A 535223-nucleotide genomic window follows, 5' to 3' on the forward strand; every position below is an offset into this window, starting at 1 on the left:
GGCTTGAGTCCAGCGTTCCTGGGGTCTGTGGGCTGCTCTCAGCTGATTCAGTAGCAGCTGGGGTGGGGCAGGGGGGAGCACAGTGGAGCACCCAGGTCAGACAAGAGAGAGGGCTCACAGCCCAGCCCTGCAGGCTGGTATCAGAGCTCCACCAGCCCAGAGTAATGGGCCCGGCGAGTGAGGGGCTCAGAGTGGGGTGGCTACGCCGGCTAAGAGGCTATCCCACATGTGGGAGCCCAGGAAGCTGAGGGCAGGTCTGGTCACCCCTCGCCAGGCCCCAGCCATCTGGGAGGCGGGAAGGGAGGCAGAGGAGGGAGTGAGCAACTGGCCCACCAGACCCACCTAGCTGCACGGGACCCAGAGCCTACCAAGGGCTTAGTCCTGCCAGGACAGAGGAGGCAAAAGAGAAGAGGGTGCAGCTGACCGGGTGGGAACAAGAGCCTGCAGCAGGGGGAGTGGGGCGGGGGGCCAGGGTCAGGGACGAGCATGGCAGGGACACGAAGGCAGCACAAGAGAGAGAAGAGGCAGAAATCAGACAGGCAGACAGAGAGGCAGGGGAAGCCAGGCCAGTGCCTTGAAGGAGCTGGCACTCAAATAGGCCCCAGGGCTCAGGGCGGCGGGCACGGAGGCTGCCCCAGGAAGAAGTCAGAGCTAGATGGCAGCCTCCCCGGATTTTGCCTTTTTCGAGACCTTGCACCCTGCAGGGGTCACAGCTCATCCGTGTGTGCGTGTGCGTGTGCACATATGAGAGGACAGTGGGCTCCAGGCTGTCTAAACGGCTTTGGAATTCTGCTCCCAGAACAGATGGCCTCGGAGATAAATCTGCCCAGGAAACTTGACGGGAGTGAGGCTGTGGAGGTCGCCGTGGCAGGGCCTCTGCTTATCAGCAGCCACGGGAGCATGGCCTACAAATGTCAACACAGGCTCTGGAGAGGGTCGCCCCCTTGGCAGAACCCAGAGGAAACACCCTTGTCCAAACGTCCAGCCCCACAGCACTAAGAAGGGCTGCAGAGTTGGTGGGCACTGGTTGTCCCCAACCTGAGGCCCAGGGATAACAGCCTGACCACACAGGGAGAACCGCTCCCTCCCAAGACTCAGTCCCAGGACTCTGCGGCCCAGGACGTGCTGACACTGTGGTGGTTCCAGCCACACCCAGCACTGGAGTCCAGCAGCAAAGCCCGGGGGCAGCACCATGCTGGATACAAGGGGAAGAGCTTCCTGGGTTTAAAGGAGTAAAGACAGGTCTTGTCTGCCCCAGTCTCACAAAGAGTGCCCCAGGCTGAGGGCTGGGGGTGGTCGGGCCCTCCCAGACAGCTGGAGCCCCGGATGGAGCTCAGGGGACAGATCCTGGTGCCACCTCTCTGGTCACGCCACACGAATCCCACCGAGGGAGCCAGGCAGGACACCCCAACCAGTCACTTGACCCACAGGTCCAGCCCCTGAGAAGGGGCAGGGAAGGCATGGTGCACTCACACAGGGAGCCCCCCTGTAGGATTGGCATCCTGGGTCCTCTCTTGTATACATGGCTGAGGAGCGAGAGGGTCTGCAGTTCCAAGGGCAGAGTCAGGATTATAGCCCAGGACCATCCAGAGCCAAGCTCTGGATGCCAGTCTTCTTGTGCCATCTTCCCACTCCCACCACACACAAAAGCAGAGCCCTGAACCTAGCCCATCAATAGCTCTCACCTCTCCATGCCCCAACTCTGCCATCCATGAGTGCATGAACAGATGGGTGGATGGGTGGGTAGGAAAATAGGGGATAGTTGGGTGGGTGGGTAGACAGATGGGGGATAGGAGATGAATGGAATGGTGGGTAGATGGTTGGGTGGGTAGGTGGATGGATGGATGGAAGGATGGATGGATGGATGGATGGATAGATGGATGGATGAATGGATAGATGGGTGGATGGATGGATGGATGGATGGGTGGATGGATGGGTGGATGGATGGATGGGTGGGTGGATGATGGGTGGATGGATGATGGATGGATGGATGATGGATGGGTGGATGGATGGATGGGTGGATGGGTGGATGGATGATGGATGGATGAATGGATAGATGGGTGGATGGATGGATGGATGGATGGGTGGATGGATGGGTGGATGGATGGATGGGTGGGTGGATGATGGGTGGATGGATGATGGATGGATGGATGATGGATGGGTGGATGGATGGATGGGTGGATGGGTGGATGGATGATGGATGGATGAATGGATAGATGGGTGGATGGATGGATGGATGGATGGGTGGATGGATGGGTGGATGGATGGATGGGTGGGTGGATGATGGGTGGATGGATGATGGATGGATGGATGGGTGGATGGATGGATGGATGATGGATGGATGAATGGATAGATGGGTGGATGGATGGATGGATGGATGGATGATGGATGGGTGGATGGAAGGATGGATGGATGGATGGATGGATAGATGGATGGATGAATGGATAGATGGGTGGATGGATGGGTGGATGGATGGGTGGATGGATGGATGGGTGGGTGGATGATGGGTGGATGGATGATGGGTGGATGGATGATGGATGGATGATGGGTGGATGGATGATGGATGGATGGATGGATGGGTGGATGGATGATGGATGGATGGATGATGGATGATGGATGGGTGGATGGATGGATGGGTGGGTGGATGGATGGATGGATGGGTGGATGGATGGATGGGTGGATGATGGGTGGGTGGGTGGATGGCTGGATGGGTGGGTGGATGGATGGATGATGGATGGATGATGGATGATGGATGGGTGGATGGATGGGTGGATGGATGGATGAATGGGTGGGTGGATGATGGGTGGATGGATGGATGGATGGATGATGGATGATGGATGGGTGGATGGATGGATGGATGGATGGGTGGATGGATGGATGGATGGATGGGTGGATGATGGGTGGGTGGGTGGATGGCTGGATGGGTGGATGGATGGATGGATGGATGGATGATGGATGAGTGGATGGATATGTGTATCCAGTTGCTGGTGCAGATCAGTATATGTGGGAAGAACTACATCCAGGCTCAGACGCAGAGGATGTGGTTCACTAAGGGGCCACCAGTGTGACAATCCACAAGGCCCCTGGAGCCCAGAACCCTGTGTGCCCCTACCTACCTGACCTGCACACACCACACACACCTCCAGAGTTCTAGACACACCCAGGTAAGACAACCCAGTGCCCAACCAGAGGCCTGTGGTCAACACTGATCCCAACTCCACATACCAGGCATCTCTGTGTCTGGAAGGAAAGAGGGACAGGCCAGCAGAACATGGCCACCCCCAACCCCAGGAGCACAGGCCAGGGGCAGAAGATGTAGAAGTTGCTGGGAAAGGGCCCAGAGCTCGTTGGGAGGGGGTGACCATGAGCCTGGAACATCCCCAACCATCACTAAGGTGGTATCAGGCAGGTGGGACACCACAGAACCACAAGTCCTCGAGGCTGTGAGAAGACAGCGATGCCAAAGCCGTGTTACAAAAACCTAGGTGTGTGTCCACCATTCACATGTAAAACTCACCATTTCACGGTTGGCATATTCACTAGATTCTGATTGGGTTGATAATTACCAACACACAGCAACATCCCAGTCTGTCGATGGACCCGTAAGCACACCACCTGCCTGGCTGGGCGCCCTGCGTTTGGAGAGAGCTCCAGACAGCTTCACGCGAGAGCTTTGCAAGAGTGCAGCCTGGGCTGCTGGTCCTCCTGCAGCTGCAGGGAGCCCTGGACCCCATCCTCTGCAGCAGACACAGGGCTTCAGTTTACACAAGCCCTTTGCAGGCAGTGCCCTCGTCCAACCCCCACTACAGACAAGGAATTGAGGCTTGGGCAGTGGATAACATGACACAGCTCCAGAGGGACTTGACGGCACAGCAAGGGCACCCCAGAGGCCCCCGAACACCAGAGCCCACCTCCCCCACAGCTTGGGAGCCAGGCTGCAGCTCTGAGGAGGCGGTAAGGGAATAAAACCCACGTTCTGAGTGGCCATTGTCCCACCACCTGTGCTCCCGTGCTGCTAGCCCTCCCAGCATGGGCGGCTGGCTCCACCCCCAGCCCTCCAGCTGCACGGACAGGGACACCTGTATGCAAATCCCGCAGCCTGGGGGAGGGGCGACGGGACCAGCCGCGCACGGGGTTGTGGGAGAGGAGGGCAGCCTCAGGGGTCACCTTGTGGGTGACATCCACCTGCCTGGGGTGGCCAAAGGCCCCCACCCCAGGAGGGGTAAACAGGATGACGGGAGCAGGCTACAGCCCCCACCCTCGTGGCTGAGGAACAGGACAGGCAGATCCTGGGCTCTCAGCCGACCTTGAAGCTGCACATTCTCACGGCTATGAAATCTCCCTGGCGGCACCGTGATGGACCAGTCTGAGTTCACATCCAACAGTGGCAGGAGGAAGAGCTGTGACCACGGTCTGTCCTCCAACACATGCCCATCCACAGTTACCCCCACGAAGAGTCTCTGTGTCTCAGGTCAGACTGACCTGACCTGTTTTATGGGCTCAGAAAGACTACAGAGCTTCTCTGAGGTCCGTGGAACCCAGCCACGGTGGAGCCATGGCTCCGCTGCACCATCCTGCCTCAGCCGAGATGGACTTGGTGGAAGCTAGAAAATCACGCCAATGTCCCGGTGTTGCCCACGCAGCACAAGAGCGCGCGTCAGACTCTCCCGCGCACACTGTGTACAGACAGGGCTTGCGAGGCGAGGCCAGACAGACGCGGAGACCCGAGACCACGCCAAGCCCTGGGGTTGGGTTCAAGGTGGCCAAGACTCAGCTGGACACAGAGGGCACACCCTGCCCCGCCTGCCCCCTGTCGGTCTGCCCCCTCACCCTGACTCTGAGGCGACCCAGAAACATGGGGACTATCCTGCCACTTGCTTCTAAATCAAAGACCCAGACCCCACGTTAGGATCCAAGTGAACAGGCAGCCTGCCCCTTCCTGGCAAAGCCATTTTCCTTTGCGTGACTGAACACTTGTCATCATGTCTGCAAAAAGTGGAGCTCCCCCGGCGCCATGGAGAAGGCAAACGCCAAGAGAAAGCCGAGACACGTGGGGGGGCGGGGGGGGGGGTACCATGATGGGGCTCCTGGGTCAGAACCTCTGCTTCCATCTCCAACTTCACCCTGGAAGGACACGCTGCGAAGGAAGCTTCTGACAGGTGGCCAGGGTCTGGGCGGACAGAGGACCCAGGGCCGGGGCAGCACGGAAATCAAGTTCAGCCCCCGCCTCCTGTGGGGCGGGGGGGGGGGGGGCACATCCCTCTTCGGCTTGACTCCCAGGCCAAAGCCAATTCCGGCTCAACCTCAGCCGGGGCCCGTCACCCGCAGGACCTCAGGCCTCTGCACACACTCCCATCCCAGCAGCCACACCAGCCCCCTGCATGGGTGTCCCTGGGCTCGAAAAGTCTCGTTCTGACCAGCCCGAGCCCCCCCACCCCCACCCCGCTGTGCCACACTCCCCACAGCACAGAGTAAACCTGGAGGGTTTGTGTGTCACTGGCTCTCACCACAGGAGGGTCCCACCCCCAGCCCCAGCCGCTCCCAGCACCACCGCTGGGAGCTCCTTAAATATCTGTCAGAATAAACGAACAAAAGCCAAATGGCCCTGCCGGTCCGCTGAGCGCCCCGTCTTTCTCGGGCCCTCCAGCCCCTGCCCACGGAGACCCCTCCTTTCTCCCTCCTTCCGGGGCCAAGGCCCTGACCTCCCGCCGAGGCGCCGTGGCTCCCCCTCTGCGAGCCCTCAGTCCTGTCCCGAGGCGCCTCCCCAGCCCCGCTCCAAGAGGCCTCCCTGCCCCCGGTCAGCCGCCCTAGGCCCCGTGACCTTGGACGTGTGCATCAGCCGACCGTGCTCCGTGGCACTCCTCAGCCGCCAAGGGCAGGGCCCGCCGTCCTCCAGCGCCTCCTAGGGAAGGGCCCGTCCAACCTGTGGCCTCCTCGCCCCAAGCACAGTGCCCACAGGCTTCCCACACCAGGCCGTGAGTTTCCTGAAGGAATGGCTCTGAGGACGAGAATAAGAAAGGCCCAGAGCTCAGCCGGACTTGAACCCGCTGTGAGCCTAGAACAGGGGTGAGGAAACCACCACCAGACAGAGAAACTTTACAGCCCGAGACCAAGGGCTTGGGTACCGAGCTGTCCCAGCTCCAGGTCCTCTGTCTGCCCGGACGCTGGCCGCCTGTCAGAAGCTCGCGCCCCGCGACCATCCCCACCTGCCACTGTGGACCCCCACGCTCAGGCTCACCCCCGTCTCTGGAGCACTTCCTGCCTGGGGTGGCCGAAAAGACCACTGCTGCGTTAATATGTTGGAAACAGGAGCACTGCCCCTCCCCGGCCCTGGGCACGAGCAGCAGAGCAGGCCAGACTCCTGCCGCCAGCAGCTGGGTGGAAACGCCAGCCACCGCAGTAGCTGCAGGCAGGGGCTGCCCTGGTCCCCTGAGCAGGCGGCCCCGGGGGTGGCCTCACGGAGCCCACCCTGCAAGCGTGCAATTAATCATGGCCTCAGGGGCCGGGCGGCCCAGCCGAGAGCGGGCCAGCCAGACCTTCAAGGGTCAGCCGACTCTGCCCCCAAGCCGGGGTTCAGAAAGTTTCTCGGCGCCCTGGAGCCCTCCTAACCTACCCCGGGGCCCAGGCTGCCGCTTGCCTGAGCAGATGCACAGAGTCCCTCCTGCGTCCCGGGGCCCAGGAGCCAGGCCTCCTGCCTCCAAAGCTCACCTTGTCCCTCGGCACCAGGGTCCCGAAGCGAGAACCCAGGCCTCTCCTGTGAGTGCGTGCCCGCGTGCCCGTGTGGCTCATACAAGGGCACACGCCACTTATGTGTGCGTGTCTGTGTGGGGGTCGGAGTGTGCACTGCCATCTGCACATCTGTGCATCTGCGTGTGCACATACCACCCCCGCCCCCATGACAGGGGGTGGAGCTGGAGAAAGCACAGAAGCTGCAGGAGGGCCCCGTGGGGACCAGCCCCCATCAGCTGCCACCTAGTGGGTATGCACCCAGGCTCAGGCCAAGGTCTCTGGTGCCCACCACCCCCTCAACCCTGAGCCCATCACGTTGCCTACATCCCTCCCAGACTGCGAGGACTCCCTCAGGTGGGCCGTGTGCTTGTTCCCCAAGCAAGGACTCGGGCCTCGGCTCCCCCAGGCCTTGACATCTATTGGCCACAGCAGCACACTCTCCGATTGCCCATGAGAGGAAGCAGACTGCATCTCGAGGTCTCAGCTCAGGACCCCTCCTCCAGGGGCCCGCGACCCAGGCCTCGCCTCCCCAGAGGCAGGGCCCCTGCACGGTGGGGCTGTGTGCACAGGCGTGCCCCCACCCCGTGCCTCTCCCACTAGTCTGGGAGCCAGGGGAGGCAGGCGCCTCATCTGCTCTGCTCAGGGTGGGCGCCTGTCAGGGCCTGCTTGTCTCCCCCTGAACCCCGAGCAAGGCCGGGCCAGGGCCCCGGCGCCCAGCAGCCTGCCGCTGGCCTGCTTTCTGCAGAGGACACTCCAAAGTGTCCTTTCGCCTTTTGCCTCTTAGGTGGTTTTTCACATTTTTCCTGCAATGTGGGGCCATTATGTTGGAAACGGCTTCTTCAGGAAGTGAAAAACAGTAATGCCAAGGGCAAGCAGAGGGAGAGGACACCCTGGCTGCCGGGCATCTCCCGGAATCCCTCGCCTCCTGAGTGGGGGGCGGGGGCAGGAAGCAGCCCCTCACCACCAGGAGCAGGTGCAGCAGGTCAGAAAGGAGCTTCCCTATTTTGAGCCACTGGTGAGGGATGGTCCCAGGGCTTCTAGTGGGATTTCGCTGGGTTCTGAGATCTGCTCCTTGTGGCCCTCAGCACCCCTTTCTCAGGGAACCTCCCCAGGGTTCACTCATCAGCTCAGGGGCAGCTGGGGGGGACACACTGCATGTGCTCCAGGCCAGAGTGAAGGGTGTGGGGGGCACGGGTGTCAGAGTAACGACTGCGGGGTGGGGCGGGGCTGGTTCCCCGCCCCCCACCCCCGAGGTCCAACACCCCCGGGGTCCAGTCCAGGCCGCTTCAGCGGCCCACAGGACAGCACATCAGCCCCCTCCTCTCCTTGGCCAGAGAGCAGGTGGGGCCCAGCCCTCCCGCTGCCCACGCCCTCCCTGCACCCACCTCGAGGCAGCCACCACCCTCCAGGCCCCTCAGGACAAAGGGCAATCTCCCCCTGCCCTCAGGACCTCCGGACCTCAGCCGGCCCCCTCCCCTGAGCTCCGTCCCCTCGGAAAGGTTGTTGCCCCCCACCACGGTCCTGCTAAAGCCTCCCTGGGCGCTTCCAGGTCAGGTCAGGGTGCCCGGGAGCTCTCTCTGGGGCCCTGGCCCGCTCGTCCTGGAAGCCTTGATCACAGCTGGAACTGAACAAGGAATTGTGTCATCATTTGTGCAGCGTCCAACTCCTGGGGGGAGGAGGGGCACTGGGGGCCTGTCTCGCCCATGCCCGGCTCAGCCCCAGGCCAGGAGGACGTGGAGACTGCTGACCCCACACACATCTGAGGAGGCTGCACTGCTGGGGGGTCTCCCCGAAGGGGCTCCTAGAACAGGCTTTCTTTGAGAGGCCGGAGGAGTTGGGGGGGCTGGCCCGGAAGGCTTGGGGAGGGTGGGTGGGTCCCCACACAAAGGGCTCTGTCTGCAGAGTCAGACCCGCACCTGCTGCCGCCCCAGCCACACGCCTGGAGGAGAGGCCGTGCCTCCAACCAGGGTGTCTGCAGCACAGACGGCCACCTCCCCCCGCGGCTCTGGAGCTGGCCCAGAAGGCTATTGCCGCATGCCAGGCACAGGGCTGGGCACCCACCTGACTGATGTGCAGAGTGCAGAGGCCAGAGCCCTAAACAGAGGCTATCCTGCCAAGTGGTGCCAAGCTGGGGCCCTCAGAGGCCATGGAGTTGGGGCAGAGCCCGGGCACATTGCCCCTCCCCAGAAAACCGCTGTGGTCTCCTTCCCTATGGCTTGAGACCACAGAAGTGGGAGCAGCTGTGATGGGCAGAAATGTCACTGATTCAGTGCCCTCAGCACCCAGGGGGCAGAGGTGTAAGCCTCCTCCTCCTCCTCCCTGCCGGGGGAGGGGCCGGAGGGAGGGGGCCGGCCAAAGGGGCCCTGAACCTGCACCCACACCCTGGCTCAGGGGCTGAGCTTCTAACCAGCATCCTCGCTGGTCTCCTCTGCGGGCAACTCAGGCCCCAGTCCCATCCTGGGGAGGCGAAGTTTCTCCTCCTTGTCCCCCCACCCACCCCACTTCCGGTCTCTGGGCTACCCACCCTCCCCTCCCCAGACCCTCAGGAGAAGGTGAGGCCTGAGCTGGGTGTCTGGTGCAGCAGCTGCCAGGCTGGGGACAAAGGGGAGAGGAGGGCTCTCAGCCTGGCCTGCAGCAGCCCGGCCGCTGATTCTCCCTAATTGTTTTAAAGTTGTGCTAATTGAACTGATTGAAAACAGAGTCTGGGGGTGAAGGAAGGGAGGGTATTCCAGGGAAGTCGGTGGCCCATCCCCCAGGCCAGACCAAAGCCCCTCAGCTGCCCAGGGCCTCAGCCGGGGCAGCTCTTTGTCTCCTAACCGCCCCCCACCCGACTCGCCTGAGCCCTTGCTGGATGGGGAGCCGGGCTGGTGGCGCAGGGAGAGGAGGGGCCAGACTCAAACCCAGGGAGCGTCTGAGCCCGGGACTGGACAGGACAGGGCCCACAGTCTCCCTTACACGTGCGGAATCCATGGGCCGGTTTGAGTGCCCCCCAAGGCCCCAGGGATGCGCGGCCCAACCTCTGGTCCAGTGACACGGTTGCCAAGCTCCGCCTCCCACCAGCGCCAAGCCCCTGGGCCCCGGACCCCCAGACCCCACAGCCCGCTGTTCACCTCAGCGCTTTGACGTGGTTCTGACAGATCTGCTCCCCCATCCAACCAGGAGACTCAAAAAGCAGTTTGGCCCAGGCCATCCCCTGGGCCCCCAAAAAAGGGCTGGGAAGCACGTGGGAAGGGGAAAGCGGGCAGGAAGGATCCTGCTCAAAGCACAAACATCAGCATGGGCTCTTGTTTCCCCAGTGAGTGTGTGAGGCTCAAAGTCTACGGGGGATTCCCTTCCTCAGATTCTGCTCCGACACACACCCAACTGCCCAGCACACCCAGCTGCCCAGAACCGAGGCCAGGCCGGCCCAGCCCAGGCAGAGAAGCCCAGCAGCACCCCCGGCCCTGTGCAAGGTGCTGTCCCAGTCACAGCCACCAGGTGTCACTGTAGAGCACGGGACCTGCACAGTTCTGGGGACAGCTCCTTGTCCTGCGGCCCAGCAGCCTCGTCCCCAGACCAATGGAGGGCCGGGGGTCACAGCTGATCAGCTTACGCATGGCACAGAGCCAAAGCCTGGGGGCTCCTGCATGACCCCACCGTGTGCCACCGGTTGGTCTCCAGGTCCCGTGTGGGACCTGGTTTGCTCCCGCCCTCCCCCCACCCGCAGCCCCTGGGGGGAAAGGGTAGGGGAAGCCGGCACCAGCTTCAGTCTGGACACCCCCAGCCCTCTGAGTGGTTCTAATCATGTTGGATCTGGAAAATGAAGGAGTCCGTGGGATGGGAACGGTCCGGCCCCCTTTCCTCCCAAACCGAGCCTTGCAGTGTGGCTGGACCCCCACACGGAGGGGAAGGCACAGGAGGAGCTGCAGGCATCAAGCTGCAATGCCCCTGTCTGGAGGTGCCTAGGAGGGACCCCAGAAACCCCACCCAGGTCGCTCAGTGTTCAGAAAGCAAGCCTTGTCTGGAGCGGGCAGGGCCACGGTGTCCGCCTGCCGGCTGGGAGGCCTGTTTCACCCAGAGGTCCGACCAGCAGAGGCTTCACTTTGCTGTGGCAACAAACGGGCTCCCTCTGGGGCCGGCCTGCAGAGGGGACACGAGAAGGCTGGATCCAGAGCTCCTGAGGGGACCGGCCTCGAGAAGGCTGCTCCCAGCACCCAGGACACAGGAGGCGATCAGGGTTGGACGAACCAAGGAACGAGGGCATGAGCTGATGCGAGATCTGCCTCAGCCCCTGGAGCGCTCGGAACTGGCCCCGAAGGAGAGTGGGAACCTTGGGGACCCAGGTCTCAGTCTTACGCAATTCCTGATCTTGTAGGGAGACGGGTGGGGGAACCCAGACAAGCTGAGGGGCAGTGATGAGGGCAGGAGAGAGAGACGTGAGGCCCGCCTGCTCTGAGCTTCTGAAACCAGAGGAGGAGGAAGAGTCCAGGCGGGTCCGAGGACCCTCCCTCGGGGCCACCACAGTCGGGCCTGGCTCTGAGGAGCGGGGACAACAGGACAGAGCAGGCTCGGCGGGCCGGAGAAGGGGTGCCCCACCAGGAGGGCGGTGGGCACGGCCTGGGGGCTGGTGGGCCTGCCGGGCAGCTGCAAGGAAGCCATTTCCCCCAGGGGACTGGGCACTGAGCGAGGGTGTGGGGTAATGTCGATTGACCCCCAGCCCCGTGCCCGCTGCTCCCAGACCCCAAAGCCTGGGCGAAGAGGATCTGACCCCTGCCAGGGCCCCCCGCCTCTGCTCCGAGCAGCTGCAGTAATGCGGCCGTGGTCCCCCCGGGCCTGGCCCGCAGAGGTGTCCTTCCAGCTCCGGGGACCCGCTGGGCCCCAGCCCTCCCAACCTTCCCAGACGCCTTTGCCTTTCCTGCTCCTTAGCGCCTCCTCCACAAAACTCTGCCCGGAAGCCTCCAAGCCCTCCCTCTGCCCCCTCCACCCTCCCGGACTTCCCCCAGACGCTGCCTCCCCACCCACCCCGAACGCCTTGCTTTTTTGAATTTTAAGTATGAAAACGTTCAACGAGGCAGCTGATGGTAAACACGGGGCCTCCGCCGCCTCCCACAGGGAGCATCTCCGAGAGCGGTTTGTATCATCTCTCCGCTTGTTTTCGAAGTTCCACCACCTACAGACACATCCGAGAACAATGCGTAACATTCTCTGTAGACTTACACTGATGTGATCGCACGGAACAAAGCACTTTACAAGCTGCTTCCACGGCCCAGTGTTATTCCTGGGGTGTATCAGCGTCGATCCGGCTGGCATTTCACGGCATGAGCGAGCCACGCCTCTGTGCTGCTCTGCTGAGGGACACCCAGGGCCACTTTTTTGTCATGACAGATACGTTTCTAATGACCCTATCTCCTTGTTGCTAGGGGCCGCAGGGGACCCTGGACGCCAGACCGGGCCCCCGGGCTCGTGCTGGTGGCCCTTTGCCGCAGCATGAAGCTCACGCTCACCCACTCACTCGAGCTCGGAGCATCCAAGCATTTGGTGTTGCTGACCTCGTGTGCTACCCAGGGGACTAGTGAGTCTGGGGCTATGCAGACGGCCTCATGGATGGGCAGGAGGGACCCCACCCCCACCCCAGCTCAAGTTCCCAATTGGCTGTGAGGACCCAGAACTACAGGACAGTGAGGAGAGCAGAAGAGGCTCGTCCCGGACCTGGAATGTTCTCTACATCCAACTGCCCTCTCGCAGTCGCTGCCCTTGCTGCCCCACCCCCAGGAGGACTGCAAGGATCAGCTCAGCACAGGCAGGGCCAGCCCTCCCCCCGGGGCAAGGTGACAGCATGCAGGGTCCCCAGAGCTGCTCTCCTCCACACCCTCTGGAAAGTTCTCTCCGCACAGCCCTTGTTGCTGTGATCTGCGCAGTGGCCACTTTCCTGTTGATGGGTGAGCAATCCCCCACCTCGCAGGGAGTAACCCTTGCTGGTTGTGTGTGGTGCAGACTCTACATCCAGCTGGGGCTCCTCGCTTCAGTTATGACCTTTGCACCCTAACCCCTGAAGCTGCCCACACTCACTGCCCTGGCTCCCCACTTGGTCCCCGGCCCGCGGCACGGGATACCCAGTCTCCGCGCGGCACGCTGCTCCTGCTGCACGTGCTCTGTGTGTCTTTTAGAACTTGCCATCGCAGAGGGAAAGGGTGACATTGCCAAACTGGAAAGCAGGACGGACAAGCCCCTCCAGAGCCCTGTTTTCTCACTCCACCCGAGGCGTGTGCCCCCCTCTCTCCCCACAGGCGGGGTGCCTGGAGGAGCGTGGAGACAAGGGGCTGCCAGAGGCCTCAGAACTGAGTGTGCTTGGGACCCCCAGGGCAGGTCTCAGTGAGGGGAAGAGTCCCTGTCCCTGTCCCGCCCACCCAGCCCGTCCAGCCACACTCCCCGGCAGCCCGTGGTCCTCCCGCTGTGCCTTCCAGGCCTTGACACCTATTCTGGCCACGTCTGTCTCCCCCGACTTGGGCTCCGTGACTGCAGGCCCTGCGTCTACTTCCAAGTAAATACATTTATCCCCAGCCTCAAGTGGCCACCTGGCCCCCAAGTGCACCTGCCTTTCCCTCTGCACTGCCTCCTCTGTTGAGGTGACGTGGGAACAGCCTCAGGCATGGGGACAGCGGCTGTCCCGTCCACCCCAAGGGTCTGAGGAAGGCCCCGGCATCCATCCGGAGGGCCACCTGAGAGTGAGGGCGGAAAGGCGAACTGCCCCTTTAATTTCTTCCCAGGCAAAGCCTCCAGACAACAGAAACAACATTTTAATTTAAACTCTAATCCCACTTTCATTCACGGAGCAGCTCTGAGCAGGGATTTCATTAAAGGCTTTAATAGACTTTATAGGACTTGTCACATCCGGAAGGTGATGGAGCAAATGCATTTTCTCTGCTTCCAGAATCTCAGCAACAGCTCAGAACAGATTCACCGTGAAAACGCAGGGCGTCGGCCTCGTGCCCACAGGGTGGAAGGAGCCTCACTCAGCTAAAAGGGGCACCGCCGCCTGAGCACTGGGGCCACAGCCACAGCCACTGTGGAAATCAAAGGACAGTCAAGGTGCAGGGGGCACAGAGCATCTGTCTGGAAGGCGGCCGAGGGGGTCCCAGGTGGCAGTGGTGGGCAGCTGGAGCCAGCCCGACTCCTCGCCTGCAAGCCCCTGCCGTGGGGGACAGGGCTGCCCTCGGTGTCCACGGATCCCTTGGTTTGGGGCAGGGGAAAATTGAACTTTGAGTCCTTCTCGCAGGGTCCCGGCTACTCAGACGCAGGGGCAGCGGCCACTAAGCTCAGCCACATCAGGAGCAAAGACACGAACCGGGGGCCAGCTCAGAAAGCCCCGTTCAGACATCGCGGTGCTGCAACAACAGCCTGGAAACATCCTTGGGCAGGCCAAGCAGGGCGGTGGCCACAGGCCAGCCCCTCACCCACCTTCTGCCAGAGCTCCCCGTGTCACCTCATCTCCACATGCACCTGCTGGGCCCTCGAGGCTTTCCCCAAGTCCACGGTCACCACAGAACCACCCTCTGTCCTCAGGCGCCCCTCCCCAGCCAGGGCACTCTTGGCTGTGGGCGGGGCCTCCTGCAGGTCCAGGACCCCTCCCACAGGCACCCCAGGAAGCGCTCCTTTGGCCTGGCCACGAGCTGTGTGGATAGCCCCTCTGCACACCGGCTCCCACGTCGCCCCAGCTCTGCTCACTGCCGTCCTCGGTGGCCCAGGGCCCCCCGCCCCCACCAGCGTGCAGTCATCCGCAGCTCCTGCAGGACAACAGCCAAGCCCTTCCTTCTGGGTCTGCCCCGGAGCTGAACGCCCCCTCCCGCCCCCAGCCCTGCACGGTCCAGGCCCCGCCCACAACCCCCCCCTCCCGCCCCGCCAACTGGCCACTGAATTTCTAAGTCCGGGACAGTGTCTGGCCGATTATCCAAACGGTCATCCCAGGGAGACCATCGATGGCTCAGGACTCAGCTGCTAAACTGATGGCCTAGTGATGTTTTACACCGAATTCTGTGTCGAGGAGCCATCGCGACGTTCAGGCAAGAGCTGGACGCTCAGATGCCGAACGAAAGAACCAACAAATGAGTGGACCAGTGGGGGGGAAGCGGGCCCCTTTGGGAGGAGGCAGGACCCCTGCCCCCCACCCCCACCGACCCTGCCCTGTCCAGCTGCGCAGCCAGCCTCAGGCTCCCTCCCCAAAGAGCAGCTCACGGCTGGGCCCAGCCCCCAGTCGGCTCATTCCACACAGGCCCTTCACCACAGCCTCCAGAGCACCCCCCCCCCGGCCCCCAACCCCGCCCTGCTCCCTGGGGGCTTGTCCACGTCCCCTGGGGAGCTCCTCAAATTGCCCTGCGCAGATGTGTCCACCCCACCCCAGGGGACCTGCAAGGGCACCAGTGGGCCGCCTGCCTCTGGGCTGCTGGGAGAGATTGGCCAACAGGAGGCCCCACAGGAGCAGGGGGCTCACTTCTCCAGCCCCTCGCTGCAGCCCCCCCTTGCCCCCAGGTCCCAGCTGCTGTGGGGAGGCTTCCCAGCGCCCTCGGGCCTGAGGCTGAACCTGCCTTAGCCTCCGTGGTTTCCCACGGCTTAATCCCTTTATTCGGCTCCCCTCAGATTTCCCAGTTTCAGGATGACGTCCGTTTCCTCCTGGACCCAGTTGGCACAGATCCCTAACTTGGCTCTTATACCAAGTAAACTCTAAATGGGTCAAAGATGTAACTGTTCAGAAATAACCGTGAAAGCGCCAGAAGGAAGCATGAGCGCACACTATGAAGTCACAAAGCCCAAACCATATAAGACTGATTCCCTCGCGTGATCTAAAATGTGTGGAGTTCCTAAATGAATTAGAAAAAGAACAAAAAAGACCTAAAGTCAGCAGAAGGAAGGAAATTATAAAGATCAAAGAAGAAATCAATAAAATAGAGACTCAAAAAACGATAGAGAAAATTAATAAAACCAAGAGCCGGTTCTTTGAAAAGGTAAACAAAATGGACAAACCCCTGGCCAGACTCACTAAAAAGAGGAGCGAAAGAACCCAAATAACCAAAATTAGAAATGAAAAAGGAGAAATCCCAACGGATACAGCAGAAATACAAAAAACCATAAGAGATTACTATGAACAACTATACGGCAACACGTTTGACCATCTGGAAGAAATGGACAATTTTCTAGAATCTTACAGCCTGCCAAAACTGAATCAAGAAGAAACAGACCAGTCACTAGAAATGAAATTGAAGAGGTCAAAAAATCACTCCCTACAAATAAAAGTCCAGGACCAGATGGCTTCACAGGCGAATTCTATTAAACATATAAAGAGGAATTGGTGCCCATCCTCCTTAAACGCTTTCAAAAGGTTGAAGAAGAAGGAAGACTCCCAAAGACATTCTATGATGCCACCATCACCCTAACTCCAAAACTAGACAGAGATACCACTAAAATGTGTGGCGTTCCCGTCGTGGCGCAGCAGAAGTGAATCCGACTAGGAAGCATGAAGTTGCGGGTTCGATCCCTGGCCTCACTCAGTGGATGAAGGATCTGGCGTTGCCATGAGCTGTGGTGTAGGTTGCAGATGCGGCTCAGATCTGGCGTTGCTGTGGCTCTGGTGTAGGCCGGCAGCTACAGCTCCGATGAGAACCCTAGCCTGGGAACCTCCATATGCTGTGGGTGCGGCCCTAAAAAGACAAAAGACAAAAAATATACAAATAAATAAATAAATAAAATGCCTACATGGCAAAACTACTGTAAGCAAAGCAAAAGTCAAATAACAAAGGAGGGAACACATCGCAAGTATTTAGGGGAAAAGCCTTGCTATGTAAAGAGCCTGTCCAACCCAATAAAGAAAAACGTGTCAAGGCTGTAAACAGTTTACAGAACAAGGAGAAAATACGACTGTTAAAGAAGTTAAAAGTCGTTCAGCCTGACTCTTGGTAGGAGAAACGCAGTTTTGAACAGCAGCGTTTCTCTCAGATTGGCAAAGATCCAAACGTTTCCTAACTCGGGTATGTGTCGGGGGCGGGGGGGCAAAAGGCTTTACCCCCTGACATGAGCAAGTACAGGGCCAGCTCTGCCGGGGGTGAGCTGGCAGCAGGCAGGCCTTTCTCAGGTGAGGCTGCCTGGCACCTGCGGGAATCCTTCCTAAAGAATCCCTCCTTTCCCGAGCTGGGAAAGGCACAGGCTCAGGGTCGCCTTTGGCGCCATCATCCTCAGGAAAAGGCTGGAGGCCCCCCAGAGGTCCAGCAGCAGGGTAAGCAGCACTGTGGACACAGCAGCGGTGGAAATGTGCTGACCGTGACCCACACGATGGCCTGGAGGCCCACGTGCAACTCGGGGCAGGATCACAGCTCCTGGACGAGAGGCGGGGGACAGACAGGGGCTACTTGCGCCCTGTCCTCCTTGTCGTGCCTTTTCCTTCTGCGCTGATGCCCTACCCACCCCCAAATCTAAATATTTAAATACAACGTTAATGCCCAATCCTGTAGCTATTTCCAGAGGTGCTGACTCAGGGACCCTGAAGGGCTGGGGGGGCAGAAACCCGGACAGAGCTAGAGACTCTCACACTGAGTGAGGTAAATCGGAAAGAGACAGACAAGCGCCATGTGACATGACTTATATCTGGAATCGAGTAATCTAAACGCAGCTTTCCACAGAAAAGAAGCAAACTCACAGACTTGGAGAACAGACTTGTGGTGGTCGGGGGGGGGGATGGAAAAATGCAAATCAAAACTGCAATGCCGTTCACGCTGGTCCGAGTGGTCACCATTTCCAAGTCCACACATGGCCAATGCTGGAGAGGGTGTGGAAAAGAGGGACCCCTCCCGCACTGATGGTGGGAATGTAAGCTGGTACAGCCACTATGGAGAACAGTATGGAGGTGCCTCGGAAAACGAAATACAGAACCACCTTATGACCCAGCAGTCCCCCTCCTGGGCATCTATCCAGACAAAACCTTCCTTGAAAAAGACACATGCACCCCGCATGTTCACTGCAGCACCATTCACAACAGCCAAGACATGGAAACAACCTACATGTCCACCGACAGATGAGTGGATTAGGAAGATGTGGTACATGTCCACAAGGGAATACTACTCAGCCAGAAAAAAAGAACAAAATGATGCCATTTGCGGCAACATGGATGGAACTAGGGACTCTCATACTGAGTGAAGTACGTCAGAAAGAGAAAGACAAACACCGTATGATTTCACTTATATCTGTATCTAATATACAGCACAAATGAACCTTGCCACAGAAAAGAAACTTGGACAATAGACTTGTGGTGGCCAGGGGTGGGGAGGGACTGGGATAGACTGGGAGTTCTCAGTTAACAGACTCCGAATGCTGCATTTGGAGTGGAGGAGCAACGAGGCCCTGCTGCACAGCACAGGGACCTAGATCCCTCTGCTTGTTGTGGAAGATGACAGAGGATGACGTGAGAAAGAGAATGGGCGCACGTGGGTGTACGCGCACGTACAGGTGTGACTGCCCACGCTGTGTACAGCCGAAGTCGACACGGCACTCTAAATCCACTGCAATAAAAAGGGTTCCTGAGAAAATGAGGGGCTGCGGCAGGGCCTGACGGTGGCCCCTCTGCGAGTCTGGGAGCGACGTGGGAGACACTGCCCCCTCTGGTGGGTGAGGGACGAGGAGGGTCGGGGATGCAGGTGGATCCCAGAACCCCGTTAAAACACGGTTAGGGTCAGGCTCGCCCAGAGTCGGGTGTGCCAGGAGGGCCCAGGGGCACCCATGTCTGAACTGAACTGGCACTGTGTTTGTGTGTCAGTTAAAGAATTAAAACCCAGGGACCAGGCCCCTTCCAGACCTGCTGGGCGGTGGGATGCGTTCCGCAGTCAAAGGGCCCCGGACGCTGCTGAGGCGGATGGTCCCAGCCCTTTCGCCCACGGCCAGGGACCCCGGGAAGGACATGTGGCCCCTGGGTTCCACCAGCACAGAGCTCAGGCCCGGGCCGTGAGGGAGGGGCCAGGGCAGGCCTGGCTGGGAGGACGTGCCCCTGACCTGGGCCCTCCTGGGTGCCCAGCCTCCGGCCTCCTGCTCGGCCCAGAGCGCAGACCCAGCCAGAGGTCGGAGCAGCCGTGTGCAGACGTGGCCAGATGACCCCTCACTGCCCACTCGGAGAGACACGACTACCCAACAGGGTCTCCACTGCAGCCAGTGTGTCTACACTGCAGAGGGTCTTCCCTGAACTACCCCTAGTGCATCCACCCTGTGGTCTGTCTACACTGCAGTGCATCTATAAACACATCTGCAGCCAGGACCACCAGGAGCCACCTCCACTTGTGGCTGGATGACAGGGACAGCAATCCAGGACAAACGAACTAATGCCCCCGCTTCAAGGCCCAAGGGTCTTCCCGGAGCCCACCCCCACCCCAGCCCGGCCCCCTGCAGGAGCATCTGCAGAAGTCAGGCTGTCTGCATAGACGCACACCCTGCTCTCGCCCGGGAGTCAGAACCCAGGGAGCGACATGAAAGCTTTGACACGAGGGCCACGACCTGACTTCCAAAAAGCTATGCTTTAACATTTTCTAGCATGAGCTGTTTGGAGGGGTTTTGCTTTAAAAACCTCCCGCTGCCTCCACAAAGCCCCCACCGGCCACTGCGGTGGCCCAGGCCCTCGGAGGTCCTCCTTTCCCGCCAGCCTTGGCCCCCATGTGGCGCGCCCTCCCCCGCACACGCTGACTTTCTCGGGATCCCTCACTAAGGGCCGCAGAAATTCGTTCGCTCCCAGTCTGGACGGCAGAATTCCAGGATCAAGGAGCAGGCGAGGCCACTCTCTCCAGAGGCTCCAGCCGAGAACCTTCCTCGACCCGCCCAGCTCCTGGTGACCCCAGGTGTCGCCTGACTTACAGAACACATCACCCCCACCTCTGCATCTGTGGCCCCCTGGCATTCCTCCTGCGCCCAAATGGCCTTCTTCTAACAAGGACTCGACTGCAACTAGTCACGTGCGCAGATACCGGGGGTCAGGCCTTCAGCTTGTCTTTCTGGGGACACAATTCACCCCGCAGCAACCATCAACGAAGAAGCCGGCCACACGTGACCACGCCGTCCACACATATACACAGGCAACCCAGAACCGAGAAGTGAATTTGTAAGTACAAGCAAAACTGGCCAAGACCCAAAAAGCAATCAGCCATCGCAGTCCACTGGACACAGTTAATTTGCATTTCCATGAACAAGAAGCGTCTGCATTACTGTCAACTTTCCACCGCGGCAGAGCTCTAGGGCAGCGCAAAGAAACCGACGACACAAGTTCTGGAAGAAGGAGCCAACAGGACACCTGACGCATTTTTTCACACTTCAAATTCCTTTGCAATTTATCCCGACAAAATTTCTAACACATGTAAAAGCAGAGGGAAGACTCCCAGCCCCAGCCACGGGAGCAGCCTCGAACTCCGAGGTCAGCTCTGGGCGCCTTCGGTGTCTGCCCCACACCCACACCCGGGGGATCAGCCAGCAGCGAATCCGGAAGCCACCACAAGACGCCATTCAAAAGTGTCTCAGTGGAGTCCCTGTCGTGGCTCGGCAGAAACGCAACTGACTAGCATCCATGAGGATGTGGGTTCAATCTCTGGCCTCCCTCAGTGGCTTAAGGATCTGGCGTTGTCATGAGCTGTGGTGTAGGTCACAGACACGGCTTCGATCCCGTGTGGCTGTGACTGCAGTGCAGGCCGGCAGCTGCAGCTTCAATTCAATTCCTAGCCTGGGAACCTCCATATGCCATGGGTGAGGCCCTAAAAAGACAAAAAAAAAAAAAAGTGTCTCAGTGAATAGCTGGCAATAAGCAGCCAGAGAGAAATGCGGCCATCCTACCAGATTTTAGAAAAATCAGCCTGGTTGCCAAGCAGAGAAGAGACTAAAGGAAGCAACGAGAAGCAGGCAGGAGAAGGCCATCGCACCCACGGGCACCGCACAGACACGCACATACCCGCCCACCCTCGGGCTACCCCACTCGGATGACACCTTCCCACAGAAACGTCAGGTCCAGAGTTTCCATCATGGCTCAGCAGTAATGAACCCGACAAGCATCCATAAGGACACGGGTTCGATCCCTGGCCTTGTTCAGTGGACTAAGGATCCAGCATTGCCCCGAGATATGGCATAGGTCGCAGATGCGGCTCAGATCCCAAGTTGCTGTGGTGTAGGCTGGCAGCTGTAGCTCCCACTCGACTCCTAGCCCGGGAACTTCCATATGCCATAGATGCAGCCCCAAAAAGCAAAAACAAAACAAAACAAAAAATTAGAACGGTCGAGATCCCCGTAGCCGCTCAAGCTATGCAGGCCTGACCCTCATCCGGGAGTCAGAGCCCCGCTTCGCAGACGGAGACCCTGGCCCCTCGCCCGCTCTCCGGAGATGGAGGGTCTGCCCAGCGGAGCGGAAGCAGACTGAGGCTAGGCAGGGACCTGCTCCAGGCCTCCCAGGCGCTGAGCCCCCTCAGGCGCTCCCCATCAGCCCCCTCCATGCCACAGCCACAAGCTCAGCCCTCTCCCCACCCAGCTGGGGTCTCAGCGGCTTCACTTGCAACTGGCCACCTACTGCCAGCCTCAACCCTTCCATCCTTCTGTCCTGCAGCCAGAATGACTGTTTTGAATCAACGTGGCTATGTGGCTGCTCTGCCTAAAACCCTTTCCAGCCCCGCTGCCCACAGAGAGAGAGCCCTGTCTCCTCCCAGGTCAGCCCCGCCGCCCCCCAGACTCCCCCCAACTCCAGCCACCCTGGCGCAGGCAGTTACTCAGCAGCCTCGCCAGCGCCAATCACACTCCTCCAGCTCCCACCCCCCCAGCACGCTAGGAGCAGCTCGAACGCCACCTCTCAAGGTGGCCCAGCACAGGCAAGCCTCCAACCTGACCAAGATCAACTCCAGATGGAACTTCTCGCAGGTGGGTGGGGGGAGGGAGGGTCCGACCTGTCCCTGAATTCGCAGAGACATGCCACTCAAGGAAGCACTGTCGCCAAACCTGAGTTCCACCGTGGGGCCTCCTTTGGGTATGTCCAGGCTAGACCTTAGGAAGGGCGGTGAGGCTTCTGGGCTGGGTCACCCCTAGGCCACCCGTCCCGAACCTCTGCAGCAATGCTCAGAACTGGCCACTGGGAGTCAGGGTTGAGCCGCACTGCGAGAACACGGCCCAGCCTGGGAAATGAAGGGACCCTGCCCTCCACCCGGCCCTGGGGAAGGTGACTGCTGCCCTGTGGTTGGCCAGCGCTGATCCCCGGGGGCCTCCTGGCACAGGGGGGCTTTGAGGGGCTTCCTCACCACAGAGCTGAACACCTCGGGCCAGGGGCTGGCCTCCTGGCTTCCCCGCTCCCAGCACAGGCCTATGAAGTGGGATCAGAGAAGGTCTCTCGGCCTACAGCTCTCGCAGCCTGTCCCCTGTCCCACTCACAGCCGATGCAAGGCCAGTGTCCCCTCCAAGCCTCCACCTGAGCTGCCCGGGGCAGGTCCAGAGCAGAGTGGGCAGGTGCGGACAGGGCTCCTTCCAGCATCAAAGGCCCAGGGTGGGCCCACGCCGGCTTCTCCAGCTAACCCTCTCCACACTCTGAGGCAGGGAAATTAAGGTTCCCATTTGACAGGTAAGGAAACGGAGGCTCAGAGACGCGCACCTCGCCCCAGGTCACACAGCAAAGACAGGGCTGGCTCTAGGCCCACAGTGCTGTCCACCACCTGGAGGTGCGGACAGAGACCTCAGATGAGACCTGCCTCCGCGGCACGAGCCACCAGCCCTGCTCGAGCCCACACTCCTCCACGCAGGAAGGAGGCAGGGCTCTGAGTCTCCAGCTGCTTCAGCACCTGCCAGGCTCCCGAGGGGGCAGCATGGGGGTTGGCCATGGGCACCGCTGAGCGCCAAGTGTGCCTGTTGCTCCGGGGCTGCACGCACTTGCCAGGGAAGCCCCCTCAGGGCTTCCTGTTCTCACCTGCAAAATGGGGCCGCAGCAGCGCTGCCCCCATGTCACACGGTGTGGGGTCCACCAGTGCCTGGCACACAGCAAGCATCCGGGCCAACCAGCGGACACAAACCAAGGGAATCAGCAGACCTCTGCCCTGGGTGGAGCAGGGGACAGGGGTCGCCTTCTGGCCGAGCCCAGGCCTGGCCACACCAGGCAGCCTTCCTTGCAGGGGGCGCACCCTTTATCAGGCAGCCCCACTGACAGGTGGTTTGTCCAGGAACACCTGTTTCCTGGAATACAGGTGTTTGGTGCTAAGCCCAGGCAGTCAGGTCAGCTGGGACAGGTGGCCACCCTCCCTCCCATAAAGGGGACAGTGGAGGTCACAGGGTCACAGGTGTTGGGGCTCTTAAGAGGACACAAATGGACACCAGGAAACGTCCCTGAGTGAGACCTGTTGGGACAGGGTTGCCATGGTGACAGGAGCACCCACGTGTGGGCAGGGGTGGGGGAGGCGGCCCTTGCTGCTGACTCACCAGGGCTGGGCGCGGGGCCCACAGCCTCCTGGCAGCTCCTGGAGCTTTAGGAAGGACACCCGGGTCCTGGGCTCGAGACGCAGCTCTGAGGACACACTGACTGCACTGCAGGCCTTGGTCCAGCAAGGAGACAGAGAGGGAGCTGCAGGGCCTTTGGCACAAGAAGGTGGCCCTGACCAGGCGAGAGGCCACCATGCAGCTGGGTCCTTGCTGACCCCGCACATCTGCCACCTCCTCCACCCCCCATCCCCAGGCTGGCCGTGATCTCCAGATCCTGACCACCCCCTCAGGGGCCCTCCAGAGACTCCCTCGCCTGGCCTGGCCCCCGACCTCTTTGCCGTCGCCAAGCCCCCCAAGGAGGGAAACCCACGCACCTGTGCTGCTCCCCACACTCGGAGTTCTCTGCGGATGCCACGCTGTGATGGCCCACAGAAGCCAAAACGGTGCTTGGTGAGGCGCAGGAGCTGCCCTGTCTGGATTCTAACCTCTGTCCTCTCCAGGTACCAAATGACGCTGCCCACAGACACGGGGGGGCCCAGCAGGCCCCCACCCCCCCACGTCCCACCGCAGACCCACACCACAGAGGCCTGCTGCGCTCACAGCCTCCAGACCTTGAAAACCTAGTCTTGCTCCCCCACCAAGAGCTCCAGCCACCTGCCATCCCCGAGGGCGGGGGAAGGGCTGAGCCCCTGCGCGGTGGCGGGGACAGGGTGGTCCTGGGCCCCAGCCCAGGGCACCAGGGAGAGCCAGGCAGGGAGAAGCTGTGTCCCACAGGACACGTGACCAAAAGGGCCAGAGCGAATGGCTTTTAGGCCGGAGTTGCCACTCAACAGTCCCAGCCAGCTCAGCCCCTCACACAGAAGCCCCCAGCCCCGACTCTGGAGGCAGAGCCCCCACCCCACCTGAGCCAAGGGTTTGAGGCCAGGTAGAGCTGCAGGCCTCAGCGAGGCAGGGGGTCCCAGCCTCAACCCCCTCTCCTGACAGGCAGGGTCAGCATGATGACGAAAGGCCCCACTGCCCTGGACCCAGGCTCCGCCCGGGGCCTGGCGCACAGCGCCCGCATCACTGTCAGTGATCGCAGGGACCAGCGGAGCAAGTGTGAGCGAATAAGCAGTCCAAGGCAGCCCGCCCTTAGAAGGCCCTCCTTCAGGGCCCTACGCAGGGGAGGGGGATTGGAGAGAGTGGCCAGCACAGACTCAGAGCTCAGGAGGCCGCCTCCCTGGGGCTTCCGTCCCAGCCCTGCCCCTACTCTGCCCCCAGGCACGGCCGCTCCCACACAGCACCGCAGGGCTCTCTGAGGCTGGCAGACGCTAGGCCTGCCCCACAGCAGGACCCCAGAGAAGGCACGGCAGTGCCCCCAAGCAAGCCCCCTCCTGGGGTCTGAGCCTGGTGGGAGAGCCTCCGGCACACAGACCGGACAGAGCAGGGCTGTGTGCCGCTGCCACATGCGGGCAGGGAGGTGCACCAACCAGCTGAAGCGTGTCCATCAGCCTGCAGGTGAGCAAATCCATGGCAAGTAAACACGGCCTGTGTGGGCAGCACGCTGCAAACACGGGGCATGGAACGCGCACGTGCTCACCACACCTGGGACCACCAGACACCAGGCGGGCCCTGGGCCTCCCCATCGCAGGCCCTCAGCTGTCCCTGCCTTCCCCCGCCGAGGCCCAGTCTCTCCGTGACCAGCCCAGACAGCCCCCACCCCACCCCAGATGGGCCTAAAGCAGCAGACAAGACACAGCCACGCAGGCGAATCCACGCTGCAGTCCAGGCTCATGTCAGCGACGGGGAGCGAGGATGGGGCACAGAGATCCGTGCGCGGTACCAGCTGAGGGCTCAGGCAGGGCACCACTCTCTGAGCCTGGGCTTGGTACCAGGCAGCCCGGAAGGGGGACAGGAACAAGCAAGGCCAGAGGCCCCAGCCCAGCAGGACCCATCAGCCTGGCCCTGCCCACGGCCAGCTGGGTCTGTCCTCCCTGTCCCATGGACACAGAGCCCCCTCCAAGGTCCACACGTCTGGCCTCCAGGGCATCCCAGACCCTCTGGGCCCAGAAACCCACTGCGCTGTGTGGCCCTGAGGCCTTCAGGTCAAGCACGGCCCCCGCTAGGGTCCAGAGCCCCAGGCCTGTCTGAGGCACGACTCTGCCGGAGCTGACTGGGGCCTGTCCTGCATCCTTCAGCAGGAATTCACATACCGAGCAGGGGGCCAGGCTCACGGACACGTCCTTCCTGGATCCGTCTTTGGTCCCAGAGCTCTGTGCTGCACACACACTCCTGCCAGCCACGCCCGAGACCTCGCCCACGGGAGACACAGAGGCACCTGCTCCCTTCCCCCACGTCCCACCTGTGCCGAGTGACAGGGGGCCACCAGTGTGCACTGGGACCACCCACGAGACACATCCCCTCTCAGGACAGGACCACCACCTCATCAAAGCCGCCCCCCACCCCCCGACCCCGGCAGGCTTGTTCCTGGTTTCCAGTGCCTGGGCAGGAAGGAGGGGGCAGCGGCCTTACTCCCCCCACCCCAATCACCGGGGCTGGTAATTGCCTTAACAGCCCTGGGGTTGAGAAGGGCCACACCTGGGGGCCCAGGCCTCCTTGTGCTTCCTGCTTCTCAGCGTGTGTGGGGGGTGGCACATGGGCAGGACAGGCGAGGGAGCAACAGCCTCAAGCCCAGCCTCCCAGAGGCCTTGGACGCGGCTGATGCTACCCCTGGCCAGCGGGATTCCAAACGCCTCCTGACCTCCAACCTCCTGCCGGACAGACCCCTGGCTCGGCCCTCCTGCGAAGGCCCCTCCCCAGCCTCCTCGGGGCCTGCTCCGCCCACCCCACCCCCCACAGACCCTCCTCAAACTCTCCAGCCAGACCCTGTGTCCCGACAGCGTGAGCCAAGCCCCTGCCCCCACCATGGCCTCTGCCCCCCCCCACCCCACCCCACCCCCCCGACGCTTGCCAGGCCTCTCCTACCTCCCTGGATCGCAGCCTTCACAGCAGGACCACCTGCTGGTGGACAGGCCGACCTCTGCCTTCCTCCTCCAGGACCACTGCTCCTGCTCGCCTCCAGCCACGCCTGGGCTCAGGCGTCTTGATCTCGTTTACTCCCCACCAAAGAGGCAGCCTGCAGAGAGCAGGATCTGTCCCCTCCGTTCACGGCTCTGTCCGCAAACACTCACAGGGTAGGTCAATGACTCTGCGCACAGGGTTGGGCTGCAGGAGAGCCGACCGAGCAGAAGCCCCTGTGGGTCGCGTCCGGCTGCCCCAGGCCGCTCCCACTGGCCCCAAACCCGAGGTCCCCCTCCCAGCCTGGCACAGGGCAGGCAGGAACTGTCAGGCCCCCAAAGCCATGACCTGCCCCTGGAGACGGCTCGGTGCCCACCAGTGCTGAAAGAGAGGAGGCAGCTGGGCGCCAAGCAGCAGGGCAGGGGTCCTGAAAGGCTGCGTTTGCTAAGGCCCCTCCCAGCCATACACACGCAGAGGCCTCTCCCAGCTTCCCTGGAAATGAGCCCTAAAGCACCTGCCTCTTGTCAGCAGGCAGAGCTCCCAGCTACCACCTTAGAGGCCGCTGGGGCCCAGGCATTCTGGGCAGCACTCCTCCCTGCAGGCCTGTCCTCTGGGTCGAGAGGGGGCCAGTGGGAGGGCGACAGGCCTGGACGCGGGCCTGAGAGCAGAGCACAACCCCACCCCAGGCCTGCCTGGGTGGAGCCGAAATGCCAAAGCACACACGGGCACGCAAGTGAGCGTGGCAGCCCGCAGGTGTGTGCACGTGTCTGTGTAAGTGTGTGCATCTGTGCGTGTGACAACCCATCAGGGGCAGGCAGGGGGGGCTGCCACACCAGGTGAGGGACAGCCGCAAGGCCCAGCTTGCTCGTGGCTCACCCGGTCTCGGTTCGGCTCTCACTGCCCCAGCCACACTGGGCAGGGTCAGCCCGAACCCCTCCTCCTACCTGCCACAGAGGGTGGCGGGCAAAGGCTCACAGGCCACTAGGGTCTGCTTGTCCCCAGGCAAGCACGCAACAGGGCACAAGTACACACTCATGCTGTGCAGACTCACGCCAGCCCCTGGTGCCAGGAGAGCAGGTAGAGGCCTGGCCCTCCCTCCCGGTGCCGTCTCCCCCGCCTCGGCCTGAAAGTTCTTATGGGCTGGCCGCAAACAGCCGCCTGTCTCCACGGAACACACGATGCCTGACCCACGTGCAGACAAAGGCACGCTGCTCCGAGGCCCAGGGCGCAGAGGCTGGGGCGCCCCCCGCTGGGCCAGGAAAGAAGGGCTTCTGGGGGGTCCCCGGACATGCGGCCGGGCGTCAGCACCCACACCTGCCCCCCCCGCAGCCCCCTGAGTCCGCTGCCTTGGCACCCTTCTCTCACCCTCCACCCCATCTCACTTTAGGTGTGACAGCCTGGGCGGAGCAGAGATCAGGCTGGAGGAGCTTGGAGCCCCTGACCTGGCCAGGCGCCCAGGTATGAGGGGGACCCCAGACTCACGGTTTGCCTCAGAGGCAGGCAGGGCCATGGTGGGAAACCCCTGGAGGGGCCTCATGATTTTTTTTTTTTTTTTTTGCATTTAAGGGCCACACCCACAGCATATGGAGGTTCCCAGGCTAGGGGTTGAATCAGAGCTGTAGCCGCCAGTCTATGTCACAGCCATGCCAGATCCAAGCCACATCTACAACCTACACCACAGCTCATGGCAACGCCAGATCCCTGACCCACTTGGATCCTAGTCGGATTCGTTCCCACTGCGTCATGACGGGAACTCCAGGGCTCTTGTGATTCCGACACAACCTGCTCCCCCAGGGGCTTGAGGGGAAGACCCCCTAAAGAGCAAGAAGGGCATGAGGGCCCCCCATGCTCAGGGGGCTCCTGTCAGCCACGTGCTGGCTGGCGGTCAGAGCCCTGGGCCCTGCTGAGATGCTCAGGAAACGGGGTGCCCAGCACCCATCCCCCAGGGGGCCCACAACCAGGCCTGGAGAGGTCAGCCCTTCCCCCATCCATGCCATCTCCGAGGACAGCAGCTGAGTGACAGGAGGCCTGGGCCACTCCCGACAGGCCAGCACCAGGGCCGTGGTCAGCCATTCACTCCCCAGCACATGCACTGCCAACAGGCAGGCCCCACGGTCAAGGCCCCATATGCCAGCCCTGACCTCCCCTCTGGCACCCAGGAGCTGCGCCCTGACCCAGCAGCTCCCCCACCCACCAACACCCCCAAATCTCAGACTCAGCCCCAGATTCAGGAGCCTCTCCTCACACTCGCTGACCGCCAGGGTCTCAGCCTGGGCCTCCCATGACCAGTCCAGACCCTGCCCCACCCAGACCAGAGGGCTGCTCTCTCCCAGGCCCTCAGGTTTCGAAGCCCAGCGAGGAAAGCAGTGCCCAGCCGGGCACCTTCGCTCTGCTTCTCATGGAGAAGTTCCTCGTTCAAAGCTACAACACCCACGGTGTCCACGTTGGACAGTGAATGTTCCGAGGAAACCTGGCCACAGCACCCCCTCCCCTCCCCCCCACCAGAAACTTAGCCCGTGAGCCCATGCGCAGAGACCACTTGCAGGCAGGGGTTCTGGGGGGGTCCCACCAGGGGGCAGCCCACCGAAGGCTCGGCCCCAGGGGACGGCTGGAGCCCCTGGCCTCCCGGAGCCAGCAAGGCGCCCATGCCTTCCTCTGGGCCCAGAGGAGGGGAGGCTGGTGCCCTAAATGCAGCCTCGGGTGACTTCAGGGAGCTCAAGAAAGCACCCAGGCTCCCTCCTGGCCCAGGCCACGGGCCCAGAGGGACCACAACTGCAGTGAAGGAGGCAGGTCTGCGAGGGCAGGGGGCAGCCTCACCTCCCTCGCAGGCAGCTCGCAGACCCCCTGACCCGGAAGTCCACCTGAGGACCTGCCTGGGAAGGGAGCAGGGCACAGTCACCAGCCACAGAGTCGCCTGCAAGAGCACAGCCAGGGACAGCCCAGCCGTCCACGCCTGGGGTTAAATAAGCCAGGTGTGTCCTGCAGAGCAGCAGAAGCAGGACAGGGTCCAAGGCAGAGAGACACGTGGTTCTCATCGGCTGGGCAGGGTCCTCGGCGAGCGGCTGGGGACAGTGGGCACTTCGGGGAGGGACCAGGAGCTGCAGGAGAGTGGACTGCCTCTCCCTCCACCGCCTTCTACCACTCACGTGACCTTTCACGTGGACGTGATCCTCTTTCAGCAAAAGAGAAGCTGGGTTCTAAGGGGCCACAGGTTCTGCATCCACATGAAAGCAGACAGACCCCCGACTTCCACACCGCCAGGGACCCACAGAGACCCCCCTCAGACGCAAGCACAGAGCCCACCACGGAAACGCCACCCAGACAGCCGTGGTGCACACACGCGAGGTCAGGACACCCACGTTCACAAATGAGGGCGCCCACGGACAGAGCCCTGCACCGTCGGCCGGCCGCACACAGGCACACATGTGCACAGACACGTGCACACACGTGCGCACACACACGCCAGGCCGCCCGCTGGAGAGCCCGACCAGGCAACCCTGCGGGTGGCGGCGGCGCCTCCTCGGCTCACCCCCCTCCCCAACGAGGGCTCCGCGTCAGCAGCGGACCCGCCTCCCTCCCTCACACACACACAGCAGCGCTGCCACCCGACTGGAGGCCTTGCAGGGAGCCAGCTCTGCAGAGGCTGCCACGAGCAGGTCCTGAAAGGTGGCAGGGTGCGCCGGGACCCTGTTAGGGGCTTGTCGTGGGGGCCACACCTCTCCCTCCACGCCTGCCACTGCCCGAGCTGACCATCACCACATGCCCACCAAGATCACCAACTCCTGCCCACGTGTCTCCAGACAGGTCAGTGAGCAAAAGAGCAGGTGACCACGGGGGCGGTCTGCAGTGTGGCTGGGAGGGCGTGGCTCCAGGACGCCTGGATTCACAGGGGGGCAGGGATCGCTGGGAGGTGCCCTTGCAAAGGGACACCCTTGCCCTTACGTAGCTTGTGCTTTGGAGTGTGGGCAGCACAGGGGCTGGGCAGGAGCAGATCCAAGCTCCCCCTTCCCGGGGGTGAGGTCAGCAGCTATTCTCTGCAAGAGGAGGGGGACTCGGGGACGGAAACTGACCAGCCGAAAGTGCTGCTCAGGAGGCGTCTCCTCCAGGCTCTCTCTGGCCAGTGGGCAGCAGTGGAGGGAGAGAGGCCCCCTGTGCCCTTGACCCTGGCAAAGTGGCCGCACCCTCTGGTGGAGAACTTGAGGCAGCTGCTGTTCTCAGCTGACAGCCAGATCCCAACGTTTCTGGTTGTTTCCTTCTCAGAATCCAGCCCAAGGAGCTCTGACACACCTCCCACCTGCCCAGGGCACACGTCATCATCGGTGCCACCCCAGGATGGAGGCCGCCGGGCCAGAGCACCTGGACAGCAGAGGCTCCCCCTTCCCGGGCACAACAGGAGCCAGCCTCTCCTGGGACAATGGCACCAGACACAACGTCACCTTCCCGGAGCCACTGCCAGCCCTCTACGTGCTCCTGCCAGTGGTGTACTCCCTCATCTGTGCCGTGGGGCTGCTGGGCAACACGGCCGTCATCTGCGTGATCCTGAGGGCGCCCAAGCTGAAGACGGTGACCCACGTGTTCATCCTGAACCTGGCCGTCGCCGACGGGCTCTTCACGCTGGTGCTGCCCGCCAGCATCGCGGAGCACGTGCTGCAGCACTGGCCCTTCGGGGAGCTGCTCTGCAAGCTGGTGCTGGCCGTCGACCACGGCAACATCTTCTCCAGCGCCTACTTCCTGGCCGCCATGAGCCTGGACCGCTACCTGGTGGTGCTGGCCACGGCGCAGTCCCGCCGCGTGCCCTGGCGCACCCTCCGGGGGGCCAAGGTCGCCAGCCTATGCGTCTGGCTGGGTGTCGCTGTCGCAGTGCTGCCCTTCTTCACCTTCGCCGGCGTCTACAGCAACGAGCTGCAGGTCCTGAGCTGCGGGCTGAGCTTCCCGTGGCCGGAGCGCGCCTGGTTCCAGGCGAGCCGCATCTACACGCTGGTCCTGGGCTTCGCGGTGCCCATGTGCACCCTCTGTGTGCTCTACGCGGACTTGCTGCGAAGGCTGCGGGCCCTGCGGCTCCACTCCGGTGCCAAGGCCCTGGGCAAGGCCAGGCGGAAGGTGACCCTCCTGGTCCTGGCCGTGCTGGCCGTGGGCCTGCTCTGCTGGACGCCCTTCCACCTGGCCTCGGTCGTGGCCCTGACCACAGACCTGCCCCAGACGCCCCTCGTCATCGTCATCTCCTACGTTGTCACCAGCCTCAGCTACGCCAGCTCCTGCCTCAACCCCTTTCTGTATGCCTTCCTGGACAACGGCTTCCAGAAGAGCCTCCGCACTGCATGCAGGTGCCCGGGGGCATGAGCGCCCCACCCACCATGCCCTGTGCTGTCGGGAGGGAAAAGCACTGTCCCTTTCAAGGAATGTCCCCTCACTATTTTCTCCGGGCACAGAAATAAAGTCTCATGAAGGTTGGCCACCGAACCAGCAGAGATGGCCGTGGACCCAGCCATGACTCTGGCTCCTGGACAGGCCCTGCCCCACCCCACCCCCCCCACCCCACCCCACCCCCCCACCCCACCCCACCCCCACTTGCCTCCTCAGGCAGAAGGTCCTGGCGCGAGAGACAGCTGACCATATGCACCCAGAGGGACAGACAGCTTCCCCAGGCAGCTCCCTCTACCTTCTCCCTGCCAGCAGCCATCTGCAGGGACAGAGCTGAGCTGTGACCTCATCCGGGGGCCAGCTCTGCCTTCCACCGAGAGGGTCCCTCAGGCCCCTCCTGAGACAGAATTGGGAGGTGACAGAATGGGACACCTGGGGCAGCAAAGCCAGGTGTCGCCGTAAAAGCCAGAGAGGAACATCAAAGGCGACATGCTCTTGGCCTGAAATTCGAGCGGCATTTCACCAGAAGGCCTGCGCCCGAGGCCCCTCCTGGCTCCCGGAGTGGGAATCAGGCCCCCTTGAGCCCTCCTTGCCATTGCCTGTGGTCCCTCAGGTCCTGCTATAGGACCCCAGGGCCCTCCTGCCAGGACCTCTGGACCCCCACAGTCTAGAGGTGGCATCTGTTCCCCTTCCTCCCTGGGGTGTGGCCTGGGGCCTAGACTCAGCCAACAGGGGCTCCGTGCTGAACCTCGGCGGCGGGGTAGGGGGACTTCTGAGGTTCTGGCTGCTCAGAGACCATTTTCTGCCACATGGGGGGGGGAACAGGTCCCTGAACACCACATCCATGCCTGGACCCCAGCCTTGCCATTCCATGAGCCGACAGCCCGGCACCCAATAACCCTTCCAAGCTTGCAGGGCCCCAGGCTAGTTCCAATCCTTGTGACACGGCTTTGGCCAGTCTGTCCAGCTGGCAGGCAGGATCCACCTTTCACCACAAGGTGAGGTGGCCCCCGAGGTGCATGGCCACCTCCCCCCACGCCACTCTCCCCTCCTCTCTCCCGGCCTGAAACGACACAGATGCTACCTCCGTCCTGTCCTCTTCCGGATGTCATAGACAACACGGTGTCTGGAAGCCACTGCTGGATAACAAGTTTACTATCTCACAACCTGTGGATCAGAAACCTTCCATCAGCTCTCGGTTGGGTCTGGCTCAGGGTCTCTAGTGAGATTTCAGGCAGAACTTCAGCTGACGCCAGGTCACCTAAGGCTGGACTGGAGCTGGAGCTCACACAGCCCCTGGCTGGAGGCCTCCGTTCCTCCCCGCTAGCACCGTCCACCGGCTGCCTGGCGGCCTCTGGACATGGCAGCGGGTCCTGGGGGAGGGGGGGCAGCATCCGAGAGAGGGCGGGGGTCGGGAGGGGTGGGGGAAGCCTCTACACCTTTAGGCCTGTCTGGGACGCCATGCGCAGCTTCCTCTCCCTTGGAAATGAGTCCCCACCCCTCTGGCCATTTCTCGAAAACTAGCACGCAGCCTCTCCGGGGAAGAACTGGCTGTTCCCCACCGCGTCCTCACTGCGCTGCAGTCGCACCTCTCCAAACAGCAGCCCTAATTACCTTGTCAGCGCTCATCCCGTGCCCTGCGAGCTCCTTGAGACTCCCACACCCCCGCTAAGACCCCAGCGGAGCCAGAGCTGCAGCGAGGTGTGAATGCGCGAGGCGGAGACGCGACGCGGCTGCAAGGGGGTCGCCGCTGCGGGAACGCTGGCGGAGGGGCGCGGCGCCTGGGCAGGTCTCCCCCCGCCCTCCCCGGCCCCAGCAGAACGGAAGGCGCCAACCAAGTCTCCCCAGCGGACCCCACACTCTGTTTCCTGCGGCCCCCGCCGCATCCACAGCCCAGCAAGGAGAGCCCGTCTCGCGCGGCTAACACCATGCTGGGACGAAGGCGGATCAGGCCCAGCCGGGCAGTCCACGGACCCCCGCCCCGCCCGTGTATCCGATGGGAGGGAGGGTCCTCACGCTGGGCGCGCAAGACCTCAAGGCGGCGTCGGGGGCGAGCCGCGGGCCAGCCAAGATGGAGGGACAGGAGGGCCCTCACCCGGACCCTACCCAAGTGAGCTGCCGACCCCCGGGGGAAATGCCGCCCCCTCCCCGGAGACTTCCCGAGGTGGGGCGGGGAGCGGGGAGGGAACGAACCCGCGCTCTGGGTTCCGGCCCCCCAAGCTCCTGGCCCTTTGCCCGGGACCCAGCACCACCACCCAGCCCCGCCCCTGGTGGGGGTCTCCCGCCGGCCACAGCGCCCCTGGTGGGCAGAGTCCAGAGCGCCAGGTGGGCCCGCAGTTTCCCCGGGCAAGGCGATCGCGGCCGCTTCCCCCAACCCCGCCCCCGCCCCCGCCTGCCTGCACCACTGCGCAAGGGAGGTTCAGCGTCCCTTTTGCGCGGGCGAGAAAAACAAAGCTCATAGAAGCCAGGGGGCTGGACGAGCCCAGCGGGTGCGGCTGGGGCGGGGGCGCGGAGACGGGCGAGGCCGGAGGTAGGGGCGGAGGCGGGGCTATGGGCTGGGGGCGGGCCTGGAGGTGGGGACGGGGCGGGGCTGGAAGCAGGGGGCGGGGCAGAGGGGAGAAGCGAAGGGAGGTTGGGGTGCAGGTGGGGAGAGCTGGGGAGCTGGGGCCTGCCTTCCGAGGTTCCCCGCGGCTGCTGGCCTGCCCCTCACCCTGCTGGACAGGGAGGAGAGCAGACGCTTGCCGTGGGGGGCAGCCTGCTGAGCAGGACGCTCACGGCCTCCAGGACCCAGCTCGAGCTGCCTCCTGCCGCCAGGACCTGACCGGCGCCTAGTGCTGCCCACCCAACTACTACCTGCCACCAAGTGGCCCCTTCCTCCCAAACCTTTGCTCGAGGCTCGATTTTTGTGTTACCAGCAATTTGCTTGCCATGAAAGCTTATATAAAACCGGACATTGGTTCATCTGCCTGTGAGCTCGCCCTGCCGCCCCTGAGAAGCCCCTCTCTCTGACAGGGGTGCCTGCCTGAGGATCACCCAGGGTGGATTTGGGCCCACACAAGAGCCAGGAGGACAGGAGAGTCTCAGGGCCGCCAAAGGAGGCCGTTCTGTTCACCTGCCATCAACCTTCCCCTGGATCCGCACAGGGAAGGGGAAAGGGGCTAGAGTGGGGGGACGGGGCTGAGACTAAATGGGGTAAAGAAAACCCATGGCCCAAGCGTGAGGAAGCATCCTTCACAGGACCCGTCAGAACCTGGGAGGCAGGGGCAGGGGTGCCGTGCTGGACTGTTTGAAGAGAAACTAGGCTAAAGCAAAGGTGACCGTTCTCAGCAGATCGTGAACTAGCCAACCCCCCACAGTGCAGCCTCCCAGGGGGACGGCCTGCCAAGGACAGAGCCTAGCCAGGTGAGAGGCCCAGAGCCGGCAGGGGGGATGAGCCACCTACACCCACAGACTAACCCAGAGAAGTCACCCTAACAGTCCCCCTCAAAGAGCGAGAAGCACCAGGGGTGGGCAGAGCGCCCTGACCAGCGTGCAGGATTTATTGTGCCTCCAGATGACCCCTGGAGACAGGTTCGGGGCTGCTTACATGCAGGGGAGTTCACGCCCTTTGCATGCATGATACACAGAGATACATGTTACAAATTCACAAGTCTTCCAGCCTTGGCAGGAAAAGCCCGCGGGAGGCAGCACAGAGAGAGCCCGCACAGGGCCAGGGCTCCCCAGCAGGAGAGGCCAGTCCAGAGTCAGCAGCCCCTCTTCCTTGCAGGTGCCTAATGTCACCTGGCCAGGGTCTGCAGCTCAGCTTGCAGGTGGGGGCAGAATCCTGTTTCCACCATTGCAGGTATTTCAGCAGCTCGTGCTCAGGGAAAACATTTGCTGAGTCACTGGCCTGCAGCTTCCATTCACAGGCTGGGAGGGCGCTTCTCCAGGTGGCCACAGCAGGAAGGGACCCTCAGCCCAGGTCCCCATGGCCCAGAGGGTCCTTACAGCCCTGCTCAAGCAGGCCTGCCAAGGCCCACCCCTCATGCCAGGGCAAAACAGTCCTCTGGTTCGGCACCATTTAAGACAAGCCCTGGCTTGTGAATGAGCGTGGGGCCAGTCACTGGGGCGGCACTGTGCCCACTGCCATCCCTCCCAGGCCACCGGGACTCAAAGAGGGCGCAGAGTCCTGCCAGCCACACAGCCTCGGGCCTCTGGCGGAGGTCTGAAGGGAGGCGCATGCGGGTGAGCCTGAGGCGGCACAGCACGCAGCTGAGACCTGGCCCCCAGGGCTGCTTCACAAGGGACGGCGTGGCCTGCGGCAGCCATGCAACCCCCATGAACACACCACCTCTGGGCGAGAGGGCTCGTCGTGTCTGTGGAAGGAATGGGCTCGCTGAGAAGCCTCTGAAGGGAGCCCACTCAGAGCGAGTCCCTCTGCCCAGGGTGCCCGCTGGGCTCTCCAGGCAGCGCCAGCTCATCCAGCTCCCCGAGGAGACGCCAAAAGAGTCCATGCAGATGGCACGCAGTGTGACTGCCCAGGGGGCTGTACAGCCGCTGGCACACCTGCAGGTGCGTGCCCATCTCCACAGGAGCAGGGTGCAGCAGGAGAGGGGCCGGAAGAGTCCCCGAAGCCTGGGCACCGGTGGGGCTCTGGCGCGCACGTGCACTGGGGCGTCTTCGCACCCCCATCGCACACTGCGCTAGGGGGCAGCTTTAGTGTGACCAGGGCCTCGGGGGCAGCACGAACACTCTGACCTGTCCCATGATGTCACCAGACCCTTCGAAGCCACGGGCAGCCCGTGGAGGCCGGTGGTGCCCCGTTCGTTGCATGTCAGCCTAGAGAGCGGTGACCTGGGTGAGCTCCGTGTTGGGGGTCGATGGGCTCTGCGGGCTGACAGGCGCCATGGGCAGGTCCACGCCTAGTCATGCAGGCCGCGGCACCGTCTCGGAGGTCTTGCAGGCAAGAGCCACGTCCTTGGCGATGCTGCGCACACGGTCCGACACTTGCATCTCCCGGCGCCGGGTGGGCGCACAGCAGAACTTGCGGAAGCAGGCCTTGAAGTTCTCGTCCAGGAAGGCGTAGAGGATGGGGTTGAGGCAGCTGTTGACGTAGCCGAGGGCAGTGCAGAAACGCAGGACAGCCACCGCAGTCTCACTGCCCGGCTGAACGCCCAGCCCTTGGACCAGCACGAAGACCTGGACAGGTGTCCAGCAGCCCACAAACACGGCCACCACCACCAGCACCAGCCGCGTGATGCGCCGCAGGTTCCGGTCCTTCTCTCGGGAGCCTGAGAGCAGGCGGACGCCGCGCAGCCGCCGGACCATCAGGCTGTAGCACACGGAGATGATGAGCACGGGGATGACGAAGGAGAAGAGGAAGATGCAGACAGCAAACACGGGGCCCCAGTAGTCCTGCGGGGCAGGGATCTCCACCAGACACTCGATCTCTGCAGGGAGAGAAGGGGCCGGGGCGGTGGGCCGGTGGGCAGGTGGGCGGGGACGGGGCCCCCCAGAGCGGGGAGCCTGGGGCAGGGGAGGAGGGGGTCCCCCACTGACCTTCATCCTCAACCTGCGCCGAGCCCATGATGGCGACAGGAACGCCAACGATGGAGGCCAGGGCCCAGATGGCCACGTTGACCGCCTGGGCCTTGCTGGACGTCCGGACGTCAAGGGCCCGGATGGGATGGCAAATGGCCACGTAGCGGTCCACGCTCATGGCAGTCAGCGTGAAGGTGCTGGTGAACATGTTGTAGTAGTCGAGGGCAATGACCGCCTTGCACAGGGCGTTCCCGAACGGCCAGAAGCCCAGGAGGACATCCGTGCCCTGGAAGGGCAGCGTCAGCAGCACCGCAGTGTCCGCCAGGGCCAGGTTGAAGATGTAAATGTTGGTGGCCGTCTTCATCTTGGTGTGTCTGCGGAGAGACCAGAGCAGGGGAAGGCTTCGCCTGGCTGGACCTGGCGGCCAAGGCCAAGGGGCCCTTCTTGTTGGCCAGCACAAGGCGCACCCACGCTGACCCCATTAAAACGTAGGCTCCGGGGCCCCCGGCCCAACGACATGGAGCCTGAAGGCAAACACTGCAGCAACTTCTTCGCGTGCTCATGGCACACACAAACCATTCGCAGCCTAAAGACTGGTCACTTTGGACAAGACGGTGAGCGGGCAGAGCAGGTACCCGGCCCTGCGGAAAGCAGAGGCCGGACTCACAAGACAGAGAACCTATCCTCCTCCATTTCAAGTCTCCCCCAAGACCCTTCTCAGACTGGAAGGCTGGCCCGACCACTGCGAGAGATTTCCAGGGGCTCCGGCGTCCACAAGCCCCTGTCACGCCTGTCCTCACCATCGCCTCCAGTCACGACAGGGAATGGTGACAGGGATGAGCCGGACCCGAGTGTATGCAAGAACCTGGAATGGGGCTGGGGAAGCTGCAGGTGCTTAATAAACATTTGCTGAATGAAGGAAGAGTTGTGACGATGGCCATGGTGGCAGTGTTTGTGACGGCAGCACTGGTGGTAGGGTTAGTGATGGTCACGGCGACGGTGGAGGTGGAGGTGATGGGGGTGGCCATGGTGACAGCGGTCGTCATGGTGACGGCAATGGCAATGCCAGAGATGACAGTGTTCCATGTCAATTAACCTACCATGAAGGAATTTGAGGGTTAATTCTGCTTCTTAGAGAGGGATTAAGAATAAGCACAGGAGTTCCCGTTGGGGCTCAGTGGTTAACAAATCTGACTAGGAACCGTGAGGTTGCAGGTTTTCAATCCCTGGCCTCGCTCAGTGGGTTAAGGATCCGGCGTTGCCGTGAGCTGTGGTGTAGGTTGCAGACACGGCTTGGATCCCGCGTGGCTGTGGCTCTGGTGTAGGCCGGTGGCTCCAGCTCCGATTCGACCTCTAGCCTGGGAACCTCCATATGCCGTGGGTGCAGCCTAGAAAAGGCAAAAAGACAAGAAAAAAAAAAAAGAATAAGCACAAAGAACCATGACAATGATGACGGCAGATGCTTGTGCCAAACTTGGTTTTCGTCTCATTTAAGATTTCAAAATTGCTCCTTTGATACTCACTCTGTGCAGGAGGACACTCAGGGCAGAGGATCTAAGGGGCCTTCTTAAGGCCCTAGAGCTGGTAAGAAGCAGAGCAGCTCAAGAGAACCAGGACAGCAGAGTCACCTGGTAGCTCAGTGGGTTAAGGATCTGGCATTGTCACTGCTGTGGCTCAGATTTGATCCCTGGCCTGGGAACTACTGCATGCCACAGGTGAGGAGAAAGAAGCCGAGGGAAGAAAGAAAGGGAGGGAGAGGGAGAGGGAGGGAGGGGGAGGGAGGGAGGAAGCAAACTAGAGAAGCAGCCTCAAACAGGAGAAGAGATCTGCCAAAGATGCCCCTGATACAGGACGGCTACCCAGCCACACAGAGACCCTAATACTCGACGATAAGAAAGCACACCTGGTTAAAGACGGGCCAGAGACCTTAACAGAACTTTATCAAAGAAGATATAAAGGGAGTTCCCTTAGTGCCTCAGCAGTTAAGGAACCCAACTAGGATCCATGTGGATGCGGGTTTGGTCCTTGGCCTCGCTCAGAGAGTGAAGGATCCGGTGTTGCCGGGAGCTGAGGTGTAGGTCACAGACGTGGCTTGGATCCCACGTTGCTGTGGCTGCGGTGTAGGCAGGCCGGCAGCTGTAGCTCCGATTTGACCCCCAGCCTAGGAACTTCCAGATGCTGCAGGTGTGGCCCTAAAAGGAAAAAAAAAAAGATGCATGTATATATAGAGATAGATATAGATATAGACAGCAAATAAGCACCTTAAAAGATGCTCAGGTGGTCAATGTAATCAGATAAATGCACGTTAAACCAACGAGACACCACACGCACCCACGCGGACGACCAAAGTCGGGGCACCGACACTAAACGCTGGCGAAGACGTGGAGCTGCAGCGGCTCCTGCTCTTGGCTGGTGGCGGTGCACCATGGTACAGCCACTTTGGAAGACAGTTTGCCAGCTTCTCGCAAAGCAGACCCTTACCACACATCCCGCAGTCACTCACCCCTTGGCATTTCCCCGAAGGAGCTGAAAACTGATATCCACATAGAAACCTGCACATGGATGTTTCTAGCAGTTTTATGCGTAATTGCCAAAACCTGGAATCTCCTCCGAGATGTCCTCCAGCTGGTGGACGGATAAATACACCACGGTATATTCAGAAAACGGATGCTCTTGAGTGATAAGAGGCATGAGCCCTCCAGCCTTGGGAAGCCTCGGAGGAGCCTCGCATGAGCGTTACTGAGCGAAAGAAACCAAGACGAAAAGGCCACGCGCTGTTTGTCTCCAACATGCTGGAAAAGGCAAAACTGCAACAGGAAACAGGGCAGTGTTTGCCAGGGCTTGGGAGGTGGGGACCGGGCAGCCAGAACAAGGGGGTGGTGGGGCAGTGAAACTGGTGTTACCGTGCTGGGGGCTACATGTCAGTGTGCGTTTGCCACACAACGTGCAACGCAAGAGGGAGCCCTAGGGAAAAGCATGGATTGGGGGTGATTACGACCAGTCTACCCGGTTCTTCAGTTGTAAACACGGCTCTGATGGGGTGTTGGCAATGGCAGTGACCTGCAGGGAGGGCGGGCGGCGACTGCACCGGGTCCTCTGTATCTTCCCCTCAGTTTTGCTGTGAACCCAAAACTGTTCTTTTAGAAAAACCAGCTCTTGGAGTTCCCGTCACGGCATAGTGGTTAACGAATTTGACTAGGAACCGTGAGGTTGTGGGTTCGATCCCTGCCCTTGCTCAGTGGGTTAAGGATCCGGCGTTGCCGTGAGCTGTGGTGTAGGTTGCAGATGCGGCTCGGATCCCACGTTGCTGTGGCTCTGGCGTAGGCCGGTGGTTCCAGCTCCGATTCGACCCCTAGCCTGGGAACCTCCATATGCTGGGGGAGTGGCCCAAGAAATGGCAAAAAGCCAAAAAAAAAAAAAAAAGAAAGAAAAAAAAAGAAAAACCAGCTCTAAACAAGAGCAGGGCTCGGACCCAGGAGTTTCTGACTCGGAGGCGGCCCACCCCAGTCCAGTGGCTCAGAATCTACTGCACCGCCTCTCAGGCCGGGGCGGCCGCAGCAGTTCCTGTGCTGTGAGTGGCTCTCCCTGGGGACTACTTGTGGGCGAGATAGCCTCGGGGTCTGCTCTCCTCCACGCAGAGCAGAGTCACCGAGAAGCACTAACACGAGGCAGGGGCACAGCCCAACCCCAGCTGCTGCATTTCTCAGCCACAACACAGCCTCCAGCCACAAAGGGACACAAGAGTCCAGCACCCTGGGGTCAGCATAGGGGAAGGGGCAGCCGCTCGGCCCAGCCCCTTGTCTGAGCACACACAGCATACAGCAGCACATACACAAATACGGGCTTCTCATGACATGCACAAACACAGGTACACAGCCACAGATGCCTTGTACATGCACGCATGCACATGCAAAGCACACACATGTACACACACACATGTGCAGGAACGCGTTTGTACTCACACTGCACACATGTACGTGTTCGTGCTCACCTATTCGCATACATGCTCACATGTGCACAGATGTATACCTGTCTGTGCCTATTGTGTACCTGCACGCGCACACACGTACAGGTGCAATACACTCACAGATATAGGTACGACCCAGACTGCAACATTCACACGTATGGGCACAAACCTCCTTCGGGTGAGCACAAATACGTATGTGCTCACGTGCATGCACACACGTGCATGTCCCCACGCCCCCCCACACCATTCCCACCCTGTCCTCACATACGGTCCCCGCATGAGACATGCTGTCTCAGCTGTCCTAACACACTGTCCACACACTGTCCCCCTGGGATGCCCTGTGGCGGCTTGGCTGCCCCTCTTGACCCCACAAGCGCTCCCACCCTGAGCACTGGCCCTGCTGGAATGGGCCCAGCCGGCAACAAATCACACGGAGCCCTGGAGCCAGGGGGGAGGGGCTTCATGCGGCCGCCCAGGCCCCAGCCCCGAACTTGCTGCCGCGAGCTGCCTCTCGGGGTCGCTGTGGGGCCCGAGAGACTCACCCGGCAGCAGCGTGGCAGGGAGCCTGGCCCGGCCTCAGGCCGGGAATGTCACCTGTCAGGAGACAGAGCAGCACCTCCTCCTCCCCGCCCAGCCCCTCCCCTCTGCCCGCGCTGCAGCCGGGACCCTGGAGGGCTCAGCCTACCTGAGGATGACGTACATGACGAGGCAGTTGCCCAGCAGCCCCCCAACACACACCGCCAAGTAGAGCCCCACGATGGTGACCTTGAGCCCGAGGGGCAGGAAGGCGCCGTGGCTGGCGTTGAGCAGCAGGTGAGGGGGCAGCAGACTGTGATTGGGGCTCAGGAGGGAGAGGTTGCCCTGCAGGGGGCTGCCGTAGAGAACCTCCCAGAACGGGGCCGGGAAGAGGGACTCCATGCCGCCACCCTGCGCGCAAAGCCGAGGTCCCTGGAGGGCACAGGAAGACATAAGCGTGGCGCCCAACCCCCGCCCGGCCCAGACCGCGGGCGCCGCACACGCAGCCCCCAGACCGCGCCGCCACACAGGCACGTGCGCACACGCCTGAGCACAAGGAGACACGCAAACGTGTGTGCCCAGACAGGGACACACAAACACAGGGCACGTTTGGCTTGCAGGCCCCCACACGGGACGTGTGGATGCAGTTACACAGCATGACACGTGTCCACCCGCAAGGACCCACAGACACACAATTGCCCACGAGTGCACACGCACGCGCGCGCAGGCACACACACACACAGATGCCCAAAGCTGCCCTCGTGCCCACGCAGGCACAAAAGGGCTCGAGACACACCCAAAACACCTGGAACACAGGACACAGGGCTCCCTCCTGCCCCTCCCCAGCCCGGCCTGAGAGCTGCAGGCGCTGTGCCCACGGCTCCGCCTCACCTCAGTCGCCTTGGCGGGGGCTGGGACCCTGGAGACCCCGACCCTGGCCTGCAGGGCAGCGAGGGGCGGGAGCCCCTCTGCAGCCAGCACCGGGTCTGGATGGGTCTGTGGCTGGGCGGCCGCGCGGTGGCAGCTGCTCCTTCTCAGTAGACGCCGGACCAGACGCAGCAGCCTGGTGCCTGAGCTGGGGGAGGGGGAGGAGCTGCAGCTCCAGGGGGCGGGGCCGCGCAGGCTGGAGGAGGGGGCTGCAGGGAGGGGGGGCACGGGGCCCCAGGCTGGCGGGGACAGACACAGGGACCAGGGCACCCTCAGAGATGAGCAAGAGAGAGGCCCGCACCCACAGAGCCTGGATAGAGCCTGGCTGGGACACACAGACACAGGGACCGAGATGCACACGGGCAGAGAGACACGCGGACACACGCACACGAGGACATGCAGAGGCACACACACACACGGAACAGATCTGGAGAGAGGCGCGAGGCACACACAGAGACACAGCCTTGCGCAGATTCGGAGCCGCCTCTGCTGGCATTCTGTTCCCAGCGCCCCTCAGACCGGCTCCTCGCGAACAAGCAGGAGGCTCCAGGCGCCCTGTGTGCCTGTTGTGTGCCAAGTCCATCACCAGCATGAGCTCCTCCAGCGGCTACACCTGGCCCACTGCCATCAGCATGACCTTGTGCCAACAAGAGCATTAGGACTCAGAGGCGAATGCCACCTGTCACAGTGGCAGAGACAGGGTTCAAACCCACTTTTTTCTGTCACTTTGAGACACACCAAGGCTATCTCTGCTATATCTAGGTCCCAGAGCAACATCTGAGCATGGTTCCCTCACAGCCTGGGCCCCCAGCGCCCACGCAGCTGAACCCAGAGCTGCCTCCTTCCTGGCCCGGGGGGGGTCACACGCCATGTGGGTGATCCCAGAGCTGAACCGCAGCCCCACCCAGTCATGGGTCATTCTTCCTGCCCAGGCTCTGCCCACACAGCCCAGACCCTGCTCAGAGCATCTGTCTCCAAGGATGGGGACCTGGCTGCTAAGCAACCGGCAGCCTTGTTGCTAGGATACCTGGCGAATCAGAGGAGGACAGAGCAGGCAGCTACCCTAGGACTCAGCATCCCAAGCTGTCCCCCAGGACTTATCTCTGCATCTTCACTGCAGTCGACTCAGGAACACGTGGGAGACATGGGCGCATCCACGGGGGCGCTCAGGACACAGACTCACGTGGCTGCAAGCACACACAAAGGTGCTCCAACAGGCACACGGGTAACACACTGACACAGGTACATGCTCAGAAATGCACAGACCCTTGGAGGGACACGCGCAGGGGGCCGCACACACGCAAACCCACACTCCGGTAACAGGAGGGAACAGACAGACACACAGGTCAAGGCTACAGACGCCCAGGTCACACACGTGCACCGCATTCCCCAGGCAAAGCTCGGAGCCCCAACCCATTGACCTTGGGGGCCCAGCAGGGCAGGAACCCAGGGAGGTTCGACCTCCTGCAGCCTCTGCCAGCTGGGCTCCCCACGGTCTGAGCAGCCAGCCCCAGTCCCTCCGGCCTCCTGCCCGGGCCCATCCGCTCACTTACGGAGCTGAGCTTCCTGATGGCCTGCAGCTGCCTCCCAGCCCAGGCCCTGGTCTGGGGAAAGGGCTGGGCTAGGAGGCTGCTTTGAGGGGGCTGTGAGTTCTGGTCTGGACAGATTTCCTGCAAGGGCGCACAGGACGGAGCCAGCACAGAGGACAGCTGGGGCGGACACCTGGCCCCTCACAGGCCGGGGGACATGCCGGTGGTAGCCAGGCCAGGGATGGCAGCCACTCAGCCATGGACCCTGAGGGAAACGGCCCAGGCCTCTCCCGACCCCCTCACGGCCAGGGTAAGACACAGAGAGCGTGTGCATCACACGTGGGACAGCAGGGAGTCCGGTGGCCTTTGTGTCCACGCAAGACAACCTCAAACACACGCGTCCTACGCAGGCCAAAGAAACACGCAGGGCACGCGGGACAGCCCAAGACGCGCAGCCTACATGACAACAGCACAGAACACGTGTCCACAGATCACAGTGGAAGCCTGACCAGGGCTGCAGGGGGGTCACAGGCATTCAGGCAGGACCCAGGTCCCAGAGTGCCATTTACACCACAAACTGGCGTGACCGCCCCTCACTCCTGCACACTCAGGGACTCGGCCAGCCCTCAGCCTCGCGCAGGTGCCCTCGGCTCCCGCCCCGGCTCCGCACGCTTCACGACCCCTGAGCTGCGCGCAAGAATCAAAGCAGAACCACAGGCAGCCTCACCCTGAACAGTCGTCCCCGGGGAATTCAGTCACCAGGCCAGCTGCGCTATTAAAAAGCAAAAGGCTTTTACCACTTCTGGGCCTCTTCCCTAAATGTTACTTTTCCCCTGTGATTTCTTTTTTTTTTTTTTGTCTTTTGTCTTTGTTGTTGTTGTTGCTATTTCTTGGGCCGCTCCCACGGCATATGGAGGCTCCCAGGCGAGGGGTCCAATCGGAGCTGTAGCCACGGGCCTACGCCAGAGCCACAGCAACGCGGGATCCGAGCCGCGTCTGCAACCTACACCACAGCTCACGGCAACGCCGGATCATCAACCCACTGAGCAAGGGCAGGGACCGAACCCGCAACCTCATGGTTCCTAGTCGGATTCCTTAACCACTGCGCCACGACGGGAACTCCTCCCCTGTGATTTCTTAATATTTATACACAGCAAAGGACAACTGAGGGGCTGATTCTCAGTATAACAGTAAAATCGGCAGTCACTTAACAATGCTCATCAATTTTAGGCTGAAGTTTTATCTTCAGGCTTTGGAGCCACTCAGCACCCGCTTCGACAGCTCAGTATTTCCGTGAGCCCTTGGAAAACACGTGACTCCTGGACACAGAAAGAGCGGAAGACATGGCTTGATGTCCCTGTGCCGGGGGACCCTCCCTTCCCGGGGGCCACAGGTGTGGAGAAGCAGAAGGAAGCTATGCTCAGGAATGGGAACGTGTGGACACTGGGCCCTCCGGGAACTAGACAGGAGAGGCTGCCGAAGGGTTTCAATCCTGCAAAAGCAGAGGGAACGTTACACATCCTTCCTACAAGAGAGTGTGCCTGCTCCCCTGTAGCTCCCACTCCAGCAAGCCTCGCCCCCTGCTCTGGACCCGGGGAAGCTGAGAGGAGGCCACATCCCTGTCGCAGAGAACTCACTCACGAAGGAGCACAGAGCGAGGGCCAAAGGTAGCCTCTGCCCGGACTGCAGGCTTCCAGGAGATCTGCCTGGAGGAGGTGGCTGCTAAGTCAGCCTTCCTCAGCCCTCGTTGCTTCCTCTGGAGCCAAAGAGAACGTGGTGGTGCTGAAGGCCAGGCCCAGGTCACACCTTAGAGGCACGAGCTGGGCCAGAAGGGGCAGCATCCAGGGAACAGCTCCTGGAAAGGCTGAGAGGCTGGTTCGGAAGTGGCTGGCACGCAGGCTCCGGGGAAAGAGACGCACAGAGTCCCAGCTGCCCTCTCAGCAGGAGGCTGGAGCAAGCTTCCGAAAGCAACAGCAACAGTCGACAGCCTCCTTCCGAAAGGCCAGAACCTCATCTGAGACCCCACCCCCAAAGTCAGGGCAGTCCCTCCCCTCAGGGGCTCAAGTCCTGAAATCCCAAAAAGGCACCATCCTGGCCCCAGTGTCCACACTGGCCCCAGCATGTCCACGAATGAAAGGGGAAAGGGGGCATTCCCATCGTGGCTCAGGGGTAGCGAACCCGACCAGGAACCATGAGGACGCAGGTTCCATCCCTGGCCTTGCTCAATGGGTTAAGGATCCAGCATCGCCGTGAGCTGTGGTGTAGGCTGGCAGCTACAGCTCTGATTCGACCACTAGCCTGGGACCCTCCACAGGCTGCAGCTGTGGCTCTGAAAATAAAGCAAAAAAAAGAGAGAGAGAGAGGTGTGTACACTGCAAAGCAGCCAAAACATTCACTAGGGAGTCCCCATCGTGGCTCAGTGGAAACGAACCCAACTGGGAACTATGAGGTTTCAGTTCGATCCCTGGCCTTGCTCAGTGGGTTGAGAATCTGGCGTTGCCGTCAGCTGTGGTGTAGGTCACAGATGTGGCTCTGAGCCCACGTTGCTGTGGCTGTGGTGTAGGCCAGCAGCCACAGCTCCAATTTGACCCCTTGCCTGGGAACCTCCATACGCCATGGGTGCTCCCCTAAAAAAAAAAGGCAAAAAAACATCAACTAGTTATGGACTTATGCACTAATTTTGGCCCAACAAACTGTGGAATGAGTACATGAATTAATGAATCTAGAATAAAGTGATGAGTGCATGAAACAATGAAAGAATTAATAAAGTGAATCAGTTATAAACACTATGAAATTAACAAATGCACAAACAGATAACAGAAATCTAGGACCCAGGACCCAGAGATTTAGGGTTCATCAAAACCTGAGTCTGGGAGTTCCCATTGTGGCTCAGCGGGTTAAGAACCTGACATAGTGTCTGTGAGGGCACCAGTTCCATCCCTAGCCTTGCTCAGTGAGTTAAGGATCCAGCATTGCCCCGAGTTGCACTGTAGGTCACAGATGCGCCTCGGATCCAGTGTTGCTGGGGTTGTGGCGTAGACCTGCAGCTCTAGCTCCAATTCAACCCCTAGCCTGGGAGCTTGCATATACTGCAGACATGGCCATAAAAAGAAAAAAGAGGGAGTTCTCGTCGTGGCGCAGTGGTTAAGGAATCCGACTAGGAACCATGAGGTTGCGGGTTCGGTCCCTGCCCTTGCTCAGTGGGTTAACGATCCGGCGTTGCCGTGAGCTGTGGTGTAGGCTGCAGACGCGGCTCGGATCCCGCGTTGCTGTGGCTCTGGCGTAGGCCGGTGGCTACAGCTCGGATTCAGCCCCTAGCCTGGGAACCCCCATATGCCGCGGAGCGGCCCAAGAAATAGCAACAACAACAACAAAGACAAAAGACAAAAAAAAAAAAGAGGAGTTCCCGTTGTGGCGCAGCGGAAACGAATCCAACTAGGAACCTGGCCTCGCTCACTGGGTTAGGGATCTACCGCTGCGGTGAGCTGTGGTGTAGGTCACAGACGAGGCTCAAGTCCCGCGTTGCTGTGGCTGTGGTGCAGGCCAGCAGCTGCAGCTCTGATTCGACCCCTAGCCTGGGAACCTCCATATGCTGTGGGTGCGGCCCTAAAAAAAGAAAAGAGAAGAAAGAAAGAAAAAATAAACAAAACCCAAGCCTGGTCTTGCACCAGTCCTGGGACCCCAAACTTGCACTGGAAGTGGTGAAGGGTCCCCAGTTCTGCCCACTTCCCTCTCTGTGAACACCAGCTGCTGTGGAAGCCTCTTGGGCCACGCAGAGGGGACATGGGCTCAACCAAGAAGATCTCCTCTAAGCTGCTCCCCGACCCCAAAACGAGCCCGCAAGCACCCCTCCAGCCAGGAAGCTGGGCCCAAAGCCACCAGATCAGCGGGCTTGGGGCCCCCCCAGCAAGGAAAGAAAGCGCACCGGGGCTGGAAAACCTGGCGGTCATCTCCTCCACGGTCTGCCACAGGCCGAGAAGTCCGGCCGGGCAGCTGGCCCTGGACCCCTCCTTGCCCGGTCCTCCGCTTGCCCGGATCAGGGCTCCGCCCACGCGCCTCCCCGAGGGGTCGCCCCGCCCCTACCGGCCTGGGGGAGGAGCTGGCCTCCTGGTTGCCAAGCAACCTCGTCAACAAGCCCCAGAGAGCCGGGACTGAGTTGGAGGCTCAGAGGGGAAAAGAAGGCGAGAAGGCAGAAAGTAGTATGGGTGTGGGGACAGGGGGCCCCCCCGTCCTAAGGATGGGGTGGGGGAGGGAGCCGACGCCAGCTGACATGGGGTCTGTGGCTCTGCCTGTGTCCCAGAGTGGGCGGGGACCTGCTGTGGCCCGGGGTCTGGGGTGCCGCTGACAGGGTGCCAGGGTGTTCCTCTTCCCACCTCGAGGCCCTCCCTGCTCTGTCACCTCCTCCCTGGGCTCCACGCTCTCTTCCTCCACCCACACCCCACAGGCCACAGACTAGAGGCCACTGTCCCCTGCAGCCAGCCCCCTGTCCACTCAACTCTGGGCCTCCCGTGCACACACGTGAGACCTCCCACAGACACACAAACTGACCCACACAAGAACACGACCCCACACAAATCCCCCAGAGAAGCCTGAGTCATCTGCCCAAGGTAAAATGAAGCCCCCCCCATCTCCAGCCCCCAACCCGAGGACAGATGCCCCTGAGGCCAATGAAGACAGAGACTGAACACAACTAGGGTCCCAGCGTCATGGGGAAGTGTCCCCCAAGCCTCACCCAGCCCGGTCTCAAGTGGTCTGCTCCCCTAGATGGTGCCCTTGGTCATCTCAGGGGGTCTCAGCATATATTCAGTGGACAGAGCAACAGCCTGTGGGCACCAAGGGAATCTCCAGAAAGGGAGTGGAAATTTCGCAAAGTCCTAGCTGGCTGCAGGGGTCAGTAGGGAGGCTGAGCTGGCCAGGAGGTGGCCTAGGCTTGGCCAGAGGTGCAGAGGTCGCAGGTGCCGACCTCAGGCCGCAGGGAGCCCAGAGGGCCGGGAGCTGGAAGCCCGTGGTGGGACCAGGTCGAGCCGAAGGAGTGGGCGCAAAGACACCGCTCAGGTACCAACGGGAGGTCCCCTTCCCTCGGCAGAGCCCAGGATGCAGCCGCCCGCCAAGGAGGCCCGGCGCAGGGGCCCCGGGGAGCGAGCTGGAGAGGGGCGCGCCAAGGGGCCGCCGGTGGCGGCGGCGGCGGCGGCGCCCCTCAAGCCCGGCTGGGTCCTCACGCTGGAGGGGCTGGCGGCCTTGAGCCCCGCGCAGCGCCACAGCCACCTGCTCTTCGGAGACCTGCTGGAGGACGTGGGCGCGGCCGCCTCCGTCTTCCCGAGAGAGTCAGCGGAGCCGGGGTACCGCATGCCTGACCCGCGCGCGTGGACGCAGCCACTCGAGCCGCCGGGGCAGCGCCAGGACCGGCTCCTCGGCATCCTCAAGGCGGCCGAGGCCCGCGGCCGGGTCCGCGCCCTCCGGCTGCGCTACGCCCGCATGCGGGTGAGGCGCGGGGCGAGGGAGGAGCGGGGAGGCGGACGCGGGTGGGGGACCACCCAGCTGGGTGCTCTGCGGGCGAGGCGGGGCCCCCGGCCGCATAGGCTCCGAAGCAACTCCGCGCCCCGACCCCCCGGGACCCGCAGGCGGAGGAGATCTCGCTCCTCATCCTGCGGCAGAAGTCCGCGCGCGCCGCCATCCGGCTGGAGACGTTCCTGCCGCCGCAGCTGAAGCCCACCCGGATCCCGGACCCCCTGGACCGTCAAGAGGTGCCTGCGAGCCCGGGGAGGGGGGGGTGTGGGGGACGGGACGGGGAGAGGTCCCGCCCCGCAGAGCCGGCCCCAGCCCCTCTTCCCCTGCAGCGGAGGCGGGTGGAGACCATCCTGGAGGAGAAAGTCGACGGCAGCACCTTCCCGCGTTGACTGCGACCCCTATAGGTGCACGACCGCGCCGCACCGGCTACATAAAGGTCTCACCTTCCAAACACCGCCTCTCGTCTCTAGGGCCCCGGGGAGGGAAGAGCGGAGGGAACGGGAGGTCCTAATGCTGCCTCTCCCACATCCGACGTCACAGTCATCAGCGTAGACAGCAGGGCTCCTGCAACAAGATGGGAAAGTGCAAGTTGGCGGAGGTCACATGAACGGGGCAGGGGCACCTCTAATCCCTCAGACCCCGTGCTGCCCCCTCCTGGGGCCCCCAGCCGGGGTGTGACAGGAGGAAGAGCCTGGCTCCGCATCAGTCGCACCCCCCAGAAGTAAGGACAGCCTTAGGGAGAAACTGGTACCCAAGTAGGGTCCCAGGCTGGTGTTTCCCGCCGAGGGTCCGAGAGGAAGGTGACATTCTGGGCAGGAGAGTGACCGAGCAAGTGAAGCTGGCCCTGGGAGAATCAGCCATGCCTGGGAAGTTCTCCATGGGGGAAAGGCGATCCCCCCACACCCCCGTAGGCGGCCCCTGCTGCTCAGACAGAAAATCACCCTCTGGTTTTCCTTCGCACCCTGGCCGTTGGCCCCCCTTTACTGGGCCACATACACACACACACAGAGGATAGGAAGGACACCACCCCTGCCCCATTCTGACAAACCCACGTCCTACAAACCTGCTGGGCTCTGAAAAGCCTCCCAAGTTTCTGGACAGACTTCCCCTTCAGAATCTCTCCCCGACAAGGCTCTTTGCAGAGCCTGGGGTTTCTCTTGGAAGCGTCTCCCTCTTCCTCCCTCCCAACCCGGCGCGGGGGGGGCGGGGAAGGGGCTCAGATAGGGCCCTCCACCCACCAGGAGAAGTGGGGAGCAGAGCTGCCTCTACGAGCAGAGGACAAAGCTGGGTCCAGCAAGGAAGCATGCTGAGGGGCAGCCAGCGCCCCCCTAACCTGGCTCAGGACAGAGACCTGAGCCCTGTGTCCTCAGCAAGCCCGTCCCCCGCCTGCAGAGGACCCTTCACCTCTTCTGGGCTGTTGCGCCCTTGGCATCGATCTGAGCCCAGGGCTGTGTGTGGAGCTGGAGTCTGTGGAAGCTCCAGGAGCGAGGGGAGAGCTCTTTGTGGAGGAAGGAGGTTCGGGCAGGGAGGGAAGGAAACAAGAAATGGGGAGAGAGGGTGGCTTGGGTCGGGGACAGTGAGAGAGGGGAGGGGAGGCAGTCTCTCTGTCCACTTACCCCCTGACGTGCACAAGGCGACAGCCGGCTCTGGCTCCCCCGGTTGAGCTCCCGGCAGTCTGAACCCCAGCGCTGAGGGTTGTCCTGAGCGCAAGACAGTGTCCTCTGTCTAGTAAAAGCCCGTTTTATTCCATAATTTCTCTGCGCCTCCATTTCTTTCTCTTTAAAAAGGAGGTTCTAGGGAGTTTCCATCATGGCCCAGCGGAAATGAATCCGACTAGGAACCATGGGGTTGCGGGTTTGGTCCCTGGCCTCGCTCAGTGGGTTAAGGATCCATCATTGCCGTGAGCTGTGGTGTAGGTCAAAGACACAGCTCAGATCTGGCGGGGCTGTGGCCGTGGTGTAGGCCGGCGGCTACAGCTCCCATTCAACCCCTAGCCTGGGAACCTCCATATGCCGAGGGTGCGGCCCTAAGAAAAGCAGGGAAAAAAAAAAAAAAAAAAGAGGTTCTAATATCCTACTTGGCACACCTGGCCCCCACACTGCGAGTGCTCCATAAGAGAGAGGTCACTACAGCAGGCAAGAGGGTGGCCTCACAGCCTGCTCTGTACCAGGAATGAAGCCCCACAAAGGCGGCCTCGGTCTGCAGGGAAGTCCTGGGAAAGCGGCGGAAGGCATTTCTGCAGGGCCCGGAGGAGGCTTCCGCTCTGGGAAGGCAAAGCACGTAGGCCTCAGCCCAGTGTACCGGGGGCTGTGAGGGATCGGGCAGATCCTCAGGGCGGGGAGCTCACGCCCAAACCTGGGTCCGAAGGCCATCTCCAGCAGTACCTGCTGCAGAGCCTTGAATGAGCCCCTGCCGGGCCCACTTGGTTCTTGCCTCGGAATACGGCAGACTCTCCAGAGGGAGCACAGAGGACCCAGAGGGGCCGAGGCCGGGGGATGGAGAGACCCAAGTGGCCAGCAGACATGGGAGAGCAGCCAGAGGAAGGACCGTGTAGGGAGGACTGGGAAGGAGGGGGGCGGGCAGGGGGGTGCAGGGAGGGGCCCAAGATGCTAGAGGAGTGTGCTGACCCCACCCACGTCCAGCTGCCCCACGGGTCTCAGGAGGCGGGTGGCGATGCCACATGGGGCACCTGCGCCACAGAATCAGCGTAGCTATGTGACCTTGACTTAGCGCTGGCCCGACTTCGTAGTCCTACCGCCCAGGACTGTTATCCAGGCTGAATAAGAAGCAGCCACAGGAGTTCCCTTCGTGACACAGCAGAAACGAATCCGACTGGGAACCATGAGGTTGTGGGTTTGATCCCTGGCCTTGCTCAGTGGATTAAGGATCTGGCATTGCCATGAGCTGTAGTGTAGGTCACAGATGCACTCAGATCCCACGTTGCTGTGGCTCTGGCATAGGCTGGCAGCTACAGCTCCGATTCGTCCCCTAGCCTAGGAACCTCCATATGCCGCAGGAGCGGCCCTAGAAAAGGCAAAAAGACAAAAAAAAAAAAAAAGAAACAAAGAAAGAAAAGAAAAATGAAGAAGCAGCCACCTCAGGAGTTCCCGTTGTGGCTCAGCGGTAATGAACCCGACTAGTATCCATGAGGACACAGGTTCGCTCCCTGGCCTCACTCAGTGGGTTGCTGTCAGCTCTGGTGCACGTCCAAGACAAAGCTCAGATCTGGAGTTGCTGTGGCTGTGGTGTCGGCCAGCAGCTGCAGCTCTGATTCGACCCCTAGCCTGGGAACCTGTACATGCTGAAGGTGCCGCCCTAAAAAGACCAAAAAAAAGAAAAGCAGCCACCTCCCCTCTGGGCAGGCTTCTGGCCTCTGCCCTGGCCAGCCAGTCAGTGTGGCAGCCAGGAGGTTCCCTGGTCCCATCAGCCAGGCTCACAGCCTCAAGAGGCACCCAGCCTCCAGGACCCCGGCCCCGCACTCTCCTGCAGCTGGGTTTCGGGCCTCCCAGGCCCCTGCCCTGCTGTGCTTCGGGCTCCAGCTCGGTCCTCTGTTTAGCAGGATGCAGGACTCCTGCAGCTCTCTCCTGCGCCATGGCTCTCCTTAGCTCTCCTTACCTCTCACCCAGTCTGCGAGTCCACTTCTTGTCTACTCCAGGGCTGGTCTGTCCTGCTCACCACCGGGTCCCACTGCCTGACACGAAGGGGGCACCCAGAGACTTGACAGATGGATCAGCAGCACATCCGGGCTTCCCTTGAGACCCCCAAGTGCTCTGAAAAAACGTGAGCAGGTAAACTTGTGCAACTGGAACACAGCGTTTGCTCAGGCCCCCCCGGGCGCCAGGCTGAGGGCCTGCAGTGGGACAGGAGCTGCACTCGGTCGGAGTCCCCCTGGCCTCGGACCGTCTGCAGACCACTTCCAGAGTGGGGTCAGGGCCGCCCAGACACCAGCCTGAAGCATGCTGGGATAAGGAATTTAACTCCCAGCTGTACGGGGTCATAAAACAGGAGGGGAGTTGGCCCAAGAGAAGGGACAGACATTCGTGGCAAAGGGGAGGGTGTGGCTTTAAACTTCAGAACCTCCTGGGGCAACTGGAGGGATTGAAAGGGACTCCGCCAGGCCCCTCGGATCCCCCCGGGCAGAAGAACCGGTGCCCCCAGTCCCCACTGGCACCGCGACAGGGAACCCCCTTCCTTGGGAAGGGCCCCTCCAGCCCCGTGACAGTTCACAGGTGAGGACACCCAGTGTCAGAGGCGAGGGCCGGGCCTGAGTGACCGCCGGACGGGGCTTTTCGGCGGCCCCTGCCTTCCTCGAGCGGGGCAGGAGGCCTGGGGGGACCCCGGAGTCTCGTGGACGCCCCACAGCACCGGCAAAGCTGGACCCGCTCCGCTGAGCCGAGCTAGGGGCACGGCCACACCCCCAGCTACGCCGGAGGCCCCCTCATCAGCACCTCGTCTCCCCGGCCACCCCCAGCCACGGCGGGGGGGCGGGGGGGGGACGCCGCGCGCCGGGCGGGGGGGGGGGGCGCGGAGCCGGCGGAGCGCGGGGCGGGGCGGGGCGCGCCGGGCGGGGCGGGGCGGGCCGGCCCGGGCCGGGCGCCTCCCCGCGCGAGGAAGTCCCGGCCCCGCGCTTTGGGGAAGTGCGGCCGAGGCGCCTGCGCACTGCACCCTGCGCCCGCTCCCCGACGATCCGGCCGGACCTCGGAGCGCGCTGGCCGGCGGCTGCGGCGCGAGCGGCTCGGGAGCGCGGCGGGTGAGTGTGCGCGCGCGCGCGCGGCGCCGAGACCGCGGCCCTGCCCCTCCCGCCCGGGGCCCCCGGGGCCGTGCGGGGCGGGAGCCTGGGAAACCCGCGCCCGGATCAGCACCCCAAGGACTCCCGCCCCGGGGTCCACGTGGACCCTGGGCCGCGGAGAGACTGGGGCCGGTCCCCGCGCGTGGGGGAGGGGGCGTTGCAACCGGGTTCCCCTTTTTCTGCAGCTCAAAGCCTGGGGAAGTGATTGCTCAAAGGGGGGGGCCGGAAGAACCCAGGTTTCCGCGTCTCCCGCCTCCCCCCCTCTGCCCGGTGGGGAGGGGCCGAGGCGGGACACCCGGTTTGCCCCCGCCCCCACCCGGTTGGATCTGGCAGCCTCTCAACCCTGCGAGTCGCAGGGGAGGCGCTGCGCCCCCGGCCCGAGCCGATCGGGGGCTCCTGGAGCCAGCCTCCCTCCGGAACGCGCGGGAGGACCTCCTGCCGTCTGACTTGAGTCCTGCTGCTGCAGTGCACGCCCCTTCGGCAGCCAGGGTGGGGCCCAGAGCGAACCTGGCCCCTCCCGCCCCCACCTCGCCTTTGGGTCGCTGGTGAGTGGGGCGCGTGGCCCGTTCCTTGAGGTAGGGGTGGGGGCGTCAGAAGCTGGAGGAAGGGGCAGACTTCTCCAGGCCGGACCCTACCAGCAGAGAGGGAGAGAGAGAGAGGAGAGAGAGAGAGAGAGAGAGACAGAGAGAGAGAGAGAGACAGAGAGAGAGAGAGAGAGAGAGACAGAGAGAGAGAGAGAGAGAGAGAGGAGACAGAGAGACAGAGAGACAGAGAGAGAGAGAGAGAGAGAGACAGAGAGAGAGACAGAGAGAGACAGAGAGAGAGAGAGAGAGAGAGAGAGAGAGAGAGAAGTGAAGTGCGTTGCCCCACCATTGCAGAGGTGGGCCTGGGCAAGGGTCACCAAGGCCAGGATGACCCGGCCTGCCTCGGAGGAGCCTGGCTGGGACTTTCCCACGAGTCCAGTGCCAGGGGCTGCAGACAGGAAGGGCACCGAGGAGGATGAGACGAAGGTAATGGAGCCCCTCGGTCAACCCCCCTCCCAAAGGTTATGGCATTTTTTCTCGGGATTGTCACATTTTCTTATGCTTTTTTTGGACTGGGCGGGCTCGGGGACGTTCTTTTCCTTCTGTGGAGCAGAGCAGCAGCTGCTCCCAAGGGAGCTTCTGTCCCCAGAGGCCAGCCTCATTGCCTGTCCGGCTTCTCCCATCCCAGACTCAGGGGCGGAAGCCTGGAGGGGCTGCGGGAGGGGAAGGACTCCCCTCCCAAATGCCAGAATGAGGGGCAGGAACCCCAGGTCAGATGCTGTAGCCCCACCAGGGAAGAGAGCAGGTGCCCCAGGGGCACAGGTGGCCCCAGCCAGCCTTGAGGAGGGCTCTGGGAGCCAGGTCCCAGGCCTGCAACCCGGATGGAAGGGACTGCCTCCCTATCCTCTGGGCCCCCCCACGCTTGGCCAGGCCCTCCTCAGTTCAAGCGGAGTTGGAGAAGGCAGCCCAGAGGAGTGGAGTCTCCGGGTGCTGGGGGCAGGGGGGCCCTGCCCCCACTCACAGTGGGTGGGGGTTCAGAGGAGGAAGAGCGGCTCTGCCTGGGGAAGTCACAGCCCGTCTGGGGTACAGCTACCAGACCTCAGAGGTTGCCACACCCCTTCCTTTCCCTAGAAACTTGACCCCTGAAGGAAGGCATATGCCGTGGGGCCGCCGCTTCCCCGTCTGTTTGCTGGAAGCCTGTGGGACCCAGTTTGAGCCCCCCACCATGATCTCAGGGGAAGCCAGACAGGTGGGGAGGGGCCAGGGCCCCACGAGGTCCTACACCTCACCCCCAGACTGGGGTCAGGGCAGGGGCCTCTGCATGCCCAGGCTCTGGAGGCACGGGGACCCTAGGTCTTATCTCGGGCTGGCACCTCTGAGCACAGCACCCAGCCAGGGGCTGGGACCCAGATGCTGCCTGCCTGGTGACCCACTACAAGGCGTGTGCCAGAGGACCCCCCTCCTCCCCTGCCGTAGGAGACCCCAAGAGGCCAACAGGGACCAAACAGTCATTAAAAGGCCAGGAGCAGAGGGATGGTGGGGTCACCTGGGATGATGCTAATTAAATGAGAAAATAATGTGAAACCAAGCCATGAGCCTCTCGGCGGCCCATGGCGGCGGTGGCGCGGTTTCAGGAGGTCCTCGCGGCAGACGTGCAAGGGTGCGCCCGGGGCCTGTGGGCCCTCACCTGGGCGGAGGCGGGAGGTGTTCAAAGCTGCCTCCTGGACCCTGATTGGCCGCCCCGCTCATCGCCCGCGCGGGCTCGGCCTGCGGGCTCCTTGCGGGGGCTGCTCGCCTGGCTGGGATTTGAGCGCCCCTCGCGCCTGCATCGCGGCAGGTGCGCTCGGACGCTGAGCTGAAGGGACCCCCGCGGGAGCAGGACGCACCCTCTCTTTCCCCGCCCCCCCCCCCCCCCCCCCACTGCCCCTGCCTCCCGCCGGGCACACCCGCCCTGCGGTGAAGTCTCGGGCCCCGCAGCGGTTTCCGCAGCCCGGTGGGGGGAGGGGGAGGGAGGCCAGGAGACCCTGGGCGCGGTAAGGTGCCAGGCGATGGTAGGAGTGCCTGCCTGTCAGGGTGGTGTCTGGAACCCAGAAGGCTGCGGTCCCTGGCCACTGCTCCCGGCCCTACTCACCGGGGCCCTGTTGGACACCTCAGGAGTCCCGAGTCCCACTCTGCTCGGCTGCCCCCCACCCGCAGCAGGTGGGCATCTCCCAGGCCCCTGGGGCCAGTCTGCACGCCTGGTGCGCGGCAGCCCTCCCCCAGGGGAAATCTGGAATGGGGGCTCTAATGCCTGACCACCACCCCTATGCACCACGCCGGTAGCCCCAGACTCGGGGGCCCCCAGTCCCCTTGGGAGGGGCCAGGAGCCGGAAACCAAGAAAGAGGAACCCAGGCTTCCGGCTTCCCAGCCAGCGAGCAGATGGGGGTGTCCCAGAACCTACTGAGGAGGTCTTGTCTGGGGCCCTGCACCGCTCACCACCCTGGTGAAGACGTGGGGTGGGAGTCGGGGTCGGGGAGGCAGTGGCACAAGCCCCGTGGGGGCTCCGGGAAGGAGGGGCCCTCTGGACATGGAGGGGGGGGGCAGGCGCTGGTGTCAGGTTCTCCGTGAGAACCTGGGCCTCTCTCCTCAGACCCCCAGGCTGTGGTGAGTGAGGGTCCTGGAGCAGGCACCACGGAGCCCTGGCGACCTCTTCCACCCACCCATGCCCACCCCGCATGAGGCTGAGAAGCAGGTGGGCCCCCCCCAGCCCTGCCTCTGCCCCTCGGGACCAGGGGCATGACTACAAGTGGGGAGACCCTTGAAGACCTGGGAGGCCACAAGGTCACGCCCCTGGGACGAGCAGGGCCACCAGCGGGCAGTCAGGGGAAAAGTGTGTGGCTGCGGCGGGTTCTGGCCTGGAGGCTGAGGCAGCCCCATCTTCCCCCAGCACAGAGGGCCGGAGGAGGCGGACCAGCCCCCCTCGATGTCCAGTCATGAGGCGGCCCCCCCGGCTCCCCCCAGGCGCAACCCCTGCTGCTTGTGCTGGTGCTGCTGTTGCAGCTGCTCCTGGTACGTGGCCTGGGGACACCCAGTATGCCTGGGGGGAGGGGTGGGCTCGACAGACCTGGGACCAGGGTCCTGATGACCAGCAGCCAGGGCTCAGGCCCCTCTGTGCCTGTGACTTCCATGCCTGGTGTGCCTGAGGCTGTGTCCATGTGTAGAGACCTGGCCTGTGTGGGGTGTCTGTGGGTGTGCGTGTGCGAGTGTGAGAGAGAGCCAGCACGACAAAGCAAAAGCAGGAGTTCCCGTCGTGGTGCAGCGGAAGCGAATCTGACCAGGAACCATGAGGTTGCGGGTTTGATCCCCGGCCTCGCTCAGTGGGTTAAGGATCCAGCATTGCCGTGAGCTGTGGTATAAGTCGAAGACGCAGCTCGGATCTGGCGTGGCTGTGGTGGTGGTGAAAGCCGGCAGCTGTAGCTCCAATTAGATCCCTAGCCTGGGAACTTCCATATCTCGAGGGTGTGGCCTTAAAAAGATTAAAAAAAAAAAAAAAAAAGCGAAGGCAATTCCTATAGACTGCATCAGGTGCAAGGGCTTTGAGCAGAGGCCTGGCCCTGCGACAGGGCGGGGGGTGGGCGGACATGGAGCCAACTGGTTTCTAGGCACGTGGGGAAGCCAGGCGGGAGTTTTGGTGCCTTGCAGAGGCCTGGCCCTAGTCAGGCTTCCATCCCTCGGCTGTTGAGGGAACCCTAAAGGGCATCAGCCGACCGACAGCAACTGAGGCCTGAGCCCTGGACCCAGGCCTGAAACGAGTCGGCCTGGGGATGAGACATGAGGCCTTGGCTAGTTAGGACCCACTGGGAGTTGGGCTGCGGGGGCCAAGAGAGGACTTCTGGGTCCGGCAGGCGGGGGGAGGGTGGGAACCGAGTTCTGCCTGGACTTTTGGGTCTGAGATGTTGGTGCCATTTCAGAGGCCCTGGAGGGAGGCCCGGCTGGAGGTCTGGGTTAGGGAGCTACACCCTGTGGTGCCGGGAGCCAGGAGACGGAGGGGGTCCCCAGCAAGAGTCAGAGGCCGCAGCGGGGGGTGGAGGTCCCCAGTCCCGCTGCTGGCAGGGCCTCAGGCACAGGGACGGGACCGAGGGCTGTCCCATAGCGGATCTGTGTGTGTTCGTCATGTGTCGGTGTCACCACCGTGTGCTGAGCGTCCTGGCTCACACGTGGCCGCAGAGGGCCGAGCCACCTTCCTCTGCCATCAGGAATGAAGAGCGGCGGCGGGCATGGCGGGCCTCGCGGGAGAGCAGGCCGCAGCCCCTCCCCAGCTGCGAGGTCTGGTGAGTCTGGGGGCACCCGTTTCCGTGGGGGGGGGGAGGAACCGGGCCTAGGGGGCCCGGCTCTGACAGGGCTGGTGGCGGATGCCTGCAGTGCCACACCGAGCCCCGAAGAGGTGCAGAGCTGGGCACAGTCTTTCGACAAGCTGATGCGCAGCCCGGCCGGCCGCGGCGCCTTCCGGGCCTTCCTGCGCACGGAGTACAGCGAGGAGAACATGCTTTTCTGGCTGGCCTGCGAGGAGCTCAAGGCCGAGGCCGACCGGCACGCGGTGGACGAGAAGGCGCGGCTCATCTACGAGGACTACGTGTCCATCCTGTCCCCCAAGGAGGTGCGCCGCGCAGGGCGGGGGGGGGGGTGCAGGGCGCCTCCAGGCCCCTGACCGCGGTGCCCTGTCCCGCAGGTGAGCCTGGACTCCCGGGTGCGGGAGGGGATCAACAAGAAGATGCAGGAGCCGTCGGCGCACACCTTCGACGACGCGCAGCTGCAGATCTACACGCTCATGCACCGGGACTCCTACCCACGCTTCCTCACCTCCCCTGCCTACCGCGCCCTGCTGCTCCAGGGGGGCTCCCCGTCCTCCACCGAGGCCTAGGCTGCCTCCCGGGCGCCTCCCGCAGGCACAGACTCCTTTCACCAGAGGGCCCAGCACCCGCAGGCAGGAGCTCGGGCGCAGGGCGGCTCAGAAGCCCCCCTCTCCACCCAGGGGACCTCGTGCCCCAAGGTCCTGCCGAGAGGCAGGTGGCAGGGCCTCTGCCCCGGCGGCCTCTCCCGCCCCAGCCCAGCCGTGGCCTGCCCGCTGCTCCTGCGGGGCTCCCCGCTGGGAGAGGAGCCGCCCTCCCTGGAAGCAGCGCAGGCCTCCCTGAGCCCTCTTCCCGGGCAGCTGGGGGCCCCGAGAAACGCCTCCGGTGGAAAAGAGACCCTCTGTGCTGTCTGCTCGCCGTGTGAGAAGACCTGCACCCGGTGCCCACTGCACCGGCATCCGCCGGACCTCAGAGCCAGGCTCACGGCACAGGACCCGGTTTCTCTTTTATATGTTCCTTGAGTTTAAACCAGGAAACACGTCCTCACTGTGTGTTTTATCAAAAGAGAAAACATTTTCATATTTAACTCCACCCCAAAATAGAACCTTATGATTGAAGATATTTTTAGAGCAAAAGCTGCTCCTCTCTGTCCACGTGTAGGGTGAGGCCTCGTCCCAGACCCCCGGCAGGGAGCCGCCCAACCCCACCCCCCCAGAGCTGCTGGGCCCCGGAGACCCCAGGTCCTCTGTGTGCCCAAGGCCCCTCCCTGCCCTCACCCTGTGCCCGCCCGGCCCTGCCCCCCTGCAGACAGTCGCAGGGCCTCCAAGGGCCAGTGGGCTCTTCCCTGCAGTGCTGCCCTCCCCCCCGCCGCTGCTGCCCCGGGCCAAGCCTAAGTGTCACCTGGCGAAGGGAGGAGGGCAGTCCCCACAGGGGTGGCAGTCGGAGGGGCAGACCAGACGTGGGGGGAGTGGACCCAGCTCAAGCCCAAGCCTGCACATGGCCCACCAGGACCAAGGGCTAGGGACAAAACTGGCAAAAAGAAACATTTAATACTTTGGGGGGAGGGGGAGAAAGGTGCACTGTAGGCAGGGGTGGGGGTGCGTGCTGCCTCCCGAGGAAGGCCAGGTGGGCACAGGGCAGGTCTCCAGAGAAGCTGCATCTGTCGGCAGAAGATGGGGCAAGGGCGCTGGCCAGCGCTGGCCTCGGCCCAAGGCTGCAGGCGCACGTGCACAAAGCCTCAGCAGAACTGCAAGAAACAGGTCTGGCCATGTGGCCCTCGGGGCCCCCACAGGGCAGGAGGCTGGCTGGCGTGGCTGTCCCCTGGGTCGCACCACAGACCCTACAGGCTAGAGACGGCCCCCTCCAGAGTACAGGGCAAGGGGACACCTGGGCTCACCCACCTACCTTCCAGCGGTTTCCACACTCGTTGCAGACGACAAAAGTGGTCATAGGCTCGTCGGAGCTGCGGGTCTGCACCTGTGGGGAGGGTGCTGTGGGCGGGGCCAGCCCGGATCCCCCGGAAGCAGGTCTTCCCTGGAGTCACAAGCCGGGGAGGCCACCCCCGGGTGGCCCTCTGGGCGATCAGGGCCGAGCCCAGCAAGCCCAATTTCCTCTTGGGGTCCACATCAGCGCCTCCCGCCCCAGGTCGGAGCGTAGTCCAGCTGCCGCCACCCAGCACCCATCCTCCCGCCAAGCAGCAACAGAGCCGGGCCCAGAGCAAGCGGGACCTAGCACCCCAGACTGCCTCCTGGGGACCAGGGGTCCTCAGCAGGGGGTAGCCCCAAGTGTGACCACGCCTCCGGGCCCAGGTGGAGACCACCTGGCTGGGACCCCAGCTCCAGCACCGCTCACATGGCGTGCGTCCAGGCGAGGGTGGGCCAGCCCACGGCGCGGGGCAGGCACAGCTCGGAAGAGGGGCGGGGCCGGGAGCGGCTGGCGCTCACCTGCGTGTAGGTGCAGTTCTTCTTCCGGCACTTGCCGCAGGTGAACAGGTCCGTCTGCGTGCCGCCCGTGCGGGCCATCTGGTGCTCGCGGATGGCCTCCTTGGTCATGGCCTTGCGGATCTCCTTCAGCTCGTCGCTGGCCATCTCCTGGGGTGAGGGCGCGCGCTCAGCCGGGGCCTGGCAGGGGCGGCCCCCACGCCCCCGGGGGCTCACCTCTGACGTCATCACGGCGATCTGCTGGGGCGTGATGGCCCCGCACAGCACGCTGCGCCGCAGGCCGGGGTTCTTGGCGTCCTTGAGGTTGGAGAGGCGGCTCCGCACGCGGTTCTTGTACTTCATGTCCGTGTTCCCCACGGCCCGGAAGATGCGTGCGGCCGTTTAAGGACCCGTTCGGCACTGCTGCCGTGGCCTCCGCCCACTGCCCAAGCCAGCGAGGGCCTCTCGGGGGCCGTGTTGGAGGAGCCAGCGACAAGGGGTGGTCAACGCTGACACATCTCCGGCCGAGACCCAGCTGCAGGCTCAAGGCCCAGGACCCGCACCCCCCCGCCCCCCCGCAGGCAGTCGGACCCCAGCAAGTTGGGCCAGAGGGCCCTCGGGTCAAGGCGAGTGGTGGCCTCCAGGGAAGCTGGGCCCAGCTGGCCTTGTGGCTCCTTCAGAAACCCAGCCCTGAGCCCCCCCCCACAAAGGATATATTCCTCGATCTGGGCTGACAGGCGCTCGCAGTCTGCTCCGACGGCCGTGTGGTCATCTGCAAGAAGGAGCCCTGACCACCACCCACTGGCCCCACCCCGCCGCCTCGGCCTGCCCAGGATGCAGGCGCCCTGCTCCCCAAAGACCCCTGGGCCCTGCCCGAGGTCAGCAGCAACAAGCTGGGCTCAGGCCCCCGCGAGCAGGCGGGGCCCAGGCCACCGGGGAATCGAGGCCTGAGTCAGGAGCCAGGACCCCAGGCACTCACGGTCCGTCTGCAGGGCGGCGGTCAGCATCTCGCGACACTTGTTGCGCACCGCATCGCAGGTGACCGGCACCGGGGGAAACGTGGTGATCCTTGGGGTCGCCGGCACCCGAGGCAGCTCGGGCCTCTTGCGGCTGCAGAGAGACAGGCCCACTCGGGCCGCCAGCACCTCCCGTGAGACACCGGCCCCCAGAAAAGACAACGTCACAGCCACGAGGCCCCCAGGCCCCACCTGCTCCAGCCGGACGGCCCTGCCCCTCTGCGGTCTGGCCCAGCACATCCCTGGCGTCGGCTCAGCCGGCCAGAGGCAGCGCGGCTCCCAGAGCCGGGAGTGCTCCCAGCGGGGGTCCCCACCCCCAGGGGCCTGGAACACGGGGCCACGCTGCCCAGTGCAAACCGCCGGGTCAGGCAGAAGCAGACGGGGCTGGAGGCCGCCCCAAAGCAGGTACCGCTCTGCAGGCAGCCCCACCCAGCACCTCCCGCGGGCTGTCTGGGCATCCACCCAGCCCTCCCCTCACGCCCCTGCATCTCGTGACCCCGTGACCTCCACGGAAGTCAGTGGAAACAGGCGGCTTCCTGGAGAAAAACAACACGTGCAGGTGGGCGGATGAGCCACACTGTGAATCCAAAGCTCAGCTCTTCCTGGCCCCTGGCCCCTGCTGCCCAGTTGGGTCAAGGGCAAGGCAGCCTCTCAGCACAGTCCATCCCACGACCACCGTCCCTAGGGCAGTGGGCCCAGCGGCCAGGGGCAGCCCCGGGAGGGCGGAGCCAGCCCACAGGCACCAGAGCCCAGACCGGGGCCTAGGAGCCAGGGGATGTGATTAGTGGGTGCCCACAGGCCACTGAGGGTGTGGGTCGGCTCCCTGTACCTGGACAGACACAGCCTCCCTCAGACATTCACAGCTGAAAAGACCCAGAGAAGTCCCTGGAGGGAAAGTGTCCAGCAAGAGGCTGACCGGGGAGTTCCCATCGTGGCGCAGTGGTTAACGAATCCGACTAGGAACCATGAGGTTTCAGGTTCGATCCCTGCCCTTGCTCAGTGGGTTAACGATCCGGCGTTGCCATGAGCTGTGGTGTAGGTTGCAGACGCGGCTCGGATCCCGCGTGGCTGTGGCTCTGGCGTAGGCCCATGGCTACAGCTCTGATTTGACCCCTCGCCTGGGAACCTCCATATGCCGTGGGAGCGGCCCAAGAAACAGCAAAAAGACAAAAAAAAAAGAGGCTGACCGGGCTGGGCACAGCCCCCTGGGGAGGGGCCCTCCAAGGAGCTGAAAGGGCTGTGTCCTTATGGCCTCAGCCCCCCACCTGGAACTCAGGACACCTGGAACCTATAGCAACCTCATCTGCCAAGAAAGTGGGGCCATGGGGGAGGGGTGCACCCGCCTTCCAGATGTGCTACCTGGGATCCTTGGCCTCAGAGGCCTCCTTGGAGGACGTGGGCAGAGGCCCGCCCCTCCTCCGCTCCCTGGCTTTGGCGTCTGAAGCATCTGCAGGTGCCAGGAAAGAAGGGAGGGCTGGCCAGGAGAAGGCAGACCCGGAGGGCCAGGGAGGGGAGCAGACCACCACCCAGGCACAGCCCTGGCCAGACCCCTGGCCCCAGCCCGAGGACCCTGCCTCCAGCCCCAGCTTCCGGGGGCCCGCTCTCCCCAAGCCAAGAACAGTCCCCAAAAGGCTCCCAAACCACTTTCCCACACACGCCCCTACGCAGCAGGCCACCTGTGAGGCGCATGGGGGGGCCCCATCCTGGCAGAGGGGCTGCCGCTCGCCAAGTGATCCCTGAGCACAGAGACCCCCCCCGAGAGGTGGCCTCCACAGAGGCGTGTGAACTTGGACCAGAAGCGTCCCGCAGGCCACCAGGGGAAACGTGCTGGTCCAGCACGCAGCCCGACTGCCACACAGGACTAGAGGAAAGCCCAGGACGCGCAGCTGTTTCCCGGGGCTTCGGACCAAGCTGGGAGGGGCTCGGAAGGGAGGGGAAGCTCAGGGTCCAGGGTGGGCACTTCTGCACCCCAGGGCACCCCACTGTCCCCAGAAAGGGGCCACCCCTGGTTCCCTCTGAGTGGCTGTGGACCTTCTTCCTCCTTGCCCACTACCCTCTCCCCCAGGTGGGGACATTCCCCCGCGTGGCATCCCCCAGCTCCGCTGGGTCCCCCTTGAGGGCTCAGCACTGCCTCCTCCCTCAACGGCCCCCTTGCTCCGCGTGGAACCCTCCCCTCCCAGCCCTGAGCCGGAGCCTCCTGGACCAGGCCTGCCCCCCCACCCCCAACTCCCGGGGGCCGCAGCTCAGGGACAGCATAGCCAGCGCCCTGCCCAAGGCTGATCTTGGGGTGCCCCTCGCCCCAGCACTCAGCCCAGGCTGCCCGACCCGCACCCAGGAGCTTCTTCCAGGACTTGATGAGAGACTTGGCCAGTGTGACAACCTCCTCGTCCGAGCTTTGCTTCCGCAGGGCGTTGACAGACATGCCGACGCGGGTGGACTGCAAGGCAAGCGGCCGGCTGGGGGCGGGCAGACCTTCCCCAGCGACCCCAGCACCTCCCGCAGGGCAAGGCTGGGGACTCCGCCTGAGGATGACTGGGAGGGACAGCGTCAACGCTCGAACCGCCCCCCCCATCTCACTGAGCAACAGGAAAGGCAGGGACGGTCTCCTTAGGGACAGGCATTTGTGCCAAGGGCCAGGGCGGGGGCCCTACCTGCAGCAGGTGCAGCGTGACGGGCATGGTCTTCAGCTCCCGCAGCAGATCCACGGCTCCGTCCTGGAAGCAGAAGGGAAGACGCTGATAAACCACCTGGGGATCTCGGGAGGCAACCCCCCTCCTACCTACACGTGAGGATCAGGGGGACACAAGGCAGTGACAATCTGGACAGCCACCTGGAACCAAAGGCCCAGGGAAGACGGGCATGAGAAGGGAAGCGGCTCTGCCCCCCATCCAGCCCAAGGGCCAAGTGACTCCTGCTACCTACTCCCCAGGTGAAGGTGCAGCCCCAGGAGTGCTCACTCTCACTGGGTCCCAAGTCCCCTGCCTGCGTGGCCCAGGCAGTCTCTCCCCAGAGTTGAACGGCCAACCCAGGACTGCACACCCCCACCCACTCCTCACTCCCTCCAGCCACCAGCCCTCACCCAGACTGCTGCTGCCTTGTCTCTCGTCTGCCTGGCACCCCCACCCCACATCTGCTTCCTCAGAGCGGCTCTGCAGCCACACACACACACACACACTCGCGGGCCACACTGTTCCACGGCAGGCACAGCTGCCAGGGCTCCCCGGGGTGGGATGCAACCTGGCTGCCCCAGGACCTCTGCACCTGCTGCTCCCACTGCCTGCAACACACCTGCACCGCCGGCCCTCCAGAGTTTTGTTCCAATGACACCTTGGGGGAGGGCTTGCCCACTGAAGACAGTGGGCAGTCCCGCACAGCCCACCCCTCCCCACTCGGCTTTCCCCCACCGAAGCCTACCTAACCCACAGACCATCAGGCGTGCGTCTCTCTCACGACACGAAGGGAGGCAAAGACATCCGACCCGGCCACCCAAGGTGCGGAGAGCCTCAGATGTCCTGCAGCCTGGCCGTGGAAGGGGCTGAACTGGCCCCCTCCCTGCTCTGGATGGCATCTCTGCTCAGGCTACAACCCTCCCATCAGCCCCAGCAGGCCCCGTGCTAAGAACATCAGAGGAGACGAACGGTCGTCAGAGCCAAGGGCTCAGTGCCACTCAGCGCTCATCTCCCGTGAGGGAGCCTCGGGCAGCGGAACCCCAGCTCCCTGCGGCCTCCAGACCTGAGAGGCCACAGACGCAATTCCCGGTCATGACCCCCAGCTCCCCAAGGGGCCTCCAAGGCCCTGGGACCCACCGGGAGTCTCCACTGGCTCTCACTCCCCACGAACCCCCTTCCAGCCCACGCCTGCTCCACCGCCTCGCCCTCCCTGGGCTTCCATTCCTGCAGCTCTTCCTCTGGATGCCCTCCCCAGTCCCGCTTGGCCCACCCACCCTCCTGGGCTGCGGGACCTATCTCAGTCCCCACCTGGGGGGCATTTGCTTTGTCTCCTTTGGGAGAGAGAAGCTTTTTTCTCTGGAAACAGCTGTAGATGTTCCCACACCCTGCTCTGTGCCACCCACAGTCTCCCAGGGGTGTGAGCATCATGCCGGGATTGGGGCGGGGGTTGTGTGCTGCCGGCTGACGGACAAATGACAGTGTGGGAGCCAGCCCCAGCTGCAGCCCCAGGGTAGAACCCTGTCCGATGCAACCTTGCTTAGCCCAAAACGCCACCCTCTCAGGCCCACGGCAGAGCCTCTGCCCCGCCCCCGGAGCTCAGTCTGGGGAGAGGCAGGCCATGTTTACTGAGCCTCTCAGGGAGCCAGCAGGACACCTCTCTAGCCCCTAGAGGCAGGTACCACCCACCCAAGATGATTCCTGTGAGGGTTCAGGTGGCCAAGGTCCAAGGGGAACTGGAGACCCATCCGCCCGGCCCCTTTCAGAGGCCTGGGTGCAGCCTTCCCCAAAGACTCACTGGCCGAGGGACCACAGAGGCCCGGCCACACAGCCTGCACGGCTGGCCCAGGGTCCAGCGCCCAGGCACCCCCAGGCCAGGCCAGGGGCCTCCCAGGGCTCTCTCCGGGGGTGTCTACACATCGACCCGTTCCCAAGAGCTGCGGGCGAAGGAAGGGAGAGAATTTATTAGGGAAGCCTAGTTCTTGGAAGGCTGAACAGACAAGGAAGAAAATGGGCCTCCGCCAGGCAAGGCCTCCAGCCGGCTACTAAAATGAGATAGAGGGCGGTGGCCCCAGACAGGGCAGAGGTAGGGGAGGCACTTTTTCTCCAGAGGAAAAGGGGGTCGAAACACATACTACAATCTCTTGAAGGCCAGGAAAGGGATGTGGAGACCCGGGGAGGGACAGAGAGCTCTGAGTCGGCGGTGGGGCTCTGGGGGAGCTGGGGGGGTGGGGGGGCAGCGAGGATGCGCAGGTAGGGGAGGAGGAAGGAGAGAGGGCGGGGCGGCCGGTAAGAAAGGGCTGAATCAGCGGGGGCTTCCGCTAGGCCTGGAGGGGCGGGGCCGAGGAAGGTCTCCGCCGGCCAGCCTCCTGAGGGGGTCCGGAGTCAGGGGAACCCCAGGCCTGCGGGGTCTCAGCCTGGCGGTTGGGGTCTGAGTCCAGAGCGGGCAGCTCCCGGGACAAGGTCCAGGCCGGATCGCGGCCTCTGCCGTGGGTGCGAGATGAAGGGCAAGGCCAGCCCAGGGTGGGGGTCTCGGCCCCCTGCGGGGGTCTCCCCGCGTCCCGGGAGTCTCTGCCGGGCCGGGGTCTTGTCCTGACCCTCGGGGGCTGGCCGCGGCCCTGGCGGGGGCTCGGCAGTCTCGGCGGGAGCTCGGCGGGGCGGGGGCCCTGGGGTCCTGGCGGCCCGCGCCCCTCACCGCGCTCTTCTTGGTCACCATCTTGTCCAGCCTCCGGGCGATCCGCGCAATCTCCTCCTCCTTGCCCATCATCGCCTCGGGGGCAGCGCCCCCAGCGCCCGCCGCGCCAGCCTCAGCCTTCCGGCCCAGACCCCAGTCCCGGCCGCCGCAACCTCCCGCACCCGCCGCAGCAGACGCAGCCCCGCCGTGGGCGGGAGACCCCCCCCCCCCGTTCAAACTCCCGGCCCCCGCGGCGCCGCGCTGCATCCTGGGACACGTAGTTCCCCCGCCCGCCAGCCACGCGGGCGCTCTCCCCATCCCAGACCACAACTCCCAAGAAGCAGGCGGGCGCGCCTGGCATCTTAGGAAATGTAGTCCTGACGCGGGCCACCGCCCGAGGCCCGCGGGCCGGAGGACTCGCAGCCCCACAAGCCCCGGAGCGAGCCGGTTAGCCGGCGGAGGGCGCTGCGGCGGTGTGGCCTCCGGCCGCGCGTGGGGGCGGTAGCGCTCGCCGCCAGACTCTCCGCGCGGGGCCGCAAAGGCACGCCGGGGTCCGTCCCCTCTCTCCGCCTCCTCCACCTCCCGCTGTGCCTCGGCCGCCGCCGGAACGCTCTGTCCTGGACTGTGGCCTCGGGCCCGCGCGGGGCGCCTGGAGGTGGAGGGAGCAGTAGCCGGGTGCGGAGTCTGGAAGAGCCTAGGGGTGGGCTTAGGAAGGCACCCGGGGACTTGGAGAGGCTGCGTGGGCGGGGCCCCTCCCTCCAGAGTCAGCTTCCAGGTGCGAATCCCAGGCTCTCTGTCCCTCGGTCTCCCGGTCGGGAACGGGGGCGGTGGTAGTGCCTGCCTCACAGGGCCGCTGTTGGGATCAAGTAAGCTGATTCACGTCGTGCACCGAGAACAGGGCAAGGGACAGGAGCAATCAGATTGTCATCACCGTAGCTGCTGGAGGGCCCCAGGAAGGGCCAGACTGCACTCAGCTGGAGAGCGCAGGGATGGCCCTGCCCTGGGGAAGGCTGGGGAGAGGGCAGGGCCAGTATCCCCACCCGAGGTCGGCCCCTCCCCAGTGATGCATAGGCTGGGCGGTTTGCCGGAGGTGGCACAATTATGGGGCAGAGTAGAGGCTCAGGACGGGTATCTGTCTCCAGTGCTGTGGGCCCACAGTCACTGAAATTCAGGCCAGGAGTTCCCTCTGTGGCTCAGCAGTTAATGAACCTGACCAGGATCCCTGAAGATGTAAGTAAGATCCCTGACCTCGCTCAGTGGGTTAAGAATCCAGAGTTGCTGTGGCTGTAGTGTAGGCCAGCAGCTGTAGCTCTGATTCCACCCCTACCCTGGGAACTTCCATACGGCGCAGGTGTGGCCCTAAAAAGACCAAGAAAAGAAAGAAAGAAATTCAGGCCAAGCAACTGTGATTCCAGGTGGCAGAAGGGATGTCCAGACAACCTTGAGTGACCATGCCTTGGCCTTTCAGTGGCATTAATTGAACAAGACGAGCTTCCTGGCAGCCAGAGTGAAAAGAGAAACAGTCATGAGATTCCTTACTAATCATAAGGAAAAGGAACGGAGTTCCTCGTGGGCAGCAAGGGTTTGCCAGGACAGAGGCCCTGTGATGGGCGAACACAGCACCTCCTTTCCAGCTCCCACTCTGCCCCTCTCTGTAAGTGGCAGGCAGGCGGGGCGCATAGCCCTGAGTCCAGCCCACCAAGCTAGCCCTCATGGCCCAAATCCCCTGGTCTGAGTGTGTCTGCAGCCTCTGAGGTCTCGCCCCAAAGGGACACCGGGGAGGCTGGAGGCGCACACCCTTCATCAGCTCCCCTCAGGGGACCACTGGCCAGAGCAAGGTGCTCCCCGCAGGGCTCATACCTGTCCACGGAGGCTGCCCCCTCAGAGTTAAGCTAATTCAAGGACTGACAGGAGGATATGCCCCCTTGTGCTGAAGACCTCCAAGCACCGAGACGGGGCACCCTGGTGCTCGAGCTCAGCCACGGCTTCCGACAAAAGCGGGGAGGGTAAACCCACCCGGTCGGCACGGAGCAAAGCCCTCAGCCTCTTCCCTCTGGAACAGGCAGGAGTATGTCTGGGAAACCTCAAAATGGCTTCCGGTCCTAGGCTTGGAGTCAGGGAGGAGAGCATCAGGGCCGGCCTCCCAGAAGCATCGCCTGCTAGAGAAGGCTCCTCGCCACAGTCCAGCTTTGGGGAAGCACCAGTGGGGCAGGCTCTGTGCCATCAGCACAGCCCCCGGGGAGCAGGTCACGGCTAAGAAGCCAGCCTCCAGGCCAGTCCCCATCTGATTTCTCTGCAGGACAAAGTGCTGGGGGCGGGGCACGCAGACACCCTGGAAAACCAGCCTGAGGACCGCCCCCCCCCCCCCCCCCCCCCCCCCCCCCCGCCTAGACCGGGCAGACCAGCCCTGAGGGGTTAAAGGATCCGGCGTTTGCCACAGCTGCAGGGTAGGTCGCAGCTGTAGCTCAGATTCAGTCCCGGGCTCCAGGAACGTCCACATGCCACAGGTGCAGCCACAAAAGAAAAGAAAAAAAGAAGCCAGGTGGTCTGCCTGCGGGGCCCCTGGCAAGATGGGGGTCAGGGCCCCAGAGACAGCTCAGCACAAGCCTAGTGCGTCCCAGAGGCCCTCGACTGAGGCCCAGCAACGCTGCCGGCAAAGGGAGACCGGACACCATGGCCCTGGGGAGCAATGGCCAGGAGGTAGGGCCTGTGGGAGGGGGCCTGGCCCAACGCAGGGTGGCCATGGGGAAGAGGGAGTGGACAGGGGAGGCAGGGGGCTCCTGAGCTGGGGGCCACAGCCCTTCGCCCTGTGACAGGAGCCCTGAACCCTGACATGGTACAGGCCAGCATGGAGGCCACCATCACGGGGGGGTGGGGGGGGGGTGACCTGGCCTTGTGGCCTGAAGCACCCAAAATGGGCAGAGGCCTCTAGGTGGCAGGAGAGAACCACAGACGGTCTGCAGGCCAGGCGTCTGCCACCCTCCCCGCCCCCACCAAGGTCCACTGGTTCTGGCCATAACTGTGAGGCAGCCAGGGTGGGAGCGGGGCTAGTCCCAGAGAGTGACCCTCAGGTGTGGGGTCTCACAGCTGGAGGAGCACTGACTGAGCAGCCCCAAGCCCCCTCTCCACCCCTCATGAACTCCCCACCCCCTGAACCTTGCTCAGCACACTACGTGGCAAGCCCCCTCGTGGGCCCTACCCAAACCTGGGAGCTTCTTCCCCAAGGAACTTACCCCAACAAGCTGCCTGGACCCCTAGCCCCTCCTGTGCCCTCAGAAAGCCGTGCCTGGAGGGGACCCCAGCACCATACTTTGGGGCATTTAGCTGAGCCTGGCTGTACCATCACCGGGTGCTCACCAGGCCTGGGTCCCCCACGTCCTGTGCCACATCCCTGGCCTCCCAACACCTCAACTGGGTAATGAAGGCACACGCACCCTGATGGAGCCACAGAGGACCTCCACCCCCACCCCCGGCCCGGGAGAGACCAGGTCCGGCCCACTTCCCTCCGGCCCTGGGCTGAAGGCCTAATACAGAGAGACCCTCCTGGAACCAGCAGGGCCATCCCCCTAGGACCCCAGCCCAGGAGGAGGAGCAGGAGTGGGGCACAGGGAGGTGAGGGCCAGGTGGACCCAACAAGGAGGTGCCAGGCTGTTTAGACTGTGAGCCACGAGGAAGGGGGAGCTCCTGATGAGAGGTCAGAAGGAAGGGGGAATTGGCAAGAAGCAGGACGGGGCAGGCAGCAGCCTGGCCAACCTTCCCAGACACGCCACCTGCCTTCCACCGGGGGGGCCGCCCTCCGTTGCCATGCTGGTCTCGGGGAAGACTCTGGGCGAAGCCCCACTCCCGCCCCACACTCGGGCTGGGGTTGGACACCCCCCTGCAGCATCTTCCCCACTTGACCCCTTTATGGAGAGAGACTCACGAGTACCCCCCTCAGGAGCCCTGCTCTATAGGGAGCCTGGCCCCGACCTGGGGGCTCTGAGGGGGCAGACACAGCGCTGACAGGGGTCTGGGGATGACCCAGCAGCACCCCCAGGGTCCATCCCTCACAGGACCAGCACTGGCTGCACCTCTGGCCCAGAGGCCTGCCCCTCCCCCGTCCTCAGCCCACAGAAACATCGGAAGCTCAGGCCATTTCTTTTTCTATTTGTGTCCCCCCACTGGCCCGCCCAAAGCCGGCCGTGACCCCAGCAGGTCGAATCCGCGCTTCCCTTCTGGCTGGGTCAGGGGCCTTGGTGGGAAGGCCAGCACTGCCAGACTCACATGGAGCCCCCACCCCCACTTCCCATGGCCGCCGAGTGGGGGGCAGGGACAGCCTGCAGCCTGCCTCAGAAGCCCGCAGCCCTCCCCTGCCCCCCCCCCCGGGCACCCGTCTCTTTCTGCACCCTACTTTGTCAGACCCTGCAGCCCACCCCACTGAGGCCTCCCTCAGATCCCAGCCTCTGAGGTCAGGCAGGGTGGCGACAGGGGCTAAATCCGGCACAAGCGCCCTCATGCACCAGGGCACATCTCAGCTCTGCCACCGCAACGGCCCTCTCTCCGGGCCTCAGTCGCCCAGTCTGCGGAATGGGGAGAACTGCCTGCCCAGGACAGCAGCACTTGGAAAGTCCCCAGCCCGGCCCGCAGCCTTGGCCCAGGCCCGGCTCCCTCCCCCAGAGGCAGCACTTTGGGGGCAGCAGGAGGCAGCCCCCAGAGGCCAGTGGCAGCCCAGCGGCCTGCTCCAGGCTTCCTCGAACAATGTGCTTCCCCCACACAATTCCCAGAAACACCGCCCTCCCTGCCCTGCCGCCCGCCAGCCTGGCGGCCGCTCCGCCCTCTCCCTCCCCAGGGGCCCCAGGCAGGCAGGGTCAGGGGCTCCGGGGAAAGCAGGAGGTCTGACTCACGGGGGTCCCAGAGGCCGCGCCCGCCCCAGGGGGCTAGGCACACCGCCTACCGTCCTCAAGGAGAGAGACAAAGGAAACTCCCGGGACAGGCAGACTGGGGGCCCGAGGAGCCAGGCCTCGGGCGGTGACCGTGGCCAGGCCCCACTCCAGGAGCAGACCCCTGCCCTTCGCTCCTCCTGGTGAGCTGGCGAGTCTCTCCTTCCTGCCAAGTCCGCGCCATTGCAGCTGTGGAGAGCTGTCAGCTCACTCCTCTCTGCTGAAAACTCTCCCGAGTCGCCAGGTCTCTTTCAGATGAGAAGGCAAGAGCCTTGGAGTTCCCTGTTGCCCTGGCAGCTAAAGGATCCGGCGAGGTCACTACTGCGGCTCAGGTTCAGTCCCTGGCCCAGGAACTTCGGTCTGCCAAGGGTGTGGCCAGAAAGAAAGAAAGAAAGAAAGAAAGCAAGCAAGCACGCAAGACCCCACAGCCCCTCATCACTCCCGGCACACCTCCCTGCCCCAGGGCCTTGGCACATGCTGCTCCCGCTTCCCACATACGCCCTCATTTTTGTTCACGTTTGTCTCCTTCAGGGTTGGCCCAGAAGTCACCTCCTGAGGCGACAGGCAGTGGGCAGTCCTGACAGTCCTGTCTCCTCCACTGCACACATCAGAGCCTGACCCTCGGGTCCTGACGCGCACTCGGGGACCGTCTCTCTCCATCAGGACAGAAACGCCCCTGGCCAGGCCTGGGTCTGTTTCGTTCACGGCCAAACCCTGATCTCCTGGAACAGGGCCTGATCCACAGTGGCGTCAATGACCCGGGGAGGATGGATGGGTGCTCCCTGCTCCTGGGTAGATGGTCCCCAAGAACACAGGCCAGCCCCCCAGTCCATCTGGCAGCCCCAGCCGCTTGGGCCAGCAAAGCCATTGGTTACCAACCAGGGCAGCAGCAGAAAAGAAATACACAGCGGCAGCGCCTGCCAGGCCCGGGGGCCGGTGACCCGCAGCGGGCCCTGCTCCTTCTCTCCATGATTCCCAGGGCAAATCAGGACTGCCACCAGAGCTGGCAGGAGAGAGGGCGGGGAGAGGCCAGGCTAGCCCAGGGCAGGGGCCTGGGACATCCCAGTGTGTCAACACACAGCCCCCCAGGCAGGGCACATAGACAGCCCCTCTCTGCCCCACCAAGGGCCACCAAGGGGGACCAGGCACAACTCCTGTAGGACCAGGACACCCACAGACCCAGGGCTAGGGCACTGAGGTCTGAACAAAGCCAGCCTCGGCCGCGGCTCCCGCGGGCCCAGATGGAGTGGCGCAGGGGGTGGAGCCCAGGGCAGGAGCACTGGGCCTGGCCGGCCAGCCTGGCCGGACGACTAGACAGACAGAGTGTCTGGCGCCTGCTCAGCCAGGCTGGCCCTCGGCTCCCTCCACGCAGCTGCGGGCTTCCTTCCGGAGCTGGTGTTTCCTGGCTCCTCCCTGCCGTTGCTGTGGAAACCAGAGTGGCCTGGGCCCCCCCGCCTGGTTCCCACGGAGCCCCCGCTGAGCACCAAGCAGGCCCACACAGGACGCAGCAACACCAGAGGACACACGTGCCCCTGACGCCCCGGCTCCTGTCCAGCACCACAGACCCGCACCTGGAGCCAGCCTCTGCAAGACCCGGACACCTGGTCACCCACAAAAGTGACCCGACCTGACCCACCACAGCCTGACTGCTCCCTGTCACCAGGCCTTCTCACGCCCACGCCCTCAAGGCCCCGTGCTCTTGGTCCTGCTGGGCCCCGGCCCTCAGGGCAGCCCCGGCCCCGCACCACACCCCTCAGACCTGCAGCTGCACCCAGTGACCCCCTCCCACAGCACCCTGACACACACACACCCCCCCGCCCCCAGCGCTGCCCAGGCCTCGCAGGTCCACTGACAGACCCCAGCACTCTGAGAGCTCCAGCCTGGCGAGTGTGGGCGCCGCGCCAGCAGCTCGCTCGTACCCCTGTCTGCACTCTCCCAGGAGCGAGGCCCACAGCGCTTCCGCAGCACTGGGTTCTCTGCACACCAGGCCCAGGACTGAGGGCAGGAAGGTGCAGGGCAGGAAGGTGCGGGGCGGGGGCGGGGGGGGGGCACTGTTCCCAGGCTTGAGCCCAGGGGCCGCCTGGATGAGGCAGGCACATGTGTGTGCCCACTTGGCTCTAGGCTGTTGGGTGGCCCCCCTATAAGCCCCACCCCCAACCCCCAAGGACGAGCAGGAGGACTCTGGCCAGGCCTGGAGCCCTGGCCTCTAGGACCACAAGGACGAGTCCGAAGTGGGCATCCTGGCTCCAAAGCTGAGGCGTCAGGAGACCAGCGTCCGCTCCACCTGGACCAGCATCTAATGGGGACCCCACCCCCACCCTCTGGGAGCAGGAGCGTCCTGCCCCACAGGACTCAGTAATTGGTCCCAGCCCTGCTGCTCCTGCAGGAGTCCGGGCTGGGGGGTGTGGGGGGAGCCTGTGAGGTCTATGCCCCGGGCAGCGCCTGGGAGGTCCGCCACCCCCAGAGCCCAGCCAAGCCCCCACCCAGAGCCACGGGGAGAGGATTACCCAGCATCCTTTGCAGGCTTCACTGGGAACCTAGGCGTCGGGTCGGGCTGAGGGAGGGAGCGGGCGGAGGGCCAGGGAGGCAGAGTCCCCTGCAGCCCGGGGCCCGCCCCCACTCAGAGCCAGCTCAGCCTCTATTTCCACCTCGTCTGGGAGATGAGTGTGCGCGACCTCAGACCTGGACCAGGTCAGGCTGAAGCGGGAACCGTCCCCACTCTCGGAATCACCCCCACTTTGGATGGAGCAGGGGCCACAGCACAGTAGCCACAGGAGTCCTGGGGATGCCTCCCTTCATGGGTGTTGAGGGCCAGAACCTCGATTCTACTCCCCCGGGGGCGCCCCCTCCTCATGGCAGAGTCCAGCCTCGCCCCCACACCCGGGCAGACAGACAAACGCACACAGACCACACACTAATGCACCGACACACGCCTCTGATCTCAACTGGCCACACCCATGTCAGCCCTCCTACATCCCCGGGGAGTACCCCCAGCCCTGAGGCTCCAAGGTCAGGGCCACCCTGACTGCAGCCCCCACCCCACTGTTTTCCCATCGGGACAGCGGGCCAGAGCCATCACCCTCACCCCCACCAGGCAGCACCCAGGAACGGACAGCCTGACCCAGAGGAGGTGTGGGTTACCCCAGGAGGCTCTCCCCGCCACAGGACGGGACAGCAGGACACCAGGTGAGGCGGCCATCCTGGGGGGCGCGCCCCAGTGGTGAGGTAATTCTGGTCACTGTCCACCCCCATGCTCCCAGCAGCTTGAAAAACTCTGGGCTGCCAGGGGCTGCAGGGGGGCAGGCGGTGCCCCCAGGGAAACTGAAAATCCATCCCGAGGGAGCGACGGCCGGGCCGGCCGTGGGGGAGCCTGGCGTCCTTCCCAAGACTGGTGCTCATCCTCCCAGACCTGTGGCTGAGCCAGGCCCTGGCGACCCCAGACCACAGCCCACAGCTGGCTGCAGGCAGAGGTACCCTCTGCCCAGTGCTGGCCCCTTGGACCCACCCTTCCACCAAGAGTTCCCCTCACACCTCTCCCCCACCCGCCCCTTGGGGAGAGGACTGTGCTGCCGTCCACCCAGTGCCTCCCATTCTTGCCTGCTTCCCAGGAAAAGCCAGTCCCCCCCATACCCAAGAGGACCTACCTGACTGCGCCCAGTACACCAGCCTGGGCCTGGGAGATCTGGAACCCGGTCTGGACCGCCCAGCCCTATGTGTGACAGAACCTGACCTGGGGACAGGGCGAACACCCACAGCCCTCCAGTGGGGGGGGGGGGGGCGTCGCCTCTCCCCAGGTCAGCTTAGGAGCTGTAGGACCCATAGGGGACCTACCCCCCTCAGAAGCGCTGGCCGTGGTCTAGAGGGACTTAGGGGGACAGAGGATGGAGAGCTTATGGCCAGACCCAGGCTCACCAACACCTGTGGCCACGCACGGTGGAGCTCCCAACACTTGGGGTGCGGGGTGGTCCTACGTGCTAAGGGGGCCACAGAGCGCCCAGCTCCCAGGCTACGGACGAGTGTGCAAGAGGGAAAACTGATCCCCCAAGAGAAGCCCCCTCGGTGGGAAGGGACTGGGAAGCAGATTGCCCTGGGGGAGGCCCCTCAGTTTCTGGAGCCCTGACGCCCCTCCTGGTGGAGTCGGGGGACTGGAAGGAGGCTGAGAGCGCCTCTGCTAATCCTCCGGGGTCTGATGGCGGGGGTGGGGGACCCTTCCCGCACCTGCCCCAACCCTGAGTCCAGCCTCGCTTGGGCAGCGCTGGCCCACCATCTGGGTGACCTGCTCTGGACCCCTCGGCCCTGGCTCTGGTGTGGGTCCAAGGCAGCCACCCTGCCCGTGCTCAGCCGTGCCTCACCCAGTTCCCAGTCGTGTGGGAGTGGGATAGGGGACACGGAGACACCTTCTCCTTTAAGCCTATGAACAGGCCTGGGGTGGGAGAGGCCTGAAGCTCCCAGCCCTGCCGGCTCCACATGTTGGGGGAGGGCTTGGGGACCACGAAGCTGCCGGGTTCTCCAGAGCAGCTCCCCAAGACTCCGGCAGCTTTCCCAAGGCACCCTGCCCTTGAAGCTAGACTCGGTGGGGAAGGCAGCCTCCTCCAGTTACCGCCCGGGGGTCCGACTCCGTGGGTGGGGGGCAGCTCGTCTCTGAAAGTCTGACAGCCCCCGTGAGGATGCCCCCTGCCAAGCCTCAGGCCACATCAGCCGCCCTTTCCCACTCGGGGGGGTCTCTCCTTCAGAGAGGGCGCGGGGGGCGCTGCGCCGAGGAGGCCACGGCGGAATCTGGCGGGGCCGAGAAGAAAGGGAGCCCCCGGAGGAGGGGGCGGCCCAGACCCGCCCCGCCCCGTCCGCCCCGCCGCCTATTGGCCCCGCGCCGCTATATCTGAGCGCCCACCCGGCGCGAGGCCACCGCCGTCCCCGCCGCCACTACCGCCCGCCCGCCCGCCCGCCCGCCTTGCGCGACCAACCCCGAAGTGCCCGCCGCCCACCTCTGCGCTCCCGCGCTCCGTTCCGCCCAGGCCGCGCCCAGCTGGAATGCAGAGATCGCCGCCCGGCTACGGCGCACAGGACGACCCGCCAGCCCGCCGCGACTGTGCATGGGCCCCGGGCCCCGGGGCCGCCGCTGAGCCGCGCGGCCTCCCAGCCGCTCCCGCCGCCCTCGCTGCGCCCGCCGCGCCCGCCTCGCCGCGCAGCCCGCCGCGCAGCCCGCCGCGCAGCCCCGAGCCGGGGCGCTATGGCCTCAGCCCTGCTGGCCGCGGGGAGCGCCAGGCGGCCGACGAGTCGCGCATCCGGCGTCCCATGAACGCCTTCATGGTGTGGGCCAAGGACGAGCGCAAGCGGCTGGCGCAGCAGAACCCGGACCTGCACAACGCGGTGCTCAGCAAGATGCTGGGTGAGTGCGGGGGACAGGGACGGGCGGGGGCGGGGGCCGCACCCCGGGGCGCGCGCAGGGCTCGGCAGTCCGCGCGCCCGACGGCAGCCCGCGCCCCCGACGGCAGCCCGCTGACCCGCGCCCGCGGCCCGCAGGCAAGGCGTGGAAGGAGCTGAGCACGGCGGAGAAGCGACCCTTCGTGGAGGAGGCCGAACGGCTGCGCGTGCAGCACCTACGCGACCACCCCAACTACAAGTACCGGCCGCGCCGCAAGAAGCAGGCGCGCAAGGCCCGGCGGCTGGAGCCTGGCCTCTTGCTCCCGGGCCTGGCGCCGCCGCCGCCGCCGCCGCCGCCGCCCCCCGAGCCCTTCCCCGCGGCCACCGGCCCAGCCCGGGCCTTCCGCGAGCTGCCGCCGTTGGGCGCCGAGTTCGACGGTCTGGGGCTGCCCACGCCCGAGCGCTCGCCGCTGGACGGCCTGGAGCCCGGCGAGGCCGCCTTCTTTCCCCCGCCCACGGGGCCCGAGGACTGCGCGCTGCGGGCCTTCCGCGCTCCCTACGCCCCCGCCGAGCTGCCCCGGGAGCCCGGCGGCTGCTTCGGGGCGCCCCTGGCGGAGGCGCTCAGGACCGCGCCCGCCCCCGCCGCGCCGCTCTCCGGCCTCTACTACGGCGCCCTGGGCGCGCCCGGCCCGGGCCCGTACCCCGGCCCGCTGTCGCCGCCGCCCGAGGCCCCGCCGCTGGAGGGCGCCGAGCCGCTGGGGCCCTCGGCTGACCTGTGGGCCGACGTGGACCTCACCGAGTTCGACCAGTACCTCAACTGCGGCCGGACTCGACCCGACGCCGCAGGGCTCCCGTACCACGTGGCGCTGGCCAAGCTGGGCCCCCGCGCCATGTCCTGCCCGGAGGAGAGCAGCCTGATTGCCGCGCTGTCCGACGCCAGCTCCGCGGTCTACTACAGCGCGTGCATCTCGGGCTAGGTCGCCGGCCAGGCCTGAGGCGCCGCGCCGAGGCGGCCGCTCCCTGTAACAGTCCCCCCGTAGGAACCCGCCACGCTGGGGCGACGCCGGGGCGGCGCTGGGGCTTGGCCGCACGCCCAGGGCGCCCCCAGGGGTGGTTCCTGCACGTCCCCGGCTTTGCCAGGAGGCCCCGGCCTTGGACCGGTTGGCTGGCCCTGCCCGGGTTAAGTTTTGAAGCACCTAATCCTTTTTCTTGCAGCGTATTTTCTAGAACCAGGCTGTATGTTTCACTTGACCTTTTTTTGTATACATAAAACAATATATTTAATTTTTAAGGAAACTTCTAACCCTTTGCTCCCGAGGGGTTTCAGTGATCCACAGCATTGATGTAGCAAGGGCTTTTCAATACCGTTTGTATGCTGTACAGGCCAGGCCAGGAGCTGGGTCCTCCAGGGCCCAGCGAGGCCTCAATAAAGCGCCTCACCTTTCCTCTGAACCCCGTGTCTGTGGTTGTGGCGGAGGCGAGCAGTTCTGCCAGGGGCCCTGTACGGGCCTTCCCTGCAGATCTGCCCCAGAGACCCTGACTCCCCGCTTGGGCCCCACAGCAGGCACTCCACCCTTCCAGGGGCTATCCCAGACAGAGCAAGCGGGTGGGAGGTGGGAGCTGCGGGCCGTCCCCACCCTACCAGCCCTGCGTTCCCCTCCTGCCGCCCCACATCAGCTGGAGCCAATGGGGGTCAGACCACGCCCAGCGATCCCCCATCCCGCACCAGGCTTCGGCATTCTCATCTCCTTAGAACGCCCTTCAAGCCCAGGGACTGCCCAGATGCTGACGTGACATCCTTCAGCCTCCACCCATCATGCTCAAACTCATGTCCCCAGAGAGGGCAGCATCACGACAAACGCATGCTGCTCCCCAGGGTGACCTGCCCAGGAACCCAAGGTCAACGGCCTCGCATCTCAAGATCCAACTCTGGAGCCCACCACTCTCTTGCCATGCTGCCTCCTTGGTCCCCTGAGCTCCTTCCCAGCGCCCCTCGGTGGGTACAGGGCAAGTTCACAACCACCCTCTCTCTTCCTCCTGGGACGCTCACCCTTCTTGGGCCCGACAGGTCTTCCCAGGCAAGTGGAGGGGTCAGGTGTCCCCCACTCCACCCCCCCCACCTGGCCTGCCCCAGCTCCCCCCCATCCCCTTCCCCCCGCCCCCCGCCCCAAGGCGAATGGGGTCTGGCCAACCTCTGACAACCCTGACATGGCGCAGGCCCCTAGGATGTTGCTTCCGTGTAATGACATGCGCTGCTCTGTGCCGCAGTGAGCCTGAGTCTGACGACACGAGTGTGAGTGTGTGCGTGAGCCAGTGGCTGCACAGGCAGCTCCGAGCCCGGCTGTGATGCTGTGGCTGTGTGACTGTGAGATCATCCGAGAGGGTGTGTGTGACGCCCAGTGTGTCTGAGACAGTGCACGCGTGGAGGTGGTGAGAGCCCGGGTAAGCCTGCATGTGTGCAGAGGGGAACGGGGGTGGGGCTGTTTGCCTCTCAGACAGGGTGACGTCATCTCTCTCTTAACTGGCGTGAGCCCCACATCTCAGCTGGTGGCTGGGCAGCGACACCTGGGCCCCCTCTCCCCTTCTCATTGTGAGCAGGACCCAGAAACCTCAAAGGCAATAGGGCACAAAGACACACAAAGCGCCAGACAGAAGCCGAGGAGGGCAGGAGGTGGACCTGCAGAGAGGGACCCTGGGCAGGTAGACAGACAGACAGAAATGGCCCACAGGACAGCAAGGACAGTGTGCTGGCACCCAGGAGGGAGGCAGGGAATGAGGACCAAAGGGACAGGGTGGTCCAGCCACCTTCCTCATGGGGCGTGGGGGCTCGGAGGCACCGTTGCTGAGTCCTGGGCCCACCCGAAGGCTCTCACATCACCTGTGAGTGTGCACACCCAGCTCTCCCAGCCCCAACCCCTACTCTGGGCCTGCACCTGGTGGGGGGGGGGGACAGGTGACTCTCCCCTCTGGAGCCCCAGGTCAGCTGCGGCCAAGGTGTGCCCCCCCGCATGGGGACAGGCTGATGGGGACTCAGAGCAGCCAGCAGCCAGGAGACTCTGGCCAGGTGTGGCTCCTCCCATCCCCTCACCCCACCTCCTGGCCCAGCCTCTCTGGCGGCCTAGAGCCACGTGCACAGCCCCACGGAGGGCCCCTCCTGGGCCCAGGCAATGCCCCTCCCCAGAGACACCCATGAACACACACAGAGAAGGGCAGCAGACAAGGAGGCCCAGCGTCTGTGCCTCTCATGCGAATGGAGCGAGCTCCTAGTATCCTCTTCACCCCCCAGGAGTTGGGGGGTGGGGGCCGCAAGGTGCCCTGGGGTGGCACAGGCCCCACTGCCCAAGTAGGCTGAGCAGCTTGCTCCCCAGAAACCCCTCCCACAATGCCAGGGTGGGAGGCCGGGCGGAGGGGACCCCAATTTGTACCAAGTCCCTGCCGTTGGGGGCTGGGGGCATCCGGGAGCCGAACCAGGACACACACATGCAGCAGCTGCTTTCAGCAGGCTCCTCAGCGGGGCACCCTGCCTGGGGCACTCCCTGAGGGACCCGGCCCTGCTCTGCGGGGGGGGGGGGGGGGGGGTGGGGGGGGGGGGGGTGGGAGGGGTTGGGGGCTGGACTGGGCAGCCCTCCCAGGCAGGACCACAGCCCCAGGGACTGGGTGGCTCCAGCCCCGGGTCAGGCTTCCCACCCCTCCCCCTCCCGGCTCCACCCACCTGCCTCCCCTCGGGTCAAAGAAGGGAAGTCCCCACCCCCAGGCACCGCTGAGTCAGGCCCGCCAGGAACAGACCCAGGCGACCCAGCTCCTGGCGGGAAGTTCTAGCAGCCCTGCCTGGCATAAGCCACCGCTCCCACGCCCAGGACCCTGCCTCGCCCTGGAATGACCTGAGCTGAGGGGTAGAACCCTGCTCAGCAAACTGCCCAGAGGTGGGGGTTGGGGGAGGCGGGGGGGGGGGGAGATGATGCAGAGAGCAGGGAGGGGACCCCTCCCCTGTCCTCCCCGTAGTGGACATGGCCATCACTGGGCACACCCCCTCAGGAACGGCCCCACAAGCAGCCTCGCACCACGCAGGACCAAGGCTGTGCCCGCACGCCTGACAAGGCCGTGCTGGGTTGGACAAGGAGGGACCCAGCCAACCCCTCAACCGGCCAAACCCTGAGCAATCCAGCTCGCATCCCTCAACACCTACATGTGCTTCTCAGAGGCCAACCCAGTGATGTTCAAAATGCATTCACAGGGTCGTGCAACTGTGACCACTACATCTTCTTTCGGTTTTCTTTTTTTGCTTTTTAGGGCCGCGCCTGGGGCACATGGAGGTTCTCAGGCTAGGGGGCCCATCAGAGCTCCAGCTGCCGGCGTGCACCACAGCCCAGCCCCTGGAGATCCGAGCCTCATCTGCGACCTACACCGCAGCTCCCGGCAACGCCAGATCGTCCACCCACTGATCGGAGCCAGGCATTGAACCCGCACCCTCATGGCTCCTAGATCGGGTTTGTTTCCCCTGCGCCACGGCTGGACCTCCTGTGACCACTAATTTTAGTGCTCTTCCATCCCCCCCGAACGAAACGCGGCCCGTTAGCCGTCACTTCCCATTCCTCCCTCCTTGCTCCCAGCCCTGGGAACCACTCACCTACTTTCTGTCTCTGTGGATATGCCTGTTCTGGACACTCTGCACAAATGGAGCCACACTGTACGCGGCCTTTGGAGTCTGGCTTCTGTCACTGAGCACCATGCCCTCAAGGCTCATCCATGTTGGATGGTCACTTCACTCCTTTTTCTTTTTTCTTTCTTTCTTTCTTTCTTTCTTTTTTTTTTTTGTCTTTTTAGGGCCACACCTGCGGCATATGGAAGTTCCCAGGCTAGAGGTTGAAGCAGAGCTGCAGCCGCCGGCCTGCACCACAGCCACAGCCACGTGGGATCCGAGCCATGTCTGTGACCTCCACCACCGTTCACGGTTAACACCAGATCCTTAACCCACTGAGCGAGGCCAGGGATCCAACCCGCGTCCTCAGGGATGCCAGTCAGATTCTCATTCTCGTTTCCGCTGAGCCACGGCGGGAACTCCCTTCACTCCTTTTTAAGGCTCAATGATCTTCCATTGTATGGATGGACCAGATTTTATTTATTCATCAACCGATGGACAGGTTGTTTCCGCGGTTTGGCTACTGTAATTACGTCTGCTGTGAACACTCCTGTGCAAAGGTTTCTGTGGCTGTTTTTCATTAAAGTAACATAAACTTGTATCTCTAATGACCAAGGCTGAGCAAGAAGATTGAGTATCTTAAATCCACATGCTGGAGCAGCTAGCCCCCAAAGGCGGCGTCCAGAGCAGCCGACCTCCTATCCCAGCAGGGCCCCCCAAAACAAAACTCCATCTTCCACCCAGCCCCCCACCCCCACCCCGACTCCAGCCCCAGGCTGGGGAGGGGCCCCAAGGAGCAGGCTCCAGTCCAGGCCACGGAGGGTTCAGGCCAAGTGTGTGGGAGTTCCTGGCCCGGGACTGGGGAGGGGGAGGTATGGGAGCCCCGATGTTCCTTTCTCTTTGTGTTTCAGAGCCGGCCGTGCAGCTTCGCACCTCGTCTACCTCCGCAGAAGCCCCGGCCTCCCTCCGGGGGAGACCCGGCGGGGCTCTGGACCCTCTGTCTTGCTGCCAGGACCCCGCCCCTCCGCCCCACTCCCACGACCCCGCCCCGCTGCCCCACGACCCCGCCCGCGCGCGCGCGAAAACAGGAAGGGGCCCGCGGCGGCGGCGGCGGCGGCGGCGCTGGGAGGAAGCGCAGGAAGCGGCAGCGGGTGCGGCGCTTATCTCGGGTCGCAGGCGGACCCCTGGCCTCACGCCCCGCGCGCGGGGCCGGGCAGGGGCTGCGGGAGGCCAGGCCTGCTCACCTGGCGGGGGGCCCTGGCCGCCTCACCCCCAAGCCACAACCGCCGCAATTGGGCTGTGGTGGGAGGCGGCAGGACCTCACTGGGTCAAGCTGTGCCCCTCCAGTGCGGGGACCCAGGGGCTAGCGGCCACCGTCCGACCCCAGGGCGCCCCCAGCTCCCGCAGAAGGCACGCTGCCCTACCCTGCCCCCCATTTCCCCCCAAGCAAGGACTCACTTCACCCAGCAGGTGTGGGCTCCCTGCTGCTTCTTCCTGGCTTTAACTGGGGAAGGGGGGCGCAGGGTGACGGTTGTTTGTGTCTGTGTTTACAAAGCCAACTCTTTTCCTGGGGAGGGGGCAGGATGGGGACTGTCCCTGGGCGCCCACCAGAGTCCTGCAGGCCACTGGCAGAGACAATGGACTCCAGCACCTGGCACTCCCCGCTCCCTTGAGTGTTCGCTTCGCTTCCTGGAGTGGGGGCCCTCGTTTGTTTCTGCGTCACCCGCAGCTGGAACGGCGCCTCCCTGCACACCTGCAGGTCTGGGGGACCCTACACGCGGGCCCGCGGGCAAGGGCCAAGGGCCCGTCAGGTCTGGCGCAGGTGCTTCCTCCCTTCCTCTCAGTCCGAGTGAGCCTCACGCCCTCACAGCAGCCAGGGCCAGATGAAGGCCTGGCTCGCTCACGTCCTGTCCCACAGCCTTGGCCCCATGGCCACGGGAGGTGTGCTGTCTAGGGCCTGGCATGGCAGGCGTGCGTCTTCCCCACCACCTCCAACCACGTCCCGGGGCTCAGCCTGGCTGGAGTAGTGGCTGCTGGGGGAGGGGAATGGGAGGGGACCTGCGTGGGCCCAGGGCAGGGCCAAGGCAGCCTGGTCCACAGTCTTCAGGAGGGCCAGCGTTCTGCCCTGGTGGTCTGATGGCAGCCTGGGAAGGGGCAGAGGTGGGGGGTGGGGGGTGGGGGTGGGGTGGGCAGAGCGAGGAGCCCGTGGGCGGCAGTGGGAACACACAAGTGGCAACTTTGGAATTAACTTTTTGGTTTTTCGACTCCAGAAACTAGTTTAGTTTGCTTGCCGACCGTGCTCCAGATGTTCTTTCAAAGGCTCCCCGTCTGGGGAGGCCTTGGGACCCAGACTACCCTTCAAAGCCCGCCTGACCCCTCCCCTCGGCGCTGTACATGGGGGGGTCTCCCTGGACCGTGCCCTGCGGCCCCATCTGCCACCATGGCACAGCCCCCACCTCCATGGAAGCAGCTGAGAAGGCGCGTGTGGCAGAGGACACCCCACGTGTGTGCCCCAGAAAAGTGCTTTTCAGAGGAAGAACAGGCTCAAGCCACACCCCCGGGGCCTTGGCAGGGAGGGGCGAGCCCCTGGGAAAGGTGGGGCCTGCCTGCTCTCTGCCCTTACGCTCTGCCTTCAGTGGCCCCAGGGCTCCATCCCCACGGGTCTCTTTCCGTGCCCGTGCTCCAGCAGCGAACCTCTGAGCAGCTTGGTGGGCCCTGGCGCAGAGCCTGAAGAGCCGCACCTCAGATCTGAGCAGAGACAATGAGAGCAGAGGTGGCCCCAGCTCTCCCTCCAGGCTCTGTGTCTCTCAGCAGCTGCGTGTGGCTCTGCATCTCCCCAAACGGGGTCCCGCCCTGGACAAGTGAACTTTGTGTAGACGCCCGCCCTGCCCCACCCCGCATGAGCAAAGATGCTGTAGTGGGTTGAACGGCGGCTCGAGAGATATGTCCACCTCCCAGTGTGAACTTCTTGGTGCAAAGGGTGCCAGCAGATGTGATTAGGCCTTGAGGTGAGCTCATCCTGGGTTACCCAGTGGCCCTCAACCCCATGGCAAAGATCCCCAAAACACAGAGAGAGAGAGAGAGAAGGCCACATGAGGAAAGAGGCAGATATTGGAGCCATGTAGTCACAAGCAAAGAACACTAGGAGCCACCAGAAGCTTCAAGAAGCAAGAATGGATTCGCCCCTAGAGCCCCTGGAGGGAGCACAGCCCTATGAGACCCGCTTTCAGGTCAATGCTACTGACTCTGGACTCGTGGCCTTTGTGTTAAGCCACCTAGTTTGTGGTAATTTGTCCTAGCAGCTCTCGGAAACTAGTAACAGATGGCTTCCGAGCTGTGGGGCTCAGGCAGGTTCGCCAGAGAGAGCGAGCTGGGCCGGGGGTGGGGGGGCCGTGCACACTCACGCATTCCTGCTGCACACACACCTCTTCCTGCACCCCACTGTGTGCACACACAGACACACTTCCAGGGAGGCTCTGGCAGGACCTGGAGGAGGAGCAGTGGGCCCAGGGTGCAGGGGTATCTTGTTTGCTCCTGAGCTTGGGCGGAGGAGGGGTCGCCCCACCACCTGCCCACCCCGGCTGCAGGGGCTACTCTCCGCAGGTTCCCGGGCTGGGCTAGAGAAGCAGGGGCCTTGGTGGGGGCCCTGCCCCTACTGTGGACTCTTACCGAGCTTCTCCAGGCCCAGCTCAGCTACGCAGGCGTTGTGCTCCAACCACAGGGGCCTGCTCCCTCCTACCTGGACGCTGGGCCACCCCCGCCCCAGGCAGGAGCCCATGGGAAGTCCCAGATCCCGCCTCAGCTCAGACCCTGTGTGGCGACAGTGCACTCTAGCCCCAGCTGGAGCCTCCACACCGGCCGTCCTCACACAGCCCACGCGCCACACCCGGGAGCCCTCACAGATGCAGCACTCATAGATCGGTGGGGCACGCTCTGTGTGCACCTCGGGTGTCACAGCACTCAGTGTGGCCTCATGGCCTGGGAGCATACTGCTGAGGTCCCCACCCTGTGCTCTTATCCCAGCTCTTGCACTTCCTGCCAAGTCCTGTAACCTCCTGGGGCCTCGGTTTCCTAGTGTGTAAAACAGGGACAGGGGTTCCTGCTGCATAGACTGAACCGGTTCACACGCATAGGCAGGGCACGTCAGGGTTTGCTGTGCCCACTGACGGCTCCACCGCGAAGACCTGTCTACCTCTCCTGCTTGCGTCTGTTCTGCCAGGGTATCTGGGGCAAGGCCTGAAGCCCACCTGTCCAGGAGGGGTGTGATGACAGGTGTGCCCACCACTTGCCTTGGCCAGGTGCTCTGCTTGTCCCACTTCCCCAAATCCTCGCCCAGCTGTGATCAGGAGGGGCCGCCCACCTCCAGGCCAACACGGCTGGAGGTGGGGGACTCCAGGGATCAGCCCCCCATTCTGCCCAGCAAACGCAGGGTCTGTAGCCAGCCTGTCCCAGTTCCACAGAGGGAGCTGCTGCCACCCTTCCCAGGCTGCAGGAAATGGCCTGGCTCAGCTTGCAGCCAGGGCCATAGCTCGCTTCCCTTCAAGCCCGTTTCCTTTATCCGGTTGTTTTGCTCCGAATTCACAAAGCTCAGCCTTCCCCCCCCTCTCCATTTCCACCCTTCCCCCATTCCTGAGTGGAGCAGGACGGATACGCGGCTGCATTTTAGCGCCGACAGGAGTCCCTGACCGGCTCCCGCCCCGCCCCCCAAGCCGGCAGCGCGGACCGAGCGGGAGTCCGGTCCGGCGTCCCGAGCTGCCCCCTGCTGGCCGAGCCTGGGAGCACCGTCCTCGCCTCCCCTGCCCCCTCCACCACCACGTTTGTCAGTGGCCCCAGAGCCCCCTTCCCCCCGAGACGCGCAGACCCTGGGGGCGGAAGGCGCTGCACCAGCTGTTTATTGGGCCCTCGCTAGGGGCAGGGAGGGCGGGCCCCTTCGGGAGTGGCGAGCGGCGCGGGGCGGGAGCTCCCGTCTCCGGGCCCGGGGCCCGAGGCCCTGGGGGTGGGCGGCGCGGGCTCGCAGCAGGCGGACTCCTAGGAGTCCCGCGTGGCCCCGGCACGCAGCGCGAAGAGCTTCTCCCAGCAGGTGGCGACGGCGTCCAGGGCGCGCAGCAGGAGCCGCCTCCGGCCGCCCCGACGCCGGACAAGGCGCGTTTCGGACCGCCGGCTGGGCTGTCGGGACGTGTCGGTCAGGGAGTGTGCACGGACCCCACCCCGCCCCGCCCCGCCCCGCCCGCCCGCTCTTGTCCAACCCCCGAGGGAAGGGGGTCGCCGTCCGGTCAGCGGGCCCAACGGGAGTCCCCAGAACCTGGGGCCGTGGGAGTGAGTGGGCTGGGGATCCGGCCTCGCACGCGCTCAGGGACGCACACCTGCCGCAGCGTCCAGCAGTGGCGCCGCATCACCGCCTCGGTGCGCACGGCCACGGTCCACGCCGCTTTCTCCAGAGCCCCGCGGCGGCCCCCCGCGACAGCCCCACGTAGGGTCTGACCCAGGGCCACGATGGACAGTAGGATATTGTGCTCCTGGGGAGGGGAGGAGAAAGCGTGCTGGGGACGAGCCCTACAGGGAGCCCCCAAGGGAGGGTGGGGGGCCACGGGCTGGGGGCGGGGCGTCTCCATACCTTCTGGGCGCCGCAGGAGGCTCCCACCCGCCCCTGCCTTCCGGAGGCCGCAGCTCCAGTCAGGTTTTTCTGAATGAAATGGTGTCTGGAGCCCGACCCGGCCCCTTCGGCCCCTGGCCCCATCCACCTCACTGCGGCCTGCAAGTCCTCGAAGATGACGGCGCGGTAGTGGTGGAGCACGTCGGGGACGCTGCAGGCGCGGAGCCCGGCCCTGCCCGGCCCGGCCCCCAGCAGCGCCAGCAGGAGCGCCCAGAGCGCGGGCTTAGGGGGCCCCTGCAAGGGATAGCGCGTCAGTCCGTGGAGGGCGCCTCTGCCCCTGCAGCCCCGCAGGCTTGCCCACGGGGGGGTGGGGGGGTGGGCGGGGCCTCTCAGCTGCTTAAAAAGAGACGTCGTCGCTGGCGGTTCTGCAAAGGCTCCAGGCATGGGCCTGGCAGGCTTAGGGAAGGGCACACAGCAGGCCTGCAACCTGGACCGCACGAAGGTCTCGCAGAGATGGGTGAGGACGCAGGACTCCGCAGTCCCACGCACTGGATGCTCTAGCTGGCGCGGGTGTGAGGGCCCAAGTGCCCACAGGACTCAGCAGGGCTGACCTAGGTCTGGGCTACAGCAGGAAGTACCCTCTGCACAGCCTCGCCCCTGGCCATGCCAGGCCCCCACCACTACCCCCGGCACCTCTCACCTCCTGGGGCCACAGCAGTGGCTGCAGAGCTGTTTGCCCAGCCTTCCCCACAGCAGAGGGCAGAACCCATCTGCTCCCTCCACAGCCGGGCAGCTCCCGCCTCCTGTCGTCAACTGCTCAGCTCCAACCAGCTCTGAGAGCCATGGGAGCTGGGGTTCCCCTGCGCCCCCAACCCAACCAGGACAGGGGTGAGGGCTCAGGGCTCAAGGCCACACCCTTTGGGAAGGGGAGGGCTTGGGGAACGCCAAGGGGAAGGGAGGAAGGGGGGCACCTGACACCCCACCAGACATTCCATTCACAGGCCTCCCCCTCCCCCAGAATGGAGGGACCCGGCTCACAGGGAGAAGCCCACCCCCATCCAGAAGCCCAAACATCAGAGAAAGAGCAGCTTGTCCTCAGGCTCCCAGCCTCCAGGCTGGAGTCAGACAGCAACTGGAACATTAATCATGTGAACCCAGCGAGACCCGGGACTCAAGACAACAGACTCTGCTTCCCGGCCCTGGCAGAGAAGCCCGGCCTTGCAGGACTGGGCCTGGGAGTCCGCGGGGGGCTTCTTCTGCCTGAGGCGCCAAAGCGCTGGCCAGAAGAGCGATGCAATTAGCCGCGGCCCCTTCTGGAAACCCACCCCTCCCGGACACACTAGGCAGGACGGCCAGTTCAGTTACCCCTCCGCCTGCGGAGGCTCAGAGATCCCAGTGAGAACAAGAGCTGGTGGTGCTGGAGGTCCAAGTGGGGTAGGGCGACTGCCCGGGGGGGCCTGGGAAGGCCGGTCCAGCCTACGAGGGCCCGGTGGCCCCAGCACCAGACCGGTGACTCTGCCGACACTGCCAGGAAGGTCGGGCAGGAGCGCCCAGGGCCAGGCTGCGGCGACGGGAACCAAGGGGGATTTCCTGGTGGGGCACGGCGGGGCTGCTGAGCCACCCCTGGTCTGTGCACGCTCCCTGCCCCTTGGCCAGCGTCGGCCCCCCAGCCCGTGTCCCGCAGCCGCTCACCATGGGCCTCTCAGGGTCAGGCCCTCCCTCACTCCCGCCGGTGGGCCTCGGACATGCTCCTGGGATCCTCAGGTGGGGGCTGCGGCTGCCACTCCAGGTCCTGCTCCAGGCCTGGCCACCAGGGCTTCCCTGGACGGGCTGGAGCAGGAGGACGAGCGGCAGGCGGACCAGGCTTTTGAAGTTGGCTCCTCCGAGCAAAGGAGGGAGGGAGGACGAAGGAGGGAGGCCCCAGGATCCCAGCCCTGCGCCCTCCCTCTCCCCACCCCTATCCAATCGCTTCTTCAATTAACCTGACCCTGGAGCCCAGCCCCAGCGGGCTGTCTTCCCACCCAGCAGATCTTGGATTCAGCTGTCAGCTCCAAGGAGGACGGAGGACGGGGCAGGGCGCTTGGGGGGCCAGAGTGCAGCGCAGGGCCAGTTGGCGGGGAAGGGGAACCCGGAGAGGCAGGGGGCTGCCCGCGCCCTCCCCAGGGGCCCTCCTCAGTGGTCAGCAGGTGCTGCCTCTTCCAGGAACCCAGCGCCAGGTGAGCAGACTTAACCCTCCCGGCCCCCAGCTACCCCACACTCCGTCCGGGGGTCCTGTCCCAGCAGGTCTCAGGCCTGGGACTTCCCGGGCTCTCCACTGGCCCAGCACTCAGAGGTGCTGCTGCTCTCCTCCTGGGCAGAGGGGGTCTTTCGCTGGGGAGGTGACCTCGGCTAGACTTGAAGCAGGACTGAAAAGGGCAGATGAAAACCTACGGTCTGGCTTTCCCAGGGAGAGGAGACTTTCCTCACCACCCCCGGCACAGGGAAAGCCACCCGCAGGCAAAAAAACACAAAGACGACACTGGTAGGTGGACAATCCAGATGCTCTGGAACCTTCTAAGGGCCCTGAGGGAAGCCTCACCTGACCTAGGTCAAAGGAAGTGCCCCGGAGGAGCCACAACCCACCGAGGGCACAGAACGACCAGCTGCCCTGTGGCCACAGCCCTTCCTGGGCCCCGGCTTCCACCTGTACAGGGGCAGGCTGGCTTTCAAACTCTAATAAAGGTGTCGGGGCTCACTTTTCAGTGTTAGGGGCTGGACCCTTTCCACCTCCTCCAAAAGAGATCAGAAGAAACTCCGGAGTCTCAGTGAAATCACCCAGGAGCCGAACCTCCTGCAGAGCCCCCCGGGACCAGCCCCACTCGGGGTGAGGGGGATTTCTGGGGTGACAGACTACCTGTGAGCAGGGCCAGGCCAGGCACTGGCAGTTCCTGACCCCACAAAGGGATGGTCTCATCCCTGGGGCTGGCTGTGTCCCTGTGGCAATTAGAACACGGTGGTGGGGGAGGGGGGACGGACCCCACAGGTAGACAGGCCCAGGCGCTGACATGGAGGTGTGGCCACGGCCCGAGGGCTCAGCCACAGGTCAGGGACCACTGCCATCTCAAGGCACCCCCCTGGGAGCTTCTCTTCCTAGTCTGTGGAAACAACTGTCAGCTGCCCTTCTGGTCCCCCCCCCAACCCCGACCACGCTCACCTCTTGTCCTTGGCCCACAGCCTCTGGACACCCCGGGACCCTGGCCAGACGTCTACAGCCGCAACCAAGACCCCGACTTCCAAGGGAACTGGCTAGTTTCCCTCTGAACACACACGAAGGGACCCAGAACCCCAAGTCTTTATCCTCAGGGAGAAAACATGCCATCGCCCAGGGCACGAAAGCGTGTTCGGTCTAGAGAGGACGGTGACGAGTGCCGTGGGGTAAAATTCGCTGAGTGCAGATGAGCAAACATGAACTCACCTGCAGATGCGGAGCCCCTCTTGGCGGTGGTGCGCACACCAAGCCCCCCCACCCCCCATCCTTCAGGGCACCAGGCCTATCTGCGCTCCGGAAAGTCACCCCCCGCAGTCACCAGGACAGCCAGGCCCCAGCTGTGCCTACACGCGGCTCCTGCCCAGAAGGTGCCTTCCACGTGCTTCCAATGTGGGGCACAGGCTGTCGCAGGAGGCCTCCCTGAAAGCCAGCCCGTCCAGTGGGCCACCCCAGGGAGGGCCCGGAGCACACCTGCCAGCCGCTGACCCAGCAACTACCTAGAAAGCCTTTAATTCGAGAGCAGGACGGCGCGCCCCCAGCCCAGCCCCGGCGGCCCCCCCAGAGGGGGCAGAGCAGTCAGAAGGGGTTCCGGATGCGGGCTGCCACGAGCACGAGGATCTCCCCGATCTTCCGCTGCCAGTTAGCGATGTCCTTGGACGTGGCGCACCACAGCTCCCCGTGCCGGGGCTCGGCGTTCTCGCAGCGCCGCCTCACCTCCTCCCGCTGCTCCTGGAGGGAAGCAGGGGCGCCTGAGGCAGGGCCCCCCACCCCGGCCGCCCGGCCCCTGCTCGGCTCACGGCAGCCCCTCTGCCTGCGGAGCAGACCTGACGAGGAGCTTCCCCGGGGGTGAGCCCCACTGTCCACATCCCGCGAGGACCCAGGAGGGCCGGGCTCCAGGGGGGCGCCTGCCCCGCAGGACAGAATCACCGAGGCACAAGGACGACCCTCAGGCCTCAAGCTCCAGCCCCATTTCTAGCGTGACCTCGCGCCCCCGCCACAGGAACGCGTGAGAAAACACCGCCAGGCCGTTCCAGGTGGCGCAGACATCCACGCCGCAGGCTGGGCGGCTCTGGGGCTGGAGACAGAGCGGCCTCGGAGCCGTCCGGGCGGGGGGGGGCGGGGGGGGGCGGGCAGGCGCCTCACCTCCGTGCCGTGCTGCAGCTCGAACTTGTAGAAGAAGGCCCAGGCGTCCCCCAGGTCCGAGTCGATCTTCACCGTGCGGTGGAACCACTCCCTGGCCTTGGTGATCTTGCGTTCACTCCAGAACAGCCTGTCGGAAGCAGAGGGCAGGGCCCAGGCGGGCGTCCTCAGGGGGGTCCGAGGACAGCCTGGGGCCTTGGCCGGGGGGGGGGGGGGGGGAGGCCCCGCTGCTGCAGCAGTGCAAGGCTCAGCCCGCAGACCGCCAGCTTCTCTCCTGAGGCCTGGCTGCCTGGGGCTCCGCCAGGCCACTAAGAGGAACCACCCTTCCAGAAGCGCCTGACCAGGGAGCTCCCGCTGTGAGGCCATGGGGTAAGGAATCAACTGCAGCAGCTGGGGTCGCTGAGGAGGCACGGGTTTGATCCCCAGCCCAGGGCAGTGGGTTAAAGACTCTGGCGTTGCCACGGCTGCGTCAAAGGTCACAGCTACAGCAGGGATTCAGTCCCTGACCCTGGAATTTCCATATGCCGCGGGTGCAGCCATCTAAAAAAAAAAAAGGTCTGGAGTTCCCGTCGTGGCGCAGTGGTTAACAAATCCGACTAGGAACCATGAGGTTGCGGGTTCAGTCCCTGCCCTTGCTCAGTGGGTTAACGATCCGGCGTTGCCGTGAGCTGTGGTGTAGGTTGCAGACGCGGCTCGGATGCCACGTTGCTGTGGCTCTGGCGTAGGCCTGTGGCTACAGCTCCAATTCGACCCCTCGCCTGGGAACCTCCATATGCAGCGGGAGCGGCCCAAAGAAATACCAAAAAAGACAAAAAAAAAAAAAAGGTCTAACCAAAGTGTTTCTTTTGGTTGTTTTTGGCCACCCCAAAGCGCTTCTTAAAAATAAACAGGAGTTACCATTGTGGCTCAGCAGGTTAGGGACCCTACGTAGTCTCCCTAAGGATGCAGGTTCGATCCCTGGCCTTGCTCAGTGGGTTAAGGATATGGCCGGCTGCAAGCTGTGGTATAAGTCACAGATGCGGCTTGGATCCAGTGTTGCCATGGCTGTGGTGTAGGCCAGCAGCTGCAGCTCCGAATTGACCCCTACCTAGCCTGGGAACATTCATACGACACAGATGTGGCCTTAAAACGAAACACACACACACACACACACACACACGTTCCCTGAGAGCTCAGCAGGTTAAGGATCCTGAGCTGTCACTGCTGTGGTGCAGGATCAATCCCTGGCCTGGGAACTTCTGCATGCCGCAGGCACAGCCAAAAAACAAAAAAACCCAAAAAACCCCCACCACTCACACGGAGCAAGAACCTCAAACTCCTTTAAATTGTTCTCCTTTCAGCCAAGTACCAGGAAAGAAAGCCAACTCCACAAAACATCAGACCACGGCCCTGACTGGGGGAGTGAAGTGCAGTCTCCTCCGGCCCCGCGGTTCTCACCTCCTGGGATGTTTCGCCTCAGGGGGCAGCTCCAGCAGGAGCCCACAGCCAAAACAAAGAACCTGGGCCACAAGCAGACATGCCTGAAAACCAGACCCGGAGAGGAGCCCCGGGGTCCGAAGCCAGACCGGGAACCAGGGAGCCGTCCCCAAAGGCCAGCGAGGGTGGGAGGGCAGAGGGGGGGCTGCCCGCCTCCACCCAGCTCCCCCGCCAGAAGCACCAGCGCAAACCCTTCAGGCAGCTGTTTCAGGCTGGGCTCAGCTTCGAAAGGAATCACTCCAGGCTCTGATAGCCTGATTGTTTTTTAAGCCTTGCGGTATTCTTAATTGCTTGGTGTTAGATAAACTGTGATTTAAAGAGCACAAACCCAGATAGCAGCACACAGCACCAGCCTGGGAACAGCGGGAAGGAACCTGTTTACTTTACAAAGCCTTTTACGAGGTTTTATGGCAGCCCTATCGGAGTGTCACGCAGAAGTCACCGTGGGAGCCCTGGGAGGGCCCAAGCTGGGCCTCTGGGGCCTGCAGGAAGCCCCAGGCGCAGTGCCTCCCCTGCAGCCTGACGGAGGAGCCGGGCAGAACCTGAGCAGGGGGGCCCAGGCTGCCCAGGATCCCGTCAGGCAGGGACAGCACCTGGGAGCTCCCCGGCCCACACCCCCTCACGCGGGGGCGGGGGGGGGGGGGCCTCGATGACGATGATGACGCTTCCAGCCCTGACCACACCCACCCTCTGCCCTGCACTCAGGTTCTGCTCCTCTCAGGCCCCTGTCCTTCGAGAAGGGAACAGAGACCCTGTGAGGTTAGGAGGGTCTCAGGCCCTGCACACACTGGCCTCAAGCTCACCCAGTCCTACCAAGGCCCTGAGCTCCCTCTCTTTCCACACGTCTCGACGGGGCCTCTGACCCAGCACCCCACAGAGCCGCCTCCCCTGGCCCTGGAGGCCAGGCCCCCTGAGGACAGGTGGCTCCGGCAGAGTCGCCTCCATACCCCCGGGGACATGGGCTGGGCCTGGCCACAGGCCCTGGATTGTTCCTGGGCTGCAGGGGTCAAAGGGCCTGCCTCTTCACCCTAACTCGATGAAAGCAGTGTTCTTGCTTACAGCCCTCTGGACCAAGGGAGGCTTGCTTATAACTTCAGTTCTCTGAGGACCAGCGTCAGCAAGCCTGTGCCTGTCCTGCAACCCACGGGACCCACAGGAACAAACTGAGAAGCGGCAGAGACGGCAAGAGCAGACCCACGAGAGGGAACGAGGAGAAGCAAGGCAGGTCAGGGATGAGCAGGCAACCCAGGCCTATGCGGCCTCTGACCGGGGACGTGCTCCATGGTGGAGCTGCGGGGGCCAAGGACCCGGGAGCCCACCCTCTCCCAGGGACCAGGAGGCCCCGGCAAGGTGCTCAGAAGCACCGCAGGGACCCTACTCACTTGGCCACAGCCAGGAGCACGTGGGGGTCGTGCTCACACTTCTTCAGGGCATCCACACTCTTGGTCTTCCTCTGGGGTCTCGCTTCCAGGAAGATGGCTTCGGACCAGAGGACCCCTAAAATCCACAACCCACCCTGCTTTCAGAAACATGCCCATCCACACACAGGCTGCCCGAGGTCGGCCTTTGAACGTTCTAAGCCCAGTGTCCACAGCTGCGCCTCCCACCCCCCACCCCCCCACCGCAGCGGCCCAGGTGGCACAGACAGGACAACTTTCTGGGGGCAGGGGGGCCGGAAGTCCAAACACCTCTAAGGTTTCATTCCCACTGACTCCGTGACTTCGCAGCTAAGAATTCATGGTCACAAAACCATCAGAAGCGCTACCACAGACCCGCGCAGGGCCACAACCCAGGGGTGGCTATCAGACTACAAACAGACCCCCCCCCGGGGGGGGGCAGGGGGGGTCACACACCCAGACAGTTCAGTGAAGCCACTAAGGAACGTACATTCTTGAAGATTCAGTAACAGTGAAAAACTCTCACAGATTTAAAAAAGGAACAAGGAGTTCCCGTCGTGGCACAGTGGTTAATGAATCCGACTAGGAACGATGAGGTTGTGGGTTCGATTCCTGGCCTTGCTCAGTGGGTGAAGGATCCGGTGTTGCCGTGAGCTGTGGTGTAGGTTGCAGATGCGGCTTGGATCTGGCGTTGCTGTGACTGTGGTGCAGGCCGGCAGCTATAGCTCCGATTAGACCCTTAGCCTGGGAACCTCCATATGCTGTAGGTGCAGCCCTAGAAAAATCAAAAAGATAAAAAAAAAAAGAAAGGCACAAAACTAAACACACAGTATGACTGACTTTGTAAAAACATGAACAAGCTAAGAGCAGGAAGCGCCGAGTACTAGGCTTACAGGTGATTTCCGTGTCGCCTTTTTTGCTCCAAATCAGTTTATATACTGCACGTGCATTAACCTATCTGTGATGAAATAGTGAACATTAAATCCTAAACGGCAAAGAAACGGTGGTGGAACATGAGGCCAAACTTCCCACATTGAGACTTTCGTTCAATCACCTCAAAGACCGAGTTTACGGAAACTTCCGACGCAAAGACGGACGCAGAGCACAGACACCGCCTGCGGCGCCTGCGGCCCGCACCCCGGGAGCTCACCGGAGCTGGGGCACTCCTGCAGCGCCTTGGCCATCAGCGTGCTGGCGATGTTCTTCAGGCCCGCGCGGTACTCCAGCCTCACGGACTCCAGCCTGAGAGAGAAGCCGGCGGCGGCAGCGGGGGAGGGGGGGGGGGTGGTGGTCAAGCAGCAGCAGCCCGACCACAAGCCCAGAGGCAGTTCTGGAAGCTCCCGGGAAGCCACAGCAGCTGCGCTTCCCCGCTCTGCCAAGTGGGGCTCGTCCACCGGGGAAGGGAGACGAGACGCTGGGGTCCCCATGACCAAGCCCAGTGGCAGCTGCCCTGGAGGTGGGGACCTGGCACCCCCACCGAGGTGCAAGAACGAACAGGACACACGGGTGTGCTGACACCGAGGCCCGCCTCGGCCCCTGCGCACACGTTCCCAGGGACAGAGGGCCACCCTCACGGGCAGCCTCCTGTCGTCCCTCAAGGGGCAGAGTCGCCTCTTCCGTGGAGCCTGTTCCCGGTGTCATCCGCCCCCGATGCCCCCCCCCCCCGCCCCCCCGCCCCAGGGCACACGCTGCACCGTGTCCGCTCTCTTCGGGCCCGGCCGAGCCCACCTGAGGCAGGGCCGGGACTCCACAGGCGAGCGCCCACCACTGCCCCGCGAGGCCTGAGCAGGACACGCAGCACCGAGGCCTCGGGCAGCTCGCTGAGGGGCACGGGATGCTCACCACAGGCCGGGGTTCTTCGGGTTCTTCAAGCGGGACTTCTCCAAGATGGCCCGGGCTCGGGTCAGCTGCCCGATCTTCTCCTCCAGCCGGGAGAGCAAAAGCCACAGGGGTGTGGAGTGGGGACATTTCTTCAACTGCGGCCAACAGACACCAGAGGGACAGGGCTCAGCTGGTGTCTGCAGGGGCCGGGATCAGGGCTGCCTGTGCCCAGAGAGCCAGCCACCTCAGGCCCCGGGGGGCGCCCGCGCACGCGGGTGTGGACTCTGCAGCCTGGGCGCGACGTGGGCCACGGCCCGCCACTCGGCTGGTGCAGCGCGGCCGCGTGTGCAGGGCCTGAGCCCACCCCTCCTCCAGCTGGGGCTCCGCAAGGGCCGCCGTCCCCCGCCCCCGAGGGGAGGCGCTCTGTTGGCAGCCAGCCCGAGGCTCACCCCCTGGTTGTAGGCCTCCCGCGCCTTCTCCATGAGCTCCTCCTGCTCCTCAATCTGCCCCTTCATCATCCAGAGCTTGGGGAAGTCCTCGTAGTGCTTCAGCGCCTCCTCGCACAGCTCCTGGGCGGCCGCCAGGTTCCCCAGCACCCACTCCAGCTTCACAGACTTCATGAACACCTGGGGGGACGGCGTCAGGCAGCACCTCCCCGGGCGTGCCCGCGCACGGCTCACCCCGCGAGCTGTCGACCCGGCCGCACCGCACGCGCTGCTGTAAGCGGGCTCCTGCCCCTTGGAACGGGCCGGGCCACATACACGACTGCACTGCAAAGCCGAGCGCGCCCAGCGAGCTCCGCGTGCCTGCGGCCTCCGTCCCCCCTCCCGCCCCCGACGCGGGCGGCGGGGCAGCTCTGCTCACCCGGGCTGTGGGCGCGCTGCTCCGCGCCTTGGCCAGCAGCCGGCGGGCCCGCTCATACTCGTTGTTCTCGGATTCCAGCTTCACGGCCGCCAGCCAGATCTCCTCGCTGTTGGGGTTGGCCTGGGGGCGAGCACAGCAGTGTCGCAAAGGGAGCAGGGCGACTCTGCAGCGAAAGCAGAGCCAGCCTGGGGGCCGGACCAGGCCTCACTCTGCAGCAGGACCCTCTGATCCAAGCGCGTCCTGGGCCGCCAGACCACCAGGCAGCGCCCGGCCCCCGAACGCCGACCTGCCCACAAACGAGGCCGCGTGCCCACGGGGGACAGACGCAGCCTCCATGGCTGCCGGCAGGGCCATCTCCCCCAGGACCCGCCCCCGCTTGCGACCTGCCGGCGATCCACCCCACACCCCCGGTGTGAGGACGCGGGCCGGACGCCAGGACGCCCGGGGCTTTGGCATGGCGTGGAGGCCCCCAGGGTTGGGACCGAGCCATGTGCAACCCAGTCCCGCAGACACGTGGGCGGTGCCCTCAGCCTCCAGCAAGCACAGCCACCTGCTGGCCACACTCAGCCTGGCCGGGCCACAGGCCTGCCCAGCAGCCCCACAGGGACAGGTGAGGAGAGGAGAGCGCCTGGCGGGAGACAGGCAGCTGAGCACCTGCAGCACTGAGCGCCCTCAACAGGCAGCTGAGAGCAGGAGGTGCCGTCCAGGCCAGTCCCTTCCCTCGGCGTTCACTCAGGGACACGCCAACTTTACCACGTTAGCCTGGGTGACGACACATCGACATCTGCACAGCATGCTACGGTTTGTAAAAACCTGTGTTGCAAACCGCTGCCTGATACTGTGTTGTCATAAAGTATTAGGATATCACACGTGACGACAAAAATCAAGCCCTTAAAAAAAAACGTCCAACAAGCCTGGCCGGCTGCAGCAGTCTGAACGCAACTCCACCCGCTCTCGGGCCTGGCAGCAGCAGGAGGCCCTCGTGTGACCCCGAGGCACACGCCCTGTGCTCCGGGCATGGGGCACAGGCCTTCCTCCTGCAGGCGCTGGGCAATCTAACGTCACGCGGGAGAGTGGTGGTCCCTATGCCCTCCCGTGGGAAGTGTGCCCCAGCTGCTGCTCCACCCCGCCCGCCTCCCCGTGCTGTGTTCTGGAAGAGTGAGCCCGTGGTCACTGAGTGGCAGCAAATGGGAGGCAGGTCGTCCGACGCCTGGGCCCCATCTGCCTGCAGAGCTCCCTGACCACACATGGCCCCTCCGGGGTCAGCTCCTGTCCACGGGCAGGGGAAGGGCTTTGCAGAGGGCCCGGGACACCGGCGCCCTGGGGCCTCGGCCAGCCCCGCGAGGCACCCCTCACCCACCTGGAAGGCCAGAGCCAGAATGCTCCTTGCTGCAGGCACGTCCCCCGCGAGCCACTTGGACTTGGCACCCATGAGCCACAGCACCTCCGCCTTGGGGCAGTGGGCCACCGCCCTCTGCAGCAGGGCCTCCAGGGACTCCCTGCGAGACAGAGGGCTCGGTCACCAGCAGGGCACGCAGGCCGCCTGCAGCGGTCTGCAGGCACTGAAGAGACAGTTACTGCTTCAAAGTCCGGCGCTGTAAATGATTCACTAGATCTTTACGACGGGGAGAGTGTGGGGAAATCTCCTCTCTCCACAAAGGCTCTAAGCTCAACTACTGAAGAGGGCGCCACAAAGCAGCGCATTGTTCAGTCCGAGCCTGGCGGAGGGGCTTCTCAAGAGAGTCTTTCACAGCCGCGAGTCTGGGAGCGTGATAACTCCGCGGCCTGGGTGACGGGCCTTTTCATCTCTAACCGCAGATCGGCCAATAAAGATTACGACCCGAGTCTACTCTTTGGCATCAGAGAAACTGTCTTCTGGAAGGAAGTTATCTTAGGTCACTACTGAGCAAGAAGCCCTCCAGCTGGGGGTTCGGGGGGAAGCCCCCAGCCTCAGGTAGCTCCCCAGCCCTGGCACAGATGACCTCCTGGGGCCTCAGCAGCAAGACAGAGTGCAGGCTGACACCAGAGCCAAGGCCCCAGGTCCCGAGTGCTCAGCCTCTGAGCGGGCGAGACGCCAAGGGCGCCAGAGATGGGGAGGGGACTGTCCTGAGGCCACATCCCCCAGGAGCGGCCCTGCTACAGACTGGAACCTGTGCAGGGTGAAGCAGCAAGGTTATCTCAAAAGGTCCCCAAAGGAGTTAACCCCAAGACACACAGCAGCCGGTGGTGGGGGAGGGAACGGGGCTTCGGCAGCGGGTCTGCAAAGACACGCTCAAGACCAAGCCTGAGCAACGTCACAAAGAAATGGGCTCAGAACTCCCAGCTAAGCCCGGGTGGGATCAGCAAGGCCCGGGCACCGGGACGGCCGCAGAGGGCCCGGCAGAGGCTGCCCGCTAACTCCAGATGTTGCAACATCTAATTCAATCAGCAGTTACAGCCAACGAGGCAGACCCAAAAGGTGTTTTCAATTAAAGAATACGACTGAAGAAAATTGTCAAGGACCTCCGCAGAGCACAAAAAGCAGCGCAAGCCCAATCCAGCATGGCTTAAATGAAAAACACGCCTGGGCCCCGATGCCGCACCGCCCACACCGCCGAAGCCAGCGCTGGCACAAACGTGGGGCCTGAGGCTCCAGCCTCGCCCGCGGGACCCTCAGACCACCAGGCGTCCCTGGCTCAGCTGCCGGCACTTGGGAGGAGCCTTTAGTGCCCCGGCTGCTCAACAATGAAAGAAGAGCAACGCTGTCGCAGAAGGTGCCGTCGAGACAGCCCCGGCTGCAGTGTCCCAAGTGCCACAGGAACTTCTGCCCCTCGCCAGACGGCTGGACCTCGAATCGGGCCCTCGCCCACCCGTGGGGAGGTGGGGCCTAAACCCCGCACCCGGCACCCTGGCGTCTCGGGGGACGCTCAGGGCATCAGGCGTACCTGGTGCCGTGGTTCTTCTCAAAGTAGGCAGCTCGCAGCCACACGCTCTTCTTGCTGGGGAAGACCTGCAGCGCGTAGGCGTAGATGGCTCGGGCGCACTCCAGGGCGTTGTGGGCCACACACTATGTATGGCAGAGAGAGGAGGGCGTGAGGGGCCCGCCCCCGACCCGGGAGCAGGGCACCCGCCAGAAACCGTGTAGCGGGAAGGTCTCCAGAGGGAAAGCCCAGCAGGACGGGAGCACCAACAGCAAAACGCAAGCAGGAGGGGCTGCGACGAGGCTGCCTGCTGGCCGCAGGGGCACCAGCTGCCCCAGAGGCTGGCTCCCATTAAAAAGTAAGTGTCGGAGTTCCCGTCGTGGCGCAGTGGTTAACAAATCCGACTGGGAACCATGAGGTTGCGGGTTCGGTCCCTGCCCCTGCTCAGTGGGTTAACGATCCGGCGTTGCCGTGAGCTGTGGTGTATAGGTTGCAGACGAGGCTCGGATCCCGCGTTGCTGTGGCTCTGGCGTAGGCCGGTGGCTACAGCTCCGATTCGACCCCTAGCCTGGGAACCTCCATATGCCGCAGAAGCGGCCCAAAGAAATAGCAAAAAGACAAAGAGACAAAAAAAAAAGTAAGTGTCCTATGTGTTCTCCATTTAAAAAGTTACACTCACTGGAAATGTGTAAAACACTAAGGGAAACCAAAAACCCACCTACACCGGCAGACCTGCCACAAACACTCCCGGGCCTCTGGGCCTCTTCTCCGGCCTCGCGCGATGTTGGCCTCGCTGCGCATCAAGGCGACACAGGAAAGCCAGCTGCTGCCTGCAGCAGTGTCCCCTGGGGGTCAGGACCCCTGGACAATCACAGGAAAAGGCTGGCAGCTGTCCTTACTGAGCCTCCCGCAGGGCCGAGACCATGCCTGGCACAGACCTCACGCTGGCAGGTGCTGCCAGCGCTCCTGCACAGGAGGCGGCACAGCTCCAGGCGAGTAAGAAGCCGCCAGAAGCAGCAGAACGAGGCTCTGCACGTGTGAACACCCACACAGCCTGGACCAGAGCGAGTGTCCTGCAGGAGGGCTCCGAGCCACCCAGGGCCACCTCGCAGCCTGGCTGGGCCATTAGCAAGCCTCCTGATTGCAAGGACGTCCAGCTGGAAACAGGCAGGAAGCGGGGAAAAAGGGAGGCCTCCTCCTTCAGACCCGGGCCCCTGACTCAACCACCAGAGGCCGGGAACCCAGTGCAGGTGCGTCCTGACCAGGGGCTCCGGAAGCAGGCAGGACCCCACCTCAGCCACCCATGAGCCCCCGGTTCCCCCTGTGACTTCCGACAAAGGCCCTGGAGGGCAGTTACAAAAAGGCCCTGGGGCCTATGTGGCCCCATGGGATTAAGTGACAGCTGCCCAGGGTCCAGGGTGTGGGTGTGTGGGCCGGGCCCACCCCCAGGGGGAGCTCTGGAAGAACTCCACGTTTCTAAGCACAAAAGGGCCTCGGTTCTTCCTGCAGAAATACAAGCACAGAAGAGAGTGGTGCCTGCTCCAGGCTAAGTGAAGAGACACAGAAACCAGAGTTTCGAAGGGCTTCAGAGTTCTGTGCCCACAGCCCATCCCTGTGGGGTGGCGCCTGCCGTGGCCCCCAGTGCTGGCAACAGTGACGAGGAAGGTGGGATCAGAAGGGCTGAAAGAGTTCCCATTGTGGAGCAGTGCCAACGAGTCCAACTAGTATCCGTGAAGATGCGAGTTCAATCCCTGGCCCTGCTCAGGGGGCTGGGGAGCCACCGTTGTTCTGGCGGTGGTGTGGGCCAGCAGCTGCAGCTCTGATTTGACCCCTAGCCTGGGAACTTCTATAGGCCGAGAGTGCGGCCCTAAAAGATAAAAAGGGCGGGGGGCCTCAATGACTGGGAGTGGGGGCCCTTCCCCCTCTCACTGGAGAGGCTGGGAGCATCTTAGGTCTTTCTTACACTTTTCTGTCTAAAATGTCCCGTAACGAAAAGGCTTAAATCACGAGGGTAGGAATTCGGGCACACTCAGTGTGGTGGAGGCACCTGGGTCCCTCCCACGTGCTCACAGCCAGCTGCAGCCTGTGTCCCCAGACTGGAGGAGGGAGAGGAGAGCTCCCCACTGCTGCAGAACCCAACCGTCAACCCTACCTAGTGAAGCACTGAGAAAATCACCACCTGCCAGACGCCGCAGTAACACCTGAGACAGGCCACCGCTGTTGCTAACGGAGCTGCACACGTTACAGGAGTCGCAGTGTCATCCCCCCCCACCGAAATACCCGCTAGTTACAAGGACACAGGAGTCGTCCAGTGGAGGGACCAGGAGACAGCACCTGAGCTGGACAGAGCTGAATGTGCCCCTGCTCGTGGACATGTCGCAGAGACCAAGGAAGCTGTGCCCTCAAAAAAGGCAGACCAGGAGTTCCCGTCATGGTGCAGTGGAGACGATTCTGACTAGGAACCATGAGGTTGTGGGTTCCATCCCTGGCCTCGCTCAGTGAGTTATGGATCCGGCATTGCCACGAGCTGTGGTGTAGGTCGCAGACGTGGCTTGGAGCTGGCGTGGCGTGGCCGTGGCTGTGGTGTAGCCTGGCAGCTATAGCTCTGATTAGACCCCTAGCCTGGGAAGCTCCACATGCCGCAGGTGCGGCCCTGAAAAGGCTAAAAAAAAAAAAAAGAGAGAGAGAGAGAGACAGACCAAGAGAAACTAAGACCTCCCCGATCCCCCACCCAGGGCCCTCGGGGACCTAAGGCTGTAACAACCTCGGGCAGCTTCTCAAGGGGAACACAGGTGGGTGCTGCCTTTTGCCAAAGAGTGAGGTCTGAGTAAGGCCTGCAGCTGACTTCCCGGCTCCATCTCGGACCTGACTCTGAGAGCCGTGTCGCGTCCTCTGTTAGGGATGCACACACTGCAGTGTTGACCGGGAAAGGGCCATCATGTGTGCAAGGCGCTCGAGTGGCTTGGGGGAAGGACAGGGGCGGTGGCCACACTCCCAGCCCTGTCACACTCCTCAGCATCCTCAAAGAGGGACACAAAACTGAATTCGCAGCCCGGAGCCACGGGCGCCTGGCAGGGAGTATGCTACGCTCACGGGTGCCAGCACGAGCATGTGCGGAGAATAAAAAAGCAAATGTAGGAATTCCCGTCATGGCTCAGTGGTGAACGAACCTGACTAGGAACCACGAGGTTTCAGGTTCGATCTCTGGCCTCACTCAGTGGGTTAAGGATCTGGCATTGCCGTGAGTTGTGGTATAGGCTGGTGGCCACAGCTCCGATTAGACCTCTAGCCTAGGAACCTCCATATGCCTCAAGTGCAGCCCTAAACACACCAAAAAAAAAAAAAAAAAAGTAAATGTGGCGTTTCCACCGCGGATTCAGCGTTGTCTCGGGTCACTGCTGAGGCATGGGTTCGAGCCCTGGCCTGGCACGGTGGGTTAAAGGACCCTATGCTGCAGCTTTGGCAACACCGGATCCTGTAACCTGCTGTGCCAGGGATGGGACCCTCACCTCCGTAGCAACGCAAAAGCCACTGCAGTCAACTCCCCCACTGGCAGGATCTCCTGTTTACCGATTTGAGCCGTTCCTCTCTTCTCTGGAAGTGCTCCAAGGCAACAACCTCAAAGTGGGCAAAAGCTTCGTGTGCAAATGCTTTCTGAAGAGCAATTCACAGCAGAAATCAAGAGCGGTGGAGCGGTGACGAGCTAGGACAGCTGGGTTCCCTGTGGCCCTGGACCTGGCTTGGCTCTAGCTCCAGCTTTGCACACAAACTTGGGTTTGTACAAAACGACTCAACTTTACTGTTTTCGTTTGTTTGTTTTTTAGGGCCGCACCCGTGGCATATGGAAGTTCCCAGGCTAGGGGTCAAATCAGAGCTATAGCTGCCAGGCTACACCACGGCTCAAAGCAACGGTGGACCCTTAACTCACTGAGCGAGCTCAGGAACCCGCATCCTCACGGATACCAGTCGGGTTTGCTTGAGCCACGACAGGAACTCTTTACAACTGCAACTATGTTCAAACATCAGCAGATCACAAAGACTCCCCAACTGCAGCCTGTCCCGCGAGCAGACGCCAGGCCGTGTGGCCGACTCACACTGTCCGCATCTTCCATCCACGTGTGCTTCCGGTCCTCCTCCTCGATGCCGATGCCGATCACAGCACGCATGACCGCCTGGCAGGTGGCCACACTCCCAGCCTTGTCGCACTCCTCGGCATCCTGAAAGAGGGACACAAGACCGAACGTACAGCCCAGAGCCACAGGTGCCTGGCAGGATGCAATGTCCAATGCTGACACGGGCCCTGAAGGTTCTGATGCCCACACGGCCCTGGCAAAGCCCACCCTACTGCCTGGTCCACAGCTGCAGCCTCACCGCCACCCAGCAGACAAACCTCCACGAACACCTAAGCCACCCCACCAGCCCGCATGACACAAGCACCTATTGGGAACAAAGCTCTACCGCAGGCCACTCCAGGCTGGGAGGGCTCCCGTGCTAGGAAAGTTCCAAAGCGGCAGGGTCAAAGACAAGGTCATGCGCATGCGCACTGCTGGCCTGGGGCTCAGGACTCAAAGGGACGGAGCTGCGGGTGGAAGGGAGGGACCTGGGCTGAGACAGCAGCCTGGGGAGGGACCAGCCTCCGGGGCAGGGGGCGGGGGCAGGCTGACCGGCAGAAAACACTCGACTTCAGGAAAGCAAATCTAGGACGAGCAGAGAGAAGACAGCTGTGGCTCCAGATGCAACACAACGTGCTGCTGAAGCCTCGTGCGTCCAGAGGGGAAGGACCAGCGAGGGGTGACAGGAGGTCACCAAAACGCCTAGCACAGTCTCTAGGAATTTAGGGCAAACCTCAGGATGCGGGAAGGGAGGAGACCCAGCAGAGAGGGCAAAGGAAAGCCCAGCCAGAGGCGGAAAGCCAAGCAGGCAAGGACGTGAACCCGCGCTCATGCGGTCCCAGGCGCGGCCTGGCCTGCTCCCCGGCTCCTGAGGGCTCGAGTCTCGATGGACTGAGTTCCAGAAGAAACGGGAAGCAGGCAGGCCCGAAAGCAGAAGTTAAGTGACATTCAGCAGAGTCAGGCACACAGAAGGCGCTAAACAAATGGTGACCTGCTCAGGAGGCACCACCCCTGAAAGTCACGCACTCTCTGCAGGACATTCTGGAAAACCAAGTGCTAAACTTCAAACAAAGGTTAAACTGGGTTAAAACGGAGGCGTGCGGATCCCGCGCAGCCCACTCTGGGGCGAGCAAGCAATGGCAGAGAACGAGCTTATCGACCCGCCGAACGGCCGGCTCGGGCTGAGTTTCCCTGCCGCGGGCACAGCCTTAGTGATGGGTCTGCAGGAAGGTGGCCTGAGAGCCACCAGGGGACAGGATGGCCACTGCTGGCCCCCGAAATCACTCCCCTGACGGGACGGAAATGCAGGCTGGCGGAACAGGCGGACTTGCTATGGCCAAGCAAGTGGCCCAAAGGGGTGCTGGGGTGGGACCAGGGCAAGGGCACCTGCTCGGCTCTGCCCGAAGACACCTCCAGGAGCTGCAGCTGCCAGCCACACCCGCCCTCCCCAAGGGCCGGAAACCCAGCTGGCAGGACACAACATGGGTGACCCAGGGCAGTGAGGACTGGGACACGGCACCATCCGCGGGTCCCCCACGCTGGCCGGCTGGCTCACCACCTGGGGACCAGGGAGGAGGCGGAGCTCAGAGTCTCTGAAGACCACGGAGGAGTTCCTGCTGCGGCTCAGTGATAACGAGCCCAGCGAGCATCTGTGAGGACGCATGTTCTAGCCCTGGCCTTGCTCGGTAGGTTGAGGATCTGGCGTTGCTGTGGCTGTGGTGCAGGCCTCAGCTGCAGCTCTGATTTGACCCCCAGCCTGGGAACCTCCAAACGCCATGGGTGTGGCCCTAAAAAAAAGCAAAAAAATAAACACAAAAAAGACCATGGAGCACGGAGCCCGTGAGACCAGGCGCAGGGAGAAGAGAGCGCCTGGGACCTGCTATGCACAAGGCAGCATGAGTGCGTGGAAAGAGCCTGAGTGAGGACTAGTGGGACGCTCCCGGAGGCACCCCCAAGCCCAGGAGCAGCACCTATGCCCACCGGCCAGGGTGGGGACCCCAGGAGAGACCTGGCACTGAGCAGAGCACATGGCAAGGCCACCTCCATGGGGAATCCATTCCAAGCCGGCCTACACTAATGAGTGCCCAGCTCCCCAGCAAATGCAGAGGCAAGCGTGACCCCCAAAGGCCCAAAGTGTCCCCAGTGACAGAGGCACGCCCCGTCCCTAAAGCCAGAGCCTCAGTGACAGAGCCAAGCTCCATCCCCAAAAGGTCAGCGTGTCTCCAGTGACAGCTGCACTCCATCCCCCAAGCCAGAGCCCTCAGGAGCACCCAGCGGGACACGGGCAGCACCTGCGACAAATCAGACGGCCGGGCGCGCAGAGACACAGGGGGAGAGGTGCACAGCAAGGGGCGACGCCGACCAAACCAACCCAACCCGACGGAGGCGTCGGGGGGAGCAGACAAGGACACAAAACAACTAGCACAACGGCACTCGTGTGCTCGAACGTTACCTGGAGACAGGAAAAAAAGAAGGTTTTTAAAATGACCAAAATGCCTAGAAGTGCAAACCTCAAGATCTGCAACGAAAGACGTCCTTGATGAGCTCAACGGCGGATGAGACGTCACAGAAGAGGAGAGGAGTGGAACTCAGGCACAAAGCACCGAGCTAAGAGACGAAGCTGAGCGGCAAAGGAGAGCATCCTGCGACTGACCAGAGCAGCCGCGAGCTGAGCTCACACCGCGAGCGCGGGGAAGACCAGGCACGCCGAGACCAGCAAGAAGCTGCGGCTTCCCTGCTGCCCTCACACGCACAGGAGGGTCTACCTGGGTGAGCAGACGAGGAACGACAGGCATGCAGACTGGAAGTTAAGAAGTAAAACTGGCTTTGCAGATGGCGTGCTCTTCCACAGAGACAACCCCAAGAATCCACTGAAACTACTCCAATTTAAGAAACTATTTCAGCAAGGTCACAGCACATAAGATCCATTTTAAAAAATAAACTGCATTCCCATACACTAACAATAAGGAACTTCAAATGAAAAAAAAAAACCTCTGTTCATAACAGCATCAAAGATAACACTTTAGGAGTTCCCTGGTGGCCTACTGGTTGAGAACTCGGCATCGTCCCTGCTGTGGCTGGGGTCTGGTCCCTGGCCCAGGAACTTCTGCACAACTCAGGTGCAGCAAAACCAAGCAACCAAACAAACAAAAGCACTCCAGGATAAATCAAACAGAAGGGCAACACTAGTACACTGAAGCGTTTTCAGAGGTCTGTGTGTGTGTGTCCTTGTCTTTAGGGCTACATCCACAAAAGTTTCCAGGTTGAGGGTCAAATCAGAGCTGTAGCTCCCAGCCCACACCACACCCACAGCCACACCAGATCCGAGCCGTGTCTGCAACCTACGATGTAACTCACAGCAACGCTGGATCCTCAGCCCGCTGAGCAAGGCCAGGGATCGAACCCGCATCCTCATGGATGCTAGTCGGGTTCGCAACCGCTGAGCCGCAACGTGAACTCCTACACTGACATGTCACCGAGGACATTTTTAAGGAACTAAGTAAATGGGGAGACATCTTACGTTCAATGGTCAGAAGACTCCCTGTTGTTAGGATGTTGGGAGTGCCCCCAAAACGCCCTCCCGACTCGGCGCGGTCTCTCTCTATCAAGTTCCAGCTGACTGTTGTGCAGAACCTGACAAGTTTTGTTTTGTTCTTTGCTTTTTAGGGCCGCACCCACAGCACATGGAGGTTCCCAGGCTAGGGGTCGAATCGGAGCTACAGCTGCCGACCTACACCACAGCCACAGCCACAGCCATGCCAGATCTGAGCCGCGTCTGCGATCTACACCACAGCTCACGGCAACGCTGGATCCTCAACCCGCTGAGCAAGCTGAGCAAGGCCAGGGATTGAACCCACAACCTCATGGTTCCCAGTGGGATTCGTTTCCTCTAAGACACGACGAGAACTCTGAACCTGACCAGAACCTCATGGTTCCATAGTTCTCTCTACGGATTGTCCCTGGGGGTAACTTACGGGACGCCATGGCTCAGGGAGAAAAAGAAGAAAAGGAAGTTCCCATCGTGGCTCAGTGGTTAACAAATCCGACTAGGAACCATGAGGTTGTGGGTTCAGTCCCTGCCCTTGCTCAGTGGGTTAGGGATCCAGCGTTGCTGTGAGCTGTAGTGTCGGTCAAAGACGCGCCTTGGATCCTGCATGGCTGTGGCCATGGCGTAGGCCCACAGCTGTAGCTCCGATTCAACCCCTAGCCTGGGAACCTCCATTTGCCGCGGGAGCAGCCCAAGAAATGGCAAAAAGACAAAAAAATAAAAATAAAATAAAATAAAATTCACATGGAAACACCAAGAACCAAGCACAGGCGAACAGTCTTGTAAAGAACAAAGCAGGAGGACTCGCACCTTACCCGCCAGTCTGTAAGCAGGACAGTGAGGTGCTGGCATGGACACAGACGTCCAGGCCAGCGAGCAGAGCTGAGCCCACAGAAATAAAGCTCTACACTTGGGACCAACTGGTCCCGCGCACCGGCACCAAGACGACCCGACGGGGAGGCAGTGGTGCCGTGGCAACAGGACAGGGACTTGTGAAAGAAGGAAGTCCAACTCTTTGAAGGCACGTGCTTCACAGGCCTAGATGTGAGCACGAAAAAAGCCCTGGAAAATACAGGAGTCAATCTTTACGACCTCAGCTTAGGGAAGGTGTCTTAGATATGACCCCTCTAAAGCAGGCATAACAAAAGAAAAACAACATCGGGCTACCTCGAAATTAAAGACATTTGTGCGACAAACAATACCCTCAAGGACGTGAAAAGACCGTCCACCCAATGGGAACAAATATCTGCAAGTCAAATAACCTAATAAATGACCTATAGCCAGGATACACACACAAACTCTCACAACGCAGTAAAAACTAGATAATAAATAATAAAAAGATAAATAGCCCAACATATTCAAAGCCACTGAACCATACACTTTACATGGGTAACATTTATGGGCTGTTAATTACAGCTTAAGGAACTGTTAAAAAAATGAAACAGAATAATTTAAAAAATGACCGGTTCACCATGAGCTGTAGGACAGCTTCACGTGGCCTAACAAGTGTGTGACTCCACCTGCAAGAGGGGAGTTAAAAAAACAGTGGATGCAAATTTTCCAAATTTAATAAAATGTATAAATCCACAGATCCAAGAAACTAAATGAACTTCACACACTTGAAAGATGAAAACAGCAAAAACAAGATAAATCACAATCAAACTTCTCAAAAGCAATGATAAAGACAAAATTCTTAGGGAGTTCCCATCATGGCTCGGCAGGTTAAGAACCCAACTGGCATCCACGAGGATGTGGGTTCAACCCTAACCGCGCTCAGTGGGTTAAGGGTCCGGTGTTGCCGCAACGTGCAGCATAGGTTACAGTTCAGCTCGGATCTGGCGTTGCTGTGGCTGTGGTGTCAGCCAGCAGCTGCAGCTCCGATTCAACCCTCAGCCTGGGAACTTTCATGTGCTGCAGGTACAGCTGTGAAAAGAAAACAAACAAACAAACTGAAAGAGGAGTTCCTGCTGTGGTGCAGTGGGTTAAAGATCCGATACCGCCACAGCTGTGGTGTAGGTCAAAGGTGCAGCTTGGATTTGATCCCTGGCCCAGGAACTTCCACATGCTGCAGTGTGGCCAAAAAATAAAAAAAATAAAATACCGAAAGAAAACACTGTCAACCTAGAATTCTACACCCAGAAAAAATATCTTTCAAAAACAAAGATGAAATAAAGACGGCTCCTTGCTGTAAAATTTGGTTGTGATGAATACTGCACAACTATAAATGTAATAGCATTCATTAAGCACTTAAAAAAAAAAAAAAAAAAGACGGCTCCAGACATCTAAAAAGCGGAGGCCCTGAGCTCCAGCCAGCCTCAGCTGCAGGCAACGTCACAGGTCGTTTGAGCAGGCGGTGACACCAGCTGGAAACCCCGGTCCACACAAAGGGAGAGCATATCAGAAAGGGCAGCAAGGTGGCAGGAGTTCCCGGCGAGGCGCAGCGGGAATAAATCTGACTAGGATCCATGAGGATGCAGGTTCGATCCCTGGCCTCGCTCAGCAGGTTAAGGATCCGGCGTTGCCGTGAGCTGTGGTGTGGGTTTGAAGACGCAGCTCAGATCTGGTGTGGCTGTGGCCGTGGCATAGGCCAGTGGCCACAGCTCCAACCCGACCCCTACCCTGGGAAACCCCAAAAAGACAAAAAAAAGGAAGAAGAAATGGTAACAACGTGTCTAACGACACCACGTAAATAGAGCAGCTGCACCAAGATGATTCAATTTAGAGCAACATTCAAGGCACTACCCCTGAGATTCTTAAAATGCGTGGAAACCCGGGAAGAGAGGAGAACCGAGGTACTGCTCCTGGGGAGCAGCAGCCTTGCGGCGACCCCCTGGGGGAGGGAGCGCTCAGCCCAGCAGGCGGGTGGCTCGGAGGAGGGCAGGCAGGACTAGGGCAGCAAGGGCAGGAGAAGGAAGGAGGCAGAGGTCAGGGACCACCTCCCAAGGCCGAGGGCCAGGGGGTAAAGCAGAGGAGCTGGCTCTGCCCCTCCACCCAGTCAACGCAAAAAAAAGCACGTTCCCTGGCTGCCCCCATGACAGCAGGGGCGCTGACTGAGAAGGCTCTCAGAGGCCTCGTCAGCCACCGTCCACAGAAAAGGTCCCCAGATGGGACAGAGTGACAACAGCCTGAGACCCCTCTTGCAGGTCGCCTTCTCCACTGGAAAAGCAGGGTGCTGCGGCGGCAGTACACTGAGGCTCCCCCAGATGCACACAGGGCCCCGGCTCCGTGGAAAGCCACAACACAAGACCCTCTAAGGAAAGGCCACGCCGGTGCCATCCCGCAGGCCCCTCCTCCAGAGACTCCGGTGAGCAGGAGGGCACCCACCTTCAAAGCGACCCCGAGACCCCGCCCGCCGCCCGCACCTGGATCCACTGCTCCCGGTTGATCTCGACGCCGTTGGCCCGCAGGGAGGTGATGGCCCGGTCGATGATCTTCTCCACCATCTGCGTGTTCCCGTTGGCCTCCTCCAGCTTGGCAGCCGTGATCCAGATGTGTCGGTCGGTGGGGATGTTCTCGCGGGCCTTGTTCAAGACCTTGCGGGCGTTCTCGTAAGTCTCCAACCTCGCCAGGGCGAGCCAGAGCTGCAGGCAAAGAACCACGCTCACCGAGGCCCGCCGGGTCAGGCGGCCCCATGGGCCGCAGGGCGTGCACCTGATCCTGTGCGAAAGCTCCAGGGCCACCTGACAGAGCCGTGAGCGTGCGTGCGGCGGCACCTCCAGCTCATCGGACAGCCGTCCAGTTCTGCCTCGGACTCACGGAGTGACGCTGGTTACCACCAAGAGGACAGGCTCTCGGTCCCACGTTCCAAACACTGGCTAAAGGGGGACAGTGAGCCAGGCTCACCCGGGGTTGGGATGGAAGGGGAGCGGGCCGTGACTGCGGCCCTCACGGGAGAAAAGGACACGGGTGTGCAGCCGTCGGAGTTCTCACACCCCAGCTCTTGAATCTGCAACGTTTCATCACCAAAGTGTGTATGGGCTCTACTCACTTTTACGTAAACAAATTAAGATTAATTTTGTTTGGAGAATTTCACAATACCTCTTCAGGGTAATTAAAGACATACTGGATATCATAAAACCACAACTAAAAATCACTTCACAGAAGGCTGTGAACCGGAAAGATTGAAACTAAAGGGATCCAACCAGCTCAGGCCGGGCTGGCACCAAGATGTACCAGTCTCTTCTGCCTCCCTCCACCCCTCAGGCCCCACTGTCGATCTCAGCTGAACGGGAAGGACTGGTCCCTGGGAGAGCTGAGCAGGGAGCCCTTGCAGCGCTCGGGGATGGGACTGGGGGAAGGGACTGGCCCGCGTGTCCGTCAGGAGCCCACCCTCAACCCCCTCCATGCCCACTGGATGCCTCCTCTGAGGGCAGGGGCCTCACCTCCACACTGGTGGGGCAGCACTCCACAGCTCGGCTGAGCATGATGCGAGCATCCTCAGGTTCTTCCAGCTCCACGGCTGCCTTCCACAAGCGAACGGAGTTTGGAACATGCTCAAGGGCTGGGGAAGGTCAGACAAGAAAGCAGGTCACAGAACAAGGAAGTGAAAAGCAGGGCACCGCGTCGCAGAGACGGCTGCTGCCAACAGGGCCAGATGGTCTGTGCCCTGGGTGACAGGCCAGGGCTTCATGTGGGCCCCTAGGTCTGGGACAGACACAAATAAGATCAGCACGGGCATTGTGAATCAGCGAGCAAGACTGGCAGAGAGGGCCGTGGGTCATCTCGATGCCCGTTCACAACGGAAAACCGACCTCAGAAAACCACGCGGTGCAGACAAGGCAATCGCCGCACAGGAAGGGCCAGCCACACAGGCGGTGTGGTGTGTGTGAAGAGTGTGCAGACGTTGTGGGAACAGGAGTTCCTGTTGTGGCTCAGTGGTTAACGAATCCGACTAGGAACCACGAGGTTGCGGGTTCGATCCCTGGCCTTGCTCAGTGGGTTAAGGATCCAGCGTTGCCGAGAGCTGTGGTGTAGGTCGCACACATGGCTTGGATCTGGCGTTGCTATGACTGTGGTGTAGGCCGGCGGCCTCGGCTCAATTCGACCTCTAGCCTGGGAACCTCCATGTGCTGCGGGTGCGGCCCCAGAAAAAGCAAAAAGACAAAAACCAAAAAATTTGTGGGAACAGAACACAAGGGACTCTGGGGTCCACACCTGCCCAGGATGTGCGCGTCTGAGGGCCAGCAGAGGGAGGTTCCTCCCTGGACCCCAAGGCTCGAAGGCAGCAGGTGCTACCACACTGACAGTGCGCTCAGTGCACGCGGAGTGACGTCGGGGAAGGGGACCGACGCTAACCTTGTGGACCAGGAGTTCCCGGCTGGGCTCAGCGGTTAACAAACCCGACTAGTGTCCATGAGGACGTGGGTCCGATCCCCGGCCTCGCTCAGCGGGTCAAGGACCCGGTGTTGCCAAGAGCTGCGGTGTAGGCCAGTAGCTGTAGCTCCACTTCAACCCCTAGCCTGGGAACGTCCACATGCCTCAGGTGTGGCCCTAAAGACAAACAAACAAAAAGATCAGAAGGACAGCCATGCAGTCCAGCAACTTACAAGCCTCTGTGTAAGCAGCGGAGCCTTTTTGCCAGATGCAATTTACCAAAAAGGCCAAGACACCGGGCAGATAAACACAGAGCCCTGCAGTGGGAGCACCAGGGAGGAGGTGGCAAGCCCTCCGGTTGGCCCCTGGCAGCAGTGAGGGTGACCTCAAGCCCTGACGACGACAGGAACGCAGACGCCTCTAAGGCATCCCCAAGGAGGGCTTCTTTCTTGAAAACACGTGAGCCAGGCTTTTGAGGAAACAGACCCAAGGTTCGAGGTGCAGAACGTGAGGACGCACAAGCTTTCTCACAAGAGGCTGGGCAGCCTGGGCTCATCGGGGACTGGCTGGATGAGGTGGAAGAAGCCTCCCTCTAGCAGAAGCAGCCCACCTCCTGGGGGCCCCCTAGAAACGGGGTGCCCTGTCTCCCCTTTATGGGCCCTATAAAAATGGGGTACCCTTCCTCCCTTTTTACGGGCCCTGTAAAAATGGGGTGCCGCTCCTCTCCTATGGCCCCACCAGACAGCAGCAGTGCCAGGCCCCAGCGGGTGGTTGTTAGGCTGAGGAGCAGGAGGCAGCCAGGGCCAAGATGCTCCAACAAGCGGGCCGGGGGGGGCGGGGAGGGGGACACACCCACGGACCCCAGGGCCACCCCGGTGAGTTTCAAAGGTCCGCACAGTCCAGGGCTCACGTGGCCTCTTCTCCGTGATGGAAAACAAGACGCCGCAGCCCGGGGCCCAGGGCTCTGCGGGGATCACAGCGCCTCGAAGAGCTTCTCCACCGACTGAGACCCCCCGCTGCTGGGGCCGCGGCCGACAGACAGCTCAGCCACAGGTCCAGGCCGCAGTCCGGCTGCGTCGGACTCTACAAATCCAGCGCCCAGAAAGGTGGGCAGCAGGCCCGGGGCCTCCAGGGCTGTGGAGCAGAGCTGCTCTCTCCTGCAGACCTGCAGCTCCTGGAGGGCTGCTGTGCCCGGCAGAGACTAGGCAGGCGCCCTAGGGATGTTAAGTGATGGGCACCCTAGTTCACCCACGTGGCCGGGGCCACGGCCGGGGCAGACGCGTTAGCAGCCTGTGTCAGGGGCAGCGGTGGCAGAGGCCACCCACGCGGGCTGAGGGACCGGGGGGGTTGAGGAGGAGGTGCCCCTAAGGCCTGCACAGGGCTCTGCAGGTATGGCAGCATGCCGGCCCTGACCTGGACCCGCTGCCGCCTGATTGTGGTCCCATCAACGGAGGGGCCGCAACAAGCAGTGCTGCTGACTCAGCAGCAGCTGATGATCCGACCAAGGCCCCCAAAGCAGAAGGGCCCAGACAGGACCCGGCCAACATCCTGGGCCCACTCCAGGGAAGGCCGGGGCGGGGGCCGGTTCCTGCCCGGCTGGACGGCCTCCCCCCCGGCAGTGCCCTGGCTGCACCACCATCTGCAGGGCCACCCGTCGCACCCCCCAGCCAAGGGCCTGGCCCCTGGGCGCCCTGGCCGGACTATGCTGCCATTGAGACCAACGGCCGACACACAGCACGACGGCAGGGAAACCTCACAGGAGGTGACACCTGCGAGACAGGCAGGGCTCCAGCTGTGCCTCCCAGTCCCTGGGGGAGCCCGCTGCCCACACCGTTCAGCTTGGCTGTGGAGGCCATGGTCCCACCGCACTGAACCCTGGGGCTGACCCATCCTCCAGCCTCCAGCCCTGGCGGGAGAGGTGAGCCCTGACTCCCACAGCGAGATGGCACTGTCACCACATGGGGGAGGGGAGACCAGGATGGCAGCCCTAAGGGGACAGCCCCTTCGAGAGTGACAGCCAGACAGGGAGGCCCGGCCCCCCCGCGCTCCGCCTCCCTTTGCTGCACCCCACCAGGGGTGGCCTGCACTCTTGTCTCCAGGGTACGGCAGAATGTCAGCCAGGGTCCCGGTCACCCAGCACGGGTGGGACTCCCAGGACCCTGTCTGCATTTCCTCAACAGTCCCCAGGACTAGAGCTGAAGCCAAGCACCGCTGACCCATCCAGCTCTTGCCCAGAGACCAGCTACCATGCCAGGTCAAGGCCATCTCCAGAAGCTGTGGCTGCCAGGGCGAGAGGGACAGCCCAGCGGCAAGAGCACCATCCACACGGATAGCCCTGGCCCCGAGGGAAGGACTCGCGGTGTGTCCCGTGGGCACAGGCAGAGCCACGGGAGGCAGCCAGGCTTCAGGGACCAGAGCGTGGAGCTCCCCTGTTCGGCGTCTGCACAATCAGCAGGGAAGCAGCCTCGCACCATCAGGGCAAGCGCGGGGCTCGCGGCGCCCTGACAGGGGACAGCTGCGGCTCGAGATCACGCCACACGCTGACGCCGCGCGGCCTCCCAGGCCTCAGGTTCTCCCAACAAAGGGCCAGGGGCCCGGGGCTCACAGACACAGGGCCGCCACGGCGTGCGCCTCGGCCACCGAAGGAAGCAACTGTCACCTGAGTTCTCCAACATCAGATCCCGCCAGCAGTCGCTGTCCCGGGCACCGAGAGCTCTGCCCCAGGCACCGGGAGGAAGAGGGCTCTTCGTGGAAGCCCCCTAAGGACGGGGCAGGGCCAGGGCCAGGGCGCGCCGCTCACCCCACCTTAGCGACGCCTGAGGGAGAGCAGAGCCAAGAGGCCTGGAAAGCAAGCACCCCGCTGCCCTGCGGGCCCGCCACGCCCGGTCCTCTGTCCACATCTGAGGCCAACTGGTAATCTGGGGGTGAACAGGGAGGGGCACAAAGACATGCTGACCATTCATCACACGTGGCAGGGGAAGCTCAGCAGAGCTTTTTCCTGAACAAACAGAGCTAATTACCCGGAGTCTAATGTGTTTGTCATTAGAGAGCAGTTTCCTGGCTGGAAAGAAGTGTGCTGATTTCTATAAACCAAGACAGGTGCGAACTTTCTGCTCCTGGCCTCACTTTAAAAGACTGGCTCTGAGCACTGCCGTGCAGCACGGCTGCAATCATGAAACCAGGCCGGAGAGAGGAAGACACGCTCACAGGCACACGGCACGTTCACGCAGTCAGGGCCCCGCGCGAGGCGGCCACCGCCTGGGCCTGCCAACAACCTGGACGGTGGGGTCCGAATCCGTGGCTGGAAGCCCTGCCCATCTGCCAGCACGTGCCTCCTTCTGACAGCTCCCTCCACACGCCACAAAAACAAGAGCTGGAAACCTCCCACTGCAAACTGCCCTCCAGTCCACAAAACACGTCGCGCTTCCCCCGGCTACAGATTCAGGTAGAGGAAGCCACGCGCCCAGGCTCCGACCCGCTCCGGATCAGCCCTCTGACCTTCGGCTGCTGGCCTCCAGAACCAAGGTCAAAGTGTGTCTACCACACAGTGCTGGCGACAGGAGCGAACGGCTCTTTTCTCAGCTCTGCAGTAATGAAAAGCAAACGAGCCACGAATGCTCCACCTTGGCAGTGGCTCCGGGCTGGACTCGGTTTCCCTGGCGTGCAAACAGTTCAGAGCGATGAGAGCCAAAGGCGCACGCTGCCAACACGCTGCCTGGCAGGGGCTTCAACAGGAAGGCGTTTAAATTTAAAGGCGCCGCTCAGGTGGGACCAGCCAGCCGGGTAAGACACGGCCTGAGACAGGGAGGCACACAGCCACTCGGCCCCCTCAAGGCCCCCTGCCCTTCACTCCTCGGCTCACCGAGCCCTCGGGAGCCACTCTGAGGCCAGCACCACCCTCACCCCGACACAGCGTGAGGAGAGCTGGGGCCTCAGAGCGGCCGCCCAACTCCTTCAAGGTCACAGCAGGAAAAGGCACCTCCACCAGGTGGGGTCTCCCCGACGCAGGGCCCCGGGGTAGAAGCCCCAGCAAGCAGCAGAGGAGCCAGGCGCGAGTTCCCCGCACCGGGGCGGAGGGGGCAAACGCCCTTCACCCTGGGGGGGCAAAGTCCGGCTGCCATGCCCCGACGGCTCCCCAGGGGAGGCTCACCTTTCCGAAGAACCCGCTTCTTGGCGCGAATGTCTGTTTCCAGCTCTGCAGCTCTGATGTAAATCCGAACAGACTGGGGGAGGTGACGGACAGCCTGGGCCACCACAGCCTTGGCTGTGTCCCCAGGCTGCAGCCTGGCTGCCTCCAGCCAGACGTCTTCGCTCTGTGGGGAAAACAACGGAGCAGTGAGGGCACGTGCAGGCTGAGAGCCGCGCGGGAGCAGCCGCCCGCCCCCGCCAAGTGCAGCCCACGCTCGGGAAACAGGAGGGCCGGTTCACCAGGTCCGGGCACCCTGGGTCTTACATTCAAGCAAAAAAGCCTGCTCCTGAGACCCCCTGCCACACCAACGCACGGGAATGTGGCTACAGCACATCTGTCCGGGTCCGAAAGGAACAGCAGGCCCTCAGGGACAGGAAGTCAAGACCCGGACAAGGTGGCCGTGCCTCTGCCTGGGAGGTCACGCTTTATGCCTAACGTCCCAGGAAACTCATAGGGCGCCCTCAGCTGTAAGCGCACCCCTGGCCTCAGAGGAAGCGATGGTCACTCAGAGGGTCTCGCAAGACTTCCTAGGGCTTGTCTAATCCATCTGCTTCCAAAAAGAAGTTCTGGAACATTCCTACGATAGTGTCCACGTCCAGGCTCCCAGCACCGGGGAGGCAGGAGGGCCACCCAGCTCTACTCTCTCGCCAGGCTTATGCTGCTAGGAAAGAGCGGAGCTCGGCACCCAGCGCCGGCGAAAACAGGCAGCTCTGTCCCGCTCTGCCCTGCTCCCCGCCGTCCCACCGCCTGCGGCTTCCACACCGGAGGGAGGCCACGCACACAGCAGGACGCCGGGGGCCCTCGGGCACCGCACAGCCTCCCCGGGGAGCACCCTACCTTGGGGCACATCTCTGTCCCCTTCATAATGAGGTTCCGAGCTACTTGCAGCTTCCCGGTGACCTCCTCCAGGCGGGCCGATGCGATCCAGGCTGGCGGGTGGTGAGGGTTTGTCTCCCGCACAGACTTGAGGAGGAGTCGCGCCTTCTTGATGTCACTGTGAGGGCGAGGAAGCAGAGGGTCAGGCTGCCACCCGCCGAGGGCATGCCCGGAGCACAGGAGGGTGCCCGTACAGACCCAGCAAGGGAACGGTCAGATCCGACACCCCAGGGGACATAACCACGTCCAACTCGGTCTGCACGCTCCACGCAACATCCATGCAGACAGGCTCTGAGACCACTTCAGGTGCCAGGCTGAGCATGGGGCCAGGGCCAGGAGCCTGGGACACAGCTAGCAAGCTGCCGGCTGACTCGGCATGCGCACAGCTTTGGCGTGTTCCCTGTAACGCCCTTAACGTCCACAGTGAGTGGATACAGAGCTATTATAATCAGGAGGTCGAACTACTCCAACGTGTATGACTCAGAATATCCACATCCTATTTTGGCTCCCTTTTTTTTTTTTTGTCTTTTTGCCTCTTCTAGGGCTGCTCCTGAGGCATATGGAGGTTCCCAGGCTAGGGGTCGAATCGGAGCCGTAGCTGCCAGCCTACGCCAGATTGGCCGCATATTTTTAAAATAAAATCCAAACTGTTCTCGGCAACCTGAGCCCACCCTAGCCACCGGTTCTGCAGGACTCTCACTTGATGTCCCCTCCGTGGGTTGGGATCATGGAATTCAAGTCCGTCAGGTAGCCTTTGGGGTCGACCACCGTCTGCCCACTCACTGAGTCGGACACCTGCAAGACAGGCCAGGCCAAGCAGTCAGACGGAGCCAGGAACGCCTGGAAGGGAGCAGCTGGAGGACCCCTGGAGCCCCTTCCCAGCGTCCCAACCACCAGTGGGTAGGGAAACTCTTTTTTGGCCGTGCCCATGGCATGTGCAAGTTCTAGGCCCAGGGATCAAAGGCGAACCACAGCCATGACAACACAGGCTATTGACCTGATGAGCAACCTGGGAACTCCTGGAAACTTTTAGACCTTTTTTTTTTTTGTCTTTTTGCTATTTCTCGGGCCGCTCCCGCAGCATATGGAGATTCCCAGGCGAGGGGTCGAATCAGAGCTGTAGCCACCGGCCTATGCCAGAGCCACAGCAACGCGGGATCCGAGCCGCATCTGCGACCTCCACCACAGCTCACGGCAACGCCGGATTGTTAACCCACTGAGCAAGGGCAGGGACCGAACCCGCAACCTCATGGTTCCTAGTCGGATTCGTTAACCACTGCGCCACGACGGGAACTCCTGGAAACTTTTAAAGTAAGAAAACAACTGTAACTCAGACCAGAGTTTGTAGTGATAACAAGCTAGTTACATGTATACAAGACAAAGACTTATATTTTAAAAAAGAAATCCATAGAAGTCCCGGCGGGGGCGGGGGGGGAAATCTAACTGAACATGAGAAAGATCCATCTAGGAGTTCCTGTTGTGGTGCAGTGGAAACGAATCCGACTAGGAACACAAGGTTGTGGATTTGATCCCTGGCCTCGCTCGGCGGGTTAAGGATCCGGTGTTGGCGTGAGCTGTGGTGTCGGCCAGCTCCGATTATACCCCTAGCCTGGGAATTTCCATGTGCTGCAGGTGAGGCCCTAAAAAGCAAAAGAAAAAAAAAGAAAGATCCATCTAAGCATGAGTGAAACCTAGAAATGGTAAAGTTAGATTGCTCATTTCATCATACCATTCTCTAAAGCTGTCCAAGTTACCATGATAACAAGGAAAATCTCTGAGTAATAAATGGGCAAAAATACACAAAGACAAGAAAAAGATGAAAGGGAAACAGATGGGAAGGAAGAAATAAAAACTCCCTTTGTTTGCAGACGACTTGATTATCTGTGTAAAAAATAAAGGAATCAAAAAAAGCTCCCAAGGAGTTCCCGTCATGGCTCAGTGGTTAACGAATCTGACTAGGAACAATGAGGTTGCAGGTTCGATCCCTGGCCTTGCTCAGTGGGTTAAGGATCCGGCATTGCCGTGACCTGTGGTGTAAGTCGAAGACGAAGCTTGGATCTGGCGTTGCTGTGGTGGTGGTGAAAGCCGGCAGCTGTAGCTCCAATTGGACCCCTAGCCTGGGAACCTCCATATGCCACGGGTGCGGCCCTAGAAAAGGCAAAAAAAATAAAAATAAAAAAAAATAAGTACCTACAGCCAGGCCACAGGATATATTAACATACAAGAGTCAATCGCCACCCTACACATGAGCAGTGAACACACAGAATCTGAAACTAAAACACATCTGCAGTGTCTGAGGTGGTGTGGTGGGCCCAGCATTGTCACAGTTGTGATACAGGCCAAAGCTGTGGCTCAGATCCAACCCCTGGCCTAGGAACTTACATCTGCCTCTAGTGCGGGGGGGGGGGTAATTTTTTAAAAATTTTAAAAATAAGATGGTTCCCATTGTGGTTCAGCAGTAATGAACCCAACTAGTATCCATGAGGATGTGGGTTTGATCCCTGGCCTCACCCGGTAGGTTAAGGATCTGGCATTGCCATGAACTGTAGCTGCGATTTGACCCCCAGCCTGGGAACTTCCATATGCCATGGGTGTGCCCCCCCCCCAAAAAAACCCCACACAATCAAGGTTTTTTTTCAGAGAAAAACAAGGTTTTTCAGAGAAAAACAAGGTAGATCCACGCAGCACAGACGCCAACTGTGTTAAAACAAACCTGAGAAGGTAATAGGCAAGTGACAAAAACTTTTCATGGGAGTTCCCGTCGTGGCGCAGTGGTTAACGAATCCGACTAGGAACCATGAGGTTGCGGGTTCGGTCCCTGCCCTTGCTCAGTGGGTTAACAATCCGGCGTTGCCGTGAGCTGTGGTGTAGGTTGCAGACGCGGCTCGGATCCCGCGTTGCTGTGGCTCTGGCGTCAGCCAGGGGCTACAGCTTCAATTCGACCCCTTGCCTGGGAACCTCCATATGCCGTGGGAGCGGCCCAAAAAAATAGCAAAAAGACAAAAAAAAAAAAAGAAAAAAAAAACTTTTCATGGAATACCTGCCAGAGACACGCAACTTCCCCACGAAGCAAGCACACCGACTGGAGGCTTGCTGGAGGGGAGGGGCTCCGGCTCTCCGACAAAGCCCCTCTGATCACACAGGCAGCCCCCGACCGCGAGTGTGCAGCACCACGCCTCTCAGAGGCGATTTGGTACTTAAGTGAAAACAGGCTGCTCTGACAACTCCTTTTCAAAGATACTACAAAAATGTTTACCTGCACCTACAAAGATAGAGGCACGAGTTTACCAAAACATGGTTTGTAATCACAGAAAAAGTAGAAACAACTTAAAAAGTCCATCAATCAAAGATTAAATCATAACACTGACCAGGAACTACTCTCCAGCTTATAAAATACACGTCTAGTAACATGAAAACATGTGCAATTTCAGATCTGTAAGCTACTCGTTTGTTTGTTTGTTTGTTTGTTTTGTCTTTTCTAGGGCCACACCCACGGCATATGGAGCTTCCCAGGCTAGGGGTCTAATGGGAGCTGTAGCTGCCGGCCTGCACCACAGCCACAGCAACGCGGGATCCGAGCCGTGTCTGCAACCTACACCACAGCTCACGGCAACGCCAGATCCTTAACCCACTGAGCAAGGCCAGGGATCAAACCCGCAACCTCACGGTTCCTAGTCGGATTCGTTTCCACTGCACCACGACAGGAACTCCCTGAAGCTACTGTTTAACTGTAAAATTTTGCTCCCCATAAAAAATTCAAAGTACAACAAAAGCTCAATCAAAATTTAAGTTTCCTACCGCACCAGGTTGAGTCGTTCACTCTGCTATTTTTCTATTTCAAAGCACGGGTGAAATTTTTCAGTATAAATGTTTAACAAAAAGCATTCCCTGTGGCGTGGGTGTGTAGCCCTGGACGCATCCTAGGCAGGTGCCAATGCATCCGCGTGGATGTACTTTCTCCAACACATAGGCCACTTTGGGTCTGGCTCTCATGTGCGTGGTGACTCTCCCAATGTGTTGGTTCTTTTGACTTTACAGTGCTTCCTCTATTGTGCAAAAGTTTTCAATTTCTACGCTGTCTAAGGTGAGAGTATCTTCCTTCCTGGTTTCCGATGTGCATGTCGCGCGAAAGGGCTCCCCGCTGCCGGGGTCACTGCCTAAAGCACTGAGCCAAGTGCACCCCCACAAGGGTCACAACCACTGACCAGAGTGCGAGAAGAAAGCGGGGGTGTGTAAAGAAGGAGGCGTGAAGCTACATCCACGGGAAGCACGTGGCTTGTCCTGAGGGCCTTGGTTTGGTCTGCTTCTCAGGCAGCCCTGTCACCTGTGACAGACCCCAGGCCCCGAGGGCAGCACAGCCACACCAGGCTGGCCCTTTGCTGCTGACACATAGTGCCCTGCACCTGTGCCCGCCCCCCAAGCAGGTGCATGGACCAGGCTCACTGTAGAACCCTGCCTCTCTCTGTACCAGGACAGGGGACCGTACACGTCACAGGTCTGCTTACCGAGAGACAAAGCACTTCAAAAGAGGAACTCTTCCCAAGTATACATTAGGTTAACAGTCAAAACCCCCAAAACTGTTAATACAACCTGCAGGAAAACAGCACATGACACAAACTCTCACCTGGCTCAGCCGCATGTCCATCAGAGTGTTCCTGGCTTGGCCGATCTTCCTCATGTCCAGCTCACCTGTGCCAGGTGTCATCAAACCAGGGGTCATCCCGCCTGGGTAGGGGGTGTTCAGTCCGCCTGGATAGGGGGTGTTCAGACCTCCAAATTGCTGGAGGGAGACAGGACAAAAGGCCGGCTTGTGTACTCAGGCTGAAGATGTTCATCTCCCTGAAATCTTTCCATGGGGGCCTGGCATGCGAGCCGCTGGGCAGCCAGACGCAGCCGCGGCACAGCTGCTGCGCTGCAGGAGCACGCGCCCCAACCCGGCGCCTCCCCGGGCTCCCTGCCGACCCACCCGACAGGCCAAAGGAGCCCCATTTGCCTCCTCTGTGGAGCCTCACAGTTTGTCGGGGATCCACTGAAGTGTGGTTCTCTCCAGTCTGCAAGTGTTTGGCAAAGAAACTGTCAGGAACAGGGGTCAGCTTCTCATAGCGCGGGTTCCGCTGGCGTTTGTTCCTGGCATCGCCAACCTCAGGGATGCTCAGCCACTCTTCCTCTGTGACTTCTGCCAACTTCCTCTAGAAACACCCGCCCCAGAAACATTCACTCTGGCAGAAGTTCACACCCACAAGAAAACCTGTGTTCTCCCTTACACCACCCCCAAACCATTTTGCCTTAAGAAAGGACCCCGACACAGAAACGGCCATCTACTCCCACACAGAAAGCCTCATCCTCCCCACACAGAAAGCGCCACCCGGAGTTCCCACTGTGGCGCAGTGGTTGACGAATCCGACTAGGAACCATGGGGTTGCGGGTTCGATCCCTGCCCTTGCTCAGTGGGTTAAGGATCCGGCGTTGCTGTGAGCTGTGGTGTAGGCTGCAGACGCGGCTCGGATCCTGCGTTGCTGTGGCTCTGGCGCAGGCCGGCGGCTACAGCTCCGATTGGACCCCTAGCCTGGGAACCTCCACATGCCGAGGGAGCGGCCCTAGAAAAGGTAAAAAGACAAAAAAAAAAAAAAAGAAAGCGCCATCCATCCCACGCAGAAAGCGCCATCTACTTCACTTAGAAAAGTCAATTTGTTGGAGTTGCTCTACTTCACTCAGGCACAAATTGTTCTGTCAAAACTCAAAGGACATAATTTAAAAAAACTGATGTCTGGAGTTTCTGCTGTGGCTCCATTAGGAGTGGGTTACCATCCAGCGTCATCTCTGCAGCAGCACGTGTTCAATCCCCAGCCTGGTGCAGTGGGTTAGGTATCCAGCACTGCAGCTCGGATTCGATCCCTGCCCTGGGAACTTCCACATGCTGCAAGTGCGGCGACAAAAAAAGAAAAGAAAACCTGAGAAGTCACAACGGATACTGCGGAAACACAGAAAACCGTGAGAGAACACCACGAACAACTGTACGCCAACAAATGTGACAACCTAGAAGAGACGGACGACTTTCTAAGGACCTACAGCCTGGCAAAACCGAGTCAAGAAGAAATAGATCAACTAAACAGACTGACCCTAGAAATGAAATTGATGATGTCATAAAAACACTCATCACAAATAAAAGTCCAGGACCAGATGGCTTCACAGGTGAATTCTACCAAACCTACAAAGAGGGAGTTCCCGTCGTGGCGCAGTGGTTAACGAATCCGACTAGGAACCATGAGGTTTCAGGTTCGGTCCCTGCCCTTGCTCAGTGGGTTAACGATCCGGTGTTGCCGTGAGCTGTGGTGTAGGTTGCAGACGCGGCTCGGATCCCGCGTTGCTGTGGCTCTGGCGTAGGCCGGTGGCTACAGCTCCGATTAGACCCCTAGCCTGGGAACCTCCATATGCCGCGGGAGCGGCCCAAGAAATAGCAACAACAACAACAACAACAACAACAAAAAAAAAAGACAAAAGACAAAAAAAAAAAACCTACAAAGAGGAACCTATCCCCACCCTCCCTAAACTATTCCAAAATGCTGAAGAAGGCACACTCCCGAAGACATTCTATGATGCCACCATCACCCTAATTCTAAAACCAAAGATACCACCAAAAAAGACAACGATCGGCCATTATCTTTGATGAATATAGACGCAAAAATTCTCAGCAAAATTGTAGCCAACCAAATCCAACAACATATCAAAAAGCTCATACACCACAACCAGGTGGCATTCATCCCAGGTTCACAAGGATGGTTCAACATATGCCAATCAATCAATGTCATCCACCACATTAACAAAAGAAAAGTCAAAAACCACACGAGCATCTCACTAGATGCAGAAAAAGCACACGACGGGTCCAACATCCCTTCATGATAAAAACTCTCACCAAAGTGGGTATAGAGGGAACACACCTTAACACAATCAAAGCCATTTACGACAAACCCACAGCAAATATAACACTCAATGGAGACAAGCTGAAAGTCTTTCTCCAATGGAGAAAGCTGAAACAATGGAGACAAGCTGAAAGTCTTTCCACTCAAATCTGGAACAAGACAAGGACGTCCTCTGTCACCACTGCTCTTCAACATGGTCCTGGAAGTCCTGGCCACAGCCCTCAGACAAACCAAAGAAATAAAAAGCAACCAGATAGGAAGAGAAGAGGTAAAACTGTCACTGTGTGCAGATGACATGATACTATATACAGAAAGCCCTAAGGACTCAACCCCAAAACTACCTGAACTGATCAACAGATTCAGCAAAGTAGTAGGATGTAAGATTAACATTCAGAAATCAGTCACATTTCTGTATACTAACAATGAAGTAGTAGAAAAGGAATAAAAAAATGCAATACCTTTTAAAATTGCACCCCAAAAAATCAAATGCCTGGGAATACACCTGACCAGGGAGGTAAAGGACTTATATGCTGAGAACTGTAAAACATTAATCAAGAAAATTAAAGAAGATGTAAAGAAAGGGAAAGATACTCCATGCTTCTGGGCTGGAAAAATTAATATCGTAAAAATGGCCATACTACCCAAAGCAATCTACAGATTCAATGCAATCCCTATCAAATTACCCATGACATTTTTCACAGAACTAGAACAAACAATCCAAAAATTTATATGGAAGCACAAAAGACCCAGAATTGCCAAAGCAATCCCGAGGAACAAAAACCAAGCAGGAGGCATCACTCTCCCAGACTTCAGGCGACATTACAAAGCCACAGTCATCAAGACAGTGTGGTACTGGTACCAAAACAGACATGCAGGAGTTCCCGTCATGGCGCAGTGGTTAACGAATCCGACTAGGAACCATGAGGTTGCGGGTTCGGTCCCTGCCCTTGCTCAGTGGGTTAAGGATCCGGCGTTGCCGTGCGCTGTGGTGTAGGTTGCAGATGCGGCTCGGATCCCGCGCTGCTGTGGCTCTGGCGTAGGCTGGTGGCTACAGCTCTGATTCGACCCCTAGCCTGGGAACCTCCGTATGCCGTGGGAGCGGCCCAAGAAATAGCAACAACAACAACAGCAACAATAACAACAACAACAACAAAAAACAGACATGCAGACCAATGGAACAGAACAGAGAACCCAGAAAGAAACCCAGACACCTACGGTCAATTAATCTTGGACAAAGGAGGCAAAAACATAAAATGGGAAAAAGGCAGTCTTTTCAGCAAGAATTGCTGGGAAATCTGAACAGCTGCATGCAAATCAATGAAACTAGAACACACCCTCACACCACGCACGAAAACAAAGTCAAAATGGCTTAAAGACTTAAATATAAGACAAGACACCTTCAAACTCCTGGAAGAGAACACAGGCAAAACACTCTCTGACATCAACCTTATTATGAATGTTTTCTCAGGTCAGTCTCCCAAAGCAACAGAAATAAGAGCAAAAATAAACCGATGGGACCTAATCAAACTGACAAGCTTTTGCACAGCAAAGGCAACCAAAAAGAAAACAAAAAGACAACTTACGAAATGGGAGAAAATAGCTTCAAAGGATGCAACGGACAAGGGCTTAATCTCTAGAATATACAAGCAACTTGTACAACTCAACAGCAAAAAAGCCAACCACCCAATGGAAAAGTGGGCAAAAGACCTGAAGAGACATTTCTCCAAGGAAGATGTACAGAAGGCCAACAAGAACAGGAAAAAATGCTCAACATCACTGATTATTAGAGAAATGCAAATCAAAACTGCCATGAGGTACCACCTCACACCAGTCAGAATGGCCGTGATTAATAAGTCCACAAATAATAAACACTGGAGAGAGTGTAGAGAAAAGGGAACCCTCCTGCACTGTTGGTGGGAATGTAAGCTGGTACAAACACTATGGAGATACCTTAGAAATCTATACACAGAGCTACCATATGACCCAGTAGTCCCACTCTTGGGCCTATATCTGGAAAAAAAAACTTTCCTTAAAAAAGACGCATGCACCTGTATGTTGATTGCAGCACAATTCACAATAGCCAAGACATGGAAACAACCCAAACGTCCATCAACAGACGATTGGATTAGGAAGATGTGGTGGATATATACACAATGGAATATGACTCAGACATAAAAAAGAACAAAATAATGCCAGTTGCAGCAACTTGGATGGAACTAGAGACTCTCATACTGAGTGAAATCAGTCAGAAAGACAGGAGTTCCCGTCGTGGCGCAGTGGTTCACGAATCCGACTAGGAACCATGAGGTTGTGGGTTCGGTCCCTGCCCTTGCTCAGTGGGTTAATGATCCAGCGTTGCTGTGAGCTGTGGTGTAGGTTGCAGACATGGCTCGGATCCCGCGCTGCTGTGGCTCTGGCATAGGCCGGCAGGCTACAGCTCCGATTCGACCCCTAGCCTGGGAACCTCCATATGCCGCGAGAGCAGCCCAAGAAATGGCAAAAAAAAAAATAAAATAATAAAATAAAATAAAAAATAAAGTTACACACACACACAAAAAAAAAAACCAAAAAACTAAAATAAAACAAAGTTACAAATAAACTCAGCCCTTTGTTCCACCTTTTGTAGTGAGGAGAGCGGAGGCTTGTTACATACACACACACACACACACACACACACACACACACACATATTAAACACGCTGGAGCAGGGGCCTTCTTCCACCCACTGAATTAAACAAAGGGCAGAGGCAGCAAAATCTCATCAACTCCGCCTGAGCCTCGGTTCTCGGGAAGGGCATCAGGAACAGCGTGCCACCCGACTGCTCACTTTGAGATCTGAGAACTGCTGCTGGATTTTGGGCCGCTCCATACGGTATTTCTCAATTTCTTCTTTCTCCCTTTGCTCCCTAGGAAATAAAACGTGTGTGCACACATTAGAAATACTGCATGTCCGTTCTGAAACAAAGGCCTTTTATTATACTTCTTGATCAAACCACCAAAAAACGGAATAGTTCCACACACTCAGCAGCTAAATCAAATCTATTTTAAGGCAACAGCGGACACATTCACAAATTAACTCAATTCCCTACCAGGTGAAAACATGCAGAAACCACTAAAATAAAAGCAAATTTTGTCTTATTCCAATAAATACTTGCATTTGAATACAAGCATATTTACTGCTTTAAAATTATACAAAATTCCAAAGGCAGGGCCATCCTATGAAGACTCAACTCAGAAGCAAGTCTGAAGCACTGTCCTAGTTGCCCATCCAACTCTCTACTCAATTTACCTAACGCTCCTCAAAGGAGAGCTCCCTTCTAACGAACAAGAAGCCTGGCTGCTCCGACTGCCACAACCGACAGGTCTGTGACTTGGGGCCAGGCCACATGTGGATACAAAGAGCCATGGGAAATGGTGACTAAGTAAACCAGTGCGATGTCCGCCCAGGAGCCAAGGTTCCAGCACTGAGCTCAGACAGGACTCCGACTGTGTGGCGACAAATGATGCGCCTGGAAAGGACAAACACCCTCCACGGGCTGGAGGTGGCCTGTCATCATGGCTCCTGATGGGGCGAGACACACACAGACGCACCTGTCGGGTTTTCTGGCAAAAGACAGTCCACCTGATTTTAATCAAGCCTCTGGGAGTTCCCTTGTGGCCCAGTGGGTTAAGGATCCAACAATGACACTACTGTGGCACAGGTTTGATTCCTGGCCTGGGAACATCCATATGCCGAGAACGAGGCCATAAAAAAAGTTAATTAAATAAATAAATATTTTTAAAAAATCAAGCCTCAGGATCCAATTTCCATTCCACCAAGCAGTGCTAAAAGCATGACAGTACAAAGGCACCCTGAGGAGACAGGCAGCCATTCTGGGGGATGGGGTGCAGTTGGGGGGGTGGGGTGGCTAGGAGACATGCCCATGAGGGGTCCTAGTTGTGTCCTGGCTTAGAAAAGAAAGCTCGGAAGTTCCCGTCGTGGCTCAGCGGTAACGAACCCAACTAGTACCCATGAGGACATGGGTTCAATCCCTGTCCTTGCTCAGTGGGTTAAGTATCTGACATTGCTGTGGCTGTGGTGTAGGCCGGCAGCTACAGCTCCGATTCAACCCTTAGCCTGGAAACTTCCATATGCCACAGGTACGGCCCCCCCCCCCAAAAAAAAGCTGCTCTATGATGCTGTGGGGACAAGCAGGGAAAAGTGGATGCGGACTGGCTACCAGGTAACAAGACATATTGCTCAGTGCTGGGGCCCCACAAAGACCACATGCAGGTGCAGATGAGGCAGACGTGCGAACTGTAAACAGTGTAGAGACTACGTGGCAGCAGGGGCATGTGTGCCACACTACTCTTCCTGTCTTTCTGTGTTTGCATTGTGACCAGTTTTCAGAAGCCAACCACTTTCTTTGGCGTTTTTTTGGTTTTGTTTTGTTTTTGTTTGTTTTTCCTTAAGTCTCTTGTCTTTCTAGGGCCGCACCCATGGCATATGGAGGTTCCCAGGCTAGGGGTCTAATCAGAGCTGTAGCTGCCGGCCTACACCACAGCCACAGCGACGCCAGATCTGAGCCTCGTCTTCAACCTACACCACAGCCCGCGGCAACGCCAGATCCTTAACCCACTGAGCGAGGCCAGAGATCGAACCCGCAACCTCATGGTTCCCAGTCGGATTCATTTCCACTGCACCATGATGGGAACTCCATAAGCCAACCACTTTCTTAAAACCAGTTAATACAGCAATTCTCTACAAGTATCCATGTCATTCAGGATTCCGGTTTGTTTTTTGGCCACGGGATGTGCAAGTTCCCAGGCCAGGGATCAAACCTGTGCCACAACAGTTGGCAATGCCAGATCCTTAACCACCAGGCCACCAAGGAACTTCTCACTCAGGTTTTGGGGTTTTTTCCTTTTTTTTTTTTCCTTCAAGTTTTCTAAATGAACGAATTCCAGAAAATTGGAATCAAATCATCTTTAATATGCAAAACCACACTTAATTACCATATACACACACACAAGTTCCTACACATCAACTCAATAACATGCTTTTGAAAAACTCCCCCTGGAGTTCCGACCATGGCTCGGCAGAAAACGAATCTGACTGGAATCCACGAGTACTCAGGTTCAATCCCTTGGCCTCACTCAGTGGGTTAAGGATCTGGCGTTGCCAGGAGCTGTGGTGTAGGTCACAGATGCGGTTCAGATGTGATGTTGCTGCGGCTGTGGTGTAGGCCAGCGGCTACAGCTCCAATTAGACCCCTAGCCTGGGAACCTCCATGTGCCGCAGTGCAGCCCTAGAAAAGGCAAAAAGACAAAAAAAAAGAAATAAACCAAAACAGAACTTTCTTTGTGGGGCGGGGCGGGGGGCGGGGGGGCCTGCGCCAACAGCATGTGGAAGTTCCAAGGCCAGGGATCCAACTGGAGCTGCTGCTGTGACAGTGCTAGATCCTGAGCCAGCTGCCCCGTACGAGAACTCCCAGAACACAGTTGTTCTAAGAAGCTGGCTAACACAGTACGGAGAGCAATCGCTTGTCTTACCTCCTCTCCTTCCTTCTTTCATCCATCCTCTTGTCCAGAGCTGCGTAGATGGCATCGGCTTCCTCGTCGTCTTTCTCGTAGGGCCCGCTGGAGAAGAGACTCCCAGCGTAGCCATTAAACTGGAGCCAAACAACATAACTTAGACCATCAGTCTTCCCTCCAACACAACCCCCACCAGCAGAAACACCACAGCCAGCTGCGAAAAGTCTGCTGAACAGGTTTTGTCAACCAGTTGAACCCCAGCTGGAGGTAACCAAAGAGCTGCTGAGCAGTCTTCAAAAGGGTCAAGGGCATGAAAGAAGAGCATCTGCACCAATCAGAGGAGAGGAAGGACACAGCTAAACGCAGTGTGGGCCCTGGCCTGGGTCCTGGGCCAGGAGAAGGACAGAGGCAGAAAACCCATGGGATTCAAGTAAGAGCTACAGGTGAGTTAAGAGTGCCGAGTCAACATTCACTTCCTGATTTCAGCAACAGCACTAGGGTCGTGAGAAGAGGCTTGTGAAGAGTAGACAGAAATCCTCCATTTAATTTTTAAAGTTCTCTGCAAGTTTAAAATTATTTCTGAGTTCCCGTCGTGACTACAGTGGAAGTGAATCTGACTGGCATCCATGAGGACACAGGTTTGATCTCTAGCCTCGATCAGTGGGCTAAGGATCCAGTGTTGCCATGGGCCATGGTGTAGGTCCCAGACGTGGCTCGGATCTGGCGTTGCTGTGGCTGTGGTGAAGGCCGGCAGCTACAGCTCTGATTCCACTCTTAGCCTGGGAACCTCCATATGCCGCAGGTGCGGCCCAAAAGACCAAAAAAAAAAAAATTTTTTTTTTCAGAATTGAACTTCTTTTTTCTTTTTTGGCCACACAACAGCATATGGAGCTTCCAGGCCAGGGATCAGATCCAAGCCATAGCTGGATCCCAGAGCTGTGTCCCAGCTCTCCCAAAATGCCACCTATCCTGTCGCATCATAGCAGGAACTCCCAGAACTGAATTTTTAAAATCTTTCCCTCTAAAGAAAAATGCCATCTGTTACAACACATCTGTAGAAAACTTCCATTGACCAAACATCAATTAACCAAGAGAATGAGCACTAAAGCCAAAGAAAGCAAGGATTACCACCAATTCCACTTAAAATTTTCATCATTAAAGATCAGCCAAGGAGTCCCCACTGTGGCACAGTGAGTTAAGAATCCTCTCACTCACAACTTAGAATAGATTTACAAGGAGAGCCCGCTGAATAGCATTGAGAACTATGTCTAGATACTCATGTTGCAACAGAAGAAAGGCTGGGGGAAAAATGTAATTGTAATGTATACATGTAAGGATAACCTGACCCCCTTGCTGTACAGTGGGAAAATAAAAAAAAAAAAAAAAAAAAAAGAATCCTCTCACTGCAGCTGCTCGGGTTTTGAACAAGTGCATGTTTGATCCCCTGCCCCACACAGTGAGTTAAAAGAGCTGCAGCTGGCTGGGATTCAATCCCTGGCCCAGAAACTTCCATATGCAGTGGGCCACTAAAAAAAAAAAGAGGAATTCCCATCGTGGCGCAGCGGAAACGAATCTGACTAGGAACCATGAGGTTGCGGGTTTGATCCCTGGCCTTGCTCAGTGGGTTAAGGATCTGGCGTTGCCGTGAGCTGTGGTGTAGGTTGCAGACACGGCTCGGATCCCGCGTTGCTGTGGCTGTGGTGCAGGCTGGCGGCTACGGCTCCAATTAGACCCCTAGCCTGGGAAGCTCCATATGCCGTGGGTGTGGCCCTAAAAAGGACAGAAGAGACCAAAAAAAGAAAAAGAAAAGAGACCAGCCAAGACAACACGCCAGTGTAACAACTCTAACACTTGCAAAGGCATCAAGGGCACAGTTCTTTGCATTTTTCACATGCCCCTCACTGCTGGCACTATCCCAGAGTAGCTGACATAAGAGCACCCGCCACCCCAAGCCGCCCATCACAGATGCCAAGAGCACACTGCTTAAGCCGGCGGCCCTCCCGGACACTGGCCAGGGAGCCCCAGTCACCTCGTCATAGTTGGTGTCATTCAGATCCTCGTCGTCGTCATCTGCGGCCTGGCTCTTCTTCATCTGGTCCCCGACGGTCCTCTTGCCCGGGGGCGCGTGGCGGTCATCCACGGGGTCATTCGCATCCCGGGCAGGCCCGATGTCCGAGCGGGTGGTGAAGCCAGTGGCACTGCAGGAGACCCCGAGACGCCCGCTTATCTGAGCGGCCTTGTTTCTGTGCTTTTCCCTCCACAGGCGTCACCTGACGACACCTACTCTTCCAACTGCTCTGGGAAACCTCTAAAGATCCCGTGAACTCCCCACAGTGCCATGTGTGCAGGGAACCCCACACAGCCGTGCTCTCCAACGTCGCCACCGTCCGTCCGCTTCAGGAGAGGAAGCTGAGGAGGCTACCAAGGCTCTCTCCTGCCACCCCCGTTCTCCGGGAGAGGGCTTCGCCAGGGCACCGGCCTCCCATTCCCAACACCTGCTAGGCATCTCCCTCTCCCACTCCACCCGGGCCTTCCAACGCAGCTCGGCCCGGGCAGAGCTCCCCTTCCGCGCCGGCCCTGCAGCGGCGGCTCTGGGCTGTTTCGGCGGGTGGTGGCGGTGCCGTCCCAGGCACCATGGCATTGGCTCGGCCTCCCTCTCCCTCCCACCCGTCTCCAAGCTCTACAGGGTCTCCCCCCAAAACCCATGCTCCTGAGACCATGACTCCCATCCCATCTCGTTAGGAAGCAAGCTACCCCCCTGCACGGAGCGTCCCTAGCTTCAACACAGCTCCGACCGCAGCCTCTACGCAGCAAGGCTCTCATTCAGATTTGAAGGAGGAAACGAAAGCTTTACAGACAAGCAAAAGCTAAGAGAATTCAGCACCACTAAACCAGCTTTACAACGAATACTAAAGGAACCTCTCTAGGTAGAAGGAGACCATGACCAGAAACAAAACTATGACGAGTGACGGGGCTCACCGGCAAAGACAAACACGTAAGAAAGGGAGAAGGTCAGCCACACACACACATGCCACCAAAACCAGAAATCGGGAGCAGAGGAGGGTACAAAGGCAGGATGCTGGGATGCACTGGCAATGAAGAGACCAACAGCTTACAACAACCCTGTGTATACAAAGACTCCTATATCAAAACTTCACGGTAACTGCAAACCAAAAATCTACAAGAGATACACACAGAAATAAGAAAAAGCAACCCCAAAACAACACTGAAGACAGTCATCAAACCACAAAAGAAGATAATAACTGCTCAATTCCTCAGCAATAAACGGCCGTCATCCGACCTAGGGGACCCAGTCACAAGCCTCACAGATGCCACCCCTGCCCGCGGAGAGCTGAGTCTGAACAGGCAGTACTGTGACCACCGACACCGCAGCGGAAGAACGAGCAACCCTGAGCGGCCACACAGAGGACCCCGGCCGGACGGTGGGGGAATCAACCCCGGCAGGGGTTGGGGGGGGGCGATGCCTGGCCTGGGGGGTAGTAGCCACGGTGCTCAACTACAAGCACTGCACACCCGCAAGACGGCGTTACCACCCGCCTCTCAGCACAAACACCGGGCTCAGAGCGCCCCGGTGTCCCGTCTCCTGGGGAGGCAGCCTCGCTCGGGTCTGTCCGAACCCAGGACGCCGTTCTTCCCACAAAGACCAGGCCAACCCTGCGCCACCGCTGCTCTCGTCCTCCCCGCCCCGACCCGCCGCCTCACTGAGACGTGTGGGCAGTCGGGACGCGACCACGGTCCCGCCCGGGGCTCCACCCCAGCGCGCGGCCCGCCCCAGGCCTCACCCCCGGCCCAGCCCGGGCACGTAGCCGAGAGGAGCGGGCATGCCCAAGAACGGCTTCTTCTTCTTGTTCATCGCGGCTGTGACGCCGACGGCCGGGAAGGGAAAGGACGGAGGCTGCGGCCGGAGGCCAAAGACGACAGACGACCGAGGCGCCGCCACAGGAAGAGCTCGCGGGCCCGCGTCACCCGCGCCCCGGAAGCAGAGCGCGCGAACCGACAGATCCCCGCCCACCTCGGCGGCCCCGACCGGAAGTTCCCTAAAGGCGACTTCCGCTCGCTTCCGGCGGCTCCTGGACTCGGCCAAGAGACCGAGACGCGACAGGCGCATGCGTGGGGGGCGCCTGCTCTTGTAGCTGCGGGCGGGCGGGCGGTGTCACCCTCGATTAGCCCTCGATTAGCAGTCTGCACACGGAGGAACCTCAAAACTGAGCAGGGGAGGCCCTGCTAACTGCGTGTACTCGATGCATTTCCGATACCTGCCTAAATGGGCAGGACCTATGGGTCCCCCGCCTCCCGGATCCGCCCTCCCTGGCCCCCCCCCCCCCCCACCGCCCAGTCGCCCTGGCCCCGGGGCAGGGCCTAACCCAGCTCCGGGGGCTGCACACCCAGCCAGTTGTGTAGAGCTTATGCAGAGTGTATGTGTTGTGATCGCGGGTCCCCGGGTGCAGATTGCTTCCCTGGCTCTCCGCGCTCAGATTTCTGTACAGGCCCCACCCCCACCATACCCTGAACATTCAGGTGCTTCTGGTGAGGGTGGGAGCCCAGATCCTAGAGAGCTAATTGATGAGCATAAATAAATGCACCAGGACAAGTTAGTATGCGGGCATGAGTGGTCACAGCATATGGGTGAATTCCGTGTGTCTGTGGGCACAGGTGCAAGTCAAGCCACCTGTGCTCATATTTTAGGTGAATATGCATGACCGTCCTTGGCATACATGTCTGTGTGTCCATGTGCACGTTTGCTGAGGTGGCTGTGGGACATCCTCTGGCCCCCACATTCACCTGGGGAGAGCCCTCAGGCTCTAGGCAAAGCAAGCAAAAAGCTGGCCACATGTTTAGCCTTCTGCTGGACCAGGCAGCCCCCAGCCCACCCTAACCTTTCTCACTGGGGTCCTGGAGCAAACATAGCTCTCCTGCCTGCTGCAGCCTTCTCAGAGTTTCTCCCTCCTCCTTGCCCCCAGCCGAATCCCTTTCAGCACCACGCCCTGGACACTGAGTCAGATTCTGGGTCTCCAGAGGGGAGGGGAGAGACCCTGCTGTCCTTCAGAAGTTTGCGGTGTTGTGGGGAACAAGAAAGGGTCGAACTGACTTCTCTGGGGAAACGAGTGCCCGTTGGACAGGGAGACCACTGGAGAGGTCTGGAGATGACGTGAATAAAGGAATAAGTAAACTGACATAGGAGAATGGGTTAGGTCTGGCCCTTGACCTGGCCCCCAGTGGACAGAAGCTCCCCGGAGCAGGTACACTACCCTCTCCCCTCCACACACGCACTCTTATGTCCCTGACTCAGATGCTCCTGCAGACCTCTGGATCTTCTGCCGGTGCACAGAGTCCCTTGTCCTTGCACGCCCAGGTGCGCACTGCCGGCCCGTGCCCTGGCAGGCACCGTTCGCGTACGCAGATCCGCGCGCCGCCGACACACCTCCGAGTTCCCGGAGCGCGCCCGGCTCTCAGGGCTCAGCGGCAGGTGCCTCGCCGCGCAGACTCGCCGGGCGCGGGGACCGGCTCGGGCGCGGGGCCGGTTGGGGCGGGGCGGCGGCGCGCGTTCCCCGCCGGCCACACGGGCCGCCCTGCGCCCGGCGAGGGGCGTGTGCACAGGCGGGGGACCCGCGGGCCCCATGTTCACAGAGCTGAGGACCAAGCTGAGCCCCCCGCGAGGCCGCTCCGGGGCTGTGCGCGCCGGCTTCGGGGAGCGCCGCGATGTGGACGGTGAGCGGGCTGGACCCGGGCGCGGGAGTATCGGGGTCTGGGGGCTCGAGGACCGAGAGGGACAGGGGCGAGTCCTGGCGGACTCCGAATGGCAGCCGCACTCAGAGTGATGGGCGCGCCCTGGCCGAACAGGGTCTCGGGTGTCTTTGTCCTGTGCCGGGGCGGGGGTGGGGTGGGGGCGGGCAGTCAGGCCTTGGGAATCAGCGCGCCTTGGTTTGGGAGAGGTGACCCGCTCGGGCTCCTGTCCCCAGGCGAGTAGCACCCCTGTGATCACCTTCTCCTTTGCGCGGAGAAAACCTTCCCCAGCCCCAGCAGTGGGGCCGAGAGGTGGCCGAGACCACAGCGGGACTCAGGCGCCCCCTCCCCATTTTCCTACTGGAAATCTGACATTGGGGCTAGAAGGCGGGACGCACCGATGGACGGACGAAGAGCCCTCCCCCGGCGCGGACAGGAAATGGGCGGGGCCAAACTGGCCCGGGACAGGTGGCAGAGGCCTCCCACTAGTCCTACCGCCCCTGGCCGGCCGGCGCAGCGAGGCCCAGCGACCCGAAGCCCTGGGACCCCTGCAGGCCCCTGTTCCCTGGGAAGTGCCAGTCTTCCCCCACAGTAGTTACTGCAAGGCACCTCCAGCGGCCACACCCTCTCTCTGACCCCAGGCCTCAAGTTTAGAGTCGCCTGAGGCCACTGATACCAGAAAGTTGCAAGAATGGGGAGGAAGGGGGGTAGCGGGGGTGGGGGGTGGGGGGGGAAATAGTAAGACGTGGGTTTCCCCGCATTAATGAGACCTCCTGGGCACATCACCAAACCCTCCCCTTCCTGGGGGTGAGAGGTTGTGTCCACAGCAGGGAAGGTCTCCCTACAGCTGCGGGGGTGGGTCCAGGGCCCTGGCCTGGGAACCTGATTCTGCCTGCTGAGTCAGGGCCTGGCGCCGCTATAACTTGGGGGCAAGGTTGGGTCCTGCTTCCTGTCTCTCCCCAGGGCCCTCTTGACGTGTGGATGTCACAGAGAATCTTGATCCATCCATTCATTCATCCACCGTGTTTCTGGGCACCTCCCGTTTACCTGGAGCCATGCCAAGGGAGGGCCCCATCCAGGGGTCTGCCCTCCGCTGACTCATGTCAGCACCAGCACAGAAATGATGGCAAAACTGAAACGCAATGAGTGGGGTGAAGCTAGGGTAGGAAGGGAAAGCACAAATTGGCCCCTGAGCCCCTGAGCCCACAGCTGCAGCTGGCATGCTTGTGCTGAGCAGCCCGTGCCCTCGCGACCCTGCCACACACAGGAGCTGCCTGGCTACCAGGGGCCTGTGGGAGGGGAGGGAGCAAGAACCTTGTCAGCTTGCCAGGGTTCAGGCTTCTTGTCCGTGCGTCACCTCGCTGGCTGTGACAGCGGCCAGGCCTCAAACGCTAGGTATGGCGACAGAAACCAGGTGCCTTCGCTGCCAAGAGTGGATCTCCCGGGGGCTGGGGCCGGGGTTTCCTCACAGGCAAGTCCATGTGTGCCCTGGTTGGATGAGGCTGTGCCATCCAGCCCAAGGCAAGGAGGAGGCCAGGGCCACCTCGGGATAGCCTCGGCTGCTGAGTGCTGGGCTCCCCGGCAGGCACATCACTCTAATTACCCAGGGGAAGGTGTGTCCAGTTCTGCAGTGCTGGGTTGGAGTCCTCGAGTCAGCTCTTACCCACTGGAGCTCTCTGCGGGCTTGGGCAAGTGTGCCCCGCCCCACCCCCCCCAGTGACGGCAAGATGGGCTGGCGGGAAGCTGGCTCACAGGGAAAGGCACCTCGGGCCCTGCCCGGACTGCCCTGACCAGGCAGCCCTGCTCTGCAGCTGCAGCCCACTTCAGCTTCTGCCGGACCCTCCTGGAGCACACGGTGTCAGCCGAGAGCATCCCCTGCCACCTGCCCCGGACACCAGGCACCAGCCTCACGTGGCACGATTCCCGTAGCCAGAGGGCAGCCAGTGGCCGGCCGGTCAAGCTCCTACAGCAGCCTGGCACAGAGGCCCCTCAGGTACCAACCCACTCCACCCGCCCCGCCCCGCCCCCGCCTCACCCCCTCACTCCACCAGCGCCCCCTTCTCCCCACAGGGCCGGCTGTACTCTGACCACTACGGCCTCTACCACACCAGTCCCTCCCTGGGTGGCCTGACGAGGCCTGTGGTCCTATGGAGTCAGCAGGACGTCTGCAAGTGGCTCAAGAAGCACTGTCCCCACAACTACCTCGTCTACGTGGAGGCCTTCTCCCAGCACGCCATCACCGGTGCCACGGGGGGACTGCGGGGGCTGCGGTGGAGGGAGGGGCGCAGGGGTCCCTGAAGGCCCCCTCCCTGCTCCCTTCTGCCTCCTCTCCACGTCAACCCGTCTTCCTGGTCTCTGTCTCTCTGCAGAGTCTCTCCCAGTGTCTGTGTCTGTTTTCATCTGGCTTTGCTCTGCCCAGTCCATCCGTCTCTGTCCTTCCTTTGCCCCCTCCCTCTCTCCCTGTTTCTCAGAATCTCTGCAGCTGGCTGTCTCTCCCCATCCAAACCCTCGCTTCCTCTCTATCTCCCTCTCTTTCTGTCTGTCTCTCCCTGTCCCTGCCCCTTCATGCTCTCTGATTTTGCTTTTGCTTTTGAAGCCCCTCAGATGGCGAGCACAGCTCACCCCTCTCTCCCTCCCTCCCAGGCCGGGCGCTGCTGCGGCTGAATGCAGAGAAGTTACAACGGATGGGGCTGGCGCAGGAGGCGCAGCGGCAGGAGGTGCTGCAGCAGGTGCTGCGCCTGCAGGTGCGCGAGGAGGGGCGGAGCCTGCAGCTGCTCAGCCAAGGTCAGTGGGAAGAGCCAGGAGTGCCCGTGGGGCTTGGAAAGGCCAGGGGTGGGTGGGTTGATCTCGGGAGGGAGGCCATGGGGCCCCAGTAAGGGCCATCCTGTCCTCAGGGCAGAGTGGATGATGCCAGAGGCCCCCAACCCTCCTCATGCCCATCCCCCCCAGCTTCCTTCGGAAACATGTCCTAGCTGCTGCCTGAGGCTTGAACCCCAGACCTCAGCACTGTGACCGGAGCCCCTGACAAGGACGAGGCAGGGCTGGCCGCACAGCCCCTTTCGGACCCTGCAAGAGGCCCCAGGGGCCGAGCCCAGCCCAATGGACAGGTGGGACCAGGCTTGCCACCTCTGGTTATACACTCCAGGCTGTGCCTGGGATCGGGCAGGCGGGCACTGCTGTGGCCCTTCCTCCCAGGACCTGAGCCAAGGCCCACCCCCTGGTGCTGCTGGCAGCCACCTGGAGCCACTATTGGTTTGCCCTCCGCCCCCCAGGCTCCCAGGGAGTCTGCTTATTTATAGTCCCTTCACCCAGGTTGATGTTCGCCCTCCATCACCTGCAGTCGTGAGTCTTCTGGACACCCTGCCCCCTCCCAGGCCAGAGGTCTGCCCCAGCCCTGTTTGCCTGCTCCCCCAGCACCCCTAGGGCTGCCTACACAGGTGGGGTGAACTGCCAGGCTCCCTGTGGCATGTCTCTGCCCAGACAATGGTCATTGGTATTGGCCCACCGGGCACCGTGCCAAGTGCTTTCACTCATTTTTGAAACCCTCACCACGCCCCCGTCTGTTCACGGGCACTGGGACACGCGCCCAAGACCTGACTGGCACAACGAGGACCCCACACCCAGCACTCAGCACCGGGCTCAGGCTCAGCCCCGTCCTGGCCTCAAGTTTAGGGATGTCTCTCACCTCCCAGGGTCATGGAGACCCCCATCTCGGCTTGGCCATGGCCGGGCATTCCCAGTGCCCCTTTCCGAGGAAAACCCGGACGCACACGGAACTGTGCCGACGGCTGCACCTTCCACTCGGTGGGCCAGAGGGCCCTGGGTTTGGGACTGGTGCTGCCCGGCAGAGGGACAGCTAGGATGGTGCCGGCAGCCCCGTGCTCTTGCTCCTCTGCCCGTCGTGCACTCCCCTAGGGGACTCTGAAAATCACAAGGAGCAGGGATGGCGGCGAGAGGCTGAATCCCCAGCCCCTGCTCTGTGTCCTGAGCTGGCCTCAGGATGGGAGGCTGGTTGTTGCAGGTCCCATATGGAATTTGAACTGGCCTGGTGCCCCTTGTCCCGTGTGTCCCCTGTGGAAGCCCCTCATCCTGCCTGGCTGTCTTGAGTATCCCTGGCCGCTTCATGCCATCATGACGTCACCCTTTCCAAGGAGCCGTTCCATCTCTCTCCCTTTCCCTCCTGGTCTTGCCCCCCCCCAACCCTGCTGTGCTCCTGTCTCGTCTTCCTTGTTTTGCGCTAACTTTTTTATATTCTGACAAAAGGCCAGAAATAAACTTGGTTCTCAAGTGCCCTAAGTGTGGTGTCTGGCTCTGGCCAAGCAGGCACGTGGGCTTGGCCAGAGCCTTTGGAGGGGCCCTGGGTCTGGAACGGGGTGGGGTGCCAGGACCAGCTGCCTCCTCTAGCCCAGGCCACCAGAGGGCAGCAGTGTCCCATCCTGGGGGGTGGGGAGGCGTTTACCTGCCCCAGACCAACGGGGGGAGGGGGGGGCGGCAGCAGAGACCAAAATGAGCTCAGCCCCGGGGCCGGGCTCAGACACAGGGACACAGGTGTGTTAGGTTCCTGGGCCTGCGGAAATAAATCACCACCACTGGGAGGGCCCCATACAATTCTCCAGGCCACTAGTCTGCGCTCCAGCAGGGCAGCAAGCCCTCAGGGCGCAGGGGAGACCACTTCCTGGCTTCTCTCAGCTTCCGGTGTCCACCCTGGGGACTCCTGGGTTCCTGGATGCACCGCTTTATCCTGGATTCTGGGGTCATGTCACCTTCTGTCTGTGTCAAATCTCCCTCCTACAAGGACACTTGTCACTGGTCTTAGGGCCGCCTGGATGATCGCTTCATCTCAAGATCTTTAACTTTATTATATCTGTGAAACCCTTATTCCAGATAAGGTCCCACTCACAGGTTCCGGGGATTGGAAGTGGCTATCTTTTGGGTCCCCTTTCAGCCCCCCTTCAGAAACACACGTCACAGCACACGCCCTGACACACACACCTCCATAGCAAGCAGACACACAAATACGAACACAGAGGCATAAACTGGCAGCTACAGTCTGGCACTAACACACAGAGACACAGTGACCCCAGCGTCCGGACCCACAACACAGAATCCCAGCATCGCATAACCTCCTAACACGGGGAAGACACCAGGCCCAGTGTACCCCCTACACAACACAGACATCACACCCTGCCCTGACACGCAGACGCGCTGCGGCCTGGACACACATTCACCAAGAGCCAAACACCCCGCCACGCCCTCTGTGCAGTCACCTGGACATGAACATACAACAGGCATCTTTTTCTTCTAGTACAGGACAGAGATGTGCCCTGACACCTCTATGGCCAAACAGGACACTGCTTGACACACATGAGCAGAGGGACACACACCTACCAACAGGTGTGGACACATTCCACGTAGACATGCAGACTTGCACGAGGAAAGCTGGCGAGCCTGGGTGCGCCTCAGTCGCACACACCAGCCCCCTGCCTGAAATCCTGCATCTCGGCACCAGGGCAGGCACAGGCTCTGACTTCCAAGGGAAAGACTAACCCCCCTGCAGAGGGCACCCCGCCTCTGCCCCCGTGAGAGGCAAGCGTCCCTCCCCGTGAGGTGAGGAGGACCCCAAATCTTCCCATGAGCGGTGTAGGAGGAGCTGCTCCGGTGTGGACAGAGCACGTGGGAAGGGCCCCAGGGAAGGAGGTGCACCTCGTGCCTCTGTTTCCCAACTAGCACCCCTTCCCTGCTCGGCTCATTGCCCAGTCCTGGTGAGGCTGGTGCCCCCACCCCCACCCCCACCCCCAGACCCAATACTTCTGGGGCACAAAGGAGCAAGGCACTGGCCGCTGACCAGGACCACCCTCCCCCCAAAGTAGACAGAGGCTGATCCAAAGGGCAGGAATCCCAACAAAGCCCCTGGCCTCCAGCTGCCCAGGCCCTGCCAGGACCCAAGCGAGTTCGTGAGGGTGGCCACAGGCAGACGTGGTCACAGGGCTGGCTGGAAAAGAGGCAGCGCGCATAGGCTCCTGGGCCCGGTGGCCAGGAGTTCAAGGTCCGGGGAGACCTTGGCCTCCGACGGCCACACCTTCGCAAGGCCAGGTCCTGCAGACACCCCGTCGTCGCTTCAATCCACGCGCGCCGGGCGTGGGGCAGTACCCGGACCCCTGCCGAGCCCCGGCCGACCCCACCGCCTGAACACCGCCTCCCGGCCCGCAGCGGCAGCCCCGGCCCCTTCGCGCCGGCGGCCCGGCGGACGCAGGCGGCCGCCGGCGCGCGGCCGGCCGGATGGGCCCCCTCCCCCGACCCGGCTCCCCGTCGCGGAGCGGCGGCAGGAATACCGCGAGAGTTCGCCCCCTCCCCCCCACAGTAAAACTGTCAAAGGTGGGAGGGGCGGGAGCGCGCATGTGCGCAGCGCGGCGCGCAGCCTGCGCCGCCCGGACCCCGCGCCCCGCGCCCCGGCCCGGCCCCGGCCCCGGCCCCGGCCCCCGCCCCCGCCCGGCTCCGGCCCGCTGGGCGCCGCAGGTAAGCGCCCGGCCGCGCCCCCGGCCGCGCCCCCCGGGCAGGCTCGCGTGGGCCGCGCCCCCGACCCTGACCCCGCGCGCAAGTCGAGGATCCGGGCCCTGCGTCCCGTCCCCGCGCGCCCGCCCCCGCCGCGCCCGGACCCCTGCGCCGCGCCCCGCGCCCGGCGTCGGCGCCGCGTCCCTGCCTCCTCCTTCTCCAGAAAAAGTCGCCATTTTGGTTCAGTGCCTTTGGGCACCCCCCCACCCCAAGGCGTCCGCGATCCGCGGCCCTTCCCGGGCCAGGCCGGGCCCGCACCCGCCGCAGGTGACAGGTGGGTGGCGAGGCCAGCCTCCAAGTGTGCGTCCCCAGGTCAGCCTCATCCGTGCGCCCGGGCCTGGGCCGGGGTCCCGGGCTGAGCGGCGTTGGCCGAGGTCCCGCCGCCAGCGTCGCCAGCGGTCAGCGCGTGGCACTCCAACCCCCCTCCCCGCGAGTGTCCCACCTTTGCGACCCTGCTGGGCCCTCCGGGAGGGCGGAAGCCCTTTCTCCTCCTGGTGCGCGAGTCACAGGCCCTGGGTGGAAGGAGGGAGTCTGCCCCCGAGGCCCGCACTCTCCGCGGCCCCCAATTCCGAATCCTCCACCCAGGCTGGGGGAACGCTGGAAAGGTGGCTCTCAGCAGCCCCCACTCCTCCTGCCCCTGGGGTCATCGCGGGGCGTGGGTAACTGAGGATGACTGTCTCCTCGAGTGTCAGGGGGAGGACTTCCAGAGAAGTTTGCTCAGAGCACTCTAGACGCACACCTCCCCCAGACCCAGGCTCCAGGCATCCCGGACACCAGGGGCAGTGACTGTGCTGACCTCTGACCTCAGTCGGCCAAGCCAGTCTCTGGACCGCCGAGGCATGGCAGCTCCTTCCCTTCCCTTTATAAATTAGTTTGAAACCACCACGGGAGGGATCCCCTGCCCACACAACCCCCTGAACCCGGAGGGGCTCCCCGCGTGAGGGGGGGCCCCCAGCAGAACAGGCCCACAGAGGCCCGGCCTCGGGCAGCAGGATGTTTCCTGTGGTCTCTGACGTGGTGCTGGTGGACCTGTAGGTTGGTGATAGGGTCTTGGGGGTGGAGGTGATGAGGTCAGCTAGGCGAAGGGTGGCCGAGGAACCCAGCCTGAGGTATCCTTCTGGTTGCAGGGGCCCCAACTGGAAAGAAGGCCAAGAAGAGGATCAGGTGGGAGGGCTCAGCTGGCACAGGGGCCAGAACCAGGAGCTGCAGGGTCCTTGGCCACCCCCCCCCCCCCGCCCCCGGAGAGGGTGTGTGTTGCAGCTGGGGAGTGGCCAGGCTTGGCCATCTTTCCTCCGTGTCCTGGGAGAAGGATGCAAGGGCACCCGCCCGGTCCCATCGCATGGCCTTGGGTCTGGGTGGGGCTGCAGGGGAAGGTGTTCCCAGGTGCCCAGCCAGCACAGCCTGTGAGCCAGCAGCCACACTGGTGTCCTAATTGGCCCCCCGAGGGGTGCCGCTAGCCTCCCTCCTCGGGGCGCCCCCGCCCCTTCCTGGGGCCGCCGCCAGCCAAGCACCAGGTAGGAGATGCATGACTCTCCGCACTCTCTGGGATCGTGTGTCTGGAGACAGAGGGAGCCCCCCAGAGCCGGTGAGGGTCTCAGGAGAGGGTCACATTCTTCCAAGCCAATGGGGTCTCCTGGGTTATCTGGCGAGACAGTGAGTCGCCTCCGGGTGGGGCTGTGGGAGAAGGTGTTCCCAGGTGCTCCCCTAAACCAGAAGCCTCCCCCACCCATCACCTGCTTTCCCTTGCAGCCCCAAGCACAGGCGGGCACGCTCCCCTTCCTTGGGCCAGGTGGGCCTGCCTGTGGGTGGGGCTCGAGGGCAGCCCATTTCTCGTCCTAAATTGGGCCTGGTGGGCCTCACCAGTGGGTGCACTTGCTTTGCAGAGATGACCGACCCCTTTTGTGTTGGAGGAGGCCGCCGACTCCCAGGGTCCAGCAAGAGTGGACCTGGGAAGGATGGCGGCCGGAACGAGGTCCGACTTCCCATGCTTCATGACCCACCGAAGCTGGGTAAGAGGAGTCAGCCTAAGGTCCGCTCGCCTGGTCACGTGCAGCCAGTGCTGGGTGTGGGCCTCACTGGGCATCCAGCTCCTGAGTGCCTGCCTGGGCTCCTGAGCGGATTCCCAGGGCAGGGGCAGCCCGGAGCCCTGCATTCTCACCCTAGCCTGACCACAGGCTCCTGCCCCCCACGCTCGGTATGGGGAAGCCAGCTCACCACCAGGCGTGGCTGGCCCTGGGTGGGAGATGAGCCCATGGGGAGCATAGCCACCAAGCCTTGGCATGTTGTCTGCTGCAGGGCTGCCAGCGGTCCGAGGTGGGCAGACAATGTCCGGCCAGGCCCCGCTCTGCTTTGACCTGGGAAGTCCAGCCGGTGATAGGACAGAAGGGAAGAAAAAGGGGCGTCCGAAAGCTGAGAACCAGGCCCTCCGAGACATTCCCGTGAGCTCCCCGAGGGCTGGGTGGGGCTCTTGCGGGGTCTGCCTGTGAGCCCATTGCCTTACCGTGCTGGCTGGTGGCTCGTCCAGTGCCACGCCTCAGCCCACGTCCCCGGCCGCTCCGTGCATCGGGGTTTCGGGGTGTTGCCTCAGGCCTAGGGGGCCATGCAGGTGGACCTAGTCCCGCAAGCCCAGGCAAGGCCCTGGGTCGGGCTGGCCGGCAGAGGCCGGGACGGCTGCAGGGTCAGCAGCCTGGCCTTTCCCACGCCCAGCTCTCCCTGATGAACCAGTGGAAGGATGAATTCAAGGCGCACTCGAGGGTGAAGTGTCCAAACTCCGGGTGCTGGCTGGAGTTCCCCAGCATCTACGGGCTCAAGTACCATTACCAGCGGTGCCAGGGGGTAAGGGGCTGTGGGCTGGGGAAGGGGAGGCCTGCGGCCCGCCCTGCCCTGGCTGTAGGCTCAGGGGGTGTCTGCGCAGGGGCTGGCGGCCCATTCCACACTTGCCCTCTCTCCCAGGGAGCCATCTCAGAGAGGCTGACCTTCCCCTGCCCCTTCTGTGAGGCCGCCTTCACCTCCAAGACGCAGCTGGAGAAGCATCGGATTTGGAATCACATGGACCGGCCCCTGCCTGCCCCCAAGCCCGGGCCAGTCAGCCGGCCCGTCACCGTCAGTCGGCCCGTGGGGGTCAGCAAGCCCATCGGAGTCAGCAAACCTGTCACTATCAGCAAGCCCATCGGCATTAGCAAGCCGGTGACAGTTAGCCGGCCTGTGCCGGTCACCAAGCCGGTGACGGTCAGCCGGCCCGTGCCGGTCACCAAGCCGGTGACGGTCAGCCGGCCCGTGCCGGTCACTAAGGCTGTGCCAGTTGCTAGGCCTGTGCCGGTCACTAAGCCTATACCGGTCACGAAGTCTGTGCCAATCGCCAAGCCAGTGACAGTCGCCAAACCGGTGCCGGTCGCCAAACCAGTGACCATTAACAAGCCGGTGCCAATGACAAAACTGGTGCCGGTTACGAAGCCGGTGCCGGTCAGCAGGCCCATTGTGGTCAGCAAGCCGGTGCCGGTCAGCAGGCCCGTCGCCATCAGCAGACACGCAGCCCCCTGCAAGATGGTGCTGCTGACCAAGTCTGAGAACAAGGCTCCTCGGGCCTCAGGGAAGAGCAGCGGGAAGAAAAGGTACGGGGGCTGCTGCCGGCTCGGGATTGGCTGTTCCTGCTGCAGCCTGGGTGGTCACAGGGCCCACAGCGGGCCCCCCTGCCCCTCACCTCGCTGCTCCCTGCAGGGCTGCGGACAGCCTGGACGCCGGCCCCATCCCGCCCAAGCAGGCGAGGCCGGAGAGCGGGGAGTACGGCCCATCCACCACGGGCCAGAGCTCGGCCTTCCAGCTGAGCACAGACCCCAGCAGCGGCTCCCTCTCTCCGGGCAGCTGGCCCTTGGGGGGCAAGGAGGCACCGAGGGCCGCAGACCCCGTGGCCCCGCCCGAGGAGGGTGCGGAGCGCACAAGGCACAGTAAGACGAGGGCGGGAGGCGGCGGCCAGGGCCGGCCAGCGGCCAGCGGGCCCACGCCTCCGATGGCTAGTGGACCCGACTTGGCCTCTGTTTTCCCTCCCCCGAGTCAGGAAGGAAACAGAAAACACCCAAGAAGTTTACGGGTGAGCAGCCGTCCATCTCAGGGACCTTTGGACTCAAAGGTGAGGCCCCGGGCCAGCCAGGCACCTGCGGGGCTGGGCATGTGCACAGATGTGCCTGCCCCTCAGCCCACACCTGCCCCGCCCACGTGTGCACATAGGCCTGGCCAAGGCAGAAGACAAATCGCGCATCCACCGGGCCAAGAAGCAGGAGGGGCCAGCCCCCGAGGACATGCGGAAGAAGGTGCCAGCCCCCACCAGTGCTGTCAGCAAGGAGGTGCCGGCCCCCATGGCCCACCCAGCCCCAGGTGGGGGCTGCCGGGTGGCGGGACACTGGCCAGGTCTTGACTGCGGGGTGGATCTTGAACCACGGGGTCAGGGGGCTGAGCGTGGACCCTGGGCTCTGTGCTTGGTGTCCAGGGCATCAGGGAGCCCCTGCCAGCCCCTGAGGTCCTGGCCCTGCCCTACAGGTGGCCCTGAGGAGCAGTGGCAACGGGCCATCCACGAACGGGGGGAGGCCGTTTGCCCCACGTGCAGCGTGGTCACCCGAAAGACCCTGGTGGGGCTCAAGAAGCACATGGAAGTCTGTCAGAAGGTAAGATCGCCCCTGGGCTTCCCGGAGGGGCGGCGCCAGGGCCAGCTCTTCATGGGTGGGCCCCTTCTGCAGCTGCAGGATGCGCTTAAGTGCCAGCATTGCCGGAAGCAGTTCAAGTCCAAGGCCGGCCTCAACTACCACACCATGGCTGAGCACAGTGCCAAGGTATGCCACTGGGCCCAGCTGCCATCCAGCCCTGACCACTGACCGCTGTCTCCTACCCCACCCGCCTGCCCTGCTCTGACCGCTGACCTTTCATTAGCACACCACTGCAGGGCTTAGTGGCGCCCAAGCCTGACCAGGGACATCTGTGGCCCCAGCCTCTGGGCAGGGGCCGGGGCCCGGGCCCTGTGGTGGTGGGGGCACTGAGGCTGGGCCTGCCCCCCAGCCCTCTGACGCCGAGGCCTCGGAGGGGAGTGAGCAGGAGGAGCGGGAACGGCTGCGGAAGGTGCTGAAGCAGATGGGGCGGCTGCGCTGCCCCCAGGAGGTCAGTGGGGTGGGCAGCGAGGGTGCGGGCACCGTGTGGGCTGGGGTGCAGCTCCTCGCCGGCCACTCACCTGCCCCTGGAACCCCAGGGCTGTGGGGCCGCCTTCTCCAGCCTCATGGGCTACCAGTACCACCAGCGACGCTGCGGGAAGCCGCCCTGCGAGGTGGAGAGCCCTTCCTTCCCCTGCACCCACTGCGGCAAGACCTACCGCTCCAAGGCTGGCCACGACTACCACGTGCGCTCGGAGCACTCGGCCCCGGTGAGCGGCCAGAGCCCAGCGCTCCTGGCCCGTGGGCACGTCCGCGTGGTGCTGCCTGCGGCGGGCGCTCTCCCTTCCTTCCCTGTGGGCCACGTGCATCGGGGGAGTGAACCGGGTTGGGCCTCTGCGTCCCCAACACATGTGGCTCCTGTTGCTCACCTGGGCCCCCTGTCCTGCAGCCTCCTGAAGAGCCCACGGACAAGGCCCCTGAGGCTGTGGACCTGTTGGGTGTCGAGAGGACCCCCAGCGGCCGCATCCGCCGCACATCGGCCCAGGTTGCCGTGTTCCACCTGCAGGAGATCGCGGAGGATGAGCTGGCTCGAGACTGGACCAAGCGGAGGATGAAGGATGACCTGGTGCCCGAGACTGCAAGGGTGAGCCCAGCCTCCCAGTGCTGAGCCTGAGGCTCCATGTGACCGGTGCCACCCACTCACTGACCCCCCCCCCCGGGGGGGGGGGCTTTCTCAGAGCCACAGGGGGTATTTGGGGTCAGCTTCCTTCCAACCCCTGAGCTCACCGTGGCGCCTGCTGCTTTCCGCAGCTCAACTACACGCGGCCAGGCCTTCCAGTGCTGAACCCCCAGCTGCTGGAGGCGTGGAAGAACGAGGTCAAGGACAGGGGCCACGTCAACTGCCCCAATGATGTGAGCTGGGGAGGCTGGCGCAGGCCTGGGGGTGCTGGGACTCAGGACAGAGGCCCAGGTGTGGCCTTGGGGGGAGCCCTTCAAGTGGCCCCTGCAGGGTCCTCAGACGGAACCCCATGGACAGAGAGGCCTTGGCCTCAGCCCTGGTGGCCCCGCCCACCCACACCTCATGAGTCCTGGGGTCAGGTTCCCCGACTTGCCCCAGACGGGCCCTGGATCCCCCGGGCTGGGGCAAGGGGTGCATACTTGTGGGGGCCCTGCCAAAGGCCTCCCCCACGGTTGCCTCCTGCCCCCAGTGCTGTGAAGCCATCTACTCCAGTGTGTCCGGCCTCAAAGCCCATCTGGCCAGCTGCAGCAAGGTCAGTCCCAGGTCCTCCCCTGTGGCAGGGCGTGTGCTTGCTGCTCCCGGCTGCCCCCGGCTGCCCCCCAGGGGTTCCCACACATTGGGTCTGTGCCCTTGCTCCTACGAGGCTGATGGCCAACCCAGCCCCTGTCAGTCAGTCCTGGGCAGTTCTGCCTCCATGTTCTCCTTGTCTCTGTTGCTACACTTGGGGCACACCCACCTGGGCTTGGGGCGGGGGCTCTCAGCAAAGGCCTCCCCTGCCCTCCCCTGCCCTCCCCTGCCCTGTGGCAGAGGCTGGGTGCCTGAAGCCCAGCTTGTGGGCATCCACCCAGATAAGCTGCAGTTGCCCCTGACTCTGTAGCCACACAGCCTCGGGGCAGGGTGGTGGGAGCTCCTGGCTGCAGCTGGGTCTCTCTGAACCTCCACCGGCCAGGGATGGTGGCCAACTTGTGTCCGCGGGACTGCCCTGTGCCTGCAGGGGGACCACCTGGTGGGGAAGTACTGCTGCCTGCTGTGTCCCAAGGAGTTCAGCTCTGAGAGTGGCGTCAAGTACCACATCCTCAAGACGCACGCAGAGGTAGGTCAGGGATGGGGCCTGGTGCGAGAGCCCCATGGAGGGGGCTGGGCGGGGGCCGGTGGGGGGGGGGGCGGCAGGGCAGGGGTGGGGTTGTTGGTTGGGCTGACGGCTCGGCTCGTGTGGCCTTCCTTTAAGCAAGTGGCTGCTGTGGAGAACCCTCCGGGTCTCTCTTCAGGGTGGGTTCCAGCTTCCTGGGGAGCATGGGTCCGCCCTGGCTCCACCCTGCCCCGCCCTCCAGTGTATCCGCCCCGCCCCAAGCTCCAGTGTCTCCGCCCCCGCCCCGCCCTCCAGTGTATCCACCCCGCCCTCCAGTGTCTCCGCCCCACCCCGCCCTCCAGTGTCTCCGCCCCACCCCGCCCTCCAGTGTCTCCGCCCCGGTGTCTCCATTGCTGCTTGTCTCTCCCAGAACTGGTTCCGTACTTCGGCAGACCCGCCCCCCAGACACAAGGGCCGGGACTCCCCGGTACCCAAGAAGGAGCGGAAGAGTCTGGCCAGCGGCGGGAAGAAGCGGGGCCGAAAGCCCAAGGATCGGCCCCCCGAGGAGTCGGCCCCCAGGACGTCCCCCCGCCGGGACGACTGGCCTCCGGGAGGCAGAGACAAGGGGGCCCGGAGCTCCACGGGCCGGAAGGTGGGAGCCGGCAAGGCACCCGAGAAGTGAGCGCTTGGAGCCTGGCAGGTGGGTGGGGCCCGTCCCCACGCGGCCCGGCCCCTCCCCCGCCCGGGTGGGGCTCCGGCACCTCCTGCCTCCTGCCCTCCGGGTCTCCACCCCGCCCCTGCCTGATCGGCTGTCCTGCGGGGCAGCCGGTCCTTTACCTTCCCTGAAGGTGGTCCTACACCACCACCACCACCCCCCCGTCCCCCGCCGCCCCCGGACCCGGGCTGCGGCGGGACACCCTGAGCTGAGGCTCCTGGGCCCGGGAGTCGGGGCAGCTGCGGAAGTGCAATAGTCCAGAGGGACCTTCCCGGGCCCACCGAGTCTGGGGCCTGGCTGGGCAGGAGGCAGGGTTGCAGCCTGGGCTTCAGTGCTTGGGCCACATGGAGCCGGCCAAGGGCCTTCTGGCCCTTGGCTGGCGAGCTCCGTGCTCTGTCTGCTTCCTCAGGCCCAAGCTCGGGGGTCCCTGGTGATCTGTGGTTCTGGGCTGGTGAGGGACCTGAGCAGCCTCACTTCTTGACCCGACACTGGAGCCCCAGCACCCCCAGCTACCTCCCAGGACAGACCCCAAGTCTGATAGCTGCCGTGCTGACCTGACAGCTCGCCCCACGCCCACCCCAGCCGTCTTCTGGTTCCTGCACTTCTCTCTACCTCTCCAGCCCCCGCCCATGCCACCCCTGCTACCCCTGCTACCCCTGCTGTGCTTGGGCCCCCATGCCACCCCTCCCTCCCCACATCCATCACAGGGGGCAGCTCTGCTCTGCCACACCCAGTAGTGCTCCCGCTGGGGGCGGGCAGGCGGGGGGGGGGGGGGGGGAGGTTCTACTTCTCCCTCTGAAGGGCTGTGGGCACAGGGCTGTGGGGCCGCATGAAGTGAGCTCCGGCCTCGGCCCCCAGCTTTGCTACTACTGCTGGCCTGGCTCCAGCAGCGCAGTGGGCAAGGGTTGGGCCAGTCTGGGTTCTGGGATCGCCTGGGGTCCACAGGCATGTGGGGCAGGGACCTGGGGTCTGGCTCTGAGTAGTGATTCCTGTGGGAAGCAGCCTTTGGTGGTCTGAGTTGGCCCTGGCCAAGCTCCCATGGGAGCCTCCTGCCCACTGTCTTACCTGCTCCTTTGTTTCTGGCCACGTGGCTTTTTGACATGAGATCCAAAGGCTGGGGCGGAGCTGGGTCAAACTCACAGCAGGTCGGCAGCAGTTCCAAGGCTCTGTCTTGACTCCCTTTGGTGCCCTGAGGTCTGTAGGTTGGGTCGGGGGAGTCCAGGCCACTCTGAGGAGGTAGCCACGTGGTTTCTGGCCTCCTGCCTGGACCCCACCTTCCCACTCTGGCGTTGCAGGGACACGGAGGGTGCCCAGAGATGCTGGGGTGGATGGAGGCTGTTTTCCACTGGGGGGTGGGGGTGGGCTGAGGGCTCGGCCTCGCCGATCCTGAATGATGTGAATTTTGATATTTGCCCGTGTGCGTGTATCTCCTGGGTGTAGTGGATGCCGGTCCTGTTGCTGTGACAAGTAACAACCTTTTTTTTATTCTGTTTTTTATACAACAACTCACAACAATCTGACACTTTGGTGCTAAGGGTTTCCTGGTGCCGACCGACAGTGGATCTGGGGGCTGGGCTGGGTCCCTCCCCTGCTCAGGGAGGCGGCGCTGACTGGGCACCTCGGCCCCAGCTCCTGTCCTCAGCCAGCCCCTGGAGGGCGGGGGGGCTCTGGTCTGGGCTCAACTCCCCTCCCCCTGCGCTGGGGAGCCGCTTCAGGAGGGCCTGGGGCTGGGGTGCCGTGCTGCCTGTCTCTGGCTTCTTCTTTCGGCCAGTGTGTTCTGACCCAGGGCAGTTCTGGCCTGATGTCCTAGGGAGGGGGTGTGGAGGCTGGATTCTCCCCACTTGATCTGAGCAGAGGGTGGAGACATATGGGCGGATGGAGGTGCTCCAGCATCAAAGGTTGAGGCAAGCAGCATGGGGTTTGGGGCAGGAGGGCTTTCTTTCCTGTGTTCCCGCTGTCACTGATGTGCAGCTGGTGGAGGTAGAGGTGGGTCGGGCGGCCACTGCAGGGGCAGCTGCAGGAGGAGCAGGGGGGAGCAAGTGCTGGTGGGAGCCCCACATGCACTCTGTCCTTGTCATCAGTGGCTGGAGGCGTTGGACCTCCACGCCTCTGCTGGGGATGGCCACCTGCCCCGGCCTCTCAGGTACTTGGCCCTTGGGGAGTGGGGGCTGGTTTTGGCAGGGGGATGAGTTTCATTGTCACCCCCGAGGTCCAAGTGTGGTCCCTGGCGTGGGGACCCCGCCGGATGTGTGGGAAGAGGTGGGGTGCTGGGTAACTTGATGTTTAGCACTTTAACCCCCTTCTTGGTCTTTAAGGTGGGCCTGGGGACTGCCGCCAGAAGTGGCTGCTGGGCCAGACCGCTTTCTTCCCCCTCTTTCCTCCCTGCTTCCCACACTCCGGCTGGTGGATGGCAGTGGCAGGCTGGTTACAGAGCCCTCCTCCCATGGTGCCAGAGCCCTGGGCAGCTCAGCAGCATCTGCCCACTTCTCACTCTGGTGGGAGTGCAGCCAGGTAGCCTCCTGGCCTTGACTGAAACCTTCAGTGAGAGGGACCAGAGCGGCAGGCAGCCCCTACCCCGGTGCAGGGGGCGTGGACCCTGCCTGAGACCCAAGCCCAGGGCACAATGCCAGGTCCCTTTCTGAAGATCTACCTCTGGCCCAGCCTCCCCCCCCCTTGCCCTGAGAACAGGAAACGGTTAACTCAAGGGACTGACACTTCACACAAAAATAGGATGCACTTTTTTGCTCATGCAAGGGCAGATGAGCGTCCCCCGGTGTGACTGGTGGTCTTCCCAGCTGTAGCCCCCCTCCTGTCCCTCTGGTTTGGAAGGGAAAGAATGGGTGCACCCTGACCGCAGAGGGGAGGGCTGTCCCTGTGTGTCCCCGGTGGGTCCCGGGCAGTGGGCCTGCAGGCCTGGGGTTCTGGGACAGCCAGCACCTCCTGCCTGGCAGCCACACATCCTGTACTTTGGGTTTCTTGGTTTGGGTTTTTTAATGCCAGTTCTCCGTAATAAGTGCATTTCGAAAGAGAGGTTCCAGCTATCACTTGTAACCATATATATACATATATATTCTATCTACAAAGTGTTTATTTGCAAGATGTTTTGACGGTGAGCTCGGGCCCTGCCCGCCTTGTGACCATCTGTCCCCGGTCCTCGTCCCCGCTCTCCGGCCCGAGTGGCGCGGGGGCGGGCCATCAACTGTATGTATTAAAAATGACTGTATCAAATAAATGTTTATTAATTTTTTTTCCAGGGGTTTTGTGCGGCTGAGTTTGTGGGAAAGCGCGCGTTGGGAGTCTTCCCCGTACGCCGGCCGCGCAGCCTCTTGGAGCTTGCGGTCCATGAGGCGCGCGCGGCCTCGTGGGACTTGTAGTCCGCGGGGCGCGCTGGCGGGCGCGCGGCGCGGGATCCGAACCACAGCTCCCGGCAGCCTGCGCGGCCAGCCCCGAGCCCCGCCCCGCCCCGCCTCGCACGCGGAGAGGGCCCGGAGCTCATGGCTGCTCCCCCAGCCTCGGCCCACGCCCCCGGCCCAGCCCCGCCGCCCCCCGCGGCTGGAGACCGGCCGGAGGGGAAGAGCGAGACCCCGTGCGAGGACCGGTAGGCGCGGCGCGCCCCTCGCGTGCCGTGGGAGGGGCGGCCCCGGGAGCCAGGTCTGGACCAGCGGAGGGTCTCCTCTCCGGGGCCTGGCTGGGGCGGGCCCGCGCGGACGGCCGCGGGAAGGGGCCCATGGGCAGGGCCCGCGTGGGGCCTTGGTCTGTCCCCAGTGGAGGGGGCAGCGGGCCAGCGAGCGCCTGGGCTGGGCTGCGCGCTTACCGGGCGCTCCCCAGGTCCCCAGTTTGTTCCGACCCCGCACGGACTCGGCCCTGCCCCATCGAGGCCAGAGGTCGAAATGCTGGTCAGGACGGAGCACCGTGCCCGGGGACCCTCAGGCTCTGGGGACCTTCCAGGGGGTGCGTTTGTCACCTGGCTGGGGAGATGGCTCCCTCTTGGAGCCTCCAGGGCCAGGCCCCAGGGTGATGGTGGATCTGTGCTCAGGGGAGGGGTGGCTGGCTCCTCTCTTCCGGGTCTGAACCGTCCTGAGGGCCAGGGCCAGCAGTGGCCACAGGCTGGAGCCAAACGAAACCTCCCCAGCCAGGCGCCTGGTCCCGGAACGTGCTGTAGTCTGGACTCCACGGCATTGTGGGTGCTGCCAGCAGAGCCGCTGGACAGGCAGGCAGAGGAATCAGGGGTGAGCTGCTGGGCGGGGTAAGGCTCCCTGAGCCTCAAGGAGCTTGTTGTGTCCCTGTAGACACACCCTCCCAGTGAGCAGTGACTCAGAGCTGGGCAGGGTGATAAGGTCCTGAGTTGTGATGCCTGCTGGTCCCGGAGTACGTGATTTAGCCCGAGGCCAGGTAGTCTCTGCCTGCAGACACGGATTGGTATAGAGACCACACATCTCGGCGCTGGGGAAGCAATGGGCTTCCCGTCCTCAGAGCAGGGTCCCCAGGGGACAGGGGAGGGCAGCCAAGATGCTTGGGCTGTAAGCCTAGACCCACGGCATCTCACAGAGCCCCTTCGAGTCTGCCCTGAGCTGCCTCTGGACTTCATGCGGGCTTACTCTCTCCATGCTACCTGCCTTCTGTGTGGTGTGGTGTTTCTCAAGCATGTACCCTCAACCCCCCCAGTCCCTACACGCCCCCCCCCCCCCGCCCGCCGCCCCGAGGGCCCCTGAGCTGGCTCCAGTCGGTGTCCAGTTGTATGTGCAGGTGCCTCTGAGCCAAGGCTCTCCCCGGCCATGATTCCAGCTTTTCCCACATCGTCGAGGCTGCACTGGTGTGGTCAGCCCACTTGGCTCTGGTTTCTTGTCTGTGTGCCCTTCTGGAAGGTCTCCCAGGAGGACTGGACCTTGGACTCCCTTTGCATCTGACACAGTGCGCCCCTCAGGCCGCCTCCTGGTGTGGTCCTGGTGGGCTGGGGCCTCCCTCTGGGAGTGGAGGAGCCTGGGTGCTCTTGCTCAGAGCAGTGGAAGCAGGGGATCCTGTAGTGGGATGTCCACGGGGTAGGGTGGGGTGGAGTCGGCGCAGGTCCCTGGAGCCTGCTTCTCCCGTTTCGGGCTGCGGCCTCCCAGCCCCACAGCCCTCTGTCTGCCCTGAGATCTCTGTCCCTGAGCCAGTCTGGGACCCCCGGGCCAGGCCCCAGGGAGCAGCTCCTCCCTCCTCTGGCCTTGTTTCACTCAGCCACCAGGCTGGCTCTCTAGAGCAGCCCCACCCTGGACAGCTGTGTCTCCCTGAGGGTGGTGGGCCCCTGCCCAGGGCCAGGGCCAGGAGGGGGGCAGCTCTTGTGGGTCGGGCCTGCCTCCAGGGTCCTGTTACCTGGGCAGCCTCCCCTGGGTGGTCCCCCTTCCACGTGTGAACCTCAGGGGGGTATTCTTTCCTCCGAGTCCGGCCAGCCCTTCCGTGTTGGAAGCTGAGGAGGAAGCTGGTGGACCTGATGCTTAATTGCAGGGAGGAGACTGAGGACCTGTGACTTGAGCGGAGCCACCGCCCACCTGAGGGCCTGCTCCTCTGGCTGCTGTCAGACGGGGGCGTGGCTGTGTCCCCGCAGCCCCGAGCTGGGTGGAGGGGGTGGGGCACACAGTTATTCTCAGCTGAGGCCTCTGGAGGGTAGAGTTTCAGGTTGTTTATGCCTCTAGGAGGCACCTGGGGGCAGGGGCGGGCTCCCGGCTTAGCCCTGCAGCCCGGCCTGGCCTAGAGACACCTCGGATTTCCCTGCTGCCCTGGTGGGGGCCTGGGGGGGGGTGCGCCTGCAGCCCCAGCAGGCCAGGGGTCTGAAGCTTTCTCTAGGGTGTTGTGGTGGCAGAGGGCCTGTACACAGTGGTTCTCAGCCAGCCCTGAGCCGGCAGCGTGCCAGCCTGCACACTGGAGGGGCACTTCACACCCGCCGGCTGGCCCGCGTCTGCCTGGCCGTGCTCCCCTGCAGGGTCAGTGCTATTAATACCAGGCCAGTGCGCAGCCCCAGCTGGGTGATCCTCTTATGCCCGTGGCCTCAGGGCTGGCGCTGAGTGCTGTTGCGTCTACAAAGGCCCTGGGGTCTCTTACCTGTGGGCCCCCTGCCTCCCAGCAGACTGCCCCACCAGCCAGGGTGTGGGGCCAGGGTGTGGACCCAACTCCGGCTCATCGGCTGCTGTGCTGCCCACCCCTGGAGGGGCAGTTGGGCCGGCTCTCTTGCGGTCCTGGGGGGCTGCTGTGCGTCTCAGAGTCGCTGTTGTGATGCCCCTGCCCACACCTGGGCTCGCCCTGCCATCCCAGTTTCCCCTGTGTCCCAACCATGAGCAGCCCCCCAGCTTACCCTGGCATCAGGGTCTCGGGCTGCTGGACCCTTGGAGCAGAAGGCAGGTGAGTGGCTGGCCCGCCGGCTTCTGGCGGGAATGCCCGTCTTCGCTGTGTCTAGGGGACACCGGGACCTGGGCTGGGCAGGCCTGCTGCCCACAGGCACGGTTACCTGCTGACCTGTGTCCACTGGGGCTTGTAATCCTTTGGTGGAAATGACCTCTTGTCATCGCGGCCAGCAGAGCAAGGAGGTGAGGGCTTGTGTGATTTTCCGGCTCGAAGTTTGTCCCGTTGTGAAAGGGGGCGAGGCTTGTTCGGAGGGCGCAGTATCCCTCCTCCAGAGAGACGGCGGGGCTGGGCTTGGCTGCTGACCCAGCCTGGGGCCGGCCATCACCAGCCTGGGGATGGGGGGAGGCGGGTTTCTGGCGGGTGGTCCCTGGCTTGCTTCCAACTCGTCCCTGCATGGCCCCGTCCTCTGGGGGTGTCTCTGCCCCAGAAAGCCGCCCGTGGTGGTCATGGCCTCCGTAGGACAAGGAACAGTCACGGGGGAAGGCTCCACCTGGAGAAGGCAGGCCACCAGCCTGGGCTGAAGAGCAGGGCCGGGAGCAGCGCCAGCCCCAGAGCTCCTGTCGCGGTCCCCCGACGTCCGCGGGAGTCCCGCCGCCGTGAGCGTGCTCACCAGTTTTCTGTGTTGGCGGTTGCTCCCCGAGTAGGAGGCACAGGTGGCGGCCAGCCTGGTCGGTTTTCTCTGCCCACCAAGGCCACCCTCCCCACCCCCAGCGCCAGGGCGTCCGTCATCTCCGGGTCTGTGGGTCGCTTGGGGAGGGCCACCGCGTGTGAGCCCCGGGGCCTTGTGCTCACGGTGGGTGGGTGCGTCCGAGGAGCAGCCGGTGCTGCCCCCATTCCGGGGCTCTGTCCGTGTCCTTCTGGGCTGAGGTGGGTGGCACCCCTGGGGCGGCTCCTCGTCGCTGCCCTGGCATCGTGTGTCCCGCTGTGTTGTTTGCCCTCAGCTCCACGATGAGTGACGGCTCCTCTAGCGCCACAGAGGTGGCTCTGAGCACAGGCCCGTTATTCCCAGAGCTCGCTCACTCCCCACGTGGCCCGGTGACGGTCCCCACGGCTCCCGTCACACCTGCTGTCAGCAGGCTTTCTCACTGCTCACACTCACGCAGACCTCACCCTCTGTGCCCTGAGAGCTGCGCTGCGACTGGTCACGTGTGAGGCCTGAGCTAATTCCGCCCTGCCCCCGCCCCCACACGTGTGCAAACAGACACCGTCCCCTTGGCAACGCCGGGTGCTCTGGGAGTGCCACATGCTGGATGCACCCGCGTCCCCCTGCGAGCTTTGGTTTTGGAGAACAGAGGGCACGTACTCGTGAAATCTCCAATCCCGGCGGAAGCCCTGGTTCTGGCTCTTGGCAGCAGAGACCATCCTGGCACATCTGCTTCCCGCTGTTTCTGGGCTCCTGTTGCCCTGGGCCTCATGGGTGCTCATGTGAAGGGCGTGGCCTGTGGCTTTTGCCTTCCCTCCCAACAGTGCTTCGGGGACGCCGTCTGCGTGCGGCCTTCCCTGGGCCCCTTGCTCCGGTCCCAAGCTGCACCCACAGTGGGGTTCCCGCTGTGGGTGGACACACGTCCTGCAGGGGTTGCCTGGGGCACCCCCAGTTCCCGAACTTTCTTCCCGTCTGCCCTGGACCGTCCCTCTGCGGCTGGGGCAGGCTTTCAGCCCAGTCTCTTTCTTAGGCAGTGGCCAGAACTGCCTTGTGCCCCAGCTCGTCCTGTCCTGGGGCCGTCTTCACGCCGGCTCCGTCCGTGCTGAGCCTCTCAGCACAGACTGAGCAGGATTCTGGCAACACTCTCACCAGGTGTGAGGCCTTGAGGCCTTGGGCCAGTGGTCATGTCCGACCTTTGGCATCTGAAGGGATAGAGAAGTCAGCACAGCTCAGCTCTGGTGCGCGGCCTGTCGTGAGCAGGCACAGTGGCGCCTGCCTTTCCCAGGCTGAGGTTTCCATCCGGGGGCCTCCACCCTCCGCCCTGGAGTTGGCGGTGCTCCTGGGCCTCCCCCCGTCTGTCCACACCACTGCCCAGCTCTTCTGTCCGCAGCCTCTCTCTGCAGGAGCCCCTCTCCCTGCATGCCCTGCGCAGTGGCGGGGGTGTGCTGTCCTGGGAGGGGACAGAGTCCTGGATGGGGTCTGGACTGTCCTTGGCGTGCCCACTCCTGGGGAGATGGGGGCCCTGCCCAGCCCAGCTCAGCTGATGCCCAGTCCACATGGGAGGAGGATCGGCCCACGACAGCGCTCCCCCTGTGACCTCCATTGTCACTTGCTGTCTCTGATTCGGAGGCAGGGACAGTCCAAGTCCACAAGCCCTGTGGATGGGCCTCACCGGGTTTCCTGTGCCCCCCACCTGAGTTGTGCCCAGGTGCCCAATGTGGGGGGGCAGGGGGGCAGGTGGCCCTGGGCCCAGGTGAGCGTGTGCCCCCTCTGCAGCAGCAGTGCAGAGTCCTTGGACAGGCTCCTTCCACCCGTGGGCGCCGGGCGCTCGCCCCGAAAGCGCACCACCAGCCAGTGCAAGTCCGAGCCACCCCTACTGCGAACCAGCAAGCGCACCATCTACACCGCAGGGCGGCCACCCTGGTACAACGAGCACGGCACCCAGTCCAAGGAGGCCTTCGCCATCGGTGAGTGCAGCCGCCACAGGAGGAGGGCGGGGGCTGCCATCTGCCCGGACCCCAGAAGGGACAGTCCTGCAGGACCTACTTGGAGGCCTGAGCCCGCAGGTCCGTGACCTGCCCTGCCTTGGGCCCCCTCTGTCGGATGGCAGCCTGGGGCAGAGACAGCAGGGTGGGCACTGCCGGGACCCCTCGGCACAGGGGCCGTGCCACTGCTCAGGGTCTTTCTGCCCCTCCCCACAGGCCTGGGGGGCGGCAGTGCCTCTGGGAAGACCACTGTGGCCAGAATGATCATTGAGGCCCTGGATGTGCCCTGGGTGGTCCTGCTGTCCATGGATTCCTTCTACAAGGTGGGGCTGCCCACGGGTGCGGGCTGCGTCCTGGAGGCTCACAGCTCCCGCCCCGGCCGGGGGCCTGAGCCTGCAGCTCTCTCTCCTCCCTCCGCAGGTCCTGCCCATCGAGATGCTCCCTCCTCCCCCCACAGGGGCTCCCCCCTCCGCTGAGAGCCATTCCCTGCCTCCTGCAGGTGCTCACCAGGCAGCAGCAGGAGCAGGCTGCCCACAACAATTTCAACTTCGACCACCCCGATGCCTTTGACTTCGACCTCATCATCTCCACCCTCAAGAAGCTGAAGCAGGGCAAGAGCGTCAAGGTGCCCATCTACGACTTCACCACCCACAGCCGGAAGAAGGACTGGGTAGGCCCCGTGGGCTGGCGCAGGGGGCAGGCGCCCTGGGCTGGCGCAGGGGCTGTGGGGCCGTCTCCACGCACACGATTCCTTCGCAGAAAACGCTCTACGGTGCGAACGTCATCATTTTCGAGGGCATCATGGCCTTTGCTGACAAGACCCTGCTGGAGGTGAGGACGGGTGCCAGGCTCGCTGATCCCCCTGCAGGACTGGCTTACACCTGCCTCTGTCCCCCGTCCCCGTCCCCAGTCCCAAGCCTTGTCCCCGCGTCCGGTGAGGAGGGCCTCTTTCCCTACCGAATCGCACTCTCCCCGGGTGCATCGGGGTCTTGGCGGCCATTCTCCGGGGCCCACGAGCTCGTTGAGGTTGGAGTGAGGACGGTGGGAGTGGGTTCCCTTGTGTGGGTGCACGTGAGGGTCCTGCCCGGCGGGGAGCCAGCCTCCCGCGTCTGCGCCGGCTGCAGGGCATCCTGTGCCCAGGGAGTCTCTGGGCAGCTGCTCAGGCTGGACACTCCCACCCCTGCCGAGGCCCCGCTCGCCCCTTTGCTGTCTGTGCTGGTCCTGCGCAGGCGCTGGGGCCCAGGGGCAGACCTGCGCGGGGCCCAGCCCTCTCTGCAGGAGGCCGTCTCCGGGCCCACGTGGGCTCCGCTGGTTCCGGGCCCCTGGCTACGCGCCCTCCCCCTCCAGCTCCTGGACATGAAGATCTTTGTGGACACGGACTCCGACATCCGCCTGGTGCGGCGGCTGCGCCGCGACATCAGCGAGCGGGGCCGGGACATCGAGGGCGTCATCAAGCAGTACAACAAGTTCGTGAAGCCCGCCTTCGACCAGTACATCCAGCCCACCATGCGCCTGGCGGACATCGTGGTGCCCCGGGGTGAGCCTGCGGGCCCCTCGGCGGGGGCGGGGCGGGGCGGGGCGAGGAGGCGGAGCCTCATCTGCCCGCCCCGCCCCGTCCCGCCCCAGGGAGCGGAAACACCGTGGCCATCGACCTAATCGTGCAGCACGTACACAGCCAGCTGGAGGAGGTGAGCCCGCCTGGCGGGGTGGGGGTTTGTCCCTGCAGCAGCTCCCCTGCTGCCCCTGCCCACGGCCGCCTGCTCTTGCAGCCCCCGCTGTCCCTGCCGCCCGCTGGCCAGGGGCAGCTGGGGTCCCTGAGAAAGCCTAGGGCCCAGAGGTGTCTCCGAGGCTCCCAGCCTGGGCCGGGCCTGACACTGAGGGGGCACCCCTGTCCCTCACAACCCTTCTAGGCAACCTTTGGGTGTTGGCGCTGAGTGCCACGTCCTGCGCATCCTACGAGGTCACGCAGGCTGGGGTGGCCAAGGCCACTGCCCGCTGCTCCGGGCACGCCTTACAAGGGGTGTTCGAGGCCTGAGGCCTGTGGACCAGGGCCCCGGGTCCTGGCTCTGAGCGCCCAGCCCAGAGCGAGCGCTGGGCCCTCCCCTGCAGGCAGCCCCCCGGGACCACCCCCCCCCCCCCCGGGGCTATGGCCTGGCCCTTCCTGGGTGGGGTGGCCTGGCGGGCTGAGGCACACGGTGGCGACAGGCTGTGCTGACCAGCGATTGCGGGGTGAGCTGTGCTGCCGTCACTGACGCCCCACCCCGTTCCCTTGTGTCTCCCCGTGTTGCTGCCGCAGCGCGAGCTGAGTGTCAGGTAAGACCTCCCACACTCTGCGCAGACAGAGGCTCTTCCAGCATCCACAGGGCCTTTGGAGTCTGGGTCGGCCCCTCCCACCATGTCCAACCCCAATGGTGGCCCTGCCCCAGGCACAGAAGGGGTGGTATAGGGGCCCCCCTGCCGCTTCTGCCCACCTCTGCCAGCAGTCAAGGAAATTAAGGCCCAGAGAGGTTAAGGGGCTTGCTCAAGGTCTCAGCACGCTGACTGGAGGCTGGCCACGCCTCTGGAGGCTCTTGCCCCACTTGGGGCTGGTTGCGTGGGGTCCGACACAAGGGCGCGGCTGTCCTGAGCCTGCACCGCTGGGCCTCCAGGACAGTGGCCACAAGCATGGCCACCAGCAGCCAGAGGGCCTGCCTGATCCCAGGGCCAGTCTCCCCGCCCAGGCCCTGGGCCCCTGCCCACCGGGCCTGCAGCCGAGGCGTAGAGACGGGAGCAGCTGCGGGAAGCCTAAGCCTGGGGGGTCTGGGGCTGTGGCTCCTTCCCGCGCTGAGAGGGACAGAGCACCTGTCCCCACACGGTGGTCAGCACGAATGAACTGCCCCCAGCCCGTGCTTTCTGTGGAGCTGGAAAGCGCTGGCCTGACTGAGCCGCCGTCCACTGCGGCCGCGTTGGACATGCCTCTGGGGCGTCGGCGCGCCCCAGCTTCCTGGCCTGCATGAGTCTCCGCTTGGCTCTCACCCAGACCAGGGCACCTGCGGGTCTGGTCGCGTCAGGTCCTCTGGAAGCCTTTGTTCAGAGAAGAAAAAGTTTCCAGGGTTCCAGAGACAGCTCAGCGCAGCCAGCTAGGCTTTCCCTTCTCTGGGCAGCCAAGGAAGTGGCGGCCACCAGCACCTCTTCCGCCATCTGGGAGCGGAGCTGTGGGCGGGTGGCCCGAGGGCGAAGGCTTGAGGGGTCTCCCTGCCCCCTGGCCGCCTGCGCCAACCTTTCCCAGGCCAGCTGGTGGCGCGGGGGCCGCCGTGCTCCCCGCTAAACGGTCTCTCTCTTCTCTTCCTCTTCTCTGTAAACCTTTGGGTTTCCTGCCCCGTTCCCTCCCCGAACACACTCCACCTCTTCACCCCGCGAGCAGAGGAAGCTGCGCTGGGATGTGTGAGGACAGAGTGCTCTGGTTGTGCTGCTGCGCTGTGTGCCCGCGGCTCCGCGTCCCCCCACCCCCTCCCCCGCTCCCCTGCCCGCTCCCGGCTGGGGCTCCAGCTGGGGCTCCGGCTGCGGTGGCTGGGGCTGCAAGCATCACCTGGCAGGGTGGGGGGATTCAGGTGGGGCTTGGGCGGCCCAAAGCTCAGCTCTTTCCCCGGGGAGAAGTGTCCTGAGGTTGGCAACCAGCTGCCCCTTGGGGGCAGAGGGGAGGGGGTTGCTAAGATTCATCTGCAAGGGCGAGGCCTCCCCTCCCACCACCAGGTCCTGCAGGAGGGAGGGAGGCTCTCACCACGGCCCTGCTTCCTGCCTACTGATCAGCTCTGCCTTCCACCTTGTCCTTTAACCTTTGCCTGGCTGTCGTGGGGAGGGGGTCCTGGGGCAGGGCGCTCCCTCCAGATCAGCCACTGGGAGGCGGTGACCCCCAACCCTGCACACATCCCATTCCCAGAGTTCCCCCCTCCCCCAGTGTGTAGGGAAGATGGGGTCTGGGAGAAGATGCCCCTTCTCGCGTTCCCAATTCTGTTTGTGTCCCCAGGGCTGCGCTGGCCTCCGCGCACCAGTGCCACCCCCTGCCCCAGACGCTGAGTGTCCTCAAGAGCACACCGCAGGTGCGCGGCATGCATACCATCATCAGGTGAGGGTCTCGGGGGCGGCCCGGGCCGGGGGCAGGTAGGTGGGGGGACTCCCCCACCCCCCACCTCGCGCGCTAACCCGACGGGGTCCTCAGGGACCGGGAGACCAGCCGCGACGAGTTCATCTTCTACTCCAAGAGGCTGATGCGGCTGCTCATCGAGCATGCGCTGTCCTTCCTGCCCTTCCAGGTGCGGGGGAGGGGGCGGACACGGGGGATGGGGGGGGGCTCCTCCTGGCGCTCACGCCCCCCCCCCGCCCCCCCCGCTCCTCGCAGGACTGTGTGGTGCAGACCCCGCAGGGGCAGGACTACGCGGGCAAGTGCTACGCCGGGAAGCAGGTACTGGGCTCCACCTGGGGGTGGGCTGGGGCGACCGGGAGGCGGGGGTCCAGCCCGCTCAGCCTCGCCCCCGCAGATCACGGGCGTGTCCATTCTGCGGGCGGGGGAGACCATGGAGCCTGCACTGCGGGCCGTGTGCAAGGACGTGCGCATCGGCACCATCCTCATCCAGACCAACCAGCTCACCGGGGAGCCCGAGGTGGGTCTGGGGCGGGGGGGGTCCTGGGGCGGGGCCCTCCCTCCAGGTCAGCCGCTGGGAGGCGGGACCCCCTCCCTGCACACCGGGCGTTCCCACGCCGGCGCCCCCGGGGGGGGGGGGGGTGCCGTCCTGACGCCGTGGTCGACTGCAGCTCCACTACCTGCGGCTCCCCAAGGACATCAGCGATGACCACGTGATCCTGATGGACTGCACGGTGTCCACTGGCGCCGCAGCCATGATGGCCGTGCGGGTGCTGCTGGTGAGTGGGCGGGGGAGGCGGGGGGGGGGGGGGGGGGGGGCTGGCGGGGCGCTGGGCAGGGCTCACCCCTGGCTGCGCAGGACCACGACGTGCCAGAGGACAAGATCTTCCTGCTGTCGCTGCTCATGGCCGAGATGGGCGTCCACTCGGTGGCCTACGCGTTCCCCCGCGTGCGGATCATCACCACGGCAGTGGACAAGCGCGTCAACGACCTCTTCCGCATCATCCCCGGCATCGGTGAGGCGGCCGCGCCCGGTCAGGGCCCCGGGGGCCCGGCGCGCCTGAGGCCCTGCTGCAAGGACCTGCCTCTTCCCCCAGGGAACTTTGGCGACCGCTACTTCGGGACCGACGCTGTCCCCGACGGCAGCGACGAGGAGGAGGGCGGCTCTGCCAGCTAGCCTCGCACCCAGCGCCTTCTCAGCCCGCCCCCAGCCCCTGTCTCCCAGCCCCGCACAGAACAGACACTTTGGTTTATTTTAATTAAAAAAAGTTCTGGAGTTCCCGTCGTGGCGCACTGGTTAACGAATCCGACTAGGAACCATGAGGTTGCGGGTTCGGTCTCTGCCCTTGCTCAATGGGTTAACGATCCGGCGTTGCCGTGAGCTGTGCTGTAGGTTACAGACACAGCTCGGATCCCGCGTAGGCCGGAGGCTACAGCTCTGATTCAACCCCTAGCCTGGGAATCTCCATATGCCGCAGGAGCGGCCCAAGAAATAGCAACAACAACAACAACAAAAAGACAAAAAAAAAAAGTCCTTACCAGTGTAAGTCGTCTGTGCATTTTGTGAAAGAAAACGCTGGGAAAAAGGGGCTTTGGCTGGTTGGCTGGGGCCCAGGAGAGGTGCCCCGCTTGGGACCTGGGGTTGGGGAGTAGCCCCCGGGGCCGCTGCGGCCCTCAAGGCGCCAGGCCAGTGTGGCAGCAGAGGGACTGACCAGGATTCCACCCCACTGCCCCCGCCCCAAAGGCAGGTGCTCGTGGCCTTGGACTTGACTTTGCTTGCAGTCCAGGCTCAGTGCCAGATTTAGGAGAGGGCAGACCCCGGCCTGCAGCTCCTGTGTGAACAAGCCCCTTGCTGGCCACCTGGCCTGGGCCGGGGTCTCACAGGGTAACAGCTCCGCGGCAACTGCCCCTTCCCCTCCCCCCCCCCCCCCCCCCGTGTGCCTGTACCACGGGGGTGGGGGGGCGGAAGTTGGTGTGGGGGCGATGGTAGGAGGGAGTGACCAACCCGTGCCGGCGACTGGCGGGAGCCCCAGTTGCAGGGGAGATGGCCGGGGCCTCACTGAGCCAGCCACGCGGCTCAGGGTCAGAAACCACGTCCGGCCCTGCCTTCACTGCTGCTGGCTGGGCCAACCTGGGCCAGAGCGCAGGCCTGCTGGGCTCGGAATTCGTAATGCCAACCCCCAGCCTCCACGGGTGGGCTGTCGGGCCCTCACTCTCCTGCCCCCTTCGCCTCACGGCCAGGCTCTCACCCTCTCCTGCCCTCTGGGTCCCCTCACCTCACGAAGGCCATGTCATGGAGAAGCCTGTCGTGGGGCGGGGACAGGAAGTCCCTGGGTGGGGGCCAGGTCAAGAGCAGCAGATAAAGGCGGGAGCTCATCCAAGAGGTAGGTGGCCCGGCGCCAGGGTCGGAGGAGTGCCGTGGCCCGAGGTCAGCGGGGGCCCCTCCTCCCCAGCTTAGTGAGTAGACTCCCCATGTCTCCCGAGCCCTTGTTCGTTCGCTCACTCGTTTGTCCTGTGCTCTGGGCCTGGAACCTGGAACTGCAGCAGGACGGGCCCTGCTCGGGGTGCGACGCGCTGCGAGTTCTGTCCAGCCAGACCTTCCCAGAGAGGGGGGGCACATGGGTGATGAGGAGCCAGGCAGGGGCTGGATCATTCTTGGAGGGGCCCCTGAGTGCAGCTAGAGGCTAACCAGCTCCCAGAGAACAAATCCAAGCTCAGCGCAGGCCCACACATGCCCACAGGCGGGACGCAGCTCTGGGCCCCGCTCGGCCGCCAGCCTCCTCCATCTCGGGGTCGGTGGCGGCCTAGGACAGAGGCAGCCTCCACGGTCTTGGTCCCGGCTCAGGGGTGTTCTTGGGCCATTTTCCACCAGGACCGTGGGGTGGCAGATGTGGGTCACCTTCCAAACAGTCTGAGGGAGGGTCTCAGGGGGGTGGGGAGCACGGGGGTGGGGAGCACCGGCGGGGGGGGGGAGGGGGCGCAGCGGCGATCCTCCAACCCCAGAGAGCCTCCCAGCCCAGAAACAGGACCTGGGGGCCAAGGTCAAGACTGTCCAGGAAGCAGTACTCGGCACAGCTGCTGGGGACTGGAGGGGCTTCCAGCTCAGGGAAACCACTTGGGTGGGGCCCTCAGGGGCTGGATGAACTAGGCCCCTGGAGCTGATTGGTGGCTGTGTGTTGTCGCCTTCTGGGCACCTGGCACCTCTGGGCCCAGGGGAGGCTGAGGGGTGCAGGGCAGGGCCTGGCAGGGGAGCTGTGAGGGAGGGGCTGCAGCCTGGAAGTGCCCTGGGAGCAGCAAGAGGAATGCAGACGTGCAGAAGCTCCTGTGACACCGGGTGGGGGCTTGGAAGAGCAGCGTGCCGGCTAAGGGCTGTCAGCTGCCCCTGGGCAGTGCCTCTAGGACTGTCAAACCTGAGAATGGTGAGCGCCCAGGGACAATCTCAGGTGTGTCAGCCCGAGAGGTGCTGTCCTTTGCCAGTGGCTGCCCCAGGGCACCTGTCACAGGTACCAGGGCAGGTCAGCAGCAGGGTCTGGAGGGCTGGTATGGTCCCAGGGGGGATTCCCTGTCCTGTGCCTGGGCTGGGCCCCCTGGGGTCAGGAAGCCCCAGCCAGACGGTAGCCCTACTTCTCCAAGGTGAGTCCTGGGGGCAGGAGGCTGGAGTTTCAGGTTCTCCAAGGTAAAGATGAGGGTTTGGGGGAGCAGGAGGGGAGGGGGCAGCAGATTTAGACACATGAAGGAAGGCGGCGGTGGTGGCGGTGACGGGGGGTGGGCAGGTGGAGTGTTGCCGGGCTTGGGTTAGAAGGCAGAAAAGGGCCACTGGTCCAGGAAGTTCGCCGGGACCCAGGTCTGTGACCACAGGACAGTGCTAGGAGCAATGGTGACTTGAGCAGCACCACATCCGCTGGGGTGGCAAGCGGGCGGGCCTAGCTCCCTGCGTGGGTGCCCAGGCGCATCTGGTCATCAACCAGCTTCCAACTGGGGGAGCCAAGTACCGCCCGGGGGGGCACATGTCTGAGGGTGGGACTGGCGCTGGCCTGGACCCTCCCCAACCACCACCACTCACCCCAAGTTCTGGCTCCAGCAGAGCCCAAGCATGAGTGTCCCTGCCCAGCCCCACTGGAGACCCTGCGACCAGAGAAAGGGGCCGAGTTGGGGCCGGAGGACAGGGATGGAGAACTGGGCCCTGCGCTGGGGGTACTGCCTCTGGGGGCTCCCAAGGTAATGAGGAACCCACCACCCCAATGAGGTGCGGAGCAAGGGGCGTCTCCCTCAAGCAGGAGGGAGCCCTGTTCCCGGGGACTTGGAGTCGGGGCGGCGGGTGTGTGTGTGCGTGTGTGTGTGTGTGTGTGTGTGTGTGTGTGTGTGTGTGTCGGGGCGGCGGGTGTGTGTGTGTGTGTGTGTGTGTGTGTGTGTGTGTGTGTGGTGCGCGCCACCCCGCCGGCGGGGGCCCCAAGCCCGACCCCTGGCCAAGAGGCCGCGCGCCCACCCTCGCGGGCCCAGGCGGCCCGGCTCCCCGCGTCCGCGCCGCGTCTCACCGAGATGCTGCCATGGTTTCGCCGAGCAGGAGGAAGTCCCCGGACCCCTGCCCCCACCACGAGGCCCCAGTCTGCGGCCGCCGCTCCAGCTCCGGGAATAAAGCGCTGCAGACGGTGACGGGGGCGGGGGCTCCGCTCCCGGCCAGGGCCCCCCAGGCGGTGAAGTCCACGGTGAAGAGCCGGGCGGCGTCGGAGCCCGGCGCCCCCGCGGCCGCTCACCGCGGAGTCGGGCCCGGGCTGCCCCCGCCGCCTGCGCGCGAGGCCGGAGCACCTGGACGCCGTCACGGTCACGGCCGGCAGGGCCCCAGGTGTGGGAGGGGGTCGCGAGCCGCCGCCGCTCCCGCCCTCGGGGCGGCCCCGCCCCTCCTCGTGGCCACGCCCTGCCGCCCGGACCCCTGTGGAGCCGCGCCCGCCCGCGGCCTCCTAAACCGAGGCCCGAAGCCTGGGCAGGGCGGAGGTCTCTGCCCGCCAACTGGCATGGCATGCCCGTCATTGAGACTCGGTGGAGTTACCCTTACACAGGATGCTGAAAATAAGGGTGGACGCTCATTCAGGAGAACGCGGGGGTGGGAGGGGGGCCTTGCTCTCTCCATCCCCTCGTCCAGGCAAGGCTTCCAGGCCTGCGCCCGCGAGCGGCCTCCTTCAGGGCGGGGCAGCTCTGCCACCAGCCGGGCTGGGAAACCCGCCTGTGGCTTCAGTTAACAAGACCCAGACCCGTGGCCGCCTGTGGTCATTTCGTATGAGGCTGTACAGAAATTAAAGTGAATTAACTAGACCTAGAGGCAGCCCCACGGATTTTCAAAAAAGCCCTCCACTGAATGAACATTCACAGGGATTGAGTGCTGAACAGATTGTGTAAAATTGCAGCATTCGGTGGTACCTGTTATTTATGGAAGATTCTGAGACTGGTAGGCAAGGTTTAAACCTATACAAACAGAAATGGACTCGGGAGCTGGAGTCCACCTCAGCCTGGGGAGAGGGACCAGTGGGTCGAGGAGGTCAAATTTGTTCACTTTTTTCGCTTTTTAGGGCCACGCTTGCAGCACATGGAAGTTTCCCGGCTAGGGGTCAAACCGGAGCTGCAACTGGGGGCCTTACACCACAGCTCACAGCAACGCCGGATCCTTAACCCACTGACCAAGGCCAGGGATCGAACCTGCGTCCTCATGGATACTAGTCAGATTCGATTCTGCTAAACCACGACGGGAGGTTTGTTTTTGTTTTTGTTTTGTCTTTTTAGGGCCGTACCCCCGGCACGTGGAGGTACAGAGGCACAAAGGCAAGCCACTGGAGTCCGGCAGACACTGTGAACAGGGGTGCCGGGCCCAGACTGCTCCCTGCCATCAAGCGGGCGGAGGAGATGAATCTCCGACCCCTCTGGGGGCCAGCGGGGAGGACGGGCCCTGCCTGGGAGATGCCAGCGTGGTGCTGGGAAACCCGAGCTTGGACATGACCCAGGAAGCTGGGACAGCAGAATCCAGGCAGGAAGATCCGAGCACGCTCCATACAGACGCCCTGGGTGGAGCAGGCAGGGGGACAGCCTGGGACACATGCTCCTGAACGGTGGACAGGGCTGCCTGAGGGGCAGAGAAGCTGGCCAGGTGTCCCCTTCCCAATGCCACGCTGCCAGCCGGCCACAGGCCCAGGCAGCTGCAGCCCTGCTCGTCTGGACGGACAACTGCCGACAGGAGGGGGGATGCAGGGCGCCGCCATCGAGGGCGGCAGGGACGGCGCCCAGAGGCATGGGCAGGAGGAAGGTCAGCCAGGTGGAGAGGTGGGGACAGTGGGACTCGGTGGCTGTCGGCCACTGGCCTGCCAGCCACATCCCAGGCAGGCTCCGGAACCGACAAGACAAGCTGCCCCGTGGCTCAGGGCTCACCCAGCCCCGCCTCCAGCCCAGGCACCGTCTCCAGAAGACGGAGGGCGTGCCCTTACTCGGCCAGGCAGGTGGGGGTGGGGTCCCTGCCCCCCAGGGGACTCGGGAGGGCCTCCAAGGTCAGCTGTCCCTCAAACGGGATTATGCAGGAATCAGGAAATAAGACATACACCTGGTCTGCGGTGAAAACATTTATTTTACACGTATCTTTATCACAGGTCAACATTCAGACAGAAGAGACCGCCCCCACGGGAATCTGGCCTGGCCCCCGGTGTGCGCAGGCGCCAGGGCAGAGGTCAGGCCCCAGGAGGACGAGAGCAGCACGGGGACCACAACGGTCCCCACACCCGCACAGGGCTTCTCACCACGTCGGGAACGTTTCAGTGTAAACTGCCTCCCCCGCCACATCACCCCATTTTCCAGAGACGAGCCGCGGCCAGCCCCCGCCTGGAGGAACCCAGGTTCCCCAGGAACCTGCAGGGTGGTTCTGTGGGCAGGACAGGGGCCCTCTGAGCACAGCTGTCAGACTCCATCTGCTGCATAAACTGGCTTTCATGTTTCAAGAGAGGGAGGGTTTCCAGCCACCTGAGCGTCACAGGGCCGTGCCACCCACCTCTGGGTCAGGAGAGCAACGGGGCCCAGGGAGGGATGGGCAGCGCTTGCCCAGTCGCCGCCTGGGCGGCCCTGCCCCCGCCCTGGACTCGCAGGGGGCAGGCACCGGCTCCGGGCGCACAGCGGGGTCGGTGCTGCCTTCCGCGCAAGGAGCAGGACACCAGACGCCGAGGCCCGGCTCCCACCGCGACTCGTCAAGAAACCAGAGGCCAATTCGGAGCCGATTTTTATTGTACTTGTTGCTTCGCCACTGGACAGCAGCAGTCACGCCTGCTGCGTGATATATATACATATACACATATGTACACACACTGCCCACACCTACAGCAGACGACGCCAACCGTGCTTGAAACGACAGGAGGAAACAGAGCTGGCTGCCAATTCCACAGGAGGAGGAGCGCAACAGGTGAGTCCCGGGTCACAGAGTTCACAGCTCAGAAGCCGCCAGAGGAATGCAATCAGGCCCGTTGTCACAGCCTCCAAGCTGCCCCCCCCCCCGCCCCGGGCGCACGCACTGAGCCAGGACAGGCAGGGCTCTCCCGGGCGCACTCCCTCCAGATGCTGACCAGGCCGCCCCGGACGGGCTCCCCGGCCAGCAGTGTGGACACGCCGCCCGCCCCGCTCAGCGCGCCCAGGCTTTGCCCAGCGGGTCCCACTCGACTGATCAGAAAAGCAGGAGGGCTCACAGCGAAAGCAGCGGGAAGCAGGGTAAGGCCCCAAGACCCAGGAACCAGTCACCACGCGGAAACAGAGACGTGCACAGCCCCGTCCCCACCCACCCCTCGGGTCCCCCAGCCCTGGCCACAGCGGGCCACCCAGCGTGAGGCCCACAGCACTCCTGTCCCCACCACGACAGGCAGAGAGCTGTCCCTGCCGACCACAGGCGCGGCTACACCCCTCCAGACACAACACTGCTGCCCAGAGAACAGACAGCCACGCGGGCGAAGGGTACCCGGGGACCTTGGTCTCCAGCCAGGAGGCGGCCTGCGAGTGTGGACAGTAGACCCCTGGGAAGGGCTTCTGCCCCGGACCCCAGAGAGGACACGCTTCGGGTTGGGTCAGGCGGGGGGTGGTCCAGACCCGGGCTCAGCTCCCGGGGGCCTGGGCCTCGGGGCAGCATCAGCATCGGCTTGAGGGCTGCTGTCATCACTCACCACTTATCTCACTTCTACAAACCCCACAGGGGACGGGTTCGACCCAGACCTGCCCCTCCTTCCCACGCCACCGGGGCCTCCAGGGAGCGTCATGTTTCTAGGAGACGATCCGTAAGATTCTAGAACCGAAAGACCCCCGGCAGGGGACCACTGGCGTGTGCCACGGGCCTCAGTGCTTCTGGACACAAAACAAGAGCACAGACACGGTGCAGGGGCGGCTTCCTGCCCGAAGCTTTGAGCTGGGTTCTTGGCCGTTCGGGGAAAACAACTCACTTCCTAGTTACTTCCAGAGACTCCCCCTCGGGCTGGACTCCTGCTGCTGGACGGGAACTGGCAGTGAAGACCGCCCTGCGTGGGGCCTCCTCCCCGTCCTGGGCGGTGAGACGGTGCATTTCCTAACCCTCCCAGCAGCCCGAGCCCAGGGCCCTTCTAGCTCAGTATCAGGGCGCACCTCCCTCACTGGGCGCCTCCGTGATCATCCTCCCGCACAAAACCCCCAACAAAACGGGGCCTCCCCCAGCACGGCTCCTGGAGTGCTCGGGCCATGGCGGCGGCGGCGGGGGTGGGGGCGGGCAGGGGGGGGGACGACAACGACGACGACAGTGACTCCAGGTGCATCTGACCTCCCTGCGTGCGGCCCCCACCCCGTCCTTCCCACTGGCGGTTCCCTCGGCTCGTTCTGCAGAAACCCGGCAGTGCCACGCGCAGGCCAGGCAGGAGCGCCCTCCCAGGGCTTCCGTGGCCCGGCCGCGGGCGAACACGCCGAAGGGCCCAGGGCCTCCCGGAACCCCCCCCCTACCCAGAGTGCGCCTTTGGTCCAGCTGGTCCTTGCTCTGAGTCCGATGCCTCTAGCTCTATCCGAGCCATCAACACCAGCCAAAGGGACCACGCGAAGGAAGGGGGCGGCTGGGCGCTCTGGGTGGCACGGGGGAGGACTCTCAGCCCCCGACTCCCGAGCCACTGCTGCCATCTGCGATTCTGAGGGGGTCCCGAAAGGGCCAGGGGGTCCTGCAGGGAGGTGGGCGAAGACAATGTGCAGGCGGGGGGAGCGGGGGCTGCGGGAGGGGGCCCTGTGCATCCGGCCCGTGGCCTGGGAAAGTGCGGGACCGTTCCCACGCCTGGCGAGGGGGCGGGGACCGGCCTCAGGTCCGACACGGCAAGACCGCGCTCAGCAGAGCCTCCTGCAGCGTCCGCCACAGCCGCACACGGGGAACGCCCGCTGCCAGGCCGAGCCCACAAGGCGAAGAGGCCGCACCGACTGTCCTCGGGACCAACACCACGGAAGGGCCGCGCCGGGCGGCTGGGCCCGGCTCCCGCCAGGCGCCTGAGTCCAAGGGCCCTGCCTGTGGCCACACGGCCGCGCGCAGAGGGCAGCGGGCAGCCCCCACAGCTCCCGGCCTGTCCCACGCGGGCCGTCCACCCAGGGCACAGACCGGACCGAAAGCCCTGAGGCGCCCCCCTGCCCCCGCCCCGCCCCGCCGGGTGAACACGGCCTGGCTGCAACACGCCCACAACACAGACGGACATGGAACAGAACCCATACATGCTGTCAAAGAAAGGAACAACAGAAGACCGTAGCTAAACTGCTTTAAATACTGCATGCTACGCGCTTCGTGGGTCGGGATCGACGGACGGCGGGCGGGCACAGAGGCGGGCAGGCGGGCGCTGCCCTTCCCGTGGCCGGAGCGGCTCCCGCGCCAGCTCTGTGACTACAGTTCATGATTCGAAGGTTGAGCGGCCGGCCGGGCGCTGGCCCTCTCGTCGCAGCTCCTCCTGAACTTAGTTGAACCCGTCGGTGTGGTAGCTGGGGTGCGAGTCGGCCGTGAGCTGGGTGGTCTCCGTGGCCGAGGCCGGCTGGACGGCGATCGGAGCGTCTGCAGCCTCTGCAAGCAGAGCACAGGCGCCGGCGTGAGGGCGGGCCCGCAGGCTGCACCGCGCCCCGTGGCCTGAGACCCGCTTCCGGCGGCGCCCTTGGCGCCTGGCGGCTCCGCCGGGGTCCGAGGTCGTAGGACAAGCGCTCAGCGGGGAGAGGCCACCGTGACCTGTGCCCTCGGCCCCGCCCCACCTACTCGGTCCCTGGCGCTACGGCCCCGCAGTCCGCCGTGGGGACCGCCCTCTGCGCTGCTGTTACCTCCAGCGTCCGCGTTCACACCTCAACAGTCCCGCCGCCACCACCAACACTCCCGCACAGTGTCAGTGCCCTCCTGTTTGACGAGACAGGGCGACACGTTCAGGGCCCGCCCTGGCCCCGCGTCGCGCGGCGGACAGGGGCGGGCGCTCACCCCGCTCGTCGGACTGCAGCTGCGCCTCCAGGTCCTCGGGGGACACATAGAACTCGGTCTCCTCGCCGTCGGGGGCCTTGGGCTTGCACCGGCCGCAGCAGCAGTTGAAGCAGCAGCACAGGCAGCAGCAGCAGTAGCAGCAGGTGAGGAGCCCGCAGAAGACGAAGAGCGCCTGCGGGGAGGGAGCGGGCTGGGCAGTGGGCCCCCCAGAGCTGCAGAGGGCCCCCCCCCCGGAGCTGCAGAGGGCCTGGGCCCACGGGGCTCCCGTCCGCTCAGGCAGGGCAGGCGGACGGCCCGAGGGGAGGTGCCCCAGAGGGGACAGCGGGCCGGCCGCGGGCAGCTCCGAGCTGCGGGACGAGCCCAGCTGGAGCCGCACGTGACCAGCATGTGGAGCAAAACCGGGAAGCAAAGACAAGCAAGGGTCTAAAACCGTGGGCGCAAGCTGCCCCTGCCCGGCTCTGTGGACACGGGCCGAAGCGAGCCACGCCCACAAGAGGGCCGTCTCCTGCCCCCACCACGGGGCCGGGAGCACCCAGCAGGGGGCGGCCGCCCAGCCGCGGCGCTCACCTTGGCCCACCAGCTGGACAGCACGAAGTAGGTGTTGACGTTTTCCTCCCCGAACTGCTCGGCCACGTAGAGGCCCAGCGAGCCGTACTTGTCGTAAATGTTCCTCTTGGTGGCGTCGGTCAGGATGGCGTGGGCGTTGTTGATCTCCTTGAACTTGTCTGCCGCCTCCGGGTTATCGGGGTTCTTGTCAGGGTGGTACTTCAAGGCCAGCTTCCTGCAAGCCACAACCATCTCCTGGTCTTGCATGTCATGCTCCTCAGGGGATGGAGGTCCAGGAGACGCGCTCACCCACCCCCGTCTCACGGTTCAGCCCCCCCCCCCCCCCCCCCCCCCCGGCCCTGTCCATGCACAGGAGCAGGTGCCCAGGTGAGAAGCGACTGCGGGCAGCTGCCCCGGGCCTGCCCCGCTGCTGCCCCCTGGTGGTCTGGCCGCTCACTGCACACCTGCCGGCCGGCGAGACAGGCAGGGGGGCGCAGCAAAGCCTACGCTGTGTCTGCTGAGGAGACAGAGGACCTTACGCATCCCTCCCAGGCACCTGGCGAGGCGCAGCTCAGCTCGGCCAAACCTGCCCTGCGGAGCCGTCTGCTCCAGGGCAGAGGGGTGCATTATGCCCAAAGCACTACTTTCTGTTGCTGAGAACACATTAAGACAAGTGAAAAGCTATATAAGGAGACACACTCCACATTCAAAGATGCAATGGGGAGTTCTCGTCGTGGCTCAGGGGTTAACAAATGCGACTGGCATCCGTGAGGATGCAGGTTTGATCCCTGGCCCTGCTCAGTGGGTTAAGGATCCGGCGTTGTGTGAGCAGGGGTGTAGGCTGCAGATGCCGCTCGGATCCCAAGTTGCTGTGGCTGTGGTGCAGGCCGGTGGCTCCAGCTCCGATTCGACCCCTAGCCTGGGAACCTCCATGTGCCGAGGGTGCGGCCCTAAAAAGACAACAACAGACAAACAAAACCCCAAAGATGCAAGGGAACTGGGGCCGCCTAAACAGTGACCAGGCCAGGAGGGCAGGCAGGGTTCTCGGCACAGGCAGGCACAGGGCGGGAGGCGCAGGCTCTCACCGATAGGACTTCTTGATGTCATCCGAGGTTGCGTTCTTGTCCAGCCCCAGCACGTGGTACAGCGACTCCCCCGAGGTGGACAGTGAGCGCTGTCGCTGGTCTGCCATGGCAGCCTGACCTACAAGAGCGCAGGCCAAACATCAGAAGGTACGCAGCCGCCTGCAGGTGCACAGCGGACGCGCCGGACCCCGCTCGACTGCTTCAGCCCAAAATCACACCGCGTGGCGTTCCCGCTGTGTCTAGTGTCCATGAGGACACCGGTTCAACCCCTGGCCTCGCTCAGTGAGTGGGTGAGGGATCCGGCGTTGATGTGAGCTGTGGTGTGGGTCGCAGACGCGGCTTGGATCCCGCGTTGCTGTGGCCGTGACGAAGGCCGGCAGCTGCAGCTCCGATGCGACCCCTAACCGGGGAACCTCCATGTGCCTCGGGTGCAGCCCTAAAAAGCAAAAACAAAACAGAACAAAACACAACCCCACACCACCTCGTGGGGTCATGATGTACACACCTAACACATTCGACTACGGCAGGAAGGAGGGAGGAGTGGTCCCGCCGGGGCACATGTTAGGGCAATTTCTAATCGTGCAATAATACTGCCCCTAAGTAGATGTAAAACTTCAGTGTGATTACTCTATATCTAGAGCAACCTCCACACAAAGACGCACTGAGACGAGATCCACTGTGGTGTCTCTGGCAGTGCCAGGATGCACGTCTGATCCACAGCCTGGAACAGCAGACGAAAGGATCTGGGGGTGGTGCAGCCGCAGTGTAGACCACAACTGGGGCCCAGATCTGACCCCTGGCATGGGAGCTCTACATACCGCAGGACAGCCAAAAAAAAAAAAAAAAAAAAGAAAAGGAAAAGCTACGAGGAGGAGTTCCCGCTGTGGCCAGGGGGTTAATGACCCAGCTTGTCTCTGGGGAGGCACTGGTTCAATCCCCAGCCTGGCACAGTGGGTTAAGGATCCAGCATTGCTGCAGCTCTGACATATGTCCCAGCTCTGGCTCGGATTCAACCCCCGGCCTGGGAGCTTCCATATGCTGCAGCTGGTGCCAAAAAAAGAAAAAAAATGCAAGGAGGCAGAGTTAAAAAGCTGCAAGGGAAATGAAACGCTTCAGCCTCCAATAAAAGAGACTGTCGGAAGGGATAAAAATGCGAGACCCAATTACACACTGTCTGCGAGAGATACACACACTTCAAAAACAGCCTCGGAGTTCCCGTTGTGGCTCAGCGGTTAATGAACCTGACTAGTATCCATGAGGTCTCGGGTCTGATCCCGGGCCTCACTCAGTGGGTTAAGGATCCAGCGTTACTGTGAGCTGTGGTGTAGGCTGCAGACTCAGCTCGGATCCCGCGTGGCTGTGGTGTTCGACCCCTAGCCTGGGAACCTCCATGTGTCTCAAGTACAGCCCTAAAAAGACCAAACCCCCCCCAAAAGCAAAACCAAAAAAACCCTCAAAACGCATTAAGTACTGACTGAACTAAAGGGAGAAACAATTTCACAGTCACAAAAACTTTAACACCCCCCCGCCCCAGAAACAGAGAGACACACACACAAAAGCAGGAAAAAGCCAGCACTGAGAAGAAGGCTAGCAGCCACCACGACCTCAGTGGCGCCTTTGTGACACTTGGCATCTACAGACTCCACACAGATCAAAAACCACGTAGACGCGTCACACTCTGGACCTTCACACAAGTTCCCACAAACTTAAGGGGCTGACACCATAGCCCGTCCGCTCTCTGACCCGAACAGGGTCAGCGCCTGCTGACAGGTGCCCAGGAAAACCCTGAGAGTCTAACACTAAACCACACGCGTGTTCATCACTCATCTAATAATCCCTGTGCGGTTACTGGCTACTACTTAGAAGTAAACCGGTGCAGGCAGAGCTGCCAAAACTCGGAAGCAGCCAGGACGTCCTCCAGCAGGTGACGGATAAACGGTGGAGCATCCAGACTGTGGGCCACGATTCCGCCCCGACGGAGACGAGCCTTCCAGCCACGCGAAGCCGGGGAGGAAACCACGTGCATTTCGCTAAGTGAAAGCAGCCACCAATCAGAAAGGCCGCAGACTGTGTGACTCCAGCTCCACCGCGTTCTGGAAAAGGCAGAACTAGGGAGACGGTAAAAAGATCAGGGGTTGCCCGGGTCAGGGGTGAGGGAAGATGAACAGGCAATTTTTCACAGGGACTTTTCAGGGCAATGGAAGTACCAGATGCTACGGGGGGGATGCGTGTCCCTCTACCTGGTCAAAATCCACAGAACCTGCAACACCAAGAGTGAGCCCTGATGTGCACCGCGGGCCAGTCAGCACATGTCCGGGCTGGCGTTTCACACTCGTGCACGGTGTGCACACAGCTCGCGGCGGGGGCGGGGGTCCCGGGGAACTCCACCTGCCCCTGGATTTTTGTGAAGACCTAAAAGCGCTCTGAAAACTGTCCTGATGCCCTCGGAGACAGAGATCACGATGAACCGTGAAGAACAAGGACCCAAGGATAAAAGCCCCCGAGCAGCGCAGCGGGCCGCAGAGCAGACGGCCTCGAGGCGCCTGGCACAGCCCGAGGCCAACGTGCAGAGAAGACGCGAGTCCGGAGCCTGCGGAGGCAGCAGCGCGAGAACAGGCCTCCAGAGCGCATCGGTCTGGGGGTCTGGGAGGCAGAGAACACAGCCCACTGGGAGAAAGCAGTCAGCAGAGGAGACAGACCCAGCTGGGAGGGCACACGAGGGCGGAAACCGAGGCCCACCGGGCACAGCACCACGGCCCTGCCAAGACGTCCCGGGCAAATGGAGAACTTCCCGGAACAAAGCAGCTTTCTAATCGAAGGAGAAGAGACCCTCGGCCTAGGGTGCCATGGTCGACCAAGTGTAAGGTCAGAAGGAGGGGTGAATACAAGCGTTTGGGAAAAGCATGCTGGAGTTGCCATCACAGAGCAGTGGAAACGAATCCGACTACGCCACGGGTGCGATCCCTGGTCTCGCTCAGTGGGTGAAGGATCTGGCGTTGCCGTGAGCTGTGGCGCAGGTCGCAGATGTGGCTTGGATCCGGCACTGCTGTGGCTGTGGCGGAGGCTGGCAGCTGCAGCTCCGATTGGACCCCTAGGACCTCTAGCCTGGGAACCTCCATATGCCGTGGGGGCGGCCCTACAAAGCCAAAAAAAAAAAAAAAAAAAAGAAAAAGAAAGAAAAGAAAGTATGCTGGTACACCACCGTGATTCAGTTATCTGAGGAAGGAGATGGAGAAACAGGCCGGGGTGTGATGAGATGATGCTGGGGCCGGGCTGAAGCTGGAGAGCCTGGGACCCCACCTGCAGGCGGCAGGGTCCTCCCGCCTCCTGACCACAGCACTCGGGTTATCTTCCTCCACATGGGGTTCCTTGAGCTGGCAGTCACGGGCGCTCGGCCGAGGGACCCCAGGTGAGCCACCTGGGCCCTCAGCGTAAGGGAGGATGACACACTGCTGAGGGCAGAAAATAAAATGAGCCCCACTGCCATCTGAGCGACCGCGGGCTTTGCCATCAGGGCGTGAGGACTCAGTGCCTGGTTCTGAAGGCTTCTCGACACAAGGACCCCCCCTCCCCCTGCAGCCCAGGCAGGCCTGCACAGGGCCCTCGACCCTTGGTGGGTGGCAGGCCCTTTTTCTGACGCTGGTGAGGTAGTGGCATAGTCTAGGCCACTCTCCATCACTAAGTATTCTGTCCATTTAGTTCACAGCAGAAGTACCATGATTTTGTCTGGTTTAACGACAAGGAGCTAAGTGGTTTTTTTGATCCTTGACAACTTCTCTAGAAACACCAACCTGACAAACATTTTCAGTCTCAGTGACTCAGCACCTACTAAACAGTTGCTGGCTTTCAGACCCCATCCCTAGAAAAATATCAATAACACCTTTGCGTCTGCTCTTTAAAGCAAATGACCAGACATCCTGCGGCAGTCAGCTACTTAATTTGACTAAAGAGAACTCCCTGGGGAACTTGCCCGTCTCACCCCAGTTGTGACTCACCAGCACCACTTAAGAGTGGCTGAGGGCCAAAGAGATGCCACTGCACGAGTGTGGCATCTCCCGTCTCAGAGCCACCAAGGAAACGCATACCCTGGAGGAGTCGCTAGGCAAGCCAATCACTCTGCTGTATCACCTGCTGCTGCTGCTTTTTTTTTTTGGCCTCACCTGCAGCACACGGAAGTTCCTGGGCCAGGGATCCAACCTGCACCACAGCTACAACCAGAGCTGCAGCAGTGACAATGACAGATCCTTAACCCACTGAGCCACCAGGGCACTTCAAGATTTTCTTTATTTTTTATTTTTTTGTCTTTTTGCTATTTCTTGGGCCGCTCCCGCGGCATATGGAGGTTCCCAGGCTAGGGGTCTGGCCACCAGTCTACGCCAGAGCCACAGCAACGCGGGATCCGAGCCGCGTCTGCAACCTACACCACAGCTCACGGCAACGCCGGATCCTTAACCCACTGAGCAAGGGCAGGGACCGAACCCACAACCTCATGGTTCCTAGTTGGATTCGTTAACCACTGCGCCACGACGGGAACTCCAAGATTTTACTTTCTTAATTTTTCTTTTCTTTTTTTTTGGGGGGGTGCAGGGGGCTACAGTGCACAGCAGCTCGATGTGGGATCTAGGTTCCCAGAGCAGGGACTGAACCCAGGCTGCAGCAGGGAACGCACAAAGTCCTAACCATTGGACCACCAGGGAGCTCCCATTTTCGGACGTTTCTATAGTGAGCAGGTATACTTCAACGATTTAAAGAAATAAACGTTTTTCTAATACAGGAAAAAAATAACCATCTTACAGATTTTGCCCGAGGAATAAACTGCGGACTGTCCCCTTGGCGCCTGGCTCGTGCCGCGGCCTCCATGGTGGCCGTTTCTTCCACGCTCTCGAGTCCTGCCTGCTACCGGCCCCTCTCCCCCCCACCCCCACGTTCAGCACCCCAGGCAGAGCTCCAAGCTCAGCACCTCAAGAAGCCCCAAGGGCCCTGGGGACCAGGTATTCTCCGCACAGGCCTTGAGGCCCTGAGGTCCAGGATGCGCCTGCTGTGGTGATGGGGGGTCCTTACCGAGGCCTGTACCCCCCCCCCCGGGGGGGGGGATGAGACGGAATTCAGCGTGTGGTTTTTGTGAGCTTTTTTTTTTTCTTTTCTGGTTTTCTGTCTTTTTTCAGGGCCGCACTTGTGGCATGTGGAAGTTCCCAGGCTTGAGGTTGAATCAGATCAAAGCCGTAGCCTCAGGCCTACACCACAGCCGAAGCAACGCCAGATCCGAGCAGCATCCGCGACCTACACCACAGCTCACGGCAACGCCAGATCCTTAACCCACTGACAGAGGCCAGGGATCAAACCCACAACCTCATGGTTCCTAGTCAGCTTCATTTCCGCTGCACCACGACGGGAACTCCAGGTTTGGTTTGGTTTGGTTTTTTTGCATTTTAGGGCCATGCCTGTGGCATATGGAAGTTCCAGGGCCAAGGGTCAAACTGGAGCTGCAGCTGCCAACCTACACCACAGCCACGCCAGATATGAGCTGTGTCTGCGACCTACGCTGCGGCTTGCGGCAATGCTGGATCCTTCACCCAGGGAGAGAGGCCAGGAATCCAATCCACACCCTCAAGGACACTACGTGGGGGTCTTAACCCACTGGGCCTGTTTTAACTACATTTCGAAGGTGCTCTCAAGCCCCAGGGCAGGAGTCAGGAGCATCGTACCTTCAGAAACAAGGGGCACCTGTGCAAAGCTGTGGTGCGCCCTGGCGACTGCCAAGCAGACCAGCAGGTGGGCACAAGCGGGAACAGTGAGATCTAACAGTCAGGCTTGCCGACCATAGGAAGCAGGGATCTGGTAAGAGGGAGGGTTTTCTGGAAGATACACAGTCTGTCCCCCTGTCACCAGCCCACTCAGGTCCTTCACCAACAGCCCACTGGCTGCAGCACCAAAGCCCAGCTCCCCGGTCTGCCTGCCAAGGTCCTGGAGGACACAGCCTCTTCCTGCCGCTGCACCCGCTGGGCCTCATGGCCCGATACTAGCTTGGAGGCCAAGGCAGTGCTGCCCAGAGTCCTGGGCTCTCCTTGCCACCCTGCCCCCTGGTCCCGGAAGGCCTGTCCCAGCCACTCACCCCACGGACGCACGGCAGAGCCCTGCACATTCTATGAAGCCGCCCTGGGCCTTGAGCATATGTCTGTGTTGTTTGCTCAACAAATGTTTACGAAGCTTCTGCCGCATCCCACACTCTGCCCTCAAAGCTGGGAATTTAGCAGTAACCAAAATAAACGAAACAGACAAAAAAAATCCCTGTCCTCACGGGCCACGCTTGTGCTTCTCAGGAGACAGACACCTCCGGGGGAAAGGGACAGGCACACGGAATCGTGCCTGTGTTTGCAGACACAGTCTTGGCACGCAGCGAACGTTGCAGAGTTGCTGTTGAAGTCAAACCACAATCGAAGGAAGCAGTCAGATACCAGCTTTGAGATCTGAAAACATCTGAAAAGGAGGGCTCTTCTGGTTCTGCTGAAATACTTTCTCATGTCGTATTTGATGCACAGAAAGGAATGCATGGACCACACAAGTCAGGACACAGTGAGAAAGACCACAAGCCCGTTCTTCAATTTAAAACTAGAAAATTACGTAACTGTGAAACTTCCTGCATTCTCCCCACACGAGAACCAATATTTATCACAATCCCTTTCATTTAAAACATTTTCTTTTTCAGCCACCCTGTGGCATATGGAGTTCCCAGGTCAGTGATCAGATCTGAGTGGCAGTCACAACCCAAGATGCAGCTGTTCCAGGGCTGGGGATCGAACCTGCGTCCCAGTGCACCCAGGCTGCCACTGATCCCGCTGCGCCACAGTAAGAACTCCTACCATCCCTTCCTTTAAAAAAAAATCTATCTCATGATTCTCCCCAAACACTATTCTGTTTAGGTTTTTTTTTTTTTTCCCTTCTTGGCTCCACCCATGGCATGCGGAGGTTCCCGGGCTAGGGGTGGAATCGGAGCTGCAGCTGCTGCCTACGCCAGAGCCACAGCAAGGCCAGATCTGAGCCACGTCTGCGACTTACACCACAGCTCATGGCAACGCCGGATCCTCAACCCACTGAGTGAGGCCAGGGATGGAACCTGTATCCTCATGGATACTTAGTCGGGTTCGTCGCGGCTGAGCCACGACAGGAACTCCTTTGGATGAGAGGTGTTCAGATCTAGTCCCCTAGCAGCTGTCAAACGTATACCACAGCACCAACTGCAGGCGGCACACTGCACACCCGGCCCCCGCGACGCTGGATGTGTAGCTCTGAGTAGACACCTTTCTGCCCACCTTCACCCATTCTGCCCATTTTCTCCTTCAATCCAAAATTTACTTAGAGGTCTGTTTTCCCCAGGTAATCTGTGGGATATATACCCACGTTTTCACTCCCGGATCCCACGCCCTCTGGTCAGGCAGCACGGCGGCCTCTGTGTCATCTCTCTGGGACTGACTTTGCTCAGCAAGCACACGGCCTGTGTATCAGTGACCATGAGCTCGAGTCATCAGATAGGTGAAAACATCTATATTCTGCCCTAAAGCTAAAATCACATTTTGGGCATAGAATTCTAATCCTAGTTATTCCAAGGAGGTTTTTTTGTTTGTTTGTTTTATTTGTTGGTTTTAACGGCTGCACCTGCAGCGCAGCATATGGAAGTTCCCCGGGCCAGGGACTGAATCCAAGCGGCTGCAATTGGATTCTTAACCAACAGCACCACAGCAGGAACTCTGACAAGGAGGACTGTAAAAGCAGTTAGAAGGTAATCCCTTGAGCCACACCGCCTGGTGTGCAGACAGGGTTGCTCCCCACGCCTCTGAGGACAGAAAGTGGTGGGAAGGCCACACTGAGGACGCCGTGTTGTCTCTGGCGATGCTCCTCAAGATACAGAGGTTTCCAGGCTGCCCCTGGGCGCTCACCAGCCTCCCCGCACACAGTGGGCCACCCCAGGAATGTGGCTGGACAGGCAGCCTAGAAAGCCACTGTGTTGCCAGGGGCAGAGGACAAAGTGCCCAGAGGAGAGCTCCAGGTCACAAAGATAGTAAATCATACAATAGGCAGTCTGAAAATACGACGCTAAGGAGCTCCCGTGGTGGCACAGCGGAAAGGAATCCGACTAGGAACCGAGAGGTTGCGGGTTCGATCCCTGGCCTCGCTCAGTGGGTTAAGGATCTGGCATTGCCATGAGCTGTGGTATAGGTTGCAAACGCGCCTTGGATCTCATGTTGCTGTGGCTGTGGTGTAGGCCGGCACCTACAGCTCCAATTGGACCCCTAGCTTAGGAATCTCCATGTGCCATGGGTGTGGCCACAAAAAGCAAAAAGCAAAAAAAAAAAAAAAAAACTAAAAAATAGAAATACAGATGCTAAGAAAAAGGCTGTGAGGAACCTGGGGAGAGAGGAGCCCTACTCTAGAAAGAGAAATATAACCAGAGGAAGGAACCCAGGCTCTGAAATAAACATTGTTTCCACAAGTGGAAATAATGTAAGCATTTTATGGGTTTTCAGCAAGAATGCTACCGAAGGCAAGTGTACTGTTAGGAAACACAACCTGACCTTCTCTGCCTTGACAGCATAAAGGGACAAGGGCAGCAGCAGTCAGAGGAGGGGAAGAAAAGGAAGAAAGCCCGACACCCTCCAGCCAGTCCGAGGCCAGAGCCCTGTCACACGGGAGACAAGGATGCTGCCACCTCCAGTCAGGACAGAAGGGACCGGTGATTCATCTGGTGACGGCTGGGAGGCAGTGGGAAGACACAGCCGGCGAGACGCCCCTCAGGGGGTAGGGGGGTGCGCCCTGGGACGGGCACTGCTGCTTTGCTTCCTAAACCCACAGAAGCGAAACCTCGCTCCCCACAAAAACATTAAAGACAGAACACAACCGGTGTTTCAGGGACAGCTGACCTCTCTCCTTCGAAGGAATCTTCATTGAAAATCCATGATGAACCTCGTAAAAACCTGCCAGAGGACGTTCAGGAGGCAGCCGGGGCTGGAGCTCCTGCTGCCCTCAAGACAAGGGAGGGCCACTGCTGGGGACACTGGGACACAGCAGTTACAGCTGCACGTGCAACTGAACCGTCATCGATCCCAAGAGAAGATGTGAATGTGCTGCCCGGCGGGAGGGACTGGCCACCACTGAGCTCCAGAGACAGATGGGCACGGAGCGCGAGGCGGACGCAGGGCTGGCCAGGCGCACGGGATCGCGCCGAGGACCGCCGTCCTGGTAGCCCGACCCCTGACCTGAAATGAACTCCAAGTGTAAGGAATCCCCCAATTCTTTAGGAAAACAGAGGAACCCGAAAGCATTCACCTTTCTTCCTTAAGTCTAAGAAGAATGAAAAGCCACAGTGATGCCGAACCTTAAAACAGGGAGAATTAAGTGAGAAAGATGAATCCCAGCACCCGAAGCCTCCCATGTTACCAACTGAGCAGCGCCCCGCGCACCGGCATCCCTTCCGTAAACGTCCGTTGAGTTAATTCATCACTAGTGACTCACGTCCAGGAAGCAGATGGACCTTTCTTTCCTAAACTGATGCTCGTGCACGAGTCAAAAGGAAAAGGAGATCAGAAGCCGAGGAAAATAACTATAAACATGTGCGTGAACACGAGGCGCGTCAAAGGAGCCGAACATTCTCCAGCGCCTACGACTCGCAGAGGCGTTACCACGGGCCGTCGCGGAAGGGGGCACCTTCTGGTCTTGCTGCTCAGCCTGCCCGAGGGGCACCCGGCAGGGGTGAATCGGGTGACAGACACCAGGGAGACCCCGGGCACGAGGGCAGGGCAGCACTGCCTCTGTGTGGGAGCCTGAAACAAGCTAGAACCCTGGCATCCGGAACAGGGCAGGCAGATCCAGAGCACTTCCAGCAGCACAGCCCTGGCGCCAGCAGGCACTCGCCTCTGCCCAGGGCTGGAGGGGAGGACCCCAGGCAGACCACTGCTGCGACCAGACACTTCCAGACACCTTCGCATGTCCCCAGTCTAAAAAGAAACGAGGGAGTTCCCGTCGTGGCGCAGTGGTTAACAAATCCGACTAGGAACCATGAGGTTGTGGGTTCGGTCCCTGCCCTTGCTCAGTGGGTTAACGATCCGGCGTTGCTGTGAGCTGTGGTGTAGGTTGCAGACGCGGCTCGGATCCCGCGTTGCTGTGGCTCTGGCATAGGCCAGTGGCTACAGCTCCGATTCGACCCCTAGCCTGGGAACCTCCATATGCCGCGGGAGCGGCCCAAGAAAAATAGCAAAAAGACAAAAAAAAAAAAAAAAAAAAGATAAAAAGAAACCAGAGAGCGGCCGACAACAGTGTTTTGCAGGGAGGTGGAGCAGTGGAGCTACTGGGTTGTTGGTGCTCCAGCCTCATCACACCTAACGTCTCGGGGCACTGCAGCCACAGGCTCTTCAACCCAGGCAGCTGGCTGCTGCCCTGGGCTCTCTGCAGACTGGCCTGAGTGTAAGTTTTACCTCAATAAGACACCACCTTAACTGTGTTAGTACAACAGACAGAATGTAAACGATGTTTACAACGCTGAAGAAAAGGTTGGTTATGTTTTACTTAATTCTCAGCTTGAACGCTACTATTAATTACTGTTGCATACTTTTTTTTTTTCTTCTGTCTTTTGTCTTTTTAGGGCTGCACCCTCAGCATAGGGAGGTTCCCAGGCCAGGGGTCCAATCGGACCTACAGCTGCGGGCCTGTACCACAGCCACAGCAATGCCAGAGCCGAGTCGAGTCTGCAATCTACACCACAGCTCACAGCAACATCGGATCCTTAACCCACTGAGTGAGGACGGGGATCGAAGCCGCAACCTCATGGTTCCTTGTCCGATTTGTTTCCGCTGAGCCACCACAAGAACTCCCACCTTTTTTTTTTTGGATGGGTGCACCCGAGGGATATGGAAGCCCCCAGCCAGGGATGGAACCCAAGCCTCAGCTACAACCTATGCCAGAGGTGCGGCAATGCTGGATCCTTTCACTCACTGTGCCAGGTTGGGGACTGAACCTGCGCCTCTGCAGTAACTGGAGCTGCTACAGGTGGATTCTGAACCCACTGCACCACAGTGGGAGTGCCCCGTTGCATACATTTCAAAAGTAAAATGGACAGTTCATGAACGTGCCTTACTGTCACTTGCCTTTTAAAATACAGAAGACCTGCCTTCCAGGCTTCAGGGGCTGGCGTCTCGTCGGGTGAGACTGCACTGAGCTGCCCTTCCCTCAGGGGGGCTCTGCCCCGTGACCACCACCCAGAGGGGAGCTGTCAGTCGGCTGGATGGTCATCTGGGGGAGGACAGGACAGACCACCGGCCACTCAAGGGAGCAGCAGGTGGGTCTGACCAAGAGACAGGTTTGCCTGATGACACACGGAGACTCTGAGACCAGTTTAAGGTACGCCACGAGCACAAGGTCTAAATCACAGATGCTGGAGTTCCCTTCGTGGCACAGTGGTTAACGAATCCGACTAGGAACCCTGAGGTTGCAGGTTCGATCCCTGGCCTCGCTCAGTGGGTGAAGGATCCAGCGTCGCCGTGACCTGTGGTGTAGGTCCCAGATGCAGCTCGGATTCCGCGTTGCTGTGGCTCTGGCACAGGCCGGCGGCTAGAGCACTGATTAGACCCCTAGCCTGGGAACCTCCATATGCCCTGGGTGTGGCTCTAGAAAAAGCAATCAATCAATCAATCAATCACAGATGCCGACAAAGGGCTGCACAGGCCTTCGAAGGAGAGCAGGGCTGAGAGCACCGCAGTCTGCGGGCCGGATCGAGGACTCGGTGTGATCCCGAGCTGGGTGGACAGGCTGGCCAACCGGGCACCCAGGCCAGCCCCTCAAGACGTCGTGTCACAGTTACCCTTGCCACGGATCTGTTTTTGTTTGTTTGTTTTGCTTTCCAGGGCTGCACCTGCTGCATATGGAAGTTCCCAGGCTAGGGATCGAAACAGAGCTGCAGCTCCTGGCCTACGTCAGCCACAGCCACGCGGGATCCGAGCTGCCCTTCGACCTACACCACAGCTCATGGCAACACCGAATCCTTAATCCACTGAGCCAGGCCAGGGATGGAACTCGCCTCCTCATGGATGCTCGTCATCCCGCTGAGCCCCCACGGGAATTCCATGGATCAGCTTTTACAAAAGAAAAAGCACGGCAGATGAGACAAGTGTGGAGCTATGGACGCCACACACACACCAGGGAGAAGGATGTTGCGGGTAACAGTCAGTTAGGGTCACGCAACCAGGCGGGTGAGGCAAGAGGCAACCGCCGTGTTATCGGGTGAAGGGGGCGGAGGCTTTATCTGGGCTTGTTCTTGAGGCCGCCCCTTCGTGGGGGGGGGGGTCCTGTACATTTCAGTTTCCTGATCTAAACTAACGGGTACCAGCTACCTCGCAAGGCAGTCCTGGGGATTACGGCTGATGGGCACGAATCAACCCTGGCCTGGCCACACATCATTTCCGAGGCTTTGCTGTTAGGGGGAGGGGAGGCATCCTCTCCTGACAGCAAAACACAACCATTTCACACAGGAAACACCTCTGCTTGGACAAGTTAAGAAAGACTTCATAGGTAATCCTTTAATTACAGACATTCTAGTTTAATCTCAAAATGAGAAACCGGACCATTAAAATTGCACGGGAAGAGCCTCATGAGTCACAGTACACGGTAAATACAGCACAATACAAACTGTCATCCGGGGTGTTCCTGCTGTGGCACAACAGGACTGGCAGCTCCTCTGGAGCACTGGGACACAGGTTCGATCCCCAGCACAGCACAGTGGGTTAAGGATCCCTCATTGGCCGCAGCTGTGGTGCAGGATGCAACTGCAAGTTGGATCTGATCCTTGGACCGGGAGCTCCATATGCCACCAGGCGGGCAAAAAAAAAAAAAAAAAAAGGAAAAAAATTGTTATCCAGAATACAACTTCTTTTTCAGTTAATTAAAAAAAATAGATGTGGGAGTTCCCACTGTGACACAGTGGAAACAAATCCAACTAGTATCCATGAAAATGTGGGTTTGATCCCTGGCCTCACTCAGTGGGTCGGGGATTGGGCGTTGCTGTGGCTGTGGTGCAGGCCGGCAGCAGTAGCTCTGATTGGACCCCTGGCCTGGGAACCTCCATACGTCACGAGTGCAGCCCTAAAAAGCCAAAAAAAAAAAAAAAAGCCATGGACTGGTTTCCACATCTTAAAAGGTCCATTTATCACTACTTCATCACTATTATCCCTGTTTACTTAAAATTCTTAAATAACAAAGCAGGATTTACTGCAACTGGCAAAACACACACACACACACACACACACACACGCCTCAGACTTCAGTATCCAACCTACAGCAGCAGCTCGACAAGCACCAAAGTGTCAAATAGAAGGTGTTAAAAACCCCGTGCGTTTCCAGAGCGAGTGACCTTGGTGACAAAAAGAGTAAAGCCTGTATGTTTGACCCAGACATTTTCCTCTAACCGAGAGAGAGAGACACTCTCACAGTTAAAGACACTCCTGCCTAACAACGGAAAGCTTGATGGGGCGCCTCGATAAAAATCAACCATTTGCTCTGCTGCTAATCCCTGCCAATAATAGAAGGAAGCAAAGCCAAGCCAGACGGTGGCACGTGCTCTCCTGCAGAGCCGGCCAGCTCGGTCGAGGCCGGCTGCCCATGCTGCCTGGGGCTAGGAGGTGGCGCCCCGGGGTCTTGGGCCTTGAGCACCCGAATTCGTCACCCTTGAAGCAGGGTCAGAGCGGGACAAATCCCAGTTCCGATTTCACCGTAACGTATTTCCACTCGGCCCAGTGATAAAGAGGCCCAGGGCAGGGCTACGAAAGGGCTGGCCGTCGCAGAGATAGCTGGGGTGGGGCACAGATAGGGCAGCAAGTCAGCATTCCAATCCTCTGAGTCCCGGGACTGCAACTTCACAACCAGTTGGTAGAAGTTCCTTAGAGGCCGGCAATGAAGAGGCCAAAGGGCTGTGCAGTTCATCTCGCAAAGGCGGGGCGGCCGGTGTCACAGTGCCGGGGAAGCAAAAACCCAAAGGACAGAGAAGTGATCCACAACCGTGACGGTGAGGAGGGCGCCCGGGCGCCCACGCATTCAAGGACTCGTCACTCACAACGTGCTTCAAAATAAGTTACAGATGTTAGTCGGGTTTAACACGTCAGGAATAAAAGACTAAGGTTTCTGCCACAGAACTAAGATGCTTTGTCTTCAATTATAGTTGACTTACAGGGTTGTGACAAGTTCTGCTGTACAGCACAGCGACCCAGTCATACATATACACACATTCTCTCTCTCTCTCTCTCTTTTTGTCTTTTTCTACCGCTGCACCTGAGGCACATGGAGGGGCCCAGGCGGGGATCGAATCAGAGATGTAGTCGCTGGTCTACACCACAGCCACCGCAACAGCAACATCACATCCGAGCCGCGTCTGTGACCTACACCACAGCTCACGGCAGCACCGATCCTTAACCCACTAAGCGAGGCCAGGGATCGAACCTGCGTCCTCACGGATGCCAGGCAGGTTCATTTCGGCTGAGCCACAAGGGGGACTCCACATATATTCTTCTTCTCATTTATCTTCCATCATGCTCCACCCCAAGACATAGGACACCTTTCCCTGTGCTGCACAGAAGGACCGCACGGCTCATCCTGTCTAAATCTAGCAGGGAAGTTTGAAAAACCAGTTGTGTTTTGGAATGAAGTGGACCTTCCACGTGTACAGACAACTCTCGAAAAGGAAACCACTTCAGAAGGCATTTTCAAGAGTTCCCTTGAGGCACAGCAGATTAGGGATCTGGTGTTGTCACTGCAGTAGCTAGGGTCATGGCTGTGGTGTGGGCACAGCCCCCAAAAAGGGCATTTTCAGTGACATCCCAAACCTGGTCTCACTACACACTCCCTCTTCAGACAATGAGATATTGTACCTCATTTCCGCAATTTCGATGTGAACTACTCGGATTTGCTAAACTCTTAGAATTTAAAACCATTCTTACCTACTAACGACCAAAACCTACTGTCTGCCAGCACCAAGAACGGAGGCATAACACACCATTTCAGCAATAAAACATACTTACACAAAATTAATGCAGAGAATGAGGAAAGAGAATCTAAACTACAGGTTGTGTGATAATCTAATCCTTAAATCTTCTGGGTTGAATTCTGAGTGACCGATAACAGACCAGCTGTTAATCCGCTTCAGGGGACGTCATTACCTAAGAACTGGCCCTGGTATCAGGACAGTAAAACCAGAGCCGTTCCTCCTGTCGAAGGCAGCATTTTCATAAAAGGTGACGACTGCCATCTTTCAGCCTCCCTACCACTCACACCTAGGACGCACCTGCCGAGCTATCTTGCCCTCGACCATCTTCTGCCAGCTCCTCCCCCACACGCAGTAAGAGAGGTACCGGGACCCCCACTCAGTGAGTCCAAATCTTGCCCTCTTGCAGGAGGGAAAGTCTGGCACAGACCCTGCTGACACCCAGACCGGAGGACTGCGACGGAGCAGGAGGGGTCTGATCTGACGTGTCCAGCCAGATCACAGGAAAGTGCCCCTTGGGGAGAACGCTGTGTGGAGGGCACACCAAGAGCCCAGAGTCTCTGCTCTGCTTCCTGCCCTGAAGACACGGGGATCTGTTTCCCGACAGGAGACCTGGCTGCCCTCGTGGGCTGAGACACGGTTTGCCCACAGCGTTATACCCTCCAAGCCCTGCGCAAAGTACTTAAAAAAGGAGTTAAGTTAAAAAAGGAATTTTTCAAGGGTGATAACACCTGTGTCCATCATAGGCTCATCTTATTTTATTTTTTTGTCTCTCTCTCTCTCTCTCTCTTTTTTTTTTTTGTCTTTTTGCTATCTCTTGGGCCGCTCCCGCGGCATATGGAGGTTCCCAGGCTAGGGGTCGAATCGGAGCTGTAGCCACCGGCCTACGCCAGAGCCACAGCAACGGAGGATCCGAGCTGCGTCTGCAACCTACACCACAGCTCACGGCAACGCCGGATCCTTAACCCACTGAGCAAGGGCAGGGACGGAACCCGCAACCTCATGGTTCCTAGTCGGATTCGTTAACCACTGCGCCACGACGGGAACTCCCTCTTTTTTTTTTTAAGGGCTGCACCCAAGGCATATGGAGGTTCCCAGGCTAGGGGTCCAATGGGAGCTACAGCTGCCGGCCTATGCCACAACCACAGCAATGCGGGATCTGAACCACCCACGTCTGTGACCTACATTACAGCTCACAGCAACGCCAGATCCTTAACCCACTGAGCGAGGCCAGGGATCGAACCCGCAACCTCATGCTTACTAGTCGGCTTCATTTCCTCTGCGCCACAACGGGGAACTCCACATCATATGATCATTTTAAATAGAGAGACAAAGTCTCACCTTAGATAAATCCCACCTTGTCCCCTTACCCCAGCCTCACTGCACTTTAGTCACTGATTCAACAAACACCTGTGGAGCATTCACTCCAGCCCAGGACCAATGCAGGCATCTCAGGCCGGAGCCCTGGAGAGGCAGCATCAGCATCCTGTCAGGCGGGTGGTCAGCCCAGGAGCCAGTGCGGAGGCCTGACCTCAAGTTCTAGGTCTGGGGCTGAGCACAGAGCACCCATCCTGTGTGAGCGAGGGGCACTCAAGAACAAAAAGGGCTGAGAGAGACCCAGCGCACTGACAGAACGAATGAAAACCAAGAAAATAAACTCACTCTGCGTGAAGATTCTGCAAATGACTCAAGTCCTTTAGTCACAAAGCAGGGTTCAGTGTGCTTACAACAGCCTCACAGCCGAGAGCGAGCCGAGGCTCAGGAATGGCTCACTTCCCTGTGGCTCGAACAGTTTACTGCATCTCATGCCACTTCATCGACAAATGAACAGCATGTGGGCTTTACCTGGGGCGGGGGGGGGGGGGGGGGGCCAAAGACAAAACTTCTAAAAGCATCGTTACAGTGGCAGATCAGACAAAACCTTTTCGTTCTGAACAAACTCGAGACTAAAAGTTGCAAAAAGATTTACAGGGAGGTCCCGCACAGATCACCTTTGCGACCTGCCTCTGGACTGGCTGTCCTTTCCTGAGAGGGAGGTGACTTGCCACGGACCTCCCTCAGCACCCAGCGCCCGAACTATTCAGCACTCACCCACAATGACTTCCCAGTGACAAGGTCGCGGCGCTGCAGAGCTGCTGCTAAGCTCATCACTCTCCTTCATTCGACCAGTATTTACCGGGCACAGAGTGTGTGCCAGGAACTGTTCTTCGCACCAAACAGCCGCCCTGTGGACCTTACCCCCCAGTAAAGGATTACGCGTAACAAACGTACTAAAGAGACTTCAGAAGAATTAAGTGCTGTGGGAAATTAAACAGGAAAGGGAATCAGGAAACCGGAGGTGGCGAGCTGGAATTCTAGGTAAGATAGGGAAGGCCTGCCCTCACTGGGCCTAGGAGTGAGGAAGTGAGGGATCCGGGCAGATCCGAGGACAGAGCACATGAGTCTGTTGAGAGAATGGCCAAGAGGCCATGGCGGCGGGGGTCAGAGGGTGGCAAGGGGCGTCCCTCCCCGACAAAGGTGCCCGCCCAAGGCCACAGGCTCCAGAGCCGAGGTCCCTCAGCAAGGCTGTCTCCTCCACATGCAGACCTAAGCGTCTGCTCACCACAGATGCCCGGGTGGTCTGCTTTTGCCAGGGCCAAGGGGAACAGGCGCTGGGGTCCTGCAACACACACGACCCTCAGATCCCAGGGCTAGTGGAAGCACCTGCCCCACAGCCAGCCAGAGCGGCTCCTACAGCCCTTGGTTTGGCCACAGGCCCCCAGAGGTGCCCGGGGTCCCAGAGTCCTGACAGGTCAAAGGAGAGCTGCTGGCTCTCGGTTATAAAGTTTCCCAAAGCCCTTAAGTCCTGCCTCATAGCGTCACCTCTCATTTGACAGATGACACGATGCTGACACGACAACACTGAACAAGAGAGGAGCAAGAGAATAAACATAAAATCTCAGAGCTTTGCCTTTAGGCAACCAAGTCACAGACGGGCCAGTACACTTGTTTTGTCATTAAGATAGTTTGTAAACAGACAGAGGTGTCCAGCACGGCACCCATTAGGCTACGACCGGCTGGTTAAAATGTCTCCTTATCAAACCTCAACACGAAAATCAAAATAAAACTGAAACTTTTGCTTCCCTTCCTGTGTGGCACAACCAAATGCACTCCGATAAATCGTCTCAGGCACATGAAAAAGGGGCTCCTTAATCCAGCCTCTCAACACGAACAAGTTAGAACCTGAAGGGAAGAGCTCCCGACACCGTCTCCGCAAGACAATACACAGCGATGCTCCAAATAATGTCCTTGCGACGCAGAGAAAACACTTCTTTCTTACCAGGCCGACGATTCACACCCCCGAGATTAATTTACAGCGCGTCAAGGAACAAAGCTCACTTCGCCGAGCTCCAAGCGTGACCCGGGGACAGGTTACGTGGCTGCTGCATCCGGCGGCTCTGCCCCCCGCGGCCCCCTGGACAGGAAAGCCCCTCCCCAGGGCGGTGGGCGCCCCGCGCACACGCCGGGCCCTGGGCCCCCGCCGCCGCCGCCGCCGCCGGTCAGGTCTCGCCGACCACAGCGCGGGCCCGGCGGCCTGGCCACGGCGCGCGCCCTGGGCCTCCCGGCGCCTCTCCGGCCCGGCCGCCGCCCCCCGCCCCGAGCGGGGAGGGAGGGAAGCAAGGAGGGAGGGGGGTCGCCGCCATTTCCGGCTACGGGCGCGCGACCCCCCAGCCCGCGTCGCGCCCCCCTGCGCCCCCGCCCTCCTCCAGCCACCTCCGCATCCCGCCCCCAGTCACCGCGAGGCCCCCGCCCGGCCTGACGCGATGCCGCTGGCCCGCCGCGAGCTCACCTGTCCGCGCGCCCGCCCGCCCGCCGGCTCCGCGGCTCTGCTCCTCCCTGCGCAGCGCTGCTGGGCAGCCGGCCGACGCGCTCCTCAGCCGGGGCTGCGCCTTGGGACCCGGCGGCGGCGGCGGCGGCGGCGGCGGCGGCGGCGACGGAGTCGGCGGCGGGGGCAGCGGCAGAGGGCGCGGGAGCAGCACCGGCAGAGGCGGCGAGGGCGCGCACGCTCACGCACGCTCACGCACGCACCCGCACCGGCGCGCGCGCTCCCGGGAGGACGTGGGCGCCGGTGGGTCGGAGCTGCGGGCTGGGCAGGCCGCGCGTGCGCTCAGAGCGCTGCGCAGAGGCTCCGCCCACGAGGGGCAGGGCCCGAATGACAGCAGTGGGCGGAGGCTCCGGAGCTCCCAGCGGAGGCTCCGCCTACTGAGGGCGGAGTACCGAGTGCCAGCCCATGCGCGGGTGCTCCGAGAGCTGTGGGCGGAGCTTGCACCGCGGAGCCGGAAGCCTCCACCGCCCAGCAGGGGCGGGGCCGAGACGCGGGGGCGGGGCCTGCCCGCCAGCGCTTCAGGTAGTCGCTAGTGCGCCTACAGGTGCTGCGGTAAACGGATGCGGGGACTAGTTTGGCGGCTGAGTTTGCCTGGAGCTTCACGTAAGACTGGGGAAACGCAATTGTTCTCGTCAAAGAACAAACGAAAGAGGGAGCTGGTGGGAGTTGTCCCAGAGGCCGCCGACCCCTGAACCACTGTTAGGGACCGCGCGGTGCAGAGATGTGACTTGCTTCCTGCCTCCCCAATCGCCGAAGTGTCACAGCCATTGTCCAGCCCCTCCCAGAATCACCTGCAAACAATGCCTTGAATGGGCAGTTGTACCAACTTCTACTCATTTCCCTTCCGGTCCAGTTTCGACCCGTTCTTTGACTCCGAGGGAGGGGAGACCTGCTCATCACCCTTCGCTAACACTCATAACAGGAGGTATTCTGCCTTATACTGAGTGCCTGGTACATCTGTATGAGCTATTTCATCCCGGAAGCCGTCCAAATCGATTTTTTTTTTTTTTGGTCTTTTTTAGGGCCGCACCCGCGGCATATGGAGGTTCCCAGACTAGGGGTCAAATCAGAGTTGCAGCCGCCGGCCTGCACTACAACCACAGCGACTTGGAATCCGAGCCGCGTCTGCGATCTACACCACAGCTCACGGCAACGCCAGATCCTTAACCCACGGAGCGAGGCCAGGGATCGAACCCGCAACCTCAGAGTTCCTGGTCCGATTCGGTAAGCACTAAGCCAGGACTGGAACTCCCCCAAATCGACCTTTCCATTCACTTCTCTTGCCTCCTCACTTCCACACTTGCCCACTGGCCATTTTCCAATCAGCGGAGTCACATTCTTAACACAGAAACTTTATGACACTGAAGTCTTCCTATGACATAATGAGTAAAATCCAAACTCTGCCAATAAGCTCCAGCCCCGTTTACCTCCACCCTCTTCTTACACCTCTCTGCCATCCTTGAACTGCCCAGTTTGCCCCAGGCCTGGGGCCTCTAAGTGGCAGGGAGCTCAGGAAGTCTCCTGGCAGTTATTAAGTTGTGCAACATCAGTCAGGCAGCACAAAAAAGGCGTAGGCCAGAAAAACAAGCAGCAGAAAGGCCAGATTAGTATCTACGTCTGGTGTTTTGGGGTTTTTTTTGTTTTTTATTTTTTTTTCCTTTTTAGCGCTGCAACTGTGGCCTATAGAAGTTCCCAGGCTAGGGTCCACTTGGAGCTGCAGCCACAGCAACACCAGATCTGAGCTGCCTCTGCAACCTGCACCACAGCTCACAGCAACTGAGCGGGGCCAGGGATAGGAGCTGTATCCTTATGGATACTACTGAGCCACAATGAGAACTGCAGTGCCTATGTCTTTTGATTCAAGGAATGGGTGAGGCAGGCCCTGGTGAGTCTCTCTTGGACCCAGTAGTTCCACATCAGGGATTTTCTTTGGTCTTTTTAGGGTTGGAAATTCCCAGGCTAGGGGTCGAATTGGAGCTACAGCTGCCAGCCTACACCACAGCCTCAGCAACACCAGATCTGAGCCACATCTGCAACCTACACCACAGCTTGTGGCAATGCTGGATCCTTAACCCACTGATGGAGGCCAGGGATTGAACGCTCTTCATCATGGATACTAGTTGGGTTCTGAGCTACAATGGGAACTCCTAGTGATTGTTTTCTGAAGAAAATGTTCCCCAATACAGAAAAAGGTGTATGTGCTGAGCTGCACTTGATGGTGTTGTTTATAATCGTGAAAATGGACACCTGTGCCACGGTACACTAAGACACTTGAATGGAACGATACGGTTTAAACAAACAAGTCACACTTTGGGAGAAGACAGGAAGGATACCGGCAAATGTTGACAATGACTGCAGGCCCACCAGGTGGCCCCTTATCCTAACCTTGAAACGGGAAGCTGGGACTTCAGGGAAGCAGGTGCTGCCAGCTTAGGGCAGACACACCTGAGGGGTAGAATCACCCTTGTACCTCACAAGGCCTAGCAAACACTTACCCACAAGACATCTAAATACTGAACAAGCGAAGACCACGTGGGAGCCCTGCGAATGTGGGGGATGCTGACTGCGGCAGCAGTGGCGCTTCCCCACTTGGTGCAGCTCCCCGTTGTGGTGGACTGCCATGCTGCGCCACAAGCCTCGTTCCACTTGAAGTCATTCACTCTTCCTACTGGGCTTATTGTGGTTGTTGTTTTTGTTTTCAGCCGTGGCATGCTGTGGCCTGATGTGGGATCTTGGTTCCCAGGCCGGGGATTGAACCCAGGCAGCAGCCATGAAAGCACCAAGTCTTAACCACTAGACCTCCAGGAAACTCCCAACTTTCCCTGCTGCTGCATCTGGAACAAGCCATGTTCTGACCCCAAAGGAGGTCTGATGCCCCCAGTAAAGGGGCTTCGCCTCTGGGAACACCCAATACGGTAGAAATGAATGCGTGAAGTGCCAGGGCAGTGCAGGCTTCCCCTCAAGTAGGGGCATGTGGCTAGCGTTTCAGGGCACAGCATTCTTCAAAAGGACAGAGGGCATAGAGTTGTAAGCCATCTTTTAAGTGATAATGGGAAGGGAATGAGAACACACTTTCAGAGTTCCCTGGTGGTCTAGTCATCAGGACGCTGCAGCCCGGGTTCATTTCCTGGTCGGGGAACTGAGATCCCACATCAAGCGGCTGCATGCCATCATCAAAAAAAAAAGAAAAGGGAGCTCCTGTCATGGCTCAGGGGAAACACATCTGACTAGTATCCACGGGGACGCAGGTTTGATCCCTGGCCTCCCTCAATGGGTTAAGGATCCGGTGTTGCTGTGAACTGCAGTGTAGGTGCAGATGCGGTCAGATCCGGTGTTGCTGTGGCTGAGGTGGAGACCGGTGGCTGTAGCTCCGATCGGACCCTTAGCCCGGGAACCTCCATATGCCATACCTGAGGCCCTAAATACATATGTACACACACACGCGCACGCTTGCTCTTGTGTGAAGGAAACACGGGGAGCGCACGGTTCCCAGAGAGCGTGGGTGGGGGATGGGCGCATTCCCCAGTGTGCTTGGCATCCGGTTTTGACTTTTGAACCCGGTGGAGAGATTACCTTAAAACACTTAACACAGGTCATGGAATTGCCCTGGGGACCCCTGCCAGCATCCCTGCACCCTGGGGCAGGCCTCCCAAGGCGGATGTGCACTCCTTCCGGGAGGAGCCCTGCCCCGCAGCCGCCCTCACCGCCTTGGCTCAGCTCCCTTCAGCACCTGCCTGCTTCTCCATCGCCGTCCTCCGTCCCTTGTCTTCACCCACCAGCAGTGGGCTTGAGGGGGCACAAGGCACATGATGGCCCGAGGAGCAGGCACCTCTTCTCTCTGACCCTTCCTGCCCGTGAACTCCTCCACCTGCTCACCTTCCTGCACCACGAGGGCCGGTACAACCGCAGCCGCGTAATCGAGGGATCTCCAGCGACTCTCCATCGGGCGTCCCGGCCGGCCGGCCACCCTCTTGCTGCAGTGCCCAGCTTGCACGGCTGCAGCAGCTCAGCCCAGACTCACCTGCAACCTGGCTGGCTGCGGCCCACCCTCCACACACTTTCCTCACACACCCATGGCTCCGTCACCAACACAGCTTCTCACGGCACTGAGCACCTGGAGTCTGTGCCGGGACCACCTCTTTCCTGCCTGCGACTCCTCGGGCGGAGGCTCCTGACAACAAGGACCCTGCTGGTGAACGTGCCATTCTTTTGCCACCTTCCTGAATGAAGCAAGACACACCACACAAGCGGAAGCGGGTTTTCCCCCAAAGGAATGCTTTATTGGCAAGTTACCCATTACTTACTTTAAGGAAAAGATCTACCAGTCATTGGCCCTGCATCCTGCCTCCTCCCAACACCCCACCTGAGGGATTCCCACCTGGAGAAAGGACATGGACAGGTACGCCGCCCAAGGCACGAGCGCGGACTGCACCCCCCACCCCGGTGTCTGCAGTGGCCAGCAGACTCAGGTAGCAGAGAGCACGTCTCAGTTGACCAAAGCGGACGCAGAGCTGATGGTTCCTCCCCTCCGAGTGCACAGATGCGGGCGAGGTCTCTGCCCAGGACAAGCCCGTAAGGCACAGAGCTGCCCCTCCGGACACCGCAGATGCGGGGCCCTGGGTGAGGGGCTGCTGGGCGGGGCAGCATCAAAGGGGAGAGAGGTCTTCGTCGCTCCGGAGAAAAGGCCGCAGCAGAGGCTTGGCTGACCCCAACCGCCGGGCCCTGACCGGCCTGCAGGGTCTGCCTGCAGCTGGCTGCACCCAGGCAGGCTGGAGCTGCCAACCAGCAATGCGCAGGCCTGGCCCCCGGGGAGTGGTGCTGCCCCTCTGCAGACGTGCTGCCTTTCCATTCTCCTGCCCCGATACCCACTGGCCCGGGGACCCTTTGGTCCTCGGGAGCCGCCGTGGTCAATGAGAGGAGAGAGAAGCCAATTTCACACACGTGGACGGAGTGCATCCGCGAAACGCACCACGGGCAGGGCCACGCTGCCACTTGACTGGATGCAGAATTCTACACGGTGCTCAAAACCCCCAAAGAACCCTCATTTCTAGATATAAAAACATTATAAACAAAGCATAAGGCGATGTAAGGCGTGTATTCAGCTCGAGGCCAAAGAAATGATATTTTCTAACTATGAGGCTAAAGTTGCTTTGCTTAGTTTTAATTTTTGAAAAACCCACTGCATTTAAAAAATAAAGAATTTGCTTTTGTTAAAGCTAGATCATTAGTGTAACAATTAGGCAGCTGCTGATAATCAGTTTCCTTCTGGCGGGTCTCCGAAAATGGACAGTTTGTTGCGCATGTTGAAAAGAAACTGCAGATCAGGCAGGGCTTCCTGGAGGCGCGGCCTCTGTGCCTGAGGAAGGAGCGGAGCAGACGCGGCGTGTTTCACACTGTGGCTCTTCCCTTGAACACGTGCTGAGCACACACGGTTCCCAGAGGGAGCCGGGCTCTGGCTTGGAGACCGCCGCCTCTGCTGACACAGTGGAGGCAAGTGCATGTGGCGTGTCCTCAGCCCCACGCGAGCCTGCGGCCACGCCCCACATGGATGGCACGACTGTCCTCAAAGCCAGCTCTGAGCGCTGCCGAGGCCTGGCTGCCCGCCCCGCTCACGCAGCTGCAGCTGTGGCCAGGAGGCTGTGCTTGTCTGTGGCCACGCGAAGCCCGCTGGGCTCAGAAGGACGTGCGATCAGGCAGGGGTTTGTCACCACTCCCGGCCGGGGAGGGCAGGTTGTCACCACCATTCTCTCTGCCGCCAACAACCTTAGACTACAGAGAAAGACCAAGACAGGAGGACGTGAGACGGAGCCCGCGGGCCTGGCGGGCCCACGCCGGGAGGTCAAGGCGGCGGATCTGCACGAGCGCTTCCGCAGCAAAAAAGGAAGAGACGACCCACCCGGGCCACAGGCAGGACATCTTCCCGGGGAGTCGGGCAGTGAAAAGAGCCGACCCCAGAGGGCTAGCCCCAGCAGACAGCTGGGTTTCTGGGACACTCTGGCCACGACGACACGACAGAAGCGGAGGACAGGGGAGGGAAGGCGGCCCGGGAGCTGTTTGTGGGGCTGTTGCTGAGCTCCGCCCGGGCTGCGCCAGCCTCCCTCCTGGCTGTGGGGCTGCAGGGCACTGTCGCCGTGGAAACCGCACAGGTCCCAGGGCTCCCTGACTGCATGGGAACCCACAATGTCAGGCCCAGCAGGAGAGCTGCCGGAGGGGCCGGTTACCTTTATGGTCCCAACTCGGTCTTCAAATGACTTGAAGGTGGCAGAATTCCTGCAGAGAGAGGAGGGAGATGCGTGCATGAGAAGCAGACGGCCGTGCTGCCCTCCTAAACCCAAGGGCCTTAGGGTGAGGGTCACCCCTGGAGAGACCCCTGCAGAAGATCACTTCAAAAATGTGACAAGCCCAGAAAAGGACACTCTGCAGAGAGCCCAGCCAAAGTCACCCAAGAGGCTTCCCCAGGTCAGGACGGAGGTCAGCCGTGCCCGCCCACGGCAAGGACACGAGATCTGCAGGCCACTAGCCGGTGAGACCCAGACCTCACATGGGCCACCTACGGACCCCTCACGCAGACCCCCACACACGTCAGGCAGAGAGAAACCAAGGGCAATTCTTTCCTTTTTTTTTTTTCTCTTTTTAGGGCTGTGCTCACGGCGTACGGAGGTTCCCAGGCTAAGGGTTAAATTGGAGCCACAGCTGCCGGCCTCCACCACAGCCACAGCAACACGGGATCCGAGTCATGTCTGTGACCTACACCACAGCTCACGGCAACGCCAGATCCTTCACCCACTGAGCCAGGCCAGGGAACCCGCATCCTCATGGATGCCAGTTGGGTTTGTTAGCGCTGAGCCACGCCGGGAACTCCACCAAGGGCGATGCTGGGAGGGGTGAGGAGAGGCTCAAGGCCTCTGTGCCCTCGGGCATGCTCTGGATGTGGCAGCTGCACCAGATTCTGCTGAGCAAGGACAGGAGCTCTGTGCTGACCCAGGCTGCATCCCGGAGCAGGAGGAACAGGTCAAGGTGCTCAGAGACACAGATCAAACAGTCTCCACCCGGGGCCTGGGGACACCGGAGCTCCCTGGGAGCTGGCGCCTGGGGGCCTCTCTGCCCCTTCCTGGCCCAAGCCCTAGGGCGGCCCTGGGAAGTCCCAGGTGGAGCCCAGGTGAGCCCAACGGTTCCTCCGGGCCTCATCCCCACCAGCTCTGCAGCCGCGGAGGGGATCCTCCCCAACCTTAGCCACCGGGAGGCTGACAGGGGAGGTGGCCCCAGTTCAGGGACGTGGGGAGCGTGGGGCGGGGCAGGAGCCACCCTCCACCCAGCTCCCACCGCCCGGAGCTGGAGGCAGGTCACGTTACCTCATGGCCGGCATGCTTATGGAGTGGCGGATGGAGGAGCTGCTGCTCGGAAGCATGGCAAGAGCAGAGAAGGAAGAGTCAGCACGCGACACGCCGGCGCTCGGGGGCTCAGCTCTGGCAGAAACCCCACCACTGGCTCTCGCCACCAGAGACGCTTCGCCAGGCCGCCCTCACCCAAGGAAAACCAGACCCAAGGGGCCCCTCTCGTGGCCCCAGAAGTGTGACACTGCCAAGGGAAGTGCTGAAATGGGGAAGCCAGGAAGCCCTGGGCCTGGAGCCCCCAAGACACCTTCGGTGCAAAGAGCTGCCAGTCACCCTTCCGTGACCACCAGGCGAGCCAGCGAGACCCTGGTCAGAGAAGGCTACTGAAAGCCAGTGACGGCTTGGCCTGGGTTCCGGGCCTTGGGCTGGAAGAGCAGCTTAATCAGTGGGGGAGGCTGCTGACTGGGTCCCAAAGGGACCCTCCTCCCCGCGGGAAGAGAGCAGCTCCACCTGGCGGGGCAGGAGGGGCTCGCGCAGAAGAGCGCAGGCGGCAGGGCCCCCGCGGCGTCACTGGGGCGTGGGCCACACTGCGAGGCTGGGGAGGAGCCCTGCAGCTACCGTGCCACTGGTGCCACCGTGGGCTCCCTGACACGCCTGGCTTCATCCAGCACAGCCTCCCTGGGCCGCAGGGTCCACTCTGCCCTGAAGCAGAAAAGCCTCCCCAGGCACGTCCAGTGCCCGTCTTACCTAAAGGAGTGTGAGAACGGCCGAGCCCTGAGAGGTGGCAGCAGCAGGAGAGAGAAACGCAGCGTTAGGAAGGAGCACCCACCCCGCCCCAGCCCTGCATGGGTGCGCTGGACGGCCGGCAGGAACCCGTGACCACGCCACCCGGACACACGCAGCCCCAGACTGCAGCCTCCCTGCTGCACGTCCAGGATGCTGCGCGGGCAGAGCAAAGCGGCCCCGAGCAGCACGGCGGGGGCCGGGGGAGGCGGCTCTGAGGTCTGTGCCGCAGCCGGGACACCCCAGGGCAGGCCGAGCACTGTGCGCTCTGGCTCTGTCACCACGGGTGACAGAGGCTGACCTAGAAACCTGTGTCCAAGGGCAGCTGCCAGCAGGGGCTGGGGGACAGGGCCACACCAAGACAGAGACCATTTCACCAGCGACAGCACTCAGCACCCAGGTGGGCAGCAGGACCCGCTCTGCTTGGTGGGAGGGGCGCCTGTCGTCCTGTTAAAGGTCACCGGGCCGGATGGAGGCCCCGCCCTGCTCTGGGCCTTTGACCCCCATCCCCCCATGCAGGGCCGCTCCTGGGCAGGCCTGCAGAGGGCACGGGGGTGGGGCAGCTGACCGCGGGACCTGGTCCCAAACACCTGCGTGCAGCGGCGCACCAGGCAGTGCCCAGGCCTGCACTCGTGCTGTAACCCTCCCTGGGCCTGCCCTTCCTTCTCCAGCGGTGAACGGCCGGCCTCCAGCTCCAAGCCAGAGGTTAGTGGGCCTCGGCCTCAGCAACCACCCGAGACCCCACGGTGAGAGTAGGGACACGGCGACCTCAGAGTCACAGCACTGAGCACACAGCTGAGCAGCAGAGGCGAGGGTCGGCTGGGAGCCCCCGCTGGCTGGTGACAGCCCTGGGACCGAGCAGAGGGAGGGAGCAAAGGTGCAGAGAGAGAAGTGCGGCCTGTGAGGACCTGCCCACCCAGACGGCGGGACCGGCTCATAGCAGGGGCTCTGCCCTGGCACGGGGTCACCCAGGGGCCCCCACCCACTCTGAAGTGAGTGAGAACACTTCGGACGAGTGAGCGACCCGGAAGCGAACCCTACTAGAGGAGGAAGAGGCTTCGCCCAGCAGGCCTCTGCTGCCCCTCGGCCGCCCGCCTTCATCAGACCAGCACGGGGAGGAAAGGGTGCCCTGGCCCAGACAGGTGCGCCTCGGCCACTGGCACCCCGAGCTTGGGGTGGGCGGACGGGCGTGAGGCCCGGGACAGCAGTCACTATGGAGCCTCCCTGCAGCCTGTGCAGAGCTGCCCGCAGGGACTGCAGGCTCAGCGGCTCGCGCAGGAGCGGGCCCAGGCCTTCTGGCTGCTCAGCTTCTCTGACGGTCTGCAGCTTCCAGAATCAAAAGCGGGGCGGCGGGGGGAGGGGTGACGATGGCAGACAGAGCTGAGAGGTGGGCAGGGCCTGGGCACCAGCCGTCCCCCGCTTGCTGAGGACCAGGGCAGAGCTCCCACCCTGAGGCCTGCAAGGCCCCCGCAGGCCTGGGAGGAAGGAGCATGCCTCACCTCGGAAGGCAGGCAGTCAAGGAGCCTGGGCTGAGGGGAGGGTCAGGGAGCAGACAACAGCTGCAACCTGCGACCTGTGCTGCCACTCACCACGTCACCCTGACACCCCAAGGAGGCCCCCCTGAGGGCACAGTGGGGAGGGAGCTGAGCCACAATCGGCACTGCCTCTGGCTGTGGGGAGGCCCCGAGGGTGTAGCCGCGGAGATCTGAGCAGGACACACAGGGTGAGCCCTGGCCTGGGGACAGGCGTGGCCACTGGGCTGGGGCTGGCACCGCAGTGTGTGGCCCACCAAGGGCCCGAGCCCCATGCACCCCCCCACCTGCTCCCGAGGCACTTGGGGGGCAAGAGCGTCTCATCAGCCTCTGGGACAGATCACTCGGCAGGGCCCCGGTGTGGAAGGGCACACTCTTGGAGGCGGCCGGTCCTGGGTGCCGACAGCCCCTCGCCCACCCTCGCCAGAATCATTTTCTCTTGGACGGGCCTCCACTGAGCCCAAGTACCAGTGACCCAAGGGCACCCATGAGCGCCCTGGCCAAGAGGCAGCGGGCAAATGAGGGTGTGTGATCAGCTGGCCTGGGGCGGGTGGGCCCCCCGGGGCCCAGGCAGGCGTCCGGCACACCCTCCTGTTGATCTAGAACCCCTCACCCCCACCTCATGTCTCCGAGCTTCCTGCTGATGGCGGAGCCCATGGTGGACAGGGCAGCTGAGGTCTTCTGTCCCGCCTGAGAGAGAGTTTCCTGAGTCTTCTTGTAGCTGCGAAGGAGAAACACCAGTTAAGCCAAACCCCAAGGGAGGTGCTGCCATGGCCCCAGCTCCAGGGACAAGGTGCCCGAGGGCGGGGGGGCATCGGGCAGTTAGTGGGCCCGGCCACCAGGGAGAGGCCACGCGTCTGGTCTCAGGGCCCCCAGAGAACTCCGTCAGGCACAGAAGCGGCACTGCCAGGCCACACCTCCCTGCCTGGCAACAATGCTGTTTTCTGCTCTTCCCGCAGCTCAGGCCGGGCTCCTGCCCGGACCTCTGTGCTCCTCATCCCGGGGGGCGGGGGGGGGGGGACTGGGCTGCAGTGCCCTGGATGGGCCCCCTTCCCAGCACAGCAGCCCCGCCCAGCAGGAGTTTGGAAATGTCTTGAAGTCATTAGGACGCTGGGTTTATCTGAGTTGCCAAGAAGGTAATTCTGGAAGATGCTGAAAAATGAAGAGGGAGTTTGTTCTTTCTTCTTCTTCTTCTTTTTTGTCTTTTGTCTTTTTAGGGCTGCACCTGCGGCACATGGAGGTTCCCAGGCTAGGGGTCAAATCGGAGCTGTAGCCACCAGCCAACACCAGAGCCACAGCAACACCAGATCTGAGCCGCATCTGCGACCTACACCACAGCTTGTGGCAATGCTGGATCATTAACCCACTGAGCGAGGCCAGGGATCGAGCCCACAACCTCAGGGTTCCTAGTCAGATTTGTTTCCACTACACCACACGGTGGGAACTCCTCCAAGAGGAAGTCATTTCTAAAATCCTTGCTAAAACTTTTGTTTTGCTTGGCAAATGTATTTTCTAGATCAAAAAAGTTTGCCAGCCACTGTAGTTGAGTTATATTGGTATATAAAAGCACAAATTAACCTACAAAAATAATAAAATTCGTGCCAAAAAGCTTGCTTCTGAGTTTCCTAAATTCAGCTAAAAAGCAACCTGATTCTGAATCCAGGCTTTAGAAAAATCTGACCATCAAAAATTCCTTCTGAGTGACAGTCTGAGGCTACTGCAGAACTGGAGTGAGCAGGGCCTCAAAGTCGAACCACCTGCACAGCAACCCTGGGAGCTGTACTGATGGGCCTGGGCACAGTTGCCCAGGCAGAGGGCCAGGGTCCGAAACCCACAGCCTCCTTCCGGAGGGGGTCCATACACACTGTGCCCCACGCGGTCTGCGTGTCTATTCTCCTGGGCACCCAGAGCTGCCGCGGGAAGGCTCCGGAAGCTTCTCTGGGGCCCTAACTTGCAGTGCTGGCTAGAGCCCCTCCACAGCCGTGGGAGGCGCTTCCGTTTCCAAGGGAATGTTCAGATTACCCTCTATGCCACCCCGGGGCCAGCCTGAAACACCAGGTAGGGGACTAACTACACACCAGGCTTAGTTTCAGAAACATAAATTCAGAACTGCTTGTCCACAAATAATAAAAACAAAAGGGCAAGTTAACACCCTGTAGTTTGTTGAAGCAACACAATGTGAAGCAGAGGATTTAAAGAAAAACCCTCTCAAAATCTCGACTTGGGTGCTGGCGGCCCAGTTTGGGAAACCACCCCGGAGCGAAAGAGAGCCGCAAGGAGCAGGCAGCGTCCTGCAGGCAGCTTGGGAGGAGGCCTGGCACCGAGCCAGTGACAGGAGAGGCCACTGCCCTGCACGCCACGACCCCCTGCGTCTGGGGTGTGGAGACAAGGCCTCCCAGTGACTTCCTCAGAAACAGGAACCTCCCAACTGGGGCAGGTGCGGGACCTGGCAGAGCCAGTGTCTGTGCCTGAGGGCACCAAGCTGGGCCGCTGGCAGTGCCTCTTTGGGACCTATCTCCACCTTTAGGCAGCCCGGGCACAGCCAAGGGGCTGAGAACAAAGCTGCTGCGGGGAGAGCAGAAGGGGAAGAGGAAGGAGCCGAGACAGCCCGGAGGCTCCGGGCCTCGCTTGGGGGCTTCGCGCCAGGGGAGGCCTCCCCCGGCTCCTAGGCTGCCACTATCCATAGCTGTGCCTTCTGCCACCTGTGACCAAAGATCTCAACGTGCCCACTAGTAAGTGTGCAATATATCAGTGTCCGCTCTGCGCGTGAGCGCGGCTGTGTTCTGCCTAGGAGAGGATCCAGCTAGGTGACCCCTTCACAACCAGCAGAGCGTGGCTGCTGGATCAAAAGTCGTTGGCTGAGGAGTCCCCGCTGTGGCGCAGTGGGTTCATGATCTGTTTTGTCTCCGTGGCGGGCCCGGTGCACTGGGTTAGACGATCTGGCATTGCCACAGCTGCGGCACAGGGCACGTCCGTGTCTTGGATTCACTCCCTGGCCCGGGAACTTTCACGTGCCACGGGTGCAGCCCAAAGAAAAGGAGCCGGCCGAGGGAGGAAATCCTTGCGGCATCCGCCGGCTGTGCCAGCACCGCTTCACCAGACCGAGCACCGGGCTGCATGCCCTCCTCCAGCGCCGTCGGGAGAGCCAGCACTGCTCCCACTCACCGTCCCCTCAGAGTGTCCCCGCAGCCACGAGGGCTCCTTGTCCTGGGCCGACACTGCAGAAATGCCTCCAGCCCTGACAACCCTCTCAAAGAACCGGGGCCAGGGCCTCATGGGAACGGGACCGCCAGGAGCAGCGCGGGAAGAGGCTGCCCGCCAGCCACGCCCTGGCCACAGGCTCCACTCAGAGGCGTCAGAGCTGGGGTGAGGGAACCCGCACGCCAGCTGGTTTTACAGACCAGCACCGAGGCCTCCCAAGGCCACCTTCACCTTGAGCCCGCACGGGAGCCGGCCTGCAGCGGCTGGCTGTCCCACTAAGCCACACAAAGGACAGAAAGCTCAAACCACCAGACCCACCGGGGCCTGGCTCCCCAGGACCCCAGGCTGCATGGCCTCCGGGCACCTCCAAGACAAGCATGGGTGCAGCCATCTGCTTTCAGCTCCACACAAAGACTTTCTGCCTGTGCCTTCTGGCCCTCACGACAGCGCTTCCTCCTAAACAAGGCAGGGAAAAATCCCAGAGCGCCGCACCCAGCACCCTTGGAGCCCGCACCGCCCAGCTCAGTCGTTCTCTCCGGACTGGAGCGCAGACAAACGAAGGGCTACCATCTCATGTAAGGACCTCAGATAAAACCAGAGCTGTGACAGCCTCAGAAAAACGACCCTGAGTATCTCACGTTCTGCTTGTTTTCGGGGTGGCCGACAGCTCAGCGCCCCTCAGACCAAAGGAAGGCCTTCGAGGTCTCACCCGCACGGCCCGCACTGCGCCCCCGACTCCAGAAGCGCCCCAGGTGGAAGAGAAGCCTCTCGACACGACCTGGAGCCAGGTCTGCGGGGCGGGGGGTGGGGTGGGGGACAGGGACGGCAGCCTTGTGCAGGCTCCCTCGACAGAGGGGTCCGCAGTGTGGGCGGCGGCCGAGCGAACTTCCTTCAACCTCTGTGCGCTGCTCCAGCGGATCGTAAAGCCCAGTTTTGTTTGTGTTTGAGAGGAGAGAAATCACATTGGAAATAAAAGAGACAAGAAACACCAAGTCCAGGTTTGTGCCGAGTGTGCGCAGCCCTTGTCCCCAGGACACGTGTTGGGGGGGAGTGGGGCCTTGTCCCCAGGAGGTGTGTTGGGGGGTGGGGGGGCCTTGTCCCCAGGAGGCGTGTTGGGGGGGGTCGGGGGGGCCTTGTCCCCAGGAGGTGTGTTGGGGGGGTGGGGGGGCCTTGTCCCCAGGAGGCGTGTTGGGGGGGGGGGTGCTGGCAGCAAAGCACTCACAGGTCCGACTGGGTCACTTTCTCATTCCACTCTCCGAGTTTCTCAGAAGTTTTCATATAGCTAAAAACAGAAAGTGTGCAGTGAATTACTTAGAACAGCTATTAAAACGCAGGTTTCAAGCTGCAGGTGCAATTCTGGGGAAAGCAGAGAAGCAGCTGGCAGGAAGGTGGGGCCACGGCTTCTGTTCAGCACCTGCGCTGAGGCCAGGCCAGGCCAGGCAAGGCAGCGTGGCCCCAGCAGGACTGGGCAGTGCCCCCGCCCCCGTCTCGCCAGGGCGGCACCTTGTCTTTCAGCAGAGGTAGGCCAGCCCGTGGGGCACAGCACTGCTGTGAGGTGCGAGGAGGGCACAGCCTGTGGCCCCAAACACTCGCTGACAGTCACCCCCCAGGGATTCGAGGCTACCACTCCCGAGGACAGAGAAAGGGACTTTTCACAGGTGACATGGATGAGCGTCAATTCGGGCTGCCTGTGGGTACACGGCTTCCCAGCCCCGACCTCGGAGGACACGTGGGGGCCCCAGAGGCGCCCTCCCCACACTCAGGGCGGGTCACGTCCAGGTCGGAGGACCAGGGGCCTCGACCACGGCACAGTCACGAGAAGGACTCCCTTCCGCAGACTCTGGGCTACAAGGACCCCAGAAGCCAGGGTCATTAAACACCTAAGCGGTCTTCTCTCAAACGTCCACCCTGAAACGTAGGCCTGCCCGTTTCTGCTCGGACGACTGGCAAGTAGCCCGCCGCCTTTAAAAGTCGTGAGTCCGCTCTAGACTCTGAAGAAAGACAGACGCGGCTCCCGGCAAGGGTTCGGGGCCGGCCGCCTCCAAAGGGCACACCTGACGCCCGCTCCCGGGCGGCCCCGGCGGGCGGCAGAGCAGGTACTCACGCGCTGGAGCCTTGCACGTCCTGCCAGCTCCGTGACAGGTTCTGCCGCAGGCCCTCCAAGGCTGAGAGGCCCAGCTTCCGCCTCAGCTCTCCGCAGTGGCGCTCCTTGGCAGCCAGCACCTGGCGCAGAGTGACAATTTCCTCCTCGACCTGCAAAAGCCCACACCTGCCGTGACTGGGCCGCCAGCGTCGCAGGCAACGAAGGCCGCCCTCCCCGCCCCCGAAACCCAGCTCATCTTAGGACGCTCTGGAGCAGGCATCCCGTCTCCCTAAGCCAAGCGTCCTGCCACCATCACGGCACCGACCCGACCCGCGGGTGACGAAGCCAGGCCTGTCAGAGCTCTTTCCGGGGACCAGGCTTGGGTGACAGGAGGTGACGCGCTGGCAGCCGGGCCCATCTGCACACGGGGGGATTCCAGAAGCAGTGGGAAGGAAACAGAGCTGACAGACGGCTGGCCAGAGACCCACGTGACAGAGAAACACCCTTATGACAACATCTGTGACCCTGAGCTCAGCTCCAGGCCTTGGCAAAAGCCACTCACACACAAGCCAAAAGTAAACTCTCTGTTTTGCTTAAGGGAGTTTGAGTCGGGCAAGAGAAAGAATCCTGACAATAAAGACCAGAACCTTCTCGCGTCTTAAAAAAAAAAAAAACCCAATGCAAGAAAGGAGCCTCCTTTAATGCCTTCCTACTTTATTTTTTTTTAACTTAAAAAAATTTTATCTTTTTAGCGGCACACCTGCAGCACATGGAGGTTCCCAGGCTAGGGGTCGAAATGGGGCTATAGCTGCCGGCCTGCACCACAACCACAGCAACGCCAGATCCGAGCCGCAGCTGTGACCTACACCACAGCCCATGGCGACGCCGGATCCTCAACCCACTGAGCGAGGCCAGGGATTGAACCCGCATCCTCATGGTTCTCAGATTCGTTTCTGCTGCACCACAACAGGAACTCCCTGGAAAGGGACATCCTTTAATGCCTTCCTACTTTGTTTTTTAACTTTTTAACTTTTTTTCTTTTTTAAGGGTCACACTTGTGGCGTATGGAAGTTCCCTGGTTAGGGGTCACATCGGAGCTGTGGCTGCCGGCCTACACCACAGCCACCACCGCACAGGATCCGAGCCACCTCTGAGACCTCCACCACAGCTCATGGGAACACTGAATCCTTAAACCGCTGAGTAAGGTCAGGGATAGAATCCGCATCCTCATGGATACTAGTTAGGCTCGTTACCCCTGAGCCACAACAGGAACTCCTAACTTTTTAAAAGTTTTGGTTTTTTGGCTGCACCTGCAGCACACCGAAGTTCGTTGGCCAGGGATCGAACCCAAGCCACGGGAGTGACAATGCTAAATCCCTGACCTGCTGAGCCGCCAGGGAACTCCAAAGCCTTCCTACTTTAGAGTCTCAAATAGTTCCCAGTTTCTCTGTGAACAACTACTCTGCAAAGTCCCTTTCTTAAGAAATGTGACTGTTTGCAGCACTAAGGTGCCAGCAACAGCTCAGAGCCCTGTACATCACTGGATTTTGCTTTAGAAAACACTGGAACAAGAAACAATTTAAAAACACAGGATCTACAATCGCAAACTGGCAGAACACTGTAAACCAGCTATACAGGAAAAAAAAAAAATCATTAAATTAAAAAATAAGTAAAATACCTTCAATTGCTGGGGAAAAAACCAACCAGCCAACCAAAAAACCCCCAAGGAGTTCCCGCTGTGGCGCAGCGGAAACGAATCTGACCAGCAACCATGAGGTTTCAGGTTCGATCCCTGGCCTTGCTCAGTGGGTTAAGGATCTGGTGTTGCCGTGGCTGTGGCTGTGGTGGAGGCGGGCAACCGCAGCTCCCATTAGACCCCTAGCCTGGGAACCTCCATATGCTGCTGGTTCAGCCCTAAAAGGACGAAAGACAAAAACAAACAAACAAAACCCTCAAGACACAGCATCACTTAAGGCCGGTCACTCCAATGGTGACACTCAGTGACACGGAGCCTTGACAGCAGGGCTTAAGGGCACATGGGTGCCCAGCTGCAATTTTAAATGATGCCAGTGCTGCTTCACTTTGCAATTCAACGCTGAGAGGAGTTCTCTTGCGGTGCTTGTGTTAAGGACCCGGCACTGTCACCCCAGCAGCTTGGGTCGCTGTTTCGGTGTGGGTTTCAGTCTGGGCCTGAGGACTCCTGTGTGATGTGGGCATGGCCAAAAAACCGATCAAAACCACGGAAAAAGACCTTGTGGTTTTCTTCTCTAAACCAGTATGTTCTGAGATAAAAGGCAAAGTCTAAGCATCCCAGGAATTCGCACTGCTTCTCCCTCAACCTCCATCCAACCCAGTCTCGGGCGTCCTCTGTGGTCGGCAACCCAGTCCTAGGGCTGAGGTTCGCCTGGACGGCCCGCTCTGCTCAGACCCGGGACTGCGCCCAGGACCTGGCGGGATGGGCTTGTCATAGAAAACACAGCAGAAAAAGCACAGCCGGGAACCGCGACACGCGTGCTCCACCCGCGGCCCGACTGCGCGCTCTGGTCCGACACCAACAAGCTCATCTCCCCAGGCTGGGGAATCTCCAGTGCATCCCTGGCGGACCCCATGCCACGCTGTTCACTGGCCTGAATAACAAATGATACTCGAAGACTGTTTGTTCTTAACTTCCGTTTCTCTCTTCAGGAGCCCATGAAGCACTTTCAACAAAAGAAGTATATTTAAAAGGAAAATGAAGATCCAGGAGCAGTTCTAGCCGTGGGATCTTGAAAATGCTGTGTTAACTAAAAGAGAGCTTCCTGGCAGACGGTGTGCTCAGAGCAGCTGTCCCCACGTTGGCAGTCTCCTCGCGGGCACCCGCCAGGTGCCAGCCCCATGCGACCAAGGGCTGCAGAGAGCAGTTTCCTCGGGGCTCCCAGGGGACCTCCTAGGCAATTTCTCCAGAGCACAGCCCGCACTCTGGCCCCTCATCCGCCTGAGAAGGCCTCACAGTCACCCAGGACGGACAGCAAGACACAGTACCTTTGCCAGCTCGGCCCTCAGCTCCTCGGCCTCGGCCTCCGTCAGACCCTCGACAGGCGCCTGGGCGGCCACGGCTGTGTCGACAGGGACATCCGTCATGGAGTCGGAGAGCAGGCCTTTGTGAGGAGAATTCAGGTTGATATCTGCCAAGACAGAACGTGGTCCGTGTCCAGCAAGAAGCCAGAGCCGGGCTGGCGGGGCAGAGCCTCCACCGAAGGGGGGGAAGCAAGCGGGAAAGGGCAGCTTGGGGGAAAGGGGGACCCATGGGGACAATGCCTCCCCCTGGAAGGTTCAGCGAAGGTACTTTGGGCCACCAGACTGGGGCCACCCAAGAAGCGACTTCAGGTTCTGCAATGCTGGGCACAGGGCAGCCGTTCCCGAAATCTGGTGCCTCCTTGCAGGAACATGACCCGCCCAGTCAAGCAACTTTTGCTACAAACGAAGCAGCTGCGTCTAGCAGAGCTTCCACTTTTCGGAGTGAAGAAACTTCACACAGCTGCAGACGCAACAAGCACCACCTGCCGTCAACAGCTCTGCCTGAACACAGGCTAGGGCTGCACGCAGGCAGTCGCCCAGCCCCCTGGCCAGCCCCCGCAGGCAGTCAGCTCAGCGAAACCCCCTCAGTGCCCCCCCCCGCAGCCAGGAGGCTGCGGCACCAGCGAGGTGCAGAGACAACGGCCTCCCCACGCCTTGGTCCTCCTGGCCACAGTCCAGTGCCTGCGGTCGGGTTTTTTTCCCACGAAAAAAGCATCTTTCTGTCTATGCTAGAAGCTGACAAGACGTCAGACGATCAAAAATGGGTCCACCACGGTTCTTCTCAAGTCCAAATGCATGACCTTTGTTTTGAGCTTTAAACACAGTCAGCACTGAAAACAGCTCCCCTTTCATCAGCACATCCTGTGAAGAAATGGGCTCCGTGTGGTGTCTGGCACGTTGCACAGTAAATTAAAACAAAAGGCACAGGCGTTCCCGTTGTGGCTCCGTGAGTTAAGAATCTGACTCTGTCTCTGTGAGGGCGCAGGTTCAATCCCTGGCCTTCCTCAGTGGATTAAGGATCCGGTGTTGCTGTGGCGGTAGTGTAGGCCGGCAGCTAACAGCTCTGATTTGACCCCTGGCCCAGGAATTTCCATATACCGCAAAAATAAAAGAATTAAAAAACAAAAGGCATAAGGCTGGGAAGAAGCAGAAGCGCCTTTGATGGGAGGATCTTTGGTACCCTAGAAATCTTAGAGTCTGCTAAAAATAGGTTGGTTGCACTTGAAACCCCAGTTGGCTGTGTCACTCCTTTCCCGTGGCCCCCTGCTCTTCCGTGGTACGCTACAGACGTTCACTCCAGGAAAGAGGCTGCTTTCCCCACCCCACCCCCTTTTCCCAGCAGCGTTCAAGGCATATGAAGTTCCCGGGGTGGGACTGAACCCAAGCTGTAGCTGCAACATATGCCCACAGCTGCAGCCCCACCAGATCTTTAACCCGCTACGCTGGGCTGGAGATTAAACCTGCACCTCAGCAGTGACCTGAACCACTGCAGAGACAGTGCTGGGCTGCTAACACGCTGTGCCATAGTGGGAACACCTTTTCATTTTTGTCATCAACTGATTCTGATTTTTTTTTTTCTTTTTAGGGTGGCATATGGAAGCTCCCAGGCTAGGGGTTGAATCAGAGCCACAGCCACCGACCTACACTACAGCCACAGCAATGCCAGATCCAAGCGGCAGCTTCAGCAATGTTGGATCCTTAATCCATTGAGTGAGGCCAGGGATCAAACCTGCCCCTTCATGAATACTAGTCAGATTCTTAACCTGCTGAGCCACAATGGGAACTCCCAGCTTCTGACTTTTAACTGAGATCAACCTAATTTTTGATTTTATTTTTCTTTGCTCTTTAGGGCTGCACCTGCGGCATATGGAGGTTCCCAGTCTAGGGGTCCAATGGGAGCTACAGCTGCCAAAGCAACATGAGATCTGAACCACGTCCGGCAACCTACGCCACAGCTCGTGGCAATGCCGGATCCTTAACCCACCGAGCAAGGCCAGGGATCGAACACGCAACCTCGTGGTTCCTAGTCGGATTCGTTTCCACTGTGCTGTGACATAACTCCTCAACCTAAATGGTTTTATTTCATCATCTGTATCTGCTATACTGAACCTACTAAAATTCAGGAAATGCCTTACAATGTCTACAATTTTCCTGTTTTAAAAAAACAAATGAAAGCCCTCAGTTTCTGCCTATAAAGCTAAAACTGGAGGAGTTCCCGTCGTAGCGCAGTGGTTAACGAGGTTGTGGGTTTGATCCCTGGCCTTGCTCAGTGGGTTAAGGCGTTGCAGTGAGCTGTGGTGTAGGTCGCAGACGAGGCTCGGATCCCGCGTTGCTGTGGCTCTGGCTCAGGCTCTGGCCGGTGGTTACAGCTCCAATTAGACCCCTGGCCTGGGAACCTCCACATGCCAAGGGAGCGGCCCTAGAAAAGGCAAAAAGGCAAAAAGCCAAAAAGCCAAAAAAAAAAAAAAGAAAGTTGAAAAACTTACAGAATCTATCGGAATCCAGGAATGTTAATGTTTAATTACCATGCTGATACAGGCCAAACAGCAGAAAAGCATCCTACGATTACACAGTGTAGTTATGCCAACGGGATGCAGGCGTCTCTCTCCGGAGTCCCAGGATGGATGGAAGACAGACTTCTATAACCTCCGCTAGATTTTTATCTCCTGGGCCCGCTCCACACCCCCAGCGGCCAGCTCAAACTGGTCTGGGATGTCTGATCCGGAAACAGGCCTGGTATGCTGGGTGTGCCCCTGACTCACTGCACCCTTCCCCGCTTGAGACAACCCCGAGGTAGGCTGGGCTCCGCGCAGCGTTGCCACCCAAGGGGCGCTACGCCGAACGCGAGGACGGCCTCCCTTCCCTTCCCCTCTCCAGGAGCCGCCCACGACACCTCGGCCCGGCTCCAGGGCCGGATGAAGTGTCCCCGAGGGCCCTGCGCAGGGACTGAGGGCGGCGCGCCGGGCAAGGCAGGGCGGGGGCATGGCGATAGGTGCCTTGAGTGAGGAAACCCAACACTCTGGGGCGAGGGGAGGGCGCCGGGAAAACAGTGTTCGGAGCGGTCCCTGTCGGGGGCGGAAGGCCCGCCTGGAGCTTCGAGGCCGGGCGCCTGGAGCTCAGGAGGAGCCGCGGGTGGGCGAGCGCGGGCGGAGAGGACCAGAGCCTGCCACGCCACACCGGGCCCATCGGCGGCGGGGGCGCCAGGCCCGCGAGTACCTTGGCCGGCGGAGTCCATGTTCAAGCGGCGGCCGGGCCGCAGCTAGTGTCGAGGCCGCGGACGCGGGCGTCGCAGGAGCCGAGCTGGCCGCACCAGGTGTCGCTCGCCGCGTACACAGCAGCCAGCAGGACCGCCTCCGCCGCGGCGGCATTACGTAATCAGCGGCGCGACGACCCACTTCCGCTTTCGGGCGCTCCTCCCTCGTCCCGCCTCCACAAGCGGTGCCCAATGAGGACGTTGTTTGGCTCAGTCCCTGTTCACCCGCTTCAACCTGATTGGCCGACGCTGCAGACGGGGCCGAAACGTGAGGCCGGCTCCACCAGCGGGACGCCCAGGTAGAACGGTCTTGAGGCGCACGGGGAAGGTGGGAATCGGGAAGACCGTGCAACGTGGCGCCACGGGAGCCCAGAGAAGGGCCTTTCGGAGGTCTCGAGGGTGTTTGCCGCTGCTGCCTACGAGCGCCACGGCTCACGTACCTTGGCAAGCCGGACTCGGGCCGATTGAGATCTCTCCGAGGCCCGACCCTCTGACTTTGGGGTTCCGTCTTTTTCTCTGTCCGTCCTTTTTGTGGGGATTTTTTATTGTATGGGGATTGCGCAGAAAAAAGGCGTAATCATGAGTTGTCCTCTTGCCCCACAGGCGCCGCTGCGCTCTCCTGGCTGGAGGCGCCCTATTGTCGCGGGCACCCCTTTGTTCTCTCATTCCCTTTTGACAGCCACCTGGTGAGCGGGGCGAGGCCCTTCCCACTTTACGGATGAGGACACTATGGCCGGAGTTACTTGCCCATCCCTCAGCTAGTTGAATTGCTTGCAGCAGGCCGGAAAAGAGTTTGCCACACTTCTCAAAGGAGAGGTGTGTACCTGTTACACAACCTAGTCCTGCTAAAACAAGTTCCACGACTACCCTTCTCTGGCTACTAATGGCCTCTGCAAACGAATCTTTTAATGGTATTCAAACCCTTGAGAATGGGACCCTTCTGGACAGCGTACACTCTTCCAGCCAAGCCCCTCTGCATGTACTGATCCCTAGGAAGGAAGCCAATTCCTTCCTTCACCTGGCTGACTCCTCTTACTCAGCTCAAAGCTCGCCTTCTCCTCATAGGTCTTCCGGGTACTTAGGTCACCTGAGGTACCTGCCTCTGCTCGCTCTGGCCCAGGTGCATCAAGGCCAGGTCCTGCTCAATTCTTTGTCTGACCCACCTGCCGTCTTTCAGCTTTTCCAGGGTTTCTAGCTCAACCCAGCCTGGCCAGCCCATCCCCAGGGGTTGGGGACAGCCAGGAGTCCCTGCTTCATACAATTCAGGGCAAATGGTGAGGAAGTGAATGCCTTACAATGGCAGTGAGCAGAGGCTTGTCTCTCATTCCCTCTTGCCTCCCTGAGCCAGGAACAAAGCAATGAGTGCTCAGTGCAGGTGTGTCTGTAACCCCATATGGACATGCCGCTTACCAAGCCTGGTTCCAGGGTGAACCCCATCCTATAGAAGTTAGGAGTGGAGGAGTTCCCACTGTGGCAGTGGTTAACGAACCCGACTAGCATCCATGAGGACATGGGTTCGACCCCTGGCCTTGCTCAGTGGGTTAAGGATCTGGCGTTGCTGCAGTGTAGGTCGCAGACGTGGCTCAGATCCCACATTGCTGTGGCTCTGGTGTAGTCCAGCAGCTACAGCTCCAATTCAACCCCTAGCCTGGGAACCTCCGTATGCCGCCAGTGGGACCCTAAAAGACAAAAAAAAAAAAAAATTAGCCATGGAGTGTATGGAGGGAACCCTATGAAGCAGCAGTAGCAAGGAGGCCCAGCTGCTAAGACCTTTATAACCCTCCAGAGCCAGTGTCCTTTCCCAGTTAGGGGTGACTTGCACAGACCCTTCAGCACTCATCTCTCCTGAAGCCATCCTGCCACCTAAGTCAGGTGAAGGACACCTCCTGGAGACCCACAGCCGGTGTTCCCACCATCCTTTTGAGGTGGTCAAGGCACCCATGACACAGCATTGCCATAACTGGGTCAGGTTAATCTTTGCCTTCCCTGTAGGAGCTGGGAGCAGACGGGACGTCCGCAAGTGTTGGAGGGAAGAGAAAGAAGGGAAGGGGACGCCCCACTTAAGGAGAGCACCAGGTCCCTATGTCCTGCCCCACCCTTCCCTAGACCCCAGGTCGGGATCCCCAGGCAGGGCCAGCTTTACTGATTTGGAGTGGGAGTGGGAGCGGGAGGGGCGGGGGGGGGGGGTGGGGGGGGGAGAGACCGACCCGCAGAGTTAGGTCTACAGTCTCCAGGGCAACTGGAAGTCCTCTGGTTCCAGCCGGCTGTAGTGAGTCGCCTCCACGTTCTTGAGGTGTTTGCGCGCCAGGAACAGCGCGAGCTGCCGGCGCCGCCGAGGGCTCAGGCCCTGGCCCACCAGCCAGGGGAAGGCGAGCCCGTGGGGCCCCCAGGCCTCCTCGTCCTCCTGCCGGTCCTGGCAGCGCGTGCGGTAGGAGCGCAGCAGGGCCAGGCACCACTCGTCATCCACGTGGTGGCGCGTGTAGAAGGCGGCCTCCTGCGCCAGGCTGCTGGCGCGCAGCCAGCGGGTCACGACGGCGCGGCCCTCGCGCGCCATCACGGCGGGGTAGCGGTGCTGCAGCAGACGCAGGAGCAGCTCGTTGCCGCGGTTGCCCTCCACGTCGCCGGACGGCAGGGGGCGCAGGTGGCCCGAGGTGCTGACCACGTCGTCCTGCGTGCGCCGGAGCAGCAGCACCGGCCCGGGGTAGCGGCACAGCTGCTCCGCCACGTTGAGGTTGAAGTGCTCGCGCACGGTGCGCACCACCAGCCCCTTCCAGCAGTGCGGCATGACCTTCAGCGCCAGTGGCACGAGGTCGTCGAAGGTGGCGTCCAGCACCAGCGCGCCCAGCTCCGGGTACGTCATCGTGGCCCAGGTGGCTGTGAAGCCGCCGATGGACCAGCCATAGACCACCACGTGCGCGGGTGGGAAGTGCAGGCGGTGCAGCGCGTACTTGACCACCACGTCCATGGCGTTGGCATCATGCTGAGGGAACGGCGCGCCCGTGCTGCCCCCGAAGCCCGGGTGGTTCCAGCCCAGCACCGAGTAGCCGGCCTCCAGCGGCGCCGCGAGGCAGCCCATCTCGTAGAAGCCTGCGTTGCCTTCGCAGCAGATGACGAGGCGCAGGCCGCGGCCCTGGCCGCCCGGACACTGGCGGCGGTCCATGAACATCGTGTCAATCTCGTTGCCATCGCAGGCCACCAGCTTGGCGCGCCGGCCGCCGTAGCGCTCCACCAGGCGCTCCTGGCCCTGCTGCAGCAGCGGCAGCAGCGCGCGTGTCATCAGGAACATGGAGCCAGGGTACACGAGCCAGCGGCCCAGCGAGTGGGCCAGCGCGTAGCTGGCCAGCTGGCCGGGCAGCTCGCGGATCTGCTGCAGGAGGCACTGCGCCTGGCTGCGCGCCCCGCGCGACGGCCGCCCGGGCGCATCCCCGCCCAGCGCCGCGCCACGCAGGAGCCACACGCCCGCCGCGGCCGCCGCGCACGTCAGCGCGCCGTGACCGCTGCCACCCCCGGCGGCGGCGCACACGTCGTCCCAGCGGAAGTCCACCGGCCAGTCACGGAAGTTGTAGGTGTAGTTGGCGGTCAGGTAGATTTTGAACACGTGCACCAGCGCCTTCACGAAGCAGACGACGCACATGGGCGTCGAGGCCACCGGGCGCCACCTGGGCCCTAACGCCCTGCGGCCCGGCCGGGCTCACGGCGGGAGGCCCCTGCCCGGCCTGGAGGGCGGCGGCAGGGGCGAGCGCGCGCAGGGCTGCCGCGGGACATGCCTCCTCAGGGCTTGGCCCTCGTGGCCTTTGTGACCTGGGCCTTCCAGGGTCCAGGAGAGGCGGCATCTGCCCGGCGCGTGCTGGCTTTGTGAGTCACTGTGGCTGCAGAGGAGGAGACACCCGGCGCTGAGCACACAAAGGGTCCCTAGGGCGGAGGACGCCCGGCCCCGCCCCGCCCCCAGGACACAGCGTGGGGCCCGGGGCCACGCCCTCCCCCCAGGCCCCAGGCCCCAGGCCCCGCTTCCCCAGCTGCCCAGCCTCCCACCTACACCCGAGTGGCCTCCAACAGCCTCCTCCTTGAACTGTAGGTGGACAGACAGGCCGGAAATCAACACCCTGACCGCTTCCTGGGTGGAGGCCTGGCTCTCACTGGGAAAGAAACACCCTGAACCAGCCTGCCCCCTGCTCCTGCCCCAGGTAGCAAGCTGGTGGGCGATGGAGCAGAGGCAGGAGGAAGCAGCCTTGGGGATCAGGCTGTGTGAGAGTCTGCAGAGGCTGGGGGGCGGTCCTGGAGGAGGCTGCTAGGAGGGGTCCCCTGCCCAGCCTCCCTGGTACCAGGGAGCAGCCCAGGAAATCGCACAGAGAGCAGCAAAGGCTGGGAGGGGGCTGCGCTGGAGCAGGAAGGCAGTGTTTGCTCTCCGTCTGTGCCCTGCCCTCTGCACCTTCCTTCCCAGGAAAGGGGTGCGAGCAGGCTGGAAACCCCCCCGCCTGCCCTGGGTCCTCTTTCTACCGCGCCAGCAGAGGCGGTGACCTTCTCCAGGTGGGTCCTGCCTGGCCAGTGTTCCTCATTTTCGGCCCCCTCAAACCGCCCTGCGAGTTGTGCCTTCCTCTTTTCTGGAGGGTTCTGGTGGGTTCCCCTTTTTCTCTAGGACCTAAGCGGGCCAGCCAGCCCACCTGAGGGCAGAGGGGGCCAGGTAGGCATGCAGGGAGCCTGGACCAGCTGGGCTCTAGGGGCTCACTGAGCAGTTGCCTGGACCTGGCCAACCCAGGCAGACCTCCGGAGCCCGAGTCCTGCCTCAGAGGCTCCAGCCCTTGGGGAGGGCCTCCAGGCCCCAGCCTGTCCTCTCTGCCCAGGCACCCTGCCTGTTCAGCTGAGTCGGGGACTCTGCTGGCCCTGTCAACCCCACCAGGCGTGGGGAGCAGAGGGGAGAGCTGTTGCTGGCCTCAGCAGTTGCTGGGCGGGAGGGGTCCATGGGCTGAGTGAGTGAGCTGAGGGCTGGAATATCCCCCTCCGCCAGTCCCAGGTAAGATCCAGAACTGCCAGTTAAATCTGAATTTCGAATAAACAACCAATACTTCTTGAGTGGAAGTATGTCCTAAGTGTTGCATGAGACACACTCACGCTGAAATATTACTTATCTGAAGTTCAGCTCTAACTGGACATCCTGTCTGTAGATTTGTTTGGAGATTTTTTTCGTTTTGTTGTTTTTAGGATTTTTTTTTTCTTTTTGTCTTTTTAGAGCCGCACCTGTGGCATTTGGAAGTTCCCAGGCTAGGGGTTGAATCAGTGTTGTAGCCCTACGCCACAGCCACAGCAACACCAGATCAGAGCTGCATCTGTGACCCACACCACAGCTCACGGCAACACCGGACCCTTAACCCACTGAGCGAGGCCAGGGATGGAACCTGCGTCCTCGTGGATGCCAGTCAGATTCGTTTCCACTGCGCCCCGACAGGAACTCGTGTTTTTTTACTAACTCTGGCAGCTCTCCCCCCAGCACCCACTCCCTCCAGCCACTGAAATCCAGGCCTTCCTCCTGGATTGGCTGCCTGATAATTGGTCAAGTCCTGAGGACCAAGAGGGGGTCGCGGAGCCACTGGCCGCCTGGGAAAGGGCTCTGCGGCTGCTCCCACTGTGCTGCAAGCACCTCGCCTCTTTACTGGGTCCTGGGCGGCACGAGGGGCAGAGGGAAGCTGCCCCAGGAGGGAGCCCACAGGGAACCCTCCTGGCATCAGAGTGGGCAGAGCTGCCCATGCGGATTGGTGAGGATTTGTCTTCCTGAAATGTCCAGCCTGGGCCTGAGGTTAGGGCTGGAGATGGAGCCCTGGGGGCGGGGCTCACTTCCTTACTCCCTCACTCCCTTAGGGAGGCTGTTCATCTGGGCCAGGGAAGGTGGGTGCAGACCCAGAGGCTCCAGGCTCGTTTTGTGAGACAGCAGGAGTGACCCCAACAGCAGAGCAGAGGGCCTCATTGCATCCTCGGCCCGAGGCCAGGCAGACACTGGGCGCGGGGGGGGGTGTCCACCTGGCATGTTGGACGCATCACATTTTGCTTTGATCCCCCAGGGAAAGAGGGCCTGGGGGCCGTCTCCCGTCTCCCTTGGCTCTGAGGCTTGTGTTTGCAAATAGAGCCTTCCCTTCACCCCGGCCCTGCCCTTGGCTCCCCCGGAAGAGCAGGAAGCTGGGGCTGGGTGGAGGGCAAGAACCGGATTCTGAGGGGCAGAGGCCCGAACGCTTGAGCCGCTAGCCCCCAGGAGTCCTCACCCTGAGTCTGGCCTGGCCCCTGCACCCAGCCCCCAGAGCCTGAGTGCCCCAGAACCACCAGCTCTGTCGAGACAGGAAAGCACGTGACAGGAAGGCCACCCTCCTGCTGCTGTCCCCTCTCCAGAAGAACCCCCAGGCTGGACCAGCTGCAGCAGCAGTGACCTCTTGTGCCCCCCATGTGCTCAGTAAAGGTGGGCCGTGTCCCCAGTTTTCAGGTCTCAGGGGGAGGAGGCCTCCCCCAGGGACCACCAGGCCGACCTCAGAGCCTTGCATCCCATCCCAGAGCCTGCTGGGTTCTGTGACCTCTGGCCTTGGTTCTGCAGGCCTCCCACCCTCCCCCACCTAGGCCAAGCACCACCCCCCACTTCTGCTCAGCCTCCCTGGAGGCCCCATGTATGCTGCCAACCTTGGAGAAGGAACCGAGGGAGAGTGAGAAAGACAGTCCCAGAGGCTGAGGGGTGGGGCCGGGATCAGAACCCCTGACAGAGGGTGTCCAGCCTTGAGAAAGCTGCAGCCGCCGTGGGAGGGGAGCTGAGTTTGCACAACCGCCTCTGCTCAGGAAATAGGGTGCGGGGAGGGTCGGGGGTGGCTGGGAGCCTGAGGACAGGAGGGGACGCTTCCTGGCGGATGCGGGGTCAAAGAAGGGGCGGAAATGGCCAAGACAGCTGCTGAACATCTGGAGTCACAGTTACCCGGCACCCTCACGGGTGGTGGGGTTTGTGGGCGGGCACATGCCCGGCCGTCTCTGTCTCCCTTCCCTCTGTGCCCCCTTGGTGAAACTTGGGGGTGGGGTCAGGAGCCCTACAGGCCAGTCTGAGGGGGGCTAGCACCTCTGGGTGGTGCCCGGTCTGTACCATTCTTGCAGACTCTAGTGGGTGCAGGTTGCCCTGGGCGTTGTGCAGGCCACAGCCCTGCTCCCAGGACAGTCACGCCTGGCTGGGAGCCCGGCTGAGCAGGCCTTACCCCTTCCACCCCTGCAGCCTCACCCGCGCCCCGGCGTGCCCTCTGCAGGTGAACATCCCCGTTTCCAGATCTTTCCCTTCAGCCACGGCCGCACGAACACCCTTGTCCGAGAACCCCTTAGGCGCTTTCCCTCCACGCCAGGTTCCTCTGAGAGTCCCTAGCTGCGGCCGGACGGCTGCTCCGAAAGCTTGTGCTGGCCTGTGAGTCTGAGGGAGCTCGTCTCTGCCGCAAGCTGGGCAGCTTGGTGTTTCCGCAGTTTTGGTCCGTGTGCGTGTGCGTGTGCGTGTGTGTGAAGTGGCATGAATGTTGACTGGTCCTGACCTGCTGACCAGGCCAGGCTCCAGAAGCCATTCCGCTGTCAGGAATCCAGGCCTGCTCTTGGCCCGCAGCGCCTCGGAGGCCCCTCACCTGCGGGGCAGCCGCCCTGGACCTCAGGCAGCCCCTCTGGGGAGGGGAGGGGAGAAAGGACGAAAGGACGGGGACCCTTGGCCGGGACCGTGAAACCCAGGGATGGTGGCAGGAAGGGGGATCGGCCTGGAGGGAGGATCTGAGCTGGATCCCTTTCCTGGGAACCTCTGGGTGGGCCCAGGTCTCCCGGTTCCTCCAAGTCGTGGAACCATCAACATTTTTCACGTGGTAGCGAGGCTGCACAGAGGTGAGTGGTGTCTCCAAAGGGGCAGCCCCCACAGAGGCCCTTGGAGATGGGGACAGTGACCTAGAGTCCCCACCGCAGCGCCCTGTCCCCCTCCTCCTGCCCCGGGGCTGCTCATCTTTGCGGGCAGGGCAGGCGTTACTGGGAAGCCCATCCCACCCATCTGCAGCATCCTGGGTCCAGGCAGTCACCGCCAGAGCAAAGAAGCAGGGTCGGGGGGGTCGTCCTCAGTAACTGGGCCTCCTCAGCTCCTCCTCTAGAGAGTGGGAGACAGCCTGGGCAGGTGCCCGGGACCCCCCAGCTGAGCCTCCCTGGGGCGTGGGTCTCCCACCGGCCTGGGTGGGTGGGCTGAAGCTGGCTTCCGCTTACGCCCCTGTGTCAGGGCTGGGGGCTCATGAGGCTCTGGCATGACTCTAGATCAGGGGACCCCCTCCCCCCGCCCGCCGCAACTAAGCGTGGAAGAGAAGGGGAAGGTAGGACCTTGGGGCACCCCGTGAGCTCAGGTCTCTGGTGCCCTTGGGGCCCACAGCTGAGGGGGCACCACCCCGCACCCCCCTCACCCCGCACCCCCCGCACCTCCTGAAGAGCTGCCTCTGCGAGGATCTAGGTTACGGCCCTTGCGGCTCCTTCTAAGTCTCTTGCACAGATTAAAAATGGCAACTGTCCTGGAGCTGACCCCAGGGGACCCTGTAAGTTCCTCCCCCACTTGCTCACAGGCGCTCTCTGTTCTGGGCGGCTGCTCTGCTCGGAGGCCCTGGCTCCCCCACCCCTCGCCCCGGGGAGCTGGCGCGAGGTCAAGCCCACCGCAGCCTGTCCAGCCCACCTCCTTGTGGGGTGGGGGGGGAGCAGGGCTGCTCCAGGACCGGCCAGACAGGCAGGCCCTTCTTCCCTCCGGCCCAGGAGAGGGGGGAGGGGGCCGGGGAGAGAGGAAGGGCAGCTTGTCCACCCCCCCCCAGTCACCACAAGCCAGGACCCTGGGTCCAGGAGGGGCAACCCCCTCCCTCTTGGTCCCTGTGGTTTCTCTAGGGGGGCTGCTCTAGGGTCACCCCAGTTGGACCCCACACACGGGACAGTCACGGAGGCGTCCCGGCCGGCCCCAGGTGGCACTGCTCCAGGACGGGATCTGGGAGCCAGGAGAGTGTCCGGGCCTTTGCCCTGAGCCCACCCAGGAAGGCAGTGGGGGGCGGATGAAGAAGTCGGGGACAGCCCCGTTCCCCCTCCTGCCCCCAACCCTGCCCTGGGGATCGGCACTAACCGCAGGGCTGCCCACCCAGCTGCTTTGAAGCCTCCGGCGCCGGACTCAGCTGCCAGGGTTCCTGCTCCCGCCCCTCCCCTCCGGCTGCGTGGGAGCCGGGGAGTGACCACAGGGCGCTCGTGGCCTTTGATGTGCCGGGGCGAGGCCGCAGGAAGTGGGCGGTAGCCCACCCAGGCCCTGAGCCCACCCCACCCGGGGAGCCCGGGCCCCAAGCCGTCCCCTTGCCTAGCCATCTGGGCTGCCCAGGTGTCCACTGGCCTGGGGCGGAGGGGGCCAGGGAGGCAGCGGCTCCAGGCCGCCACCTCCACCTCCGGGGCCCAGCCCCCCGTTCTGCCCAGGCTCCCTTGGGGGAAGCAGTGGGGCCAGAAATTGGTCCCTCTCCCTCAGCTAAAAATAGTGGGGCTTTGTGGAAACCCCCTCCCCCACCCCGGCGGGGGAGGAAGGAGCGGGGCCACGGCGCTGGGGCCTCGGGGAGTGAGGCTGGACAGGAAATGCCCGGGTGCCCGGCCCCCACCAGCCGAGGTCCCATCAGCAGCACAGCCCCCGGGAAAGCCCCGGGCAGCGCCTTGGGACCTGCTCAGGCAGGAGTCTCCCGGTCCCCCAGGCCACACAGCCCAGGGTGTTCTCTGCCACCGCCGCTGCCGGGCAGGACCCCTCCCTGCAGGTCTGCTGTGCTGGTGGCCGTGGACAGGGCTGAGCGTGGCACGGTCCATCCCTGCTTGCCGGTCACAAGGAAGGGTCTCCCCTAGAGAAGACTTTTCGGGAGCTGATGCCCAGAGGGCAGAGGGCAGGAGCGGGGCAGGAGCTGGGCCCAGAAAGCTGGATGGAGTCAGCTGTGAGTGAGGCCATGGCCACAGGGCCTGGCCCGGGGAGGGGGCGGGGGCAAAGGAACCTTGATATCTTGGGGGAACAAGAACAAAGTGGTGTGGCTGGAACGGGGCAGGGGGCGGGGGCGGGCACAGGCATGGGGCAGGTCGGGTGGGGCATTACTGCCGGGAGGGAGTTTGAACGGAAGCTGCTTCTCAGAAGCCACTGAGAGACTCTCAGCAAGAAAGTTCCAGACTCATGTCTGCCTTTCGGGAGTGGTGACTGCTTTGCAGGGGAGGGGCTGGAGGAGGGGGCAGGGCTAATGCTGGAGGAAGGTTCCAGAAGGCAGGGAGAGCCAGGGAGGAAGGCTGTGGGGCTGGGGGTGTCGAGGGTCCGCTCCTGGCCTGCCTTCTGGGGGCGTCGGTCGTCGGGCTTGGTTCCTCTGAGGCGTTGGCAAGGAGACAGCGGTGCCCGGAGAGGATATGCTCGAGGTCTGAGCAGGAGCAGGAAGCCGAAGGGAGGTTTGGGAGAGAGGAGAGCTGTAGGCCAGGGCTCAGAGGGCAGGGCCACAGCAGGAGCCCCGCCGGGGGCTGAGAAGAGTCGGTTCGGGATCGGGGTGGGTTTGGTGGCAGCCTGCTCCGAGGAGTGACTCTGAGTGGGTGACTGAGGTCTTTGGAGTTGAAGACCTGGAGGAGACATTTCAACCAGGGGCCCTCGCCACCTGTCCAAGGAGGGCAAAGGAGACTTTTCTCATCTTCGCCGCTGCAGACGCCACCTCCCTCGCCGCCCGCAGCTCCTGTCCCTGTCACCTAATCACAGTCACCTCCATCACATGGTCACCTCTCTTGCCTCCGGCTCTGCCATCACCTCCCACCAGCATCACCAAAACCCCCCTTCGCGGGCACCACCACGGCCCGCTCATTCCTTCGGTGGACAAATGCCCGTGGAGAGTATACACCCTCTTGGCGAGGAGCCGGCCTGGGCCCTGGTCACAGCGACGAGCAACGCCCGGGGTGCGGTCTCCGCCCTGGGGGGCCTGCAGTCCGGTGGGGCAGCTCGAAAACCTCCCGTAAGAAGGTTTAGAAAAACCTCCTTCATCGGAAGGAGCCAGCAATTCCACTCCTCGGTATTTGCCCAAAGGAGACGACATGCGCTCAGGGAGCCCCGAACTCAGGTTCCCAGCAGCGTTTGTCACAGGGCCCCGTGGGGGAAACTCCGAAGGCCCGTCAGCTGGCGGCGGGCCTCGTCCACTGCGGAAGGAAAGGGGCAGAGGACCGGAGGGAGGAGCGGTGCCTGGGCCGAGGGTCTCGTGAAGCCGACGGCGGGCCCCCAGGACCCCCGTCCCAAGGTTTTGCTTCTGTGAAGCCCTGAGAAAGAGAAACCGGCAGGGACCTGCTGGGCGGGGGACAAGGTCGGAAGCCAGGAGGCCCGGGGGGGGGGGGGGGGGCGCGACCGTCGTCATTGCCGCCGGGTGGCTGCTTGACCGCGGGTCAAAGCTCATCAGGTTGTAGCCGCGCAATCGGCGGACATTATCGTATGTAAATTGAGGTCCCATACACCTAATTTTTACAAAAAACGTAAAGGCGGTGAGTGGAACGAAGAAAAAACAGGAGGGAAGTGACGGGGAAGGCGCCGAGGGCTGGGCTGCTGGGCACAGGGCTCGTGTCTGCCAGGCCGCGGGCTAACTCCAGGCTTTAATCCCTTTTGGTAATTTCAGCTCCAGTAAACTGACCAAACAGAGGCAAACCCAGACTCAATTTATTCTTTTCTTTTTTTGTCTCTTTGCCATTTCTTGGGCCGCTCCTGTGGCGTATGGAGGTTCCCAGGCTAGGGGTCGAATTGGAGCTGTAGCCGCCGGCCTACACCACAGCCACAGCAACGTAGGATCCAAGCCGCGTTCTGCAGCCTACACCACAGCTCACGGCAACGCCGGATCCTTAACCCACTGAGTGAGGCCAGGGATCGAACCTGTGTCCGCATGGATGTCAGTCAGGTTCGTTAACCTCTAAGCCACGGTGGGAACTCCTAGGCTGTTTTTAAATGAGACACTGTTTCCCACTGGAGCAACCGGAAGAGTCTGGCAGCCGCTTCTGTGAATGAGCAGTGGGCACTGGGGGTGGGTTGTAAGCTGGAGCCAGGGGCTGGTGTGGGAGGAGGGGTTCTCTGGCCTGGACTCCCCACTGGCCAACAGCACGCCTGCCGGGGCCTCCCAGGTTGGCAGCCTGCATCACCCAGTCATCACCCAGAGTGAGCAGACTGCCAGCCTCGGGCCTACGGCGCTGCTCAGGAAATCCGGGCCCTGCTGCTTTGCCCCGGGAGGCCCCGTGGCCTTCACACCAGCTGGTCTCTCCCTGGGCTTCTCGTCCTGGGCCGTGGAGAGCTGGGGCCCGGCTGGGGTCTGTCCTCGAAGGCAGCGGCCCCGGCATTCACCCGGAGGAGTAGGCTGCCCAGTGGGAGGGGAAGGCGAATGTGGGGGCGGGGGCTCCCCAGAGTGACAGTGGTCCCCGGGCCCCCTTGCTCTGTTGGGCGCCCGGGGCTGGGACCCCCAGCGGCTCGGCATCCCGGCTGTGGCCTCTGTGGGGCTTGGGCATCTGGGACTGGGCTGCGTCCTTGGTGCTGGCCCCGCTGTCCCTCGCGAAGTCACTGTTGGAAGCAACTTGGACTGGCCCTCAGCGCACCGGCCATCTCAGACCCAGTGAGCCTCAGGCCCCGGTGACCTTGTCCCCCTGTGGCCTTGACCAGGGCTGGGAACCTCCGGCCTGGCGTCCTGTGTCCTGCCAAGAGGATGTCCTGTCCCCCAGGCCGGCTCTCGGCCCTCCTCCATCCCTCCGGCCTCCAGGGGCAGAGGTGGGGGCGTCGTGGGGGGGAGGGGCCTTGGAGGCCGGCCAGCTGCCCCCATGGGTCCCGAGCCCCGCCTGCCTCTCCCAGCTCCCCCTCCCCCAGGACCCGGATACAGGGGACAGAGGCCCCAGCCCAGCACCTGGGGTTTTCCGGGACAGGCTCCAGTCCCCCCGCGCAGGAACAAAGGCTGGCGGAGGAGAGGGGAAGTGGGGCGCAAGGCAAAGAAGTGGGGGCTGACCACGCTTGGCCACGGCTCCGCAGGCTGCCTCCCCCATGCCCCGTCCTGCGTGGGGCCAGGATGGGGAGAAGCGGCCACCAGCCTGCCCCTCCCCTTGGGGGCAAACAAGGCCCACAGCAAGACCGGGCTGGTCCTGGGGGCACCGGAGCCCAGTGGCTGAGCGCCCCCCACCGCCCCAGCAGGTCCCCTCCCCCACAGCCATCTGCGAAGGTGACTGGGGGTCCTTCCCACCATGCCCCCAGCATCTGCGCTGTGTGTCTGCCCCTTGCGGGCGTGTTTCCTGGTAGCCGAGGTGTCCGGGCACGGCTGAGGGACCAGCTCTGCGACTCGGCCTTCGCCTCTGGGGCTGTGCCGCTGGCGTCCCTGAGCAGGTCCCTGGGCGGTGCGTGCGTGTTTGAGCGTGTCCCAGGCCGGTGCCTGGATCTTGGGGTGTCTGTGTGGGCTTCCTGTACGTCCACATTTGGGGGTGAAGTTGTTTGCCCTCTAAGGTCAAGAATGACTCTTCCCCCCAGAAAGCCCTGCCGCGGGAGGGGTGGGAAGACAGCTGCTGGGCTTTCTCCCCCCCAGGGTTCTGTCCACCTTCTGCAGGAGCTCAGCTGAGTTAAAAATAGCCCCGGGGCCTCTGGAAGCGGAAGGGGTAGAGGCGCCCGCAGGCCGGGGGAGGGAGGAGGACGGGAGGCACCCCCGGTCCAGCAGGCAGCGGGCGGTCCCCCGGGCCCACCCAGCACTCCAAGGCCAGCCAGCTCGGCTCCAGCAGGGCGGGCCCCACATCCGCCTGCCCCACCTGCAAGTGTCAGGGACCCCGACCCCGCAGCTCCTCCGGCCGCTCTTGAGAAAGGCAGAGGGCCTGGGGCAGCCAGCCTGGCCAAGCCTCGGTCCCCAGAGGTAGGAAGGGCCCCAGGGCCCCCCATTCCCCCTCTTGCCGCCCCCACCCCGCAAAGGATCCCGGGAGCCTTCCCTGGGGGCCCAGGTGGGAAGCAGGACAGACAGCAAGGGAAGCATCGTCCCTGGGGAATGGAGATTTGGGGGGGTTGGTGTACGTTTTATTGACGAACCGTGTACATACCGAAAGCGCACCCCGCTTCAGTGCGTATGTGGTGACTCTCCCTAAACAGAATGTACCCTGTCACCAGCACCCAGAATACGGGAAAGGGCATGGCCAGCTCAGGAGGCCCCTTGCGCCCACCCCCCAAAGGGTCACTGTTTGACCCCCTTGGCTCCACGCGTCCCACCCACTTCTGGAGGCGACCTGCCATGGGAGGGAGGCCGTTGCAGTGCCGGAGTCACCAGCTGCTGTCCTCCTGGCCGCCCAGTGTCCCCTGACGTACTCCGCCTCTCGGGGGCATTTGGCTTTTCCCAGTTTGGGGCTGTTGCAAAGAGGGCGACTCGGAGCATATTCTGGGTCGAGGTTTCTGTGAACCCGAGTGTGTTTCCAGCGGTTCCAGGGCACACACCTCCCCCACCAGCTCCTGGCCCGGGCATCTCTATCCTTGGGGTCTCTTTGTCCTCGGGGTCTGGGCAGGGTCTGTCAGGGTGGGGTGTCCCCCCCCCCAGGAGGGCAGCGCACCCTCCCCGGGGCCAGGCACGCCCAGAGGAGGCGCCCATCCCGGAGGCCCACACCCACCCTTCCTTCCTCAGGAAAACCTGCGGTCTGATAAGGCCTCCAGGCTCTGGTTTTCTGAACCACCCCGGCTCGGAGACCCCCGGGGGAGGTGGGACCAGAGCCCCACGCAGCGGGGGGCAGTGGGAGCTGCGGAATCTGGCTCTTGCGTGTCACCCCACTCCCCATGACAGAGCCTCCCATGCAGCTGCAAGCAGAGGGCTCTGTGCAGCCCTGGCCCCTGGTCGGCTCTGGGGGCTGTGCCCCGGCGGTGGTCTAACCAGGTTCAGCAGCTGCTGTTCCTGGTTCCTTCTGGAAGCTTCGCCCCGGGGCGAAGGCCTCACCTTCTTCCATGGCCTCCAAGGCCCCGAGCCACCCCCCCCCGGCCCCTCCCCGGGGTGTGTGGGGGTGAGGGCCAGTGAAGGCCTTAGCCCAGGGTGTCCAAGACTGGAAACCACCCCAGAAAGTTAGGGGGCCACTCTCAGCACCCTGCCTGCCCGGGCCCACCCCGCGCTGTGATTGCTAAACTCCCCTGTGACAACGCTGGGGGCCGCTTCTGTGTCCTGCCACCTGGCCCCGCCCACTTAGCTAGGTCAGACAGGTCCCTTGGGTGTGGACTGTGGCTCAGAGAGGTCAGTGACTTACCCATAATCACACAGCAGGTGTTGACCCCGGTTCTCACCAGGCTGCCCCTGAGGACTCAGGACAGCAAGCGGATCAGACAAGGCCCTGCCCTCACGGAGCGCGGGGAAGAGGCCAAGGACACCAGAAAGCTCAGGCGTCGGGCCAAAGGAGGCCCGTCTCGGCAGGGTCCTCTCCGAGAACAAGAGCGGACCGCTCTCTTAGCGGGCTGGGGGTGAGCCCACAGGGTGAGAACCACCAGTGTGTGGGAGCAGGAAAGGTATCTGAGCTGAGGGAATGGCAGATGCAAAGGCCCTGGGGCAGAAGAGCCACGGGGCCTCGCTGCCGTCTCTCTCATCTCAAGCAGGTGTGTGGGGTGGGTACCACCTGTCAGCAGGTGCGGCGCTGGGGATGGTGGCGAGGGAGGCAGGCTGAGGCCATCTGAGCAGGCTGCAGATGGCTGTGGGATGCCCCAGGCACCCGGGTGGGCGGAAGGTTGTGGCCTACCTCACTTGAGGCTGCACTGACCTGGAGGGTGAGCGGTGGGCGTCTGTGGGAGGGAGCGTCACCAGCTGGCGGGGGGAGGGGGGGGCTGGCTTCATCCTGGAGCTGTGTGGGTGGGGAGGGGCCATCGGGGCTGTCCCACCTGGGCAGGACTGGAAGTCACCTTGCACCATCTTGATCGGGGCCCCAAGGGCCAGAGAACAGACTCTAGCATCCCAACCCTCAGCCGAGGTGGAGAGAGAGGACTGCACAGACCAACGGGCTCTGAGATCGCAGCTGTCCGGAAAAGCCTGGACCAGGCACAGACTGCAGGAGGCCCCGGGCCCAGGCGTCCCAAGGATGGGGGCCCCGCCTGGGCCCCTGCCCAAGCGACCTGCCCAGATCGACCACCCCTCTGCCGCAAGACTGCTCCTGGGGGCCGCGCTGGGGCCCCAGGGGTCATGGGCACCCAAGCCAGCCCTTCTCCTTTGGGGCCTCCTCTCCCCCATATGGCACCCGCAGCCCTGGCCTCGCCCCGCAAAGCTGCGAGTCCCCAGCGTCCACAGCGCCTGGCTTCCTGTCTGTGAACAGGCTCCCACCACCCTGCTGTCCAGCCACCTCCCCCAGCCTCTCCTGTGTCTGCTCCACCCAGGGCCTGTCAGCTCTCACCCGATAACCTGTCTGAGTCATTCCATCGACTGTCATTCTGTCTCCTCTTCGCAAGTCGGCCTCGGCACCTTACGGCCCGTGGACAAACCTGGAAGCCCTCGCCTGGCCGTCGTTGGAGCCACGTGGCCCCAGGAGCACCCGGGCTCAGCCCAGCCAGGATGTCCCCGAGCCTGGCTCAAGCTGCACACCGCCCACCTCCGCGTCCCCACACTCCCCCCCCCCCCACCCCCGAGGGTGTCTTGCCCTCCTTCCTGAGACCTGGGTGGGACCTCTCGTGTTCAGTGTCCAGAACTGGGCCTGGCTCACTGGGGAGAGAGCAAGGCGAACGCACGCAGACACACAGGCCTGACAAAGGCTCACAGCTGCTGACAGAAAGAGCCCGGGACACACCTAGAGGCGGCAGGAGAGACTTCACGCAGGCCCCTGCAGTGGGGAGAGACCCCACAAGGACTCCAGGGTTTAAAGGGAGAGCAGGAGTCTCCCTGTGGCTCAGCCAGTTAAGCATCTGATGCTGTCACTGCTGTGGCACAGGTTCGATCCCTGGCTCAGAACCTCTTCATGCCTCGAGTGCGGCCAAACAATAAATAAATAAAGGATGACGTTTTCGTTGTGGCACAGTAGAAACAAATCCAACCGGTACCCGTGAGGAGGCAGTTTGGTCCCTGGCCCTGCTCAGGGGGCTAAGGATCCGGCGTTGCCGTGAGCTGTGGCGTAGGGTGCTGCTGGGGCCGTGGCTGTGGCTGGCACCCAAAGCTCTGATTTGACCCCTAGCCTGGGAACCTCCATGTGCCACAGGCCTACAAAGCAAAAAAAAACAAGACGAAAACAAAAACAAAAACATAAAGAGAGAGCAGACAAGAAGAGGGCTGTAGGGAGGTGGGGAATTAGAGAAGGCTGAGCAGAACGAGCAGGAGTCGTTTGCTGGGGCAAAGCCCGTCCTGCGGGCGGGCGGCACTGCATCTTCGTGAGCAAAGGCGGGGGTCGGGGGACTGGGGTCCCTTTCAGCGACAGGACCGGGGCAGGTGGAGCCCTGGCTGAGGAAGGGTCAAAGCCTCGGCGGGGCAAGTCCCTCATGAGGCCATGGGCCACACCCTGTGGCCGCTGTCCCCTGAGGCTGGCAGAGCCAGGGGCCTTGATTGACTTGGTCTTGACGTTTTGGAGTAAACGGCGAAGTGGCACCATTTGGAAGTCCTGAGAATCGCCGTGTGTCCCTCACTCCGCTTCCCCTGAAATTACCACCCAGCCTCACTGCATCAGTGTCCCTCTTCTGCCCCAAGACCCCACCGGAGGTGCCATGCTGCAGAGACGTCCCTCTGGGCCAGGACCGAGCCCCTGATGTCCCTTCGTTTTCACGACCAGGACAGTTTTGAGATGTGCCGGTCAGGAGTTCTGGAGAGAGTCCCTCAGTTTGGATCCGTCTGGTGAGTGCTCTCGTGAGCAGACTGGGGTCCTGAGCTGGGGGAGGTTTCTCATCGCCTCTCCGTCTCATCAGGGCCACCGTCCCGGGTCCCCCCCGAGGGTGCTCACCTTGGTTAGCGGGCGGGGGGGCTGCCAGCTCCGTCTCTGCAGGGTGCAGCCCCTCGCCTTCCCTCTCGCCCTCTGCTTGGTGGGGGGGGGCACCCTCAAGCATGGGCGTCAACCTCTAACCCCAGGGAGGCCCCCGGGAGGCCTCTGGCGGGAAGGCGCCTTCGTGGGGACATGCTTCTGGGGACCGCTTCGTGCTTTGCGTCAAGGTGGCAAGACGCTATGATACTCAGGGGGCCCCAGCTCTGGCCGCCTTTCCCCTCATCCCTGTGTCCCTCTGTCTGGGCCCTGTCACTGTGGTCTGAGCCCCTCATCCGCCCGCACTGCATTTTCCCGGCCTCGGTGACAAGGGGCTCTGTCCCTGCCATCGGCCGTTCCTCCAAGGAGCCCTCTTCCTAGGACTGTCCTGCCACTGGAGGGGCTCTGGCCCATCTCCTCGCTGGCCTGATTATTGCCAGGCTCCTTCCGGACACACAGCGTTGGTCTTACTCTCCTGTCTCAGGATGTCCCTGGCACGTGGCAGGTGCCATACGCTCCATGAATGTTGCCGAATGAGTGAGTGAAGGATGGGAGATGGGGCCTCCTGGCCCCGCACGGTGGGGCCCCGCCAAGCTCACCAAGGGGACCCCAGAACTCCCTCCTCTGGTGGGAGGGGGGAAAAGAGCCCCTCATCTCCTCCCCCTCCCCCCCCAGCCCGTGACTCCTGGGACAGAGGAGGTGCCCAGAAAATGCGCCCCCGTCTCCCCTTCCCGCCCGGGGTTGGACCTCGTTAGGCTCGGCCTTGTGTCCCCGCCTGGCAGCTCCTGAACGGGACCCTGGGAGGGCCCGGTGTCCCCTTTCCCTGCCAGGCTATCTGCCACAATCACCAGCTTCTGCAACACAAGCCTCGGCGGCTGTGGCCCTGGGGAGCAGCTGCATTGCTCCAGCGGGGACTGAGGCCCCCCGGCCCCTTTGCCCTGCTCTGGTGCTGGCTGGCTGGTCTCCCGCGGCCTCCCAGTTTCCAGAGCCCAACGGAGATGGAATTACAGCCCCAGGCCCGTGGCGGGCAGCACTGCCTCCTGGCTGGCTGGGCCAGCTCCCCCTCCCCTGCAGGGCCAGTGAGGTCCCAGTTGGATAGGGCGCCCGCTGTGCGCCCCAGGGCAGGGATCAGGGAGGCACCCACAGGGACCGCGGCTCAAGCAGAGAAAGGCAGGTCGAGGAAGGAAGAGTGGGAGGCAAGGGGGAGACTGTGCCTCGTAGGGGTGCGGGGTCAAGGCTCAGAGGGTAGAGGGACCCAGGCCAGCCTGGGGAAGGGGGTGGCCACACAGGAGGGAGCCCAGCACCACTCTCCAAGCTCAGGCTGGCCTCAGAGAGCTGAGACCCAGGGTGGGGCCCGCCCGAGGCTGAGGAGGGCTGGTGGCCCCCAGAGAGAGGCTGGAAGGGTGGGAGGTGAGGTGGCCTCCTGACCATGGCCGAGCTGTTCACAGACCCTCAGGGACAGGCCCCAGCTCCACCCGCAGCCCCCTGGGCCTGCCCAGCCTGGGTCCTGGCTGCCGTCCCAGCCCCAGGCGGGCCTGGCTGCGCAGCTGGCACTAAGTACCCTGGCTCTGCCCTCTGCCTCCTCCCCTGCTTCTGCCCCTTCCCCCCAGCCCTGTCTGCTGGGCCCTCAGTCCCCAGCTCCACCTCCAGCTTTCTGGCCCTGCCCTCACACGCCAGCCCCCCTCCCGGGGCACAGGGCAGGTGTGGCCCTGCCTTGGATGGAAGGGCAGGTCTGGAATGCAGGGCCCTGGTGCCGGGGCCCGGGTGGGGGGGGCCTGGGGCTCAGGAAGATCAGGGGCCGGCGGTTGGCAGCGGTGTTTTGGAAGGACGGTGGGGGTGAGCGCTTGGAATGGAACGGGGCGACAGTTGGCAGTGGCAGCTGGAGCGGCAGTGGGGCTTGGCAGGGGCGCAGGCCCGGAGGACAGCGGGGTGGGGCAGCCATGGGGTTGGCAGGTAGCCTCTGGCTCTGGAGGGAGGTCTCGGGGAGGCCCGGCAGGAGGGCAGGACCAGTTGGCACCAGACATCGCTGAGCCAGGCCCCGGAGTAGGCCCGGCCTGGCTCCAGCCTTGGCCGGGCGGCCCCCCAGCCCCCGGGTGGGGCTCTGCTGCAGCCCAGGCCTGGCCTCCGGTCGGTCCACCCGCAGGGCCCAGGATGACAAGCAGAGGGCGGGTCCTGCCGCGCAGCCCAGGCATCCTCCGGCTGCGTCTCCAGCCCTGCCTTCGCTGCTCTCCCTCCCGGTCCCCTTACAGCAGGGGCTGCAGAGGGCAGGGACAGGTTCTGGGCAGTTTCCTGGGAGGGGCAGGACTCCCAGGGCTGTTGCCATGGGGACGGCTGAGCAACACCACTGGCTGGAGGATAAACAGGCAGGTTTCCTGACCAGTGATTGCCATGAAGACAGCCCCAGAGAGCCCAGCTCCGGCGGGGGGAAGCGCTGCCAGGGGGAGGTGGGGCGGCGCAGGCCCTGGCAAGGCGGGCTCGCCCGGGGGGACGCTGGGAGGGAGACGTGGAGGGATATCCTTGTCCTCCCTCGTCGTTGTCTTCCCAAAGCGTCTCTGGGGCTCTGCTGCAGGAGCAGACTTGGCCCGGCCTGGCCTGGCGCTGGGCCCCCTCCCAGCAACTCTGCCCCCTGAGGCCACACAGCGGGGATGAGGGCAGGTGGAGGGCGGGCTGAGCACGTGGTGCAGGGGCTGTGCCAGGCCCTTTTGGGGGCCCTGCCAGCCAGGCAGCTCTCTGAACTGAGCCTGCCCTTTGGGGGCCTGGGGTCTGCAGCCGGGAGTGGAGCCGGGCGCTGTGAGTGCATCTTTGGGCTAGGCCGGCTTCTGCAGCTTGGCCCCCCGGGGTCCCCAGCCTCAACATTGGGCTGCTCATTCCTTCCAGGCCCCCAGACCCTCACTGCCTCGAGGTGAGGCAGGCTCCAGACATGCTCACACACGTGGTTGCTGAGGAGCTTCCAGAATGACCACCACACAGCGGGGACCAGGGCCGAGCACCGGCCATCCACCTGCTTCTGTCTTGTCCACCGGTGAAGCGAGGGCAGGAACAAAGTCTGGGTCATCGTGGCATCTCAGGCACCTTATTCCCTGGGCACCCCCAGACACCCATCTGCTGGCTTTTCTACCTCTGGACCCTGGGTGCCACTGTTGAAGAGCGCCACTGAGGCCAGTTCCGCACCCTTGGCCCTTGCCTGTTTCCAGAGCCCCCTGTGGGGCAGAGCTGCCCTCAGAGAGGCCACCCTCCTACAGACAGTGAGGACCTGCTGGCTGCCAGGTGGCAGATGTCTGTGCCAGCCTCAGGAGTGAGGTGCAGAGCGAGTCACCTGCACCAGGGGCCAGGGGATCCAACAAGACTGGAGGTTGTCTGCCTGCTATGAGTCTGAACCCGGACACTGATGTAGGCGGGGCCCTCGGGGTCTGTGCTGCCGACACCCCCCCTCCAAGCAGATGCACGAGGTGGTTCCAGGGGTCCACCTGCATGATCCTCCTGCCCCCCCCGGCTCTGCAGAGCTGCCGCAGCTGCCCTGAGCCCGTCTTCCTTCCTTGCTCTTTTATGATGGGGTCATTAGTTCTCAGAACCGTCCCTGTCTGGAAGAAGGCAGGCTTTTTCTACAGTTTTTGCTGTAGTTGTTATTGTTGTTTGGTTTTGGTTTGGTTGCTTCCACGATATGTGTAAGTTCCTGGATCAGGAACTGAACTCGTGCCCCAGCAGTGACCTGAACCGCAGAAGCGACATCGCTGGATCATTAACCCCGTGAGCCACCAGGGAAGTGATGGGCTTCAGTTTTAGGCACGGCTTGATCAAGGCTCTGGGATGATTCTTGCTTCTGCCTTTTTGGTTTCTCAGCTTCCTCTGCAGGCTCTTGCCCTTCTGAGGGTTTTGGGAACCGAAGAGATGGGTTGCAGTCCCCAGTCCCAGACAGGTTTGCTGTGGGCGGGAGGCGCAACTCAACATCATGCGGGGTACGGGAGTGGGAGACAGAGTCCCAGGGCCCCCAGGGACTCATTCCACGACGCAGTAGGGCCTGCTACCAAGCCCAGAAGCCCTAGGCTAGCAGGTGGGGTGAGCCCTGGTGCCAGCAAAGCAGGGCTAGGCTGCCGTGGGCTGGCCTCCTGAGCAATGACAGCCCCACCGTGTGTGCCACCAGGCAGTCTCTGCAGCGCTCGGCGGCATCTTAGCAGTGCTGTCCTCATGGACAGTGTCTGGGGGTCGAGCCATTCTGGAGGAGACGGGGCTTCTCTCTGATGGGGAGGGTAGCCCTCAGGGGCACGGCCCTCCTCTGCGAGGCGGCCCCCCAAGGCTGGGGGGCGGGGCGAGGGGACCACAGCAGAGGGCGCCCTCTGTGTCCTCGAAGGGAGGACAGAGTGATGGGCCAGACCCTTCTGGCGGCCTGGAGGCAGCAGCTTTGCTTCGAAGGGTGGCCGTGCCCAGCCCCCGCCTGAGAGGACCCAAGAAACTTGGGCCTGTGGTTCGGGACCAGGGGGCCCTCCAGAAGAAAGGCTCAGGCGGGGGGGCTCCTGCGCCCGCAGAGCCAGCCCAAGCAGCGCAAAGGGAGCGGGGCGAGGGTGTCTGCACGGCCATTTCCAGGCGCCGGCTGCAGTGAGGGAGTGTCCCAGCCTTTCATCGCTGCTGCCAGACCGCGGCCGCCCCCCCCCCCGCCCCCCCAGCCTGCCCTCCCACAGCAGCCCAGTGAATGCCTCCTTACACATCCTGAGAAAGCACCCATAATGGCCCGCCGCCTCCCACCTCCCGAGGAATTCCGCCGCGCTGGGCCCCGCAGGGAGGGCGTGCGCAAACGGCCCGCGGTGCCTCCCCATTGGAAGACCAGGTCGTGCTCGACTCCCCTCCGCGGCTGGCCAGCCACAGGCTCACCTCCCTTTCTACCGTCGCGCCCGGGAGAGGAAGCGAGGTGGCCTTTGCCCCCGCACAGGCCAGTCAGGAATGTGGGGCCACGCTTCCCATTCCACCCCCCCCCAACCCGGACCCGAGGACGTGGGGGGGGGGGGCGGGCGAGAAGGGACGCGCAGGGCCCATCTCGGGAGGCAGGATTCGAGATCGCTTGCGGGGGAAGCGGGGCAAGGCCCGGGCCGCTTGCTTCCCGCCCCTTCGCGGGACCCCACACCCCCACCAGACAGACGACGCGGCGGGAAGGACCGACGCGCGCGGCTGCCGAAGCTCCTCAGTTGACCCAACCCAAGTCCCCGTGGCAGACACTGCCGTGGCCCGCACTGCGAGGTGCGCCTCTCTCTGGGCGCGCCGAGGTCCCCGACCGCGCTGCCGCGAGCCCCCGGGCGCCCTGGGAGCGCATTTTCGCTGCACCGCGCGCGGCCCGCGCAACCGGCGGGGAAGGCGCGAAGTTTGCGCGTCTGGGCGTCGGGGTGTGGGGATAGCCTGTGGCCCAAGGACCCGCGCCCCGGAGGAACAGGCGCGTGGGCAAGGCGCGGGTGCGCGGTCCAGGCAGGGGTTGGGGTGCCCTAGCTCTGACCCGCAGCTCACATCGGGGGCTGAGTCGCAGCTGCTGGGACCCAGGGGTAAGGGGCGCGGGCGCCCGGAGACCCCACGCCGCGCCGCCCCCGCCCCCTGCTAGCCCCGCGGAGGGGGCTTCCCACAATGCCCAGCGAGCTCCAGCCGCACTTCCGCTGTCCGGCCGCCCACGGGGGGGCGGAGGCGAACCGACCCCCGCCGCGGCCCCCTCCGCCCGGCAAGCGGAGCCGACTGACCGAGGGGCGGGGCGGCGGCCGGGCCGGCGGGGCGGGGCCCGGGGCGGTGGCCGGGGCCGGGGCCGGGGCGCGGGCCAATCAGAAGCGGCCGAGCGCGCGCCGGGGGGCGGGGTCAGGGTCCGCAGGCGGGGCGCGCGCGCGGGCGGCGGGGGCCGTGGGGTTGGAGCGGCGCGGGGGCGCGCGCCGGCCTGACGGACGGACGGACGGACAGACGGACACAGCAGCCGAGGCGAGCACGCAGCTCGGACCCGCCCGGACGCAGCGCTCGCCCGGCGGCCGCGGCGATCACCGGCGCTGGTCCGGCGGCCGCGGCGCCCGCCCTCGCCCGCGCCCCATGGGGTCACAGGTAAGCGGCGCCGGCTCATTGTCCGCGGCCGGGCCAGCGCATCGCGGCGGAGCCGGAGCCCTGGCCAGCCGCGCCGCTCCAGGCTGGGGCCGCTCCAAGCCGGGGCGCGCCCCCGCCGCCTGCCCCCCGCGCCCCGCCGCGCCCCGCCCCGCGGGGGCGCCCTCCCGGCGGCGATCGGCTAGCCTGGCTGCGGCTCTGGGGGCGGCAGTAGCGACCCCGGCCCGGCCCCCGCCGGTCCCTGTGCTCGGTGGCGCGGGCGGGGAGAAGCGGGCGGGGGCGACGGGAGGTCCCCGCGGGGCTGCGCTCCGAGGCAGAGGCGGCGACGGGGCTGCCCCGCGCCCCTCGCTCTCGGCGCCTCCTGCCGCCGCCGCCGCGGTCCCTCCCCCGTCACCTCCGAAAGGGGAATTTTCCAGCTGGTAATTTCTGCTGCGTCAACGCCCGGCCCCAGGAGGCAGCCCGGGGGCGTCCTGGCGCCCCCCGCCCGCGCCGCCCTGCGCGCCCCCCGCCCGCGCCTCGGAGCCGCACCCGGACCCGCCCGCGCCGAGTTTGCCAAGAGTCGGAACTGCGGGAGGTGGGCGCGGCGAGTCCCCGCGCCCCGCCGGGCCTTGGGGGTCATTGTCTCCCCCTGAAGCCGGGCACTGGCCTCGTCTCCATTTTCATTACTGGCTGAACCCGGGCGCAGGGGCCTCGAGGCGGGGCGGCTGGAGGAGCGCGGAGGGTACCGGGCGCACAGGAGGGCTAGGGGCGCGCGGAGCGGACGGGGCGCGCGGAGGGAGCGGGGTCCGCCGCCGCGAGCCGCGTCTTTGTTTCTCTGTAAATAGACATGTCAATTTCACAGGGTAGCACGAGTCACTGTCTGACAACTCAATCCCGGTGGCAAATGGGGATATTCCGCACCAGGAGGAGGGCTGTGGCTAGTTGGTGTCCTCCAGCCGTGCTAAGCAATTCGTTATTTGTGGATTTAACGGTCCACGCACAATAGGGTTGGACCGAGGAGCCTGGGTACGAACCAAACGGGCGAAGAACTGATATTTTCTGACAGCGAGGAAATACAAACAAAAGAAAGTTTGACTGAGATTCTCGGCGAATTTCCTCACGCTTTCCGTGCTACAATCTCAGCAACGCGTTTGTGGTGGGTTAGGGAGGCAAGACTGTTACCAGCATTGTTTAAAGAAATGCTAATTAGGCAACACGTTGCGCTAACCAGACACCTGTGCGCAGTCCTCGCGTGCGTCTTCATTGTGTCAGCTGTAGGAGCTTTCATGCTGGATTTACTATCGAAGCCAACTTCCCCTTTGGGTAACAGGCTGTGGATTCACCGTGTGGCTGGCCCGCACGCTGCCTGGGCAAGGCAGCGTTTCCCTTCTGCAGGAGTGGGAAGGAGTTTGTTCTCCAGAGGGCAAGTTAGAGAATTTGCACGTGAATAATGAAGTAAACAATGGAATTTCGTCAGAGCAGAATTGTTCCTCTTGGTATATTTTGTGGTAGTTGTAGGGCTTTTGAACTGAAAAGTTTGGGACGCCTTTTGCTCTTCCAGAAGGGATTACGGGCTGAGGCAGAAGTTACTGGATTTAAGTGGGAATTAGACACTGTGTCCCCTAAGAAGCTAATAACCATTTTCTTATCCTTTACTGAAGGGAAGGAGGGGTGTGTGTGTGTGGGGGGGGGTGGGATTGGGAAGTTCTCATGAAGGAGTGCTAGAACGTCTTCACTTAGGCTGAACCAAAGATTCAGCTTCCCTGGGAGGCCAGCCTCTGGACAAGATTGAATTTGGCCTCATCGACATCATGCTGGATGCCAGCGTTTTGCTTTAATTAGATAAGTTCTGTTTAGATTTAGCTGTTTTGTGTTTGAGATGAGCTGTTTGTCCACATCCAGTCTCCGTCGTTCAGGGCTGGCGGGCTCTTGGCTGCAGGAGCACCAGCCCTCCGGGATGCCCTGTGTCCTCACTCAGTGTCCAGGGTCAGGGTGATGCCCAGTCTCCGTGGTCCCACAGGAGGTCTGGAGGGCGAGGTCAACACTGAGAGTGGGTGAGACGGCTCCGAGGGCCTGCAGAGGCATCATTTACAGTCAGACGAGGTGTTGTTATTCACAAACACGTTAAATCGAATGTTCGCAAACTTTCCAACATTGTCCTTACGTGGGGTTTTCAAATTAAGGAAAATTGGGCCACTGTGTCCCTGTGGTCTGTGTTTCTGGGGCAGCTGTGCAGCCTGCTCTCGACGAGGTCCTCAACCAGCGGCACCGAGCCCAGCAGAACCGGAACCGTTTCGTGCACCTCTTCAGTAGGTGCCACGAACCCTAAACTTGAGCGCACGCCTCACTTGCTGGCGCTATCTGTGCTCAGGTGCCCTCTTGGCGGCTGTGTTAAAGTGGGTGGGGTTCTAGAAACCACCACTCCATCTTCTCCACTGTTCTGGGGGCTTCGTGTTCTCATAAAAATGGAGCCTTTTTCTTTCTTTCTTGTCTGTGGCCATGCTGTGAGATGCAGAGTTTCCTGGGCCGGGGATCGAACCTGTGCCATGGCAGTAAGCCGAGCTGTTTCGGTGATGATGCTTGGTCCTTAATCCACTGAGCCACCAGGGAGCTCCTTTAGGCTGTTTTTAGATGAGACATTGTTTCCCACTCGAGCAACTAGAATAGTCTGGCAGCAGCTTCTGTGAATGACCAGGCCGTTTCTTCTGTCTCACTGAGCATATTCCACTGTAAAGACTGTTGGGCGATGGTTCCCCCCCCTTTTTCTGTCTTTTTGCCATTTCTTGGGCCGCTCCTACGGCATATGGAGCTTCCCAGGCTAGCTGTATAGAGCTGGATCGGAGCTGTAGCCGCGGGCCTACGCAAGAGCCGCAGCAATGCGGGATCCGAGCCACGTCTGCAACCTACACCATAGCTCATGGCAACGCCGGATTCTCAACCCATGGAGCAAGGCCAGGGATCGAACCTGCAACCTCGTGGTTCCTAGTCGGGTTCGTTAACCACCGAGCCGCAAGAGGAACTCCAAGGGTTCCCTTTTGAATCAACTTGCTCCCCTGAACAAAAAAGCTTCTTCTCGGGGAGCTCCCTGGTGGTGCAGTGGCTTAAGGACCCAGCATTGTAACTGCAGGTTCTATCCTTGGCCCAGGAACTTCCACATGATGCAGGTGTTGCCAAAAGAAAAGAAATAAGGATTCTTCTTGTTGCCACAAGTTTGCTCGAATGACCTAACTCCTAAGAATAAGCAGATAATTGAAAATTCCTGTTGAGGCCACGAGGCTCGTTTAAGTCTGAAATCGGGCTGTCTTGTCCCAATCCTGGCTCTCGTGTCCTCTGCTGTTGGCTCTGGCTTTGGTCCGGCCAGTCTAGCTGGGGTCTGAGATGGTGCATCATCGAAGGCTCCCTCTTTCCTGCCTTCGGCTCCCGCACTTTGTGTCCCTGACGCGGGCACACTCAGGCTTGGTGTTCTGGTTTGCTGGTGGTGACGAGGTGTTCTGTGGTTCTGCTCGTGGATGGAGAAGTTTTGGAAAAGAGAGATAAGTTCTTTTAACGACTGAAAAGTTGTTCTCGTAAAGGATACAGATGCGCGAGGCCAGGCAGATCTGGCCTTGGCGTGACTTGGGCGGGTTTCCGTTCAGCATCTCTCAACAGTGCCCCTTAGCTCTTCTTTTTTCTTTTAAAGCAACTGTATATATATATATATATATATATATATATATATATATATATATATTTTACCATCTTAACCATTTTATTTTATTTTTTTATTATTACTCAATGAATTTATTACATTTATAGTTGTTTAACTCTTACTTTGAATTTTGAATTACCAACGCCGATATTTGGATTTTAAAAATTAGTGACCTGGGTACTTTAGAAAGTTTAGGAACATGTTAACGGGTTTTGCACCAGCATTTACAGAGCTTTTGTGTTTTGACAGGTGTGCCTTTTGAGTCATGTTTGACATTCGCAGGGGCTCTTCCTCCTGATGATTTTTGGCTGTTTGAGGGCTTGCTGTGGCCCAGCCCTCGGACCAGACTGGGAAAGAGTTCCTGCAGAGGGGCTGACGGCCTGCTGGCCTCGGGGGGAAGGTCGTTTTGGAGCCACTGATGTGATCTGGCGTGGGGGACAAATGCTGGCGAGAGCTCGGAGTGGCACAGGGTGTAGGCCGCCTGGTGGGGAGGGGGCATCTGGATCTCCAAAGACCCTTGGAAGGAAAGGGCGTCCTGCAGACCCCTCCCCCGCTCAGCATTGGCCCCGCAGTGCCGCCCCCGGTTCTGGTGCGTGTGGAACAAATTTTGTTCTAGCTTCTGCTTTGCAGAGAGTGGCTGGCCCGTGGGAGGGCAGGCCCCTTGGGGCCAGGCAGCTGTGGGGGCTCACCGGTGGCGGGGGCGGGGGGGGGGGCGGCGGCAGTGAGACGGGGTTGAGTTTCAAGTGATGCTTTCCGAAGCCCTTGTTTCAGCCCTCATCCAGCCGCATTCACAAAGCGCCCTTCGTCTTTGCGGGACAGTCCCAGTGAAGCAGGCCTTTTCCTGGTCTGCAGGGGACACCCCATCACTGCCCTTCCAGGCTGGCCAGGGCTGCTATTCTCCTCTGAAAAGATCCACATTTGTGTAGGAGTGACCCGTTTTTGCTTTTGTTTTTGTTTTGCTTTTTAGGGCTGCACCTGTGGCACATGGAGGTTCCAGGCTAGGGGTCGAATGGGAGCTGTAGCTGCCAGTCTACACCACAGCCACAGCAACGTAGGATCTGAGCCGCATCGGCCACCTAGACCACAGCTCACAGCAACGCTGCATCCTTAACCTGAGTGAGGCCAGGGATTGAACCCACGTCCTCATGGATGCTGGTTGGGCTCGTTACTGCTGAGCCACCATGGAAACTCCAAGCAACGGCTCGGTTTTTTATGTCCTTGTTGACAGCATTGCTCTGCGCGGGGGGAGATCGAGGCGCTTTTTTGTTTGGAAGGTGTTTTGTTTCCCTCGTTGCTTCACCTCTCTCCTTCCGCATAACCTGCAGCGACTCTGCGGCCTCTCGCTTGTGAGAGAAAACCTCCCACCAGGCCTGGCCCTCGGCCCCTGTCACGCTCCTCCTCTGCAGACGGGAAGGAAGGCCCCTCTGCGTGCTGGGCTGCCCGCGGGGGCCTCAGAGCCTCCGGTGTCCAGAGCTGCCTCCGTGAGGGGGACACATGTGGGCAGCACGGCCACGGGGCTGTGGGCGAGTCATCCTCTTAGCATGTGTCCCCGGGCCCTCGGAGGTCTGACCTGCGTCCTTGTGCCCTCGCACTCTGAACGCCGCTGCTGGCTGTGCCTGGTGGCAGGGGGCATGGCAGGGCCTCTCGTTTGGGCAGAACAAGGCTTCTCCAAACCGGGCACGTCCCTGACTTCCCAGGAGTAATCCCCAGAGTGACAGAGGCTGGCTGCTCTGAGGAGCAAAGCAACGGTGTGGGGGCAGATGCGGGATGGGCTTTCTGGAAACGCACGGAACCCGCCAAGGGCCCGCCCAGCAGAGGTTCAGCTCCCCTCCAGGCATCTGTGCGGAGGGGAGGTGGCTGCGGTGAGGTGGCGGCCGATGGAGACCACCTGCACGGGGCGGCCCAGGAGGCACAGGGGAAGACGAGGGTCTTGGCCGTGTGGTCTAGGTGTGCCACCCGCTCAGGAGAAGGGGTCGCGTGGAGGAGCCCCGGGCGCGAGCCAAGTGGCAGTGCCTCCAGGGCGAGCGTGTCAGCAGGCCCCTCCCTGGGCCTGGAGGGGATGGCGGCTGTGCCCTCGCGTCCTGGCACGGCCCTGTTTGAATCTTGAACAGGTGCATCTTGCTTTCTCATCCCATCCTGCTCGAGGTATAAAGCTTCCGAGCAGCACTTTCCTTTTCCTCGGGATGCTCCGCTCAGAACATCTTGAAAGGAGAAGTTACTTCGCCTTCTTTGGATGCGGGGCGGCAGGCAGCGAGCTGGCCCCGCGGATGCATCCCCGTGGCTGGGTCGCCTGGCTGCTCGGCCGGGGGCCTCGCCATCCATCCAGACCGGCGACATCCGTGTGCCCCAGACAAGGCCGCGTCCGAGACCCGACTCCGGGTCCCAGTCCCAGACTCACGTGCACAGGTGGCCATCGCCCATTCTGGGGGCTTCGGCCTGACCCCCCACCCGGTCCCCAGGGCAGCCTCCCGGTGCCAGAAGCCCCCCGCCCATACCTAAAACCCGGCCGCTCCTGCCAGCCCTGCGCCAGGCTGCTCCGTGGCCCACATCCCAAGCAGAAAGTGGAGCAGGCCTGCTGCCACGTGGGCTTCAGTCCCCGAGGAGAGGTCAGGACAGGAAGCAGGACGCGGTGGGAGGGCAGTGCTGGTGCTGGCAGCACGGGGTGGCCTCAGGTGGCCCCCCGGCTGTCCTCCCGGCTCCCTTGACTTTCCGGGGGGTCTTGGGATCCCAATGTGGGGCGCGGGATGGGGGCGGACACACTGGCCCCGTGTCGCTGGCCGGGAACTCTTGTGGTCAAAGTGCGGAAGGCCCCGTGCTGCCTCCTCAGGGAGCCTGAGAGCCCCTGGGACCCAGCACGGGTCGGGGTGTGGCTACGGGGGCGGGGGGTGTCCCTGAGCTCTCCTTCTCCCTTGGGGACTGTCGCTCAAGCGAGGGGTGGCCCTGCCGGCAGGGGTTCGGGGGTCGTTTCAGGGCAGCTTCTGCTTTCTGTCCCCTGTCCTGTCCACAGAAACGTCCTCAGCCCTGCGTCCACAGCTGGTGGCCTGAGTGTAGCCTCTGCTGCCCATCTCAGGGCCGTGTCCATTCCTCTGACCTGCACTGAGGACCCCTCAGGCACCACCTCTGAGGCCCGGGGAGCCCTCGCTGTCAGTCAGGGCGCTGTCTGTGCGAGTCCTGGGCCTGCGGGAGAGACACCACCAACCTGGCAGCTGAAGAGGGTGGAGCCAAAGTCCTAAATGCAGGTGTGGCAGGGCCACTCCCTCTCCAGGGGCTCCCAGGCCCTTCCTGCCTCTCCCAGGCCCTGGCGACTGGCGGCCCCGCGCGCTCTCGGCCGGGATGTGCCCTCTGATCTTCCGAGGTGTTGCCTCCACCCCTTGTCCAAACCTCCCTCTTCTTGATAAGCCAGCAGTCCTGTTGAATTGGGGTCACCCTAACGGCCTCAGCTTCGCCTGATCACATCTGCAAAGGCCCTGTGTCCACATGAGGTCACATGCCTGGGCACCAGGGCTGGGACTGGAACATGCCTTTGGGGACGAGAGCCAACCCACAGCACCGTTACAGCTTCACTGGCCCGACACGTTCCCCCACCTGTCTCCCAGTCTCAGCATTTACAGGGCTTCTCCATCCGTCACCAGCTGTCACCTCTCACACCTGCCTTTCCCTTGGTGTAGTAGACACGGCCAGTGACCCATGTATGAGCGCGTTCACCCAGCTGAGCTGCACTCAGCTCCACGCCTGCGGCAGGCAGGGCGAGTGGCCTGGGGACCCAGCAGCCAGCTAGGTCCTTGCTCTGGATCGGGTGCCCCCAGAAGGGAAGCAGTCGTGAGGACAGGGGTGGATGGCTGCAGAGGAGAGGGATGCCGTGGGCTGGAGGGAGGGCTTGGGGGGAACAGGCGGAGCCCCCATACCCAGCGTTGGGGTAGGGAGTTATTGCCGCGGCCTCGCCTCTGCCCACCCCCGCCCCCCGCCCCGCCAGATGCCTGCCCATGGACCCACCTGTCCCCCTCAGGTTGGACCCCAGCCTTTCCTCTCCCCAGGTGGCTGGTGAGACCTGTGGCTCCTTTTCTGAATGGCGTTTTTATTCCTTTCCTTATTTTTGTGGCGATGGTGTGCAGCGGCTTGATGTGGGAACTCAGTTCCCAGACCAGGGATTGAACCGGGACTGCAGCAGTGAAAGAGGCCATTCCTAATCACTAGACCACCAGGGAACTCCCTGGACAGTGTTTTTATTTTTACATATTTATTTTCGCTGCACCCATGTCATGTGGAATTTTCTGGGCCAGGGATCGAACCCTTGTCACAGCAGTGACCCAAGTGGCTGCAGTGACAAGTCCTGATCCTTAACCTGCTGCACTGCAAGGGAACTTCTGGATGGCGGTTTTAATGCTTCCTGTAAGAGACACAGGAAAACGAAGCACAGCAGCTATTGAGTTTTCAAAATTGAGGAAACTTGCTTTCATGCTACAGTCACACGTGCTGTCACTTTGGTTCACCCCAGGAATAACAGCCTGCCCCTCACGTGGTGGCGTGGGGGCGGGTCCCTCTGCAGGGCCGTGTGCCTCCCGCCCAGCCTGACCGCCGGGCCTTGGACCGAGGTCCGCAGGCCAGGCACCAGTCTGGCCTCTCCCCCGAGTTCTCCCGGCTCTGGAAACCTCGGCGGTCCTTCTGGAGCTTCGTTGCATGTTCAGAGCCTCAGCTGGGAAGTTTGCAGACACACGCAGGATCAGGGGTGTGTTTACTTCCGCAGCTGCAATGATTCCCGCTTCCTCTCGCATCCTTGTCCCTTGGTGTTGGCTCTGGACCATTCGAAGGTAAATCACAGACATTCCGTCTCGCCCTCCAGTGCTTGGCTGCATGTGGCGGATACACACGCAGCTGTCAACCCACCAAGTGCCTCCTGGGGGCCCGGTTGGGTCTCCTTGTTCTTACTGCTGGTTGATTCGCGGTTCTGTCCGGACAGGCCCACTGGTTCCACCTGAGGAGGTGCCTCTGAAACCTGCTTTCTTCCGTTGCGTGCTGTTTGTTGGAAAATCGAAGTTCTCGGTCTCACACGGCTGGTGGCACATCCGCTGAGTGTAGAGAGCCCCTTTTCCTGGAGGGGTCTGGAGGACAGGCTAGGGGTGCCTGTCTCAGGGGGACCATGTGTCTGGTACTCAGTGTCCACGTGTAATGGTCCCATCTACATCAGAATCTCTGACTTGAAAGACTAATCGTTTTTATATTCGGCACCTGCTTTTCAAGACGTATGTACCTTTTGTTAAGATGTACACGGAATTTTCATGGGGTTCCCGTTGTGGCTCAGTGGTTAACGAATCCGACTAGGAAGGTCGCGGGTTCGATCCCTGGCCTTGCTCAGTGGGTTAAGGATCTGGCGTTGCCGTGAGCTGTGGTGTAGGTCACAGACTCGGCTCGGATCCCGTGTTGCTGGCAGCTGGAGCTCTGATTAGACCCCTGGCTTGGGAACCTCCATATGGCAAGGGTGCGGCCCAGGAGAAAAACAAACAAAACAAAACCAAACAAAAAAGGTGTACCTGGAATTTTCAAAATAATGATCATCTATCTAAGTTTTATTTTAAGAATTCTGGGAGTTCCCTGGTGGGGCGGTGGGTTAAGGATCTGGCATTGTCACTACAGCAGCTTAGGTCACTGCTATGGCAAAGGTTCAGACCCTGGCCTGGGAACTTCCACATGCTCTGAGTGAAGAAAAAAAAAATTCTAGATTTGTCATTGGCTAATAAAATGTAGGAACATTATGTAATTTTTTGCTTTTTAGGGCTGCACCTGAGGCATGTGGAGGTTCCCAGGCCAGGGGTCCGGTCGGAGCTCCAGCTGCCAGCCTGTGTCACAGCCACAGCAACACAGGATCTGAGCCTCGACTGCAACCTACACCACAGCTCACGGCGACGCCAGACCCTTCAGCCACTGAGCCAGGCCGGCGATCGGACCTGCGTCCTCACGGTTCCTAGTCAGATTCGTTTCCGCTGCGCCACGACGGGAACTCGAAGATCATTCCTCTTGAATAGTTTAATGTTTGTTTGGACCCAGGAGCTGATTTACCTCTTTAAAAACATTTTTTTATGGCCAGACCTGTGGCATACGGATGTTCCTGGGGCAGGGATCGACTCTGAGCTGCAGCTGCGGTGATGCCAGATCCTGTAACCCACTGCACGGGTCTGGGGAGCCAACCAAACCTCTGCAGTCGGACTTTTAACCCCCTGAAGCACATCGGGAACTCCTACTCAGAAAAACTAAGGTTGTTTATTCCAGGTAAGTCATTTTTATCCACAGCCAGCCCCGGATCTGAAACCTGGGAGCTGGTCCCTCTAGTCCATTGGCGGCTGATGGAATAGACACGTGGCTGAGTGACTTAGGGCTTGGTTCTAGAATTTCCGCCTTGTGAGGAAAGTGCTGGGGTTTGGGCCGAGCTGGTGAAAGAAGTGAGGGCTCACACATCACTGTCGCCCAGTGTCCTGAGTTCTGAGAAGGTGAGCGCCTCGGCTGTGTCCCTGTCTGCCGCCTGGACCCTGACACCAGCCGGCTCGGAGTCCCCCGGGGTTGCCTGTGGTAGCCACTGGCAGCAGCGCTGGCCTGGGAGGAGGACGTGGCGGGTCCTGCAGAGCTGTCCCCAGCATGTGCTCACCAGCTGGCGGCGGTGTCCCAGCACTTGTGTGTCCAGCTCAAGGTCATGGTGGGAAAAGTCACACAGCTGCTGCCCCCTTTCCTGGACCCTGTTTAAAGGAGCCTCTGAGGCAGCAGACCCCCAGAGCACCCCAGGTGGGTGGAGGACCCCCTCCCTGCCCCGAGGGCCACGGCCCCTTGTCAGTGGGTTGGCCTTGCCGAGTCGCTGAGGCCCTCCCCAGTGCGGCCCCCGCAACTCCCCTAGTCAGTGGCAGCTGCCAGTGCTGTCCTCGAGAACTGTGGCGGTTCCTTTCTTAGGTCCCAGGCTGCACTGGACAGAGGGGCTTCCACAGGGAGAGACTCTCTCGCCCACACCCCGGAGCTGGAGGGGGACAGGGTGCCCTGAACCTCCAGGCCCTCCCTGGGAGTCCAAAAGCCACTTGGCCCCTCCCCGACCCCCCCCCCCAAGGGCCCCTCCCGCAAGGACCCCTCCCTCAGGCCCTGCCGCCCCAGGGATTCGCCCCACAGGACCCCCACCCCCACCCCAGCCTGCAGCTCCTGCTCCCCTGGCGCCCAGCCGACTCCTGGGGGCCAGGTTGTTCCCGCGCTGGGGCCTGTTTCCGGCCAGGCCCGTCCTGGCTTTTGGGTCCCTCACACTCCCTTGCCTCAGGCCCGAGACCTGGCCTGTGTGCCCGGCTGGTGCTGCACCAGCCCCTCCGTCAGGGGCTCGGCTGGCCACAGTGCGGGTGCCAGCGGTGCTTGCTGAGTCCCGGGTGGCTGCAGCCGGAGGTGGCTCGGCCGCTGAGGGTCCTCGAGGCGGCCCCGCCCGCCTCCTGCTCAGGCTCCTTACCCCGCGCTGGCCCGGCCTGCATCTGCTCAGCATCTAACGAGTGTTTACTGCCCAAGAAGCCCGAGCAGAAACGACAGCGGGGCCTTCGGCCGTCGGGTACCAGCGCGACCCTGGTGCTGACCTGCCGCCGGCCAGAGTGTGGGGGCCGTGTTCCCGCCCCTGCTCGGGTCCAGGCCCGGCCACTGCCGCCGAGGTGGCTTTCCGGTGGCCCTGGTGTGGTTGTGAGGACTCTCCTCTTTTCACCCAGGGCAGCTTCTTTCTTTTTGGCCTTTTGTCTGTTCAGGGCCGCACCTGCGGCACACGGAGGTTCCCAGGCTAGGGGTCGAATCAGCTGAGGCCACTGGCCTGCACCGCAGCCACAGCCACTCCAGATCCGAGCCGCGTCTGCGAACTGCCCCAGAGCTCACGGCAACACCGGATCCTTAACCCACGGAGTGGGGCCAGGGGTCGAACCTGCCACCTCATGGTTCCTAGTCGATTTCGTTTCTGCTGCACCACGACAGGAACTCCAACCCGGGGCAACGTTTTAGAAAAAAGAGACTGATTAAAGATTCCGGCGGTTTCGGGGTGTAGGGACGTGCTGCAGAATGTCGGTTATCGGCGGGTCTGGCTGGGGGTAGGTGGGAGGTCTCAGGTTGATTCTTGCAGCTTGTGCTTAGGTTGGAAAGTGTTTCAGTTAAAACATTGAAAGGAGTTCCTGTCGTGGCACAGTGGAAACGAATCTGACTGGTAACCATGAGGACGCAGGTTCAATCCCTGGCCTCGCTCAGTGGGTTAAGGATCTGGCGCTGCCTTGAGCTGTGATAGAGGTGCAGGTGCGGCTCAGATCCCGCGTTGCTGTGGCTGTGGTGCAGGCTGGCGGCTGTAGCTCTGACTCGACCCCTAGCCTGGGAACTTCCACATGTGGCCCTAAAAAGAAAAAAAACCTGGCTTGGCTTTTGCTTTACTTACTATTTAGATTCTGGTTGTTTTTTTTTAATTGGTGGCAGGGAGCACGAGTGTTAGAGGTAACATTTCAAATCACAGTATATTTCAGATTTAAAATCCGCGGAAATAATTTTTCTGCCTTGTTAAGCTGATCAGCTTTCTAAGAAATTAGAAAAAAAAATGTAAGTGGCTTTTTCTAGGGCTTTTGTAGCAAACTACCACAGACTGGGGGCTGACGCACAGAAGCATGACAGAAACTGTTCCCTGTCGGTCAAGGGGTCGCAGGCTGTGCCACCACAGTGGCCCCAAGGGAGGGTCCTCCTGCCGCTTCAGCTCACGTGGCCGTGGCCTTGTGGCCGCCTCCCTCGTGTCTGCCTCTGTCCCTCCGTGTGTCTGTGTCCAGATTTCCCCGTTTTGGGACGCACCAGGCCCCCCTGGGTTAGGAGCTCATCTTAGCTTGTTTAAATCTGCAGAGATCCTATTTCCAAATGAGGTCGCGTGTGTTTTTTGGGGACACGGTTCACCCCAACCGTGAGTAACCTACCTTCCCCCGGCTGTGACTAGCCCAACGCCAGGGCCCACTTCTCAGCCACACCTGTGGCATCATGCTCTGCCCTGTGAGACCCAGAGCACCCAGGGCCTGTGGTCAGTTGGTGGCCTGGCCTCACTGCCCACTTTCAGGCCCACCCAGGACCAGGAGGTGGCCGTCCCGTTCTCCGTCTGCCAACAGTTAAGATGAGACATTTAAACAGTATTTCTTGATCTTAAGATGTAAGATTTCAACATCCCGGGTCTCCTGTGGAGAAGGTCCTGCAGTTTCGTGGACCCTAAGGACGTGCGTCGAGCCTGTTTTGCGTGAGACGTGGTCCCTGTGCCTCGAGGCTGTCAGACCGCATCAGGGTTAGGAGCCTGCGGAGGCTTCCTGGAGGAGGAGGCAGTGCCAGCAGCGGGGGGAGGGGGCTTGCCTGCCTCCTGTAGTCCAGGCAGAATTTGCCTTCGTAGAGCCTCGCGTCTGTAGAGGCTGTTTGTGTTGCTGGTGCCTCAGGCACCACCTTATAGGCTGCCCCGTTTCTGTCAAGCGTGGTTAGAGACCAAAGCTCCAGGGTGGAGGCCGCATGTCGCTGGAGGGGCCTGGGAGCATAGGCAGAGAGGTGGCTTCATCCCAGTTCTGTCCCCAACCCCACAAAACAAGTGCCCCAGAGCAGCTTCCCCTAGCAGAAGTCACAGCTCTCAGGCAGACAAGCCCTGCTGGGGCCTTGGCTCCGACTTCGGCCTTTATCAGCGCCCCCCCAAAGCCCTGCCTGGTCCCCTTCCCCCCCCCCTGCACTTGTTCCCAGGGCCCCAGGCACCCTCCCCGGGCCAGGTCCGAATCAGGGGACCTGGAGTCCTATGTCTGGACCCCACGGGGGCCTTCTCTTGACTGGCGTCTTGGCGGCTGGCCTCCGGACCAGCTGGCCCCCGGCTGGTTGTGGGGCCTCTGGCTGGCTCTGTCCCTCTCTGACCGTCCCCAGCTCTCTCTTGCACATTCCCGTGGCGTCTCTGGGCCGCCTTCATGCCCTCCCGAAACCCCGGGGCTCCCTGCCGGGGCTCCCTGCCGACGTCGGGTCCCATCCACGTGGCGGGTGAGGCTGCCATCCTCAGGGCTGGCCTGCAACAGCAGGGCGGGTGGCTCAGGGCGTGGCGCAGACCCAGAGCGCACAGGTGGACTCTGTCCAGCCTCCTGGAGGCTTGCTTAGCCCCAGGCCAGGGTCAGCACGGGAGGGCCCCCCTTCAGGCCTGGAACCCAGGAATGCTGGCTCACGGCCGTCTTAGGCGGCCCTCGGCCTGCCTCCCTGTACCCCCGTCTGGGGGGCCGGTGTCCTTGGCCTGGGCGCAGCGTGGGGCCCCTGGGCGCTCCTGGGGCGGGTGTGTGAGCAGATGGAGGTGGGTGGTGTGATGAGGACAAGAGCTGGTCGTTCCACCCGGAGACGGCGGCAGGGAGGACGCTGCCCCAACGGCCTTGCAACGGGGCCCAGAGGCCGCGGCGCGTGTCCAGGCCAGCGTGGTCAGGGCTGTGCGCACCCTGAGGGGGTGACATCTGTGTGGGTAGGAAAGGCCCCGGAGACGAAGGGACGGACGCAGGCAGCGGGGGAAGAGGGAGGGGCGCTGAGGCGGAGCTGGGGGGGGGTGGGGCGGGCGGATGGGCGGGGCCGGGCGGGCGGGCGGGGCCGGCCTGCCCCGGGGGCGGGGCGTCACAGGTTGGCCTTCTGAGGTCACGCTGGTCTCCAGGACCCAAGGGTGTCAGGGTTTGATCACCAGAGGAACTTGGACAGGACCACCTCCTGTGTCGCATCTAAAGATGACGCCTGTTACATGTGTGGAATCTTTCTTTCCAGTCGGGGAGCTCAGTATTTTTTTGTTGTTTTTTTGTTTTTTTGCCCTGAAAGGCCAAATGAGCGTCACATTTTATTGACAATCTACATAGATACATAGAATTTAAAAAATACATTCTTAAAGTTAACTTCACCTTTTTTATCACTTTTTTTTTCTTTTGGGAGCTCAATTGTAATTAAAAAAAATTTTTTTTTCCTCTTTCCTTTTTAGGTCCGCACCTGCAGCATATGGAGGTTCCCAGGCTAGGGGTCAAATGGGACCTGCAGCTGCCGGCCGACACCACAGCCACAGCAACTCAGGATCCGAGCTGCGTCTGTGACCTACACCACAGCTCACAGCAACACTGGATCCTTAACCCACTTAGCAAGGCCAGGGATGGAACCTGCATCCTCATGGATCCTAGTCAGGTTCATTAAACACTGAGCCACGAAGGGAACTCCAGTTTTAATTCTTACAGGGCAACCATGAACAATGATAATATGATGTGTATAAAGTGTGATTTATAAAATGGTTTTCCGTCGTTGGGTCTTAACCGTGGGTTTCCGGACCGTGTTTCACCTCGGCGTGTGGGAACCAGTGTCCTTGCAGCAAGTGCCACAGCTGCCCAGCTCTGCCCTGGGACACAGCCTCAGGCAGGGGCTGCTTTGCGTAGGCGCTGCATTGCCCCGTGGGCTTCAGGCGGTTTCTCGGCAGATGAGAGCCGTGTGGGTGTCCTGGGGCAGACCAGAGCCCCAGACCTGGCGTCTGCAACAGCAGAGATTCCTCACTCCCTCCTGGTCCTGGAGGCCAGACGCCCGGGATCAAGGCCGCCCTCCCTCTGAAGGCCCTGGGCTGGAAGGGTCTGTCCCAGGCATCTCTCCAGCTACAGGTGGGGCCGTGGCCGTGGCCTCAGCACTGCGGTCACACAGCCGTCCCCCCTGTGAGGTGTCTGACCCAGTGTCCCCGCTCGTAAGGACCTTGGTCACGCTGGAGTAGGACCCGCCCTTCTGGCCTCATCTTAACTAATCACATCTGCAAGGACCCTGTTTCTAAACAAGGTCCCCGGCCGGGGTCGGGATTAAGACGCCAACAAGGGAGTGTGGGGACAAGGTTCAACGCACAGCAGACGGCAGTGAATACACAGAGCTCTGCCCTTGAGCCAGAACATTGCCACAGAAAGAGGTTTCTAGTCGGTGTCCCTTACAGCAGGCTGCTCTCGTTAGACCCGTGTCGTTCCGTGGCTTTCCACCCCTCGCTGTCCTCGGCCTGGCAGCTGCGGACCTGCCTTCTGTCCTGGTCGGGGAGCTTGCTCTGCATTTCCCGGCGTCACAGGGAGGGACTTCTCCTTCGGCCGTTTTCAGGCCGCATGTTTTGAGATCCCTCCATGTCTGCAAGGAAGGGACTTGGAAGGGATGAGCACGGGCGGCCGAGGCAGGGAGCCGGGGAGGCAGCCGGCCCCGGCCGTTGGAACGACCCTGGTTTATTTATGCGCCACCTGCCGAGGCACACGTGGTTCCCAGTGTCTGACTGGTGTGAACGAGGCTGCTGGGAACCCGAGTCCCTGCGCGGACCCGTGCTTCCGCCTCTCGGGCAGGTGCCCCGGCTGGTGTGGCTTGTGCGGTTTTGCCCGTGTCGCCCCGAGGGTCATGGGGGCCTTATGGGGGCCTAAATGAGCTGCTTGGCCCCTGCAGACCGAAATCCGGTCGCTGTGGTTCTAGCGCTGAAGGTGGAGCCACATTTGTCTGTTAGGTTACGTTTTAAGGAGACCTGTACCTACGTATAAACGGATCACCGTGGGACCGCAGGGGCGAGATGGTAAGGAGAAGGCTCGGTGTGGCCATAGGTGCTGTGGGGTTTGAGATGCTCCCCTCTTGGGAGACGGGCTTTTCTGGGTGTGAGATTGGGCGACTGGCCCCAGGGAGGAGCCGGCCGGCCAGGGCAGGGGCAGGAAGCCGGGGCCCCAGCGCAGACCTGGGCTGTCAGCGGCGCCACTGCAGGATTGCCAGGTCTCAGTCTTACATTCTTTTTTTTTGTTTAAGGCCACACCCGCGGTGTATGGAGGTTCCCAGGCTAGGGGTCGAATTGGAGCTGCAGCTGCCGGCCCACACCACAGCCACAGTAACGCCAGATCCGAGCTCTGTCTGAGACCTACACAGCAGCTCACGGCAACGCTGGATCCCCAACCCACTGAGCAAGGCCAGGGGTCGAGCCTGAATCATCATGGGTACTAGTCGGATTGGTTTCTGCTGTACTGTAGCAGGAACTCCCTGTCTTCCATTCTTGTCAGAACCAGTGGCCTTCTAGGTGAAGCTCCTCAGGGGCAAGAAGGAAAAAAATACCATATCCTGATCCTAGAATTAATACATTGTTTTTGGTTTTCACTTTTTTTGGCCATGCCCAAGGCACATAGAAGTTTTCCCAGGCCAGGGATCAAACCCGGGCCACAGCTGTCGCCAGAGCCACAGCAGTGATGCCTGGTCCTTAACCTGCGGAGCCACCGGGGAGCTCCCCGGATGACTACTTTGAACGGGCAGTGCAGCAGGTGAAATGCACTCTCAGCCTCTTCATGTGTTGTGCTTCTCGTGCGTTTTGAGATGCGGTGTATCTGGCTGTACCCCGCAGCGCCAGGCGTCTCGTGCAGGAGCCGCGTGACTGATAGACGTACGTCCTCAGGAACGTAGCTCCTGCTGATAATTTGTAAAGATGGCTTTTGCTTCAGAGCCCTTCAGGCGTGGGTGGGAGGTTTGAGAGGTGTTTTGGGGTGGGGTGCAGGGGCTCGGACTCTGGGGGGCACCCCCACCCCCCACGTCGTGCCTGCCACGCAGAGAGGAGGCTGGCGCAGCAGTTCTGCGCTCACGTCTGGACGCAGCGGCTTGTGTAGGGGAGACAGCAGGGCTGCCCTCGCCCCAGGTCCCATGGGGAGCAGCTGGGTGTCTCACATCGTGGGGACCGGCTAAGCATGTGGGGGCAGTGGCCCTCACTCCGGCCTGAGGCCAGCTCCATCGGCGGCCAGACTCTGGGTGCCTCCCTGGCTTGCAGTTTTAGAGACAACCTCCTCTTTTCCCGGGGGCCGAGGGGCCAGCCGGTGGCCCCCCCGGGCAGGACAGGCCCTTGACTGCCCCTCGCTGCTCGCAGTGTGGTCACCTGCTGGTTCCCTGTGTCCCCGGCTAGGCTATCCGTGTGGGGGCAGCCGAGCATATGGCTTCTGGAGTTTGGTCCGGAACAGGGATTTAAGTTGACCTGGTCTGTCGGTGATTCTGCCTGAAGAGGAAGCGCCTGGATTAGCGAGCTGCACGGAAAACAGTGTCCCCGCGGGAGAAACAAACGCAGTGGTACCATGTGGGGCGTGGCTTCCAGGTGGCATGTGACAAAGCCTCAGGGCAGTGTGGCACCAGTGCCCCCTGCCCCTTGGCCTCACCCAGCCTTAGCACCTCACCTTTCAACAGCGCGGTGCTCCTGTCCCCTCGGGGCCACAGGCTCCTCTCTGAGGCCCCTCCCTCACAGGGCCGCCCGCGTGGACCTTCGAATGCGTGAACGTGCCCCGTGATCCGTGCACCACACAGGTGACTCAGGCGACGGGCAGGTCACCTGTTCATAGGTGTGTGTCCCACAGCCAGGTGCATTTCCATGAGACAGGACCTTAGCAGGTCCTGTCCTCGCCCTAAGGAAGAGCCGTGGTCAGGGCACTGCAGTCTGAAGCCTGCATCTTTCTTGTCAGCTGGTTACAGGACATGACGAGCCGAGGTGCTGCCAGTCCCCGTGTCACAGCTGCCGAAAGGCCCCCGGCAGCCACTCCCCCGCCGCGGTCCGTGGGCGTGCCCTTCGAGCCGCTTACTGGTGTGGACGAGTCGCCAGCTTGGGGATGCCGATCGGCTCTTCTCCTGAAGCTTCCCTGGGCTTGGGCCAGTCGCCTTTGTCCTTGACTCTCCCGCGGCGCAGCAGTCTTTGCTGGTGACCGTTGCTTTCGGTTCCTTTCCTCCTTCGCGCACAGGCAGCGTCTTTCCCTGATGGAAACCACGCTGATTTCTTACCACACATCTCCGCGCAGCGCGTCACTGGCTTGTAAGCTGCTCTGATCGAATAGTGCTTGATTTTAGAACTTTCCGTACGCGTTGAAATTATTTTAGAACTCAAGCCCTGCGAGGTGGTTTTGCTTCTCTAAAAAGCACCGGCACTTTTCCTCTTTTCTGTGTGCTTCCTGCTTCAGAGAAGCGCCCGTCTCCCCGCGAGCAAAGAGACGTTATTCATACGGGAAGTCAGACAACGAAACGCACATTTTCGTAGTTTGAATACAGGGCGCCTGAAGCTTTTGGTACTTCCCAGGACACACGCATACACACACACACACACACGCACGCACGGGCACACACGCACGCACGCACGCACGCACGAGAGCTTTGCTCGCACTCCCGGCATGAAGCTGATGCCTTGGGTTTCACTGGCCTCTTTCCTGGATTTGCCCCCTGTTTCTGTATCTCCCGTGAGGTTTGGGAACCTGAGTCCGTGATGCCAGGTGTGAGGTGCGAAGCCACATCTGGACGGCCTGTTCCCTCCTCCTGCCTGCCTCCCAGCCCGACTCACACACCTGGGGGAGGGCAGACCAGGCTGCGGCCGCCCGCTGGGGCTCCCGGCACCTGCTGAGCCCCTGTGAGCCCCCGGGTCTGTGGGCAGCTGGCTCTGATGGGCCGGAAGACAGGGCGTTTACTGGGGCCGATGCGGCCGTCGTGCCCGCTTCCTCAGGGAGGCTTAGTTAGGTGCTGACTGAGGCCTCTGGGAGTCAGGTATTGAAGTCATAACCCCTGAGCTTCAGAACACGACTTGTGGATGTAGTTTGTGCCGGCGGTGGGGGGCAGGTCTGACCCGATAGGAGGGGACCTTGGGACCGACAGTGCACAGGGAGGCGGCCGTGTGATGACAGAGGCCCGAACACCTCTCCCCCCGACGGCCACCAGTCCGGGTGGCCGAGCTTCTGTGCTCAGGGCCCGGATCCCGGCCGCGAGAAAGTTCAGGCAGCAGAGAGAAAGGGAGCGAGGGGAAGGGCGGGGAACGGAGGGGAGGTCGCCGCCAGAGGGGCCCGAGCCGGGGAAGGACTGGAGCGCTCGGGGCCGCGAAGGGGCTCCTGTCGCCTGGGGACCCACCGCCCTGGAGCCCTTCCCGGGGCCGAGCGGGTTGCCGGGGCCTCTCCCCGGGAGCGGCCTTCCTCCTGGACTTCAAGGCGTTGGGTTGAGGCTGTGGACACCGCGGTCAGCCCTTACTGCTCCGTGGTTTTGTTCATGTGGGAAGTCGTTGCCTTTTGTATGCCTTTTGTCTCTTTTGGGCCGCGCCCGCAGCATACGGAGGTTCCCAGGCCAGGGATTGAGCCGGAGCCACCGGCCTCCACCCCAGCCACAGCACCGCGGGATCCTTAACCCACTGAGCGAGGCCAGGGACCGGCCCCGCTTCCTCGGCGATACTGGCTGGGCTCATCACTGCGGAGCCACAGCGGGGACTCCTGTTGCTTTGCTGAGGGATGTTCCTTCGAGGGTGCGGCCGAGGTGCGCTCGGGCGCTTGGCCTCGGCTTCCTGGGGGTGGGACCGCGGCCTCCGTGGTCCGTGGGCGCCTTCCCCTCCGCGGGAGCGCTGGTCTTGGCTGCGGGTCGTAGGATCCGCTTCAGCGCTCCACGCCCGTGACGATGGCGGTCGGCCTGGAACCGGCGTCCGGCGCCAGGGCCCGGCCGCCCCGCGCCCTCTGCGCCGCCGCCGCCCTTGCACCCTCGTCACGGGCGCCCGGCGCGGGGGTGGGCCGTGTGGGTGACGCTCTCGTTCTCGCCCCGCAGAGTCCGTAGAGGAGGCCACCCGGGGACCCGCAGATGAGCAACCGGAAGGAAGATATGGAAATCGCCTCCCACTACCGCCAGCTGCTCCGAGAGCTCGACGAGCAGCGGCAGCACGGCGTCCTGTGCGACGCGTGCGTGGTGGTGGAGGGCAAGGTCTTCCGGGCCCACAAGAACGTCCTGCTCGGCAGCAGCCGCTACTTCAAGACGCTCTACTGCCAGGTGCAGAAGCCGTCCGACCAGGCCACGGTCACGCACCTGGACATCGTCACGGCGCAGGGCTTCAAGGCCATCATCGACTTCATGTACTCCGCGCACCTGGCCCTGACCAGCAGGAACGTCATCGAGGTGATGTCGGCGGCCAGCTTCCTGCAGATGACCGACATCGTGCAGGCCTGCCACGACTTCATCAAGGCCGCGCTGGACATCAGCATCAAGCCGGACGCCTCGGACGAGCTCGCGGAGTTCGAGGTCGGCGCCCCGCCGGGCGGCGGCGCAGACGCGCTCATCTCGGCCGTGATGGCCGGCAGGAGCATCTCCCCCTGGCTGGCCCGGCGCACAAGTCCCGCCAATTCTTCCGGGGACTCGGCCATCGCCAGCTGCCACGAGGGCGGGAGCAGCTACGGGAAGGAGGACCAGGAGCCCAAGGCCGACGGCCCCGACGACCTCCCCTCGCAGCCGCTGTGGCCCGGCGACGCAGCCTACGGGCCCCTCCGCATCAAGGAGGAGCAGCTCTCGCCGGCCCACTACGGGGCGGGCGAGCCGCCTGCCGCCCGGGACGGCGCGACGCCGAGCTTCGCGGAGCAGGCCGCGGGGGACAGCTGGCCGCCCGCGGGCCGGCGGAAGAACCGCAAGAACAAGGAGACGGTCCGGCACATCACGCCGCAGGTGGAGGACGACAGCCGGGCCGGCTCCCCCGCGCCGTCTTTCCTGCCCGCGGCCGCCTGGCCGTTCGGCAGCCGAGACTCAAGTAAGCCTCCGGTTTGGTTCGGGGGGGGGGGGAGGGGCGGGCGGCCTGGACACAAGGCAGTCCTTTGGGTCACGAGGTGGCGTCTTCCCGGGTGCCTCTGCGCCAACTGTCTCCTCCTTTGTGGTGAACCGCGTGCGGGGAATGTGCCCATGTGTCCCAGCGGCCGCAGGGACGTCCCCGTGTCCCCGTCAGCGCAGCGCCCGGGCCACCAACACACGAGGCCGCCCAGGGTGGGGAAAGGGGCATGACGCCTGGAGGGGGGCCCGGCGTGGCTCTAGTGCTGCTTCCCTCGTGGGGAGCCTCTCGTAGCCACTGGCAGTTTTTCAAGGTTAAGCGTGAAATGCGAGGCGCTGAAAAAGCTGAATGTGCAGTGCAGCCGCGTGGGTGGAGGGAGGGACAGGCCCGCCTCGCCCCTCGGGCTCGGGGGTGCTGCCACGGGCGTGTGCTGTGGCCGCCGTGAGTGTGGAACAAACCGCATGTGCACGTGCTTTGTCCCGGGGCCCGTGAGGGACACAGGCACCCAGGGAGCGTGCCGCCTGGCTCCAGCTGCACGCCAGGCCGCGGCTGGAGCCCGAGTCCGTCAGGAGCCAGGCCTTAGCTCGGCTCTGCTGGCGCTGGAGGGTGGCTTGCGCTGTCTCCCAGCCTAGGGGACAAATTGAGTATTTCCTGGGTGCCAGGCACTCTTCCTGGGGCCGGCCTCGTGACAGTCGCGGCTTTTCCGACCCGCTGATGGGGCCGCGGGCCTGCATTAGGAGTGAGGAGGGGTGTTGGGTGGCACGGGGTTGTGGAGGCTTCTCAGCAAAGGCCACGTTGGGGAGAAGAAGGTGAGAAGGCGTTGGAGCTTGTGAGTGGACAGAGGTGGACGGGAGGCGGGGGGCCTGAGCCCTGAAAACTGTCACAGACGCCAGGCCTGTACTGGGTGAGGTTGGGGAGGGCGGCCTCGGCAGGCGGATGGCCCTGGGGCTCTGGCTACACTAGCCTTGCTATTGCGGTAAAAACACGTATCGTAAACCTTGCCTTGTGGGAGGCTCCCGTGTGGGTCAGCGGAAATGAATCCGACTAGGATCCAGGAGGGTTTGGGCTCGAGCCCTTCAGGGATCTGGTGTTGCCATGAGCTGTGGTGTAGGTGGCGGCTGCAGCTCCGATTTGACCCCTAGCCTGGGAACCTCCATAGGTCGCAGTGTGGCCCTGAAAAGACCAAAAAAATCAATCAGTCAATCAATGAACTTTGCCTTGTAGCCAATTTTAAGGGAGTTGGCACTGAACACCCACTGCTGTCTGTCTCCAGGACACGCTCATCTTCCCGAACTGAACTCTGTACCCACCGAAGCGGGTACCCAGGACGCTCAGGCCCGTTACTCACCCGCCTTGGTTGTCGCCGTGCCTTCCCAGCCCTGAGCCCGGGGCCCAGCTCCAGGATGTCCACTCCAAATTGGCCTAACCCACGTCTCAGCCTCAGCGGGATGAGGCCCTGGGCCCTGCAGGGTGTTAGCCGTGCCCTGACCTCCACCCACCCCCGGTTGTGACATCAAAAATGCCCCCGATGGGCACCGTCGGAGTGTGACTGAATTACGCCCGAAGCAGCTCGCGTTTCTGAGCCGAGAGAACGGCCTCCTGTCTCCCTGCTGGTGTGGGTTTGCTGCCTGTAGTGGCTGGACATCCCTTCAGCTCGGATTAAAGCCCGGAGAGCAGCGTCCACACGGACCGACCCGAGGGGCCTTCCAGGGGTCAGGGCCACGGAGCCTTCCGTCCTGTCCTGCTCCTGCAGGGCGTCACGGCTCGTCCTGCGGGCCGCGGCACTGGAGGCCTCGGGATTTGAGAGTCCATCGGCATAGTAACAGCGAGGCTTCTTGAGCCCGTGGGTTTGATGTTTTAAATGCAGTTGTCGAGCAGAAGGTGTTTTTAGAATCCAACAAGTGATCTCGGCTGTGTACTTTTGCTAATGTCTTAAATCCCTCGGGTTACCAAGGCAACCGCGCGATTACCCTGAGTTGCTAAGACAAGGACCCGAGGTGTGGGCTTGCGTAGGACGGCTCTGCCCACCACGGCGGCCATTTACTCCCCTGCCCCTGCCCCGGGCTGGGCTTGGAAGTGTCCATCCTGACCCCCAGTGGAGGTCAGTTTGCTTTCATGCAAGATTTATTCCATCTTAGAGGAGAGTATTTGTTTATTCTCACCTGCTTCTAGGGAAAAGGACCTTTTCTGAAGGCGCGTGTCAGGTGGCTCCTGCAGATCGTTCCTGGCGCTCGACAAAGCAGCTCAGATGCCCAGCCTGCAGCTGGACCGCCACCCTGTCCCTTGTGTGACCCACCTCCTCCCTGGGGACCCTGGGTCCTGTTAGCGTTTAGGCGTGATTGTCCAAGCAGGCTTTTTACGCCAGCAGCTTCCAAGAAAACATCCAGGGCGATCGCCTCCAGGTTGCGGCATGTTCGCGTGGCGGTGTGGCCAGGGAGGTCGAGGTTTTCTCGGGGTTACTGGTCAGGCCGAGGCCTCTCCCCTGCTCCGGCCCCGGCCCTTCAGCTTCGATGCCAAGGTGGCCGTGAGCCTTCCGGGGGCGGGTCTGTAGCTGCTGGTTCCGAATGGGCCGGAAGGCGTCCCACGCGTGTTCCTGAAGGTTCCGCAGAGACAAGGTTCTGAGCTAGAATAAAGCTGTGGGTTTTGTGACGTGAATGTGGCACCTGACCTTGGGGAGGTTGGCGCCTGACGTGCTGGGATTTTCAGGGACACGTTGGAGCCACAGAGCGGGTTCAGGGGATGCAGGGGGCCTCTGAAGGCTGCAGTGGCTGCTCTCAGCTCGCAGCCTCCCTCCTGCTCGGGACTGGAGCACACGGGCGGGACTGCCTGGAATCTGTCCAGTCGAGTGCACCGGCGTTGCCACCTGTCGGGGGCGCGGCCAGTACCCCGGCACCACGGCTGCGTCATCACACGAGTGGTTGGTTGGGGACGTGGCTGGAGAACTTGCTGTTGAGAAGGGAGGTATGGGGCTTCATGCTGGCCCAGGAGAGCCCTGGGGACCCCGGGGCCTGGGGGGAGGGCGGGCCTGGCCCTGAGACCCTCGGCCTGTGCCCCCGGCCCCCCGGCCCTGGCGAGGATGCAGGTCCCAGTTTCCAGCTCCATTGAAGACGCCGTGGCCGTCGTTGTGCTCAGTGGCCAGAGCAGCTTTTCTGTCAGACTGGGTGTTCCTGGACGTCTAGAAAACTGTGCTCACGACTGAGCCCCTGAGGCCTCTCGCCGTCCAGCTGAGCTGGTCAGCCGTGGCGCCTGGCAACACTGGGGCGTGGCCGGGTCCCACCCGTCCCGAGGAAGCATTTGAGGCGTCTGGGTGGTCAGGACGAGGCAGGGCCTCTGGAGGGCGACAGGCGAGCACAGGGTCGGGGGCGGGGGGGGGTGTGGATGGACAGGGAGGTGGCCTGGGGCCACCTGGCCAGGGAGCTCGGTTTGGGGTAGCTTTCGATGGCTCGTTTTTCTCCGGGAAGCAGTCTCGCTCCTTCTGCTCTCGGATCGGCTCCGTCCAGGGGACCGGCCCCGCCACTTCCTCCGCGCTGACTGCGCCATCTCGCTGGGTCCTGCTGTGATTTGAACTTGAGGCCCTCTGTCTTCTTTAACCCAGATGTGTTTTCTCCCAGCATTTGTGCGCCGTGACCATGATGTTCCCTGGGGTGGGTGAGTGCCATGTCGGCGCGGGGACAAGGGCCCCGGGCCCTGGGCTCTGGGCTCTGTGGAGTGCCTGGGCTGAGGCGTGTGCCCTTTGTATTGGATGTACACGTGTGTACTTCTGCACGTGTGCATATGCACACACTTAAAAGCACAGCTTTGAGATTTAAATGGAGACTTTTCTTTTTAAGGAGTAAGTAGTGTTATTTCGAGCTGTTCATTTGAAAACTTTTATGCCACTGCTTTTTTCAACTTTTTAAAAACTGAGGCAGAGGAGTTCCCGTTGTGGCACAGCAGAAACAAATCCAACTAGGAACCATGAGGTTTTGGGTTCGATCCCTGGCCTCACTCAGTGGGTTAAGGATCCGGCGTTGCTGTGAGCTGTGGTGTAGGTTGCAGGTGTGGCTTGGATCCTGTGTTACTGTGGCTGTGATGTAGGCTGGAAGCTGCAGCTCCGATGGGACCCCTAGCCTGGGAACCTCCATATGCCGCGCCCTAAAAAGACCAAAAAAAAAAAAAAAATCCTAAGGCATAACATACACACCAGAAAAACCAAATCCCAGCTGTTCAGCTGGTGAGGGGCACCCCCCCCGACACCCCTCGCCTGTCCACGGGGGACGCGGACAATACTGAGGGTTTTGGTGAAAATCGCCATTCCCTTTCTCTGTGCTTTTGGGGGTAATATATATAAAATAAGCGGCACAGATTCCGAGTCTGCAGCTGGGGTAATTTTTGTCTCTCTCACCACCGTTTTGCTGGGGAAACAGTCCTACTGGAGCAGCGCTGGAAAGCGCGTGTGAGCCCGCGGCCGCAGGGTCTCCACCCGCCCGCGGTGCCCCGTGCGGTGACTTCCCGTCAAACCATCTCGCCGCCGGTGCATTTGGTGAGGCGCCGTCAGAGCCTGTCCAGCCTCTCCCGGGGCTCAGTCCGCTCTGAGGCTTGCCCGACGCCGCCCGAGTGACCTCTGGTAAGTCCACGAGCCCCAGCACCCCGCCGAGGGACAGAAGCCCCCAACGCCCCTCTGTCCTTGGACCCCGTGGACCTGACTTTTTCCGTCCTGCGCTGCCTTTGTCCGGTGGCTGCGTCTGACGACAGCAGTGCTGGTGCCCTTTGCGGGCTGTGTCTTCCGAGATGGGTTTGCCGCCGCGTCCCTGGCAGGTTGTGGGCAGTGTACGTCCCCTGGGTGCGCCGTCGGCCTGTCTGGCCTCTTGTCTGTTGGCATCTGGGCTGCTGCCCAGTGTTGCTCTTACGAGTGAACCCCCCTTTCTGGCAGGTGTCCTTCTGGACGTGTGTTTTCATCCTCCCGAGGGCTGGCTCTCAGGGAAGGAGAGACTTCCGATTCCCAAGGAACAGCCAGGCCTCCCCCGAGGGGTCGCATGTCTGCCCCCAGTGAGGCGTGAGGGGTCGGGTGCCTCAGACCCTCCACAGCTTCACGTGGGGTCTGTGCACTTCACTGTAACCGTGGCAGCGTGAGACTGACAGATGCCCACCCCGCAGTCGTCAGCACAGAGAACGTCTCCTCGCCCCGGGCTGTCCCCTCCTGCTGTTTCTGTCACCACCCCCCACCCCCATGCCAGCCTGGGGGCCGCAGGGAAGGGCCCCGTCGCTGCGTGCCCACCTGGCCGCTAGTTTCCGTTTAAGCTTATGGGACTTGAGAGCCGGGGTCAGAAGGGGGCAGAGCGATCCCGTGTACCCATCATGCAGTTGCCCCCCCGGCGCGAGCGTCTTGAAACTGCGGTCAATGTCGCAGCCAGGAAACCGACGGTGTCACAGCCCCCCCAGCCCGGCACAGGCGCTACCAGGGGAGCCTGGGCCGCCCCCTCCCACCCCAGCCTCGGAAGCTCTTGTCTGCCCGCGGCTCTGACTTGCCCTCCGGGTCTGCTCAGGACGCAAACCGCAAACCGGGTCCGCAAACCGCATTCTGTTCTGGCTGGGGACACAGCTGGTTTACTCCTTCCCCTGGTGCTGGAATCTGGGTTATCCGGTGACTTCCGGCTTTTATGACGGAGCCGCCGAGAGGGTCCCGAGTCTTTGTGTAGTTTGCCCTGATTCCTGCCAGGGGTGGGCCGCCGGGCCGCGGACGGAGTGCGTGCAAGGAGCCAAGAGGGTGATTGGCACTGGGGCCAGTGTCGAGCAGACAGTGGACAGCCCTCATCTTTATGGGTGCGTTTATTTAGTTTTGGCTGCCCCTTGGCACGCAGAAGTCCCTGTGCCAGGAATCAGACCTGTGCCATAGCAGTGACAACACCAGATCCTTAACCTGCTGTGCCACCAGGGGACGTCCAGGGTTCGTTTTTAAATCTTCGCCACTCCGGAGGGGGCGGGCATCTCTTTACGGCCTGTGAGCGTCTTCCGGTGGGCTTACCAGCTGCCCCTGGTCCTCCCTCGTGAGGTCTCTGCCAGGGTCACGCGTGGTGTCCACTTTGAGAGGTGGACCGGGCAGCGGCCTGTGCCGGCTGGGGTCCCGCTGCCCGGGGTCCCGCTGCCCGGGTCCTGCTCCAGGGATGGGTGTTGTCCCTACTTGCCATTGACCCCTCTCTCTGGGGAAACATCCTCTGTATGTTGTGGTGGCGGCTCCTTCATGAGGTGTGCTTTGTAAAACATCTTCTGAGTCTTTGGCTCATTTTTTCATGTGTCTCTTTTTTTTTGTCTTTTGTCTTTTTGTCTGTTGTTGTTGTTGTTGTTGCTATTTCTTGGGCCGCTCACCGCGGCATATGGAGATTCCCAGGCTAGGGGTTGAATCGGAGCTGTAGCCACCGGCCTACGCCAGAGCCACAGCAACGCGGGATCCAAGCCGCGTCTGCAACCTACACCACAGCTCACGGCAACGCCGGATCGTTAACCCACTGAGCAAGGGCAGGGACCGAACCCGCAACCTCATGGTTCCTAGTCGGATTCGTTAACCACTGCGCCACGACGGGAACTCCCATGTGTCTCTTGAAGAGTAAACACATTTAAAATTTTGACGGGGGCTTCCATTGTGGCTCAGCGGTAACGAACCCGACTCGGACCCATGAGGATGAGGGTTCGATCCCTGGCCTCGCTGGGCGTGTCGAGGATCCGGCACTGCCGTGGCTGTGGTGGAGGCGGGCGGCTACAGCTCCCATTCGACCCCGAGCCTGGGAACCTCCCTATGCCGCAGGCAGGTACGACCCTTAAAAAAACAGAAAAAAAAAAAAAAGAAAAGAAAAAAGAAAATTTCTTTTTTTTTATGACTTCCTACAGTTAGTTCGCCTGGTGGCCCAGCGGGTTAAGGGTCAGGCATTGTCACTGCAAAGGCTCGGGTCACTGCTGTGGCACAGGTTCGATCCCTGGCCTGGGACCTTCCACATGCCGTAGGAGCAGCCCTCCGCCCCCAGATGAAGTCCAGTTTGTGAACTCTTTGCTTTTAGGGCTCGTCCTACGTGGGTCTTGTCCAAGGAGCCTTTGCCTAAAGTCGCAAAGAAGGCTCTCCCGTGGTTCCCTGGAGGATTGAATTCACACGCAGGGATCTGTGTGTGTGGCAGGTGAGGGGTCGGCCTTCGGTCACCTTTCCCGGGAGGCGTCCAGCTGTTCCAGCACTCTGTGCCCAGCTGGGGGCCCCGATGACTCTTCGTGTGTGTGTGTGTGTGTTTTGGTCACACCTGCGGCATGCAGAAGCTCCCAGGCCAGAGACCAAACCCTCGCCACGGCAGTGACAGGAGCCGGGGCAGTGACGAGGCGTTTAACTCACTGCGCCACCCGGGAACTCCTCTAATTTTAATGAAACAGAATTTCTTGTAGGATGGGAAGCCTTGCTGATAGTTACAGAAAGTGAGGAAACCTGATTTTCACTCGGATAAAGAAGCACAACACACTTAAGAAATAAAACACTTGAGACACATAAAGTCAGTTTGGGGAACTTTGCTTTGCTCTGTCCGTGGGCCGTGGGGAGAGGACTGAGGCCGGGTCTGAGCTCTAACCAGGGAGGGTGGGGTCTCCTGGAAGACGGCCTCGCTCCGCAGTTTCCACTTCTCCCTCGTCCAGAAGCTTCCGCCGTGTTGCTGCTTGCACATCCCTGTACGCGCAGCAGCACCTGTTCCGTGCACGCGAGACGCGAGACTCGAGATGGCGGGCGGGGCGGGCGGGCGGGGCCCTGGCGTCTGCGGACGTCTCGGTGCCTCTTGAGAGCATCTTTAGGAGAATGAGGCGCGGGGACTTGGGCAGGTCTTAGAAACCAAGTGTCTGCTTTCACCCAGGCTGTCCCCAGGCCCCTCAGTGAGGGTGGCCCCTGCCATGTCCCCAGCTCTCGTGGCTGCCACAGCCCCTTCCTTTTCCATCGTCTGTTTATTCCACACTCTGCAACTCACCTTGCATCACTGAGTTTAATTGTTTGGAAAGTCTGCTTATTTTAATTATAATCTCTTCTGCTTTTCAGTTAAAAAAGCAGAAAAGTGAGGCCAATGTTCAAAATGTTACAACGTAGCACTTAGAGGAAGAAGGGCCCCGTCCCGGTTCCATCCGACCGCGTAGCCCTCGGCCCCTTACAGCCAGACGTTGCTGCTTTTCATCCCTGCTGCCTCGTTTATTCCAAAGAGGTCGGCCCGGCAAGTGAGTCCTGAGCGGCCTTCCTGTGGCCCCGGGCAGGCCCCCGTCCAGCCCCAGCAGTGCCGGCCACGTCGCCGGGCGGCTGGAGGGGCCCACTGCCCAGCAGCCCCACACCAGCTGCTGTCGTCCCTCTTCTGGCCCCTGGTTGGTCATTGTTTTAAGATCACCATGTAACTTTTTCTCCAAGTCACTGAGTTTAAGTGTGGCGCAAATTCAGAGGCAAAGCTGCTGCATGAGAGATGTAGGGTGGGTGGGGTCCTCGCTCAGGAAATGTCCCGCCTGCAGTGACTTGGGGGTGGGGGTCATCCTGCCACACGTGGCGGCAGGGCGGTGGCAGGGCGGCTCGCGCTGGAGGCCTGAGGCTCAGGTCTGAGCCTGGCACCCCGCTCCGGGCTCTACCCGGGGTCCACCGGAAAGTAGCACAGAATGCCCCGAGCTTAAGCCGGAAGGGCCACTGAAAGTTGCGAAAGTGCCGTGGCTTCTGCTAATGGGTAGGACGACTGCGTGGGTTGCGACCCCGGCTGGCGTACGTGGGATGGTTTTGGCCTCTCGATAGCAGGCGCCTCGTAAGGGCACGTCCTGTGGTTTCTCCATAACATCAGACTCTTTATCTGCGAAAGGATTTGTTGCGATGTAAATACTGCTTTCGACTTCCTGTTCTGTTGGTGGAAGTTCGTTTTTGACAGCAGCATCTAGAATCCCTCTCTTTGAAGTCAGGCGGTGGCTGGGAGGGGCTCTGCTCTCACTCTCCCGGCGCCTCCGCCGCCTCCACCCCGGCTCCTGGCCAGGCTCCCCGCCGGCCCGGGGGAGGTCAGGGCCTTGGGGGCCCGGGGCCCTCCCTGCCGGGCACTTCTTCACGTTCTCACTTGAGCAACTTCTGGGGAGAAGGTGCCAGAGGGGGTGCCGGAACCAGCGGGGCCAGCGTGGGGCGCCCTACTCGGTGGCGGCCTCACCGTGGAGCCGAAGCCGCGCGATGGTCACGGGTCTCCCGCCCCCCTCGTCGCCCTCAGGACAGACCAGTTCCTTCGTGGTCTCATTTGAATGGTGTCATCCTTCCATCGGCAGACGGCGCGGTGCTGTTCCCAGAACTGGGCTTGCATTCGGGCCTGGGTGCCCGTGGAGAGACCGTGGGGCTGGGGAGGCACAGCCTGGGGCTGCAGCTCGCCGCGCTGGAACCCACGAGGGCTCTGGTGAAGCTGCCGGCCGACCGCAGGTGTCTCGACAGCCTCACGGGTGCCCGGCTTGGACGCGCGAGCCGGTGGCACCTCCTCCGAGTCGTGAGTGTTCCCGTGGCAGTTGTCCAGGTGCGACTTCAGTTTCCCTGCTGTCCCCTCTCCCCGAGGACCCGCTTGCTCACCCACTAGCGTTTTCAGGGTGGTTGACCCGGGGGCCTCCGGGCTCTTGGTGACTTTGTGTCCACGGCTGACTCTCACTGGCGCCTCCCCAGGGACCCCGGTTTCTCTGTGGCTGGAAACCATCTGACTGGTTCACGGCAATTCTTAGTCTGTGGCCCCCACATCCTTCTTCAGAAGCCACACTGCGTGTGTGGCGGGTATCTTTCAGCTGATCTTGACGTCTTATCCATGCCTTTGAGCTTAAATTGTTAGTATAGTTGAATTAAAAATTTGGTTCAGCGGGTCAGGACCCCAACCAGTATCCATGAGGTTGCGGGTTCGGTCCCTGGCCTCGCTCCGTGGGTTGATGATCCGGCGTTGCCGTGAGCTGTGGTGTAGGTTGCAGACGCGGCTCGGATCCCGCGTTGCTGTGGCTCTGGCGTAGGCTGGAGACTACAGCTCTGATTCGACCCCTAGCCCGGGAACCTCCATATGCCGCGGGAGCAGCTCAAGAAAAGGCAAAAAGACAAAAAAAAAAAGCAACCTCTGCATCCCCCTCAACCCCAGCCGCCCCCCCAGTCCTCCCAGTCCCCCCCAGCCCCCCTCTGCTGGGCGTTTCACCAGAATATCCCACAGCATCTGCGGCGTCCGCAGTGTCGTGGGCTCGGGTCCATTCTCTTTACGGCCCATTGTGTCCACTGCGTGGATGGACCCACGGTGTTTCCCCTTCGCCAGGAGCGGGGGCGCCCAGGCCCCACACTTGACGGGTGCTCTGAGCGTGGACCTGGGTGTCCTGCCAGTGGAACAGCTGGGCCACGTGGATGCTCTCTTGCCAACCTTTCAGGCCCCCCTGAGGTCTTGCTCCAGCGCTGCCGCAGGCGTGGCTTCCCTGGGGACCAGCCCCGTTGAGCCACGCACCTTGGCCGGCTGGACAGACATCGTCCGAGTCCTTTGGGGTCTGCGGCTTTTTGTCCAGCTATGAGGGCCCTTCGTATGTTCCGGGCAGGATGTCCTGTCAGGTGTACGGCTGGCAAATATTTGTATTTTATTCCACCTGGAGTGTCGCCCCTTCTTTGGGAGGTGACACTATGCAGCTGCGCCGCCGCCTCCTACCTCAGCCCCGGGGACCCCGAGCTGCACCTTGGCTGTGACGTCACCGCTGTCTGGGGGCCTGGCCGGGGGCTGGCAGGACGCGCAGCAGCTGGGGTCAGGAAGCCGCAGCCCCGGCTTCTGCTGAACTCGGGCCCGTGAGCTCTGACATGTGCTTCCCTCCCCAGACGCGGACCTGACCGTTGCGGAAGCCGGCAGCTCGGACAGCCGTGGGGAGAGGCCTGAGCTCTTCGCACACATGGACGAGGGTCTTCTGGGAGGAGAAGCCAGCTACCTGGGCCCGCCCCTCACCCCCGAGAAGGACGACGTGCTGCCCCAGGCCACCGCGGTGGCCAACCTGCGGGCAGCCCTCCGGAGTAAGAACAGCCTGCTGTCCCTCAAGGCCGACGTGCTCGGGGAGGACAGCTCCCTGCTGCTGGAGTACCTGCCCCAGGGCACCCACTCCCTGTCCCGTAAGTGTGTGGCTGCTGGGGTTCTGCGTGTCTTGGGTGACGGGGCTGCCTGCGGCCAGGGTGCGGTGCGAGCGGAGGGAGTGGCAGGGTGCAGAGAAGGCGGTCCCGTGGGGCTGTGGCACCAGGAGGGAGGCGGCCCAGTGCCCAGCCGGGTCAGGGAGGCCGAGGGCAAGGCCCCAGCTCAGCGGGCTCCTCTGAGGGCCCCGCCCTGCCTTTGCCCGACGTCGGGGTAGGCAGAGGGCGGCCAGGTCCTCCTCTGTTTCCACCAGGACGTGCTGGGGGCACGGGGGTCTTCACAGAGGACTTGGATGTTGTGTCTGCTCCTGAAGTGTCTCCAGCTAAGCTCCCCGCTTGCAAAAGCCAACGGCAGATCAGCCTGGGAGCGGCTAAGGCCCAGCGGTGCTGGCCGAGCGCCCAGGGGCACTGCCTTCCCCCCCGCTTCCTTCTCCGGACAGGACGTGAGGTCGTAGCCCCAGGGGCCGGCCGGAGAGGGCCCGGGCCCCTCGGCTCAGAGGCTCTGCCGGTCCCTGTCACCGTCCCATGTGTCCGGCCGTCCGGAGAAGAGTGCTCTGTTGGGCGGGTGGGTGTGAGCGAGAGCCAGGTGCGGCCCGCTTCCCTCCTGGGGCTGAGGGACGCACCCCAAAACAGGAGGCACTGAGTGCAGACGGCGTGGAGGGGCCCCTTCCGAGCGCCCTGCAGCCCACACATGCGGCTGGTGGGGCCTGGGCAACGGCGGGGGTCCGCGCACGCGGGTTCCTGAGGGCCACTGCTGGACGCGACGGCCCCACTGTGGCCGTCTGGGAAGTGTGAGTTGCATGGTTACCCTAAACTTAAAAACTATATTTTCACGACTTTTGTTTTGCGAGCGCTGAAATAGCCTGTGTCGTGATGAAAACTGCTCCTGGCCAGTCCAGACTGGCGCTGGAGAGCGGCGGCGGCGTTCTCTTTATTCCCACGGGCCAGCGTCTGAGGCCGATGGGACGTGAGGTCGGGCGCAGGACGTGGCTGTGAAGTCAGACGCAGGGCTGAGCCCCTCAAGGCTGCTTGGCATTGGCCAAGCTTGAGAAACACATCGGGGCCTCATTTTTTGTGTCCGAGCAATGGGAACAGCGTCCCTCACACAGATGTCAGGAATTTAAGAGTGTCTGTAGGACGCGGAGCCCGGCGCGAGGTGCGTCTGAGACGCGCTGCAGAGCGCCCCTTTCTCTCCCGGGCCACACGCTGCGCCTGTGGCGGAAGCCGCTGGGTTGTGAAGGTCTGGTCGCGTTAGAGGCCCCGTTCCAGGGAGCTCGTGGTGTCTGCGATTCAGGATGGGCAAGGCCAGCAGGTGGACGTCCGGCTGCAGATGTGGGTGTCAGAGGGAGAGATGTTGTCCCCCCGTCCCCCTGCAGAGGCCCAGGCTGCGTTCTGGAAGCAGGTGGGGCCCCTGGCTGGAGTCAGGGAGTGGGTGGTGACCCCGTCAGGTGGCCTGTTCTGAGTGGGTCGCTGGACGCTGGACACATGGAGCCCGGGATATGGACTCTACGTGGCCCAGGCTCCGCGTGTCCCAGGCCTGCATGTCCCAGGCTCCGTGTATCCCAGGCTCCGCGTGTCCTGGGGCTCCGAGCACTTGTGGCCACACGTTCCCTCACGGTTTCCACGGAGCCGAGGGCTGGGGAGTAGAATTCTGCTCTGTTTCTAGAGTATCCACGACCAACTCTGCTGAGGTCCCTGGTGGGTTTTGGTATTTTGTTACTTCTATCATGCTTAACCTCCTGCTGTTATTAATACTCTAAATCTTCCACTCTTTTTGAGAGGGTCGAGAAGTGGGCAGAGTCCTTCCCTGGCGCTGGGAGCTAGGGACTGGGCTGTGCCTGGTGGGCTGGGGGTGGGTCCCCGTGTTCCCCTGAGGCTGAAGGGCTTTGCTGGAGGAGCGAGTTAGCTCACAACATTATTCTCGAACATCCTGGGTAAAATCTGCTTGTTCTGGGAAGACACTAAAATGAAGACACTAAAATATCCAGAAGGGAAAAGACTATTTTCCAAGGTCGTGTGGTCACCCTCCGTGTGGCAGGTGTTCCAACCCTGACGGCGGGGCGGGCGGGCAGGTGGGGGTTGTGGGCTGTTGTCCTGCGTTGAGACAGGACTGGCTGGGCAAGGACGTGTGCCCCCCAAGCAGTCACGGGTTTTTGCAGAAGATCCAGAGTCAAGGGAAGCGACGGCTTTGAGCCCGTCTCCTCCGGGCCGTACGTCCAGACTCCTGGGACGTCTGGCTTCGGCGGACATGTGCGTCAGGCCCCAGACCCCACTGCTCTGCTTCCAGACGGGCCCCGGTTTTCCGTTCAGTTGCAGATGTTGCCAGGGGCCTGCCTGATGTGAGTGGCCAGATGTGGAGACGGTCTGGTGCTGCGCAGTGGGGACACTCCTCGAGCCCCAGGTGGCCAACAGGTGGGGGGGCACAGGGCTTGTGTGCGTGCAGGGAACCTAAAAACACCTTGGAAGGGAAAAAATGGTCTTGAACTGGGTGCCACTGACAGCAAAGCAGAGGTGCCACCCCCCGCTTCTCGCCAACCAGGCTGAGAGGGAGGCGTCCCTGACGCAATGGGCGTGGAGGCCGCCAAGCCGGGAGCTCCCTCATTCCTGGTCCAGCTTGAGAGCCTGGGGTTGGGGGGCCCAGGACCCCTGAGCTGGTTGTTAATGAGATTTTCCCAGGGCCGAGCCTTTTGCTTTGTGTTTTGGGGTGTCTGTTAGACCAGTAACCCAGCGGCCGTGGCTCACTGTTGCAGAAACAGAGGGGAGAGCCGACCCCCGTGGTGGGGCTCCCGAGCTCTTCTCCAGTGGGGGACCCTGCAGGGCACCTGAGACCCGCCAAAGGGATGGTGGCTGCAGATGTTTAAATTACAAGAATCATTGGATCTGCAGGCAGAGCCAAGCAGTAACCACCCAGGCTCACAGGTCCTTTCTGGAAGGTTCTGGAGCTGCCAAGAGCAGCGGCTTCCCTCGCTTCCCCAGGTCTGAGAGCACTGGCTCGCAGTGGAGTCCCGCAGATGTTTTCGTTACTGGGTCACCACTCCTTTTCGTCTACACTCGCACGTGCGGCACATGGGAGTTCCCAGCTGGGGGTCTAATCTGAGCTGCAGCTGAGGCCACAGCAACGCCGGATCCCCCATGTTGGGTTCTTAGACCGCTGAACCACAGCGGGAGCTCCTGGATCGTCACTCTTTAACTGATTTCTCCATGGGAGAACTTCCTACTTCTTGTCTTGGTTCGGTTTAACCTGACTCTTGTACTTTTGTTCCGCTCGCGGCAGTGGGCTGGCATCTCCCGTTACAAGGCACGGTTCAGGATGGTCTGGGGCTCAGCGGTAACGCACCCGACTAGCATCCATGAGGACGTAGGTTCGATCCCTGGCCTTGCTCAATGGGTTAAGGATCCTGCATTGCTGTGGCTGTGGTGTAGGCTGGCGGCTTCGGCTCTGATTTGACCCCTAGCCTGGGAACCTCCACATGCCTCAAGTGCAGTCCTAAAAAGCAAGTTCCCGTCGTGGCGCAGTGGTTAACGAATCCGACTAGGAACCATGAGATGGCGGGTTCGGTCCCTGCCCTTGCTCAGTGGGTTGACGATCCGGCGTTGCCGTGAGCTGTGGTGTAGGTGGCAGACGCGGCTCGGATCCCGCGTTGCTGTGGCTCTGGCGTAGGCCGGTGGCTACAGCTCCGATTCGACCCCTAGCCTGGGAACCTCCATATGCCGCGGGAGCGGCCCAAAGAAATAGCAAAAAGACAAAAAATAAATAAATAAATAAAAAGCAAAAAAAAAAAAAAAGGCACTGTTCATTGAGCAGAAACTGTGACAGGCACGTCCGTGGCTTCCAAACGTGGCTGCTTTTCAAGCGGTGTTGTGGGTGGGTGTTGATCAGGAAGGGACCTTGAAAAGCGCTGTGAGAACACGCGTGACTTGGATTCATGGGAAGAAACTGCAGGTGAACCAGCCGCTCGGGTTACTGGGGGGTGAGCGCTCGGAGGATGGCACCATCGCCCGACCCCCGGGCACCACGACCCTCCTGTGCGTGTCGCCTGTCACCGCTCCTCAGGAGAAGCGAGGGTCCCTCCCAGGGTGCTGGCGGTGCTGCCGCGTCCCATGGGAAGGACGGGCCAGATCCCTCCGGCGCTCGTGGGCGGACAGCTCAGACCTGGGGCAGCCCTGGACCAGGGAGCCGCCCGCCCGCCACAGGTGTCCCTACCTGGCTGGCCCCGCATCGAGGAGAACGGGCGTGGCGGGGTTTTGTCTTGACGGTGGTCGTGGAATGTTCCCTTCTGCTGCTGAAAACGCATCGAGGGCTTTTACTCGAGTCTGGACAGAGACCCGAATCTTCGTCTCTTACGACGCAGGCGTCAGCTTCGCAGTAGTAGTTGCTTCGCCCTCACGGAAACGCGTTACGTGCCGTCAAATCCGGTTTTGTATTTGCAGCAGCTTTGTGAGGAAGGAGCCCCCCTGACGTAAGGATCATCTGCCGTCAGGTTAAACCTCAGTTCCTTCAACGGAGCGGCGCTGGCGGGGCTCGAGCGGGGCCGGTCACCGCGCGTCTCCTGCATCGCCGTCCAGGCGGCGGCGGTCTGCGTCCTGGGCCTGCGGCCGCGGCACTTAGGGAGAGGCAGGCCTGTTGGTGTCCACTGTTCCCCTGAAGAAACACATCTTGAAGGAGAGTTTTCCCACATGTTCTTTGGAGCAAACCAGACGCTCTTCCACGCGTAAGGGAACAGGTGGCTTTGGTTGGGGGCGGCTGGCGTTCTGTCGACCCGGAGCCCGTGTGTGTCCGCTTGCTCAGCATCGACTGCAGGCTTCCTTTCCGGATGCCTGACGGGTTCTCCTGGTGGTGACTGGACACGACCTGGTGAGTTGGGTGGCCTCCCGGCTGCTCTGCAAGCGTCCTGACAGCCCGGGACTCGAGGTCCCTTGGGGCTGCAGGCCTGGGCGGGAGGCGATGCCCCCACCTCCCTACATCCACCTGGCAGGATGGCCGGGGTTTCATCCTGGCTTTCTGGGCGGCCCGAGCTCTTCTCACAGACTGGAAGGACTTGCCAGGGCTCCACCCTGACGTCAGCTGAGATGGCTCCGCTGTGGACAATGGTGCTGAGGCCACAGGCTGGAGCGGGTGCTTTGCACACAGAGCAGGCGTTTGCACGAGCTGCTCTGCTATGAGCAGCCTGGTGTCCAGGTGTCCAGCAGGTGGTGGCAGAGCCACTCAGGGCAGCAGCGGCTGCGGGAGCTGAGACCTGGTGTCAGCATGAGCCTTTAAAGCAGTCACTTCTGGAATCCTCTGCCAGGGTGCGGCGAGGGCTGTTTAGTGCCCTGCAGTGGGCAGGTGGACAGATGCGCAGGTGCCCCTCCAGCCTCCAGGCGACAGGGTTTGGGTTCACCAGCATCAGAGAGGATTGCCGACTTCTGGGGGCAGAAAATTGTGCCACGTCCCCGGGACAATGAACCAAACAGCTCTGACCTGTTACCTCCTAGAAAGAGGTGAGGATGGAGCCAAGCCTGCCTGTCCTCCATGCGAGCTCCGTGTGCCCGGGGGTCAGCCACCAAACGGCTTCTTCTCGGAAGGAGCACTGTCTTTGCTGTTGTCCACCTGCACTGCCATGTCAGGCCCTCGTCTGCAGGAGGCTGAGGATACGGGGCCCCAGGACCGGGGCCGAGGCTCACCTTTGGCTGACCAGCAGGTGGGCTTAGGGAGGAAGCAGATGGCTCCATTCCAGCTTCTAGAAGACCTGGAGTCACGCCCTCCCGCTGGCATGGATGGGTTTCTGGGAGAGAAGTGCCCCCCGCCATCCGCCTGACCTGGCCCATCTGCCAGGCCCCTCTATCCACCTCCCCTTGCCAGGTCCACCCCCCCCCACCACCACCGCCCTGGCAGGGGCCTGGATATGATGCACCTGCAGCCCAGGCTGCCCCCCCTGCCCCAGTCGCCCTGGTCCTTAGTCATCAAACGAGTTCTTTGACGGAGAAAAGTTGGGTTTTTAGAGATGCTCAGGATGCCTGTTGCCAAGGCAGCCCCACCGTTGAGGCATCTCTTGGAATTAGAGGAGCTGGTGGTGGTGTCACCACTTCCGAGAGGGTCGAGGTAAGTGCCTGTTTGCAGGCAAATGCCATTTCTGAGAAAAGGAATCTTTCCTTTTTTGTTGGTCAGGTGGGGTCTTTGTCCTTTGGTCTTAGAGACTGTGTGTTCAGATGCGGTTACGATGTCCACGTCGGGCCTGGTTACCTGCGCGGGGACTCGGCCCTGTGGCTGCTTCCCCGTTAGTTGCTTGTGGGACTTTTCCCAGCCTGGGTGGAGTGTGCCTGGCGCCTGCAAGGAGGCCTGCGCTGCGGGGAGGCTCTGGGCTGTTGTGCCGAAAGGCTTTGTTCATTTATAAAAACCAGAAATTTCAGAAAGCTTCCATCCTGAAAGAAATAGGTTTGTTCATTTCAGCATTATTTACGACATTCGAGATACGGAAACAGGCTGAGCACCTATCAATGGATGAATGGATAAAGAAACTTTAACACACACACACAGAGCGGACTGTTAGCCGTCAGAAGGAATGAACTTGGAACTCCCATCGTGGCTCAGTGGAAACCAATCTGACTGCTATCCATGGGGATGCGGGTTCGATCCGGGTGTGTTAGGGGTCCAGTGTTGCCCTGAGCTGTGGTTTTGGTCACGCTGCAGCTCAGGTCTGGTGTTGCTGTGGCTGTGGTGCGGGCCGGCAGCGACGTCTCTGCTTCAGCCTCCAGCCTGGGACCCTCCATATGCCGTGGGTGCGGCCCTAAAAAGCAAGCAAACAAAACGAAACAAAACAAAAAACCGATTAATTTCTGCACTAAAAGATGCCACTATGAGAGCCAGGGCCAGTCACAAACGAGGGAAGAGTCTGCGGTAAAATGTATCTGGCGGAGATGCGTGTTCCGAAGGGTCCGTAAAATAAAAACATCAAGAGAAAAGCAGCTGAGTGAAAGTCAGAGCAGAAAGCACTTCGCAGAGGGAACGTGGAAGTGACCGGAGGCTGGGCGTCCTGGTGATCAGAGCGGCGGCTGCGCTCCCTGCCCTCCGTCAGGTCATCTGGCCTTGCCTCCTGATTGTCAGGCTGCTGCTCATCCTGGACACTTGATTTTGGGTAGATGGTCTCGTTTTAGGGCCGACTGACGAGAGTGTCTGTTTCAAGTAAATGATATTTGTGCTTTTTTGCTTTTCTTTCTTTTTTTTTTTTTTTTTTTGCTTTTTAGGGCCACACCCGTGGCACATGGAGGTTCCCAGACTAGGGGTCCGATCAGAGCTCCAGCTGCCGGCCTCCACCGCAGCCGCCGCAACGCGGGATCCGAGCCACGTATGCGACCTACACCGCAGCTCGCGGCAACGCCAGATCCCTAAGCCACTGGTCGAGGCCAGGGATCAAACCCACATCCTCTTGGATCTTAGTGGGGCTCATTAACCGCTGAGCCGCAACAGGAAGTCCTGCGCTTTTTCGTTTGTGTCCGTTTTCACTTTGTGGATTTTAAGGCTTTATTTGTCTGTGAGCACCAGATACTGAGTTTCTCAGGGTACGTAGACTGTAAACCACGAGTGAGTTTGGGAGGCTTGGCTTCTTTCCCGCAAGAAGTGGTTTCATCACGAGGACTGTTCGTGAAAGTGGTGGGTGCTCCCACCCAGGAGACACGGCGGGTCCTAATTCTCACCTGTTAATGTGACCCTATTTGGGAAAGCAGCCTTTGCAGACATAATTCAAGTAGGGACTCAAGATGAGGTCAGCTTGGAAGAGCCGATTGGCCCGAAATCCAGAATGCACGTCCTTGAAAGAGACAGAAGAGGAGCTGCGGACACGGAGGAGACCCCGCGTGAAGAGGGCGGCAGAGATGGAGGGAGGCGGCCACAGCCCAGGTTGCGCGGGTCCCCAGAAGCTGGAAGAGGCAGGAAGGACCCTCCCCCGGAGGTCTCCGGGGCTGCGAGCGGATGGGATTCTGCTGCTTTCAGCTGCCCGGCTTGTGGATATTTGTCAGCAGGAAACTAAGACGTTGAGAAAACACCAAAATGCACGATCCCGGGCTAAGTCTCGAAGGCGTGTGTTTCCGTGGTGTCTGCAGCTGCGTGTCCAGCGGAGGCGGGGCCGGCGGCCTCTGCAGGTGAGTCATATTCACGCCCATGTGTTCTAGATTGTTTTTCTAGGGGAAAAATTCAGCACTTCTGTACGGAGATAAGTTATTTTTCTTAACATGTCGGTCTGAATTGTTAAATACAGGCTAGAATATATAATTCAGATATTAATGATTTGTTTATAGAAGCCAAATGGAAAGCAGAAAATAACCCCCCAAACTTATTTTAAATAAAACAGTCTAAAAGCCCATCTCCTCGCTCGCCTTTTCCATCCAGAGCGGGTGGCGCCCTGGCTCTTGGCGGGGATGCTGCGGCGCCGGTGGGCGGCCGGTGGGGCCGCGGGAGCAGTGCTGCCGCCTGGTGGTTGGAAGCGACATAAAGAGCAGGTTTTCCTTGAGGGCTGCTGGGTGTGGTTGGCGCGGCTGGCTGTGCCGGGCTGTGCGCTGTCACCCGTCCTGCCTTGGCACCCTCAGCTGGACCCCCCTGCCGGGAGGGCCCTCCGTGGGGGTGCTATGGCCCCCGCCTGGGAAGGGCTGCTTCCCCGCGGGTCCAAAAGCTGCTGGATGTTCTGGTTGGGTTTGCCGCCCAGACCCTCGTCCACGGCTTTGCAGGGAGCAGTTCTAAGGGTGGCGCGGGCGTCTGTGCCCTGCTATACCTGAGCGAGGCCTCGGCGGCCTGTCCCTGCGCCTGGCGAGCCTGGGGAGGCGGGGGGCGTGGCATAGGTGGGCCCCGCCCCCGCCTCCGGATTTCCGTCCTTCCTCGGGCACCTTGTTGAAGCATAAATTCGCCAGGGTGGGAACGTGGGAAGGACTCACCTGCTCCGCAAGCGGACCTCGATTGAATGCACATGTGAGCTCGCAGGTTTCAGACCTGGCGGGGTCACACATGGGCATGGAATGGGGTCACGGCGGGTTACGTTGTGAACCCGGGCTGCCTCGTGGGAGGGGACGCGGTGACTGTCCACGCCCTGCCTCAGCGTGCCCTCCGCCTTCGGGTCTCGCCCGCTCTGCCAGAACGCACCTTCGCTCCCCGCCAGCTCCCGGCCACGCGCGTCGAAAGCTCCTAAGGCAATGCCTTGCTTCGTAGGCCAGGGCTGGAATTCTGAGGCTAGGTGACATTTGCCAGGCTTGGCAGGGGACGTGGGTTCCCTCCGTGTGAACGGGAGCAGGCGGCCAGGCTGTGAGCTGGGATGGGTCCATGCGGCCTCACGCGGTCCCGCCGTCCAGCCGGAGCGTGGGCGGGCTGTCCCCGGATGGGGTCTCCCGGGCGTGGCCTGACGTTCGGGGGCTGCGAGCCCTCGGGTCCGTGAGGGCGGCCTGGCTGCTCACCGACCAGTGTTGGGGAAAATGAAGACAGTTGACGATGTGCACACCCCGTGAGGGCTGGGGAGAAAGTACAGCGCGTTTGGGGAGCTGGGCATTTTCCCCATGGTCCCCCCAGCCTGTCTCAGGAGCGGAGGCGCGCACGGGGACCCGGGCGCGTCAGGACTGTTGAGCGCCGTGCAGTTGGCGCCGTTTTCATGGCGACATGCGCGTGGCTGGGGTCTGAGCAGCAGAATGGACGGGGGGGGGGGGGGGGGGGGGGGGGCGGGCCCGGGGGGCGTCAGGAGGTGGTGGCCAGGGCCCTGCCTCTGTGTGACGTGGTGGTGGCCTGGAGTGGGGGGTACAGGGCTCCATCCAGCCGTCCGGTCGTCCTCCCAGCAGCCTGGCTGGTCCCCGGGCTGAGGAGGGCCAGCTCTGGGTCACCTCAGCCACCCCGCCTCACCCCACGCCATGGGCTGTGTCCGCATCTGCTTCCCTCTGGAGCGTCCAGGGGTGGCTGGGACCGTGGCCGGAGCTGCAGTGTGTGGACACCTGGTGGGGTCTGACCAGGGCCCGGCTCTGGCTGGTGTTCGTCCCAGCAGCCTGCCTTCGGCCCATCGGGACCCTGGGTCTGTCCCCCGGGGGCTGTGGCCATCCAGCCTGCAGGTGGGGTGAGGCCGGGAGCTGCCAGGGACCAGTGAGGCTGGCAGTCCCCGAGGACTCTGGGACAAGCCATCTGGGGCCTTGGTCAGGGCACTGGGTGGACGCCTACTTGGCTCAAGGGTGACTGTGGTGTCTGCGGGTACCCAGCACAAAGGACGTCACCCAGGGTGCGGGGGGCCTGGCACAGCGGGACTGATGTCGTGGCCCCTGCCCCGCCCACTACCACTGGCGTCGGAGTGTCGCCTGCGGTGTGGGGGTCCGTGCTGTGACTCCTGGAAACGCGCCAGGGTGGTGGGGACGGAGGCTCGCTGCGCGTGGGGGGCAGGCGGCCTCAGCGCTGGCTGTGCCGTGGCCCCGCGCCCGTCGGCGGACTCCGCATGCGGACGTCGCGTGTCCCGGCCCAGGAGGGAGGTGGGCTGATGGGAGACGCGCCCTTTCCTGGCACGTGGGGGCGGCCTGGCAGCCCCGGAGCCCAGGCCCCCCGAGAAGGGCGCGAGCGCGGGCGGGGGGGGGGCGGGCGGCGGCGCCCTGAGCCTCGCTGTCTTGCAGTGAACGAGTTCACGGTGATCAGGAAGAAGTTCCGCTGCCCGTACTGCAGCTTCTCGGCCATGCACCAGTGCATCCTCAAGAGGCACATGCGCTCCCACACGGGCGAGCGGCCCTACCCCTGCGAGATCTGCGGCAAGAAGTTCACGCGGCGCGAGCACATGAAGCGGCACACGCTGGTGAGCGGGCGGCCCGGGCCCCCGGGCTCCGGGGGCGGGAGGGGGCCGCAGGGGGTCGGCACGGGGTCGGCGTGGAGGTCGGGGGGCGGGGGGGCTGCACAGGCCAGTGGAGGGTCATCACGAAGTCGGCATGGGGTAAGCTCGGGGGTCAGTGGGGGGCAGCGTGGGCTCATCGTGGGGCCCCATAGGGTCCGCACAGAGGCCGGTGCGGGTCATCATGGGGTCATCATGGGAGCACGGAGGTCAGTGGGGGGCCATCGCAGGGTCAGCGTGGGGGCAGCATGGGGCCTGTGGGGGTCGTCACAGGGATGCCATAGGCTCAGCAAGAGGTCAGCACGGGGTCACCACATGGTCAGTGCAGGGCATACTCTGTGCTGGGCCGAGGGGCCTGGGCGGGATGGTCACGCGGGGGGGTCCAGGTCACCACGGGAGACCCTGACATGGGGTCCGCTCTGCTGTGGGAAAGACCAGGACAGCCTGGGAGGTGCCCCGACCCCATGTCCCCTCTGACCAGCCTGCCCCCGGACCCACCTCTCAGGAGAGGGACCCCGGTACTCCTGTGCCGCCTCTGTGAGGGCGTCCTTCCCTGCCAGGGCCCTGCTCTCTGTCCTCCGCTCCCTCCACGCAGCCACATCCTCCGTGTCCCCCCCTGCAGTCGCTGTGGGACCCCAGCCGGGCTCCCCCACGGCCCCTGCAAGGTGTCTGACCACCTGTCTCCGGGGCGCCTGGCTTGTGTCTCAGGAGCAGGTGCCGCATGGATGCATTTGTGTGGCCGGGACAAGCTGGAGAAGGTCATCCCTGAAAGGAAGGCAGATTTGCAAAAAAATAGGGCCAGGGACCCTTGGGTGGCTGAGAGTAGGGAGGCCGGGTGGCTCAGGGCCGAGGGGCCTCATGGGGCGTCAGAGCCCCGTGGACGGGCACGTGGGGCCCGGCTTGTGGCTCCGGTGCCCCATGTGCCGTGGGGCAGGGAGGTGTCTTGAGGGAGGGAACCTCAGTGGGGCCAGAGTCATCTGCGGGCTGCATAGGTTTGGCAGGACCCCGGTTGCATGACCACCGGCTGATTGTCTGGAGCAGGGGGTGGAAAGGGGCCACATCTGGGAGGTGAGGGTAGCCTGGGCCAGTCCTGGCACAAGGCTGACTGTCTGGGGGTCCAAGGCAAGACTGCACAGGGCCGTGCCCCCGGGAGTCTTGTTGAATCCCCCAGTTAGCTTGGCACGGGGCGGGGGGTGGGTGTTTGGGGTGAGCACACAGGAGTAGGCGGGGGCTCCAGCTTAAAAAGCTGGAGGGGGAAACAGCCCTCAGAGCAGGAACCCAGGCTGGCGGCTGAGAGGCCAGTCTGCGGGGCCGGGAGCGGCCGGTGCCCCGTCTCCGGAGGGACGAGCGCTGGTGCTGTGCGCTCCCGGGTCGCCTGCCCCGTGGGCGCCCTGAGCGGGCAGAGCTGTCCCTCTGGACGCTCCTCCTTCTCGCGTCTGCAAAAGCACGTTAACTCTCAGGAACGCTGCTCTCCTCCGGGGATGAGGTTTTTATTCGAGTTCCTGGTCAGGTTTCAGGGACGGTCACGGGTCCCTGAAGACGCACCAGATACGGGAGGCTGCCTTTTCTGAGGAGGGGAGCCCTGCGTTTCTTCGCCCCCGCACCCGGAGGCTCAGCCCCGGGCGGTCTCAGCAGCTGCCTCCCCGCGGGGCTGAATCCGGGTCACCGCGGCGCCCACATCCCTCCCTGCCTGTCCGTTTGTCCACTGGGACGAATGCCCGGCCATCTGGTCCTGGCAGAGAGCTCCCGTGGCTCCCAGGCGTCTGGAGTCTGTGTTCTTTTGTTGGGAGGGGGTCGGAGACGCCTTGGGTTTAAAATACAATAAATGACAGAGACCCAGGAAGGGTCCCGGGAACCAAGAGGTTTGAGGCTCCATTTCCGGAATCAGAACCGCTGAGGCGGCCCAGCTCCCCTGCCCCCTTGCCCAGCCGTCCAGCCGTGCACCTGCCCGGGCTGGGGGGCAGCACACACCTGAGTCTAGGTCCTCGTGGTTGGGTTTGTGGAAGGGCGTGACAGGGGACAGATGCTCATGGCTCTGCGGGACCTCTGAGCTGGAAACTCCAGGGCTCTGGGCCAGGGGTGGGGTCCCTCTGTGGGCCCCGGGGTGCAGGGGAAGGACGCAGGAAGCCCCTTTCCAGAAGGACACCCTGGGTCACTGCGGGACACAGGAGAATTCAGGAAGGCATGAGGAAGCATTAAAATGGTGAAATCATGGGAGTTCTTGTCCTCGCACAGCGGAGACAAATCTGCCTGGCATCCGTGAGGATGTGGGTTTGATCCCTGGCCTCGGCCAGTGGGTTGGGGATCCAGCGTTCCCCGAGCCGTGGTGTAGGTCGTAGACACGGCTCAGATCTGGTGTGGCTGTGGCTGTGGTGCAGGCCGCCAGCTGTAGCTCCGATTGGACCCCTAGCCTGGGAACCTCCCTACGCTGTGAGCGCCGACCTAAAAAGCAAAAAAAAAAGAAAAAAAAAAAGGAAAACGGTGACTGCAGTCCCCTCAGCGAGGCCCCAACCCCACGGGCCCTGCGGTTGCCACTCAGCCCAGCCCCCACTGTCCTGACCACTTCCCAGAAGATAGAGTCACTTCTATCCTGGGGCCCCTCTGCCCCCCAACAGGGCAAAGCGGCGGCAGAGGCTATGGCTCAGGGGTCTTTACAGGGAGGGGCAGGGCAAGGCAGAGGGAGCAGCGTAACCCCAGGGCAGACCTGAGCCCTGGGCCAGCCCCAGGTGGGGGACACAGCTGGCCCCGCGCCCAGCACCCCCTGGGCAGGGACGATGTTCAGCCGCACCTGCAATTCTGTGTGTGCCCACTTTGTGCAGCAGCCCTGCCAGGGCTGGGGGGGTCTGAGCAGCCAGGTGGATTGTCCTAACCCCCCGCCCAGACCCCATCCTTCTCCCCCGCACTGACCCCCGTCCCCCGACTGACCTCCGTCCCCCACACTGACCCCTGTCCCCCACAGTCCGCCGCCCCCCCGCACTGACCCCAGTCCCCTGCACTGACCGCTGTCCCCCGACTGACCCCCGTCCTCCGCACTGACCCCCGTCCCCCCGCACTGACCTCCATCCCCCCACACTGACCCCCGTCCCCCCGCACTGACCCCCGTCCCCCGCACTGACCCCCGTCCCCTGCACTGACCGCTGTCCCCTGACTGACCCCCTGTCCTCTGCACTGACCCCTGTCCCCCCGCACTGACCTCCGTCCCCCCGCACTGACCACGGTCCCCTGCACTGACCGCTGTCCCCTGACTGACCCCCTGTCCTCCGCACTGACCCCCGTCCCCCGCACTGACCCCCGTCCCCTGCACTGACCACTGTCCCCCGACTGACCCCCGTCCTCCGCACTGACCCCCGTCCCCCCGCACTGACCCCTGTCCCCCCGCACTGACCCCGGTCCCCTGCACTGACCCCCGTCCCCCGCACTGACCCCCGTCCCCCCACACTGACCTCCGTCCCCCGCACTGACTCCCGCCCCCCGACTGCCCCTCGTCCCCCCGCAGGTCCACAGCAAGGACAAGAAGTACGTGTGCAAACTGTGCAGCCGTGTGTTCATGTCGGCCGCCAGCGTGGGCATCAAGCACGGCTCGCGGCGCCACGGTGTGTGTGCCGACTGTGCCGGCGGCGGCGGGGCCGGGCCCCTGGACGGTGGCGGCACCGAGGGCTCCCCCGAGCTTTTCGCGGGCGACGGGCCGTACCTGGAGGACCCCGAGGACCCGCGTGGCGAGGGCGAGGAGGAGCTGGGCGAGGAGGAGGACGATGTGGGCCTGGCCCACGAGGACGCGCTGCTGGGGGACGACAAGGAGGATGAGGACTCGCCCCGGGGGCCACGCAGCCCGGCCGGGGGCCACGACAAGGACTTCGCCTGGATCTCCTAGGCCGCGCCTCCCCCTTGGCCCCCCCACCCCGCCCGTGTGCGCCCGGGACTCCCTCACCTGCTCCCGCCCCCAGGCACACCCCCGGCCCGGCCCCTGAGCAGGTGCCTCCCCAGCAGGCGGGGCCCGGGGACAGGAGGCGGCGGGGGGCGCAGGGGGGGGTTAAAGGAGGGAGAGCCCGCGGCTCCTCCCCCGGCAGGCGGCCACGGCCGGGACAGCACTGGCCGGGGTCCCAGCGTGGTGCAGGCCTGGCAGCTCCTAGGGGAACGTTGCAGATGCCTGGGCCGCCCCCCACCCTCCTCCCCGCTCCCAGCAGCCAGGTCGCTGCCCGCGGCCGCTGCGTCCCTGCCCTTGCTGGCTCCGCCACCCCGTCCGGCCTGCAGAACCCAGGCCCAGCGTCCAGAAAGCCCGCGGCCCTCCTGCCTCTGGGCTTTGGTGCTTAACACAAAGCAGCTGCGCCCCGCGGCCCAGGGCTCCCCGGTGCTACCTGTTCTCGCGGAGGCAGCTGCGGCCCAGGTGCTCCCACCGCAGGGGCCTCCAATTTGTTCTGTGTGCACTTCCCGGAGGGCCTGGCCGGCCTCCCGGCTCCGCGCCCAGGCCGCTCCCGCTGGCCCTCCCGGGCAGCCTGCCTTCGTTGCTGCTAACTCCGGAGGGGGGTGCCCGACGCCTTTGCTGCTCACACCTCCCGTGTGGGTAACCGGCCTCCCGGGTGGTCGGGGACGTCGGGTCGTGAGTAGCCGAGGGGACGAGGTCGGCACCTGTGCTGGGTTCGCTCGGGGTCGTCTTCTCACCTGATGAACGTGCAGAGCTGTCTCTCCTTTGGCTCGTTCCCAAGTCCTCCTGCCGCCTTTTAAACGAGCCCACGACCTGTTCTCTCTTTTTTCCGCAAAGCCGGGGCCCTGCCTCTCACGGCGAGGCCGCGGCGGGCCGGCCACAGCCTGTCTCCCTTTCAGGCTGCGTCTCGCAAGGCTCGTGACACTGACATTCCGTCCCCCTCCACCCACTCGCTCAGGAGCTCTCGAGGGACAGCCCGCCGGGCCCCTCGGGTGCTGGGCTGGAGCCCGACGAGGCGCTGGCTTTCTCCCCACGGCCTGCGAGCCCCGTGGCTTTACCGCGTCCCTCCCGGCACACCCGCTCTTTCTGGGGGGACGAAGCCAAGTCCCGCGGCGCCACGCGCGGCCCCCGGCGGCTGCTGGGCTGGGAGACAGGGCGGCCGTGCGCACGCGGATGGGTGCTGTCCTCGAAGCCCCGACCCGGGCGGACGTCACAGCTTCGTTTTTGCTTTCGACACCATCAGCCACGTTCCCACCGGTTGGAACGGGGCTGCTGAGCGTCCTTGGCCGAGGCTGCTGCAAAATCTTCCTCAAAGCTGGTGTCTTCGACGGGCCGGCCCTGGGGCGAGCCCGCGCCGGGGGCTCCGGGCCCCGCGCCCCCTTCTGCCTTCCGCAGCGGGGCCCGGCTGAGCCCCTCGGCAGGGTTCTCCGCTGCGAACGTCCCCCACTTTCGAACCCTTTTATAAGCAGACTTCCTTTCTTAGAAAACGCATTTGGGAACCAGACCTTTGCTACCGAGCGTCTCTGGGTTTTGTACGGGGCCCCCCTCTCAGGCCGCCCGCCCGGGTCTCGGGCCACCTCTGTGCCACACTCAGGACTCCCGCTCTCTGACCGCTCGCTCCCTGCTCTGGGGCCCTTGCCAGCCTTTCTGGGGCCGTCAGCGCCCCTGGGCAGCTTCTTCCTCCAAGAGTACTTCACTGGGAAACGAGGGGCCCAGCGCCCAGCGCCCACTCCTCTGGCGAGCAGGTGACGCGCGGGCTCAGCCTCAGAGACCGAGGCGGACACCTCGCCTCCCAAGAGGGAAAGACGCGTGATGAAGGGTTTTTTTTTACGTGATCTTTTTTTTCCAAATCACTGTTTAAACTAATAAATATTTTTTTATGAAGAGGAAAAGCGTGTAGATGACATCTCACATTTTGTACCTTTTCGTCTGTGTGCGTCTGTTCGGTGTTTGCGGCGCCAGTGCGGAAGGCGCTCCGTCGGTCCTGCGGGCGGCCGTCGGGCGGGGTGGGGGCGGGGCAGGGACCCGAGGTTTTGTATCAAGCTCTGGATCCTGAGCCGGCTGTATGTTTGGACTCTGGGTTTGGGAACCGTCACGACACTGCCAGGACTCGATAGGGACCTCGACTCAAAGGACACAGCTACTGCTTCCAACTTTGCACATCTTCCTTTTTAAGAGAACTCTGAGAAAAATGCAAAAACTGGAACTTTTTGCAATATTATATGAAAGATAATCTTATTTTCGCTCATTCTGTGACATGTGCACCTCTTAAGAAAGCCATACTTAATGGTGTTTTTATTTTTTAGATTCTATGCTGTGTTTTGTACGCGGCCCTTTTTAGAGCTACTCGTCGTGAGGGCGCTGTGTGTGCTTTTCTTAAATATTTATTTTTTCAACATGCTTTCAACCTGTCAACGACAACAAAACAGACAAAAAAGGGCAGTGTTTGAAGATTGTTGAGTTTTTCTGGGGATAATCTATATTATATTGACTTTATATTGATGATGATAAACCTGTGTTTGTATTGGAGATGTGTTTAATATTCAGGGGAGTTTTCCGTCATTGGTCCGTGGGACGTCACGGCTGGCGCCCGCTTCCCTACAGCCATCGGCAGGTGAACAGCCCCTTCCCCCGAGTGGTCTGGAGATTTCTTGTCCGCCTGGGCGCACTCTGGGCCTGCCTGTGGGTCTCCTCTCTGTGACGGGCTTAGTTAGACTCTTGCAAAACGATCATTTTCAATAAACTGGGAAATCGCTGCTTGAGCAGATGCCTCGTGTGTGTTTCAGACGGCCCCTGCCCCCGGCCCTGTCCTGGGTAGAGGTGGCCAGAGGGACCACCCCCTCCGCCCTCTGCCGGCCTCCGGTCTGCCCCCCCAGGACCCCCGCCTAGGGTGGGGTCCCTCCCAGAAGACAGACATGGCTTTTGGAAAAACCCCAAATCTTTAATTTTACTCCTCGCCTGGTTCGGCCCAGACGTGAGACACCTGAGCTTCGCAAACACGGTACGAATGCCACCCCGGCCTCAAATGTCAGGCGGGGGTGCCCCTCCCTGACGCCCCTCAAAGTGCATCGAGGACAACCCCTTGTGGCCCCGAAGCGGGGCCCATCACACCCCTGACAAGTCCGGGGCCGACAGGCGGGGGCAGCCACCCCTGGGGACCCCAGGCCAAGGGGACAGCAGTGAGGTTTGGCTTTAGTGCAAAAGGCTGGTTTCTTCAGAGGCACTTTGAGTGGTGTGGACTCCCATCCAAGAGAAGAGCCTGCAAGCGGGCGAGGCCCCGGGCGGGCGGCGGGCTCAGTCCAGGAAGCGCCGGCAGGCCTTCTTCCAGCGGCAGGCCCTGCACCAGAGGTCCCGGCGCTCCATGCCATACACCTTCCGGCACTTCTTGGCATCCCCTCGGGGCTTCCTGGGGTGGGGGTGGGGGGGGCACGGGGTGCTATCAGGCTGGGACCCTCCCTGCCCGGTCCCGGCCCGGCCCCTCTATACACACGCACCTCGGGGTTGGACCAAGCTTGGCGGGCAGGGCTGGCGCGCAGGCCCTGACCGTGGCCGGCCGTGGCTCCAGGTGGGCGGGTGCCAGGCAGCCCTGAGAGGAGACACAGCTGTGGCCTCATGCCCCTCTGGGCTGCCCCGAGACCTGGCCCTGGCCGCCGCGTCCGGGGGCCTCACCCACCTGGTAGGCGTGGTCACTGTGGCACACCTGGGGGGGCGCCGAGGCGCTGAGCACCGGGGGTGGGGGCAGGGCCAGCGGGCGCAGCAGGCGGGGCAGGGCGGGGGGCTCCGGCAGCGCCAGGCAGGGGAAGGCGGGTGGCACACAGGTGCTGGGTGACACCGGGCTCAGGCTGGACAGCCCCGCGGTCAGCGAGTCCACACCCACGTCCAGCTCCGTGTAGTAGAAGTCCTCCTCGCCATCGCTCTGCTCCGGCTCTGCCTGCCGCCTGCTGGGGACACCCCGAGGAGGGAGGCAGGCGGGAGCTGAAGCGGAGGCCCGTCTGGCGCCCCTGGCCCCCCGCCCGCAGCCCCCAGCCTGCGCTGGCCCTGCCGCACCCCAGGTGCACCAGGCGGATGTGTCTCTGCATCCCGGAGGCCGTGCTCAGCACCTTCCCGCAGCGCTTCCACAGACACTGGAACAGGACCTGCAGCGAGCTCTGGGCGACAAGGGCTGGGGTCAGGCTCCACCCCCTGTGTCCTCCGGGCCCGAGGGCTGCTCCCCGCTCACCTTCCTCTTCCTCAGAGCAGGCTCCCCAAACAGGAAGTGGGCTGCCTCAGGGGGCAGTGGGGGCGATGGGGTGGATGGAGAGGACTGGTCGCTGGCCAGGTCCCAGCCCCAGTCCCCGCCGCCGCCGCTGCTGCTGCTGCTGCTGCTGCTGCCGCCCAGCGGCCGCGCCAGTGCCTCCTTCCAGGGCTCCAGGCTGGGCTCTGCGGACACAGACCAGCTCCGGCATCAGCACTTTCGGGGGGGCCCGGCCACGTGGCGGAATTCGCCGGCTGCGAGTCCCCTAACGCGGAGCCTCCACCTGTTCACCTATCCACAGGTGAGCTCCATGGGCAGAGAAGCTCTTGGAGGAGGCAGAGGCCAGGAGGAGCTGGCAGAGCAGGAAAAACAGAAGAGTGCTCTGTGGGGGAAACACCTGGCTGGCAGGGGGAGGCGGACAGGTCACGGAGAGCTGCAGGCCTGGGACACGCACCTCTGGCCTCGGTGGGGGCCACAGGGTCCCGAGGTCCTCTTTAGGCCTCAAGAGATGCATTGAGAAGATGGCAGTCCAGGGGAGGGGGCTCTGCTTGCCCCACAGGGGCTTGGCAGCTTGTGGGATCCTGCAGGGATAGTGGTCCTGGCCCCTCCGCCACCCCCACCCAAGCCAGGCCTCTAAGCCTCACCTGTGCTGAAGGCTACAGCCGGGGATCCTAGCAGGAGAGGGCAGGTAGACAGGCTTGTCAGGGCTGCAGCGGCCATGACCTCGTCCGGCCGGGCTTTTCCTGGGGGGGCTCTGGAGGAGATGAGGGTGGGGTGCAGCTGGGGCCCAGGAAGTACTCCAGGCCCCGCCCCTGGACCGGCACACGTGCAGGCCAGGGCACGTGTACGCACCAGGCTCCCTCACTCCGGGAGCTGGGCAGGAGGCCCAGCCCCACCCCCAGCTCGGGTTGCCGAGCCCCAAATCCCCAGGAACCACCAGGAACAGGCCTGGCCTGGGGGCTTCCCCAAACCTGGCTTCTCTGCAGGCTGGACTTTGTTCCACCAAGGCTTCTTCAGACCCTGGTGCTGGACAGGGGTCTGAGGGAGGCCCCACCGGTGGGGCCAGGCCCGGCTAGCCCCAGCCCTCCCCCCAGTCACACATTAACCAGGGTTGTGCAACAGCAGCTGTGGGCCTAGCGCCAGGCCTGGGAGGGCGGGAGCAGCCGGCAGTCGGCAGCAGCCAGGGGAGACTGGGCTCCAGGCATAAGTGGGCCCCCCAGGCCCCAGCGGGGCCGCGCCAGAGCCCACCCCTGCTTTCACAGCCACCGTGGGGTGTCAGGCTCCTGGGAAGGTTTCCCCGCAAGCAGGGCCAGGGAGCTGGCCATCAGAGGCTGGGGGATTGCTGGACAGTTGATTCCACACCGGCTGAGCGGATCGGTCTTCTGCACAGACTGACAGCCGCCCCCTCCCAGTTCTGCGCTCTGGCCCCCAGGGTGCGGGGGGGGGGGGGGGGAACAAGGGTTACTAATACAGTGTCATTTCTGCTCGACTCCTGCAGGGCGGGAGAGCAGGAAGGTGGGGACGGAAACCCACTTCAGGACCCTGACCTGCCCTCCACCAGGCCGCCTGCAGGGCTAGGGTCGAGAAGGCTCCAGCCCGGGTCCCACCCACCACCTCTGCACACACAGGCGCACGTGTGCACACGCCCACCTCGGCCTGGCTCGCGGCCCCAGCTCACCTATGCGCTGGCACCGGGATGTGCGCCGACGGCGCCGGGGGCCCCGCCGTCCCTGCTCCCGCCCCCGGGGCCCCGAGGTCCGCGGCCCGCGGCTTCGGCTCCTGCGGCAGCGCGAACTCCGAGGCGGGGCCCTGCGGACGCGGCCGGCTCAGCGGGAGCAGCGGCCCGGTCCCCGCCCCCGCCCCCACCCCGACCCGCTGGTGCCCGCCCCCAAACCGGCGGCGGCCGGTGCGGCCCCGCCCCCGGCCCCGCCCCCGGCCGCCGCGGCGGGAAGCGCTCCGGGCGCCGGCCCAGCCCCGCCGGACCCACGGACACGCGCGGCGATGCGCCGCCCCCGCCCGCCCCGCCCCGGGGCCCAAAGTTCGTGCAGCCCGACGCCATCTTCGTAGCGGGAACTTTGTCGGTGTCCCGCGCCCGGTACCTGCGGCGGCGCGGGCACCGACACGGGTGCGGCCGTAGGGTCCCGGCCGGCGGCGCGGAGCGAGGGGCGCCCGTAGCCAGGACCGGGCGCCGGGGGGCGCGTGGCCTCCATGGCCGGCCGGCCGGGCACCGAGCCTGCAGCGGCGAGGGCGGACGCTTGGGACGCGGCCCCGGGCCGGGCCGGGCCGGGCTGGCCGGGCCGCCGACCCCCGCCCTGGATCGGCCACCGCCCGCGCCGCGCCGCCCGGAGGCTGCCGGCCGGCCCCGCCCCCTCTGCGCGGCCTGAGGCTCCGCCCCCGGCCGGCCCCACCGCGCGCCCATTGGCCCGCCCCGCGGCCCCGCCCCAGGCCCGCCCCGCCCCAGGCCCGCCGCTCCCGCGCTGGCTGCTCCCGCGCCGGCCCGGGAGGGGGCCCGTCTCCCGCTGCCCGCGCTCCCCTGTCGCCCGCGCGGGCCGCCTTCCTCTCCGGGTGCTCCTGCGCGAGCTGCCGGATCCGGGAGGGGGCCGTGCCTACTTGGCGGGCTTCCCGGGAGCAGGTTATTCTTTAACGCACGACTGCCCACCTCCCTCACCCCTTACGTAACTCCAGGGCTGGGTGGCGGAGCCCTCGTTGGTGTTCAGGGTCCAGGTCCCCCTCTAGGGCGGCCACCGTGCGGGCCAGCCCACCGCCCGAGGGCCCACTCAGCGTGGGGACTCGCCCCTCAGGACTTGCCTCCCTACCCACTCGGTCTTCTGAGCCCGACTAGCCGGCAGCCCGAGCTGACGGGGGCCCAGGCACCGGGCCGGCTCCGTGGGAGGGAGCCGTTTCCAAGCGGGTGGTTTTCACTCCTTCCAGACACGCCCCCAGCCCCCAGGCTTTCAAGAAGAGCCAGCCGAGGCTCGGCGGTGTTGCGGCTCCGGGAGCCGGGGGTTTATTGAGACGCTGCCCTGGAAAGGCTGTGGCAGCCAGGACCAGGCTGGCAGCCCTGCTCTCTGGAACCCGTGCCGGCCGCTGTGTGTGTGGGAGAAGTCGGGGGTGCACCCCGCTCTGGAGGCAGGGAGTTCACGGAGCCGGCGAGGGAGGCTCCCCTCCCCCGCCCCGGCAGGAGTAGACAGGAAGCAGGGGGTCTCCATGGCCGGCCTATGGCCCCTCCTGCCAAGAGCTCGAGCTTGGAGGCTCCAGGGCCCCCCATCTCCTGGATGCTCTCATACACGTTTTCCAGGAAGCTCCTGTTCACACCCACGCTCTTTGGTGGGAGGGCCTCATAGGCCAGGTCACCCCCCAGAGCTAAAACTGTGCCCCCACCCTTGGGGTCTGGCTGGTCTGAGGCAGGTCCGGGGTCCCTCCTTTTAGGCTTGCTGACCTTGGAGTACAGGCTGTCCACCTGGAGAGAGGAAGCCCACCAGGGAAGGGTCAGACCAGCCACTCTGCCAGGCATTCCCCCCACCACCACCACCACCCCCTTCACTTTACCTGATTGGCTGGGATGACCTCAGTACGCCCCTGCCCCAGGCCCTGGGGGACCCGGCCTGTCCCCTTGAGCTTCTGGATGCAGGCATACTCAGACGCCGCCGGTCTGGCCTCAGGCCCCAGCCTGGCACAGCTGTGTGCCCCTGCCCACACCCCAGAGCCGAATGCCAGTCTGGCCCTGGGGATCACAGCCAGCCCCACGTTGGAATAAGTGGCCTCGGGGTCGGTGAAGGGCACGGCTGCCGGCAGCTCCTGGACTGAGAAGGCTTCTGGGGGCCTGGTCATGCCTCTGGACACCTCCAGCCATTGTGGGCACAGGAGATCCACGCTGGCAGGCCGCGGGGCTGAGGGTGGGGGTCAGGGTCAGGGCAGAAGTTACTCGGGGGTCCAAGGAGGCCTGCCCTCCACCAAGGACGCTGCCCCCGCCACTGGCTCACCTCTGCTGCAGGGCTGACCTCGGCACAGCTCGTGCAGTCTAGTGTCTGACTTGCTGAGGGAGCAGAGGTGGGGTGGTCTCAGCAGTGACTGGGGGCAAGGGCGGCTGGTTAGTCCCCTGCCAGCCCCAGCATGGCCTTGGGGATACCTGGCACTCACCGCTTTCGCTGGCATCCCACCGCCCTGCATGCCCTGCAGCCTGGACACCTGCCTCCCTGCCCGCCTCCTGGGTGCAAGAGAATCATTGGCTCAGGGAGGCAGAGATGCAGGTCAGAGGCGGCAGCCTCCAGCCCGAGGCCCACAGGGAGGCGTGCTGGGCCGGCCTGGAGTCCCGCCCTTTCTGGCTGCAGAACTGAGCCAGGACCCACCCAGGCCAGGACCGACGTACCTGTGGCAGGCTGTGCACAGCACCCACAGCCAGAGGAGCAGGGTGAGGCACCCCAGGACCCAGAGGGCAGGAGAGGCTGAGGACCCCTGTGGCCTCATCCTGCAAAGCCGTGGACAGGCCTGGGGGCAGAGATCAGGCTGTTGCAGCCGAGGGACCGGGCACCCACTGGCAGCCCCACTTCTGCACCTCCTGCTGCCACGGCCCCATCCCCCTCGGGCGCTCTGACTCAGCACACAGGAAACCCCAGGGCTTGGCAGCCCCTCCCTCCTACGGAGGCCGAGGGGATGCAGCCTCAGTGCCCCGCTTCTGCCCCTGCCAGGGGGCTCCTGGTGTGAGTGTGTTCTGCCTGCCCCGTGGGTACCTGACAAGTGAGGCAGGGCATGGCCGATGAGGAGGGGCAGGCCAGTTGTGACCTGGCCAAGGCCCTGCCGTGGTCCCTGCAGCTCAAACCTGACACTGGGAGGTTCCAGTCTGGTGAGCTACAAGCCACAGGCTCACCTGCTGCCATGTCCTGTCTGGGCCTGGCTCCTGGCTCAGGAGACGCCCCCAACCGTCCACTACGAGGGGACAGAAAGCTGCGGGGGCGCGGGGCGGGGGGGGGATGGCTGGCCCCGGGGCTGCTTTGGCTGCTGCTCATCCAACTCCACCTCTCCCGGCTCTCCACCCCTCCCACCAGCCGTCCCTGCCTGTCGCTGGGCGTCTGCTTCCTGTAGTCTTAGCAGAGCTGCTTTGGGTGGGGGGCACCCCATGCAGCACAGCCGTTCAGTCCAGCAGCCTGAGCCGGGGGGTGTCTCTGGAGGTGGCCAGTCTGCCCCGATCTGGGCACTGGGGCCCAGGCCAGGCTGGAGGTCAGAGCAGGCACTTACTGAGGCCGGAGTGTGGGTGCCTCCTCCGCGGTCCAGGGCAGCAGGCAGCGCAGGCACCGTGAGGCACAGCACCTTTGTGTAGCCCTCCGCCCGGCTCACTTCCTGCCTGGGCGCCTGGCTGCATCTCCCCACACAGGCTCAACCCCCTGCTGCAGCTGCTGGGGCTGCAGCCACCACTGCGCGTCACCCACCCGCTGCGGCCCTGGTGGGGGGGGGGGGTGCTGTGAGCCTGTCACATCTCCACCCACAAGGAGATGGGTGTGTGTCGGAGACAAGTATGGACGGCTGCACCCAGGCTCCCAGACCCACCCCCACACCCCAAGGGTCCTTCTGCCTCACGAAGGGCACCCCAGAGCCCCACACGGCGGCACCAGGCTCTGCCCATATGTGGGCACCAGGCAACACGGGGGACACCGTAGGCTCTGACCCGCCTCAGAGCCGCTGGCAGGGCCCCATCAGGAGCAGCGAGAACGCCAGTCGGGGTCGCCTGCCTCTGGGCGGGGGCAGCACCCTCCCTCAGGACCCTCCAGCCCAGCCCCGTGACCCGGCACAGTGCCCCCTCTCCCCAGAGACCCCACAGCCAGCTGAGCCTCCACTGAAAGACACTCCGACAAAGTCACTTTAATGTCCCTGCTAAGGAGACTCCCCAAGACACACAGGTGGGCTCAACAGGCAGCCCTGGCTCCACTCGGCAGTGTGCACAACCTGCCCTCGGCTGGCAAGAAGGCCGCCAGGGGTCTGGCCTGGGGGCGCGCCGGCTCCTCTTCTTGCGGAGTCCCAGCTGCCGCATGACAGCCGCTCTCCCGGGGCAGTGGGAGCCGTGGAGGCGCGCAGGGCTCTAGAACTCGGTCATTTTCTTGTGGGTGTCCGCCTGGCTCTGCTCCCGCTGCAGGCCGGCCTCCTGGGCCCGGAGCTGCCCCAGCTGCCGCTGGGCCCCTGCCAACTTCTCCTGCAGCTGGGCCGCCGTCACGTTGTGCCTAGAGGGGGACCCGCCGTTCAGCGCTGCAGCTGGTCACCCTCCAACCCGCCCTCGAGCCAGGGCACGCTCTCGCCCCCGGCCTGCGGGCTGGGCGCCCAGCGCGGGCCACACGTACCGGCCGGTGTTTCGGGCCAGGGCCTCCTGGATGCCGCGGATGGCGCGCTGGGTCTGCTCGATCCTCTCCTCGGTCTGGAGGAGCCGCAGGCTCAGGGCCCGCCTGGCACTCTTGCTGGCGTGGTACACCTCCTTGCCGCGCCTCCTCCCCGGGGGGGCTGCCCCAGCCTCCAGCGCTCCCGGGGCCCTGCCCTGCAGCTTCTCGTTCAGGAAGTCGAACACGCTCCGGGGGGGTGGGCGGCCCCCAGGCCCACTCCCACTGCCCCGGCGCTTCGGGGGTCTGCTGGCGCCAGCCTGGCCGCCCTGGCTCCGCTTCTGCAGGATCTCTGCACACTGGTCCAGCGACTTCCCTCGCGGCAGCACCACGGCGTGGATGGGCTCCACCCGGCCCTCCGCCTGCCGGCCCAGACCTGGGGGGTACAGGGGGCTGGCACTGCTGCTGGAGCCCAGGCTGCGCGGCAGGAGCCCCTCACCTCCCGGGGCGGACACTCACCCTTGCCGAGCTCGTAGCCCATCTTGGCGAGGAGTTTGGAGCCGATGCCCCGAGTGTGCACTTCCCAGCCGGCGAAGGCGGGGCTGCAGGTCCCGGGGCTGGCAGCACTGGGCTCTACCACTGCGGGCATCAGAGGGCAGTGATTTGGCCCAGCTGGATGCAGAGCACCCCAGGCTCCAGCCAAGGTTAGCCCCAGAGCCCGGCTCTGGCCAGGGCCGAGACCCCGGCCCCTCTGGCTCCCTGCGGCTGGTGGCCCAGGGCTGTGGCAGTGGGAACAAAAGGCAGAGCCCAGCCCGCTCCATGCCTCAGGGCCACAACCTGGTCACCTGGGGACCCCTCTCCTGACGTCGCAGGAGGCAAGCACTGCCTCCGCAGCACAGAGAGCGCCTGTCAGCTCAGTCCTCCTCCCTCCCTCGGACAACAGGTTCCCCCAGAGACACTCCGACCCTGGGCAGCGCCCAACACTGCCAGCCAGGCCTCCTTCCGGAAACTCTCCCGCCCCCGGCTGCTTGCACACAGCCCCTCCTCTACCCTCCAGGCACCCAGGCCCTGAAAGAGCGCCCTCTGTGCTCCACGCATGCCGGTCCCTTCCTGTGCGCCCCCTGCCCCCGTGGCTCGTGTGGGATCCCATGCGTTCTGGGCTTCTGCGTCTGTGGGGCTTCGGACCTGCCCCAGGCCCGTCCCACGCTCTCTCACCGCCCCCCACGCCTGCCTGCGGGGCTTTCCTCCCGCCAACGCAGTCCCACCCCACCTCCCCGCTCCGGGGCCCCGAGCCGCAGCCACACCTCGCGCATAGCTGGGGTCATCCGCGTCGCTGTTGTCTGAGTCAGAGGACCCCGTGGGCTCCGTGCGCAGTGGGGGTAGGATGCTGTCCCCTTCCACCACGGCCTCTTTCAACAGCAGAGAGTCAAACTTGACCGTGTAGTAGCCATTGTCCACATCTGGAGGGGCACAAAGGCAGCAGGTCAGCGGCTTTGACTCGTGGTAGGAGCCACACTGGACATTGGGAACAGGGTGGGGATGAGGCCAAGGGTGGCCTTGCTCCTCCTGGGCATGGAGTGGGGTCCCAATGCCCAACGACAGGAGGGGTCACCCTGGACTAACATGTGACATGTGCAAGGGCTTCCCAGGAAAGGCCCCATCAGGGAGGCCCCTGGAAAGCCTCACCAGTGATCCGTGCTGGGTACCAGAGGCCATCCTGCTGCTTGGCCAGACACGCAGAGCCGGCCTGCAGGGAGCTCAGGTCCGGGTCCTGGAAAGGGCGCAGCTCGTCCAAAGAGACCACCTGCCCGTGGGAGAACCTGCGGAGGGGAACGCGGAGTGTGGACTCAGAAACGGGCCGCCAGGGCCCATGAGAGGCCAGTCGACATGTCTGGGCGCTGCCCGGAAGAGAGGGATGGCCAGGGGAACAAGTGCAGCCACATGCATGTGCACAGATCGCACGTGCCCGAACATGCCCACACACTGAGCACAGGCACATACAAATGCACGCATGCACAAACCCAGGCACACGTGTGCACACGCGTGTAAACGCCAACATGTGTACAGGCATACGTGCACATACCCACACAAGATACACATGCACAGCACACACGTGCACACTCTCACACACATGCACAAGTGCACCTCTACGCACGTGCATACAGATGTGCACACAACCGTGCAACATGCATGTGCACACAACACACACACATACATGCATAGATGTGCATGCGCACACACACAGCAATACACCTGTGTGCACACGCACACACCCGTGGCACATATGCACACGCGTGTGTGCACACACATGCACAGGTTCCAGGCTCCCACTCTCAGGACAGACCCGGGTACCCCAGGGGCCAGGTGTTGGGAGCCATTCCCCAGCCTCCGGGCTAGCGCCACGAGGGGGCTGGCAGACACCCTGTGATCAGAACCACCTGCCCCCACGGCCTCCTGGCAGACACGGAGCCCAGACACTAACGGGCGATCAAGGTGCGTGTGTCCGCGTGTGCGCACAGGGCTGCCCTGGCTTATAGGCGTCCGTGAAACCAAGTGGACACCAGGACAGAGGGAGGAGGAGGAGGTGTGAGGACAGAGTGCGGCGACCTTTCACTCTGCCCAATCGCGACACGAAGGAACCACCCACATCTCCTCCGAGCCGCCACCGTCTCGGGAAGAAGCCCTTCTAAGCCTCGAGGGCATCCGCTCCAGGACGGGGCGCCAGCTGCTGGGCGGGGATCCGTGGTGAGAAAGGTGAGGAAAAGAAGGCATTTTTGTCATCTCCCGGGGGGCACAAAGCTGGCCTCAGATGCCTCCCGGGCAGGATTCGGTTCCTTCTCACACCTGACTGTCCTCAGGCACCCGGGGCACTGCCAACGATCAAGCGGCACCAGCAGCTGTGAGACCAGGCCCCATGTGTACTGCAGGGGACGCTGTGGGTGAAAAGCCCTGTTCATCTGAGGAAAGAGGCCTAAACCCAGGGTGCGTTTGGCCCCTGCACACCCCAGACCCCCTAACAAACCTCTCTGCAAGAATCCTCAGGAACGCGAGAAGCCCTAAAATTCGGCAGCTTCCTTAACCGGGCAAGTGCTTCTAAGAAGCGGCCCCACGAAATAACAGTGAGGCGTTGCCACTGCAGTGCAGGAGCTCCCGAATCCGACTGCAGCGGCTCCGCTGCAGCTGTGGCTTGGGCTCCGTCCCTGGGCCGTGGGTGTGGCCGTAACTCAGCATCCTCGTCATCGTAGTGACAACGACGAGAGTTCCAAAGATTTGGCCACAAGGACCTTCAGCAACAGGAAAGACTCGGAAATAACCCAGATTTCCAGCCGTGGGGTGAAGGGCGAGCGTGGGAGGCCGGGCGACCCGGGGCGGGGGGTGGGGGGGTGGGCGCACCGCTGGGAAGAGGCCCCCTCGCGCCTGCACCTCGGGCGGGACCGAGGCGTCTCACCACCCAGTCGGGAGAAGAGGGACGACGGACAGCGGACGGCTTTCGTTCACGAGGACAGCGTTAAAGATGGGTTCCCCAAACCCGACCCCCCAACGGCCCCCCACTATACTCGCCACGCCACACTCCAGAATAAGGAAAAACTGGAGCCAGAAAAGCAGTGTTTAGAAGGGTTCTACACCAGGGCGCAGCGTGGTTTAGCCCGGGAACGCCAGGGGGGTTCAACGTGGGCAACCCATCCAAGGAGACGGCGCCCGAGCAGAAGGCAGCGAAGAAACACCCCATCACACCAACCGAAAACCCCGACACCCTCGCATGACGAAAACACTCCGCAAGCCACGGGTAGAGGGAACTCCCTCAGCCTGATAAACAGCGTCTGTGGGGAACCCACAGCTGCCATCACACCCAGTGGTGAAAACCTGGGTGCTTCCCTAGGCGCAGGAGCAGGACAAGGACGGCTGCTCTTGCTGATCTCATTCAATACAGTACTGGAAGCAATTTAACAAGAAGGGAAATAAAAACCACCCCACCTGGAAGGGAAGAAGCAAAACTCCCTATTTTCTCAATGACACGGTTGCACACATAGAAAATCCTAAACAGGGGAGTTCCCGTCGTGGCGCAGTGGTTAACGAACCCGACTAGGAACCATGAGGTTGCGGGTTCGGTCCCTGCCCTTGCTCAGTGGGTTGACGATCCGGCGTTACCGTGCGCTGTGGTGTAGGTTGCAGACGCGGCTCGGATCCCGCGTTGCTGTGGCTCTGGCGTAGGCCGGTGGCTACAGCTCCAATTCGACCCCTCGCCTGGGAACCTCCATATGCCGCGGAAGCGGCCCAAAGAAATAGCAACAACAACAACAACAACAACAACAACAAAAGACAAAAGACAAAAAAAGAAAAGAAAAGAAAAGAAAATCCTAAACAGGACACGCGGGCTTTAAAGGGTTGGCCTGCCAGGGCCCCCTTTGCCTGGCAAAGCAGTAAAGCTATCTTTTTCTCCTTTATCCAAAAGAAAGCAAGAAAAAGAGAAAGACCTAAATAATCCACAAAAAACCCTACGAGTCAATGAACTTGGCAACGTTAGGGATGCAAGATCAACAAATAAAAGTCAGTGGCGTTTAAACACACTAGCAGTAAACAGTCTAAAGGTGACACTGATTTCATTCACGACGGCGTCAAAGGAATAAAATACTCAGAAGTATATACAACCAGAGCTGTGGACCACACAACACCGCTGCAAAGAAATCAAAGACTTACATAGCTGGAAGGAGACCCCACCTTCAAAATTAGCCGACCTAAGACTGTTAGGACGGCGACACCCTCCAAGCTGACGTACATACTCAGTGCAGTTCCTACCACAATTCCACCCATCTTTTACCCAGAGACGGACAAGCTGATTTTAAAACTCCCAGGGAACCGCAAAGGACAACCCTGAATGCCCAGGACGACCTTAGGAAGAGGGAGTGGCAGAGGGCTGTGCACGTCCTGACCCGGAAACTCACCACAAAGGTACAGTCACCCAAACAGTGCCGACGGGCACAGACAGACGCGTGGCTCAACGGGGCAGACGAGACCCGAAAACAAACCCTCACGCACAACCGGCCGGTTTTCAACAAGGGTGTCACGACGACTCAGGGGGGAAAGGGAAGGTTTTTCAACGAATGGCGGTGGGAAACCAGACACGTGCATTCAAAGAACGAAACGGGGCCTCAACACGTGATCCACAAGGGGGAAAAACCAAACTTTCCAACCATGTTTTATGGCACAACGGAACAGTCAAGGAAAGTAGCGTGAGCCGAGCATCTTGGAGTCAACGAGACTGCTCCTGAAGTATAAAAGACACAGACCGCTAGGCAACAGGCCAGGGCTCAGGACACCTCATTCCTCTGAGTCCTTCCCGAGGAGCCTCCCAGAAAGTGAGTCAGACTCCAAAGACCCCAAGAGATGGGCTGGTGGTGAGCATGACACGCAGCGCTCCTTCTAGAAGGAAGGCTGAGACTAAGGGGGTGGCCTGTAGCCATCCTAAGGCCTGACAGTAGGTCTCGCGCCATCCTGAAACCAGCGGGGGGAGTGGGGGCCGCGTGCGGAAACGCGTTTCTCAAACTTGCCAGTCGTCCCGACTCAAGAGTGAGGACTGTCGTTCGGAGGGTCCTGGGCGTGTAAGCTAGGATAAAACACGTCGATTCCCTGGGCCCCTGAGAACCAGAATCCCGGGGTAGAGAAGGAAGCACTGATGTGGCCCCAAAAAGATTAAGTAGAAACACCGCCGTCCTGCAGTCCTCCTGGCGCACTGGCTTACAGATCAGGCTCTGTCACTGCAGCGGCTCGGGTTCCACCCCCGGCCTGGGAACCTTCTCGTGCAGTGGGCCCAGCCCAGACCCCCAAACCTCTGCCGTCCTTAGCCTGCAGGGAAAACATCAGTCTGAATTCACGAGGCGTCTGTCCCTGAAACTCGTGTGTACACACCCTTCCGCGGACACCAGGGTGTGGCCACCTGTGTTTCCCAGCTGTGTGCTGACAGGATCAAGGCCAAGCAGCCCTCCGGGCGCCAAGCCCTGCGGGCCCTGAAGTACCAGCTCCCGTTTGGAGCACCCAGGGCTTCCTGGAGTCTTGGCTGCCTTCAGGGGTGGGCATGGCTGTGACACCCTCCCTCCCAGGGCCACGCCGAAAGGGTGTGGGAGGGAGCCCACCTGAAGGGCCTCCCACTCGCCCAGGGGAGGACAACCGGAGTTTCAACAGAGACCAGAAACTGAAGGGACTGCTGAGGTTTATCAAACAGTATGTAAATCCCTTCATCCGTAAGGACATTAAATATACTTAATAGCTAAAGAATTTTAAAGGTAAAATAAAAGCTAGTTTATCATCTTCTCAGGGTGAAAGGGAACCATTCCTTATCTTGGAAATCAGGTAAACAAAAGAGAAAACCGGCCTTATCCTGTCTTTTCTAGATGAACCACACCACTAGGTGGCCAAATTGTCAATGAGGAAAGGCACCTCTCCAGAACGTTCCGGCTGGTAAATGAAAAGGAACTGAGGGAATTCCACAATCTCTTTTGGCGACCCACGCTCAATCAGTGCATCCCAGTGTTGAGCTTCCTGAGCAGCTGACATCACGGGAGGAAGGAGGTGCGAAGAGCACCTGGAGGCCTACACAGGTAGGGAGCCTGCGGGTGATCAAGTCCCTGGACCCAGCCAGCAGCTGGCAGAAAACGGGAACATGCTGGCACGTGCCAGGGTTTCCATGGCGGTGTAAGGGTCTGTTCCTTCACCAGTGAAACCGTCGGAGGAGGTCCAGAGAGGGGAAGGGGCGTCCCCACGGTGGACTAAGAACCTGACTTAACCCATGTATCCAGTAATCTAGTATCCACGAGGACACAGGTTCCCGCCCCGGCCTCGCTCAGTGGGTTAAGGAGCCGGTGTGGCCGTGAGCTGTGGTGTAGATCGCAGACGAAGCTCAGATCCTGCGTGGCTGTGGCTGTGGCGTAGGTCGGCGGTTGTAGCTCTGATTTGACCCCAGCCTGGGAACCTCCATGTGCCCCAGGTGCGCACGTAAAAAGACCAAAGAAGAAAGAAAGAAAGAAGCAAGCAAGCAAGCTGCACTCTTTACAGACATTTGTGTCTGCAAAGGACTTGTACCCGCCACAGACAGTCGTGCCAAGTTTGTGATAACGAGACTCCCGGAGGGGGAAGGGACTGTGGCAGAGCGGTGGGTCAAAGGATGCTTCGATGTTACCTGTTTTATTTTATTTTATTTTTGCCTTTTATTTTTAAAAGAAAATTTTCAGTAAGTTTCAAAAAGAAACGCAAAGTAAATGCAGACCCGGTGGTGGCAGGGGCGCCTGCAGGCTGCGTGGGACGAGCCTAGCGCTGACATCGCAGGCTGCTCCTGTGAGGCCAAGCGACCACCGAGGCCACGGGACCCACGGCATCTGTGCCAGGCGAGGTGCTGTGTGTGAAACAGCGCCTGCCCAGAGGGAGCAGCACGTGGACGCGCAGACCCTCCCGAGGGGCCAGGGGCAGACAAGATGCGGGCGCTTACTCCTCTGCCCCCTGCCCTGTCTGCTGGGGACACGCATGTGCAGGGCTCAGGGAGGCTTACGATTTGTGCCCTTTTCTTTACGTCCAGTCCACGTTCACAGGGCTTCGAGGACAAAGGAAAAGGGGGAAGCGTGCCGAATGCCTCTGGGCCCAGAAGGAAGCCACGAAGACATAAGAGAACCGAACGGCTAGAGAGAGTCACACGGGACTCTCGGCTGCAAGAGGAAGTTGTCTTGTAGCCATCTCCGTGAATCCTTCGCGAGGATAAAGTGGAGCGGCAGGTTAAAAGTTTCACGCTTAAGGAGATGACAACATAGCCACAGCGACTGAGGAGACTGGGGTGTGAAAAGGTTATTGTCTTAAACTCGGTAGGCGTGACAATGACAGTTTCTCACGTCCTTAGAAGACATTCAGCAGTTAGATGAGTGCATCCTGAAGAACACGGAGATGAAAACCCCGGTAAGTTCCACAATTTGCTTTTTTTTTTTTTTTTGTCTTTCTGCCTTTTGTAGGGCTGCTCCCCGCAGCATATGGAGGTTCCCAGGCTAGGGGTCTAATTGGAGCTGTAGCCGCCAGCCTACGCCAGAGCCACAGCAACGGGGGATCCGAGCCGCGTCTGTGACCTACACCACAGCTCACGGCAACGCCAGATCCTTAACCCAGTGAGCAAGGCCAGGGATCGAACCTGCAGCCTCATGCTTCCTAGTCAGATCCATTAACCACTGCGCCACGACGGGAACTCCTCTACAATCTGCTTTAAAACAGTCTAGGAACAGGTGAAACAAGATTGGCAAAATACTGACAGTCCACAAAACCCCAGAAGTCGGGGGGTGGACGGTTGTTCTACCTCTTTCAACGTCCTGGATGCTCGACAATTTCCATAACATAAGCAATCTTCAGAAGTCTCCCTTTGAAGAATAAAAACTGGTGCGGGGGGGGGGGATTCTTTTCACCATCCGCACTTCCTGACGTACCCCGAAAATCTGAGCAAACAGCTGAAGGAGAGCATCTGCTGCAAGAACCCCCTGGCCCCCAAAGAGCTCTTCTCGTTAGCACCCTGCTGGGCGACGAAGGACAAAACTCCGAAACACAGCGGGCCAACCCCGACCCTGAGCGCAAACCCCCCCACCCCAGAGGCCGCAACCCCAGAGGCCGCAGGGGGAGGCAAGGCTTTACCTGCAGTTCTCCTGGAAACGGCACTTCCCCTCCAAGAAGAAAGGGCAGGGCTTCAGGGACTTGTGAGTGGGATACAGATAGAGCACCCGCACGCCCGGGGCGCCGTCCTCCGCCTGCTCTGTGCCCACGATCATGGCGTTGTGATACTCCAGGGTGCCCCACGGGCTGTAGTAGGGGGCGTTCACCTTCCTCCCACTCAGCTCAGCCGCGTCTTCCTCGTCCTCCCCCTCTTCCTCCTCTCCAGGCTCCGAGGGATCTGGCCCTGCCTCGTCCTTAGGAACAGTCTCCAATTCGGCCCGGGGCGCTGCTGGCACCTCCACCACCTCGGCGATGGCCTTCTGGAAAGCCATGTACTCCGCATCTTCCGGGGCTGGGTGCTCTCCGTCCAGCGTGGCCAGCAGCTTGCTCTTCCTGACAGACACCAGGCTGGCCTCAGTGAGCTCGATCAGCTCCTTCAGGTCCCCCTGCAGCTGGCGCAGGTCCGCCAGCTCCGAGGGATCCAGGCCGGCGCCCAGGGCCAGTTCCACCTGCCGCAACTGCGCGTCATAAGTCCGGAGGGCGGCCTGCAGGCTCTCCTCGTCCATCCTGCCAGGAGGGGCTGGTTTCTCGGCCGGGCCGCGGGGGTGGGGTGGGTGTTCTGGGTCCTCCCAGGGGAGGCGTGGGGGCCAGAGCTGCGGGGAAGAGAAGCCAAATGAGCCTGGGACCGGCCACCGCCGCGAGGCTGGCCCTGGGCGGTCGGCCCGCGGAACCGTGAGCTGCCCCCTCCCGTCTGGGCCAAGAGAGGTTTCCAGCTCCGACCCGGCGAGCGAGAGCCGGCTCTTGGCCTCGGCCCCACGGCCGCAGCTCCATTCTCAGGCGCCCCGGGGCGCTGCCGTAGGCTCTTCCGAGGTCTCTGCGCCTCAGCCGGGTGCCCCGGCCCACGCCCCGCGCACCCCCGCCCCGGCTCAGCCCGTCACCTCGCAGGGCCGCGTCGCCCCAGACCCTCTCGCTCCGGCCGGGCCCTCCTCCGCACGGTCTCCCGGCCGCCGCCACAGACGGCCCGGCGGCCTCGGCGGCCCCAGCGGCCCCGCGCCCGCTTCCGCCCTCGCAGCCGACAGGCACTTCCGCCCTCGCGCCGCCACCGCCGGAAGTGCTTGGCGCGGGGGCCGCCGGGACGGTTCCGCCCCTCCCCGAGTGGCCGGCCCGCGTCCCGTCGGGCGCCGCGCGGGGTCACCGCAGGGTCGGCGCGGGGTCGGCGGGTCAGGCGTCGCAGCTCCGGTGCCCTGGCGGCTCCCCGACTCCGGCGTCTCCCCGGCTTGGCGGCCCGGGCGAGCGGGCGGGCGGGCGCAGGTAGGCCGGGGCGGGCCGGCGGCGCCGCACGGCCACTCGGGGCCGCCGCCCGCCCCCACGCGTCCTCCTCTGAGGGGCGCCTGCGGCCGTCTTGGCCCAGGGCCGTCGAGGAGACCTGGGCGGAGCGAAGCCCGGAGGGAGGCCGGACGTGGGAGCGAGAGTGCCGGCAGCGCCGGCCGGGTCGGGAGCAGCTGCGGAGGCGCCGGCGGCAGTGCCGGGCAGAGGGGAGGCGGGTCGGCAGGGCCCGGGGCTCCGGGTCTGAGCGGACAGCAGGCCAACAGATCCTTGTGCCGCTCGGGGAGGCGGGGTGCGGGTCGGATCGCCGGTGACCGATCGCTGGTCTCCGCGCAGAATGTACACGCTGCTGTCCGGCCTGTATAAGTACATGTTTCAAAAGGACGAGTACTGCATCCTGATCCTGGGTCTGGACAATGCCGGGAAAACGGTACGTGCCGTCAGCGCCCCGCGCCCCCCGCCCCGAACGTGGTACTTTTGGTATCACGCATTTAGCTGCGTGTTGTCCAAAGATCCCAACCCCCTCTAAGACCGGGGGACGGCTGGCACCGGCTGCCTTGATAGCAAAACGGTGTGCTGTTTTGCTTTGTCTTAAAGGAATAGGCCCAAGGAGGGAAACTCGAGAAACAGGCCTGAAAACCATTCCAGCTCCTCTCTCCTGCCTCTCTCTCCCTCTCCCCGCAGACCTTCTTGGAGCAGTCAAAAACCCGCTTCAACAAGAACTACAAGGGGATGAGTCTGTCCAAAATCACCACCACCGTGGGTCTAAACAGTAAGGGGGTTCCTTGGGGGCTGCGGGCTTGGCGGGCAGACCCCTGAGGGTGCTGTGATGGCCACAGGCCTGCAGGCAGGCAGAGCACCAGAGAGCCCCTTCCCAGGAGGGCTGGGAGGTGGGGTGTCAGGGACCAAGGCCACAGCCTCTCCTGTTTTCTTCTCGCCCAGTCGGCACAGTGGACGTGGGCAAGGCTCGCCTCATGTTCTGGGACCTAGGGGGGCAGGAAGAGCTGCAGTCTTTGTGGGACAAGGTAAGAGGGGGGTGGCCACACAGGCTCCCGGCCTGCCTCTCGCACCGTCCCTCCCAGGCCACCTCGGTCTCTCCCTGCCTTTCCTGGGCTCCCCTTCTCTCCTTGCGGTCAGCAGCTTGGGCCCTGAGCCGCCCTGTGCTGTCCCAGTGCCCAGGGCGCTGTCCCGAGAACAGGGACATGCTGGGTTCCAGGCTTAGCGATGTTGTGGCTACTCACCACAGGACGAGACAGAGGATGGCCGCGGGGCAGACGTGGGGAAGACACAGCGCCAGTGTGGTGCTCGGCCTCGGCGCCGGGGCCTGAGTTGCCATGTGTTCCGGCTCAGGACCTGTGCTCCCGCAGGGGACGTGTCCTCCAAGGCCCACAGCAGCCACCTCCGCTTTTGATGGAGGTCTGAGTCCTTCCTCCGACCTCCACATGGGGCTCTCCTCCCCACACAGCCCGAGGCCAAGTCAGTGGATCCAGCAGAGAGGACAGAATGGGCCTCTTCCCTCAGCCCCGCCCAGGGGACACCCACCCAGGGTGTGGCGCAGCCCAGTGCTGGGGCGCAGACGCGCCCATCCCAACACTGGCTGGTGGCCGGGTGCTCAGGACCTGATTTCTGGTTTGACGCCCGCAGCAGGTGCCCAGTCCCTTTTTCCTCGTCCCCCAGAGGTGTGCTCCCTAGCCTGCCTTCCATCCAAGAGGGCAGTTTCCGTCTCGTGGTCAGAACGTCACTGACAGGCCCTCTGAGGCCATTTAAGTGGGACCAAGGCGGAGTCAAGCCAGGGGCTGTTTGTTCAAGTCCTCGACCCACATGGGAGCAAAACTGGTCCTGAAGTTCCGTCACAGGCCGGGGTCTCCGGAGCAGACGCTACCGTGGGGGTTGGGGTGCAGGATATCCTGGGGATCAGCACCAGGGGGCGCCGGGGACTCGGGACTGGGCACGGCAGGGGCATCTCGGGCAGCTGCCCCGCGTCCGGCCACGCTGGCCAGGACTCCATTCCCTTGGCAGGTCCCCACAGTGGGCCACCCTGGGCAGCTGTGACAGGGTAAGGTGCGTCAGAGTGGGTCCTGCAGGAGGTAACACGGGCCACGCACTGGGTGCACTGCCCGCCGTCAGGCAGTGAGGCCACAGCCCGTGGCAGGCGCACCCTCCTCTCTCTCCTCCGCCTTGGGGGTGGCTTCTGCCAAGGAGAAGCTGGCTTGGTGGCTGGTTGTGACCCCCTTCTGTCCACTTCTTTTGGCCCCGTGGCCTCATCACGAGGGACTGAGCCCTGATCGTTGAGCCTGCCGTCTCTGGTGGACCCTGAGTTTCTCATATGCTCCCCAACTTCCGAGTGCAGTGGGTGCCCTGCCTGCTGCCAGCAACAGGGTGTGGTCGCCCCTGGCCATGGATGGGGCTGCCTGACATGCCTGGGAGGCAGTGGGGGGGTTGCCACTTGGCTGGTGAGCGGGGGGCCACGGGGTGACCACACGCCAGCCCCCACCGAGTCTCTGGGAGGGTGGAAAGCTGGGCTTCTGCTCCCACCCTGGCTCCCAGATGCAGTGTCTGGGGCCTGCCCTGTCCCCGCGCTGCCCAGCACCACTGCACCAGCATCATGTCGGGTGGCCGCTTATTCCCCTCTGGCAGACGGCTGGCGACCTTCACCCCCGCCTGCTGCCCTCCGCTCACGCTGTGTGCTGCTGCCCACATGGCAGCTTGTCTTGCACTGGACGGGGGCCTGCGGGGGGCGGGGGGGGTGGTGTCCAGATCCCTGGCTTTCCGGCTGGGACAGAGCAGCCAAGAAGCAGTCAGGCTTCGGGGCGTTTCTGTGCCCCTGTCTCACTGGGGTGGAAGGCAGACTTGCCCGGCGCCTGCTCTGTGTGTCTTTCCCGCCGGGGTGCTGCCATTCACCCCCGCACACCCTGACCCTGGGGCTGGGGGCTGTCAGAAGGCCCAGGGCCCACCACCCTCCCAGTGCTAGTCCAGCCCGCAGCGCCTGGAGCTCGCTGACGCCGGCCCTGCCGTCCCACACAGGGGACATGGCTGCCTTAATGGGCTAGACTCGCCCCTCGGCGGCCTTCCTGTGGCTTTTCTGTGGCTTGCCAGCGGCACACCCGTCAGGCTTGCCGTCCCTACTGGCACAAGGGACCCTGCTCCTGCACTCCCACCCCAGGCCTGCACCGAGAGCTCCTCCCTCCGGGGCCGCTGTCAGGCCAGCGGTGGCAGGCGGGTCTCAGGAGGGGCCTTGAAGTGGACTTTCCAGCGCCACCCAAGGCTCTGGGGCTGCACCTCCTCTGTGCCCCACCCCCGGGGCAGCGGCCTGGTGCCCACGGCTCAGCACCCTGTCTGCTCCTGCCCAGTACTACGCGGAGTGCCACGGCGTCATCTACGTCATCGACTCCACGGACGAGGAGAGGCTGTGCGAGTCCAAGCGCGCGTTCGGTGGGTGCGGTGGCCAGGGCTGAGTGTGGGCACGGGCCGGGCCGTGCCAGGTCGGGAGGGGAAGCAGGAGGCAGGGACCGGGGGCCCTCTGGGCAGAGGTAGACAGGGTGGGTGTTCACTGCCACCTCTCCGCCCGCCCCAGAGAAGATGGTCACAAGCGAGGCGCTGGACGGTGTCCCCATCCTGGTGCTGGCCAACAAGCAGGACGTTGAGGTGAGCCCCCACGTCGGGGGACAGGGCTCCCTGTCCCAGAGGAGGGCCGCTGCCTTCCTCAGACACCCCGAGCCTGCCTGAGGTCTCCTCCTGCTGCCTGGCGCCTTCAAGCCACTGGGCGGCAGTGCCCTCTCCTCTGCGCCCACAGGGCCAGGAGCCTCCCGCTGGGCACCCAGAGCGACCCCAGGGTGGGGCTGGTACTGACCCTGACTTGTCTGCTGCTCTTAAGCCATGTCAGCCTCCCCCCCCCCTCCCGCCCGAACCACTGGTCACGAAACTTGCCTGCCGAGGCCGGGCTCAGCTGGCCAAGGCTGTGCGGCGACAGTCCCTGGGCCTGTCTCTGGAGCACCCATGTCATGGCTGCCAGGGCGCCTCTCAGACCGGGTGTGGTCCACCCACCGCTGCGCCCCTGCCACCTGCGCCTCTGAGGCCACTCACCCGGCAGGGCCCCTCCCAGACGGAGGAGCCCCAGGGTGCCCCGCTGCTTGGCACGCCTCTCCTGACCGCCTCGCCTCGCCTCCCCCAGACTTGCCTCTCCATCCCCGACATCAAGACCGCGTTCAGCGATTGCATCTCCAAGATCGGCAGGCGCGACTGCCTGACCCAGGCCTGCTCGGCCCTCACGGGGTGAGTGGGGGCCTGAGCCCGCGCGTCGGGGGCCGCGGCCGGCCCCGCCTCACGCCCGCTGTCCCCACAGCAAGGGGGTGCGCGAGGGCATCGAGTGGATGGTGAAGTGCGTGGTGCGGAACGTGCACCGGCCGCCGCGGCAGCGGGACATCACGTAGCGCCTCGGCCCAGGCCCGGAGGAGCTCCTGCCGGCACCGCCGCCGACCCTGGGGGCTGGTACGCCCTGCCCTTCGGTTTTCCACCTGCTTTGTTTCCTCGAAGACAAACTTTCCTCTGTGTCCAAAAGAGCATAGGCATCCAGGGGCTGCTTCTCCTGAGGAGGCCAGGCCGGGTGCCGCTGCAGGGTACCACCTGACCCGCACCCGGCCTGGCCTCTACCCTGAGGCCCAGGGTAGGGGCCCCAGGTGGGCCCATGGTGGCAACCTGCTGGGCAGTGGGGTTGCTAGGTTGTCGGGTACGGCTCCCAGGGCTGCCCCCAGCCTTGTGCCTGTGGAAGAGTCTGCTGGGGCCACGGGTGTCCTCAGCCTCTGCCTCTGGAGGGGGGCTGGGGGCTGCTCTCAGCTTGCGGGGGGCCTGGCCCTCAGCCCTGCCAGGAGCAATCTGCCTATGAGGGCAGGTGCCCCCTTTGCGGGGTTACCACCTGGTTGCGACTCCCCCTCCAGGAGGGTAAAGCTCTGTGGTCTTGAGGGGGGGTGGGCACCCACCTACATGACCAGTTACTAGCTCAGGGGTGCTGGGAGCCTGGGCTGGGGCTGGGCTGGGCCTCTTCCCACCAAGGGGTGGGGGAGGGTCAGAAACCCTTTCCAGGCCTCTGCCCAGGAGCAGAGACCCTCCCACACAGGGCCCAGGGGTGTGGGCAACACCCAGGGAGCCTAGGCGAGTGATGACAGGGGCCTGGTGGCCTCGTGTCTGAGGGTCACAGCCCCCAGATGCGCCCCCCCCTCCCGACGCGGGGCCTGGGCTGCGTTGGGAAAGGGGTGAGTCAGGACTGGGGCTGAGGACCAGCTGCAGGTGAGGTGACTCACAGGAGTGGGCTGTGACCCTGCCTCTCCCTGGGGCTCAGGCAGGGGGCTCCCGGGCTGGCGGGGGGGTGGGGGGGGGGCGCTGCCAGGGCTGGGAGGCCGGCGTTGATGAGTCAAGCTCTTATCTGACCCTGCCCCAGAAGGGAAAGGCCTCGTTTCCCAGAAAGCCGCAGGGACACGCTGCCCGGCCCGGAGGCGGGCCCCTTCTGGGAAATCCCCGGGCGGCTCGGCGGGAGGCGCCGCCACCCCGGGCACGCCTGGCACGCCGTCCATCCTACCCCCTGCCGGCGCCCCTCGGCGGGAAGGGCTCCGGAGCCGGCTGCCCGCCCTCGCCCCGCCGTCCCCCAGGGCCCTCCCTTCCTCGAGGGTCGGTGCAGATGCTGCCGGAGGGAGGGGCGAGCGGCCCCCCGAGGCGCCCAGGTGTTCCCCCACCAAGTGTGCCCGCCGCACCCCAGACTCCACGCTCCTTTACGAATCGGCTTTATAAAAATAAAGTTAGCGCCGCCCGAGCCGGGGCAGAAGCCTCCTTCGATGCGGCACAGGGGGCGCTGGGACGGGGCGCGAATAAATAATCAAGGAGGGCGCTCAGCGCGCCCGGAGGAAGCGCGCGCGGACTCCGCGCTCCAGCCCCGGCAGCCTGGCCGTGCGCAGCGCCGGCAGCAGCCGCGCCACCAGCGCCCCGGGCCGCGCCTCACGGAGTTCCGTGAGCTGCCGCCGCAGCCTGAGCTGCAGGGCCGCGCGGTCCTCCCTCGGCGGCGGCGGACTCGGCGGCCCTGGGCCGGCGAGGGCCTGCTGCAGCCGCAGGAGCCTCTTGGAGGACAAGTCCTGGAAAGCTACGAAGTCGATGACAGCGCGCTCGCACTCCTCGGTCCCTGCAGAAGGCGAGGGGGGGGGGGGGGGAGTCGGTCAGGCCGAGCGCGGCCGTCTGGGCCCCGGGCAGGATGGGCTGGAGGAGGAATCCCTGCCCGTCTGGCTTCGCCCACCGAGCCGCGCCCGAGGGACAGGGCATCCGCGGAAGAGTCGGCCAGCGAGGGGGCGGGGCTGGGGGGCCAACGCGGGGAGGGAGGTGCGATGCCAAGGGACCCGCCACCTTCGCTGCAGCGCGACCTCGCAGAGCCGTTTCAACCCTCTGCTCCTTGTTTCCCAAGGTAGGTGGGTCACGGCATCACCCGCCAGCGCCGCAGCCCTCAGCCGAGTGCACTCCCCGGGCCACCCCCGCCCCCCACCGCCCGAGGCTCCGGGCCCCCTTGACCCCGCAAAGCTTCTGGAAGCCCTTCCCAAGAGCCAGGCAAGGCCTGCGCCCCAGGGCCGGCCTCGGGCGGGCCTGACAGCCGCGCCCCCGCCCCCCGCTCACCCGGCGCCCCCGGCTCCAGCGAGCCGAGTGGGAAGCCCGTGCAGTTGGTGCACAGGGCGTCGTGGAAGGAGGAGCCCGGCACGTTGACGGCCAGGCCCAGGGCCGTGCAGTTGCGGTGGGGTCGGCACTGCTCCGAACTCGAGCTGTTGGCTGAGAAGGTGCCCGGGGGGCAGGCCTGGCACTGCGTATTCTGGCTGGGGGTGCCTGGGAACGAGATAGGGAGGATGGGGTCAGGAGAGCCGGGTGCTCCTCGCCGGGCGGGGCGACCCCCACCCCCGCACCCACCGAGGGCCGCCACGCCGGCGCCAGCCGGGCAGGGCGCGTGCTCCAGGCAGAAGCCGGCATGCGCGAAGAAGCCGGGGCGACAGCGGCAAACGCGGTTGTGGGTGGCCCCGCACGGCCGCGCCTCCTCCTCGCGCTCCCCGCAGAAGACGTTGCAATACCGGCAGCGCTCCAGGTAGTTCCAGAACTGCGTGTAGTGGCGCGGCGGGCACGCGTCGCACGTCGTGGGGCTGTCCGGGCCGCAAGGCCGCCGCACGAAGGTGCCCGGCGGGCACTGGCCGCACACCAGCCACTCCCCGGTCTCCGCGTCCCGCCACGGGTAGGTGGGCGCGTCCGCCGCCTCCCCGCGCGCCGTGAGGGCCAGCAGCAGGGCGGGCAGCGGCCACGGCCACGGCGGGGCCCTCATGGTCTAGCTGCCGGCGGCGGCGGCGGCCCGACCGCGCGCCCTATAAGGGCCGGGCTGGCCACGCCCCCGCGGAGCCCCTCCCCTCCCCTCCCCGCCCGGGGCAGCAACTCCCTGCCTGGGGGGGCGGGAGCGGGGGCGAGCGGGCTTTGTCCCAGGGGAGGCCCCCTTCTCCCCAGAGCGGTCCTGGGGGGGGCCCGGCGCCCCCCCCACTTCTAGACAAAGTGGGACAGAGGCCCTGGAGTCCCCTCCCCTGAAATCAGGTCGGAGACAGACTGCCCAAAGGCCCCATCCTCTCTGGCGCACTCCAACCCCACCACCAGGCCCAGGCCACACAGACCCCGTGCACCCCTGTAGTGCCAGCAACTTTATTAAAGCCCTGTCCTCTGAGTGACATGGGCCCCTGGAAGGTCCCCCAGAGAGGAAGGACAGGGTGGCCTCCCTTCCTGCTCTTGGGATCAGCTGGGCCCCACCCGCAAGCCAGGGACCTTCTGGGGAGGCACCTTCCTTCCTGTGGCCTGAGGCAGCTTTGGGGATGCTCTCGGGGGGGTCCCCACGCTCATTGCACTGGCCTGTCAGGTGGGCTCTTGGCCAAGGGGTTTCTGGTGTCAGGCCCACCCGCAGCCCACAGGTGAGTGTCCAAGCTGTGCCCCAGGGAGAACAGCCTCTGCCCCCACCGACCCCACAGCAGGAGGGTCTCCACTGTCACTGGGGCTCCGACCAGAACACTTGTGCGAGGCTCTGCTTTCTGGTGGCAGCGTGGCAGGCCGGGCATGACCTAGAGACCTGCGGACACACAGAGGGCGCTGGACACCCCTGCAGACCCCACTGCTCACCTCCCCAGCCCAGCCTGCGAGGCAACGCCTATGGAGACAGGGCCACGGCCACAGGGTCTGGCTGCCGACCTGGAGGTGCTGTCGCCAGCAGGCCTGGCAGCAGTGGAAGTCACAGGAGGGGCACTGGAAAGTGACCACGTCGTCTGCCCTGCAGTGGGGACACACCAAGCCCACTGCGGGGGGGGCCCTGACATGAGCACCAGGCCTGCTCAGCCAGCCCCGCCGCCCACGGCCCCTGCCACAGGACCTACCCCACTGCGGCTGCGCCTGCCCGCGGGGGGGAGTGGGGGGCCCCGCAGCCCCAGCCGGCCTCTGTCTAAAGAAGGCGGAGATCTTCCTCTGGGTCTTCCCTGGTGTCTCCGGCGGTGGGGCGCCTGGAGACAGGAGGGAGGCGTCCTGGGGGCCCCGGGCGCTTCACCACAGCCCGCCCACCCCACCTGCCAGGGCTGGGTGGGGCTGCAGCGGACAGGGCAGCAGGGGCGCGGGCAGGGCCCCCCTACCTGGCCCGGCGGCCCCGGGGGCGAGGTCAGGAGGCCCGGCAGGGCTTCCTTCCTGGGGCTCTGGCGTCCGGGAGCCCGAGCCCGCGGCAGCCTGGCCGGTCAGGTCGGCGCACGTCTGCCGGAAGCGCTGCTTGTGATGCGGCCGAACGAACATGCCGAACCCTGCGGAGAGAAGAGCGCCCTCAGGCCGGGCCCCAGCCAGCCCAGCCCGCGGCCAACCCTCCCGGCCCTGCCCGCCCTGGGCCACTTGCTCTGCAGCAGGGCCAAGTCCTCAGGCTTCGAGGTGGTGAGTGCGGCCACCACGGCCAGAGCCTTCTCGAAGTCGTCATCCCGCTTGTAGGTGGTCAGCGCTGCCACGAGCTGGCTATAGCCTGCGGCCCCCAGGGCCCTGCGGGCATCGGCCAGGTAGGCGCTTACGGCCGGGGGGCCCCGCTTCTTTGTTCCAGGAGCTCCAGACCCCGCTTGCGGAGGGCGGCCAGGGTCTCCTGGTGGGAAGGTAACACGTCTTGGTGCACTAGCTTCCCAGGAAGTCACTGTGGGGGTGCAGAAGCAGAGCGGCCCCCAGGAGCCTCCCCGCCCGCCCCCGGCCCAGGCCCAGGCACCTTTAGGGAACGGCCCGGAGGCCAGGTGGGGCCGGCCCTGGTTCAGGTGCGCACTGGAGTCCAGCTGCCCGGCTGCAGCCTGGGACAGGGTCAGCGTGGGGTCGGGCTCCCTCCGACCTGCAGACACGAGAAGCTACCCGGTTGGTTCCTGAGGCTCTAAGCGCCCCCCCCCGGGGGGGGGGAGGCGGGTCCGTCCCAGGGGAGACGGGGCCTCACAACTCTCCCGAGACCACTGCAGGCGGACCCTGGAGCCGGCCCCACCTGACAGGTCAGATGGAGGGTCAGGACTGTGGGGGTGGCACCAGGACCCCCAGCGGGGCCTCAGTCTGACAGGGGAGCAGGAGAGTGGCTCAGGCCAGAACCCCCAGTCCTGGGGACTCTGTGACACCTGTCCTCGGGGAAGCTCTGCTCACAGGTGTCCCTCAACAAACAGGACAGCAGCTCCCAGGCTCTGGACCTGCAGGGCGGCCCCCTCCAGGCAGGGACCTGTCCACCTCAGAAACCGGGAGGTGGAGCCACGGGAGGACCTGCCCCAAGAGCCAGCCGCCACCCCTCCCACAGGGCCTGCGTTGGAGGGTCCCACCCGGGGATCTACTCACCACTGGGGTCCAGAGCTGGTCCTGCCCCCTGCCTCTGGGGAAGGCCATGCTCGGGTCCGGAGCTGCAGTCTCTGCCCGTCAGCTGGAGACAGACCTGCTCAAACTGCTGCTTGTGGTGGGGCCGCACGAACTGACAGAAGCCTGGCAGGGGAGGGGGGTTGGGGCCCGCGGGTTGCAGGGGCTAAAGTGACCACCCGGACGGAGGTGCCGAGACAGGGGTCCTCCCCCGCCCCGTTTCTGGGGAGCAGGTCAATCCCGGATCCCGGTGGCCCCTCGCCCCACAGCTGCACCACGGCCCCAGGGTGGGACCCCCAAGGGGGCGGCCTCTGCAGGCCAAGGCACCTCGGAGCAGGCTGTGCTTCTTGGGGTCCTCGGCAAAGAGGGAGCCGAGTCGAGTCGCCAGGGCTGCCAGGTCGTCGGAGCTCTTGTAGTCCCGCAGGGCCCGGGTGAAGTCGTCGAAGCTGGCCTGGCTCAGCGCCTGCTTCACGGCTGCCATGAACAGCTTGGCCCTGCCCGTCTCCGCACAGGCTGCCGGCTCCTCCTGCTGACACAGACCCGGTGTCCCCTCAGGCGCTGCAGGGACAGCGAGCTGCCATCGGGGGCTGCTGGGGAGGACGCCTGGCAGGCCCGGCCCGGCTGGGGTCGCCAAGGGCAGCCAAGAGGAGCCGGCAGGAAAGCCGGTGGGCCTCTGCCCGCAGCAGACTCACTGCCCAGGCCGGGTTCCTGCACCTCTGCCAAGTTCCCTGCGCCCACAGCAGGGCACCCCGGGCTCGGGGGACACTCAGCTCACAGCCAGGGACCCTGCTCAGCCTGACAGGACGTCAGATGGCCCCGTGCCGCACTCGTGCTGCACCCCCAGCCCTGACCCTGAACCCTCGACAAGAAAGCGTGGAAACCAGGCCGGACAGGTCCAGGCTCCCGGGCTGCCCTCTGAGGCCCCGGCCGTGGCACCCAGGCCACTTCCTCCGTGTCAGCCCCCTGGGCACCGCCCGGCTCTTCCCAGAAGCCAAGGGAGCTGGACAAAGGCAGTGGCATCTGGGGCTTTCCGGACGCTTCTGGAATGTAACACAGTTGCTTTTGACTGCTCGCATCCAAGCCTGGGAACACCACGCTCCCCACGCACAGGCACGTCAGCATCCACACTGGCGCCAAGAGCCCGCCCAGCCCAGCCCAGCCCAGCCCAGCCCAGGGGAGCCTGCCTGGCTGCAGGCCCCACACCAAACCTGCCTGAAAGGCTAGGGCCTGGCCTGCCTGCCTGTGAAGACAGCAGCTTCCATGGAAGGAGCCACAGGCCTGTGTGGACCCCTCCACACCACCAAAAAGCAACGTGAAGGGCCTGAGTCTGACCCCAAGTTTGCAGGACTCCAAAGTGTGGAGGAACTGGCCCCAGGTGGCACCGCCCAGGCGCCCCAGGAACGGGAAGGGAGGGGACAGCCCAGGGCTGAGGGCAGCTGCTCAGGCAGGCTCTCGGGAAGCCCCGTTGTTTCAGAGTCTGCGCAGCTGGGTTTTGTTTTGTTTTGTTTTTGCATTTTAGGGCCCCACCCGTGGCACGTGGAGTCTCCCGGGCTAGCGGTCTAATCAAAGCTACAGCTGCAGGGCTGCACCACAGCCACAGCAACGCGGGATCTGAGCCACGTCTACAGCCTACACCACAGCTCATGGCTGGATCCTTAGCCCACTCAGCCAGGGCAGGGATCGAACCCGCCTCCTCATGGATACTAGTTGCGTGCTTAACCACTGAGCCAGTGGGAACTCCTGGGCAGCTCCGCAATGTCCTCCCGGTAACAAAGTGGACAGGGAGAGGGTCCGTGCAGACCAGGCCCCAGCGCAGCCTGAGGCCTGGGCTGGGAGGGCGGCGGCAGGACCCACACAACAAGCAGCTCAGCCATCAGGAGGAGAGTCCAGCAGAGACCCAGAGGGGCGACACAGGCAGTCCCGTGCCTGCCTGAGGCCCTGCCCCCACCCCCGGCCCCCTGCCCACACCCCTGGCTCCAGCGTGCCTCCTGGCAGCCGGGTCAGGCCTGTGGGCAGGTCGGGCCGCTCACACCTCCCTCTGCTTGGTTGGGGGCCGTCAAGAGCCACAGCAGCCAGGGAGGGGCCGCCCCCAGACCCCCAGCTGCGTCTTGGCGACGATGCACGTACCGGGCCACTGACCAGCCTGACCTTCCTCCTCTTGCCTCTCTGTTCATCCGCTGGTCTCTTCTCACGAGGGGCCAGGAGAGTGGGACAGCGTGCCTAAGGGTGACACAGTGCGGTCTGACCCACGCCATCAGGGCCCCAGAGCCCTGACGCTGCCCCGGGCCGGCAAAACCCTCGCCCGGAGCAGAGAAGCAAGCGTGAGAGCAGGTCCTGGCTTCAGCTCCGCAGTCCCTGGAAGGCACCGATGGGGAGGGGACAGGACGCGCCTCTGAGAGGCAGCAGTGTCCTCCAGAGCCCAGCAGGAAGCAGGGAGCTTTGGCTCAGGGCTGAATTATGGGCTTCTGGACAAAGGCCCTAGGCCAGAAGGTCCTGAGCGTGGCTCAGGCTCCCGGAAAGGCCAGCCTCAGGCTGACTCCCCAAAGAGAACCGCAGAGAGCGCTGGGGGCATCCTCTGAGGGCCTGGGCGGGCACACAGCACTGCCAGGCATGTGCTGAAGCCCCAACCACCCTGCCAATGGGGGGGGGGGGGCGCGCGTATACGGGGTGAACACGCACACGGAGCCTGAGACCAGGCAGGCAGAGCCGCCCGTGTCCCCTGCCTCCAGGGAGCTCGGCGCACGCACCTCCTCCTCCCCGGGGATGGCCTTGTCCCCAGGCCCCTCGGCCAGCTGCTCGCTGTGCTCCAGGGCGGCCAGCAGCCCCCTGGGCCTGCACTGGGCACGGACCGCCTCCTGCTCATACTCCACGCACAGGCTGCCCTCGGCATCCGCGGTGACTGGCGAGCCTGTGGGGACACGCGCGTGGGCAACGTCCGCCAGAACGCAGGGCCCCAGCTCCGGTCGCCAGGCCCACCCAGCATGCCACCAGCCTACTGAAAGTCCCCCGCCCTCTGGCCTGGGGGCCCTGCCAGCCATGTCGCCCAGCCACACGCACCCGAGTGTCTCTGTCTCAGGCTCGGGATGTGCACGTCGAGACTCATGGCCTTCCTGGTGGGGAGAGGGCTGGGGGACACGGCCACTGCCGCAGAGCCCTCTTCTGTGCCCAGACCCGGGACAGCAGCCCGCGGCGCCAGGAGCGGCATCTAGACGGTCAGAGGTGGTTGAAGGTCCCAGCCGGCCCCGCCCCCCGAGGCGGCGTGCGGGCACACCCAGCTGGGGACTCACAGTTTTCTGAGCAACTCGGAAGAATTGGGCCACGTCTCGGACGACATGGCCAAAGCTGTCATACACCTTGACGTGTGGGCGCACCCAGGAGGGCAGCTGGGCTCTGGCATCTGGGTAGGCGAACCTGCGCAGGGGCCATCAGCGGGGAGCCCCTTCTGCCCCACAGCCCGCTCCGGGGAGACGGGCCCAAGCAGAGAACCGGCACCCAAGGCACAGGCGACCCACCTGTGGTCGCAGAGGAAGACGGCCCCGTAGTCATGGCGATGCCGGATCACCCGCCCGATGGCCTGGTTCACAGCCCTGGATGCCTGCTGCCGGTACCAGTCATGCCCGGAGAGGAACTGCGGGGCAGGAAGGCTCGGTCACGGGCCCTCGAGCACCTGCCCGCCCCGCCCCCAGCTCGGCATCTCACCTGGCCCGCGGCCCCGCCCTGGCCCCTCATCTCATCCAGGAACTGCATCTTGAGGACCACCCGGGGGTCCAGGCGTGGGGGGTACGGGAGACCCGTGACCATCACTCCACGGCCATTCGCGTCGGCGAAGTCCAGCCCCTCGCTGGCCTGGGGAGCAGTGGGCACACTCTTCCTCTGTCTCCACACTGGCCTGGGGCCTTTCCCCAAGGTCCACGTGGACCGAGACCCTCAGCCACATACCGCCCCCCCCAGGGACACGCAAGGTGGGAAGGCCCTCCAACCTGGAGCCAAGAGGTCCTCAGAACCTTCTCCATCCTGCCCACCCCCGCCCAGGGCCAGCCCCAGCCGGGACCAGCAGGGCCCCACCTCCAGTTTGCAGGAAGCAGGTGACCGGCCTTTCCCACCCACACTGAAGCCCCCAGGTCACAAGGCCTGAGCCCCGCAGGCACGGACACCGGGTGGGGAGGACGGGCCAGGCGCGTTGCACGTGGGCAGCGAGGCCTCACCTTCCCCCGGCACACAGCCAGGAAGGCCGCCCCGCTGGAGCCTGGGGCAGCAACTCTGGCATAGTAGGCAGCCATCACCTGGAAGGAGAGGCTGGTCAGCGGCCTCTGGCCCCACCCTCCACGAGCGAGACCCCACGATCACCCTCTGAGATGAAGCACTGTCCCAGCCGGGAGGGGACCAGCGGGCTTCAGAAGCTTCCTGGTGGCACGGGTTCCCGGGCGGGCCTGGACCCAGCACCCTGAACCCGCTCGCTTTCCTGGAGACACGGCCCAGAGGCTGGTTGTGGGGGGGGGAATCCTTGCTTCCTGCCGCCCTCTTAAACCCCGGGGGTCTGCAGCCACAGTCCTTGTAGTGAAACTAAACGGCCAGCAGGACCCCGGCCACACCCCGCCTAGAGCTGGCCGGAGCCCATCAGGGATGGTGGCAACGAGGGCAGCGTGGGGGCAGGGGCGCCCCAGACCCCGGACCTCCGAGAAGCCTCCTTTGCTCCGTGGCTCCACAAACAGAGGTTTCAGGGCCTCCAACTTTCTGGTGAAGTCGCGGGCCTGTGGGAGGAGGCGGGATGCTGTCACACCTTCTCAGACAAAGGCACACGCTCGGGCCTGGCCAGACCCTTGGCCATTTGGGGCTCCCCTCCCACCCCAGGAACCCTGGAAAGGGGGACGCACCCGCCAGAACTCCAGGCTCTTCTCCATGACCGGGTAGGAGGGAAAGAAGACCAGGAGCCCGTGGGGGACCACGCGGGCGATGTTGCCTGCAAGCGCGGCCTTGGTCAGGGGAGGGCACCCGCAGGGGCCCCGTGGCCCCCCCCCGGGGGACGGGGCAGGGCAGCGCGGAGCCGGGGCGGAGGCTCGGGCTGAATGGCACGGCACTCACCCAGCGCTTTCCCCAGGGAGGACAAGCACTCATCAGAGAACCTGCGGGGAAGCGGGAGGCTGCTGCCAGGAGGGTCCCCCACGCGGCCCGCCCGCCTTGCCCGCCAGGCCCCTACCGTTTGTCAAAGGCTGAGCTCAGCTGGGCCCCGTCCGGGCCTCTGGGGATGATCCCCACCCAGATCTGGTGCTTGTCGATGACATGTGGGTTCTCCAGGAAGACTGGGAAAGGGCTGGGGGCAGGCAGAGGCGGGCCCCGTGAGCTCCTGAACCCCTGGCACCCTGGCAGCACGGGGGCAGCTGGTGCTGGCTTGGGGGCTCCCCGGGGGCCAGGGGGCACAGGGCAGCACTTACATCTGCATCTCCAGGGCAAAGGAGGACACAGGGGCCAGCGTGCCGCTCGTGAGGATGAGGGTACGGACGCCCTGGCGGACCAGCTCTCGCATGCTGTGGCCGGGGCTAAAGCACCAGTAGCTCAGCACCTTCCCTGGGGGGACGAGTGCGAGGCTGACTGTGGGGCCCCCGGCACCTCCTGCAGGCAGCGGCCCTCCCACAGGCAGCACTGGGCCCCTAGGGCCGTGGGCACAGGGTTGCGTCGGGGGGTCTCCGGGGCCCGGAGCTGAGCCTGTGGTTGGCTTCTCCCTCAGGGGTCCCAGGAGCAGGAAGCAGCCCCCCCAGCATCCTGTGGCGGTCGGGGTGATGCTGAGGTCACCTCCAGAGAGGACAGCCTACCCCGAGGCCACAGGTCCACACGGCTCAGGACATGAAGAGCCAGCTCCCTCCTCCGACTGTGGCTGGACTTGGAGGAGGGAGGGGCACAGGCCCGCGTCCCCGCCCATCCCCACGCCCCTGGAGGCAGGAAGCCAGTGGTGCCGCTCCTACGCTGGCCTGGCCCTCTGGACACGCCTGCCTTCCTGCTGACTGCCAAGGGCCCCAAGCGTTCTTCGGGAAATTGGAAGAGCGAAGCAGATCGCTGTAACTGTGACCAGGGTCAAGGCCACGCCACAGCTCAGCAGGAGCACTTCCGCAAAAGAAGAGGCCGCTTGGGACCAGAGAAGCCTCTTTCAACCACTGGGCAGTGCCTGCTCCTGGCAGGAGGAGGGCACAGCGGGCACAGGCCCACACCGTCACGGGCCAGTCCTGCACCAACAGGGATGGGAGGGACCACAGACAACCCTGGGGGGCCCAGGAGCCCGGCCGCAGGGTGCTCCCTGGGCCGCCTCTGTGGGGAGGGATCTGAGGCCAACCGCTCGTGGAAGCCCTGGGCAGGCCCCAGGCTGCCAGGCCCCTCACAGCTCTCCCCCTCCGACAGCGCTGACTCTCACCGGCCAGCGGCCAGAGCCCGCAGCTGGACGGAGGGCCACGCACCTTGCTTTCTGGCCGCGGTGGTGCTCCAGGCATCTGACCGCTGGGCGGCCCTCTGGGGCCCAGCATCAGGGTGGATGTGCACCTGCAGAGGAAGAACGGACGGGGGTCCTGAGGCCACCCCCCCTGGGGCCCCCACCCTGGGGGCGGCCCCCACCCTGTAGTTGAGACCCCAGCCCCGGGGCCCCCACCCTGGGGGCGGCCCCCACCTTGTAGTTCTGAGACCCCGGCCCCGGGGCCCCCACCCTGGGGGCGGCCCCCACCTTGTAGTACTGAGACCCCGGCCCCGTCGCTGACCCGGGGCCGCCTTCGGCAGGGTCCGCGCTGAACACGCTCTGGAAGCAGAGATTCAGGACAGAGTCAGCGGAGCACCCCGGTCCCACAGGACACAGCAGAGGCTGCCTCTCCCGCTGAGTCACCCCCACACAGAGGATGCTCAGGGGGCCCTGCTCCAAGCTGAGAGGGTCTCGCAGCTGGACCTCAGGCCCAGGAGCAGGAGCCCCCTGTCCCTCTGATCCTCAGTGGTCCCGCTGCGCTGCCGGGCGCCTCCTGGGCAGCCAGGCCCAGGTCAGCGGCCCGCCCTCCTCCCTCTCCCCCCAGGGCTGGGTCAGGGGCCAGGCGGAAGGAACTCAGTTTCCTCCCTGAAGTAACAGGGTAAAGCTGAGCCCACGTCGAACAAGTAGAACTGTACTCTCAGCCAAAGCACCAGGCCCAGAGAAAACCACAGGACGCGTAAACACTGGGGGGAGAAGGACAAAACACAGGATGCTCTGACAACAGGACCGTCGACTTAGAAAACCCAGGAAAGCCAAACGGCAAACTTCTGAAGCAAAGAGAACTCTTAAGGTGGCTTCACACACACGTCCACCAGGGACCACTCAGTAGCCTCCCTACCGGGAGTTCAAAGGACCCCCTCACAACAGCCGCAGAAAGCACGGGACGCGGGACGTGGGAGGCCGGCTGAGACCGACGCCACCGGCTCCAGAACAGTCCGTACACCTGCCCCCGGGACGAGCCGAGCCTCTGGCCCCAGCCCGCGGGACCCTCCCAGACAGGGCCCACGCCGGCTCTGCCCCGGGCGGGCGGGCAGGAAAGAGGCCGAGGCCACGGCAAGGGTCCTGGCTGAGACAGCGCCGCGCCGCAAGGGACCTGGGGATGGCGGCCGGGGCCAGGCCCCGAGGACCGAGTCCTGCTCTGTCTGCAAGAGCGGCACACCCGCAGGCGCGCGGAAGCCCTGCCCACGCACTCTTCCTCCGCAGGCCAGGCCTGGGGGAGGCAGGCGGGCGGGCGCCTGGGGAGGAAGCACTGAGCGGGAGCGGGGCTCCGCGAGCACCCACCCTGCCGGCGCAAGAACGGCCAGACGCCGGGCCTCGCCATTTACCGAGGCGCCCGCCTGCGAGGACGGAACCCCGCACAAGGGGTTCCGTGGGCCTGGGGCTCGGCCCCGCGGGCCTGACACCGCCCCAGGCCCACGGCTTACTTGGCAGAGCCTGCGGCCTGGTCCCCGGAGGGGCCCACACGCCTCAAAGGTCCTCGAAGGTCGGGCAGGAGTTCTAGAAAACGGTGGGAGAAGTGGCCGCCCCCGCCATGCGCTGGGCCCGGCTTCCGTCAACCAGGCTCCAACGCCTGCCTGGCACCAGCCCGCACCTTGCACAGGAGCTCTGGCCACGTCCCCCTCTACTGCCTAGGCCATGACCCCCAAGGCTGCTGGGTCTCCGAGGCGTCCCTGCGGGGGAACAGGCCGCTGGGCGGGTGCCCCCTCCCCGCAGCCTCAGGCCCGCACCCCCTCCCCTCCCAGGACGCCTGTTTATGAAGCCAGATTCTTCCAGACCTTCCGGAGCCCAAGGCTGCTAACTGACTGGTTGGGAATTTCCTTCGGCAGCTGCTTTCAGTTGCCCCTGGTGGGTGACGCAGCTCTGCCTGCGGCCCACGGGCCGGCATGTCCGGCCCTACAGCTGGTTCCCGAGCACCCGGGACACCAGCGAGGGGGACCCAGGGGAATTCAGGTGTGCGGGCAGATGTGGACGAGATCATGGCCACACCTGGGCCTCCGGGGCCTGGTCAGATAGGCAGCTCGTGGCAAACACGCCAGCAGCTCAGGGCTGGATCTCAAGGTGCAAGTCTGTCAGGACAAAAGCCTAAATGTGACCAAGACCAGACACTGGAGGTGGCCCCAGCTCAGAGCAGGCGGTGACGGGGCGGTGGGGGGGGGTGCGCAGAGGCACAACCACCCCTGCCATGGGAGTGAGGCCTGCTCACCCACTGAACTGGCCCCAAGGGGGGCCCTGGCGCTGGCGACACAGATGTACCCTGCACGGCCCAACTGCACGGCAGTGCAGGGCGCCTGGAGCCCTGTGGAGTGCAGGCCAGGGTGGAAGCAATGCTCTAGAGGGGGAAGGGGGCGCGACAGAGCGACAGGCGCTGCCAGGGACGTCACCTAGGGCCTTGGACCCACTGAGCCAGCATGGGCAAGAGTGCCAGAAGCCAGCTGTGCGCACGCCACGTGGGGCCTCCAGCACCGTGGTTTCCCCAAGGACCAAGAGCCACCAAGGGGCCTCTTCACAAAGGCCCGGGGAGGCACAGGAGGCCAGAGTGCCTGAGGACGAGCTGGCCCTCGGCAGCCCGCTGGGCAGCCACCCAAGAAAGGGCAGGCGGCTCCCAGCTCGTCCACCTGAGCCAAGGAAATGGCTCAGCTGGGCCCGAGGACAGCTGGACGCGGGACAGCACATCCGGGGCAGGGGGCGGCCACGTGCAGCAGCCCTGAGGCATGTGACAGCCTCGTTGGCGGCCTGGCCTGGGAAAGGCGGGGTCCATGCGGGGCCCCCGAGCAGATCCCGAGGCCCAGGTGCGGCCAGCCTGGCTGGGCATGCACACACCACCGGCCCACAGGCCCCCTCCAGCTCACGCATGTTGCCTAAACGCCCTCCGGGCAAGGCTGGCCCAGCAGAGGGACAGGGACAGAATTTAGGCACGCACACACACACACCCCACGCCAGCCTGGGATGGGCTTCTGCTTCAGCCTTCCCCCGAGAGCCGTGTCAGCAAGGAACGAGAGAGGAGCTGAGGGCAGCTGGCAGGGCAGGAGCCCCGGGCCTGTCTCCAGATGGAAGACCCGCCAGGTTCTCACCCTCCGAGGCCCCAGCGCGCGGGAGCCCACCTAGGGGCCACAGGCTGGGGCCCCGAGCCTCGTGGTGCTGACTCAAAGCGCGTGACGTGGACACCCTGTGCTCCCCCAACGCTAGAACCAACCGCAGCCCCGCGGAAGGTCGGGCCCCAACTCCCCTCAGGAAAAAAGAGGAGACGCCACATCTTGGCCACAGCCGGCCCCCACCTGGATGATGTCCGCCAGCTTCTGCAGTCCCGCCGTGTTGGTGAACAGCCCGGTGCCTGTGGAAGCAGCGTGCTGACCGCCCCTCCCCGCAGGGTGGTGCTGGCCAAGGGGCGTCCCCCCTCTGCCCTCTGCCCGTGGGTCGGCGGGACAGGAAAAAAGCCTCTGCTGCCCCGTGAGGCTGGGGCCACCCGGCCCACCCGCAGGACCCAGGAGCGCAGCAAGGCTGGCGTCCGGGAGAGACCAAGACGCCGCCCGGCACCAGCGGCTCCTCGGCCCGGCCCGGGTACCTCTGAGCGGAAACGGGGCAGGAACTTTGGGAGAGAGGCTGGGGGGCCCTCAGCCCAGCTGCCCACCACTCTTTCTTAAAGGGGCTGCTGGGGAAGGCCGCACTTCCCAGAGCACCAGCCACGGAACGTGCCAAGGCCTCCACGTCCCAGTGAGAAAGGCAGCTCCGCGGCCAGATCCGTGCTCGGGGCGGGGCGGCGCGGCAGGCTGCGCCCTGGAGGCGGGATCCGCCACAGGGTGCGCGGCGGCCGGGGACTCACGTCCTGCCAGGTGCTGGATGAGCTGGTCCAGGGAGTCTAGGATGCAGCCCTTGGTCTGACACGTTATCTGGGCTTCAGCAAACAGCTCAAAGATGTAGCTGCCAGGGAAGAGGCGGCTCAGGCCCGGCAGCGGCTCAGGACGCGCAATGCGAACCCGGCGCCAAAGGCCTCATGGTCTCCTTCTCTCAGAAACAATCTCCGCGCCCCGGGAGGGCAGATGTGCAGGCGCGAGGCCTCTGCCTTCAGGAGCCCCCATGGGGAGGACAGCGGCCGGCCCGACACCGGCCGCCAGCAAAAGGCCTGGGCTGGGCATCAGAAGGCAGGACACGCAAAGAGCAGCTCTGGAGAGCTGGGGGGGCAGGCGGCGAAGCTGCAGAGAACCCACCCGTGGGCCTGGGAGCCCCACGTTTGGGGCAAGGCGGCCAGGGGGCCTGGTCCTTCTGGGGAGCGACGGGGGCCCTGCAAGGGTTGGCGCACCAGGGCCATACAGGGCTCGGGCAGAAGGCAGGCAGCCCTGCGCTCCAGAACATTCCAGGACAGCCCTTCCGCAAACCGGGACAAGGGTCCCAGGTAGCCAGCACAGTGCATAGAGAAAGTGACACCCTGGGCCACCACCCCTCACCTGCCTGCAGGAGACAAGCCCCGCGGCTCAGAGGCCTGGGGGACAGTCCGAGCCTTCTGGGCAACCGGGGCCTGAGGGCCACTGACTGCACCCTCCGTCCTAACAGAAGGCAGTGTGGAAGCAGCCACCTCCTTCTAAACGCAACTGCCGGCAAACAAGGGCCGCTCTGGCAGCAGAAACACTGAGTGTGCGTGTTGTGGTCCCAAAGCTCAGCCACCAAACAAAAGGCCAGACCCCTCCTGGGCACCCCAGACAGAAACGGACTCCTGGGAGTGTGAAGCCAGTGACGGTCCAGGCCCTATGGGGCACAACCGGGGCGCTGCAGGGACATGGCCAGGCCACACCCTCTCCCGCCCACACCCCTCACCTTCCTGGCTTGGTGACACCGCTGTCGCCTCCAGGCAGCTCCACGGCATCGATGGCCCCCTCCAGGCGAAGCAGGATCACTGTGGGGCAGGGTGTGAGGGGCAGAGCTCGGGCACGGGTTTCAGGGGGTTGGTGGGCCCACGGGCTGTGGGCGGGGGGGGGCGGGGGTCAGGCGAGGCAGGAGGAGAGAGGCACTTACTCTTGAGCTTAGCAAGGTCTTCCAGCTCCAAGTTCAACCCTGCAGGAGGGAAAAGCTGCAAATGCCCAACTTTGCCGGTTGTAATCCCACCACCCCGTCCTAAGGAACCAGGGCTGGGAGGGAGAGGGACGCCGACGTCAGGATGATGCTGGGAAATCCCTGCGGCCCACGCCTCAGCTGGGCGGCAGCCTGAGCCGCGGGTCACCTTCAGGGAGACCCTGTGAGCCGCCACGGCGACCCGAGCCGCTGCAGCCGGATGAACCCACTGCAGCTGCTGCGAGACCGTCTCATCTGCGGGCTCCCGATGACCAAAGAGGTCTGTGCTCTGAGCACACTGGCCTCCGCGCATCTTTCAAGAAGAGGCTGCTTAGATCTTTCGTCCGTGTTTAAACTGGGTTGGGATGCCTCTTTGTGGAGCCTGAAGATGGAGCAGAGACTGGGCCCACATCTGCCAGCAGCTGGGAGCGGGGCCTGGGACAGAGCCCCTGGGACCCACAGAAGGAGCCACCCTGGCAGTGGCCCCAGAGCTGAGGAGAAGCTCTGCCGTCAGAAGCCTCCCAGAAGGCGGCCCTAGCAGCCGGGCCTCTCACCCTAACTGCGGCGGCACTTGGCTACCTAAAGGAGTGAACAAGTCTCTGAGGATGCCCAGCTTTCACTTCTCGAACAGTCCACCGCCGAGAGATGAAACCCACAGAAGCAAGGCTTTAAGAACACAAAGGAGGGAGTTCCCGTCGTGGCGCAGTGGTTAACGAATCCGACTGGGAACCATGAGGTTGCGGGATCGGTCCCTGGCCTTGCTCGGTGGGTTAAGGATCCGGCGTTGCCGTGAGCGGTGCTGTGGGTCGCAGACACAGCTTGGATCCCGCATTGCTGTGGCTGTGGTGTAGGCCGGCAGCTACAGCTCCGATTCGACCCCTAGCCTGAGAACCACCAGATGCCGTGGGAGCGACCCTAGAAAAGACAAAAAGAAAGACAAAGAAAAAAAAAAAAGGAACACAAAGGAAGAGTTGCCGGGGGCCCAACAGTTAAGGATCCGGTGTTGTCACTGCAGCAGCTGGGGTCACTGCTACCGCACAGGTTCAATCCCTGGCCCTGGGGAAATTTCCACATGACGTGGGTTTGACCAAAAAAAGATAAAGCCAACACATTTGTGAATTTCTGTGCTAAATACCCAAAGCCATCTACAAACCCTCTCTCCCGCCACCTGAGGGTGCGTCAGAAGACCCTCGCAGAGGGGGCAGAAGCAGGCACCTGGCGAGAGGGACAGGGCCCCTGCTCCCTCTGGAGCCCGTCCCCACGTGTGAGTGTGAGGGGCCGGGAAGCCGGGCTGCTCCCGCCCCGCCCCTGACTCGTGTGCAGGACACGGAGGGTCTCTGCCAGGCGAGGCACAGGTGCCAGAAACCCGCAGCCGCTCGCCCGTGCCAACACCTGCCCCAAAGTGGCTGGTGGTACAAGAGGTGGGTTCCTCACAGGCCACCGACAAAGGCCGCGCAGGACACGGGGACTAACGAACAGGGCCCAGCAAGGATTCTTCCACACGCCACCGCCGCTGCTGCCGTGCAAGGACAACGCAGGGGAGGCTCCCAAGGAGGGAGCTGCGTGCGGACGGAGTCCGAGGGGCGTCCCGACGTCCCGACAGCTAACGGGCTCGGTTTCCACTTTCACGCAGCAGAGGCTGGTCCACGCCAGCAGCGCAACGGTACAGAGAACTCGAGAAAACGCTGACCAGTTGGGCGTACCCGCCCCCCCTGGCCTGTGAGGCTAAGCAGCCACTTGCAGAAGCCATGTCCCCAAAAGCCAACCTGCGGACGGGCCCGGGGCAGTCCCCGCCTGGGAGCTCACCTGCGCTGGAGGAGCCCTCGCCGACCCCCAGCTGGAGCTCGGCCTGCTGGGCCGCCTTGGTCTGCTCCTCCAACACCTGGCTGATGACGTCCAGGCCTGAAGCCACGTCGTGGGGCGTCAGGTCAAAGGACGCGGCCTCCTCGCACATCTTCTCCTGGGGCCCGAGCACACCCATCAGGGCTCCGGGGGCAGCAGAGGCCTCAAGAGCCCCGGCCCGGCCCGTGTCTCAAGGCCGGGTCCCAACTGGCTCGGGGAGGGACGTCAGCCCAGACAGCGTCTGAAGCCGCCAGTGTGGCACAGTTAGAGAACGTTCCTCTAAACTCTAGCTTCTCCCAAGTCAAACCTGGACCACGGCTGCCTGGGACCCAGTGGGGCTGCGGGGCGCGTCCCAGGGTGCCAGGCTCTGGCAGAGGCCGCAGAACAGCTGCGGTGGGGTGTGTAGGGGACAGGGAGGCGGCCACCAGGGACAAAAGGAAAGAGAAGGGATGTGGCGGCAGGGAGGGTCCGGGGCCCCGCGTGGAGAGGCCAGCCCGCCCGCCTTCCCAGGACCAGGTGTCTGGTCCTGGGGGGGACAGAGGGGTGCGTGTTCTGCGCAGGAGAGCAGGGGGCCGGGGGTGGGGCCGCCCCCGCCACTCACCACGTTGTGAGCTTCGTCGAAGATCACCACCGCCCCCTTCAGGTCGATGCCGTGCGCCCGGCGGCTCTGCAGCGAGAGGGGGAGGGCGCAGGGCTGGGCGCGCGGCAGCCTGCCCCCCTCGGGGCCCGACCCCCGCCGCCCCGCCGCACAGCCACGGGGTAGGGGACAAAGGCCTGAGCCGGCTTCGGACGGAGCGCGCTGGGAGGCTCTCCTGACCCCGAGGACAGTGGGAACGCCCTGGGCCTGCTTTCACTGCCCTGGTGGGGACGGACAGGGCGGCCCTGGCCCCAGGGGCTGGAGCAGAGCCCAGGGAAGGCAGCTGTGCGAGGCTCTGGATCAGCTCCACTCTCTCCAGCGTGTGCAGAGCAGCAGCCGAGCCACCAGTGCCCGACGCGGCAACTGTACGTGCTGCTGATTGTCAGCCGGGTCCTGGGTTGGGACACAGATGTGCCAGGGACCCCTCTCTTCTTGGGCCACATCTTTTAACTTTCTTAGGCTTTCAGAGGCAGAGTTCAACTGGGGCGAAATCCGATTTACCGCCTCTGTGTTTGTGGCTAGTGCCTGGTGCGTCTGAGCTTAGGAACCCCAGCTGAGCCCAAATCGCGAGGACCCGTTTCCTCCCGGAGTCTGAGGGCCGAGCTCTGACGTCTACGTTTGCACCACAGGAAGCATCAGTGAGGTCCGTTCTTTTCCAAATAACGCCAGCTCCTCCAGCCCCACCTGGCCCCCTGCAGAGCCCGGGTCAGGAGGCGCCAGGCCTCCGCTTTGGCAGGACCACCTGCTCTCAGGCCCTGGGATCAGCTCGCCAGCTGCGACAGAACCGCTCCTCGGGCCGCGCCGGGCAGCTGGGCGGAGGCACCGCCCTGCGAGTCTCACACAACAGCTCTGCAAACCCGCGGGCTCTCAGGGCGCGAGTCTGGCCCCCGTGGCTCCCTCCGCTCCAGCCACCCGCTCGGGCAACGGCCAGCGTCCTGGCCTCAGTGCGCTCGCTCCCACTGTCCCGGAGGCCTCCCTCCTGCCCGCACCGTTGGCACCCCGTGCTCGCGGGCCCTCAAGGCCCTTCGGCGCCGTCGGCTCCTGTGCTGCTTCCTCCGCCGGCCGCCCCTCGCCCCCCCCAGCCGAAACCGAGCCGCGGGGCAGCCTCTCAGCACACGTCTGTTGCAGGACCCACTCAGCCCACGGTGCTGTCCCCAGGAGTCACACTAAAACGCGAGCCGCGCACTCAGACGCGCCGTCCAAAGGGCAGAGGAGGTGACAGCAGGCTGAGGGGGACCAGCCCCGGCCCCCGCGTGCAGCCCAGCTGCTCCCAGAGGGCTGGCTGGAGCCACAGGCCGGGCTGGGCGTGGCCGATCCCTGAGCAGCGAGGGGGCCGGTCCCCTGGCGCCAGCCCGCTGCGCCCCATGAGGGTCTGTGGCAGGGCCTGCACCAGCCGGGGCTCCGCCAGCCCCTCACGAGCTGGGGCCGCCTCGGCCTCCCAGCCAGCCGCCCAGGCCGAGGCTCACCTTGGCGTCCAGCAGGTAGTTGTAGGGCATGAAGATGATGTCTGCCTGCTGCTTCAGGTTCCGCGCCAGGTAGTACGGGCACAGCCTGCGGGGCGGGGCGGGGTGAGGGGGCACTGGGGCACCGCGTGGGCCGGGAGGGCTCCCGGGTGTGGGCGGGACCAGGGCCAGCGGGCAGCGAGTTTTCGGCTGTGAGAGTGGATTGCCCGCTTAAGAAAAAATCTACCACGATGAGGACACGGAGGCTCCTGGGCTGGGCTGAGGCAGCGGGAAGCAGGACGGCGGGCCTGCGTCATTACAGCCAAAGCCCTGAAGCTACGAGGTCGCAGCAGACGTCAGACAGGAGGGCCCGATGTGGGGGCGGGTAGCCAAGTTCAATGCCCCTCTGGCTGCTGAGGGGTGGGAGGGAGGCCTGCGCGGTAGGCAGGAGGGTGGGCTGAGGGCCGGGAAGCGGGAGTCTCACTTCTTGCTTTACAGCCCCCCACCTGCCGGCGTCTTTCCACACTAAACAACGGGTCAGGTCCACGATTCAAAAAGGAAAAACAGGAGCTCCCGCTGCGGCGCCGTGGGATCAGGTTCAACTCCCCGCCCAGCACAGTCACAGATCCAGCATTGCCACAGACGCCGTGGGGGGTCGCAAATGCAGCTCGGATCTGAGCCCTGGCCGGGGAACACCATGGGCCGCTGGGAGGCCAAAAAAGAGAAAAGACCCGGAAAGAAACGTCCACGCCCCGCAGGTGGAGGGAGAGCCCAGCCCGGGGAGGCCTTACCTGTGCTTGTTCCCACTCCTGACCAGGTCCTCGATGTCCAGGATCGGGGTGGCCAGCTCCTGCTCCAGGCTCTTCTCTGGGGACGCAGGAGGAAACACGAGCTCTCAGGTCCACGGAGGCCCCCAGACCACGGAAGGCACCCAGGACACCGTGGCTCCTGGGAGCAGCGGGCAGTGAGCACAGCCGCCGCGAGACCCTCCCCGAAGACTCGGGCGCCCGGACGACCCAGCGAGTCCCTCGAGCAAGTCTCAAGGGAGCCCTGCTCTGCACCCTCGAAGGGGCCACTGGCCAGAGGCTGAGCACCCACGGGGCAGCCCCCAGCTGTCCCCACCACCCACCCCCACGAGCCCCAAGGTGCCTGTCTGGCCATCGGGCTTCAGTCTGGCAGCAAGTCCCTTCCTCTGGCTCCGCTGCCCCACTGCGAACAAGCCCAGCGCCTCCCTCCAAAGGAAGCCAGGCTTCAGAGAGCCTGCGGCAGGAAACCCAAGGCGCGCTGCCCGCACTCAGGGGGCAAACCTGAGGCCAGGCAGGCCGAGGGGCAGAGCCCACCCAAGGCCCAACAGCCAGGGATCCTCCCGCAGGCTGGCAGCCCAGACAGGCACCACTCCCCGCTGGCCATGAGGCCCAGGGCAGAGTGGGACCAAAGGAGGGGCGAGGCACAGGCCCCCAGCTGGGCCCCCGGGAACCCACCAGGGAACTGCTCTAACCCCGTGGCCAAGACCACCTCCTCTGATCAGCACCCAGAGTCACACGGCAGCCCCACAGGAAAGGAGCCCCTGGCCTCCAGCTTCGCTGGAGCAGGTACCAGGCCAGAACCCACAGGCCACAGCAGGGCCCCAACCCCAGCAGGCCCCGGAGACAGCAGGTGAGGGGAAGAAGAGCCAGCCGCTCAGCAGCACCACAGCAACAGGCCAGCCAATCAGCATGCGCTGCAGCAGGCAGTGCCAGAGCTGGGGCCGCGGAGGAGAGGCGGGGGGGAGGGGGCCTCGCCCAGGGCCAACCCCAGGCAGACTCAGGCCTGGCAGGGTCCCAGCTCTGCACGTCTCCCTTTATTCCCACACACAAGCTTCCCCTCCTGGGCTCTCTGACCTGGGATCTGCTGGAGATACCCCCCCCCCTCACATCCTCCGGGTCAGCTGGCAAAGGAGGCTTGAAACAGAGCAAGGAGGTGCCAGCTTGTGGGGGGCGGATCCTCTCAATGAGTGGGCAGAGAGCGCCAGGAGAGCAGCCAGGAGTGCCTGGGGTGAGCAGCCGGGGCCAGCACACATCAGCTCCTGGAGCGCGTTCGCTTCCATGCAAACGCCAAACGCCGTCGGGAGGCTACGGCCAGGCCCCTCTGCATATGGCACCAGAGGCTGGGAACCAGCAGGCTGGAGGCCAGGAAGCTCAGCCCTAAGGGCCTGCAGCCTCCACGCCCTGCGGAGGCTTCCCCACAGCCAGGAGAGGCTGCCGTGGGCCCTCTCTCACCTTCCACGTTGTTGTAGAAGTGACAGGAGCGACTTGCCACCTTCTTGCGGCACAAGTGGACCTGGGTGGGGGGGGGGAGAACACGGTCCTGGCTGGAGGTTTCGGAGGACACGGGGCACCCCGGGCCAGCCCCACTGCTGGGCACACTCCCCCCCTGCCCAGCCCTGGTGCCAGCTCCACGCCCACCTGCATATGGTTACTCTCCTGCTTCTTCACTTCGGGGTGGATACACAGCTGCTCCCGGGAGCCCAGCACGCACACTCTGGGCCTGGAGGAAGACAGGGCTGTGGGCCCAAGAACTAGGGGGCAGAAGCCCCATGTCCTCCAGCGGGGCAGCTATGTAGGCTGCACGGGGAGTGCTAGGCTACCAGAGGGAGTGGTAGAGGCAGAAACGTGCCCTGGGCTTGGGAGGGGCATCCTCCGTGGCCAGGCCCACTCGAGTCAGAGTCCAGGGTGAGCAGAGGGACCAGGACGTCCGAGGAGGCAGAGGCGACTCTGGGGCTCCCCCTCCCCAGGCGGCGACACTACCTCTCCTGCGCCTGTGACCGGGGGCAGAACCAGCCCCCAACCCCCAGGACGCGGAGGCCAGGAGGACCCACCGGTAGGAGGTGTTGCGAAGCTCGCTGATGACCTGCGTGAGCTGGGAGTGGGTCCTGGAGGCATAAATGATCTTCGGGACGTCCGCGTGGCATGCTGCCGGCACAGGAAGCAGGACAGGTCACGGCCACGAGACAGTGCTCTTTCTCTCTCGGGAACCCGACCCCGGGAACAGCTAAGCACCAGACGCCCGAAACTCGCAACCAGGAATGAGTCCAGTGGGTCCACAGCGTCCTGATGCGGCCGTGAGACCCTGACCCCAGGTTACGCCAGGGCACCGAGAAACGGCGCGGCAGCTACCACCCCCTGGCCTCCCCTATGTGCCCACAGGGGCCAGGAAAGAGCCATCACCTGGGACGTCTCCTTCTGAGGCGACGCTTCCCCAGGACGACAGGGGGCGGTCCAGGAAGAGCTCCCCCTGCACCCGCTCGGCAATCCTGCGAGCGGAGACGGCATCTCGGAGATGCTCCCGCCAGGCCAGCGTGGTGCAGAGAAGGCACAGGGTCTTCCCAGTGCCCGTGGGGCTCTCCAGGACGCCGTTCACTTTCTGAATGGGGTCAGGAACAGGGTCACGGAGGCGCCACAGCAGGCGGAGCCCCGCCACCCCCACCCACCCAGCAGGGGGTATCCGAGTCGCAGGAGGCTGCCGCTCAAACCAAAAGCTATAGGTTAAGGCAGCCCCTTGTCAGCAAACACTTTGCAGAGCATCACCCGAGGGACCACAGGACGTCTCAGCTGAATATGAGTAGGTGTCAAGTCTCAGAACACGAGCCTGATCCTGTGGGATCCCGGCATCTGTGCTACCCAAACAGGAGGCGGGAGCCTGAGTGGGGAACCCGGGCAGATAGGAAGGCTCATCGGCCCTCCCAGCTACTGGAGGCATGGACACAGGGCTCCTCGATGTGGGCAGGCCCGGAACCGCGCAGAAAACCACCTGCACCCCCTCCGCCTTCCTACACACCCCTGAGGTCTAAAGAGCTCCCCAAATGAGGGCTGGGCATTCCTCTGCGGGCACACTCCCTCCAGATCCCCAAATGGCCTGGGCATCCTCCGAGAGGCCCCCAGGGTGCCCTCAGGTCTTGACTTCAGAGCACGCGTCACCATCAAGAATTATCTTTGTTACTCGTTTAGTATGTCTCCTACCGCACCTAAAACGCAGGCCCTGTTTCTGGCTGAGTGTCACGTCCAGAGGGCACCTTCACCAGGAGGACCTGGCCAAAGTGGGACGACCCATCCCCAGCTACAAGGCCAAGTGTGCAGCCTCACCTTCTGGAGACACTCCAAGACCTTGCTCATGTACTCCTCTTGGCATCTGTACGGCTGGAAAGGGAAATCCACGGTCACCCCGCTCAGGGTTATCTTGGGCATGACGGCCTATTCTCAGAGGGCACACAGGCTGGCTGAAACGCAGGCCGTGCGGGTCTGTGAGGCAAAGCCCACGCTGCGCATCTCAAGGTCTCAGCCAGCCCTTGTGAGCGATGACAGCCTGCGGTGCTGGGATACGATGCTCTTCTCCACGGAAGCCTCTGTGGCAGAGCTGGAATAACAGCAAGACCATTTAGGGCGAGCCTTTCCGGAGCCAGGAGCTCCCGGCAGCGCCTGCCACAGAAAGGCCTGAAGGGGAGCCTCTGACATCCTACCATGCGGAGCCCGGAGAGGTGTCAGCCCTGCCGTGGTCTCCCGCCCCACCCGCTCCAGGACAGGCGGCAGGACCCAGGGCCAGGTGCAGCTTCACCTGCAACAACGCTGCCTTTACCTCCACCAGCGATGGAGGGGCCAGTTCTAGCAGCGTCCCTCCCGGGCCCAGGCGGGTACGAATCTCCCGCCCGAGTCTCCCAGCCTTTTGTTCGCCCAGCCGGCCCGAGGCCACGCCCCAACCCTTCCAGATGGGCCCCGGGTGCAGCGAGAGAGCACACGAGCTGCTCTGACCTGGGACGCCCCGCAAGCCACTCCACCTCCCTAGGCCGAGTATTGCCTGGACACTGGGACTATGAGCCCGCGTCCCTAAACACTTGGCCACGGCCCCTCCCGCGGGGCTGGCCCACTCCGCGAGCGCAGAGCCAGGCACTACGCGCCCCATAATGCAGCGCGGCAGAATCGCCCGCGCGCGACCCGAGGGCGGCGCGGGGCCTGCCGGGAGTTGCAGTTGCGGAAGCCGCCACTCGGACACGGGTGCCAGTGCCAGGGTCTCCGCGGGGAGCCTCCCGCCACTGGGGTCCCCAGGAATTTAACCTAGTCCGGCCGACATACCAAGACCTCGTCTTCGACCCGCAGCCGGTCCGACTTTGCAAGCTGAGGCGTGCAGTGGTCCTGGAAGCACCAAACTTCCGCCCCCAATTCCGGTCCTCCGCACGGTCCTCCGGGCGGAAACCGCTCCCCTGCTGGAAGGTCCGCCGGCTTCCAGCGCGCTGCGCTCCAGGCCCCACCCGCCTCGTCTGTGGACCCCGAGTGCGGGGACCTGCACCTCCTCACCCTCCGGCAGCAACCTGGGGTTCTGTCTTCTCCTCTCTCGGTGTCACCCGTGCCTCCGTTCCCTGGGCCAAGCCCCCTCGAATAACTACCCAGACGACCGCACAAGCCATCTAACTGGTTTCCTGTGTCCCCCCCGCCCCCCTTTTCTCGAAATAACCAGAGATCTTTTTAAGACTTGAATCTAGGAACTGTGGCGCAGGGGAAATGAATTCGGCTAGTGTCCATGAGGATGCAGGTTCAACCCCTGGCCTCGCTCAGGTGTGTTAAGGATACTGCATTGCCATGAGCTGTGGTGTAGGCAGACAGCAGCTCCCATTTGACCCCTAGCCTGGGAACCTCCATGGCCATAAAATAAAATAAAATAAAATAAAATAAAAAATAAAAAATAAACAAACGAATAAATAAATAAAATATAAATAAATAAAATAAAATACTCGAGTATGAGCTGACCACTACTTAAATTTTGCAAATGGCTGCCCCTTGCTCATGACCCTGTGAGGCCCTGACTCATGTGCCCTACTGTCCTCTGGGCACAGCGGCTTTCACAGCCAATGTTTCCCATTGCTCAGGGCGGACCCTCTGAACCCCCAGCACCTAGCACAACGTGGCAGTCAACAAGGAGGTTCCAAGGCTCCACACATTTGTTTTGTTTTTTGTTTTTTGGGGGGTTTTTTTGCTTTGCTTTTTAGGGTCGCACCTGCAGCACATGTGAGTTCCCAAGTGAGGGGTCCAATCCGAGCTGCAGCTGCCGGGCTACACCACAGCTACACCAGATCCGAGCTGCATCTGTGACCCCCAGTTTACCTCGAGGCCAGATCCCTGACCCACTGAGCGAGGCCAGGGAAGGACCCCATGTCCTCATGGATACTAGTTGGATTCAGGTTGCATTTGTTTCCACGGCACCACTATGGGAACTCCCCCAACGCAGTTCTGTGTGGGGTTTCTCTAGACAACCCCAGCATGCCCCAAAAAAGCACCCAGAAGAAATGGATGCTGCAGTGACGGCCCACAGTCAGCTGGTAATGCTGACTTTAGAGTGGCTTGTGGCTGCGTAATGTCGGGTGTTTTTCTGCCAATGGTTCCTTTTTGCTACATGTGTGTCCAGGCTGATGTGGGTGAGATCCTGCTTAGGGGAGCACCTGGCATCCACCCTCACCCACCTGTTCCAGTGAGAGGACGATATGTAGAGCGTCTATGTCAGCAGGAAGCGTGGAGAAGATGCGGAGACCAGCCACACACTTGCTGCCTGCCCACCAGGCACACGTTTCAGGACCACCTAGGCAGGCGTTCGCATGTTTGCCCTTCCCACGAGCCCCTGAGATAACTGCCCTTAGGATCCACTCCTTACAGGTGAGGACACGAAGCACAGGGCAGGTGGTGAAGATTTGCCCAAAGACAGCAGCAGGTCCAGAACCTGGAGTCCCCGCTTCACCTCCACACCCCCCTCTTCTAAGAGCAGTAGCATCCCCCCCCGCCAAAGCCCAAGGGAGGGAAGGCCAGGACCCGGAGGCTCGGTGAACCCCCAGGCCAGAGCCGGAGCTGAGGACTGGTCACATGTGGTGCATGCGGACAGCCCAGCCTCCCATAAACCATGGCACATAAATGCTGTTGTCCTGGGCCCTGAGAGGTGAGAGAAAAGGGACACGGGCTGGCCAGAGCAAGCCCCGATCAGCAGGCACACTGATCCCCTGAATAGAGCATCTTCTCTGGCCGGCTCTGAGGACCCCCTGCGGTGGACAAAACACCACGTGGACCTCACCACAGTGTGAGCACATCGGGGTGTGTTTACGTACACACCCGCTGAGCCTGCTCCGGGCTGACTCTGATCCTTGGGACGCATTCTCTCTCACCTTTCTGAGCCCTTGCCTCTCTGCAAATTTCCGAGGTTTCCCAGAGTTCTGTCCCTGGCTTGAGAACTTAATTGCTTGTGGAGTAAGCACTTCTTCTTCTTTTTTTTTTTTAAGGCCGCACCTGCAGCATATGGAGGTTCCCAGGCTAGGGGTCCAGTAGGAGCTACAGCTGCCAGCCTACACCACAGCCACAGCAACGCCAGATCTGAGCCGCATCTGCGACCTACACCACAGCTCAAGGCAACACCGGATCCTTCACCCACTGAGCGAGGCCAAGGGTTGAACCTGCAACTCCGTGGTTCCCGGCCGGATTCATTTCCGCTGCGCCACGATGGGAACTTCTGGAGTAAGGCCTTCCGGACATCATTCTTGTGACGCTTCATCTGTCTGACTTCCCACCCCCATCACCAAGGAGGTGACATGGCCACTGCAGGAAGGGCTATCCCTCGGGGGCTATCAGCCAGAATCCTGAGTGGGGGGATGCTGCATTCACCAAGTGCCCACCTCTCTCCTGTACCACCTGGGATTGGCCCTATTGTCTTATCTCACACCTGAGAAACAGAGGCCCCGAGAGGTCAGACGCTCTCGCACAGCAGGTAGATGTTAGAGCTGGGATTCGATCCCCTCTCTATCTTGCTCTAAAGCCCTTGTTCCAGGCCTCTCCGCCTCAGTTGACCCTCTTTGCCTCAGAAGCTGCTCATCCTCTGGGATGCCCGCGGAGGCCCTCCAGACTGCTCCCCACCCTCACTGCCCATGACTTGCTTGCCCTCAGCACAAGCTGGGGCGCAGAGAAGGCACCTGCCAGCCCTCAGCAGCATCAGTATGGAGAGCTCAGTCCTGTCCCCACCCCACCCCCAGGCCAATCCGTTTCTGCACAAACCCTGGGGCCTGGGGCTGTCTCCACCATCCCCCCACCAGTGCACAAAGCCAGGGTGCGGCGCAGCGAGTCCACGCAGCGACTGGTGGGAGGATGGGCCTCCGGTAGCGGCGACCCGGGCTGATCTCTCCCCTCCCACCGGCCCCTCCCTCTGACGGCTGCAGCCCCGGCCGCAGCCAGGCGCGTTCTCAACCTCCCTCTCTCTCTCCTCCTCTCCTCACTGCGCCGCCTCCCGCCCTCCCTCGCTCCCTCCCCTCCCCGGCACTGCAGCATTCGCCGACTGCAGCTCCAGCCGCCGCCCGCGCCTCTCCGGCCTCCGCAGCCCCGCCACCGCCAGCACCATGGCCAGCACCGTGTCGGGTAGGCACCCGGGGCTCGGGCTTCCTGGGGCGGCGGATCTGACACAGGCGATTGTCTGGCCTCGCCCGGCGCTGGGAAGATTGCTGCTTTCCCTCCTCGGACCCCGCGCTCTGCAAGGGCGCGGGCGCGCGCCGGGCGGAACCTGCAGGAGCGGGGATTCGGGGCCGCCGGGTTGGGACGACCCCGTGCGGGCAGGGCGGAAATTGTTCCGCCCGCCTAGCAGGCCTGGGCTGCTGGGCAGGAGTCGCGCTCGGGTGGGGGCGTCGGCGCCGGGGCGCCATTGCCCCTTCGGGCGCCGCCGTGCCAGGCCAGGAGCTCTCACCGAGGGTGGGCCGGATCCAGCGCCTGGCGACCGCAGACCCTGGTCGGACCGCGTCTTCATGGAGTGAGGGGGGAGCGGGGCGAAGGGGGGCGCGCGGGACCCTTTGCCGGAGTCCCAGGCCGGGGCTGGCGGGCCCGGGCCCTTCCTGCGCCAATGAACCCATCAGGAGATTGGAGGGGCCGCTGCAAGACCACGGAGGAGGGAACCCGAGCCGGGCCGCGCCCGCACCTCGCGTCGCCGCCCCCTCCCCTTGCGGCTGCGGGCTCGCGACCACCCTCTGCGACACGGTGCCACCCGCCTAAGTTGAAAAAGCCACCGCCCTTTGCGCTGTGGGTTTGGATGGGGGAAGGGCTGCGGCCGTTCCAAGCCTTCTCAGGATGGGGGCGTCTGCTCTGCCGCCCCGCCTCCCAGCTGCGGACCCACCGCCCCAAGGCCCACGACCCCTTCTTTCCCGGCCTCGCAGCAGGCACGGAGCTCCGACGGAGGGGCGGGCACGGGGCAAAGCGGGAGACGAGGGGCAGATACTGGACAGGGTGGGGGAGCTGCCAGGCGACCCCTGGCGCCAGGGGGCGGGGGTGGCTTTTCCTAGGAACGCTCTGCCCTGTCTGATCGCCCCACGACCAGCTTCACCGTAGCGCTCGGTGGTGCCCGAGGTGGCTGGGCGGGCGCGCCCCCACCTCCACCAGGTCATCCCCTGCCCACCCTACCCTCCGCCCTGGGGGCGGGTCGCTGCAATCCCCTGTCCTGCTCCGGCGGGAGGCGCCAGAGCTCCTCCCACCCACGTGTGCACCGCACTGACCCCGCCCCTCGGGGCCCCCAGTTCTGGCCCCAGGTGGCTTTGGCAGGAGCCGAGGAGGAGACCAAGTGCGTCCCTGACCACACCCCTAGTCTACCGCCCGTCTCGGGGTTTTGTCCAACTGGACTTCATCGCTTGTCCTCTGCTTTCTCGCTGGCTGACATCCCCAGAGACACTGGGACCAGCAACTGAGGGCGGGTGGGGCTGGGGGTCTTCACTCACCAGCTGTGCCTGAGCTGGGGGGCAGCAGGCAGCCACTCCTGGGGCACACTTATCAGTTTTCACCCCATTGGTAAAAATCCTCTCCACAGACCTCCTAATTCCTCTGACGTGTGCAGACTGAGGTTTCCTGGTGGGGGCTTGGGGCCAAAGCCGCACCGCCAAAATGGCTCTTATGAGGCTGGATCCAGACCCTCCAACCTCAGAGCCCCCACCACCAGACCCTCTTGGTCGCACTTTGGGGCACTGCTGACCCACGCTTGTTCCCAGGATTTTTTCTGGGTTTCCAAGCTTCCATGGGTGTCAAAAGGGAGACAAGAAGTTCAGCCAGCTAGTGTCATCCAGCACAGCCAGGGCTTCAAAGGCTGCGGTGCCAGCGGGAGATCTACCCCAGCTCTGCCTGCACATAGGGCTGGGCCCTTCCTGCTCTATCATCACTCCTGCCCAGCTCACCCATGCTTTCTCCCAGCCATGACAGCGATAGGGAGGCCTGGCCCAGAAGTGGCTGCAGGACAGTACTGGTAATTGGGGCCAGAACTGGTGTACGGGAACTGGTCGTGGCTTCTCTATGAAAATACGTCTCCGATTGGAGCAGACCTCCATGCCTCAGTGGCCTCGAAGGGTCATCTGCGCTCTGGTCCGTAGCCACCACAGGGTTGCTCTTACCTTCCCGCCGCCTCTCCCCGGAGTGGCCCCCGAGGGACCGTTCCAGGCACCGCCTCAGTGTCCTTCCCAGGCGCTCAGCTCCTCTTGCGCTTCCACAGAGTCTCCCTCGCGGCCACCCCCTCGTGCCGCTCGGACAAGCTATGAAGCCTGGCACCTGCCGTCTGGCCTCTCAGGCCTCAATTCCCCCATTGGGTGGGGGAGACAAGTGACAGCCCCCCCCCCCCAGGCGTGTTCTGAGTCTTGATGAGCTATTTCAGGAAAGATGCTTGGCACCGGGTCTAGAAAGGGGTGAGCACGCAGTCCATGCCAGGCGGTGTGACTGCCGTAGCTGTGCTTCCCAGACAAAGGTGAATTTGGCTGGCAATGCTGCCATGCTGGGCTCCCTGCACGGATGGGGGAGACTCTGACTAGAGAGAGGGGCAGACTGGGTGGCAAAAACTCCATCTGTGGGGAAGCAGCAGCTTCTAGCACCCTGGTAGGGTGAGCGGGAAGCTTTGGGCCCCCTCGCTCCTTGTTCTGGAAGACCACACGCCCCCACACACCATGAGGTTCCCAACGGGAAAGTGCGGAAGCCTGGGTTCCCACCCCGGGATGCTGTGTGACTTTGGGTGGGCCACTTGCCCTCTCTGGGCCTCCTTCTCCTCTCTAGAAATGAGGCTGATGAGGGTGTCTGGTCTTGAGAGTCAGTTGGGAGGAAGCTGCTGCACGCTGGCCTGCTGCCTTCTAACTCCTCCTCCTCATCTGGGATGTAAGCATCCGAAAGGCCCACATGCAGTTTTGCACAGTTAACATTTGCTGTGAAGAGCGGGGCAGTGAAAGGAAGCCAGCGCAGGTAGAAGTTCGTTCTTCCTGAAGTCAGTGATGGGCAAGTAGGAGAGGGCCCTGGTGAGGGGAGAAAAGGGAGCGCATGCTCTGAGGCTGAGAGGGGCTTCCCGGCTGGAGCCACATCTGTGGAGGGGCCTGGGCTCCGCCCCTTCCCGGGAACGAGGGCCCTTCTGCACTCCAGCTCTGAGAGTCCAGGCGTAAGGGCCTGCCCTGCAGGTAGCTGGGCCGGCCTTGTCCTCCAGCCCCCACACAGGCTTCTGTCCGCCTACTCTCTCCACGGTTGCCAGTTCCCCCCCTCCCCCTGCCATGTAGTCCCTTCTGACCTGCAGCCAGACCACAGAGCGGGAGCCCCTCCCAAGGGGCGACCTCTGAGAACAAAGGTCCTCATGGGCGGTCGGCTGGGAGGAGCCCCCCCCCCCGCCCCCCAGGATGTCCACGACCCCACCAGACGCTGAGCTGCATCCCTTCCAGTCAGACCCTTGTGGTGGGCAGAGCCCCAGCCCCCATTCCTCACCCCTTCCCTGAAGGCACCGTGCTCACTCCCGGCTGCACTCACCTGCCCAAGCTCTGCCTCCTCCGTCCGCAGGGCAGCCAGCCTCCCTCTGTGCTGAGGTGACAGGTGCCTGGAAGGGAGCCCCTGGCATTTGTCTGCAACTTCCTCTGTAATTGATCTGCAACCCCTTCTCCTGGGAGAATCTCAGGCTGCAGGCAGAGGGAGGGCCCTGGTGGCAGGGGTGGGAAGAGGGGCTGTGAGGCCCCGGTTCCTGCGCTGTGACAGAAACTCATTTGGGGGTCTTGATAAGTGATGAGAAGGAACCAGCGGAAAGGTCAGCATGGGGACTGATGTTTACAGCCAGGGTGGCAGGTGCACCCGAGGCCTCTCCTTCCCAGCCTCTTCCAGGACCCAGGAAGGCCTTGGCCCATGCTCCCGCTCGCTGCCCTGCCCCGTCCCTTCCACGCGGAGGGCTGGCTATTTTCTAGCCTTTCCCAAGAGCTACATGTGTCCTGGTCTTACACCCTCTAACTCCCAGGCACAGGTCCCAGGATGTACCCCCTGCCTTTTTCTTTTTTTCTTTTTGGCTGCCCTGCAGCATATGGAGTTCCCAGGCCAGGGATCGGATCTTAGCCACAGTTGTGACCTATGCCACAGCTTTGGCAATGCCTCATCCTTAACGCACCATGCCAGGCCAAGGATCGAACCTGCGTCCCAGTGGTCGCGAAGTACCGCCAATCCCACTGCACCGCGGTGGAAACGCCCCTTCTGCCTTCTTTTTAAAGTTAATTTTTAAATCACAACTACTACAGGACTAGTGCAAAAGTAGTGCAAAAGTAAAAGGGACAAATCAGGCCCCAATCCCCTTTGAGGCCTGCCCCACTCAACCCTCCTCCCAGCCTCCTGAGCCAATGACCAAGTCAAGCGCCTTTTTTTTTTTTTTTTTTCCTTTTAGGGCCATACCCGCGGCATATGGAGGTTCCCAGGCTAGGGGTCCAATCAGAGCTGCAGCTGCCGGCCTCCACCACAACACAGCAACACTGGATCTGAGCTGTGTCTGTGACCTACACCACAGCTCAGGGCAATGCACTGAGCGAGGCCAGGGATTGAACCCACATCCTCACGGATACCAGTTGGATTCACTACCACTGCACCGCAATGGGAACTCTGATGTCGTGTGTCTTTGCCCCGCTTCCCCTCTGAGACCCCAGAGACTCCCTGATGCTGGCCCAGGCTCCTCTGCCCTTTGCAGTGTCTCGGGCCCTCTCTCCAGGGGAGCCTGGGTCGGCAGGACAGTTCAGTCTCTGACGGCTTGTGGGAGGTCCCTGTTCACCACAAGCTCTTCCCTTGGACGGGACCTGATCCCTTCTGCCCTGGGTCCCGTTTCTATACCAGCATTTCCCCCAGGTTCATGTTAATTCCATCGAAACACATTATCTTGTGTGAGATTTGATCAAAAGTTTCTCGTCCAAACCGTCTGCCCCTTGGCAGAATGCTGGGGTACCTGTGCCTGCATTTTTCCTTCATGGAAGCCAGATCCCCCACCCCCACCCCGGAGTGTCTCTCAGGACCTATGCCGGCTTCCTCAGCCAAGGAGGCAGGCGCGTGGGCTGAGCCCCCTGGTCCTTGGGCCCGACGCAGTGCTGGAGAGAACACAGACTGCCAGGAGGTGCCCTGGAGGAGCCCTGAACAAGCCACCCAGCTCCCTGGGCCCAGTGGCCTCTAGGTCGAGGCAGGGGTGACGGGATGGCTGAGAGCCACTGAGACAGGGATCCACGTGTCACCTCAGGGCCTGGCTCACTGTTTGTAGATCACAAATAACTCAACTACTTCCATTCTGAGAGCAGGCATCTCCCCTCTCCAGGGCTCAAAGCCTCGGCAGGCTTACCTCCTTTTCTGGTTGGGCAGCGGGGCCACTGGCTGTGGGCATTCGCCCTGCAGGGCTGGAGGGTGGTGCTGAACGGACAGCTCCTTCTTCCCCACCGGCTTTTGCAGGACAGCCAGTGTGTGTCTGCTGAGAGCCTGATTCCAAGCCAGGGTGGCCGGAACCACAGGATAAACTGCAGGGCAGTGGGAAGGACGGGAGGATACGAGGGCCCACAGAAGCTCCACTCTGTGCTGGCCCTTTACAGGGGTGGTGCTTAATCTCTCTACCAACCGGGCAAGTATCTACGCAAAGGAAAGGGGAGGAAGGAGAAGTATGTGGAGGGCAGAGGGAGGAGGGGTCAGGAAGACACCCGGTGACAAAGAATCACAGAGACGCAGAAAGATGCAGAGAGGGGTAGTGACCGATGGGGGGCCGGAAGGTCAGAAGGATGGATGGAGGCGCAGACAGCAAGGGGCAGGGGAGAGGCGCCAAGAAGAAAAGCGAGGAGAGGCAGAGATGGGGGTGGGCAGGGACTTAGAGATGGGAACAGAGAGAGCAGTGCATGGCAGCCCCCAGGGAGCAGGCCCAGGGAGCACAGAGCCAACGTCTGGAAGGAAGGGAGGCGAGAAGGGATGTAGCGAGTCCAACACAAAAGGACAGGATGAACAGGGTCCCGGAGAGTCACATCCAAGGGATCCACGGGGGGCAGAGGCTGGGAGGCCTGGGCAGGCCGGGGGTGGGGCCGGGAGGTGCCTCGGGGTGGGGACGGCACCTGCTCAGCTGGCCTCCCCTCCGCCCACAGCCTACAAGGAGAAGATGAAGGAGCTGTCCGTGCTGTCACTCATCTGCTCCTGCTTCTACCCACAGCCACACCCCAACACCGTCTACCAGTACGGGGGTGAGTGTGCCCGGCTGCTGCTGCCCCCTGACCTCGCCCCCCCCGTCCTGTGGCATCGGTGAACTCCCCGGTTGGCGAGCTTCTGGAGAGGGGGGCCTCGATGGGGAGGGGCCGGTCCTGGGTACCGGGCCCCGGGACTGGCACTGCCAGCCACACTCCCTCCCTCAGCCCTTGCCTGGGCCTGCCCCCTCCTCCCCAGCCCTCCTGCAGCCCCTGCGTCTGCTCTTGCCCTGCAGACATGGAGGTGAAGCAGCTGGACAAGAGGGCCTCTGGCCAGAGCTTTGAGGTCATCCTCAAGTCCCCTTCCGACCTGTCCCCGGAGAGCCCTGTGCTCTCCTCCCCCCCCAAGAGGAAGGACACCTCCCTGGAGGAGCTGCAGAAGCGGCTGGAGGCGGCTGAGGAGCGGAGGAAGGTAAGGCGCCGCCCTCGGGGGCCTCCTGAGGACAATCAGGAGCCATCTTACTGGCCGCATCCCCAGGGTGCAGCAGAGGGGGCTCTTGTGGCCCCTGGGCCTCCTCCTGAGCTGAGCAATCCGAATGAGGCAGGGAAGAGGCAGAGGTGCTTAATGGCAGCCAGACGGAGGGAGACAGGAACCGGGCAGACACTGCTGCAGGGGTGTGGGGGGAGGGCATCCTCCTGGGCAGGGTGCAAAAGGAGAGGGCTTTCCCTGCGCTGGGAGCTCAGGCGGCCTCTCCCTGCCCCTCCTCACGCCAGCTCCTCTGAGGAAATACAGAGGGAAGACCGTGCTCTCAGGAGTGCCGTCCTGGTGCCCGAGCCTCCGTCGGTCTCAGAGCAGGTCCCAGGGCTCCAGGCTTCTCAGGGATAATAGAAGTGGCTGGCAGGTGGTTGGAGCCAGAACCTTCTGGAGGCTGCTCACCTCTGGGAGCCTCAGGTCTGCCTGGTCCCCCTCCTGGGGCCACCAGCAGGGCGGGACAGAGTGGCGCCAGCAGCCACACACTCCGTGTTGCAAATCGGCCCTTCTCCAGCCCTGGGGATGCCCTCCACCAGCCCCAGCACCTTCGGGAGCTCAGAATCCGGTGTGCATTAAGCACCTACTTTGTGCTGCCGGCAGACGTTTGCGGAAGAGATGGGCAGGGTTCAGCGAGGGCCCCCAGGTTTAGTTTCCTCCTCTCCGCCACCATACGGGGGCTCCCGTGCAGGACAGAGCCCAGCGGGGAGGGGGCAGCTCTGGGCCCAGAAGAGACAGCAAAGGTCTGATTGGGGACGAGGTGGCCACTCTCGCCGATGGCCGGACAGTGTAGTAGGCCCGAGCTCCTTGAGGACGAGTCCAGGGGGCCGGGCGGCGGGCACTGGGTGGGACCGAGCATCCACTTAAGTCCGCCTGGCCGGTCGCCTGCGCAGACGCAGGAGGCGCAGGTGCTGAAGCAGCTGGCGGAGCGGCGCGAGCACGAGCGCGAGGTGCTGCACAAGGCGCTGGAGGAGAACAACAACTTCAGCCGCCTGGCCGAGGAGAAGCTCAACTACAAGATGGAGCTCAGCAAGGAGATCCGCGAGGCTCACCTGGCGGCGCTGCGCGAGCGGCTGCGCGAGAAGGTGCGCCCGGTCCGGGGGCGGGGCCCGGTCCGGGGGCGGGGCCCGGTCCGGGGGCGGGGCCCGGTCCGGGGGCGGGGCCCGGTCCGGGGGCGGGGCCCGGTCCGGGGGCGGGGCCGTCCGGGGCGGGCGGTCCGGGCGGGGCCGTCGGGGGGGCCCGGTCCGGGGGCGGGGCCCGGTCCGGGGGCGGGGCCCGGGGCTGCGGCTGAAGCCCGGGAGCCTGAGCACCCTGGAATATCCCGCGCCTCATCACCCTGCTCACACACGACCCCAGCCGCCTAGAGGGCCCCGCCCTCGAGCCGCAGTCTCTGGCCGTGACAGGGCCTCCTCCTGCTCTCTGCTACTCCTCAGTCCTGGTCGCATCTCCAGCACCTGGGACTGAGCCAGTCTAGGGAAGAAAGGACCCCAGGGCGCCCCCTACCAGAGGGCCGGCCCGCCCTCCGCCGCGGGCCCAGGAGGGGTGGGAGGGCAGGGCCCCCTCCTGCCCAGCCGCAGGGCCCGTCCCACTCCGCGTGTCCCCACAGGAGCTGCACGCGGCCGAGGTCCGCAGGAACAAGGAGCAGCGTGAGGAGATGTCCGGCTAAGGGGCCTTTGGGACAAGGCGGCGCCTGGATCCCGAGAGCAGACAAGAAAACATTTGGGTTTTGGTTTGGTTTTGTTCGCCTCCGTCTAGATGCAATTTTTGTTCCTGCTCCCCCCTCTCCTGCTCTCCCAGCTTCAGCTTCCGCTTCTCTTCGGGCGCTCTGAGCTGCCCATTCCTTGTGACAAGTCCTGGAGGAGCCACCAGGTGTGGCACACGGTCCCTCAGTTCAGGCCCCAGGCTGGGTCCCCTCTGGCAGCCCTCTTAGTGGATGTGGTGGCGACCTCAATAAATCCAGCGATTTTGGCAGGAACACGTGGGTCCTTCTGCTGGGTTCTTCTTTGAGCGCCTTGTCCTCTGAGCCAGGTCCTACCAACAGGCAGAGGCAACACCACCTGCATGTCCTCCCCTGGGAGAGGGCTGGGCACCATTGGAGGCGGTGGGGGAAGATGGGCTGGATGGAGAAGGACCTTTGGGCGGTGTGTGGCAGCCCTCCCGTCACTGTGGTGGGTGGTGGGAGCTGCGTGTGCAGAGGTGCTCTTCTGGAATTAGTGGGCAGGAGCGTTAACATGGTGGCACTGGGGTCCTGTGAGACCACCTGGGCCGCGGAGGGCACCAGTGGCTGGCCTGGGAGCCTTCCATCACTGCCCTTGGCGGGAGTGCTAGTGGGGTGAGATGCGACGAGGCTTAGCCTGACTCTTCAGGGGAGTGAGCCTTCTCCAGCAGGGCCCCGTGAGCCAGCTGCCTGGTCTAGAGGGTAGTGGGCAGCGTGGACGTCCCTGCTGGCCCCTCCTCCCTTGGGCCCAGCACCTGTGCCCGTCCCCTCCTTCTCCTGGCTTGCAAATACCTTCGGAGTCTTGGCCCCCCCGCCCCTTCCTGCCCTCTGCTCTGGTAGAAACACACTCTCACGCTGCTCCTGGCCAGACAGGGCTTCCAGGCCCACCTCTGGACAGGCGGCCGAGTGTGAGTGGCAGCAGTCATGAGCATTTCTGCAGGAGTCATGAGTAGATACTTGGGGGCAGGGGGTTGGCTGGTGGCAGATTCAGATGTTGGGGGGCAGGGGACAGGGTTCTCAAACTACCATCCCACCTGCGCCGTCTTTGACATGCCTGGCTGGTGGCCCCCTCTGGTCCGTCTACAAGTCGGAGGCCTGGCTCTAGGCGTCTCCTGCCGAGACAATCCTTGGCTGGCTCCTCCCTCCCCCTCAGCCTGGGGGCATCTCAGGATGCCCAGTGCCAACCCTGGAGCACTGCCACTTGCCTGGACATGGCAGCACCCCCCCCCCTTTCTCCATGGCAGCCCCACTCACAGCCGGGCACTTGGGGGCAGAGGCCCTGCTGACCATCCTCCTACTGGAAGCCTGAGGGGCTTCCCCCAGGACCCAGAACCAGTGCCTCAGAAACCAGCGTGGGGGTCTCCAGGGCCCTCGGCTTCCACTCTACAGAAACCAGTGTGGCCTCCTCAGGGCCCTGGGCTTTCACTCTACAGAAACCTATGAGGACACCGCTGGTGGCTTCCCAGGGCCAAGCCAGAGAGCACGGATGGGTACAGATCCCCGGCAGCGGGCGCGGGGGGTGGGGGGGTTATCGGGACATATACTCCCTCCCTGCCCAGGATACCCCCTCCACCAGGACAGCCCCTGAGGAAGTAACAAGCCAGGACTGGAACCCAGCAGTGCCTAGGTGTGGTTTTGCTGGGATTCAGAAAGGGGAGCGGACAGGGAAGTGAGAGTGGATGTCCTTTCGGGGGGCAGTGGGAGCCCATGCCGTGCACCCGCCTCAGCCATGGGGAGCGGGTGAACTGAGAAATCAAATGAACGATGAACCGAAACCTCTGCATTTGGAGTTCCCTTCGTGGCTCAGCAGTTAATGAACCCGACGAGGATCCAGGATGATACAGGTTCAATCCCTGGCCTCGCTCAGTGCGTTAAGAATCTGGCGCGGCGGTGAGCCGTGGTGTAGGTCGCAGATGTGGCTCGGATCCTGCATGGCTGTGGCTGTGGTGGAGGCCGGCAGCTGTAGCTCCGATTCGACCCCTAGCCTGGGACCCTCCACATGCCGCGGGGGCGGCCCTAGAAAAGACAAAAAAAAAGTAATTCATTTAAAAATGATGCACCCATTACACGTTAATATTTTCAGATGAAAACCACTGACATTTTCCCAAAAAAGGGAATTACTGAGAACTGTTGAAGCACGTGACAACACCCAGCCTCACAGAGAAACACGGTTGGAAGAGGAAATCGTGCTTGAATAGCTGGGTCTTTGAACCAAAGCCGGAGGAGCAGGAGGTTCCTCAAGCCAGCGGCCGTGTGGATCGGGAACTGTACCAACAACGTTTCCATAAACCTACACAGGCTGCCTGGCTTGTCCTGAGCTTGCAGGCCCCTGCTCCCCGCGCGTGGGTTTCACACGCAGACAGGAGGCCCCGGAGCCCGGGCCGCCGCCGTCGGGAACCGCGGGACCCGCAGCCCCAGTAGAAGGCAGGGCGGGCAGCCCTGGAGCAGCTGCGCACTGAGCACACATCTCTCGTCTGTAACCAGCCAGGAGTGAAGGCGCCCTCCCCGAGGGAGGCAGGGTGAAAGACCACACCCCACCCACAGTGGGAACGAATCCTCCAAGCCAGCAAGGCCCAGCGCTCTCTCTCGCTCTCGGAGGCAGGAGACACGCGTGCAGGTTCAAACGCCAGGCCTGACGTCCCACGGCAGAAACAGGCAGAGGCCGCGCAGCAGTGGAAACTCGGACTGGGGGCTCTGGGTGCCCAGAGACTCAGGGGCCAGCGGCCACGGCTCACCCAGCCGGGAAGCAGCAGGACTCGGCACAGGTGACAGGCGGGCCTGGCCCCCGTCTCCCGCATCCTTCTGAGCCTTCTCCCTTGGACTTTGCTGGCCTTTACTTCTGCAACGTGAGGGCAGGGAAACTCAGATAAACGACAGGCACAGTCCAGGCGCACCTGCTCTCCTATTTACCAGATGAGAAGACAGCAGCACTGACACAGGCTCAATAGCTTAACCTTTAGAAACACTTTTCTGGAGTTCCCGTCATGGCACAGCGGAAACCAATCCGACTAGGAACCATGAGGACGCAGGTTCGATCCCTGGTGCTGCTCAATGGGTTGGGGATCTGGCATTGCCCCGAGCTGTGGTGTAGGTTGCAGACGCGGCTCAGATCCCACATGGCTGTGGCTGTGTGTAGGCCAGCAGCTGTAGCTCCGATTAGACCCCTAGCCTGGGAACCTCCATAGGTTGCGGGTGCCGCGCTACAAAGCAAAAAAATAAAAATAAATAAATAAATAAATAAGATTTTTCCATCACTGGGGTGAGTATACTCCACACGATTGAAAACCATCAACGTGCACCTCTCCCAACCGCAATGTCACGGGAACAAGGTTTGCTGGAAGACGTCCCAGTCTGGGAAACGGGCTTCAGGGGCTTCCTACTGGAGCATGAGCACAAGTGCGGGGCTTGGTGCTCAAGGAGGCATTTGTTTCCCGCCTTCTCCATCTCCTGAGTGGGAGTGCCCAGGGAGCTCGCAGCTGTTCGCCAGGCGCCCAAGTTCCTTGGCAGCCACTAAGCCAGAGCAATGACACACACGGGAGAGCTGGCTGCATGCCCACCCTGGTTTGAGCACAGACGGACCCTATGGGTCCAGCCTGACTGCCCTGTGCAGGTGGGGAGACGGGGGACAGGGGGACAGGGAGGTCTGGGCAGAGCTTCCGCCAGGAGTCCCTGGGGCAGGAGCAGCATGCCTCCCTACTGCCCCTCCGGCCAGGGCAGGACCATTAACCACCCCGGGCCTCCCACCGAGTCCTTCTTTTTTTCTTTTTCTTTTCTTTTAGGGCCACACCCGGCATATGGCAGTTCCCAGGCTAGAGGTTGAATCGGAGCTACAGCTGCTGGCCTGCACCACAGCCACAGCCACGCGGGATCCAAGTCATGTCCTCCACCTCACCTCACAGCAACACCAAATCCTTAACCCACTGAGGGAGGCCAGGCATCGAACCCAGGTCCTCATGGATACTAGTTGGGTTCATTTCTGCTGTTACAATGGGAACTCCCCACTGCACCTTTCAATCAAAGAGCAAGGCCCGGCTGTACCTGGGTCCCAGGACACAGGAACTCCTTGAAAGCTGAGCGATGCTAACCCCCTTACATACTGGAAAATCCAGGGTCTCTAGGGATACTCTAGCTAGTTACCTGTAATTAAAAAAGAGACCAAGAGTTCTCAGAGCATTCCTAATGCTCTATCAGGTTCTGTGGTAACTGAAGGACCGAATTTTTTTTTTCCTTTTGGTCTTTTTAGGGTCGTACCCGTGGCATACGAGGTTCCCAGCGCCAGGGGTCAAATTGGAGCTGTAGCCGCCACCACAGCCACAGCCACACAGGATCTGGGCCATGTCTGTGACCTACACAACAGCTCACTGCAACCCTGATCCTTGACCCACTGAGCGAGGCCAGGGAGGGAACCCACATCCTCATGGATGCTAGTCTGGTTTGATAACCGCTGAGCCACAACGGGAATAATCCAGGAGGACTGAATTTTCATTTCAGTTAAGGCAAATTTAAATGAGCACACTTGGCGAGTGACCACAGCACAGGTTTTCGCCGCTGGGGCGCAATATAGGACCACGGTAGGGCAGCCCACAGACTCAGCAATGAGGCTTATGATAAAAAATAAAATCTATTAATCGCAGGACTCGGACTACACGAGTGGAAAGACGTAGAGGCGAGCGACTCTCCCTGGCAGGCCCTCCCGCCCGCCTCTGGGGAGGCCTTTTCACACGCTGGGCACCAGCGCACCTGCATTTGGCTTCGGTCACTCATTGGGCATGCACGTTCCCCCCCCCCCAGCCCTAAGCGAGTCTCCCTACACATTCTCGCCCCACTCATGCTTGGACACACGGGGAAGGCTGCGCCTGGCAAGTGCGTCCACCAGCCCTGGCACGTAAGCCAGCTGGCGGGGCGGGGGCGGGGCCGGGGCCGGGGCCGGGGCCGCCGCGTTCCCCTCGGGCCCGGGCCCCGCCCCCACGCCCGCGCAGGCGCAACCGGCCCCACCAGGCCTTATTTCTTAGCACCGCACGCCTTCCCGCTGAGCGCAAAATTAGTCTCGGGACTCGCCCTTGCCCTGCGTGCGCGGCCCCGCCGCCGGCGTCACTAGGAAGCGCGCGCCCGGACCGCCGCCGCCGCCGCCGCCGCCGCCGCCGAATCCCCAACAAGGAGCACAGCCCGCGGCCGCCGCCGCCACCGCCGCCGCCGCCCGTCGCCGCCGCCCGCCCGCCGGCGCCCGCGCAGGCCCGGCCGCGGCCCAGGTAAGCGCCCGCCGCCCCCCCCCCCGCGGCGAGGCCTCTCGCTCCGCCGCGCGCCGCCGTCCAGTCAGGGGTCCCTGCGGAGCGTCAGGACGTTACGGCGGGGGGAGGGGAGCGGGGGAGGGGCGGCGGCGCGCGGCGGGCGTCACGGGCGTCACGGGCCCGCGTCAGGCGCGTCGGCGGCGGCGGCGGCGCGGCCTCCATCTTGCCGGAAGGCGGCGGGCGGCGGGAGCTGGGGAGGGCCTGCGGCGGGGGCCGCGCGGAGGGCGCGGGGGCGGGGGCCGCGTGGGGGCCGCCTTCTCGCGGGGGCTCCCCTCGCGTGGGGGCCCCCCTCCCTTGGGGGTCCTCTTTGCGTGGGGGCCCCCTTCGTGAGGGCGCTCCCCCCGCGGAGGGCCGCGTGGGTCCCCGCTTCCCGTGGGGGCCGCGCCTCCCCTGGGGGCTGCGTGGTGCGGCCCGCGTGCGTGCTGACCCGTTGGTGAGAACCGTGGCTCCCCGGAGCCCTCGGCGGGAGCTCGTCCACCCGCGTTCATTGCCAGCGGTGACCCGGACACAGTGGGTTAACTTTGCGTTCACTCGATTGAGTTCGCTGGTGAACCGCGTTCTCTTACACGTTTCGATTACATCCGTCTTTTTTGTTGCTGTTTGAACAGACCGAAGTTGTACATAACTGCTGTACACAGTGTGGTCGGTCCGGATTATGTTACACCCAAGAAAGCCTTACCCCGGTCTGTACCCTAAACCTGTCCATCCCCACCAAGAGTTTTTTCTTTCTTAGTGTTGTGATGAGAGCGCTTCACGAGCCGTTGTCTTGTGCAGCAGGTTAAGGATCTAGTGTTGTCGCTGCAGCAGCTTGAGTGGCTCCTGTTGGATCCCTGGCCCAGGAGCTTCCGAGTTCCTGCCTCAGGTGCAGCCGAGAGAAAGAAGGCGGCGGCTTATCTAGCCAAATGTTGAGTGTTCAGTGCTGTGCTGTCCAGCCTGGGTGCTGTTCCATCCTGAGGTCTCTAGGACTGACTCTGCGTGGCTGAAACTTTGTGCTCTTTGATAGGTCCTGTCTCCCCGGCCCCGGCCGCCACCCTGCTCCGCCCTGTGTCTGGAGTTTGACTCTTTTGATCTAAATACCTCGTGGGAGAGGCAGGCGTCATGTAGTGTTTTGTCCTCCTGTGTCGGCTCGTTGCACTTAGTGTCACGTCCTCCGTGTTCGTCCATGTGGACACAAACGGCAGAATTTCCTTTTTATTTGATTTATCTCGCTTTTTAGAGCTGCACCTGCGGCGTACGGCAGGTCCCAGGCCAGGGGTCGTACGCCACAGCCACAGCAGCACGGCGCCTGAGCCCTGTTGTGACCTCACGCTGGATCCTTAACCCACGGAGCAAGGTCGGGGATCGCACCCGCAGCCTCATGGTTCCTGGTCGGATTCACTCACCACTGAGCCACGACGGGAACTCCTGTATACCAAATTTTTGTCCATTTGTTGATCCGTGGAGATCGAGGTTGCCTCCGTGTCTCGACTTGGGAATAACGCTGCAGTGAACATGGGGTGCGTTTGTCTCTGGAGAGCCGCATTTAATTTCCTCTGGACGTGCGCCCAGCGTGGGCCTGCTGATGGCACAGTGGTTCTGTTTTTAGTCCTCTGAGGGACTCGCAGACTGTCTTCACAGTGGCTGCACCAGTTGATGTTCCCACCAGCCGCGCACACACCGCGCACCCCGCGCACCCGTGTGCTCGAGTCTCTTCAGGGTGGAACCGGTGGATTCAGTAAACCTCTGATGTCACACAGTAAATTAAGCAGGCTGCTTGTTCAGAAGATGTTTATTCACAGGAAACGTTTTAAAACTCTGGGAGGACAGGCTGGGCGGGGAGGATTTGCGTGTACTTGTCGTGCCCTGAGGCCAGGCCGGAGCTGGAGGGAGCGCCTCCAGGGGTGGCTTCTGGCAGTGTTAAGAGAAGCCAGAAATCTTTATTTTTTTAATGTGAACACTAAATGCTGGCAAAGTTGGCAACTAATTAAACTTTTTGAAACATTGAGTATCAAAGAAATGGTGCCTCTGGCTCCCTGGTGTGTGGCCTCTGCTGTTTCTAGTGGTACCTTTTCCAAAGGAAGATACTTGTGATTTTTTCAGAAGATCCGGAAAGGAAAGCCGGATCTGAACCTGATGACTGCACACCAATATGTTTATCTCATTTGTGTGTATTTGTACCCCTAAGATGATAGTTTAAAAACATCTCTTCGTGGGGACTTCCCATCGTGGCTCAGTGGTTGACGAATCCGACTAGGAACCATGGGGTTGCGGGTTCGATCCCTGGCCTTGCTCAGTGGGTTGAGGATCCGGCATTGCCGTGAGCTGTGGTGTAGGTGGCAGACGCGGCTCGGATCCCGTGTTGCTGTGGCTCTGGCGTAGGCCGGTGGCTACAGCTCTGATTCGACCCCTAGCCTGGGAACCTCCATGTGCCGCGGAAGCGGCCCAAGAAATAGCAAAAAGACAAAAATAAATAAATAAAATAAATAAAGAAATCTCTTCCTATCTTACCTCAGAGGTAACTGTGGTTCAGTTCACACCAGTAGGAACCCAAGCTTTGGGGTCGGGCCACGCCGCCAGGAGTGCCTGCTGGGGAGGGGGATCCCATAGCAGGGGTGTGACCAGGTCACTCCCTGCTGTACTTGCCTTGGGTCTGGACCTCGTATCAAGGACTTGAACTCTTTTCTGTGAGGTGTCTTTTGTGTGTGTATTTTGAAACTTAAGGCAGTTGCCATTGGAGAGGCAGGAATTCTGTCTTTTGTCTTTTTTTTTTTTTTAAGGGCCACACCCACAGCATATGGAGGTTCCCAGGCTGGGGGTAGAATCAGAGCTGCAGCCGCTGGCCTACACCACAGCAACGCCAGATCCGAGCCCCATCTGTGACCTACATACACCACAGCTCACAGCAACGCCAGATCCTTAACCCACTGAACAAGGCCAGGGATCGAACCTGCGTCCTCATGGATCCTAGTCAGATTCGTTTCTGCTGAGCCATGATGGGAACTCCGGAATTCTGTTTTGTGGGTTCCTACCACTTAGTGCTCTGAGAGATTTTAAAATGTGGGTGAGGACAGCTGCCTCTCATGTGGATCCCTGCCTTTCTGCAGCTTTCCTTGAAGGGGACCCACCTACCCCATGTGGCGAGAGCACTAAGCCAAACCCTGGGCAGTCAGCAGCCTGGAGCACTGGGACATTAAAGGTGATTTTATTATTACTACTGTTTTCTTTTTAGCTGCGCCCTTGGCATGTGGAGGTTCCTGAGCTAGAGATCAAACCTGTGCCACAGCAGTGACCTGAGCCACAGCAGTGACAATGCCGAATCCTTAATCCTCTGAGCCACCAGGGAGCTCCTTAAAGCCCAAGTCTGGAATAAAACAGCTGTATTTTATTTCATTAAAAAATTTCATTTCTTTTGCTTTTTTTTTTAGGGCCACACCCATGGCATTGGAAGTTCCCAGGCTGGGGGTCGAATTGGAGCTGCAGCCGCAGCCACGCAGGGTCCAAGCCATTTCTTCCACCTACTCCATAGCTCGTGGTGACACTGGGTCCTTAACCCACTGAGCCAGGCCACGGATGGAAGCTGCGTCCTCGTGGATCCTAAACCCAGTGAGCGAGGCCACCGATGGAAGCTGCGTCCTCGTGGATCCTAGTCAGATTTGTTTCCCCTGGGCCACACTGGGAACTTCTAAAAACAGCTGTGTTTTAGAAATGTGTGGTGGGTCTGCCCGTGTGAGTTGCTTCACTGTGGCAGCTTTCCCGGCTGAGGAGCCTCTGAAGACAGCCTTGAAGCCCTGGAGAGCCTGGCATAGGGAGGCCACGCCCCTTGGAGGCTGCCCGATAGGTGGCTTGGGTGTAAATTGCAGTCATGGAAAGCAGATCGCTTTGTGTGAGGGTGTCCTGAGGCTTCTATGTTTTATTTTTTGTTTTGTTGCTTCTTAGGGCCACACCCGCGGCACATGGCGGTTCCCATGCTGGGGTCTAATTGGAGCTGCAGCTGCCGGCCTACACCACAGCCACAGCAACTCGGGATCTGAGCCCTGTCTGTGACCTACACCACAGCTCACGGCAACGCCGGGTCGTGAACCCACTGAGCAACGCCAGGGATCGAACCTGCGGACTCGTGGTCCCTAGTCGGATTCATTAACCCCTGGGCCATGATGGGAATTCCTAGTTGCCATTTTAAATGTGGCATTTTTCCTGGTTTTTTACCGCTGCCTTTGCTTACATCGCTCGTTTCTTATACCCGTGTAAAGCCAGGCAGGCCGGATGCGTCCTTGTGCCCAGCGTCCCAGCTCGGTCCCCAGGTTTAGGTACACCGGAGTGAGCTCTCTGTGGTGAAGCTGCGGTGTATCCCGGATTGACTGTTCCTGACTGTTCCTCGGACCCCAGCTTTCCCTGGTCCTCCGCGCAGGATTCCTGTGTCACGGAGTGAACGGAGCTCACTGCTCTTGATGGGAATGTGGGCCTTCTCGCAGTTCGCCTGCTTTTTTTTTTCCTCGCTTTTTAGGGCCGCAGCCGTGGTAATTGGAGCTTCCCAGGCTAGGGGTCGAATCAGACCTTCAGCTGCTGGCCTACACCACAGCCACAGCAATGCCAGATCCTTAACCCACTGAGTGAGGCCAGGGACACCAGTGGAGTTTGTTAACCACTGAGCCACGACAGGAACTCCTGCTTTTACTTTTTAATTTTATTTTAGTTTATTACAAAAAGATTTAGGATTTCCCTTGTGGCACAGCAGGTCAGGGATCCAGCATTGTCACTGCAGCAGCTCGGAGGTCGCTGCCACGGCACGGGTTCCATCCCTGGCCCAGGAACTTCCACATGCAGTGGGCACGACCAAAAAAATTGTCTTTAATCGAAGTATAGTTGATTTACAGTACCTGCTTTCTGGAGTTCCTGTCGTGGTTCAGTGGTAAATGAACCTGACTAGGAACCAGGAGGTTGCAGGTTCAGTCCCTGGCTTCGCTCAGTGGGTTAAGCATTCGGCATTGCCGTGAACTGTGGTGTAGGTCGCAGACCCAGCTCAGACCTGGCATGGCTGTGGCTGTGGCTCAGGCTGGGCGCCACAGCTCTCATTCAGCCCCTAGCCCGGGACCCTCCCGCAGGTGGGGCCCTAAAAAAAAGACAAAAACCCCAAAAGCAACACAGTACCTGCTTTCCCTTTGCAACGCCTGCGTCCTCGGCTGTGTTGAAGCACCTCCTCGCCACTCACCTGCGGGCCTGGGTCCTTGACTCCTTGCAGCTCGGCCCGGGCTTCAGTGGAGAAGACCCCTGTCACTTTCAGGGCGTGGCTGTTGCTTTCCTCCCCGTGGCCTGACCTTTGGCCTTTGTCGCAGCGTTGTCTGGGGACCCACTCCCAGCTGGGAAGGAGCGGAACCCATGGGTTCTGCTGAGTCTGGAGACCAGCGACCGGTGTGCCCGCAGACCTTCCTCCGGCGCACAGTCAGCATGTGTGTGCGGGGGACGTGCTCGGAGCGGGACTTGGCAGAAGCCTTGAGCCCTTGAGGCCAAGTGTTGCAACGGGCCTGAATCTGGCCTGGTTAATTCTGCCGCTTGTGCGCTGGGACCGCACAGGCCGCGGAGCTCGGCAGCCAGGCACAGTCGGGCCTCGGGCTGTGCCCCCAGCCCCTGACCAGAGGGCTCCCACCCCGTGCTTGGACTCGCTCCTTGTCTGGTCCCCTGGGGCGGGGGTTGTCACTTGTACGTTAGCAAGTGTGATAAACGTGACGTTCTGCATGTGTTTCTATTTTTTAGCAAATTTTTATGTTCTCTACTCTCGAGCCTATGCCTAGTCATGATAGGTAATTCTGTTTTGGTAGCACTTACAAAGTTTTTTTCATTTTGGGAAATAGACACTCGTGAAATTTACCATTTAAACCATTTCAGGGGCGCAATTCAGTGCCCCTTGGTACCTTCACACCGTCATCTCCAGAACTTTTTCATCTGCACGTGACTCTGCCCTGGAAGCAGTGAGCCCCCAGCCCCCGCCAGCCCCGAGTAGCCTCCGTTCTGCTTTCTGTCTGTGCATTTGACTGCCCCTACGCGTTTGAGGAAGTGGAATCACGCGGCTGCTGTTCTTTGTGTCTGGCTTCATTTAGCATCCCGTCTCAAGGTTCGTCCAGGTGTGGTACGTATCGCAGTTTTGTGCATTCCTTTATTTTTATTTTATTTATTTTAATTTTTTATTTTTCAGTGAATTTGTTACATTTATAGCTGTACAATGATCATCACAGTCCAATTTCACAGGATTTCCATGCCACACCCCCAGTGCATCCCCTAAGCCCCGAACTGTCTCCTTTGGAAACCATGAGTTTTTCAAAGTCTGTTGGGTCAGTACCTGTTCTGCAAAGAAGTTCGTTCTGTCCTTTTTTCAGATTCCACATGTCAGTGAAAGCATTTGATGTTGGTGTCTCATTGTATGGCTGACTTCACTCAGCAGGATAGTTTCTAGGTCCGTCCATGTTGCTAAAAATGCCAGTATTTCATTCCTTTTGATGGCTGAGTAATATTCCATTGTGTGTATGTACCACATCTTCTGGATCCACTCCTCTGCTGATGGACATTGAGGTTGTTTCCAGGTCTTGGCTGTTGCAAACAGTGCTGCCATGAACATCGGAGTACAGGCGTCTTTGCGAGTCGTGGTTTTCTCTGGGTAGATGCCCAGGAGCGGGATTGCTGGATCCAATGGAAGTTCTGTGTTTAGTTTTCTGAGGAATCTCCATACTGCTTTCCACAGTGGTTGCACCCATTTACAATCCCACCCACAGTGTGCTAGGGTTCCTTTTTCTCCACAGCCTCTGCAGCACTGATTGTTTGTAGACTTTTGGATGCTGGCCACTCTGGCTGGTGTGAGGTGGTACCTCGTCATGGTTTTGATGTGCATCTCTCTAGTACTGAGTGATGCTGAACATCTTTTCATGTGTTTCTTGGCCATCTGAATGTCCTCTTTGGAGAACTCTCTGTTTAGATCTTCTGCCCATTTTTCGATGGGGTTGTTTGTTTTTTTGGCATGGAGCTGCAAAAGGTGTTTATAACTTTTGGCGATTAATCCCCTGTCAGTCAATTCATTTGCAAAGATTTTCTTCCATTCTGTGGGTTGTCTTTTTGTTTTGTTTAGGGTTTCCTTTGCTGTGCAGAACCTTTTCAGTTTGATTAGGTCCCATTTGTTTATTTTTGTTTTGACTGTCATGACTCTCAGAGGTGGATCTGAGAAGATGTTGCTGTGGTTTATGTCAGAGAGTGTTTGGCCTATGTTTTCCTCTAGGAGTTTGATAGTATCTGGTCTTCTATCTAGGTCTTTCATCCATTTGGAGTTGATTTTTGTGTATGGTGTTAGGGATGTTCTAATTTCGTTCTCTTCCATGTGGCTGTCCAGTTTTCCCAGCACCACTTATTGAACAAACTGTTCTTTCTCCATTGTATATCCTTGCCTCCTTTGTCATAGATGAGTTGGCTGTGGGTGCGTGGGTTTAATTCTGGGCTTTCTATCCTGTTCCACTGATCTGTATGTCTGTCTTTGTGCCAGTACCATATGGTTTTGATGACTGTTGCTTTGTAGTATAGTCTGAAGTCTGGGAGCCTGATTCCTCCAGCTCCATTTTTCCTTTTCAGGATGTCTTTGGCTATTCTGGGTCTTTTGTGCCTCCAAACAAACTATTTTGTTCGAGTTCTGTGAAAAATGTCCTTGGTAATTTGATAGGGATTGCACTGAATCTGTAAATTGCCTTGGGTAGTATAGTCATTTTGATAATATTGACGCTTCCAAACCAAGAGCATGGTCTGTCTTTCCATCTATTTGTGTCATCTTTTATTTCTTTCATCAGTGTCTTTTGCTCATTCCTTTTATTTTATTTTACTTTTATTTATTTATTTTTGTCTTTTTGTCTTTCAGGGCCACATCTGCGGCATATGGAGGTTCCCAGGCCAGGGGTCTAATGACAGTTGCAGCTGCCACAGCCATGCCAGATCCGAGCCGTGTCTACGACCTACACCACAGCTCATGGCAACGCCAGATCTTTAACCCACTGAGCGAGGCCAGGGATCGAACCCGCAACCTCATGGTTCCTAGTCAGATTCGTTTCTGCTGCGCCACAATGGGAACTCCCGTTCATTCCTTTTAAAAGCCGAATAGTTTTCCACTGTGTGGATGGACCACGTTTTGTTCATCATCTGGTTTTTTTAAATGTACTCTTTATTTTTAAATTGAATTTAAGTTATTTTTTCGACTGTACCCATGGCATGCAGACGCTTCTGGGCCAGGGATTGTACCTTCGCCACAGCAGTAACAATGCCAAGTTCTTAGCCACTAGGCCATCAGGGAACTCTTTGCATCATCTGTTTGTTTGCTTTTGTCTTTTTGCCATTTCTTGGGCCGCTCCCACGGCATGTGGAGGTTCCCAGCCTAGGGGTCGAATCGGAGCTGTCGCTGCCAGCCTATGCCAGAGCCAAAGCAATGCGGGATCCGAGCCGTGGCTGTGACCTCCACCACAGCTCACGGCAACACCGGATCGTTGACCCACAGAGCAAGGGCAGGGATCGAACCCGCAACCTCATGGTTCCCAGTCGGATTCGTTAACCACTGCGCCACGACGGGAACGCCTCTTTCCATCATCTGTTGACGAGCACGCGCTCTGTTTTCTGCACTTGGCCGCCGTGAATGGTGTTATTCCCATGCTGGTGTAAGAGCACCTGGAATTGCTGGTGTTCGTGGCAGGCCCAGAGGAAGGCTTGGGTTAGGGCAGGTACGAATCCCGGGACAGGGACCTACAGACGTCGCCGGTTTTCAGTTCACCAATCACTCTGTTTCTTGCACACATGTGGCACACAGCGTGGTTCGTCGCCGCGGGCGAGGCAGCGAGGGCCCACCTCGCGCTCGCAGGGGCACAGGCCCGAGGGAGGGCCCAGCGGGAGGCGCCGGCCTGGGCTGCGGCCCTGCTCCCTGGGGCTCCCGCCGCCCGCTGGCCTCGGGCCTGGCCACGCGGCTCACCGGGCTCCTTCCGAGGCGTCTGTCCGGGGAGGGGACGCTCCCAGCCCAGGGGGTCTGGTCGCCCAACCCACCGCTGCCTGAAGGGACACCCTCGCGCTCTCGGTGCGAGATGCTCAGCGGCCCCCGGCGGCCGCTGCGGTGACTCGGCTCCTCCGCCAGCCGGGTCCGTGGTCCCTGCGCACGTGGCGTTCGCGTAGCCCGACCCCCGGCCGCTTCTCAGAGGGCGCGGCGCCGCCCGGGATGATCCTGTGCCCTCCGAGGGCCCGCCAGGCCCGTCTCCACGGCGGCTTCAGCATCCTGCTCGTCTGCTCACCGGGGGCAGCGTCTCCGCGTCCTGGGCCGCTCCCTTTCCCGTTGCTCGCTCACTCGCTCGCTTGGTGTGGGGGGGCCGCTCCCGTGGCAGGGGAGTGGTGCCAGGCCGGGGCGGGATCGGAGCTGCCCCACGGCCGCGGCGCCGCCAGACCTGAGCGGCACCCGGGACTTAGACGGCACTTCGCGGCCGTGCCAGAGCCTTAGCCCCCAAGTGGGGCCAGGGCTCCGCCCCGCAACCTCACGGACACTGTGTCAGGGTCTCAAGCCACTGAGCCACCGTAGGAACTCCCAGCTGGGTGCCTGTTAACACCTGGATGGATTTGCCGCCCCCGCCCCCGGCGTCAGAAGGCAGAACGGTCCCCTCACCCCGATGCCCTGGTGCCGTCCTTTTCTGCCGCATCCCAGCCCCGCCCCGACTCTGGCACCAGCGTTCGTTCCCCGCCACCAGGTGTGTCCTTTCCGAGAAGTCCCGTCCGTGGACCCGTGCCGTCCGCAGCCCTCCTGCTGTTCCTCTGCTTCCCTCTTGTGCTCCGGAGAGGCCGCATCTTTTACAAGCCAGAGGCTCGCGACAGCCTCGTCTCGAGCAGGTCTGTCAGCGCCGACCTCCCGCAGCGCCGGTTAGCTTCAGGCTCCGCCGCAGCCTGGCCATCTCCCCCCGGGCCAGGCTTTCCCGTTGTTCACAGGTTTGTGAGGCTGCTCTGTGGTCCGTGTTCTATCTCCTGATGTAACGACGACTCTGAAGCTCAGAGGGGCTTGGCATTTTTAGCGATCGGAGTTCCCGTGGTGGCTCTGTGGAAACGACGCAGACCAGCATCCACAAGGACGCAGGTTCCATTCCCGGCCTCGCTCAGTGGGTGAGGGATCAGGCGTTGCCGTAGCTGTGGGGTAGGTCGCAGATGCGGCTTGGATCCCACATGGCTGTGGCTGTGGTGCAGGCCGGCAGCTGCAGCTCCAAATCAGCCCCTAGCCTGGGAACCTCCATGTGCTCTGGGAGTGGCCCTAAAAAGCCAAAAGAAAAAGGAGAAGAAGAGGAGCTTAAGGGGAGCTTGTTCACTCCGTTCATCCAGATAGGTACCATTCGGTTGCTCTTCCTCCACCCGCGGTTCTGGGCTTCCCGCTGCTGTCGTTTGCCTCCTCTCCAGAGTTCTCCGTGTGCATTGCTTTTATTTTTTTTAACCATTTTTACAATTTAAACATTTTTTGATTGAGCCCGTGGCCTATGGAAGTTCCAGTGCCGGGGATCAAACCCCTGCCACCGCAGTGACCACGCTGGATCCTGAACGCCCTGCGCCACCAGGGGGCGCCACCACCAGCGTTTTTTAGAGCAGGGCTGCTTGTGGCCCCTTCTCTTCATTTTCCTTTATCCGAAAATGTCTTTGACTTACTCTCCTTCCGCCGCTGGGGAGCCTGAGCCGAGGCCCTTTCCTTCATCACAGGAAGAACGTCCTGCCTCTGAGGGGGGTCCCCAGGCCTCCGAGCTGTGCGCGCGTGGCCGGCTGCTTTTGCAGTGTTCCTGCTTTGTTGGTCTTGAGATGCTTAGGGTCTGGCGTGGGCTTCGGGGAGTCTCTCCTGTGTGAGGTTGACTGAGCTGCTTGAATGTGCACGTTTATTTGTTTACTAAATGTGGGGAGGGTTCAGCTATTCTTTCTTCAAAGGTTTTCTTTCCGGTGTCACACTTTTTTTTTTCTTTTTTCCTTCTGGACCCCAGTGCTGCGGAGGGCAGCTCTTTTGCGGGTCCTTCGTTCCCGAGGTTCCATCCCGTGTGTTTTGCTCTCTTCCTTCTGTGCCCACTGGGGCGTCTGTGTTGGTCTGTCTTTGTTCTTACCACTCAGCTCTTCCTCACTCATCACCATCCTGATACAGAGCCCCGCCGGCGGCTCTTTTCTTCTGTCGTATGGTTTCAATTCTCCCATCTCCCCCTGGCTGTGCCTTCTGCTCCCGTGGCACCACCGCCAAGGAGGTCGAACGACAGCTGCCCGGAGGCCCCTGCCTCTCCGGCGGTCGCCTGGGAGGGGCGTCTCTTGATTGTTTTTCCCCTTGAGAATGGGTCAGACTCTCCTGGTTCTTTGTTTCGTAGATGATTCTGGGTACCTTGAATGTCGTGTTGTGAGACTTGGTCCTGTTTCCGCCTCCCGGAGGACGGAGCGTTCCGGTGCGGCTCGGCGGGTCCAGGCTGTGCTTCGGGGCCCGGCCGTGGGCGGGCGTGGCCCGACGCAGTTCGGCCTTCCAGCGTGTGCAGGGGCCTTGGGATCTGCCCCACGGGTGCCACCCAAGGCCAGTCTGAGGGTGGGCGGTGGTTGACTGGACGTCCGTCAGCCTCTGGTTGCCGTTTGGGGTCAGGCCCCCGCACGGACGGGTGAGGAGGGACCCAGGCCTTCGCACACGCTGGCTGCAGCCCTTGCGGACGGCCGCCCTCGCCACAGTCTCCCGCACGCTCGCTGGCGCCCCGTTCCTCGTCCTCTGGCTGAGAGCCTGGTCTCTCGTGCGCCCTCTGCGCTGAGCCCCTCCGTTCCTGGTCTGCCCTGGGCCCAGCGTCAGAGGAAGGAGAGCAGGTCTCCTGAGCAGCCGGTGGACCCATGTGGCTCCGGGTCCTCGGGGTTTAGGTGCCTGCCCGGCTGCCACCAGCACAAGGTCCCCGAGACTGGGCCTTGCCCAGGGGGCAGAGCCAGCAAGAACCAAACCACGCGGGACAGCGCTTCGGAGCAGAGACAGGACGTGTCTCCAACAGTGTTCTGAGCACTACCCGGACTTCAGGTTGGGGACACAGAGGACAGGTGACAACGAGGAGTCTCACCTCCAGAGGCATCTGCCCAGGGCCTGGCTCCTTCCCTGTCTCCCGCACGGGACCCCTGGGCTTTCAGGCCCTGCCGCCGCGGCTCCGTGGTTCTGCCTGGGCTCAGCTCTTGCCCAGGCCACGGGGTGTGCTCCCCCTGTCCTCACGGGAGCACAGGCCCCGCGTGGCGCTTTCCTTGCTGTCGCTGTGTGGAAACGCAGTGAGATCCCTGTGCAGACCCGTGCCCACCTTGTCGCCCCTGCAGGACCAGGGCCCTGGCGCAGGGTCGCGCCAAGGCCGCCTTCCTTCCAGCTGGGCCATGGCCACCCCGGATGTCAGCGTCCACATGGAGGAGGTGGTGGTGGTGACAACGCCCGACACGGCGGTGGACGGCAGCGGCGTGGAGGAGGTGAAGACCGTGCTGGTCACCACCAACCTGGCCCCTCACGGGTGAGGACAGGGCCTGTCCTGGGAGGCTGGCCGGGCGGGGGGCGCTGCTGGGCCGACGTGGCTCTGGACGGAAGGACAGGTAAGCCGGGCGCGCAGGGGACCGGCGTTGCCCTCCGTCGGGGCCAGGCTCGCTGCCCCCGGTGTCCGCTGCCCACGGCCCGGGGCTCGGCCTGCAACCCGAGGCACAGTCGCCGCTCCTGCGTGAGGCGCGTGGGCGGCCTCGGGGGCCGGGTCTTCCGAAGGAGCGTGAGGAGCCGTCGCTGTCCTCGTTGTCCTCGTGGTGTCGGCTGGCCACGCGCAGTCTGGCGGCCCTGCCTGCCGGCGGCGCCCCTGTTCCTCTGTCCCCAGTAAGGGCCGGCGGGTGCGCTCGGCCCTGCTGTGCCCTTGGTGCGGCGCCGGGGACCGAGCCGAGAGGAGGGTGCCCTGCCCGCTGCGGCTGGGCTTTCGTCGCTGTGCTTGTTGATCTGCGGCCGCTGCAGGTCTGGCTGGCCTGTCCCTGTGGCTTTGGAGCTCTCACTTGGAGCCGAGGCTTCTGACCTGCCCTCGGGCGGGCAGGGTGGCCGTGGGCCTGGCCCTGGGCCACCACGCCGGGTGGGCCGTGGCGATGCCCGCCCACCCACTGGCCAAGGGTGTGACTCTTGGGCAGCGCGTATCTTGCCCTTGGATTTCCCGCCCAAGGCCTCATGTGGCCCTTGCGGGTGTTTTCACGTGACCTCTGGTGACTTCCCACTGCCATTAGGAGGCCGCACCCAGGCCCCTGCCTTGGACTTGGATGGTGGGGGTCCGTGGGCAGAGCCAGGGCAGTCGAGCCGCTTCCATCCGGTGCCAGGATGGTGTGGGGAGCCCCCGCCCACGGTCACCCCGGGAGCTGCTCCGGTGCCACTGAGCCTGGCTTTTATGCCCCCACCCCCAGGCACCCAGCCTGGTGGGAGTGGAGGCACAGGGTGGGTCCAGCACCCAGCGAGCCTTCCCAGCAGCAGCCTAGGTGTCCTCACAGCGTAAGGTTCCAGCAGACAGTTTTGGAGCCAAGAGCCCCCGTGGGGTGTGGCCTTGGCGGGGCACGGAGGCTCGGCTGTCCTGTGGGGAGGGGAGGCTGTGGGAGCCCCTGGGCGCTGGGACCGGCTCCCCTTACGCAGCCCGAGGGGTGTCTCTTCCTTCTCTGAGGAAGTCGTGTCTGTCATCCCACTGATTAGAAGTTGCTCCATGTTTTAAAAAAGACGGGGTGAAGCCAGCTAGTTCCTCTGAGGTGCTGGTGTCTGTCCTGGCTGCACGTCTGGGGGCCCTGGCAATGCTCCAAGGTCGGGAAGCCTGCTTTGCTGAGGCCGCAGCGTTGGGGGAAGTGGCATTTCTAGGAAGCCAGCATGTCACACAAACATTTTCCTTCCATGCAGAAAATTTTTTTCGATTTTTGTTTTTTTGTGTTTTTAGGGCTTCATCTTCGGCGTATGGAAGTTCCCAGGCTCAGGCCTGAATCGGAGCTGCAGCTGCCGGCCTGCACCACAGCCACAGCAATGCCGGATCCTTAGCCCACTGAGCAAGGCCAGGGATCGAACCCACGTCTTCATGGATACTAGTTGGGTTCGTAATCCCCTGAGCCCCACTGGCAGCTCCTTTCCTTCTTTCCAACATTTTTTTTTTAGTTTTTATAACCATACCAAGTCCTTATAATAGAAACAGAAAACTTTGTTAGAAAGAGAAACGGGGTTGAGCGTTCCCGCCTGAGCATCCATTGCCTGTTCAGATGCTGGTGGGCTGGTGGCACTGCCGGCACGCACCGGGCACGGTGGGGGCGGCAGGGACGCAGCCGCCCCCAGGACGGCCACTGAGAGACACAGCTGCGGGCTCGGCCGGGCTGGCTGTCATGGGGTGTTGACGTCCCTCTCTCGCCCTCCCTCTCCCAGGGGTGACCTGACGGAAGACAGCATGGAGACGGAAAATGCCGCCGCGGCCGCCGCTGCCGCCTTCACAGCCTCCTCGCAGCTCAAGGAGGCCGTGTTAGGTAGGGAGCCTGCGTTCTCCCTGTGGCTCTGGAGCTTTTCCCAGGGGCCGGTCCTGCCGTCGACAGGACGGGCGGTACCTCCTCTCCACAGTAGCTTAGGTGCCCTGGGTGACGGCCCCGGGCGGCCGAGGGCCCCTGCCGGCTCTTCTCAGAGGTGGCCTGTGCCGCCGTGAGGACCCCGGCCCAGGGCCCCCGCGTGGCCTTGGCCTGTGCCTGGGGGAGAGCTCCGCCCTGCGGCTCTCAGCACCGTGGCTCGCGGTGGGTGGTGGCGAGGAGTCTGTCATCCCTGGCCTTCTCCGGTGGCCGGCACTCTGCCGGATATTAAGAAGGGGTTTCTCTGGAATTGTTCCAGGTAAAGCTTGTCTCCTGCAGCAGCTCTCGAGCTCAGGCTGATGAGAAGGGCCCCTGCCCACCTCGGTCCTGACTCAGTCCCTCCTGGCTTTTAATCTCTGGTTCCTAGGTCAGTGGGGAACTTTGTGCTTTTGTAGGAAGTGCTCTGGAGACGTGGTAACTGATTTTCTGTATCCCCCCTCTCCCTGGTGAGAAGTGAAGATGGCTGAAGAGGAGGAGAGCCTGGAGGCCGAGATCGTGTATCCCATCACCTGCGGGGACAGCAGGGCCAACCTCATCTGGAGGAAGTTCGTGTGCCCCGGCATCAACGTGAAGTGTGTTCAGGTGAGGGTTCCATGCAGCCGGGACACAGGCACGCGTGCCCGGCATCAACGCGAAGTGTGTTCGGGTGAGGGTTCCATGCAGCCGGGACACAGGCACGCGTGCCCGGCATCAACGTGAAGTGTGTTCGGGTGAGGGGTCCATGCAGCTGGGACACAGGCACGTGTGCCAGGCTGCAGGAAGGCGGCCCAGCCTGGAACTGCAGCTGCAAAGCAAACAGACCCCTATTCCAGGGGTGAGAAGGAAAGAGCCTCAGGGACAGATAGGATTGTTGCTGGGACACTAGGGGAGCCTCGGGGCAGTGAGTCTCTGTTCACGTGGGGTTGGTGGTGACATTGCCGGGCAGGTTGAATGAGAGGATGCTTTGCAAAGACTCCTTGGCGGCCGTGAACAAGACACAGGGGGTGGTCTGCTCTTTCTGCAACACAGTAGCTTAGGTACCCAGACACACCTTGTGCTGAAACAACCAGAATTCTAATTAAGATGTTTTTCATAAAGCATCTTCTCAATGCCTCCTTAAGCTGGGAAAGAGAAAGAAATAGGCCCAGAGCCTGAATAAGGGTGAATTGTAGGGGAGGCCAAGCACCAGCCCTGGCGTCTACCTGAGAGCCTTTGCCTGACATGGGTTTTCTCAGCTTGTGGGCTGGAGATGAGACGGTGAAGCCCAGGGACCCAGGGTGTGTTGGGGGCAGAGTGTCATGTGAGGCTGCTGCTTCCTGGGGCCTCTGCCCTCGGTGCTGGGGGCCTCAGGTCCTGTCCTCCCAGCTCCTCTGTCCCCACAACAGGAAAAGACTCAGGTCTTAGCAGCAGGTGGGATAGGGAGCTCTGTTGAGGGTTCACGTGGGGACAGTACCGTCTGAACACCTTAAGCTGAGAGTTTAGTTGTAAGTGGTTCCTGGCTGGCAGCTCCCCCAGGAATCTGACAGAAGCAAATGAAAAATCCTCTTTGGAAGAGTTCATCTCTGTCTCAGGTTTCAGCTAATTTTGGCAGACAGTGTTCTAAGAAAAGAAACAGCTCACAATAAAACAGAACAAAACGAAACACTGAGCACACAAGGAAGCAAAGCGCACAGCAGCCGCACAGCAGAAGCAGATCCGTGAGTGCTGCAGGTTGCAGTTTCGAGGCCTGGCATATCAAATAAATACGTTCAGTTTACTTTAGAAAATAGAAATTGAACATGAGTAAAGCATAAGCAGATCTGGAAACGCAAACTATAAAAATAGAATTGAAGTTGAACACAAAGTGGATGGAGCTTAGAGCAGATTAGACACAACTGAAGAGAGAGTCTGTGAACTGGAAGATGGAGGTGAGGAAGTTATCCGGAAAACTGTCCCCGAAACCTCGAGAGGAAAGTGGAAGCGGTGAAAGTCTGATATGTCCGTTTGAACTCTGGGGGAGACGGGGTCTGAGATCTTTCATAACCAAGCAGAGAGAGCAGCCCTCAGCTCAAGAGGCTTAGCAGCTCCCCACTCAATGAATAAAAAGAAACCAACCACGTTTCAAAAGCTGTATGGAGGCGCTCCTGTCGCGCCTCACCCGACTGGCATCGAACAATGCTAGTGATGAATCCAACTACTATCCCTGAGGACGTGGGTTCAGTCCCTGGTCTTGCTCAGTGGGTTAAGGATCTGGCGTTGCTATGAGTTGTGGTGTAGGTCGCAGACGTGGCTCAGATCTGACGTTGCTCTGGCTGTGGTGTAGGCCAGTGGCTATAGTTCTGATGCAACACCTGCAGCCCTAAAAAGACACACACAAAAAGCTGTATAGATGCTGGGACCTCCCGCTGGCTCCATCTGGTCACTTGCCTGTCACGCTAACAAGCGACAGTCGGGGCCATAACACGGGTAAAGCAAGGCTCGGCGGGCCCACGCCTACGCATTGGGTCGCTCGGCCTGGTTTCATTTCAGGGCAGAGGTAAAGCCCTTACGCCCGCACGTAGTCGGAGAGGGGCTAGAGCCGGTCGGGGAGCTGCTGGGGAGCAGCTGGCCTCAGCACCTCATGGCTTAGCGCTGCTCACAGGGGCCAATCGGCAGCGGCGGCGGGGGGCCACCTGCGGATCCCCCCGAAGGTGTGATGATGCCCCTCACGGCCTCGGGCTGAGTGGGCGGGGATTCCGCGGCCTTGCTGCCAAGCCGCGCAACCTGCCTCCACTCTGGAGAACACGGGACACAAGAAGGGCATGCAGGTCCCATCGTGGCACCGCAGAAACGAACCCGACTGGGACCCGTGAGGTTGTGGGTTGGATCCCTGGCCTTGCTCAGTGGGTTAAGGATCCAGTGTGGCCGTGAGCTGTGGTGTAGGTTGCAGACATGGCTCAGATCCCGCATTGCTGTGGCTCGGGCGTAGGCCGGTGGCTACAGCCCCGATTCAGCCCCTAGCCTGGGAACCTCCATATGCTGTAGATGCAGCCCTAAAAATAAATTAAGTTAAATAAAAGCAAAAAACCCCCTGAGGGCACAATTTTTATCTGCAGAAGACCTGCATGCTTCACAGAAGCAGAGGTCAGGAAGACATGGTCGGGCTGCAGGGCTGCTGCGGTCAAGGAGGCGAAGAGTGTCCTGTGTCAGAGAGAAGAGTCGCTGCCAAGGCCAGTCTGGGGGCCGCTCACGCAATGAGAGTTCTGCTGTGGGTCCGGCAGTGACGGGCTGCCGACGGTTTCCGGACCTCGTGGGCTGGGCTTGCACGGGAAGCTTGTCCTCAAGAGGTGGCCTGGGGGACTCTGGCAGCTCAGCCGGGGCCGCGGGCCAGGGCCCAACGGAGCGCTGGGTGCTCTTCCTGCAGTTGCTTCCTAAGGTTGAAATCGCTGCAGGATAAGAAGTTAGAAGCAAAGGAGACATACGGAGGTGACAGCAATGGAACAGTGAGAGCTGTGGAGCTAAGACCTCAAGGCGCCTGGGGGACGGGCACGGGCCGCGCGTCCTTGAGCTGGGAGAGGACAGCGTGCACAGGGAGGCCTTCAAAAGTTAGGGAAAGTGTGTTTTCAGACAGAACTGCGTTTGCCGCCAGCAAGTCACAGCTGAAGGTATTCCAAGAAGTGACTTCAGGCGCGGGGAGGTGGTTCCAGGCAGGCGTCCTCGGGTGTGCCTGAGGCGGGACGCGTCCCAGGAGGCCCCCGCACCGCGTGGCCAGGTGGCCGGGCCCAGTGGGATCAGTGAGCCCGGCCAGACGCAGCGTCCACCCGAGAGCGGAGCACGCCTGCCCAAGCAGAGGAGGGCCCGGCCCGCCAAGAGCCGTCAGGAGCCGCTGCGGCCTCCGAGCAGGCAGAGCCAGAGGCGACGGGGAGGGTGTCGGGGCGGAGACGGGGGCCGGCCCGGGGTGGCCCCTGCGCTCCCCGGCAGTGGCCAGAGACCACCTCCCCCTTGGCCTGCCCGGTTCGGGCCCCGCTCCGCGCTTCTCTCACGAGGGGTTTCCCAGGCTGGCGGCCTTGGCCGCACCGAGCGTGAAGGAGATAAAGGCAGCCCTCAGCTGTGCTGCGGGTTCGGGCCCAGACCGGCTCGGTGGAGCCCGTGTGGCGAGCCCGTGTGTCACGGGTTTTTTGGGTTCCCAGCACTTGCGGACACGACGTTTACGCTAGATGCTTAGCGGGGTGATGGCCTGATGTCTAAACCACGTACGTGCCTTCGCTTACGAAGGCTTTGTTGCTGGCGCTCCGGCTGTGGTTCCGCCAGTTAAGACCCTGACTGCAGCACCTCAGGTCCCTGTAGACGTGAGGAGTTCCATCCCTGTCCCAGCGCGGTGGGTTAAAGGATCCCGCGTAGGTTGCCGCTGTGGCTCAGATTCAGTCCCTGGCCCGGGAACTTCATATGCTGCGGGTGCGGCCTTTGAAAAAACGTCACTGCTGAAAAAAACGCTGATACCCTCTGAGACTTGGGCGGCATGGTGCTAATGTCGAGGATCCAGTGTCCCAGGCCACCCTAACAAACATTTAGACAACAGAAAAGTCGGAAATGCTGCGAGAGTCACCAGAAGACGCGGGGAGCAAAGGCTGTTGGAAATGGCACCGAGAGATTTGCCCAAGACGAGGTTGTCACGAATCTGCCGTTTGTACAACACGCACCAGCTGTGGAGCTTGGCAGTCGGTGTGGCCTGTCTACGAGCTCTGGTGCTTTTGCCCCAGTGGCAGGACGATCCCCGCTCGGCCCGACATGGACTGCCGGGCACCCGCAGCGGAGCCTTTGTTCCTGCCTCTGCGGAGGCTGTGACTCCATCCCCAGGCTGCTCGTTTTCCAAGTAAACGCAGTCTGATTGGGGGTCCTCAGTTCCCGTAATCGCCCACCTAACGAGGTGGGAGAGGTACCTCCCCTTCTCCCACCACCCGAGCTCTGCTGGTGGGTGAGACCAGCGGACCCGCGCGCCCAGAGAACAGGCCCTGACTTTGAGGTGGACCTGGCTCCCTTGCTGTGAAGAGGGTGTCCCTGGGGACCCCGTGCGGGTCTCCAGTTAATGCCATGATTGGACGTACGAGTTAACTGTGTTCCCGGGAGATCTGCTGGGTGCCTGTCTGGGTGCTGCGGCCCCAGGCTGGGGTGAGAGCCGCCCCAGCCCCCTGCCCAAGGGCAGCATAGCCACGGGCGACGCTGAACGGCAGGCTGAGGGGCGTCTGGGGCGGCTCTGGGCGGAGGGCTGCCGGAGAGGCGCCCCGGGGAGACCCGTCCTGACGCCACTCCGCTCTTCCCCGCAGTACGACGAGCACGTCATCAGCCCGAAGGAGTTCGTGCACCTGGCGGGCAAGTCCACCCTCAAGGACTGGAAGAGGGCCATTCGCATGAACGGCATCATGCTCAGGTGGGCGGGCCCGGGGGCGGGGCGGGGCCCGGGGCCACGCCTTCCCACTTGGTTTGGGGGCTGAGGCTTGTCGTAGGGGGAGAAGGGGACCTGGGCTCTGCCGCCCACCGCTATGCGCGTGGGCGCGTGGCCTTGTCAGACCCCCTGGATTCCTGTCCTCCGGGATTTCCTCCAGAGGCGCCCCTGACTGTTTGGCCAGGAGCCTGTTGGTGCTGTGCAGCAGTTTGCATCTGGCCCCGCCTCGTGGCCTGGCCTTCATGCCCTCTTGGTTCCTGTTCTTCTTTTTTATTTTATTTTATTTTATTGCTTTTTATTTTATTTCATTGCTTTTTAGGGCTGCACCTGCGGCACATGGAGGTTCCCAGGCTAGGGGTCCAATCGGAGCTGCAGCTGTCAGCCTACACCACAGCCACAGCAACGCAGGATCCGAGCCAGGTCTGCGATCTACCCCACAGCTCACGGCAATGCCGGATCCTTAACGCACTGAGAGAGGCCAGGGATCGAACCTGCGGACTCATGGTTCCTAGTCGGGTTTGTTTCTGCTGTGCCACGACAGGAACTCCCTGCTTCCAGCCAGCTCCTGACTCCTTCACTCAGACCTCAAATCTGAGATGCCGAGGGCTGGAGCTTCCCACTCAGGGCATGTGGGGCCTTGCGCCCTCTCCCTTCCACCTGGGAAACGGGAAGGGTGATGCCCCTTCCAAGAAGCCTGAGGACAGACTAGGCTTTTGAGTTTATACCCAGGCGTGCGGGTGCCTGGCGTCCACATCATTACACTTTCTGCCCCGGGCGCAGCAGCTCACGCCTCTGATTGGGCCGCTGCTGCACGTCTGTCCATAGGCGGCCGCTCTTTTCCATGGCGTCCAGTGCAGCCAGATCCCGTTGCTTTGCTGCCGAGGGGGCTTCTCTCCCGCCCGTATTCATTCCTGGGAGAAGCGACTTCCTGCTGTCCCTGAGCATTTACTGCCCTGGGAAGTGTGGTCCGGGGTCTAGCGGCTCCCACCTCCCCTTCCGTCAGGAGGAGCAGCACTGCGTCCTCCTCAGCCCTGACCCCCCCCCCAGCTGAGTGTCTTGGTGGCACAGCTGTGGCCATTTCATTGGAAGAGCACAACTGGGAGGTGCCATCATGCCGCCCAAAGGCCAAGGGAGGCAGGCCCCCCAGAGCCATCCGACCCTTTGAGGGGGCGAGGCAGGCGTGCTGAGATGTGCCGAGCTTAAATCCAGGATCCCTGGGGGGAGGCCGGGCAGGATGGGGACATGAGAACCTTCTCGGGAAAACCGAGGCAGGAGGTGGCAGCCTCGAGTTGGCAGTGGGAAGCCTGAGGCCCTGGTGCTGTGGGCACCGCTGGGGGTTTCTCACCTCAGGGCTGCCCCCTGGGCTGGCGGGCGGGCTGCAGAGCAGCACCGTGCTGGCGGGGACCCTGCGTGACGCCCACCTTCCCCTGCACAGGAAGATCATGGACTCGGGCGAGCTGGACTTCTACCAGCACGACAGGGTTTGCTCCAACACCTGCCGCAGCACCAAGATCGACCTCTCGGGGGCCCGCGCGTCCCTGGGCAGCCCCACGCCGGCCGAGTACATCCCGCTCACACCCGCCACGGCTGACGGTACGTGCTGGGCCCTCGGCTGACCCCGAGGGCCCGGGGCCAGTGGCTACCTCCTTCCTCGCTGAGGAGGTCCAGCTGAGCGCTGCTCTCTTCAGGTCATTTTTATCACAAGACACAGCGATGCGTTTGTGGAGACGCGTGTAAAGAGTGAGGAAGCGTCCAGCGCCCACCCCCAGCCTCGGGCCCTGTGGCGCTCGGTCCTGGCCCCAGCACGCGTCCCCTGCTGCTGGGGCTCTGCTGACGAGTTTATGGCGTCTTCTCTGTCGGCGTCTGTGGCTCTCGATGGCAGAAGCACTCAACACACCCGGGATTCTCTCTGGGTTTTGAGTGTGGAGATTGCTTTTAGAGTGAAATTGGGTACCGTGTTCCCTGTTGGCGTTGCCCGCTGATCACTCGGCCAGGGACTGCCCTCACCGCTGACCAGACGGTGGTCCGTGGAGGGGCCTCGCCTTGTCCTTTGGAGGATCCAGAGGGAGGCACAGGGCCAAAGTGAGGGCCAGGCACTGGCCCCGGTGAGTTCTCTGCTCCTCCCTGAGGGGGCTGGAGCCCCTCCTGGGAGCCCCAGGAACCTGCAGGCTGCCCGCTGTCGGGGGCCGGCCCTGGGGTGGCAGAGGCCGTGTGGGAGGGGCTGGTCACGGCAAAGGCCCCCCCCCGCCCGCAGAGACACAGGGAGGCCGCGTCCCAGTGCTGGTGGGCCAGCGGCTTCCGCGGGAGGAGGGCCTCCTCTCCGCTCTGCTCTGAAGTGTGGCCGTGGCGACCGGTGTCCAGGAGGGGCGGGCCCTGACCTCCAGTCAGGGTGCCATGTCCGGCAAAGGCCACAGCGGAGCTGGGACTTAGTTCTGAACGGCCGTCCCTCGTGGTTGGGACAGGCTGTTGCTTTACCTGCGAGGTGGTTTCTTCAGCCGAGGCTCTCAGAGCACCTGCATCATTGTGCAGTTAAAGATTCTGTATGAAAAATAGTAATGATAATAATTTAAAAAAAGAGATTCTGTATGAGTCCAGAGGTGCCCGGCGTGGCCTCGTTGTCGGACGTGGAAGGGGCCAGCGTGCGGTCAGAAGGCCTAGACGGTGCTAGGTTGCCGGGCAAGCCCCACATGGCCAAACCCGAGCGAGTCCGGGGCTCTGCAGACGCTGGAAATGGGCTGCGAGGGGAACCAGCCTGGGTGGCACACGTCCCTCAGAGTCCCACCTCTGACTTCTGAAATCGGAACGGCGGCAGCCGTGGAGACAGACGGCGGCGTCAGAGGTGTGGGGTGGGGGGCCCGGGCCACAGGCCCGCAAGCAGGCCAGGCAGGAAGGTGTCCGAGGCCCCCAGCCTGCAGGCGTAGGCGCTCACCACGAAGGTGACAGGGGCCCGGGGATGGGCCTGAGCTCCTTCTTTGGCGGCGTCTAACAGCGAGCTCAGAGCGTGAGGCGCGTGGCCCCTCCGCTGTACTCACGCATCTGCTGATTTGGTGGTGTTCGGGGCGAAGGGGACGGAGCTGCAGCGGGTGGTGGGCGGGATGCCGGCCCATCGCAGGCAGGCTCACCTGGCGTCTTGGTTGCAGTGAACGGGGCTCCTGCCACCATCACCATAGAGACCTGCGAGGACCCTGGGGACTGGGCCACGGCCGTCGGAGGTAGGGCCCTCCTGCCGCTTTCCTTTGGGGTGTGGGGCAGGCGGGCTCTCCCTGGAGCGAGCGTGGGCCGGGGGGCGGGGGGGCTCTGCTTAGGCCAAGCCGCTGGACGCCCGCACGTGGTGCCGGGGGCCCTGCTGACACCAAAGCCACGTCGCCGGGCAGCTCCTCGCAGCGGTGGCGGGGCTGCCCCTGCAGGGCTCCCCGGCTCCCAGCCTCTCCTCCCCTCGCAGATGACACGTTTGCCTTCTGGCGGGGGCTCAAGGACGCCGGCCTGCTGGACGAGGTCGTACAGGAGTTCCACCAGGAGCTGGTGGAGACCATGAAGGGCCTGCAGCAGCGGGTCCAGGACCCTCCCCTGCAGCTCCGAGGTGAGGGCTCTGGGTCGGCCCCAGGCCTGCGCCCGGGGGCCTCTTCCTGCTCCGCTCGGGGTGGGTGGGCTGGGGCGGGCTGCGCTCTGCTCCTCCCAGCTCTGGGCTGAGCCCAGCAGTGTGGGCAGGGCGGGCAGTTAGCCTTTTCGCTCCTGGCGCCGGGAGGGAGCCGAGTCCTAGCGTCGGGACCGGCCGCCCCGCTCACGGCCTCACGGCCTCACGGCCTCGCGCGTGCCCACCCGCCCGCCCACCCGCCCGCAGACGCCGTGCTCCTGAACAACATCGTGCAGAACTTCGGCATGCTGGACCTGGTGAAGAAGGTGCTGGCCAGCCACAAGTGCCAGATGGACCGCTCGCGGGAGCAGTACGCCCGGGACCTGGCGGGTACGCTGGCCCTGCTCAGCCGGAAGGGCGAGCTCTTCCCGAGGGAGCGACCCCAGGGCGCGCCTGCGAGGCGGCGCCTCCCTCCCGGAGCCCAGCTCCCAGCCCGGGCGTGGGGTGGGGTGGGGTGGGGGTCCCTGTGCGCGCACAGCAGGCCGGGAAGTGCGCTGCTGCGACCTGCGTATCTTGAAGTGTCACGAGGGCAGCTTTCTTGCGACTCCTAGGACGATTGGAGCACATTAAGGAGAACAGGGAAGGCCTGTCCCCATGTCGGGCAGCTCGAGGTGGCTGTTCCGAGACGACGCTTCTGCTGCCTCGGAGCAGCAGGTCCCGTCAGGGCAGCCTCTGCGGAGAGCGTCACTGCAGGGGGCGTGGGGGCACAGGACGGAGCATCACCGTGGGGGCAGGCGGTCAGGCGCCAAGTCGGGACAGGTCCCGGTCGTGATCGGCTGTGGGTGGTCCTGTGTCCCCCGGCCCCGCGGTCACGCCCTGTCCCTGTCCCTGCAGCCCTGGAGCAGCAGTGTGACGAGCACCGCCGCCGGGCCAAGGAGCTCAAGCACAAGTCTCAGCACCTCAGCAACGTGCTCATGACGCTGACGCCCGTCTCCCTGCCGCCCCCCGTGAAGCGGCCCCGGCTGGCGAGGGCCACGTCCGGGCCGGCCGCCATCGCCTCGCAGGTGCTCGCCCAGTCGGCCCAGATCGCCCTGACGCCCGGCGTGCCCGTCTCCCAGCTCGCCGGCGTGCCGCTGGGCAAGGTGGTGTCGGCCCTGCCCTCGCCCGTGCTGGGCAAGGCCGCCCCCCAGGCCGCCCCGGCCGGCTCCCCCGCCTCGCCGCTGCTTGGCGGCTACACGGTGCTGGCCTCCTCGGGCGGCGCTTTCCCCGGAGCTGTGGAGATCCACCCGGACGCCTCCAGCCTCACGGTGCTGAGCACAGCGGCCGTGCAGGACGGCGGCACAGTGGTCAAGGTGGTCAGCCCGCTGCAGCTGCTCACCCTGCCCGGCCTGGGCCCCGCCCTGCAGAACGTGGCCCAGGTGTCGCCTGGGGGCAGCACCATCGTGACAGTGCCCACGGGGGCCGTCGAGAGCGCCGTGGCCGCCCCGGGGCCTGAGGAACACACGGCCACTGTTGAGGTGGCCGCCATGGCAGAGGGCCATGGGCACAAGTAGCGGCTGGCGAGGGCGAGGCCCCTGGCGGGCACAGACCTGGCCGCCTCCCTCAGCCCGGGGCTGGCAGGAGCACGGCGCCGGCGCCCGGCGGGCCACGCGGGGCTGCCGAACCAAAGAGAGGAGGAGACGCCAAAACAGCCGGAGCGGCGCGGCCTCCGAGTTCCGACCCCCGGCTTTCCTGGGAAATCCATTTTTCCATCTGTCGCTTATTCACCCTGTTTACACGTTGGGCCCGGGGCGGGAGCGAGGTGGGAGCCGAGGGGCCAGGTGCACGGGCGGCGGCGGCGGGGGGGGGAGGCCGTCACTCACACAAGGCTTGGGGACCGTCCCCAAGTGTGGAAACCGTGGATCCTATGGATTTGTTTCTTCCCACAGTTTTCTGTAGGTCTAGTGGGGCCAGCGCCGGCTCTCCCGCCCTGGGCTGGGCCTCGTGGTGCTGCAGGTCTGCATGTGGCTCGGGGAGGCTGCAGGGCACCCGGGCTCGGGGTGCAGGCCCAGGGACGCGCGCCTGGCCCGAGCCGCCGGCAGAGGCTCGGGGCCGTTGCACACGCTCTGTGGGTGTTTGAAGTGAACTCCTCAGTAGGCTTCTAGCAAGAGTCAGGTCTGTAGCGTTTTTCAGCCTAACGATGCTGAGTGCCTCGGCTTCCCGAGCGGCCCTGGGTTCGAGTGCTCTGTACACAGGGACCAGGGGGCTTGGGTCCCGGCGGCGGCGGCGGCGGCAGGGCGGGGTGGGGTGCTCGAGGAAAGAGCAGGCAGGGCCGCGGAGGGTTCGCGCCTCAGGTCGGGGCCATGAGCCTGTGCTCTGTGTGCCGGGGGACCCGCCCAGTGGTGGGCTGACCCCACTGGCTGAGGCCGGTGTCCAGGCGCTCGTGGGAAGACTGTCTGTGGCCGGGTGTCTGCACTCGCCGTCTTGGACTCAGGAGGGCCAGGGAGGGGCCCTGAGCTGCTGCATTGGGGGTCCCCAGAGCCACCCCTGGTCTCCTGCGCATCTGTCACCTGCGGAGACCCAGAGAGAAGCCACTGCCTGCTTGGCACTTCGGAGGGACCCGGGCCGCATCCGTCCGTCTGTCCGTCCTGTCCGTCAGGCGCCCCAGCCCCACGCCAGCACGAGGCTGTTTCTGTCGTGTCTGCTCGGCCATCATTGCGGGAACACTGGCTTCAGTGCGACGTCATTTTGTCACGTGCTCCTCCCGGCTGACCAACGCGGGCGCTGTGAGCTGTTGGCTTCGGCCGGACCAGCCGGGTCCCTCGTGAAACCGGGAGCCTTTGCCCGATCAGGCCTGCTGTGTCCTCAAAAGCCGCTGCCGCCCGCGGGCCCCGTGCCTCCAGGAGGGGAGTTCCATTCAGAGCCATAGAGACAAATCCACAGCCGGCTTCCTGGTGGACTCCCAGGCTCGCCGCCCCTCCACCCGCAGTGGCCGTGCCTAGTGCTCCGGAGCTGCTCCCGCGGGCACCGGTGCCTGGCAGTCTGAGCCCCGGCATATGGGGAGGGCCGGTTCCCCTCTTGGAGGAAAGCTCCCCCCAACCGCTGGGCCACCCGGGCTCGGGTTTCAGGGAGGTAGGCCTGGGTCTGTGGGGCTCAGGGCAGCGTGAGAAAGGGAAGGCCCTGAGTTCTCCTTTGTATGTTGTTTCGCAAGTATCTGCTTGGTACTTTGATTTAAAATAAAAGCATTTTTCATAGCTGCGTCTCTGTGATGAGAGCTGTGAGCAGGTTGGTGACGTGGGGCTGAGCCCCCTGTGACCATGCCTGCTGGCCTTCTCCCCCTGCTCTGGAGCAAGCAGTCTGGGCGCCTGGGGCCCTTCTGCTGCCCCGAGGTCCAGCTGTTGGCCGTCCCAGCCTCCCTCCCCCGTGTGCGGTGGGCTGTGCCCACGTGAGCGGGGCCGGCTCTAACTGCTTGCAGGCAAAACTGGCACAGCCTCTCCAGGGGTGGAGCGCACAGAGGGGCCACCCGGTGTCAGGGCCTGGGCGGCCGGGAGAGACCACGCGCAGCGAGTGGGCAGTGGAGGGTGGGAGTGGGCCTGAGGCCAGAGTGGGACAGTCACCGTGGCCTCAGAGTGGAGGTGAGGTCTCTAGAGTTTGGCCTGCGCAGCTGGCTGGATGCTGCTGTCCCCAGAACTGTGTCCTGTCTGTGTGATGCGACGTGGCCCTGGTGAGCCTGCGCTGGAGGGTCGCGGCTGAGCGCTTGTTAGCCCCGTGTTGCGAGAGAAGGCGTGCACGGAAGGGGCATTTCCAGCAGGAAGCCCCGCATCTGACGCCCAGACCAGGGGGGTGAGGACCCTGACTTGGCACCTGCGGCTTCCTCTGAAGTTCCAAAGTGACAGAGGAGCCAGTGTGTCACTCAGCCACAGCCTGTGAGCGCTGGTGCCCGTGGGCTTGGACTGGACGGTACCGGGTACCACTGGGGGCAGGGAGAGGGCAGGCCCTTCTGACTCAGCTGTTATCCTCCAGTGACTGGCAGAACACGCTCAAAAACCAGAAGCCCATCAGGATCAGTGCATCTCTGCAGCGCCAGGATGCAGGTTCCATCCCTGGCCCAACACAGTAGGCTAAAAGGTCCTGCGTTGCCACAGCTGCGGTGTTGGTTGGAACTGTGTCTCTGATCTGACCCCTGGCCTGGGAACTCCATGTGCCATGCATAGGGTGGCCAAAAATGAAATAAATAAATACCCCCCCCCCCCCGAGTTCCCGTCACGGCGCAGCGGTTAACGAATCCGACTGGGAACCATGAGGTTGCGGGTTCGATCGCTGGCCTTGCTCAGTGGGTTAAGGATCTGGCATTGCTGTGAGGTCCAGTTCGACCCCTAGCCTGGGAACTTCCATATGCCACAAGTGTAGCCCTAAAATTAAAATAAAATAAAACCTCGAGGCCAGGAAATTCATACCAGGACCGCATTACAGACTCCACCTGAGATTTCTGAAGATTTGAGTGAGAGATTGGGGTGGGTTCCTCTCTTCTTGAGGTCCCCCAAATGCCTTCAATTTCTTGCGCCTGTTAGGAGGTAGCCTTCCTTATACATGTGAGAAAGCTCCTGGAACCTTTCCAAATTCTGGAGGGATCAAGTAGAGAGAAAGTACAGTTCCATTCCGCTTACAGAGGTATGACTGAACGCTTTCCTTACATTCAGGAAACACAGATTAAAAACTAGCAATGTTTCAGGAGTTCCTGTTGTGGCTCAGCAAAAATGAATCTAGCTGCCATCCATGAGGACACGAATTCAATCCCAGGCCTCGCTCAGTGGGTTAAGGATCTGGCATTGCCATGAGCTCTGTGGTGCAGGTCGCAGACGCGGCTCGGATCCTGCGTTGCTGTGGCTGTAGTGTAGGCCGGCGGCTACAGCTCTGATTCAACCCCTAGCCTGGGAACCTCCATATGCTGTGAGTATGGCCCTAAAAAGACACACACACACACACCCAGCAATATTTCAGACAAAACCCCAAATTATAACCTCCATATGCTGCGAGTATGGCCCTAAAAAGACACACACACACCCACACACCCAGTAATATTTCAGACAAAACCCCAAATTATAACCCATACTTTCAACACACTAGCTGCATCCTATGTGACTAACCCTTGATCTTAATCTTCTGTTAATCGTCTAATACAGCTGTCAGGTTGTTCCATGAGAATTCTTGAATTTCTTAGCCACTTTAGCAGTATGATCTGAACGCTACCAGAAACCTGTATCTGTCAAAGAGTCCTCTCTATGGATCTCCTTGAAGATAGGCATTTTTGCAGAAACATAGGCATGAACTAGTAACTGCCTCTGAACGACGAAAGACTTGGGAATGCGTGGTTAAAATCTGATTACGATGCAGTTGGCAAACTCGTTACTGCTGTGACCTCCAGCAGTTTAATTTCTAAAGTTGTGGTCAGAGCCACTTACCAAGAGACACCAGTCTCAGGAGTTCCGTATAATTTCTAGAGTATCGGCGACACTTCCCGGCATGTACCGTAAGACATTTTATCACTGCTCTCGGGGCCGCGCTTCCCACGTGATTCAGCGTAGAAATAACCCGGTCGGTTTGCTGCCTCTCGGAGACGGAGAGAGAACGGTTTCCGAGGGTTCCAGGGACCCCCTGGAAGAGCTTAGCGTAGGTTAGAGGTCAAATGAGCTTCATGTAGAATGGGCTCTTTGGGAATTTTTCAAAAGTATCAACAGGTTTTAAAGCGCCTGGTCATAGGATCTAGTCACTGTGGAACGACACCCATTCATTTCACCGCAGTGACCGCGAGTTCCCAAAGGTGTGATGCGTCCCTTAAATGCGAGGAAACACAAAATCTCTTACCAAAAACATCCGATTTTTAAAGAAAACTGTCCTCTTGGAGCACTAAAGTCAAGGTTTGTACCTCATTGCCTTTCATTCATTTTCCCTTTTTAGCGGGGGTGCCCGGGGCACCTGGAAGTTCCCTGGCCAGGAATCAAACCCAAGCCACAGCGGCGACAACGCCAGGTCCTTAACCTCCTGAGCCACCAGGGAAATCCTTCTTTTTTCCGTTTTCTTAAATTCAGTCTTATCTTAGCCGACCCTGACCATGCACGAGACTTGTCTCCCTGCTCGTCCCCCACAGACTTCCGCAACCCCGCTCGCTGTGCGCCCCCCGCTTTCCCTTCCACCCAGAAACAGCCGTCGCGAAGGCAAGCGCGCCGCGCGGGCCCCCTTTGCCACCCGCCGTCCCCCTTTCCCCACCCGCGGGCCCCCTTTGCCACCCGCCGTCCCCCTTTGCCACCCGCACTGCCGTTCCTCGCGCCCTCCTCCACCGCAGACTCGCCTCGCCGTTCCCGCGCCTGGACAGTGTCCCCCTTGCTGTTTCAGTCGTGTCAGTTACATAGACATTGTTCTTGACCTTAAACCTCAATCGCTAGTAAAACCCAGGAGGAGGCAACTGTGGGCGGCCTGCGCCACAGCCTTCCTGACCGACACGCCTGTGGACTTAGAGCCTCTAGAAATATGCATTTTCTTCCTTCCTTCCTTCCTTCCTTCCTTCCTTTCCTTCCTTCCTTCCTTCCTTCCTTCCTTCCTTCCTTCCTTCCTTCCTTCCTTCCTTCCTTCCTTCCTTCCTTCCTTCCTTTCTGTCTTTTTAGGGCCGCTCCCACAGCATGTGGAGCTTCCCAGGCTAGGGGTCCAATTAGAGCTGTAGCCGCCGGCCTGCACCACAGCCACAGCAACACGGGATCCGAGCCACGTCTGCGACCTGCACCACAGCTCACGGCAACGCCGGATCCTTCACCCACGGAGCGAGGCCAGGGGTCGAACCCACGTCCTCCTAGATGCTAGTCGGGTTCACGAACCGCTGAGCCACGACGGGAACTCCCAGATAGACATTTTCTGACAGCAGAACCTTGTTCCACGATGTGGCCCAGAGCATGTGTTTAATAAACCCAAACAGCTTCAGTTTCGCTCCCCTAAGACGACAAAAGGTAGGTAAACTTACGCATACCCAGCAATTAACGTTCCAGTATTTTCTCCGATTTGAAATGACCCAGATAGGGGATGGAGGCTCAGCATTTAACGTAGCATAATTTCAGGTGCCAAAATCTGGATCCTTACAGCAAACATTTCCAAAACACAATTATCCCTAAAATGTTTGCCTTAAAGTTGCTAATCTCATTTACCTCTATTTCATTTACTTAAAATTTTCATCTGAGTTTTTTTTTTTTTTTTTTGCTGACAAACTTACTTTGTAACAGGAATAATATGATCCTTCTTGATTTCTAGTAAACACAGATACAGTGAAAGTATTGTATTTAGGAGTTCCCGAGTGGCTCAGCAGGTTAAGGAACAGTGTTGTCACGGCTGTGGTGGGTTTGACCCCAGGCCTGGGAACTTCTTTTTTCTTTTTTCCTTTTTTGTCTTTTTAGGGCTGCACCTGTGGAATATGGAAGTTCCCAGGCTAGGGGTTGAATCGGAGCTGCAGTTACCGGCATACGCCACCGCCACAGCAACGCGGGATCCAAACAGGGTCTGCGACCTACACCACAGCTCACGGCAACGCTGGATCTTTAACCCACTGAGCAGGGGCAGGGATTGCCCCTGGGTCCTCCTGGATACCAGTCGGGTTCGTCACCATCGAGCCACAATGGGAACTCCAGGCCCTGGAACTTCTCTGCACGCCAAGGCCATGGCAAAAAAAAAGTGTCATGCTCAATGCTGATGACTCCAGAGACAGGGCTGTATTAAGAAAACCAACACGCTTAAGCTTAACTGTGATACCGGGTAATTCAGTGCTGAGCATTTCGCAGGTCACCTGATCCTGAAATTCATCCTGGCCTTTTCTATATCTGAGTATGTATAGAAGTGCTTCATTTCTATAAAAAAGAGCTCGATGAAACAGAGCTCTTTTGCAAATTAATGAAAATGCAGCAACTCCTGCACTTCAAAAAGCCGGTGGAGCTCAGGCTTCCTAGATGAGACCCCACAGAGCTTTGGCGTTTCCTTGGCCCAGGCGGAGAAAGACAAGCTCCTCATGGCATGACTTTGTTTCCTTAAGGCCAGAATTTTATTTTATTTTATTTTTTATTTTTTTGTCTTTTTTGCCATGTCTTGGGCCGCTCCCACGGCATATGGAGGTTCCAAGGCTAGGAATTGGAGCTGCAGCCGCCAGCCTACGCCAGAGCCACGGCAACGCAGCATCCGAGCCGCGTCTGTGACCTACACCACAGCTCACGGCAACGCCGGATCCTTAACCCGCTGAGCGAGGCCAGGGATTGAACCCGCAACCTCATGGGTCCTAGTCGGATTCATTAACCACTGAGCCACGATGGGAACTCCCCCAGAATTTGTTTTTCGGGAGTTCTCCTGGGGTGGAGTGGGTTAGGAATCTGACGTGGTCACTGTGGTGGCTCAGGTCACTTCTGTAGCACAGGTTCGATCCCTGGTCCAGGAGTTTCCATGTGCTGTGGGAGGGCCCAAAATTGTTTTCCTCAAATTTACAAGCCTCTTAGAATAAATAGGGGCAGTTCGGGGGGGGGGGGGGGGGGGAAGGATTGCTGGGCTTTGGATTCTTTCCGGAGCCACAGCGCTGGTCCTGTGAAGACCAGATTTATAACACCAGGACAGCAGCTTTCAATTCCTCAAGCAACTGCGTGGCTTCCTCGGTGGCGTCCAAAGACGGACACTCTATTCACCTGTGGGGTTTCTTTGTCTCTCTTTTAGCTTCGGACAGAGGGCCCCACATTCCTATCAGGCTCCAGCCATCAGCTATGGTGGGCTAAGGCTGACCCGTGGCCTCCTGTGTCCGTGATTCACGTGCAAACACTTGGAGGCTGCTCCCTGGGTTGGAGAAATTCTGAAAGGCCCTCAGCTGAGCCTCTGCTCTGAGCAGGGTCACCTACAGCCTTGGGTGGTCCCGTTGCTAAAGGCCATCAGCCGACAGTGCCTGTGAGTGCAAGGGCCTCGGAGCCGAGAACGAGGCAGAGGCCAGGAGGGGCTGAAGTTCAAGGCTGGCTGTTTTATAGTTTACCCTTTCATTAGCCTTCACACCAAATCTTTCAATGAGGCTATTTTATTTTTTTTTTTGTCTTTTTGTCTTTTTAGGGTCGCACCTGCGGCACATGGAGGTTCCCAGGCTAGGGGTCGAATCAGAGCTATAGCCGCTGGCCTCCACCAGAGCCACAGCAATGCGGGACCTGAGCCACGTCTGCAAACCACACCACAGCTCACGGCAACCAATGCCTGATCCTTAACCCACTGAGCAGGGCCAGGGATCAAACCCACCACCTCATGGTTCTTAGTCGGATTCGTTAGCCACAGAGCCATGACGGAAACTCCCAATGAGGCTGTTATTGAATTTGGAAGCCTTGTGGGGCTTCCGCCTACCAACTAGAATAATCGTTTAAGATGAGAGCGCTCTACGGAGTTCCCATTGTGGCGCAGGGGAAACGAATCCAACCAGGAACCATGAGGACACAGGATCCGGCGTTGCCGTGAGCTGTGGTGTAGGTCACAGACACGGCTTGGATCCCGTGTTGCTGTGCCTGTGGCAGAGGCTGGCAGCTGCAGCTACGTTTCGAGCCCTAGCCTGGGAACCTCCATATGCCACGGGAGCGGCCCAAGAAATAGCAAAAAAAAAAAGACAAAAAAAAGACAAAAAAAAAGACGAGAACTCTAAAATTTTAACAATTTCGTAGACTTCCCTGTTCAAAGGCTCCAGGGAGCTAGCCCTGTAAATACTTTCCATTGCTAATCTAATCTTATTTTTTAAATTATTATTACCTTTTCTTTTTATGGCCACACCTGCGGCACATGGAAGTTCCTGGGCCAGGGGTCAAATCAGAGCTGCATCTGTGGGCCTGCGCCACAGCCACGGCAACACCAGATCCCGGCAGCATCTGTGACGGATGCGGCAGCGCATGGCAGCGCCAGTTCCTTACCCCCCTAAGCGAGGCCAGGGACCCAGCCTGCTTCCTCGGGGACAATACGTTGGGTTCTTAACCTGCTGAGCCGCAACGGGACCTCCCAGGATTCCTGTTTTTAAGTAAACCAAGGCCAGTGTCTTTTACCAGAACAGGGTCCAGGGCGCGAACGCCAGGCGAGAAGGCCTTCCTGGAAAAGGGGGCCTGCTCTCTGCCCTGCTGCCTTGAGCCACGTCTCATGCTCCCCCCTGAGCCCTGCGGCCCCCTTGCCTCCTCAGGCCTGGTCCCAGGTCAGGGCCTTCGAGACAGCCTGCCCAGACGAGCACGTTTCTGCAGGGCCGAGGGCTGTCACCTGCCCCTCATGGTGCATCGTGACCTCTGCCCTGACCCCAGCCCTTCCCAGGCAGCTCTGACCCTGGAAGACAGCTCTCAGAGCAACTCCACTGTCCCCACAGCCAGGGGTGGGGGTGCTGCCAACAAGTCCCCGGGGCCTTGCAGTGGACCCTGGGGGGTGGGGAGGGAGGTGTCCGTATCTGATTCTGCTGTTTGCGACAAACCACAGTCCAATGTTTGTCACTTTCCTCGGACTCGGGGTTATGGGATGGATGACGAGTCTTTTCTCGCTGTGGGTGTTTTGAGATCTGGCTGGGGGTGCAAAGACGGGGTGGCGCCTCTTGCTCGGCGTTGTGAGGTGGCTGTTGCGGCTGCCAAGAGCCCAGAGCCTGCTGTAGCCGCCAGATGCTGGGCGGGAAGCATGGGGGAGGCAGCGCCCCCTCCATTTTCCAGCTGAGGGTGCGACGGGGCCGGGAACAAAGAAGCCGGCTGGGCATCAGGCTTGGTGAGGATGGTCAGAGCTCGTCCCGTGCCCCAGCCTCCACGGCCTCGGCGGGAGGGTGCTTCAGAGCTGCCCACAGCCCAGCACCTGCGGCGGCATCGCCGTGCAAGGGGCCGGCCTCTGGGCAGCTGCCTCCCCTGGTGTGGGCGCCAGGTGGGGCGGGGAGGTGGGAAGCACCACCTGGGTCCCAGGAGTCCCCCAGCCAGTGGTCCAGGCCCCAGGACCCTCGGGCGCCTCCCGTGGTGGACCTTCACCCCAGCCTGCCAGTCTCGGTGGGTCCCTGTGACCCGGCACCAACCCTGATCTCTGGCCCCTAGCCAGCTCTCACTCCTGTCCCCTCCCCAAACCCCACCCCACTCCACCCGCCCACTGCTCTGGTTGGTTCCGTGGAGCAAGCTCCGTGCCTCTGCCCTGGGCCTCAGGAACCACGGGCTGATTCCACCGGCAGGACGCCCGGGAGAGAGCCCCCAAGGCACCGAGGCCACATGGAGTGTGACAGTCCAGCTTGACCCCCCCCCCCGGATGACAGGAGGCAGCAGAGAGTGTGTCGGTGGCTGGTGAGGCCTGGGAGGGGAGCCCTGGCTGAGGCCACCCCAACCCCGCTGAGGACACTGTCTGGAGCTGGGGAGGGTGGGGCTGGGCCTTTGTGACACAGCTGGGGTCCCCACTCGCCAAACCTCTTCTCGGTGGGGGAGGGGCTCCGCTCAGGGCCACCCTGCCCCAGACACGCCTTGTCTTCTCGGAGGCCACCGCAAGGTGCCTGGTGTGACAGAGGCGGTTATCGGGGTACTGGGGTGGCTCCGGCCCCCTCCAGCTGACTGTCCTCCTCGGCCACAGCCCGCATACCTGGGGCCGCCCCGAACAGGGCGGGAGAAGGCCGGGTCCCCTCACCTCAGAAGGGGACGTGTGCATGGGGGGCGCTGCTGGCCGAGTCAGAGGTCACATGACCCCGCGGAGGGTGGCCCGGGGTGATGGGCTGCGGGGGCGGGGTGACCCCGACAGGAGCTGTGCACTGGCCTGTGTCGGGGGGGTGGGGGGGGGAACCTGCCAGGCAGGGTTCCCTGCCAGCCCCCTCCCCCACCTTGGGATGGGGTGCAGATGAACTTCCGCTTCTTTGGGGGAGAAGACAAGACTTTTATTTTCATTAAAAAAACAAAAAATAGAATGTCCTTCTGGCCTCGGGCCCCAGGCTCAGTGACGCTGAGGGCAGCAGTGCTGGGGCGGGACGCAGGGTACCAGCCTACCCCCGGGAGCCCCAGGCTAGGGGGCAGGAAAGAGAGCCGGAGGCTGCGCCAGGTCCCAAGGCGGCACTGTGACGGGGTCCCGGGCCGGGGGTGGGGGGCAGAGCCTTGATGCCACTCTCAACCTGGTGGTGGCAGCCCCATGCCAGGGCTGAGACTTCTCGCTCCAGGGTTTTGGGCTCCTGGAGCGGCCAGCGGGGGCTCCCCCCGCAGAAGGGAGCAGGAGTGGGGGGGCCTGGGGCTGCGTCAGGAAAGACACTCACGTGGCTGCTGCTGCTTTTCGAACGTAAGCAGGTTTGTTTCTTTAATTGTGTGTGTGCATTTATACTCCTCTTTATTAGTGGATAAATATTAGAAAATCATCTCTCGGAAGGTGTGGGCAGGGGTGGGCTGAGCTTGCCCAGCCGGCCGGGAGCGGGCCCTTCGGGAGGCCCTGGCCGGGTCTGCAGGGTGAGGCTGTCCCGCCAGGGCTCGTAGACCAGCGTGTAGCTCTCCGCCCTCTTGACGGTGAACCTGTAGGAGCGGTTGGGCAGCAGGTTTCGGACGGCGACGGTGCAGGCGGCCACGGGGATGGCCCCGCACTGCGTCCGCTCCTGCTGGGTCCGCGGGTCCAGCAGCTTGAAGCGCAGCTCGAACTGCTCCGCCGCGGCCGGCTGGATGGTGACAAACCAGCGCAGGCTGACCCAGTCCTGGTGGGCCACCGACGCCTTGCGGTCGAACACGACGGGCATCTTGGTGCTCAGCATGAGCCGGATGTGCGGGACCTTGGTGGCGCCAACGTCAGACACCAGGCGGTGCTTGATATGCAGGCGCCCTGGCACCATCATGGCGAGGAAGCTGTCCATGACGGCCGCCAGGTCCGCCAGCCGCTGCTCCACCAGCCCCCAGCCCGCCAGGAAGGGCCGCGGGTCGGGCGACTCCAGCAGGGCGTCCAGCTCGGAGCGGCCGTGGTCCAGCTGCTCCAGCAGGTCCCCGAGCAGCAGAAGCTGGATCTTGGTCTGGGCGGTGCCCAGCTTCTTCATGCGCTGGAACTTCCAGGGGTCGATGAGCTGGAACACGGCAGAGGGCAGCGCCAGCGGGTTCTGGTCGCCCAGAGCCAGGTGCTTGGGGAGGATCTCGATGTAGTAGGAGCATTTGCGGAGGAGGTCCATGCGGGCGTGGTGGCGCCTGAGCAGGTGGGGGCTCAGGTCCGAGGTCAGGAACTCGCGCAGAGCGTTGCGCCGCTCCACATAGGTGCGCCAGGCCTCCGGCTCCAGCAGCTGCTGATCCTCGGCCTCCTCGGCCTCCTCCTCCTGGTCCAGGAAGGACGGGGGACAGTCCAGCTTCATGTTGTCCAGGCCCAGGCCTGATACCTGGAAGTTCATGGTCTGGGAGCAGGGGATGGAGGGCGGGGCGTGAGCTGCAACAGTCAGGCTGGCCTCTGCTGCCCACCCGGGGGGCTCTCTTGGGGCAGCGTTGGTGTGGGGGTGACTTCAGGCCCACTCACCCCCCCGGCCGGGCCCTCTGGGAGGCGGGGAAGGAGTTTGGGGTGAGGGCTGGTTTCTGGAATGAGGTTGTCTGGAGGGCCAAGTGGGCAGGCTGCCCATCTGGGTCAAAGCGGACATGAGGGTGTGACACTCTGTTGATGGATTGTGATGACACAAGGCAGGGCAGTGACCGTGGGCTCTGGGCCAGAACACCCTACGGGGAACCCCCACGGAGCAGCTGTGAGGCCACGTCCGCTCCCCTGGGCAGTTGGGAGGACCCAGGGCGATCCTGTCTGAGCAGCACCCGAACCCGTGGGGACACCGCTGTGCTGCAGGCCCTCCCTGCCTCTCTGGAGGTGCAGAGCCGAGCTCAGGGAGGTGGGTGGCCCCAGCCTCACCCAGGGGAATAATCCTGCCAGTTCCCGGGCCCGGCTGTGTCCTGGGGCCTTGGGCCCCTTGCTGAGCTGACTCCACAAGCAAAGCCCCAAATGGTGAGGTCTTGGCACCCTGCCTCACAGAGGGGGTGCCTCGGGCTACAGAGCTCTCTAGCTTGCTCTCCGTCCAGGCTTTGCCGCAGCCACAGACGCCAGAACCCGAGTCTCCTCCTGCACCCTCTCCCACGCGGGCTCCCAGCTGAATGTCCAACGATGCCTGGTGAACCCACAGCTGGGCACGGCTGTGGCCCCAGTCCCTGGCCACAAGGCTGGGGCTCCTTGGAGAAGGGGCCAGCATCCTGGCTGCTGTCCCCGGTCCCAGCTGGCCTCCAGGTCAGTGAGACAGACCCAGTGGCTTCACCTGGGTGGGAGAATCCCTAACAGGAGCTGAGAGGCTGAGCAGCCGTCCAAGGCTGCACGGTTAAGATGCAGAGTGGGCTCGGGACCCAAGTCGGTCTCCCTCCCCAAAGGCCAGGCCCTGACCTTCCAGGGGCAGAGGCGGCGGACCAGGCCCTGGGCACTGCAGAGAGGGTGTCTGGGGTGAGTTGCCAACCTAGACCAAGACCCCTGGACTCCTGGCAAAGTCCTGCGCTGGCTGGAGCCTGGGACAGATTCATGCCGCCTCCAGAGGCAACTGTAGCTCCAGATCTGGCTTCAGTTCAGAGGCCTCGCCAGGGCCCAAGTCTCTAGCTGGAAAACCGCAGAGGGGCCGCTGGGGAACTCGGGGAAGAAGCCGCCTGCCCTGGCCCCTGGCCTGCCTGTCCACACCTACACCCCCCACCCCCACCCCCGACCCCCCCTACACACACCCCTGGCCTCAGACCCACTTCCCCTCAACCCGCCCACTTCCGCCACAACCCCCTCGTCCTCCACCCCCCGGCCGCCTCCCCGCGCGCCCAGACTTTCCGCGCGCACACTTGCCCGGCCTCCCGGCGCCGGCGGAGCAGTGCGGGCCGACTGTGTGTGCGTGCGGAGCCGCCGGTTCCAGCCTCCCGCCCGGCGCCCCGCGAGTTGCCATGGGGACTTTGTGACGCCCCGACCGCCCAGGGGAGGGGGCGGGGAGGGGGCGGGGTGGGCGGGGAGCCAGGGCGTGGGGATCGGGCCCCGGACTGGAAGGCTGGAAGGGTTGCGGGAAGGTGCGAAGATTGCGCGGGGCGCGCCCCCCAGGCCCAGGACCCGGACCGAAGAAACCGCTTGTCCCGGATGAGTCACCAGCCCCGTCCCTCGCCCTGGTCTCAGCTTGGACAGAACTGCCCAGAGGTTTCGCTCCCTTCCCTGGGAACCTAAGCATCACGACCTCTGCCCCAGCCGGAAATCTCCTCAAGCCTCAGGACATCCCTGGCGCCCCCTTCTCCCTTGCAGGTTATTGGTGGGGACCCTTCCAGGATAGGGCGCCTGTCCCTGAGGCCCGCCCCCAGTCTGTTCGGTGACAGAACCTCCCCGCACGGGGGCCTCCACCCCTCCCGCTGACCTCACTCGGCTTTTGCCCCTAAGCCCCCCCACCAGCCTATCCCCTGGGTCCAGGCCTGGGCCCCGGGGGTCTGGCCTGGGAGGGAGTGGGTGGGCACCATGGGCTCTAACTCCGTACTTCTAGCCGTTATGCTTATTTAGGGGTCTGAGGGCAAGAGCTGGATTATTTGGAAAGGTGGGTGCTGTCTGAAGGTCCAGGGGTGGGCTAGCCTCCCATCCCAGCCCTGCCGCCGAGCCACAGAGAGGGGTGGGGGCAGGGCAGGCTCCCCTCCTCTGGTCCAGGCGCGTCCTGGACCTCTGCCGTCTCGGGCCAGTTTTTTTTTTTTTTTCCTATGTCTCCCTCCTCCGCTAATTTTTTCTAAATTCACCTTTCAAGTTTGAGATAATTGTAGATACACCTGCCGTTGTAAAAAAAAAAAAACAAAAACAGATCAAAAGCGCCCTTCCGGTTTCCCCCAAGGGGAATACCTTCACAGCTGTCTTTTGAGATCACTCCGCGAGAGCGACCTCGACAAACTCCTCCCCCCCGGGACCTCCCACGTCGCCGCCGCCGCCCTAGAGGCCCCACCCACCAGGGCCCCACCCGCCGAGGCCCCGCCCCTTGGCCCCGCCCCGACGCCGGTTTGGGGAAACCCTCTCCCAGGTCCCTCCTAGGGCCACGCCCATCCTGGGGCCGCAAGCACCCCACCCGCCCGCGGCAGGTGGGCAGCAGTCCTGCCCGAGAGACGCCCTGGAGGTCTGGGAGAGGAGCGGCCGTCGTGAGGCCAGGGCTGGAGGGCCACCCCGCGCGGGTCTGAGCATCCGCAGGGGGCGGGCGGGGGCTGTACGCGCCTTGTCGGGGGGGCCTCTGGAACGACTGCCACCCCCCACCCCCCCCACCCCCCGAGCCAGCAGGGACGCCTCGCAGCGAGGCTCCAGCGCTGGCCGTCCGCCCCTCCAGTTTCTCCTAGTCGGGGTCCCGGAGCCCCGTCGTGCGTCCCCTCTCTCCCCCGCAGAGCCCGGGACGCCGCAGGGCATGGAGTCCTTCCTCAGGAAGCGCCTGACCTTCCTGGCCTCCTTCTGGGACAAGATCTGGCCGGCAGGTGCGCCGCCCTTCCCGGACCCCGACGCCGACGTGGAGCCGGAGCCCGCGGCCGGGGAGGCCGCCGCCTCGGAGCCCCGCAGCGGCCCCGCGCCCGCGAGGCTCTTCACGGCGCTGTACGACTTCAGGGCGCGGAGCGCAGAGGAGCTGAGCGTCCGCCGCGGGGACAGGCTCTGTGCCCTCAGGGAGGAGGGCGGCTACGTCTTGGCCCGCAGGCTCTCAGGCTGGCCCAGCACCGGGCTGGTGCCCATCGCATATGTGGCGGAGGCCGCCCCCGAGTCGCTCTCGGACCAGCCGTGAGTACCGCGGGCTGCGGGGAGTCAGGAGTAAGTGCAGGGTTGTCTGGGGACCGCGTGTGGGCGCCCGTCCTGCAGGGCCCGCCGGCCGGCAGCAAGCACCCAGGCCCTGGCCCTGATGCTGCTAACTGGGCAGCGGCAGTGACTGGCAGGAGTGGCGAGGTCGAGCCCCCCCCCGTCAGTCAGCTGGGCAGGGTGCGTGGCGGCTGCAGCTCCGGCCTGAAGCAGTGTTTGCTGAGTGGTCGTTGCTCGCAGGGCCGGGGTCTGGGGGTCTGGGCTGCGGTTCCAGAGAGGCCATCCTGTGCTGCGGGGGTGAGGTGGTGACTGAGAGGCTGGACTTGCCCCTCCTGCCCTGGACCCGGGATGCGGCAGGCGTGGCCTTGGCCTTTGGGGTCACTTCCAAAGAGCATTGTCAGGGGGAAGATACCGGTGGGGAGCCTGCCCATCCCCAGGTGCACAGGCCCCTTGGGGTCGGACAGTCCCCAGGCGGAGAGGAGTCGGCAAGGACCCTTGGCTCGCTGCCTGCCAGCCTGCGATCTTGGGGGAAGCAGCAGGGGAGCCCTCGCCCGCGGGGCTCCTTGGAGGAGGCGACCTCTCGGCTCAGCTCGGGGGCTGCAGGACAGTGTCGCCTCCTGGCCCGGCTGTGTGCCGGCCCTGAGCAGGGCCCCGCCATGCGGCTGTGGACGTGGTACGCGGGTCTCTAGCGATCAACCCAGGCGCTGGGCATGCCTCTCTCTGCCTTTCCCCTGGATGTCGTGGCCCTTGCGATCCCTGACCTCGGGCGGATGGGGCGCGGGCTCGGAACCCTCGGCTTCCCAGCCCCATTGCACAGAGGTGACATGCTGGCTGACAAGGGGCCAGAAGCTGGTGGGTGAACAGCGCTGCGCAGGCCACACCCTGCCGTGAGCCTCTGATCCTGCACCAAACCGGGCCTCGTGGAGGCGGCTGGCAGGATCGGGGGGGGGGGGGCAGGGGGGGGCGCCCGGGAGGAAGAGCTTCTGACTGTTTGCTTGGGCTGGATGTGGAAGGGTGACCACACTCCCTGTGTCATTAGCTCCAGACACCGAGCTGGCTGTCCCCAGGCCGGCCAGGTCGGGGGGAGCCCTCAGCCCCAACAGTGAGGCCTTGTCGCTCAGGAGCTGCTGGGGCCCCTCTAGTCTCAAGGCACCCACCGCCCCTCGCCCCCTAAAGCGGGTCTGGGAGGATGGGGGTGGGGAAGCACTGCTGTCCCGGCAAGGTCCCTGTGGCCCCTTCCCAGTGGCCCGGGGGCCCCAGAAAGCAGGGCCCGGTGCCTCCCAGATCAGAGTCTCCTCAAGGGCATTGGCTTCCCCCGAGCCTGCCAACCCAGCCAGGTCTCACTTTGGGGGACTCAGGTCATCACCGTCCTGGACTCTTCCCCGTGTGTCTGCCGAGCTTCTCTTTTTATTTTTTGCTGCGACATGCGGCAGCTTGACGTGGGATCTCAGTTCCCAGACCCGGGGTTGAGCCCAGGCTGCAGTGGGGAAAGTGCCGAGTCCTGACCCCTAGGCCACCCCGACCTCACCTCTCCATGTACTTCAGGCCTCGGAAGAAACGTCCCCATCACCCTGCCTCCTCCTGTCTCCAGCTTCCTCTCCCGCCAGCCTCAGCCCAGCTCCCAGCTGACTCTGGCCCCTCCCCATGGCTCCCCAGGGCCTCCGGGCCGGGCCCCACCACCCTCACCCCAAGCTCCAGCAGCACCCACCTGCCCAGCTTTGCCTTCCTGGTCCCGTCTTTTGGGGCCGAGCCCCCCTTTTGTTGATTTTCTTTGTTGTCTGAGAGCCCACCCCCCCTTTGTCCCCCAGGATCCCTGCTGATGCTGCCCCCCGCCAGTGGTCTGAGAGCCCACCCCCAACAGCTCCCAGGTCCCCGTGTTCCTCCTGTCAAGCTGGCTGGGGGAGTTCCCTGGCGGCCTAGTGGTGAGGCACCCAGTATTGTCACTGCTGTGGCTCTGATTTGATCCCTTGTCTGGGAACTTCCACATGTGGCCAAAAGGAAAAAAAAAAAAAGGTAGCTGAGAGGCTGTGGGTGGGGGGCAGGTGGCCACTGCATCTCTGGAGGTTCCAGGAAGCAGGAGGCTCAGGGCAGGAAGCTGACTCAGGCGTGCAGCTCCCCCACCTGGGCCTCGGGGAGCAGACGCAGGCAATGGAGTGGGCCCACGAGCCTTTCCGCTTTCCTTCCGAGGACGCGGAACCAGGGAGCCGCACCCGGTCTGACTGAGGTGGACTCCCCGCCCGATGGGGTGTCAGGTGGGGGAGCCCCGGGCAGGCCCCCACCCTGCCCGGCCCCAAGCTCGGGTGTACGACCTCCTGGTGCCTGGGAATCCTGCACGGACGGAGGAGTGGGTGCCTGGGAGCCCCAGGGAGGCCTCAGGTTCTCGGCATCAGGAGAGAGCACCTCGTGGGTGCAGAGGCAGACACGCTGTGCCTTCGGCCTCCCCCGGCTTTTCCGCAGCCTCTCCCAGCCACTCCAGGGCGAGGCCTGCTTCTCTCATCCCACCTGTCAGCTTCCCAAGGCATGCGGGCTGTGCCCAGCCTGCTGGCCCCCGGTCCCCCTGCCCCCACGTCCTGGCTGCCCTGGGGGGGCCGCTCCCCATGGCAGGGGAGTTTGGCGGGTTGAGACTGTGGCTGAGGTGCGCGGACAGTCACTCGACACAGGTCACTGCTAGTGGCTCTGTCAGCTCCACATGGGCCCGTCAACTCCAGAGGCAGGGCCCTGGGGGCTGGGGCAGGTGCAAGCAGACTCCGGACTGGGCTCCTGCGTGGGGGGCCAGGTGCTCCTCTGCCCTGACAGACTGTCGGGCCTTGGCGTCACGGGTGTCTGGGGCCTCTGACCCATGTGGGAGCGGTGGGCAGGGGCTGGGCCTGTGTGGGGACCACTCTGCCCGCCCTTTGCAGCTGGTACTTCAGCGGCATCAGCCGAACCCAGGCCCAGCAGCTGCTCCTGTCCCCCGCCAATGCGCCCGGGGCCTTCCTTATCCGGCCCAGCGAGAGCAGCCATGGGGACTTCTCGCTGTCAGGTAGGCGGCCCCCCGCTGAGGACTGCCCTTGGCCCGGGGGTTGCTTTCCAGGCCATGCCAACCCGCAGCCCACCTGGGGCCTGACGGTCTGGGTCCCCGTGCAAGTGTGCCCACGCACACACTCGTTTACCCATGCGTGGGCTTCTTCGCCCTGCATCACCCGCCCGTGTGCTCACCCACCCTGAGCTTGCCCGTTCACTGCCTTCACCCCCCACCACTCCCTCCCCAACCCGCAGACCGGTTCATTCACGCAGCACCGGCCAGTGCCTACTCTGTGCCCTGCGCCCGCTGTCGCCAGGGGCCCCCTCGCTGAGCTCTGGCCTGCAGCAGCCTGAGCTCCCTCCTCGTCCACGCAGCCTGGCCATCCAAGGCCACAAGGCCAGGTCTGAGCCAGACCCAAGGAGGGCTGTGTGGGTCTCATGGCTGGGGTGGCGGGAAGGTCCTGGCAGGCTGCAGCCAGGACGTGACCGCCCTCCCGGCACCCTTCCAGTCCGGGCCCAGACCGGAGTCTGCCACTACCGCGTCTCCACGGCAGCCGATGGCAGCCTCTACCTGCAGAAGGACCGGCTCTTCCCCAGCCTGGAGGAGCTGCTGGCTTATTACAAGGCCAACTGGAAGCGGACCCAGAACCCACTGCTGCAGCCCTGCGTGCCCCAGGTGGGCCCCCCCACCCCGCCTGCCAGGCTGCCGCTTGCCCAGCCTGAGGCACTGCTCAGCACGTGACCAGCTGGCCCAGCCTGACCCTAGGAGCTGCCGGGGACCCCATGAAGCCTGGAGCACGAGGGGTCCCAGGGCCTTCTCCCCACCCCAGTTGGGCCCCTGCCCCTGCCCTGGTGTTACATTCTGTCTCTGGGGTGGGGTGGCCGGGGCCTGTAGGATGCCCGCCTGCCCCGCCCAGCTCTGCAGTAGAGCAGTAGGGAGGGCAGGGCGGGGGCCTGGGAAGGCGCCCACCGCAGCGCAGCCCCAGGCAGCGTGGAGGCTGTGGGAGGAGATGCTTGTCCGGTGGGGCGGTGCCACCCTGTCCTCGAGGGAGCCTCGGTATCTCTGTGACGGTCCTGGGTGAGCTGACCTGCCGAGGGGCCGCACGGCCATCTGGTTCTTCTGGTCTCTTAATGACAGCCTGGACGGGGGCAGAAATGAGTGTTTGTGGACCGATGCCTGTCGGGGCAAAGGTGCCATTTAGGTCCGGAAACAATTAGAGCCAGGCCCCCAGAGGTTGGCACTTGGGTCCCTTGCCCGTCCAGGCGAGGGTTGAGCCTGTGCTGGGGCGCAGGGTTGAGGGCCTAGTGCTGCCCAGGAGCAGCAACAGGCCAAGGCACCGAGTGTCCCGAACCCCCGGCAGAAGCCCCCCGAGTGGGACGAGTGGGAGCGGCCACGCTCTGAGTTCACTCTGCGGAGGAAGCTGGGCAGAGGCTACTTCGGGGAGGTGTGGGAAGGCCTGTGGCTTGGCTTCATGCCCGTGGCTGTCAAGGTCATCAAAGCAGGTGGGTGTGGCCCCAGAGCCCGGGCAGAGGCAGTGGGCCAGCGGGCAGAGGCGGGTCCTGGAGTGCTGCCCTGTCCCACAGCTGACATGAAGCTCGCTGACCTGGCCCAGGAGATCCAGACGCTCAAGAGCCTGAGGCACGAGCGCCTCATCCGGCTGCACGCGGTGTGCTCCGCAAGCGATCCCGTGTACATTGTCACCGAGCTCATGCGCAAGGGCAGCCTGCGGGCCTTCCTAGGCAGTGAGTCTCTGCGGCCGTCCACCTCCCTCTTCCTGCCAGGGCCTTGACCAGGGCTCTGGGCCTTTGTCCTGGATGCTGGATGGGAGACACAGGTGGCCCTGGGGTCTCTGGCCCCTGCGAGGTCAGGCCGGGTCTGGGCACCGCAATTCCGGGCGGCACCTGTTCTTCTGGGTCACCAGCCCTGTGTGAGGTCAGCATGGACCCAGCCCAGCCGCACCTGTCCCTTCCCCATGTTGGCCCCTTTCTGTCTCTGGTTGGGGACCCTGGCTGGTCTGCCAGTGAGCTGGCTGCCCTGAGTGGCCACTGCCCCAGTGGCCACACGGTACCCATGACAGCCTCGGTGGGCGGCGCTGTTCTCACCCATCTGAGAGCAGAGGATACCCAGGCACAGTGGGAAGTGACTGGGGCAGACGCTCGTGACCCCTGACTGTCGGCCCCACCTGCAGGCCCCGAAGGCCGGGCCCTGAGCCCGCCTCTCCTGCTGACCTTTGGCTGCCAGGTGGCTGAGGGCATGAGCTACCTGGAGGAGCAGCGCATTGTACACCGGGACCTGGCAGCCAGGAATGTGCTTGTGGGCGACGACCTAGCCTGCAAGGTGGCCGACTTTGGCCTGGCCCGGCTGCTCAAGGTCAGTGTGGGCTCTGGCCACAGACCGCTGGCCGGCCGAGCGGCCGGTGGGGCTGGGGGGCGCCCCTCTGCCCACTGTGCCGCTGGTCTCCCCTCTGCCCAGGACGATTTCTACTCCCCGAGCAGCCGCTCCAAGATCCCCGTCAAGTGGACGGCGCCCGAGGCGGCCAACTACTGCGTGTACTCCCCAAAGTCGGACGTCTGGTCCTTTGGGGTCCTGCTCTACGAGGTCTTCACCTACGGCCAGTGTCCCTACGAAGGTGGGTCTCGGGGCGGCCCGAGGGAGGAGACTGAGGCGGGGTCTGAGGGAGGAAGGGGGAGCCAGCCCAGTGGAGGAGGCACACCCCGTCCCGGGCGGGCGTTGCTGACCCCAGAAGGGCCTCAAGGCAGGGTCTGGCCAGGGCGGGGCGGGGCTCCACGGTGACCCCTCCTTGCGGCGGGAGGCGGTGCCGCCCCGCCCGGCCCCGCCCCTCTCCCTGACCCCGCCCCTCCCCGGCCCCGCCCCAGGAATGAGCAACCACGAGACTCTGCAGCAGATCTCGCGAGGGTACCGCCTGCCGCGCCCCGCCGCCTGCCCGGCCGAGGTCTACTAGCTCATGCTGGAGTGCTGGAGCAGCTGCCCGGAGAGGCGGCCCGCCTTCGCGGCGCTGCAGGGGAGGCTGGGCGCTGTGGGCGGGCGCCGCCGCCCGGCCCTCACGTGACCCGCGCGCCCGCTCGGGGGCCCCTCGCCGGACAGTGTTTGCCGTGGACACGCACGAGTCACATTGGCGCCCGCCCGCGGGGCCTCTGGCCGTGGGCCTCACGCCCTGACACGCACATATGACACATGCAGACAGCGCTCAGACGCGGGCACGGGCTGGCGTCCTCTGCCCGTTGTGAGCGGCGCTCTCGGCCGTTTGCTCTGGCCTCGGCGGGGGGGGGACATGCTGGCTGGAGAAGCCTCCTGCCGGTGACTGTCGCCCTGAGCGCCCGAGCGCGGCCGCTCCCTCCCAGACTCAGGGGCGGGAGGGCCGGCTTCCCAATCTTCTCCACAGCCCCGCCGTGGCCTTGAGAAGTGGCGGTGCTGGGGCCTAGGCTGACCTGGGGACGGGGCCCACGGGGCACAGGCTGGGCACTGCCGCCGCCACAGGCCCCTGGGCCTCCTCAGCCCCAGACCAGAACAGGCGCTGGAGCTGACGGTATGGTCCGCCAGCCCGGTGATGGTGGTGGAGGAAGTGCTGGCCCCTGTGTGGTCCGGGCCGCCACCCCAGGGCGTTTTGGCACCCAGAACAGGGGCCAGAGGCAGCGCGACCTTTGGGCTATGGGCGGGAGCTGGCAGAGGCCACAGAGATGCGTGAAGAGCCCTTTCTGCCTCCCTGGCACTGGGGCAGAGAGAGGGGTGGGGGGCGGGGCCAGGCCCCTGGGAGGTTGGCGGGGGGGGGGGGGGGGGGGGGGGGGGGCAAAGGTCAGGGAGGCTGCGGGCCTCAGACCAGGGGTCTGGGTGCTGGCCTGGCTGTGCTGGGTGGGTGGGCATGGATGCCATGGTGTGTGGGCACCTGGTGACCACCCTCCTGGGGAAGGAAGCCGCAGGGTCCGGGGTGTGACTGCTCCCACGGGCTGATTTCCAGCCTCGTCAAGGAGGCCCCACGCGTGGAGCTGGCTTGACTTGCACGGTTGGTGGCAGCTCACACTGCCGCTCTGGTCACCATGAGATGGACAGTGGAGGGCGGGACGGGCGGGGGGGGGGGGGGCGGTCTGCCATCAGGGGTCCCGCTGCCCCATCCTGGGAGCCCCGCCTGGCAGCCGTGCTCCAGGGGACCGAGGGCAGAGGCCACCTGCAGCTCATCGTTTCCTGGAGTGTCTGCTCTGACCCCGCAGGGGCCAGTCGGCCCTGCATCACAACTGCAGGTCTCACCCATGGGATGGCACCGAGAGGGCTGGGACCCTTGGGTGCAGACAAATGAATCCCCAGGGACTGCTTAGAGAACAGAGTCTGTGCCAGGTTAGAGAAATTGGGGGGGGGGGTGCTTCCTAAAGGTAGAGAAATTGGGGGGGGTGCTTCCCAGAGGGATGGGTGGGGGCCACCATAGGCAGATGCAGCCCAGGGGGAGCCGGAGGGGACAGGCCACCATCTCCCTGGTCTGGGTGGACAGTGGGGGCGGGAGGGTCTGGCCTGAGCCTTTAGGCCTGCGCCTCGACCTGCCTCCGTCCTGTCCTGGGAGGGCCCAGAGTGAGGGCTGGAGCTAGACTCGCCTGGCTCTGGGCGGTTCCCAGACCGCTGGAAGGGATTGCTCTCTGTTTCCTGGGAACCGTGGTGTGCGGGGCCGGGCTGGCGGGCGGGAGAATGCCCTGGGCGGGGAGACAGGACAGGTGCGGTCACTGCTCCACCCCTGGGCCGTCTTATGGGCTCAAGCTCAACAGGTTTGGTGCTGGTGCCCTGGGAGGGCCCGGACCTTGGCCTTGGAAACTTCTGGCTTCCTGGTTGGCGTGGGCCCACGGCTCCCAGGCAGGGCCAAGGCCTGAGGGGCGAGAGCGCTCTACTCACAGTGAAGGGTGGACTGCAGTGGGGGGGGCCTTGGAGCCCAAGGGTGCCGAACAGCTCAGCCGGCCCATCTGTCCCTCCCCTCGGGCCTGCCCCTCCTGCTCAGACCTGAGCAGGCTGTGCGCTTCACTCATGAACCTGAGACATACCCTCCTGATCTCAAAGTGAAGGGATCCGTGTCCCCACGCTGCTCAATAAAAGCGAAAGCGCCAGTGAGTAGGGGTCGTGTGATGTGAAGTCCCCTCAGCCCTCGAGGGGCTGGAGGGTGGGGCCAGGCGCCGCGGGTGAGGAGCGGGAGAGGCAGCAGAGACTCAGCTGCCGGCTGGCTGTCCCTGGGTCTGGCTGTCCCCTGGGAGGTCTGGGGCAGAGCGCCTTGGCCCTGGTCCTCCAGCCCTGCCTCACCTCCTGGCTGAGCGCTCACCGGCCTCCTCTGGGCAGCTTTCCCACAGCAGGCGGGCAAGAGTGCCCAGCCTGACCTGGCCCAGGCGTGGGGGGACGGGTGGGGGCTGTTGGGGCCCTCAGGGCGGAGCCCAGGGCGCTTGGGGAGGCCATCCCTGGTGGCACAGGTGTGGCTGGCCCAGCCACCTCATCATGAAGGTGGGTGGCGGCTCAGCGGGGCGGGGACGGCCTGTCAGAGTCAGCCCTGCCCACGGGCTCCTCCCAGCCAGGGCTGCCTGAAGCTGGACGGGTGAAGGTGGCAGGGCACCGGCCATGGGGTCCCAGGGCCAGGCTGCCCTGGGCCCCAAGTATGTGGGCCTCTGGGACTTCGAGGCTCGGACAGCTGAGGAGCTGAGCTTCCGGGCGGGGGACCTCTTCCACGTGGCCAGGAAGGAGGAGGAGTGGTGGTGGGCCATCCTGCTGGACGCGGCGGGCCAGGCGCTGGCCGAGGGCTACGTACCCCAAAGCTACCTGGCCGAGAAGGAGACAGTGGAGTCAGAGCCGTGAGTGTCCCTGTGGCCCTTGGAGCCTTTCCAGGTGGCCCTCTTGGGCTCAGGGCAGGGTGGCTGTTGGGACAACTCTACCCCTGTGGCTGGGCTCCAGGTGGGGGACAGGGGCACCAAGCTGGCCAAGGATGGGGCCCATGGATTCGTTTCCCTGTGCCCCTCCGTGGGGCTGGACCTTCCATCCTGGCCTGGACCCCTCACTGGGCTTCTGACATCTCCAGGGAGGCCACAGCTCCGCCCCTGAGCTCCCGCGCAGTCACCTGCCGGTGTCAGGACCCCGGGGGCCGCCTGCTGACAGTGAGGGGTCTGCACAGGAAGCCGAGGCCGAGGCTGGGCCTTTGTTGGAGCAAAGCTCCACTCACCTTCCAAACACACAAAACCAGACTGGTGGCCTGCCTAGTCAGAGGAGCCGGGAAGGCCATTGCGACATGCCCGCCCTGGGCGTGGGCCACGGACGTGCTCCCTGTACCAGCACGGCTGCCCCATCACGGGCAGGTGGCTCTTGGTGGGCGGGGCCATAGGGCAGCCATGTGCCCAAGACCCATTGCACCCCATCCCCTCCAGTGCGCCCCATCCACTGGGCGCCTCCCGAAGAGAGAGCAGCAGACAGCACGGGCCGAGCCCTGGGCAGTGATAACGCAGGGGTCAGAGCCATTGCCAAGGCCCTGAGGCCTGGGGACTCAGCACATTCGAGAGGTGGGAAGGGGCGGGAGGCTGGCGGCGAGAGTGGATGGGAGCGATTCCAGAGGTGCTGGACCAGTGGGGGTGGGCATGGCCCATGGGCTCCGTGCCGGCCGTGCCCTCCCTCGGGGCCCACGTAGGGAGTGCAGAGGGCAGAGCACGGAGGCAGTGGTGTCCGGGGAAGGACCGCAGGCCCCAGCCTGCCCTCCGGAGTCCAGGGCTTGTCCCTGTGCCGGCTCTGGGGGCGGGGGAGCGAGGGCGGGTGTGGCTGCACCGTGTGGGTGGGTGTGCGTGTGGGTGCGTGTGGGCGAGTCCCAGGGAGCCAGAGCACAGCACCCAAGGTTGGGGGGCTGCTGTCCCCACAGGAGGGGGTGGCTCTGTCCCCAGAGCCAGGAGACACCAGGTAGTGTCCACTTCTGGGTCCCCAGGGCCACTTGGGACCCTGGGGGTCAGTTGAGGGGCAAAGAAGGGGCCTTGGGGTCGGTGAGTGTTTGCAGGCAGCCATGTGCCAGCGTTGGGCAGGGCGGGGGCACAGCCAAGGTCTCCGAGGCTCAGGACCCCCCCCCCCACCTCGCAGGTGGTTCTGCGGCCCAATCTCTCGCTCAGAAGCCTCACACCGGCTGCTGGCCGCGGGCGTCGAGCAGGGGGCCTTCCTGGTCAGGACCAGCGAGAAGCCTGGCGCCAACTATGTCCTCTCGGGTACTCCTCCTCCACTGCGACCCCCCGCCCCCGCGCCTGAGTTGGGGGCTCCCTTCCTGCAGGCGGAGACCCCCCCCCCGCCCCGGCCCCTCACTGTCCTGGGCATCTGGGACCTGCAGGCCCTGCCCTGGGAGCTCTGACCCCTCAGTGGGCGGGGTGGGGTCGGTCTGGGTTCTCTCCGGTCGCCGTTGGGGCGCGCCCCCGAGGGCGGGCTGCTCTCTGCCCGTTCACGAGCGGGCCCCTCCATCCAGTGCGGGACAGGCAGACCGTGCGGCACTACAAGATCTGGCAGCGGGCCAGCCGGCTGCACCTCAGCGAGGCCGTGTCCTTCCCCAGCCTGGCCGAACTCGTGGAGCACCACAAGGCCCAGAGTCTGTCCCACGGCCTGAGGCTGACCTCGCCCTGCTGGAAGGTAAGGCCCCTGCCGCAGCCAGACCCTTGCCTCCCCCCCCCCCCCCAGGCTTCAGCCCTCTCTCCTCAGGCGCCGGAACCCTCGGGTGGCGGTGGGGGTGGGTCCTGACACCCCGACTGGCTGGGGACACTGGGGGACACAGCCTGGGGACGCTGGCTGCCTGGGAGCTGTGACTGTGCAGAGCTGGGGGTGGGCCGGGGACGTGTCCCCCCCTTTGCCCAGTCACTGTCCCCGGGCCAGCCAGAGGTCAGCGGAGCTCTTGCCACGCCCTAAGTCTCCAGGCTGGTGGGTGCCTGGGGACAAGGGCTGGACGGGAATTCTGTACGAGTGGCACTCAGGCCAATGTCACTGGCCCAGAGCAGGTGGGGGGGGATGTGTTGGCAGGCGTCGGCCAGGCCACGGGCAGTCCCCAGGAGGGCCAGGGCCACACATCCCAGGCAGAAGGCGGTCCGCACTTGAGGACAGGCCAGCGGCTGTCCGCCTGCAGGGGTCAGAGTGGGGCCCCCCTGAAGGGCTGGCCCTGTGCCCCTGCAGCATGAGCCCGAGCCCCTGCCCCACTGTGACGACTGGGAGAGGCCGAGGGAGGAGTTCACGCTTTGCCGGAAGCTGGGCGCCGGCTACTTCGGGGAGGTCTTTGAAGGGCTCTGGAAGGACAAGGTCCGAGTGGCCATTAAGGTGATTGCCCGAGGTGAGTGCGCCCCAGGCCAGGGGCAGCTGGCCTCGGCCCCGGGGTGGGGGGACCTGCGCTCCGAGCCCCACTCGCCACCCTGGCTTGGACCATGGGGCACCTGCTGCAGCTGCTGGCTTTCTTTCACCTAAATGCATTTACCTTAAAAGGGAATCTCAAATTCTTAATGTAAATGAAAGGAACGCCATTAAAATGGGTCTCTAGGAATCTGAAGAGGTTCCCCGCAAACCTCCCAGGGGCCCACCCCCTGCAGGAGCCGGGGCCGGGGCCGGGGCTGCAGGGAGCTAGTGCCGGCTCCCCAGCTGGCTGGGCCAGGTGTGAACCAAGTGACGGTACTGGTGGTGCCCAGGGCATTGGGCGGGCAGGTGGTGGGCACAGAGGACCCCACGCAAACCGTGGGGACCAGGCTGTGTGCCCTGCGTCAGAAGGGGGGCCGGGGTGTCATGGGGGCACTCATTTCCTGAGCGGCCTCCGCCCGCCCCCAGACGACCTGCACCAACACGCGTTCCAATCGGAGATCCAGGCCATGAAGAAGCTTCGGCACAAGCACATCCTGCCACTGTACGCCGTGGCGTCCCTGGGGGACCCCGTGTACATCGTCACGGAACTCATGCCCAAGGGGAACCTGCTGGAGCTGCTGCGGGGTGAGTGGCCATGGTGTGCCCGGTTTCAGAGATGCCCAAGTGGCAAGTGTCTGTGCTCAAGGATAAGTGGCCTCCGGTACGCATGTGTGTGCCTGGGCGTGTGTTTTAACACGTCCACGTCTGGAGTGCTTTCCACGTGATCGCTGCAAGCTGCTGCCACACCATCAAATACTCTCTAGAAACAAAATTCTGACACCGCCGAGTGCACTCAAGCACTTGTTGTTGGAACTTTTTTTTTTTGCCTTTTCAAGGCCACACCCACAGCATATGGAGGTTCCCAGGCCAGGGGTTGACTCAAAGCTGTAGCCGCTGGCCTACACCACAGCCACAGCAACGTGGGATCCAAACTGCGTCTGTGAGGCCAGGGATCGAACCTGCAACCTCATGGGTACGAGTCGGGTTCGTCTTCTCTGCGCCATGACGGGAACGCCTGTTGCGGGACCTTTTTGATGTTTTTGGTCCTGTAGACGGTGCTGAGATGGCCATCTTTGAGTTCCTTTGCTTCCCAGAAGGAAATTCCAGAGGGCGCGCTTGGACGGTTTAGCTCTGATACCTGACTACCTTCCCGAAGGGCCGCACCTGCAGCACGTGGCAGTTCCCAGGGTAGGGGTCGAATCGGAGCTGTAGCTGCCCGCCTGCACCACGGCCACAGCAACTCAGGATTCGAGCTGTGTCTGCGGCCCACACCACAGCTCCCAGCAACACTGGATCCTTAACCCACTGAGCGAGGCCAGGGATCGAACCTACATCCTCATGGATGCTAGTCAGATTCATTTCTGCTGAGCCACAACCGGAACTCCCACAGTCCCAGCTTTAAGCCGGGCTCGCTGCCCTCTGCCCCCGCCCCTCCCGAGGGCGGGCGTCTGCACCGAGGACTCGGCCCTGGCTGGCCCCGTCACCCTGGCCTCCCACTGCCTCTGCAGACGCTGATGAGAAGGCCCTGCCGGTCTCGGAGCTGGTGGACATCGCGGCCCAGGTGGCTGAGGGCATGTGCTACCTGGAATCCCAGAATTACATCCACCGGGACCTGGCTGCCAGGAACATCCTCGTGGGGGAGAACACCATCTGCAAAGTGGGGGACTTCGGGCTGGCCAGGCTCGTCAAGGTGGGGCAGGCGCGGGGCGGGGGCGGGGGCGGGGGCGGGGGTGCAGGGAGCTGGCGGTACCCTTGGGCTTCCCTGCCCTCGGGGAGCCCAAGTCGGGCAACAGGACGCTGAGGCAACCACGACTCTGTCGGGCGAGATGCCCAGGTGAGACACGGGTCTGTGGCACCCGGGATGAGCCAGACGGGGCCAGTGGAGGCACTTGGACGCGTCCAGGAACAGCAGGAGGAAAGCGCGGCCACGTGGGGCCAGCTCACGCCAGAGGCTGGGGAGAAGGGAAAACGCTGCTGAGGGGGTGGGCGGCAGAGCCGGGCAGGACCAGCCTTCCTCGCCCCCGGCCACCAGCCTGCCGGCAGGTGCACAGCAGCACCTCCAGGACTCCCAGGAACACGCTGAGAAACTCCCTCAGGTCCTGCGCCCCGGAGCCAAGGTTCTGTCCTTGCACTTTGCTCCTCAAGCAGACCCCGTGTCCCTCCTGCGTGGCTGCTGAACCACTGCTTCCTCCCTGGGGGTCTCCCCCCGCAAACGACTTTTGGAGAAACTCCGTTCTTCGTCCTGGCGGGCTCTCTGCTGGGTTCTCTGCAGTCGCCCCCTGCCGGCGGGGGGATGGCCCGTGGCCTGGGGCGGGCCCGCCCCAGCTCAGGCTCCAGGCGTGGCAGCACGGAAGCCGTGTCTGCGTGTCTGCGCCTGGCTCCTGGAGCCTGTCCTCGCTGCACGTGTCTCACTGCAGGACGACATCTACCTCTCCCACGACCACCGCATCCCCTACAAGTGGACGGCGCCCGAGGCGCTCTCCCGCGGGCACTACTCCATCAAGTCGGACGTCTGGTCCTTCGGGGTCCTCCTCCACGAGGTGTTCAGCAGGGGCGAGATGCCCTACCCAGGTACTGGGCGCCCCGTGCTGCCGACCACAGGCAGGGCGGGAGGGGCCGTCACCTTGCAGGGCCCCCCACTGCTCGCCCGGTGCCAGGATGCCCTCCAGAGTGTCCAAAGGGAGGCTTTAGAAGGGAGTGGCAAGTTGTAAGTCAACTATAAATGAAACAATACATTTGTTTGTTTGTTTACGGCCACACCCGCAGCATATGGAGGTTCCCAGGCTAGGGATTGCACTGGAGCTGCAGCCTTCACCACAGCCACAGCCACACCGGATCCTTCACCCAATGAGTGAGGCCCGGGATCGAACCTGCAACCGCATGGATAGGAGTCGGGTTCGTTAACTGCTGAGCTATGACGGGAACTCTGAAAAAAAATCTTGGGGGAGAAAAAAAAAAAGGAGTTCCCATTGTGGCGCAGCAGAAACGAATCCGACCAGGAACCATGAGGTTTTGGGTTCAGTCCCTGGCCTCGCTCAGTGGCTAAAGCATCTGGTGTGGCTGTGGCTGTGGTGTAGGCCGGTGGCTACAGCTCTGATTCAACCCCTAGCCTGGGAACCTCCATATGCTGCAGATGTGGCCCCCAAAGCAAAAAAAAAAAAAAAAAAAAAAAGAAAAGAAAAGAAAGAAAGAAAAAAAAGAGTATTGGGGCCGAGGGCACAACCCAGGGCTCCCTCCTCCACTGCTCCTCTTCTCACTGGCCAGGCATGTCCAACCACGAGGCCTTCCTGCGGGTGGAAGCGGGCTACCGCATGCCGTGCCCACGGGAGTGCACGCCCACCGCATACAAGCTGCTGCTCTCCTGCTGGAACAGGGACCCTGAGCAGAGGCCCAGCTTCCAAGCGCTGTGGGAGAAGCTCTCCAGCCTCACCAGGTACGAGAACCCACCCTGAGCCAGCATCCTCCCTGCAGCGCTTCCAGGCAGCCAGACTGGGCTGGCCTGGCAAGGAGGCACCAGAGGCACCTCGGATCCCAGGAATGGGCCAACCTGATCCCGGGAGGCTTTTGCCCACAGCTCCCAGAACCAGCCACTCTCGGGAAGGGGCTCGTCAGGGGCAGGGAAGCTCATGCAGGACAGTGTGGGACTGAGACCACCCCTTCCTCCTGAAAGTGCCAGGCCCTCCTCTGCCAACTCCTCCTCTGGGGCCTCCAGGAGCCAGGGTGCCCCTCTTTCCCAAGGAAGTGGGCCTACCCCTGGTCCTGACCTGAAGCCCACCCGCTGCAACCCAGGCTTTGGCCACACTCCCTTTGCCACCTGGCCCTGCCTGACTCCTGGACTCGAGGGGCACAGACGCCCCAGCACTGAGACAGGGGCACTGATGCCTGCCACCTGGGGCAAGGCAGCTGTCCTGGCCCACCTGCTTCGGCAATCAGCAGCTGCCACCAGGGGATCTGGAGACCCCCGTCTGAACACTGTGGCAAGACTGGGTGGGGCTCAGGCTAGCCTTTGACACACAGCACCCCCAGCTTCGGGAGCATGGGGGGCCTGCCCCCCCCCCCATCTGCAGCCTCCTGGACACAGAGGGCAGGCTTTGGGGGCCACCTGCCACCCAGATGCTTTGGAACGGACTCCTGCAGCGGGGAAGGGGGGCCAGAGGTGGATGGGCTTCCTCAGGGCCAGCTGAGCCTTGCCACCCACCCAGCGGAGGCCTCTTCTCTCAGCCCTGACCTCACACCCGCCTCCGTCCACCACCACCCTCTGTCCTGAGCACCAGACCCCACTCCTGGCCACGGGGTCACGTGTTGCCCATGCCTGCCCCCAGGATGCCAGCAGAGGACAAGGCCCTCCCCGCCACCAACCGCACTCAGAGTCTGACTTTGCCCAAAGCTGGGCTGCCTCTGGTGGGAAGACCCATTTAGAACTCCCACCATCCCAGCCCCTCAGCCTGAGTTTGGGTGCCTGGCACCAGGGACCTGTCCCAGGGATGGAGGAGCCTGCTGGGTGTCTCTCGTAAGAGGCCAGGGGTAGCGACACCCTTCTCAGAAGGCGCAGGGGAGGAAGCTCGGCACGTGAGCTCCCGTCCTCAGGGAGGATGGCACCCCAAGGCCCTTCAGGGGCACTGGGCCCTCCAGCGGAGGGCTCCTGAACCCAGAGCCAGAGGCCGAGCCTCCTGTGGAGTTAGAGGACCTGACCTGGCTGCCCTGAGGATTTCAGATCCAGCTCCTTGCTGCCTGTTCTCCCTGGCTCCCCAAAACAGCAAGGCCGCCCACCCCTTCTCAGTGGCAAGGCTCCATGCGTGCCAGAGCTGCCTGCCCACCTGAACCGGGGCCAGACCCGAGGTGGCCCCGGTTCAGGTGGGCCGCGAGTAGGGCCAGCTGCCTGCTGCCTGGGAGGCGAGAAGGTTGAGGGGTTGGTGGACTCATCCGTCCCACGTGGGGGGAGGGGCACGCACACAGCTCACACACCGGTCAGCCTGCTGGCTGCTCCGCGTTTATTTTCCACTGGGTGCAAGGCACAGGGTTACGGCGTGTCCGAAAGGCTCTCATGTGGCTTGGGATAGTCAAGAGCGGGGTTCTCTCACTTTCTTTTTGGTGGTGTGCTGTTCTCAATTAAAGAACCCAACTGCTGCCTCCGGCTGCAGCTCTTGAGTCTCAGGACAGGGAGGGCAGGGGAGGGGCTCTGAGGAGCCTAGCGCCTTGGAAGGAAGCCTGGCAGCTGGTGGTGGCCTCTCAGGAGGGAGGCCTGCAGTTGGGTGTGCCCGGCTGGCCGCCAGGCTGCTGCTGAGCCAGGTCGCAGGTGATCATGCGGGTGGAGGCCCCGGCAGATTCCGAGTGCCCCGGGGACTCCAGCACCGTGGCCATGAGTGGGAGCGTGGGCTTCCCGAAAAAAAAGCTAGCCCACCAGTGTCCCGGGTCAGCTTTGGGGAGACCTGAGAGAAGCAGAGTGAGGTCAGGCTGCTGCAGCCCACTCCCCCGACAATCCCCCAGTACAAAGGGGAGCAGAACTGCACTCACCGGGGGGGTGGGGGATGGCTTCTCCGGGGCACTCAGCACTCCCGCAGGAGCTGTTACTGGAAGTGGAGCCCAGGCGGCCTGGAGAGGGAGGCCGGGTCAGCTCCACTGGGCACTGAGCCCCCCCCAGCCCACCAGGCCAAGCGCTAGCATTGCTGGTAGCACAGGTCCAGGGTCAGGGGTCCACCGCAGCGCACGTGGCACCCAGAGAGGGGCTCTCAAGAAACTTGGGCTGCACCACAAGCTGGCTGGGCCAGCCCACGTGGGACCTGGGGGCGGGCGGGCAAGGGGCTTACTTACAGCGGTAGTAGTCGTGGGTGGCCACGAGCGAGCCGCTCGAGGGGATGGCTGCCATGCTCTTGCTTGGGGGCTGCTGGGAACCTGCGCACGCGGGGGTCGGGGAGCCCGTCCGGTCACCGCTGCCCCTGGAGAAGGCCGCTCCCCACCCGGGCAGAGCCGCCCCGCCCGGACTCCAGGGTCAGCCCCGTGCCCGGGTTTGTTTACTCAGCCGAGGCGGGGCGGCGGAACTCCCGGACCGCCCTCTCCGCGCGGGCGGCTCCAACCAGCCCGAACCGGCCGCGCTGGGCAACAATGGCGCTTTGTGCGCTGGGCCTCCGACCTGGGGGTCCGGGAAGCGGCCGGCGCGCCCCTAACCCCCGCCCCGGGCTCTGCCCGTCGCCCCCTACCCACCCGCGCCCCGCCCGACCGTCCGTCCTCCCGTCCGCCCGCCGCCGCCCAGGCCGGCCGCTCGACCCCACCCATGCGCCGCCGCCCAGGCCCTCACCTCGGCGGCGACCCCTCGCGGGCCTCGGCGCACGATCACGGACGGCGGGGACGGGGACGCTAGGCCACGGAACCCATCTGCCCGGGAGACCGCAGACGGCCGCTCCACCACTCAGACGCGCGGGGCGCGCACGCGCGGACGCGCCCCCCGCCCGCCCCTTATAAGGCGGCGCCGCGGTCGCGTCTCGGAGGGCGGGGCGCCCCGGCCCAGGCCCCGCCCCCGCCCCAAGGAGGGCCCGCCCCCCGGCCAGGCCCCGACTCCGCCCAAGACCCAGGCGGAGCTGATCAGACCCCGCCCGAAGCTCAGCCTGGCCCCGCCCCGGCCCGGGGCCCGGCCCTCGCGGGCCCGCCTCGGAGGAAGTCCAGCCGCGCGGCGTCCCGTCCGACCTTGGCTGCCCCGACAGCGGAGTCTGGCCTAGCCTGGCCTGGAGTGGTTAAATGACCCCCGCCCCAATCCCAGAGCAGGGCCTGCCTCCCTCCCACCCCTTGGACCCCTTCTTGGGCTCTGGCCATCCTTTTGGACCCAGGTTCCCTACTGGCCCCGCCTGTCTCCACCTTTCCAGCTTTTTCCGTGGAGGCAGGGAGCATATGCCGAACGGTGGCCTCTGCCCTTCCAGCCTGTTTCTGCTGTTGTCCGCAGCCCCACAGGCCCAGCCCCCGCAGTGCCCCTCTGCTCCGGCTTTCTCTGCTCAGGATGGGGCTCGCCCCACTCTCACCCGGGACAGGTGGGAGGGCCTCTGCCTGTGAGACCCCAGCCTTCAAGCAGATGTGGGCCCTCGCTGGCAGGTGCCCTTGCCCAGCTGTCGGCACTGGCTGGTACCCAGAACCAACTGTGTGCCTCAGACTTTCCAGCCCTTCAAGGAAGTCACTGCGGACCCACCCACGCCCCCCTCACAGCTCTGGGGGTTCCAGAATCCGCTCCGGGGTTCTCGGCTCCAGCCCACATCCAGCTGCTTGCAAGGGGGATGGGGGAGGGAGGGAGTGAGGAAAGCCGGGTGCAGGGGGATGACTTCTATGGGTAAGTGCGGTGAAGAGCAGCTGTTTGGGGATCTCCAGGAGCTGGAAGTGAAGCCCCTGGCTTGGGCAGCTCCAGAATGGTCCCCGTGGCGCCTGGGTCTCACTGGACTCTCCCTGGCTCTTTGCTGCTGGGCAGTTGTGTCCCTGGTGGTTGGAGGGTCTCAGGAAATCTGAGCGGGTTGGGGGGAGGAGCCACCGGGAAGGTCCTGTAACCTCCTCTGCCGAGCCTCCCTGAGTTCACCCCCTCAAAGACCCTCCAGGTTCTGCAGACTGACTTGCTCAGGAACCAAGGCCCCGGCGGTGGGGGGGATATGATCCTTTATCGGGCTGGGTGGGGGTCAAGGCCGCTGACCCCCTAACTGTGACCTGGCTTGGGTAGCAGCGTGGCCCGGGGAAAAGGCAAGGAAGTGCAGCTTCCTGGCTCAGGTGGCTTTCGTTACTTTTCCACCTTGGACTCTTCCTGGCTGGTCACCAGGCAAAGGGCAGGTCGGTCCAGCCAGGTAGTGCATGGGCTTCAAAGTGAGCCGTGCTTCGCAGCAAGTTCAATCGGATGGCTCATCCGCCTGAGATGAGACTTCGGAAGAGGGGCGCGTGGTCCCCTCTGGCTCGGGCAGAGCCTCACCCCTCCCACGTCACAACGAGACCCTCCCTCCATAGTCGCCCGCAGTCACGCCCTGGCCGGCTTCCTGTCCCCCTTGGGCATGAATTCGGGACCAGGGCTTTACTGCAAATCAAATTTAATTCTTAAGGGCCATTTGCCATCACCCAACCCCCCCACCCCACATCACCAAACCCTGAGCCTGGTGATGGATCGAATGTACCAGGGCCATGTTCCTGGTTACTGGCTGTTTAGGTCCACGTGGGCTCCAGCCGTCAGTCCTGCTCGGGCCTCACGGAGCTGCCCACTGTGCAGGACAGTCACTCCCCTCCCGTCTCAGCCCTGCTGCCGGCCCCTGGCCACGTGCTCACCTGGGATGGGTAGCAGAGTACCCCCACCTCAGCCGGCCGGCCTGCCCGGTGCCCGCGTGTCTGCCTGTCCTGCCTTCGCTGAGACCTGGGAGCCCAGGGGCCTGGACGGGAGGCGTGGTGGCAGTCGTGCGATGGGAGAGGCAGCCAGACCTGTGCAGTGCTCGCAAGGGGTCACAGATAAAGCAGATTCGTCAGAGCAGCTGATGCCAGGAGAATGGAACGTTCTGGAAAGATCCAGTCTTGTCTCGCTCTGAAGGCACCCTCAGTCACAGGGTTCTGCCCCTTTCCTGGACTTGTGTGTCCCTGTGGTCAGCAGCCAAGTGTGTGGGCACCTTGTGGGGTGCCCCTCGCTCGTGTCTCCTGCAGGACCAGGGTTCCAGGGCCGCCAGCTGGAGGGTGGGGGCGAGGGCCCTTCCCAGGACCATGGACAGCTCACAGGGTCAGGAAGTGGCCTCAGGCTTGGGTGAGATGCCTGCTCTGAGTCCTGGGCCTGTTAGGAAGGAGCACAGCTGGGGAATGAGGGCTGCTGCCATGGCTGGGGTCCAGGGAGTGCAGAGTCCTCCCAGGGGGAAAGAGGAGCAGTGTGGGAGGGGGAGGCCAGACGGGTTGGGACCCCTGGGGCAGACCCATCCCATGGCGGGCTCTGAGCAGAGAGCTGGAGCTCTAGGGGTGCCCTGGAGAACAGGAGGGCCACCAGGCCTTCTGCTGGAAGGGGCTCGGGCTGGCCTTGCTGCTGTGGTTTCTGGCCAGCCAGAGCTCATGGGGAACCCACTGTGGCCCAGGCAGTGTGAGGCCAGGTGTGCAGGGGGCGGTGAGTGGGAAGAAGTGCTGTCTCAGCACTGGTGCGGGGAAGTGCAAAGGCCCCGGGGCCCGAAGAGCCCTGGTGTGCTGAGCTGTGGGTGTGGGAGTGCTGACGTCAGGTCCTGCTTAGTGGGGCATGGAGGATGCGACCGGCCCAGCGATTCCCCTTGGGGTGGGGCATGGGGGGGAGCTGGTGCTGCCACAGTGCCCTGGGCTGTCAATTCAGCCCTGGCAGGGCCGGCCCTAGGGCAGAGGGTGGGCCTCCCCCCAGGCCTGCCACCCAGCCCCTGGCCCTGCCCTTCGGGGCAGAAGACTCTTTCTGTGGGTGGTAGCTACTGCCAGGCTTTCTAGTGTGGGCTGGAGCCTCTGTAGGTGGTGCCACCATTTGCAGAAGAAATAAAACCACTGACCCACATTTAATGAATGCTGACCACGTGGGGGGCACTTTGTGTGGCGGTCCCTCAGGTTCCTTGCCTGTAAAACAGGAAGTGCCTGACTCAGGACTTTGTGCCAATGCTCCGACCAGGACCTCGCATGTGGCAGGTGAGAATGAAAGTCAGATCTGATCCCTATTTATAGCGCTTTTCACTGCCGGCAATAGCCTCATTGGTTTTCTTGCTGGTTAAGTGAACTCCCCATGGGCTGAGTTTGCACCTGTTCTGTCCCCAGTGGCTAAGAAAGACTCAGCCCTGTAGTAGGTGGTCAAGAAACACCCACAGATGTATTGTTTTGGCCGTGCCCATGGCATGCGGAAGTTGCCAGGCCAGGGATTGAACACAAGCCACCACGGTGACAATGCCAGGTCCTTAACCTTCTGAGTCACCAGGGAGCTCCCCAAGAACTACAGCTGACGAAAGGGTGAAGTGTGTAGTAAAAGGTGCTAGGAATGGTCGTCACGGAGCTCCCGTCCTGAGTCAGCGGTGACGGACCCGACTGGCGTCCATGAAGACGTGGGTTCGATCCCTGGCCTTGCTCAGGAGGTTAAGGATCTGGTGTTGCCATGAGCTGTGGTGCAGGTCACGGATGTGGCTCAGATCCAGTGTTGCTGTGGCTGTGACAGAGGCCGGCAGCTGCAGCTCCAGTGCAACCCCTAGCCCAGGAACTCCCATACGCTGCGGGTGCGGCCCTAAAAAGAAAAAAAAGAAAGAAAAAAGTCAGGCCTGAAGGAGTGTGGAGGTCAACAAGCCCCCAAAAAGCAAATATAAACCCAGGAGACATGGTCAGAAACAAGCATTTCAGTGCCCTGGGCTTCAACGCAGGGGACACAACAAACCACAGGGTTTATTCATCAGAAATGCTGAACTTCGGGATAAGATCCCAAATTACTCTGCCAAAAAGCACCAGGAGTGGCTCAGTCAGCAGCGTGAGAAGTGACACCCTGTGATGAACCCCTGACCCTGGGGGACAGGGCCCCTGGCGACCTGAGGGAGCCTGGAAAGCAGTTGCTGGAAATATGCACCGTCGCGCCGTCGTGAGCCCTCCCGTCCAAGGACGGCAAAGGAGCCTCGTGAGAAGAACTCGGCAAACGAGGGCTTCGACGTCGCCAGCCTTGTGAAGGGGATGGACGGAGCCCCCGACCCCCAGCGAGAGCGGCCCACACGGCACCTGACGGGACGAGACAAAGTCCTTCTCGGGTTGGGCGCAGAGCAAGCTGCCCACTCCCGCCGGAGGTCCTCGCCTCTCCGGGTGGCAGGAAAAGGCCATGAAGCCACACAGGCTGAGAGTTGGAACTCAACGCGTCCTCACAGACAGCGCGGTGGTCTGTCACCAAGGACTCTGCGGAAAACTCGGGAGAGTGAATGAGATTAGCCAGATGTGGAGTCAGCGTACAAAACTCAGTCGTGGACTTCCCGTCGTGGCGCAGTGGTTGACGAATCCGACCAGGAACCATGAGGTTGCGGGTTCGATCCCGGCCTTGCTCCGTGGGTTAAGGATCCGGTGTTGCCGTGAGCTGTGGTGTAGGTTGCAGACGCAGCTCGGATCCCGCGTTGCTGTGGCTCTGGCGTAGGCCGGTGGCTACAGCTCCGATTCGACCCCTAGCCTGGGAACCTCCACATGCTGCGGGAGTGGCCCAAGAAATGGCAAAAAGACAAAAAAAAAAAAGTCAAATTTCTGGATAACTTCAAAATAAAAATATAAGTTCCTGCTGTGGCTCAGTGGAAAAAAATTTGACTGGTATCCATGAGGACACAGGTTCGATGCCTGGCCTCACTCAGTGGGTTAAGGATCCGGTGTTGCCGTGAGCTGTGGTGTAGGTCACAGATGCAGGTCGGATCCCACATTGCTGTGGCTGTGGTGTAGGCCGGCAGTTGTAGCTCCGATTCGACCCCTGGCCTGGGAACCTCCATATGCTGCGGGTGCAGCCCTAAAGTGAGAAAAAAGAAAAAAAAAGACAAAAGAAACGGCATTTCCCTTCCCTCACGGGGAGCCCAAACCAAACCAGACAAACCAAGCCCAGGCGTTTAGTATATCACCCAGCCTCCACCAGTCAGAGGTCCGGGCACAGCCTCGCTGGGTGCTCTGCTTAGGGCTCACAAGGGGTGCGATCAAGGCGCCAGCATTTTCCTCCTAGGCATGGTCCTCTCCTACGTTCATGTGCCTGTTGGCAGGTTCACCTCCTGCGGCTGCAGGACGGAGGTTCCTGCTTTCTTGCTGGTGGACAGCGGGGACCACGCTCCGTTCTTGGAGGCCACTCACTGTTCCTGACACGGCCCCTCACGCGCCTCTCACAGCCTGGCAGCTCACTTCTTCAAGGCCAGGGGCAGAGTCTCTTGCTTTGGTCTGCCGAGACAGAGTCTCTCTCTTTCCTTTGGGGCTGCACCGTGGTAGGCAGAAGTTCCTGATCCAGAGATTGAGTCTGCACGACAGCTGTAACCAGGGCCACAGCAGTGACAACACTGATCCTTAACCTGCTGAGCCACCAGGGAACTCCCAGAGGCAGAGTCTTAAATACTGAGGCCCAATCAAGAGAGCTCCTCACTTTCTCATGTTTGACGGTTGGGAGGCACAGGCCCCTTCTGCTCAGGGGGCAGGTATTCCAGGCCGTGACTCCCTGGACAGCTCCATAGGTGTTCCACTTGGGGCTGAGATGGAAACCAAACTGCCAGGAGCCTGGCTTATCTAGGGAGTACTGGGACGAGGGCTCAGCTAGCGTGGAGAGACATGCTTATTTTTTAGGAGAAAAGACTACAATCTATGGCAATGTCTACTCTGGGCCCACCTAAGAAAACATAAAATTGAGTTCCCTGGTGGTTCAGTGGGTTAAGGATCTGCCTCTGTCACCACTGCGGCTCCGGTTGCTGCTGTGTCGTGGGTTTGATCCCTGGCCCCGGAACTTCAGCATGCTGTGGGCACAGACAATAAATAAATAAGTAAATAGATGAAAAGAGCTTAGGGGGGCATCGAGCCTGGAAGCTGAATCTTCACCAAAGGGCCTCGAGAGACACCTTGGGTTTTCCTGGATCAACACCGACGAAGCGTGAGAACGAACCCACAAAAGTCCAGAAATGGAACCGCTGCTAAAACTAGGACCAACAATATTTTGAGGAAGATAGCAGATTCCAGAGTCTTTACAAGATGTTTGGTTTTCAGGGAGTTCCCGTCGTGGCGCAGTGGTTGGCGAATCCGACCAGGAACCATGAGGCTGCGGGTTCGGTCCCTGCCCTTGCTCAGTGGGTTAAGGATCCGGCGTTGCCGTGAGCTGTGGTGTAGGTCGCAGATGCGGCTCGGATCCTGCATTGCTGGGGCTCTGGTGTAGGCCGGTGGCTACAGCTCCGATTTGACCCCTAGCCTGGGAACCTCCATATGCCGCGGGAGGGGCCCAAGAAATAGCACCAAAAAAAAAAAAAAAAAAGATGTTCGGTTTTCAGCCAAAACAATAAATAAATAAATAAAAATAAAAAATCCCTAGACAGAAAAGATAGTACACTAGCACAGAAAAGATAGTAAAAATTTCCTCCTTGTCAAGGAAAAACGCCACTTACCATCCACGCAAAGCTTAAGAGCAGGGAAGTGCTCTCCATGGGAGGAGGCAGGTGGTGGGCACTTTCGAGGGCGTGAGCGAGGGTTGTAGCTGCGCAGGTTTCTCTAGGTTCTTTCAGGGCAGGCTGGAGCCCTGTCTGCCGCCTCACCCCCGCCCCAGTCTCCTGTATCAGCTCATCCTAACCGCCCCTGGGGTCTCCTGCTCTGAGGTAGGTTATTCCCAACTGCCCAATGGAGGGGAGCTCTGCTCAAAGGAGAAACAGACTCCAGAGCAGCCAGGCAGCTGCTGGTTCCCCAGGGCGGTTCCTGAACCCCGGGGAGGCGGGGCATGGGGAGGCCTGATGAGTGCTGAGGCCTCGCCCTGCCCCACTCCAGGGCAGGGTCCCAGGGGACCTGGGCCCAGCTGCAAGGGGCTAGATGATGCGGGAATACCCACCTGGGACCAGGGGGGTCAGCGGGCCTGCAGACCCTCCCCTGCTTCTCCTGTTTCTCCACTGCGGGGGTTGTCCCCTTGGCCGGCAGGCTGATCCCTCCCCTGGGGTCTCAGGTTGTCCTCTCAGCCTGCCAGGGCCCCAGTAAGGGCCTGGCCGCTCCCTCTTCCTGGCTCCAGGCTGGAGCCTGCCACCCTGCGTGCCAGCCCACAGGCGGAGCCCAGGCCCACTCTGTCTGCCCCTTGGAAGCAGGTGGCCTTGGGCTTGCACAGGCAGGGCCGAGCTCCTGGGTTGGTGGGCGCTGCCCTCCCAGGCCTGGGTGCGAGGGACCCGGCTCCTGGGGGAAGCAGCCTGCTTCCTCACCATGGCGACGGCTCCCTGCTGCGACAGCTGGGCAGCTATGGTGGCACCAGCGCAAGTGGGGGCAGGGAGGGCTGGGCTGCCCTCCCCTCTCTAGGGGGCTGGGTCACCCGCTAGGCTGCCCTGGCTGACTCATGCTGGCCTCACACACACTCATGCCGACACGCTGGGTTTGGCGGGGTGTGGCGGGGGGCGGGGGGCGGGGGGCCTGGGTTGTCCAGTATGTCACCCCAACTCTCCGTGCTAGCAGGCTGGCTGATGGGGTCTTGGGGTCTGGCTGGTGTGTGCACATGGCCTGGCCCTGCCCCCTTCTTTCTTTCTTTCTTTTTTTTTGGTCTTTTTTTTTTTTTAGGGCCACACCTGCAGCATATGGAGGTTCCCAGATTTGGGGTTCAATCAGAGCTGTAGCCGCCAGCCACAGCCATAGTCACAGCAACGCCAGATCTGAGCTGCGTCTGTGACCTACACCACAGCTCCCGGCGATGCTGGATCCTCAATCCACTAAGCAAGGCAAGGGATCGAACCTGAGTCCTCAAGGAGGCTGGTCAGATTCATTTCAGCTGAGCCATGGCGGGAACTCCTGCCCCTTCTCTGATGAGTGCCCTGGCCTCACTTAACTGAGAGGAGCCCCTCTTCACCATGGAAACCACTTAATTTGCCACCTTCACAGCAGCCCAATCCCTGGGTGCCCGGCCTGCCGAGCTGGGGGTGGGGAAGGTGGCCCGGCGGCCGTGCGGGGTCCTGCAGCCCAGGTGGGCTGGGAGCCAGAAGCCCCTGACACCACCCATGAGGATGCCTACTGATGGCCAGGGGTCAGAGGGCAGCCCGTGGCCCAAGGCCAGGGGTTGAGGTCATCTGAGACAGCCCCAGCCCTGCCCCCGGGCCACCTGCTCAGCCGCAGCCCCCAGGAAGGCGCCCCGCGCAGGTGGAAGGCACTGCACTCCCAGGTTATTCTTAACCCGACGGTGACATCACCCGCAGCCAATGGGAGGCGAGTTTATTTCCAGGGCTGACAGCTTGATAACGGTTAATTTTAGCTGGATCTTCTTTCTCCAGGCTCATGAAACCCCCGCCAGCCAAAGACAAGGCTGTCTGTGTGGCCCCACCCAGCTCATGGCTGCCCTGGGAACTCCGGGAGGGGCTGAGGAGGGACCCACCCTCTGTGCGCCCCCCCAGAAGGGGAGCTCTGAAACTGCACCAGCCTGGTTCGCTTCCTGGCACCCCTTCCTGGCTCGTTCCCCCACCGGCACCCTCCACTGCTGCCCCCCAGTGGCTCCAATGGAGGGAAAGGGGGGCTGGGGCCGGGGCCTGATGGGGGTGGGGGGGAGGAGCACAGATGGGGCGCGGGGTCCTGAAGTCAACCTGGCCTGGCTCAGGCCTTCCCGGCTGACTGCGAGCTCTGCTCTCCTTGCTGTGTGGCCATGGGCACCGTGATTGGCCTCTCTGTGCCCAGCTGGCTCGTGGTCCCTGGGTCCTCAGGCTGCCTGGAGCCCCACCACGCAAGGCTTGGTGACCGTGGCTGTTGAGTATGTCACTTAGTATTTAGCACTGCTTAGTACGGAGTAGTTAATTATTCAGCTCTAGTCAGTGGTTAGTAGTATTTAGTGTGCTCAGCGGTTAGGAAGTATGAATCCGTGGTTAGCAGTCCTGAAGTCCTGTTCAGTAGCTGTATCTGTTTAGTAGTTATTTGCGCTATGCAGTGGTTAGCAGCTGTTGAGTCGTCGTGCTATGTAGTGGTCAGTTGCCCTTTACTAGTTAGTCGTACTGCGCAGTGCTTAGTCACCTAGCGCTGTTGGTGTGTCAGGAGGGGCCTCACACCTCCCTTCGTCTCAGCACCTGTGGTGGCCCGGCTGAGGACGCATGGCCGTGTCCCTGGAGGCCCTTTGGAGAAACCGCTGGGGACCCCTCCCCACGGTCGGCGAAGAGGCGCTTGGTGGATGCACGGTCCTCCAGTGGTGGCCACTGCTCTGGGCTCCCCTGGCATGGGCACCGCAGTGGATTTGGCTCCTTCCAGCTGCCAGCTGTGGGTGAGCCAGGAGCTCAGCCCTGAGCCAAGGTGTCTGATAAACACCCTGAGGCTGCGGGCGGTTGCTGGGCCCTCAGGGAAGCTGGGGTGGTGCCCGCAGGGACCTGCGCCTCCTGCCTCTGTGGTCTGACCCATCCCAGCCTCAGCCAGTCCCAGCAGCTCCCAGATCCCACCAACCTTCAGCAGGAGGGGGGGCCAGCGAGGTCGGGTGGGGGTGGGGTGGGTGCGCTTTCTCCACAGGCGTTTATTTTTAATTCCTGGCTCCTGTTCGATGGTATCAGCAGCTCACAGAAGTGCCTGGTCACCTGCGGGCTGCTCGTCGCCCCGGCCTGGGGGACAGACCCAGGGACAGCTGGGCAGGAGGGCCCCTCCCCCCACTCCCCAGAGAGACCCTCCCCGCGCTACCGCCTCGAGCCCCTCTTTCTTTCCTGATCTGCTGGGGTCCCGTCTTTCTGGCTCCCTGCCGGCACTGCCCCACCGGGATGTGCTGGGTGCCCAGCCCTGCTCTCACCCTCCCCACACACATTTTTTGAGATCCTGCCCGACCTTCTCCCAGCTCCGTGGTTACAGAGATGAGCAGCTGCGAGTGCCCTGGGGGTCTGCGGCAGATGGGAGACTCGGCCGTGGGAGACGGGGTCGTGGGGGGGTGAACTGACAGGGCAGACGTCCCTGGAAGAGGGTCCACAGGCGAGCTCCTCGCTGCCTCATCCCCCTGCAGCTGGGGCGGGAGGGCAGGCAGGCCTCGGGGCCACAGCCCGGGACTCTGTGAGCTGAAGTGTGTCACTGGCCTACCGCATGCCCTGCGGGCGCCTGCGAGCTCTGGGGATGGAGCTCAAGCGCCTCCCCCACTGAGGGGGCCCCAGGGCAGGAAAGAGTTCTTTCCAGGGTCTCAGAGAAGGGTGGTCTGAGTGGATCTGCTAACAGAGCCTCAGGCCCCTTGGCCAAGCTGAAGGGAGCCCTAAGGCCACAGCACTCGGGCCACACCAGGGGCCGGGCCGGGCCGGTCACAGAGATGCCTGGCTTTGGGGGCCTTCTAGGGCGAGCTGGTGTGGCAGGCCTATGGGGGCAGGGCCCCTGGGAACCAGCAGTTCCCGGGGTCCCACCAGGAGGGCCTGCACCCCCGGGGCGGAAGCCTGGGGACACTGCTCCATTTGTAAACCAGGCTCCAAGCACGTGCACGGCCAGTGCTGGCCCCGGGGATGCAGGCTGGGGGCCGCCCAGACCCCCCACCCGGCGAGTCTGGCCCGCTCCGCTCCCGCCCCCACCGGCTCGCATCCCTGCGCCCTTCTTCTATGACTGGGGGGGGGGGTCTTTCTACTTCTCTCCCCGCGCGGGAGTGTGCCCGAGCCTGCGGTCTCAGGCTGCGCTTTGTCCGTGCTCTGCCTCTGGCTGTGGGTCTCTCCCGCCGCCGCTCTCCGTCTCTGCCCCTCCTCCCTTCTGCCTCCCTCTCGGGTCCCCAGCTCTCTGCAGCCGCCGCCTGTTTTTCTCTCCCTGCCCGGGCTCCCTCCGGGTGCGTCTCGGCTCCGCCTTTGTAGTTCGCTCCCTCGCCGCATCCTCCTCTCGCGTCCCTGTCGCGCCCGCGCGCGTCCGCGGGCTCGCGGTCCTGTATCCCTGCATCCCTCGCCTCGCCGCCCCCGGCCCCGCCCGCGCGGGTACCGCATTGCCGTACTGCAGGGGCGCAGTGCATTGCGCCTGCTCCGTCAATAGGTGGACCCCCCTCCCGGAGAGATAAAACCGCCGGCGCCGGCGCCTCCAGTCCCTCTGGCTGAGACCTCGGCTCTGGGTAAGGACGCTGGGCCTCCGGGTCCCCGCCCCCAGCTTTCTGCAAGAGGGTCCCTTCCCCGGGGACCGGTCCTTAGGGACAGAGACCGGCCGGCCCGGTGCCTGGCACAGCAGCGCTGCTCGCCGCGGAGATCGACCGCCCGCCCCGCGCCCCGGGTCCCAGCACCGGGGGTCGGTCCCCTGGGAGGCCTGGGGTGGGGTGGGGGCACCCCGGTGGCGCTTGTTTATGCGGCGGCTGCGCACCTCCTGGGCGGCGGCGATCGAGGCAGCCGTGACCTTGGGAAGGCTGGGGGGGAGCCCCCTGTGGGATTGGGGAAGGGTCCTCAGCGCGAGGGGCTGGGGGGCTGCTGAGGGTGGGCGCTGGGGGTGCCCTCCCTGACCATAGCAGGGTAGGGGGAGGCAGTGAGAAGAGACCCGAGGGGTCCTTGCCACCCCGCCCCCACCCGGGCTGCTGTGTCTACCTGGGGCCGGCCCCCTAGGGTGCCCCGTTTTTGCCCGCTTTCCCTTCCCCAGCCACCTGTCCCCTCCTGGGCTGCCTAGGTTTCTCCTTTGACCTCCAGAATGGGCAGGGGCTGTGACCCTGTGAGCAGAGGAAAGGGGGAGGGGATGGCCCCCTGTCCCCACCAGGCTGAGGGCATCCCTGGCTGGCATCTGCTGAGCTTGGCTGCCGGGGCCAGATCCTCCCTCCTCACCAGAGCAGGGACCCCCACCCGCCTGCCCTACTGTCCACCCTGTCCCCATCCAGGGAGGGCCTGAGCTATTCTGGGGCCCTGATCTGGGCACCGCATCGCCCAGCCTGAGCTCTGGCCCAGCCTGCTCCCTGGTGCCAGCCTGCCGGGCAGGGACGAGCCGAAGATGGCGTCGTCCTTGTTAGAGGGAGTGAAAAGCACTGACCGTCTCTCCGTGTGGCAGCTCTGGGGTGGGGGTGGGGTGGGAGAGGGGACAGTGTCCCAGCCCAGGACTCTGGGTCGGGGAGCAGGCACTGGGGACAGGGCACGGAGAGCCGAGCAGGGTGAGTCATCTCCTGACTGGTCATGGGGCTCACCCAGCCTGGGTGTTTCCATCTCTCCAGATGGGGGGGTGCCTTCTTTCACGGGGCGGTGGGGGGGGGCTCTGTGGGCACCACACGGACATTTACGGCTCTTGGACCGTGTGGGGCTGCCCCCCAGCTCTGCGGGGCAGGCACAGGCTGGGGAGGCTCCCGGGGGCCCCAGTACATGCGGAGCCCTGGCCCCGCCTCAGGACGCGCTCCCCGCCTGTGCAGGCGGTGTCTTTGCGGGGCTCCCCTCCCTCACGGGTGTCCCCCCCCGCTCCTTGACCCACAGAGTCCCTGCTCAGCACCCCCCTTGCCCCAAGCCAGAGAGCCCCAGGTCGTGCCAGCCCCTCCCCACAGCCCGGGCACGATGGGCAAGGAGAAGACCCACATCAACATTGTGGTCATCGGCCACGTGGACTCGGGCAAGTCCACCACCACCGGCCACCTCATCTACAAGTGTGGGGGCATCGACAAGAGAACCATCGAGAAGTTTGAGAAGGAGGCGGCCGAGGTGAGCCCGGGGCCCTACCTTTGCCTCCGCCGTGAGGATGGGTGCTCCTTGTGGCAGCCGGTCCGCTGCCTCCCAGAGCCTGGGTGGCGGCAGATGACCCCTGGGGCCGGGGCGGGGGGGGGTACGGCCTAGAGGCCCCCGCGTGGGGGCTGTGCACCTCGGAGCGTCCAGATGGGAGTGGCTGGGGGGTTTCGGGGGGCAGCTCCCTGGGGAGATGCTTGGAGGGGGGGAAGGACCTGCCCCTGGTGGGGGAGGGGCTGGAGGCGCATATCTGTCCCCCCTCTGCGGCGTGCCTGAGCTCCCAGGGTTGGGTTCCCATGTCCCCAGGGCTGGAGTCTGGGGCTGGAGGTGGCACTGTTCTCGCTTGTCCCAGGGCTGGGCCAGGACTCAGGGTGGCTATTAATAGCCGATTGATGGGCACCCGGCCCATCAGCTCCATTTTCCAGTGCCCGGCTTGTTCAGGGTGGCACCCTGGGGGGAGGGTCTTGGGGGCCTGGCAAGGATGAGAGGGGCCCCACTGGCTGACCTCCCCTTTCTTGAAGCTGATCCTCTGGTGTCCGAGGCCCCGGGGAGGTCTGCTCTCTGTACCCCTCCCTCCGGCCCCAAGCTCTGGGAGGAGTCCCCTTCGGGGGCCGCTGTGAGGGCTTCCGCGGGGATGACAGGCTGGGGCCAGGGCTGGGGAGGGGCGGCTGCTGGCCTGGGCTGAACCATGACTTTGCAGACAGTGGGGGTGCTCCTGGGCCCCAAAGCTGTGTCTCTCCTTCCCTGCGGGGCTGAGGGTGTTTGCAGGGTGTCATGCAGGTCTGGCAGGGCCCTAGCTGGGCAGCCTCCCTGGAGGCTGAGCCCTTCCGGCGTGGCCCTGGCAGGGCAGTGACCGCAGCCCGGCCCTGGGCGTGGGGGTCTCGCTGGGCACAGGTGAGGGCCAAGGGCTGCCAGGCCGGCTTCCCCTGTGCAGGTGGGGCCGGGAGGGGAGGAGGAGCCTCAGAGCAGCCAGGGAGCTTCAGCCGCTGTGGAAGGAGCTGGAAGGCAGGGCCCTTTCTTGCTATCTCATCTGATTTCTTTCTCTCTTTTTACCTTAAAAAAACAAATCACAGAGGCGCTTTTTGTTTGGACAGCCTGAAACCCAGGGGTGTCATCGGCTGACCCGGGGATCTGGGTGCGGGGCAGGGGGAGCCGGCTTCAGATAAAGGGGAGCCCTCAGCCAGGGGAGGGCTGCAAACCGTCTGGCAGCTAGCTTCTCTCCAAGAGCGGCTCCCAGGCCCTTGCGCCCCCTGCTGGTGGGCGCTGGAGCGGCTCCCCTTTAGGCGGCAGGAGGCTGGCAGGGGGCAGGGCTTGGTTGAGGTCAGGGTGTCCCCTGTCCGAGAGTCGGGTCCGGGGTCCTAGGGCCGCGGCAGGAGCGAGGGGCCTCTCTGCTGCGACACGCCGCTCCCGCAGCCCGGGGGGAACCTGCTGGCCAGGCCAGCTGCGTTGGGTCCGTCCTGAGCCGCGCCCCCACCCCTCCAGATGGGGAAGGGCTCCTTCAAGTACGCCTGGGTGCTGGACAAGCTGAAGGCGGAGCGCGAGCGCGGCATCACCATCGACATCTCCCTCTGGAAGTTCGAGACCACCAAGTACTACATCACCATCATCGACGCGCCGGGCCACCGCGACTTCATCAAGAACATGATCACCGGCACCTCCCAGGTGGGCGGGGCCTCGGGGCCTGGGGGCGGGGCGAGGGCGCCCATTCGGGAACCCCGGGGCGGGGCGGGGGGGGGGGGGGCCGGAGCCCGCGAGCGAGCCGCAGCTGGGTCTCCTGTGCTTCCTGGCGAGGCCACAGGACCCCTCACCTTTGTCGCCCCTCGCCCTCAAAGAACTGGCCGCGTCTCAGCCGGGAGAGGGCGCCTGTAAGGACAGCCCGCCAGCCAGGCCCCCTTCACAGTCAGACACAGAGGCCAGGACGGGGGCCCAGAAATGCCCCCAGACAATCCAGCGTGGCCAGGGCATCACCCAGACAGACAGACAGACAGACGCGGGCCCTCAGGGGGAGACCCCAGGTGCCAGACTCCCCAGAGGGGCCTGGGCGGGGTCTGCGGCTCACCCTGCCGGGCCTGCGGGGCAGGCGGACTGCGCAGTGCTGATCGTGGCGGCGGGAGTGGGCGAGTTCGAGGCGGGCATCTCTAAGAACGGGCAGACCCGCGAGCACGCGCTGCTGGCCTACACGCTGGGCGTGAAGCAGCTGGTCGTCGGCGTCAACAAGATGGACTCCACGGAGCCAGCCTACAGCGAGAAGCGCTACGACGAGATCGTCAAGGAGGTCAGCGCCTACATCAAGAAGATTGGCTACAACCCGGCCACCGTGCCCTTCGTGCCCATCTCGGGCTGGCACGGCGACAACATGCTGGAGCCCTCCCCCAACGTGAGTGCCCAGCAGGGGCGGGGCTCCTCGGGCCCCTCCCAGAGGGCCCTGGGTCCGGCGGGCACAGACGGGTCTCCCCCCACCCCCCAACCCTCCCGAGGTCCCGTGGTGTGGACACGTGCGGTGCCAGCCCCGGTGGGTGCCAGAGCCCGGTGGGACCCCCAGCCCCCTTCCGTTCAGAAGCCTCTGCATCCCCTCCTCTGGCCAGGGCCGCTCCCCCGGGGCGGACATCAGAAGGCAGACGCCGCTGCCCCCCGCCCCCCATCTCTGAAAGCCCCGTGTGGTGGGGCTGGGTCTCATCTTCCCCAGGATCAGGGGCCAGAGGCTGGCTCTCTGCTGGTCAGCTGGGGAGCTGGTGGCTCTGGCTGCGGGTGTCCTGAGGACTCAGACTGGGCAGGAGGTGATGAGGGGAGCCTGAGCCCCAGCGCCTGGCACGGTTGCGCCATGGGACAGCCGTTCTGGCCAGGCTGGGGGAGGCGGGCATGGAGGGGGCCAAGGAGACCCAGGGAGACTTAACCTGGAGCCCCGTGGTCGGGGTTCCTGGTCGGGCTGGGTCTCACGTGGGACAGGGCCACCGACGGGGCTCAGGGAGGCTGAGGCTGGGGGGTGGGGGAGGGGTGCTACAACAGGTGCCTTCTTCCTCCCACCCCAGATGCCCTGGTTCAAGGGCTGGAAAGTGGAGCGGAAGGAAGGGAATGCCAGTGGTGTGTCCCTGCTGGAGGCTCTGGACACCATCCTGCCCCCCACACGCCCCACAGACAAGCCCCTGCGCCTGCCGCTGCAGGACGTGTATAAGATTGGCGGTGAGTGAAGCCTCTTCAGCTGCCCTCCCAGCCCAGCCGCCGGCTCTGCCCTCAGACCCCTCCTGAGAACCGGCTCTGGCGAGGAGCCTGGGGCAGGGTTATTTCTGCCTCTCCACCGAGGCTGCACTCTTTCCAGGGGACCACCCACCCACCTGTCTTCATCCATTCATCTGTCTGTCTGTCCCTCTGTCCATTTATCCACGCACCCACTCCCACCTGCCCATCGGGTTGTCCCGCAAGGGTCCTCCTTCCTCCAGCTCAGTGCCCAGCCCTATGCCAGCAGCGGGTGGCACAAGGGAGCCACACGTTGCCCTCCCCCTGGAGGTCTGGGGCCTGTGGGAGACATGATCCACTCCAGGATGAGAACAGCCATTCATGAGAAGGTACAGAACCTTGAGCAAGTATGAGGCCCAGGAGGGCAGCAGTGGGGGCTCGCGGCCAGCAGGCTGCGGCCGGAGATGTCAGGCCTGTGTGCAGACTGGGGGTCCACGCCCACCCAGCACAGAGAACGCCACCAGGCTCGGTAATGCCACACGAGCCGCTGTCACCGCCAGGGAGACCAGGAGGAGCCCCCTGCCGCCGCCCTAGGGGGCACCGTACCTCTTCAGGAATAGCCCCCGAGACGGCAGTACCAGTACTGGGCCGGGTCAATCCAGGGGGACCGGTTCCTGCTGCTGCCTCGGAAGGAGAGGCCTCGGAGAGGGGAGGGGGGTCCCTGGGGCAGGGGCTGGACCCCTCTTTCAGACGGCCCTCTCCTGGCCCGTTTGCCCCGTGTTATGGGCACTCTCTTCCCGAGTCCCTTCTCCTGGAGGGGCCGGGAAGCCCCCACTTCTGGCCGAATGCCTCGGCGTCTCCCTGTCCCCTCACCTCCTCCATGTGGCCACCCCTCCCCTGCCAGGGCGAAGGGCACCCCCCGCCAGGCCTGCCTTCTCAGCCTCCTTCCTCTCGGCGCAGGCATTGGCACCGTGCCTGTGGGCCGAGTGGAGACGGGCATCCTCCGGCCGGGCATGGTGGTGACCTTCGCGCCCGTCAACATCACCACGGAGGTGAAGTCGGTGGAGATGCACCACGAGGCTCTGAGCGAGGCCCTGCCCGGGGACAACGTCGGCTTCAACGTGAAGAACGTGTCGGTCAAGGACATCCGTCGGGGCAACGTGTGCGGGGACAGCAAGTCCGACCCGCCCCAGGAGGCCGCCCAGTTCACTTCCCAGGTGGGCGGCCCGCGGGCCGGAGGGCCGACTTCCCAGGCAGCGCAGGGCTGTCCTCGGCGAGGCGGCTGCCTGGTGCCGGGAAGGACTCGGATCCCCACGTTAGAGACGGGCCGTCGAGGCTGGGCGGGGGTGGAACCGCAGGAAGAGCCGACAGGGTGACCAGGCTGCCCAGCCTCGGGGGGTCCCACTTGGGTCCTGGAAATGCTGTAATCAGCTTATCGCCCGGGGCCCATGTGCGAGGCTCTTCTCTGTTCTCACTGCGCCTTCTTTGGTCATCTCTTTAACGTGACTACAAAGTTTGTCTCTTTTTCTTTCTCTCCTTCTAGGGCTTCCCCCGTGGCATGTGGAGGTCCCCAGGCTAGAGGTCGATTCAGAGCTGCAGCTGCCGGCCTGCCCCACAGCCACAGCCCCGCGGGACCCGAGCCTTGTCTGCGACCTACACCGCAGCTCACGGCAATGCCAGATCCGTAACCCACTGAGCAGGGCCAGGGATCAAACCCGCGTCCTCGTGGATACTAGTTGGGTTCTTAACTCATTGAGCCACAGCAGGAACTCCACTACAGTGTTTAAAATTGGCTTTACTGGAGTTCCCGTCGTGGCGCAGTGGTTAACGAATCCGACTAGGAACCATGAGGTGGCGGGTTCGGTCCCTGCCCTTGCTCAGTGGGTTGACGATCCGGCGTTGCCGCGAGCTGTGGTGTAGGTTGCAGACGCGGCTCGGATCCCACATTGCTGTGGCTCTGGCATAGGCTGGTGGCTCCAGCTCCGATTAGACCCCTAGCATGGGAACCTCCATATGCCGCAGGAGCGGCCCAAGAAATAGCAAAAAAAAAAAAAAATAAAAAATAATAATAATAATAAAATTGGCTTTACTGAGGTATGGTTGAAATACGACAGTCGGGCCCGGGTTTGTCTCCCTGCTCCTTCGGTTCTGGCCTCTGGCCCTTTCAAATGATGCTCTCGGTGTTTATCTTCTGTGGCTTTTCAGACCCTTGAAGACAACCAGCCTCGGGCTCTGTAGGTCTGGGGGCCTGGGCCCCCTGGAGCCTGACTGTTCTCCAGGGTCAGCACCCAGGGCCCCTGGGGTGGGCAGAGCCTCTTCCAGCCTGGTGCCCTCCTCTGGTGCCCACCTGGGGCAGGGCTGATGGCCTCTGCCACTCTGCCCGCAGGTCATCATTCTGAACCACCCGGGGCAGATCAGCGCCGGCTACTCACCGGTCATTGACTGCCACACGGCCCACATCGCCTGCAAGTTTGCCGAGCTCAAGGAGAAGATTGACCGGCGCTCCGGCAAGAAGCTGGAGGACAACCCCAAGTCCCTGAAGTCCGGCGACGCGGCCATTGTAGAGATGGTCCCTGGGAAGCCCATGTGTGTGGAGAGCTTCTCCCAGTACCCGCCCCTCGGTGAGCTGGGAGGGGAGGTGGCGGGCCCAGGCCAAGGGCAGAAGACCCCTGGGTGGCGGGGGGGCGGATCCTGAACTTTGCTGCAGCACTGAGAACTCAGTAGGAGACTCCCGGACTTGGCCTTTGTCTCCCGGAGCACAGGTGGCCCCACTAGGTGGGCCTGAAATGGTGTCCCCTCTGCAAAGGAAGTCCCCTAAGGGAGTGGTCCAAGGCCCACAGCTAGTCTCGAGGCAGAGTTAGACTGACCTCCTGCCTCCAGCTGGCCTCCCTCACAGATACCCTAGGATGACCCACAGACCTGTATCGGAGAGCTGCCTAATGCCAGGGTGGGGCCACCGTCAAAACAGCCGAGCGTGTTCTCGGCATGGTTCACAGGCCTTTTACTTCTGGCAACTGTGCCTTGACGGAATCCTATGTGCATCTAAGGAGGTGGGAGCCCGTACTCCACCCTGTCCCAGGAAACAGGCGCAGGGAACCCCGTCCCCACCGCGAGGGTCGCAGCCCCAGGGCCTGGGTTGGGGAGGAGGCTGCGGGCGCGAGTGCGCCTGCGCGTGGCATCCGGGCCGGCTCTTCACGCCTCCTACCCGCAGGCCGCTTCGCCGTGCGCGACATGAGGCAGACGGTGGCCGTGGGCGTCATCAAGAACGTGGAGAAGAAGAGCGGCGGCGCCGGCAAGGTCACCAAGTCGGCGCAGAAGGCGCAGAAGGCGGGCAAGTGAAGCGCGGGCGCCCGCGGCGCGACCCTCCCCGGCGGCGCCGCGCCCCGCCCCCGGCCCCGCCCCCGGCCCCGCCCCCGGCGCGGCCCCGGCGCCCCGCCCCCCCGCCAGGCGCATGTCTGTACCTCCGCTTGTAAGAGGCTCTCCGTCAGCGACTGGATGCTGGCCATCAAGGTCCAGTGGAAGTTCTTTAAGAGGAAAAGCGCCCCCGCCGCCCCGGCTTCCGCGTCCAGCCTTCGCCACGCTCAGTGTCCGTTTTACCAATAAACTGAGCGACCCCGGAACCGTGTGTGCGCCTGCTGCTGGGGGGTGGGCGGCCCGCCGTGCGGGAGGGCGCGCCTTCGTACCCCCCACCCGGCCTCCCACCAAGCTGCTAGCCCAGCGGCCCACTGGGCACCCACTGGCCCTGCGGCCGATCTGGCCAGGTGTCCACCTGCACGACCCAGGGTGGGCTGTGGGCCACTGGGTGTGGAGTCCAGCGGGTGAGGGGACTTCGGGGTCCCCCTGTGGGGGCATTCAAGACGAAGACTGGGTCACTGCGGAGCTGCAGAAGGGGATTGAAAGTTTGGGGGTCTCTCTGAGCACGGGATGAGCCCAGAGCCCCTCCCCCGCTAGTGGCTCTCACACACATTGTGCTTCGCCGGGGTCTTCCGGCTCCCTGGCTCTTGGAAGCCGGGTCTTACTGCCCCCACCGCCACCCCCGAGCCGGTTACTTGTGGCTGGAGGCTCCTCAGCGGGGTCCTTGGTACGGCAGGAACTGCAGCCCCAGAAACCCCAGAACAAGCCCTGACCTTGGTCAGCAAGCACCGGGGGGCTGGCAGGACCACGCCCTGCCCAGCCATGCCTGCGCCCAGAAAGCAGCGGCAGCGCGTGTGCGGGGGCTCAGGGTGAGGATGAGCTGGTTCCGACGACGGGCACAGCTGCCCACAGCAGGTCTGGGCTGGGGAGAGGAGCAGGCCAGCCACAGGGTCCCCTGGGAGTGAGTCCCCTGGGGCTGCAGCAACAAATGGACTGCAAGCTGGCAGCTGAAAACCACATACACGAACCGTCTCAGTCCATACCACTGGGACAGACTCCAGTGCAGACAGGGTCTGCTCCCTCCGGAGGCTCCAGGGGGGGTCTGTCCTGTGCCTCTTGCGGCTTCTGGTGGCTGCCCAAGTTCCCTGGCTTGTGGCCATATTCCTGCAACCTCTGCCTCCACGGTCGCGTGGGCTCGTCTTCTCTGGGCCAGTCTCCTCTGCCTCCTACTTATGAGGACGGCCCAGGGCCATCTCCTCATCTTAAGATCGTTAGTTTAATTACCTCGTACAGCGCTTTCCTGCCATATGTCACACATTGCAGGTTCCAGGAACTGGCACCTGAAATCTCTGAGAGCCAATGGAGCCAACTGCCCTGGCGGGGGGTTGGGGCTGGGGGGGAGGGTGTGGATTATGCACCGAGGAAGGACCAGCCAGGAGAGACAGGTGTGCTCGGCTCAGGGGTGTCCACAGAGGGGCTGTGGTCTCTCCCCGCCTAGTCCCAAAGTGGGGACGGGCCCCTGAAGCCACAGGCAGGGAAGGACCAGATGAAGAACGACTAGATGAGCCGGGCAGAGTCAGATGGGACCCCTTCCCTTGGGTGCTGCTGGCGGCCACAGAGCTGTGTGGGAGGGTCCGGGCTGACCCTCAGAGGCCTCCAAGGAAGGCGGCTTGAAAAAGCAAATACAGACACAGAAACCCCAGGCGAATGTGGATTTCAGATAAACAGAGGTTACTTTTTTTAGCATAAATAGGTCCCATAGGACATCTACACAGAAGGATCTGGTGCTTACCTGAGACTCACACTTGATGGTGTGTTTTACCTGGAGGCCCCACCCAAGGAAACCGGGTACCTCCAAGCTCTCCTGAGCCCTGGGCTTCCTGGGCCTCCGCTGGCCACCATCGCTGGCGGGAGGGACCTGGTGTGACCCTGCAGACTCTCCCGGATGCTGTCCTTACACACTTGGCCCAGGTGGAGCTGGGGTCCAGTCCTTACACACTTGGCCCAGGTGGAACTGGGGTCTGGTGGGAGAAACCTATCAGGCTGAGACAGGTGAGAGTAAATCCACCTTCCACTGGGGTCAAAGGAAGGCCCCCAGCGAGGTCCCTGGGGGAAGCCTCACCCTCTGGTCCCAGTGGCTCTTGCAAATTGGTCGTCCAGATGGAGAGTGCAGGGGGTGTCAGCCTGCCCTGAATGCCAGGGCTGCCCTTGGGGTGGCACTGCCTGCCCCCAGGTGGGCATTTCTGGGGTGGGGACGGGGTACAGAGCTTGCCATCCTGAAGGACTCTCAGGATGGCGTGAGGACAGAGGTGGGAGCATTTGCCCGTTCCCGTCAGAGTCTGAGGCTGGTAGACAGGGGTCCCTGCCGTGGCGGAGGGTGGGGTTTCTCAGAGAATCTCAGCCCCTCAGTCCCCCTCCTGGCGTGGAGTGATAAAGGCAGCCCCAGGAAGGCACAAGCTCCTAGTCTGAGGCCTGGCAGGGACCCTGCACCTCTCAGGTGCCCTGCTCAGTGTGGGGTCCAAGAGGTGACAGAAGAGAAATTGGGACCTAACTGATGGGGACACGCAGTAGCTCCCAGTGTCCACGCGGGGGCAGCACACGCAGCCTCCTTTCCAGGAGTTTCCCCGCCGGCCTCACTGCGCGCCCCCGCCTGGCTCAGCACCCTGCAGAGCTGGGGGTGGGGTGGGCAGGGGCTGGGTCTCTGGGCTGTCCCGGGAGCCAACCACACTCAGCGGGAGGGGCTTCAGGGGGATGGTGGGCACTGCCCCACCGCGGGCCTGGCGGTGGGAAATGTGCTCCTCTGGGGTGGGAGGGCTGGGCGGGAAAGGCAAAGCCCCTCATCGCACTCTGGGCAGCGGTTCTCAACCCCTCACAAAGTCAAGCACCACTGAGGTCGTAGCCGTGAACTTCAGGGCCCTGGAAATGAACGCGGGCATGTTTCAAGCAAGAGCACCCAGCACAGTTGTCACACAGCGCGTGGTTCGGAGAAGCCTCTGTACCCGGGCGAACAGGCGGGACAAAGCCAAGGCGTTGGAATTACTGTGAAAACAATTTTGACCTTGAAGGCCTTCTGGAGGTTTCTGCGACCCCGGGGTGCCTGCACGGAGCTTAGGGGACCTCGATCTCGGCAGGGCGGGCGGCCAGGGGGCAGGTTCCCGCCCCGGCTCCACCCGCTGCGCGGACAGGCAGGTGGTGGGTGGTGGAGCCGCTGCGGTCAGGTGCTCGCAGGCGCAGGCGCTGCGCGGCGGCCTCCCCGGCTGCCACCCCGCCGCTGTCCAGCTCCAGGCGCTGAGGCGGCCCGGTGAGGAGAGTGGGGGGCCCGTTGGGTCCGGTGGTGGGTGGGTCCTTCCCCACCACAGGGCAGGGGGCGGAGTCCACGGGCCTGGGGGCGGGGCGTCAGCTCGAGAGGTGGCAGGTGGTACCACAGTCCTGGGCGGGGGGGGGGGGGGGGGGGGGGGGGCGTGCGTGGTGCGGCCTCGGGGCCGGGTCCCGGGGCGGGGGGGGGCACACCGACCGGCTCTCCCGCGCGGCTGGGACTGCCGCGGAGGACGTGTGGCCCCAGAGAGCGACGTCGCTGCTGGCCACAGGGCTGGTGCCTGAGCCCGGGCTCCGTGAGTGGCCCCTGAGATTGGGGCCAGGTCTCCCGCCCTCTGCTGGGCTGGGGAATCTTTTAAAGCGGGATCTGCTGACCCGCCTGGCGGCTTCAAGCTGCACTTCGGTGCCTCTGAAAAATTCATGAGTCCTTGGGGCTGCGAGGTCCTGCTGAGTTGGCCAAACCTGATCTGCCTCCCAGCGCCCTCCCCTTGCCTCAAGGCAGGAAGCACCTTCCTTCCCTCCCCCAGGGGCCTGGCCACCGTGACAGTGGCCGTCCTGTGTCTGAAGACTGGCCTCCTTCCAGGGTTGGTCCAGGGACCGGCCGTCCTTATGGGGCGCCGTGGCGGGTCTCATCCTGGGTGCCTACAGTGACTCGGAGTGGGGCTGTGAGTGGGTCAGATGGCAGGCCTGCCCCTGCTGTGTGCACCCAGCTCCACGTGCCTGTGTGAGTGTGGCCTTGGTGTGGAAGTGGGCACGTCCGCCTGTGGCCGTGTGGGGTGTGGGGAGGACGTGGTGGGGTGTCCCGGAGCCCTAGGGAGGGGGTCGTGTGCGTGTGTGTGTATACGTGTGCCCCTTGAGCCCGCTTGTGCCTGCATGTGTGTGTGTGGGCATGTGTGTGTGTGTGTGTGTGTGCGCGTGTGTGCATGGGCACATGAGCTCTGCCTGCGCTGCTGGCTGGCTGCCTGGAGTCAGACTGAGCCACTGGGGAAACCCGTGGGCGGCTGGATGCAGGCGGCTCTGGGAAGCTTTCCTGGCCAGTCCTGCAGCCGCCCGAGGCCCTGCTGGGCGGGTCGGGGTGGAAAGGAGTCTGGAGTCCGCAGAAGCCTCCTCCTTTCCTGGCTTCCCCTGCTCCTCCTGGTGTCTCTCCGTGGAGTCGGCTGGGAGGAGCCGCGGAAGCCGGGGCAGCCGTGACTGCGCCAGGAAGAACAGCTCAGGCGTGGGCACGTGGGCTGTGAGCCCAGCCGAGATCGCTGCCAGCACAGAGGTCCAATCCACCCCGCGTCAGGGCCTGGGCCTGGACCATGGGCCTGAGGTGTGGGCGGGGGAGATGCCAAGACCAGAAGGAGGTGAGCGAGCATCCAGGCCCTGCTTGTCCTGTATCCACCCCGGGCAGAGTGGCCGGGGCAGAGACCAGACCACGCTCTGGGCTGGCTCTCTGAAGATGCCCGGTGACCTGGTTCCAGCTCCCCAAAGCCATCTTGTCAGGAATGCGGGTAGCCCTGAGGGCACAGGGGCCGTGGGCCTGGGTTGTGCCAGCCATTAGCACTGGTGGGCCAGCACCTGGGCCCGGAGAGCCCACCCTGGGGACAAGGACCATGCCAGCTGCTGTTTGAGGCTGTGCCTATGGAGCAGGCTGGGGTCCTGGTGTTCACGGCACAGCTGCCCAGAAAGCGGGGGGCTGAGGGGCCGAGCTGAGCCTATGGGGGCTTGGAGGACAGGCCAAGGGGGGGCAGGGGCGGGGCCATGCACCCCAATCGTCCCCCCCCCCCCGTGGAGTCTGTAAAATTTCCGCAGCCCTCTGCTCTCTCTGACCAAACCTCCTGCCCTCGGATTTGGGAGTGGGCGGGGCTGGGTGGGTGCTTCACACACCTTTAGGGCTGGGCTCTGGATTGGGTGGCCCTCCCTGGGTCCCGGCTCACGGAGGGGCGGCTGCCTCCCCTGGGATGAGGGTGCGGCTCTGGGGACGCTAGGGGTCTCCGGCATCCTCTCGTCCTTCTCTTTGCTGGGTCTCCCGACACAGGGTCCTCGTCCCCAGGGTCGAGGAGGGTGGGACATGTTGGAAGTGTGAGAGTCCAGAGCCAGCCCTGGAATCGATTCATTTATTTTTACTTTAAAGCTTACATAACGCTTACTCATCCAGGCATCGTTCTAAACGCTTCGCCAACCTTAACTCGGGGCACTGTCGTGGCAGCCTGTGCTGCGTTCACTATCAGTATCCCCCACACACAGGCTGAGGGACCCAGGCCAGAGGCTCTGCTCCCTGTCCAGTCTCACGCATAAAGTAAGCTGCTGAGCTGCGGACAGAAGCTGAGATTGCCTTGTTCCATGATGCTGTAAAGGTAGGTTTTGTCATCAGCCTAGAAAATAGCGACATGGAAAACCCAGGGTTACCTCGTTGAACTCAGATGATGAGCTGCCCATTTTGCGACTTGGCCAGCGTGCTCCTCACGCAGATGCTTGTCTGCTCCAGCCCGTCCTGGGGGAGGCTTTGCTCTCCTTCCCAACATCCTTGCCCATAAAAATTCTCATTCCTTAGCTTGGGTATTCTTGGGAGCTTTAGGGAGAAAATCCATTTATTGGCAGTATTTCATACTAAGGTGTGAATGGCTCATTTGCCAGAAATATTTGCAATTCAAGAGAAAACCTTGTTGACCTTAACCATGGTGTGTTAACCTCAGCCTTCTGACATCCAGGGATAGGTAATCCTCTGTTGTGGGGTGGGGGGGAGCCTGTCCTGTGCCCTATAGGAGCCCCCTACCCATTAGATGCCAGTAGCACCTCCCCCCCATCATGGCAACCCAAAATGTCCCCACATATTACAGATGTCCCCCGGGGGACAACCCTGCTTTGGGTAAGAGGGAATGGCCCAAATGGGTCTTGTCTCTGAGCATGGATGCCAGGAGGGGAGGGGGTCAGTATTTCTGAACTGGGCCGCGCCCCCCGCGGGGAGGGTCTGTGAGCATCTAAGGAGGGGGTGCTTTGAAGCGGGGCCGGGGCGTCTCCCCGGCTGTGCGTCTCCCTGCCACTTCCAGATGCTGCTCTGTGCCGGGTGCTGGTCCCCAGCGTTGCCTCCACTCAGCACCCAGCAGCCCCACGAGGTGAGAGCCACATCTCTCCACTGACCAGGGAGGTCCCCCCGGGCTCTGCAAGGGTCCCTGGACCTGCTGACGGTCGCACAGCTCAGACGAGCCCTTGGGGCCGCTCGGGTCTGCGCTCCCTGCCTTCAGCAGTGCTGTGGGCGGAGCCCATGTTCGCAGGCACAGAGGCTCATCAGCGCCACCCTGGCAGAGCCTGTGGTGCTGGCCAAGGGTCCAGGCTGATGCGTCCTGGTTTGCTGGTCCAGGAGTCCAGGCTTTCTGTCCCATCTCCAGGGCTTAGTGGCGGTGACCTTGTTCTGGGGGAGAGGGCTGGGGGGAGACTGACAGACCACAGGCCCTGCCCCAGGCTGGACGGTTCTGTCCAAAGCCTACTGGACATCTGGCCAAGCAAGCCAGGCACTCAAGCGAGCCTGGGCTGGCATTGCGAGGGCAGCCAGGGCCCAGATGCCGACAGCCTGTGTGTGTGTAGGGGGGCTGAGCCCTCTGCGGGGGGAGCCTCTCCCCAAGGCATCGAGGTCCAACTTGCCTCCTCCGGGCCCGCCCGGCAGCCCCTGAGCCACACCAGTCCCAGGCCGGTCATCAGGGGAGAATCCTGGCCAGAGGCCCCAAGGGACGTGAGCCCTAAGACAAAGTGACTGCTCTGTTCGCTTGTTCGAGGAGTGTCGATGCGTGTACTTTGGTGGGGGCTGGGCCAAGGGCTGTGTGAGCTCAGGGTGTGAGTGTGCAGATGTGAGTTTGTGCAGGCAGGAGTGCGAGTGTGCAGGGGTGCGAGTGTGCAGGGGTGCGAGTGTGCAGGGGTGAGCGTGACACTGCGCTCCTCTCAGTTCCCTGTATTGTGGGGGGGGGGACAGGAGATGGGCCAGTGTCACAGGTGAGAGGGAGGCGGAGCTGAGAGGCCTGGCGTCCCACTTCAGGGAGACCCACAGGCAGGGCCTCCCTGAGAACAAGCACAAGGACCTTCTGGTGCTAGTGGAGGGAACAGCATTCCTGGCAGAGGGAACAGACACGTGAAGCCTCCTTCACTTGTGCTTGAGGGTCCTTGAGGCTGTCGTGTGCCCAGCTGAGCGGTGGGAGGTAGGAGAGGCGGGGGTCTGTGAACCCCAGGGCCGGTCACACAGGTGACGAGGCCACGGCGAGGACAGTGGGTGTGGTCAGCTTGGCGTGGGTAGGCTGACACATAGAGAGCCTGGTGGGGCCTGGGCCTCACCCCACACCCAGCAGGTATGAGCCGCAGGGCCTGTTTTATCTGCCATGAGTGGGGACGAGTGTCACCGGCTCCTTGATTGCCTGGAGGCGTGGGGAGGGGAGGGCGGAGTGCCTCGTCCGGAAGACTTGAACCGATGATGACAAAACACACAGCCCCCAAGTACCAGCCTCGGTCCTGGCAGCTGCCCAGCAGAGCTCGGCAGTGGGGCTTAACAGCAAAGCGCTGAGCAGGATTCCCTCGAGAGCCCGGAATCTGCCATGATTCCCACCTTTCTGGACATGGCCAGGGCCACCGGTGCCGCCTGGCCTGTCTCTGCTGTCACAGGCCACAGTGCAACAAGGAGCAAAGCGTTATCGGTGGCTGAGAAATATAAGCCAGCCCCATCATGCCACGAGCTGGTTTGCCAGGCCTGGGCCAGCTTGTTGAGAGTTCTGGTCCTTTAAAAAAACCCTCTAGGAGTTCCCAGCGTGGCTCAGTGGAAAGGAATCTGACTAGTACCCATGAGGACTCAGCTTCGATCCCTGGTCTTGCTCGGTGGGTTAAGGATCCGGTGTAGGCCGGCAGCTGTAGCTCCGATTCGACCCCTAGCCTGGGAACTTCCACGTGCTGCAGCTTCAGCCCTAAAAAGAAAAAGAAAAAAAAAAAGCGAAACAACCCCCACTCTCTAAATTAAATTTATATTGGCTTTTGTGTTTTAAAAACTCAGTGTCTTCACCTCTGGAATCTTCTCCTCCTATCCCCCGTGTCCGCCTCCCGCCCACGGGAGCCCTTCCTCCTATAACCATGGAAAATTCCAAGAGGGAGGCCGGGACTCTGGGCAGGCCCTTCCTGCTGCCTAGACCAGAGGCTGAAGACAAGAGCCCGGGCCCGGGTTACGTGATTGAGAAGCTGCTTTCTCTCATTTCCCTGGATGAAGTCTCGCTCCTCGGCCTGGCGGAGCGCCCTCTGCCTCCGCAGACCATCTGCTTTTTCCTGGAGGCGCCGTGACGGGGGGGGGGGGGGGCGGGGGGGGGGACCACTTTGCTCCTTCCCTTCTGGGAGGAAACGGGGCGCCGGTGGGGAGGCGGGAAGCGCCGCCCTTCGGCGTCTGCCCCAGTGTCTGCGTGGCCACTGGCTGAACACCAGGGTGTGTGTCTTCTTTGTGGCCGCAGGGTGTCAACAGAGCATCAGGAGGGACTGGCCCCAGAGCCCCTCCACGTCCCCGGGAACGGCCGGCCCCCCGTCGCCGCCGAGGGCCCTCGGCCAGGATGGACGGCCAGGGGAAGGCTGCTTGTCTCCACGCCTCTCCGACGGCTCCTCTTCCGGCCCCTCCGTCCCAGGTGGAATCCTTGAAGTTGGAGTCAGGACTGCCGGGCTTGGGGAGACGTGGGCTCCCCAGGAAGTGCTTAGCCCGTGATCAGAGCTGCACCCCCACAAGAAGTCACCATGTAGACCCCCAGAGGGGATACTCCGGATGTGCTTCCATTCGGCCACCAGCAGCTGTGATGTCCCCTGACCGTGCATCCTGGGTCCCAGGGGTGCCGGGCGCTGGGGGACGCAATGGTGGGTAGGGGAGCCAGGCGAGGAAGTGAGTCACAGCCCTGTGGGGTGAGCTCCCCGAGGGGAAGGTATTGCGTAGAGTACTCGGGGGAATTTGTGAGCCTTTGAGCTGGCCTCTGCTGCGACAGGGGCCAGCAGCCTCGTCTGCTCTGTAGTCCACTCCGGCTGCTCCCTGTAGCCAGGGGTGCGGCATGGCAGGAACAGACCACAGGGCAAGGGAGGAGTGTGGTGGGCTCAGAAGGCTCTGGGGAGAGGGTGCCTTGCTCCTGGTGCTGAAAGGACAGCGCCCGGCTTGGGCAGAGGCTGCGCCAAGTCCTGGCGGAAGCTTTTCCGCAAACTGGAGTGGGGCGTCATGTGCATCTGAATTTTTCCACTCCTCTTCTCTGGAACCTGTCAGTGCCGTCTTGGCAAAGATGGTTTGAGCCTGAAAGCTTTTCCCATCTATTTTTAAATAAATGGAATTCCTGTCGCTTGTATGAAATTCACCCCAAATGACTGTTGTCAAAGACCTGCTTTGCCTGGGTTGCAGCGGCGGGGGAACTTGTGACCTGACGGCTGACGGCACACAGTCCACGGTGTGCAGCACACAAAACCGAAAAACACGATCATGGAGAGGACGCCCCAGACAGAGGAAGCAGAGGTTTTCAAACCTCGATGCGGGGCTCTCCTTCCAGAACCTCCGAGAGATGTGGCGAAGCTGCTGGTGCCAGCGCCACTGTAGACAGGCAAGCAGGGGTTCGGGCAGGCGGAGGCCACTGGCCCCCGGGCCAACCCCCTTCCAGCCTGGGGTGGGGGACCCTCGTCACCCCCCTCCCCCAGAGCGCAAACCTTGCTCCCGTCCCGGCAAACCTGCCCAGGTGACACCTTCCTCCTCTGTGAACCGTCCTAGCCACGGGCCCGCCGAGCTCCCCCATCCAGCCCCGGGGAGGGGCTCCTCCAGGAGGGACCAAGCCCAGCTCCCCTGGCTTGGGAAGGCGCCCCCGCAGCAGGAGGGGGTGGCCCAGCCCTCGTGGAGTTTGCTCCTGTGAATCCCGGGGGGCTCCACCCCGTTTCTGAAGGCTCAGCGTGAGCGTCCCCCGATCGCCAGCCACGCGTAGACCCAGGGTGTGTGGCCCTTCTTTCCTTTCACCGGCTGGGTTCTCCTCCGCCTTCCTCGGCCTGGGCTCAGCAGGGGCGAAGCCGCCTAAGGGCGCAGCTGGCGACCAGGCCTGGGGGAAGGGAGGCGGGCTTAGGAGTGTGGCCCCTGGGCCGCACCTGTGTGCACGGGTGTGTGTGGCCTGGGCTGCAGTCTGCTCCCAACGTTCTAGATGACAGCATTGGGCCTGCATTGTCCGCTGTGTTTTCTGCCCAAATGACAGAACCAGGCCCCTGGCTTTGGAACCCAAAGGGCAAACCACACAGCTGCCCCCGCGCAGGGGTCCTGCTGTTTTAGGAGCGGGTTCTGATGAGGGCGGTGCCAGCTGCTAGCCAGGGCCTTTTGCTTGGTAGACCCCACGATGCTGGGCAAATGCGGGAGGGGGCTGGGCGTGGTCAAGATGGGTACCTGCAACCAACAGCATCCCAGGTGAGCAGAGGCGGGCTGGTGGGGGGGCGGGGGCGGGGGGTGGGGGGCGCAGAGCTGACAGCGTGGGGTGTGCAGGGCCCCCCTGGGGGCTGAGGAATGAATGCTTTGGCCTTCCAGCAGCAGGTGCCAGAGCAACCCACCGGGACACCCATGGCTGGGGGAGGCCAACTCTGCCCACTCCCTCCCAAAGGGACCCCTGCCATCTGTGTCCACAGCCTGCCCTGCTTTGTGCTCGACTGTGGCACCAGCATCCCCACTGGCCTCAGGCCTAAGCTTCACCCTAGGGCCCACCCTCCAGGCCCTGTCCCTGAGGCAGGCCCCTTTTGGGTCTGCAGGGCAAAGTCTAGACCCCTGAGGGGTCTCTCCGGCCTCACCTTTCTGGGCATCCTTGCCCTCTTCCTGCTGAGATCCCTCTGCAAACCCTGGCTGTCCCCCTGCTGTCTCCCTTCCAGGAGGCCCCAGGACCGCCCATGTCAGACCGCCTCTTAGGAAGTTTTCCCAGGCACCCCCTTGCACCCTGGGGCCTGGAACCATCTAGAGGCCAAGAGCATAAGGTCCCGGGGGGCTGGGCCATATAACAGGGAGCCTGGCAAGAGCCACAACCTCGCCGGGCTCCACGGTGTCCAGTCCGGGGCCCAGCTGGTCAGAATTCGCCAGGCCCCAGCAGGCCCGGGTTTGGGGGTTGAGTTGGAGGCTCCGCTCAGGGGGTGCGCTTGCCGGGTCCTTCCCCTCCCTGGAGAGCACCGGGGGGCCGGATTCCTCGGTCAGGCGGCACGCGGCCAGGACAGGGGAGGGGGTCGCCCGGTGGCGTGGCGGGTGGCAGCGCCGCGGGGCTGCCCTCCACCCCCGCCCCCCTCCAGCGGCCCGCGCGGCGGCGCAGGAGTTAACGGGGGGCGGGGCGAGGCGGCGGGCGGAGCCGGCGCGGCCGCGGGCCAGGCGCCCAGGCGCGCGCGGAGCGAGGTGGCCGCAGCGTCCCCGCGCGCGGCCCGGGCCCGGCAGGAGCGCGGAGGAGCCGCCGCCGCCGCCGCCGCCGCCGCCGCCGCCGTCTCGGCCATGCGGCTCCCGGGCCGGGGAACTGGGCTCGGGCCCGCGCCGCCCCCAGCGCACCGCCCCCGCTGAACCCGCGCCCGCCCGGGCGCCGCCCGGCACCATGGTGCAGAAGTCGCGCAACGGCGGCGTGTACCCTGGCCCCAGCGGGGAGAAGAAGCTCAAGGTGGGCTTCGTGGGGCTGGACCCCGGCGCCCCCGACTCCACCCGGGACGGCGCGCTGCTCATCGCCGGCTCCGAGGCCCCCAAGCGCGGCAGCATCCTGAGCAAGCCGCGCGCGGGCGGCGCGGGCGCCGGGAAGCCCCCCAAGCGCAACGCCTTCTACCGCAAGCTGCAGAATTTCCTCTACAACGTGCTGGAGCGGCCGCGCGGCTGGGCGTTCATCTACCACGCCTACGTGTGAGTGCTCAGCCGCCGGGCCGGGCCGGGCGCGGGGCTGCGGACGACGAGGGCCTCCGCGCGTGTCCCCGCGCCCGCAGCGGTCACACCGTGGGCCTGGGGTCCCCTGGGGAAAGCCAAGGGCGGAGGTTGGAGAGCGATTTCGGAGCCATCTGGCTGGGGGGAGTTCTGGGATCGGGCGCGGGGTCGGGCGCGGGCGCCGTCCGCCTCCCCCGCCCGCGGCCTGGTTGGGTTACATCAGCCCCTCCCCCGCAGGACGGGGAGCCGTGCGGCGCCCCAGCCTCCCCTCCTCAGCCGGGAGGCCCCTCCCCACGGTCGCTGCACCGAACAAAGGGCCGGCCAGGGAGGCAGGGCGGCGCTGCTTGTCCTGCAGAGGGATCTGGACTCCTGCCCCCCCCCCCCAAGATGGGCTCCCCCCAGGAAGAGAAAATGGGGGAGGAGCTGGCCTGCCCTTCCCCATCCCCCCCATCGCAGCCCTGGGCCGCGGGCAGTTAGTTGGCTGTCCTGCCCTCTGGGGCCTGTACTCCCCCCACTCTCCGTCCCCCCAGCGCAGCCTGCAGAGCAGGTGTGTGCCTGAGGCCCCTGCATTCTAGGCTCTGGACCCCTTCCTCGGCACAGGGGACCCTCAGAAGGCGGCGGCCACCATCCCGAGGCCCGCCAGCCCTGGTCCTAGCAGGGTGTTCGGGGAGCTCCTGGCCCCTGAGGCAGGCCTGGTGGCCATGGGCTGGCGTTGTGTGCACATGGGTGTGTGTGCGCGTGTGGCGTTGGTGCCGCTGGCGTGCACAGCCTCTCCCATCCCAGCCAGACGGGCCGGGACTCGGCCATTTTGTGTGAAAGAGGCATTTTAGGATGGGAGCGAGGGGTGGATTTGGGGACACTGTCCCCGGCCGAGTGCCTGCTGGGACGACGGGGGGTGAGCCCCACGAGTGGACCTGTGACCCCTGGGTGTGTGCCCTGGACAGAACGCGTGGGATGGGGGAGGAGACCCTGGGAGGCCTCCTGGGCGCTGTCCCAGCCCCGCCGCCCAGCCACCTGGGGAGTCCCTTGAGGCGAGGACACGCCTGCACCCTGTCAGCCCCCGACTGCCCCAGGGAGGTGGCCTGGCCCTTCCCCGCAGACATGCGCAGGTGTGCTCTTCGTCCTTGGAAGAGCCCCCGTTCTCCCCACCCACGGCTCTCCCACCGCTGCCCCCTCCCCGCCGGGCTGGGGCTCAGGGGGCTCCCGGTGGGTCCCCTGGTCAGCCAGGTCCCGGCCCGAGGTGGCCGCGAGTCCGAGGACAGAGCCTGCCCCAGTGGTGCCCGCACATCTGACCCGTGGTGTGGCTGTGGGAGGTTTGCTGTGTTTTGGGCACGAACATCCCTGCTGGCAACACTTCCTGGGGGTCCCCTCGCTGTGGCCTCTCCCTGCCTTTCCTGGGGTCCCCTCCGTGTGGCCTCTCCCTGCTTGGGCCTGATCTGCCCCTCTGTGCCTCTTGCCTCCTAAGAGCTGCAGCACCCAGCACTGGAGGCAGAGTGTGTGGGGACCCAGGGCTGGGCAGCTGCTCCCGTGTGTGGGGTCCATGCGGGCTCCTGGGAGGGGGGCGCTGAGTCAGGTCAGGCGGGCCTGCAGCGTCGGGGGGCACGGCAGCTCCTGTCCCCAGGGCGTCGTGGAGACGCACCTCGTGGGGTCCCCCCTTTCTGGGGCTGGGGGCCCCTGAAGACGAGCTCTCTGGCTCCTGTTGCTCGTCTACCGTCCGCCAGGTCCGCAGGCGTGGGCCTCTGTCACCGCACCGACCCTGGGCGTGTGCAGCTCGGGAGGCCTTTCCTGCCCCCGTGCTGGTCCTGGAGGGGGCGGCCTCCCTGTGTCCGCTGCCTCCAGCATGGACTAGCTCAGGCTGCACCATGTGGCTTGTGGGTTCATTCGTTACTGAGTTCAAGCCCTGGGCTGGGGCCCTGCTGCCCTCCTAGGCTGCCCGCCTGCCTCTGCTTTTGCCACCAAGGCCTGGCTCTGGAAGGTGGAGGCTCTGGGTGTCCCAATGGGTCCCGGGGACAGCTGTGCCAGAGGTGGGGAGCGAGGTGGCTGCCCTGTGGCCCTCGGGCTTGGTGGGCATCGAGCCAGGCCTCCCCCCCCCCCCTTCGCGGGAGGGGTGTTCTCTGCAGACGGGACTCTGGGCCAAGCCCTGGCTGTCCCTCGCTCCGCCAGTGAGAAGGTCCCGAAGTACTTCCTTGAGTCGGGAGGGATCCGGGCCCAGGCTGACAGGGGGCCGGGGGGCAGAGACATCTCGGCCACCCCTCCCGGCCTCTGTCCCCCGGCCGCGGCTGGAAGGAGAGCAGCCCCGGACAGGCAGGCCCGGCCCTGCATGGCGGGGGATTCTGGGCAGGCAGGTGGCGCTCAGCGGCTGGGGACCCTGCGGCAAGGGGCTGGGCTGTACGGCGAGCAGGGGTGCCCCCAGCTCCCACTGCCCTCACTCCCTGGGGAGGTCTGGGGCTCCGAGGGTCTGAGAGGATTTCTAGGGACGGTCTGGAGGTTTCCTGAGTTTCTTAAAGTGGGGCGAGCCACAGAAAAGGCTTCATACTGTCTCCGGGCCGTGTGCCTGGGCCGGGAGGGTCTGAGGTTACTCACCTGCTCCAGGAAACCCTCAGGGGTCCTTGAAGAGCCCCTCCCCACAGTGCCCTCCTGGGAGCAGCAGTGACTTCGTCCCGGGTGGGCTGCCGTGGGGGCTCTCTCTGCGGCTGGAGTGGGGAGCGGGGAACAGGTGCGCCGGGCACTGCCTGCGGTCTCAGGGTTTCTCGCTTTGTCACCCCGTTTTCACTGCCGGGGAAGCTGAGGCCTGGATGACCGAGTTCCCGAGTGGGCCCAGTCACGCCGAAAGGGGTCTCCACCCGGGGACCAGAGCGTGGGGTGCAGGTTGACTGACCTTTCACCCCAGAGCCACTTTGACTTTAAAACAGGCTGGGTGGAAAATGCCGGTGCGGTGGGGCGGGCCTGGGCTGGGGAGGCTGGGGCTCGCCTGACCGGCCAGTTTGGAGCCGCCTTCTCCAGGGCTGGTTCTCCAAGCCCCCTCCATCCTCCGCGGCGTCCAGGCAGCCGTGGTCTGTGTCACCATCGCACGACGGGGGTCTGGGGTCTCAGGGCCGTGCTCCAGTCTCCTGTGTGGCCTTGGATATCAGGTAGGGTCCTGATTTTGGCCACCACAGGCCGCCCACTGCCCCCTCGGGTGGGCAAGCCTGGGCAGGACACGAACCCCCCCCCCACACCGCCGCTCCTTCCTGGGGTCAGACTGCATTTGGGGGTGAGTTAGGGTTCACCCGGGGCGAGCGGCCAGGGCCTTCGCTGCTGGAGCGCCTGCTTCGGGGAGATCAGATCCGAGGGGCCGTCGGGTCCTGGACCTCCTGGCCGTGCGCCCGGGGGAGGAAGTGTCTACTGATTGAAGGGATGGAGAAGCTCATGGAAGTTTCCCCGAAGGTGAAGCCTGCAGGAGGGTTGTGGTTTCCAGGGAAGCCAGGGCTTGGAGCCGGGGCCCGTGTAGGACCCTTCACGCGGGGCAGTGACGTGTTTCTTCCTCGCGGTGTCCCGTTACCCGCGCAGTGACTCCCGTCAATGCCGTCCGGCAGCCGCGTGGGTGGGAAGCTCCATTCTTGACCGTCTCTGTTTTATCAGACGTCAGTAAGTGCCAGAGATTGAAACCAGCCTCTCTGGGGTCTTACAAGGAGGCTTTTGACGTGGGTGCTGCGTCTGAAGAAGCCGCTTCCCTTCCAGCGGCTCCGGCTGAGACGGGGGGTGGGTAGCGGCCGGGCCACCGTCAGACGTTGCTCGTCCCTGCGCTCCGGCCGGGCCTCCACCAGGCCCGGCGTCTGCTTTTGGCCGCCCTCACAGGACGATCTGAGCCCTGCTGGTGAGAGCGCGAGGCTGGCCGCCACCCTGGGAGCAGGAGCAGGTTCCGGATGGTTCTTTGGGGCCTTTCCTGGAAGGTGCTGAGGGCGGGGGCAGGGAGACCAGCGGGGGCCACACCTCTGGACAGAGGGACAGGCAGGGACATCCAGCAGGTGTCCTGGGCCCTCTGAGCGAGTTCTTGAGGTGGGACTTGGCGGGGGGCAAGGGCCAGGCCTGGGGCTCAGGCCATGGCTGCTGGGGGCTCAGGAGGCTGCTGGCGACACCCTGTCGTTACAGGGCTGCCCGGCTGCCTTGTGGGTGGGTCATTTAAAAAGTCCCAAGTCTAAGTGCGGGCTCTCCGGTGGGGGGCAGTTGCCGTGTACGTGTATTAGCAACAGGTGTCACCTGGTCACCTCCGCACCTCCGTTAGGTGTGGCGTGAGGTCGTTCCCAGCAAAGACGGCTCAGAGGGCGTGTTCGTGCAGGGCGGTGAGCGGCAGGGACCACGGGCTCTGAGGGAGCCTGGCGGGGGCCCCGCCCCCACCGACGCTCCTGGCCTCCGACGTGGGGACACAGTTCTGGGCTTGTCTCCTCTGACTCGCCCCTCGCAGCGCTTGGTGCGTGTGGTGGCCGTGGGGTCCTGGCCGCGTTGCTGTCGCTCCGCAGCAGGAGGACCAGGCGGACGCAGGTTGGCGCACCCTGGGCCCCCGCCCTCAGCCCAGCCCTGGCAGGTGTCCTGTTGGCTGGGGCTGCTGTTAACGTGGCCGAACGATTAGACCCGGGGCCCCGGCTGACTCCGTGGGTTTGTCCAGGGGGCGGCCCTTTTCCTGAAGGACGTTGCCTGCTCTGCGGCCGCTCCGCACACGCTCTCAGCACCCGGCACCTCCCGGCGTGCAGGCCCAAACGGTTCTGGCTCGAAAAACTCCACTGCGGAGCCCCAGACGGTAAAGGGGTGTCAGGTTTCCACGTGGGCTGCGTCTGGATCAGCCCCTGTCCCGTCTGAGCAATCGTGTGGTGACTTAGTGCCACGTGGGCCACAAAGGCGGCACCTCCAGGTGGCACTGCCAGAGTGGCCACTGCCCAGCTGTGCTTTCTGACAGCTGTTTGCCCGCAGCTCCGCAGCCTCTGAAAACACGCCTCCTGTGTGCCGCGTGGCTTCCGGCTGTGGCTGCGAGGCTCTGGGCCAACAATCTGGGCCAGCGTGCTCAGACCCGAGGCCGAGAGCAGAGGGGCGTGCAGCCCCCAGGTTGTCCCCCAAGGTCACTGCTTCCCACACCGACGGTAAGGTTGGCCCCGGCCCCCAGCCCCACCCTCCCTCCAGCTCCCTGTGTGGACGTGCCCAGGGCCAGCCCCCCTGCAGGCCGTCGCAGCCTGGTGACCCTTCTCAGCTCACTTCCCTGGCAGCTGGCGGGGAGGCAGTGAGGCCCCAGGCCCCTCTCGATGAGGGGCGCGTACGGAGAGGGGCGGGGCGGGGTGGGGGGGATGACTGTTTCTAAAGCACGTCTGTCCCTCGCCTGGGTTAAGACAGCCATGGCCTCGGAGTTGGGGGGAGGTGGCCTGGGGACGGTTTGGCAGCAAGACCCGTTGGGGGTTGGACCCTGGAGTTTGCAGCTTGAGGCTGGGAGGCACCAGGCTTCTCATGCACCCGGGAGGGTGGCGCTGCCCCTGGGTGGGCAGCTCTGGGGCTTGCACTCCGGGGGCTGTGCCAGACCGGAGGCTTCCCGGTGGGCACTGCTGGGCCCACGTGCCCCCACGTGCCCTTAGCTCATATGGCTTCCTCCGCAGCCCAGTCAGAGCCCTCAGGCCCCATCGTTCCCTCCCGTGAAGGCCTGGGCTCGCCCACTGGGGTCCCATGGTGGAAAGGCGGCTTCCCTGGGACCGGGCAGCATGGTGCCTGGTGGAGGGAGAACGGGGGTGGCGGCAGGATTTTATCAGGTGTCATGACACTGAAGTGTGGGGTGCAGGCGAGCCGGGCTCAGTGAGGGACCCTAGGCCATGCTTCGGTGAGCAGGTGGCAGCACGCAGGCCGGCAGGCCTGGGCAGGGCGCACCTTCTCCGGCAACCCTCAGGTCGGTGGGGAGACCTCTGGTTGGGGGCAGGTGACCTGCCCATGAGGGGGCTCTCGCTTCTCTCTGGCCACAGCTGCCTGGAGCCTTGGCCCCACTGCCCAGTGGCTGGGGGAGGCCAAAGGGAGGGGGCGCTGGGGTGGGCCGACTGCGCCTTGCAGAGGCCGCCGTGGTTGGAGGCTGTGGTGGCCCCGCTTCGTGGATACGGGAGGGTGCGTGGGTTCCAGGCGGCCACCCAGCGTCTGACCTTGGCCTCCAGTACCGGCTCAGAGCCGAGTGTCCTTAGGTTCTGCTGGGTACTTGGCTCGAATAAAACTGGGTCTTAGGTCTTTAACGTTTTTGGGTTACGCGGAATAATTTGTAAATGCACAGGGCAGTGTTGTTTCCAGCAGGTCGCTCCATCTTCCGCAGCGGTGGGCGACAGGTCCCTGCCCGGCCGCCCCTTCCTCCCGAGCCTCAGTCTTGCCCTGACCGGAGAGCCGAGAACTTGGAGGTTGCTCTTGCATTTAGGCTCAGGGATAGTGTTGGACGGCGAAGGCCAGTTTCACCCTGGGGTCCCAGGTCTGGGGGGAGGGGCCGTGCTGAGCGCCCGGCTGGTTCCTTTCCATTCCTGCCACCCGGCCCTGGGCCAGACGGCCGGTCCTGCTGAGCCCCTGGGAGCCTGGCTGCGTCCCCCTGCCTGCCCCCAGGGACCAAGCTCAGTGCGGGGTGTGGTGGCAGCACAAGGAGGGGCCCTGCGGGGGGGCAGGGAGTCCTGACTTTCACCCGGGGGAGCGGGAAATGGGAACACTTTGGACCGCAGCCTCTGGCGGGGACACAGGACGTGGGGTGACGGGCGCTGGCCACGGTCCTGATCACAGGCCCACGGCCGTCTCTCCACGTGGGCTCCGCTCGGGCCCACGGAGGGTGGGGGACTCGTCCACTGCCTGCTGGAGCCGGAAGGGGCCCTTGGGGCAGACTCGGTTGCTTCCATCTGCAGGTTCAGCGTCTGTGCTCACAGCTCTTGCTTCTCAGCATTTTCCAAGACCGTCCTGTCTCATCTGTGCGGTTTAAGTAGCGGAGCAGGGAATTAATAGCGTGTGGACGGAAAATCGAGCGTTTCGATCCAGGCGGGGGGCAGGCGGCGCTGCGCGGCGGGAGCGGGGGGCGCGCTTGGTTGGGGTCCATTATCTGTTTGGATCAGGACCCCCGCGCGCGTCCGCCGTGGGAAGTGCAGACGGCGCGAAACCCGAGGAGTGTCTGTCGTTCCCGACTTGCTTCTGAGCATCTGCCTCCGCGCCTCTTAAAGGAGGTTGTCTCTGCCTCGACTCTGTCTTCTCCGAGGCGCCCTGCGTGCGAGGCAGGGGTTTACTCCTGGGACCGACCAGCCTCTGCTGGGCTCCGGCCTCTGCTGGGCTCCGTCTCTTTGTCAGGGCTCCTGGGGTGGGGATGGGGTGGCCCTGTCGCGACCCCTCACCCGGAGCTCTGGGTGGCTTACGGCTGGGGAGCGGGTGCTGGCCCGGAGGAGGTCCCCAGCGCGAGCACGCCCCTGGTGGCCCCTGCGGTCCGGGAGGGGCTGCCTGTGGAGCCCCTGTCACTGCAGGTGGGCAATGAGGCCGGGAGAACACGGAGGTGTCTTCAGGGGACGGGTGAGCCCTGAGCCGTGGAGCATGGAGGGGGCCAGCCTGAGAGCTGCTGGGAGGGTCTTCAGGCAGGGTCCGGGCAGCAGGGCTGTGAGGGGCGCTGGGTCTGGGGTGCTGTGGTCTGGGGCCCTGGGAGTCCCTGTGCTGTCTCTGGTCCAGAGCTTTTTATCCCCCTGGTGACCCGAGCCCACGTGCTCCCGCAGCCCCGCCGCCAGCCCCTGGGGACAGATTTCCTGTTCTGGACATTTCACGTGAGCGTCGTGTCTCCGGTCCGTCCAGACCGTGGCCTGGGTCGGTGCCTCTGTCCCCTCCGAGGCCCAGCAGGTGCCACTGTGGACGGGCCTGGTCGTCCATCATTCATCCCCTGCCCACGCGTGGCTGTTCCACTTGAGTCTGCGGGCCCAGAGCTCCTGTGAACACGCGTGCTCAGATTTCTCTGTGGACACATGCAGGTATTTCTCTCTGAGCCGTGACCTTGTTTTCAATGAGCCAATTGCCCCTCGTGGCTCACACGTGGCCAGGCTTCCTGGGGTCGGGACCTCCTGGCCTCAGGACCCCACGCTCTGCCTTGGGAAGCCTCTGGGTCCCCTGTACACAGGTTTCCTGTCCGTGGCCCCTTGTTGCGCCCTGGCTGCTGGACCGTCCAGCGGGTCTGATCTTCCGGCCTTGTCTGAGCTGCTCTGCGCTGGAGTTGACCTTGCCCCTGGTCAGGATGGGGGGGCTACCCCTTGCGTGGGTTCTGGCTGCACGCTTGGGGGGGTGGGTGAGCAGAGTGGGTGAGGAGGGTCAGGGCCCCAGGAGAGAAACTGGGGACAGTTGGGACCTGGCAGCCTCTCAGAGAAGGCGACCCTGAAGAGGACATTTCACTAGACGGAGGCAGCCTTGTCATGGACGCGTGGGCAGAGGGAAGTCCAGGCAGCAGAGGAGAATGTGCAAAGGCCCGGGGCAGGGAAGCCGGCTTGGCAAGGCTGAGAAACAGGCAGGGGGAGCTGGGGCTCTTCCTGGGCCTTGGTAGGGGGGGGGGTCACAGATGGCGGGGGTGGGGGTGGAGAAATGGACACCCCGGGTGGGAGAGCTGAGATGACTTTGGGGAAGGACCCCTGTTGGGGCCGTGAGCCTGGGGAGCGGCCGTGGTCCCTGAGAAGGGTGGGTGGGAGGCAGAGGGAGCGTGCCAGGGTGGGCGTGGTGGGGACTTGGATGTGCCGGCCGGCGGCGGCTGGACTCTGATGTGGGGCGGAGGGGCCCTCAGGGGCGCCTGTGTCCAGCCTGTGTCTGTGTGCGGATGGGTGGCTAATGCGGAACAAATTACCCGTTTGGAGTGGCCGTCTCGAGGGACTGGGTGGCAGGCGCCTGGGAAAGTGGCTTTGCTGGGTGCTGAGCCAGCAGCTTTCCTGCCACGGCTCTGGGAGGCCACCCTGCCCGGCCGGGGTACGGCTCCTCCCGTGGCTCCCGGAGCCCTGGGGGCTTTAGTACGGATGCCCGCTCTCTCGGGGAGAGGCTGGGGCTTGTAGCGGGTGTGGGGGGGTCCCTGTGAACCTGGGGCTCCTGATGGTGAGTGGTTAGGGAAATGATGCTTGGCGGGGGGGCACCACAGACCTCCTCGCCCGTGGCAGAGGCTTTGGATGACACCGGCCATCCCGGGGGTTCAGGCCAGTGGGGGCATCGAGGGGTCCCTGGAGCGTGCCCTCCTGCCCTGGTGTTGGGAGAGGGAGGCTGGAGGGTGGGCCCAGGCGGGATCTGGGTGATGCTTCGCGTCTGGCGTGTGCCCAGAGCAGCCGGCCGCAGTCCCGTCATTCCCCGAGATTGGAAGTGGCAGTGGGTCCTGGAGGCAGAGCAGTTTATTAGGGGCTGAAATTAGATTCCAGGCTGCAGCACCAGCTGCTGCCCTGATGGACGAGGCAGCGGGAGGTCCCCAGGGAGCCCGGTGTGAGCGTTCTGGCTTCACACTGGCTGCTCCGGCCACCCAGCCCTCAGGGAGGCACAGCCTTGCCAGAATGGACCTTATTCTGGGGAGACCCCTGCAGTGACGGGGTGCCCTGCATGGCTGCCATGACCTGCTTCGCAGCCTCCGTTTTCTCATCGGTAAAACCGACAAGCACCTCCCGTCCCCAGGTTGTCGTGTTCCTGGTGAGTGGCAGACACGCCGTGAACTTCAGCCTGGGGGTGGTGCTTGGTGTGGGGGACCCCTCCCTCCTCTCCAGGGCCGAGCACGTGGGGTGTTGAAGACTCGGCTGCCCCTCCTCCTAGCCCCTAGCCCCCTGGCTGGTCTGAGGGGACAGCTGCAGGGGTCTGTCCCCGCCTGCACCACACACCCCCCCGGTGCCCCCCAAAATGTCTTTCTTTTTGTCTTTTTAGGGCCACACCCGTGGCATATGGACGTTCCCAGGCGAGGGGTCTGCTTGGAGCTGTATCCGTCGGCCTACACCACAGCCACAGCAATGAGGCATCCGAGCTGCGTCTGGGACCAACACCACAGCTCATGGCAATGGTGGATCCTTAACCTGCTGAGTGAGGCCAGGGATTGAACCTGCAACCTCATTCTTCCTAGTCGGATTCGTTTCCGTTGTGCCACGACGGGAGCGCCTGGTGCCCCCCCAACACTGAAGTGGAATTGCGAGTGGGACTGAGGTGGCACAGGCCTTGTCACAATTTCCCAGAAGAGACATATCCCTGCTGTCGGATGGGGGGGGGGGGGCGGGCAGCAGTGGGGTCTCTCCCTGGAGGCGCGGGGGGCTACGGGCCCGAGAGGCAGGGCAGGCAGACTGCAGCAGTGGCCCAGGACTTGTGGGCGTGGCCGTGGGCCCCCCACCTCCAGGGGTGTGGTCCAGCCAGTGCCCACGCCTCCGCACCCTCCGTCCCGCTGGTCACCGCCTGCCTGCCCTGGGCGCCCCCCTGCCCTGTCTTTCCCGCCAGGATCCCTGCGCGTGACCCTGCTGTGCCTCCACCTGTTTCAAAAGAGGCCCACCTCTGCCCAGAGCTCAGGCTGCGGAAGCCCCTCCCGATGTCTGGCTGAGGTCTCTCTCACTGCTGGGTGAGGACAGTCTTTTTGCTGCGGATCCTGCAGTGCTGGGGCCGAGCCCACCCCACGGCCGCGTGTGGACTGGGTGGGTGCCACCCGGGACGGGCTGTTCCAGCCGACGCTCAGTCTTCAGGTGGCCCCCCTCCCCCTGCCAGCTGAGCAGAATCTGAAGTCCTCTGCCGCCCTGGCCCCCCTTCCTGACCCCCTTCACAGCCCCTGGAATCTGGGGCTGGGGACCAGCTGCTTGAGATGCTCGTCTCCTTGGCAACTGCTGCCAGGGGAGCATCCTGACGTTGAATTCATTATCATAATTAACCTCGGGCTGTAGGAAAACCACCACGTCCTGCCTCTGGATTCGCCTTCTGCCTCCTCTCCTTTCTTGCCCTGCTGCCGGGACGGTCCCCAGGGTGGAGGGCCTGTGGACGCCCCTCCCGAGGCCCCCTGGCCTGGGTCAGGCGGACCTGTGGGAGGTGCTGGGCATTGAGCTTCACCTGGGCTCCCAGCCTGCAGGACTGCTCACGTGTCCAGTCTAAGGAGGAAGCAGCCTCAGCTCAGTGCTCAGGGGTCAGTGCTCAGCACACAGCTTGCTTTGGTGGGGGCAGCGGTGCCAGCGCCTCCTTCAAGGAACGGGGGTCTTTCTGAGTCGTAGCTCTAGCTCTCGAGAGCCTGCCAGGAGCCAGAGCCCAGGTCACCAAGGCCAGAGAGGCTTCGGGTAGGAGGGCCCCGTCCGGCTCAGATTCCCAGCCCCTGCAGTGGGCTCCGGTGTGCAGGGTGCAGCGGGCCACGCCGCCGTGGGCTGCAGGGCTTGGGGCGGTCAATCTCATCTGAGCTGCCCCCCCTCCAGGTTCCTGGTGAAGTTTCCCCTGTCACCGAGGACACCGTGCCAGGGACCAGGAGGCCAGGGCAGAGCCCCCTTCCCGGGTCACCAAGATGAGAACGTGCATTGGGCGTGGGCGCGTGGGGTGCATCTGCGTGCTGGGCAGGGCTGCCTTCTGGGCGCTGAGGGCCTGCAGACTGAGAGGCCTGGAAGCAAGAGCCTTTGCTCCAGCGCTGGGCCGCCTGGGAGCGGCCGAGGGCTGCTGCGACAGCATCGTGCTGGGGGTTCCTCCGGGTCGGCCTGGGCCTGGGGGTGCGGAGGGCCCACTCCTGGCCGGATCGGCCTGTCTTGGCTCCGGGCCGAGAGAGTCTCGCGCCGCTGCCCGCCTCCTCTGCCGCCTCGGTCGGGCGTGCCGGCCTCTTTCTGGAGAGTCCATCCTGCTGCCTTCCTGCACCCCCCCAGGCAGGGCCATCTGTGGCCATCTGTCCCAAAACATCAAAAACAAAACTTGGGTTCTGGCCGGCACTTTCCAGGGCGGGGCCGCAGGGGAGGGTCTGCGCCCAGGCCCGCGTCTCTGCCAGTCTGTTCTCCCCCCTTCCCCGGCGGACGGGGCGGTGGGGGGGGTCCCAGCCACGGGCTCGGGTTTGTCTCCTAAATGGCTGGTGAGGCTCTCGACAGCTTGGCCACTGCTCGCTGGGAAGAGCTGTGCTTCGGACCATTCCGGAGTGTTCTGAGATGCTGGTCAGAGCCACCCTGGGGAGGCTGGGCTGAGACGGCCTGGTCGCCTTGGGACCCGAGCCTTTTCTGTTTTACTTTGGGGGCTGTTTCCATGCAGCACGAGGAGCTGGCCTTCATGGACGCAGCTCTGGGCTTAAGGTCCCTGACGGGGTGACGGTGGCATCAGGGGCCCCCGGGGCCCCCATCTCCGCTCTGGTAGACGTGCCCTCTGCTGTGTCCCGGACACGGTGCCCCCCCGCCCCGTCCCCCATCCCCTTCTCTGTCGGTCCCTCCAGCTCTCCGCCCTGCAGTGCCTCCCACCTCCGCAGGGAAGCTCTCCAGTCACAGGGCTGAGCCGAGCTGGGCCGGTGCCCCTCCCGAGCTGGGCAGTCCTGTCCGTCTCCCACTGCCTAGGCCTCAGGGGTCCTGACCCACAGCCCCTGGGAGATCCTGTGTGGGCGGGTGGGCTCCGTTCTCCCAGACAGAGGCAGGGAAGGTGCCACCAGGCGGAGAGTCATGAACGAACGTAAGGCACACGTGGCATCTGGACAGCTTTTCCCAGGGCTCAGCTAATTGAATACATTGGCTAATGAGCAAAGGAAATTAATTGCGGTTTGAGATGTGGCCGTTTCCCCACATGCGTTTTGTCGGTGCTGTCGGCCTCTGTCACCCGCTCTCAGCGCCTCTGCCTGCGAGCGGGGGCCACGTCCGGAGACGTCCCCCGGCCATGCTGGGGCAGGGGACCAGCCCCCTGGGGTGGCTCTGTGCCTCTCTGGGCCTGGTCTCCAGGCCTCTTTGGGGCACATGGGCAGAGCCAGAAGAGGTACCTGGGATCTGGCTGAGGCTTGGAGTTCTTGGTTCCGAGAGCCTGCTTGGTGCAGCCGGCGGGACATCCGGTGGCAGGACACCAGCTGGACAGGACGGGGCAGGGCCTGAGTCAGCGTCTGTAGCCAGGCCGAGGCTGGACCACGCGGCCTTGGCCCTGAAGGGTCTTGTTTCTGCCTCACTGCCCCCACCACGGAGGCCAGTGGTCTCAGCTCCTGGGGCTGGCAGGGCTGGGTGATGGGGGTGTCCGGGGGGGTGACGATGCGGGAGGGTGAGCGGGCCCCTGTCAGCTTCCCACGCGCCCTGTGCTCTGCGCCCCTTAGGAGCCTGGACCCTGTCCTTGGCCGTCCGCTCTGCTCCCTGGGCCCCCAGCCCCAGCCTGTCCGTTTTGGGTGGATGCCCGCTGCCCCGCGGCTCTGGTTCCGTTAGTGGGGAGCTGACAGGCCCTCCTGCTCCCGCCCGCAGCCCTGGGGATGCTGGCCCGGTGGCCGAGGGTGCTGGGACGGCGTGTGTGAAGCTGGGCTTTGCTGGAAGACAGGGCGACCGCTTCTGCGTCTGGAAAGGAAGCGGTTGCGGTCGGGGGGGATCGTGGGCACCTGCGAGGGGCAGGCTGTGTCCTGTTTACGCTGGGAGCTCGGGGAGCGTGGCGGGCGTCCTGGGGAGCAGCGGGCGCCGCGGCCCCCCGTGTGGAGCCCTGGGGCGGCCGCCGCGGGTTCCCGGCCTGGCTCCGCCCGCCTGGCTGACCGCCCGCCCTGCCCCCAGGTTCCTGCTGGTCTTCTCCTGCCTCGTGCTGTCCGTGTTCTCCACCATCAAGGAGTACGAGAAGAGCTCGGAGGGCGCGCTCTACATCCTGGTGGGTCCCCGGCAGGCTGCGCTTCCCCTGCGCCGATCCCCTGACCTCCGCCCACAGGCACCCCATCCTCCCCGCACCCACGGCCCCTCGTGCCCTTTGGTCCCTTCCAGCCTCCCCTCCCGACACTGGTGACGCGGCAGCACCCTCAGGCCCCACCTGCACCTCCTCCAACACCCACGGCACCCGGTTATGCTCCGGCTGCTCCCTGTGTCATCACAGCGCCTGACAGCCTCGGCCCCCCTTCTCCAACCCCCTCTCCCACCTCCCGCGCTCACTGGAGCCTGAGGGCGCAGGCGGCCCCCCCCCAGCTCCGAGTGTGGGGTGTCCCCAGCAGACGGTGTGGGGTGTGGGTTGCCAAGCGCGCAGCAACCCCGCGATGGGAAGGGGTGGGCGCCATGGCAACCACAGCGTAGCGTCTGTGTCGCTGTCAGTGATGGAGGGAGAGGCTCGCAGGGAGGCTGTTCTCCCATCAGGGGCACCTCTGGGGGGGGGCCTCCTGCCCTGCCCCCCCGCCCTGGGTTCCGGGGCCGCCTCAGGCCTGGGGGCCCCACCCCCACCCAGCCACACAGGACGGGGGCCCCGGGGTGCTGTCGCTGGCGGTGGCTCAACTGTGACTCCCCGGCAGGAAATCGTGACCATCGTGGTGTTCGGCGTGGAGTACTTTGTGCGGATCTGGGCTGCCGGCTGCTGCTGCCGGTACCGCGGCTGGAGAGGGCGGCTCAAGTTTGCTCGGAAGCCCTTCTGTGTGATCGGTGAGGCCGGGCGGGGGCGGGGCGGGACGGCTCCTTCTGGAAGCTGCTTCTCCCCTGCTTTGGGGCGTCGGAACCCGGGGCTCACGCGGCCTGTGGGCGGGGCGACGAGGCGGGCGGGCCCCCCGGGGCCCGGGCGGGTCGGGGTGGGGCGGCCGGGGCCCCCCGCCCGCCGCGGAGGGGCCGGCCCGAGCTCCGCCGTCTCCGCAGACATCATGGTGCTGGTGGCCTCCATCGCCGTGCTGGCCGCCGGCTCACAGGGCAACGTCTTCGCCACGTCGGCGCTCCGGAGCCTGCGCTTCCTGCAGATCCTCAGGATGATCCGCATGGACCGGCGCGGCGGCACCTGGAAGCTGCTGGGCTCCGTGGTCTACGCGCACAGCAAGGTGCGGCCGCCGCGGTGCGGGCCCGTGCCTTCTGGGCGCCGTCCTCCCCTCCCGCTTTTCCGCGAGGCCCCTCTGGAGCCGGCTCGCTCTGTGGTGGGTGGGCGCGCCTCTCGGGGGGCGGCTGTGGTGGCCGCTGGCTGTGAGATGCACCCAGCGGCTGCAGCCCCGTGTCCTGTCCAGACCCTGTCCCTGGGTTCCTGGCAGCCCAGCTTGCCAGGCGGTGCCGGGAGGCCGACCTGCTCGTGGCCTGTGGGCCCAGCTGTGCTCCCTGTCAGCCCGGCCCTGAGGCTGGGGCTGGTTAGCAAGACAGGGAGCAGGTGGGCCCCCCCCAGGAGCGGCAGGCTCAGGGCAGGGGGCGTGGTGTCCCTCCAGGCCCACGATTCTCCAGCCTGACGGCCTCTCGGCCTCCTGGGGACATTCATGGTCCCCGGTGGCTGTGGCACTGGGTCACCCTTGCATGTTGTCCTCCCGGGCGTGGGCTGCTGGGGGCTCGGCTGCCGGCTCTTGGGAGGGGCGTCCACCCCTGAGGCCCCGAGAACATGGAGCCCAGCGAAGCTCCAGGCATCGGGCCCTGGGCTGGCCCCTGGCCCCGCGGCTGACTGTCCGTCTCTTCCAGGAGCTGGTCACTGCCTGGTACATCGGCTTCCTCTGCCTCATCCTGGCCTCGTTCCTGGTGTACTTGGCGGAGAAGGGCGAGAATGACCACTTCGACACGTACGCGGACGCGCTCTGGTGGGGCCTGGTGAGCGTCAGCCGCTGGGCCCTTGTCCTCCGCTGACCATGTGCTTGCGGACTTGGCTTTCCTGGGGGGGGTCCCTCCTGCCCATTGTCTGTGCCCCCCGCCCCAAGATATGCCCCCGACCCCTGGACCTGGGCTGTAGGCGCACAGCTCCCTGGCTGAGCTGGCTGGAGTCGTCTCTCTGGGGCCACCTGCTGGCCACCAGAGACCATGAGGCCGCGTGGAGGTGGCAGCCCAGGGGTGGGGAGCATGTGCTGGCTCCTGGGGGCGGAGAGCCTGTGCCCAACCAAGGCTGGGCACCTCCCTTCCTCACTGACCGCGTGTGTGACCACTGGTGGAGGGAGGAGGGGCAGGGCCGTGACGCTGAGGGACAGAGGAGTTCGAGAAGCAGCTCCGGGCCCCTTGGCTCCCCCAGCTCACCCTCCCAGGCTGCCCCGCCCAGGGCGGGTCTGGACCCTGCGATTTTCTGCCTGTGCTCATGGCCCCTCGAGGGCCTTGCTCCTGTCACTGGTGCAGGAGCCTGTGCTCTGGGGACAGGCCGGGCCCTGCAGGCCTCGACCCCAACAGCAGGACAGACCTCGGCCTGGAGCCTCCTCGCCAGAGTGGGGGGTGCTGGACCCTCAGCCGCGGGGGTGGGGGTGGGGGGCTGGGGTTGAGTGGAGGGCAAAGTCCACTGTCTCCTGGGACCCTCGACCCAGCTGCAAAACCAATGGCCTCATGACGTTGGGCGGAAGCTGCAAGTCCAGTTACCGGGAGGAGGGAGGCCAGCTCTCAGCGGCGTGGGCGTCAGCGTAGTTTATTCGCAGTTGTTTTCTCCATCGCCACGGGCCCAGAACCCGTGTGCTTCTGTCCGACCACGTGGGAGGCCTGGGGTGGGGGCCGAGCGCCGGAGCCCACACGTCCCTCCAGACCGTCGGCCCTCGCTGGTCATTTGGCCCGCCCTGCCCTGGGCCCCTCATGGGGCTTCTCCATCTTTAAGAATTGAATCCGGAGTCCCTGGCAGTCTGGCAGTTACAGATCTGGCATTGTCACCGTGGTGGCATGGGTCACTGCGGTGGCACCGATTCGATCCTTGGCCCAGGAACTTTGGTATGCTGTGGGTGGGACCAAAAAAAAAAAAAAAAACCCCAACAACAAACACTCCCCCCCCAGAAAAACTCAAAAGAATTGAATCAAAGTTTTGAACATGCCAAGTGGTTCCCGCTGTGGCCCCGCGCCCCTGGCAGAGGCGGGCCCCTTCTGCACGGTCCCTGATCGATGACGCGCCAGGACTGAGCTTTCCGAGGCGGACTTGCTCGTTAAGGCTCCGCTTTGCTCTGGGATCTGGTGGGGTCGGCCCCTCCCCTGTCCCGTGCTGCCTTCTTGGCGACCATCCCGCCCGAGCCCCCTTCTGCCCTGCAGGCCAGTGGTCCTGGGAGGGGGCTGACTGGTGTTAGTGGGGTGGCCCCCCTTTCTCAAGCCAGGCACCCAAACGCTGGCTGTGAGCACTGGCTGCTGGGGGCTGGGCTCCCCAAACGCTGGGTCTCCCGGGGCCCTTGGTCGGAGGAGCAGCCCGGCTGCGGAATGGGAGGGGAGCCTTCCAGCGTGACCCCCGCCCCTGCACGTCGGGGGGGAGAAGAGGTTTGGGGGTTCGGAGGTGGCCGTTGGGGGACTGAGGGCGGCCGATGGTGACCCTGGCCTCTCAGGCCCCGTGTGGGGGGGTTTGTCCAGCTGGCCTGAGGCCAGAGTGGGGGTGGCCGGTCAGGTCCCTGCCTGAGTGGGGGGTCGCTGTCCCCAGATCACCCTCACGACCATCGGCTATGGCGACAAGTACCCCCAGACCTGGAACGGGAGGCTCCTGGCCGCGACGTTCACCCTCATCGGCGTCTCTTTCTTTGCTCTTCCGGCCGTAAGTCCTGCCCGTCCTGCCTGGCTGGGGACGGGGTGCTGGGCAGGTGGGCAGGGGCACAGCTCTCGGCACGTCCACAGCCCCGGGAGCCCAGGCGGCAGCTTCCTTGAGGCTCCAGACTGTGCCTTCCGAGCTGCGTCTGCGCTGCTGTCGGCTCTCCCGGCGGCGGGATTGGCTGGGACGGTCCTTGCGACCAGGAGCAGTGCAGTGGGTGACACGGCTCCCTGTCAGTCTCCCGCAGAAGAGGCAGGGGTGCTGTTAACGCTGGGGCCCCGGGGGCTGGCCGTGCTGCCCTCCAGGTACCCTCCTCGGTGACCCTGGGCCTCAGCCCACTGCTCCGCTGTGGCCCGGTCAGGAAGGAGGCCTCCCGCGCGGCCCAGACGTGTCCGGTGTGGGCCCTGCCAGGCTCCCTTGAGCCTCAAGTTCCTTTACCCCCAGGTCCGTCTCTCCCCACCAGCCTGTCTCCTGGCGACTAGAGGCTGCGGGACAGAGGAGGCGGCCGGCAGAGCCAGGAGTGCAGGCGCGGGTGCCGTGGGGCTCTGGTCCTCAGGGCGCCGTCTGACCCCAGTGACTTGCAGGGCATCTTGGGGTCTGGCTTTGCCCTGAAAGTTCAAGAGCAGCATCGTCAGAAGCACTTCGAGAAGAGGCGGAACCCTGCAGCAGGCCTGATCCAGGTGAGTCCAAGCGGCCCCCTTGAACCCCCACGAGGACCGGTGGGACCCCAGCCTGGGCCGTGGCGTCGGCGTGGAGCCCTGCTCGGCGCCTGCCTCCCTGTTGGGGAGCCCGAGTCTGGGCTGAGAACCAGCTTAGACGCCCGGGGCGGGTGCTGGCTGTCGTCTGCGGGTCCGGCTGTCACGGGGGCAGAGGGAAGAACCGTGAACTTGAAGGCCAGTCGGTGGAAGCCGGCCAGTCTGAGGAGCAGAGAGAGGAGAGGCGAGCAGAGCCCATGGGCCACCGTCTAACGTAGCCTTATCCGCAGAGCGGGCGTCCCAGGAAGGGAAGGGGGTGAGCAGGGGCAGTGTCTAAAAAATAGGCTGAAAACGTCCCCGGTTTGAGGGAAGAGGTGCATCTGCACGTCCAGGGAGGGTGAAGTCCAAGAGCCACATGGGGACACGTTTGATCACAGGGTTGAAACCCACAGAGAGGGGGCTCGGAAGCGGCACGTGGGGGGCTCTTGCACCTGGGCCTTCAGGGAGGGTAACTGCCTGTTTCTCATCAGACTCCAAGGAGGCCAGAGGCAGGGGGATGATGAATTTGAAGGCTTTAAAGAAAAAAGCCATTGGAGTTCCCTAGCCCCTCAGCAGGCTAAGGATCTGGTGTTGTCGTTGTTGTGGCACGGGTTCGATCCCTGGCCCCGGACCTTCTGCATGTTGTGGGTGCGGCCGAGAAAAGAGTTAAAACTGAAATTCTTCAAAGAAATTATGGATATAAGTCTCTGTGACTTGGGTTTCTTAGATATGATGGCAAAAGCACAAGCAATTAAAGAAAAAAGTAGAAAAATAGGACTTGATCAAAATGAAAAACTTGGAGTTCCTGTCGTGGTGCAGTGGTTAAAGAATCCAACAAGGAACCATGAAGTTTCAGGTTCAATCCCTGGCCTTGCTCAGTGGGTTAAGGATCCGGCGTTGCCTTGAGCTGTGGTGTGGGTCGCGGACGTGGCTCAGATCCCACGTTGCTGTGGCTCTGGTGTAGGCCGGCGGCTACAGCTCCGATTCGACCCAGCCTGGGAACCTCCATATGCCGTGGGAGCAGCCCAAGAAATGGCAAAAAGACAAAAGAAAAGAAAAGAAAAACATTCGTGCATCAAAGGACACTCTTTATAGTGTCTCTATTATTACTAATTTTTTTTTTTGTTTTTTAGGGACACACCCAAGGCAAATGGAGGTTCCCAGGCTAGGGGTCCAATCAGAGCTATAGCTGCCAGCCACAGCCACAGCTACAGCGACTCGGGATCCAAGCCGCATCTGTGACCTACACCACAGCTCACGGCAACTCCAGATCCTTCACCCACTGAGTGAGGCCAGGAATCGAACCCGCAACCTTGTGGTTCCGAGTTGGATTTGTTTCCACTGCGCCACGACGGGAACGCCAAAGGACAGTCTGTAGAGTGTCTCTTTAGAGAGTGAAAAGTCAGCCCCAGAGTGGGAGACAACGTTTGCAAATCAAGTACCCGCTAAGAGTCTAGTATCGAGCATATATGGAAAGGACTCCTGTAGCCCAACAAGAAAAAGATAAACCACCCAATGAGGAAACGGGCAAGGGATCTAAGTCGACATTTCTCCAGAGAAGACGCACGTCTCCAAAGAAGAGGGCCAGTGAGGACATGGAAAGACCTCCCGCATCATTGGTGGGGACAGGCAGATCACAGCTCTCCCCGGGCGCCAGCACAGCGAACATTTTATTCTCTTTTATTTTGTTTGGGTCTTTTGTCTTTTCAGGCCCGCACCCGTGGCATTGGAGGTTCCCAGGCTGGGCGTCGAATGGGAGCTGAGGCCGCCGGCCTGCGCCACAGCCACGTCAGATCCAAGCTGTGTCTGCGACCGGCACCACAGCTCACGGCAACGCCGGAGCCTTCACCCACGCAGCGAGGCCGGGGATGGAACTGAAACCTCATGGGTCCTGGTCGGATTCGTTTCTGCTGCACCACGAGACGGGAACCCTGGCAAATATTTTAAAAGTCAAAAAGGGGAGTTCCCGTCGTGGCGCAGTGGTTAACGAATCCGACTAGGAACCATGAGGTTGCGGGTTCGATCCCTGCCCTTGCTCAGTGGGTTAACGATCCGGCGTTGCCGTGAGCTGTGGTGTAGGTTGCAGACATGGCTCGGATCCCGCGTTGCTGTGGCTCTGGCGTAGGCCGGTGGCTACAGCTCCTACTCGACCCCTCGCCTGGGAACCTCCATATGCCGCGGGAGCGGCCCAAGAAATAGCAAAAAAAAAAGACAAAAAAAAAGTCAGAAAGGGTTGATGAGCTGTGGAGAAGTTGGAACCGTGTGCGTGGCTGCAGGCCTGGGAGTGGGTGCAGCCGCTGTAGAAAACAGGGTGGTGGTTCCTCAAAAAGTTACCATAGATCACGTGACCTGGAAGTCCCACCCCTAAGCCTAGGCCCCAAAGAATTGAAGGCACGTGTTCAGGAGCTCCCGTCATGGCTCAGTGGTAAAGAATCGATGAGGTTCGAACGAGCAAACTAGGAACCACGAGGTTGCAGGTTCGATCCCTGGCCTCGCTCAGTGGGTTAAGGATCTGGCGTTGCCATGAGCTGTGGTGCAGGTCACAGATACGGCTCAGATCCTGTGTTGCCGTGACTGTGGTGTAGGCTGGCAGCCGCAGGTCCGACCCCTAGCCTGGCATCCTCCATGTGCCTCGGATGTGGCCCTAAAAATACAAAGAAAAAACAACCAAAAAACAAAAGCAAAAACGTGTTTGATCAAAAACTGTGACCAGTGCCTGTAGCGGCACGATGCACGCAGCTGAGAGATGGAAGCAGCTCACGTGTCCGTCCGCGGCTGGAAGGATAGACGAGGTGGGGTGGATCCATACACTTGGCTGGGTTCGGGCTCAGCAAGGGCGAAGCTCTGACCCGCGCCCCGGCCTGGATGGGCCGCGAGAACACGCTAACTGAGAGGGGCCGGACAGAGGCCATCGCTAGGGTTTGTCCCGAATAGGGGCCCCTCGGAGGCCCGGGCAGCTTAGGGGTGCCGGGGCGGGGCGGGGGCAGGAGGGGCTGGGGAGTAGCTGCTCGTGGTGGGGACGCTTGCTTTTGAGGTGGCGAAAGCACGGGACTAAGCAGAGGGGTGTTTGCCCAGCGGCGTGAATGCTGTCAAGGCCGGCGTGCAAACGCCGCTTAGAATGGGGACTTCTGCGGTCCGTGTGCTTTGCACAACTAACGAGGAGCCTGGGCGCGAAGCCCAGGCCGGCTCAGGGTCCGCGTAGACGACAGGGGCTCGCCTGCCAGGGCTCACGTCCAGGCGGAGGAGGCCCGGGTCCACGGCTCTGTGTCCCCCGCGCGTCCCTTCCCGAGGCAAACCGCGGGCCCTCCCGTGGTCTCCGGCCGCTTGGCTTCCTCGCTGAACCCCTGTTCTCCCCGCAGTCCGCCTGGAGGTTCTACGCCACCAACCTGTCCCGCACGGACCTGCACTCCACGTGGCAGTACTACGAGCGCACAGTGACCGTGCCCATGTACAGGTACCCCCGCCGGCCCGCCCCTGGTTCTTAATCCCCGTTTTTTTGGTTGTAGTTCATCACTTTGATTGGCTTTCGTTTCTTTTTCTTTAAAATGTGTGTGCTTTTCAAAGAGGCATTGTGTGCGACTTGTTTCATGAATTTTGTTCTTTTTTTATAGTTTGCGGCTTTTAGTTTTCACCTTCATTCCGCTCCTGCCTCGTGTCCTTGCTGTGGGGTTTGCGCGGGAGCGTTGTGGGCTGAGCCCCCAGGGCTCGCAGAGGTAAATGCCGGCTGCTTCTGTGGACCGCAGCCTGGCACTGCCGTCGGGGCCGCCTGCACTTAGAAGTGAAACGGGGAGTTCCCATCGTGGCTCAGCGGTAACGAACCCAACTAGTATCCATGAGGACGTGGGTTCGATCCCTGGCCCTGCTCGGTGGGTGAAGGATCTGACGTTGCCATGAGCTGCGGTGTAGGCCGCAGACAAGGCTTGGATCTGGCGTTGCTGTGGCTGTGGTGGAGGCCGGCAGCTGTAGCTCTAATTTGACCCCTAGCCTGGGAACCTCCATGTGCCGCAGATGCGGCCCTTAAAAGCCAAAAAAAAAAAAAAAGTGAAAGGCCACCTTGCCATGTCCCCTCCAGCGAGGGCCAGGGCCTCTGCTCGAAGGTAGGCGCCCTAGACTCAGCGAGGCCCACAGGACAAAGCACAAAGGCCCCCACGCGCCCTCGGGTGGGAGAGAAGGGGCCGGGAAGCCCCCCTGGGGGTGGTTGGCGGAGCAAGGCTGGCCGGCCCAGGAGGCCGCGTGGTCAGCAGGTGGCTTCCCAGGCACCCCTTGCCACCCTGAACTATGCGCCAGACCTGGCTGAGGTCAGTGGCTGAGGTGAGAAGGTCCACGCAGGCCTGGTGGCCTCAGTGGGCACTGCCCGCCTGCCTGCCCTCCCCCCTGCAGTGAGGCTGAGCCCTAGGATCCCCTCACCGGCCCCCAGCCTGGGGCAGGTCCGCCCACAGTCCCCACCTGCCACCCGTCCACCTCCTCCAGCATCCAGCCCACCTGCACTTCCTAGAACCCTCGGCCTCCTGGCGGTGAGGGCCAGGGGCCCCCCTTCCCCCGGAACAGCCGCTTGCTGTGACCCCGGGCGCGGCGTCTCCAGCCCAGCGGCCGAGGCGGCACCGACCCTCAGGCTAATTTTCTTTGTTCTGTTGTTTCCCCCACTTCCCTTGCCAATTTTTTTCATTTTCGTTTCCTTATCCCGTTCTTTTCAAATGTTCCGTTCCTTTCCCTTTGTGTGTGCGAAAACTCTTGAAAGCTCGCAAACTCAAACCTACGGGGCCTCCAGGTAGGACTGCATGGGTGGGAAACGTGTGGCGTGGTTCTGTCCTGTCGGGGTCTGTCCTCGGGCCCCGAGCCCACGGCCGCCCGGCTCCCCCGCACCCGCCCAGCCTGTGGCCCCCGCCTGGAGCCACGTGCTCCCCCCACCGCCCTGGTTCCCCTCTTCACTGTCCCCCCAGCTGCTTTCTTGTGCCACATCTGTCTGCCCTGTGTCCTCTGTTCCTTGTCCTGCTTCCTGCCTTGTCGGTGGCTGGGGTCCTTCCCCTGTGCCTCCGCCCTGCCCATGGGCCCCACGCACACCCAGAGCTGGTGGAGAAGGGACCTCTGCCAGCCCAGCTCGGGGCACCCCCAGCCAGCGGCCCCCGTCGTGGCGGGCAGCTCCGTCGTGGTGGGCAGCTCCGTCCTGCCCGTGGCCTTGGGCCTCCCTCTCTGTACTCCCCGCCCCTCCAGTCTTCCTGCTGCTGCCCGGCCCTGTGTCCGCACTTAGTTTGTGTGCCCTTGAGTCTGGGGTCCTGACCCCGGAGCGTGGCCGCTGACCTGGGGCAGGTCGCTTCCTCTCGCAGTGGTGGCACCGTGGACAGGCCGGGGGCACCCGCTGCCGTTAGGCTCCCCCTTCCCTGTGGGAACTGGGTTAGCAGCTTCACCCCCACTCCCGGGGAAGAAGGCACCGAGCCCGGAGCCACCTGGGCCCCTGGGCTTCCTCCCAAGCAGTGCCTGCCTGTCCCTGTCGGCCGCAGACCCGGGGGCCCCAGGGAGCAGCGTCCTTCCCCGTCGCTGAGCCTCCAGGCTGCCGGGCAGTTGGGGGTGGGGTCCCTGCTTCAGACCCTGATAGGCTCCACCCAGCCCCACGTCCCCCACCCCCCAGCCAGGGGACTGGAATTGTCCCCGGAGCCGGCTGACCCCCAGACTAGCCGCCGCTTGCTCCTGGGGTGCCCCCGATGCGCCCCCCACTCCGTCGCACGCTGCACCCTCGTCCTCCGTGACCGGGGCTGCGTGTGCGTGGCCCTCACGTGTGTCGTGCGTGCACGTCCGTGCCCGAGGCCCCGCCCGCCCGTGTTTTGTCCCTGCGCTGTATGTCCAAGGCATGTTGTCTTAACTGCGTGTCCCCACCCTGGGCCCGCGTCGGGGGCGGGGCCCGGCTGTCCAGGGTCGCTGCCCCAGGCCCCGTGGTGAGTGGTAAGGGTAGTGGGGAGGCCGGCTCTGCCCAGTGTCCATCCCGGGCTCTGCTGCGCCCATGGCATGAACCTGCCCAGGCCTCCTGCTTGGTCTGGCCCTGCGGGGACAGGGGGCACCCTGGAGGGGTGGGGGAGGGGGAGTGAGCGTCCCCAGGCCCAGGCCTAGGCTGGGCAAAGGAACGGAGGGGCACGGCAGTGACCGGGGCCTGCCTGAAGGAGGGGCACTTGATGGGCGCAAGGGGGCGAGTCTGGGCAGAAGGCTTGGGAGGGACCAGAGCCAAGCTAGAGACTCGCAGGCAGGTGGGGCTGGGGTGCGGGGGTCCGAGACCCCCCTGTGTTGGGGACAGCGGGGAGATCTTGAGAGTCTGAGGGGGAGAAGGACGGGCCCCACGGAGGAGGGTGGGCACGAGAGGGGAGGGGCGGGCCCAGGGGGAGATGGGGGAGGGCTGGAGCCAGGGCTGTGGGGGCTGTGGGTGCAGAGTGAGGGCGGGAGCTCGGGCGCAGGTGCCCAGGCAGGTCGGGGTCCCCAGGGTCAAGGAGGACTGAGCCCAGGACAGAGTTCAGGGGCTGGGGCTGCAGGGGTGTCACGGTGGTGGGGGTGTCACAGAGCAGGTGGGGGTGTCACATGGTGGGGGTGTCACAGAGCAGGTGGGGGTGTCACATGGTGGGAGTGTCATAGGCTTGGGGTGTCACAGCAGTGGGGTGTCGCAGACAGTGGGGGTCTCAGAGGTGGGGGTGTCACAGACAGTAGGGCTGTCACTGCGGTGGGGGTGTCACAGCAGGTAGGGGCTGGGTCAGGAAGGGGAGACCAGGCCCGTGCAGCACGTGGGGCAATGAGACGGGAGCCTTGTGGGGGGCAGAAAGGCAGGGGCCTGGGGGCAAGGTGGGGAGTGGGGTGGGTGAGTGACAGAAGTGTCCCCAGGTGTGTGGGGACTAAAGTCTCTGGAGAGGCTCCGGGGCCAGAGGTGGGGCACCCGGGCTTCCCTAGGAGGCTCCCAGGTCATCTCTGGCCCCACCTGCCCGGGGGCCGCTGTGCCGCTCTCCTGGGGGGTGTGACTAGATCTGGGAAGAGGGGCTCGGGGCAGGGCCGGGCCGGCTCGTGGAGGGTGCCGGCTTCTCCGGCTGTCTGGGAGGCCCAGCTGCTGACCCGTGGGCTCTGCTTGGCATCGCCCTTTTCCTGGGACCTCGGCCGCACCCCAGCTTTGGCAGAGGGGCTCTGCAGGAGGGGTCTGGAGCCTCAGTGTGTTGGGGGTGCTGGCCTGGGGTGTTCAGGGAGGGGCAGGGCCGGTCTCTGGGGAACGGCCTGGCCACGGCCACTCTCGGGGTGGGGCACATGCGGGTGGGGCCAGGGCTGGGGGCAGGAGTCCCTGGGTCCTCCCCTTTCTGCCTGTGGGGCGCCCGCGGGCAGGAGCTGGGGCGGGGCCCTGGGGCTCACTCTCTGTCCTCTGCCGCAGACTGATCCCCCCGCTCAACCAGCTGGAGCTGCTGCGGAACCTCAAGAGTAAGTCTGGACTCGCCTTCAGGTGAGCAGGCAGCCCCGGGCTGGGGCGTCTGGGGCTCCGAGGGGGGCGGTTGCCGGCGGGGAGTGGAGCTGAGGGCCGTTTGCCGACTCTGAAGATCTCTCAGCGGCGGAGTGGCTGCAGTGGGTCCCCTCCCCCCGCCCCGCTTCCCTGTGAAGATGCGTCCCTGCTGGAACCTGTGGATGTGCCCTTACTTGGAGCAAGTCCTCGTGGCTGTGATGAAGTGAAGGACCTCAGCATGAGTGAGGTCCTCCTGGACCAGCTGGGCCCTGAGCCAACCCCCAGGGGCCTTTTGTGCAGGGGTGTGGACGGCCACGTGGATGGAGGCAGACACGGGAGGGAGGCGGCCCCCAGCCGGGGCCACCAGGAGCTGGAGGGTCGAGGAGGGGTCCTCGCCAGGGCCTCGGGGCATCACCGGTGGACGCGTTGCCTTTGGAGTCTGGTTCCAGACCCGGGGGAGAGCACACCTGCTGCTTGAGCTGCCAGCTGCCCGGTGCTGGGGCCGCGCTGGAGCACGGATGCGGGCGCTGGGGGGGGGGGGGGCTGCTGCTTAGCTCAGACCTCGGAGTGGCTGGAACTGCGTGACTGAGTTTCGAGGAGCACGCGAGGAAGGGCCCGGATGGCCTGGAGGAAGCGGTGGTGGGGAAGCGGATGTTAAAGATGATTCCTGGGGACAGGCTGGGGGAGGTCCTGGGGCCCCGGAGTCGCAGTGGGCTGCCTCCAGATGCACACGCGGAGGGTGCCTCTGGCGGGTCTGGTGGCGGAGTGAGGCGATGTGGAGACGGGAAAGGGGGCGGAAAATGGGGCCGAACCCGCGTTCCCGAACCTGCGCCCGATGAACGTGGTTCAGCCGCAGAACTTTCCAGGCGCAGCGTGGCAGACGTGGCCCGGTTTTTCTCACCGCTCGTGGCAGACAGGAGAGGGGCGTGGAGGAGGGAACGCCCTGGGCCTGTCCACGCTGCGCAGGACTGCGGGTCCGGGCGCTGGTGCCGGCAAAGCGAGCTCTGGAGCGAAGGCCGTGGGCACTGCTGGGGGTGCGGGCCGCCCCCTGGGCAGACGCAGGGACTGGGCTGGGTCACCAGGCAGAGGTCCCTCACCGTGACCGTTCCTTCGGGAGGCCCACAAAGCTTCAGGCAATTTATTGCGGCAGAAACACTGCTGGCCTGGGCCGGAAAGGGCAGGGGGGCGGGATCAGGAGGCGGTGGGCCCTGGGATGCCGCAGGCAGGCAGCGGGCTGCCGCCAGTGATCCTTCAGGACAAGGAAGAAGAACTCGGCCGGCGGAGTGGGCAGAGGCCAGGCCCGGAGAGCGTGGAGGGTGGGCGAGGGTCTTCCAGCCAGATGGTGTTTGTCCCGCAGGATTTCAGACTTGGGTGATGGGTGACCCTTTGTCCCCTAGTTTCCTCCCGTTGGCACGGGGCGGGGATCTGGCCCGTGCTCGCTCTGCTGTTGGGTTCTGGGAGCAGACGCTTGCTCTCTGGTTCTCGGGTCCATGTGGGGACCCCCGGGGCCTCGCTCACACCTGGATCAGGGCATTGACGGACGTGATGAGACTGGGGGCGTAGGGCTGATGCTGTCACCGGCTGAGACTTGAGGGGCTGTTGGGACGGGGTGACTGTGTTCTGGATGGAAGGGGCACGTGCATCTGGGGTGCGCGTAACCCCGTCTGAAGAGAGGGGTTTGCGGTTGTATTCAGTGCTCTCCAGACGAGATCGCCCTGGGCTGTCTGGGTGGTTCTAGGTCCAGTGACAAGTGTCCTGAGGAGTCACAGCCAGAGAGGAGCAGCCATGCGAACATGGAGGCAGAGACTGGAGGGGTGTGGCTGCAATTCCAGGGGTGCTGGGGCCACCAGAAGCTGGGGGGCTGGAAGGCCTGTCCCCCAGAGCGTTCAGAGGGGCCCGGCTCTGCCTGCGCCCTGGTTTAGGGCTTCTGCCTCCAGAGCCGGGGGCTGCGTTTCTGCTCTACGTGCAGATCTGTGGTACCTCGGGCGTCCCGGGAAGCGGCCGGCGGTGAGCGGTTGGCCCCTGGGCTGGGCTGAGGAGAGCGTTCCCCCTTGAGCTCCAGGCGGGGCTGCGGGCTGCGGGGTCGCAGGGCCAGGCGCCCACGGAGGCCTCCACGCACGCCTTCCAGGATGGGACCCTGGGGCGGACGTTATTCCTGAGGGCGTGAGGGGAGCCGAGGAGGCTGGGGGTCGGTCCTCGGGGACGCAGCCCCTGGCAGGACGGTCCCACCCTCCTGTCTGTGTGTCACGTTTGCTCTGCCGACCTCACGGGGACACGGAACCTGTTATTCACACATTCGGACATGCGCCGAGAGCCCCCTCGTAAGCCCAGAGGCGGACATGGGCACAGCCGGCCCGAGGTGTCCGCAGGCCCGGGGGCCGGCCTGGCCAAGTCCACGCTTCGCCTTCTGTTTGGAGTGTGGCCGTGGACGTTCCGCCCAAGCCGAGCGGGGCCCCGGGGCACTAGCCTCGGGGCACGTGACCACACGCTGGGGACTTGGCGCCCTTGGGTCATGTCCATTTTGTCCAAGTGCAGGACGTCCCAGCGGCCGTCTGTCCTGGGCATTGACTGTGGAAGTTGGCCGCCCAGGTGTCCAGCTTCCTTCACGCTTTTGTGGGAAGCCGGCTGCTGTCGGCGTTTCTGAGCAAAGCAGGTGTCCACAGCTTGGGTGAGGGTGACCTTCTGGAGGCCCCTTCCAGATTCCCTGCCCCCCGGGACCTGCCTGCTCGGGCCCCCAGGGGCTCTTGGGGTGGATGGGCCCAGTGGAGGTGTGGGGCCTGGTCTGGCCCCGAGGTGGGGGCCGTGGGGGGGTCCACCGGGCGGGCCAGCTGCTAACAGTCTTGTGCTTCTGTTTGAAGGAAGGAGCCTCAGCCGGAGCCCTGTCCAAGGTCAGTGCCCGCCTGCCTCCCGCTGCCCTGGGCGCATGGCCCGCCCTCCCCTCTGCGTCTGCTCCGATGCCATCAGGGGCCGCCTGTGCATGCTCCCGCGTGGAACTGCGTGCAGACGCCTGCCTTTAAGTCACTTCTCCTGTGTCTGCACCCCCGCCCCCCCCAGGGACCCGGGCGGCTCTGCAGCTGAGGGGCAGCCCCGCCACCTGTGACTGCAGCTCCTCGGTCTGGGGGGAAGCTTCTGGGGGAGCACGCCCCACACCCCCGGTCTGTCCTGAGCCCACGGCCAGGTGCCATTCCCATGGGCCTCCCTCCCTGGGTCCCGGGCAGGTGGGAGAAGGGCCGATCCGAGGGGGGCTCTTTGTACCAGCCTCGAGCAGGCGCTGTTTGCTGAGGGTCTCTGGGGGAAGGGAGAGGGTGCCCTTTGGGCAGGTCCCCTGCCGGCCTCACACACCCTCTCCACGTGTCGAGGCCCTGCAGTTCTCTTCGCTTTGGGGCAAATTAGGGGCGGGGCTGAGTGGGGCCCCTCTGGGTGACCTCTGCTAGGGGCAAGGGGGGCGGTGACAGAGGCTCCTATTTCCTAGCGTGTCGAAGAAAACGCAGGTCACTTCGCAGCTTCAGGCCTCCCTGTGTCGCTGTGTATGTCTGAGCTGGGGCCCCCAGCGCCCCTCCACACCTGCAGAGCCCGGTCCCCCAGGCCGTGGGCCAAAGACGCCTGCCTGCTAGGTGGTGGTGCCCCCTGGACCGAAAGCCACTTGGCCGGCCGCTTGGGGGTTGGGGGGAGCTGGGCCGAGCCCCACCCTCTGCATCTCTCAGAGGGGCACACGCCTCCATCCCCCAGGTCCCCGGGGGGGCGGGCAGCTGGGGCCCGGGGCTGCAAAGGTCGGCACGCTTTGCCCCGAACCAGCCCACAGAGCCGTGGTGGTGAACGCTCAGGCCCTGGACCAGAGCTGGTTCAGGGTGTTCTCACCAGCAGGACGGGACTGAGGGGCCCGCGGGGCGCTGCTGTCAGAGGGGGCGGGAGGCGCACGCGGAGGGCCTGCGGTGCGGGGCCCCAAGGGCGCCCCATTTTTCCAGTCCCTGTCAGTGGTGCCGTCGGCCCCTTCTGTCCTGAAGCCGGGGAGGTGGGCATGGCTGCCCTCGGCTCTGCCCGTTGGGGCCTTGGCGCTGCCCCCGCCCCCCGCCGCCCGCGCCTCCTGTGCGCTCGCCCTGCCTTCCGCTCCCCTCCCGACAGTTTTCGTCTCAGCCTCTCTCTCTCTCTCTCTCCTCTCCTGCCCTCCCCTCCCCTAATCTGGAAAATCTTGCCGCCCCCCCAAGTGCCTTTAATCATGTCACTGCCCTTCTCGGGCCCCTTTCGCGTCCGCTCTGTCCTTGGGGATGAGGTGGCTGACCCTGAAAGCAGGACTCCAGGTGAGGACACGCGGAGCCCCCGGCTCTCCCGCAACTTCTGTGCCTCCTCCCCCACCCCGCTTCCCGCTCCTCCTGCCCGTCCTCCCGTGTGCCCGTGTGTCCCCGCCTGCCCGTGACCCAGCGGCTGCCCCTTCCCCTGGGGGTCCCGGGCTGAGGTCCTGGGCGCAGAGGGCCTGCTTGCTCTGGATGCACACCTGTCCGACAGGTGACAGGCAGCGTTTCTGTCCCCACTGGAGCAGCCGCCAGCCCCTCTTAGCACTGGGTGGGCGGTAGGCCTGCAGGCGATGTCCTGCCCCAGGGCCCATGCGAGGGGGCGCTGTTCCGTCAAGTGCAGGTGGACGAAGGGACCCTCTCTCCTGGCTCGTGGTGGGGACGCGCCCGTGGCTGTGTGGGCACCAGACCGAGGTGTGGGGTTGGGGGCGGCGCGGGCAGGGGTCTCGGGCTGTGCTGCTCCGGGTGTGTCTCTGACCTGCCCTCTGTGCCCCCTTTCTGACTGCCCGTGCCTGGGGGGACCCTGCCCCCCCGCTTTGCCCCTCCTCTGTGTGGCCCCCTGTCGCAGGTGGCCGTGTGCCGTGTTGGGTGCGTGTCTGTCCAGTCTGGTCTTGGTGCGTGTCCATGCCGCCTCTGCCATCCTCTCGAGCCCAGGCTCACCCGCCAGCAGTTCTGATGGGGCGGAGCGCCACGTGGCTGGCGCGGTGAGAGGCTCCAGTGCCAGCCTGGAGCCCAGAGGCCGTGCGCTGGCGTCGGGGACCCTCACACCTCCAGAGCAGAGGGAGCCGCGCCGCCAGTAGCCCCCCTCCCCCGTTCTGGCTGCTCTCTCTCTCGACTGCGCGGTCTCAAGTGGAGCTGCTGGGCACGGGAGGCTGTTTAAACTGTCGGTAAAATTGAGGGCAGTCAGTGCCGTTCCAGCCTTTCCTGTCGTGCGTGTTTGGGAGCCTGGCGTGACTCGGTGCGCTTGGCTGGGTTGGACTGCGGGCCCTGGGAGGTCTTCCGGGGCAGATGGTGGCTGGGCGGGTCCTTGGAAGAAGCCGAGGGCAGGTCCCATCGCCCCAGCGCCTGTCCTCTTCCCTGGGGGGAGGAGCCTCCGGGCGGGGCAGGCCTGGGGGCCCCTGGGAGGAGCTGGCAAGGGGTCCGGGTCTTCAGGGTCCTTCCTTCGCCGTCTGGGAGGCCAGTAGGACTGTGGCTGCCAAGGCACAAACTTGGGTGCCCCGAGTTTGGAGGGCTCTGCGGGCGGCTGGCGGGGGGTCCTGGGAGGGTGGCCCCGGTGGGTGTGCCCTGCCAGGCAACCAGGGGAGAGGAACCCTGCCCTGCTGGCTTGCTGGCGCGATGCGAGCAGAGGCGTCCCGGTGTGGACCCGGCAGGCGCCCTGGGTTTAGTGAACGCGTGGATGGGGAACACTTGTGAGCCGAGACCGCGGGAGCGTCTGGGTTCCTCGGGTGCACAGTTTGAGAACCGCTGTCCCAGAAGCAGCAGCCTGGAGGGCGGAGGCCGAGCGCGGGGAGGGTGAAGGGTTTCTCCGAGTTCTCGCTTGCGCTTTTTTTCTCTGGGGCAGAGCTGCCCCGGCCCTTGGGCAGGGATGAGCCTGAACCCAGGCGGCCTGTCCTGAACGGCCTCCTGCAGGGGCCTCCCTGCCGGCGGGGCCTCAGCCCGGGCTGGACTTTGGCGGCCCTTTCAAGGCCTTTGCTCCCCTCCAGGTAGAGGCGGCCACCGCCTCCTGGGTAAACCAAGGTCACTTCTGATCGGGCTGCAAGCTGGGTTAGTTTGTGGAGCCAAACTTGCACGTTTTCCCTCTGAAAACGTGAGCTTCCTGGATTCCTGTCCTTCTAGAACCAGCAAGCCTTAGCCCGTGTATTATCTTTTTGTTGGCATGAATATGGCAAAAGATAATACATCTTTTGAAAGACAGGCCCCCAAACCGCCGCCGGGAGGAAAAGGTATTTTTGGAGGAAAAGCCAGGGAATGTTTTTCCCTCCAAAAATAGGGACTGTTTTCTTTTCCAGGCCGGCAGAAGCCTTTGTGTGCGGCCTCCCTCCCCGATGTTCTGGCCCCGACGCCGTCTCTGGTCCCAGAACCGCCCGGGGTGGTGCCTCCTGCCGGCGCCCGGCCGGGCTCCCCTGGCGGTGCCCTGCGGGGGGCGCCCGGGACTAACTGTCGTCTCCTCGTTTGCAGTCAAGGCAGACGGTGCAGATCGTCCCTGTGTGGGTGCTGCTCTGGACACGCTAGGTACCTCGGACACGTCGCTCGGCGACCGGTGCTGCACGGCTCTCGTCCCCTCCCGCTCCAGACACTCTGCTTATTAGAGGTTCTAGATGAGCCGGGGAGAGGCTGGCGCCCGCCTGGCCGCCCAGGCCCCGATTCTGATTGGCAGCTCGCCGCCGTGGCCCCTTCGGGGAGCACTAGGCTCCCCTGAGTCCAACGCCCTTCCTTCTCCCCAAACGAGCCCCTGCTCCAAGCAGGAGGGGGCCGGCCAGGGGCTCTGAGGCCCAGAGAGGGCGCGGGCGCCTCCAGGGGCCTGCCTGTCCTCTGGCGGGGCCTCTTCTCCGCGGCTGGTCCGTCTAGCACCCCTAGTACGCACTGGACGGCCGCTGCCCGAATCCCGCTGCCTGCCCGCCGGGGGCAGCTCTGTCCTGCACGTGCCGGGCTCCCCCGGGCCCGACACGCCAGACACACTGGAACCAGAGGTCCACGCCCCCTCCCACCTACAGGCCTGGTCTAGGGCGGTCTGGAAACCAGACGGGGAAAGGCCGCTGACCTTCCCCGCGGGCACCCTGACTGCTGGCTCGTTTCCTCTCTGTCCACTGTCTGCTGTCGGGGTGTGGGAGCGTCTGTCCTCCTGCTTGCTCTGGGCGCCCCCTCCTGCCCGCCCCCCTGACCCGCGCGGCCGTGCAGGTGCTGGCAGCTGCTCTCACCCGTCCTCGTGTGCATGTGGTCCATGCTGGCCTGGACGCAGAGCCGAGCGGCGGGCGCGGGGGCGTGCAGCGGGGCCAGGGCTCCGGGGCGGCGGCATGCTTGCAGATCTGCATTCACGCATGCTCCCATCGTCTCCCCCCGGACGGGGCTCGGGGGTCCTTGCTGCCTGTGTGTTCCCGACGTAGGCGCTGTGGGGGGGGGGCTGTTGCAGCCCCAGAGGGGGGGGGGCTTTGGGGCCCCAGCAGAAGCTGTCCTGCTTGCCCAGAGCTTGTGTCCAGGGTGCTTCTGGCCATAGGCTGGTCCTTCTGATCGGGGCCTGTGGTCAGGCTGCTTGGGAGCCAGAAGGGCCGGCGGTGCCCCTGGCTGGGCCAGGAGCCCAGGCCACGCTCGGCCCTGCTGTGCGCCCGTCTCAGGGACGCCCATCCTCCCACTTGCCCCGGGCATCCGCCTCCCGCTGTGGGCCGGGCAGCTCTCTCTGTGGATGCCGGTTCCCTGCGCTCAGCTGGGGCCCCGCAGTGCAGCCTGGGGTGTGGCCGGCCTCAGCTGCGGCCCCTGCTTGCCTGTCCCTGTCCATGGCTGGCCTCTCCTGTTGGAGTTTAGCCCCGGGGAGGGCGGTAGGCAGGGGAGGAGAGTCTGGGCCTCCCCCGGTCCCCCAGCCCTCCTGGACTTGCTCCTTGGCCCCTATAAATGCCAGAGCACAGAGGACCCCCCCGCCCCATGCGGAGGTTGGTCTGGCCTCGGGCGCCTGGCCTGGGGGCAGGCGATCAGAGCCCCTTCTGCGTTTGCTTCTGTCCTTGGCTTGTGAGGTGAGGGAGAGCCCCTCGGCACCTGCGGGACCACCGGCCGACCAGGCGGCTGGAGTGGAGGCCAGTCCGGGGAGCTGGCTGGGGCCTGGGTGCCTGTGCAGGTCAAGTAACCGCCCGTGGCCTCCTCCAGCTGGGCACCCCTCCCGGTCTGAGCAGAGAGGCCGGGCCGAGGCCAGGGAAGGGTCCCTCCTGCGGCTCTGTCCTCACGGGCAGGCCAGGTTCCTTGCGTGGGGCCATGTCCCTGGGGTTCTGGTACTGCTCGGGGCAGCAGGTCCGGCTGGGGTCCCAGCTCTGCTGGTGGGGCAGGGCCCTTGCCTTGTGGTCTCCCGGACCAGGTGGGGACAGAGGAAGAGGGCCATCTGCAAGAGGCCCCATGGCCCGGCTCCAGTGTCCCTCGGTCCCCTAGCCACCTCCTGGCCTTGTGCCAGACACAGCAGGTCAGCAGTTACAGGCTTGGTGCCAGTGTCCCGAGCAAGCAGGCACCCGGCTCCTGGGCTTGTGGGACACAGGCCCCTGGGCTCTCCCAGGGCACTGCCCCCCGAGTAGGCGCCCTGCCTGGGGTCCAAGAACTAGCACGGATGGTCTCCACCGCCCGGGGAGGCCACTGGCTGGACTGCAGTGTCCGGCTGGGTGGACTAGGCTCGGGCCTTCGCTCGTGCGTGGCTGGTCGCCTCTGCGTCATCTGATGGACGTGTGTCAGCTGTGGGTTCCTTTGGGTGATAGAGGCAGCCGAGCTGGGGTAGCCACGGCGGTGGCGGTGTCTTTCCTGTGACAGCAGAGGCCTTGCCGGGGTCCTGGGGTGCAGGCTGGTCCCAGGCCCCAGGGCAGCACAGAGGCCGCACCGGGAGCTTGTGGCTCGAGTGAGGTGGCCTGAGGGGGTTCGGTTCCCGGCCTCCCTCTCCTCTTGGGCAGATGCTGGAACCTGCGGGAGGAAGTGAGTGCCGACTGGCCCCGGGCCTGACCTGACCCCCAACCAGAGCCCCTATCTCCTGGCTGCTGCCCGCAGGGTGTCAGACACCAAACTCAGGGTGGCAGGCCCATCTCCGTGGAAACAAAGGGACCCCCGGGCTGGGAGGCCCAAAGGCCCTCGCAGGGCTGTGGCTGGACGGCCGTGGCTGCCCCTTCCTGCAGCTGCGGCCCAGGGCTCAGGACCTCAAGGCGCGTTCTCGCCAGTTGCCAGTCCATCCCTCAGAAGCGCGGGCGTTCTGCTCCCGGCCGTGTCCTAATGGGGGGTGTGGAGCCCGTGCACCCTGAGGGGAGGGGAGGGGAGGGGAGGCGGGCGGACTCTCTCGTGTTCCCACCCTCACCTGAACTTGCAGCCCCTGGGCCGCCCCCGGTTCAGCAGAGGGGCCTGGGGCTCAGCTGCCGGCCTTACCTTCTGCCCGGGCCGTGGCGAGTGCCCCTCGGGAGAGTGGCCGGGGGCCCTCAGAAGGTGCCAGGGAGGAGCTGGAGCCGCCCAGGGCACTTGGTGAGGGAGGCCTGGCTGGACAGTGCGGAGGGGCTCGGGCCCCTTCTGGTGGCGGCCAGAGTGATGTAGTGTCCACTGACCCCTCCCCGGCCATACCGAGCACCCAGCAGGCCCCGGGGGGGCCGACGGCGGGGCTGGCCGCCCACCGCCTGTCTCCGCTCACCCGGGCGACCCTGCCTCCCGTGCCCACGCTCCATCCCACGGCCACAGCGGCCCCTCCACGGGGATGGCGGCAGCGCCGGCCGACTGCGGGGGGCGAGTGTTCTCTGCAGAGTGACCTCTCTTGCTGTCTTTCTGTGTCTGTCGTCTGTCCGTCTGTCGGTTCTCGCGGGAGCAGTCAGAAGGTCAGTTTGAAAGACCGTGTCTTCTCCAGCCCCCGAGGCGTGGCTGCCAAGGGCAAGGGGTCCCCTCAGGCCCAGACCGTCCGGCGGTCGCCCAGCGCCGACCAGAGCCTGGAGGACAGTCCGAGCAAGGTGCCCAAGAGCTGGAGCTTCGGGGAGCGCGGCCGCGCACGGCAGGCCTTCCGGGCCAGGGGCGCCGCTTCCCGGCAGAACTCGGAAGGTGGGTCGGCCCTGCCCGCAGTGCGCGGGGCCTGCCCTCGGCCCTTCTTTCCTGGAGGCGAAACCACAGCCCGCGCAGCCGAGCTTGAAATGAACACTCAGGGGCGTTCGGCGCATTCAGGACGTGGGCCCCCCGCTGGTCCCAGGGTCCCCCCCCCCCCAAACCGGGAGGCCGCGTGCCCGAGCCGCCAGCCTGCCCGGGTCCCTGCAGTGGTGCCCTCGCGGTCGCGCGCCTGCCTCTGCCCCCGGCTCCGCGCTGTCCAGGCGCGTCACAGATCTGGTGACGCTGCCTCGCCCCGCTTACGGCCCCCGGTCCCCGGGGCCTGTGGGGACGCGTCATGTTTGTCTGTCCGTGCGTCCCTTCGCAGGAGGCCCGACTGCTCCCTCGCGGTGGCCGCTCCCTGGGGGCCACGGCGGGCAGCAGCCTGAGTCAGCGGGACGGGGTGGCTTTCTGGGGCGGGCTGTGCCCCTGGGTCCCCTCACGGGCCGTCCTTCCCCCAGAAGCAAGTCTCCCGGGAGAGGACGTTGCCGACGACAACAAGAGCTGCAACTGCGAGTTCGTGACGGAGGATCTGACCCCGGGCCTCAAAGTCAGCATCCGGGCCGTGTGGTGAGGGACCGGCGGCCTCCTCGCGGAGCCCAGAAGGGCGGTGCCCACGATCCCGAGCGGGGCCTTTGGGGGCTGGGGTGGGGCATGGCTCAGGGGACACCTGGTGGCCAGCACCCCTTCCTTCCAGCTCCTCGTGGCTCACGAGGCCCCCGCGTCCCCAGTGCAGGGCGCCCGAGGCTCTAGTGGAGCCAGAAGCTGTCCTGCTGGGCCTTCCCAGGTGGACCACGGTCCTGGGCACAGCCAGGCCCCAAGGTGGCCAGTGTACCAGGCGGGAGGGTGGCCCGGATGGTAGGGACAGGTCATCCGGTGGACGTTTGCAGAGAAGCGGGCCGGGCCGCAGGAGGTGGCCATGGGGGCTGCCGTTGTGGTCCCTGCCCAGGCTCACCGCCCCTGCCGCCCGTTCCAGTGTCATGCGGTTCCTGGTGTCCAAGCGGAAGTTCAAGGAGAGCCTGCGGCCGTACGACGTGATGGACGTGATCGAGCAGTACTCGGCCGGCCACCTGGACATGCTGTCCCGCATCAAAAACCTGCAGTCCAGGCAAGAGCCCTCCCCGCCCGGCCAGCCCCGCAGCGTGGCGGCCGCTCCTCGGGCGGAAACGGCGCGCGGGGGACAGTGGTGCGCTGCGGGCTGCGTGCACCCGCCAGAGGTGGGGAGGCCCCGCGCTGTGGGGCACAGCGGCCGGCGCCGCCTGCTGCCTGCTCCGGGCCCTCCGTCTCCGGCCCCACGTTGGTCCCTCTGGGTCCTCCGCTGTGTCCTCGTGTGGCCTGTCTGTCTGACATTTGCTGTTCTCTTCTTTCTCTCCCCCCCCACGCTGTGATGGGCCATCGTGTACATGTGCGCACGCGCGTGTGTGAATGCACCGGTGTGCTCGCACGTGTGCAGGTCTCAGGCGCATGTATGCACACACGTGTATGTATACGCGTGCATGTGTGCACACGTGTGCAACACATGCTCTACAAAAGTGTGTGGGTGCATGCGGGTGTCTGTGTGCTGTGCCATGTGTCACGTGTCCACGTGTGTGTGTGTGTGTCGGGACAGGGTAGTTCTGTTGAGAGGTGGGGCTGCAGGTTTCCGTGGGCCCATCAGGCAGCAGTTAGGCCGCGTGGCACCTCTTCTTCCAGAACAGGGGGGGGCCGCCCATCCTCCCCACCTCAGCAGGGTTCCCACGGCCCACCCTGGCAGGGCACACGCTGGCACTGCTGTCTCTGGCCCCATGTGAGCAGTGGCTTGCTCACCCTTGGGGTCAGCTGTACACACGTGGACAGAAACCCAGCAAGGGCCCCTGCCCATTCCCGAGTGCACACGTGTGCCTGCGTGTGTGTTTGTGCACAGCTGAGCTTTTGGCCTCTTGCCCACGGATGTGTGTAAGACCACTGCACACGCATGCACACCGAGTTCATGTGTGCTCAGAGACGTGCACATGCACACACGAAGGAGCGGCTGCACGCCGTGTCTGTGGTGCTGTGGAGGCCACGTGGCCGTGGCGGCCGTCTCCTGGAGCCGGCCCCACGCTCCTGCTGGCCAGGCGCCTGCAGCAAGGCTGCTGCCAGCTCTGGGCCCTGGCTGAGGGGATGTGGGGGGTTGGGCAGCCCTGGGGTCAGCCCAGCCCCCGGCCCCCGGCAGAGGGGGTGTCGCCCTGTCCTGCTCGTCATCCCGGTGGGGGGTGCGTGGCTCTCTCGGCCTCAAGCTGTCCCCACAGCTGGGTGGGGGCAGCCCCTTCCTGTCCACGGCTCAGGCCTGGAGGCCAGTTGCTCAGGGTCAACCCCGGGCACTGACTAGACGTGTGCCGTGTGTTTGTGCAAACAGGCGTGTGGTTGTGCGCGTGAGAGCATGTAGGGGTGGTGAGTGTGCACACGTGTCCATGTGGGTGTGCAGGCGTGAGCACAGCGTGCGAAGGAGAGGCTGGCCCACCTCCACCTCTCTCGCAGCAGTTACTTCTGTTCACCAGGCTGGTCTGTCCCAATCAGCCCCTGTCCCTCCCTCCCCATCTGGGAAACAGACGAGACACACGCCCCCCCGGGAGCCAGACGTCTGTCGCCTGCTTGCGGGCAGGGCCTCTGTGTCCTTCCCGGGGCCCGCTGGCGCTTTGCTGCCAGCCACCACACGGGCAGAAGGGCCCCCCACCGCTCGCTGGAACACCGGGAGGGTGGCGCGGCCGAGGTCTCGCAAGCGTGGGGTCCCCGCGCCGTCCGTGAGAAGTGTCGAGGTTGTCCTCAGCGGGCCCCTCCCCCCGTCTCTCCGAGTCCCAGCCGCCTCCCGTTCCTGTGGCTCCACGATGCATTGTCCCGGTGTCTCTTTTCTCGTTTGCTCGCCAGGGTAGATATGATCGTGGGTCCCCCGCCCCCTTCAACTCCCCGGCACAAGAAGTACCCCAGCAAAGGACCCACGGCCCCTCCGAGAGAGTCGCCCCAGTACTCACCTAGGTCAGGATGCCCGCCCCTCCCGCCTGTCTCTGTGGAGTCGCCAGCCCCCTTCGCTCCAGGCCACATGACGGCAGCGCCTGCCCCGCTCAGGGACGGAGGGGACGTTTGTGTTCCTGACAAAGCCACAGGGAGCAGGCCGGCCCCTGGCAGACCTGGGGACTGGGTCAGGGTGCCCTCGAGCTGCTCCCCCGTGGGGTCCTGGGGAGGCTGTTCAGCAGGCTCCTTTGCACCGAGGACGCCCTGTGTGACATCCGCCTGGGGTGCGGGGTCCCCGGGCAGAAGCAAATGGGCAGCAGACGGGGGGGGGGCGCCCTGCGGAAGCCCCCTCCCCCCCATCCAGCACCGCCTGCCAGCGGGTCGCCTGGGCAGCTGGGTGGGTCCGAACAGGTCCTGGGCCCTTAAGCTCTTGTGAAGAACAAGAGGCCCCAGCAGCTGCGCAGCCCTGAGTCGCCAGTTGTCACCCTCACGGTCAGAGTTGCAAGGGAGGAGGTTCCGGGCCAACCGGTAGGAGGGTGAGAGCAGCTGGGCGGTGTCGGCAGAAGCGGCTCCTTGATGATGCGTTTGGACTTTGGAGCCTTCCTGCCTCCTTGGACCTTGGGGGTGCTGCTGTGACCCGGCCCCTCGGGCGGGTCTGGGAGGGCAGAACCCAGGTCAGGCATGTGAGGTGAGGGCACGGGCACCCTGGGCGTGTGGCTCAGCCCGGCAGCCCTCCCATGAGGAAGGAGTTTTCTGGACTCAGGGCAGCCTGGACAGTGATTGCTGTGTCCTCGGGCCCCAAGGAAGCTTGCCCTGACGCAGAAGCCCCTCTTCTGGGCATCGCTGCCGTGCGCAGAGGCTGGCCCTCATAGCCACGGGCTGGGCAGGCTGTGCCAGGCCTCGGAACCCCCAGGCCGCCCGGACCACAGCAGCCAGAGGACAAACGGGCTCCCACAGAGGAGGGGCCGGGAGGACAGACTGGGCGCGTGGGGGCCGAGCCTGACTCCGCAGCCTGAGGTCTAGTGGAGGGGGTGGTGCAGGCTCCATGGAGGCCCCTCCCTGGGTGCCCCCGGGGCAGCTCCAGGCAGGCGGCCCGTCATGTGGCAGGGGCGAAGGCGCTGAGCGCCCGCGCCTGGGCTGTGTGGGCACCGGACACAGAGAGACCCCCTTTCCCGCTCCGTTTCCACTGGCGTCTGCTTGGAGCCCCCGCCCCGTGCATGAGTCAAGCATGGCGCCAGCGCAGCATGAGGAGGCCGCCCCGTGGCTGATGCGAGCCTGAACCCTCCTGCTTCCCGTGACACGACAGGCTGCCCCTGAGCCCCTGCCAGGCACCTGTGGCCGAGGAAGGCAGCCGGGCCGGCCCCTTGACTCCAGAGCCTGGGTGGCACGCTTTGTCCCTGAGGCTCCAGGACGGGGCCGGGCCACGTGGCCTCTGGCCAGCCGCCCCGTGGCCCCAGTGCCTTTGCCCGGTGGGTCGGGGCGGCTGACCCAGCGGCTCGCAGGCCAAGCAAGCGTCCGCGTCACTGTGCCTGCGAGTGTCGGGAGCCCACAGGCTTGTGGCCCTGCCTGTCCAGCACGGGGGGCAGGGACGCGGCAGGGCTCAAGCGGAAGCCTCCCTGCCTGGAGGAGGCCTACCTTCCCTCCCGTTGGCCTCCGTGGCCGACGGCCTTGTTAGATTAGCTCAGCTGCGTCCTGCATCCCTCACACGCGTGCACACACACACGTCAGCACACGCCCAGGCACACCCAAGCACACACGTGCAGAAGCACACGCACGCGCACAGACACCCCTCTGGTTGGCAGTGGCTCTGTCTGTCCCCTCCTTGGTTGTGCGTTGGTGGTTTCCTGTGTTGGTCTGTGTCCCCTGCCCCGTCTGGTGCATGGAGCCCCCCCTGCTTTCGTTGTTTCTGCTGCAGTGGGTCACTCTGTCCCCCCAGACCCCGGGCGGGCAGGGACCTCAGAGGCACGTTCCACAGAAGCGAAGCTTTTGGGTGGGCAGGGGAGCTGAGGGTGCATGGCCCCCACTCCCCCTCTGCTCCCCGCTGATGTGCCAGCCGCTGGAATGGAATATGGTCAGGGGAGAGGCCCCGAGGGCGGCAGAGAGCAGGATGAGAACCGGGCGCCCGGCGTCCATCTGTCCTGGTACCTCGCGGCCCCCCTCAGCCTGGAGCCCGGGTCTGGGGGGCCGTGGCCTGGCCCAGGAGGAGAGGGCCACGGGCCCCGCCGCTCCCATCCCCGCTCACTCCGGGGGCGGGTTTCTTCCCGGCAGAGTGGACCAGATCGTGGGGCGGGGCCCGGCCATGGCGGACAAGGACCGAAGCAAAGGCCCGGCTGAGGCGGAGCTGCCCGAGGACCCCAGCATGATGGGACGGCTGGGGAAGGTGGAGAAGCAGGTGCGGGAGGCGGGAGGGCGGCTTCAGCGTGGACGCTGCGGGAGGGTGTCAGCTTTGGGCGGAGCCGAGGGCTGCTGCCGCGTCCAGACCCCGGGCCGCGGGAGTGCCCCCTGGCCTGGCGCCGCGCCCTCCAGCCCCCGCAGACCCCCGGCCGAGCACCGGTTTACCCCCTCTGCTTGCCTGCGTGGGGGTGGGGGTTGTGGTCGCCCCGCGTGTCTGGCCTTGCCCGACTCCCCACTGCTCCCCTGGGAGCGAGTCCTCGGGAGCCACACAGGACCCTCTGCTCAGGGTCCGCATCTGAAAGCCGAGAAAGGAGTGGCTGCTCCCTTCCCTCTGGGGAGTCGCTCGAAGGCGCAGACCCGTGGGGGGCAGCCGGTCTGGGCCCCCCTCTCTGAAGCCCTGAGGCCACACACTGACGGGTGGGGTCAGAGGCTGAGCTGCTTGGTGGGTATGCCCTCCACTGCCTCTGCTTCTCTGTGGGAAAGATCCTGAGTCCCCACCTCCAGGGAGCACCCCAGGCCCCGACCTCCGGGGAGCATCCTCCCCGTCCCCCACTGCCCCGGGAGCGCCCGGCGTGGCCCAGCAGCCCCTCTTGCAGGTCCTGTCCATGGAGAAGAAGCTGGATTTCCTGGTGAACATCTACATGCAGCGCATGGGCGTCCCCCCCGCCGAGACCGAGGCCTACTTCGGGGCCAAGGAGCCGGAGCCGGCACCGCCGTACCACAGCCCGGAGGACAGCCGGGACCACGGCGGCAGGAACTGCATCATCAAGCTCATCCGCTCCGCCAGCTCCACAGGCCAGAAGAGCTTCGCGGCGCCCCCGGCCGTGCCCCCCGCCCAGTGCCCGCCCTCCACCTCGTGGCAGCAGCAGTGCTACGCGCGCCAGGGCCACGGCACCTCGCCCTCCGGGGACCCCGGCTCGCTGGTGCGCATCCCGCCGCCGCCCACCCACGAGCGGTCCCTGTCGGCCTACAGCGGGGGCCACCGGGCCAGCACGGAGTTCCTGAGGCAGGAGGACGCCCCGGCCTGCAGGCCCCACGAGGCCGGCCTGCGGGACAGTGACACGTCCATCTCCATCCCGTCCGTGGACCACGAGGAGCTAGAGCGCTCCTTCAGCGGTTTCAGCATCTCGCAGTCCAAGGAGAACCTGGACGCCCTCAACAGCTGCTACGCGGCCGTGGCCCCGTGTGCCAAAGTCAGGCCCTACATCGCGGAGGGCGAGTCGGACACGGACTCGGACCTCTGCACCCCGTGCGGGCCGCCGCCGCGCTCGGCCACGGGCGAGGGCCCCTTCGGCGACGTGGGCTGGCCCGGGCCCCGGAAGTGAGGCCGCCCGCCGGCCTCTCCCTGACTCCCGGCCTCCGGGTCTTGAGGCGGGACCCCCCGGGGCCCTTTTCTTGCAGGAACGCGGCAGGGGTGCCGCGTGGGGCAGTGGCAGGCGCGGCCCCTGGTCTCTCGCACCAAGGTTGGCAAGAATTCTTTTCCAGCAAGGGGCAGCCAGGCTGGCCGTGCCCATCTGCAGACTGTTGGCCCAGGTGGGACAGAGGCCAGGGCCAAGGCTGAGGACAGGCCACTGGCAGCCAGGTGGTGGGCTGGGAGCAGGGCCGGGTGAGGGTGGCAGCGAGGGGCAGGCTGTCTCCTGAAGATCGCGGCCTGGAGGCTGGGGAGGTGTGGCAGCCCCCTGGCGCGGCCTGCCCCACCCCGCCGTTTCTGCCCTGCCCCATCCGCCTGCCAGCCCCGCTGGGGCCGTGGCCCTCGCCTTCTGGGTGCCCGTTCAGAGCTGCTGGTCAGTGTCGCTGCCCTTCTCCCGCTGGGTTCTGAGCGCCCTGTGGTGAGAGCCAGCCCCACATCCAGGGCCCTGGCTTGGCAGGGTGGAGGCGAGGCGGGCCCATCCTGGAGCAGAGGGACGCTCAGACCTCCTGAACTTGGCTCTGGTCGGGAGGGGCCCCGCAGGCTCCAGGGGTCCTTGGGGGCTCCCTTCCAGACCTGGAACGCGGGGGACTCTCCCCTCTGCCCTGGCCAGGCGCTGGCCACCAGGCTGCAGCCAGCCCTGCGATGTGGGCCAGCCTGCGGAGGGCACCCCTGGGGCCGGGTTAGGGTTCCAGGGTCCTGTGCTGGGCGTGTCCTGGGGGCGGGATTGCTCGCTTCCTCTGCTGGGACCCTGCCTCGCCCGGCCCCCTTCAGGCCCCCCAGGCTGGCCTGGACGAGGCCGTTGGGAAATCCTTCAGAGCCTCGCAGGGTGGTGGAGGGCTGCTCTGTCCTGGGGGTGTCTCCTGCCCCCAGCCAGTCCCCTCCACTGACTGGCTTGCGCTGGGGCAGGGGCCCTGCCCCCTTCCCCCCCCCCCGTCCTGGCACCTTGGCCTGAGGGGCATCAGCCAGCGTGGGATCCCCAACCTGGGCCTTTGGCGGTCGGTCAGCTGGGGGTCTGGTATTTGGGGTGACAGGACAGCAAGTCTGGACACCTCGCCCTCTGAGGGGTGACTGTACACCAGCACCAGGCTGGCTAAGCCACCGTGTCGGGGGAGAGCCTGCCTGTGTCCCCAGCATGCTTCGGCCACCCCGGGCCGGGGCGGTCGGTGGGAGAGGCCACCTGTCCTCCAGGAAGGGCTTTGAGAGCGTTGTCCGCGGGGCACGTGCCCCTGGCTGTTGGGGTCCTGGCGCGCGGAGATCTTCAGGGATCGGAGTCTCTGCTGAGCTTCTGGGTGTGGCCCTGCCCTTGCCAGGACCCCCAGGGTGAGGGTGGGCTTGGCACCGGGCAGGAGGACCCAGCTTGGGGCTGGAAGCTGCGGACGGTGTGCCGGCCTGCGCCCGAGGACGCCCCTCCCTCCCCGCCTCCTGGGGCCCCACTCCCCTGAGTGTCTGCTCCGTGCACCCCATCCTGTTCTCCGGGACGGTGTGTCCAGCCTCAGACACCCCAGGGGTGAGGAAGGCCCCTTCCCGTGTGGCTGGTGGGACGAGGCCCAGGCCCGTGGGCTCCTCTGGGAGAGATCTGAGCCCCCGCCCCCACCCTCCTGTCATGGGAGAGGGAGACCCCCCAGCTACAGGCCCCCAGAAGCACATCCACGCCCCACCCCACCCCGGCCGCTGCTCCAAGGCCCTGGGAGAAGCCGCCTCAGGTGGCCAGCAGCTGGGGCCTGTCCCCTGCGGGGTCTCGGCCGCCATGGCCCCCGTCCTGGTGGGGGCCCTTGGCCCAAGAGAGAGGGTTGTGTTCTGTTCCATGTGCTGCCTGTGCCGTGGGCCGCATGTTGGGAGGAGCCCCCGGAGCCGCCCAGCCAGACACAGGTGCCAAGGCCACCGCCCAAAGGCCCTCAGGTCACGGCAGGAGAGGCGGAGGCTAGACTGTCAGCAGGGGGGGCCGTGGAGGCTCCAAGGAAGCCTAACCCCTTGGAAAGCAGGAGGCACACGTCTCTGCTCAGGGGATGGTTGGGGCGCAGTTTGGGGATGGGAGGGTGGAGGCTCCGCGGGGCCCCCGGACCCCGGCCACGCAGCATGTGCTCCTCCCAGTGCCTGCCCGCTGCCCAGCGCCCCTCGGGAGCCGTCGCAGGAAAGTGCCCGCTGCCCAGCGCCCCCTTGGGAGCCGTCACAGGAAAGACTTTGTTGGAAAGTCAGCGCCCTCTCTGGGCATGCGTGTGACTCCGAGAGGGCGACCCTGCCCTGCGGCAAGCGTGACAAAGGTTTCTCAAGACAAGTGTATTTGTTACTAGGCCCCCTTGCACAGGCCTGTGCTCACATGCGCCTGCAAACACACACACACACACACACGTGGACACACGCACACGCCCACGTCCCATGTCCACATACCCGCACAGGTGCCTCATCCCGCTCGTCTCTGAGGCTCTGTCCCCTTTAAGCCCAAGGAATTAACAGCTTTGGGAGCTGCAGGTGGTCCTGGAACCTTGACCCCCGGGTGGAGGCTCCAGCTGCCCCGGCCTCTGGGCAGATGCAGGGTCCTTGCTGCCCTTGCCTCCTCCTCAGCGGCCGTGGAGGGGTCCTGAGCACCCGCTCAGCCAGAGGCCAAGAGACTGCCTGTGGCCAGGGGTCCTGGATGTTCACAGGGCGTCTCGTGGTGGCCTCTCTGCCCTCCTTGGCCGGGTGACCTAGCTTCTGCACCCCTCCCTTCACTGGGCCGCCCTGGAGGGTAGAGGGGCAGGTGACAGAGCCACAGCGGCACCACCCCGCTTTGGGGAGACTTGCTTCAAAACCCCATTTGGAGACTCGGGGGGGGGGGGGGTCCATAGCACGAGGGGCCCGCCTGGTTAGCACGAAGAAGGGACCCCTACCCGGCCCAGTCCCAGCCCAGAGTCATCCCCCACCCGCAACTCCCCCCGCTTTCATGGGTCAGTTTAGTGTTAACGTCTTCCCTGCCCCGGGCGGGGGGGCCCTCAGGGATCCCAGATCTGAGAAGTAGACACGGGAAAGGGGGAGGTGTCCTCTGCCAGCCCCACCTTTAGGGAGCACCTGTGGAGCAGGTGCCCACCCCACTGCTGTTTGCAGCCAAACTTGGCCCTGGGCCATTTCTAGATGCTTCTGAAGCCCAGAGTGGGGAGGGCTGCCTGGAGGCCTGTGTAGAGAGCCTGGCATTGGTATGATTTCACACTCACCCTGGATGGTGGGCAGCGTGCAGAGCGCTGGGTGGAGGCACTTGCCCTGATTTCTGTCGCTCCGAGGCACGGGCCCAGGAGCAGATGCCGTGTGAAGAGGGATGGCCCGACAGCGAGGGCGCGCCGTTGGGGGGTGGGGGGAGCGCTGAGCAGCAGGTGGGGCTCTGGACGCCGTGCCCCCTGTGCACACTGGCTCCGGATGCCTCCTGCCTGGCCGATGCTGTCCCGAGAGGTCTGCCCTCGGCCATGGTGCGGGCAGCTGTGCCCTCTGGGACCCCTGAGCGGGTCTTGGGTGTGCCAGCATTCAGTGTGGGATGGGAGGGCTGGATGGGGCCCCGAAGGGATGGGCTGCCTCCTGCACCCCCAGGGACAGCTGCACTTGGGCCCTGCCAAGTGCAAAGGGGGAGAGACCACCGGGGAGGGCTTCCCAAGGAGGTGGCATGCTGGGAGCTTCCCGCCTCCCTCTCTCCAAGGGGCCTGGGGCGCCTGCTGCCCAGGTCCAGGCCCTGTGTAGCCCCTGGAGCGTGTGGGCCCATTGTTTGGTTCTGGATTCTGCTGTCTCCTGAGGGGCAGGGGCTGGAGGGAGGGAGCTTAGGAGGCAGGAGGAGGGGACAGTGACCTCTGGTCTCGGACTCTTGTGTGGGTGGCCCGGCCAGTAGAGGCATGGCCTGGGGGCCCTGTCTAGAGAGACCCTAGGGACAGGCAGATCAGGTGCCGGCAGGGGAGGGGGACCCTGCTGGGGGGAGGCCTTTGGTCCTGGCGTTTCCGGCCGTCACGTGGGCTTTGCGGTGCGCCACACGTCCAGCTCTGACCGGGTTCGTAAAGTTGCCTTAATGTGCACTGATGAAAATCCATTGAGGTCACCCCACGTCCCCTTGGCATCTGCCAGGCACCCACACGGGCCACGCCACCCCTCCCTGGGGTCTATGGGACCCGCTCCACAGCAAGCGCAGGGCAGGAGGAGGCTCTCTCGTCATCACTCCTGAGGGCTTGGCTGGCACGTCCGCCTGGGACCCCCGGGGCCCTCCGCGCCCCCACCATCCCCCAGCTGTCACCCTCCGGCCCGAAGGTGGCTCAGCCCCCATCTGTGCTCTTGCCTTGGCTGTCTTTGCACTTTCGTTCATGTTCACGCTCCAAAGATACGTCATGATGCCTTCAGTGCCGACCGCAGCGCCTCCCGCGTGTCCCTGCAGCGCAGCTGGGTCTCTTCTCGTGGACGTGTCACCGCCTGTGACAGGTGACGTGTGCCCTCCGTTTTCGAGCGACAGACGCTCAGGGGAAGAGCTCTAGTTTCCTATGGACTCAGCTCACTGTCAGGTCGATGCCTGTGCCGTCAGATGGCCAGGGCGGGTTTGCCCGGGGACCGTGGGTGTGGAGTCAGGCGGCGGGGACGCTGGGGACAATTCTGGAAAGCTCTGCTGCCCGGGGATGAGTCCGGATGCCCAGTGGGTCTGTGCACTTAGTAAACACAGTGGTTCAGCCTGGACGGTGTGTGGTCTCTTTCCTCGCACTCGCTGTCGTGGGGCGCGGCTCCTGCGCGGGGTTGGGGTGCAGGGCGGCGAAGCAGAGGCCAAGAGGTGGCTGTGCTCCATGGGGTCCTGCCCCCAGGGTCAAGGTGTCAGGCCCCTTGGTGTCCTGTCCTAAACGAAGACCCACAAACCAGTGGCTTCCATGATGGAAACTCATGCTCGCGACCCCAGGCCCGGGTCTGCCGAGCTGCCCGACCCCCGCAGCCCTGCTCTCCACCATCGGGGCACCAGGGTCCTCAGGGGATGCCGCGTGTGGGGCCCCGGTCCGGGTCTGCGGCAGGTGGACACCCAGAACCCCTGCTGGTCCTCAGGGCCCCTCCCCCTGTTTGTGGCACCTGGTTGGTCACCATCCGCTTGGCTTCGGCGCCACACGGACCCGTGGGGGAGGCCCGTGGGGCCGAGGCCGCCCTACCTCCCACTCAGAGGGTCCGGGTGAGGGCCTGGCTGCAGGTGGGTCCATGATGCGGCTGTGAGCTAAGCCTGTGTGTGTGTTCAGCTTCCAGCCCTCTGGGATTTTCCACCCCACTGGACCCTGCTTGGGCCCCCTGGGGGTCAGCTGAGTTGGAAGAGCAATTTGGCAGGACGCAGTGGCCCCAAAGGTGCACAGACCTACTGGCCTTAGCAGGGGCTCTGCCCCCACAGCCCCTTCCCAGGTGACATGGCCCTGCAGCAGGGGGGCTGGGGTGGAGGCCTTTGTGCTGCAAGACTTCCAGAAAGTTCTGGGCTGGCATATCCTTAGGTTTGGGGAGAGCTGGGCTCAAGGGGCAGCTGGGCTCACCTCTGTCCACCCCGAGCACTGACCAGGGCCTGCTGTGTCTTGTCCCGTCTCTAGAGCCAAAGGGCAGAGGGCTCCAGAGCCGCTCCAGGGAGCTCGGAGCCCGTGCTCTGTGCTCCGGGGTGGGCCTGGTCCTTGGCTGCCTGGACTTTCCACTCTTCCCGGATCGCTGCAGCTGGGCGGCCAGCAAAGAACCAGGGCCCGGGGGTCCTCCAGGGGGTCTCCAGGGGTCTCTGGGAGTCTCCAGGGCTCTCCAGGGGTCCTCGAGGGCCCAGGGACTCTGGGCTCAGACGAGGGGTCACAGCAGAGCCCTGGGGGCCGAGCTCTCCCTCCCAGAGGGGCTGGCCCAGGGGCACTATAGGCGCCTGCTGCCCACCAGCCGCCTGCTGCCCACCGCAGGGCCATTGGGCCCCTCCTGTCTGTGGGCCCCTCCCCCACGTCCCGCCCTCCTCCCTCCCGGATGAGTCCTCGGCATGTTTTCCTCCCCTGGTGCATCCCGGTGGCGACGAGCCCCCCACAATCACGGTGCCCCGCCCCCATGGCCCACATCCACCAGGGGCCCTGCGTGCCCGAGAGTGAACAGGCAGGGGGCCTGCGTGTGAGCGCTGGCCTGGGGGCCAGAGGGCACCGTGGTCAGAGTGACAGAATGCGGGGGCGGGACGGTCTGTAGGGAGCTGGCGGGAATGCCGCCCCCCAGGGTTCCAGGCGCTGCGCCCCAGCCCCCCCCCGCCCCCCCCAGGGACGAAGGCCTCCTCTCGACTTCCAGAAGCCACTAGATGGCAGCACTCACCAGGGGAGGGCCCCCTGCTCCTCCCAAGGCCCATGAGTTCCTGCTTCGGGTCCCCAGCCTCCCCTCAGCGAAGCTGTCGCGGTCTGGAAAGTTGCTCCTGCAGGACCGACGGCCCTGGGCCTGGCCCTGGACTCTGAGGAGCCTGGGGAGGGGCCTGAGCGTCAGAGGAGGGCTCCTGGGAGGGGGGGCCTCAGGACAGGAGGGGGCGCTGCTCCAGCCAACCCCCTGCAACCTGGGCCTGGGTCCCCTTGTCCAGGACTTGCCCCTGTCGCCCAGCTCCTTCCACTCCAAGACGAGGCTTGCACAGCTGGAGCAGCTGCAGCCCCGCCCTGCCTGGACCCTGCGGCCTGCAGCCCTGGGTCCCAAGGTCCTGAGGGGGGTGTTCCTGGAAAGTGGCCCTGGCTCCATCCATGATGGGCCTGAGGCTTCTCCGCCAGCGGTGCCCTTCATTCATTCGCACGGTCATTCATTCGTTCGCTAAACAGGTTGGCGCTGGTCACGGGGCAGCCACGAGAATGAGGCAGTCAGGGCCTTGGGCTTGTGAAGCCTGAAGTCCAGACCCTGGACGCCACTTATGAACCTGACCATTCATGACGGCCCCTGGGGCCCAGGCGGTACAGACAGAAAGGCTGCCAAGATGTGGCGGATGCCACACCAGGGGGATGGGCTGGGGGTCCCCCTGACCAGGGGGAGGGATCGGCCAGGCCAGGCCTTCCTGGCACCTGTCCCCTGGGGCATCTGCCTCCTCCAGGGGAGAAGGCCTGACCAGCCATCTCGCCAGCAGCCCAGAGGTTGAACGCGTGGCCAAGCTCCAAGCCTGACCGCTCGGCACGGTCTCGGGGGCATCTGACAGGTTTGGCTGCCTCGTCCCGAAGACCAGGCCTGTTGCTGGGGCCAAGCAGCCCAGGTGACCCCACAGCCCCTAGGAACTGTGAGGGCTGGAGGGTGACAGGTTCCGGGCTGTGGACCCGGGTAGGTTTTCAGGTGCGTTTGCCCCGGAAGGTGAGGCCAGGCTGGCTTCTGGGGGGGGGGGGGTCTGTAGGGGGCAGCTCTAATGGGAGAGGCCGTGGGCAGAGGTGGGCAGCCAGCCCCCGGCCGAGCAGGTGGGAGCAGAGAAGAGCAGGCTGCGAGGGTTGGTCCTCTTGGAGCAGGGATTATATTTCTTATTTAAAAAAACATACAACCCCTCATGCCCATCAGGTTGGCAGCTGTCAAGGGCAGAGGAAATAGCAGGAGTGGAGAGAAGGCGGGGGCCGCGGGACCTGTGCAGCGCGGGCAGGGGTGCGAAGCGCCACAGCCCCAGCGGAAGAACAGTCCCTGCTCCTCACAAGCGGAAAACGCAGTTACCACGGGTCCTGCAGGGCCGCGATGGGCATGTGCCCAAAGGAACGGCAGTCGGGGTTTCAAGGAGGTATTTCCACACCCCTGTTCACAGCAGCATCCGTCACAGCAGCCAAGACCTGGAAGCCACCCAAGTGTCCAACAAGGGATCCATGGATAAACAAGATGGGGTCCAGTCACACAAAGGAGTATTACTCAGCCTTGAAAAGGAAGTTAACTCCTGGCACAGGCGACATGGGCCCCCCTCGAGGACACCGTGCGGGGTGGAATAACGCCATCACAAAAGGGGAACACTCCAGGCACCCGTGACGCCACTTACGCGAGGTTCCCGAGGAGTTACCCTCGCAGAGACAGAGGCTAGATCGCAGGTGCCCGGGGCTGGGGAGGGGGAGCGGGAGGTGGGGTTTAACGGGAACAGAGCTTGTTTTGCAAGATGGAAAGGTTCTGGAGGTGGGTGCTGGTGACGGCTGGACAACAACCAGCCCGGGTTTAATGCCACAGAACCAGACACTTCAAGAGGGTGGCCTGTGGGTCCACGTGCGTTTCGGATGAAAACGCTCGTCAAAGTGGGCACAGAGGGAATTACCTCGACAGAACAAAACTCATACGCGACAGCCCCCAGCTGCCCTCCTACCCACTGGTGAAAAGCTGAACGCATTTCCCCCGAGACCAGGAACGAGATGAGGTGCCCACTGGCGCCACTTCTGTTCGATACAGTAGCGAAAGTCCTGCCCAGAGCGAGCGAACAAGAAAGAGAAATGCAGGTTATCTCCATTGGCAAGGGAAGTAAAACCGTCGCTATTCGCAGATGGCCCGATACTGTAGATAGGCAGCCTTAAAGCCCAAGAGAGCTAATAAATGAACCCAGTAAGGTCGCAGGACGTAAAATCGATATACAAAAACGGACGCATTTCTATATACTAACAGTGAAGTGTCAGAGAGGGAAATTACGAAAAGAATTCTCATTTACAATCACGCCAAAGAGCACATAGTACCTAGGAATAAATTTAACCAAGGAGGTGAAAGACGTCTACCCTTAAAACTATAGGACGCTGATGAAAGAAACTGAAGATGAGGCGCTGCGGTCGTGGCGCAGTGGAAACGAATCCGACTGGTATCCATGACGATGAGGCTTCCATCCCTGGCCTTGCTCCGTGGGTTAAGGACCCGGCGTTGCTGTGAGCCGTGCTGTAGGCCAGTAGCTATAGCTCCGATTCAGACCCTAGCCTGGGAACGTCCATGTGCTGCAGGTGTGACCCTAAAACACACACACACAAAGATAGAAATAGTAGGTGTCAGTGAGGACGTGAGGGAGTGCACTGAGTGTGGGAATGTAAGTTGTGCAGCCACCGTGGAGAACAATACGGAGGTTCCTCTGAAACGTGAGGTACTGGAGTTCCCGCCATGGCACAGAGGGCTAAGGATCCGGCATTGCCACAGCTGTGGCAGGGGTCACAGCTTCGGCTCAGCTTCGATCCCTGGCCTGGGAACTTCCATATGCCATGGGTGAGGCTATAAAAAAAAATTGAACTACCTTTCAGTCCACCAGTTCTACTTCTGGATATTTGCTCAAACAAAGGAAAACACTAATTTGAGAAGATACAGGTCCCCTGTGTTCATAGCGGTGATATTCACAACGGCCGAGACAGGGAAGCAGCCCAGGGGTCCACAGACAGATGCATGGATGAAGAAGGGGTAGTAGGAGTTCCCATTGTGGCTCAGCAGGCTAAGAACGTGCCTAGTACCCATGAGGATGCAGCTTTGATCCCTGGCCTCGCTCAGTGGGTTAAGGATCTGGTGTTGCTGTGGCTGTGGTATAACCAGAAGTTCTGATTCAACCCCTACCTGGGAACTTCCATATGGCACAGGAAAAAAGGGGCGGGGGAGAAAAAAGAAAAGACAAAGAAAAAAAGTAGGTGTGGTACATACAAGCACTGGAATACTACTCAGCCATGAAAAAGAATAAAGGTCTTACCATTGGCGACAAAAACCTAGAAGGATCCAGAGGGTGATATACTAAGTGAAATAAGTCAGAAGGAGAAAGTCAAATATCATATGATCTCTTACATATGGAATCTAAAACCAAAACAAACGAACAAGCAAAACCAAACCACAGACAACTCACAGATACAGAGAACTAAGTGTAGGAGGCTGCCAGAGGGGAGGGGTGAGGGGCTGGGTGAAATGGGTGAGAAGGATTAAGAGGCACAAGCTTCCAGTTAAAAATAAGCAATGGGGGGAGTTCCCGTTGTGGCTCATGGTTAATGAACCTGACTGGGATCCATGAGGACGCAGGTTTGATCTCTGGCCTCGCTCAGTGGGTCAAGGATCCAGTGTTGCCGTGAGCTGTGGTGTAGGTTGCAGACAAGGCTCGGATCCTGCATTGCTGTGGCTGTGGTGTAGGCCGGCAGCCGTAGTAGGTCCGATTCGACCCCAGCCTGGGAACCTCCATATGCCACAGTGCAGCCCTAAAATATAAGAACAAAAAAAAAAAAAAAAAAGGGAAGTAATGGGGATTAAAAAGTTAAGACGTAACTTTTCAGTCATGGGTGCTTTACCACAATTTCAAAGCAACACCCAGGCACGCCTGCCCGGCTTTTCCCGAGTCCCCCTGCTCCCCAACCACATGGGATCAGAGGCTACAGAGACTGGCCACTGTCTGCACACTGGTCCCCTGCACTCTCCTGGGTGGAGACCGAATCCCTGCCTGCCCCCCGCCCCCACGGTGCCAGTGAGGTCAAAGGTCGGAGCCATGTGGGGGCGGTTGCAGTCCGCCCTCGCCCGCTGGCTGTCGGCTGCCGGGCCCACCTGTCCCGGGTCGGAGATCCTGGTGAGCCCTTGATCAGCAGCCCCGGGAAAGCTTTGATCTTGGACTTTCTGGGCCCATAGAGGGCCCGGCCAAAGATGTCCAGTGTTGGAGCCCCCCAAGGAGCTGAAACCCACGGGCACGGGGCTGGCCGGTGCCAAATGGAAGCCATCTCCCGTTATGGGGCTGCTGCCCAGGGCGAGGCCTGTGTGGTTCCAGCTCCCTTTCTGGAAACTCAGGGAGCCAACCTTCCTGACCTGATGCTGCTCAGCCCAGACGCTGGATGCAGGGGGCGGGCAGGGGTGCTGGGCTTGTTTGTGAAATTTGCTGCATCCTTGGGGCTGGTCCTTTGTTCAGGGCTCTGAGCTCTGGCCAGACCTGGGTGGGGGGCACTGGCCTCCCAGCTGCCACCCGCAGCCACACTGGGAGTCTGGGGGCTGGTGGGGTCCCAGCTGTCTACACCCGCCCATCACACCACTGGCCTAGAAACTGCACACTCACGCTCTCTCATGGAGCGAAGGCCTGGAAGTTTTTTCTGTGCATGAGCAGACGTGTGCCCACCCCACGGACTGGTTCTCTTTCTGGCATCTCCCGTGCCCCCGTCTGTCTGGCTGCCCTCCTCCTGCAGCCCCGGCCCTTCCCTTGAAGCCTCTGCCCTCTGGCCCTTCTGCCCATGGTGCTGCGATGCCCTGAAACCTTCTATGACTCTCCAGGGCCTGCAGGGAAAAGTCCAAACCCTTCCTCCCCTGGGGACTCTGCCCCCACCAGCAACCCAGGATCGCACGCTCTCCCTGCCGCCCCCACCCTCCCCTCCCCTCCTCCGGGGCTCTCCCCAGCCCCTGGTCCCACCCCCACCCCCCACTTCCTCCCTGTGGCCTGGAGCTGCTGCACCAGCCCCTCCCCCACTGGAGCACAGCCCCCTCCACCCCACCCTTCTCCTGGGGCCCTTCCTCCAGGGCCAGGGCCTTGAGCCCAGGCACCCGAGTGCCCGCAGACTCTCCGGCTTAGACATCAGGAAAGTCCCGGAATCCGGGCACTGCTGGGTCCTCAGGAAAACCCTACCACGTAGCAGCCATCGTCTGCTTTTATAAGATGCAAAAATGTAATTTCTTTTTCAATTTAAGATGAAATGGTTTAGCTCAAGCAGTTGGCGTCTTACTTCTGCCACCGCGGAGGGAGGCGTAGCTGGTGATGTTGGCACGTGGCTTCTCAGACACTCAGGTGGCAAACGTTTACTGGTCTTAATACGGCCTTGAGACTGGCCAGGCTGGCAGCGGTTAGCCCACGGGCAGCTGGGGACACTCTCCTCCTGCCTGCAATGACCCTGGGTGGGACCTGCCTGGGGTTGCTATGGGCCGGTGCACAGAGGGGGCTTGGGCCCGGAGCCCGAGCCCCCGTGGCCATGTGCATCTGTGGAGCACTTGCTGGATGCACCCTTTGGTCTTCGCACTGGGGGGCGGGGGGGAGAAGGCATGACCTCTGGTCCTCCGGAACCAGCCGGACTAGGGGGGCGGGGCTGAGGGCACCGTGGGCGCTCTGATGGTCCAGTGACCAGTCCGTGCCTGGCAGTGGCCCGGCTCCAGCCGCCTCCCCGCTCAGCGCCCAGCCCAGGAGCTGGAGGAGACAGCTCAGCCCTGCAGCCCCGCCCGCCGGAGGCAGACAGCTGGGGGCTGGGCCTCCCCCTTGACATTCAGAGCTGCTAATTTTTCATCGCAGGGCGGGTTTGACATTTGCGTTGGAATCAGTTAGTGTTAACTTGCTCTCTGTGGCTGGGCTGGCAGAGACCCAATCCTCCCCGCGCTGCCCGCGTCACAACCTGGGGGAGGCCCCGTCCCCCACCTGGCCTCTGCCCTCACCTTGACCTCAGGACACGGCTGCCCATCCTGCCCCGGGCAGCGCTCCAGGGCGGCCTCCTCCACAAGGGTTCCGGGGGGGGCCTGGTCCTGGGGCCACCTGCCCCGGCGAGGCCCCATCCCATGCACTCCTCCAGTGTTTCAGCGCCCGACGTCCTTGTCACCTCCCTTAGTTGGTCACCACCCCAGCGCCAGGACACGGCGGGCACTCCCTGGGAGCCTGAGCAGCCGAGATGCACTGTGCCCTATCCCTGTGCCCTCTCCTGCCCTCCGCTGTCACACGCCAGGAGCGGAACAGGTACCCACCAAGCCCCAGGGAGGGAAGGGCTCGCCTGTCTTTGTGGATGGGGGCCGGCCGGAGGCTGGCGGCTGAGCGGTTGTGTGCCCGGGGGAGTTGACGCGGCCCCTCGGACGCCCCAGCCTCTCCCCAGGCTGCTGGTGGGGTTGGGGTGGGGAGGCCGTGGGCAGCCTGAGGAGAGAGGCTTGGGTGAGCCTGTGGGGCCCCCTATTGAGCACCCAGTGCAGCCCACCCCAAGTGGGGCCTGGGAGTGGGGTCCAGCAGCCACCCCCCTCTCCCAGGACCAATCTGCCACCAGGAGTTTGCCCTCAGCTTGCCCCTCCCCTGGGTTCACGCCCCCTCCCCGTTTAGGAGAGAAGCCTGAGGCCCCCCCCCCCATTTAGGAGAGAAGCCGAGGAGCCCGTCAGGGACCCTCAGGGACAGGCCGGGTGGTCTGCCTGGCTCTGCCCTTGAGCTTCGTTCCCCGCTGGCTCACGTGCAATGGGCCAGGCCGTTCTCTGCAAAAGTCGGGTCTATGCCGTGGGGGGGGGCAGGAGGGGGCGTGTGGGGGGACTTGGGGGGTCTGGGGGGCATGGGGGGGCACAAGCACCGTCTTAGTTCCAGTTGGCCTTGTGGCTCTTTCCAGAAGTGGCGCAGGCATCACGACTTAGCTTTGTCGTTTAAACCACCAGACAAACCTTCAGTCCTTTTCCTCACATTATCCGCCGTCACGGGCCATCACGAGCTGGAGGACGGTGGGACGAACGACGGTATGTGGCTGGGTGGCTGGGTGGCTTTGCTGGGCAGCAGAAGACAGAACACCGTACATCGGCTCTAAGGCCAAAATCTCTAAACACGTCTTCAGTTCTTTCCCCACCGAGGGGTTAGGACACAACAGAGGGCGCGAGGCAGCCGGGGCAGGGGAACCCCGCCCGTGCGTGGGCGGCCCTGGGGCTGGTCCCCCCCCCCTCCCCCGGCTGGGTCAGGCCCCCGGGGCGGCTGGGCCTTCCTGGGGCTGGAGGGGGCATGGCCGCCGAGGACGTGAACATGAACCACTTTCTCCAGGCAGTACGGAGGGATCGGGAAATATTTTATGTGCCTTTTAAAAACATTTGGTCGAGAGAGGCCTCTGTTCGTCAGACAGCCCGCGGCTACTGACAGGGTCACTGATGCGGAAACCGCAGGCGTGTCACAGCTGTAAGGCCTGCCTGTCACCACGGGATCCCCCAGGCCCGGGGAGGGGGCTGGCCTCCTGGGCGGCTGGGCCGGGAGTGGGGGAGTCTTCAGCCGCAGGACCCTCACTCTGGGAGGGCTCTGGGTCAAGGGCAGAGTGCTGGGGGCTGGGCGGGTGGGGCCCCCTGGGTAGCAGCCCCCACACCCTGGGAGCCAGGGCTCAGCATGCAGCCGTCTCCCGCTCCTGGAGCCCTCAAGGGGGCATTGCCTTCCGGTCCTTCGCAGGCCCTTCTGCGGCGTGTCCCCCAAGGCTGGCAGGACCAGGGTCTGTGGGGCCCGTGCTGCCCACCCCCTGTGACCAGGGCCTGAGGATAAGGGAGCCCCAGCCCCGCAATAAGGCAGCTCCCTGATCTCTGGTCTGGTCACCTTCCCTCCCAGCGGCTCCGGCGTCCCTGAGCAGCACGTCGTCCCAGCACAAAGGCAGAGGACACCGGCAGAACCAGAGCCCGGGGTGGACGTCAGAGTCCCGCCCGTACCCTGCCCCGCCCCCCACCCAGCAGGGCGCCGCAGGCCGCCCCGCCCAGCTCTGTTGGGACCCTTGGTGCTGTCCGGGGTCCTGGCCAGGGCTGGGTCAGGGTCTCCGGCCAGCAGCCTGGGGCGGACGTCCTGGGGGCTCCTCAGGAGAGAAGTTGGCTGTATCAGACGGGCGGACAAGCCCGGGAGCCCAGTGGGAACGTCTGCCTTCGTCCTCAACCTGAGACTGATCTCTGCTTCCAGCACGGCCTGGACGGAGCGAGGGACCACAGGGCTCCTGGGGCCTCGTCACAGAGCCCCTGGCTCCCCCGAGAGGGGGAGACCTCCCCAGGGCAGCCCCCCCAGGAGCCCCCACCACACTCTCTGCCACCAGGACGCGCCATCCTGGCCTTGCAGGGGGGACCACGGGGTCCCCCCCCAGCCCTGGGATCCCCAAAGGCAGGAGCACCAGCAGCGCCCACTACAGCGGCGTGGGAGGGCAGGGCTGGGGCACGCAGCAGGCGCTGGGCTCCCGCGGGAGGCGAGGGCGGGGGGGCTGGGAGGCGCCGCTCCCCCCCCCCCCCCGCTCCTCCCTCTGAGCTGAAATGTCCGGGGAGACCAGGCCAGGCCAGGCGCTCCGACTTGGGGGTCACACCCACACCCCCACGTTCCCTTCCTCCTCTGATGAATGTCCAGGCCCACGGGGAAATGAGGCTGACCCCAGACTCAAGCGCGTTTGAGACCCAGCTCGCAGGGACGTAAGGACGCGGCACCGAGCGTCCAGAGGCCCCTGTCCCTGCAGTCCCCGCGTCTCAGGCCGGGTTGTGGGAAGGCAGAGGCCCCCAATTATGCTCTAACTCAGGCAACTTCTAGCAACTCTCTGGGCTGAGACCTTTGCATCAGAAGGAATGATTTTACTCTCAAGAATTCGAACGTGGGACAGGCGTGCGTCTGGAATGACACTCGTTTTCCAAACGCCCGAGGAAAGAGCCCCCGGGGGCCAACCGAGGAGCTCTGCCGGGATCGGGTGGCCCCTGTGCTGAACTTCGCTCCCCTCTCCCGCTCGGCCTTCCTGCCCTGGTGTCTCCCAGGTGGCTGCGGGGCGACCGACCCCCCAGGGGGACAACCAGCTGCTCCAGCAGTGCTGCTGCCCTCGGCAGGGGTGGGAGGGCCCGCCCGCCCCTCCCCTTGCCGCCTTCCCCCGCTCACCCAAGCCAGTTAGCAGGAGAGAGGAGGACGGGGCTGCCTCCTGGCCTTGGGGGTGTCCCCATGGGAGGGGGGTTGAGTGTCACGGTCAGCTCCCCCCACCGCCCACTCCCCTCTCCCGTGAGCCATGCAGGTCGGGGCCGGTGACTTCAAAGAGCTCACAGTTTGACGAGATGTGACCTATGCATCCCCCCACATGTTGCTATGGAAACATATGCATGCGCAGGCTGGGGGATGGGCCCGGAGGGTCTCAGACGAGGTGTTGAAAGATGAATGAGTTGCCGAGACCAGCGCAGGGCGGTGGGGAAGCACATCCTATGTCCTGGGTGAGTGTGAAGCTTCTGGAATGAAGGACAAAGGCCCACATGCGAGGTTGCTCTGCCTGGTCCATGCCAGGCGCCAGGCACCTGCCTACTTATAGAGCTCTCAGCAGAGCCAATTGTAGGGCTTGGGCCGTCCGCCTAGTCTGGGGGCAGACAGAGCCACCGCCATGAGTCTCCTTCCACGTGGAGCCCTGAGCAGACCACTGGCCTCTAGCTGTGTGGGCGCACCAGCTGCCCACCAGGTCAGGCGCAGAGGCTTCCAGGTGCCAGGCTCCTCACCCACCCCCGTGGGTGCCGTGTCCGGCAGGTGGGCCTCTCTGGGCCCACACGAGGTCCCTGTGCACAGGGCGCTTATTTGCCCCCCATCAAAGGCCCCCGCCAGCTCCCTCCCTGCACAGGCCGCAGTGTGTCTCCAGGCGCCCTGGTCTGCGCAGGCTCCAGCACGCCCGGGATCAGGCGGCCGTACTGCTGTGGCTACGGTCAGCACAGGGAGCCGGGGCAGATGTCCTGCCTTGGCAGCCTCAGCCCACAGGTCGAAGCGGGAGCTCACCTCCTCAAGAACAGCCTGGGTTCTCCTGCAGGATCGCAGATGGGTGACAGGGCGGGTGGAGCCAGTCCACACCACTCCCTCTACACTGCCCTTGGCCCACCCACCACCCTGTTTCAGAAGACGCAGGGTGGTCGCTGCTCTCTCTGCCTGAAGGGGCACGTCTGAAGGCCAGGTCAGGGCGTGGTGGTCTGGGGGGTGAGGCGGGAGGGCTCGGCGGAAGCTCTGTGGGCTGGGACCCTGTGGGGACCCCAGCGTCCCCCGCGGCCCCTCCCTGGAAAGCCCTGCCCATCACGATGCCTCCCAGGGCTGGTCCTGAGGCCACTCTTGGTCTGCTCCCCAGGCTCGGTCACTCACAGGCCTGAGTGTCCCGTGGATCCAGCTGTCCTCTGGCCCCCACGGCTGGCATCCTCCTCTGCCCAGAATCATCAGCTTCACGTGGCAAAGGCCAGAGCAGGAGCCAGATCGCAGTGTTTCTCAGGAGGCCTGGGCAGGCAAGGTCACCCAAAGTTGCCTCCTGCAGGCTGGGCTCAGGGGGTGTGTCCTCTGGTCCCGGAGGGTGCAGCCCCTAAGCTGGGGGGCACAAGGATGGGCTGAGAGTGCAATACAGGGGCTGGTGGAGGCGGGCTCCTGGTCGGGCTGCAGCAGCGGGAGCCTGCCATGGGCGCTGGGAGGGGACTCGGGTCCCTGGCCTCCAGGGCTCAACCCACGGTGCGTTTCCAGACCCCACAGCATCACAGCCTGAGTCTGGCCTTGCCTGAGGGTATCGGTACAACCCCATTGGCCCAGCTCTGCGTTCACACCCCCACGGGCAGCACGTACCACCAGCCAGGGGGCCGCCGGCGCGTCAGCAGCGTGGGGGCGCTGGGTGGATCGACTTCCTTTAACCAGGAGCCACGAATGCACTTGACCACAGGTCGTGTCCAGAGAGGCCCCCACCAACCGCCCGCGCCACCCTGGCTCGGGGCGCCCTGCACCGGGCCTGCTTTGGTGCAGCGTGTGGGGGATGCTGGGGGATGGCTGGGCCCCCCGTGGCTCTGGCTGCAGGGCGTACGCGGCTTCTTGGGCTTAGTCTCGGCTGCCAAGGAAAGGGAGTCAGGGGCCGGATGTGACCCGGGCCCTGGGACAGTGGTCTCGGCCATGGCACCAGCACCTCTCCCTCAGCACCACCCCTGGCCGAGCGGTCGGTGGGTGAGGCCAGGAGCTCTGGGCACAGGGGCCTCCCGTGCCTCCCCTCATTCTGAGCCAGGCCTGAGGCAGGGGCCCCAGAGGAAGGGAGTGGATGGGGCGGGCGGGCGGCTGGGGTGCCTGGGCCCTGGCCAGGGTGCGCCCCACTCAGCCTATGGATGTGCCGGGGGCCGGGGCTGCTGGGCCCTCATGCCCTTGTTGCGCGTGGGCCCTGGCTCTGGGGGGCAGGGAAGTGGGGTGCGTGGCCTGCCCTGGGGCCACATCCCCCATCCCACCCTCACCACCTTCCCGGGGCCCCATCCGGCCTGGCGGAGAAATTCCATTAAAATCTCTGGTGTCTGAGTCAACCCCCTCCCACGGAGCTGGAGCCGCAGTGCCAGCCTCGTTGGTGAGCGGGGCGCCACAGCCTCTGCAGCTGAGATAAGCACCCCCTCCCACCCGCCCGCTCTAACTGCTGGGCTCAGCCTCCCGGCGGTGTCCCCCGAGGACACAGGAAACAGCTGCGGGCAGAGGGGGCGTCGCAGCTCATCAGCGGGAAGGCAGCGAGGTGCGGGGTCGTCAGGAGCAGCCCCCGCGGGCGGCACCCGAAGGCGGAGGTCAGACCCGGCGCAGCAGCCCCGCCCCGCCTCCCCACCGCCCTCGGCTGTGCAGCCTGCCAACATCGTGACCCCTGACCCCAGAGGACCCTCCCTTGGGACCTGGATCTTACAAGCCTCTGCTCTAACCGTCCAGACTTGCCCAGTACTTGGGCTACGTTTTTCTAGAACCTGGAGCGCTGCCCGCCGTGGTCCCACGCAGTGGCCCGCCGTGCGCCTGCAGTGCTGCCCCGCACGGGGAGCTACAAGGATTGGCCGAAGCGGGGGTGGGGGGCGGGGGGGGCGGCCTGGCCCCCACTCTCCCGGAGCCCTGGGCCTGTGGGTGGCCTCTGCCTTCTTCATCTAGGATCTGAGTGACAGGAAGAAGCCAGGCACGTGGGGGGCGGGCGAGCAGGGAGGGCCCCAGCTGGAACATTCTAGAACCTCTCACTGTACACGTGGAGCCAAGGGAGAGGAACCTGGCAGACCCAGGTGCCCCCGTCCCTCCACCCTCCAGATGCTGCTGGTTGAAGCTGATTTAAGCTCCTCCAAGAGCTGGGCGACAGGCCTGCTCTTCCCGGTTCCCATGGGGCCAGGAGGTATTTGCTGGGTTGAATCGCAGCCACTGGCCCCACCTGGCTCCTGGCGGGCAGAGGGCAGCTGGCCCTGAGCGTCCTGCGGCCCAGCCTGGAGGCCGGGTCTGCTCAGCTCAGCTCTGGTGCCCGTGATGCAGCTTTGCATTTTCCCTCTTCCCACAGCATGTGGGCATTCCTGGGCCAAGCATTGAACCCGAGCCATAGCCACGACCTGAGCCACAGCAGTGACTAACACTGGATCTTTTACCGCGAGGCCACCAGGGAACTCCTGGTGCTCTTACAAAGATGGGAGCCGCTGCTCAGAGTGAGATCCAGCGCTCACGACGGCAGCTCCCTCACCTGCAAGGGCCCAGCAGCACCTCCACAAAGGGGGGGGGGCGCGTCCAGGCCCGTCCCCCTGGCCCCCGCCCCTTGAGGGAGCCTGTGGGCCTGGCCGTGGGAAGGGCCAACATGGAGCGGCTGGGGCGGGGGCTATGCTCCCCAGCGGCGAGGCTCCAGGCGCGTGGGGCCCACGCCGAGCTGGGCGCTGGAGTTTGCTGATGAGGCCCAGCCCCTCCGTGGAGGAGACAGCGGTCCTGGTGGAGCTTAGCTGGGGAGGGGACAAAGCGGTTGCCCCCATCACTCGCCGCAGCCAAATCTGTGTTTTCAACACCAGGAGAACATATTTAAACTCTGCAGACGGACGCTGGGGTGATTATCTGCGCCGGGACTGGGACGAGGGCCAGGGCCTCCCTGAGAGCTGGCCAGGGACGGGGGAACGTGGCCAGCGTTTTGGAGAGAGAGGAGCTGGGCCAGGTGCTTGTGCCAGGGCGGCCCCAACAGCCACTGCCCGGCCAGGCGGGGGGAGGTCGAGGCAGCCCCACCCACCACCTCCTGCGGGGCGGGAAGGAAAAGAAAGATGGGAGGGCAGCAGAAAGTCGAGGGACTAGAGCCCCAGGAAAAGCGTGGCCGGCTTAATCCTGGATAATTGGGCGGCTGCTGTGAATATTCATGGGCCCGCGGCCCTGCCCAGGTAGCTCTGTGGTGCTGGCTCCTGCTCCAGGCTCCTTGCAGCCTTTTCTCTGTCAACGGGAAGCAGAGCTGGGTTTGTGGGCCCCCCTCACCCCAGAGAGGACGTGGGGGGTGGGGGTGTGAGGAGCTGTGACGCCGGGAGTAGGGGGAGGCCCTCTCCTTCGCTGGGTGACAGCTTTGTCATCGCACTAGTGACAGAATAGTAATGCTGCCCAGAGGCAGTGACCGACCAGCTGGTAGGACAAACCTTATAACACGCTGGAAACAGAAAAGCACCCACCCTGCAGATGGGCCCCTTTCTCCCCTCTCAGTCCGCTTCCCGAAAATCATGGGCTCGGAGACCAAAGGAGTAGCCCCCCCACCCCGCCCCCCGCCGGCAGGACCGAGGCCCCTGTGCTGGGTCGGAACCAACACAGGACCACTAAGGGCTAATCCATTAGCTCCTCTCCTCCTTCCATGGGCACCTGCCCGGCTCCCGGAGCCGAGGCTGAATGTCTGGGGTCCCCTTCCGAGGCTGAGCGCCCAGGGGCCCAACTGGACGCCCCTGCATCCAGGAACCTGGACTGAGCAGGAGGGGCTGGCCTGGGGGGCTGGCCCGGGACCCAGCGGGCCTCCGGGACCTGGCTTCGGGCCCTCTGAACCGCTCGGGGCTGCTGAGGCCAGGGAGAGCACCCTCCATGTGGGGGATACTGAGCAGCGGCCTGGTTTGCTGCTGGCTCCCGGGCTGCGGGCCGTGGTGCGTGAGAAGCCTCAGGAGTCCCAGGTGCCCGGAGCCAGCTGGAGGACACAAGGACGCCTGAGGACAGGCCTCCGCCTGCTTCCCTGGGCAAAGTGCCAATTTGAGAATCCAGCCACCGGTAAAGGGAGCCTCTATGCTCTCAAGTCAGCCGCTGGGCCCGGGGACTGGAGAGCCTGCTGCAGGTGCCCCCAGGTAAGGGTAGGCTGCGATGCTGGGATCTGCCTTCCCCACAGCGCCCCCCTCCTGGGCAGGACAGCTGGGAACAGGGACGGGGGTGGAAGCAGGCAGAGCAGGCCAGCCCCAGGGCCACGGAAGGCGGTCTGGGAAGAGGGCACGAGGCTCGCACTCAGCTCCTAACCTGCACTTCCCAGGAAGTGTCCTGCAGCCGCCAGGACCACCATTGGCCTCTGGGTGGCGTCCCTCGGCTCGGGGTGGGGTTGCAGGCCTTCTTCACCTCAGGCCCCAGAGAGACCCCACCCTCAGGAGCCTTGAGGCTCGTCTCTGCTGCCTACTCTGTGCCCAGTCTCTGCTGCCTACTCTGTGTTTGTCACTGGTGAGGGCGGGGGTGGTGGGGAGGGACCCACACGTGGCCTTTGCCATCCTGTGTTGGCTGGACCTCGGGCCCCCAGGAAACTGGCCCAGAAGCTCCAGCAGGAGAGTCCGCCCAGCCTGAGTGGCCTCAAGGAGCTCGAGATTGTGACAAAGTGTTGGTGGCCTCTATGGGGCGGGGGACCTGATCCCTAACCCAGAGCGCAGGGCCGTTGTCCTGGGCAGACATGCTGACCGCTCCGCCTGCGTCCACCGTAGCCTGGGGGGTGAGGTTAGCACCCTGTTTTAGAGGTGGGGAGGCTGGGGGAGCTGCCTGAGGTCCTGCAGTCAGAGCGGGGATCTGGCCTGGGTCAGGGGGTCCTGGCTCACACAGGCCTCCCGGAAAGTGAGGGTCTGGGGGGAGGCGACAAGCCGGGAGGGGCTGTCACTTGGCCCCGGATCTGTGGGGGACAGCCCTCCTTGCATAGCCGGCTGGTCCACCCAGGGGCCGGCCAGAGGCTTGATCTTGGCTCCCTCGGGGCAGGTGGGGCAAGTTTCCACCCCAAGTGTGTGGAGAAGCCGGGCAGCGGCCGAGCCTGGTCTGGGCAGGTCGTGCCTGAGGCCCCTCCTCCAGGGTGTCCTGCCTGCCTTGAGGGGTTCAGACGTGGTGGAGGATGGACCCCCCCAGCCAGCGATGCCAGGGCAGGCCCGGAGCTCGCAGAGGGCGGGAGCCAGGGGTGACCCAGGACGCGGGTGCGGGTTGCGCTGGAGGTGGTGGGCATTCCGGCAGAAGCAGCGCTTGGAGGCCGGGCCTCCGTGCACCGAGCCCTGACCAGGCGCTCGCTCTGGCCCCGGGCACCTGCCTCGGGGTCACGCCCCACCCCAGGCAGAGCTTGTCTGGAACTGCGGGGGCCCCAGGTGGGGGTCTGAGGAGGGGGGCGAGAGGGAGGAGGACTGGCCGGGAGGACCAAGCTTTCCCCACGGAGGGCCTCCAGGGCCCCCCGGACTCCCGCCCCCCAGAGCCATTCAGCCTGCCCCCACCCCCTGGCCACCCCAGCTCCCCCAGGAGAGCCATGACCCCCGCCGTTCCAGGCAGGAGCCATCTCGCTCCTCCAGACTCAGCTCCGCGCCCAGAGGCTCGGACAAAGGGCTTTTCTATGGCTTCTTCGGTCTGTCGGACTGTAATTCTTCACAAAGATCCGGATTCACTCTCTCTCCTAATATCTGCCCGGAGGGCAGAGGGGCTGCCAGAGCGGCCGGCAGGATCCAAAGACTTGCTGATTGGGTCCTGGGCGGGGCCGTGGGGGTCAGAGCCCTGGGCTGGGGTCCTCAGCCCCCGACTCAGGCACAGGGCCCCAGATGCTCTGCAGCCCCAGGGGCAGGTGGCAGGGCCCGCAGGTAACAGAGGAGCAGGCCTTGCGTCAGCACCACCCCCAGCCTGGCCCAGGGACCCCACGCCGACGCCAACCACTTGAGTTGCGAGCTGGCTCCCAGCTCTTGGCTGTCGGCACGGGACCTTCCCTTGAGAGAACTGAGCCATTGCCAGGCAGCTCCTGTTTAGGAGAGATTTTAGCAGCAGCAACGATTCAGCATCTGCCAGACACAGGGCCAGGCACCACGTGCAGGCCGGCCGGACTCCTCCAGCCTCACGGCGGCCCCACGAGCGAGGACTTCCTGCTCCCACTTCACAGCCCTGGAAACGGAGCTCAGAGAGGCGCTGGCTGGGAGGGGCGGCCTGACCACCCGCCGAGCTCCCCGGGCCAACGGAGGCCTGGGGAGCAGCACGCGGCCCTGAACTCAGTTCTCACCAGCCGCGTCCTCACCCTGCAGGGCATCGGGGCCCCTCTGGAGTGTGTTTATAGATAATGAACTACTGAGCAGAGAGGCGGGCACGGGTGGGGCAGAGGCGCGTGGGGCTGTGAAACTGGAGCCTGGCCAAAGTCGGATCAACGCCTGAAAAGACACTGGAAGGTGTCGGACGACAGAGTCCAGCTCGCGGGAAGCCCGGCCGTGGCGGGGCTGCTCCTGAAGGTCGGGGAGCCGGGCCCAGCCCCGGTCAGAGTGGTTTCGGGGGAGGAGGCCCAGGAGCCCTGGCAGGAAGGCACCTGTCAGCACATCCTCCGCCAGGGCCCCGACATCAGGAGGCGATCTGCCTGGGCGGCAGGCCTTGATCTTGGCCAGCGCAGCTCAGGGTCACGGCTTAAGTCCAGAACCTGCAGGAGGAACTGCCCGTGTCTCGGGCCGGGCCAGGGCTTTGCTTCCTCCGTGCTGAGGTCCAGTCCGCCCCCCAGAGGAAGACGCTTGGTCTTTTCTAGCTGTAAGGGCTCTCAGCTGCCCTGTCCCTTCTCTCCCACCCCTCGTCCCAGCATCTGAGTGGCCTCCAGCTGGTCAGCAAGGGCACCCGTCAGAGGCCTGGTTTGAGGCATTTGCAACTGGGGGCAGATGAGGGCGTGGCCCCTTTGGAGACGTGGCCCCGATTCTCACATTCCTCCTACCTTTGTCGGCTTTCAAAACTTTTGCTAAAAGAGATGGGCACAAACAGAGCCTCGGGATGGTCCTTCACCCAGGAGCCCCAGGAGTGAGGCTGGAGCCGGGGTGGCGCTGCCTGTGGTGCTGAGAGCCGGGACCACAGAGGATGCTAAGGGAGGGACAGTCCCTGGCCCGTGGGTGAGGCCTGACGGGAAGGCAGGAGGAGGGCGGCCCCTGGGGCTGGGTGGGTACAGGCAGGACCCCTGCCTCCTGGGCGCCACTGCCCCTGGGCTCACTTGGGCTGCTGAAGTGCCCTTGGGTCCCGCTCTGGGTCCCTCCCCGGCGCCCTGCTGCCTGCCTTCCTGACACAGCCTAAGCTCCCACCGTTAATTCCAATCCCGGTTTCTGCCAATAACTGGTTACCATGGAGATGTCCTTGGGACCGGGTGGAGGGAGAGGCTGGGCCGCAGAGGCCCTTCCCCTTCGTCCTGGGCCGGAGGTGGAGGGGGGGAAGAAAGGGGCGGAGAGAGAGAAAGAAGGGCGTGGGGGGGCATCAATGACCTCGTCCCTGTCCTTCCTCCTCCCGCCCGGCCCCCCCACCCCCAGGATCACCTCTGAGGGCACCATTCCTGCCACAAAGGCTTGGGGCTGGGAGCTGCCCACCCCCCCCACCCCCCCTCAGGCCGGTCTCATTTGCTTGTGAATTGGGGGTTTTCCTTTCCTGGGAAACAGCCCTTCCAGGAGCAGCGCGGGAGGGGCCTGGCGGCCTGAGTAAGAAGCTGCTGCAGCTTCGGGGATGACTGGGTTCCTGAGACGAGTGCCTTCCAGCCTCCAGCCGGCGCAGGTGGGGAGGGAGGGCCGTGCAAATGAACGAGTTAGGCCCGATTAATCTTGCTGCATTAGCAGATCCATGGGGAAAGGCGAACGAGGTTGGACAGACGTGGTGAGTGTGCGGACGTGGGCTCTGCTGCGCGCCGGCGCTAACCCCTGCCAGGCCTGAGCGCCAGGAGATGCGGGCCTGCTGCCAGCGCCTGGACTCACCTGTGGGAATGGCCTCGGCGCGCCACCTCCTCGACTGTGTGAGCCGGCCGGGGGGCGGGGGAAGAGGCAGCGCTCCCTCCCCGCTCAGCCCCCGACAGTGCCAGCAGCCGGCCCGGACCAGGATGCCAGGTTGGGGGGGGCCCCGGCCTGATCCTCTGCAGGAGTCCTTGGGCCAGAGCAGCTCTAAGTCCCAGGCCTGCCGCTTCAGTGTTGCCTGGAGGCGGCTGTCAGATGGAGGTGGGGGCCTCGGTCCAGGCGGGCTAATCCCTGAGGGTGGGGCCCGGATCTGGAATGCAAACTCCCCAGGTGATTTTCTGGGCGTGGCTAGGAGCAGACACCCACCGCCCCGGCTGTGTTCCTGGGTGCCTCTTCCTCCAGGAAGCCCTCAGGGATTGAAGATTGCCATCCTCTGACTCCAGCTAAACATTCGCAGGAGCACCCAGATTTCGGTCCTGAGAGAGAAGCCCAAAGGCAGAGGCTTTAGGGACCATCTTTATCCCAAAAGACAGGGAGAGTGCGCTAGGGTGACCGGACAAGGCAATACCACCTTATAAGCCAATGACACACCGCACTGTCCCCGTTGCCAGGCGAGGTGACGTTGAGCTCTGCCTCCCAGAGATGCTGAGGCTGCTGGAGGAGATTGCAGAAGGACTAGAGCGTGGCTGGCCTCTGTCACTAAGAGAGAAGTGTGGGTTCTGCTCTGCAGGGCACTGGGCAAGGCACCTTCAGCTCCAGGACGCCCTGGAGCAGGGATGGGCCAAGAACACACCTGGGAGCCACCAGGACTTGCCCTTTCCCTGCCCCAAGGGCTTGGCAGGTTCTGAACCTTGTGTGGCCCAGTGCCCTGCTGCATGGGGGCTGGGGTGGTCCGGAAGGTCTCCCAGAGGGCCGGCCTCCTGGCTTCGGGAGAGGGCACCATGGGTTTCCCCCAGGAGGCCCAGCCTGGAGGGGCAAGGGCCAGCCCTGGGACACGCCACGCCGGAGGCAGGGTGCAGACCCTGAAGCCAGATGGCTGGCCCATTAGAGCCCTGGCACTGACTCCATCACCTTGGCATGGGGCATAACCCCTCCGTCCGTCCATTTCTTCACTGGGACACACAGGTGACAAAAGAGCTCGCCTCACAGGGGTGCTGTGGGAGCTGCACCCATGTGTCTCACTGGCTTTGGGCGGCACCTAGGAAGTCCGTGGACAGGGTGGAGGCCACCACCCCTGCTGAGACGGGTCACTGCTCAAGGCCAGGCATTTTGAAAGCCCTATTTGCAGGCACCAGCCAGAGCGGCCAGATAGCTTCTGCGAGGGGAGCCCTGGAGGCCTCAGAGCAATCTTGAGAGGCGTCTGAGCTAAACCGGGGTCAGAGGGCAGGAGGGCTGGGGGAGGGGGAGTGGAGATGGGGGAGGAGCAGTGGAGATGAGGAGGGGGGGGAGAGGAGGGAGAGGAAGAGGGGGAGGGGCTGCAGCTGAGGGGATGGGGGGCGGGGGCCACTGCTGCTGGAAGCTGCCACCGTGCTGCCGCCGCTGGCCGTTACTTGCAGAGCATTGCCTGTGAGGGGTGGGGACCAGGGAGAGAACACGCGCTGGGCTTTCAGCCCCTCGAGGGTGGGCTCCCAGGCGGGAGCAGCGGGAGGTCTCCACGCCTCCTTCTCCGGCCCACTCCGTGGACCCAGGGCTCTGTTTGGGGCTCCGACCCCCTGCAGAGCCCAGGCGGCTGCGGTGCCCAGGGATGGCTGCCAGGCCTGTGATTCCGGGGAGGGGTGCCCGCAGACTGTGGTTCTGCTGCACAAAGCAGCCCCTCCCGGCCCCTCCTCTGAGCCCCTGCTGCTTGGTCTGCGGCTACCACCACCCACCTGAGGGCGGAGTCCCTGCCAGGCACGAGCGGCAGCCCCAGCATCCCTGTTGCTGCTAATATTGTTCAAGACTAGCCCAGGGCGCCTCGGGTCTGTTGTCCGGGCACTGGGCCCAGGAGCCTCCGTGGCCGCCCCTCAGCCGCTGCCCACCACGCATGGGATGGGGGGCTGCCCTCGCGGCTGCGCAGTCCACCACCTGCACACGGTGCAGAAGTGGGGGCTGCGGGCCCCAGCCCAGGCTCGGAGGCAGCAAGAAGCGGCTTCTCCGGGGCAGGGGCGGGGCGTTAGGGTCCTTCCCCGTCCCCCACCCCCCCGGAAAGCTGGCTGCGGGGGGGGGGGGGCGGGCAGGCTTCCCTGGACGTTTCCTGGTCAGCAGGGGCCCGCTGGTTGGGGGTGGGCTCTGTCTTGACCGCCTCCTTGGGGAAGACGAGGAAGGACCTGGATTTCCAAACTGCAGATGGGGGCGGGGGGTGGGGGATGAAGTTGACCAGAGGCGCGCGGGGCGCCCCCCGAGCGCCTGGAGGCCCTGGGTGAGCGGACGCTCTCCGGGCAGGCGACGGGGTGGCAGGGCTGGGGGCCGTGAGTGTCTCGTGGTTGGCAAACCGGACCACACCGGAATCTCCTAGTCGCCGGCGGTGACTACCGGGCCCCCACCCATGGCTGGGGCACGTCCCAGCCCCAGGAGGTCGCAGGAAACTTTACCCCCGCGCGGGCCGAGCCAAGCCTCTGCGTCCCCTGTGGCTTGCGGGCCGTCCCCCTGCTCCTCCTCCTCCCCCGGTCCTCGCCCTCCCTGCCGCTCCCTCCTCCCTCCCCTCCCCCTCCCCCTCGCCCGGCTGGAGGCGGGCAGGTCCGGGCGGGACCGCGCCTCTGCCCACAGCCCCGCGCTCCCGGCCGGGTGTCGCCGCCGCTCCCCGCGGGAGGAGCGGCCGAGCCAGGCCCGGCGGAGCGAGCGGCCGGCGCAGATGAAGTTGGGCGCGCACGGAGCCCGGAGCAGGGGAGCGGCGGAGCGGGGAGCCGCCCGCATCTAGAGCCCGCTCGGTGCGCCATGGAGCTCGGGGGCCCGGGGGCGCCGCCGCCGCCGCCAGCGCTGCTGCCGCCGCTGCTGCTGCTGCTGGGCGCCGGCCTCCTGCCCGGTAAGTTTGCGAGCGCCGGGCGGACCCCCTTCCGCCCGGTTCAGGGCGGCCTCGGGCCTCGGGAACCCGAGGAAGGGAGGCTCCCGGCTGCGGTCCCGGCCGCGGGTGCGCGCAACGGGGCGGCCGCGGAGGCTGCCCACCCCCGGGGCGCCCAGGCTGTCCCGCAGCGCGAGCCGAGCCCGGCGAGGAAGGAGTTAACTCACCGGCGATGGGGGACGGGGCTTTGGGTGGGTGTGAGGTGCTGCTTCTGTCGCTGGACCGAGAAGCTCCAACTTGGATGGAGAGAGGCCCGGCCCTTCTCGCCGCCCCGCATTTATTCATTCTGCCAAATTTCCCCCCCCCCCAGACGCCCGCGCACCGCCCCCTCCCCTGGGCCCGCGATTTGGGGGATCAGAGGGGTGACCTCAGCCCTTGGCAGGGCCCCCCAGGAAGTTCAGGCTCCCTCCTCCCGTCCCCTGGGAGGCCACCTTGCTCTCGCAGGGTGAGTGGAGGGAATTTAACCCCTCTCCCCGCCTCACTGCCGGAGGGACGAGAAGAACAAGCCTGGGGCTCTGGGCTGGAGTGAAGGGTCCTGGGGTCTAGGATCCCAGGGGGCCTTGAAAACGCCCTCCTGAGGTCCTGTCCGCGAGTCAGTGCGAAGAGCAGTGTGGCAGGGGTCTCCTGTCCCCCTCCTCAAACCCCTCCATCATGCAGTGGCCCCAGGCGACCAGGAAGTCCTAGGACCACAGATGGGCCAGTGGGCTGGGCTGGACGAGGGCGCCCCTCCCCAGGCCCGCTTCAGACCTGGTCATTGAGAGCAGGCTGTGTGTGTCCGTCCGAGAACACAGGGTGCCCTGTTCACTGTCAGGGCCTGGGCTTCCAGTGCCGTTTAGGCGCCAGGGCACGGTTCTCCCTGGGTGATGGCTTGGGGCTGCTGCAGCCCCAGGAAACAGGCTCTCGGTGGCCAGACCCTCACTCCCCTTCCTCCATATCCCTGCCTGGCCTGCCCCCACTGCCCCTTGTCCCCTCATGTCATGCAGTCACCGCCACCTTGTGCTCTGAGGCAAGGGTCTCAGGACTCTGCTAGCATTTAGAGGTGCAGCACCCTCCCACAGCCGGTCCCACGGGGAGGCTTCCAAATGGGCTCCTTGGTGTCAGTGGTCCACGTTCATGGGAAGGCCAGGTGCTGGGGAGGCCCCTCTGCAGAAGTTGCATTATAGACCCGGGGGAGGAGGAGAAACTGGCCGCACGTAGGGCAGCATGTGCAAAGGTCCTGGGGTAGGAGGGCTGAGCCCTGAGGGCCCAGAAGGGAGACCAGGGGCTGAGCATGGCCTGGCGGGAGGCCGGAGGGGCAGCTAGGATGGCCACCGTCCCCTGCCCTGGAGTGGCACACCTGCTTGTCCCCGCAGCCAGCAGCCACGTGGAGACCCGGGCCCACGCGGAAGAACGGCTGCTGAAGAAGCTCTTCTCTGGCTACAACAAGTGGTCCCGGCCCGTGGCCAACATCTCGGATGTCGTCCTTGTGCATTTCGGCCTGTCCATTGCACAGCTCATTGACGTGGTAGGCGCCAGGGCTGGGGTGGGGGGACCTCCGGGCGGGGCTGCCACATGTGGACCTGAAGGAAGCACCATGTCAGGGAAAAGGCTGGCCTGGGGGTGGCCCCGGGGCTGGGGGAGCCTGGAGGAGCGGGGAGGGCCGTGTGTGTGTCCGAGCCCCGCACAGTGAGTGGGAGGCAAGGCAGGTTCTGTGCAGCTGCCCCAGGCCCTGGCCTTTCCTCCCCCCCCCCCACCGCAGGGGGTCAGAGCCGCCACCCTCAGAAGCAGAAAACAGCTCTGCAGACCCAGTGACAGAGCTGCAGGGGCTTTTGTGTGAATTGTGGCACCGAGTCGGGGAGGGGCTGCGGTGCCCTGGCAAGACCCTGACCTCAACCTGGTTTAGGAGGCCCCGCACCATCCACCGGTCTGGGACAGGTGTCCTGGCGAGTCAGGCTGTCCGTCTGTCCGTCGGGGGTGTGTTGACCTTCTCAGTTGAGGACCAAGGAGGCTACTGGGGAGAGGCTGGGAGTCCAGCTTCCGAGTGGCCACAGCTCTGGGGGAGCTGGGCATCCAGCCAGGGTGGGGGCCGCCCTGTGGGTCTGACAGCTCGGGGCAGCGTCCCCAGGGCCTTGGCATGTGGGCTCCAGCTGGCGGGGAGGGGGCCTGGGGAGTCTGCTTCCCTGGCCCCTCGGAGGTGTGCAGCGGCTGGGTTGGGCTGGAGCCTCCACACGAGGACCCACAGGCAGCTCTGGCCCCACGGAGGGAACTGGGACTGGTCCAGCCACAGGGCCAGGAGGTGTCTCCAGCCGCCTCCTCCGCTCCTCTGCTGGGACCCCACCCCCAGGTAGGCCCCGTGAGGGCAGAGCCTCCCGCTCTGGAGTCTGGCGGCCCTGGTTGGTTCCAGGCTCGTGCCTGGCATGTTGGTGACCCTTGGTGCCCTGATCTTCTCACCTGAGGAACGGGTGAGGGGGACAGTGCCATCTGGGGCTGAGCGAGCAATGTTGGTCTGAGGGGCTTTGGGAGGTGGGAGGGGCTGTGGCCACATTCGCATAGACAGGAAGGGCCGCGCGTGGGCCCCCTTAGCAGAGACCCAGTCAGTCATGCCGTCCAGGCCCGTGACCTCAGACCTCCTGGAACCAGCCTCAGGCGCTCCCTGTAAGGAACTCCTGGCTGGGGTGCAGCTGGAAGGCAATGTGAGATCGTGGGGTTCCGCCACCGCTTGCAGATGCTGTTCCCAGTGGCGGCCGTGGCCGCGTGTTCTGGGCCGGCGGCACCCCGGCCTGGCCTCCTGCCTGAGCTCCCGGGGCTGTCCCATCACCCCCATATTGCCACGTCTCCTGAGTTTGTCCAGGAAAGACTGGGCCTGGAGCATGACAGCTCCCAGATGCCGGCCAGGGACCCGCCCGAGGCCCCAAGGACGGGAGCCGCTGCCAGGCTCTGCTGTCCGTGGACACGCCTGCGCACGCGTGTGTGCAGGTGCTCGTCCTGGGAGCTGGCCTCCGTGGAAGGGGCCGCCCCTCGCCTCTCTCTGCCCCGCTCTTTGCGGGGCCCGGGTATTTGCGGCAGGTCTGTGCCCAGGGCTGAGCGCATGAACGTGCAAGTTCATGTTCATGCCTGCGGAGGAGGCTGAGGAATCCCTGGGCGCTTCTGGGTCCCGGGCTGATGTTTCCCGCCCCTGAGTATGCGGAGGGCACGTCACACGGGTGCCTGGGGGACAGCTGTGGGGCGGGGGGGGGACAGGCATGTGGGGAAGGAGGCCAGGCCCCGCCACCTTGAAGCCTGTCCTGAGCCTGGGGTGGGGGAGGGGCAGGGGCAGGGCAGGGCAGGGCTGCCCAGAGGGAAGGGCAGGCGCAGGGCGAGGGCCGCACTGCGGGACTGCTCTGCCGAAGTCCTTGGATGAGGTGTCCGGGCCCCGCTCAGGTCACACTGATCCAGCATCCTCCGGCGGCCTGTCCCAGGTGGCTCTGCCGGAGAGCAGGCCAAGGGCAGTGCCAGGGCCGCTCCCGTGGCCTGTCCCCTGGGGGAAGCACGGGGAGGCCTTTGGACACAGCCCCACCCCCCACCTGGTCCAGGCTCGGGCGCTTTTCTTGCTCCACTGGCCTTGGGTGTCCTTGGCCTCAGCGGTTGTCCCCATGGCCTGTGTGTCTCAGGTCTGGGGCGGGTGAGCGCAAAGATTGGGCCTGCAGAGCAGGAAGGGTCTTGTCAGGGAGCCGCTCCCCGTGCCCTGTGTCCAGACCCTGTGCCCCCCACCTCGGGTCCCCGCAGGCACCTGCTCTTTGAGGGGTCCTCTCATCATCAGCTGCCGAGCGCCCCGACCCCAAGCCTGGGCCAGGAGCCAACCCCCGCCCAGCCCCGCTCTGAGTGGCTGCAGTGTGGCTGTGGTTCCTGGAGGTCAGCTCAGCAGCCCCAGAGCAGGGCGTGAGGACTCTGAGGCTTCCTGTCCCCACAGACCCCTGCGTCCCCGCATCCGGGCTCCCTTCTCCTGCCTGCACTCCGGGAACGGGACCGAGGAAGGCCATGGAAGCGGGGGCGCAGGAGGCAGGGGGGACTGGAAGGGACTTCCAGGGTGCATGGTCCGCTCTGCGCGCTGGGACAGGTGGCCTCCCAGTGACCTGGAGATGAGCCTGCCGGGCCTCTGCTCCCACCTCACTTCAGCCCCTTGCTGTCCACCTCCAGGACCTGAGGCTCGGGTCCTGGATGGGCAGCTGGACCAGGGCCCTGCTTGGCCAGTGAGTAGGGTGGCTCTGGTGTAGCGGGAGGGGCGTGCCAGCTCACCAGGGCCCTTCCGCAGGGCAGCTGCCTGGCCAGGCGGGCGGGGCCCTGGGAGGGGTGCAGGTGGGCAGCTGTGACGTCGTCCGAACCCTGCCCTCCTTCTCTTCCTGGAGAGGCTCGGGAGGCCTTGTCCCTGCGGCCCTGAGTCTCCTCCGGCCGCCATCCTGGGCTTGGTTGCCTTCAGGGACGAGGCGCTCTCTCCCTCCTGAGCTCCCCCACTCCCTAGGGTCAGCCCCTGGCTGTCCCTGTGGGCGAGGAAACTTTGTCGCCCACCCGAGGGGTCACATCTTCCTCTCCTCCGTGTCCCAGGATGAGAAGAACCAGATGATGACGACCAACGTGTGGGTGAAGCAGGTGAGTGGGAGGAGCCCCCCCCTCCGGCCCCCCCCGGCCCCCTCCCACCCCCCCCACCCCACCTCTCTCCTCCCCTCCCCCAGGAGTGGCACGACTACAAGCTTCGCTGGGACCCTGCTGACTACGAGAACGTGACCTCCATCCGCGTCCCCTCCGAGCTCATCTGGCGGCCGGACATCGTCCTGTACAACAAGTGAGCCGGGCGCTTGGCGGGCAGGCCTGGCAGGGGCCTGACCCCTGCGGTGCCCCAGCCCCGCGGCTCCTGTGAGACGCTGAGCAAGAGGCTGGCGTGTGTGTGTGGCCCCCTTGGAGCCAGGGTCCAGGCTGAGCTTGGGGGGAGGAAAGGGGAGCAGCGGAGGGTGTTGGCGGCGGGGGCGCGGGGAGAGGGGAGCGGGACACAGCAGCACAGACGCAGGGGGGCGGGGGCCTCAGTCTCTCTCCTGGGGCCAGGACAGGTTGGAGCCCTTCCCAGGATGACTGGGGCCCCGCTGCTGCTGCTGCCCTGGGGTCTGGAGTCATTTCCGGGCTCTGTCCCTGGCAGGGACGTGGCCCCAGCACACACAGCTCAACTGGAACAAAAGGCAGCTGCCTGGGGAGCCCTGGGAAGGGGAGAGGAAGCCCCAGAGCACCTGCCTGGCCCGGCTCGTGCCCTGGTCCTTCCCCGCCCTTCCCTCTGTGCTCGCAGCTCCTGCACAGACGTCACCGAAGTCCCCAGGCCCCGGCTCATCACACTCCAGCAAACAAAGCCTCTGTCTGGGCCTTGCGTCCGGGCTCCTGGGAAGCTGAGATGAAATCTGACTGTTTGAGGATGTCTCTGTGCTGGGGACCCAGGGTTTTACGGGCACGGCCGTGGCAAACAGTGGACTCCAGCGGACCGGTGTCCTTGAACTTGTCCTTCCCGGGACCCTCGTGGGGTCCCTGACCTTGGGGCAGCCTGATGTCCTCTCGTGTCCCCCGGCTCTGATATGTCACTGCCAGGCCAGCTCCCTCTGAACTGGATCCGCGCTGGCAGATCCAGACTCGGCCCAGGCAGCAGAGCCCCCGCCGCACTTACAAAGAAAGCACACGGAGTGCTGGCTTCCCTCCGATCTCAGCGTCTGCGCGCCGCCCCCTGCCTTCCCAGCAAGACCCCAGCGCTCTGCACAAAAGCCCCTCCTGGGCCCCCGGGCTTGGGGCTGACCTACAAAATGCTGCTATTTGATTAAGAACGATCAGGCTCCTCTTCCAACTGAATTGATTCCACTAATGGTAGCGGGCAGAGTGGCTGCACGGGAGGGAGCTCAGATGATTTTTGGGGCTGCGTTAAGTGGGGGGGGGTGTCAGCTTGTCAGGTGGAGGGCGGGTCAGGCTCTCCGCTCTCCCTCTGAAAGCTACCCTGGGGTCCTCCAGCCCCTGGTCTCCCTGGGTCCACACTCAGCTCTCCCAGCTGCCTGGCCCCCCAGGACCTACCGCTAATCTGCCAAAGTGGCTCTTTGACCCAGAGAAGGTACCAGGAGCACTCGTACTCCGGGACCAGCAGAACGTCCCTAGGTAGGATGGTACCAATGGCAAAGCCGCTCTGGGATCCCAGCAGACCCCACAGGACGGCAGCCCTGGAGGCGGGGGGCCACCCCCAAATCCCCTCCTTCTCTCACCTCCTTGCCCAGACATGTCGGGTAGTGGGCTACACCCCCAGCTTCTCTCGGGGGCTGTGATGGACACTGAGGCCCTCGGATGGGGCTGGGTCTCGGGGCTGGTGGCTGATACTGGCCCGGCCGTGGCCACTGAGGAGGCCCATTGCCAGGGGCAGCGGGTGGCTACTGACCAGGCCCATGTGCCCTTGAGTGTGGCCAAGGGGTGCCCCCAGGCTGCTGGGTGAGGAGTGGGGGCGGCTTTTCTGAAAGCTCTGGGGCACCCCTTCGAGGTCGGGGATGCGCCTAAGACCTTGCTGTACCCTGGGGTCTTCCCTATGCCAGCCCTTCAGGCAGCGGGTCCCACGCGGATGGGCATCTAACGCCTGGAGCGGGAACCTGGGCTGCCCGGGGGGGCTCCCTCTCTCCCACCCGGTGTGGGCCGCGGCTCCCTGTGGCAAGCCCAGTTGGGTGGTTCCGTCCCGCTGTCCATTCCTCCTGGGCTTCCTGGGGACACAGCTCTGTGGGGTGGTGCTCCGTCCCCTGGCACGGGGAGCCAGCTGTGCAGAGAGGGACGGGACTTTGTGTGGTGGCGACAGCTTCCCCTGGGACGAGCTGCTCCTTCCTGGGGCGGCGGGGCGGCTGGGTCCCACGTGCAGAGCGAAGGACTGGCCCTGGGCCCCATGAGGACCTTGCTGGGGTTGGCCGCGCCCTTGGCACGGGAGCGCAAAGAGACAGCATGGTGGCCGCTCTCCAGTGGCCCTCGGTCCTGGGACCAGCTGTCCACGGAGTGTCCTCGGGCAGGAGAAGAGGCGTCCGTCCACATCTCAGAGCTGAAGTGGCAGGGCTGCCTGAGGGGCCTGGGTCCACCCCTCAGTGGGCGCCAGACATGGTCCGAGTGGCCCCCTGCAGCCCAGGTCACACCCACTCGGGACCGAGAGGAGAGTGGCTGACTCGGGGCCGACAGGGCTCTCGGGGGCTGTGGGCAGGTGTCCCCGTGTCCTCCTTTCTCATCCTGCCGACGTGCTCCCTGGCCCCCCTCCCACCCCTGTGGGTGACTTTGGAGGAGAAAATCGAGGGCCTGTGGCCATCCGGAGGCCCAGGCTCAGGGCCGGCGCTCTGCCCACCAGGGGAGGGGCCGGGACAGGTCCAGCTCCAGGACGGGGGGGGGGGCGGGGGGGGGCACCCAGTCTTTGCCTCAATGGGCCCTGGAGCCTTCGCCTGTGCAGGAAGGGGGGTCCTTCCCACCTCTGAGTTTGGGGCTCGGTAGGGAGGGAGCAGGGCGGGCTCAGCGTCACCAACACGTCCAGTCTGGAGCCGGTGGCGGAGAGCTCCCGCCTGGCTTCTGCCCGGCCCCAGGGGGAACCACAGGGTCCCCAGGGCCCTCGATGCTGCCCGGGCGGCCTTTCCAGCCCACAGTCGGGCATCCCCTGCAGCCAGCGTGGGCATCGGGCACCGTGCGGGCGGGCGGCGTGGCGCCCCGGGGGAGGGCGGCAGGTGAGCCCCGTGCCCAGGCCCCGCCCGGCCCGGCAGGCAGGTGCCTCACGTGGCTCTCTCTCCGCGCAGCGCCGACGGGGACTTTGCCGTCACGCACCTGACCAAGGCCCACCTCTTCCACGACGGGCGCGTGCAGTGGACGCCCCCCGCCATCTACAAGAGCTCCTGCAGCATCGACGTCACCTTCTTCCCCTTCGACCAGCAGAACTGCACCATGAAGTTCGGGTCCTGGACCTACGACAAGGCCAAGATCGACCTGGTGAGCATGCACAGCCGCGTGGACCAGCTAGACTTCTGGGAGAGCGGCGAGTGGGTCATCGTGGACGCCGTGGGCACCTACAACACCCGCAAGTACGAGTGCTGCGCCGAGGTGTACCCCGACATCACGTACGCCTTCGTCATCCGCCGCCTGCCGCTCTTCTACACCGTCAACCTCATCCTGCCCTGCCTGCTCATCTCCTGCCTCACGGTGCTCGTCTTCTACCTGCCGTCCGAGTGCGGCGAGAAGGTCACGCTCTGCATCTCGGTGCTGCTCTCGCTCACCGTCTTCCTGCTGCTCATCACCGAGATCATCCCGTCCACCTCGCTGGTCATCCCGCTCATCGGCGAGTACCTGCTCTTCACCATGGTCTTCGTCACCCTCTCCATCGTCATCACCGTCTTCGTGCTCAACGTGCACCACCGCTCCCCGCGCACGCACACCATGCCCGCCTGGGTCCGCCGCGTCTTCCTGGACCTCGTGCCGCGCCTGCTGCTCATGAAGCGGCCGTCCGTGGGCAAGGACAACTGCCGGCGGCTCATCGAGGCCGTGCACAAGGGGGCCGGCGCCCCGCGCTTCTGGCCCGAGCCCCCGGGCGAGCCGGACCGCGGCCCCGCGCCGCCGCGGCCCTCGCCGGGGCCGGGGCCCCCTCCCGCCGGCCCCCGGGCCCCGGGGCTCGCCAAGGCCAGGTCCCTGAGCGCCCAGCACGTGTCCAGCCCCAGCGGAGCGCCGGAGGGCGGCGTGCGGTGCCGGTCTCGGAGCCTCCAGCCCTGCGTTCCCCGAGGGGAAGGCGCTGCCCAGGCCGACGGCCTGGCGCACGATGCCGCTGCCGCCGCGGTGCACGACGACAATGACGCCGCGGCGCATGCCGCCGACGCCACCGCCGCCGCCGCCGCCCCCGCCTCTCTGACCAAGGCCCCCTCGGCCGAGCTCCCGCCCCCAGACCAGGCCTCCCCCTGCGAATGCAAGTGCAGGAAGGGGCCCGGGGTCCCCGGCACGGCCCTCCAGGCCCCCCGAGCCAGAGCGCCGCCCCCGCCCCTGTCTCCGGCCCTGGTGCGGGCGGTCGAGGGCGTCCAGTACATCGCGGACCACCTGAAGGCCGAAGACACGGACTTCTCGGTGAGTCCCTGCCGCGGCCGCGGCGCTCGGGGCCCGCTGCCCTGTCCACTCTGAGGGAGGGCGCGGCGCGGCTGGCGAAAACCCCAGAAACCAGGGCCCAGACCCGGCCGCTCAGGTTGGGGCCCCTGCCTTGCCTGCTCCCCCTTCCCAAGCCTCCAGCACCAGCCAGGGGCCTTGGGGTGGCAGCGCAGTCGGTCGGCAGGGTGGATCTCGGGGTGCTCCCTTTGAGCCTCAGGGCCAGGGAGTCTGCAGCCAGGGGTGGGGGCCAGCAGCACCCTCTGTACCCGGAGAGCGCCTCCCTCTGACCTCGGCCCAACACTGCGCCCCTGGGCCCCTGAGTGGCGGCTGGGGCGTCTGGGCTCTGCGGCTGGGGTGAGAGGCACGGAGGAGAGCCAGGAAGGGGCCGCGTGGCCTGGGGAGGAGGGGCGTTCAGGCCCAGGACACAGCCCTGCCCCTCTGGCAGCACCCCCATGCCAAGCTGGGCAGAGCGAGCATGGGGTCCAGGCGGGGTGCAGGGTGGGTGCTCAAATGCGGCTGAGACCCGGGGCCCTGTGGAGCCGGGAGGGCTGGGGCTTCTCCCCGAGGCCCGGGCTCTGCCGGCCACATCTTGGGGTGCCTGCAAAGGGGGGGGCCAGGCTGATGGCCCAGCCCCTATTGTTCAGGGCATAGGTGGGGGACGGGGGAGGGCACTGGTCAGGCCGCTTGGTCTTGCCGGCTGCTCAACCTGGGCATCGGTCCTGCCACGTCAACCTTGCTCCACGTCCGCTTCTTCCTGGCCGTCACGCGGACCCCCGGGGCGGGCGAGACCCTCTTGTTCCCTCCCTGAACCTCCTGGTCCTTGGCGCCCTTGGGGGATGGCTGTGGTCGTTTACGGGACACGTGTGACCCCTGGGGACCGTCATCCTGTAGCCGAGGCCCCCCAGCAGGGAGCCGGTCTCCCGGTCACCCTCCTGAATCCCAAGGGGCTGTGAGGCATGTGGGGGTTTCTGGAAGGTTCCGCCTGGGACTGTTTTGCTGCCGGCTCTTGCCACTCTGACCCTGCTGTGCGGGTCTGGGGGCTGCTGAGCAGAGATCTCAGCCGTCCTCTGCCCCGGCGGGCCCCTCGTCCCCAGAACCCCCCCACCCGCCTCGCGGCCCCACTGTTGTGACCTCGTTCTGGCTCCGTTCTGGTTCTGAGCGTCATCCGGGCTTTGGGGAACAGAGCCGACTTCACAGGACCCGGCCCGGGATGGGGCAGTGGCGGCTTTGTCCGCGAGCGTTTCATCCTCCGAGGGGCGGTTGAAAGGCGGCGCGGAGGCCGCCCCCCCGGGCCGCTCCCTGGAACAGCGGGCCCAGCGCGCGCGCGTCTGAGCGACCCCGTTGGCTCCTGTTTCCTGAGAATAAACGCGGCCCTTTCAGCTCTGGCTTAAAACCGTCACGATGCCTCCGATTACTTTAAAAAATCAGAGCAGAAAACGGCATGAAGAATCCTCAAAACGGGGGAGCCGCACCCGCCCTCGCCCAGGCCTGAGGGCGCTGTCAGTGTCCAGATGGCCTGAGCTCGGGCTGTGTCCTTCCTGGTCACTCAAGTGGCCCACTGCTGTCCACCCAGACCCGCCTGCGGCCTCCTGAGGCTTTGCCCCAGGTCACCCCAGGTGGAGGTGTGGCTGTGGCCGGACCCCCGTCGCCCTGGGGCTCAGTGTCCCCATCTGTGGATGGGCCATATGGCCCCCTCCTCGCGGGGTCCATGGGAGCGACGTGGGGGCCGTGCCCAGAGCTCCCTCCAGCTGCCCTCTGGCCTCAGGGTCTGTGTCCCACCTCGCTCCCAGGGTCCCGCCCCTGACCACTGTGCAGCTGTGCAGCCCCCTGTCCATCCGGCAGCTGCTCTTGGCAGGGCTCTGCCCACAGCACAGGGCTGTGCCTGCCTCTCACGTGTGACCCTCTCCTTCGAGGGGCCCTAGGGACAGACTGAGAGACCCCACGGACCCGTGAGGGGCCTTGGGACCCAGGGGCAGCCACGCAAGCCCCTCCCCCCCGGCTCTGGGTAGGGTCAGGCCCTGTTACCAGGATGCCCCCGGGCCTCGCCCTGCACGGCCAGGGGCTGCGGGCGCCCCCGCCCAGGCCTCACTTGCTCCATCTGCAGATGGGGGGTCTGCTCCATGGTCCCCCGTGCCCCCAGCTTTAGCTGACCCGGAGCGAGGTCACCATGACGGCCAGACCCTGGCTTTCCTCCTCGGAGCTCAGGTACTAGGCCAGGCAGGTGCAGTCCCGGGGCCACGAGGCCAAACGCTGTCTCCCGTGGTGGCCCTGCGGTCCACCCCCCGCGGAGGGCGTCGACCCCCCCGCAGGCCGGAGTGTTTCTGCGTCCAGACGTCAGCTGGGCAGGTCGTGTCTCTGGGCCCTCCCCCCGGCCGTCGCCTCAGACAGGAGGCCTGCGCCCTGGCGACCTTGGCTGCGGCGAGGCCTGAGGGTGGCGGCCCGGAGTGACCGTGTGTGTCGCCCGCAGGTGAAGGAGGACTGGAAGTACGTGGCCATGGTCGTCGACCGCATCTTCCTCTGGGTGTTCGTCATGGTCTGTCTGCTGGGCACCGCCGGCCTCTTCCTGCCGCCCTGGCTGGCCGGCATGATCTAGGGGCCAGGGCGCCGGGTCGCAGCGGCTCTCGGGCTGTTCCCGGCTCTCCGCGGGGCTCCCTGCACGCGCCAGATTGCCCCCCTTCTTCTGCAGCGAGGCGGCCTTGGAGGAAGCTGCTGCCCCTGGGGGAGGCCGGCTCTGGGGCCGGTCAGGGCTTGTCCACACGCAGGGAGGTGTCCCTGCTGTCATTAAAGTTTATGGGGGGCATGGCAGCATGGTGGCCTCCTGCCCACGTGCCCACCCTCGGCAAACTGTCCAGGGGCCACGACCCTCAGCCCCTCCCGGCCCCCCAAGCGCCCCCCACCTGGGTCCTCGAGGCCCAGGCACTGAGCCCGGCCTGGCCGCCCCCTACCTCCCCGCGCGTGGGCATCTTGGGTCCTCGGACCTGCTCTCTGACCCCAGAGGAGAGTCATTTGCCAGTGGATCCGAGCAGGGCATTTATTTCGGTCCTTCTGGGCAAATGAGTGAAAAGCCAGGTCTCGTGCCCGTGGGGCCTTGGGGTAGAGTTGCTGGGTCTGGTCCCGCCTGGAGGAGAATCAGGGGGCAGGTCCCATGGGGGAGGGGCCGCAGGCCCTGGGGAGTCTAGAAGTCCCCCTTCCAGGGGTGCTGGGGGTCTCGGGCAAGCACTTGTCAGGGCCCTGGTGACACCCCCCCCCCAGGCCCCCGTGGGCCCTGATACTTGGTGAGGGGCCTGGTCCGGGTTCCTTGTCAATTCTCCAGGACACCTCGCCTGGGGGGCTCCCCTCTGCTCTAAGCCTGGGGGGCTCCCCTCTGCTCCCAGCCTGGGGGCTCCTCTGGGCACAGACACAGGAAGGGCCTCTCTGACGTGGGCGCCACAGTGAACCCTGAGGACAGCTCATCCTCTGACTCAGGACCCTGTGGGGTGTGGTCCCTGGGGGGCGGCTCCCACACAGCCCAGGAGCCTCTGCCCACACCACACAGGGCTGCCCTGCCAGGAGGTGGGAGAGAGGTCCTGGGGCCCAGTGTCCCCCATCAAGGCTGAGCACCAGGCGGCATCTGCCGTGTCCCCGTGACCCTGGGAAGACTCGGCCCTGGATGCGGGTCAAGGGTGGCGCTGCCCCAGCTCTCCTGATTCCTCGGAACCCTCAGGCTGCAGGTGCCCGGGGGGGAGGGGGGGAGCAGGACCAGGTGGCCACTTCCCCAGGAATGCCATCTGGTTGGAGGGCCCCTGCCCTCCCCCTCAGGGGGAGGGGACTCCCCCCTATGAAGGTCACACTCCCGCCTCTCGGATCCCAGGGCCTCGGGGTGTGGCCGGCAGGTTGGAGCCCCGCGTCCCCCCAGGCCATGCCTGGGTCCGCCGGTACTTGAGGGAACAGAATGAATAATTCAGTGAAGTTCAGACTGAGCGCCTGGTGAACTGAACACTGTGGCTGCCAAGGGCCAGCCGGGCGGCAAAGCTGGGGCAGCGGAGGGGGGTGTATGGGCGGGGGTCGTAGCCCCCCCCAGCCGCCTGGGAAGCAGGACCAGCCCCAGAACATTTAGGGCCCGGTCTGCCCAGCTTTGGTCGGCGCTCGCCTCCCGGGGCGTCCCTGGGGCCGGATCCAGGCACCAGGCCCAAGCCCAGGCAGCCAGTTCAGCAGGACCCAGGACCGGGCGGCCGCTGGCCCGAGGAGGCAGCAGGTTTTGCACGTAAGCGCCTCAATCCGCCTTATGTAAGCGGATCCAGCGCGGACGTGGGGCGGCCCAGCCGCACACGCTCTTTTCTGGGTCGGGAGAGACCGGAGCCCCTTCTTGTTTCTGCTTCTCCTCCTTTGAGACTCAGACACGAGTCGGGAAATGGCACGCGGGGCGCAGCTCTCACGTCCCCTCCAGAGCCACCCCCCCCCCGCCCTTGGGGGTGTTTGTCCCCAGGGGGGTTATCGATGGAGGTAAATGTACCTCTGGCAAAATCCCTGGTCTTAAGCCCTCAGATCAGTGGGTTTTACTAAATTCGGCCCCAAGGCCCCGTCCCTGGAGCCCCCTCCCCAGCCCCTTCCAGCCTGTGCCCCGGGGCAGCGCTGGCTCTGCCCCTCGCCTGGGCTGGCGGTGTCCGTCCCTGCCCTGGTGTGAGCGGACAACCCGTGTGCAGCCCCGCCCTCCCTCCCCTCGGGGGTGCCGTGTGGCCGAGCCCCTCTGTGACCTTGTCTCATCTGTGAATAGTTGTGTCGTTAGCTGTGGAGTCGTGTCCTCCGTCTGAATAAACGAAAGCAGGTCTGTGTCCCCGTCCCCCGCGCGGGCCTCTGTCCTGTCGCCCTGACTTGGGCTGCTGTCTGCGGTCTCGGGGGCGTTCTTCCCCTTTCTCTCTGTCTTGACTGCGTTTCGTTTGTGTCTGGTGGCATTTGGACGCCCTGGGGGCCGTACGGACCCGGGAGAGGACTGTGGGGCACCTCTTGTTGAAAACACCAACCCTTCCCCATTAAAATGTATAAAACCCGTTTCCTCATCTACCTGCCCAGCTTGGAATGGTTTGGGGTCCAGGAGGGTTACTGCATCACGGCCAGAAGCTGGAAGCTGTGTCTTGTCATCCCCACAGTCCTTTGAAGAGTCAAACGCCCCCGTGGTGATCGCCGCTTGGGACGTGTTCCGTCTCTTTGACTTTTCTGTTTACGCGGGTTTCAGCCCCTTCCAGAGAGGACAAGTGGATCCAGCCAGCCGACCCTGGAGGTTGTATATACAGTCAACGCTTTTCCTCCTGTGGCTGCTCCTCCCTACAAAGCCTTTGTATTTTTCAAGAGTCTAATGGGGTGACATAAACCCTGTCTCCCACCTCCAAACAACGCGCGCACCCCAGCTGCCTCGGGAAATCGAACAGCCTAGAGTTGAGTTCTAGGTCGCGCGAGACACGCGTGTCTGCAGAGGGCGCAATGGTCCAGTACATAGTGAATTTCTTTCTTTCTATTTTCTTTTGCCTTTGGGGGCTGCACCCAGGACACATGGAAGTTTCCAGGCTAGGGGTCGAATTAGAGCTGCAGCTGCTGGCCTACACCACAGCAACGCGGGATCCGAGCTGCGTCTGCGACCTACACCTCCGCTCACGGCAAGACCAGATCCTGAACCACGGAGCGAGGCGAGGGGTTGAACCCGCGTCCTCATGGACCCTGGTTGGGTTTGTTACTGCTGAGCCGCGGGGTCAGTGACCGTCCCGCCCAGGGACGTCCCGTGGGTCGGGCCCAACTGCTGACCCTTCTCTTTCTGCGGAGCACCCGCCCCGGCCGTTTTCTCAGAGGAGCCTGTGTGCGTGTGACCCGCCTTCGCAGACTTCGTGGGCCTCAGATTGTCTTTCGGTGATGAATCTGCAGGGCGTAAATCTGAGCATTTTCCCTTCAGCCCTTTGAGGTCGCTTCCTCCCATTGCTGGCATCGAGCCACGCCTGTTTCCTCCGTAGAAAGAGTTTTAAAGGATTCCGCCTTCATCTGGGTCTGTTTTGCATCAGTGGACAAAGGGTACACTTTGTTTGGCCGGCCCGTGGCCTGAGGGGGTTCCTGGGCCAGGGATCCAACCCGCGCCCCAGAAGGGGCAATGCCAGATCCCTAACCGGCTGAGCCACCAGGGAACTCCCTAAGGGTACGTTTTAAAAGTGGGCCCGTTTGGCCCCCGACCTTTCCTTCCAGGGCTTGAGTTCTTCTGTAGCCCTCGGTTCCTTAATACGGTGATTAGTCCCACGTTCCGACCCCGCCTGGACTGTTTCTTCTCAAAGCCCCTCATTGGGAGGCACCGGTTACATGCTATCTTTCTTTCTTTTTTTCCCCTGGCCTTTTCTGCTCTGTTTTCCTCACTGTTTCTCCTCACACCCATTAGTCTCGGCTTCGTGTTGTCTTGATCCAGCCTCCGTCTTAGAGACGCGAGCCTAATGTCGGGGAGAAGGCTCCCTGGTTCCCTGGCCGGCCACTTCCACGGCTCGTGTCCCTTGTTAACTCCTCCCCCAAACCTGGGGGCAGCGCCAAGCGTGTGTGGGTGTGAAGGCGCGTGTGATCATGTGTGTGCACGGACACGGGGAGCCCCGCGGGGGGGCGTTTACTGACCTGGGAGGGCCTCACGGGCGGCTGTGCCGGCAGCCCTTGAAGCGGGTCCAAGAGTAAAGAGCCAGCCCCCCCCCCGGCTCTGTCTCCAGCCCCCCCCCCAGCCCGGCCAGGGGAGAGTCGCCGCCAACGGCCAGGATGTTGCTGGGCGGGGCAGGTGTCTGTCCCTTCCTGTGATGGCGGCTCTGGGGACACGTTTCACCTGCCTTTCGCTGGCAGCATCCACACCCTCCTGCTGCTGCCCTCGGCTCTGCCCCCCCAGCCTTGGAGACACGTGGGGCTCAGTCCCGGGACTGGGTGAGCCCGGCCTGTTTCACCTCACGGGAGCCGGGCCTGTGGGCTCCACTCATCTCTGAGATGACAGCACCCACACTTCTGCCCCCGTGAGCCCCACGCTCACCAATCCCCCGGCCCCTCCTCTCCACGTCTGGCTGCTCGGGGACCTGCTGTCCCCACAGCTGGCCCAGGGCTCAGCCCCTGCCTGCCCCTTCCCAGCCATCGCCTCCGCAGCCCAGCCACCTCCATCCCCGGGGGCGACAGACGGGATCCCCGCCCAGGTGGCCACCTGCAGTCTCACCTACAGACGCCAGGTCCAGGCCACGGCAGCCCCTGCTCAAAACCCCCAGGGACTTGTGTCGCTCTGAGGGCAAGACCCAGGCCCCTCCCCACAGCGCCCCCAGCATCCATCGGGCTGACCCTCGTCCCCCCCCCCCCCCCCCCCGAGCTCAGCTTCTCTGACCCCAGGCCTCTCATGTGCGGGGCCTCTGTCTGGAACCTTCCGTGCCTCCCCCTCCCACTCTGTCCTGTCTGCTCTGGCTTCACCTGGGACCTTCGTTAGCTCCGCCCCCAGTTCTGCCTGGTGTTCGGAAAACTCTTGGCATTGAACCGGAACCACGCGGTGCCGTCCAAGGGCCCACAGCTGGCGGCGTCCCAAGCGGGCGGGATGGCTGGGGGAGCGGTCACAGCACTGACCCTGGCATCCAGGCTGGTCGGGGGAGGAGGCGGGGCACTAGGCAGTGACAAGGCCAAGGGGCAGCAGGTTGGGGTCCCAGGAGCCTGTGCGCTCGGGGCTGAGCTGGACGTGACAACTTTAGAGGAGAGGCCACCACTGGGGGAGTCTTGGCTGGAGCATCGGAGGATGGGCCGGGCCCGTTCGCAAAGCCCCCCCCCCACCCCCCGCCATGACTCCAGGTGCCCCCAGAATTCCCATGAGGCGCAGCGGGTTAAGGACACATGTTGTCACTGCAGCAGCTCAGGTGAGGGGTCCATCCCTGGCCCAGGAATTCAGCACGCCTCAGGTGCCGCCAAATAAAGGTGCACTGGAGGCTGAGCCCCCTTGAGCGGGGATGGAGGCCTGGAGGGGCCGGGCTGGGTGGCAACAGGGCCTGGGGACTGCGGGGGCCTCGTGGGAAGGGGGATGAGTCTCAGGCTTAGAGAGACCATGGTGGGGGGTCCTTGAGCCAAAGCCGGGGGGTGGCCACCCCCCCGAGGGACGAGGGTGCGGATCTGGGCCGCACTGGCCAGGACCGTGGGGCCCTAGTAACAAGCAGCCACTTCCTTGACAAGTGCTTGTTTATCTGCACAGGAAACGGGCAGAGGAGAGGTTTCAAGGCTCGGCCTCCGTCCCCTGTCCCTCCGCGTCCAGGCTGCTCCAGCTGCTCCCCGTGTCCGGGATCTGGGGGGAAGGTCTGGCTCACTCGGGGCAGCAGGGGGACCGTCCTGGCAGGAGGAAGGCGTGGGCAGGTCCGAGGGTGGGTGGACAGCTGACATCTGTCAGGACACGCTCTCCAGCCTGCCCAGCCTCGTGGGCCGCTGGACCGCGAGCCAACTGCGTGAGCTCCTCCCAGGGTGCTGCCCCTCGTGCCCCCTGCCCCCACCCCCAGGCCGCCTGGGCCAAGGGGCCGCCCCCATGCACACCTGCTCCAGCCTCCCTGCCCAGCTGACCCCGACCTGGGCCTCCCTGGGCGCCCACCGGGCCGGCTCTGGGCTCCCCCACCCACCTGCCTTCCTCCTGGGCTCCCTGCCACCCACCCCTCCCATGGGCAGGGCCCCCTGTCCCTCCCAGGGGAAGGAGGGTGTGGGTAGCAGTCGTTTCCTTTCCTGGGGGCCCTGTTCTGAGCCAGGAAGGTGGGTCCTGAACCCCCCCCCCCGGGCCTGGGGCAGCAGGTCCAGCCATTACTAATCTTTGTCCCCGAGGCCGAGGTTAAGCATGAGATGGGGGAGGGGGAGGTGGCCGCGGTGGGCGTCCTGAGAGCCCCCGTTAGCCTTGTCTGGAAGGGCGGGTACAGACAGGGGGTGTTACGGCAAAGGCAGTGGGGGGAGGCGCCCTCTCTCCCACCCACACACTGCCTGGGACCAGGCTTCCCCTCCCCAGCCACACCCTCCCCCTCCCCCCGCCCCCCGCCGCACCCTGTCGAGGCCACAGCTCAGCCCCCCTCATCAGCCTCTCCACCTCTCAGCCTCTGAGCCAGGAACGGCGCTGCAGCCCCAGTCAAATGGACTTGTCTCAGGACAAGGTCACAGGACCAAGCCTCCCGCTGAGCCCCAGCCCAGAAGAGGGCGGCAGGGGGGCACCTAAGCTCAGGCTTCCTGGGAGATGGGAGAAGGGGCTGTTTTGGGGTCTCCAGGAAGCCAGGCAGCCAGTTTCAAGTGGGCTCAGGGAGTCCCTCTCCCCACCCATAGGCCTGGAGCAGGTGTTCTGGGCCCCACATAGTGACCAGCCCCAGGCGTGGGGAAGAGCCGCAGTCCCCCAGACCCCTCCCCAGGTGTCCGGTACCTCTGTCCTCGGGGCGGGGGCCACCGTGCCCCCCTCCTCCAGGGAGCCGGGCCTCGCTGCGCATGCCGAGGGCCCTGGGCGCCTCCAGGATGGGCATGGGCGGCCTGGTGCCCTCGTGGGAGCAGGAGTGGAGCTTCAGCACGTGCGCTGGTGGAGGAGGGAGGGGAGGGCAGTCAGCAGGGGTGGGGCGAGGGGACCCTCCGGGCCCTTCCCTTGCTCCGTGGCCCCACGAGGCTGGGTCCACTAAAGACCGGGCGCCTGGGCTTCTCTCCTGCCAGCCCCCAGGCTGGAATGGAGATGGGTGGGTGGGGGCAGAGGAGGCTCTGGGGGCCTCACCAGGAGGCCAGGCCACTCACCCTGGATGGCAGATTCACAGGCCTGGCCCACGAGCTGGTAGATGGTGGCCAGGGACGGTGGCTCGCCCTGCAAGAGAAAGGCGGGCCTCGTGGCCGACCGCTCGGCCAGCGTGGGGGTCAGTGCCTCTCCGTGCTCCCCCAGGAAGGGCTGGGACCCCGGACTCCCCATGCTCACCTTCTCTCCTCGCTCCCCTTTGGGCCCTGGCAGCCCCTGAGTGGGAGGAAAAGAAATGCCTGGACCCCACGGCCTCGGGCCTCGCCCCCTGGATCCCGCCCATGGGCCCCGCCCACTGGGTGCAGGCCTCACGCAGGAACAAATCCCAGGAGTCCCAGTGGACAGAGGACTGGCCCTGCCCACTGCAGAGGGACCAGCCAGGCCGGCTCAGGCTTCACTGCCCCCCCCCCGCCCCCCGCCATGGGCTGCAGCCCCACTCGGCCTACAGGCCCAGGTCTGCCCCCAGGTCCTGGAGGCCAAGCCCCACCTCCGCCCCCACCTGCTCTGTCTCGGGCTCTCTGCCTGAGCTTCGTGGTGGCCACAGGAGGCCCCTGGGTGGTCAGCGGGGACCAGCCCTCGCTGTCCGGCTGTCAGGCTGTGTGGGGAAGGGCCTTACCGTGGGCCCCACGGCCCCTGGGAGTCCTCGCTCCCCGCCGCTGCCCCTGGCCCCTGCTGTGCCCGGGAAGCCCTGCAAAAGTGAGACTTGGCTGCAGCCCCCATGGGTCTGGCCCCCTCCATCAGCCCCAGCTCCCTTAGTCTGGATCCCCTTGCCCCGGGCCAGCCCCTGTAGCGCGTCCACAGCTTCCT

General features: G+C 63.3%; 33 protein-coding genes across 98 annotated transcripts in view; 17 read left to right on the forward strand and 16 right to left on the reverse strand.

Moving 5' to 3' along the window:
• The first annotated feature begins 30489 nt into the window (after positions 1–30489).
• NPBWR2 (neuropeptides B and W receptor 2) lies at positions 30490–31497 on the forward strand. The gene has a single exon (XM_047770277.1). It carries the CDS (start codon positions 30490–30492, stop codon positions 31495–31497), a length of 1008 nt encoding a protein of 335 aa, XP_047626233.1.
• A 3504-nt stretch (positions 31498–35001) lies between these two features.
• Positions 35002–53957, reverse strand: OPRL1 (opioid related nociceptin receptor 1). Of its 2 annotated transcripts, none has more exons than XM_047770559.1 (4): positions 53101–53957; positions 49929–50049; positions 37057–37412; positions 35002–36947 (listed from the first exon to the last, which is right to left on the reverse strand). In XM_047770559.1, the coding sequence occupies exons 3-4, from the start codon at positions 37400–37402 to the stop codon at positions 36424–36426; spliced, it is 870 nt and encodes a 289-aa protein (XP_047626515.1). In that variant the 5' UTR covers positions 37403–37412; positions 49929–50049; positions 53101–53957; the 3' UTR covers positions 35002–36423. The 2 variants fall into 2 exon arrangements, with proteins under 2 accessions (XP_047626515.1, XP_047626514.1); XM_047770558.1 differs by lacking the exons at positions 49929–50049; positions 53101–53957 and adding exons at positions 41691–41953; positions 42413–42582.
• Positions 48209–49936, forward strand: LKAAEAR1 (LKAAEAR motif containing 1). The gene is made up of 3 exons (XM_047770578.1): positions 48209–49458; positions 49599–49721; positions 49815–49936. Exons 1-3 carry the CDS (start codon positions 49072–49074, stop codon positions 49872–49874), a joined length of 570 nt encoding a protein of 189 aa, XP_047626534.1. The 5' UTR covers positions 48209–49071; the 3' UTR covers positions 49875–49936.
• Positions 53958–54167: 210 nt separating the features above from the next.
• Positions 54168–60249, forward strand: RGS19 (regulator of G protein signaling 19). Of its 14 annotated transcripts, none has more exons than XM_047770569.1 (7): positions 54261–54819; positions 55153–55284; positions 57429–57530; positions 57726–57847; positions 59035–59109; positions 59201–59435; positions 59508–60249. In XM_047770569.1, exons 3-7 carry the CDS (start codon positions 57501–57503, stop codon positions 59697–59699), a joined length of 654 nt encoding a protein of 217 aa, XP_047626525.1. In that variant the 5' UTR covers positions 54261–54819; positions 55153–55284; positions 57429–57500; the 3' UTR covers positions 59700–60249. The 14 variants fall into 14 exon arrangements, with proteins under 14 accessions (XP_047626529.1, XP_047626521.1, XP_047626525.1 ...); XM_047770572.1 differs by having other exon boundaries at positions 57731–57847; XM_047770570.1 differs by lacking the exons at positions 54261–54819; positions 55153–55284 and adding exons at positions 56712–56997; positions 57121–57281.
• A 342-nt stretch (positions 60250–60591) lies between these two features.
• On the reverse strand, positions 60592–82949 carry TCEA2 (transcription elongation factor A2). 2 transcript variants are annotated; one of them, XM_047770561.1, is made up of 10 exons: positions 82811–82949; positions 65215–65277; positions 64895–65000; positions 63923–64010; positions 62527–62657; positions 62263–62319; positions 61785–61939; positions 61572–61718; positions 61033–61104; positions 60592–60874 (listed from the first exon to the last, which is right to left on the reverse strand). In XM_047770561.1, the coding sequence occupies exons 2-10, from the start codon at positions 65239–65241 to the stop codon at positions 60866–60868; spliced, it is 792 nt and encodes a 263-aa protein (XP_047626517.1). In that variant the 5' UTR covers positions 65242–65277; positions 82811–82949; the 3' UTR covers positions 60592–60865. The 2 variants fall into 2 exon arrangements, with proteins under 2 accessions (XP_047626517.1, XP_047626516.1); XM_047770560.1 differs by lacking the exon at positions 82811–82949 and adding an exon at positions 67925–68123.
• Positions 77720–79635, forward strand: SOX18 (SRY-box transcription factor 18). Its single transcript, XM_047770556.1, has 2 exons — positions 77720–78208; positions 78343–79635. Exons 1-2 carry the CDS (start codon positions 77851–77853, stop codon positions 79158–79160), a joined length of 1176 nt encoding a protein of 391 aa, XP_047626512.1. The 5' UTR covers positions 77720–77850; the 3' UTR covers positions 79161–79635.
• Positions 82950–87697: 4748 nt separating the features above from the next.
• Positions 87698–92041, reverse strand: C3H20orf204 (chromosome 3 C20orf204 homolog). Of its 2 annotated transcripts, XM_047770581.1 has the most exons (4): positions 90108–92041; positions 88437–88709; positions 88186–88338; positions 87698–87988 (listed from the first exon to the last, which is right to left on the reverse strand). In XM_047770581.1, exons 1-4 carry the CDS (start codon positions 90108–90110, stop codon positions 87851–87853), a joined length of 567 nt encoding a protein of 188 aa, XP_047626537.1. In that variant the 5' UTR covers positions 90111–92041; the 3' UTR covers positions 87698–87850. The 2 variants fall into 2 exon arrangements, with proteins under 2 accessions (XP_047626537.1, XP_047626536.1); XM_047770580.1 differs by having other exon boundaries at positions 88437–92041.
• A 115-nt stretch (positions 92042–92156) lies between these two features.
• PRPF6 (pre-mRNA processing factor 6) lies at positions 92157–135733 on the reverse strand. Its single transcript, XM_047770579.1, has 21 exons — positions 135535–135733; positions 133761–133929; positions 131750–131868; positions 129045–129123; positions 124310–124486; positions 123922–124077; positions 119998–120092; positions 119259–119415; positions 118383–118545; positions 113302–113420; positions 112282–112500; positions 105355–105477; positions 101285–101406; positions 99721–99859; positions 98361–98480; positions 97946–98122; positions 97518–97651; positions 96826–96917; positions 95661–95775; positions 92806–92932; positions 92157–92391 (listed from the first exon to the last, which is right to left on the reverse strand). Exons 1-21 carry the CDS (start codon positions 135603–135605, stop codon positions 92239–92241), a joined length of 2826 nt encoding a protein of 941 aa, XP_047626535.1. The 5' UTR covers positions 135606–135733; the 3' UTR covers positions 92157–92238.
• Positions 135734–137307: 1574 nt separating this feature from the next.
• SAMD10 (sterile alpha motif domain containing 10) lies at positions 137308–141766 on the forward strand. Its single transcript, XM_047770582.1, has 5 exons — positions 137308–137461; positions 139288–139469; positions 139547–139718; positions 140120–140260; positions 140426–141766. Exons 1-5 carry the CDS (start codon positions 137371–137373, stop codon positions 140446–140448), a joined length of 609 nt encoding a protein of 202 aa, XP_047626538.1. The 5' UTR covers positions 137308–137370; the 3' UTR covers positions 140449–141766.
• Positions 141767–143935: 2169 nt separating this feature from the next.
• Positions 143936–152453, forward strand: ZNF512B (zinc finger protein 512B). Of its 8 annotated transcripts, none has more exons than XM_047770584.1 (18): positions 144131–144302; positions 145156–145613; positions 145912–146037; positions 146324–146466; positions 146735–146863; positions 146981–147639; positions 147746–147972; positions 148083–148154; positions 148253–148432; positions 148562–148686; positions 148759–148851; positions 149075–149173; positions 149262–149432; positions 149612–149806; positions 149974–150075; positions 150372–150434; positions 150897–150995; positions 151402–152453. In XM_047770584.1, exons 2-18 carry the CDS (start codon positions 145550–145552, stop codon positions 151651–151653), a joined length of 2799 nt encoding a protein of 932 aa, XP_047626540.1. In that variant the 5' UTR covers positions 144131–144302; positions 145156–145549; the 3' UTR covers positions 151654–152453. The 8 variants fall into 8 exon arrangements, with proteins under 8 accessions (XP_047626546.1, XP_047626547.1, XP_047626540.1 ...); XM_047770585.1 differs by lacking the exon at positions 144131–144302 and having other exon boundaries at positions 144322–145613; positions 151402–151671; positions 152096–152453; XM_047770590.1 differs by lacking the exons at positions 144131–144302; positions 145156–145613 and adding an exon at positions 143936–143992.
• A 2692-nt stretch (positions 152454–155145) lies between these two features.
• Positions 155146–166091, forward strand: UCKL1 (uridine-cytidine kinase 1 like 1). 15 transcript variants are annotated; one of them, XM_047770596.1, is made up of 15 exons: positions 155146–155284; positions 160484–160674; positions 160909–161015; positions 161192–161362; positions 161452–161523; positions 162040–162229; positions 162319–162380; positions 162989–163005; positions 164699–164797; positions 164891–164984; positions 165071–165133; positions 165210–165332; positions 165484–165591; positions 165672–165828; positions 165910–166091. In XM_047770596.1, the coding sequence occupies exons 1-15, from the start codon at positions 155181–155183 to the stop codon at positions 165987–165989; spliced, it is 1638 nt and encodes a 545-aa protein (XP_047626552.1). In that variant the 5' UTR covers positions 155146–155180; the 3' UTR covers positions 165990–166091. The 15 variants fall into 15 exon arrangements, 14 of the variants coding, with proteins under 14 accessions (XP_047626552.1, XP_047626551.1, XP_047626554.1 ...); XM_047770595.1 differs by lacking the exon at positions 162989–163005 and adding an exon at positions 164096–164115; XM_047770598.1 differs by having other exon boundaries at positions 160487–160674.
• A 5310-nt stretch (positions 166092–171401) lies between these two features.
• On the reverse strand, positions 171402–195891 carry DNAJC5 (DnaJ heat shock protein family (Hsp40) member C5). Of its 3 annotated transcripts, XR_007133773.1 has the most exons (6): positions 195748–195891; positions 176903–177020; positions 175839–176052; positions 175272–175443; positions 175121–175193; positions 171402–174872 (listed from the first exon to the last, which is right to left on the reverse strand). XR_007133773.1 is itself a non-coding variant. In XM_047770607.1 (5 exons), exons 2-5 carry the CDS (start codon positions 177007–177009, stop codon positions 174769–174771), a joined length of 597 nt encoding a protein of 198 aa, XP_047626563.1. In that variant the 5' UTR covers positions 177010–177020; positions 195748–195891; the 3' UTR covers positions 171402–174768. The 3 variants fall into 3 exon arrangements, 2 of the variants coding, with proteins under 2 accessions (XP_047626563.1, XP_047626564.1); XM_047770607.1 differs by lacking the exon at positions 175121–175193; XM_047770608.1 differs by lacking the exons at positions 175121–175193; positions 195748–195891 and adding an exon at positions 195238–195328.
• Positions 195892–200036: 4145 nt separating this feature from the next.
• On the reverse strand, positions 200037–217145 carry TPD52L2 (TPD52 like 2). Of its 3 annotated transcripts, XM_047770611.1 has the most exons (9): positions 216990–217145; positions 213738–213880; positions 210738–210886; positions 209856–209915; positions 206052–206153; positions 203865–203891; positions 203136–203177; positions 202005–202053; positions 200037–201552 (listed from the first exon to the last, which is right to left on the reverse strand). In XM_047770611.1, the coding sequence occupies exons 1-9, from the start codon at positions 217006–217008 to the stop codon at positions 201457–201459; spliced, it is 687 nt and encodes a 228-aa protein (XP_047626567.1). In that variant the 5' UTR covers positions 217009–217145; the 3' UTR covers positions 200037–201456. The 3 variants fall into 3 exon arrangements, with proteins under 3 accessions (XP_047626567.1, XP_047626568.1, XP_047626569.1); XM_047770612.1 differs by lacking the exon at positions 203865–203891; XM_047770613.1 differs by lacking the exons at positions 203136–203177; positions 203865–203891.
• A 2095-nt stretch (positions 217146–219240) lies between these two features.
• Positions 219241–220742, reverse strand: ABHD16B (abhydrolase domain containing 16B). Its single transcript, XM_047770609.1, has one exon. It carries the CDS (start codon positions 220658–220660, stop codon positions 219248–219250), a length of 1413 nt encoding a protein of 470 aa, XP_047626565.1. The 5' UTR covers positions 220661–220742; the 3' UTR covers positions 219241–219247.
• A 47-nt stretch (positions 220743–220789) lies between these two features.
• LOC125122348 (uncharacterized) lies at positions 220790–238558 on the forward strand. Its single transcript, XM_047770532.1, has 9 exons — positions 220790–220881; positions 221014–221097; positions 225539–225581; positions 229168–229392; positions 230232–230415; positions 230546–230918; positions 232319–232489; positions 234684–234827; positions 237826–238558. The coding sequence occupies exons 1-9, from the start codon at positions 220790–220792 to the stop codon at positions 237905–237907; spliced, it is 1398 nt and encodes a 465-aa protein (XP_047626488.1). The 3' UTR covers positions 237908–238558.
• A 2272-nt stretch (positions 238559–240830) lies between these two features.
• ZBTB46 (zinc finger and BTB domain containing 46) lies at positions 240831–290825 on the forward strand. Its single transcript, XM_047770614.1, has 5 exons — positions 240831–241008; positions 261233–262199; positions 273031–273315; positions 283933–284108; positions 287638–290825. The coding sequence occupies exons 2-5, from the start codon at positions 261266–261268 to the stop codon at positions 288010–288012; spliced, it is 1770 nt and encodes a 589-aa protein (XP_047626570.1). The 5' UTR covers positions 240831–241008; positions 261233–261265; the 3' UTR covers positions 288013–290825.
• A 158-nt stretch (positions 290826–290983) lies between these two features.
• On the reverse strand, positions 290984–294567 carry SLC2A4RG (SLC2A4 regulator). 2 transcript variants are annotated; one of them, XM_047770615.1, is made up of 8 exons: positions 294397–294567; positions 293976–294106; positions 292942–293051; positions 292283–292482; positions 292111–292211; positions 291737–292004; positions 291558–291649; positions 290984–291469 (listed from the first exon to the last, which is right to left on the reverse strand). In XM_047770615.1, exons 1-8 carry the CDS (start codon positions 294505–294507, stop codon positions 291358–291360), a joined length of 1125 nt encoding a protein of 374 aa, XP_047626571.1. In that variant the 5' UTR covers positions 294508–294567; the 3' UTR covers positions 290984–291357. The 2 variants fall into 2 exon arrangements, with proteins under 2 accessions (XP_047626571.1, XP_047626572.1); XM_047770616.1 differs by having other exon boundaries at positions 291737–292001; positions 294397–294561.
• A 710-nt stretch (positions 294568–295277) lies between these two features.
• Positions 295278–298075, reverse strand: LIME1 (Lck interacting transmembrane adaptor 1). Of its 3 annotated transcripts, none has more exons than XM_047770631.1 (5): positions 297533–298075; positions 296667–296785; positions 296281–296368; positions 295847–296187; positions 295278–295757 (listed from the first exon to the last, which is right to left on the reverse strand). In XM_047770631.1, the coding sequence occupies exons 1-5, from the start codon at positions 297654–297656 to the stop codon at positions 295305–295307; spliced, it is 1125 nt and encodes a 374-aa protein (XP_047626587.1). In that variant the 5' UTR covers positions 297657–298075; the 3' UTR covers positions 295278–295304. The 3 variants fall into 3 exon arrangements, with proteins under 3 accessions (XP_047626587.1, XP_047626588.1, XP_047626589.1); XM_047770632.1 differs by having other exon boundaries at positions 296281–296504; positions 297533–297591; XM_047770633.1 differs by adding an exon at positions 296438–296504 and having other exon boundaries at positions 296667–297568.
• A 53-nt stretch (positions 298076–298128) lies between these two features.
• Positions 298129–308357, reverse strand: ZGPAT (zinc finger CCCH-type and G-patch domain containing). 3 transcript variants are annotated; one of them, XM_047770629.1, is made up of 7 exons: positions 308221–308357; positions 307255–307927; positions 300286–300419; positions 299904–300059; positions 299119–299238; positions 298627–299035; positions 298129–298509 (listed from the first exon to the last, which is right to left on the reverse strand). In XM_047770629.1, exons 2-7 carry the CDS (start codon positions 307836–307838, stop codon positions 298371–298373), a joined length of 1542 nt encoding a protein of 513 aa, XP_047626585.1. In that variant the 5' UTR covers positions 307839–307927; positions 308221–308357; the 3' UTR covers positions 298129–298370. The 3 variants fall into 3 exon arrangements, with proteins under 3 accessions (XP_047626585.1, XP_047626584.1, XP_047626586.1); XM_047770628.1 differs by having other exon boundaries at positions 307255–307925; positions 308211–308357; XM_047770630.1 differs by having other exon boundaries at positions 307255–307925; positions 308236–308331.
• Positions 308358–308427: 70 nt separating this feature from the next.
• On the forward strand, positions 308428–314401 carry ARFRP1 (ADP ribosylation factor related protein 1). Of its 2 annotated transcripts, none has more exons than XR_007133774.1 (8): positions 308428–308583; positions 308935–309028; positions 309283–309370; positions 309541–309623; positions 311949–312030; positions 312178–312243; positions 312770–312870; positions 312941–312959. XR_007133774.1 is itself a non-coding variant. In XM_047770637.1 (8 exons), the coding sequence occupies exons 2-8, from the start codon at positions 308936–308938 to the stop codon at positions 313026–313028; spliced, it is 606 nt and encodes a 201-aa protein (XP_047626593.1). In that variant the 5' UTR covers positions 308428–308583; position 308935; the 3' UTR covers positions 313029–314401. The 2 variants fall into 2 exon arrangements, 1 of the variants encoding a protein (XP_047626593.1); XM_047770637.1 differs by having other exon boundaries at positions 312173–312243; positions 312941–314401.
• TNFRSF6B (TNF receptor superfamily member 6b) lies at positions 314357–316166 on the reverse strand. The gene is made up of 3 exons (XM_047770636.1): positions 315532–316166; positions 315247–315450; positions 314357–314764 (listed from the first exon to the last, which is right to left on the reverse strand). The coding sequence occupies exons 1-3, from the start codon at positions 315932–315934 to the stop codon at positions 314478–314480; spliced, it is 894 nt and encodes a 297-aa protein (XP_047626592.1). The 5' UTR covers positions 315935–316166; the 3' UTR covers positions 314357–314477.
• Positions 316167–316285: 119 nt separating this feature from the next.
• Positions 316286–339148, reverse strand: RTEL1 (regulator of telomere elongation helicase 1). 10 transcript variants are annotated; one of them, XM_047770622.1, is made up of 38 exons: positions 339052–339148; positions 338068–338338; positions 337153–337348; positions 336804–336897; positions 336391–336472; positions 336205–336265; positions 334738–334813; positions 333971–334055; positions 332469–332534; positions 331832–331985; positions 329990–330028; positions 329792–329870; positions 328803–328900; positions 328258–328313; positions 326969–327048; positions 326407–326479; positions 325190–325261; positions 324930–325011; positions 323916–324048; positions 323681–323794; positions 323566–323606; positions 323358–323443; positions 323157–323234; positions 322689–322766; positions 322183–322329; positions 321996–322111; positions 321771–321894; positions 321541–321688; positions 321231–321391; positions 320611–320703; positions 318811–319009; positions 318469–318609; positions 317870–317986; positions 317519–317752; positions 317268–317429; positions 317019–317141; positions 316837–316915; positions 316286–316717 (listed from the first exon to the last, which is right to left on the reverse strand). In XM_047770622.1, the coding sequence occupies exons 2-38, from the start codon at positions 338167–338169 to the stop codon at positions 316540–316542; spliced, it is 4047 nt and encodes a 1348-aa protein (XP_047626578.1). In that variant the 5' UTR covers positions 338170–338338; positions 339052–339148; the 3' UTR covers positions 316286–316539. The 10 variants fall into 10 exon arrangements, with proteins under 10 accessions (XP_047626578.1, XP_047626573.1, XP_047626579.1 ...); XM_047770617.1 differs by having other exon boundaries at positions 318811–319012; XM_047770623.1 differs by having other exon boundaries at positions 316837–316940; positions 318811–319012.
• Positions 339149–342189: 3041 nt separating this feature from the next.
• STMN3 (stathmin 3) lies at positions 342190–350890 on the forward strand. Its single transcript, XM_047770638.1, has 5 exons — positions 342190–342360; positions 348351–348446; positions 348683–348858; positions 349809–350000; positions 350522–350890. The coding sequence occupies exons 1-5, from the start codon at positions 342342–342344 to the stop codon at positions 350579–350581; spliced, it is 543 nt and encodes a 180-aa protein (XP_047626594.1). The 5' UTR covers positions 342190–342341; the 3' UTR covers positions 350582–350890.
• Positions 350891–355763: 4873 nt separating this feature from the next.
• Positions 355764–382696, forward strand: GMEB2 (glucocorticoid modulatory element binding protein 2). 5 transcript variants are annotated; one of them, XM_047770641.1, is made up of 10 exons: positions 355764–355881; positions 368233–368417; positions 370319–370416; positions 370964–371091; positions 375771–375874; positions 377325–377482; positions 379030–379101; positions 379332–379469; positions 379731–379853; positions 380358–382696. In XM_047770641.1, exons 2-10 carry the CDS (start codon positions 368287–368289, stop codon positions 381014–381016), a joined length of 1611 nt encoding a protein of 536 aa, XP_047626597.1. In that variant the 5' UTR covers positions 355764–355881; positions 368233–368286; the 3' UTR covers positions 381017–382696. The 5 variants fall into 5 exon arrangements, with proteins under 5 accessions (XP_047626597.1, XP_047626598.1, XP_047626596.1 ...); XM_047770642.1 differs by lacking the exon at positions 355764–355881 and adding an exon at positions 360977–362023; XM_047770640.1 differs by lacking the exon at positions 355764–355881 and adding an exon at positions 366172–367968.
• On the reverse strand, positions 355966–357084 carry LOC125122349 (basic salivary proline-rich protein 3-like). The gene is made up of 2 exons (XM_047770533.1): positions 356998–357084; positions 355966–356310 (listed from the first exon to the last, which is right to left on the reverse strand). Exons 1-2 carry the CDS (start codon positions 357082–357084, stop codon positions 355966–355968), a joined length of 432 nt encoding a protein of 143 aa, XP_047626489.1.
• A 9071-nt stretch (positions 382697–391767) lies between the features above and the next one.
• Positions 391768–394022, reverse strand: FNDC11 (fibronectin type III domain containing 11). The gene has a single exon (XM_047770278.1). It carries the CDS (start codon positions 392812–392814, stop codon positions 391810–391812), a length of 1005 nt encoding a protein of 334 aa, XP_047626234.1. The 5' UTR covers positions 392815–394022; the 3' UTR covers positions 391768–391809.
• Positions 394023–395786: 1764 nt separating this feature from the next.
• On the forward strand, positions 395787–403229 carry SRMS (src-related kinase lacking C-terminal regulatory tyrosine and N-terminal myristylation sites). Its single transcript, XM_047770534.1, is given in 9 exon segments — positions 395787–396197; positions 399113–399234; positions 399725–399891; positions 400577–400958; positions 401405–401586; positions 401689–401845; positions 402093–402282; positions 402715–402816; positions 403193–403229. Coding segments are annotated over 9 exon segments (1701 nt in total). The 5' UTR covers positions 395787–395835.
• Positions 403230–404672: 1443 nt separating this feature from the next.
• On the forward strand, positions 404673–412718 carry PTK6 (protein tyrosine kinase 6). Its single transcript, XM_047770645.1, has 8 exons — positions 404673–405047; positions 406309–406430; positions 406682–406842; positions 407377–407530; positions 408016–408174; positions 409098–409279; positions 410007–410160; positions 410854–412718. The coding sequence occupies exons 1-8, from the start codon at positions 404818–404820 to the stop codon at positions 411039–411041; spliced, it is 1350 nt and encodes a 449-aa protein (XP_047626601.1). The 5' UTR covers positions 404673–404817; the 3' UTR covers positions 411042–412718.
• On the reverse strand, positions 412558–414040 carry PPDPF (pancreatic progenitor cell differentiation and proliferation factor). Its single transcript, XM_047770646.1, has 4 exons — positions 413885–414040; positions 413401–413481; positions 413104–413181; positions 412558–413018 (listed from the first exon to the last, which is right to left on the reverse strand). Exons 2-4 carry the CDS (start codon positions 413453–413455, stop codon positions 412819–412821), a joined length of 333 nt encoding a protein of 110 aa, XP_047626602.1. The 5' UTR covers positions 413456–413481; positions 413885–414040; the 3' UTR covers positions 412558–412818.
• An 11122-nt stretch (positions 414041–425162) lies between these two features.
• EEF1A2 (eukaryotic translation elongation factor 1 alpha 2) lies at positions 425163–433612 on the forward strand. The gene is made up of 8 exons (XM_047770647.1): positions 425163–425251; positions 426576–426797; positions 428301–428480; positions 428899–429195; positions 429848–429998; positions 430953–431209; positions 432379–432613; positions 433204–433612. The coding sequence occupies exons 2-8, from the start codon at positions 426654–426656 to the stop codon at positions 433329–433331; spliced, it is 1392 nt and encodes a 463-aa protein (XP_047626603.1). The 5' UTR covers positions 425163–425251; positions 426576–426653; the 3' UTR covers positions 433332–433612.
• Positions 433613–445219: 11607 nt separating this feature from the next.
• Positions 445220–492760, forward strand: KCNQ2 (potassium voltage-gated channel subfamily Q member 2). The gene is made up of 16 exons (XM_047770648.1): positions 445220–445515; positions 459195–459285; positions 459911–460037; positions 460245–460420; positions 461037–461162; positions 462937–463047; positions 463626–463721; positions 467135–467229; positions 471166–471234; positions 474090–474119; positions 481051–481274; positions 481775–481883; positions 482290–482421; positions 484200–484307; positions 486552–486675; positions 487274–492760. Exons 1-16 carry the CDS (start codon positions 445220–445222, stop codon positions 488000–488002), a joined length of 2643 nt encoding a protein of 880 aa, XP_047626604.1. The 3' UTR covers positions 488003–492760.
• A 22142-nt stretch (positions 492761–514902) lies between these two features.
• On the forward strand, positions 514903–529715 carry CHRNA4 (cholinergic receptor nicotinic alpha 4 subunit). Its single transcript, XM_047770649.1, has 6 exons — positions 514903–515533; positions 516922–517073; positions 520130–520174; positions 520258–520367; positions 523351–524659; positions 527145–529715. Exons 1-6 carry the CDS (start codon positions 515446–515448, stop codon positions 527268–527270), a joined length of 1830 nt encoding a protein of 609 aa, XP_047626605.1. The 5' UTR covers positions 514903–515445; the 3' UTR covers positions 527271–529715.
• Positions 529716–532852: 3137 nt separating this feature from the next.
• Positions 532853–535223, reverse strand: part of COL20A1 (collagen type XX alpha 1 chain) — a 24167-nt gene continuing 21796 nt past the window's right edge. For all 6 annotated transcript variants that reach the window (XM_047770654.1, XM_047770655.1, XM_047770651.1 and 3 more), the window contains 5 exons: positions 535033–535104; positions 534597–534632; positions 534422–534488; positions 534066–534212; positions 532853–533008 (listed from right to left, as the gene is read on the reverse strand). In XM_047770654.1, the coding sequence (XP_047626610.1) occupies positions 532983–533008; positions 534066–534212; positions 534422–534488; positions 534597–534632; positions 535033–535104 (348 nt within the window). In that variant the 3' untranslated portion in view covers positions 532853–532982. The remainder of the gene's footprint in view (positions 533009–534065; positions 534213–534421; positions 534489–534596; positions 534633–535032; positions 535105–535223) is intronic.

This window comes from Phacochoerus africanus, chromosome 3 (genome assembly GCF_016906955.1).
Source record: "Phacochoerus africanus isolate WHEZ1 chromosome 3, ROS_Pafr_v1, whole genome shotgun sequence".
NCBI lineage: Eukaryota > Metazoa > Chordata > Mammalia > Artiodactyla > Suidae > Phacochoerus > Phacochoerus africanus.

Excerpts from the sequence above, each read along its gene's own strand:
- NPBWR2 (XM_047770277.1), top strand. The coding sequence starts at position 30,490 with ATGGAGGCCGCCGGGCCAGAGCACCTGGACAGCAGAGGCTCCCCCTTC.
- OPRL1 (XM_047770558.1), bottom strand. The coding sequence starts at position 41,923 with ATGGAGTCCCTCTTCCCGGCCCCGTTCTGGGAGGTTCTCTACGGCAGC. Across the intron at positions 37,413-41,690 it reads GTCATGTACGTCATCCTCAG|ACACACCAAGATGAAGACGG; the intron begins GTAGGCTGAGCC and ends GTCTCTCCGCAG. Across the intron at positions 36,948-37,056 it reads GGCGCAGGTTGAGGATGAAG|AGATCGAGTGTCTGGTGGAG; the intron begins GTCAGTGGGGGA and ends CTCTCCCTGCAG.
- LKAAEAR1 (XM_047770578.1), top strand. The coding sequence starts at position 49,072 with ATGCAGCCGCCCGCCAAGGAGGCCCGGCGCAGGGGCCCCGGGGAGCGA. Across the intron at positions 49,459-49,598 it reads TGCGCTACGCCCGCATGCGG|GCGGAGGAGATCTCGCTCCT; the intron begins GTGAGGCGCGGG and ends CGGGACCCGCAG. Across the intron at positions 49,722-49,814 it reads ACCCCCTGGACCGTCAAGAG|CGGAGGCGGGTGGAGACCAT; the intron begins GTGCCTGCGAGC and ends CTTCCCCTGCAG.
- RGS19 (XM_047770562.1), top strand. The coding sequence starts at position 58,610 with ATGAGGCCTTGGCTAGTTAGGACCCACTGGGAGTTGGGCTGCGGGGGC. Across the intron at positions 59,110-59,200 it reads CTCCCCAGCTGCGAGGTCTG|TGCCACACCGAGCCCCGAAG; the intron begins GTGAGTCTGGGG and ends GGATGCCTGCAG. Across the intron at positions 59,436-59,507 it reads CCATCCTGTCCCCCAAGGAG|GTGAGCCTGGACTCCCGGGT; the intron begins GTGCGCCGCGCA and ends CCTGTCCCGCAG.
- TCEA2 (XM_047770560.1), bottom strand. The coding sequence starts at position 67,996 with ATGATGGGCAAGGAGGAGGAGATTGCGCGGATCGCCCGGAGGCTGGAC. Across the intron at positions 64,011-64,894 it reads GTCCTGGAAGAAGCTCCTGG|ATGCTTCAGACGCCAAAGCC; the intron begins GTGCGGGTCGGG and ends TGGCACCTGCAG. Across the intron at positions 61,940-62,262 it reads GTCAGCCCAGATCGAGGAAT|GCATCTTCCGGGCCGTGGGG; the intron begins ATATCCTTTGTG and ends AAACGGCCGCAC.
- SOX18 (XM_047770556.1), top strand. The coding sequence starts at position 77,851 with ATGCAGAGATCGCCGCCCGGCTACGGCGCACAGGACGACCCGCCAGCC. Across the intron at positions 78,209-78,342 it reads GGTGCTCAGCAAGATGCTGG|GCAAGGCGTGGAAGGAGCTG; the intron begins GTGAGTGCGGGG and ends CGCGGCCCGCAG.
- C3H20orf204 (XM_047770580.1), bottom strand. The coding sequence starts at position 88,859 with ATGCCTGGAGCCTTTGCAGAACCGCCAGCGACGACGTCTCTTTTTAAG. Across the intron at positions 88,339-88,436 it reads CCTCCTGCGGCGCCCAGAAG|GAGCACAATATCCTACTGTC; the intron begins GTATGGAGACGC and ends TCCCCTCCCCAG. Across the intron at positions 87,989-88,185 it reads ACTGCTGGACGCTGCGGCAG|CCCAGCCGGCGGTCCGAAAC; the intron begins GTGTGCGTCCCT and ends ACGTCCCGACAG.
- PRPF6 (XM_047770579.1), bottom strand. The coding sequence starts at position 135,605 with ATGAACAAGAAGAAGAAGCCGTTCTTGGGCATGCCCGCTCCTCTCGGC. Across the intron at positions 129,124-131,749 it reads GAAAGAAGGAAGGAGAGGAG|GGAGCAAAGGGAGAAAGAAG; the intron begins GTAAGACAAGCG and ends TTTATTTCCTAG. Across the intron at positions 98,481-99,720 it reads TTCTGGCTCTGGCCTTCCAG|GCCAACCCCAACAGCGAGGA; the intron begins GTGGGTGAGGGG and ends GCTCGCCCCCAG.
- SAMD10 (XM_047770582.1), top strand. The coding sequence starts at position 137,371 with ATGTTCACAGAGCTGAGGACCAAGCTGAGCCCCCCGCGAGGCCGCTCC. Across the intron at positions 137,462-139,287 it reads GGAGCGCCGCGATGTGGACG|CTGCAGCCCACTTCAGCTTC; the intron begins GTGAGCGGGCTG and ends CCTGCTCTGCAG. Across the intron at positions 140,261-140,425 it reads CCTGCAGCTGCTCAGCCAAG|CTTCCTTCGGAAACATGTCC; the intron begins GTCAGTGGGAAG and ends CATCCCCCCCAG.
- ZNF512B (XM_047770584.1), top strand. The coding sequence starts at position 145,550 with ATGCATGACTCTCCGCACTCTCTGGGATCGTGTGTCTGGAGACAGAGG. Across the intron at positions 146,467-146,734 it reads AGGCCCTCCGAGACATTCCC|CTCTCCCTGATGAACCAGTG; the intron begins GTGAGCTCCCCG and ends TCCCACGCCCAG. Across the intron at positions 149,174-149,261 it reads GGCTGCGCTGCCCCCAGGAG|GGCTGTGGGGCCGCCTTCTC; the intron begins GTCAGTGGGGTG and ends CTGGAACCCCAG.
- UCKL1 (XM_047770592.1), top strand. The coding sequence starts at position 160,221 with ATGGGGGCCCTGCCCAGCCCAGCTCAGCTGATGCCCAGTCCACATGGG. Across the intron at positions 161,016-161,191 it reads CCATGGATTCCTTCTACAAG|GTGCTCACCAGGCAGCAGCA; the intron begins GTGGGGCTGCCC and ends TGCCTCCTGCAG. Across the intron at positions 165,134-165,209 it reads AGTGCTACGCCGGGAAGCAG|ATCACGGGCGTGTCCATTCT; the intron begins GTACTGGGCTCC and ends TCGCCCCCGCAG.
- DNAJC5 (XM_047770607.1), bottom strand. The coding sequence starts at position 177,009 with ATGGCAGACCAGCGACAGCGCTCACTGTCCACCTCGGGGGAGTCGCTG. Across the intron at positions 176,053-176,902 it reads GACATCAAGAAGTCCTATCG|GAAGCTGGCCTTGAAGTACC; the intron begins GTGAGAGCCTGC and ends TGTGGCTTGCAG. Across the intron at positions 175,444-175,838 it reads TGTCCAGCTGGTGGGCCAAG|GCGCTCTTCGTCTTCTGCGG; the intron begins GTGAGCGCCGCG and ends CCCTCCCCGCAG.
- TPD52L2 (XM_047770611.1), bottom strand. Across the intron at positions 206,154-209,855 it reads AAAGTGACCCAGTCGGACCT|CTACAAGAAGACTCAGGAAA; the intron begins GTGAGTGCTTTG and ends TCTCCTTCGCAG. Across the intron at positions 203,892-206,051 it reads AGGAAGCTCGGAGACATGAG|GGCTCGGCCGTTCTCACACT; the intron begins GTGGGGGTGAGG and ends GCCACCTCTCAG.
- ABHD16B (XM_047770609.1), bottom strand. The coding sequence starts at position 220,660 with ATGTGCGTCGTCTGCTTCGTGAAGGCGCTGGTGCACGTGTTCAAAATC.
- LOC125122348 (XM_047770532.1), top strand. The coding sequence starts at position 220,790 with ATGCCTCCTCAGGGCTTGGCCCTCGTGGCCTTTGTGACCTGGGCCTTC. Across the intron at positions 220,882-221,013 it reads GCCCGGCGCGTGCTGGCTTT|GCCCCAGGCCCCAGGCCCCG; the intron begins GTGAGTCACTGT and ends CCCTCCCCCCAG. Across the intron at positions 230,416-230,545 it reads CCTGAGCAGGTCCCTGGGCG|AAAGCCCTGCCGCGGGAGGG; the intron begins GTGCGTGCGTGT and ends TCTTCCCCCCAG.
- ZBTB46 (XM_047770614.1), top strand. The coding sequence starts at position 261,266 with ATGAGCAACCGGAAGGAAGATATGGAAATCGCCTCCCACTACCGCCAG. Across the intron at positions 273,316-283,932 it reads GGGCACCCACTCCCTGTCCC|TGAACGAGTTCACGGTGATC; the intron begins GTAAGTGTGTGG and ends GCTGTCTTGCAG. Across the intron at positions 284,109-287,637 it reads ACATGAAGCGGCACACGCTG|GTCCACAGCAAGGACAAGAA; the intron begins GTGAGCGGGCGG and ends GTCCCCCCGCAG.
- SLC2A4RG (XM_047770615.1), bottom strand. The coding sequence starts at position 294,507 with ATGGAGGCCACGCGCCCCCCGGCGCCCGGTCCTGGCTACGGGCGCCCC. Across the intron at positions 292,005-292,110 it reads ATCCGCCTGGTGCACCTGGG|CAGGCGGCAGGCAGAGCCGG; the intron begins GTGCGGCAGGGC and ends GGGTGTCCCCAG. Across the intron at positions 291,650-291,736 it reads ACAGTGACCACGCCTACCAG|GGCTGCCTGGCACCCGCCCA; the intron begins GTGGGTGAGGCC and ends GTCTCCTCTCAG.
- LIME1 (XM_047770631.1), bottom strand. The coding sequence starts at position 297,656 with ATGCAGCCAGGCGCCCAGGCAGGAAGTGAGCCGGGCGGAGGGCTACAC. Across the intron at positions 296,786-297,532 it reads GCACCCACACTCCGGCCTCA|GCCTGTCCACGGCTTTGCAG; the intron begins GTAAGTGCCTGC and ends CTCTGCCCCCAG. Across the intron at positions 295,758-295,846 it reads AGGTCATCCCAGCCAATCAG|GTGGACAGCCTGTACTCCAA; the intron begins GTAAAGTGAAGG and ends TCCTCTCTCCAG.
- ZGPAT (XM_047770629.1), bottom strand. The coding sequence starts at position 307,838 with ATGGACGAGGAGAGCCTGCAGGCCGCCCTCCGGACTTATGACGCGCAG. Across the intron at positions 300,420-307,254 it reads CGTTTCCAGGAGAACTGCAG|GTTCTCCCACGGGCAGGTGG; the intron begins GTAAAGCCTTGC and ends TCCCCTCCGCAG. Across the intron at positions 299,239-299,903 it reads TGACCCCAGCTATGCGCGAG|TGGTAGAGCCCAGTGCTGCC; the intron begins GTGTGGCTGCGG and ends TGATGCCCGCAG.
- ARFRP1 (XM_047770637.1), top strand. The coding sequence starts at position 308,936 with ATGTACACGCTGCTGTCCGGCCTGTATAAGTACATGTTTCAAAAGGAC. Across the intron at positions 312,031-312,172 it reads CGAGTCCAAGCGCGCGTTCG|AGAAGATGGTCACAAGCGAG; the intron begins GTGGGTGCGGTG and ends CGCCCGCCCCAG. Across the intron at positions 312,871-312,940 it reads GCCTGCTCGGCCCTCACGGG|CAAGGGGGTGCGCGAGGGCA; the intron begins GTGAGTGGGGGC and ends CTGTCCCCACAG.
- TNFRSF6B (XM_047770636.1), bottom strand. The coding sequence starts at position 315,934 with ATGAGGGCCCCGCCGTGGCCGTGGCCGCTGCCCGCCCTGCTGCTGGCC. Across the intron at positions 315,451-315,531 it reads CGCCGGCGTGGCGGCCCTCG|GCACCCCCAGCCAGAATACG; the intron begins GTGGGTGCGGGG and ends TCTCGTTCCCAG. Across the intron at positions 314,765-315,246 it reads GCTGGAGCCGGGGGCGCCGG|GGACCGAGGAGTGCGAGCGC; the intron begins GTGAGCGGGGGG and ends CGCCTTCTGCAG.
- RTEL1 (XM_047770617.1), bottom strand. The coding sequence starts at position 338,169 with ATGCCCAAGATAACCCTGAGCGGGGTGACCGTGGATTTCCCTTTCCAG. Across the intron at positions 329,871-329,989 it reads AGACCTTGCTAAGCTCAAGA|TGATCCTGCTTCGCCTGGAG; the intron begins GTAAGTGCCTCT and ends CCTGCCCCACAG. Across the intron at positions 323,607-323,680 it reads AGCTCAGCCTTTGACAAACG|GTTCTCTGATGAGTGCTTGT; the intron begins GTAGGGGCCTGG and ends GCTTCCCCGCAG.
- STMN3 (XM_047770638.1), top strand. Across the intron at positions 348,447-348,682 it reads CACCGTCTACCAGTACGGGG|ACATGGAGGTGAAGCAGCTG; the intron begins GTGAGTGTGCCC and ends CTTGCCCTGCAG. Across the intron at positions 348,859-349,808 it reads CGGCTGAGGAGCGGAGGAAG|ACGCAGGAGGCGCAGGTGCT; the intron begins GTAAGGCGCCGC and ends TCGCCTGCGCAG.
- LOC125122349 (XM_047770533.1), bottom strand. The coding sequence starts at position 357,084 with ATGGACGAACACGGAGGACGTGACACTAAGTGCAACGAGCCGACACAG. Across the intron at positions 356,311-356,997 it reads ACGCCTGCCTCTCCCACGAG|GGGAGGCGCGGCCCCCACGG; the intron begins GTATTTAGATCA and ends CGCAGCCCCCAG.
- GMEB2 (XM_047770641.1), top strand. The coding sequence starts at position 368,287 with ATGGCCACCCCGGATGTCAGCGTCCACATGGAGGAGGTGGTGGTGGTG. Across the intron at positions 368,418-370,318 it reads ACCAACCTGGCCCCTCACGG|GGGTGACCTGACGGAAGACA; the intron begins GTGAGGACAGGG and ends TCCCTCTCCCAG. Across the intron at positions 371,092-375,770 it reads TCAACGTGAAGTGTGTTCAG|TACGACGAGCACGTCATCAG; the intron begins GTGAGGGTTCCA and ends TCTTCCCCGCAG.
- FNDC11 (XM_047770278.1), bottom strand. The coding sequence starts at position 392,814 with ATGAACTTCCAGGTATCAGGCCTGGGCCTGGACAACATGAAGCTGGAC.
- PTK6 (XM_047770645.1), top strand. The coding sequence starts at position 404,818 with ATGGGGTCCCAGGGCCAGGCTGCCCTGGGCCCCAAGTATGTGGGCCTC. Across the intron at positions 405,048-406,308 it reads GAGACAGTGGAGTCAGAGCC|GTGGTTCTGCGGCCCAATCT; the intron begins GTGAGTGTCCCT and ends CCCACCTCGCAG. Across the intron at positions 409,280-410,006 it reads GGCTGGCCAGGCTCGTCAAG|GACGACATCTACCTCTCCCA; the intron begins GTGGGGCAGGCG and ends GTCTCACTGCAG.
- PPDPF (XM_047770646.1), bottom strand. The coding sequence starts at position 413,455 with ATGGCAGCCATCCCCTCGAGCGGCTCGCTCGTGGCCACCCACGACTAC. Across the intron at positions 413,182-413,400 it reads CACCCACGACTACTACCGCT|GCCGCCTGGGCTCCACTTCC; the intron begins GTAAGTAAGCCC and ends CTCCCTCTCCAG. Across the intron at positions 413,019-413,103 it reads AGCCATCCCCCACCCCCCCG|GTCTCCCCAAAGCTGACCCG; the intron begins GTGAGTGCAGTT and ends TGCTTCTCTCAG.
- EEF1A2 (XM_047770647.1), top strand. The coding sequence starts at position 426,654 with ATGGGCAAGGAGAAGACCCACATCAACATTGTGGTCATCGGCCACGTG. Across the intron at positions 426,798-428,300 it reads TTGAGAAGGAGGCGGCCGAG|ATGGGGAAGGGCTCCTTCAA; the intron begins GTGAGCCCGGGG and ends CCACCCCTCCAG. Across the intron at positions 429,196-429,847 it reads TGCTGGAGCCCTCCCCCAAC|ATGCCCTGGTTCAAGGGCTG; the intron begins GTGAGTGCCCAG and ends CTCCCACCCCAG.
- KCNQ2 (XM_047770648.1), top strand. The coding sequence starts at position 445,220 with ATGGTGCAGAAGTCGCGCAACGGCGGCGTGTACCCTGGCCCCAGCGGG. Across the intron at positions 461,163-462,936 it reads ACGCGCTCTGGTGGGGCCTG|ATCACCCTCACGACCATCGG; the intron begins GTGAGCGTCAGC and ends CGCTGTCCCCAG. Across the intron at positions 481,884-482,289 it reads GTCAGCATCCGGGCCGTGTG|TGTCATGCGGTTCCTGGTGT; the intron begins GTGAGGGACCGG and ends CGCCCGTTCCAG.
- CHRNA4 (XM_047770649.1), top strand. The coding sequence starts at position 515,446 with ATGGAGCTCGGGGGCCCGGGGGCGCCGCCGCCGCCGCCAGCGCTGCTG. Across the intron at positions 517,074-520,129 it reads TTGCACAGCTCATTGACGTG|GATGAGAAGAACCAGATGAT; the intron begins GTAGGCGCCAGG and ends TCCGTGTCCCAG. Across the intron at positions 524,660-527,144 it reads CCGAAGACACGGACTTCTCG|GTGAAGGAGGACTGGAAGTA; the intron begins GTGAGTCCCTGC and ends TGTCGCCCGCAG.